This window comes from Monodelphis domestica, chromosome 1, assembly GCF_027887165.1.
Source record: "Monodelphis domestica isolate mMonDom1 chromosome 1, mMonDom1.pri, whole genome shotgun sequence".
In the NCBI taxonomy this organism is placed as follows: Eukaryota; Metazoa; Chordata; class Mammalia; order Didelphimorphia; family Didelphidae; genus Monodelphis; species Monodelphis domestica.
This window is the reverse complement of record NC_077227.1, coordinates 165,350,360-165,884,875: the sequence shown is the minus strand read 5'-3', so window position 1 is coordinate 165,884,875 and position 534,516 is coordinate 165,350,360. Positions and strand designations below refer to the sequence as shown.

The window sequence follows — 534,516 nt, the reverse complement described above, 5'->3', positions numbered from 1 at the left end:
AAGTAGGTGGCTAGTGAATAGAGCATCGGGACCTGAGTTCAAATATGGACTCAGATATTTCCTAGCTGTGTGACCCTGGACAAGTCACTTAATCTCAATTGCCTAGCCCTTGCTGCTCTTTTGTCTTATTATTGTAATCAAGACAGAAGGTAAGGGTTTGAGAGAGAGAGAGAGAGAGAAGGAGGGAGAGAGAGAGAGACAGAGAGAGGGAGAGAGAGAGAGAGAGAGAGAGAGAGAGAGAGAGAGAGAGAGAGAGAGAGAGAGAATGAAATGAAAAAGAAAGAAAGAAAGGTATAGGGGCCAAGAACAAGGGGATGTTAGTCTTGTTCTCTGCCTGGCCAGATTACATGGGAAATATGATTACTTTCTGAACATGGCATTTTACAAAAGCCATTGAACAACTCCAGAGCTTCTGAAAGAGCAAAAGAAGCACTGGTCAAGGACTTTTGGAGTTAACTCCATAACAGTATTGTTGGAAAGAATTGGGAATATCTAGCCTGGAGAAGAGAAGACTGATGGGAGTACAGAGGCAGGAAGGATGAGATATGAGAATTATGTTCCAATATTTGAAGGATTGGTAAAGGGATTAGACTTGCTCTCTTTGACCAACAGGATGTAAAGAGTAAAAGAAAATGAACTTCTTAAGATTAGAGCTACCTAAAAGTAGAATGGGCAGCTAGGTGGTGAAATGGGAAGAATGCCCGGTCTAGTGTCAGGAACTCAGGAGTTCAAATATGGTCTCAGATGTTTACTAATTGTGTGACCCTAAGCAAGTCATTTAACCCTGTTTGACTCAGTTTCCTCATCTATAAAATGAACCAGGGAAGGAAATTGCAAAACCATAATAATATCTTTGCCAGGGAAATGCCAAATGAGGTCAGGAAGAGCTGGACATAGCTGACATGACAACAAAAGTGGAATGAGCTGTCTTGGTCTTTAAGCAAAGATTATGTGTGCACTTGTCAGGTTTGATACAGAGTGAATTCTTTTTCATGTATGAGTTGGACTACATGGCCTCTGAAGTTCCTTCCAATCCTAAAGTTTTATGATTATGGGAAATATGATGTTATCTCATTTTTTCTGCTTTCTTTAGCTGGTCTTTGATCTATTTTTCTTCTCTATTGACCCATTTCACATAATATTCCATGTTATAAATAATAGGAAATTCTTTGTCCTATCAACCATCTCCTATCTTCTAAAGTATATATCCTGCATAAACCAAGAAAGACAAAATGCAAATGTGACTTCTTATCATAATTCTTTTTGTAGTATGTTAAATAAAAGTTAAGTAAACTATGAAAAATATTATTAGCAAGTTAATCTTATCTCTGGTCTTTTACATCTGAATACTATGAAGCCCTCTGAAACACCATGGGGCACATTTTTTGACCTTTGCTGCCATCCTATGGCTTTAGAGAGAATATCCAAGGAAGTAGAAATGAACAGTGTGGTTAGTGTATTTTTGAGAAATAGTCTAGGTTAGAAATGAAGGGATCAATACTGGCCTAGTTCAGCAGTTCTCAGTATATGGTTCAGGGACTTCTATGGGATCCCTGAGACCTTTTCAGGGGTTCTGAGAGATCAAACTATTTCCATAATCACACTAAGATACTTTAATTTCTAACATGGTAAAACATTGATATAAAACATTGATAAATGTTTTATTGATTTATTTAATTGATTTTTAATTTTTTTATTTAATTGATAAAGATTAATAAAAAACAATTGATATAACCCCCATAAACATAAATTCTTCTGGGTGGGGGATGATCCTCAAAAACGTTTAATTCTAAATGGGTCTGGGGAACAGAAAGTTAGAGAATTCTTGATCTAGTCCTACCTCATTATTTTGTAGATGAGGAACCTGAGGCCCAAAGAGGCTATCTGTGAAATTTTTATATGCATACTTAATACCATATAAAATGATTGTCAATTTAGATAATTTATCCAACAGGGTTTCATGGCAAAAATAAATACTCCCAGGCTGCTTAGGGACAAGAAAAATTTCTTCTTAAATAAAATATTAGTGTTGATGCTCAATATCCTTTTCACCTTCATGGTTTTATGGTTTCCGTTATGTATGATAGTAAAAACAAATTCAAAGGGAATCTGTAGGAAGAATCAATCTATATATATATATCTGTGTATGTGTCCATTTAAAATATACTTTTCAGGAATATGTATAATATATAGAGTAAAGTAATATAACTTAAAAGGACCATAGACTGTCAGAGTCAGAAGACACCACAAACTTCATCCAGTCCATCATGAATTGGAATAAGGATACCCCTTTGATATCCCTGACAAATGGTCCTCCAGTCTCTTTGAAGATCTCCAATCCAACTGACTGCTTTCTGGGGGCAGCCCTTTGGCTAAAAGTGTCTCAAACGTGTTTGTTAAATGACTACATCTTCCCTAAGGTTAAATAACATTATGATTATCAAGACTGTTTTGAATTTAAACAGAGAAACAAAAACCCATCAAAGCCAGTTGCCATTGCTCTGGAAGACATCATATGAAGGGCCAGGAAGTAAAGGAGTTCTTTTAGGTAGTGAGGTCTTCCCAGTGTTCCTCTTTATTGAGCCCCACAGTCTTAGGGACCTAGTCAAGAAATACAGTACAAGGACTTCTTGTCTTAGAAGTAAGTTTAGGTGTCTGAAGAGCCCTTCCATTCTTCGGAGTGCTGCTTGACATGTTCACGGCCACACTGATGCTGAGCCAGTGGAATGAAGAGAAGATGTGACTTGGATGCTTCTACCATAAAAAAAGAGTATCTTAGGTGGAGAAGTTATGGGGGACAAGTTACTAAGGTCATCGACTCCTCACCATATTCCATGCTGACTCCTCCAGGTTTAGACTGCTGATGAGAACTCCTTCCCTTAGTTCCTGCCACATCTTGGAATTTGGCTCTTCTCTGAACTCTGGCTTGGCTCTTATTGCATCTTGCTGTCCTCTCAGATCACTACTTGCACTTGTCCATCTTTGTAAGCCTTAGTTATTGTTATTCAGTCTTTTTTCAGTCGTGCTGCCCATTCTTCGTGACCCCATTTGAGGTTTCCTTCTCCAGCAAATTTTATAGATGAGGAAATTGGGGCAAATGGGGTTAAGGTGACTTTCTCAGGGTTGCACAGCTAGTAAGTGTCTGAAGCCAGATCTGAAGTCAGGAAGACTCAACTTCCTGATCCAAGGTCTGGTACTCTATTTATTGTGTCGCCCAGCTGTCTTAATTTGCTATAATCCTGTGAATTGTTAGTGTTCTTATTATCTGGACCTCGATCTCTTTTATGGAGGCATTGCAATACAGAGGCTAGAATACTTCATTTGGAAGAACAAGATCTGGGTTCAAATTCTAGCTCTGCCATTTATTTCCTGCATAACCTCGGACAAGTCACTTTCCTTCTCTCGAAAATGAGGTGTTGAACTTGTTTAGCTCCTTGAAAGTCCTCCATTGCTCTAAATATGTCCCTAAATCACTAGCACATTGAGGGCCCATCCCCCTCAGGGAGAGGGTTCCAAAAATGAATAAGACACTTGGTGATGCTCTATTTGACCTTGAAATTGACTCCATGTCCTGTATCCCTCTGCTCCAGTCAGCTATATCTACTTCAATAAAAAAAATCTGCTAGAGGAAAGCAGCTTCATGTCATAATGGTAACTTCAGGCCCAAAGCACACTGGTAAAAGATCCAAAGGGAGAGCTAGGTTGTTCAGTGGATTGAGAGGCAAGTCTGGAGTCAGGAGATCCTGGGTTCAAATGTGGCCTCAGACACTTCCTAGCTTATGACTCTGGGCAAGTTGCTTAGCTCCAATTGCCTAGCCCTTTCCAGTCTTCTCTCTTAGTATCAATACTAAGACAGAAGGTGAAGATTTAATATTTTTTTAAAAAGACGCAAAGGGAAATGACTAAGTAGAATGTGGCTAATTGATAATTTGGAGCAAGTGCATTTTATTTGAAAAGCACAAATATTATAACTACCTTATTCCCACTGGAAGACTCAGAATCCATGGGCCCTTTAATACTAGTCTACAAAGCACTTTACATATATGCTCTTATTTGATCCATATAACCCAGTAAGGAAGATACTGCCAATATTATTATCCCATTTAGTGGATGAGGTAACTGAGTCTCAGAGATATGAGGTGACTTGTTTAGGGTAACACAGCTAGCAAATGATAGAGAAATTATTTGGATCCCAAACTTGCCTAATTTTGAAGATTGTACTTTTGACCACATCATACTATTTCTGCTTCCAGGAACTCTAGGAGTAACTTGACAATTACAGGGAAAGCATCCTTAATCCATCATATATTGTCCTTTAATTTTTGGAAAGAGCACCAAATCTGGAGTTAAAGGACCTGGGAGTGGAATTTTGGCTCTGCTACATTTGTCCTCATGTGGCTTTGGGCAGCCTCTTTTTTCTTTTTGACATTCAATTTCTTGTTATATAAAATGAGGGGTTCATAACAGATGATTTCAGGTTCCTTCCAGCTCGAATATGCTATGAATCACTGCTTATTAGTTTCTTTTTTGGGGTGTGTGTGTAATATATAACATTTTTTTAAAAATTCTAAATTTGGTAACCATTAATGAACATTTAAACATGCAAAGTAAAAATGATCATACGTAAAATTTAAGCTCTATTATTTACTTGACTAAAAAGATTGTGGGAAACTTTAACAAGTGGAAAACAAAAGCATCCTGGTCCCCTGATGATCTTTTATTTTAGTGTACTCTTGGGTGGGTAAGGGTCAAAGGAGAGGGGGAGAGGAAGACATCACTGAGTGCCTATTGATTAGAGAATGGCTGAACAAATTGTGGCATGTGAGTATTTGTTGTTCAGTCGTATCTTATGCTTCATGACCCTGTATAGGTGTTTTTTGGCAAAGATATTGGGATGGCTTGCCATTTCCTTCTCTAGTCTATTAAGGTAAACAGAAGTTAAATGACTTGCCCGGAGACTGAGGCTGGATTTGCATGAACTCAGCATAGTCCTTGACATTGGAGTAATGAATAATGCTCATTGATTCTTCACTGCCTTGGCTCCTTTGAAAGCTGGTTGAATTTTTTTGGTCACTTGGTCAGTGTTTAGTAAAGTCTCTGGAGAAAATGGCTCAACAAAATGACTCTTTCATCTTTTAAGATCAGATTTCTTGAGAGGTTGAGAACTTTAGCCTTGGTACAAGCCAAATAGAATCAGAACCAATACGACTTTAAACTTGGCATCTTGCACAGCCCACGGGGTGGACGCTGTGCTTCCAGTAATTGCCAGATCATATCTGGAAGCAGTACAGTAGGTCCTCCGTTTTCTAGAACCAAACACATTCCCTGACCCTTTAAGTAAGCTGAAAAATGATGCCTAGCAGCGAACTGCATTATTTGATACGTCTTTCTTGTATGAACATACTGAGGCACTTTAGAATGATTCTTAGAGAGCTACCGGCACCACTTCTCTTGTACTGAGACCCTTAGTAATAACTAAATAGCATTAATGAAACAAAGAGAAGCCCTGTTCTGATGTGGATAGGACTCGTTACAAGTGAGACCTGAAGACATTGATGTGGGAGCTAATGTTGGGAATAAAACAATGTGCCCACTCACACTAATGCTGCTCAGGATGAGAATGAGTGTGATTGGGCAAACTGGGGCAAGACATTATGATTGGGAAAAGGACATTATTTAGTATGTCATTAAAATTTTATTTTATGTATTTTACTGGGTTTATTTTTTTCGTTGTCAATCATGAAAACCTGAATTCATGTGGTGAGTGTGCGTAAGATCTCTCTTCAGAATATTACTGGACCGTTAGATGGATAATGCAGAATGAATTGGGAGCATGTAGGAAAGAACTAGACTAGGATTGAGTCACCAGGTGTCACTGTTGTTCCATATTAATCTGTCTGTAGACATTTTTGGGCACGCTAAGCCCAGATCTTTAAATCCACCCTTAAAATCATAGATTTGGGGCAAAAAGGGACTTCTAAGTCTCTTAGTGCCATACCTAGCCTTCATGTGACAGATGAGGAAAGTGAGGTTCAGAGACCCTAAGTAACTTCTTCAGAGTCACAGAGGTAGTAAGCAGCAGAGCTGAAATTTGAAAAGAAAAACCATAGCTTGTTCGATTTGGGAAAGACTTCAGAGATCATCTAGTCCAAGCCCCTTATTCGTCACATGAGGACATCTACAGATGGGGTTGGGATTTTAACCCAGGTTTTCCAACTCCAAATTCAACACTACCTATTCCTTGAATGTTAGGCTATAAATACTTTTGGGGGCAATCAAAAAGCATTTGAGCACTTATTACATGCCAGGCATGGTGATAAGGGCTGGGAGCAAAAAAGAAAAGAAAAGATAGAGGTCCTCTGCTCAAGGAACTCACATGCCAATGGGGCAAACAACATTCAAACAATGATGCAATTTGTACATGCAAGATTCAGATAGTGTAAATGGAAGGTGATGTCAGAGTGAAGGCTCTTGTGGGTGGAGTAATGAGGGGAAGGGGAGGAGAGACAGGGAATGTGCTCTTTAAGAAGGTAGAATTTGAGCTGAGTCTTGAAGAAACACCAGGAAAGTCTTGAAGGAATGACAGGGAAGCTATCATGAGAGAGTAGAACCTTCCAGGTGTGGGGGACAGCCGGTACGAAGCACAAAGTCAAGGGATGGAGTTGTGAAGGAGTCTCCAATTCCCATGACTCCATTTGGGATTTTCTTGGCAGAAATCCTGGCATGGTTTGCCATTTACTTCTCCAGATCATTTTACAGATGAGGAAACTGAGGCAGACAGGGTTTGGTGACTTGCCCAGAGTCCCACAACTGGTAAGTATCTGAGGCTGGATTTGAACTCAGGTCTTCCTTGATTCCAGTCCTGGCATTCTATCCACTTTGCTGCCTGACTAACTGAGAACTAAAGTGTTAGAAGTGGCAAGGAGGCCAGAGGAGCTTGATTGTGAAGGAGAGTAAAATGTTAGAGTACTGAAGAGGAAGTAAGATGGGACAAGTGGTGAAAGACTTTAAAGGTCAAAAAAGACTTTTTCTGATCTAATAGGAAATAGGGAGCCAATGGTGACTGGTCCGGCCTGAGCTATAAGAAGATCAGTTTTGGCAGGTGAGTGAAAGATGGATGGGTATGGGGAGAGACTTGAGGCAGGAAGATCACTTAGAGGGCTACTGCTGCAGTAGTTGAGGCATGATGTGATGAGGATCTGTACCAGGATGGTGGCTATGGGAATGGAGAGAAGGGGACATTGAGGAGAGATGTTGGGAAGGTTGAAGAGATTAAATCTGACATCCATGTAGGATGAGTGAGCGTGAGGAGTCAAGAGTAACACCAATGTTGTAAGTCTCAGTGAGTGGGAAGATGTGGTACACATAACAGAGAAGTTGGAAGAGGAAAAGATCATGGATCCCGAGTTCCTTCAATGCAAAGGTAGATAAGTGTTGATTCCAGACACAGGCTTATGACTCTGGCTTAGAAAACTGTTATACTTCAAAAAGCATGGCCTGGGAGATGAGATGATTGGTGTTCTAGTTAGTACCAAGGCTGACACTAATTAGTTGTAAGATCTTAGAGAAGTAGCTGATATTATTTCCTCATCTGCCAAATGAGAATGTTGAAGTAGAGGACCTCTAAGATCTTCTCTAACTCCAAATGTCTACAGCTTGATAAAACATCACCAATTTAGGATATACTAACGGGTTCTGAGCACCCCTTGTCTCTAAGAGAAATTTGAGGTTTAGTGCACTTTTGAACTGACTTGGCTGATCCATATGCTTTGGGTGGCATCAGCTGACTTGAGGTAGGACAGAAATCTTTGAGCTGCTGACTCCAGAGTGCCTAAGTCTTATCTCAGTTAAGCTATTTTTAGCTCTCTGAGCTAGTGCCATTCTTTTTGGCACTAAAATTCTTTTAATAACATATATTTTAATAAATTTTAATAAAATTCTTTTAATAACATTCTTTTTGGATTCCAGCATGGAAAACATGGCAGCAGTAACTTTTTGGTTAGAGATAGTGGTAACAGAAGAAAACATTCAGCTTTTTGACTGGACCAGGACGGTACCAGTGAAGGGGACAATGGCTGTACCATTTACAATTAAATTCTACCTTAGGAAGAAGAGGACTGTGTTAATTGATATTATTTGCAAACCAGAGTCAATATAAAATTTTACTATGTGCCAAGAACTGTGCTGGGTGCTGGAGATGGGCCATAGCATATATTCAACCTACCTACATGATTTTGGGCAAGTTGCTTAACTTCCTTAGGGGTTTCAAATTTCTCATGGGAAGAATAAGGGGTCTCAATTAGATAATTTCTAGTTTTTCTCAAGTCTAATGAGCTATGGTTTCGTTCTTTAAGTCCTAGACCAATTTGTGAAGTAGGAAAAGTTGGTCTTTAATGTTCTTTCACTTCCCTCTTCAGCATCCTCTTATGTATTTGACGCCACCCTCCCAAAAGAGGGCATGGTTCATAGTACCATTGAAAGCTTCTAGAATGATGGGACAAATTCTTCATCCTTCTTGTCTCTTCAACTAACATTGAAACTCTCCAACTTTGAAGTTGGATCAATTGGGTTCTGAACGGTGGTTCTTAATTCTTTCTGCTCATTTCAAATTTCAGGATCTCCATGCTTGGCTCTCTTTTTGACCATCTGGTAAATGAGAGATTATGCCATTTGTCACCTTTAAGATCTAGATATCTTTGGATTGTGGGCAAAACATTGGAAGATGGAGTTGCTGTACAGATTTGGACAAGGCAAACATATTGGATAAAATGGTATCTAAAATTCCATCTGTCCCTTGGCCTGTGTCTAAACTACATAGTCAAATCCATTGAAGGCAAACTCTAAATCTCTGCATTAGTCTTCCAAATACTCTATTATGGCAGAACTCAGTATTATATAGACAAATCCAAATTCTAGCCTCTTTTTTTCTCCACTGTTCCACAAAAACCTGTTATGACAGTCTGTTAGGCAGACTTTTAGACTGTTCTCAAAGACAAAGGGTTTCCACCTGAATTTTTCAATGATCCCAACCCCTATTGAATCTACAGCCTTGGCCTTTTATCCTGTACAGGAACATTTTATGGGAATTCTATTTATATAGTAGCAGATATGTATTTTCTTGTCTTGTCATTAAGTCAATTTGGTCTTGATCTGTTTCTGATCTTTTTTTATAACCCTTACCTTCTGTCTTAGAATCAATACTATATATTGGTTCCAGGGCAGAAGAGCCTTAAGGGCTAAGCAATGGGGGTATAGTGACTTGCTCTAGGAAGTGTCTGAGGTCAGATTTAAATTCAGAATCTCCTATCTCTAGGCCTGACTCTCATACTGAGCCATCTAGCTGCCTTCTTTGATCTCCTTTTAAAATCAGGGTTTCCAGACTTCTTGGAGACCTACATCATTATTTTATGTAAACCCATGATCTTAATTGCTAAAAATTTACATATGAAATTCATAAATCCTTTTCCCAAGGACCAACCAACTGCCATTTACAGTGTTGCAAAGTTGCTTGAGACTCAGACGAGCACAGGGACTTGCTCATCATTACATATGCAGTATCAGAAATGGGGCTAGAATTCAAGTTTTACTGGCTCCAAGTCAATTCCTCTATCCATTATGTTGCAATGACTCTCGCCAACTGTGCAAAATATAGTCAGATTTATATAACCTACACAAATTATTTTGAAGCCCAAAGTTTAGGATCTCTGGGGGAGTATAAAAATATTAGAGGCTTGTTTCTCTCGGTTGTGGTGGTTTCTGCCTGGAACTTTAAGGAGGCTTATCAGTTTCCATGGGTTCAATTGCCATATGCAGATGATTCCCATATCTATATATCCATGTCTTATCTTTCTCCTTAGATAAAATTTCTTTTTTGGAGATCTCAAATTGGATGTTCTGTAGGCACCTTAAACTCTATTTGTCCAAGACAGAACTCATTATTGTTTCTCCTAAATCTTCACCACTTCTCTGCTTTTCTTTTCTTTTTTGGGTGCCACTATTCTGCCTGTTACCCAGGCTCAGAATCTTAGTGTCATCCATGCCTCCTCACTCTCACTCATTCCACATATCCAACCTTTTGTCAAATCCTGTCTTTTCCACATTTACCCTTCTTATACTTCCTTCATGTCATTGACAAAGCCACCATCTTTGTAAAGGCCCTCATCACCTAATGCCTAGGTCTTCGTAAAAGTCCTCTAGCTGCTCTCCCTTACTTAAGTCTCTCCTTCCTCTAATCCTTTTTTTACTCAACTGCCAAATCTTTCCCTTAATCATATGTAACTCCCCTATTCAATAAACTCACAGTCTTTCTATTACCTAGAATATAAAATCCTTTGTTTGGCATTTAAATCCCTTTACAATCTGTTCTATTCTTGCTCTTCTAGTATTCTTAGTTTTCTCTATGCATTTCAATGACGCTGGCCCTCTTGGTATTCATTGACATCTCTCCTCTTTATACTTTCTTTAGTTTCTCATCTTCAATCCCTCCTTATTTATTGGCCCCTTTCCTGTTCCCATCAGCATGTTTTAAGTCTTCCTTGTCACTAAAGGATGGGGCAGGCAGGTGGCACAGTGGATTGCTAGTCTAGACTCAGGAAGATCTAAATCCAAATCTAGATTCAGATGTTTACTAGCTGTGTGACCCTGGGCAAGTCATAACCCTGTTGGCCTTAGTTTCCTTATCTGTAGAATGATCAGGAGAAGGAAATGGCAAACTACAGTATATTTGCCAAGAAAACTCCAAATGGCATCACAAAAAATCAGACAGCACTGAAATGACTGAATAAGAGCAATTATCACTAACATAGGCAAATGAACAAAAAATCATGCCTCAAACCAACATAATAATCAGGTGATTCTGTCACACCATCAAGGTTTGTTATACACCTCTCCTCTTTTCACTCCTAAACTCTTAGAGAGTCTAAAATCACTGCTTCAATTTCCTCATCACTTCAACCTTTTAAAATACAGCTTTCAGCCCCACAGATTTATTGAAAATGTTCTTTGAAAGGTTCTTTTCTCAGTCATCACTTTAATGGACCTTTCTGAAGTATTCAACAGTCCTGATCCTTTCCTCAAATGTCATAGAAGCTTCTTGAAGGCAGGTACTATTTATTACATTTCTGTCTTTGTATCTCCAGCAACCTAGGACTGGGCTTGGATCAGAATAGGCACTTAATAAAATTTTTAATTGAATGGATCATAAAAACAAATAAGGGCAGAACTGGAAGGATCAGTTCCCGAAATATTCTAATCATCTAGCAGTAGACATCAAGTTCAATTGATTGGAGAATAGCATTTTCATTAACAGTATCTCCAACAAGCTTCTATTTCATTGTTTTGATGATGAAAAAACTTTCTTCATACTACTCTAAGGAACTAATTTTGTCTTTTGGAAAGTTTTAATTATTAGGAGTCTTCCTTATGTTGAGTTGAAATTTGTCTCCCTGCAAATTTCTTCTAGAACCAAGCAAAATTAAGTCTAATTCATTTTCATTTACAATATCCTTTTCTACTAGTCTAATAATCCTTTTAGAAAAGGAAAATAAAGTTAGTTATACTCTGATTTGTTCTTAATAAAACCATGCCTGTAGGTTTCTATAAATTTTTTTTTGCTTATCCTTCAATATTTTTATTAACCACCCTTTTAATAACAATGATCTAGAATTTCCCCAGAAATTTTAGTAAAGCTCTTGTATGTCTTTTCAGTATTGTTTTTATTATATAAATTGTTCTGGCTGTGCTCCAGGCTTCATCAATTCATAATAGTCTATACAAGTTTCTCTGAAACCATTCCCTCCATCATTTCTTAATGCGCAATAGTATTCCATTACATTCATATACCATAGTTTGTTTAACCATTCCCTACTTGATGGGTATACCCTCAGTTTCCAGTTCTTTGCCACTACCACCAAAGCTACTATAAACTTGTTTTGTACATATTGGTGCTTTTCCTCTTTATTTAATTTCTTTAGGGTTATAGACTTCATAGTGGTATTATTGCTGGATCAAAGGATATGCACAATTAATAACTTTTTGGGCATATCTAGTTTCAAATTGTTTCCCAGAATGTTTGGACCAATTCATCACTCCATCAATATTACTTTAGTGTAATTGCTTTTCCATAGCCACATTTAGAACTTATTTTCCTTTTTTGGGGGACAACTTTTCTAATCTGAGTGGTATGAAGTAGAACCTCAGGGCTGTTTTAATTTGTATTTCTTTAATTATTAGTGATTTGGAGCATTTAAAAATATTAGTATTGATGACTTGGATTCTTTCTCTGATGATTAAAAACAAAACAAAACAAAACCCTTCCATTCTTTTCTAAGATAGAAGAGCAGCAAGGGTTAGGCAATTGGGTTAAGTGACTTACTCAAGATCACATAGCTAGGAAGTATCTGAAGCCAGAAATTAAACCTGAATCCTCCTGACTTTTTTTTTTTTTGATCCAAATCTCTGTAACTTTTGGTAATTTTTTTCTCCATCTAATAATCAGTTTATTTGTTGTTAATAAATTGACAATACTGTGGTGCGGTCCTCATCCTCCTGGAGGGGAAGACTTTCCCAGAGAGAGCTGATCTGTGTGTGGGGATGTGGGGGAGCCAAGGAAAAATCCTTCAGGGGAGAGACTGAGTCACTCCTGGGGTCCCTTAAAGGATACAACTCCATGCTATTTAGATTTAAAGAAGTCATATGTTTTCCAGAACCCCTGGCAGAGCTCCAGGGAGAATGGGCATTGGGACCTTGCCCTCCCTGGGGAAGTTTCCCCACCCTGCTGGTGCTCATTGTGTTAACTAGCTGCCACTCTAAAATTATTTTTTATATCTTTTGAGCATTTATTGATTGGGAAATGGCTCTTATTCTCATGCATTTGAATTAGTTACCATTGCATCTTGTAAATGAGACCTTTCTGTAAAGATCTTCCCATCCCCATTTGTCTGTTTCTTTTCTAATTTTAGCTGCATTAGTTTTGCTTGAGAAAAAAATCTTTAAAATTTTATATAATCAAATTGTCCAATTTACCTTCTATGAACCTCTCTATCTCTTGTTTGGTCATGATTTCTTCCTCTTTCCATACATCTGACATGTTATTACTTCCATGCTTCTCTAGTTTGTTTATGATGTCTCCTTTCACTCTAAGTCAACTTAAAGTTTAACTTGGTGCGAAATATTGGTCTATATATCCCTAATCTCTACCAGACTTCTTTCCTATTTTCTCAATAGTTTTTAAAATCAAATATTGAGTTCTTGCCCTAATAATTTGGATCTTCATGTTTAAACAAACACTAGGCTACTGTGCTAGTTTGCTTCTGTATTTTACATAACTATTTTTTTTCCTTGATCAATCTCTCTATTTCTTAACCAGTACTAAATTATTTAGATGATTGTGACTTTTTAGGATAGTTTGAGACCTGGTGCTGATAGGTCCCCTTTCTTCTTCTTATTTTTTCATTAATTCCTTTTGTATTCTTGACCTTTTGCTCCTCCAGATGAATTTTGTCATTATTTTGCATAATTCCATAAAATAATCATTTAGTATAACACTGAATAATTAATTTTGCTAGTATTGTCATTTTATTATTTTGTCTTAGCCTAATAGGAAGAATTAATATGTCTTCAATTATTTAGATCTGTCATTGTGTAAAGAATGTTTTGTAGTTGTATTTATATAGTTTCTGTGTGTCTTAGCTGATAGACTCCCAGATATTTTGTATTTTTTGTAGTTATTTTAAATGGAATATTTCTCTCTTCCTGCTATATTTCTTGCTGACATAATGAAATATTGATGATTTATGTAGATTTATTTTATTTTATTTATTTGTTTAAAAAACAAACAAATCCTTATTACCTATCTTAAAATCAATTCTGTGTATTGGTTTCAAGGCAGAAGAGTGATAAGGGCTAGGCAGTGACGGGTAAGTGACTTGCTCAGGATCACACAGCTAGGAAGTGGCTGAGGCCAGCTTTGAACCCAGGACCACCCATCTCTAGGCCTGGCTCTCATTCTACTGAGGTACCTCTCTGCCTATAGGTTTATTTTATATCCTAAAATTTTTTGGAAGCTGTTCATTGTTTTTAACTCTTCTCACTAGAGATCTCTAAGTAAATCATCATGTCATCTTAAAAAAAGCAATTATTTGTTTACACTTTGCCTATTTTACTTTTTCAATTTCTTTTTCATGTCTTATTTCTAGAAATAAGATTTCTAGGACAATACTGACTAGTAATGATGATAATGGACATCCTTGCTTTCTCTCTGATTTGAATATAAAAACCTCTATTTTATCCTCCTTATAGATAGTTCCAGTTCTTGGTATTAGATAGATACTCACATCATATTAAGGAAAGATCATTGATATAATTAAAAAAACCTCTTTTCATCGTCCTGAATTTTCCTTGCCAGTTTCAAGTCACAGCTTTAATATGACACATGACACATCTTGCCATATGTTTATTAGAAAAAAAAAACCATACTGTTACCCATTCTTCTTTACATCTTCTTTAAATTCCTTTTAAAAATCTAAGTTTTTTGATGACTACTATGTGATAATGAACTCTTCAGACAAATCTCTTTGCCCCTCCTTTTTGGAATTGTTTCTCTTTTGTGTCCTCTGAATTTCATTCTTTTTTTTTTTTAACCCTTACCTTCTGACTTGGAATCAATACTGTGGTTCTAAGGCAGAAGCACAATGAGGGCTAAGCAATGGAATTTAAGTGACTTGCCCAGGGTCACACCCATCTCTAGGCCTGACTCTCAATCCACTGAGCTACCCAGCTTCCCCCTCTGAATTTCATTCTTGAGAGGTGTTCGTATCTTCTGAGTTGATTTTTTTAAATAGAATTTTAGTCCATTGCATCTTGTCTATTCCTTTGTGAAGCTTTTGAAATCTGCTCTTCAGCAATCCAGTGTCCATGTCAAACTCTGTCCAAATTTCTTCTTTTTTCTCTATCATTTTTTTCAAGGAATCATGGTCACAATCATTCCCCTCTTTGCTACCAAGATTCCCATCATTTCTTCTTCAGCAATTTGCTTCTCTGTGTTGGTGAAAATCAGTTCTGGAATGGTTCTTCTACCCATTAAAGAAAGAAACTACCATTAAGGCAAGTCAAGAAATTACTAAATGCTCTGCTTTGGAGAGTGGATGGGTGGGGGGAGAGAGAGATAGAGAGACAGAGAGAGAGCCAGCATGTGAATCTGTCTGGATAATTGAAGTCCGCTATTACTATATCGTCTCATAGGTTTGTAGACTGCGTAATGCAAGGATGAACTTATCCAATGGAGTAAGGAGATATCTATTTTGATGACTTAAGAGAACTAAGAAAGTTTCCCTACTTAAAATAAAATTTTCATTGGCCTCCCACTGATCTGTAAACTACTAACATTAGAAATGTTCTAACTTTGGGTTAAGGAATGATCCTCTGTGAAAATGTAAGTATCTCATTATGTTTGACAACTTAATGTGAATTAATTGATCAAAACACTTCCAACTTGGCAACAGCTGAGAAGAGGTTGTAGTAGTACAAAAGGTAAGGAGAGTTTGTAGATGAAGGAGGACTATGTGGAAGAAGTCCTTGGACTCTAGAGCAACTGATGTTAGTATAGTGGCAATTCATCACCACTCGCTACTTATTAAAATGCCTTAAAGAGACAGTTTCCCTTACATTTATAAGGCTTGGAGGAGAGAAGAAACTAAAGTAGGAGGCAGGAGAATGCAAAAAACAGACAATCCCTCAAACCTTAAGAGTTTGAGCCCAGCCTGGATTTGGTCCATCACTGTCTCCTGGCATCGTAGAGAACTTCCCATCCTGTTTAGGAAACGGCTCTGGACAATGACCATGATGACTGCTCATGTCAAATCTGCCTCTGCCTTTCATTGCTCTGTCTGTGTCAGTACACAAGAAAAGAAATAGTGGCAGAAGTCTAACTGCAAACGAATGCAGAGAATATTGGCTGGATATGCCTTTTAAGGCTAGCAGAACATCTTAGAACAAGTTATTAGGAAATTAGGGGACGATGATTAGATGTGGAGAGTCAGGAAATTGAATCAATTTGTAATACAGAATACAAAGTAATATGTTTTTCTAAATATTTACCCAAGAGGATCTTTGAAGGGTGGAGAATCAGTACGTCAAAACCTAAATTAGATTCAGTAAACTATTTAAAAAGGGTTTCATGAGAAATGGGTAAATGAAAGAAGGCTAGCTAGGAGCATCTGAGGGAATATTCCATAACTACAGATTGTTTTATCCTGCACATAACTAGGATGAGGTCATTGGAGATTTTGCTCCAGGGTGGGACATTTAGAGAATTCTGAACAGTACCTTCCTGCTGTTGTGCTTCTTCCCTTTTCTGACCCAGCTTCTATCCCTGCTTCCAGCACAAAAGCTGTACTTTAGAATTACTTCCTAATCTTTTAACAGCTTAGAAATCTCATGGTGTCCCAGAAAACCCCACCTGTGCCAGCCCATTTCCAGTTATTGTCATTTGCTCCACAGGCAAAAATTGTTAGTTACAGTTCTAGTCCTAGTCAACATTAGGTCTATAGTTGGGCTCATTCTCTGACATGCTATCTGCGTAGCGGGTTACAAGGTTCTTAATCTATTGGACTATTTAATTATATGCCTAGATGTGTGGGCTAATTAATGACACACCCACTTTTGGTCTCCAGTATGTAAACCAAGTCATGAAACTCATATTTGAGCTCATAAATGAACAGGAATGGCTAGGTAGAGTTTGGTAAGAAGTAAGACTAAGACTGGGAAGCCCTGCAAGGCTCAGAAGAAAGCAGCTGGGAGGTGTGTGGGGTAAATAGCCAGAAAAGCTTTTGACCCAAGTGAATTGTCTAAGTAGCTTTGCATGCAGAGTGAGAGGAGCAGAACCAGGAGAACATTGTACACAGAGACTGATACACTGTGGTACAATCAAATGTAATGGACTTTTCCATCAGTGGCAATGCAATGACCCTGAACAACTTGGAGGAATCTACGAGAAAGAACACTATCCACATTCAGAGGAAACACTGTGGGAACAGAAACACAGAAGAAAAACAACTGCTTGATTATGTGGGTAGAGGGGGATATGATTGGGGATGTAGATCCTAAAGGAATATCTTAGTGCAAACATCAACAACATGGAAATAGGTTCTGATCAAGGACACAAGTAAAACCCAGTGGAATTGAGTGTTGGCTGTGGGAAGGGTGGGTGGAGGGGAGGGAGGGAAATAATGTGATTATTGCAACCAAGGAATAATGTTCTAAATTGCCTAAATAAACTAATTCAAATGGAAAAAAAAAGTTAAGTAGCTTTGCAAACCCATCAGGTCAATGGAATTCTGGTTGGGCTTGATAGGTGACCTCAGAGGGCAGAGTGAGAAAAAAGACTAGACTATTTTAGGAAGGAGACCCTCTAATTTTGCCCCTCTTCTAGTTACTTGCATTCTTGAATTCTTAGTTTGTAAAGACTGTTGCTAATGGAAATAGAGATAAGTTTTCCCATGAATTTCTTAAGGCACTGATTTCCATAAGACAAACTGCAACATTCTTTCAATTTCATAACTTGCTTTAATCTGAATGGATTTTATGAGCACGGACTGTTCAGTGTTGTAATTTGATTGTTCTACAAAACTGAGACCCCTTCCTTCCAGAAAGTCCATCTATAATAGTTGAACTGATTCTAATCTTCTTAAGGAAGATGAAGAGAGCTTTGTGTCCTAGTGAGTCAAAGAATTTCTTGCGATCAACAAATCTGAAATAGATTAGAATATGCTATTCTTAATATTTTTCTGTTAGCTGGCAAGGGGATGAACTTGATAAGTTGAGTATTTTTAATGGAATCTGGTTATTTCCTGCTGGTTTGGAAGCTTATGACATCCTCAATATGAATAAGTATTAAGCTGTTGATGCCATGGATATATATATTTATGTATATGTATATAAGAGTCATTGAACATTTTTTCCATTAAAATTTGGGTCTTTCATCTTTTCCCTTTCACTCTGTCAGAGTGTACTTGCTGTCGATGATTTTTATGTTAGCATGTTGCTGAAGGTCACCAAGTTAGTTCTGTCAAGGCTGTCTCTAGGCAAAATTGTGAGGTAGGTGATGCAGAATCTTTTGCACCTCTTTGCAGGGGCCAGGTGCCCTCATCTTTGCATATTTATATGCTCCCAGGTGCTCAGACCTCTCACTCATTGTGGAATCCCACCTAGGACTACAATTTCCTGAAAGCATCCCAGATTGTAGCATCCTGATCATCAGTATTTCCCAGTCCTGCGTCCCAGTCCTTAATGGCCTCGATAGATGACTAGCTAGCTAATTTGACAAACCAACTCAAGCTAAATTGTAATGAGTAATAATGGTTTTATGTGTTAGTCTTCTCTGATGATGTATATAATTATATTTTAATAGGTCCCTTTTCTGTGGCAACCCAAAGGAATGACTAACGGGAAGAATTTGCAAATACTGTGGCAAGCTGAAATGTGGGGAGGGGGCCACTTTCAAAGCTACTCTAATCATTCCACACAGGTAGTCAGTCTCTTACCCGGGCTATTATTTTTTTTTTAAACCCTTACCTTAGGTTTTAAGGTAGAAGATCAATAAGGGTTAGGGAAGTGGGGTTAAGTGACTTGTCCAGGGTCACACAGCTAGCAATTGTCTGAGGCCATATTTGAATCCAGGTCCTTCCAATTCCAAGTCTGGTTTTATCCATTGAGCCATCTAAATGCCTCTCATGGATATAATTTGAACTGAATTTCTTGACAACTGAACATAGTAGTTCAGCATTTTTCCCACTATATCACATTTTCTGTGCCCCAAATGCACAAAACCAGATGTTGGGTGAACTAGGATTAGATCATAGGGTTATAGAGTTAGAATTAGAAGGAACCTCAGAGGACATCTAGTTCAAAGCTTTCATTTTACAGATGAAAAAACCCAGGATCAGTGAATTTAAGTTATTTGCCCAAAGTCAAACAGATAGTAGATAGTGGATCTGAGGACAAATCTGGACTCAGACATTTCCTAGTTATATGACCTTGGGGTAAATCATTTAACCCCCATTGCCTAGCCTTCACCATTTTTCTGCCTTGGAACCAATACACAGGACTGATTTTAAGATAGAAGGTAAGGGTTTAAAAAATATTGCATCTAAAATTCAAATTTAGATCCTCTGACACCAAATCCAGGGTATTTCCTGCTGTTTCACACTGTCCTAGAATCTAGATTTTTTGCATTACTTTCTAGGATTGCCCCAATTATATGAGGAGTTATTGTAAAGTAGTAAGACCCATTTCCCTAAGTTATATCATTTATTTGCCATGAGATAATATCAAATCAGTAAATGAAATACTTAAAAACACACTTAATAAAGCGTTTGGCACAAAGTAAGAGCTATATAAATGCTTACAGTCCTGCCCCATGCAATTTACATGCTTGCTCACATGGAAGCTCCTTGACATTAATAGAGATAATGTTATCTTAGTAGAGTGGCTGACCTGAAACAGGTGTTCTTTTTATTCCTCTCACATTCATGTGGTCACATATTTTGGGGGTCTGATGTGCTACTCTGACCCTTTGCCTATGGAATTAGAAGGAATTATTTCCAGCATTAAAATGCCCATTCTCCCCCTTTCCAGTGTGATATTGATGAATTCCTTCCTCATTTTGGCATTATTTTAGACAATCCTTTTCTCCCTCTTCATGCAGATACATTCTTCTCCATTTATGGTTTGGATACTGAGACAGAGTATTAAATTCCATGCAAACCCTATAGGTAGTTAGGAGATAACCAGGATTAGAACATGTCAGTGTCCCTCTACAAGACAACGAATTCATCTCTTTGACTTGTAGGCAGGACTGAGGCTGTTTAGCGTTTTTTCTATTTGCATTTCTAGTGCTTGCCAGAGAGTAAACACTTAATAAATGGTTTTTAAAAATTCCTTTATTTATAATAGGTGTGACTTGTTGAGGAGAACCCAGTTCTTGAAGCCTGATCAAGCTTTTCTTTCTGCTTTCAACCCAACATGTAGATTTCTGTAGCTCCTTTTGGCTATGATGTCTCAGGTCCATCCTGTGTCATGATAATATCCTTCTGATTGGTTTCAGAGCCGGAAGGACTGATGATTCAGGAGGCAGAGACCCTGAAATAAGTTCACATGCAAATGGGTCTATACTTTTTGACTCCTTTTTTGGACTCCTCCTCCTTTTGACGACTTTGTATTTTCTTTCCTGAAAGGAAAAGCAAGTCAAGAGATCGGTACTGTAAGCCACTGGGTGGAGGAGGGATATGGGCTGCCTGATCTCCCACCTGGCCACTGTGTGTCCCTGAGTCTACAGCCCCTCTATCTTTTTTGTGTTTTTGTCTTTTCTGAAGTTAGGGGAATGAATATTCCAAGTAGTGAGTTCTTTACAACAGCTGGAGACAGTAATAACAGCAGCGGAGTCCTATGAAGGATAAGTACTGCAGTGGATTGACCTGTGAGCCAAGACTTAGCACTCAGCTAGAAGCTGGCTCAGCGGAGGAATGCTGAGACTTCTCCATATCTGATGCAATGCCCAAAGAGAAGCTGGTAGAGACTCTTTGAAGGGAGAAAAGGACTCCCAGGGTCAAAAACAAAAAGATGCCTTTAAGCTTAACATCTTCCCTACAGCACCTTTTGTGTTTTAAGTTTGAGTTTACTCTTTACTCTTCCCAGGGACTGGAGGTGTGAGAATTCAGAGAATGCCCTTGAAATGGGGGATATTTTTGTAACTTCTTTCTTTACTATATTAATTGGCCAATATTAGGGCGCACACTAGATTGGGCTCATCAGCAATAGTAATAAAAACTACAACCCCTTAGGGTTGCCCTTGGAATTTTGAGAATAATCAGTCACCGTCTGGGGACTTAACAGGTCAAAGTGAGCAGGAATAGGTCAAATAACCCTAGAGGGGCTGCTGCACATTGATTTATTGTACCTACTATGGTGAGGCAGCATTTTAGATAACTGCCACCTTTTCTCTTAAGATTCATGGGAAAAAAAACAAACAACTCTAATTTTCCTCAGTAACCTATACCACTGTATTACAGATTTTGTGGTCATAAAGTTCTAATATTGAATCTAAACCCTTTTTTATTGTCAGCTAGATGACCCAGTGGATAGAGTACCAACCCTGTGTTCAACAGAGATTGTGGTTCAAATCCAATCTCAGTAATTTATTGGTTCTGTGACCCTGGGTAAGTTACTTATCTTCTGTCTACTTCAGTTTCCTTCTCTGTAAAATGGTGATAATAATAGTACCTACCATCCTGGATTGTTGTGAGGAGATAATATTTATAAAGTACTTTGCAAACCTTAAGGCACTATACAAATGTTGTTACCACTATTTCTACCACTGTCTTTTCCTTGCTCTTTTAGTCTCGTCCAGTGTAGAAAATGTATAGAGATGTCCAAAATTTGTCTAAACTAACTGATCAGTATTATTGTACTGTTGGGCTTCAGGGATTTCTGATCTGACTCTGGTTCCCACTCTGATGCTCTCAGGACAGCCTTAGGGTTCCCTAAAGCTTCCATCTGTTTATTTGTGGGATTGTAGGCTTCACTTAAATAACCTAGATTTTACTTCAGCAACTGGTTGTGGATTGAGTCTGTCTATCCACTTATTTATTTTATGCGTCAAGTCTTAGATGTAATCCAAGCATATGACCAGGGCTCATAATTTAAACTCTGAGTCATCCATCTCACTTATGGTTGGCAGTTATTCTTAATTAAATATTCAGGGTTGGGTGTATGTGTGTGTGTGCGTGCGTGTGTATGTGTTGGAAGATCGCTAAAAAGGCCACCACCTAGTTTTCCTCTAATAGATTTTCTGTCAGGCCATGTTGTAATGTTCAATTTGAGTGGTTGGATGATTATTCTCTTGAAATTAATGGCTATCCTCTTGATGGGGGAGTTCTGTAGCTGCACGGAGGAAGCAGAGGTTGATATAACAACAACTCTCTCTCTCTTTTTTGCCCCTGGACAATGTTCTTATGAAGGACTTGTGATATAATGCAACATGTTGAACGGTGTCTCTCTCAAAAGTATTTCAGGAAATGCCACTCAGATGGCAAACTTGTCTTTTTTTCTTTATTGATCTGGACCAAATTTTGTCAGTGAGGGAATGCCAGGTTTGGAAATTCTCTCCTTGAAAACAATTTAATTTTATATATCAATCTTTTACCATCTGTCTTAGAATCAGTATTATGTATTGGTTCCAAAGGAGAGGAGTGGTAAAAGGCTAGGCAATGGGGGTTAAGAGATTTGCCCAGGGTCACAGAGCTAAGAAGTGTTTGAGGCCAGATTTGAACCCAGGAGCTTTAGATTGAGTCACCTAATTGTCTCCAATGACAATTTATCTGTGACTTATAGTCTTAGAGAGTTACCTAGTGTACTGAAAGGTTAAATTACTCATGGTCATACAAGTTGTTGGCAGGATTTGAACTCAGGTCTTCTTTATTCTAAGCCTGCTCTCTTGTCTCTGTTATGCTGCCTCTTATCTTGCACATAAGTTAGCATAGAATGGAGTAAATAGAACTAGAGAACAATCTACCGTTTGGCCTCAATAATGTGAAAGAGAACAACATTGAAAGATATGGAATGTGTCCACTACTTTTGAGGAGCTGCTTTTTAAAAGAATCTTTGTATGAGAAGGTGGCTTGCTATGTAGGAAGGGGAGAGAGATACATTTGTCTATAACAGTAACTTAAAAACAAAGAATGTCAATAAAAATAGGATAAAAAATTTAGAAAGACTTCCGAACATTAATCTGTGCAATGAGCAATTGACTCTAGAGATAGTGAAACACTTCTCCCTCTTTTCAGCAAAGAAATGGTGGATTATGGGTGAGGACTATAGGTGAGACATAACTTGTTAGAAATGGATTGAAACTGATCTGTTTTGTTTAAATATGTTTCTTTGTCACAAGAAAGAGCTTTATGATGATGGTGATGAGGTCATTAGGAAATGACAGTAGTGTATAAAGAGTCATTAATAAATGATATCTTTAAAATAAAAACTTATTGAACGGAATTGAAACTTATTCACACCAAAATGTTCTCTCTCTCTCTCTCTCTCTCTCTCTCTCTCTCTCTCTCTCTCTCTCTCTCTCTCTCTCTCTCTCTCTCTCTCTTCCCCTCCCCCCCCTTAATAAGCCAAACATATTTTATCTTGTACTAAAGAAAACCCCCTCAGCAAAAACCCAAACCTGTTCTTTTATATCACTGGGAAAAAAGAACCTTAATTTAACAGTTTTAAGTTCAATTACTGAGAGATTTTATGGCCACATCAAGGTTTAGAGGAAAGAATAATAGGCTTTAAAGGTGTTCAGGAGATGGGGTGGGGTGGGGTGGGGTGAAAACCCCAGCCTTCTGAAAAAAAAAAATGCTTGTGTGAGAAGTTGGAGAGCAAAATACTCCAGGAGGCACTGAACAGCCAAAATGTTAAATGGCTTTCACACTCTGGTAGTTCAAACATATTATAGCTATTTTTAATCATTTACAGGGTATAATTGCTGATGGGGATTCCAATGGCTCTTTTAATAGTTTAAGTAACTTGAGAAGTCCCCATAGCCACTTTTATACTTGTTAAGTCCAAGCTCTTTCCATCATACTGATAGTCTGATGGATCATTTGTTCTGAGCTCAGTTTAGGAAAAGAAGCTTTGGGCACTGGAAATTTAGGAAATGCTCTCTTAGTGGGATGCACACTGTCAAATGAAGGATCACTGAACCACTAGTAGTGAATTCCAAGAGAAGGGCCAAGAGCTAATTGAAATAAACACAGAAAGAAGAAATATTGCAATTTTTTAAAGGCAAAAAAAATGCTAGAGTATCAAGCTATGAAAGCAATGAGCTTGGGGTGAAAAAGGCACTACTTAGTGGAAAAAATTCTGGATCTGGAATGCAAGAAGTTGGGTTCAAATTCTAGGTCTACTACTTGATACTTATACAACCTCTGTAACATGACTTAACCTTTTTGGATCTCAGCTTCCTTGTGTTAATGAGAGAGTAGGAATAGATGATTTCTGAGGTCCTTCAATAATCCTAAGAAAAGAAATTTAAACTAAGACTATTTGGGGATCAAGTACCAATGGTATGCATATAAGACTGATAATTAATGGAAAGAAGGAGACTGATGATTTCTTACTCCTATCTTCTATCTATCCCACTCCTTCTATTTAATTAACAAATGTATTTCAAACTCTAGATTGCCAACTTTTCCCCCTAGTTCAAAGTGTTCCATAGGTGTTCCTTGATCTGAAGGATCTGACTTGATTATTGGATTGGGAAGATTATGAATTTATTAATTAACTAATTGATTGGTTGATTCATTCATTACATACTTACTGGGCACCTAGTTGATCTTGTCTTCACCACCATGTGGATGAAAGAGAACTGATTTGGATTCAGAAAGTCATGAGTTGAAGTTCTAGTTCTACCACTTACCTTATAAGATCTTTCCTTTCCTTGTAAAACCTTAATTAACTTGTAAAATGGGTATAATATTTATACCACTACATAGTCATGAAGATTAAGTGAAATTCCCATAGATTCTTGTAAACTGTAAAGGATTATATTAATATATTATATCATCTAATTTATATGATATAATATAAAATCATAGAATCTTAGTTTTAAAAGGGATCTCAGAGGTTACCTGGTTCACCTTGTTACTTGAGTAGCATTTCTCTCTTTAATATCCTTAACAAGTTGTCATTCTGCCTGAACTTTTTGAAGACCTTTAGTGATAGAAAATTCATTAGTTTTTTTTTTTTTGAGACTAGGTCTTCCTATCTTGCCCAGACTGGAAGTATGGTGGCTACATATGTAACTGATTCCCAGTACTGATTGTCATGGAAGCTTTAACCCGCTGTATTTTAACTTTTTCTTTTTAAAATCCTTACCTTCCATTTTGGAATCAATGCTATATATTGGTTCTAAGGCAGAAAAGCAAAGAGCAGTAAGGGCTAGATAATTGGGGTTAAGTGACTTGCCCAGAATTATATAGCTAAGAAGTTTCTAGGTTAGATTTGGACTTAGGATCTTTTGTTTCTAGTCTGTCTCTCTAACCACTGTGGTACTTAGCTGCCCCTGCTCTATTATGCTAATTGGAGTTGTTTTGTCTTCCCTTAGTGTTGGAAGGGAATCTCTCTCTCCATTATGTTGCTTTATTTGACATCATCAATCAGTGACCTGGAGGTCAAAGACCACTGAGATGTGCAGATATAGACAAATGCTCAGAGAAAGGAAGTTGAAACCAGCAAGATGGGAAATTGATCCCACAGGCACTGCCCCCTGGCTGGTGCCAGGCAAATTAAGGAACTGTGGTTGGTTCCTGAGATTTGACTGCGAGATCTAGTGGGTAGAGAAAACTGCTTATAAGGTGAGACCAGGAGACTGTTCATTGACTTCTGGCTGGAGTGTGGAACTTGATGGAACCCATGTGGGTGGTGAGTTTTAATCCATCATGGTGGCAAATAAAGTAGTAAGGTAAGCAACTCTCTACCTCTTTCCTACATTTCCCTCTCTTTACTAGCACTACTTTGATGTAATAAAGTTATTAAAGCTACTAGCAGCCTCATAATTTAATTTTAACCATTACATTAGCAACCTAGAGGCATTACACTCTAGAGGGCTTACCATATTGGAGTTGTATTTGGGTATAGACACCAGTTTGGCTTTAGATCTACCGAAACTTAGAATGCCTAAATTCAATTGATCCATCCATCTCAGCCTTTCCAGCAGCAGAGACTACAGTCATGTGTCATTATGCCCAGCAACTTGCTACTTCTTAAATCAGTCCATTTAACTCTTGAAACAGATTGAATGATTAGGAGTTTCCCCTTATATTGAGCCAAAATGTTCCTGCTGTGACTTCTAACTCTCCTAGTTTTCTTCTCTGGGACCAAGCAGAACAAAACGAATCCATTTTCCAAGTGACAGTCCTTCAAATACTTGATGATAGCTATCATAGTACCTTCTCTTTTCCAGGATAAAGATCTTTAGCTCCTTCAACTAATCCTCACATGACACGTTTGTTGGTAGAAAAGCTTTTAAATTTAATATAATAAAAATTCTTCATTTTATATCTAATCTTTTAATTAATCTCTCTATCTTTTGTTTGGTCATAAATTCTTTTTCCATAGACCTGCCATGTAAACTATTCTATGTTCTCCTAATTTACTTATGGCATCACCTTTTATTTCTAAATAATATGCTTATTATGATCTTAATATTGGTATGGGGTAACTATATTTTATTTTATTATTACTTTTTTACAACCCTTACCTTCCATCTTGGAGTCAATACTATGTATTGGCTCCAAGGCACAAAAGTGTAAAGGGTTAGGCAATGGGGATCAAGTGACTTGCCCAGGGTCACACAGCTGGGAAGTATCTGAGGCCAGATTTGAACTTAGGACCTCCTATCTGTATGTCTGGCTCTCAATCCACTGGGCCACCCAGCTGCCCCCTATATTTTAAATTAACCTAGTAGTAACAAAGTTACTACATTTTGAGTTCCCTTTAGACTTTTCTTCAAGTTTGGTTTATGGATTCTCCTTTTCTTATCTCTATTACTAGCCATTAACTCAATATCTTTCTCTTTCCAGAAGTCCTCTCTTATAATAAATATGGTTAAGTAAAATAAATAATCACAGCAATGTCTGCTAATGTTTGCCTTATTCTATACTTTTAGTCTATCACCTATCCACCAAGAAGTGCCCTTTTATCTTTCTTAATTTTCTTCCCCATCCTTTTAAACACACATACGTATCTCTTCTAAAAAAGTTTGAAAATTCTGATAGAGATTATGATAGAAAAATTACTGGCTAACTTTAACTCTCTCTTTTTGTGTGTCATTGACCTCTTTTGCAGTCCAGTGAAGCCTACAAACTCTTCCCAGAATAAAGTTTTTTTTTTAATCCTTTCCTTCTGCTTTCAAGTCAATACCGTGTATTGTCTCCAAGGCACAAGAGTGGTAAGGGCTAGGCAATGGGGGTTAAGTGACTTGACTAGGGTCACATAGCTAGGAAGTGTCTGAGGCCAGATTTCAATCTAGGATTCTTTGTCTCTAGGCCTGGCTCTCAATCTACTGAGCCACCCAACCGCCCCCAAGAATAATATTTTTAAGTGCTTAAAACAAAATATATAGAATCACAGAGGGAACCAATTATAATGATTATTATATATGACATTATATGTTGTACATAATATATTAAGTGTCAAATATATGTAGTTATCAAAATAATGAAAAAATAAAATTTTGTGGACTCTAGATTAAGAATACCAACTCTAAAACCACATCAATAATAATAGGAAACAAAAGATCATCATAAGAGATATTAAAATGTATTGGTTGGACTAAATATTAAATTGGTGGTCACCAGGGATTTAATGACAAAATCCCAAATGAATTACTAAAGTAAAATGTAATTTATGGTATTTTATTTTTCAATAGAGGGAAGATATTAAGGAAGAGAGAATAGGGGGGAGAGAGAGAGAGAGAGAGAGAGAGAGAGAGAGAGAGAGAGAGAGAGAGAGAGAGAGAAAGAGAGAGAGAGAGAGAGAGTGCTCAGAGAGCTCCAGCTTCCTCTGAACCATTTAGAATTTCTAAGGCACCAGTCAGGGGAAAGGAGTCTCGAGATGATGGGCCTTTCTTGGAGGTTCATACCTCCAGAAAGGGCAAAGAAGGAAGTCAGCCTTTACATTCATCACTGTGACCTTTTAAAAGGAAAGCAGTCTGAGGTCTCCTGCAGGAGCTCCTCCAGGGGTACAGTTCCATCGCCAATTTTCTTCACTCCAAGTATGAGTGTCTGTCTTCCAATCTCTCCTCAAGTGTCTGTCTTCCCTCCAGCTTCAAGTGAATGTCTTCCACTCCAACTCTGAGTGACTGATTGATCTCCAGTCTAACTCTGAATGATTGAATGATGATTATGTGTGTCTCTATTTCCACTATTTAAAGATCTTTTTCTCTTGTGTCACCTCCCCTAAATTTTACACCTACCAATTGCAGCAGATGCTTTTCTCCACGACTGTCCACTCTTTCACATGTGATTCACAGACCTTCCACTTAATGTATGAAATGGGTGTTCATACCTTTTTATGGTTAGTTCACACCTTTTTGTAGTTAGTTCATACTTTTTTGTGGTTAAAATGGATAGATCTACTTTAAGTACTGGGTTTATACTTTGGGGATTAAAAATCTAAAAATAGACAAGGGATTACAATTTAATCTTCACAATAATGGAAGAGCTAAGTACCTTCATTGTTACAATTAAGGGAGAGCCAAATCCAATCTTCACAGAGATGAGTAAAAAAAATATTACTATAAAGTAATCCACAATAAAAAGAAACAAAAGAAAAAAAACCCAAAGGATCATTCTGTTAATTTGGATTGACATCTTGCTGCTTTGCACCAGGGCTGCAAGGTGGCTTCTAACTCCTGGTTCACACTGGGCTCTATTCTAAGCAATGGTTATGAGAGAAATGTGACTTTGATAACATGAATTGTTGCTCCGTCTCCTATTCAGGAATGTAGCCATTAACAGCTGTACTTCTGACTCAGTGTTCACAATATCTAGGAATATGTAACAGAGAAAGGGCCCAGAAACTACTATTAGTCAGACTTGAAAGTTTCTTTTCATCAGACTGAGGTTGGAGAATTCTGTGTGGCTGCTAGCAACCCTTCATTCCTACCCTAGGCCCTGTACTAAGGGATTAGTAGTACTGTCCAGCTACTGCCATAACTCCAGCAATTGAATGACAGTAATTCCCAATAATTTCAGAGCCAAGAGAAGTTAGGAAGGAAGTGGGGTTGGGAAAGTGAATCAATTTTCCCCAGCCATTGCTAATGGAGAGAATGAAGAAATGAGCAAACAAAGAAATTCTTATAGTGAAGAAATCTTGAAGGCTGAGAAAACCTCAGAATAAAGCTATAAAAAAGAACTAACTTGGCAATAATTACAATTTAAAATACCAGGAAAATAATGGATTGGCCAGAGGAATATTAAGAATTGTATTGGAGGCCTACTAAAAAAAAGAGAGTGAATACATCTGAAGACAGACCAAATAAAATTTTGAAGGAGGATAAACAGCTTAGAATAGAAGTTAGAAAAACTTACCAAAGTAGCAGGTACTCTTAAAAAAAAAAAAAGAATGGGAAAAAGAGGAACTAAATTCAAAGCTATAAAAAGACATGCTAGAGTGAAGTTAAATGTCTGGAAAATTGGAATGATATGCAAGATTTCTACTACTCAAAACAAAAGACAATAGGACAAGGAAAAATGATTTAAAAATCAATAGCTATACCAAAATCGTGATAAGATAAAAATCTAGACACTATAGTCCAAGAAATTATAGAAGAAAACTAGTTCCAGAACTATTGGAATTAGATGGTAAATGGAATTATAATAATGATAATAGTCATGGTTAGCATTAATATAGCATTTTAAGGGTTGTAAAGCACATTATAAATATTATCTTCATTTCAACCTTAGGAGATAGGTGCTATTATTATGCTCATTTTATATAGGAGAATAAAGTTTACATGACTTGCCTACTCCCAATAAGTGTCTGAGACTAGATTTGAACCCAGGTACACCTGATTACAGGTCAAGTACTTTATCTGCCCTACCACTTTACCTGAAAATAGAATTTACAGGCCTGAAAGCAACTTCAGCTTTAGCATACCTAGAAATGTGTTTGCCAGATGCCAGAGCTTCCACTTAAAAAAAAAAAAAGAATTCTATAAGGCATTGACTGGACAAGGAGAGATTCCATAGCAAGGAATCCAAGTACAAAGGATTATGCTGTAAATGTGACAAAGCAAAGGAAGAGTGGAATGTAACATAATAAAATTAGACAAAAGAAAAAGCCCTATGAACCTTTGAAAGTACTAGGCTAACCTATTCTGAAAAGCTAGAGATTAATTTTACAGAGGGATAAAATGTAAATTTTATAGGATGGTGACTCCAAGTTTTTCTTTGGAGAGAAATATTTTAGAAATGCAAATCCAGGAGACAAGAGATCTAGAAATAAAAACAAACAAATTTGTGACTTAAAAGGGCTGCTAATGTTCAACTGAATATATCTGGAAAGAAGTGTAAACTATTTTTTTTTTCAAGAAAACCATTTACCTGTAGAAGTGAATTCAGAAATAAGAGACTTAGAGTCTGGGTGTGCAAAAGGGCAGAAGAAAAGAAGAAAAAAATAGAGGAAGGAAGGCAAGAAGGAAAATTCCTTAGATGTGGAATAGAGAACAGGAGGGGGAACTTGGACTATTTTTAGTGATACCATGTTTAGGGATACCACAAGAGAATGCACAAACATTAAGATAAACTACAGAACCTATGAATCTCTTTCATCTTACATAGACAAGGAAATTTTTTGGGAACTGGAACAATATAAAAATAAAAGGAAGTAGCATATATAGAGAATTATATTAGGGTAGAGGTAGAGAAATCAAGCTTGAAGAGAAAAGGTATATTTAGTGAAATAATAGTGGTAAGAAAAACAAATTAAAGAGTTAAACTTGGAGAGGGAAATACACACACCCACATATATATATATATATATATATATATATATATATATATATATATATATATATATATATATATATATATATATATATATATATATATAGAGAGAGAGAGAGAGAGAGAGAGAGAGAGACAGACAGACAGACAGACAGACAGACAGAGAGAGACAGAGAGAGAGAGACAGAGAGAGAGAGAACAAGAACAAAATTGTATTATTTTATTTTGGTTTAAGGGAAGAAGGAAAGGGAAGGGAATGGAATTGAGATCATCTGTACTCCTTGAAATCTTTGATCTCCATTGTCAGAAAGGATCTTTCCCTTTATGGCTCTCTCACAGTAATTTGTTTATATGACTCCTAAACATATATTCCTGGGACTTCTGAATTATGTGTATATGTTTTATCTTTCCTACTAGACTGTAAGAGGATGGACTGTGTCTGTTCTCATTTTTCTATGAAGATGTGATGGGAAAAGTCCTGAATTTTGAATCAGGGGACTTTGATTTGAATCCTGATTTTGTTATTTATTATCTGCCCTTCAGTAAATCATTCCATGCCTTTGGTCTTCAATTTCCTCATCTATAAAATGAGAGAGTTGATTAGAATCTTTTGGCTATAATCCTTTTTGTTTCAGAGCATAACAAAGTACCTTACATATAGTACATACTTAATACATTTGTTGGTTTGAATTAATTTATGCATATAAACCAAGTCCTGTGTCAGATCAAAGTAAGCAATTGAAAATAATATGAGAAGGATATATCAGGGTTGGTTTCTAGTTGTTCAAAGTGTCAAGGTTTGTTAAAACTTTAGCCCTACAATGCACTTTGCCTGTTCCATTAATTTTCAAGAGGCCACAAAGTTCATGTCAGTCATTGAAAACTGTGAAAGAATGGAGATTTTGACAACCTTGAATTAAAAAAAGGACTCATTTTAAAGGATAGAGTAACTATGCAACCAAGTGATTGCTTTGTTCTACTCCATTGCCTATGCAATTCCAAAATAATTCAAACGAGACCTAATGGAAAGATAATGTGACAGCATGGAATTCTGTTAATTACTAAGTGAATTGAAATCCAAAATTGCTGTTTGCAACAAAATCCAAGCAGAAAAACAGTTTTTTTGGGGGGTTTGGATAGGAAATGAGAGTATAGTATCTTTAGATTTAGGGTCTTCAGGACAAAGGGTATTGATTTGATTTTGAAGTTAGATTCCATTTAGTGGAATGGTCTCAGTTTTTATTTGCATTTATTGTTGTTTAGTCATTCACTCATTTTCAATTCTTTGTGACCCCATGGGGTCTTCTTGACAAAGATACTTCATACAGTACTTAGTACATGGTGTTAGTTGTTCAATTATTTCCAGCTCTTTCTGACCCCATTTATGGTTTTCATGGCAAAGATCCTGCAGTGATTTGAATTCTTTTCCCAGCTCATTTTATAGATAGATAGTTGTCTCAGTAAAATTCTAGCTTAAGAAGATTCAGGTTCTATCATGAGAGGGATTAGAGTTGATATGGAAGGGACTTTTGAGGTCCCCAAATCACAGAATCTTAGAATTGGAAGGATCTCAGGGGCCAGATAGGTCAGCCCCCAACTGAACCAGAGTCTCACATGAAGCATAGGTGGCAAGCGGTCACTCAGTCTTTGTTTGAAGGTCACTGGTGAAGAGGAAAACATTCTCTTGATGAGACAATGTGCATAAAACACTTTGTAGGGGGTCCTAAAAGTCTTAGTGCAGCTTTAAGCTATGAAAACTTGAATATATTATTTAATATTAAATTAAATAAAAATAAAGTAAGTCAATATTAAATATACAGGATGTCTCAAGTCTTAGTGCAGTTTTAAGCTACTAAAGCTTAAATATTTTATTTACTATTAAATTAAATACAAAATAAAACTGATATTAAATATACAGTGTTCCAATATTCTTAGTGTACTTTTAAGCTGCTAAAGCTTAAATATATTATTTAATATAAAATAAAAATAAATTAAATTAATATTAAATATATAGGGTGTCTCAAAATCCTTAGTGCATTTTAAAGCTTAAAACCCTGTGTAAATGCCATTGATTATTATATAATTATATGATCATTAGAGCAGTGTGCCATAGTCCTAGAATAGCTCGGGAGTCCGCAAGCTCCAGATTTGAATGCTACCTATCACACTATCTGTCATAAGCAAGTTAATCAATCATTGTATTGTTTAACAGGCATTTATAAAGTACCTACTGTGTGCTAGATCCTAGGGCTACAAGGAAGAAAGGCAGGAAATAAACATTTGTTTAGCACCTACTATGAGCCAGGCACTACTAAGCACTTTATAAACATCTCATTTGATATTCACAACAACCCTGGGAAGTAAGTTCTGTTATTACCCTATTTTACAGTTGAGGAAACTGAGGTAAACAGAAATTAAATGATTGTCCAGGGCCTCATAGCTAGTAAATGTCTGAGGCTGGATTTGAAGTCTTCCTGATTCTAGGTCTAGAGCTTTATCCAATGTATTGACTGCCCCTCTGTCAAGGACAACCTTTGATTCCTAATTTTCCCAACTGCCACATTGGGATAAAAATACCTGTTTAATATTATTGGTATATTGTATTATTGGAATTATTGGAAGATTCATATAAAGTGCTTTGTAAACTTTGAAGGGTTATATACATTTCACTTATTATTATTAAATTTCCAAATTATCCCTGAGTGGGCTGAAAGTGTCAGCTTTTCAGGTTACTAGCTGAACACATGCACTGTGTCAGATAGACAACTAGAGTTTACTTGAATACATCCAACAATGGGGAGCTCACCATTTCACAATTAGTTACATTATGTGATGGCCTGAACTCTTTTGTTGTACAGAAATCTAGAGTGAGTGTTGGGGAATACTTTGTAACCATTCAACTATGATGGGAAACCAGAGTATTGCCAGCACAGTGGTTTTTCTGAAAGGGTAGCATGCTCTGTGAGTGATGGATCTACTAAAAATGAATTTAATGGGGCTGAAAGAAAACAAGGACCTCCTTGTAAATGTTATTATGATGCTGCATAAAAAAGCTAAGCAATTCTTCCATTGTGAAGTTAAGCCATGTCCTATGGTTTAAATGAGATAATGTTTGCTAAAATGCTTTGGAAGCTGAATTATTATATTGTCACAGTTGTTATTATTTTATTAGGAGGGTATTTACCAGGTCATCATGGAATATTCAGCAATTTCCTTTGGTGGGCTGCTAGGCTTTGCCTCTGTAATGAACCCCCTGTTCAATGACCCCCTTCCCCAATATCTTTGTGAATTCTCCAGAAATCTCTGTATGGTTCTGAGTTATCATATAGAGGACACAATAGACTTAGTAGGAGTAGTTGCAAAGCTCAAAGGAAGATCAGTGGGTGGAAATTATAAGGAAGTAGATTTTGAATTAACATAAGACAGAATTTTCTAACAACTAGGACTATATGACCAAGGAATGAACTGCCTCATAAGGAAGAAATGTTGCAAACGAAGCTGGAGAGACCATGGGAATTGCTTAGTGGAGGAGTTCTAAATAATTATTTATCATGGAACCCTTTGACAATCTAGTAAAGCCTATGGAATCCTTCTCATAATAATGTTTTAACATTCTTTTTTAATTTTGACTTCTACATTCTCTTTCTCCCTTCCTTCTCCTGATTATCCTAATATTATTATTATCCTCCCTGATATGATAAGCAATCTGATAACAATTTTATATATGCAATCATGTAAAACACTTTCTCCATATTAGTCATTTTGTGAATGAGACCTCATACAAAAATAAAAACCAAAAATAAATGAAGAAAGAAATTCAAATTGAATGTTTTCATCTGTAATCTTTTTTTGTCACGAGTTCTTGAAGATTGTCTTGGATCATTGTATTGCTAAGAATACTTAAGTCATTCACAATTGTTCATCAATGTTGCTATCACAACATACAATGTTCTCCTGGTTCTGCTTACTTTACTTTGCATCAATTCAAGTAGGTTTTTCTAAGTTTTTCCGAGAGCATTTTGTTCTTCATTTCTTATGGCACAATGGTGCTCCATCACAATCATATATCATGACTTGTTTAGGCCTTCCCTAATTGATGAATATACCTTCAATTTCCAATTCCTTGTTACCACAAAAAAGCTACTATAATTATTTTTGTACAAGCAGTTCCTTTTCCCTTTAAAAATCTTTTTGGGAAATAGACCTAGTTTTAAAATGCATAAAATAATATACATAGAATTACAAAGAAAACCAATATATAGTTACCAAAATTTTTTTTAAAGTTTACAATTTAAAGGTTACAAATTGAGATGTAGGGAAGTGAATCAACAAGCAGTGAGTTATCAGTGTTCTTTCCACCATATTGCATGATTCCTTGTCATTGGTCACTTGTAATATCCAACAGTCTAGGACCTGATGGGAGTGTTATAAGCAGAATTCCCATTATAGATAGAGGTTGAATTAATCTTTAAGTTCCTTTCTAAAGCCACAATTTTTATGATTTAGTTTGGAGTATGCATTGGATATCCAGGTTGACTCTAGCCATACCCCTCTTGGACAGCTTAGCATCACAGTGCCAAGCCTGAAGTCAGAAAGACTTACCTTTCAAATCTTGCTTCAGGCATTTTCTAGCTGTGTGGCCATGGGTAAGTAACTTAACTCTGCCTCAGTTTCCTCATCTATCAAATGATCTGAGAAGGAAATGGCAAACCACTCCAGTATTTTTGCCAAGAAACCCCAAATGAGGTTATAAAGAGAGCCAAATATGACTGAAAATGACTCAGCTACAGCATTCGTCTCCCATTTTTACTCTTCACTCATATATAGGGTACTACATTAAATACGTATGCTGTTTATAGTTTTGTTGTGGTTACTATTGAATCATAGGATCTTAGAACTAGAAGGGAATTCAGAGATCATCTAGTTCACCCCATAACTAAACAAGAAATCCTTTTATACTGATATAAATGGTCATTCAATCTTTGCTTGATGACCTCCAGAGAAGGAAAGCCCAAGACAGCCAATTCCACTTTTGGATAGATCTAATTATTATGAAGTAGTTTGGATTTGTTGCAGTGCTTTAAGATTTGCAAGGCATTTTACAACATTATCTCATTTGATCCTGACAAAAAGCCCATGAGACAGGTGCTATTATTATCATCCTCATTTTACAGATGGAAAAAACTGAGACATGTAGATGTTAAGTGACTTGTCCATTGTCACACAGTATCTGAGAGAAGATTCAAACACAAGTCTTCCTGATTTCTAATTCAGCAGTCCAACCATTATAACACACTGCCTCTTATTTAGAGGATTTCCCTAGGAGAGACTTAGTAAAACCCTCCCGAATCTTCATTTTTTCCTTAAATAACTAAAGCTATGTTAAAAAAGTTTCAGAGCCATAATAATTAGAAAAATGTATAACAAAGCTATTCTGAGGTTCTTCCTCACACCCCTCAGATTGACAAGGTTGATAAAAGGGGGAAATGAGAAAAGTTGGAGGAGCTGTGGGAAAATGAATGCTCCTTTGGTGGGAATTAGTCCAGGTATTCTGGAAAACAATTTGGAACTCTGCCCTCAGAGTTACTGAACTATGCATCTTCTTTGAACCAGTGTATATGCCTGGCTAAATACCCCAAAGAAGTCAAAGCAAGAGGAAAAAGGGACTATGTGAAGGGAAGAAGATAGAAAAGGAAAGAAAATTTCACAAAACATCTATTATGTACCAGATACTGTGCAAATATTATTTCATTTGATCCTTACAACCATCCAGTAAAGCAGGTGCTATTATTATCCTTATTTTACAGTTGAGGAAATTGAGGCAAACAGAGGTTAAGTAGCTTGTTTAGGGTCATACAGCTAGTAAGGGTCTGAGGGTAGATTTAAATTCAGATATTACTGATTCTCAACTGGGTACCCTATTATGCCCAGAAATATATTTAAAATAGTTCTTTTTATGACAGCAAAGGAAGGAAAACTAAGGCAGTATCTGTCAATGGAGGAAAGACTGGGTGAATTATGGTATATGAATGTTATGTAATACTATTGTGCTATAAGAAAAGAGAAAGGAGATAGTTTCCGAGAAGCCCAGGAAAGCTTGTAATGGACTGAATTGGAGTGAAATAAAGAAAAATCAAGAAGCAGCTAGATAGAGCTCTGGGTCTGGAGTCAGGGAGATCTGAGTTCAAATCAGGCTTTAGTCATGTGCTAGATGTGGGACTTTGGGCAAGTCACTAACTCCTATTTGCATCAGTTCCTCATCTGTAAAATGGGGACACACTGGAGTAAGAAATGGCAAACCACTCCATTATCTTTGCCCAGAAAATCCTTTGGACAAATTCTATGGAGTCATATAGAGTTGGATACCACTAAACAACAACAAAAAGAAAAACCAAGAGAACAACTTAGAATGACAACATTGTAAAAATGATCAATTCTGAAGAATCTAAGAATTTTTATCAATGTATTATCCATCAGGATTCCAGCGGATCAGTGATGAGTAATGCTATTCACCATCCAACTAAGAGGTGATGGAATAAATATGCAGAGTAAGAATAGTAAAAAAAGTTTTAAAAATAGAAAAGAATATGTGCCTTTTTAGATATGTGTACTTGTTCCAAAACAAATCTGCTTTGTTTCCCTTTTTTCCCATTGGGGTAGGGAGGAAGGAAGAAGAGAAAATAAATGCTTGTTGATTGTAAAAAAGAATTAATTTGAAAAGCTTTGACCTGACAAGATTAGCTCTTTGATAAGGTGAGACCTCATCTCATCTTGAAGAATAAACTTCTCTAGAGAGGGCCCATAATTACATTAATTAATAATTAATTAACAAATTAATAATTATATACAGGATTCCTTCAGGGAACTGCAATCTATATGTATGTTACAAACTTCCATTTTCTGTCCACTGACAGAATTTTTCCTTAAATTAAATCCTAAATCTGCACCTCTACAGTTTTCACTCATTGCTTTCAAAGTTCTGCCCTGTGGGGCCAATGCAGCCCTTCAGACACTTGAAGACAGCTGGCATATCCCCTCTAAATATTCTCTTGTTCAGGCTAAACATTCCCCATTCCTTCAGCCAATCAACATATGGAATATTTGTTTCAGACTCACCATCAGAATTACTCTCTTCTTGACATCCTCTAGTGCATCCACAACTTTCCTAAAAAGAGCCTGACACTGAATATTGTACCCTAGATATACCCTGAGTAGTTCAAAGTATGGCTGACCATTTACTCATTGGCAGTCAGAGGAAGCACCAGCAGATATTCAGATAGCTGAGGTACCATATCACCATAGTATCACACTTCTCTCCTAGATATGAGATGTGTTTCTTGGAGTTCTCATCTAAGTAAGTTCCTCTTTCTAGCCAAGTGGTCCATGGAATGGTCCTCCACCAACATCACCTCTGATAGGACCTAACTGGTGTTTTTAGTTAAGGTGAATTGACTAGGAAAAGATCATAGCTGATCCTGGCAGAAAAGGGAAGGGGTCTCCCAGACAAAGTTACCAGAAGTACAAATGCTTTCCAAAATGTCTCTCCTCTTAATCTCTTAGGTTTCTTCGCAAAACAAATTATATGTTCTTAATGTGCAATTCTAATTCACTTTTCTTTTGTTCCTTCTGAATAAGGAGTTTTCCCACAGTCATATTACTATTATGAATTATGAATATCACCTGATTTTATTGCTTGCTCTTTTGCTTTTGATTCTCGTTAGTTTAACTGGTTAATTGCCCATACTTTGTGCTTTTTCACATCTGAAGTCCAAGTATTACTGCTAGTCTTTTCTTGGGTACTGTCTCTTGTGAATTATTGAGCCTCTCTTGTTCCCCTTCTTCTTATATTGAACTTGTTATACTCTGTGGTAAAAGGCTTATGAGATCTATGTGGCTAGTTTTCTTTCAGCTCCCTTCCCCTTTCATTTTAAAGCTCCTTTGACTAGATTTTTCAAGGCTCTGCCAGACAAATATATTTTTTTCCCTATAACAAATATGTTGATAGGTGTGCTGCCTGCTTTACCAGGTGCACTCCATTTCTTGCCAAGAGCTCATCACTTCCATATTTTATGCCATGGTTCAATAACCCCAAATGTTTTCAGATACCATACTTTTAGCCAGATGATTTTTCCCAAATATAACATTTTTTCTCCCTGAATTTCCTACCTTTTATTGGCACTGCAAACAAAAACATCACCTGTATCTCTAAGGTCTCAATAGTTTTTTTCTCAGTATTGCATATTCCTTGGCCATACTTTCTAAAAATTTCATAATTGATGACAGTGCCATTTGATCTCATATGAATGACTAGAAGTGAGCAGCAGTCATCAGGTTTTACACTTGTTAGGGCCCTGTCTGTCATATCTATGGGGGTGCCCAGAATGTGGGTCTAGTATGGCTTTACCCTTTGAGTAGGGCAAATGATAACACTAACAGATAGAGGGTGTACTGGCACATCCTGGCATCCCCAGATGATGATCTATGGCTGCTTATGACTTTGAGTTAGATCTACTTCCCAAGAAACTGGAGATTTTTATTGTTAATATCAGGCACCTTCCTCTAGGAAGCATATGTAGTGATTTAATCACTACTTTGTAAAAGGCAAAGTACTATATAACTGCCATTGTAATTAACCACTTCCTGATGACAGGTCCTGTTAGATATGTCTAGTTAATGAGGATTGGCCAGGAAAAGGTTGTAAATGATGCTGTCAGAAAAGGAGGTGGTCCAAACTATCAGAAGAGGGAGCAGCAAGCAGTGGTCAATACCAAGGGCAATAAATTGTTGGGTCAGAAAGCAAGAACAAAATAAATGTTTGTTGAGTTGAGTCAAATTGAATTATCATAAGGTTAGTGGTTATAATAGGAACTGAAGTCTCGGTTTCCAATATTTGGACAAATATATTGGATTCAGGAGCTGAAGTCAGTTTGACAAGGAAGAAGTCTGAGGGGGAAAAAAAGAAAAAAACCCAAAAGCAAAAACAAAGATGTCAGGAAAGCAAGGATAACCAAGTCAGTCTAAGAATGGAGCTTATCATTGGCAGGCAGTTTGCTTTATTTGATCCAGGGTTTTACATCAAGGACCTGTACTTTGAATTATTAGACTGGTTTTGTAGTCCCAGCTCTACTAAATGTGTGGACTTGGGCAAATCACATCCAATTCTCTCTGCTCTCCTCCTGCTTCCCCTTCAAGTTTCCTGATTTTCAAAATGACAGTGTTGGACTAGGTGATCTGTAGGCTCCCTCTAGAAATAAACATCTATTACTATGATTTGGTCATTATGAATGAAGGCTTTCTTCCTCATATAAGGGAGAAGATGATGCCTTATTTTTCCTTTTATCTTAGCACTGAGCTTTTGACTTTTTTCCACCTTTAAACTGGAAATAGAACTATTGCAGAAGGCTAGGGAATTTTAATGGCAAATCATTTGAAGGCGGTTGAAGAAAAAAAACAGTTGAACTTGCTTTTTGGGCTACAAATAAAATTAGGAAAGGTAGCGATCACTCCATCCCTTGGTTGCCCAAGAACCTTGAAAGCTGTATTAGGGGTGATCCAGTAGAAACTATCTATTCTCTCAATGGAACAATCCATCAAAGAGTCAGGATTTATTAAGTGCATACTATATGCTTGAACTTCAGGGATACAAAATAAAAAGTTAAAATTGTGCTCTCAAAGAACTTCATTCGAATGGGTGAGGTAACAGATACATAATCTGGAACATGTAAGACAAACACAGAGTATTTAGAGACTAGACTTAGTGAGGTACCAGTAACCTGGGGGATGCAGTGCTTGAACTCAGTCTTAAAAGAATCTAGGGAATTTAAGTGGTAGAGGTTAAGAAGGAGAGGATTACAGGTATGGGGAACAGTCAGTACAAAGGAATGGGGGCAGGAGATGGAAAGTTTTAGGTTCTGAAAAAATTTATACATTAGTAAAATTGGTAATAATAATATTATTATGTGCCAGGCATAGTAGGAAGCACTTTATAATATTATCTCATTTGATCCTCATGACAACCTCGAGAGGTAAATGCTATTAGTACACCCATTTTATAGTGAAACAGACTGAGACAAAAAGAAGCTAAGTGACTCCCCAGGGTCACATAGGTAGGAAGTACCTGAGGCTAAATTTTAACTCAGAAAGATGAGTTTTTGACTCCAGGCCTAGCACTGTGTTACCTAGTTGCTCCAAAGTGGTGGTTATGTTACTAAAATAGGATAAAGGATATAAGGCCAGTCCAATAGAGAAGAATTAATTTTATACAGATATTATGCCTATATTAATATCATTTAATGACCTATGATGACCATTTGGGATACAGATAACTAAAAAGAATAGATACCAAGTTTGCTCTATCCACTTGTGCTTTTTATTTAAACACATTTTTAAAAAAGTAGTGCATATAACAACCATGGTGGAGCAAAGAGCACTCACTGGTTCTGAAGTCAGGGGGAATTGTGTTCAAATCCTGTCTCTGACACTTACTACCTGTGTGATGTTGGACAAGCCACTCAATCTCCTTGGACTCAGTTTCTCATTTGTAAAATGAGGATAATGGATTGTATGGTATCTGGGGTCCCTTCTAGCTCTAAATCTATGACCCCAAATATAAAAATACACTTTATCTTATAAGTAACCAATATCCTATTGAAATAAAGGTTGAGAACAAAATTGTCATATTGTGCTTCCTACTGTGGGCTACCTCTATCTAGGGAAAAGGGATAAAATTCATTTGTGAATAATTAGATAGCTGGCTTCAGGTAGAAGCTAGAGGAATAAAAAATGCAGCTGTGGATCAAAGGAAAAAAAATTTGGAACTAAAAGAATTAGATTTGAATCTTGATTCTGCTACTGATTATAGTATGAGTTATTGAACAACTTTGGGTCTCAGTTTCCTCATCCTTAAAATGAGGATATCTTCAAGATCCCTTCTAGCTTTAAGTCCTTTCAGTGTTCCACAGGATAACTTATCATTATCACTTAATGCTCTTCTTTGACATGGTCTGTGTCCCCATTCAGAAATAGCAAAGTACTTACTCCACGTGCAGATAGCTGGGAAAATACCTACATGTTTTGTGACCTTCCTCAGAGGTTTGGCCACCAGAGCCACACTAAACAAACATGGAGGATAATAAGAAAGGACACCAAATTATTACAGATTAGTCACTAGAATCTAGATCTAGAGACTTAATTGACCATTTATTCTCACAGTTTCTGACAGTCTTTTGTGAATTCACAAAAGATGATCTGGTTTGACAATTATATGTATATCATCACTGATGTTTCTTTAGTCTCATGGAGTATATAATTAGTGTGTGGTCCCAGTTATATTCCTTTGCCCTCCTTGTACCTAACAAAATACCCCAAACTTCCGAGCACCAAAATCTACTGTTATCATTTATGATACTGGTGCTCATCCTTTGTTTTTGAAGAGGATCAGTAACATCCTGGGATTGGTTGTTATTCAGTCATGTTCAACTCGACCTGAGCCCATGGATCTCATCCATGGATTGTTGTTGTTGTTGTTGTTTGGCAAAGATACTGGAGTGGTTGGCCATTTCCTTCCTCAGTTTGTAGATGAGGAACTGAGGCAAATAGGAGTTAAATGATTTATCCAGGGTCACATAGCTAGCAAGGGTTTGAGGCTGGATTTGAACTCATATTTTTCTTACCCTAGGCTTTATCCATTATACAACTTAGTTGCCCTTAACATGGTATACATTAAGCTTAATTACAACTATGTGTATATGCTAGTAGAATGGGGAAAACAAGGCAAGAACATTTCAGAGGCAGGAAGTTCTGACCATTCATTCTTAGAGAGTGTTCATTTGGCTGCCTGCAAACATTTTAGTGGAGAATGAGGGACAATGCAACTTCTACTAGCCTTGTACAATTCTGTTAATGCAGAGTCTCAGAAAGCTAAGAGAGAAAGGTGAAGCAAGAGTGTGGCTGGGAGGGTTTGCTGTCCATGGTAGTTTTTTCTGCTCTGTGTGAGCTAGAGTGCTTTGGGAGATGTGCTGATAACCTTTGGGGAAAGGCACAAACGGTGTCTGTGTCTGCCTCTAGCCAGCTCAGTTCACCACTCCAGAGCTCTGGAGACTGGTCACAGGTGGCACAATTCAGGAGGAATCCGTGCCTATAGGCTTTAGTTGTCCCTTGAGATGACTTCCTGTTTAGGGAGTGCAGAGTAGAATCTGAGAGTGTGACAAGCTACCTCAGCCTATTCTGAAGGCTACAGGTGCTAATTACTTCATTAGCACTTCCCTGCTGGGCAACTCATTAAGTAAGCGCTAACCACATTTTTTTTCTCTTTCTCTCTGAGATATTTTGAGACTATCTGAATTATGTGCCACTTTCTTTAAAAACAATCTTTTAAAATTTAAATGGAACAAACATAAGCAAACACAAACATTTCAATAAAAAAGAACAGAAAGAGGGTTATATATGAAACTGTCAAATTCTGGCATATAGTTTGTTTTTAAAAGTATATATTGCATTTCATATGTTAATAACAATTTTCTCTGTCCTGCTAGTTTGTGTCCCCTTCCTTCTACTTCCCCGTGCAATTAAATTTAAAAAACAATCAAACAACAATCTTTTACTTTCTGCCTTAGAATCAATATTGTGTATTGTTTGCAAGGCAGAAGAGAGGTAAGGGCTAGGCATAGGCAATGGTGGTTAAGTGACTCATTCAGGGTCACAGAGATAGCAAGTGTCTGAGGCCATATTTGAACCCAGAATCTCTTGTTTTTAGACCCAGCTCTCAATTCACTGAGCCATCTTGCTGCCCCCTGCCTGTCTAATTTTTAATGCTTTATTGGTGTTCTTTTCTTCTTTTTTAAATATTTTACATTACTTAACAAAATAGCTTCCCTCCCCCATAGAAGTTCAATCTTTTAATTAACAAATTATTGTTGTTTAGTTGTTTCAGTCATGTCTACCTCTCTGTAATCCCATTTAGTGTTTTCTTGACAAAGATATCAGAGTTGTTTTCCATTTCCTTCTCCAGCTCATTTGACAAATGAGGAAACTGAGGCAAATAGGGTTTAACTGACTTGTCTAAAGTCACACAGCTAGTAAGTGTCTGAAACCAGATTTGGATTCAGAAAGATGAGTCTTCCTGACTTGAGGGTTGATACTCTACCCACTGTGCTACCTAGCAAATCAACTCAACATAGTTTATTTCCCATCTTTTAAAGAAACAAGTAAATATTTTCAAATCCATAAAATTTATTGTATGAGAAATGCCTTATGCTTCATGAAATTATAGAGGTTAGAGGCAGAGTGAATAGGAAAGATGATGTTGTCTAATAATTTCATTTTACAGATAGGAAAACCAAGGGCCAGAGGTTAGGAAACTTATTTGCTGTCACATAACCAAGTAAAAAGCAGACATGGGGTTTTAGAATCTAGGCCCTCTGACTCCAAATTCAATGTTCTTTCCACATGCTGAGCCTTCAGTTGTTGAAGTTCTTAGTGGTGGCATGACACATCAGGGCTCCCACAGGTGGCTCTCCCTCTTTTGTTTGCTTTGTGTCTTTTGGCTAGATATGGAGAAAATCTGAAAAGACAAATCATCTGTCATTGAGTTCAGCCTTTGTTCCTTTAGAGTGAAAGGCTTTTTGGATTTATTGTCTGTCAGGAAACAAAAATTTCACCACATACTTAGGGACTTTTTTTCACTGAGGCCATTATCCTTTGCCACCATGCTTGCCAGTTCTGGTTTCAAAAAATATTTGACCTCTAGGAGCAGTTCAGAGGCATTCTCCTTAACATTTCTGCAGCTTTTGTTATTTTTAGTCTCCTTCTCCTCCTATAAACTCTTCTCTCTCTATTTTTTTAGAGAGAAGACTAGAAAGAGAATATCTTTTCTGGTTCTCTTGCAGTTTAACCTCTTCCATACTACACCTTCTAACCATAGGTATCCTTTATGGTTCTGTCCTGGGCTTTCTTCTCTTCTTCTATGCTATTTCACTTGGTGATCTCCTCAGTTCCTATGAATTTAATTACCATCTCTAATCTGATGATTTTCAAATCTCCTCATCTGGTACAACCTGAGATCCTCCAGTCTCACATCTCCCAACTTCCTTTCTGACATCTCAAACTGGATGTCCAGTAGATATCTTACACTTGATATGTCCAAAATAAAACCAATTTTCTTTCCCTCTAAACCCTTCCCATGTCCTATTTTCCCTATTATCATAGAGGGTAACATCATTCCCCTAGTCCACCAGGCTCAAAATCTAGCTGCCATCCTTGATTCCTTTCTGTATCCAATCTGTTGCCAAGACTTGTAGATTCCATCTTTGCAGCATCCCTTGAGTTTCCCCTCTTCTCTCATCTAAAACTGATACCACCCTGGTTCAGGCTCTCATTACCCCCCACCTCCCATAACAATAATTCACTGGTGGTTCTGCCTGCCTCAAATCTCTCCCTATGCCAATCCATTCACCATTCAATATCCACTACAAATCCAACCCATGTCATTCCCCTAATTGAAAAACTTCACTGACCCCCTATTTTCTCTAGGATTGAATATAAAATGCATTCAAAACTCTTTATAATCTCATCCCTTCCTACCTTTCCAGTCTTCATACACCTTACTCTGGACTTTCATACTCCTTAAATTGGACTTTCAGTCCAGTGACACTGGCCTCCTGATTGTTCCATGAAAAAGATACTCCATCTCTTGCCTCCAATTTTTTTTTTCTGGTTGCTCTCATGTCTGGAATGGACTCTCTCCACATTTCTATGTACTGACTTACCTGGGCTTCCTTAAATCCAATTATAATATCATCTTTCCCAGGAAGTCTTTCCTAACATCTCTTAATACTACTGTCTTTCCTCTCTTGATTATTTCCAATTTATCCTGAATTGCTTGTTTGTACATATTTGTTTGCTTTTTGTCTCCTTTATTAAATCATGAGCTCCTTGAGGGCTGAGAGCATCTTTTGTCTCTTTGTATATCCCCAGGAGTTAGCAGTTAGCCTGGTACTTAGTAGGTGCTTAATATATTAATATATTAATAACTGTATATTCACTGACTGATTAACAACTTCAAAACAGTTTTTTTCCACCCACTACAGATTTAGAAATGAGAGTTTGTGTGGTACAGTAGAAAACAGCTGGGCTTTATAGATAGAGGATGTATGTTCAGTTCCTTTGGGAAACTCACTTAATGCCAATTTCTTCATCTATTAAATGAAGAGGTTGGACCACATGGCCTTTAAGGGAACTTTCAGTTCTAAATTAAGACTTCTGAACCTTTTTTTTTTGTATCATGGACCTCTTTGGAAGTCTGGTTAAGCCTCTGGACTCCTTCCCAAAATGATGTTTTTAAATAGTGGAAAGAAATGCTACATTTCAGTTAGAAGTTAGTGAAAAAAATGCAATTTCCCCTCCTCCCCCATCCAAGTTCTTGGACCCTCTGAAATCTATCTATGGATCCTAGTTTAAAAATCCCTGCTTTAAATCTGTGATCCTGTCGATTTGGTGACAACCAATCTTGATGTCCTTTTTCTTTTCTTTGATACCGGAGGCAATGCTCCTCAGTAGTTCAGAAGCTGATGAAGTATCACATTTTCTCCCTAAATTATTCCCATAAATTATTCAAAACTTCTCTAAAATAAGTGCATATAATTATTCAAATACTCAGCCCATGTGATTTTATCCCATGCACTGATAGGTTTTACTCAACTATATAATTTGCAACAACTCATGACTTCCATTTTTGTGTGTTGAAGGTGTAAGTAGTGATAAAAATGCAAAAAAAAAGCATTCATAGGAAACAAAAAGAAGTAGAGAAGGGGACATAAATAATACAAGGCAACTACTGTGTTAATTTTTATATATGCTTAATTTCTAAAAATTTCCATTTTATTATGATAGAGAAAACCCCCAAACCTAAACATTTCTTTATACAAAGAACAGAAAATGAAGTCTATATATGAGACTAGGAATTTTGATCATGTACACTGGTTGTAAGTTTAACATATACTAAAAAAATTATATAGAAAACTTCTATGCAACTTCTTGTGATTTGTATTTTGAAATGATTGTTTGCTGATGATTACTATGTTCATGACAGGAGAGAAAAGAAAAAATATTTTTTTAAGTGGAGAGGAGGTGGGGCGAGTTATGGCTGATCCAAATCCTTTAGGAAATATTCTTTTTGAGAGAGGGGGAAAGATGAAAGGTCCCAGCATGAGTAACAGCATGAGTAAGCAGGCATACAGGTTTGAAAACATGAGCTATTCAATTCAATTTAATAAACACTTATTATGTAGCCACCACCGGCAAGATAGTGTGCTAGGATCTGGGGCTATATAGTGATGAATTAAATGTTTTCACTGGAGCATAAAGAATGTGAAGAGAATAAAGTGGGATAAGACTAGAATAGGTCCTTTTCTCATCTTCTGGTGTTTACTAACTCTGTGACCTTGGTTAAGACAGCTAACTTCTAGAGGTCCTAGTTTCCTCATTTATTAAAAAAAGGTGTTTTTTTGATCTAGAGGATTATTAAGATCCCTCCAACCTCTAAATCATAAGATCATAAATCTAGAACCAGAAAGAAACTCAGAGGTCATCCAGTCCAACCCTCTCTTTTTAAGGTGAGCAAAATGAGACTCAGGAAAATTAAGGACTTGGTAGCATTAGTGATGGGATTTGAACCCAGGTTTTCTGACTCCAAAGCCATTGTATCCACTCTCAGTTGCAACCTATGATTCTCAATTAATTCATGAAGAAGTGACTTTAAGGAGCTCAGGGCATAAACTGAGCATTTCCTCTAGCTTTTCTAATTAGTCTATCACTTGGCAACAGAAACACAAGTGAATACTTTCTGTGATATCTCACCAGAAAGGAAGATGATCTAAAAATTGAGACTTCCAGAGGGGATTGAACTTCAGAATAACTACATTTCAAAACTGGGCTCTTTGATTTAGTAGAAAATCACAGATTAGAGCATGAACCAAAATCTATCTTGCGCTTGGGTTTCTTTCTTTTCTTTTTTCTTTTTTTTTGTCAGATGCAGAGTGTATGTTCAAAACACTTCCCTTGAAAGCTGGCCATTCCCTTGAATGCTTATCAAGTCTGTGAAGGAAGAGGTCCCTTTCAGCCAGTATTATGATATGCTTTCTGCAAGCATTTCTAGCCAAACTATCACTCTATAATGCCCTGAAATGGAATGGAAAGTTTCTCCCAGAGGCTTCTAAATGGTGAAAGAGAACAACATCCAGATATTGTACAGGCTTTTCTACTTATTTGACTACAGAAGATTTGATGTTGCATAATCGATCACTTCAATATGCTTTCAGCATCTTCCTCTATCTTGTTAATCTTCTCATTTAAACCAGAATCTTTATTATTGGAAGGAAAGTTGGACCTTTAAGTATTCCTACCTGAGCATTTCCTGCATTGCTATGACTCAGCAATGTGGGCAAGCAAATGTAAGCTTTATGAGTCCCATCTCTATGCAGAAAATTGGAATGTCAGCATAATCTCTCAAAGCCTTTGAAGTCATGAAGGTCTGCACTCCCCAAATAGCTTCTCTCGATACCTTTCACCTAGACTGTGGCACTAACTTCTTATCTCCCTGTCTCTCCAATCTCACTCTGTCTAATATATTCTTTATGTGGTTTCCAAGTTAAGTTTCCAAATGCACTAGTCTGACCATTCAAATATATGTAGTAGCTCCCTGGTATCTATAGTGTATAACACACAAGCTTCTTTCCCTGAGATTTAGGACCCTGTACAGTCTAGCTCCAATTTCCCTTTCTAGTCCAATTTGATTTCAATAACCTTTGCGAACTCCACATGCCAGTCAAACGAAACTTGTGTTCTGCAGTTCTGAGCTGCACTAGTGCTAAAACTGATTGGATGGTCACACTAGGTTTGATGCAAGGGTAAGAGTTCTTGGAGTGGGGAGCTCCAGTCTGCCTAGTGAGGAGTGAACTACCCTATCTTGTCAGAAATGGAGCAGGTCAAAACTTTCTGAACTAGAGGTGGGAGAGCACGGTGAGGGGCCATTGTGCTTTCAGCCTGGGTTAGGGAGATCCAGCCTCAAATTATCAGCAACAACAACACCAACAAAAATAACTCTTTGTTGATCTCTTCTTAGTCCTTATAGTACCTGGTTCAGATGTCTCCTTTAACATTGTGGCATAATTTTTTTCTTTTACAGTCTCTGCCAAATCTTGAATTGACTGCCTTGAAAGGAAGCCTTTGTTGTTCACTTGTTTTTAGTCATGTCTGACTCTTCATGACCCCATTTGAGATTTTCTTGGCAAAGATACTGGAGTGATTTGCTATTTCCTTCTTCAGCTCATTTTTCATATGAGGAAACTGAGGCAAATAAGGTTAAGTGATTTGTCTAGGGTCACACAACTAGTAAGTGTCAGAGACACAAAACAAGTAAGACCTAAGGAAAGATGAATCTTTCTGACTTCAAGACTGACACTTTATCCACTGTTCCACATAGCACGCCCCAAATGGTGGTTGTCATCAAAAATCCTGGTGGTTTCATTTTTTCCCAGGGTGGAAAAAAAGCTAATCTGAGATCTGGACTAGAGGATGGGGGTTTCACTGCTCCATGTGACTTCCCTTTTCTCCATATGTCATCTTTCTTTTTTTCTTAAGATATCTTCAAAACTCTCCCTGTACATAAAAGATCCACCCGTTAGTCCTGATCTTGAATTAACTTCCTCTCTTCTCACTATGGGAAGAGATACATGTTTAGGGTAGTGTTGGTGAACATTTTCAAGATCATGTGCTCAAACTGCAACTTCAAACTGCCCGTGAGCACTTCCTCTTCGCCACATTAGCATTATCCCAGACTGCAGAGGAAGTATTCATTTTGGGTAGCTGGACAGTGGGGCAGGGCATGCAAAAATGTTGTTGGGGGCTGTGGAGAGGGGAAAGGCAGCAACCCCCTCCATGTTTCCCCAGCACCTGTGCCTGGGCTTAGCCAACATGGCCCTAGGATCTCTAATGATTTAAGTCCTCTTTCAAGGCAGCCAGTTCTGGCCTTTCCATAAAGATTGTTATATTTGCTAACCTATCCTATATCTCCTAAGGGCATGGATTATATCCATTTTAATCTTTGTATTTCTAGAATCAAGTATAGTAGACAATAAATGTGCATTGCTCAAAGAGATTATAGGGTTTTGCCTATGTTATTTTTCTTTCTTTTTCCCTCCATTCCATTTTACATAAAATAAACTTAATTTCAGAGAGGTTAAGTTATTTATCAGGTTAGAAGCAGAGTTTAGATTCAAACCCAGGGCTTTAACTCTAAATCCAGTGTGCTTTCTACTAACCTGGTGTTTCTTTAGCTAATCAGAAAATCTTGAAAAATAACCCAGAGAAAAATGGGTTTCTTGATTTCTGGATTTCCCCCAGAATTAGATACTCTTGAGCAATAGACAGGAAGCTCAAAATGAATCAACAGTATGAAACAATCTGTAAGCAATCTAATTTGGTTTTAGGCTTCTTAGAAGGGTAGCACCTGAACTACACCATCCAGGTCATTAATTCAAGAAACATTTCTTGGGGGTTAGGTAGGTGGCTAGGTGGCTCAGTGGATTGAGAGTTAGTCCTACAGATGAGAGGTCCTGGGTAAAACAAACAAAAAAAAGATATTTCTTAGCTGTGTGACCCTAGGCAAGTCACTTAACCCCAATTGCCTAGCCCTCACTGTTCTTCTGCCTTGGAACTATACTTATTATTAATTCTTAGACAGAAGATAAGGGTTTTTAAAAAAGCATATGAAGTGGGAGCATATTTCAGAAATAGGGTTTAGGGAATACGTTGCAAAGACACAAGATAGTAGATAGAATGTCATGAAGAAGAATAACTATTAGGCCATTTTGGCTGGAATGGAGAATGAATGAAAAAGAATAATAGTAAATATGTCTGGAAAGTTAGGTGAGAGTCAGATTGTGGAGAACTTAAAATTCTGAGGATTTTATATTTTATTCTAGATATGATGGGAAGCCACTGGGATTCAGGTTTTCACTTAAATTTCCTGCCTTAGGTTTTTTTTTTTGTTTGTTTTTATTGTTTACTTCTTCTGTAGATGTGTTTAGAAAAATAAATAGCAGCAATGAGGTGACTCAGTAGATAGAGAGCCACAGTTCTAGAGATGGGAGGTCCTGGGTAATCTGTCCTCAGACATTTCCTAGCTGTGTGACCATAGGCAAGTCACTTAATCTCAATTGCTTAGCTCTTACTATTCTTTTGCCTTGGAATCAACATTCAGTATTGATTCTAAGACAGGTAAGAGTTGGAAAAAAAAAAGAAAAACAAATATAAGCATAATCAAAAGGCTTTGCATTCTCTAACCCTACCTTTATCAGCCTTTTAACAAAGAAATTTTACCCAGGGACAGAAAGATGTGACCTAAATCTTGAGTTCTATTACGGAGTCCCATGCAAAGTATGCAGTAGTTGCTTAAAGAATGTTGATTCAATTGAGAAAGTTCTTCTGGAATTTCAAGAGTAGAAAATATTTAAGGAGCTGCAGTGCTTTGAGTTTTTAAAACTAGACTAAAAAATGTGAATCTAGAGAGCACTTGGGTAAAGATAAACATTAATGAGCAGACTGATCCTTAAGGTGGGCGTTCTTTGTCCCTTTTTCATTTTCAGTGATTTAGAATTCCATTACATTTAATTAAGTCATTAATAAAGTGAGGTTACCTAAGGGACCATGATGTAGTCCTGCATTATATATCAATGCAATCAGAACTCACTTAGGGAGCTTTAGTAAAGGAATTTCCAGAAATTCTTTAAGGTAGGAAGAGGAAAACCTAAATCATATCCATATCTATTCATCCATATATCTAGTAATAAAAGAAGCCATATGGGAGTGTCACTATTTGACTGGAAGAGAGGCAGAATAGACATTTCTAGTCTCCTCTCTCTCCTTTGAACATTCTCAAATGGGGGTTTTAATTCTTTCCAGAAGGGGAAGCAGGAAGTTGAGACTGAAGGCTACTCTTCTCTCCCCAGAAAGAGGGGGTACCAGATAGCATTATATGTATCTTCTCCCTTAAATATCATTGCTTTAGAGGATATTATTGGGTTCCATTTATCTTCTGATGGCTTCATCATTACTATTTGGGATCACAAGTTCTATATCCAAGGCTTGATCCCTTTCTTACCCAAATTCCCGTTCTACAATGAACACATGGTGAAAAGCAAAGAAACCCTTTAATCCAAATTGTAACAAAACAAATCAGAGAAAGCATACATAGGAGAATATATATGAGACAATACAGAATGAAGGAAATCTCCCAGTGGGAGCAAAGTACCTCTGCTCAACCAGGAAAGAGTTCTAGATCTCTCTCAAGGGAAAATTCTCCATAGTCTCTAGTGTTAAACTGGTTATAAGGACATGATGGAGACTGCTAGTTTCTTTCAAGTCTTCCCAGAGTTTTTTCTTTCAACAACCTGAAGTGGGATCAGCCTCATCTCATCTTACTTTTTGAAGTTGGAAGCCAGAAGAACCAGAAGCAACTAAAATCTTGAAGAAGATTTGAAGCTTGAAGAGTCCCAAAGAGGATTAAAGAATGCAGGAGTTCTCTTGTTCTACCTGGTCCCTCATGCAAAATGAGGCATTTATCTTCACCATTAAGAAGAATCCCATGCCAAAGAACTTTCAGACATTTCTTTCTCTCTTGCTCTCTAATTTAAGCTCCACCCTTCTCTCTCTCTCTCTCTCTCTCTCTCTCTCTCTCTCTCTCTCTCTCTCTCTCTCTCTCTCTCTCTTCTCTCTAATCTAAATTTATAATCTATCTAGATAAAGACATTTGTATGACATTAGAGATCAACTAGTCTTTACCTTTATTTTACTGGTGAAGAAAAGAAGATGGAGAGGAATTCGAAGATTATACAACTGGCAGGTGGCAGGGCCAGGACTAGAACCTAACTTTCAGTGCTGGGATCTTACACTGCCTCTATGTTCTGGCCAAGTCATTTAACCTGTTTGCTTCAGTTTCCTTGTATGTAAAATGAAGGTATTAACAGTCTTTACCTCTCAGGGTTATTGGGAGGCTCAAATGGCATACTATTTGTAAAGCACTTAGCAAAGTTTCTGATACATAATAAACACGATAAAATGTAGACTGTTATTATTAATTCTTTGCATTTTATTTTACACAGTTATAAACATTATTCTGAGAAGTCTGTGGGTTTCGCCAGACTGACCAAGGAGGTCCAGGACCCAAAAAAGGTTAAAAATCTCTGTTCCAAACTATATGTTCCTTTAGGATGGTGTCTTATACATTAAAAAAACAAACAAACCCAATCACACAGAAGGAATACTGTCCTGGGCATACAGTATAGCAACTCACTCAATTTTTGTTGCTTAATGATTGGTGATTTCTGCTGCAGAATATTTGAATCTCCTGCAGAGGGAGGTAGGTAGACACATTCAGCCAAAGCTTTACTAACCATTCTAGATGCACACACAACTTTGGGGTCTCCCAGGTTTGGAATGCACTTCTTCACATCTGTCTCCCCACATCCCTAGTTTCCTTCAAAGTGTACAGGTGCTCCCTCCCACACTAGTTTTTTTTTTGGGGGGTTGGCAGTATCCTAAATTGTACCTCTTTTTACCTCTTGAAATCTGCACATACCTTGTATTTACTTATTTCTGTTTAGATGCTGTATCCCCACCCTCACAGCCAAGAATGTAAACTTCCTAGTCTAGGCAAGCTCCCTGTTTCTTTCTATTCTATTTCCCAAGCTCCTAGCACAATGCTTAGCACTTAGCTGTCACTTAAAAGTTTGTTGAATATATGCTTATGTGAATTCTTTAGGCAAGCCACTGGACAGACTCAATGGAAACAAAACAAAACAAAACAAAACAAAACAAAACAAAACAAAACAAAAACCCAACCCAAACCTCTGGTTTCAGGAGTATAATGCCTGAAAAGCAAGACTCAAGAAACTTGAATCCCTAGGGCCCAGTCAGGCTCTCCTCCCAACACCGAAGATTAGACAGAGTAGCTTTTGCTTCAGCCAAAAGAGAATTTGGATTGATGATATCCTATTAAAAGGGAAAGCCCTATCAAGAAATTAGTCTGGGAATTTGGGCTGAGAAGGAAGAGTATAGTAGAAAGAATACCTGTGTATTACCTCCAGAAGTGGCTAAGTTTTAGTTTAAATTCTACAGTGGAGGCAGGTCCAGTAGTAGACTTGGGCAGGTCTAGAAAGGAAGTCAGAGAAATGAGCTCTGTTCTTGGGCCTTTGTTTCAGAGGACCTCGGAATAGTGAGAAGCTTTGAGTCCACCCTGGAGTATGAACTTTTGTTTAAAATTTTTTAGGACATCCAGAATGAACTAAGCTGAAATCACTTTAGTACAGTGACCCATATTCTTGTGATTGGCACCGAACCCATCAAACTTAACTGAATATGGAAAGACTGAATACCGGCAAAATGGTAGGCAATCCAGAGAATACTCATTCATGCCCATTCTCTTGGTGGTTGAGGTCTGAAGTAATGGAGAGTGGGAGGCTGAATAGAGGTCAGAGAAAGGAAAGTAAGGGGATGTTGGAACTGAGGGAGTTCTAGGTGGTCTGAAGGTTTCAGGAAGAGCAGGGCGAAATGTGGTTCGTGAGCGTGAATTGTCAGGAGAGTCACAAATCTCTGGACATGCAGGCAGTGGTGTTCCACCCTTGCCTATCAGCTGCAGTTCTCTGGCCAACCTCTGCCTCGTAATCCCTGCTCTCGTCTCCCGATCTTCTCCCTGTGGCTCCTACAGTGAGTGAAATCTGGGGGTGGGCAGGAAAGGAGGGGATTCCATCACGTGGAGAGCTGGGAGGCGGAGCGGGGGGCGTTTCAGCGCTGCCGGGCACTGCCAGGGCTGCCTCCTCTTTAAAGGAAGGAGCGAAGCCGGGGTGGCAGCGAGGGAGGGACAGGAGCTCAGGGAGGGAGGGAGCAAGCAAGTGACGGAGAGCCGGGCGGCCGACAAGGGCAGCTCAGCAGCTGCTGCTGCTGCTGGGGACAGGAGCCCGCGGGACCGGGTTGCTCGGCGCCTCACAGTGGGGTTGTCCCCAACTTTGTGGCTGGACTTGGAGCGGGGGAGGTTGCGGGGAACCTCAGAATGAGCCGCCAGCAGGGTAGTGTGTGGTTGGTGGTGGCGGCTTCACTCCTTCACGGTAAAGCAATGCTCTTGGTCTCCCCGCTTTCCACTTCTTCCTTCCTTCGCAAGCACTAGCGGGGCTTTGAGATCCCATAGCGGTAGGAGAAGGGTGAGGGTGGTGGTAGGGGGCGGTGCCCCTTGCATTACCCAGCTCTCTTCTTGATACCCAGCAAGGATACCTCTCCCTTCAGTTCTAGGGGTTGCGGAGTTAGGGTGTGGAGTGGAGGGCACGGGTGGCGGGACCCCCTGTTCCCCCAGTGTCCTGCCTTCTACTTCCTGGGGTCGGGGTCTAGCCGGAGGGCTGGAGGATGGGCAGAAGGACGGGATGCCCCACAGACTTGCACGCTGAAAGACAGACCTGGAAGCGGAAAGGGAACGGGTTCCTAGGTTTCCCCACTCCAGGTTTCTCTTTTTTTTTTTCTGGAAGCATGTGTGTGCTGGGCGGAGGGGAGAGCAAGAGCGGGAGGGGAGGCGACACGGACGCAGTTGGGGCTCCTGGGGAGCGGAGAAGGGGGGTGCAGTGTTCCTGCCTGGCTGACTCTGAGCGGCCTAACTAGTTCCCCGTCTATTGAAGCATCCCTGCAAGGCGAGTTCCAGAGGAAGCTCTATAAGGAATTGCTCAAGAATTATAACCCCTTGGAAAGACCGGTCGCCAACGACTCTCAGCCGCTCACAGTCTATTTCTCCCTGAGCCTCCTGCAAATCATGGACGTGGTGAGTCTGAGGGTTGCTCTCCGTCTTTGTTGCTTTTGTCGCGCTACGTAGGCTCGGACTCCCTTCTCTCCTTCCCGGAGCGTAGCCTTTCATAGAACCTCTTGGCCATTTGCTAAGTGCAAGTCGTCAGCGGCTCATTTATTGGGCTACTTTTGTGCCTGGAGTAGAGTGGAGCGAGCAGGCCAGTGAAATATGAAAAAAAAAATTCTTTTTGCATTTATGTAAGACCTAGAGGCAGAACTGGCCGCACGCACGGCAAAATTGTGAAGTCCAAAAATAATCTTAGGTGCCTAATTTCAATGTCTATACTCTACTACACTGTAGCACTAACATTGGTCCCAGACCCTTTTTTTCCTTTCCCTCCCTTCTCTCTGAGTTCTCTTCCCGGGTCCTGCAGGGCCCTGATCTCACCCAGGTAACAATATAAATAAAAATAGTCCCTGCTATGTATGTCCTTAGTGGATCCTGCATCTTTTTCTTAGCGGGTAACTGTAGTAAGAAGTTTTCCCAAACAGTCATCTCTGGAATGAGTAAGACCAGCTGTGATGCAGATTTCACTTTTAATTCTTATTACAACCATATCAGTTAATGTAGCATAAAGCAGTTCCCTGAATAATCTATTCACTGCATTCATTCACTTATTCATACACACTGAGATGGGTACTTTTCCAACACATATCCAGAGAATATATTTCAGTTCATCTCTCAAAAAAAGAAAAAGACTTATTAGGTAGATTTTGCATTGACAGTTAACTAGGACTATTCTGTTGATGCATCTGTTTAAGCTGTGGAAGTTTCGGGAATGACACTGATAATTTAAACAATAAGATTTCTATATACATTTCTTGCCTTTCTGCTATGAATTAGACTAATACTATTGGGTGAAAAAAACTATCCTCAGATTCTGTCCAATCTGTTATTTACTTGCACAATGCTTTGCAACATTTCCATTCAGAATTACTCTATTCAGGGAGAACACCTCTTTTTCTTCTGTCTTGCCTAGTGCCAACACCACTGAATGATTGCTATGTAAATTCAGTTCCTTTCCCATTCTCTGTCTCTGGAACTTGGTGCTCAGTGCATAAATTCCTTCCCATACTTGTTTCTGTTATTTCTTTAACATGACATTCCATCTAAGTAATTTTATTAATAACATTGTCCATCTAATGTCCTACCCATCCCAGATAACATATGCTTTAACCTGGTTAAAATGTATTTTAATGAATAGCTCTCTCCTCATTTGTATACATCATAGATGTGTGCTAGCTTGCCCTGGGTAAAAGATAACTTGGGAGTCTTAAATGTGAAAAATGTGGCCATTGCTTCTCTGTGATAGGATGAAAATGGATTGAGGGGAAACAGAAAAGTGGGAGTGTGGAAGGGGCAGAAGCAAACAAAAACTGAGTAGTAAAAGAGTTGATAAAGAAACCAGAAAACTAGAGAGTGTTGTTTTTGTATTATTAATCAGAGCAAAAGCTGGAAGGGAACAGATTGATAAACTGACCGCAGCTGAATTTTTGAGTGTGGGGAAGAGGAAAAAATCCCTCGAGGTGCCAGAAAGTTGCCTAAAGATCAGTTTTGGCCTGAATCCAGGGGTTATGCTTGGAGAGTTTCCTCAAAGACCAGGGGGCTGAGAGAGGGAGAGCATTAGCTGTCTAGGGATGAAGAAGAAAGGAATGAAGGCAAGCTGGACTATGTTTTATACCTGTGTGGTTGATACATAATAGTTTCTACTTATAATGGAGCAAAAAATATGTATTTTTTGCAAATGAATTAAACCAGTGGCTGAATGTGATGAGGATGTTTTTGACTATATTGTGGTCTGGGGGAATATATACATGTATATACATATATTCTGAGTGCCATATAAGCTAGTAATGCTGGGTATTGAAGGAGTTAAGGCATGTGACCTTAAGGCTATCATCAAAGATGAGACCCACCTCTGAGGATCCTAGATGTTAGAAATGATAGGGACCTTGGAGGGAAGGCAAATCCTCTGACTCAAAGTGCAATCATCTTTCCACTATACTCTGCTTCCTCTTTAATGCTTTCCTTAATTAAAGACCATTTTTTCATACTATTTCTTACATGTGCCAACCTATTTTCAGACTCTTGTGTGTTTGCACAGCTCTTTCCTTTAAGGTCCACAATACTGCTTAAGAATGTGGTTTTAGGCAAGACTCCTGTTAAAATTTTGTGTGTTTATGAGTGTGTTTGTGTCCCTATCCTGAGTATTTCCTTAAGAATCCTTTAAGAAATCATTGATCATAGATTTAGAACTAGAAGGGACTTTAGTGTTTGCCTAGTACACCTCCTTCTTCTTATAGATTAGGAAACTCAGATCTTTGGATACACATATCATAAGTATTGGGTAAGATTTGAACTCAAGTCCTATGACTTTCTGCTGTATCAGAGGTAAGGAGGGAATGGCAAGGAAAGGCAGCAGGGTGGGGGTGGGACATTATGATGCTCTTCAGCTCTTTCCTTGTAGGCAGCTGTTGACTTCATTTTCTTGTAATATCAGTCCTGCTCACAAGAACATACTTAAAGCAAATCAACAAACATTTATCAAGCACCTAGTGTGAAGGTGCTTAACAGATGCTAAATGTTAGGGATATGAAGAAAGGCAAAAAGGAAGCACTGCTCTCAAGGACCTCACTGTCTAATGGGAGAAGACAACATACAAACAACAAAGAACAAACAAGATATATCCAGAATAAATTGGAGGTAATCTTAGAGGGAGGGAACTAGCAGCATTAAGGAGCATTGGGAAAGGCACCTTCCAAAAGGTGGGGTTTTGTCTGGGACCTGAAGGAAGTCAGGGAAGAAAGGAGATGGAGAAAGGTAGAGAGAATTCCAAATATGAGGGACAGGCAGTAAAAATGCACAGATTTGCAAGATGGAGGAAGAATAGCCAGGATGCTGATGTCCTTGTATGGAAGAGTATATGGAGGGGAGTTAGGTGCTAGAAAACTATGAAAGTAGAGTGGGGCAGGTTATGATTTTTTTAAGCCCTTACCTTTTTAGTATCAATTCTAAGACAGAAGAGGCAATTGGGATTAAATGACTTGCCCAGGGTCATATAGCTAGGAAGTGTCTGAAGCGAAATTTGAACCTAGGTCCACCTGACTCCAATTTGATTCTAGAGGTAATAGAAAACCACTGACTGGAGTTTACAGATTGGGACAAAGGATGGCACAGTCAGATCTATGCTTTAGAAACATCAGTTGGACCTAGCCAGCACATTATTGTGATAGCCTAGGTAGGAGGTAATAAGGGCCCACACCAGGACCCTGACTGCCACTAGAAGGTGTCCCAGAAGAGAAGGATGTGTTTACAAGGTATGTGACTGAGGTAGATTAAGTGACAAACTCTCTGGGTCCTAGTTTTGTCATATGTAAAGTGAGAATAATAGGGGCAGCTAGGTGGCTCAGTGGAGAATGTCAGACCTGGAGTTGAAATCTGGCCTTAGACACTTCCTAGTTGTGTGACCCTGGGCAAGTCACCTAGCCCTGATTGCCTAGCTCTTGCTGCTCTTTTGTGTTAGTGTTGTTACTAAGGCAGAAAGTAAGGGTTATAAAAAATGAGAATAGTATCTATTTCTGAGAGTTGTTTTGTGGCTCAAATGAAATAATGTATGTAAAGTATTTTATAAACCTTAAAGTGCTATATTATTTTGATCTGTTATAGTCTTAGGGAGAAGCAGAATAGCATTATAGCTAAAAGGGTTGGCTCTAGAGCTAGCAAAACATGAGTTCAAGTCCCATCTGGTACAAAATGGTACATATACATACAAGACACGGTCAAAAAATTCAGGCTTCCAGATAAGTCTAAACAGAGTTGGCAAAAATACCTCCAAATCATCTTTACATATGCTAATAGATTGATAGAATATCTTGGAACCACTTACCCATTGTCATGTGAAACACCCATAAGTATAATTTTGTACAAGACATCCTTCTTATTGCTGCATCCTAAGGATAGAAATAGGGACCTAGACCTGTGATTCCCTTGGTATAGGGCAGTGATGGCGAACATTTTAGAGATCCAGTGTCCACACTGCAAGCCTCATGCCTATAAAGATTAAAATTTATATACAATACTTAAAATATTATATTTTAAGGGATTTATTGAAGAACATTAGAAAAAAAGGAATAAAAAGGTAACAAAATAAAAACCACGTGCCCATGGCTAATTAGTTTGTTTAAAAAAATCTACTTACCACAGTCATGACCCAGGAAACAAAGAGAGCGAGACCAGGAACCCCACTAAATTTATCCCTCTGTCTACAGGAAGTAAGTAATGACAGGAAGTCAGTGGACTCCTGGAAAATATAGCTTTTAGGGTAACAGATTTCTAATTATACACACTGAATGTGAGCATCCCTCACCCTACCTTATCCCAGATGGGAGGGAGGAAGAGCTCCCACTGGGCTGCTGTGCAGTGGGGCAGGTGATATGAGAAATGTCCTCAGGCATGTGGAGAGGGGAAGGGGAACAGCTCCCTCTGGCATGTGTGCCATAGGTTCACCAACATGGGTTTATGGAATACCAGTGGACTCAGTGCAGGTCAGCCTTTCTCTTGCAACCTATGTCTTAAGATAATTGTTGAGAGCACTAAGATGTTGTCACTAGCCTATAGTCCCATACAAAGAATATCTGACAAAATCTGAACTTGGTTTTCCTTACTCCAAATTCAGTATTCCTATCCACTCTACCAGGCTGCCTCATTAAGTTACACATGAACCGCTGACTTGGAATGGTTGAGGGTGTTTCTATCAATTAATATTCTCTATAGCAATGAAGTCATGGGGAGTCCCCCCTCTCCTCCCCAGGGTGGTGGTTAGGGCAAACCTTAGGTATTTCCTAAAAGTAGGTATTTCCTACTTATTAGGGTCTGTTGAAGTTCTACTTGAACAAAAATTTTCATTCAAAAACACATTTCCCAGGCTAGCTCTTAATATACTGATAGGTTCAGCCATGGAACTTAAGGGAGTTTCACTTGGGCAAGGGATAAACAGCTCTAAGATACTCTATACATCTATTAGCATATGAGAAGCTGATTTGGGAGGAACCTTTGCCAACTCTGTTTAGACTTATCTGGAAACCTGAATACATTGACTGTGTCTTGGCATAACCCTCCCTGCATGTGTTGAGAGAGATTTGCTGACCAAAGTCATCGGGAGACAAGGCATCCCAAGCCTCGTCATCTTTATTCATAAGGTCCATCATCTATCATCTGTAACTCTGTATGTGCGCACACACACACACACACACACACACACACACACACACACACACACGCACACACTCACCCCTCCCTCCAATGGAAAGTTCCTGATGAAATGTTCTTAAGTATGTTCCTGTTGTAGTTGGCACACCCTGTGCTATATGGTGATTATTAGGTTGATTGGATTGGATTGCCTCCCCCTGAATCAAGAACGAGAAGGTACATATGCATAAGTGCTTTGAAAAATGAGTGCTGTGCAAATGTCAGGTTCTCTGACTAATCCTGCAACTTTCCCTGTTGTTAATGCATTTTACTAAATTGTCCCTACACCTGCCACATTGTGCTGTTAAGACACCCATGACTATCCCTCTATTAATATATAAACAGGTAGGGAATGAATGTGCCATTTTATAGAGCTATATCCAGAAGGCTGACATGTGAGGCACTGGAGAAAATGAGTACTACAAGTACAAATGCTGGCATAATGGAATACTTTACTGAGAATATTGTGACGTTCGCCATCACCTTATTGCTTTTGGTTTGCAATTTCAACTCTCAAAAGGTTTATTTGGCACAGAAGAACTGAGCCTGAAATCTGGGAACCCTCCCAGGGGTAAGAGGTCCTCATTCTCATCTGCAAGGCTCACATTTTCTCTGACATTCTTTTTTTTTTAAACATTATTTTTTTGGTCATTTTCATACATTGTTCATTGGAAACAGATAATTTTCTTTTCCTCACCCCCCCCCCCCACCCCTTCACTAGTCGACGCGAGATTCGTCTGGGTATCACATGTGTCCTTGCTCTGAACCCATTTCCTTGTTGTTGGTATTTGCATTAGGGCGCTCATTTAGCATCTCTCCTCAATCATGTCCCCTCAACCTCTGTAGTCAAGCAGTTGCTTTTCCTTGGTGTTTTTACTCCCTCAGTTTGTCCTCTTCTTGAGGATAGTTTTTTTTTCCCTCGTAGATCGCTGCAGGTTGTTCAGGGACATTGTAAAGCCATTACTGGAGAAGTCCATTACGTTCTCTTGTACCACAGTGTATCAGTCTCTGTGTACAATGTTCTCCTGGTTCTGCTCCTCTCACTCTGCATCACTTCCTGGAGGTTGTTCCAGTCTCCATGGAATTCCTCCACTTTATTATTCCTTTTAGCACAATAGTATTCCATCACCAACATATACCACAGTTTGTTCAGCCATTCTCCAATTGAAGGGCATCCCCTCATTTTCCAATTTTTGGCTACCACAAAGAGCGCAGCTATGAATATTCTTGTACAAGTCTTTTTCCTTATTATCTCTTTGGGGTACAAACCCAGCAGTGCTATGGCTGGATCAAAGGGCAGACAGTCTTTTATCACCCTTTGGGCATAGTTCCAAATTGCTCTGCAGAATGGTTGGATCAATTCACAACTCCACCAGCAATGCATTAATGTCCCTACTTTGCCAGATCCCCTCCAGCATTCATTACTTTCCTTTGCTGTCATGTTGAACAATCTGCTAGGTGTGAGGTGATACCTCAAAGTTGTTTTGATTTGCATCTCTCTAATTATAAGAGATCTAGAACACTTTTTCATGTGCTTATTAATAGTCTTGATTTCTTTAACTGAAAATTGCCTATCCATGTCCCTTGCCCATTTTTCAATTGGAGAATGGCTTGATTTTTTGTACAACTGGTTTAGCTCTTTATAGATTTGAATAATTAGACCTTTGTCAGAGGTTTCTGTTATGAAGATTATTTCCCAATTTGTTGCTTTCCTTCTAATTTTAGTTACATTGGTTTTGTTTGTACAAAACCTTTTTAATTTGATGTAGTCAAAATTATTTATTTTGCATTTTGTGACTCTTTCTAAGTCTTGCTTGGTTTTAAAATCTTTCCCTTCCCAAAGTTCTGACATGTATACTATTCTGTGTTCACCTAATTTACTTATAATTTCCTTCTTTATATTCAAGTCATTCGTCCATTCTGAGTTTATCTTGGTGTAGGGTGTGAGGTGTTGATCCAAACCTAATCTCTCCCACACTGTCTTCCAATTTTCCCAGCAGTTTTTATCAAATACTGGATTTTTGTCCCAAAAGCTGGGGTCTTTGGGTTTGTCAAAGACTGTCTTACTGAGGTCATTTACCCCAAGTCTATTTCACTGATCCTCCTTTCTGTCTCTTAGCCAGTACCAAATTGTTTTGATGACTGCTGCTTTGTAATATAGTTTGAGATCTGGGACTGCAAGGCCACCTTCCTTTGACATTCTTACAGTGGCCCACTGTCACATCCTGCCAGAACTATGATCTTAAATTTTTAAATCTTCTTTATAGAACTATATGTTGTATAATGGTGGAAAATATGGCTGAGTCCTGGATCTGATATTGTCTACAGCAGGTTCACTAATCTCTCTGTTTCTCAATTTCTTCATCTCTAATATGGAGATAATACCTACAATGCCCACCTCATAAGGCTTTTGTGAGGAAAATATTTTGTAAACCTCAAAGCACTATAAAGGTGTGAGTTATCATGGTTTTATAGCTTAACTTGAGCAATATTGCCCAATTCTGAGTTTCAACCATAAATGGGGATATCTAGGTAGAACAGTGTCAGGCTTGGAGTTGGAAAGACCTGGGTTCAAATCTGGTCTTGGACACTTCCTAGCTGAGTGATCCTGGGCAAGTAATTTAACCTTGATACCTTAGCTCTCCTCAGAATTTATACAAAGACAGAAGGTAAGGGTTTAAACTCAAACACGTGAAATGTCTTCTTGTCTTAAAGCCTGGCTCTTTATCCACTATACCAGTTGCCTGTGATGCATATTGGCTATGTGACCATGGGAAAGATGGTGTCCCAGGCAACTTTCTAAGACTATAACATTGCAGCAAAGGTGCTGACCAGCATTAGTAAAGGGAATTTCCTCCTCTGGGAGATCACTATATTGGTAAAATCTTAGGTTTAATCCCTATCCCTTGGAATTTAGTTTAAGGTATAATTAAAGACTTTTCTATCTAATAATTAACTTATCACACATTGCTTAATCAAATTTTTAGTCTTTATCAGACTTTGAAATACTCCTTTCTGGAAGTCCGCCTTTACTTTCCTGGTCACACTTCCCTAAACAGTCCAAAAAGGGCTCAGAAAGTACTCACTGAACTAAATGGCACAAGAACAAATTAAAAAAAAATCCTTCCCTTCTGTCTTAGAATTGACACTAAGTATAGATTCTAAATCCACAGAGTGGTAAGAGCTAGGCAATTGTCACTAAATGACTTGTGTAGGGTCACACAGCTAGGAAATGTCTGAGGTCAGATTTGAACTTAGGCTTGGCTTTCTATCCTTTGAATCATCTAGCTGTCCCAATAGCTATAATTTGAATAAGCCCTACTGATGGTAAAGGCAGGACTAAAAACCGAATTTCTTGACTATCAAACATAAAAGCTCAGTATTTTTCCATTAGAGACCAAGTGGAGGACTAACTTGTCATCACTGCTCCTCTCTACTCATCTATGTATACTAGGTCTGCATTACCCTTTACACAGTTCCTTTAGACCAGGACTCAGTGCAGATGGTGCCAGTCAGCTCTTTGCTCTACCATTTCTTCTCTCTCCCATATAATTCACTTATTCTTCTCATGTCAAATTAACTGTCACTTATGGTTTTATTCTTTCTCCACACATGACTGCTATTTTACTGGCTGACCACACATACGGTGTCATGGCTCATGCTCCTTCCTTCACTAGATCCAGGGCAGTTTCCAAACATTCCATGACTGATAGCAGCTGCGAAGTTACTGCTGCCTCTAAAATAAGGATGAGGGCTAGACTTATTATTTCATTGCTATAGGGAATTCCCTGCTCAAGAAACTCCTCTCAATGCAGGCATCACTGCCTTCTCTGCATCTTGTAATTTTAAGCAGGGTTCCTTATCCAGAGTCTGTGAACTTGTATGTTTTTATTTGTATTTTTTTTAAACCCTTACCTTCCACCTTGGAATCAGTAGGTGGAAGAGTGGTAAGGGCTAGGCAATGGGGGTTAAGTGACTTACCCAGGGTCATAGAGCTGGGAAGTGTCTGAGGCCAAATTTGAACCCAGGACCCAGGACCCAGGAATTCCATCTCTAGGTCTGACTCTCAGTCCACTGAGCCACCCAGGTGCCCCCTATGTTTTTATTAAAAAAAAAAAGATTTTGGTAACCGTATTTCAATATAATCAATTTCCTTTGTAATCCTATGTATTTTATTTTATTCATTCAAAAACATCATTCTGAGAAAAAGTCCCTAAGCTTTACTAGATGGACAAGAAGTTGCTTACAATACAAAAAAGGCTAACAACTCCTGCCTTGGAGAATTGCTTGTTGGGCAGCTAGGTGGCATAGAGGATGGAGTGCTAGAGCTGGAGTCAGGAAGGCTCATTTTTCTGAGTTCAAATCTGACCTCAGACACTAGCTAGGTGAACTTGGGCAAGTCACTAAATCTTGTTTGTCTCAGTCTCCTCATTTGTCAAATGATCTGGAGAAGAAAATGGCAAACCACTCTGGTATCTTTGCCAAGAAAACCCAAATGGGGTCAGGAAGAGTCAGACATGACTGAAAACAACTGAACAAGGAAAGAGCATTGCTTAGAGCATGTATATCAGACATGAGAACTAGGTTAAAATGTAACTGGAAAATATTTAGCAAAATAAATTGAAATATAATAAAACAGATAATATTACATTTTAAAACTAAGTCAATATGTAGGCCATACGATTCCCTATGTAAGATCTAGTGGCCCTGCTTCTGTTTGAGTTGGACTCCACTGGTTGAGGGCTTTGAGAATTGAAGTGACTTTCTTAGGGCCACGTAGCCAGTAGGTGTCAGAGAAGACACTTGAACTCAGACTTTCCTGGTTCCAAGGGTAGCTCTAAAGCTACCTTGCAAATAGTCCCAAGGAAAAACTGCCAGCTATTCTCTTCCCTTTTTGCTGATCTCTGACATTTTAACTTCCCTAGAGTGCTTATTTTGGAGTCAGACCTCACTTGGGTTTCTTTCCATTCTGGAATTTCAAGCTAACTTATCAAAATCCATTTAGTTTTTCCCAGTCATCACCTGCAGGTAATCCTACTTAAGAAATCATTCCTGTGACTTATGTCTTTCACAGCTGACAGATGAAACCATTTCCCATGTGTTTTAACTTCTTCAGAGTCCCATTTCTTCCCTTCTATACGGTTGAAGTGAAAGAAATAGAGAAAATTATGTAATTTGATGATACTCCTGAAAAACACACAGAAATTATTTTTTTTCCCCAATCAGTAATAGATAACTTTTCATCCTCCCTCATAGAGAAAATGAATGAAGATATTCATTTCAGGGAGAGCTTATTTTTTCAGTTTTGGGTTCAGCGGCAAACTATCCTGCTAAGATCAAAGAAACATTTGAACAGAAACAGGCCATGTGGGCATTGAATTTGGGTCAAGAAAGGATGAATTTTTCCTCCTTTAATAAGATGCACAAGGAGACAATTCAGAAGTGAGCTGGGATGCTCTCTTTTAATGACTACTAAACCCTGTCTATTGTGAGTGTTGGAAGATGATTTGAAATAGGACTGCCTGGCTTTTACCTGGTATTTTGGTCAGTTGTGGGGAGGGGTGTGTGAATTTTCCGTTAAAACAAGAGGATTGGTCCACTCTAGATGGCCTCTGTGGCCTCCTTTAGCTCTAATATTCTGGGGCTGGAAAAAACTTTCTTCTCAAGAGGGATTTCCAGAGATACCTGCTAGATAGGTGTTACATGGAATTTAAGTATAATGACTTTCTACTAAAGCTGATGTTACCCTGAGCAACAATTTTACTTTATATATATCTCCTCAGATATAAACTACTTTATCAAAAGAATTCAGGATTGGCTTCTAAAAACTGACAAAACTAACCATATCAATGAGTATTTTCTGCTTTTCTTGCCAACACCCTCTGCCCCCTTCCTATTCATTCTTAACTGAGGGCAAGCCAGTAGGGAGGTAGAAGAGAAGGGCATACTGTGGCAGGTGTAGACATGTAGAAAAAAATGTGCTCAAGGTACATGTCCGAAAGTAAATGAATTCTGTTGTAATAGATATATGCATTTCTTAAAATCAACCAAGCTGAAAAATCACACAATAATAACTAGAGGGCTTATGAGAAATATTGTGCTCAAGGACACAACACTTAAAAATTTCATCAGTGACATATTAAAAAAGATAGGAATCTAATAAAACAGTAGCACAGTTTTACACATGTTAAATGGTTAAGAAATACACAAATACTGTAACTACAGAGTATTTGTAGCTTGTGCAGCCTCAGGCTGCTGCTCAACTTATACTCTAGGTTGGGAAAATCTTCAGGTTTTAACTGAAAAGAGGACATCTTCTGGTGGCATGCAATTCAGGATTCAAGGTAGACTGTGGCTGTGGTGGAACATCAGGGTCTAGGGTGGAGTTCATGTCTGGAACTAACCATTCTCTGCCCACAACTTCTACCATACCAAGACATAATAAAGATCACTTTAAATGGAAAAAAGTCCTCAATTTCTCATGGAAGTGGGTGTTAGAAGGATTTCAGCTTGTGAATTGGTACATTTAAAAAATAAATATATAGTATTATATTTTTATGTTTTTCAAGATTACATATCAACAAAATTTTTCAAAACTCATTTTCTGATATTTTGTAATCTATATTATCTCTCTTCTTCCTATCTTCCTCCCTCTCCAAGAAGACAAGTAATATGATATAGGCTGTACAAAAATTATCATGTAATACATATTTCCATGTTCATTATCATGTGAAAAAAGACACATATTGCTTTCACTAGAGAAAAATTCACAGAGGAAACAAAGAATGGCATGTCTCAGTATGCATTTGAATTCCTATTCCTTTTTTGGTGATGGATATACTTTTTTGTTTTGTCATGAGTCTCCTTGGAGTTGTCTTGCCTTGTTGATAATAGTTGTCATTAACAATTGATCATCATACATTATTATTGTTACTTAGTGAGGTGGGGAATTTTCTGCATTTTTGCTGTTTCTCTAGGACAAAATTGTGAAGAAACAATGCAAATTTTGAGTGATGCTGAAATCATTCCCTAATATCAGTGATGCTGGAATAAATTCAAAGGGTTTCAGAATAGGTATTATAGCATATCTGACTCTACTAACCAGGGTTGGCTGAGATAAAGAGACATTAAGGAGAAGAAAGCAAAAGAGACCCGAGGACATGAGAGAGAGGAGATTCTGAGTTAGGTGGCAGGCTAGGAGGTAGAAAGCTTGTATAGGGTGGGGCTTTTGAGCTGTAGGATTGTAGGTCACTATGGAGACAATATCAGCAGATAGCGATGGAGTCAACAATATGTAGCAGCAGGTGACAAAGATGCATAACAGCAGAAATGTGGCTGTAGGTGGAGCAGTGGGGAGAATGAAATGCAGAACCTGAACTTGCCACCTATACAGAATCAGCGAGTGTAGTGTGCTCAGATTGTTGCAGCTTCTTTTAGAAATATCTTCTAGAAGGGGCATGGATTTTCAGTGACTAAGACAGAAACATTTGAGGAGAATAAGGTGAATAAGAAATGGTATTTATAGGGAATTGAGGGCACATAATTAATCACTATTGCATTCATTAAAGAAGCCCTGGGTTATTTGCAGTGATTGATTTCATATCTTTAAGTGCAAATCAAACCAAGTATTGGTCAGAGTATAGCTGGAATATTTTCTTTCTTTATAATCTCTCTTTACTTAGAGAGACATTAAAATCTGCATAATTATTAGTAGGTGAGGGTTCTGGAGACTGAGGAATGATTGAAAAAAACTGGAGATACATAACATGGGAAAAGAAGGCTTATTTGAAAATAGCAACCATGTTTTCTCCTACCATAAGGACTACCATGTGGTAAAAGGATTGAATTTGCACAGTCCTGTTTAAGAAGGCAGAACTAAGATGAATGGTCAGAAATTTCAGGTCAGTAGATTTTGGCTCCATATTAAGAAGCATTTCCTAACTATTGGAGCTGTCCAGCACAATGGCATTAGTGCTTTTGTGAAAGCTTAACTCTTTGCTCGTAAAGGTGTTCAGGTTCAACAGGGTCTCTTAACTTTGGGTTTGTCAATTACATAATAAAAAATAATTGTATATTAATATAATTAATTTGCAATCGTTAGTATTTTACCCATTTACAAACGTTGTTCTGAGAAGGTCCCTGTAGGTTTTGTCAAACTGTCAAAAGAATCATAACACAAAAACAGTTAAGATCTGAAGCAGAGGTTGGATGACTGTCAGGGAATCTAAAAAGAATGCATTCACTCAAGTCCTTTTCTGTCTTGTGGTATTGAAAGACTCTGCTAGCAGAGGACAAAATGTGGCAGGTCTTAAGATAAGCTGGAAAGGCTCTGAGTATGTGTACAGGGGCAGACTTGCTGCTTGCTGCCTTAGGACCAGTTGACTTTAGTTCGGAGGGGCTCATAAGAAGAAGCTTAGATAATAGCAAGATGAACTCTCTGCTCTCAGACATGTCAATTACACAAGTTCTCTCTTAAGGTGGTAGTCTTCAAAGTGGGGATCATGGCATGACTCCAAAGGGGATGTGATTAGCCAATAGGAGGGTGGGAAGATGGCTTGCTTCCTACCCTCTTTGGTAGCCAGTCATGGGGCTTATCTCAAAGACAAGCATACCTATTCTTCAGTCATTATCTTCTAACACTTTCTCATTCCATCCGTCCCTGTTGTTTGTGTTTTCAACCCCTATCCCTTTTCGGAGTGGAGTGCTAGCCTCTCAGAGAAGTTAAAACATTAGGTCTTTGGCAAGGGTCCTTTGGAAGGTAGCCTGTTTGTATACGAAGGAAGAGTTTGCTGAATAAGAGTTTTACTGCCCCAAGTATGTTATAATGCATTTGGACTAGGTAGGCACTGAGGTCTTTGTCTTTCTATTTTTTCATTTGTGGCAGGATAGGATAAAAGAAAAATCATCCAATCAGATTAACCAAATAATGATTGAGGCCACCAGGTGGCAGAGTGGATAGAGTGTTGGATGTGGAGTGAGAAAGACTAGATCTAGCTCGTATTTGACTTGAGAATATATTAACTGATTGTGTGACCCTGAAAAAATCACTTACTCTCTGTCTGCCCCAGTTTCCTATCTGCAAAATGGGGATAATAATGGCAACTATCTTCCAGGGTTATTGTGACAATAGAAACATGTATAAAGTACTTTGTAAACCTTTAAATGCTATATAAATTCAAGCTATGATATTATTATTAACAAACAATTATTATTGAGAGGAATTTTCAATATCCTAGGACATACCTCAAATGAAAAAATAATGCATATTCATTCATATTGCTTTCACTAAAATATTCTTATTAATATTTTTAGTGAGATCATAAGGATTTTTCTTATCACCAATAAATAAAATAAAATGCTTAAAATATCATTTATTTCATCTTTTAAAAATTAATTCCTCTCTTATAAATAGTTTCAGTGTGAATAATATATTAGTACAGTAGTATATATATATAAAGGGCAGCTAGGTGGTGTAGTGGATTACTGGGCATGAAATCAGGAAGTTATCTTTCTGAGTTCAAATCTGGCCATGGGTACTTACTCATTGTGTGACCTTAGGTGAGTCACTTAACCCTCTTTGCCTCAGTTTTCTAAAAAAAAAAACCCCTGATCTTTTGTCTTAGAACCCATAGCAAGTATATGTTCTAATGTTGAAAAAGGTAAGGGGTAGGTAGTTGGGGTTAAGTGACTTGCTCAGGGTCACACAACTAGGGAAGTATTTGAGGACAGATTTGAACCCAAGTATTACCAACTCCAGATCTGGCCCTTTATTTACTGAGCCACCTAACTGCCTCTTGTCTCAGTTTTTTATGTGTAAGAATGATCTGGAGAGGGAAATTGCAAACTGCTTTGCCAAGAAAACCCCAAATGAGATCATGAAGAGTTGGACATGAATAGAATGACTCAACAACACATGCATATAATTTACAAATAGATATACATATATGTAGAGGTATGTGCTAAAATATTATTTTTTTTTTACTGATGGTCTCCAAAAACGTTTAGAGACCACTATAATAACACATGGGAAGTTTATAGGCTTCACTGGTAAAAAGAGTATATGTGCACATGGATAAAATATTGAAATAATAAAGTATACTAAAACATTAAGAAAAGCAGTATTCTTATAGAGCATTTACCACAGAGTTAAGAGATCTTTGTCATCTTTTTTAGGCTCAGCTCTACAATATGTGGCCTTGGGTAAGTTGAATAACTTCTATGGGCCTTAGTTTAAAAAATCATAATTTTAAATTGTTTTCCAAATTACATGCCAGTACAATTTTTGGTATTCATTTTCTGACATTTTGCAATCCATGTTCCTTTTCTCCCTACCACTTTTACCTGCTCCCCAAGAAGGCAGGTAATATGATATGGGTTGTACATATATTATCATATTATTCATATTTCCACATGTGAAACAAGACATATTGCTTACATGAAAGAAAAACTCATGGAGGAATAACCTAAAGAATGGCATATTTCAATCTGCATTCAGATGGTATGTATCTTCTATGGTGTGGATAGCATTTTTGTTGTCATAAATCTCTTGGAATTGTCCTGAGGGCCTTAGTTTTGTGTCATCTGTAAAATGAATCAGCTGGGCTAGATGTTTTTTCTTTCTTTTTCTTTTTTTTTTAAATATATTTTATTTGATCATTTCCAAGCATTATTCATTAAAGACATAGATCATTTTCTTTTCCTCCCCCTCACCCCCCATAGCCGACGCGTAAGTCCACTGGGCATTAGATGTTTTCTTGATTTGAACCCATTGCTTTGTTGATAGTATTTGCATTAGAGAGTTCATTTAGAGTCTATCCTCTGTCATGTCCCCTCAACCTCTGTATTCAGGCAGTTGCTTTTCCTCGGTGTTTCCACTCCCATAGTTTATCCTTTGCTTATGAATGGTGTTTTTTTCTCCTGGATCCCTGCAAATTGTTCAGGGACATTACACCGCCATTAATGGAGAAGTCCATTACGTTCGATTATACCACAGTGTATTAGTCTCTGTGTACAATGTTCTCCTGGTTCTGCTCCTCTCGCTCTGTATCACTTCCTGGAGGTTGTTCCAGTCTCTATGGAACTCCTCCACTTTATTATTCCTTTTAGCACAATAGTATTCCATCACCAACATATACCACAATTTGTTCAGCCATTCTCCAATTGATGGGCATCCCCTCGTTTTCCAGTTTTTGGCCACCACAAAGAGCGCAGCTATGAATATTTTTGTACAAGTCTTTTTGTCCATTATCTCTTTGGGGTACAGACCCAGCAGTGCTATGGCTGGATCAAAGGGTAGATATTCTTTTGTCACCCTTTGGGCATAGTTCCAAATTGCCCTCCAGAATGGTTGGATCAGTTCACAACTCCACCAGCAATGAATTAGTGTCCCTACTTTGCCACATCCCCTCCAGCATTCATTACTTTCCTTTGCTGTTATGTTAGCCAATCTGCTAGGTGTGAGGTGATACCTCAGAGTTGTTTTTATTTGCATCTCTCTGAGTATAAGAGATTTAGAACACTTCTTCATGTGCTTGTTAATAGTTTTGATTTCTTTATCTGAGAACTGCCTATCCATGTCCCTTGCCCATTTATCAATTGGAGAATGGCTTGATTTTTTGTACAATTGATTTAGCTCTTTATAAATATGAGTAATTAAACCTTTGTCAGAGGTTTCTATGAAGATTTTTTCCCAGTTTGTTGTTTCCCTTCTGATTTTAGTTACATTGGTTTTGTTTGTACAAAAGCTTTTTAGTTTGATGTAGTCAAAATTATTTATTTTACATTTTGTGATTCTTTCTATGTCTTGCTTGGTTTTAAAGTCTTTCCCCTCCCAAAGGTCTGACATGTATACTATTCTGTGTTTACCCAATTTACTTATGGTTTCCTTCTTTATGTTTAAGTCACTCACCCATTTTGAATTTATCTTGGTGTAGGGTGTGAGGTGTTGATCTATTCCTAGTCTCTCCCACACTGTCTTCCAATTTTCCCAGCAGTTTTTATCGAATAGTGGATTTTTGTCCCAAAAGCTGGGATCTTTGGGTTTATCGTATACTGTCTTGCTGAGGTCGCTTTCCCCCAGTCTATTCCACTGATCTTCCTTTCTGTTTCTTAGCCAGTACCAAATTGTTTTGATGACTGCTGCTTTGTAATATAGTTTAAGGTCAGGGACTGCAAGGCCCCCATCATATGTGTTTTTTTTTTTCCCATTATTTCCCTGGATATTCTTGATCTTTTGTTCTTCCAAATGAACTTTGTTATGGTTTTTTCTAAATCAGTGAAGAAGTATTTTGGTAGTTCAATGGGTATAATACCCTAAATAGATAAATAAGTTTGGGTAGGATGGTCATTTTTATTATATTGGCTCGTCCTATCCATGAGCAGTTAATGTTTTTCCATTTGCTCAAGTCTAGTTTTAGTTGTGTGGCGAGTGTTTTGTAGTTGTGTTCATATAGTTCCTGTGTTTGTCTTGGGAGGTAGATTCCTAGGTATTTTATTTTGTCTAAGGTGATTTTGAATGGGATATCTCTTTCTAGTTATTGCTGCTGAGCTGTGTTGGAGATATATAGAAAAGCTGATGATTTATGTGGGTTTATTTTGTATCCTGCAACTTTGCTAAAGTTGTTGATTATTTCAATAAGCTTTTTGGTTGACTCTCTAGGATTCTTTAAGTAGACCATCATGTCATCTGCAAAGAGTGATAACTTGGTCTCCTCCTTGCCTATTTTGATGCCTTCAATTTCTTTTTCTTCTCTAATTGCTACTGCTAGTGTTTCTAGTACAATGTCAAATAGTAGAGGTGATAATGGGCATCCTTGTTTCACTCCTGATCTTATTGGGAATGCATCTAGTTTATCCCCATTGCAGATGATATTAGCTGATGGTTTTAGATATATACTGTTTATTATTTTTAGGAATGACCCTTCTATTCCTATGCTTTCTAGTGTTTTAAATAGGAATGGGTGTTGTATTTTATCAAAGGCTTTTTCTGCATCTATTGAGATAATCATGTGGTTCTTGCTGGTATGTTTGTTGATGTGGTCAATTATGTGGATGGTTTTCCTAATGTTGAACCAGCCCTGCATCCCTGGTATAAATCCTACTTGATCATGGTGGATGATCCTTCTGATCACTTGCTGGAGTCTTTCTGCTAGTATCCTATTTGAGATTTTTGCATCTACATTCATTAGGGAGATTGGTCTATAGTTTTCTTTCTCTGTTTTTGACCTGCCTGGTTTTGGAATCAGTACCATGTTTGTGTTGTAAAAGGAGTTTGGTAGAACTCCCTCTTTGCTTATTATGTCAAATAGTTTGTATAGTATTGGGATTAACTGTTCTCTGAATGTTTGATAGAATTCACTGGTGAATGCTAGATGGTTTTTGTTTTTGCCACCAGACATGCCAGCACACTAGGAATCTTTCTTTATGGTGTTACCTGAGAAATGCAACCGTAAAACAACGTGGTTATGATGGTCAACCAAAAGTCCCTCTCACAGAATCAGTTTGAGGTGCAGATGAGTGACAAAAGGCATAAAGTTTTTAAGGGAATGGTTTGCATGCTGCCACTGTGGGTGTGAAATAGGAGTGAGTAGGAGACAAGTCAATAAACAGGAATGTGGTACCAGAGAGATCCAGTCTCTGACCTTGTCTGACATCATCTGGAGAATTGTGTTCTGTTCCGGCTAATGTGATTTAAGAAGGGCATGGATAAGCTGGAGAATGTCCAGTGGAGGGCAACCAAGATGGTGTAGGGCCTTGAGGATCAGTTGAAATAACTAGTCATGGGTTAGCCTGGATAAAATAAGATTTATGAGAGATATGATAGCTATGTTCAAATATTTTAAGGCCTGTCATGTGGATGAGGATTAACCTTTTCTGTTTAACTCTAGCAGGAAAAAGCTAGGCACGGTGGGTAGAAGTAGCAAGAAGGCAAATTTAGGTGTAGTATCTGGATAAATTTTTCTAACCATGAGAGCTATTTACAAGTGAAAAATTGGTTGCCTTGAGAAGTGATGGGGTTCCCTTCCCTTGGAAATCTTGATTAAGAGCTGATATACCGTTTGCCAACTGTGTTATAATGTAGTTGAACTAGGAAGCCCTTGAAGTGTTTTCTAAATTTCAAATCCTTTGTTATTGTACATCCTTGATCTAAAATATTCCAAACCTTCTCAATCCAACAGTTTTTTTTTCATAACTATTGGTAGATATTAGATTCCTGGATCTGGAGTCAGATCCAGATGAAGTTGAGCTCAAATCTAGCTTCAACAGGGGCATAAGACCAGATTGATTTCTGAGGTCATACTATTTAGAGCTAGAAGAGGCTATATTGTCTAACTCTTATTTTATAGATTGGGAAACTTTAGTCAGACAGAGGTTAAGTGGCTTGCTCAAGGTCAGAGAGTAAACATCAGAATTAGATTCTGGGTGACAGTCCTTAGATTCCTAAAGTCATCAGTTTTTCCACTATACCACAATGCTTTTCAACTTCCTGAAACTATAAAAAAATAATTCAGTTCACAGCAATGGACATTTACCTTGCCTTAAATATTATTAAACTAAAATAACAAGTCTCATATCCCTTTTTGATCACAATCAGATTTCTTTTAGCCAGCATATTGTGAAATAATTTAAATTTGTTGAATGATTGGTTCTTTGTTAACAAAATGAATAGAGATAGATGTTAGCTAGCATATTATCCCTGGGAATGCACAGCCATAGTCTGATAACTGATATTAATCTCATTTGATTTTTAAAAAACTGATCATTGGCTTTCATTAAGCAGAGTTGTTTTTTTAAATTTTTCATCATCTACAGAGGAACTCAAGTCTACAAAAGTTTGGGCACTTTGTATTAATCATTTTTTGAACTATTCTGGTGATATACCCTAATCTCACCAAAGCTGACATTACTAGGGATACTCCTTGAATTGCTTCCCTTCTTCTCTTCATTGTTTCTATTGCCTTTCTGTTTATTCTAGAGTTTTATTCTTTGATTCATGGCCCTTATACTTATTTATTCCTTCTTCATTCTCTGTATTCCTCATGGATTTAAAGTTTCCAAGGTGCCTATTTTGAATTCCCTCTTATAAACATTTTCAATGTTATTGCCTTGTAGATCTTGTTCCCTGACTGCTCTTTTCTGTTGTGCCTTACTCTTAGAAAAATTAATTCTTGCATATGATAGAGAGGTTATTATTCCATGGTAGGAATTTTTATATGCCACTGTTTGTGAAGTTCATTACTAACCCTTGGTCTGTTCAGGATTTTCTTTCTATCCATTTGCCATTAAATTTCCTCTCTGGATCCTTGCCCTTCTAATTCTTTTGGGTACCATTTACCACCAGGATCTCTGATATAGTTTTTTTAAAGGCAAGATGCTGTCCATGGTAGCACTATACTCTTGCAGAGGTAGTGCTATCTCTAAGCACCAAATCTCTGCAGATTGTACAGACTGTAAACTCCTCATTTCCCTTTATAGATTATTGTATCATTTTCTCTCATGGGATCATTTTTCCACAAATGGAATCAGGGGAAATTAATTTATTTTTTGTATATGAATCCTATTTTGAAGAGGATGTTAGGATAAAAGAAAATGTCTAGTTTTTCATTTTGTTAGTCATGTTCCCTGGAAGTCTATGAATTTGGTTTGTTTTATCTAGTTTTGAAATTGCATGGGAGACACATCTTCTTCTTTTAATTATGGACTTGACTTTTGGGAAATCTTTCAAATCCATGTCTTAGAAATAAGGTGGGGGTGGGGGTGGGGGTGGGGCATTGTCAAACAGGGAAAATCTTATTTTGGATGACCAATGAGAAAGAAGACTTTTTCTGTTTGTGTTACTTATATATGGTTCCTTCCTTCCTTCCTTCCTTCCTTCCTTCCTTCCTTCCTTCCTTCCTTCCTTCCTTCCTTCCTTCCTTCCTTCCTTCCTTCCTTCCTTTCTTCCTTCCTTCCTTCCTTCCTTCCTTCCTTCCTTCCTTCCTTCCTTCCTTCCTTCCTTCCTTCCTTCCTTCCTTCCTTCCTTCCTTCCTTCCTTCCTTCCTTCCTTTTTAAAAACCTTCTGTATCAAAATCAGTATCAAGTATTTTAATGCAGAAGAATGGTAAAGGCTAGGAAATTAGGGTTAAGTGATTTTCTCAGGATCCCATAGATAGGAAATGTCTGAGGCCAGATTTGAATCCAAGATGTCTTTTCTCCAGGTCTGACTTTCTATCTGCTGGGCCATATAGCTGCCCCTTCTGTGTAGTTTCTGAAAGAATTTACAAGAAGAATTCTAAAAGATAGTTTGGCCAATTGCAGGATTAGTGGAAATAAATGTATTCCCCAGGCTACTTCTCTAAAGAGAAACTATAATTTGGAACTATACATCCTAATAGTCTTGTGGAAAAAGAAAAAAGAATAAAAATCTATTTCATTATGATAGCCACATTTAATATTTAATTAATAATATTTGTATATAGGTCTTTTTAAAATATGGAAAATCTAATATATAAGATTTGAAGATATTTCCTTTTTAAAAGAACTTTAAATTTTAGACAGCTCAACAGTTACATACTCATGATTTAGGACAAAATTCCAATCAGGCTCACATTTTCTGGAGCATAAATATTAATAAGATTTGGACTGTGCATACATGAAACCATAACTCTAGATAAAAACTAAAGAATTCATGCAGTAGTTTCCTATTTATGCTTCATATTATGTTATTTGTTTGTTGTCTCTTCCATTAAACTGTGAGGTCCTTGTTAGCAAGGATTATTGTTTGTCTTTCTTTGTGTCCTTAGAACTTGGCACATAATGGGTACTTAATAAATGCTATTTGACTGAATAATAAAGATAGTCATAAATAGATCATATTTGGCATGCATGCATATCCCAACTTTTTCTGAATTATTTTTCTGTTTTCATTTTTTTGTGTGTGAGTGATTTATTGTATAGATACTGTCAAAAGTAAAGAATTCATTGTGTTTGAAGTACCCAAAATTTGCTTCAGTGTTTATACCTAAGGGCCTATTCAACTCTAATGATCTTCTGAGATCTCAGATCCATTTGGTTACATCTTTTTGTATTGGCTTTGACCAGAATTTTGTTTGTCAGAGCTGAGTTTAATCCAGACACTAGCAAGCCCAAGTTTTTGTGACTAGTATAGAGCATAGAATAATATGATGTTGCAGTTTTTTTTTCAATCCAAAGTAATTTGACTAGGGAGCAGAACCTGCTGCAGAATTCCTCTGAGTCATAAGCAAAGAAGGCTCAAGCAGAGAACGTGACTCAGAACCTTGTTAAATTGGTCTGGTTCTATACAGCCAGAAGAATGTATATAGTTTATATGGTTGCAGGAATGGATTCCTCCCCCACCCCTTTTACAATGTAGATGTTACTTCCATATTTATTTGCCCTACATGGGATCATTACCACAACTACCATGATAAATGGGCAATCCTTTTACAATAACTGCCTAGCATACATTAAAAAAACATTGTATTGATGGCACCTTTATTGTTTCTAGGGAGGAAAAATTATGGGCCATGGAATAGGGTGAAAAAAGAGAAAGAAATATTAATGACAGGAAATGGGTTTCTTTTTCTGAAATATATTGCATTATTTTGGTAGCAGCTGGGCTGTGTTGATGTCCCAAGGCCATGAGAAAACTAAAAGAGTTTAACTGAATGTCATTAATATAGAGATAATGGATTGTCCTTTTATGTGTGTGTGTGTGTGTGTGTGTGTGTGTGTGTGTGTGTGTGTGTATTAACCCCTCATTTTGTCTTACAGTTGTTTGTATATGTATCCTATATTGTTACTGGAATGTAAACTCCATGAAGATAGAGACTATGTCATATCAAACCTTTCTATCTTCCTCAGTACCTAGCATGCTACTGTGTACATAGCTAAATAAATGAAGTATTGTTAAAATAGAACCTTAGTCCTTACCCAATGGTGAAAAGGAACTGATAGATATAATACATTCTTTGTAGTCCCTCTAGACTTTTGTTCCAATGGAAAATCTCATATATACCAGGGAAAAAAGCATTCTTTCATTAGACTATCATATCTTTAGAACACTGAGAAGCATATTGGTCTAGGAGTCGGGGAATATGGGGGGGGGCACCATGTTTTAACAGAAAGAGTTCCGGACTTGGAATTGGAAAACCCAAGTTTAAATTCTAGGTCTGAGACTTATTATTGTGTATCTGAACAAATCACTCAATCTCATTGAGCTTATCTATAAAATGGCACTATAACACCTATCTCAGATAGTTGCTTTGAGAATCGAGTAGTGCCATAATTTGCTTAAAGCAAATTGAAAATATTAGAATATGATATAAATATTAGCTATTGATAGTGATGGACTTCTCTTCCCCCATCCCTTCTCCCTTTTTTAAGAATCTCTTCCTTCTTTAAAGGTCCATTTAGGTGTTATTGCTTCCATGAGTCTATATCTGAGTCTTCTCCTTTCCTTTCATCTTTCCCCTTGTCAAATTTATCATAATGCCTCTCTTTTTCATTCATCACAAGTTCCTTTGAATTCTTAGTACATCGTTATTCTTAGGTCAGTGTTCTTTCTACCACATCATGTGACAGTATAAAGCAGTACATAATTGATGGGTAAAATGAGTGGGAGATAAAGTTAAACTAAAGGAATAGCTGTGGTGGTCCTTGAACATCAGAATGTAGACTTTGTACTTTATCTTTGAAGCAATGGGGAGACCTTAGAAGTTTTGATGAAAATGGCATTCTAGGAAGATTAGTCAGGTAGTGGTGCATCAGATGGCTAGGATAGGAGACTGCAATTAGGAAGACAAGTTAGGAAGTGATTGCAATATGGATAGAGTAGTGACAATGGGGATAGAAAGCAAGGGAGAGAGATGAGAGACATTTTGGAGGAAGAAATGCCAGAATTTGGTGACTGAATCTAGGAAATTGAACAGATGGGATAATTAAATAATGTCTGTGAAGTTTCAGAACCTTCGTGGTAGGGAGAAGGCAGTTCCATTGGAAGAAAGTGAGGAGTTGGTATGGATATGATGGTAGGCATTTGGAATCTGCTCTCAAAGAAGCACTAGGAAAATTGGAAGCAAAGAGAACAAGTTCAATTTAGGACATGTTGAATTTGAAATGTTGGCAGGACATCCAGGTTAAGTCTTGATAGTGATATTTGCATAGAAATGATAGTTAAAGTCCTGGGAGTACATAAATTCTCTCCAAGAAAATATGGGTAAAGGGGCTTAGTGGATTAAGAGTCAGGTTTAGAGACAGGAAGTTCTAGGTTCCAATCTGGCCTCAAATATTTCCTAGCTCCCTAGAAAGTTGCTTAACCCCCATTGCCTATCTTTTGTTGTTCTTCTGCCTTGGAACCAATACAGAGTATTGATTCTAGAATGGAAGGAAAGAGTTAAAAAAAAGAAAAGAAAAAAAAAGAAAATGTGGAGAAAGATTCACAGAGATCCAAAGACTAAGCCTTTGGGAATGTTCCATGTCAGGTCTGACAAGGAATAATACAAAAAATATGAAGAGAATAAGGATGGTGGCAGAATCTGAGGAGCCAATGCTGGATACTGCAGAAGTGAAAGAAGTAATAGGGAGCAAAGGTTACTGTTTTAGACCGGGATTAGGAGATCACTGAAGACCTTCAAGTCTCATTTGAGTGACAGAATTATAAACTAGATTGCAAAGGGTTAAGAAGGGATTTAGGTATTGAGGAAATGGAGGCAGTAGTTGTTAACTATTCATACTAATCAATGAATAAGGCTTTGTTACTATGTGACAGCCATATACTAAGCATTGGAAATACAAATAGTAAAAGAAGACAACCTTTGCCCTCAAGGAGTTCACATTTTAATAAGGGAAGACAACACATATGTAGAAGTGGCAAATTGGTCAAAAAGAAGGGCAGCAGAAGGAGCATGACTGGAGGAGACAGCAAAAAAGCTTTCCCCCCTAAAGAGAAGAAGTTAGATAGGGAGAAATAGAAAATTATTAGGAATTGGAGCTGAAAGAGATATAGATCATTTAGCCCAACCCCCTGATTTTACAGATGTGGAAACTGAGACCCACATAGAGGAATTGATTTGATCAATGTCACAAAAGTAGGAAGTAACAGAGCCCTGATTGAAATCCATTTTCTCCAACCCTAAATCCAGTGTTCTTTGCATTGCTTCATGACACTAAGTAACTCTAGACAAAGGCAAGATTGGGGCAGTGCTATAGGGACATACTGAACCCGGCTTACCTAATGAATGTGGCACCACTGTTGACTCTAGGGAGACAATAGCAGCAGGGGACAGACCTGTCTGGTATTTGGCAAGCGGAGATGGCTCATTCTGAACAAAGCTCAGGGGACTGAAAGAGATAGAGTGAGACAGGCCTTCCTAGAAGCAGTTGCAGTTGTAATCAAAGATCAGGTCATGTGTACTCTGTGTGGAAAGGACAGCAGGTCAGACACCTGTTTTTGTTTTTTTGAGCAGTTTTTTTTCTCTCTTCACTGTCCTTAGGACAAAGTATGTGTAAGGTTTAATTTTTTGTAGATTTTAGACATGGACCAGGGGTAAAGGCAAATTAAAATTTTAACTGGTATAGTAAAAGGAAGCTCCCATTCTTTACCATTTAAAATATTTCTAAATTGTCGTATCTTTCTCTCCCTGTCTCTGTCTCTCTTCTGTGTGTGTCCTTAACTGGACTCCCCACCTAGATTGTGATATGGTCCTTCAAGGCAGGCACTATACTTTTCTTTTATCCTCTACAGTCCTAGGACATACGGTAGTTTCTCAGTAAATACATTTTTGTTGTTTATTTGTTTCAGTTGTACCCGATTCTTCATGACCACATTTGGGGTTTTCTTGGCAAAGATACTGGAGTGGTTTGCATTTCCTTCTCCAGCTCATTTTTACAGAGGAGGAAACTGGGTAAACAGGGTTAAGGGACTTGTCTAGATTCACAAATGTCTGAGAGCAGATTTGAACTCATTTTCCTGACTCTAGGCCTGGCACTCTATCCACTGTTATCTTATTAAGAAATCAGAGGTAGGAGTGTAAAGGAAGGAAGGCTTGTGGTAGAGAAAGGACTAACAATGAATGAGAAGGGCTGATATGCAGAGAAGAGCAAAGTGAAGAAAGTCTCAATTTGTGGGGCTTTATTCACATGCCTTTTCCCCTTTGCCCACTTCCATCTTGTCGTAACTTTGGTTTTCCAAATTTTTTTTTACTGAACAACAACTATATGACCTAGCATTTTATAGGATGCTATAGAAGAATATGGTGCCTGCCTTGAGGGCTAGATCACAGTTTGGGTAGGGAGTCTAGGCACACATAGAAAATAATTAGAGAATGACATAACAATTTTCACATATTTATAATAATTTAAAAATGATAAGTTATGTATTCTGGGAGTTAGGTGGTACAACTGAAAATGGCAAACCATTTTGGAATTTTTGCTAAGAAGATCTCAAAAGGGGCACATAAAGAATCAGACATGACTGAAAAATGATTAAGCATAAAAAAATTATGTATTGTAGATTTGAAGGATCTTTGGGACTGAAGAGGTCCATACGGAAGGAATAGGTAGGAAATGTGGAGAATGTTGGAGGTGAGCTCTAGGCAGGACAAAAAGAGTGGAAGAAGTATACTGGAATATATTAGCAAAAGAGAACCTAAAATGGGAAGGATTCAGGAATGGGAGAAGATCTTAATGTCAATATCAATGTCTAAGGAATAGCTCAGGCCTTTGGTTGGACAGCCATTTGCCGAAAGTCCTGAGACTACAGAAAGGTTCTTCAGGATTTCTTATCTTTGAGCAACAAAAACAAAAAAAAGGACTCGGTGCTTCAATTTGGCAAAGGAAAGGTACTCTAAGCAATTAAAAGTTCATCATGACCTCATTTCCTCATGCTCATTGAGGATGAAATACAAAGACCTAAGCCTGACTTTTAAAACCTCTTCATAAGCTAATGCCAGCTTGTCTTTCCAAACTCATTTCTCATATTCTCCTTTAAACACAACTTCAAGCCAGACTGAGCCACCAGCAATTTCTCACCTCCCCTGCCATTGCATTGACTTTCCAGTGTCTCAAATGCATTTCTCCCTCAATGCTACCTTTTGGATCATTCTTTCCCTTCCTTTTCTCCCCCCCAGGTCCTTATTTTCCATTGTTCTGATTTTCTTCTAAAGAAGGTGACTCCATCGTCATCTCCACAGAGAAGTCTCTTCTGATATCTCCAGATATTCAGGCTTTTACTTGCCTCAAAATTTTATGTGTCCTAATCTGTTTCCAATTATGTCCCTCAAGAATGAAAACTCCTTGAGGACAGGGTCTGTTTCCTTCTTACCTTCAGATCCCTAGTACCTAGCAAGGAGCTTTGCATTTTGGACACAATCTATTTTTCACTTTGACAACCCTCTCCAATAAATCATTTAATTGAATGTAAGGTGTTGAGAGAGGATTAGCACATTTGGTGTAAGGGCTTGCCCTTTTCAGGGCAGTTTATCCATCTTTTTTGTCTATCTTTCACCCACTTTTTTTACCCTGGGAAAACTGCAGAATGGCTAAACCAGATTAAGGCTTTCAAACTTGTCTGTGATGTTTAGTCCAAGCATGTGAGAACTTTCCTCAAGGAATGAGTGGATGACAACAATTTGTTTCAGAAGCCATGAAGATGGCTAAAGCAGATTGTTGTTGAGCCCTAAAAGCTTGATCAGACATGGAAGATACCCAAGGTCATCTACTGCCTCCCCAGCCATTTCCAGATGTCCTGACTTTTGTCCTGCCACTGGACTTTGATGACTCTGGAAGAGAGAATGAGGTTGATGCCTCACTCAAATCCAACTTTTGAGCAAGTCAAGACATCACCCTGTGATGTCATTGATATACAGCTTACTGAGAATGGGAGGGAGAAGAGAGAAAAAAAGATTTGTTACTGAGGGAAAGAACAGTCTTAGAAAAGCTGGGGGATTTAGGAAAGTGTATGAGGATTTCTGAAACTCTTCTTTAAATCAAGAGTTCTCATGTTACACGTGGGACAGAATTAAAACCTCATTGATCCAAGCTGTGTTTATTTCTATTTCTTTCTTCTGTTATGGATTTATGGGGTGCTCAGGGAGGGGTAGCATCTCTGGTATGGAGGGCTTGTCATGTCCTCCTAGGGCAGCTATCCAGCCTCTGACCCTCACCTGACACCCAGCTCTCACTTGTGGCTCCCAGTAGCTGCTAGCATGCGGCAGCGGCCACACCCCCGGCAACGGCTTTGACAGGCCGGCTAAACCTTGTGAGGGTAGCCATCGGGTCATAGACCCCTGGTGAACCAGGGCTTTGCTCACCCAGCATGTGAAGACTGCTTCGGCGGAACAGGCGGAAGAAACCAACAAGAAGGTTCAACGGCTGAGAGGGCGACGCAGCAAAGCACTGTGGAGTGCTCAGGGCATGTTGGAGCACAAAAGACAACACGGCCATCCAATGCAGCTGAGGAAGTCTCCAGGTGTAACGACTTTTCATGCCACTGGACCCAGGCTTCCAACGCCGAGAGAGTGGGACTGTCTCTGTGCAACGACTTTTCCACTTAAATCTCCTTCACGCACAAGTGTCTTTGTGCACACTCATCTATACACCATAGATGAAAATGCACAAAGACAATCGTCATCCTCGGTTACTGAGAGACTACTACCATGGATTTAGGATTAAGGCTTTTGAGTTGTCTTCAGGGCAACAGTCTAACACTAGCTAAGGAAAAGATTCAGGGCCCAAGTCTACAGTGGTCAGAGCCAGAAGTCACTGAGGTAGAAGACAAGTCCCAAAATAGTCCTGGAGTCAATAGTTAAAACAGGGACTGCAAAACCAGACAGGAACAGTGAGATTAGCTGGTAAACCTATAATAGATATTATCTTGTTTTATCTTTTTCTGAGGACAGTGTGAAACAGTGACTAGACCTCTTTGAGTGTGCTGAGCCTTATTGGAAGCTATGGCTTGTTTAAAGATTTGTACCTGAGAGGTGGCTCAGTGGATTGAGTGGTAGGCCCAGAGACAGGAGGTCCTGGGTTCAAATCTGGCCTCAGATAAGTATCTATACTCATCTACCTAAGATGAGTATCCTAGCTTTGTGACCCCGGGCAAATCACTTAACCCCAATTGCCTAGCCCTTACCACTCTTTTTGCCTTGGAACCAATATTCAATATAGATTCTAGGACAGAAGGTAAGGGTTTTAAAAAAAAGACTTGGACCTGCCTTTTGAGGAAAGAATTCTGAGTAGGTTAAAGTCCCTGAAAGGGAAATTCTATCCATGGAGAGGGTCTGGCATAAAAGGAAACTAAGGTACACTTTTTCACAGTATCATATTGATTATCACTCATATGTAGCCTTCTAGTTGGTGGTAATTCATTTGATGATCTTTTAGGAGTTGCTAGTGATCTCTTCTTGAAGTTATTTTGCATATATTTATCTGTATGCCGGTTATAATCCTCCCTGCCTCCCAGTAGAATATAAGTGCTTTGATTTTTTTGTTTTCTTTGTAACTCAAGTACCTAACACAGTATCTGACACTTAGAAGGCATTCAAGAAATATTTGCTGAATTTCAAATTTTGAAGTAAAGATGAATGGGCAGTAATTTCCAGTCTCCTTTTTCTCTTTGAAAAAAGCTTTCTTTTTTCCTTTTCCAGGCTCACCAACATACCGAGAATTGTTCAAAATTTTAACATGGATGATTGAAAATGTCAGACAAATCCTTAAATATTATGACATTCATCAAGACCTCCTTATTAGAACATACTCAAGACCTTAATATTAGCACACATCCAGCCACTGCATATGATCTGTGTTCAGACTTTCAGTTTTTATTCTGCCGAATCCCCTTTCAGAGGAAGTATAACCTAGCCTCCTCATCCAGTGTCAGCAAAATTGTTGCTCTCAGTGCCTGTCATAGTATCATTCTGTATCATTTATGAGGCAGCAAATAACCACCTTTCTAGTGCATCCATATTTTCTTCTTGTCACTCTTTGAGATGTCCAGGTTTATGTTAGGGGCCTCCACATTTATGTTAAATATGCATGTATACAATGGAAGAAGAAGGGAGAATTTGCCTATAATCTTCTGCTCTAAATAAAAAATTTGGACAAAGAATAGCTGAAGTAGGCAGCCCCCTAGGTGGGGGGAGGACATAATTGGAATATTTGAAATATATAACTTTTAAAATAAAGGTGTACATTTAAAATGTTCATTGACATTTTTGGTTTTTGCTTTCCATAGTTCCCTGTATTCTGCCTTTTGCTACAATAGGTGTTTTTTTTTCTATTTAAAGAAAAAGAGGAAGAAGAGAAAAAATAGTCAGTAAAACTGATGAATACGTTGAAAGAATGACATATTTAATATTTTGTGCTAATGGAGTTACTCCCTTTACAAAGGAATGAAGGGAATTATCTTATATGTTTTATTTGGAGTCATGCTTACTCTTTGTAATTTTTCAACATACTTTTTTTTTGGTTTTGTTTTGTGTTGATTGTTTTCATTTACATTGTTGTAGCTATTGTATGTAGTTTCCTTGGTTTCCTTACTTCACTTTGTATCAGTTTATGTCAGTCTTTCCATGTTTTTCTGTGTTCATCATGTTTGTCATTTCTTTTTTTTTAAAACCCTTACCTCCGTCTTGGAATTAATACTGTGTGTTGGTTCCAAGGCAGAAGAGTGGTAAGGGCTAGGCAATGGGGGTCAAGTGACTTACCCAGGGTCACACAACTGGGAAGTTGTCCCATCTCTAGGACTGGCTCTCAATCCACTGAACTACCCAGCTCCCCCTTAGTCATTTCTTACAGTGTAGTAATATTCCATTCCACTTATGTACTCCAATTTGTTTTGCCCTTTCTCAATCAATGGACTTTCTACTTTATTTCAAGTTCTTGCAACCACAAAAAGTGCTACTATAAATATTTTGGTGTATATGGAAGTTTCTTTTTAATAAAAAAGTTAATTTTTAAAAAATTAATTATTTTCTTAAAGTAGACAACTATGAATAGAATGTTGTAAAATTGAGATTTGAACTCTGGACTTCAATCCCCACAATTCCTTGGTCCACTTCCCCAAAATGCTCTGTAATCTCTCTGAATTCTCACGTGGGCCGAGATCGAGAAGGTATTTAACCTGGTTGTGAATAGGCTCGGCCTCTTTTGGACTTCTGTTTTGGAGCAGATGCGGCTCTTCCATAATGTGAGCTTATCTTGTCTAGGCCTCTCTGGCCTAGGCACATGTTTCTTATCTTGTATTTTCTTTAATCCTTACTCTTTAATAAACCTCTAAAAATATAATACTCCTTGTAGAGAGAAACTAATTTCTACCTGCCCCAGTCTCCCCTAAATTTTAATCTTTACAGTTGGTGTAACCACTTCGGGAAAACGAAATATCTCAATGATCTGATTCCTTTTCTGATCTAGTTCAGCTTTAATAGCTAGTGCCTAGAAAAAAAATTTTTAAGCCATGTTTCTCTGGTCAAGGTTTTTTTTTTTTTTTTTTACCGTCGCAAAGCTGCTGCTTGTTCTAGCCATTAGATAGCTCACAGGATCCAGACCTGTTGCGTTTGCTGCCCACCCCACCCAGCTGGGCCTGTTGCTTCCTGCCTGCAGCCCCGATCGTCCTCACCTGGTACTCTAGCTCCCGGCCCTGTCCACCCTGGTGGCCCACTCGGGCTCTGGTTCCTGTTCCTGGTCTCTCACCTGGTGCCTGATCTCCCAGCCCTTCCTGCCCGTTTCTGCACCCCAGACCCATGAGTGCGACTCCAGCCGGCTCATCACCCCCCCAGATCCTTGGAGCAGATCGACCAGCTGGTAACAAACAAACTGGGGTATTGACCACGTGGGGTATTAGAGCAGGGGAGAGAGAAAGGGAGAGAGAAGAAACAGACTTTTCAAACAGAATAAAAAGCAATGGGCTGTTTAAAAGGATACCTTTTGACTGTTCTGGTAATTTCATTGATTTCACCTGTGTGCCAGAAGAAAGATTCAGCCCAAAGATTCAACTTTGGGGAGGCAAATGAGTGGCTCAGCGAACTGAGAGCAAGGCCTAAAAACATGTGGTCCTGGGTTAAAATCTGGCCTCAGATACTTCCCAGCTTTGGGGCCCTGAGCAGATCCCGTAACCCCCATTGCTTAGCCCTTACTACTCTGCCTTGGGACAATAGACATTTAATGGATAATTAATTAAAAAAACACACCTAAGGAACTTAAGCCTGGAGGTTCAAAGGCATTTCAGACTCCAATGGTTTATAAAAAAATCTCTGTATTTCTATTGCATTTTTTGTTTAAGGTTTAACTTTGTGATTTTAAGTTCATATATTACTGGATTCAATATTATTCTGTTACACTGTTCACTTAATGTACTGAGTTTTTAAATTCTGTTGTTTTCCCCTATAACTGTGCTGAAAAAATATTATTGAATAAGCCCATATATGAAAAAACAGCTTTTTTATTTTGCCTTTTTAAATTGTCACATAGAGGATAGATGGACTTCAGAACTGGTTACGATTGTTTAACAACCTTTGGAAAATTTAATGTGCTAAATATCTCAAATGATTTTAAGGGTTTTTAAAATATGATTTTTGGACTTTTTTTTTAACATTCTCTGTTTATTTTGCCTTCCCCTACCACGAGGTAAGGCCCATAGCTGAAGTGAAATATATTTTATAAACCCCAACCTTTCCACATGTGAATGGAAGTTGGGAAGTTAATCTCAGGGCATTTGTACCCCTAAAAAGCCTCCAAAAAAGGAGCATCTCTCATTTATACTCTTCAGCTCACTACTTAACTTCTACCAGAATATATAGATTTCTTGATTATGTTCTTAACCCAAGTTGAGTTTTACTTTGTTTAAAAAAAATGTTTAAATACCAAGGTTGAAAGATTGCTCCTTTTGTAAAAACTTGTGACAAATGTCCATCAATTCATAGGTTTTAAAAATGCCATACAGCAACTTATGTGAAATATGATAGTGTTTGTTTGCTATTGTAATTAATTGGGCTATTGAGAATTTTGAGGATATTGATATCTACATATTTGTACTACTGTATTTTAAAAAAAATGAAAGATTGTTACCTTGTTCAATTCATTTGCCTTCACTCACAGTAGATCATGGCCAGACATTAAGAGGAAATGGATCTCATTTTTTGGTAAGAAAGCCTTGCATTTTATATTTTCTTAGCTGATACAGAGTGTCAATGATTATAAACTATATTTTTGAATTTTTAAAAGACTTTTTTATTATATTTTTCTTGCATGTGCAATATACTTTTTCAGGTTTTTTAAAATTTTTTTCTCTCCTTTTTATATTTGAAGCACATGTCACCAGTATTAAGATTTTCTTTAACCTTTTGATTTTTCAGTACTACAAGTTTAAGATACATTTGCTAATGCATGCCCCAAAAGCTTGTGACTATAAAAAATGATGCCACTAATTATTTAAAAAATTATGGGACTTTGCTTAATGATTCTGTCTGATTCCAGGACAAGATATACACAAAAGAGCCATTGCACAGAGCCAAAGAAAAGCCAATCCAGGATGGATTGATGCACTTTTAGGCCAATACAAAGGTCTTGAACCTAGTGTGAAGACTCGAGGTTACTGTGTTTAACATGTTGTTAAGACATAGGATTTCCTTGTGTCCACACTCACTCTGAAGATACTCACAGATGAGTATCCCCCAAACCTTGGCTCCTATAATCTGGTCCCCTTTTCTGCCTCTCATAGTGTGGTACCTTTCTGTAGTCCTGGCTACTGACTGGGTAAATGCATCATTGCTTAAATCATTTTGATTGGGCCCTGATTCAAGGACCTGTTATAGATTTATTTTTCTTTTCACTTGGAATTTTTACACATAAGACTTTGATAGCCTATATTTTCATCCAGTTTTTTCTTTTTTTCTTTGGATTTTTCTGATATCTTTTTAATATCTCTTGCCAATTGATTCATATACCTCATACCTCAGACACGCATCCCTAAGTGATCCTGTTTTTTTTAAATCACCCTTTTAATGGGGGGAATGTAAAAATATCATTATTTAAATTGCAAAGTTTAAATTCCTTTTGAGAAGAATTTTAGGTCAAGAAGATGCTACCTCTCTGAATCCAGAAACTGAACTGTTGGAGAAGCCACCATGAAGAAGCCTCCAGACCACAAGTTGCACAAAAGTGAACTTTGGGTGTGGTTGATTGAACATTTATTTGTATGTATACTTTCATGCCAAAGGGGACTGCCCCCTAACTGGCTTTTTGTCAATGTGTCCAGCAGTTATTGGTTTTGTTCTTTTTTTCCCTCTTATCCTCAAATTATTGTAATCTTTAAATTGATTATGTTTTCAAAATCCTTTGGAAAAAAATTATTTTTTTCAAATGATCAAACGGGGGGAATGTAAAATTGAGATTTGAACTCTGGACTTCAATCCCCACAATTCCTTGGTCCACTTCCCCAAAATGCTCTGTAATCTCTCTGAATTCTCACGTGGGCCAAGATTGAGAAGGTATTTAACCTGGTTGTGAATAGGCTCAGCCTCTTTTGGACTTCTGTTTTGGAGCAGATGCGGCTCTTCCATGATGTGAGCTTATCTTGTCTAGGCCTCTCTGGCCTAGGCACATGTTTCTTATCCTGTATTTTCTTTAATCCTTACTCTTTAATAAACCTCTAAAAAAATATAATACTCCTTGCAGAGAGAAACTAATTTCTACCTGCCTCAGTCTCCCCTAAATTTTAATCTTTACAATGTTGGACCTGAAGTTAGGAATACTTGACTTAAAATCCTGTGTCTACACTTATTAGTTGTGAGACTGTGGGCAAGTCATTTATGATTTGCATTACTTTTCATTTTAAATGATAAAATTTTTAAATTAAATTAATGAATTAATTTTGTTTATAATTTATATACTTATTTATTGTAACATTAAGTAAATAATATTAATTAATGAATTGATAAATATATTAAATCAAATAATAAAAAGTTAAGAGCTTTTAGACTGTTAGCCACAGTTTCCTTATCTATGAAATGGATATAATAGCACCAACCTCATAGGGTTGTTATAAGAAGCAAATAAGTTGACACACTTAAAACTCTTGGGAAATCCTAAAGCTTTATAGAAATGCTAACTATTATTATGTGCCCAGTAGGGGAATCTATAGGTCAAACTATTTTGTCATGTTAGCCATTTTATTTGCATAATTCTAAATTGCTGTCCAGAATGGTTGGATCCATTCATAGTTCATCAACAATGTATTAGCAAGTCTCTTTTTTTACAACTCCTCCAACATTGACTCTTCACATTTTTTGTCACTTCTGCCAATTTGTTAGGCATGAGGAAGATAGAAAATTTAAAATTCCTTGAAATTCTTTCCTTAGCTTATACTTATTTTGTAGTCAATGAAATTGTGGGTGTTAGAAGAAAGGCTTGGAGTCGCTGGTGGACACTAACACAAAGGAAGTGTAATTTTCAGATGGTAAAGAATATACTTTTCCAGTCTAACCTAGAATGGAGAGACATTCTTTTCTATCTAGTCCCTTCAATGTAAGGGGTAGGTTCTAGTTATTAGTGTAAACAGGGCCCAAACAGCTTCTTTATAGTGGAGGAAGAATTAGGAAAAGAACAAGTTTATTTCTGTTGGAAGTCTGTTTATTATTTTGGAAGTTAGGAAAAGGCATGTAAGGGGACAACCTTGAAAATTTTTCTTTGGACCTAAAATTTAAAGTCTTAATATTTATCTAGACATAAATTGCAATATCAGCTTAATCAATGATATTCTTTGCAGGTTATCAGCCTGTTTAAAGACAGAAACGAAGACCTTGTACATTACAGGTTAACATGTATTTGTGGAGAGTATGAATGTGACTGATTTATGCACAGTCTATCATACCTAGGGAAGTGGAAGTTTCTTAATGACTGAAATATATTTGGTAATGCACAGTATTCATGTAGACAAACACAGAAACATGCGGAGAAATAAGATGGGATAATAAGATATTGGTTTGATCTAATCCTTGAAAAATTGTTTTCTCACTTTTCCAGAAGTTTTGTGGAACAGAGAGTCCTTAGTCTAGTAGCTGATGTCCTTGGTCTTATGGGACATGAGGCTGTGATCTTTTATTGCTTGATAAACTTTTTCCACACATGGTAAAAGTATAATGGAAAACTGGTGAATTAAGGAACTATCTTATAGGAAGATGGCTTAGGGAATTCAAAAGAAAGTGAGTTATTTTTATCTGAATCATTCAGATATGTTTTCTATAATACCCTAGTAAATTGGACAATTCACACTTTTGTTCCTCTTATAATATGTCTATATTTTTATAAAAAGTTTAGGAGACAAATATAATCCCCAAATGTCATTTGTTCAGATAAATATTTGTACTGGTAGAGTGCCCATCTCCTTGGACCTAGCTACTATCATTGATGGATGGAGTAAGTACAGCCATGGATAAAGTATATTCAAAAAGGAGTGATGGAAACTGGTTAATAGTCAATGGTAGCAACCCGAATGAATTTATTTATATCATAAAACTCTACTCTATTCTGTGTTTTGTTGATTTACTACTGCTCACAGGCATTTCTTTGGAGTACAAAATAGCTTTTGATACTTGGGAATATCTCTCCATGTTTCAGGTGAGTTGCCACAATGGAAAGTTTACACCAGTTTATCTGTCTTTTGCAATTCATTTCCCCCCTCATTGTTTTGAATGATTGGCTAGGAAAGGGGAGGTATAATTTTTATGGCAAATGTAAATGACTGACATGCATCAAAAAAGTAATTGGCATAGCTTATTCTCCTATGAAAGGATGTTTTTTCCTCCTCCCTCTTCCTTCCCTTCCCTTCCCTTCCCTTCCCTTCCCTTCCCTTCCCTTCCCTTCCCTTCCCTTCCCTTCCCTCCCCTCCCCTCCCCTCCCCTCCCCTCCCCTCCCCTCCCATTCCCCTCACCCCTCAGCCCTCCCTCCCTCCCTCCCTTTTTCCTTTTTTCCACCCTTTCTCCTTTTTCCCTTCCTTCCTTCCTTCCTTCCTTCCTTCCTTCCTTCCTTCCTTCCTTCCTTCCTTCCTTCCTTCCTTCCTTCCTTCCTTCCTTCCTTCCTTCCTTCCTTCCTTCCTTCCTTCCTTCCTTCCTTCCTTCCTTCCTTCCTTCCTTCCTTCCTTCCTTCCTTTTAGCAGCCCTCTAATTGGACTCTCAGCTTTCATCTCTCCCCTCTCTGATTAACGTTCCACATGGCTACCAAAATCAACATCCTAAAGTATAGTTCTGCTCATGCCATTCCCTTAATCAAGAACTTTCAAGCCTCTGGGAGGAAGTATACACTCCTCAACATAGCATTTAGAGTATTCTTGTTATTCTGTGAATTTGGCATCACATCTCTTACCTCAGGGCCTTTTTAGATGGGCTGTCTGCCATACCTGGAATATGCTTTGTCCTCATCTCCACCCCTTCAAATTCTTGCCTTCTGTCAAGGCTTACATCATGTTCCACCTTCGATGAGACACCTTTTCTGTTCCCCCTAACTGTTAAACTTTCCTCTTTTCTGAAATTCTCATTTATTTACTTGTGTGCACCATTCTTCCTTCCCCCCAACAGGGTGTAAGTTTCTTGATGAAAGGACTGTTTCCAATTTATCTTTGTATTCCTAATGCTAAGCACAGTGCCTTGTAGTACCTGATTGCATTTATTGTTTAGTGGTGAAAACAGGGCTTCTGGGGGACACAATGTTTTGATATGACTTAAACCTATTAGAGATCATTAGCATCAGGTGCTTTTTATTTCTTTTTTCTTTCTAAATGCTCAGTCTTTTTCTGAATGTGGACTCTTTCCTTGTCTCCTATACTTAAACTATGCAGATAGATGGATCTTCAGTCTGCCTGGCAAAAACTGAGAAACATCATTCCTCCAAACTCAGGCTTGGTTTACTGGAAGAGGGATAGGGACTAATCCTTTGATTTTACTTGTGTAGAGAATTTCCAAGTGAGGAAACTCCCTGTGCTGATGCAGGTCAGTGCCTTTTCCACAAATTATAATCTTAAAAAGGAGCCTAAATCAACAGTTCCTAAACTTCTTGGACCTCGAGAGCATTTTACACTCTTAAAAAAAAACCCTTACATTCTGTCTTAGAATTGATTTTACGTATTGGTTCTAAGGCAGAAGAGTGGTAAAGGCTGGGCAATTTGGGTTAAGTGACTTGTCCAGGGTCACCCAACTAGGAAGTGTCTAAAGTCAGATTTGAACCGAGAACTTCCCGTCTTCAGGTCTGGCTTTCTATTCACTAAGCCACTTAGCCACCCCTCATTGTATACTCTTAAAATTATTTAGGATCCCTCTCAGACATTTGTTTATGTATATTGTATAGATTTTTATTCTATTAGAAATTAAAACATCTTAGTATTATTACAAAAATATTTTTCTCCTTGGAATTCAGAGACTGGATTACACTTTGAAAACTACTGGGTTAGGGCACTAAAACAGTGACTTTTCCCGGGTAAAAAACCAGTATTTATCAGAAGCAAGACTTGGACATGGATTATCCTGGCTTTAAGGTCAGCTTTTTAGCCACTAAGCCAAACCTTTCTCAGCTTATATGGCAGGGAAGTAACATATGTTACCTCATATCTGCCCTGGGAAGCCAGGAAAATTCCTGGTTTGGCCTCACTAGCAATAATTTGGGCAGTACTAACCATAGGTTATCCTCTGCTCTTGCTTCTCTGATTTCTCTTTCTAGTTTTATGGATCTTGAATGTTAAGATCTGCCAACCCTCACATAAATAATCATGAACTAGGTAAGCTTATAATTAAGGGAACATTGTTATATAATTTAAAAAAATCTCTTTTTCAAAATACATTTTTATTGATACCTTTTGTTTTTTAATATCACCTCCATTTCTCAATGTATCTCTTATTCTCCCCACCTCCCAGAGAGTTCCCAAACAAGAGAGAATACAAAAGAAGAAAAACAATTTAATTTACCAAACCTAGCCAATGCATAGAAAAATCCTGACATATATCATATTTCACATTCATAGTCCTCCACCTCTACCAAGAAGTAGGGAAGGAGGGGATGTCTCATTTCATATCTTTGCTTTGGGGTTGCTTGATCTGCAGCAAGGTAGGTGAAGACTACAGTTGGAAACACCTTCATAGGCATAGTCCAAATGTGTTTTTGAATAGAAATCTCTTTCTCCAGTATTCAGACGTTAAAAACCAAAGGAAAATTTGAGCAACATATTTTTGGAACTTCTTCCTGAATCAATGAGGAATTAAATATCTGTGCCACATCTTCTGAAAATGTGACTTTGCCCCTTAGGTTGACCTTGTCTAGAAAAGGTTTAAAGACAGTGAAGGAGAGACGCAGAGGGAATGTGTTGTGCTCTTTAGCCTCTGGAATCTGGAACTGAAGGTCTCAAGGTCAGAGATCCTTGAATGGAATGACAACAGACTCTTCTGTGAATTTACTTCCCATGTATCACATTAATGGAGTGGCCACAGTAAGAAGCAATTGGAGGTCTCTTCTCAAGAGTGGGCATTTAACAAAAAGGCACCACTTGTGGCAACTTCCAGGAGGTTTTCTTGAGTTAATTCTGAGCTGAGACCAAGATCCAGAATCCTTCATAGAATGACTGGTTTTACAGAATATTATGAGTTTATAATTGGTTATGAATTGTGTTATATTTCCTAGACTTTTTTGCTTATTTGTAGAAGAAATAGCTGGGGGAAGGAGAATAGAATACTAAAAAAAACCCTCAAAACAAACAAAAACGCCCCCAGAACCTAGAACTCCTGGGGTTCATGAACAGTTGAGTTAAAAAAAAGGTTGTGGGCATTGAATTGTGTGGTAGCTATACTATTGTGTATGATTTATTACTTCTTATTTATTCTATTCAGAAGAGTTAAACATCATATTCAGTAAGTAAACATGGCGATGTGTTTGCATGGGGTGAGGAAGTTGCTGACTCTATTAGGCTAACTTCACATTAAGATTCAGTGAAATAAAGCAGAGCAGGATAGAGGAGGAATTTCAATGGGTAGGGGCTCTGAGCTATTCTTTTTTTTTTTTCTTTTAAAAACCCTTACCTTCTGTCTTGGAATCAATACTGTGTATTGGTTCCAAGGCAGAAGAGTGGTAAGGGCTAGGCAATGGGGGTCAAGTGACTTGCCCAGGGTCACACAGCTAGGAAGTATATGAGGTCAGATTTGAACCTAGGACCTCCTGTCTCTAGGCCTGGCTCTCAGTCCTCTGAGCTACCTAGCTGCACCCCCTCAGAGCTATTCTGATGGCAAAAATATATCTTCATATATTCCATATATAACCTTAGCCTCAGTCCAGCAATGCTGTCCAGAGAAAGGTAGAGTTGGAGGGATATAAATTTGCTTACTTTTTGAGAACCAGAAAGCGCTTGGTATTTCTCCTACATCTCCTTATCAGTGGTATGTTTTCTATAATCTCCAGGGTGAGCTTGGGACTTCCCAGGCCCATATCCTTGTTTGGTGAATAGAATCATTAGTGGCACGTTTTGCTACTATGTTAAACATGTTTATGGCCACCATGTTATATTAGAGAGTATTCATTTCCCAAGAATTTTTGTTTGCTTTGTTTACTAAAGTTGTCATTCAAGCTTTTTAGTATAACTGCAAAATTAATCTGAAAAGATACCCATTAAAATATATAGTGTGTATCTGTTAAAATAAAACCTATATACATCCTTGAGTTATGAAGAATATATATTAATATTATTAAATCAAATGACAAGGCATATTTTATTGAAAGTGATGAAACAGAACCTATATTTCTTTAAAAGGTTTGATTTATTTTAGAAAATTGCCTTTACTATAGCCTTTAGTTTGTTGTCATTTGGTTTTGTTTTATTTTAAAAATCAGCAATAGATCTTTTTCTTCTCCTTTTTCTTGAAACATATATTTTACTACATGGCATAGGTTCCCAAACAGTGTTCTTAGTATCTGTTATTTGTTCATGGTATCAGTAGGCCAAATTAAATACTAAGTAGTTCCATTTGTAAAGTAGTTAATTCTGAATTGTTTAACAAGTTTATTAGGAATAACAGCTTAGTATCTATTAAAAAATAATACACATAAATTGAAAGAAAAATATTATTTTTATTTTATTATTAAATTATCACACTAACCTAAACTACTAATGAGATGTGTATATCTGTCAGACACTAAATAACTTTTCATATCTAAGAATCAGATTGGACACCACCATCTTCATTTTCTGTCCCTCACTGATTTTCGTATAGCACTTGCTTTTTGAACACAGCAATTGCTGAAAACCCGGCTTTGTCTGAGAACGTTAAAAAAGGTACTAGAGGGGGCAGCTGGGTGGCTCAGTGGACTGAGAGCCAGGCCTAGAGATGGGAGGTCCTAGGTTCAAATCTGACCTCAGACACTTCCCAGCTGTGTGACCCTGGGCAAGTCACTTGACCCCTATTGCCTAGCCCTTACCACTGTTGGCTCCAAGATGGAAGGTAAGGGTTAAAAAAAATAAAAAAAAGGTACTAGAATAGTTGAAAGTAATAGTAAACAAAATATATCTCAAATGATTGAGGACCATCACTATAAGGAATATAGCATGATCTAGAGTTGAAATTGTGAAGTATCTTGAGCTAGTAAGTTCCCATGGAACAGATTTTTTTTCCCCCTTGAAAGCTTATATAAAATAAAATGGTAGCAAGATGGTGCAGGGTTTGAGTGCCAGGTCTGGAATCAGGAAGACTCATTTTCCTGAGTTCAGATCTGGTCTCAGGCACTTATTAGCTGTGTGACTCTGGACAAGTCAGTTATTTAACTCTGTCTTAGTTTCCTCATCTGTAAAATGAGCTAGAGAAGGAAATGGCAAATCACACTCCAGGATCTTTCCCAAGAAAACTCCAAATGGGGTAACGAAGAGTGGGATACTACTAAAATGAATGAACAATAACATTAAATATTTAGTGTCTTTGATACAATGCACCATTCGGGAACCATGGCTTTACAGGATGGCTCTATATGAGGGAAGGGGGTAAACTGGGCGATGTAACAAAAAGATAATAATAAAAATTTAATAAAAAAAGAAAAATCAGCAATAATGCCATGTCCTATCTCTTTGAAGTAGTGGGTTCTAGGAATAGAACGGTAATACTTCAGTGGTATAGTGTCTCAATCCAGAGGTGATGAGAATTCTGATTTGGAAAGTACCTCAGATCTAGCTCTAGAATGAGGGAATCAGAATCAGCCAACTAATGACGGATAGATTTAAGGTTGTAAGGGACCTTAATGGTAATCTAGTACAGCCTCCTACTTGTACAAATGAAAAGGCTGAGACCCAGAGAGATTGAGTGCCAATTCCAAGGTTACATAGGTAGTAAGTGGCACATCATTTATCTAATCTCTCACTGCTCTTTTTTTGGGAGGAACAAATTCTGGACTTAATCTTCCAGACTTGGGTAACTATTGATCCTGTTCAGAGAGCACAAATGAACATCAGTGGTGAAAAATAGGTTTGGACTTGCATTGTTTATGAAAACAGAACCAAGACCATTAACTGTCTTCATGCTATTAGACATTAAGCATTTAGCAACTGGTTGGTGTAAATTTTTTGATAAGTAATGTCAAATTATTCAGTAAAGGAGGCAATTACAGAATTTGCCCTCTTAAGGTTTCCTTTGCTATTTTTAAATGACTGGAGACACATGTAAGAGTGGAAAAAACAGTTGTACATGAAGCCTCAAAGCTCTATAATTCTAGTTCTGGTTCTGCCACTAATTAATTTTGTGCCCCTGAGCTGGCCCTAGAGGCAGAATGAGGAGGAGCAATATGTAGAAGCCAATGAGCAATTTTAGGCTCCTACCAGGAATTGGCTGCCCAGGAAACAAGTGGATCTTCTCTCATTGGAGCTTCTTAATAAAAGCTTGAAGACTGTTAGGTTTATTGTTGAAGGGATTCTTTTTGGACAATATGTTTAGGACTAGAATGCCGTTGTGTTCTCTTCCAACCATAAAATTCTGTGATTCGATAAAGCAGATTAACTTGGAAAACTAAATGTGTGTTCTAGGAATGATGTTGATAAACTTTAGAATATCCAGTGGAAGGCAGCCAAGATGGCAACGGGACCCTAGATCCAGGGAACAATTGAAGGAACTGGGGAAATTCAGCTTCAAGAAGACAAGACTTTTACAGTATCATATAAGTTGCTTTCAGTCGAATGTAAGCCCCTTTGAGCATCTTTGTATACCCTACGCCCTAGCATACTGTACTTGACAAGTAGCAGTCATTTGACACATTCTCATTGAGCTGATTGAATTGAAACATCTAAAATGAAAGAATTGGACATGATGATCTCCAAGGTTGCCTTTCAGCTTTAAAATGCCAATAGTATTATGTAACTCTTTTGGTCAAAAAATGGTGACTTTACTCTGGGGGTGATTATGATATCTATCTAGCTTCTAGTTCTATTAAATAATGATTAATTTATTATGAATGAATCGTACCATTTACTAATGATTAGTTTCTAAAATGCTGGGAGATCCTCTCATATTAAAAAATAAAAACCATGATGAAACAGTAATGTATAACAGTTAATTTATGGCTTAGTTTGTATTCCAATTCTTTTATTTTCTCCCTCCCACTTGCTTCCCACCAGCTGTTCTACCTCTTTAATGAGGCAATTTTGGGAAGATGTAGTGTTTAGGGGAATGTGATGGAGCAGAATAAAGAATTGTTTAAACTGGCCCATACAAGGAAAAAACAAAGCTCTTGATGCTTCCTGGATTAAATGAGTAAGTCTGAAGTGAAGTGATTTTAAGTGTGAAATGTCAAAAGGGAAAGTCCCATCTGGCATCCTCTGGTCTCTGTGTGCAGCTGGTTGGGAGATGTAATGTCTTGAACTAGGATTTGGAAAAGTTTTAGAAGTCAGATCATATGCAAAAATTAGACTGTATTTTGGCCCCCCTTCCCCAATTCCATTAAGAAATTGACATACAAATAATGTACAGCAATAGGTTATAATGACAAAGCCCTAGGGAGGGTAGATAGGTGGCTCAAATCTGGCCTCAGACATGTCCTAACTGTATTACCTTGGGCAAGTCACTTCACTTCGATTGCTTAGTCCTTTTTGCTCTTCTGTCTTGGAACCAATACACCATAATTATTCTAAAATGGAAGACAGCAGTTTTAAAAAACGACAAAGCAATAGAGGAAACGTTTTTTAAAAGCAACATAAAAATGTCTTAGTGATGTCTTTATTTTATATTGCTACCCTTGCCCTTTCATCCCTCCTTAATTTATTTTAACAAAGAAATAGGGTTTAAAAAAACAGGCCATCACATTTAGCATGTCTGACATCATATGCTTTTTTTTTTGTATACCTTTAGTCTTCCACTTTCCTACTAAGAGGGTGGGAAAACTGGGTGGTGCAGTGAACAGAATGCCAAGTTTGGAGTCAGGAAGACTGAGTTCAAATCTGGCCCGAGATAGCTATTAGCTTTGTGAGACTGGGCAAATCACTTAACCCTGTCCGCCTCAGTTTCTTCACCTGTAAAATAAGCTAGAGAAGGAAATGGCAAACTACTCTAGTATCTTTGCCAAGAAAACCTCAAATGGGGTCATAAAGAATTGGACAGAACTGAAAACAATAACAACTAAGGGGAGGGGAGGCATAATTTCATCATGAGTCATCTGAAGTATTATAGTAACCTTGTATTTGACAAAAGTAAAGATCCAAGATTTTGGGATAAGAATTCATTATTTGGTAACAATAATTAGGAAAACTGGAAAGCAATCTGACAGAAACTAGATATAGACACCATTTCAAGATAAGATCAAAATGGATAAATTATATATTCATAAATGGAGATAGCATAAGCAATGGATAGGAAAAGAATTTTCATAAATTCAAAAAACATACAAATATATAAATTATATAAACAATCACAATTATATAAATAAGAGGTAGCATTAGGAGTAAGTAAAATAGATAATTTTGAATATTTAAAAAAATTTGAACAAATAAAACAAATGTAGCCAAGATTAGAAGGAAAGCTGTAAGTTGGAAAAAAAATTGCAATTTCTCAGATAGAGGCTTTATATCCAAATATATATGGAGAACTTTGTCAAATTTATAAGAATATGAGCAATTTTCCATCTGATAAATAGACAAAAGATATGAACAGAGCTTCTGGGTGAAGAAATCAAACCTATATTCAACTATTTGAAAATATGCTCTAAATCATTATTGATTAGAGAAATGCAAACCAAAGCAATTTTCAGATATCATCTCACACCTATCAGACTGGCTAAAATGATAAAAGGGTAAAATGATAAATGCTAGAGATGTGGGCAAATGGGGCAACTACTGCACTGCTGGTGGGACTGTGAACTAATCCAACTATTTTGGAGGACAATCTGGAATTATGCCCCCAAAGTTATAAAACTGTGTATACCTTTTGACCTATCAATAGAATTATTAGGTTTATTTCCTGAAGTGATCAGGGAAAAGGGAAAAGAAACTACATGTTCTAAAATATTTAGAGCAGCTCTTTGTGTTGGCAAAGAGCTAAAAATGGAAGGGATGCCCATCAATTGGGGATTGGCTAAATGTGTTATGGCACATAATTGTGTTGGAATACTACTCTGCTGAAAGAAATGATGAGCAGGTTAATTTTGAAATTAAGAAGAATCAAACAAGCAGAACCAAGAGAATATTATGTACAGCAACAGAAATATTGTTTGAAGAATAACCTGTGTATGTCCACCTCCAGAAAAAGAACCGATGAGTAGAAATAAGGAAGAAATAAGCTTGTCAGTTCTTTTTAGAATGCTTTATAACACTTTATATAATGCTTTCTCTTCTGGGGAGGAGGAGGGAGTTACCTGGGTATTTTAATGTAACAAACAAAAAACCCAACACATTTGTTTGTAAAAAAGGAGTCTTCTGGAGCCAAGACTGGTCATTGAGTTAATTTGAGTTTACTATCTATAAGGGTTTCTTTCTTTCTTTAAGATGAAGCTTAGGTACCTTCTTCTGCATGGAACTTTTTTCTTTCTTTCTTTCTTTTCTTTCTTTCTTTCTTTCTTTCTTTCTTTCTTTCTTTCTTTCTTTCTTTCTTTCTTTCTTTCTTTCTTTCTTTCTTTCTTTCTTTCTTTCTTCTTTCTTCTTCTTTCTTTCTTCTTTCTTTCTTCCTCCTCCTTCCTTCCTTCCTTCCTTCCTTCCTTCCTTCCTTCCTTCCTTCCTTCTTCCTTCCTTCCTTCCTTCTTCCTTCCTTCCTTCCTTCCTTCCTTCCTTCCTTCCTTCCTTCTTCCTTCCTTCTTTCCTTCTTTCTTTCTTCTTTCTTCTTTCTTTCTTTCTTTTCTTTCTTTCTTTCTTTCTTTCTTTCTTTCTTTCTTTCTTTCTTTTCTTTCTTTCTTTCTTTCTTTCTTTCTTTCTTTCTTTCTTTCTTTCTTTCTTTCTTTCTTTCTTTCTTTCTTTCTTTCTTTCTTTCTTTCTTTCTTTCTTTCTTTCTTCTTTCTTTCTTTCTTCTCTTTCTTTCTTTCTTTCTTTCTTTCTTTCTTTCTTTCTTTCCTTCTTTTATAATCTTTATCTTCTGTCTTAGAATTGATTCTAAGGCAGAAGAACCACAAGGGCTAGGCAATGGAAGCGACTTGCCTAGCGTCACACAGATAGGTCTTGTCTGGGCCAAATTTGAACCCAGGACCTCCATCTCTAGGTCTGGATCTCAATCCCCTGAGTCATTTAGCTGCCCCCTACTGTAACTTTTCTTAATTCACCTGACTAGTAGTGCTTTCCCTCCCAAATTACCCTTGTATTTTAACTACTTTGAATATATTTGTATTTATTAACTTAACATATGTGTATATTATCTCCATCTCTATCTCTGTCTTCCTTATTGGAATATAACCTTATGTTGAATAGGAATTGTTTTATTCTTTGTACTTAAGATCCCTGAGCCCAGATCTTTAACCCACTGTGCTTCAGTTGACCAGGGACTATTCAGTCTGTGTTGGCAAACATGTGTGCTATGGCATGTGTGCTGCGGGACTGCTTCCTTACCCCACTCCACACACACCAGAGGACATTTCTCACATGACATGCCCCTCTGCCCATCAGTCCATTGGGTGTGTTTCCTTTCTCCTTTGTCTGAGGTAAGGCAGAGGGCTCACACGTATGTGAGGGTGGGTACTTGGTCTCTAAAAGGTTCACCATCTGGTCTAGATCCACCCCTCTACTAAGTCAGGAGTTGCCAGCCAGGGGTTCATTGTGCATTCTGGTTGTCATTCTTGCGTGGTGAGCATGTAGTTTGATGAGGGACTTCCTCCTAGTCTTGCTGCCTTGGAAGTGCAGAGCAAGAAAACCAGGCTGATTTTTAAGATTGTCCAATATCTGGGTGAGAGCACAGTCTGATGCATTGCTATGGTTGGTACTGAAGGATTAGTGAGAAAACAGTAAGCTTTTGACCAAGGTCACATAGATAGTAAATGGCAGGAGTCATCATTTGAACCTAGGTTTTCTGATGCCAGATTCAATATTTTTTATAAAAACAAGTTCCTTCCAATTTTTAAGATATTTATTTTATTCATACATCACTCCTCTCCCCACATCACAGAAGGAATCACCTGGGAAAATATATAGATTATGTCTTTTAGGTTGTCACTTCTCAGTTCATTATTTGGAGTAGAACCTTCACAAGTTATTCTTCAAATATTTAATCTGTAACTCTATAATGTTCTCTTGGCCCTACTCATTTCATTTTTCATTATCTCATGTAGTTCTTTTCAATTTTCAATTTAAAAAAATTTCCCATTTGAATTAGTTTATTTACTCCATTTAGAACATTATTCCTTGGTTACAATAATCACATTATTTCCCTCCCTCCCTTTCACCCATCTTCCACAGTCACACGCAATTTCATTGGGTATTACTTGTGTCCTTGATCAGAACCTATTTCCATGTTGTTGATGTTTGCACTAGGATGTTCATTTATTCTACATCCCCAACCATATCCCTACGATCCATGTATTTAAGCAGTTGTTTTTCTTCGTGTTTTTACTCCCATAGTGTTTCCTCTGAATGTGGATAGTGGGTTTTCTCGTAGATTTCTCTTAGTTGTTCAGGATCACTGCATTGCCACTAATGGAGAAGCCGATTACATTCTATTGTACCACAGTGTATCAGTCTCTGTGTATAATGTTTTCCTGGTTCTGCTCCTCTCACTCTGCATCAATTACTGGAGGTTGTTCCAGTCCCCATGAATTCCTCCACTTTATTATTCCTTTGAGCGTAATAGTATTCCATCACTAACATATACCACAGTTTGTTCAGCCATTCCCCAATTGAAGGGCATCCCCTCATTTCCAATTTTTTGCCACCATCAAGAGTGCACCTATGAATATTCTTGTATAAGTCTTTTCCCTTATTATCTCTTTGGGGCATAAACCCAGCAGTGTGATGGCTGGATCAAAGGGCAGCCAGTTTCTTAGTGCCCTTTGGGCATAGTTCCAAATTGCCCTCCAGAATGGTTGGATCAATTAACAACTCCACCAGCAGAGCATTAATGTCCCAACTTTGCCACATCCCCTCCAGCATTCATTACTTTCCTTTGCTGTCATGTTAGCCAATCTGCTAGGTGTGAGGTGATACCTCAGAGTTGTTTTGATTTGCATTTCTCTGATTATAAGAGATTTATAACACTTTTTCATGTGTTTTAAAATAATTTTGATTTCTTTAACTGAAAATTGCCTATTGATGTCCCTTGTCCATTTATCAGTTGGAGAATGGCTTGATTTTTTTGTGCAATTGGTTTAGCTCTTTATAAATTTGAGTAGTTAGACCTTTGTCAGAGTTTTTTGTAATGAAGATTGTTTCTCAATTTGTTGCTTCCCTTCTAATTTTGGATGCATTAGTTTTGTCTGTACAAAAATTTTTTAATTTGATGTAATCAAAATGAATGGGTGTTGTATTTTATCAAAGGCTTTTTCTGCATCTATTGAGATAATCATGTGATTTTTGTTAGTTTGCTTGTTAATATGGTCAATTATGTGGATAGTTTTCCTAATGTTGAACCATCCTTGCATTCCCTGGTATGAATCCTATCTGATCATAGTGAATAACCCTTATGATGACTTGCTGAGCCTTTTTGCTAGTATCCTATTTAAGATTTTTGCATCTATATTATTAAGGAGATTGGTCTATAGTTTTCTTTCTCTGGTTTTTGACCTGCCTGGCTTTGGGATCAGTACCATATTTGTGTCATAAAAGGAAACTGATAGAACTCCTTCTTTGCTTATTCTGTCAAATAGTTTGTGTAATATTGGGATTAGTTGTTCTTTGAATGTTTGATAGAATTAATTTGGAATCCATTTGGTCCTGGGGATTTTTTCTTAAGGAGTTCTTTGATGGCTTGTTCAATTTCTTTTTCTGATATGGGGTTGTTTAGGTAATCTATTTCTTCCTCTGTTAGTCTAGGCAATTTATATTTTTGTAAGTATCCTCCATATCACCTAGATTGCCATATTTGTTGCCATATAATTGGGCATAGTTGTTTTTAATGATTGCCTTAATTTCCTCTTTATTAGAGATGAGAGCTCCCTTTTCATCTTGGATACTGTCAATTTGGTTTTTCTTCTTTCCTTTTTTTAATTAGACTTACCAGTACTTTGTCTATTTTATTTGTTTTTTCAGAGTACCAGCTCCTAGTCTTATTTATTAAATCAATAGTTCTTTGACTTTTAATTTTTATTAATTTCTCCTTTGAATTTTAAGATCTCTAATTTAGTTTTCATCTGAGGATTTTTAATTTGTTCACTTTCTAGTTTTTTAATTTGCATGCCAATTCATTGACCTCTGTCATCAACCCCTAATTTGTTAATATATGAACTCAAGGATATAAATTTCCCCTGAGTACTGCTTTGGCAGCATCCCATAGGTTTTGAAAGGATGTCTCATCATTGTCATTTTCTTTAATGAAGTTATTAATTGTTTCTATGATTTGTTCTTTGACCAGTTTTGGTCATTGTTTATTGGTCATATTGTTTAATTTCCAATTAATTTCTGATTTACCTCTCCATGTGCCCTTACTAATCATTATTTTTATTACATTGTCATCTGAGAAGGTTGCATTTATTATTTCTGCTCTTTTGCACTTGTTTGCAATGTTTTTATGCCTAATACATGGTCAATTTTTGTGAATGTACCATGTGCTGCTGAAAAGAGATGTATTCATTTTTGTCCCTGTTTATTTTTCTCCACATATCTACTAACTCTAATTTTTCCAAGATTTCATTTACTTCTCTTACCTCTTTCTTATTTATTTTTTGGTTTGATTTATCTATTTATTTAGTTCAGATAGAGGAAGGTTCAGGTCTCCCACTGGTGTAGTTTTTCTATCTATTTCATCCGTGAGCTCCCCTAGTTTCTCCTTTAGAAATTTGGATGCTGTGCCATTTGGTGCATACATGTTGAGTACTGATATTTCCTCATTGTCTATACTGCCTTTTATCAGGATGTAATTACCTTACCTATCTCTTTTAACTAGATTTATTTTTACTTTGGCTTTGTCAGATATCATGATTGAGATTCCTGCCTTATTTTATCAGTTGATGCCAATAGATTTGGCTCGATCCTCTTACTTTCACCCTATGTGTATCTACCTTCCTCATGTGTGCTTTTTGTAGACAGCATATGGTAGGGTTTTGGATTCTAATGCACTCTATTATTTGCTTTCATTTTATGGGTGAGTTCATTCCATTCATATTCAGAGTTATGATTACTAGCTGTGCATTTCCCAGCATTTTGATTTCTACTCCTGGTCCTGCCTTTTCTTCTTTTACTATTTCCTTCTACACAAATGTTTGTTTTTAGTCAATCCCCCTAGTTCCCACCCCTTATTTTACTTCCCTTTCTACCCCTCTCCTTCTTATTCCCCCTTTATTTGCCTTGCAGTCTTTCTAAAACTACCCCCCTACTCTCTCCCTCCCTTGTACTGCTTCCCTCCCCACCAGTCTGTTTGTTACCTTTCTACTTCCCTATAGGCGCAATTTATTCTCTGCCCCAATGGATTGGATTGTTCTTCCCTCTTTGGGTCAATTTCAATGCACATAAGAGTTGAGTATTTTCCCATCTCTATCCTTTTTACCCTTCCAGTGTATTGATGTTCTCCCCCTCCTGCCACGAGCTTCTTTGTGACATAAATTTACCCCCGTTTGTTTCTTTTCCCATTTCTTTTAATATTAACCTCTTTTTTTAGTCCAGTTGTGTATATATATATATACACACATATATGTATTTATGCATACATATATCTATATGCCTATTGATGTCTTGTCATTTCATCCTATACAGTTTGCCACTGTTCCCTCTAAATGTAATTCTTCTAGCTGCCCAGTTGAAAATAACAATTTTTAAGAGTTACCAATGACCTCTTTTCTTTTAGGGATACATATCATTTTAACTTCTTGAGTCTCTAAAAAAAGTGGGTTTTTGGTTTGTTTAATTTTCTCTCTCCCCCCCCCCCCTTTTTAAAAAAATTACCTTTTGATGATTCTCTTTAGTTCTGTGCTTGGGCATCAAATTTTCTGTTCAGGTCTGTCTTTCTTTACAAATTCTTGAATTCTTCTATTTTGTTGAATGACCATACTTTCCCCTGCAAGAATATAGTCAGTTTTGCTGGGTAGTTTATTCTTGGTTGTAGACCTAGTTCCCTTGCTTTTGGGAATATCATATTCCATGCCTTTTGGTTCTTCAGTGTGGATGCAGCCAGATCCTGTGTTATCCTCACTGTGGTTCCGTGGTATCTGCAATGACTTCTTGGCAGCTTGTAATATCTTTTCTTTAGTCTGATAGTTTTGAATTGGCTATAACATTCCTGGGTGTTGTCAGTTGGGGATTACATACAGAGCTGATATGTGGATTCTTCAATCTCCACTTTTCCCTCTTGTTCTAGAATATCGGGGCAGTTTTCTTTGAGTAATTTCCTGTAGTATTGTGTCCACGCTTTTCTTTTGTCATGGTCTTCTGGTAGACCAATGATTCTTAAATTGTCTCTCCTTGAGCAATTTTCTAAATCCTCTGTTTTGTGAATGAGATGCTTCATATTTTCTCAATTTTTTCATTCTTTTGGTTTTGCTTTATAGTGTCCTGCTGCTTGTGAGGCCACTTAATTCTATTTGTATTCTGGTTCTTAAAGACTGGATTTCATCCCTGGCTTTTTGGTCATCCTTCTCCTCTGGTCTGATTTTCTTTGGAGGTCATCTTTCATTCTCTTTACCTCATCTCTCATCTCCTTTGCCTCATCTTTCATCTCCTTTGCCTCATTTTCAAGCTGGTTGATTTTGGCTTTCAAGACTCTATTTTCTGTTTCCAGATGACTTATCTTAGTTTTAAATTCTTTTCCCAATTGTCTTTAGCCTCTCTTAATTGTATTTTGAATTGCATTTTGAGTTCTTACAAAGCCTGTATCCAATTTGCTGGGATTTCTGTTTTATTACTTGCCTCCTCCTGTGTATTGTTTGTCCCTTCTCTGATCCCCATATTTGTCTGTGTTTTTGTTCCTCTCTTTTTTTTGGTTTTGGGGATTTCTGTCAGTGTCCCCTCTAGGAGCTTTGTCAGATCTCTTAGGGCAGTCTTTGGTGGAGGAGTGTTGGAGTTTGAGCTTCCCTGTCCTCTGGAGGCTTTTGATTGGATTAAAGTCCAGCAGTCAGTGAGGGAGGGGTGTTGGGACTTGGGCTTCCATGAGCTCTGAACACTTTTGATGGGATTAAGTTCAGCTGGGTTGGGCTGGATGTGCCCTGAGGCTAAAACCTCCTGGAAGGCTGGAGCAATATGGAGGCTGTTAGCTGTCCTGTCCAGGCTGCCATCTCTTCTCTCCCTCTCCAGCTGCTTCCCTGCTGCCTGTGTTTGATGCTCTGAGCCTGACACAGCCCTGCCCACAAGGTACACCCTCTAGACCAGCACTCTGGGTGGGTGGGGGGTGGGGTCCTGGCTTCCCTGAGCTCTGAAAACTTTGGATGGGATTAAGTTCAGCTGGGTTGGGCTGGATATTCTCTGAGGCCAAAACCTCCTGGAAGGCTGGAGCAATATGGAGGCTGTTAGCTGTCCTGTCCAGGCTGCCAGCTCTTTGCTCCCTCTCTAGCTGCTTCCCTGCCACCTGTGTTTGACGCTCTGAGCCTGGCACAGCCCTGCCCACAAGGTACACCCTCCAGACCAGTGCCTTTGCCCACCAAGAGTTTCCCCCTGCCGCTGGAGGCTTAGCACTCTAGGTGGGGAGGGGAGGGATCCTAGGACCTTCCCTCTGCCTTCCCCCTGAGCCCGAGGGTTCTTGGATTCTGGCTTTTGGGTGGCTGGGATGTACCTTTTGAAATGAGTCCAGCAGGAGGGTTCCCTGGCTCTGTCTTGTTGTTAGGTTTGATTTTCAGTCCCCTAGGAGCATTTAGTTTGTGATCAGTAAGGAAGGGTTTTCAGAGGTCTGAACTATTGCTGATCCTAAGCCGCCAACTTGACGCTGCCTCTCTCTTTCCAAGTTTTAAAAGCATTAATCTACTCATCATTTCTTTTTTATTTTTAAATTTTATTTAATTGATTAATTTGAGCATTTTTCCAGGATTACAAAAATTGTGTTCTTTCCCTCCCCTATTTTTTCCATCATGCTGTCTCAGTAAAAATGTTTCAGGTGATAAAAATGAGATGAAAAAAGACCTAGAGAGAACAATGAAATTTTTGTGTTTAGGGAGAGTAAAAGCAACAGTCTGGTTTCAAGGATGGTTTCTGAAGAGATGCTGGGGCAGGGGCAATGTTTGGAAAGGTAAGCTTGGGTCCCCTTAAGCAAGGTTTTGAATTCCAGGAGCTTATTCTTTATATTGTAGATACTGGAAAAGTTTGGAAGTTCATGTTCAGATAAGTGAAAGTGAAATTGGGATTTAGGATGATTCATCTGCTAATGGATCATAGACTTTAGAGCTGCAAGACTTAAATTACTACTTAGTCTAACCCTCTAACTTTATAAATATGGAAAAGGAGACCTGATGAGCTTAAGGTCACACAAATAAGCATAAAAGACAGATTTGAACCTAGTGTGTCTGACTTCAGTCAGCGATTTTTGCCACTGAACCACATTCTCTGAAGGTACACAGGATTGTGGGAGAGACAATGCTTGGGAAGATCCATCAGACTTCAATAGTCTAAGCATTAGGAGATTTTGGTCTATACTGGTGTTCATACTTCATTTTGAAGAGGACCAATGGCATCACTGGGTCTTCACTCACTCATGAACTGGATTTAAATCAATGACTGGCATACAGTGGATGACTTTGGCTTCTTTGATGTCTGACCAAGGTCAGAAGTGTTAGCCCTCCTGGAACATGCTATATACCCCTAGACTATACTAGGGAATTGGCAGTGGGCATGGCAAGAAAGCAACAGATGTGAGGGACATTCTTATGGGAAAAATTGAAAGAACCTGGTAAAATCAATTGGATTTAAGGGACAAAGAAGAAGGGTGAGTCAATTTTGAGCTTGTAATTGCTGGGAGCTCTTAGATATAAGGTCTAATGCTATTGTCTCACTATGATGTGGAGGGAGGTAATTCTAGGTCTTGTCTCAAAAATTCTTGCTAGATCTAGTGATGAACTTAGTGACTGTTGTCTAAGGATCAGTCTAGCTAAAGCTTATTACCAAGTTAGCTTCAAGGTGATAACATTTTTGGTCACAGCAACTCTCAAAGACTGTCTCCTGACAACAACTCTTATTTTGAGAGTGCTTTAGGGTTTATAAAGCTCTGTGGAGAAGGTAATTAAAATTGTCCTCCCTTTCACAGATGAAACTGAGTCTTGGAGAAAGGAAGTACCTTATCTACTGCCACAAAGTTGGTCATTTTGAGTCAGGCTTTGAACCTATGTGTCCTGACTCCCAATTTCTACTGCCTTCACTAATGACTTTTGCTAAATTCCAAAGGAGTTGAGATCAGCACCAGTGGAGATGATACCAACACCAATAAAATCAATAACCACTGAATAATTGAAGCAACTTTGAAAACGATATGTCCAGGGGAAGCTAAGTGGCTTAGTGGATAGAGTGCCAGACCTAGAGTTGGGAAGACCTGGGTTCACATCTGGTCTTAAACACTTTCTAGGTGTGTGACCCAAGGCAAGCCACTTAACCCCTGTTTGCCTATCCCTTGCCATCTGTCTTAGAGTTATTACTAATAAAGAAAGTAAGATTTTAGGTGTAGCTAGGTAGTACAGTGAATAGAGTGTTAGGCCTGGAGTCAGGAAGATGTAGGCTCAAATTTGGCCTCAGACACTCCCTAGTAAGTCACTGTGAGATTTAAAATGGTTGAGGTCTTAAACTGTAGTGGTTAAAATAGTGGAAGATATAAATTGTGATAGATATAAGAGAGGGTGAGTAAGTTTGACCGCAGAAATATGTTTCACTACAGTGTCTTGGTTTTTAAATCAAATATAAGGTGGTTGCCAGGGAAATATTCCCAATTATTCAAATACCCAAGTCAATTCGGTTTTATAGAGATTTTAATTAACAATACAATGAGTAATCAAAGAAAGAGAGAGAGAGTAAGAAAGGAATAAGTATGAAGGGCCTCAAAGCCAATATGGCCTAGACCTGAGTCTTTTTTTTTTTTTTTAAATATATTTTATTTGATCATTTCCAAGCATTATTCGTTAAAGACATAGATCATTTTCTTTTCCTCCCCCCCACCCCCCATAGCCGACGCGTAAGTCCACTGGGCATTAGATGTTTTCTTGATTTGAACCCATTGCTTTGTTGATAGTATTTGCATTAGAGTGTTCATTTAAAGTCTATCCTCTGTCATGTCCCCTCAACCTCTGTATTCAGGCAGTTGCTTTTTCTCGGTGTTTCCACTCCCATAGTTTATCCTTTGCTTATGAATGGTGTTTTTTTTCTCCTGGATCCCTGAAAGTTGTTCAGGGACATTACACCGCCCCTAATGGAGAAGTCCATTACGTTCGATTATACCACAGTGTATTAGTCTCTGTGTACAATGTTCTCCTGGTTCTGCTCCTCTCGCTCTGCATCACTTCCTGGAGGTTGTTCCAGTCTCCATGGAACTTCTCCACTTTATTATTCCTTTGAGCACAATAGTATTCCATCACCAACATATACCACAGTTTGTTCAGCCATTCCCCAATTGATGGGCATCCCCTCGTTTTCCAGTTTTGGGCCACCACAAAGAGCGCAGCTATGAATATTTTTGTACAAGTCTTTGTGTCCATTATCTCTTTGGGGTACAGACCCAGCAGTGCTATGGCTGGGTCAAAGGGTAGATATTCTTTTGTCGCCCTTTGGGCATAGTTCCAAATTGCCCTCCAGAATGGTTGGATCAGTTCACAGCTCCACCAGCAATGAATTAATGTCCCTATTTTGCCACATCCCCTCCAGCATTCATTACTTTCCTTTGCTAGCATGTTAGCCAATCTGCTAGGTGTGAGGTGATACCTCAGAGTTGTTTTGATTTGCATCTCTCTGATTATAAGAGATGTAGAACACTTCTTCATGTGCTTGTTAATAGTTTTGATTTTTTATCTGAGAACTGCCTATCCATTTCCCTTGCCCATTTATCAATTGGAGAATGGCTTGATTTTTTGTACAATTGATTTAGCTCATTATAAATATGAGTAATTAAACCTTTGTCAGAGGTTTCTATGAAGATTTTTTCCCAATTTGTTGTTTCCCTTCTGATTTTAGTTATATTGGTTTTGTTTGTACAAAAGCTTTTTAGTTTGATGTAGTCAAAATTATTTATTTTACATTTTGTGATTCTTTCTATCTCTTGCTTGGTTTTAAAGCCTTTCCCCTCCCAAAGGTCTGACATGTATACTATTCTGTGTTTACCCAATTTACTTATGGTTTCCTTCTTTATGTTTAAGTCACTCACCCATTTTGAATTTATCTTGGTGTAGGGTGTGAGGTGTTGATCTATTCCTAGTCTCTCCCACACTGTCTTCCAATTTTCCCAGCAGTTTTTATCGAATAGTGGATTTTTGTCCCAAAAGCTGGGATCTTTGGGTTTATCGTATACTGTCTTGCTGAGGTCGTTTTCCCCCAGTCTATTCCACTGATCTTCCTTTCTGTTTCTTAGCCAGTACCAAATTGTTTTGATGACTGCTGCTTTGTAATATAGTTTTAGGTCAGGGACTGCAAGGCCCCCATCATATGTGTTTTTTTTTCATTATTTCCCTGGATATCCTTGATCTTTTGTTCTTCCAAATGAACTTTGTTATGGTTTTTTCTAAATCAGTGAAGAAGTATTTTGGTAGTTCAATGGGTATGGCACTAAATAGATAAATAAGTTTGGGTAGGATGGTCATTTTTATTATATTGGCTCGTCCTATCCATGAGCAGTTAATGTTTTTCCAATTGTTCAAGTCTAGTTTTAGTTGTGTGGCGAGTGTTTTGTAGTTGTGTTCATATAGTTCCTGTGTTTGTCTTGGGAGATAGATTCCTAGGTATTTTATTTTGTCTAAGGTGATTTTGAATGGGATTTCTCTTTCTAGTTCTTGCTGCTGAGCTGTGTTGGAGATATATAGAAAAGCTGATGATTTATGTGGGTTTATTTTGTATCCTGCAACTTTGCTAAAGTTGTTGATTATTTCAATTAGCTTTTTGGTTGAATCTCTAGGATTCTTTAAGTAGACCATCATGTCATCCGCAAAGAGTGATAACTTGGTCTCCTCCTTGCCTATTCTGATGCCTTCAATTTCTTTATCTTCTCTAATTGCTACTGCTAGTGTTTCTAGTACAATGTCAAATAGTAGAGGTGATAATGGGCATCCTTGTTTCACTCCTGATCTTATTGGGAATGCATCTAGTTTATCCCCATTGCAGATGATATTAGCTGTTGGTTTTAGATATATACTGTTTATTATTTTTAGGAATGACCCTTCTATTCCTATGCTTTCTAGTGTTTTTAATAGGAATGGGTGTTGTATTTTATCAAAGGCTTTTTCTGCATCTATTGAGATAATCATGTGGTTCTTGCTAGTTTGCTTGTTGATGTGGTCAATTATGTGGATGGTTTTCCTAATGTTGAACCAGCCCTGCATCCCTGGTATGAATCCTACTTGATCATGGTGAATGATCCTTCTGATCACTTGCTGGAGTCTTTTTGCTAGTATCCTATTTAAAATTTTTGCATCTATATTCATTAGGGAGATTGGTCTATAGTTTTCTTTCTCTGTTTTTGACCTGCCTGGTTTTGGAATCAGTACCATGTTTGTGTCGTAAAAGGAGTTTGGTAGAACTCCCTCTTTGCTTATTATGTCAAATAGTTTGTATAGTATTGGGGTTAACTGTTCTCTGAATGTTTGATAGAATTCACAGGTGAATCCATCAGGCCCTGGGGATTTTTTCTTAGGAAGTTCTTTGATGGCTTGATGGATTTCAATTTCTGATATTGGATTATTTAAGAATTCTATTTCCTCTTCTGTTAGTCTAGGCAGTTTGTATTTTTGTATATATTCATCCATTTCTCCTAAATTGGTGTATTTATTGCCATATAATTGGGCAAAGTAATTTCTAATGATTGCCTTAATTTCCTCCTCATTGGAGGTGCTGTCCCCCTTTTCATCTTTAATGCTGTGAATTTGCTTTTCTTCCTTCCTTTTTTTAATTAGATTGACCAGTACTTTGTCTATTTTGTTTGTTTTTTCAAAGTACCAGCTTCTTGTCTTATTTATTAAATCAATAGTTCTATCACTTTCGATTTTATTAATTTCTCCCTTAATTTTTAGGATTTCTAATTTGGTTTTCTGCTGGGGGTTTTTAATTTGATCGCTTTCGAGTTTTTTCAATTGCATTTCCTAGACCTGAGTCTTAAAAGAGAAATCAGTCAGTTTTTTATAACTCACCATAAGATCTGTCTAAGTAAGGATTTCTAATGACACCAGGCCAGCAGCATCTCAGCTGCTTTCACCAGCTCCCTCCTTCATCTAAATGTTTCAGAATCAGTCTCCTCAGAATGAGTCTCTCCAATCTGAATGTTTCAGAATGACCTCCCAGCTCTTCCCTGAGCTCTTATTTTTAAGGGCAAAATCTTCTCTGTCACCTCCCCTAAGTCCTTACATCTACCAATCACTGTAGATGTTTCTAAAGGACTGCCCATTTTGAATTCACAGCTGAGTAGTTTTTAATCTCTTTAGTAAGTCAGAAAAAAAATGCTGCTGTGTCACACAAATTTCATTAGAAAAAACCTCTGAATAAGTTATCACCCTTTTAGGTTTAAGTAGTTTACAAGTTGTCCCACCTTTATAGGTACTTAGTATCCCATTGTATCAATTCTAAAACAGTCATGACTCAAAGAACTTCCTGTCCCTTGCATAAGCATGGATCAAAGTACTTCCATTGTTCTCAAGGAGCTCTCTGTCCTAAAGCAGTCCCAAGTAGGGTGGAGTAGGGATATTCCCAAGGCAAGGAGCCCCCACACTCAAGTAGAGTTCTCACCATCTGCTAGGGAATTTTTTAAAGTAGAAGATTCCCCAATGGGGGAAACCCCTAACATTCATAAGTCTGAGAAATTTTGAGGTTTACATCACTTAACCTCAATTACCTAATCCTCTACCTTAGAATCAATTTGATACTTAGTATTGATTCTGAGACAGAATGTGTTTTTTTTTAAAGAAAAGAAAATGATAGAACCACTGGAAGAAATAGGGAAGAGAAGGAATCTGCTTTGAAGGTTAAGTAGAAGAGATGATGATTTTTGGGTTCATTTGTGAGTAGTTTAAGATAATTTTATGACATTAAAGCTAAAAGTTCAGGAGACAGTTAAAAAAATACCAAGCTGGGTCAAGGAGACCCATATTCTTCATACTTGACCACCACTTGTTATGTGAATTTGAGTAAGTCACATAACTTTTCTGGGGATTCAGTTTTCTCATTTGCAAAATGATGTCATTGGACTTGACAATTTATGAAGATCTCTACCATTTCTGACCATCTCTCTGTGAGATATAGAACTGGACCTATAGGAAGAAAAACAGTTTTTGAGTTATTTACTTAGAGATTATAGTTGGAACCATGAGAAGAGGTGAGATTTCCAAAGGAGACATGGATAGAGGATTGAGCATTCAGGCTGATTGGACACTGGTGAAAGAAGATTAATCAATGAATTCAACATATAAATCAATAAGTACTTATTAAGCTATCAGTACATGGAGAGCACTGTACTATTCACTGAGGGAGCAAATTAAAAAAATAAAACCAGCTTCCTTCAGGAAGCTTACATCTCACCACACTTGTGCTTAGCATGAGTATTGCCATAAGTTCTGTTGTCAGGTACTGGTCTGGGTGCTGCCTAGAGACCTGCTAGGTGGAGGGTTGATACTGTGCTTCTTCCTGCCAGTGTCCACAGGTCACTCCCTGGACTAGTCCACCACATTGATAGAATCAGTCATGGCTACACAGGACAAGTTGGACAACTCTAAAGGGGTTCTGACTAGTCAGGTCAAAACTTAGGCTTGTTTTCCTGCCATTGGTGAGTCTATCTGATGCACAAGCTCCTCCTTGTGAGAGAGAGAGAGAAAAAGATAAAAAAGAGAGAGACAGACAGTCAGTGATACAAAGACAGAGAAAAGAGACATAGAGAGCCAGAGCCAGAAATACACAGACTTCTTCCTTCCTTCCTTCCTTCCTTCCTTCCTTCCTTCCTTCCTTCCTTCCTTCCTTCCTTCCTTCCTTCCTTCCTTCCTTCCTTCCTTCCTTCCTTCCTTCCTTCCTTCCTTCCTTCCTTCCTTCCTTCCTTCCTTCCTTCCTTCCTTCCTTCCTTCCTTCCTTCCTTCCTTCCTTCCTTCCTTCCTTCCCTCTTTCCCTCCCACTCTCTCTCTCTCTCTCTCTCTCTCTCTCTCTCTCTCTCTCTCTCTCTCTCTCTCTCTCTCTCTCTCTCTCTCTCTCTCTCTCTCTCTCTTCCTGTCTTAGAATTAATATTAAGTATTGGTTCCAAGGCAGAAGAGTGTTAAGGGCTAGGCAATTAGGGTTAAATGACTTGTCCAAGGTTATACAGCTAGGATGTGTGTGAGACCAGTTCTGAATCTAGGACCTCCCATCTCTAGGATTGACTCTCTATCCGCTAATTCACCTAGCTGCCCTGTGGCACAATTCCTAAAAGCCTTTCTATGGAAGTTGTATAGAGATTATAATTGATCCCCAAAATAAAGCTATGCAAATTCATCAAATGCCATTTTACATCATCTTTTACTTCCAGGATGTAGACTCAGAAAACTTTCACCTCTGTCTCTAGTTGAACAGTAGCCAGTAGTTCCTAATCTAAACAGACCAGCATCTCTGTCACACTGAGAAGAGTTGGAGTTTGCTGGTCAGAAGCTCTGCCAGAATTACAAACCTCATAGTGGGATAACTGATTGCTAATGCCAGATATTTTGTGCTAGGCCTGACTAGAGGGTCCATATTAGCACAAAATGAGGTACTTCTAGACCATCTTACATTTAACAAAAAGATTTTCAATTGACACTAGTATAGAAAGGATATTCAGGAAATATCAGGCATTGAAGCGACTGGGCATAGCTCATTTTTCTTCATGGAATTCTGAAAGGTCTCCAACTCCTTGTCTGCTGGGTTTTTGTATTTAAGGGATGTGGAAGCTACATCAGGAACCAATGTGAACCTCATTCCCCTCAAGCAATCAACACTAGAGGATAGTTTCCTTGCCTTTTAGGAAAAAAAAACCCCAAGATAACTAGTCTAGATTATGAGTCAGGGACTTTAAAAGATGTGGTTACTTTATGTCCAATGAAGTTCTAAATTCTGTCTCATAAAAATTATAAATTCTATCTTTTAGAATTTCTTCCTCTTTCAAGGCTCATCCCAAGGGACAGTTAGGTAGCTTATTGTATAGAGAGAGTTGGATCAGGACATGGGAGGACCTGGGTTCAAATTTTGTCTCAGATATGTCCTAGCTGTTTGATCCTGGGCAGGTCACTTTATTAATCCTGATTGCCTAGCTCTTGCTGCTCTTCTGCCTTGGAACCAATACTTATTGTTGATTTTAACACAGAAGGTAAGGAATTAAAAAAAAAAGACTCAGTTCAGATACCACTTCCAATGGGGAGCTTGGGAGTTCTCCCTAAGCTTCGGTATTCTCTCCTTCTTGAAATAATTTCGTATTTACCTATATTTTAAAATATTTCCAAGAATAGAATGTCATCTCAAGGTCAGCAACTGTTTGAATGTTTTGTCTTAGCATCCCTGAAAACTAGCAAAGTCCCTTCTGTATAGCAGATGTTTAAAATATGGGCTGTTTTGTTCACTTTGAGAGCTGTCAAAAAAAATGGAATGAGCTTCCTTCATTTAGGGTAGGAATTTTTAAATTTTTAATTTTTGTCTCTGTATTGTCATCGTGTAATCTGGCACACAGTAAGTGTGATATAAATGTTGAACTAAATTTAATTTTTATATTCTCTATGTGAAACCTATCACATCTTTCTCACTGCTGAGTGATAGCATGGAAATTCTCCATTACAGGTGTGATCTTTGTTTCAGTGCTACTTTGACAGTGGGGCTATCTTTTATCGTTGCTTTTCTTTGTGATTTTTTGATGAATGAAATCTTGGCTGAATCTTAGGTGGGCTGAGGTAGAGCATGTTAGGTGGTGCTGAATTAGGGGAAGAGAGAAAGTTTATGAAAGAAAAACAGCCTTGTGGCCCTAGCAGTTAAATATCAGGATACAGATCATTTAAAGTGCTGTGAAGCACAATATAAAGCTGGAGGAAATTACTGAATGAAATAGCGAATGTCTTTGGCTGTGTATACAGGGCTTAAGTCAGAGACATGGCTACATGGCTGAAGATGGTGGCTATGGAAACAACTTTTAACCAAAAGTTAACTTGGGTTGAGCTAGGGTTAAAATAGAGAAGGATTTTGCTTCTCCATAAGCCAGAAGAGGACTAGTGGTATGAAAACAGGAATGTTATTAGATGAACCAGTGGGGTCAATGAGAAATTATTGGCACAGTGGGTTAGGGTGTTGGGGCTGGAGTCAAGAAGACTTAAGAATTCAAATTTGGCCTCAGACATTTGTTGTGTGACCATGGGCTAGTCAATTAACTGTTTGCCCCAGTTTTCCCATCTGTCAGATGATCTGGAAAAGGCAATGGCAAACCATGCCAGTATCTGTGCCAAGAAAAGCCCAAATGGGGTCAAGAAGAGTCAGATATGACTTAAAAATGACTGAAGAAGCATGATAAAATTTACCATTTGAGACTAGGACAGGGAGATATTAGGATCAATGACTAATAAATAACTGAGTTTTATGTATTTCTTTAAGGTTTATAAGGTGCTTTCCTTAGAGGAACAAGTGTAGATAGTACTGTGAACGTGCCTGGATTTATTTCATATTATGGTCCGAACCTTAGCTGTCCCTTAAGTACTTTGTCCCCTACAGTTGCTTTCCTGGACCCTTCTATGTAGGAGTATAATTTATTAAATTTTTAACTTGGTTCCCATTTACCTCCCATTTTCTCTGCTTTGCTTTTCCCTCTGTTGTTACTGCACTGAAAGCCATAATTTTAAATATATAGTTTAATTAGATTAGCAGATGAATAATAAAAGCATGTAATCAATTGGATGTAATAGAGTTTTCACAGTCTATTCAATCCAAAGTCCAGTCCCTCATTCCTCTCTCCTTCCCCTTCTTCTTTCTCTCAGATGAACACATTCCATAGGGTTGTTGTGTATTTTTCCCAGTGGTCCATACCACAGGGCTCTAGAAATCAATATTGACCATAACTGTTCCAGTTTCTAGCTTCAGTGTGACATTGAAAGGCACAGATTAAATTCAAAATAGTGGATCTGTCCTGTTTACTCTCCCCTCTAGTGTAGAAACTTTCAATTACTTATCAGGTTACTCCTCAACTTATGATCATTTTAAAGAAAAGGAACATTTTGTCACAGCTCATAAATCCAAAAGATTTATTCCTCTTCGACTGATGTCTGTTTGCTGTTTCCTTCTCTACTAGTAATTTAAAAATCTCTTATCTCACTGTCATCATTTAGAATACTTGCCTCTGTGACTTAAGAACTTAACTGTCCTTCAGTTATTTGTTGTTGAGTTCTTTCAGTCATGTCTAATCTTTGTGGTCCCATTTGGGGTTTTCTTGGCAAAAATACTAAAATGGTTTGATATTTCCTTCTATAGTTCATTTTACAGATGAGGAAATTGAGGCAAACAGGTTTAAGTGACTTGCTCAGGGTCACATAGTTACTGTCTATGGCTAGATTTGAACTCAGATCCACTGTACCACTTAGCTGCCCCCTTCAAGTTCTACCTTCATTCAGAATGGGCCAAGTGACATCTTAGAGTCTACTGGCAAGGGAATGGGTACATCTGTGTCAGCCTGGCTTCCATTTCTGTTTATTTACTTTTACACATCCATGTTCATCTTCCCTCTGTTCTCTTCCCAGGTGTATAGAATCCTGGGAATTTAACCAAACAAAGGAAGCTTTTTGAGGACACTGAATTCTGGAGAGAAGACCAGAATGCTCCTATTCCACCAGTCTTTTCACTCCCATTTTAGAGATGAGGAAACAGCCTCAGAAAGATGATGTGACTTCTGCATGCTCTTATAACTAAGAAGCATAAGAATTGGGCTATGAACCCAATTCTTTTAACTCCAACTCCAGTGCTCTTTCCAAAATGCCAACCAACAAAGAATTCAAAAGAATATATTCAGAGTTCATTAATTAAGAAAGGCTTCATTTTCCTCCAACTTCAACCTACATACACATGTATCCATTTATGCATTTGTACATCCATTCTCAGATCAGAATTACTGTTAAGTTGTCCAAGGCCTGGAAGCATTCCAGAAAAGCACAGATTTTTGAAGAATACTTAGTATCTTGGTAGCAGCAGAGTTCTCAAAACAGCTCATTTTGGGGGCCCTTTTATAGTTCAGAAAGGACATATATAAATCTCTTAGAGGCAAACATTTCTTCTTTGTAATTTTAATGAATTTTACTTATCAGTGATTTGTTGCTATGCCTGCTAATTAACCCCCTGTTTGAAGTTTAGCTTCCTGTACTGTATCCTTCTGTGATGACCCACTGGCCAACTGTAAATGCCTGGCTACTTCTCTTCCTTGGCAACTGCCTTTGATGCCCTGTATTACAGTCTTCCGGTGCTTTTATCAGGTTCTTGGTAACTTTCCATGGACACATGTTGGCACAGACTGTCAGCAATAAACCAAACACTTTCCATGCATTTGTACAGATCATTCGTCCGTTCCCCCACTGTCCCGGACTATAATTGCATCTCTGCTTGATTCAATAACATATAAAATCAGATGTTAACTTGCTATTACAATTATTTGGTTGTTTCATTAATATAAAAAAGCTATTGGAATTATTGATTGATTCATTAACATGGAATCAATTTTAGTTCACTATTGTAATTACTATCAGCCTAGAGTCATCGTTATTGATTAATCATTTAACCAGTCCATACTTCACCATAGCACATTAAGCTCTTCCTTGGATTGGAGAGGGTAGTACACAGGAGTAGACTAGCATGAAGAATAGTAGCTAGCCCCAGAGATCCGAGCCTGAAGAAGGTCCTATAAATTCCAAAGTGAGTACACTCGCAAAAGGTTTAATTCTTATGGAATCAAAGAAGAGAGATGGAAGTGAAAATAGAACTCATTTGGTTGAGCTCGCTCATTTTCCAGATCAGGAAACCAAGGTCAAGGGAGATTATTTCTTATGTCCACATATATAGCAAGTAGCAGACCAGGGACCTGAGCCCTATTCTTTTGCTGTAAAGAACAGTCCTCTTTCCATTATATTCTGTTGCTATCTCTAAGTGTAGAGCAGCAGAAAGAGCACCTGAGTATGAATGTTAGCCCTGCCACTTATACTTATTGTGACCTTGGGCAAATAATTCTCTGCCTTAGTTTTCTTATCTGGAAAATGGAGTGGGGAATGGGGTGCTTCTAATGCTTCTAGAGTTCCTTTGAGCTCTAGATCCCTGCTCTTTGACTCCATGCTTCTATTAGAGTCATGTCAAAATAAGTAAGTTGAGATTTCTAGAGAGACAATATTGTGCAGTGAATGGAGTGCAGAACTTCATAACCTAGCCTCCTCCTCCCTTTCCAGTCTTCTTATACCTTACTTTGTGCTATGTACTCTTTGATCCACTGACACTGGCTTCTGGTTATTTCACCAAGACATTCTATGTCTCACCTCTAGGCATTTTTTCTGGCTCTCTCCAATGTCTAAAATGCTTTCCCTCCTCATCCTTATCTACTGCCTTCCCTGGCTTCCTTTATATCACAACCAAAATCCCATTTTATATAGGAAACCTTTCCAAACTCTTATTTCTAGTGCCTTCTCTCTCTTAATCATTTCCTATTTATCTTGCACATATAGTTTGTTGTCTCTCTTACCATTAGATTGTGAGCTCCTTGAGGGTAGAGATTGTCTTTTGTTTCTTTCTGTATCCTCAGTATTTAGCACAATGCCGGGCACACATTGTTGTTATTCAGTCATTTCTGATTTTTTGTGACCAATTTTGTGTGTGTGTGTGTGTGTGTGTGTGTGTGTGTGTGTGTGTGTGTGTGTGTATGTGTGTGTGTGTGTGTGTTTTGGCAAAGGTACTGGAGAGGCTTGCATTTCCTTCTCTGGCTCATTTAACAGATGAGGAATCTGAGGCAGACAGGGTTAAGTGACTTTCCCAGGGTCACATACATATTAAGTGACTGAAGTAGATAGGGTTAAGTCACTTGCCCAGGATTTCATGGCCAGTAAATGTCTGAGGTCAAATTTGAACTTGGGTCTTCTGTCTTCAGGCCCAGTGCTTTTTCCATGGTGCCATCTAGATGTCCTAGCACACATGGGATGCTTAATAAATGTGTATTGACAAACTTGAATTTATAGGATCATAGAACATAGACCTAGAATTGGAAGAAACGTTAGAGGACATTTAGTTCTGCTCCCTCATTTTACAGATAAGGAAACAAAGATGCAGAATAAGTGGCATCTATCATTATACAAGTAACAGGTGAAAGAGATGGTATTTGAACCTGTTCCTCCAAACTTTGATCTAGAACTCTTTTCTTTCATATTAGAGTTCAAACACTGTTGCAGACAGTTACTAGCTATGTGACTCAGCAAGTCACTTGATATCTATGAGCTTAAGTTTTCCCATGGTGTAAAATGAGGATTATAATAGCATCTCCCTCCCAGGCTTGATGGGAGATCATATGAGAATATATGTGGAGTGTTCATAAACTTAAAACAGCATAAAACTGTAACCTCAATAGGCTTCCATTTCTTCGCCTACAAAATTTAGAAATTTCAAATGAAAAAACTTCTATAATTCTGTTTTGTAGATAGATGTATGTGTACATGTTCTTTCCTCTGAAAGAAAGGAAATCCCTTAAAGGCAGGAGATACCTCATTTTTTCTGCATCAAAGCACGATGCCTGGTGTATCTCAGGTCCTTAAGAAATTCTTCCCAAGGCAGCTAGATGGCTAGATAGGGAGCCAGGTCTGGTGATGGGAGGTCCTTGGTTCAAATCTGGCCTTAGACACTTCCTAGCCATGTGACTCTTGACATGTCACTTAACTTCAATTGCCTAGCCCTAACTCCTCTTTTGCTTTAGAACCAATACTTAAAATTGACTTTAAGATGGAAGGTAAAAAAAAAAGAAATGCTTCTCAATTGATTTTGTTTATGATTGATTTTGTTTATGAATCACAGCTGATGTGGAGTGAATTGAAATTTGTCAGCTATTATTATATGACTTCAAATTTTCATTAGTTGTGAGCTAACATGTCCTTATACCATCATTAAGTTTAGTTATAAGCTGAAAACTGACTGTGAATGCCGGAAGTCAGGGACCAGATAGTTGGAAGAGGGACCACTGGTGAATAAGAAACAATAGAGAAACTGGAATCTGGAATGTAAATTTTGGTGGGAAAATAATTCCCCCTTTCCCCATTGGGTGGTGGCAGTTAAAGTAAGCCTCTGATCTACTGGGGACCAGACAGAAAGACCATTCATTCCCTTGTTCCACTGTTAGCCAAACTTTGTAAGTTACAGCTGTTTGTAAGAATCATCACTGTAGACATAAGGATAATCATTCTTGCACCATAATTATCATGTAGTACATAATGGGCAGATAAAATGCGCCTATGAATATGCACGTTATGCAGTTTATGCATAATTAAACTGACACATCAGGAAGGCAGCATGATGTAATGGAAAGAACACTCCAAAAACCAGGAGATTTGAGTTCAAGTCCAGACTACTGTGAGAGAAAGGAGAGAGGGAGAGAATGGAGTCTTCCTTCCCTCAAGGCAAGGACAAAGGAGGAGGAGATGATGCTATAGTTCAGTCAAGAGGAAACTCACTTTGGATCTCTGGACCTTGTTTCTTTCATCTGTAAAGTGACAGAACTGGACTAGATGATTTCTGAAGAAGTCAGTAAAAACATTCTTCCAATACCTACTGTGTGCTGGACTGATAAGCACTGGATTGGATTTCTTGGGTTCCTTTCAATTCTAGCAGTCTATGAACTTTTCAAATGGCAGTTTAAGAGAAATAAGGTGATTATTCCCTAAACATTATGAGTGAGAGAGGGAAGCTGGAAATTTCAATTCATTTCACATCTCACCTCTCACAATTCAGATTTTATTCATAAATGCAATCAATCAGCAAGCATTAATTAAATATAGCAGCACCCCCAAACCCTCACTGATTTGAACCTGGAAGAACTGTGTTCAATTTCAGATTCTGACATACTATGTGAGTTTGGGTTGGTTGGTTAACCTCTTGGAGCCCAAGTTTCTTCATGAATAAAATAAGAATGGAAGTAGATAAGACAATCTCTAAATGAACAAACTTAGGATAACATGTTCTCTTATTACACTGGGAGAAAATATTAGAGAATCACAAACTGAGTTTTCATTTAAAATATACTAGATTTTATTTGTCTGTGGATTTTTTGGAGTCAAGTGTACAGCATGCAAATCTCAGAAAATTGGAAAGATGATTTAGAGTGCTATAGTTCTTTGCAAATTATTTAAATTCCTAATAGTCTACAAATACAATAGATACAAGTAGAGGAAGAAAGAGGAAAAGACACATTTTCTGATAATGGAAATAACTGGCAGTCTTTAGCAAGGTGTATAATTGTTTCTCCTCCAAGCCAAACTGTATACAGTTTTATTAAACAAACTTTTCATAAAGAATCATGGTAATTCAGGCAGGACATAGGCTCCTATTGGCAAACAGAATACAACTTTCAAACTTCCTTTCTCCATGGACTACCAAAACACAAAGGCTCCATAAAACTCAATGAAAAGTCTTTATTTTGTACTTGAAACGGGGAAAGTTCAACATGAAGGTGGACACTTTCACACTGAGCTTATGTAGTTTGACAACTCTTCATGGGCCTACCCTGGCTTTGAGGAAATGAAATGAAAACTGCAGAATTCCTAATTAGGAAAGATCTCCAATATGAAAGGAACTCCAGCTCTTTTGAAAAGGCCACCTCAAGACCATAATTCAAGTCTGGATAGCCTGAAAGAGTGCTATCCAATATAATTGGTTTGAGGGTGGGACGAAGGAGGGAGGGAAATAGGGGAAGATCCAGAGAGGCCTCTGGTTTTGGAGAGGTCAGATTAATGCTTATGGCAGACAGGGGAGAAGTAGATCAGTTTTGAAGTTATCTAGTCCTTACTCGACAGGCTGAAGGCATCAGTGTTCATACCTATGTATTGTGTGTGTTTGTGTATGTCAGGGAACCCTCGCTTGCTATTCACGAGAAGTCCTCTCAAAAACTAGGAGGAGAAGAAATCCCCACCTATTTCAACCCAGCTTCTGAGACATCCTATCTGTAACATCTGCCCCATCCCCTGAAAACAACAACAAAGCTTTCTGTGTTCTAACAATAGAGCTGAAAATAAAAAGAAGTAAAACAAAATTCTGCATGTTTATGACTTGGTAAAAAGTAGTATTTCAAACTGAACAGTCACCAGAAGTACACAGTTATCAAAAATTCACACAACTCACTTGGCAAATCTGGTTCCAGAATCAGCTCAGTGGAGTTAAGAAAAGAACAAGGCAGAAAACTCCCCTAAACAGAAATTAATCACAAGAGATAACGTAGCTAGAGACAATTGTTTTATATCTTATGAATAATTCCCATTTTGGGGTGTTTTTAAGAGTTCAAGAGGACTAGAGAAAAATGTTTAGTCCTTCATCTTGTTGGTCATATAAAAGTCATGATTAAAGAGCAATAACCCTTTCTACCAAGGCTTATGTAGTTTGGTTTTAAAGTCTTCATTTTACACTGTAACAGACTAGGAAGGTTAAATTTCGCCCTATTCGATTTAATGGAGAAGCAAGCTGTAGTTTATGAGAAATAAAATGATTCTTCCCCAAACATAGGAAGTGAGAAGAGAAGCCGACGGATTTTTACAAGTCAACACATACATTACTTATATTATGTTCTTTTCTTTTCTTACTACAAAGAAGTGAGAAGAGCAACCAATTGGGAATGTGAATATAATGAAGCAAAAGACAATCTGGAAGAAGAAAAGTAAGCCCAATAATGTTATAAGAATGCATCACCGCTACGCAAGCTCTTCATGAGATCTCGTGGCCTCTCCTTTTGCCTATTCAAGTTTTTTTCTTGTTGTTTTTTCTAAGTGTGTGTGGGGATAGGTAGAAGAGATGGGAAGAAGGGGGATAGGATCCAGATGTTAAGCAATGATTTTCTGTGTCTGTTGATAGTTGGACAGGAGGGAATCCTGTGGCTGAAAGGATTTTTTGATTTTTGGAGGGCTTTCTGAAAGCATATTGTGGGGTAATATAAGAGATGGTCAAACTATAGTTGTGATATTTCCTCCTTTGGAACTTTTAAGAAGGCAGTGCTATTGCCATAGAAGGAACAGGGAATGCAGCTTGAAACATGCCTTTCTTCGCTTTATTTCCTCCATGACTTTTTATGGAGTGTAAGCAGTATGTGTCTTGTTTCATGACATATTGAACAGGAAAATATGTATTATATGATAATATATGTACAACCTATGTCATATATTCTTGGGGAGGTAGGAAGAAGTGAATTGTGAAATATCAGAAAATGAATATTAAAATTCAGATCAGCAATCTGTAAAAAACTTAAAATAAAATAAAAAAGGCAGACCTGTCTGAGTTGGTTTGATTTAGGTTTTGAGTATATATTAAGTAAGATGCCACAGACTCCTACCCCTTATTTACTGAATGAGGAAACAGTCATGTTTTGTAAGGAGGTACAAATAGAGGAAGAAGCCAAGTTCATGATAGAAATTTATCTCGAAACTCTTTATGCTTTTTGTTTTATCCTACATTATATAATTATAAAATCATAAAATCCCTGAGCCAGAAGAGATATCAGGTGTCTTGAATAGAATGTACTTGAATAGAACTCCCTTTTGCAATATCTCTGACATGTGGACATTCTGTTTCTGTTTAAACATATCCAGAGTCTGAGAATTGACTAGCCCCCAAGACAGCCTATTCTATTTTTAAACTGCTCCAACTGTTAGGAAGTTTTCCCTTGTATTGGGCCAGATTTTTCCCTTGTAACTCTGGCCATTGATCTCTGGGGCCAAATAAAACATTATTTAGTCCCCCATTCATATGACAATCCTTCAAATATTTGAAGACAGCCAACATGTCCTTCTAAAGCCTTCTATTCTAAGTGAAATATCCTTAGTTCATTCAGCCAGTTCTATTATGAAATAATTTTTAGTTCTCTAGCACTCCTCTGAATATCCTGCAGCTTGTCAATACCACTTCTAAAATATGGCAGTGAAAAGTGGATGCAATTGACTCTGGATGTAGTCTGAATAGGACAAACTACAGTAGGACTATTATTTCTTATGTTCAGGATATCCTTTTATTAATACTACCTAATACAGAATTAACTCCTTGGGCAGCTACATAAATATTTGTACATGTCTTCCTTTACAGAATGTAAGTTTCTTGAGGACATGGTTAAGTTTATTTGTCTCTCTGTATTCTAGCACTCATCATGTTGCTTGACACATGGTAGGTACTTGACAAATGCTTATCAACTGATTAATTTAACTGAATTATAATGAGCTTCTCGGTCCATTTTACAAGTATTATTTTCTAGTCACATTTCTTCAATTCTATATTTGCAAAATTATTTTAAAAAAATCAAGTGTGAGACCACAAATTTTTCTTTGTTAAATTAAAGCTTGTCATATTCTTACCTATAGAGATATTTATGATTACTTTTTGGCCATCCAATGCCTTGCCAGATTCATATAATATAATGATTTGATAAGCATAACATGTTGACTTTCATTGTTGTTATTGATTAAAATGTTGAATAGAACCCTGGGGGCATTCCATTAGAGGCTACTGTACAGGCTATATTTTGTAGTCAACTTTTTTTGTTTTGTTTTGATTACTTTTGACTTGTATTTTAGTTTATGTCTCTCCATCTTGCCCATAAGGCTGTCATTATTTTATCAGATGCCTTCCAGAAATTAAAATATACCATGATCATGGCATCCCCTTCACATACCTTTAAAAAATAGAAATGAGGGGGCAGCTGGGTAGCTCAGTGGATTGAGAGCCAGACTTACAGACGGGAGGTCCTAGGTTCAAATCTGGCCTCAGACACTTCCCAGCTGTGTGACCCTGGGCAAGTCACTTAACCCCCATTGCCTAACCCTTACCACTCTTCTGCCTTGGAGCCAATACACAGTATTGACTCCAAGATGAAGGTAAGGGTTTTGAAAACATTGAAAAAATGAGGTTAGTTAGACATGAATTGATCTTAATGAAACCACGATAGCTCTTGGAGATGATCTCTTCCCTTAGTATGTTTTCACAGACTGTTCCTCCAATTACCTGTTCTAAAATTTTACTAAGAATCAACATCGAGATTCTTAGGCTTGGCTCCCAAAATATGGGTCCATAGAGAAATGACTAGTAATGTAGATTCTAAGCAATCACCTTAATGCAAATATTAATAATATGGAAATAGGTCTTGATTGATGATACATGTAAAACCCAGTGGAATTGCTCATTGACTATGAGAGGGCATTGGGAGGCAGGAAGAGAAAGAACTTCATGTAACCATGGAAAAATTCTCTTAATTAAATAAAAATTTTCAAATAAAAAAAGATTGTTAGGTTATGATTTTAAGTATTTGCCTTCTTTTTGAAAACTGGGACATTTGGCCACCCCAAGTCCCAGGTACCTGTCCTTATCACTAGCTCAGGAATTAGGTCTGTAAGTTCTTTCAGATGCTTGGGGTTGAATTAATCTGAGACTCATAACTTAAACCCATTAAGAGCAGCTATATACTCTCAGTATCTTTATACAGGATTATAGGACTATAGATCTATAGCTGGGAGAAATGAGAGAGGAGGATTGTCTAAACTCTTATTTTACATGTGAGGAAACTGAACAACTTATACACTAACAACAATCTATATATACTTGTTTTTCCTCTTACTTTCAATAGAGTTAATATGCTTCTCTTATCATGTTTAGCTATTTTTGAAAGCTTTAACTTTTTTTTGGACCCTAGCCTTTTAAGTGAATATTTCTACTCTTCTTTTTGCAACCAGGCTTTATTTCCATTTCCCAAGTATGTTCTTCAAAAATTACAATGTGTCAATAAGCTATAAAATCCATTCTTACCTTGCTTAAGCTTTATGGATATACCTCAAACTCTGGTTTGCCAAAATTTTTTAGTATACTGTCCTCTCTTTCCAACTATGCCATCCTTTTGATCATTTTAGTTGTTCATTTATGAAATTCTCATACCTATGGGATCATGGCTCCATCTAAGTATGTAATCATTATTAATAAACTTAAAACTATAGTCTGCAAAGGAAAAGGAATTTATCTAGATAATTTAATCTATGTATGAACTTTTCTTGCTATTACCAGATAATTGAATTTAAAGTATTTTTGAACTTGCATTGACTGGGGTAATTGCTTCAATTTTCCATTTACTCTGCATGTGAAGGTATCAGCCAAAGCTGAAAAGTAGGAGAGACTTAGATGGTAAAAGCTGCCTCTTGAATTTTTGTTCTCTGTCTTTACTGGTTCAGACCAAGAGCAGTTTTTAAGATGTAGCCTTTATCTTTGATTGCCTCTTTCATCCTCCCTATCTAATGATAGACCTTTGGAAGCTTAGACAATTTGAAATGATGAAAACACCTTTTCTCAGGCTATTTTGTAAACCACTGGAAGTTACTATCTGAGTTGGTGCCAACTGAAATTCTGTTTTTCTTTTCTAACAAGATCAGAGCAAGTTTGAGAAATGAAGGAAAAGTCAAGTCAATTAACATGAAATTAGACTAAAGAATATGATACCTCAAATAATTTTTCTGGTGGGGAGCACATGAGACCTCAGGAATAGAAATCTATTGTTCTGCAAAAGAATAATTCTAATAAAATATTTTTATTTTTAAAAAAGTTTCATTTTTAATACCTTTTTTATCATTGTATTACAATTTTGAAATACTGCTTTCTCCTCAAACCCTAGTAAACCTTCCTAATAAAGAAAAAAATTAAACAAAACAATCAACACATTAATTATGTCTAATAGCAGATGCAATATTCCATACTCATAGTCTCCCTCCTCTCCAATAGAAAGAAGAAAATTCATTTCCTCATATTTCCTCTCCAATCAGACTTGGTCATTATAATTCAACAATATTCTGTCTTGTTTCTTTGTTCTTTTCATTTACATTGTTATTGTAGTCATGTGTGTATACATTAACCTGTATGTGCTGTTTTCTCTGCTTTCTTCCCCTTGTCTAAGTTCATAAAAAGTCTTCCTACCATTTCTTTGAATTCCTCATTTTTCTTCTTATAAAGATAATATTCTATTTTTGTACCACAGTAGTTTTAGTCATTCCTCAGTCAATGCATATAAACTTTAATTCTCGTTTCTTGTGGCCACAAAAAATATTGCCATGAATATTTTAATTTATTTGGGACCTCTCTATCTATTGTTGACCTTTTAAGGCTAAATGCCTAGCAGAGTGGTCTCTGAGTTAAAGGAATCTTTTTATTTTAAGGGAACAAACACATAATATTACTATAAGAAACTTAACAAAAAGTAATGAATGCTGGAGGGGATGTGGCAAAGTCAGGACATTAATGCATTGCTGGTGGAGTTGTGAATTGATCCAACAATTCTGGAAGGCAATTTGGAACTATGCCCAAAAAGCACTAAAAGACTGGCTGCCCTTTGATCCAGCCATAGCACTTCTGGGTTTGTACCCCAAAGAGATAATAAGGAAAAAGACTTGTACAAGAATATTCATAGCTGCGCTCTTTGTGGTGGACAAAAATTGGAAAATGAGGGGATGCCCTTCAACTGGGGAATGGTTGAACAAATTGTGGTATCTGTTTGTGATGGAATACTATTGTGCTCAAAGGAATAATCAACTGGAGGAATTCCATGTGAACTGGAATGACCTCCAGGAATTGATGCAGAGTGAGAGGAGCAGAACCAGGAGAACATTGTACACAGAGACTGATACACTGTGCATCAGTTACGGGAAGGGTGGGTGGAAGGGAGGGAGGGAAATAATGTGATTCTTGTAACCAAGGAATAATGTTCTAAGTTGACTAAATAAATTAATTTAAAAAAGAAACTTAACAACTAATTATTGAAATCTACTGTCTTCTAGGTGCTACTGGATATCCAAAGGAATAGGAGACATAGTCCTAATGCTCAAGAAACTTGTAATTTTATTGAATACAGACAAACTATTCACATGAAAGCATTAAATAGTAATATGACCACATATAATTGTGGTCCACTTGGTCTGAGATTGTGTAGATGGATAAAACACACTGCCAAATTCCTTACTAACTTTTACCTTCAAACCCTGCCTCAGTTTTGCACTTGCTAATTTAAGACCTAGCTTCTCTTTGGGTCTCACTGCTACTGTATCCCTTAGTTTTCTTATCCCTTGTCTGGGGAAGTATTTCCTGTGTTCTCCCAACAGTCATTGAGGAAAGAATCTCTTTGCCCACATCCTAAATCTATCTTTTCTGGTCTATAGACTTGGTACATTTCTTGCCTCTTTTTTTTTGTTTGTTTTTTTGTTTGTTTGAGTTCCTCGTTCTGACCTCCTTGGAAGCTACCCTCTTTCTTCCTTTGCCCATTCTTCTTCATTTTGCTTTATCTTTAGGAAAAAAATTCTACTGATCATAAGAATGGCTTAGCCCTTAATGGTGAGCTCTCCTCTTACACTTTTGACACATAGGGGCCTTATATAGGTCATATGCCCAAGGTAACCAGGTTTCACTAAGACCAGGAATTCTTGTTCATTATTTTGGCTAATTCTGGTTTTTCTTGCCCTACCTTATTGCTCTATTCATTGGTAGAGCAAAGGGGAACTCTTTAGTACTAACAGTTTTTGTACATCTTTTCTTTTTTTTTTTTAAACCCTTACCTTCCGTCTTGGAGTCAATACTGTGTATTGGCTCCAAGGCAGAAGAGTGGTAAGGGCTAGGCAATGGGGGTCAAGTGACTTGCCCAGGGTCACACAGCTGGGAAGTGTCTGAGGCCAGATTTGAACCTAGGACCTCCCGTCTCTAGGGCTAGCTCTCAATCCACTGAGCTACCCAGCTGCCCCCTTGTACATCTTTTCTTGTTTTAATATAAAGGATGCAAATACTTCCCTTCCTCAAAATGTAAAGTCATAGATCCAGGTGTTGGTATTTTCCCCCCTGGTCATGGATTCTTAAGACTATATATTCCTCCAGCTTACAAATGAAAACTTTTTGGGCATATATCAAAATATTTCCATGCCTTTGGTAATCAGACAGATTGATCTATAAGAGTGAATAAAAGCCAAATTGAATGAACCAAATGAAGTGCCATAGTGATTCAAAGAAGACAGAATATATGATTTAAGGTAGTCAAGAATGACTTCATTGATGCACTACTTGAACTAGACTTCGAAGTAGTGGTAGGATTTAGATGACCAAGGTATTCTAGTAGTGGTGAATAGTATGAACAAAGGAAAGTCTAGAATAGGAATCGAATATGTGTTTTAGAGACTATAACAGGCCCATCTTATTGGATAAAAGGACTTTGGTTAGTGGAGGGACATATTGTAAAGAGATGTGAGTGTCAAAATTCTTCTAAGGTTTTTTTACCCAACTCCTCCTATCTGCAGAACTTTGTGAGAGGTATTGGGGGACTCCCAGATTTTGAATATGATACTGTTTCTATCTTCAAGGAATTTGTATTAAAGAAAGGGGTTAATATACAAAAACATAGAAAACTATAATATTATTTCATTGTTAAGTGTATGAAAATGCCAGTTTTGTAATTGGTAAAAGGTGTAAAACATAGTGTTATGCAAGATATGAGCATGAAGATTATGAAAGTTTAAATTTGATCTTGCTATAAACATAGGGTTTTTGAGTAGGAGAATGGTGGGATGAAAAAGGAATTTTAGGAAAATTAATTTCCATAGTGATGCAGAAAGAAGGTTAGAAGAAAAGAAGCATTTATTAGTACCTACACTATACTAGGCCCTATGTGAAGAACTTTACAAATATTATCTCATTTTTTATCCTTGAACAATCCTGGGAGGTACATGCTATTATCATCCCCATTTTAGAGTAGAGGAAACTGAGGTGTATAGAAGTTAAGTAACTTGTTCAGGATCACGCAATAAGTATTTGAGAATAGATTTGAACTCAAGTCTTCCAGATTCTAGATTCAGCCCCCTATCTAATAAATCATTTAGCTGCTTCTAATTAGAATAAGGAAGGGATATATATACATATATATGTATATATATGTATATATATGTATATATATGTATATATATATTGTCTTGTATTCCTATATATAGTTAGACATGTATGAGATCAGATGTAAATATAAAACCTAAATAAATATGAGATCATTTCAGTCTGGATTAGGTTGGTAACAGTGAGAATGGAAAGAAAAGCATGGATGTAGATTTTAGTAAATGAATAGAATGTCATTGCTAATTGGATTGAAATAAAGCTTCACATAAGAAATGGTAGAGACAAGAGTCAAAGATGATTATAGAGGCTTCAAATTTAGAAGATTATGAGAATAGTTGAACCAGTGATTGAAAAAGGGAAGTTAATGCAATTGTATTCATCTGAATATTTATTATCTACAGTGTATAAGTCCAGAGGCAATATGGTACAGTGAATAGAAAGCAGATTTTAAAGCCAGGAACACCTCGTTTCAAGTTTGGCCTCTCATGTACGCTGGCTGTTTGACCCTGAGTAAGTCACTTACCCTCTGAGTACTCTAGACTCTAAGACTATATGGTGTAGAGCAAGTCCCAACCTGCATAAGTAGAAAGAATGTTTTCCTTTTGGATTTCCTTATATCAATGAAATCTCAGATCTAGTTCTTATTTCAGCCTTCTAGCTGTGGGCATACCATAGTGCACAGAGACTCACCTTTCTGAGTTCAAATCCAGCTTTGGCCATTTACTAGCTGCATGATATTGAGCAAGTCATTTAACCCTGTTTGCCTCAGCTTCCTTACATGTAAAAATGAGCTGGCAAGGATATGGCAAACTACTCCAGTATCTTCATCCAGAAAACCCCAAATGGGGTTATAAAGATTCAAAGATTGAACAATGAGAGTACAAGGCAGGAAGAGGATAGGGTATGGAGCAGGGAGGGAAGATTGAGTTGAGACATAGATTCCAAGTCTATGGCAGAATAGCCAAATGGAAATGTCCAAGAAACAGTTGGAAATTTGCACCTGGACCTTGTGGTAGAGACAATGGATAGAGATACTGGTTTAGGAGACACCTGCATAGGGTGCTACATCCAGGAGAGAGATAAGAGAACCATAAATAAGAACACTGGCAGGTGAAAAGCACTGAAAAAAATGGAAAAAGGGAAAAAAGATTCTGGACATATCCATTTCAATGGAGCCACTCATGTTTTCCTCAATTGCTTCACTTTACAAAGAGAAATTTAATGCTTTTATCAATAATGGGATAATATGAAGATTAACTTTCTCTGCCATATTCTTTACTGATAAAAATGACTTTCTTAGATACAATGATGAATGAGTTATTGTATTGAAGTCTATATGCCCCACATGAAGTCTTTGCCCTATACATTAAAAAAAATTAGGGAATGAATATCTGTGACTTTACCATGAATATCCATGACTTGATAGCAAGAAAAATTAACAGGAAAAGCCTGAACTAAAGTAATCTCTGGGCAGCTAGGTGGTGTAATTAATAGACTGCCAGGCTTGGAGTCAGGAAGACTTATCTTGCTGAGTTCAAATCTGGCTTCAGATGGCTACTAGCTATATGACCCTGGGCACGTCACTTAACCCCATTTGGCTTTGTTTCCTCATCTGTAAAATGAGCTGGAGAAGGAAATGGCAGACTGCTCTAGTATCTATGCCAGGAAAACCCCAAATGGGTTCAGGAAGAGCCTAGTACAACTGACAGATGACTAAACAACATCAAAGTCATGAGATGAGGAAAAAAGCAAGTATGGCAATTTGGCTAGAACATGTGAGGAGGAACACTGTGTAATCCTCAAAGAAGGGTAGATGAAAGCCATATTGTGAAGGACTTTAAATATCAAGTCTGTGTGTAATATGAATTCTATCTGAGAGGCAATAGGGAGCCACTGTAACTTTTTTTTACATGGAAGTAATGTGATCATACCTATATTTCAGGAATCTCAAATGGTAGCTGTTTGGAGGATGATTTGGAGACAAGGAGAGATGGAATAAAAGGAGAATAATTAAGGGGCAGTTGTAATAATCCCAGGCCTACATGAATATGGTAATAGTAGAAAGTAGGTTGATTATGGTATGAATAGAGAGAAGGACGTAGATGTGAAAGATGTTGTGGTAGGGAGTAGGGAGTGGAGATGAAAAGAAACTCAGTTTTTTTTTCTGATTTGGAGATATTACCTATTAATCATAAATTCTTGGGCTAAAAATATTTTTTTCTTTGGTTTCCACCAAATTCTAGTACCTGATTGGCCAATTGGCTGTGTCTTGTCTCCATATAGATTGCAAACTCTTTGATGTCAGGGACTTCATAAAGCAGCTGACTAACTAATGAATGCTTTTTGGCTGACGACAAATTCTTGTGCCAGTTACCTTAGAAAGAAAATCAAACTCAGAACTAAGGAATGCTGCTGTTTGAGTCCTTGTAGTGGTTGATCCAGTAGAGAGCTTGTGAGGTGATGGGCAGATGTGTTATCTTGACCCAAAAGGGATTGTGTCAGTGGGAGACCACAAATTTTGTACTCTGGGGTGACTATTTTTGGATCCTTATGCTCGCTCTTTCTGATTGCTCCTAGATCCAAAAGCCGATTCATAGCCCACAGAGGCAGCAGTATTAATTTTGATGGCCAAGTCTGGGCTGACAGTATTCAAAATTACTCAGTGCATCCTGAGTTCTGTAGTTACCAAAAGCTCTGTTCAAAGACTTATCTTAGGTGAGGCAGGAATCCTTGGAATAGCAGTTGAAAAATTAGGCTTTTCAGTATCTTATATTTCCTTAGGGAATGAACTTTGGAAGAGGAAGTATAACACAGCTCTTTTACAAATAGGCAGTTAATAATAGCTCCCCTGTGATTAAAGAGTTTTAGAACCATCCTATGAAAATGATGAAGGTCCCTAGATATAGATTCTGCCATGATGGATAGCTAGGAGGACAGGGACCAGAATGTAAAGCTTTCATAATTTACCTGGAACTACATTTGGAAACAACAACATCTACTCGTTCCCTTGTCATATAGTAACTATTAATGGTTGCCACAAGTCCATTAATAAAATTAAATTATGGTACCTGAACATAAATTTTTGTTCCTTGATCTCAGTGAGGTTAAGTGGGAATGTTTTTTCTTGAACAAATTAGTTTTTTGTATCTGAAACCACTGTACTTACATGTTGCTCCCAAGGGATAAAAAAACTCCCCAACTGCTTATTACTGGTAAATTCTCAAAAGGTTTTTTCAGTGATTTTTGTGTTGGGAGATATTTTTCTTTCAGAATTGAGAAGAATGGACATAGTGTAAACCTTAAAAAACATGGAAGAGAATGGGGATAGTCTAAGAGTTTGCTAGGAAAATATTGTCAAAACTTGTTCTGAATACAATTAGACCTTGCTTTTTGCAAACTCGACACACACAAATTCAGGAATATGCAGTTGGCAACTGAGAAAATAAAGGCAGAAAGATACATCAAATAAAAATTTTTAATTACTTACTAAATCCTCATCATTTCCCCAAGTGGCATAAAGTCTCACAGCAGTTTGTCTAATCATGTTCATTCTCTCTCTGAGCTTTAGTATGAGTCATTACATTGTTTTGCGCCAAATATTAGCTCTGCATCTATGTATCTTTGTTCAGAGTTCTTGCTTGTTACAAGTCATGCCTGTGCCAGAGCGGTGCTTCTCTATGTTTCATTAATACTATTTAGTTATTAATAATGGCTCCAAAGGGCAGCCAAGTGGATAAGTGGCTAGAGAGTTAGTTCAAGATATGAGAGATCCTGGGTTCAAATATGGCTTAAGGTACCTCCTAGCTATGTGGCCCTGGGCAAGTCACTTTATCCCTATTGCCTAGTCTTTACTGCATTTTGGCCTTGCAACCTTGGAATTCTAAGACAGAAGGTGAGGGTTTGTTTTAAAAATTAGCCCCAATGTATAGGAATAGTAATTCTGTTAGTTCTGATTAAGTGTAAGAAAAGTTACAAAGTGCCTACATTATAAAATGTATAGGAAATCCTTTTTAAATAATGGGGTTGCTATTATGCATGATTTTCAAGTTATGTGAAGGTTCTTGGAACATATTAGTTGTGTAAAGTGTGGTCCTACTATACATTCTGTCTCTTCCCACCTCCCACTGTAGTTTCAACTGTGCTTTTTGTAGCTTTGCACACTCTCTTCCGTATCTGAAAAGCCTTCTTCTTCCTGCCTCTTAAGATCTTACTTCTCCTTTAAGGCTCTGATCAAATGTTACCTACCTATTCATATTCTGTGAAGAATATAATAAGATTTTAAATTCTTGTAGTATTAAAACAAATGTGATTAAAGAGTAAGTATGTTAAATTGAGTCAATATATGCTGTTGTATGGAGGTAGCATGGTGTAGCCTTGGAGTGAAGAACTAGATTCAAGTGTTGCTTCAGAGACACGTCTGTGTGACTCTGGGCAAGTCATTTAATCTGTCAGTGTGTCAGAGAGCTCTCTAAAATCAGAGTATTATAGATTTAGAGTTACAAAAGGCATTAAAAAGCATTAAGTCGATTCCCTTCCTTTTATAGATTGGGAACCCTAGGCACAGGGAGATTATATGATTTGCCAGGGTTGCACAGCTACTAAATATCTGAGGTAGGATTTGAATTCAAGTTATCCTGGCTCCAAGAAGTTCCTGCCTCTCCTATGCAAGAATTTCCTAAAAGTTTGTGTGGTTTTGAAAACTTCACTGACTTTTGAGAAACTCTATATTTTTATCAATTATTAATCTATATTGGTAGAGGGAGTTTTCTCTGTGGGAGCTCCATACACCATTGAAGTCATGGATCTGGATTAAAAACCAAATGGTGTAGAATATTACTTTTAAAGGAAAGTTTTGTAAATGGGTCATAGTATGTGCAATTTCCAGCTCATTTTCTCGACAATGTGCTAAATATAGTATTTGGACCAGAGGCCAATCCTTACTTTACAATCCTTAAAATCTTCTCCTAAATGGAGAGGTGGGCATGAAGTGAACTATGCTCATTAAATACTCCATTGGATGATGGACTAAAGTCTTCCTGACTAGTGATTTAATTATAGTGTTTTAAACAGATTTGACTACCATCAAATCCTCTCAAATGAAAACCACACAAATGACTTGGTTCAGTATATTAAAGTTTTGTTTAGTCTTGCTGTATGGTTTCCAGTAAGCCAGATACTTCATTTCTTTGAGGTTCTGAGTGAGGGGACCAAAGGGTATTTCGGTGTGTCATTATGAACCCAACAGAGCTTATATATCTCTTGCAGGATGTTTTCCCTGCTTAAACTTGGTATTTCTATATTATAATCATGGGATTCTATCTAGATTACTTGCAAGGGAAAATTGTTTATAGTTATTTAGGTTTCCAAAGTTACATCCAATAGCTGCATCTCTAAAAGAAAGTTGAAATAGTGACCCAAAGACTGTTTTAATTTCTTTTGATGTTTAAAACTGCTTGCAGTAGAAGTATAAGCAATTATTAATTGCACATATGTAGACATATGCCTATGTTTTTAACTCTTGACTTTTAACCTCAATGGAATACATAGGATGGGGGGGGGGGGGAGATCAAGCAGACTGTTAGAATCCAGAGAAAATAACATTATTTAGGTCAAGAACTTTGCATGTGTAATTTGGACTCAAAGATTAAATCAACAATCTTTACATTTTATTTCGTCATTTCTCTTAGATCTTAAGAAGTCTGAAGGGGATAGGATGCTAGTAAAAATCTCTGGGTAGACCAAGAGAAGGAACTCCACTACTATGATACCTTTTCCTTGCTGGTAATAGCTAATAATAGCTATCATTTATATTGCACTACCAGGTCAGGTTTGGGGGATCTCTGCCCAAGAGTACAAGGTAGAAAAGAATGGAAATTATGTAGTGGAAATGATTGCGTATGTGTAGAAATGCATATATTGAGAAGACTACAAACCACTTACTCCTTCAGGATGATATGTACCTGTACTAGTAGAAGCAAAGTAGCTCTACTCTTCCTTGAAGAACTTTTGCAAGGCTGCCAAGAGATAACAATTTCCAGAAAACATGAGGAAGGAGTAGTATAAAGAAAAATGCAGAGACCAGAGGTGGCCCTTGGAACTCCAAAATTCAGCCCTTGGAACTCCCCCCAAAAAACAAACAAACCTCCATACTTCACTTGGGTGCTGGGGGAGAGACAAGTCCTTTGAACCTGCATGATTTATTTTTTTTAACCAGATCTGTAATTTTATTAGTATAAAGCCGAGGTGTTAAACAAGCACCAACACTCTAGTGCAGTCTGAACCAGATTAAAATGTAAAGTGATTTTAATGTTTTGATGTATTAATTAAAAGAGAAACATATCAATGTGATTTTCTAAGTTAATATGTGGTCCTCAGGGATCCTTACACACAGCTTAATGGCCTCTGTTTCTTGCCTTTGATGCAACTAGTGTAGAGGACTCCTAGTTAGAAAAGTCCTTTAGCAACAAAGATCAGTACTTATTCTGCAATTTATTATCTGAGTTGGTTGCCTAGGGGCACTCACTGAAAAGTCACATAAACTTGCTGGGAGTCTTCTTCCTGACTTCAGGGAGAACTCTATCACTATACCATGTTGCCTTTCAGTAGCTCATCTTTAGCTGGAATGGAATTGAAAAGAGCCTTTTAAATAGCACAAGGAAGTGGGAGAAGGGAAGAGAATAAGCATTTATTTAGTGCTACTGTGTGCTAGGAACTTTGCTGAGCAATCTCTAAATATTTCATTTGATCCTCAGAACAACCCTGCAAGCCTTTTTGTGAGGGTAGGTGCTATAGGTCTTAGGTCTACAGAGGAAGGCTGCTCTGACATGGAAGTACCTTAACTTAAGCACTGGACAGAAGGGACTCTAGCTAGAGTGATTTCTCCATATGGGTCCATCTGGCAGAGAGTTGGTCCTCTATGGAAGGTGATGAGTGCCATTTGCTGGACAGTGGCAAAATTGTAGAATCTCAAAATGAAGCAAAGCTATAGGAGATGGTAATAGGGAAGATAGTGAGGGATCATGTCTTCTTCTAGAGAGCAACAGGGGGTAATCTGTGGAGGGCAATTGGGAGCAGTGACCAATGATGCCTGAAAAAACTGTCAGGGAAGGAGCAATATTACAAAGGAATTCTGAAGGGGAATGCTGGTATGGGGGAACAAACTTCAGCCTGTCTTATGACTGGAGCTTTACCCACAAGAGTACTTCTTATTAACTATGGAAACTCCCCATATCTGTGAGGAAAAGGCTGTCACTGATTTTTCTTAGTTGCTCAGATATAAGGCCCATTAACTTGTCAATAAAATAGCTCTGTTTTTAAGCCTTGTGACTGTAAGAGTAGTTTGTGGTTGCTGTTGGTTGGAAGGGAAATGACAGTGATATGATTCTCAGATCTGTGTGATGGCAGTAAGAGGAAAGTGACATGAATATGGATTGAAGTGTACCATTTTCCACTTCATTTCTGTCATGAAATTTTCTTTAGTAAAGGCGATATGTCTTCTTTCACAACATAACAAACATAAAAATATGCATTGTATGATAATGCATGTACAACCTATATCATCTTACCTGCCATTTCTGAGAAGGGGTAAGGGGGAAAGAGATTACAAAGTGTCAGAAAATGGTTATTAAAGTTGTTTCTACATGTAATATGGAAAAAAGTGACAGTTCCTCCAAGTGTACTTGCAAGGTAGTTCCTGTTGTTCCCTTTTATAAGTGAGTAAACAGGCTCAAGGAGGTTGATTTTGCCCATGGTCGCACAACTAGTGTTGGAGGCAGAATTTGGAGCCAGGTCGCCCATTTCCAAGATTAACATTTCTTCTCCTATACAATGTGCAGTCCTGCATATATAGTGTGGGAAGTGGAAGGTCTTAGAATTGGAATATTATGCTATTGAGATAAAAATAAAACAATTCATCTGCAGATTCTGCATGGATGTATATATATATATATATATATATATATATATATATATATATATAATTGACAGGTTGTGATAAATAATGCAGTTTCAGTGATTGGAGCCTGACTCTTTGATTCCTTTTCTGTCAGCCTAGTTTTAAATTTCCTCGTTTGTTTTTGTGAATCACTAAATTCAAAGAACCCCATAAATAATATGCAAATGAAGTAGTGATGGCGTGACTAGTGAATCCAGGTGACCACTGGATCAAATTCCATCAATTTCTTCATTCATATTTAAATTAAACTTGGATGCAATTGTTGCATAGAAAGAAGTTTTAATTGTAGCAAGAGAAATGTAGGTGAGACAAAAGGAAGAATTTTCCTTTTGGTCCTTTGGGTAAATAATCATATATCTTTTCCTAAAGAATAAAGGATAAAGAGCCATCTATCTGCATTGGTTAAGGGTATCTTTCCTGTTATCTGGGGGATAGAGAACATATTTTGCAAGCCTTGGCTTTTCCCCCCTTCTGATTCTAACTTTGGCTGCTGGATGAACCTACCTAAATTTCAGTTAATTGGGTGTAAAGCATTTTGATGTGTACAGTACCCTAGAGACGCATCTGAGCTGAATCCCCTGTCCTGATGAGTTTTAATTCAGGATTGACAATATGGATTCCAGCTGAAAGAGTGCCCCAGGGGAAAGGTGCCAGCCACACTTGGAAAAAGCTATTTTAAGAAGTATTTGAAAGGGCATATGGTGCTGTGTATTGCCTGGGATGGGATAAAAGGCACAATTCTGGGAGTAGTGGGAAAGTGCTATGGGTCACCAGAATGGGGATGACATGGAGACATCTGCTGATGTCTAAGAGAATCTTTGTAATAATACTTCTGAGAAGAAAAAGGGAAAAGCAGCTTTGTGGAAGGAGACTATACCTGTTGCCTTAGAATTATGCTATGTTTTTTCTAGTAGAATTTCTAATTTGTTAAATCTTCATCGTCCACTTAATATCTTGGGCTACCTCATTTTCACAAATGAGTGTGATGGGAACACAACAATGCCAAGTAATAAAATTAAACAAATAAAACAACAAAAGGACATAGTTTTGTTTTTCTAATTAGAGACATCAATGTGTAAATCAATCTCAAATAATGGCATGGGCTTTTTAGGGGAAGTTTTGTGGAGAATTTGAAAGTTCTGGGAGCTCAGCTTATATCACAAAGGAAAGATAAACCATTCTTTGCTATCCCCACAGTGACTAATTCAGCTTCTCATTATATCTTGTGTGGGCTTTCAACCTCCTGGAGAAAGCCTGCTTAGTTATAATACCTAATTTGATTATTCAATTCAATTCTCTGCTGAGATATGGAGAGTCATCTGATTAACTTGCTGAAAAATAAGCATCTGGTTAAGATCAAGTTTACGAATACCTCTCTAAACAAAGAGAAATGCCTTCCAGTTATGTATTTTTGTCAGAAACTTCATAACTAGACAAAGAAAACACAGAAAGGGAAGAAAGAAAAGAAAGTCAATGAATCATTAAAAGAATAAGCCAAAGAGAGAAGAAGTAAAGTCAAAATGGGACAGAGATGATCGGAGAAGTGTTGGGAACTACAATGGTAAATTTGAAACATACAAAACTCTATACAAGTTCTATATAGAAGATATTGATGGTTACATATAAAATTTTCTTTTTCCATTTTTTGTATAGGGAATATTTTAAAATAATTTTCATAATAATGAAAGAAAACCTAAAAAAAACTAAATGTAAGTAGCAATAATTTGGGAATGTCATATGATGACTGTGGTGGTACTGAAATTATCTCTGCTGATGTCCATCTCTGATGCCTTGTGTGGTATGAAGTTGACTCTGGGTTCTTATGTAGAGAACAAAGTATTTCATACTTCAATAAGATGAAAAAGTTTTGAATACAGGATTAAGGGCCACCCTAACCAAGATTGGAAAGACCCAGCCCCAGAACACAGGTAACTAAATTTCTGAATGTTTTCAGCCATAGAAAGTCATGAAGTTTTCTAAGCCTTGGAAGGCTTATCATTGCATCGATGGAGAAAATACCCACACTCTAATGAAATCATTTGACTTTGAAATCTTGAAGTAGGAAGTAACTCAATTCAAATTAATTATAATAGGAAGTGATGTATACATATAAAATGTCAATTTATACTATTAGAGGTAATTGTTTCATTCTAGCTTATACCAATGAAATTGAAATTGAAGGTCTAGTTTTAATTCTCTCTCTCTTGCTCTGTCTCTCATTCTCCCCCAAAGAGAGAGAGTTCATGTAAGAGAGCATCATCATATATAGGACTAGAGCTGGAAGGGAAAACAGAAGCCATCTAGTACCACTACTTCATTTTATAGGTAAGGAAACTGAGGCTTAAGCATGTTGAGTGACTTGCCTAAGGTTATATAGATATTAAGCATTAGAAGTGGGATTTGAATCTACTACCTTTGACTCTAGTCTATACTTTTTTATCATGTGCTTAGTAAGAAAAGGTAATTTGAATGGAGGGATATGGTAGGCAGACTTGTTAAGGTAGTTTAGGCTTCAAGACATAGAATAAACTAGAATCATCCACCCCTAAGTACTCTCTTGTTTAGGCTTTTAGCAATTTTAAATAGTAGGGAGCAATGGAGGAACTCTGGATTTTGAGTCAGAAGACCTGGCACTATCCTTGTGTGCTGACCAGCTGGGTGATCTTAGGTAAATAATTTTGGGTAAATTCCACTTTGGTTTTCAATTTCATTATTTGTAAAATGAGAGGAATGGCTTAGATGGGCCTCTAAGTTCCCATCCAGGTCTAAATAACAAGCCAGTCATCCCAGAGAAGCAGGGGAACATTCTAGGGGGGGGGTATGCATATGGTCTCTTCCCTTCATCTCTAAGCCACTTTAAGAGGACTCAAATCAGGTTGACTTTGAGGACCAGGAAGAACAGACCTATTGTCATTTCCTTGGTCCCCTGGCTTGACCTGAAATATTTTCCCACCTGTTGACAAAAGTCTGAACTTCCTGTAAATAGAGGGAAATATCTTTTATGCCTCTATTAGGAAGAAAAAGTCAAAAATTCAAAGGCCTCTTCAAGGAAGCAGCACGGCAAATGAATTTTAGTAATTCAGTCAACACATATGAATGATTGCTATAAGAATTTTAACTGTTTTGAAGTGGAAAGATGGTTTAGATAGCAGGAGAATAAGGAGCATTTGCAGGTGAAGGATTGGTGGGATGTTACTACCCAGAAGGGAAAAAGATAAATTAATTCACCAACAAAACACATTTATTTTAGTGATTCCTATGTTCTAGACACTATACTAGAATTTGAGGCAGGAATTCTTAATCTTTTTTGTGTCATGGACCCCTTTTTAAAAAGAAATTTTTATTTAAATATTTTTCCATGGTTACATGATTCATGTTCTTTCCCTTTCCTTTTCCCCTCTCCCCTCCCAGAACTGACAAGCAATTCCACTGAGTTATACATGTATCATCACTCAACATCTATTTTCATGTTAATAATTTTTGTAATAATTTTTTAAAACTAAAACCCTACATCCAATATCCATATAAACAAGTGAAAAATCAAATGTTTTCCTTTTGTGTTTCTATTTCCATACTTCTTTATCTTGATGTGGATAGCATTCTTTCTCATAAGTCTCTTGAGATTGTCCTGGTTCATTGCATTGCTATAAGTAGCAAAGCTGCTTACATATGATGGTCCCACAATGTTTCAATCTCTGTGTACAATATTCTCCTGGTTCTGCTTATTTCACTCCATATCAGTTGGTGGAGGTCTTTCCAGCTCGTATGGAAATCAAGCAATTTATTGTTCTTTATAGCACAATAGTATTCCATCACCATCATATACCACAATTTGTTCAGTCATTCCCCAATCTAGGGATACCTCATAATTTTCCAATTTTTTGCCACCACAAAGAGCATGGCTATGATTATTTTTTACAAGTATTTTTCCCTTATTATCTCTTTGGGGTACAAACCTAATAGTATTGCTGGATTAAATGGTATGCATTCTTTTTTTTTAAATTTTAAACATTATTTTATTTGGTCATTTCCAAACATTATTCACTGGAAACAAAGATCATTTTCTTTTCCTCCCTGCCCCAACCAGCCCCCCACCTTTCCCTCTCCCATAGCCGATGCACGATTCCACTGGTTATCACATGTGTTCTTGACTTGAACCCATTTCCCTGTTGTTGGTATTTGCATTAGAGTGTTCATTTAGAGTCTCTCCTCAGTCATATCCCCTCCACCCCTGTAGTCAAGCAATTGCTTTTCATCGGTGTTTTTACTCCCACAGTTTATCCTCTGCTTGTGGATAGTATTTTTTAGATCCCTGCAGATTGTTCAGGGACACTGCATTGACACTAATGGAGAAGTCCATTACCTTCGATTGTACCACAGTGTATCAGTCTCTGTGTACAATGTTTTTTTGGTTCTGCTCCTTTTGCTCTGCATCACTTCCTGGAGGTTGTTCCAGTCTCCATGGAATTCCTCTACTTTATTATTCCTTTTAGCACAATAGTATTCAATCACCAACATATACCACAGTTTGTTCAGCCATTCCCCAATTGATGGGCATCCCCTCGTTTTCCAATTTTTGGCCACCACAAAGAGTGCAGCTATGAATATTCTTGTACAAGTTTTTTTTCCTTATTATCTCTTTGGGGTACAAACCCAGCAGTGCTTTAGCTGGATCAAAGGGCAGACAGTCTTTTATCACCCTTTGGGCATAGTTCCAAATTGCCCTCCAGAGTGTTTGGATCAATTCACAACTCTACCAGCAATGAATTAGTGTCCCCACTTTTCCGCATCCCCTCCAGCATTCATTACTTTCCATAGCTGTCATGTTAGCCAATCTGCTAGGTGTGAGGTGATACCTCAGAGCTGTTTTGATTTGCATCTCTCTGATTATAAGAGATGTAGAGCACTTTTTCATGTGCTTATTAATAGTTTTAATTTCTTTGGCTGAGAACTGCCTGTTCATGTCCCTTGCCCATTTATCAATTGGAGAATGGCTTGACTTTTTGTACAATTGATTTAGTTCTTTGTAAATTTGAGTAATTAAACCTTTGTCAGAGGTTTTTATGAATATTGTTTCCCAATTTGTTGCTACCCTTCTGATTTTAGTTACATTGGTTTTGTTTGTACAAAACCTTTTTAATTTGATGTATTCCAGATTATTTATTTTGTATTTTGTAACTCTTTCTATGTCTTGCTTAGTTTTGTAGTCTTTTCCTTCCCAAAGGTCTGACATGTCTGCTATTCTGTGTTCACCTAATTTTCTTATAGTTTCCTTCTTTATGTTCAAGTCATTCACCCATTTTGAATTTATCTTGGTGTAGGGTGTGAGGTGTTGATCTAAACCCAGTCTTTCCCACACTGTCTGCCAATTTTCCCAGCAGTTTTTGTGAAATAGTGGATTTTTGTCCCAAAAGCTGGGATCTTTGGGTTTATCGTATACTGTCTTGCTGAGGTCGCTTGCCTCCAGTCTATTCCACTGATCCTCCTTTCTGTCTCTTAGCCAGTACCAAATTGTTTTGGTGACCATTGCTTTATAATATAGTCTGAGATCTGGGACTGCAAGGCCCCCTTCCTTTGTATTTTTTTTCATTATTTCCCTGGATATCCTTGATCTTTTGTTCTTCCAAATGAATTTTGTTATGGTTTTTTCTAAATCAGTAAAAATTTTTTTTGGAAGTTCCATGGGTATGGCACTAAATAGATAGATGAGTTTGGGTAGGATGGTCATTTTTATTATATTGGCTCATCCTACACATGAGCAATTAATGTTTTTCCAATTGTTCAAGTCTAGTTTTAGTTGTGTGGAAAGTGTTTTGTAGTTGTGTTCATATAGTTCCTGTGTTTGTCTTGGGAGATAGATTCCTAAGTATTTTATTTTGTCTAAGGTAATTTTGAATGGAATTTCTCTTTCTAGTTCTTGCTGCTGAGCTGTGTTGGTATTATATAGAAATGTTGATGACTTATGTGGGTTTATTTTGTATCCTGCAACTTTGCTAAAGTTGTTGATTATTTCAATTAGCTTTTTGTTTGAACCTCTAGGATTCTTTAAGTAGAACATCATGTCATCTACAAAGAGCAATAATTTGGTCTCCTCCTTGCCTATTTTGATGCCTTCAATTTCTTTTTCTTCTCTAATTGCTACTGCTAGTTTTTCTAATACAATGTCAAATAATAGAGGTGATAATGGGCATCCTTGTTTCACTCCTGATCTTAATGGGAATGGATTTAGTTTATCCCCATTGCAGATGATATTAGTTGATGGTTTTAGATATATACTGTTTATAATTTTTAGGAACGGCCCTTCTATTCCTATGCTTTCCAGTGTTTTTAATAGGAATGGGTGTTGTATTTTATCAAAGGCTTTTTCTGCATCTACTGAAATAATCATGTGATTTTTGTTGGTTTGCTTGTTGATGTGGTCAATTATGTGGATGGTTTTCCTAATATTGAACCATCCCTGCATCCCTGGTATGAATCCTACTTGATCATGGTGAATGATTCTTCTGATCACTTGCTGGCATCTTTTTGCTAGTATCCTATTTAAGATTTTTGCATCTATATTCATTAGGGAGATTGGTCTATAATTTTCTTTCTCTATTTTCCCCTTCCCATGTGTATCTTTATATGGGAAAGATTATTCTATTAAGTCCCCCCCTATTTCTTGAAGTAAATCTTAGTGTTATCGAAAGTTCCCCCCTCCCTTTTCCTTTCTTTTCTCCCACTTTCCCCAAATCTTCTTGATGCCCCAATCTTTCCCTATGCATGCTTCTTCTAACTACTCTTATAATGCATAAAATTTTTGAGAGTTACACAAAATATTGTCCCCACATATTAATATATATATAATTTGATGTAAATGTAGTCCTTATAGAAGAGATTTTGACTTAAAGAAAAAGACAAGATTTATCTCCTTTTCCCTTTCTTTCATATTTACCTTTTCATGTTTCTCTTGCTTTCTGTGCTTGAATATCAAATTTTCCACTAAGTTCTGGTCTTTTCTTAGCAAATGCTTGGAAATCTTCTATTTTGTTGAATGCCCATACTTTCCCCTGGAAGTATATAGTCAGTTTTCCTTGGTAGTTGATTCTTGGTTGGAGACCCAGCTCTCTTGCCTTTCTAAATATCGTGTTCCTTGCTTTGTGGTCTCTTAGTGTGTTAGCCGCTAAGTCATGTGTGATCCTTATGGGAGCCACCCTATATCTGAAGCTCCTCTTCTTGGCTTCTTATAGGATTTTCTCCTTTTCTTGGAAGCTCTTGAATTTGGCAATTACATTCCTAGGGGTTGTCTTTTGGGGATTTAGTATAGAGGGTGTTCTATGAACCCTTTCTATTTCTATTTTGCCCCCTTGCTCCAGAACATGTGGGCAATTTTCTTTTATAATCTCCTGTAGAATAATATCGAGTTTATTGTTTATCTCTGGTTTTTCTGGGAGACCGATAATTTGGAGGTTGTCTCTTCTTCCTCTGTTTTCCAAGTCTGTGACCTTTTCAGTGAGATATTTTATGTTTTCTTCTAATTCATTAATTTTTTGGGTTTGCTTTATTGATTCTTGCTGTTTTATGATCTCACTTTCTTCGAGTTGCTTAATTCTGGTCGTTAGGGACTGGTTTTGCTTTTCAGCTTTGTCTGCCCTTCTATTGGAGGCTTCGAGCTCTTTTTCCAATTGAGCAGTCTTATCTGTCAGACTGCTGATCTCTTTCTCCCATTTTTCTTTCCAGGTTTCCATCTTTTGGGTAAGCTCCAGTTTGAGATCTTCCAGAGCTTGTTGATAGTTTCCATTTTGGGAGGCATGTTCTGAATTTTTTTTGGATTTCATCCTCATTCTCTTCTTTTCCTTGGGTACTCCCACCATAAAAGTTTTCAATAGTCATCTTTTCCCCTTTCTTCCTGGAGGCTTGATATTGGGCCATGTGAGCCAGCCCTTTGGTGGTTTTATTCCCCTTTCCTTTTTGGTCTGGGGTCTGGGTAATATGGGCGGGTTTTCTGTGAATTTAGGTTGCCTCAGACTAGTTTTTTCCCCACCTCTGAGGTTTCTTAGAGTTTGGGCCCCTGTTCTCAGCCCAACCACCCAGGTGATCAGCTCCGCCTAGATAATCAGCGCATGGTCCGCCCCTGGTGTTTAGCTCCGCCCAGATGCTCAGCGCAACCTCCCCGAGTACAGCTCTCTGGGCCCCCTTTGATCAGCGCAGGATTCTCCCGTGAAACCGCCCTGAGACATTTTTTCCTGGCAGTCCCCAGATCCCAAGAACCCTGGAGTGCCCCCCAGACAGAGATGTTCCCCACTCATTCACTGTCCCAGTGAGCGCTTCGGTAGCTCACTCTGGTTTGGTGGGGGATGTGGGGGGGGGAAGGGCAGCTCAGTTCACGTTTCTGTGCAAGCTTTTCCTCCTTATTATAGTGTGGAAATGTTCAAACCCCACGTACCTTCGCCTCTGTGGGGTACTGGGGAGTACTGGGGAGTCCTTCTGTTTCTCCCAAGGTGATTTTTATGCTCCTTTGATGTAGTCTATTTCGTTCGGTGCCGGGGAGAGGAAGTGTGTGGCATCTAGATTGCAGCCATGATTACCTGGAAGTTGGTATGCATTCTTTTAAAGCCCTTTGGGCATAATTCCAAATTGCCTTCCAGAATGGTTGGGTCAATTCACAACTCCATCAGCAGTGTATTAGTGTGCCCTGTACCCTTTTGGCAGTCTGTGTGAAATTTATGAACCCCTTCATTGAATATTTTTTATGCAGAAAAATAGAATACACAATATTATAAAGGAAACCAATTATATTGACATATAGTTGTCAAAACATTAAAAAAAATCATGGACCTCAGGTTAAGGAGACTTGTTCTGGGGCAGTGTTGGTGAACCTTTTAGAGACTGAGTGCCCAAACTACACTCTCAAGCTTCCTGTGAGCTCCCAATTCTCCCCAACCCCATTACTCCAGCCAGTAGAGGGAGGAAGTACTTGCATTGGGCTGCTGGGCAGAGGGGCGAGGTATGTGAAAATTGTCCTCAGGTATGTTAAAGAGGGAGAATGGAGCAGCCCTCTGTGCACACCAGGGCATGTGTGCCACTCCTTCACCAACATAGTTCTAGGGGAACAAAGATAGAAAGGAACCTGTCTCAAGGAGTTGATAATTTTGCCTACAGCCATTTCTATCCACTTTCAGCTCATTCAGTATTAATGGAAACTGTGTTCTGAAGTTTTTCTTGTCCTCTGTTTTCAAGTATTGCTTATTGCTGTATATTTTTAAAACAGCTAATTTCCTATGAATGCCTTCATTCTCAAGGGAGTGAGTCCTTAATCCAGTTATCACTGTAGCTTTCTGTTGTTGGCTGTTAGTTCTTTGTTAATTACAGATTAAAAAAAAAACCCTCCTCTCTTCAGGCCCAAGTCCCCATGCTCCTCAAGAATTCAGCATTTAATTATAAGAAGGTTCTTTCTAAAATGTTGGAAAGAAAAAGCTTTTTAATTAGATTGGTAGTAATTGAGATCCCAAACCAAAAAAGCATTTCTTTAAGAAATGGAGGCATATACATAATTAAAAGAAGGGAGGGCACATAAGTGGAACATCTTGCACATTTGAATCCCGTTTTTAGCAAAGCTGTAATAAGTTGAGGCAGGAAATGCTAAATAAGTTTGCTTTCTGGAACAGGTTATCAGTGCTGTCCAATATTATTAGGAATTCTGAACTAGAACCACAACACTCTCATAATTCAAAGTAAAAACTCTTCATAAACTGTTTTCTCACTATTTATGTCTTAGAAATGCCAACTCCATTTGCAAAAAAGGGAAAAAAGAGAAATGAAAACCCTAAAAGAACAATTCAAGTCCATTTTGTGGAAAGCTATCTAGGTCTGGCAAGTAAGGATGTCAATGTCTTTGGTATACCAGTAAAGTGCCTTACTATGACAGAACTAAGGAGCCAAATTCAGGTAAAGGGGTACAAAATAAAAGATTGCATGAATTACTGAAGGAAAACAATGAAAAAAGAAAGGATATCTTCCAAACCCTGTGGGCCACATCTGTTTCTTGAATTGCTACAGATTTTAAGAATACTTCCTAAAATTCTCCCCCAAAACAGATATAAAGTATTTGTGGGTGTCAGGTAGGTGAGGGTTAGGGTTAGAGTTAGGGACATGAAAGTAGAAGAGGCACTATAGAATAGGAGATAAGGTGTTAAACTTGGAGCCAGGAAGCGTTCATATCCTTCCCAAGACACTAGTTCTTTGTTCCTAGAGAAACCACTCTGTGCCTCAGTTTATTTAGCCATAAATGGATTCAGTGTAAAATCTCTTCCACTCTCAATCTATAATTTTAGGATTCTATTTTGGGCATTGCATATATAATATGTGCAGGGGGTGGGAAATGAAAGCTTTTAAAAAATATTCATTTGTTTGAAGAACTCAGTTGTATATGGCCCCTTTCACTTCTGCAATGACATTGGCAGAATGGTGAAAAAGGGGAGGAAAGGGTATGAAAAGAATCATAGTTTTGAAACCTGCTACAAACATTAACTTAATTCTTTTTTTTTATTTGGAAAATTTTATTTAATTAGTTAATTTAGAATATTTCCTCCATGGTTACAAGATTCATGTTTTTTCCTTTCCTTCCCCCAAACTCCCTTTCGTAGCTGATGAGCAATTCCACTGGGTTTTATATGTGTCATTGATGAAGACCTATTTCCATATTATTGACATTCGCACTAGGGTGATCATTTAGAGTCTACATCCCCTATCATATCCCCACCAACCCATGTGATCAAGCAGTTGTTTTTCTTCTGTGTTTCTACTCCCACAGTTCTTCCTCTGGATGTGGATAGTGTTCTTTCTCATAAGTCCCTCAGAATTGTCCTGGATCATTGCATTGCTACTAGGAGAGAAGTCCATTACATTTGGTTGTACCACAGTACATCAGTCTCTGTGTACAATGTTCTCTTGGTTTTTCTCCTTTCACTCTGCATCAGTTCCTGGAGGTTGTTCCAGTTCACATGGAATTCCTCCTATTCATTATTCTTTTGAGCACAATAGTATTCCATCACCAACAGATACCACAATTTGTTCATTCATTCCCAAATTGAAAAGCATCCCCTCATTTTCCAATTTTTTTTTGCCACCACAAACTGTGGCTATGAATATTTTTGTGCAAGTCTTTTTCCTTATGATCTCTTTGGGATATAAACCTAGCAGTGGTATGGCTAGATCAAAGGGAAGGCAGTCTTTTAGCACCCTTTGGGCATACATTAGTTTAATTCTTGGTACACTAAATGTATCTCTTTGTCTAATAACTGGAAAATTGCTTAATGCTACATATTGTTTGACTTTAGAATAAAGTATTTAAAATAAGGTATCCACATATTTATTCCTCCCCATAGTTCTCCTCTAGTATAGAGATGACCTTGGATTCTTGAAGGACATAACCATGAAGTGCCTTCCTTGGCAAGTTGACCTAGCTGGAAAGGCTGGGAGTTCCATACAAGTGACAGATAGAATTTTTTCTCTAAGGACTAGCCTTGCTAAATGCAGAGAGAGGGTTATTACCAGAATGTTGGCTGGTAGATAATGAATTTTTTGGCTATGGAAGCTCATGAAGCAGATAAAATTACAAAACCATCTTCAGTAGTATATGGCCCCCTTTCACTTCTGCAGTAATAGTGGTAGAATGGTGATAAAGGGGAAGAAAGGGTAAAAAGAATCACAGTTTTGAAAGCTGCTGCAAATATTAATTTAACTGTTGGAACTCTAAATGTGTCTCTTTACCCAACAACTGAATTGATTACTGGAAGAACAGGGTCATATCCAGATCAACATTGCAATGAGTGAAACCAGAAGATTTAGATATTCTATATACCATTCTATAAGAACACCACCAAATGGGCTTGTAGCAATGGTTTGAGAATCATTGAAGCATGTGTATTTCCTCATAATTATCATTCTAGATATATGACCATGCTTGAGCAAGTCTTTCTTTTCCTCCCTCCCTCCCTCCCTCCATTCCTCCTTTCTTCCAGCTTAGAATCAATATTGTATTTTGGTTCCAAAGTAGAAATGTAGTAAGGGCTAGGCAATAGGAGTTAAGTGACTTGCCCAAAGTCACAGTTAGGAAGTGTCTGAGGCCAATTTGAACCCAGGACCTCCTATCTCTAGACCTTTCTCTCTATGCACTGAGCCACCTAGCTGCCTCCTCCACTTATTTCTTTAATTGTCTGATCATATGGAGTCTGGAAAATTGTAACTTTCATTGTATTATTAAAATTCATCAGGATATCTCCTGTTCTTAGGTCTGTGTCTATTTTATAGGGACTGGCAAAAATCTAAGATAAGTGCTAGTTTCCTTATCTTATTTTATAGCAGTGTTTAACATTTGTAGCAATGACTAAAAAGTTCAAAGCAATTTCAATAAGTAAATATTTATTTCTAATAATAGTAATCTTAGCTAATGTCAGTAAGAATTTATTAAGGGGGTTGGGGCACTATGTTAAATGTTGAGGATATAACAAAAGGAAGAAATATAATTCTTGCCCTCAAGGGGCTCACATTCTAATGTGGGAGACAAGTTGAAAATTATACAGGTCAAATATGAATAATACAAACAAAAGACATCATCAGTTGAAGGGAAGAGGGGAACTGGGAAAGGTATCTTGCCAAAGGTAGGATTTGACCTTAATTTTCAGTAAAGTCAGGAAACCAGGAAGTGAGGAGGGAGAATGTTCCAGGCAGGAGGGATAGACAATGAAAAGGCATAGAGTCAGGTGATGGAATGTCATGGAGGAGAAACAGCAAGAAGATCAGTGTGGCTGAATTGTTGAGTATGTGGTGGAAAGTGACTGTAAAAGGGCAAGGAAAGGAGGAAGGATTCATGTGAGGGACTCTAAGACAGATGCTGGCAGTAAAAGGGATTAGAGTCCATTGAGTAGGGTGTAACCATAAGATTTGCCCATTAGGGAGATCACTTTGGCAGCTAAGTGGAGGTTAGATTGGAGTGGGGAGAGCCAAGGTAGAAACACTAAACAGATGACTACTACATCTGTCCAAAGCTTGAGGTGATGCACTCAGGTGGTTCCTGGGGAACGAAGGGGACATATATATGAGAGATGTTGGGAAGGCAAAAAAGACAAGACTTGGTAACATATTGGATAAATGAGAGATGTTCCGAAGGTAAAAGGATAAGATTTAATACTTTTTTGATTTGATATAATTTGATATGAGATAGTATCAAATATGAGTGAGAAGTTTGGAATGAATTTGTGGATCTGGATGAATGGTAGGATTGCAGTACCTTTGAAAGTTATAGGGAAGTTTGGAAGGGGGTTTGGCCAAAGATAATGAGTTCAGTTTTAAATATGTAGGATTTGAGATGTTTATGGGACATTCAGTTTGAGATGTTCAATAGGTAGTTGATCATGAAAGAAATGAAATCAAAGGGCTAGATATAGAGATCTAGAAATCACCTCCAGACAGATGAGAATTTCAATGGAAACTGATAAGATCACCAATCAATACAGTATAGAGGGAGAAGAGAAGAGGGCCCTAAAGAGACAGTTGGGGCACATCTACGATTTAAGGATGTGGCCCACATGAAAATTATTCAAAGAATACTGAGAAATACTGTTTAGGAAGGTTGGGGAAGAATCAAGAGAGAGAAAGGTCATGAAAATTAGAGAGGAGAGAGTATTCAGGAAGAGAGGGTGATCAATAGTATCAAAGGAAGGCTACTTAGAGGTCAAGAAGGAGGAGGATCAAGAAAAGGCCATTTTAAGCATTTACAGAATGCTTTAAAGTTTGGATATATGATCTTATTCTATTTTCATAATAGCCTCATGAGTTGGCATTATTTTTAGCCCCATGGATAAGACAAGGTATTGATGAGATAAGACAACTCGGGCAAGAGATGATTTTCCCAGGGTCCTACCAAGAGTAAATATTGGAGGTTAGATTCAAATTCAGTTCTTTTGGATTCTAGGCTCAGTGCTCTAACTATGGATAACATCCAATTGTCTAAAGAAATTATGCCTGTAAATTAAATACACCAAGCATATTTTGGTGAGAAAACAAAGTTATGCCTAATATATTTCATTTACTAAACTAACAAAGTATTTTAGAAGAGGAGTTGGAGAAATTACTGCACTGGAGACTCCTGAGATAAGTAAAATGACTTAGAATTCACTTCCCAAATATGAAGAATAGCAGAATGAAGCACAGTAGAACATTTACCCTCAGGCATCCATAGGCTGCTTTAGACATTTTGTTGCATTGATATTTTTTGTTTGTTTTTATTTTGCCTCAGATCAAAGCTCCAGAAAAATGTTTAAGATGAGAAGGGTTGTTTTGTGGGGAGGGCTGGAGATAAAATGATTGACTTCTCTGGCTACAATAATTCTCTTCAAATATTAGAAAGGCTTATAAATGGATGAGCAAGTGAGCTTATTTGTGTTGCTCAGTCAACTAACTATGAGTAGAAGTAATGAAGTGGTCAGTTTTGACTGAAGATCAAGGTCTTTTTAGCTATCTAACCATGGATCCAGCTGCCTTCAAAGGCAGTGAAGTCCTCCTCATAGTAAGGATTTAAGCTAAGACTGAATGGCCATCTGTTAGAGATTCTGTATAGGGGATTCTAGCATTGGGCAAGAAGTTGGACTAAATTCAATTCTTTATTCAACAACAAATATTTCTGTCAAATGATGACCACAGAGACAATTTACAACTTTGTGGTCTTCTGAAAATGTAGTTATGAAGAAAATGGGACAATTTGAACAGCTTGGGGATCTTAGGCAAGAAATTTTTTTTTTTTAAGAAATGTAAGTTTATCTTTCAGCAATTCTCATTCTTATCCTTCTTCTAGTTACCTCCAGCCTTGGAAAAGAGGAAGGATATATTGATTTGTAAGGGCAAAAGAAAAAAGGGTAGAAACCTTAATTAACTTCTCTACATTTTAATTTCCTCATCTACAAAACAAAGAAATAGGGCTAGTGAGGATTTTCTCTAAAATCCCTTCTGTTGTAAAATTCTAATTTTATTATTTTTGGAAAGATGTTTGATGGAGAGAAGGGAAGTTGAGGGAGTTTATATCTAGTAATCTAAACCTTAAGAGAGTAGAAATCAAGGTCATTGGTTGAAAGTAAAGGGGCTTGGGCTATTAGAGGGAGTAAAATAGATCTGGGGCAGTCACTATGGGTATTAGGATAAATATTCAATAAATTTGAATAAGACCAATTTTTAAGAACTGAGATTTGATAACATGAGTTTTAGTGGACCCAACTGGTAGAATTTTGTGACTTTTCAGCATTGTTCAGCAACCTGGAAGCAGGAGTGATTGAGAAGGTAGAAAGAGGGAATTATTTAGGGTTGGGGATTTGCAAGCTAGAATGTTAAAAGGTTAAGAGGACAAAGTAGTCTAGTGTGGCAGTGATGGCATCTTTGAAATAGTTGACCATAGTATCTAGGTAACTAAGTCAAGCCTTAATGGGAATTATAGATTGGTACAGTAGAGGAGCGGTTAAGGACCTGGAATCTCAATGAGGCTGAGGAGTATATTTCATAACAATGTGGGAGTGGGAGAGCCAAAAGGGCAGAGGTTGTGATGAGAAAGTAAAACTTCAGGGTTCAAGATTTTGGAAGTAAAGTTATTGGAGTGATGATAAATTCTAAGGTATGATTGAATTGGTGTGTAGTTGAAGTAAATAGAAATTGAGGTACCTGGAGTTTAAGAGAATGAAGGATAATGATATCAAGGTGTATAAAATAAGAGTCATCATAGTGGCATTTAGGAGGATAATGGTGGGAGATGGCATGGAGAGGAAGCCCATGAATTAGATGCTGAGGAAGATGAGAGGGGTGAGAATCCTGAAGACTGGTGTATAATGGCAACATAGATGGGAAGAGAGTGATATCAATCAGATGGCAGTGACTTAAAATAGAAACTTTTCAGCAATAGTAGTGAAATTATGGTCTGGAAGCCTCAGAGGAGAGCAAGATATAGTCTCTCTTGGCCTTATGAGTCTGGGGTAGAGTCTACCATTGGATAAGGTTGGTAGGGAAATAATAGTGCCAGGGAAAAACTGAAATTTAACAGCAGTGATGGGGAAGAAGCAGCCTTCATGGAGGAGATGGAGAAAAAAGGAGAGTTTATTGTCAAATGGAACTTTTGAAAAGTACAGTGGAGAGGCCAGAAGAGAGTGAATGGAGCTTCTGTCTTAGATTCAATACTCTGTCGTGGTTCCAAGGCAGAAGATCAGAAAGAGGCTAGACAATGGGGTTTGAGTGATTTGCCCAGGGTCACATAGTTAGAAACTGTTTGAGGTTAGATTTGAACCCAGGACCTCCCATTTCCAGGTCTGGCTCTCTATCCACTGAGCCACCTAGCTGCCTCTAGTACTTTAAATACTGTAGCAGACATTGATGGATGGAGCTGACCCAGTTGCCTAGAATAAATCTAGTCAGAGCCATTATGATTGCTCTCCTGCAGATTTTAAATTTCCAACATCACAATACCCAAGGGAGGATGTAGCATGATATTTGTTTACATTGAATTCAATCTCTTCAGGTGCATAAAATCACATAGGGCTGGTTATTTAGGCAAAAAGTATCATGTACATAAATTGATCCTGCTCCCTTTTCTGTACCCCTTGGAGAAATCATAAGTTTATCCAAAGGTCTTAAAAGTAATAGCTCATGTTTATTTTCTATTTCAGTATTTCACAGGTAGAGGGAACTTTTGATTAAGGACCTCCCCCTTTAGCAATGCAAATAGACACCTGCTCTGCAAGTTTTATAATCTTAGAGTTGCCTAGTCTACTAAGCATTTAGGTGACTTGTTCAGGGACTCTAGACACTATGTCATACTACCCCTGAGGACATATAGCAGTTAAGGTGGTTTTTTATTTTGGACATCAATCATATGAATTGCTTAAAAAAATAATTCCACCCCTCCCTCATTAAAATGTAAGCTCCTTGAAAGCAGGTACTGGGTTTTGTCTTTCATTGTATCCCTAGTGTTTTTTAATAGTGCCTGGAACATAGTAACACACTTAACATTATTGCCTGACTCCCTGACTGCTGGAATGAGGAAGGATCAAGAACTGTCTTAGATAATGGTGAGATCCTTGGAAACTCAGAAAGTGGCTGGAGATGGTACTTGGGCTCTGAGCCTCCCACACTTGATTGATGCCCTCAGGAAACATGACTCATCTAGAACTCTTGTAAAAAATAGACTATTTCTCTCCAACGTGAGAATCCTCTTTTGCCACTTTTATGCCAGCAAACCCTTTCCTCTCAACATCAGGCCCTGGGATTGTTCTGGTCTCAGATTTACTTCCTCATATTTTCTTTTTGTTTTATTTAGCCCACACCTGGCAAGGACCTAAGGGAGGTGCCCCAAGGCCAGAGATGCCAATCTCAACCCCTATCCCTTCATTACAGTAGAGATGTGTCTTTTCTCCTAATAATAGGCATCAAGGCTGTGATCATTCTGGGTTCCTCTATGTTGATTAAAGTAATAGAATCTGGGAATGTGACAGGATCTATCTCAAATAATAAGCACTATGGACATCACTTTAATTTTTGAAGCCCTTTTAGGACCAGATCTCTTTGTGTAGAATGTCCCAGAACAGAGACAGGACATTTGACAAACAGCTCCACATTGTGCCTGTGTTCTATGAACTGCCATGTATCACAAGCTTATCTAAGATACGGCCCATCACAAAATAATTTATAGCATTTTAGTTTGTCTACTGGGGGAGACTTGGTACACAGAGCTATGAAAACTGACAATCTGCTAAGCACTGGCAATGTATTGATGATTTATAATATTGTAGAGAGTCTTAAGCTGGAAAGAACCTTAGAGAACACCTGGCCCAGACCCCTCATTTTACAGATGAAACTGAAGCCCAGAGACATCACATGCCTTGTCCAAGGTTATCTAGCTAGTTAGTGACAGAAATGAAACTATAATTCTAGTCTCTTGACTCTCAGGCTAGAATCCATTCTGCTGTCACATTTTCTTCCTCCTCTTGGCTCTAGCTTTTATACCTTTTTGATGTAGGTTCCCATAGACATATGTGGTCAGGTTAGTGGATAGAAATTATGAAGAGTAAGAACTACTGTAGACTTAGGGGAGTTTTCCTCAAACTTGAAAACTTCCTAAATTGTTTACCTCTCGAAATTAAGTTTTTTATTGAATTTATTTTTTAAAAATCCTTACCTTCTGTCTTAGCATCAATACTGTGTATTGATTCCAAAGGCAGAAGAGTAGTAAGGGTTAGGCAACGGGATTTAAGTTACTCGCCCAGGGTCACACATCTAGGAAATATCTGAGGTTAGATTTGAACCCAGGTCCTCCTGACTCTAGGCTTGGCACTCTATCCACTGAGGCACCAATATGCCCCAATTAATTTTTTTAATTTAAATTTAAATTTTCATTTCCAAATACCCTCCCTTCCCCTACTCATTGAGAAAGTAAGAAATATAATACACACCATATATATGAAATCATGCAGAACATATTTCCACCACAGCTAGTTCCCAGTTTGTAAATTTCTCTCCTGCCTCCAAATGCCTACCATATTGTTATTGCCCAAAGGGGAGACATTAGAAACAAAGGGTCTACTTAAACAGATAGTGTTGCAGAGGCCAGTAAAATCAGAACAACCTGATAGAATGGCAGGGTTTCTCTGTTTGTCCACCTGTCTCTCTCTCTCTCTCTCTCTCTCTCTCTCTCTCTCTCTCTCTCTCTCTCTCTCTCTCAAGGATTTACCCAAGATCCTTTAGCTAACAGGGAGTAGAGGAAGAATTTAGATCTACATCTCCTCCTCCTTTTAATATTTTTTCCTTCCCAAAATATGGTTCATTTGCTTATATGAGAAAATGTTGCATTATCAGTAGTAAATAAGCTCCTTGTGAGTAGGGAATATTTCATTCTTTGCGCATGTATCCCTAGTACCTAGTGTAGCACGAGGCACATGCTTAGTAGATCCTTGATTGGTTGTCCTTCATACTCAAAGAGGACCAAGATGACCTCACTATCCTGGGTTCAGTATATAGTGTGTCCTACTGTGGCTGATCAAATCATTTCAAGCTTGGAAGACTCTACCACAGGTTGGGCACAAATAGCCCATATGACCATTTAGACTGGAGATGTCAGATATGGCATGCTGGGCATACTTGCTTCCCATGTCTTACAATTGATACCAAAGTTCTTCAGACCTTGAGAATATCTTTGCATGGCTTCTTCTGACTTCTTTGTGAGTGCTTGCTTTGTATGAGTTCTCCATAAAAGTCTTTTAGGGAAAAATGTGTTTAAAGATGCTTGATAAATTCAAGAATTGATTGAATATGAATTTTTTGAGGCTGGGACTTTCTCATTTTGTCTTTTTTTTTTTGTCAGCACCTAGCATATAGTAGAGCCTTTGTAAGTTCTTATCAAATTGAATATGTGATGCCAACCCCAGCACTCTAATTGTTCTGTCATTCCTCCCCCCCTTCAATAGGTATTTACTTTGTTTTTAACCCTTACCTTCTATCTTGGAATTGTAATAATTAAAATAATATTTCTATCCAGATATGTATTTTATAAAGTTTATTGGAAGGTAGACAACATTCCTATAAGTAACCTGATCATGCAGTGCCTAGCCTGCATGTATCTTCTCTCCTCCCCCCTCATCTGCCTGCTCTGTCTCTTCTCCCTTCTCTCTGAATTCTCCCACAGTTCTCTTGTGGTCCTCTCATCGGTCTCCCTGATTCTTCCCCAAACCTTAACTTTTATTGATGTACAGAACATACACCGACATAACTCTGGTGCAACTGTGGTATGTCAGGAATGTTTGATAGACATGTAAAGTTACTCAGGAGGGGGAGGGGATGAATTTCCTTGATACAAACTCCCTGTGATCCTTTGGGAGACCTGTCTCCCCAATGGATCATTTAAATATAACTATCTTATAATTCTAAATACCTTCTAGCTAAAAGTACATATAATATCATATTTTTCTAAGGGGGAGTTACAATAGTTAGAGATAGGAGTAAAATACAAAAACTGATTGATAGACACATTGACAAAATGCCAATTAGGGGGAAGTCCCCTTTGGCATAAGAGTTTACATTCAGAATAAGTATATTCAACCCCTTCAATTCAGTTCATTATATCCCAAAGTTCATTCTGGATCTTTTGATGCAGTGTGTAGCTTCTTCAGGCATCTTTACAGCACCTTATCAAAAAGGAGCCACTTTATTGATTTGGGATGTTGGCCAGTTTTTTTTCCTGAAATTTCTCCAAAAAATTTTAAATCTTGCATTTTAGGATAATTACACAATCCCCATTGAGGAGGGTGTTGGCCAACACCAGAATCACACTGGGATGGATACATGACTGAGTTATGAGACATATGAAACAATTGTCAAAAGAAAAACAAAGCAAAAACAAACCACCCCCAAAAATCCCAAATAAAAGATTAAAAAAATGAAATTCTGTATAAAAATAAGTACAGAAATGATAAAAAATAAAATAAAAATCTTACATGTATAACATTCTGAGTAAAAAAATAAAAATAACCTGTAAAAAGTTCTTGAATCACAGCAATGCCCTGTTAAAGTTTCTTATGTCTCATAAGCCTGTAGGACAATAGCAGCAATACAGCACTGTACCCATTTGTAGCCAGGATTACAGAAAATTGCCAAACTATAAGAGAAAAAGGACTAAGTTTCAGCAGCAAATGGGAAAATTCATTCCCTGGTCTGATTTTATCTTCACTGTTAGAGATAAGGGGAGCCAGGATGTTAGACAACCTAAGATACTTGACTCAGAATATTGCACATGGAGTGTGGTACAAGGAGTCCTGCATCTTAACATATGTCAAATGCTACAACCTTGATTTGCACACTAGGTACAAGTTCTTTTGTATTGGCATAGAAGTTCAACAATCCTCCCTGGATGGGTTTTGGTCTGTTTTGACCTCGTGCTACTTGGCAGTGTATATTGACTCTATTGTTCCCTTCTCCTGGAATCAGACATAATCATTAAACAAAGTTCCATAACATTTATCAATGATTGGCAGGTTTCCATAGTCTTTTGGATATGCATATTACTAGGGCCAATAGATACTGTAAACTTATACTGTAGACCTTATCCTTCAAGTATAAAAAATATTAATGCTGATTTTATGTACTTCAAGTATCACCAAGGTAAAGAAAAAGAGAAAAAAATCAAATATCCTATTACAAACATAAAGTGAAAAAATAATTAAAAAATCATAGTTTCACAGTTCACATTCCATGTGACAATGTGTTAGCCAAGCAGAGGCAAAACAGAAAAGGGGCTCACTCAAAAATGAAATTTATATTCTCTTAACTTGGCCAGGATCCACTGTGTGAGTGTACATAAAAGCCTTTTAAAAACAGTAGTACAACAGCTAATACAGATTCTAAGAAGTACCAAAATCCCCCAAATTATAAGAGCCCATTTAAGGACAATTGCAAACAAACCCCTATTATTAGGATTTACATGACTTGCTGTATGACATGTAAAAACCTTTGAAATCATGAATGCTTGTCACAAGTTGTACAGATGTAGCCAATCTTTCAACTTTGGCAAAGATAATTTTAACAAAGTCTGTTATTATCATCATTCCAAAATTTGGTGGGAGAGAAACCCAGAAAAACCTCTGTACAGTTGATGAAAATATACAAATATAACAAATCCATTTTGAAGCTGCAGGGCTTCACAGGAAAAAATCATTTCTACCTCCCAGATGAGGTTATAATACATCACAGGGTAACTAAGCCATTTGGGCTCTTCCCTCCCTCTTGGTATGAGACTGTAACAGTGTAACAGAATTGTCTCCAATATGTCCCAACCATTTTCATGTGGAGCCGAGGACTAAAAAGTGAAAATCACTACAGATATGTCATCCATTACAATTATAATAAATACAGAGATAGGAAAATACAACAATGACCTTTAACTTTACTTCAACTACAAATAGACCCTTACTTTTTGTTACAAAAAGTTCACTTCCAGACTCTTTGAGGTTCCTTCCCCTCCAAAGTACTATCATTCATCACAATCCCTTAGTCCACACCTCTGGAGTCTCCCATGCTGAGGGGAGTTCCCACATTGAGTACAGGTGTTTGGGTGTGAGTTTTGATTAGCTTCATTGGAATAACTATTTCTCCTATTCATATCATTATTCCTGAAACTTCTATTCCTATTTTCCTGATTCCTCTTCTTACAATTCATAATCACATTACCAACTTTTCCACAAAAATAACATGCTAGTGTTTTGTGGATTCTTATAGGGGAACTATGATCTTTCCTTGCTTTGTCTTTACAACTGTTTCAGTTAATTCTTTTATTTCCTTCCTCAATGTCTCTACTAAAGTAGCATTCTCCTTATCCTTCTCACCCTGTTTAGAAGTCAATACCCTTATTTCCTTCCTTAATGCTTCCACTAAATCAGTGTTCTCCTTTTCCTTTTCCTTATGTCCCTCAAAAGCATAAACTGCCATTCTTTTCAATTCTTCAAGTTCCATAGTAGGCCAATTTGGACAGCTAGTCATAACATAATTCCTAACTACCTTACAACTGTTGTTTGACAAATTGCATTCTGATTTGTCTAAGGTCCTGTTCTCTATCCAGGTCAAGTTCAATATATCTGCCTCCCAACTTGATAAGTCTATCCATAAATTGGGCAGGATTTTCGCTATCTTCTTGCTTAAGATTTTCAAATTTAGTCCATGTACCAGGCCTATTAGAACAGGTTCTCATAGCTTTTATCAATGCATTTCTAGCCTGGCATAATTGTAAGTAATCTTGTTCTGAATTTGGGTCCCATTTGGGATCTTCAGTTGGATCTCCTTGGGCCTGATTAACAAGAGAAAGAATCTTATTCCTTTCCCTTTCTGTTAGCAAAGCCTGGAGCAGATCTTCAACATCAAGCCATGTGGGATTATATGTGCGAAAAATGCTTTCAAACTTATTTATCACCACCACAGGCTCAGCTTCATATGAAGGTGTTTTTTTCTTTGAAACTCTCAATGTCCTGTGGAGAAAAAGGTGTATGATGTCTAATGTTTACTAAATCTCCACATCTGTTATATGTAGGGACAACTCTTAGAGGGAAAAGACTTTTATTTGAATCATCTGTAGCAACTGCTGCTTGGCCTGTATTTTGGAGTTCAGTGGAGTGGGTTGTAGTGAGGCTGGTAGGGGAAGGGGGCAGGGTGGTGGAATGGAGCTGGTCAGCAGGTGGGGAGGCAGAGCGAAAGGATCGGGGGCTGGGCTGAGGGTGTGGTGTTGGAGAGAAACTAGGGAGGGGCTGGGGGCAGGGTGGAGAGGAGTATCATGCATGAGGTCTAGAGGGATCTTAGTAAGGTGGGTAGAAAGGAGGGAACAAAAAAGGATTGAAGTAGGGATGGTATGGGTGGGGATAGGGAAGATGAGTGGGCTGTTCCCCTAGTCTGCAATGGCCATTCTGTGAGGGGGCCATCCTTTACCACCCCATTCTCGTCCAAAACGGGTTGTGTTGGGTGGGGGGTGGCCATGTGGGGAGAGTGCAGACACTGGGAAGAAACAGGAGTCTTCCTGGATCCAGCCCATTAATATAAAGCAGCCACTCCCCTGCTTGGGTCCCCGGTTCAGTTTTGGGCAAAAGCCTCCTTTCCTTTTTCTACTGCCCCAGGGAGCCCCTAAACTATACCCCAGGATTAATTTAAGGGGGTGTCCCCACACTGAGCTTAGTGCCTGGCTGAGCAAAGCGGCAGTTCGAGCCAGCAGTTTCCCATGACTGGGGAAGTCCGGGGTTGGGGCTGGGCTTCTAAAGTAAGAGAATGGGGTGGGGAAACTCAGGAGAGGGAGTTTTTCTCACTAAACCAAAGTGATCTGATCTGGGGAAAAACAGCAGCTTGTTCCCTCTCTCTGCCAAAGTTTCTTTCGCATATGAAGGCAGGCCAGCTAACTAAAGTGGCTTCTATCTTACCTAAGCTTTACTAGGCACTAACTCAAAACTTCTCTCAGAAGAAAATTAAGGTTCTAAAAAAATGCCTTCGTGGTTGCTATCTGTAATAATCAAAATAATATTTCTACCCAGATATATATTTTATAAAGTTTATTGGAAGGGTAGACAACGTTCCTATAAGTAACTTGACTGCGTGGTACCTAGCCTGCATGTATCTTCTCTCCTCCCCCTTCACCTGCCTGCTCTGTGTTTTCTCCCTTCTCTCTTAATACTCCCCCGGTTCTCCCCGATTCTTCCCCAAACCTTAACTTATTGACGTACAGAACGTACACCGAAGCAACCCTGGTGCAACTGTGGATAGTGGATATTGTGGTGTGTCAGGAATGTTTGATAGACATGTGAAGTTACTCAGGAGGGGGAGGGGATGAGCTTCCTTGACACAATCAATATGAATATCTGTTCTAAGGTAGAAGAGCAGTAAGAGCTAGGCAATTGGAGTTAAGTGACTTGACCAGGGTCACACAGCTAAGAAGTATTTGAGGTCAGATTTGAATGCAGGTCTTCCTGACTCCAGAAGGCACTCTATTCCTTGAGCCACCAAGCTGCCACAGATGTTTACTTTAATAGTGACTTCAGTAACCTTCTGACCCTTTTTAAATGAAGAAGCTCAAAACCCCTGTCAGGGAAATTGAGTTATCCTGTCAGAATAAGGCCATAAGTAAGAGTCCAAAGCCCCTTTTCCTGATAGTGGGGAGTTTGAATATCAAATAAGCTCTGATTCCCTAGGAGTCTTTTCTCCTCAGCTGGCATGAATCGGCACCAGTCTCTTGATCTAGGTCTTCATTCCCTTTCCTCTATGACTGCTCTATGAAACACAGAAAAGTACCTTATGAAAACCCAAGAAATTTTACAGGTTGGGGGATTGGTACTCTCCAGGGTCTCAATAGGGCACCTAACTCCATACAGGACCCTGTGGACTGCCCTGTGTCCTTCTTGCTGCTCTGCTTTTTCAGTCTCTATCTCCATTCAATAAAGCTGACTTGCCTTATTTACTTGTGAGCTTCATGTTTCCTTGTACTGAACTCTTGGTTTTCAAAAATTTTTAAGTTTATATCATGAAAGTTTTGTTTCTGGATTTTTGTTACTGTAGGAAGTATTGCTATAAATATTTTGGGGGCATTTGGGAAAATTCTATCTAGCTTTAATCTCAATGAAGTAAATGCTTAGCAGTGGTAGTTCTGAGTCAAAGGGAAGACCCTTTAGGTCAGAGACCCTTTAGTAAGTAAGCTTTTATTAAGTGCTACCCATGGGAGAGGTAAGTGGGGGCAGTAGATAGAGTGCTAGACTTGGAGTCAAGACTCATTCAAATCTGACTTCAGATACTCACTAGTTGTGTGACCCTGGGCAAGTCACAAAACCCTGTTTTATTCAGTTCCTCATCTGTAAAATGATCTGGAGAAGGAAATGGCAAGCCACTCCAGTCTCTTTGCCAAGATAATCCCAAATGGGGTAAAGAAGAGTCAAAGAGCACTGAAAAAATGACTGAATGATAGAATATGTCAGTCACTGTGCTAAGTCCTGGGAATATAAAGAAAGACAAAAATCAGTTCTTGCTATCAAGGAGCTCATGGTCTAATAGAAAAGACAACAGGCAAACAACTACATAGAGCCACAAAATATATAGGATAAATTGAAGATAATTATAGAGGGAAAGTACTGACATTGTCAATTTCTTAGCAAAATTCCAAATGGCTTTCAAGAATGGTTGTAAAATTCACAATTCCATCAAGACTGCATTGGTATTTGTGTTTCCACAACCCTCTAATACTGACTCATTCCATCTTTATCCTCTTTATCAGTTTGCTTATTGTAAAATGAAACCTTAGAGTTATCTTCATTTTTATTTCTTTGATGATTAGTGATTTTGAACATTCTTTCATAAGGTTATTTGTAGGCTGAAATTGTTCTCTTCAAAACCATTTGTTTGAGGCATCTAGGTGACACAGTGGATTGAGAGTCAGGCCTGGAGGTGGGAGGAGCTGGGTACAAATGCAGCCTCAGATACTTCCTTAGCTATGTGTCCCTGGGCAAGTCACTTAATCCCAATTGCCTATCATTCTTCTGCCTTGAAACTGATACTTAGTAGTGATTCTAAGACAGAAGGTAAGGGTTTAATTCTGCCCCCCCCCATTTATTAATATTCTTTAACTACTTATCCATTGGTACTTTGTCTTGAAAGAAAGAAAAACTGTTAAGCAAAAACCAAATTATACATTAATTAAGTCTATCAATAAAGGTAACTTTCTTTAGTTGGAAACTTGATTTGAAAGATTCTTGTTTTTAACTCATACAATTCTTAATATAATTTTAAAAATAAATATTGGGGTACTAACATAGTGAGAAGAAAAGAAAAAAAACCCTGAAGAAGTCTAATTATGTGAAAGCAATACTGATGATCTAGCACTTAGCACAGTTCCTGGCACATAGTAGGAGCTTAATAAATGCTTATTGACTGACTGATTAATACTGTTTTAGGTGAACTTTTTTCATTAAAGTGATATGTTCTGCACTGTCACATTGTGGCATTGTGGGTTATCTAAGCCTATGCTAGCAGGGCAGAACTTCAGGAAGGTTTTTACAAACTAGAAAGGTATATACGCTTTGTGATAGTAAGTGAATAAGCATTTATTGGGCACCCACCAAGCACTAGACACTGTGCTGAGTACTAAATCAAAGAAAGGCACAAAGAAAGTCCCTGATTACAAGGAGCTCGCAGGCCAGTGGGGGAGACAACATACAAACAACTATGTGTAAACAAGATACATACTGTAAAAATTGAGGAGAATCAAGAGAGGGAAGGCATTAACATAGGATGAATCAGGAAAGACTTTTTGTTGAAGTTGTGATTTTTTGCTGGGATTCGAAGGAAGTCAGGAGGTGGAGATGAAGAGGAAAAGACTTCCAGATATGGGAATGAACTAGGTCTCTATTATCTATGGATCAGTTTGGCTAAGTTCAGAGAGTGGATCAGTTCTAAGACATTTTATCCATTCATCACCTGATGATTAAAAAAAAAAGAAGCATAATATCGTTAATTTCAGGTTGGAAAGTAGCAGCAGAAATCATCTAATTCAATCCCTTCTTTTTAATAGACAAAGAAACAGCAGAGATGTTATGTCTCTTGTCTAAGATCACACAGAATCCAGAAAATAACTGAGCTGAGATTTGAACTCATATCATCTAACTCCAAACCTGAAACTCTTTCCATGGAACCACCACTTCTGCTCAAAAGATTTACTGATACTAAGTGCCATGGCTGACTTTTTTCCCCCCTGCTCCTCCCCCTCTTGTAGCTGATGCACAATTCCACTGGGTTTTGTTTGTGTCCTTGATCAAAACCTATTTCCATATTGTTGAAGTGTGCACTAGGGTGATCATTTAGAGTCTATATCCCCAATCATATCCCCATTAACCCATGCGATTAAGTAGTTGTTTTTCTTCTGTGTTCTACTCCCACAGTTTTCCCTCTGAATGTGGATAGTGTTCTTTCTCATAAATCCCTCCAAATTGTTCTGGATCATTGCATTGCTACTAATAGAGAAGTCTATTACATTCGATTGTACCACAGTGTATCAGTTTCTGTGTATAATGTTCTCCTGGTTCTTCTTCTTTCACTCTGCATCAATTCCTGGAGGTCATTCCAATTCACATGGAATTCCTTTGGTTCATTATTCCTTTGGGCACAATAGTATTCCATTACCAACATATACCACAATTTTTTCAGCTATTCCCCAATCAGAGGGTATCCCCTCATTTTTCAATTTTTTTTTTTTTTGCCACCACAAAGAGCACAGCAGTGGTATGACTGGATCAAAAGGCAGACAGTTGCTTAAAGCCCTTTGAGCATAGTTCCAAATTGCCCTCCAGAATGGTTGGATCAATTCACAACTCCACCAGCAATGCATTAATGTCCCAATTTTGCCATACCCCCTCCAACATTCATTACTTTCCTTTGCTGTCATGTTAGCCAATCTGCTAGGTGTGATGTGGTACCTCAAAGTTGCTTTGCTTTGCATTTCTCTGATTATAAGAGATTTAGAACACTTTTTCATGTGCTTATTGATAGTTTTGATTTCTTTATCTGAAAATTGTCTATTCATGTTCTTTTCCCATTTATCAATTGGAGAATGGCTTGATTTTTTTGTGCAATTGGTTTAGCTCTTTATAAATTTGAGTAATTAGACCTTTGTCAGAGGTTTTTGTTATAAAGATTTTCCCCCCCAATTTGTTGCTTCCCTTCTAATTTTGGTTGTATTGGTTTTGTTTGTACAAAACCTTTTTAATTTAATGTAATCCAAATTATTTATTTTACATTTTGTAATATTTTCTATCTCTTGCTTGGTCTTAAAGTCTTTGCTTTCCCAAAGATCTGACAAGTATACTATTCTGTGTTCACCTAATTTACTTATAGTTTCCTTCTTTATATTCAAGTCATTCACCCATTCTGAGTTTATCTTGGTGTAGGGTGTGAGATGTTGATCCAAACCCAATCTCTCCCATTCTGCCTTCCAATTTTCCCAGCAGTTTTTATCAAATAGTGGATTTTTGTCTCCCAAACTGGGATTAATACATTATATATATATATCTATTATTTTCATATATAGCTGTTCTCTGAATTTGATAGTCCATCTCCCACCTCTGCATTTTCATAAACTGTTTCCTATTCCTATAATGTCTTCTCTTCTCATTTCTGCCTAATAATATTCTTATTTTCTTTATAAGGTTTTGCTCTGGTGTTACATTGTAAACCCTCCTTGATCTCCCCATTATATGCAATTTTATTGTTTGTTGTGTCTTTATCCTAGTTCCATAAATATGGACTACAAGGATATTGTTTAGTCATTTCAGTTGTGTCTGATTCTTTGTGACTCCATTTGGGATTTTCTTAGCAAAGATATGAGTGATTTGCTATTTCCTTCTCCAGTTCATTTTCCATATGGGAAAACTGAGGCAAAAAGGGTTAAGTTCCAGAGGGGTGAAACAATGTATTCTGGGTTCCAAAAGCTGTAGTGGTGAATTGTCTAGTTCCTCTACATTCCAATCCAGTATTCATCCTACTGTACCAGGCTCTTCAAATTGCCTTGAATTTTCTTTTTTGGGTATATGTGGAATCCTACTCTCTTCAGTGCTAATGATAAACTTCTTGTTGCCAGAGATTGTTTAATTTTTCCACTGTGTTTCTACCACCCAGCAAAATGCATGCATATATTGGATAATTAGGTAATGAACAGTTTCTGAATTTAGTTGAGCTCATACTTCATTTTCATTAAAAAAAAACAACGTTTACCTTCCATCTTAGAATCAGCACTGTGTATTAATTCCAAGACAGAAGAGCACTAAGGGCTAGGCTACAAGGGTTAAGTGACTTGCCTAGGCTCACACAGCTACATTTGAATCCAGGACCTATGAGCTCTAGGCCTGGCTCTCAATCCACTTGAGTCAACTAACTGTCCCCTTTCCATGTTCATTTTTTACTTCTATGGATTTTTTACTTTTACTTCTACTGATCATATTTCTGGAATGTTCTCACTGCTCCTATTGGATTACCTAGTTCTTTCTCATCCTCTAAGACTCAGCTTAGTTTCTACCTTCTTCACAAAATCACCCAAACTCCAGCCTACTATGGCCTCCTCTTTCTCTTAAGTGCCATTGAATTTGTCACTCAACAAAGTTTTTTTTCTACAGATACCTTGAGTCCTTGATCAAAGGAGATAATATTTGTAAAGTGCTTAGCACAGTATCTGGCACATAGTAGGTACTTAATAAATGTCTGTTCCCTTCTGCTTCTCTTGCCTCATATTCCAGCTTTGATATTTACTAGATGCATAATTATGGACAAACCACTTTTCTGAATCTGCACTTTTTCATCTGTAAAATGGGAGAAATAAAATCTATGTTACCTACTTTTCAGGAAAGTTCTATATAAATCTTAAAGTTCCACATAATGTGAATTATTAGTATCATTATTCTCACAGTCATAGTTTAATTAGTACTTTATACTATTTCACTTTTCTGTCTTCTCTCCTACCTCCTCCTGTCTTCTTTTCTTCTCCTTTCAACTCCTCTCCTATCTACCTTCCCTTCTCTCCCCTCTCATACTTTGGTCATAGAATATAGCCCCAGTACCTCATGTGGTCTCCCACTTTTTATATCAGTAATACGTATATACATCATCTGCGCTCTCAGTTTAAATAGGCCATGTGGATGATGATTGATTAAGATCTTAAGATGATTAATTGTTTCAGAGTATATTTTAAAGGATTATATTCCTCTGCTTTATGGAAAAAGGAGGAAATGATTTGGTTTTCTTTGTACTTAAAAAGATCTGCACTTTTGTGAATTGTGGATATTCTCTCTATTGTTTCATATTGCAGCCATCTATACCTTCTTTTCCAATGAGATTCTTGTATATATTCTCCTGTAGATCCTTCACAGATGTCTAGTCAACATCCTAGGAATCTTCCTCTAGCTTTTTATTTTTATTTTCAACATTCTAGGGTACCAGTGGAGCATTTGGACTATCTAACTATTAGCTTTCATCCCACATTCTTTTCAGATCTCAATGATATTCCTTATGCCAATTCTTGAGCAATAGTTGTGACTTAGCAAAAGATTGACTCCAGGGATTGTCCAAGGGCCAATATAACTTAAAGGAGAGAAGTTTACCACCAGCAGGTTAGCCTCTAGGTGATGAATTCTTTGGTCATGGCAGCCTATGAATTGACTTAAAAAAGAAGTCAAGTAAGGTAATATATAAACAACTCTCTAATCATTATATCTCTAAATATTTCTCTATTTTTTTCAGGATGAAAAGAATCAAGTTTTAACCACCAATATTTGGCTGCAGATGGTAAGATGAGAATTTTCTTTCCCTTCTTCCCCGATAGAAATAATTCTTTCAATTCTCAGTGTGTTCTTTAGTCTTCCCTTCTTCACATAATACATCTAATTGTCTTAGTTATTTGGAAATCTATTCCACTCTTTACAAAGAATAGAGTCCTTGAGGGTAGGAACTGTATCCTTTTTGTGCTTATATCTCCAAGGTCTAGTGTCTAGAGGCTGTGTTGGTGTTTAGTAAGTGTTTGAATAAATAAATGAATACATTTAGAGATGAATCTCATCAACTTCATTTCCTCCCTTGTCCACTTAAACTTTTATGCTGTGTGCTACTCTTTAGAAGGGATAAAGTACATATCCATTCCCCAAATATAACAATGCCCTTTTAAAACAAAATATCTCATTTTAGAAAAATCTACACACTTAAAAAAAGGGGTAAAAGTTTTATTTTCATGGCAGGCATGCCCCTTGGAAATGTCAAAGACATTTGACCTTTTCCTTTTATGTGAGGGTTTGACTTTATTCTTGCTCTGCTATATCTTAGATCCACAATGCCTCATCTTAGGGGTTAAGCCACCTTTGCCATATCTACTGCATGGCCCTATATCTGTAAGGCTTGTCAAAAGAATTTGTCAAAGGTTCTTGAAAGCATAAGCTAATTGGCTCCATAAATGATATAGACTGGTCTTTAAGATTACATTTTCAACTAGTCTCAACAACTCATAAATGCATCTTGAAAAAGGGAGACATTTATTTTTTAAAAAAAACTCTTACCTTCTGTCTTAGAATCAATATTTGTTCTAAGGCAGAAGAACAGTAAGGGCTAGGCAATGGGGGCTAAGTGACTTGCCTAGGGTCACACAACTAGGAAGTGTGTCTGAGGCCACATTTGAACCCAGGACCTCCCTCTCTAAACCTGGCTCTCAATCCACTGAACTACTCAAAGAGGGACATTTAAAGGACAATTTAAGGTATTTATTCTTAAGTCCCCCCAAATCCATTTTAGCATATTGGTTATGTAATCCTATAGAAGACTAAAGTTAAATTCTATACACTCATCTAAAAATGTTCAAAAGGTTAATTTTTGTTTGTTACAAACAACAGCTTTGCATTACAGTTGTTGCTTGGGTGGATTTCAAAAAAATAATTTAAAAATATTATATTGGTACGGTACTTTAATGATTCAAAGATTCCATTTAGTTGTAGGGATGCTTTCACCACTGGGGCAAATTTCAGCTTCTCAGGACCTTAGATGGCAGCTTTCAGAAGTTGTAACCAAAATATTCATTAAATAGCAGTCAGCTTGAGAAAGAGCCTTAACAAACTTGGCTAAGCTCATCCTTAGAAGACAGCGAATACAGTCCATTGTTAGGTTGTACACTGAGCTTTGAGACCTGCCAAATGTTATGATTCTCAAGCATGACCTTTGAGACGCCAGTCATTTCCATGCCACTCTGAGGCAACAGAGAAGGACTTTGTTGAGAATTTTTCTATCTAAAGAAAAATGAGGCAGACAGGGAAAGTGACAGACTATCTTTTTCTCTGACACCCAGTCTCCTTAATCCTCATTATGCTAATTGGTTTTTATCAAGTTAGAAGGTTGAACTATTTAAAGGGAGGCATTGGATTCTTGGGAAATAAGAGGAAATAGCATTATTATGGGCTGTACTGTTTTTAGTAGCCCTGAAAAAAGCACATCAACTTTGTAGTCAGTCAATTAATAAAGTATTTATGAAGCCTCTATGTCCCAGACATTGTTCTAAGCACCAGGGATACAAAGTCACAAGTCCCTCACTTCAAGGATCTTGTGTAATGGGGGAGACATCAGGGAAGAGGACAAACACTGAATAGTTAGTATTCAATTAAATTCATTTCAGTTCAGTTCAAGTAAAATCCAACCAGCAAGCATTTACTAGGCACCTACTAAGTGCCGGGGACTGTGCTAAGCCCTGGGGATATAGAAAAAGAGTAAAATTAGTTCTTGTCCTCAAGGAGAATATATTATTACTAGCAACTCTTTAAGATTGCACAAAAGCAGGTTTTGACCTATGGCAGTGCCTTTGGTTAACTTTGCCCCAGGAGCCCCTGCACTGTAAGCTAGACCTTTGCTAATTTGTCAGTTTTTTGTATTCTTATTTTTTGGGTACACATTGGTATAGGGAGCTACCATTAAGGCACTAACTTCCTCTAACAATATGGTTTGGTACTTGCTCTGGAATTTATAGTCTTAAAAGTTGCCTGGTATACGGAGAGGTTTAGTCATTTGCCTTAGTTTACACAGCCAATATTTCAAAGGCAACACCTAAACCCAAGTCTTTCTGACTTGGAGGCCATCTCTCTGCCAGCTGCCTCATATTTATGAAGGGCAAATGTCCCTTTCTGAAACATTCTCTTTCATCCCCTTGTTCCAGGAGTATTCTTTGAGCACCTGCTATATGGAAGGCATATTGGTAATTACTGAAGGGAATCCAAAGCATAGTCTAAATAATCGTGGAATTTACTGGGGAGTTAAGACACACTCAGAAGTTAAATGAAAATCCAAAATGACAACGAAAGAATAGCTAAGGGTTGTTGTTCAATCTTGCCTGACTCTTTATGATTCCATTTGAGGGTTTCTTGGCAAAGATATTGGAGTGGTTTGCCATTTCCTTCTCCAGCTCATTTTACACTGAAGAAACTGAGGCAAACAGGGTAAGTGACTTGCCCAGGATCACACAGCTAATAAGTGTCTGAGCCAAATTTGAACTCAGGTCTTCCTGACTCCAGGTCTAATGCTTCATCCACTGAGCTCCCTAGCTACCACCTAGGCAAACAGAGGCTGAGTGACTTTCCCAAGTTCATACAGCTAGGAAATTTCTGAGGCTGGATTTGAATAAACCTCTTCCTGATCCTATGTGAAGTTCTCTGTCCATTGTACTACCTAATTGTCCAGTTCCATCTGTAGGTGCCTTGAGTTCCTAGGAGAAAGCTAGCTCTGCTTTGGGGCTTAGAATACAACAGACTTTGGGCAATTTACATAAGTAACCTAAGTTTTTCTCTAGGATTCAGTTTCCACAATCTGGGATAAAATGAAGGCTTTGGAATAACCGATCTTTAAGGCTTATTCTATTCCTAGGTGCTCTGACATTTGGTCAACAAATAAATAAATGTGTTATTTAGGGAGACAAAACTGTGAACATCAGCAAAATTGTGTGTCCTTTACGTATTGAAGTTTATTAAGCTCAGTACAGTCAGTAATAACTGTTCCAAGCCATTTATCTCCCAGGGGATCTCTGCCTCTTCTAACCCATAGTGGATTTCAATAAATCACATCCCTTTGATTCCATCAATGTGGATTGCTTCATCTACAGATGCCAACTCCTCCATGCCTTAGCACCCAATTTAGTTTGATTTTGACTTGGTAAATTGCTGTGTATGGCTTAAAAATTCATTATCCTGTGGTCAACCAGGTGAAAAAGTTCCCTGTACTCAGCTGGGGTCTAGTCCTAAGGCAATATGACAGTCTGTCTCATGTTTCCATCCTGGTAGCAACTGCCAGAGTTCATACTCCTCTGGTATAGCCAATGAGTTCACAGTCAGATTAGGGCTTTAATTACCCCTGTACGGTGTTATGGAAAATGTAAATGTGGCCATTGTTCCATAGCTCTCTAAAGACTGGTCTCACCTGGACTGTGGCTGGTCCACAGAGGGTCTTTCCCCCTGCTTGGATTTGTTTCTTTCCCACTCCTCAACCTCAGTAGCATGAGAAAATCTCTAAATATTATGATGATATTGCATCACATATAGCTGTGTTTATCAAAGGTGGGGAAACAGGGTTCCTAACTCTCATATAGGCACTTTTGGGTATTTTGGGTATTATGGAACAGTCTTTATTTTACCCCAAAGAAAACTGATGACACAAAGGAATCACAGGAGTCTATGAATAGGCAGAGAAAGGTAAAGCCCTAAAGTAGTCCATTGAACTCCAACTAGAAAGTAAACATATTTTGATGGTCCTCTAGACAAGCACTTCTATTCACCTTGGATATTTGTAGGAAGTATTGGAAATACCCACATATCCTTCCCTAAGCAGTTGCCATGTTCCTGATCTTCCTTTTCCCAGAAGCCTGATGATAAAGAAATAATAATATATAAGAAAGCTAGCATTTATAAGGTGCTTTAAGATTTCAAAGAACTTAAGAAATAATAGCTCGTTTTTGTCTCTCTAACAGCTCTGAGGGATAGGTGCTCTTATGATTTCTATTTTAAAGAGGAGGAAATTGAGACAAACAAAAGTTACGTGACTTGTCCAGGGTCACAGAACTAGTAGTGTTTGTGGCTCAGTTTGAATTCCGGTCTTTTTGACTCCAGGAATAGTGCTGTATCCATTATGCTACCCAGATGTCTTTTTCCTTAAGGAGATCTAAGTCTGAATTTGTGAATTTTCAAATTTGAGACTACCCAAAGCATAACCTCCCAGACTAAGAAAGTTGACTCTCAGGATTGTTATTTCAGACTGCGCTTCAGGAATCTATCAAGGACCCCAGCTACTTGGTGAGGGAACATAACAACAGCTAGAATTTATGTAACATTTGTAAGGTACCTTATAAATATTGTCTCATTTTATCCTCACAGTGTCTCTAGGAAGTAAATGCTATTATTATATCCATTTTACAAGTGGGAAAATTGAAGTTCACAGAGGTTAAGTGATTTTCTTAGTCTCATAATTAGTAAGTGTTGAGGCTGGATTTGAATTCAGTTTTCCTGATTTTAGGTCAATGTTTTGTCAGTTTCACCACCAAGTTCTCTCTTGAGGAGCTCTAATTTCAGACTTGTGCTTAGAAAAAGAAGCAGAAAGACAGAAGGCACTAGGAACTTTGAAGTACAGATACTTCAGCCAGAGGGCAAGCATATACAACCAATCGAGTGCTCGTGCTTCAACTAACTGTAACTAATTGCTCCTGTGGGTGGCAAACTACCTCCTGGCCCCTCCCTCCCTCCATCTTTCCCTGCACCCCCCACTTCTGCACTCTGTGTCATTTCAGACTTAGTATTCAGGGGAAAGAGAGATAACCACATTTGATACACAATAGGAGAGGGGGCAACTCTCGCCAGAGTCCCTGTCCCCTAATTCTCAGTCATCAGTCAACTCATGGTTGCCCTACTTTCTGAAAATCAATCAGAGATATTCCCTACATCCTCCTTTCAGGGAGTTATTGCATCTTCCTTGATCTATGGATATTCCATTAAGATGGCTTCAGATAAAGGTGTGCGTCTATCTCAGCACGTTGATTAAAAAATCAAGATCTGATTCTCTTCTGATTCCTACTCCACCCCACATCCTTAAAAAAAAAAATCCTTAACTTCTGTCTTAGAATTGATACTAAGTATTGATTCCATGGCAGAGGAGTGGTAAGGGCTAGGCAATGGGAATTGACTTGACCAGGGTCCTATGGGTGGGAAATATCTCAGGTCACATTTGAATCCAGGACTTCCTGTCTTTAGGTCTGGCTCTTAATCCACTGTGCCACTTAGCTGTCCTCTCCACCAAACATCCTTATAAACAGATATCTAAAGTTGTATTCCAGAATGAAATACTTCAGGAACAAGAATGGAACCTTAAAAAGCTATCATTTCATAGGTAGGCTACCTCTAACTTCCTCTGTTCTACTGTTGTCCTAATGGAAAATGACATCTAGTAATGGACAGATATATTATAAGAGGAAGGCAGATGCAGGGGATGGTGGATCCAGTTCTGAGAAGGAGGGAATGTGGGCAGGAGGTGATTCAGAGCAGAGAATTACTCACATACTTTGGCATTTCTCTTTCCGCATGTTTCAGACTTCCAACATCCTGTCCCCCTGCCACATTACAAATGTACTGAATATTGACTGCTTGCTTTTAAAACTCTGGGGCCCAGTTATTATAAACTACGGATCTCCTACAGAGCCATAATGGGGATACAGGAAAATAAAACTCAACAAGTTAAACATTCTCTTTGAATTTTTTTCCCCTTTGTATATAGACTCCCCTGACCTTGATTTTGACAGACTTGTTAAATATGTTAAAATATATTTATATGATTTGGTCCACATAAAGCTATTTGCCATGACAAATTCCTGGAGAGGAGCAATAAGTTCATACAGTTGGCAGATCAGTTTAACAAATCTATTCAAACGGTTAAATATAATTAGGTTTTAGTTCTGGGTAGAAGTGACAGTGACATTGATATCAGAAAAGAGGCTAAAAATGTCAATCAACACTTTCAGAGATAATGATTTACTTTGAAAAAAATATTTTATTTTGAAGTCTTTCCCAGTCTTATGATTAGTATATTTTCCTTTTTATGTTTAATTCCTTTCTATTTGAAAACTGTGACAGCTAGGTGGCTTAGTGGATAGAGAACTGGGTGTAGAGTCAGGAAGATTCATCTTACTGAGTTCCAATCTGGTCTCAGACCTCTACCATCTATGTGACCCTAGGCATGTTGCTTAACCTTGTTTGCCTCAGTTTCCTCATCTGTAAAATGAGCTAGAGAAGGAAATGGAAAACCACTCTAGTACCTTTCCCAAGAAAATTCCAAATGGGGTCATGTAGAGCAGATACAACCGAAATGATTGAACAATAATACATTTTATAACTACTTGGTTCTGGTTATATAAAAAAATTAAGATCCACATTTTAATAAAATATAAATGCTAAATTATCTTCCCTCAGAAATTAAGAATCCTCTTCAGGCAGGGAAACTGGGCCTTTGTTCTAGAGCATTGACAGTTACAGGTGCTGCCAGAATTCAGCAAGTAGAAACTATTGAGATTAGTAAATAGTTAGCAATAATGACAGTAACAACTATAATATGTAGTACTTTAAGGTTTACAAACTGTTTAAAAATATTATCTCATTTTACTCCTCACAATACTATTGAGAGGTAAGTTCCCTTTTCACAGATGAGCAAACTAAAGCAGTAGAGGTTAGGTGATAGTGTCTGAGGCCACACAGCTAATACATATTTGAGACTAGATTGAATTCAGGTCTTCCTGACTCTATGATAAGCAATCTTTGCCAATTAGTTAAAGGAGGACATTTCTATATGACCCACTTCCTGCCCTCCGTGGCTCCACTCCTCCAAGGTAGCCTCCTCTAAGAAAAATTAGTCTCATAGTGTCCTGGAGTCTTACACTCAACCCTACCCTCTTACTGAATTCATTTTTATTTTTGCTTTTAGTTATTTTTTCATTTTTCATTTAGTTAATTAATTTAGAGTATTCACATGATTTGTGTCCTTTCCCTCTCCTCCTCTCTACCCACTCCCAGGGCCAACAAGCAATTGAATTCATTTTTTAAACCCATACCTTCTGTCTTAGAATCACTACTGGGTATTGATTCCAAGGCAGAAGAGCGGTAAAGGGCTAGGCAATGGGGGTAAGTGACTTGTCCAGGGTAACACAGTGTGATAGAGGCTGGCACTAGAGAAAAAGGCTTTTCAGGAAGGGGGGGTTCTCTTCTCTCTCCTCATACCGAAAGGTCCAAGCCTCCCCTCTAGACTACATCCCTTTCTTTTTTTTTAATATCTTTTTTTTTTTTAAAGACAACAGCTAGGGATTGTCTGAGGCCAGATTTGAACCCAGGTCCTCCTGTCGCTGGGCCTGGCTCTCAATCCACTGAGCCACCCAGCTGCCCCCTGAATTCATTTAAAAAAATTTGATTTATCCTTTCTTATGTTTGCTCTGTGGCTTGTTCCTAAGTGCCAATATTTCTAGCTAGAGACTTGAAAATCACAAAATCTTCACTCTGTGTATGCACAGATAGACATTACTGCCTTTTTTTTAATGTCATTGAGACTCTGTAAGGTAAGGTTTCTCATATTACAGGAAAAGAAACAAATACAGTGGGTTGGTGACTTATCTAAGGTCACAATTAGCACATATTTCTTAGTTCTTATTACAGTGTTTTTCTCCCAGCCACCCAATTATATACAAAATACTTGAATAAAACTTTCAGATAACTCAGAAAATATCAGGATCTTCTGTCCACCAACACATTTTATTTGAAATCACTGGTGGAATTGGGTTTGTTTCTTCTGAATATATCCAATTACAATGCGAATATATAAGGAAATTTGTAAATATTGTCAGTAAGTGAATTGATTTTGTTACAATCATGGCTTTTATTTCTATAGTCTTTTAGGATTAGCAAATGTTTCCATGTTCATTATCTCGTCTGAGCCTCAGGACCATCCTGTGGAGGCAGGTGATGCAAGGATTATTGCCCCTATTTAACAGATGAGGAAATGGCCACTTTCAGAGTGAGTGACTTGCCCAGTGTTAGGCCAGTAAGTAAGGAGGAGAGCCAGGACTCAGACCCAGGCTTTTGCACCTCAAACTTAGTGTTCTTCTGCTAGCTGCCTCGAGGACATTTAGGGCAACTCTTCTTATCCAGAGACGTAATTGATTGTAAACAGGCTGGAAATCCAATGCTGCTTCAAATTATTGCTTAGGTGATTGCCATGCTCCCTGTAAACTAGTTAAGTCCCCCAAATGAATTAAAGTCAAGGTTGAGTTAGCTGATGTTTTCCCCTGGTGACATCAAAGGCACGCCTTACTCTGGATGATTTGTCCTTTGGCTTGGGCTCTAGTGTTATCCTTGCTTCTCCTCTCCTCTTTAATTGAAGGTCCAGTAAAATCTCCTAATGGCTTTAGTTTTTGTAGAAAAGCACTGTCAAGAATCCTCAGTTTCTAAACTGAAAATAACTGGGTAAGACAACTTCAAACTCTTTCCAGGTGGATTGGGGTTAGAAAGGACACAGAGATCTGATTTGTAAGTTGCTTTAAGGTCTATGAATTGAAGATGTGGAAAAGCTGCATAAGTGAATCCTAAGAAAAATGCACACATTTTATCAAGAAATTTAATGATTATTATTTAAAAATACCTTTATCATCTATCTTAGAATCAATACTAAATATGGCCTTTAAGGTAGAATAATTGTCAGGGCTAGGCAGTTGGGCTTAAGTTACTTGTCCAGGGTCACACAACTAGGAAGTTTCTGAGACCTGATATGAACCCACAGCCACTCATCTCCAGCCCTGGCTCACTATCCATTGAGGACTTAGTTGCCCCTATTGTTACTTTTAATATTAGTGGTAATAATTTACATTAGTATGCTTTGAATTGCCTGACTATATTGAAGGTGAAAGAATATTATAAATAAGATTATTTTTCCCCATTACTAAGACCTATTCAAAGGTCAAAGTAGACCTATATAATATTGAACTCACTGATTCATTCAATCATCCTTCCACTCATCCATTCATTCTTCAGTCACTTTTGGAAGACTTACTTATGTGGATCATCAATTATATATTACAGCAGAATCTCTAGCATGGTAGGTCAATGGCTTCATTGTCAAGTTTTCCCTTGGTTTTTTCCCTCACTGTGTCTATTTTATCACTCATATATCATGGTTGCTCTGGCTCCATTTCTTCAGAGACAGAATTTGTTACATTTCACCCCTCCATGGGATTCACTGATAATCTCAGTAGTTTGGGGAGTCTCTTTTCTCTGACATTTGTTCAGGTTCCAAAAGGCTGTGTTCCCCCCAATTTCAGGAGCTCATTTCTACTTAACCACTGACCAATGTATTAGCCTTTGCAAAGGGCTAGTCGTTTCAAAGGCATAGCAAGAACAAACATAAAAACATTTCTCCCAGGGCTTGGGCAGATTTGATGTTGTTTGTGAAAATAAGCACCAAAATTGTAAATAGTTTAGAAAGAAATTTATTAGATTGTTTGCTGTCCTGAGCATGGTACCCCAAAACAAGAATACTTGTTTCCAAGCATTCTTGGATCCAGGACCTGAGAACCCCAAATTCCTTGCAGTTATCTCTGGCATTTCTAGAGTTACTGAGGTCAGGAGACATTCTAGGTACAGATCTCATGAGGTTGAATTTAAAGAGTAATTATTTTTCCAAACAATATAATAAATCATTTCCCCATAGTGATAATTCTCCCTATACTGCCTCAGAACATTATCTCTGTCTCTGGCAAGTGGGATGGAGTGATTAAGCTCATAGTGTAACTCAGTTCCTATATAACATTAATCTCACCAAGTTCAAGTCCAAATCTCAGCCCCAGCTGGCAACCCATGGCCTCCATTACACTAAAATAGAAGTGAGATCAGTTTAGAGAACTGATAATTATGGGGTACTGTTCCTCTAAATGCTGGACACTGGTGGCTTTTATCAGGAGAGACTGTAACTTTCCTTTCTCTCCCCCAACCCCACCAGTGCTTAAAATTTTCTGCTAATTAGAGTTTTAAATGGAACTGATAATTTTTCATGTATAGTAGCACTATATTTTACAATGGTCTGGCCTAATCTAGAGACAGCTTTAGTAGAAACAGTGCTAGATTTGAAATCAAAGGACTTGGATTCAGTTCTTGATTTTGCTTTTCACAACCTGTGTGATTATAGGCAAGTCCCTTCATATCTCTGAATTTATTCTGTGCTCTGTAAAAGATGGATTTTAGATGAACTTAAAATCTCTTACAGTTCTAACTATATAATTCTGAATATAAAGGCTAATAAACTCCTTAGAAACAGCCCCAGATTTTTTCATTTTCTTCTCAAATATATGAAAAGGAAAATAAAATAATCAGAAATCCCAATAGTTTTATAGATAGAGACAGTTTGGTATGCTAGAAAGACTGTGGCCAGAGAATCAGGGGACTTGGATTGTCATTTCAGCTTTCCCACTGGAATCTTAGGCAAATCACTGAATCTGTGTGGGCTTCAGGGTTTTTTTTTTTTTTTAAACTACAAGATGAGGAATTGGCTCTGATTTGGAGACTCTTAACCGTTTTTATATCCTGTACCTATTGGTCAGTCTAGTGACCCCTATAGATCACTTTGCTGAATGGTGTTTTAAATATATGAAATTAAATGCATAATATATATATTATATATTTATATATATATAAAATAAAAGAACCAATTATGTTGAAATAAAGTATCATAATTAAAAAATCCTTTCTTTCTGTTTTAGAATCAATATAATGTATTGGTTCCAAAGCAGAAGAGCAGTAAGGGCTAGGCAATGGGGGTTAAGAGACTTACGTGCACTGGGTCACATAGCTTGGAATTATCTGAGGCTAGATTTGAACCCAGGACCTCCTGCCTTTAGGTCTAGCTTTTAATCCACTTAGCCATCTGGCTGCCCCCTCAGAATATAAAAAAAAAAACCCACACAATTCCAAGGATATAAGGTTAGGAACCCTGGATCTAGATGATAGTTAAGCACGCTTATAATTCTCATATTCTGTTATACTGTATGAAAACAAAACACAGAACAGATATAAATATGTATTTAATAATGCCATATAGACATATTACTTCTCATTCAAACTTTTTATAGCTGTAATTTCATTTTTTTTTCTTATGCCACTTTTCTTACATAGCCAAGATGGGAATTCTTATCCCTATTTAATAGAAGTAAAACTGAGGTACAGAGAAGTTTGATGATTTCCCCAAGCTTAACATAGTTAATTAGTTAGTGGCAAAGCTCTGGCAGAATTGAGATCTTTTAACTTCTAGCTTTGCTTTACTGGAGTTAACTAGCTTCACCCTTTAGAAACCATTTGAGCACAGTATTATTTATATATTGTCTGAACTGCTCCTACTATATTTTAAAATGTTGACTAACTAAGGAAGGAGGGAGGTTTGTGAGGATGGAGAATTTGTTGAGATTGTGCCAGATTTAAAAAAATAGCATTTTCTTGAAAATCTTCAGGATTTCCTAGAACGACCAATCGTCTAAATCCTGTTGCTGTTCCCTATCTCATGAGCCAAAGAAGAAGTCAGGCATTTTGCCCACAGCAAATGCACATATGCCATGCTTATATAACCATAAAGCTCTACACCAGGCATGGAAAATTCATTGTTTTGAACCATGCAAGTGAGTGATTACTATTGCTGCATGATTAGTATGATGAAGAGGAGAGTGTGCGGAAACTGGTCCCAAATGAGTCCCCTTCCTGAATTATTCTCAACAGTTTAGTCATTTTGTATAATGGGATCCTCAACCTTTGGCTGAGTAGCGACTTTTCCATTGATTTTGAGATGAGAAGTAGTAGAGGGTAGGATGGGGGATTGTGAAGGTAGAGTATGGAGAAGAGGTTGTTGGTCTTAAGAACCCTAAGCAGAATGGGAAACGAAGGAGCCAGTTCCTATACTCCCTTACTTGATGAGGGCCTTGGAAAATTCAAGATGGGAGACTAGTGAGGACAACTTGCTGAGAGATCCCTTATCTTGACAAACTGTGGGCTGGAGACACCTGTCATATTGAATCTTAATGACTCAGAGCCTAAAAATAAAATGGAATATAAAAAGAGGTAGAAATTTGCCTTCAGTTTCTCTTGTAATCTCATACCAGATTCTCTGAAGACCTATTTCTCAGTTCTCATTAAAATCATGATTTCTTTTATAATCATGTCTACTAATAAGCTTGAAATAGATTATTTCCACTGGATTTCAGAGCTCAGTTGCCAGTTCTTTGAGAGCAAGGTGAATGAAAAAGGGCATATTTATTTAGGTTAATCTGGAATCCTATTCTTGGTTAATCTAAATAATTTTGGGCCCAGAGCCCTATTTTGTCTGAAGGATCTGAATCAATTGCCTGGGCAGTCTTGAATTCTCTGTAATTATGCCAACAGTAATTTCCCTGCCCTGTATAGACCTAGATTGGACTTAAAAATAGGAAGTGACTGTATAATTGGAAATATCTTCATACTGTATAGAAATATATCAGCAGTGATCATAGAAATCATAGAATTACTATATGAGATTACTTAACATCTCAAGGAGGGTAGCAATAGGGATAGGGAGGGAAGGAGAGAATTCAAGACAGTATTCTTTCAAAAATGTTGAAAACTGTTTTTACATGTAATTGGGGGGGGGTGGTAGAATAAAATAAAAAAGAAATCATAGTTTAGAGCTAAAGGGTTCTTTAGAGACCTTCAAAGTAAACCCATTATTTTGTATAGAAGGAAACTGAAACCTATAAAGGTTGTGTTTTGCCCAAGATTGTGCAGAAAGTAAGTGAAAGAGCATATGAATCTAGCCCCTTAGATACTAAATCCAACCCCTTTTCAGCTGTACCACATTCAATTTATATTATCCTTTAGAGGTATTATATTATAAGGGAAGAGTATTTTACCAGGAGTCAGGAGACTTATATTCCAGGCTTGGCTCCACACTTATTAATCTTGTGAATTAGGTTAGTCACTTAGCCTTTCTAAGTCTCATTTATCCTGACTGCAAAAAGGGGATCATTGCCTTTCTGCCCTGTCTATCTTACAGGATTGTGTTGAACACCAAATGGGACAGTGAAGGTTAAAGTTTTTTAAAAACTATAACGTGTTATATAAATGGAAGTAACTAGTATAGAAAATCTTCAACTGACATTTTTTGTGGCTTGGAATTTAGACTGGGCAGCAGCAACAAAGGGGATGCCACAATAATTTTTGTTGTTTAATATTTATGGATTGCATGCTTCCTTTTTCTGAAGACTTCTCCATTTTTCAGTTGATATATCTCTTTCATTGTTGTACTCTAATAATCTTTGAACAAAGAAACACTCCCATAAAAATCTAATAAGAAATAAGAGTTAATTTTCCTTCAAATAGAAGGAAGCACTTCAAGTTTAGATGTGACTCTCCTCCTTACTCTACCTTCTCCCCACCCCAAATACAAACACTTTATATGCAATCATTTAAGGATTAAATATGGAGTGGACATAGGTGGAGCTGTTGCTCTAGTACCCCCTGAAGTATGTAGGGATTATTAAGAGTAAAGAAACCCTGAGTTAGCATGTAAGGTTGTTTCTGGAGTGGGGAATTTAAAAGGAGGGATTGGCAATTTAGTAGAGCTTCCTTGGGGACTCATAATTTAATTTGTGCTTCTTTGCTAAGAGACAGTCATGGCATAATGGATAGAAAGGTGAACTCTGAGTCTAGAAGATCCTGGGTCCAAGTCCTCCCTTTGATGCATCAACCACCAATCAAGAAATCAATCAACAAAAATCAAATCAACAAACTTTTATTAAGTACCCACTATGTGCCAGGGCAGCATAGGTACACAGTAGATAGGGTGTCAGGCTAGGAGTCAGGAAGACCTAAATTTAAATCCAGTCTCAGACACTTATTAGCTTTGGGTCTCTGGGCATGCCACTTAACCCTGTTTGCCTCAGTTTCTTCATCTGTAAAATGAATTAGAGAAGGAAATAGCAAACTACTTCAGTATCTTTGTCAAGAAAACCCCAAATGTGGTTACAAAGAATCAGACACAACTGGAAAACAACAATGTGCCATGCACAGTGCCAGCTACTGGGGATGCAGAAAGAGCTTACAAACATACTGGATGTGTGATGCTGAGTAAGTCCCAGGGTGATCACTAAGAAACTTTTTTTTGAGACCATAAGTTGCAGAGCAGGTGGTCATATTCATTGGTCAAGGAAGTCTCCTCACTGGGAATTTTCTATTCCATGGAAGAAATTACAAGCATGACACCAAAAAATTTTTTTAGCAAATATTTATTGAGGTTCTACTTTTCCAACATTTCATTGATAATAATTAAACAAATGACATTTGTTAATGGAATAGAAGCAGCTCCCATTGATTTGGAGTTTGAACACTTTTTGAAAGGATTACAAATAGGTGATCAAAGAAAATTCTACTAATTTCATGTCCTGTGTGTGTCAGTATTGGACAGATTACTATTTGCAATGGAATATGTCTGAATACCCGGGGGTGAAGAATGTTCGCTTTCCAGATGGGCAGATTTGGAAACCAGATATTCTTCTGTACAACAGGTAAGCATACTGAGATCAAAGGAAACATTCTTATTCTTATTCGTGTTTGTGTGCTAGCTTTGTACTAGAAATTTTTCAGTGTCTGTATGTTCTAGAACTAATTTAGAAGCCAAAGAATAAAACACAGAGATTTCCTGATGCTTTGGATCACTTCTTACCTACTTGGCATGTGACCTAAGGAAATCTGTTTTAGTCCTATGCCATTTTTCTCATTCTTATACTTGTCTCAAAGGAGATGCTAGCAAGACTTTCAGGTCTGTGGCTGAAAGGCATAAGGTATTATGTGTTAATGTACATTGGACATCAAAATAAGCATCTTTGGCATTTAAAAATGTTTTTAAAATTATTAGTAAATAATTGATCAGTGGAGAGTATTTAAATTACTATTATTATTAATTTATTTTTAACATTCATTTAAAAACTTTTTGAGTTCTGAATTCTCTCTCTCTTTCCCACCCCTCCTTCATTCACTGAGTAGGCAAGAAATGTGATGTCAATTATACATGTGAAATCATGCAAAACTTATTTCCATATTAGCTATGGTACAAAAAAGGACAAGAAAATTAAGTGAAAAGATTATGCTTCAATCTCCATTGAGACTTTATTAGTTCTATCTCTGGAGATGGAGAACATTTTTTATCATAAACCCTTCAGAACTGTCTTGGGTCACTGTATTGCTGAAAATAGCAAAGTCATTAGCACTGGATCATTGTACAATGTTATTGCTGTTATTGCTTATAATGTTCTGGTTCTGCTCACTTCACTTTGCATCAATTTATACATTATCCCAGGGTTTTTATACTACCTTGCTTTTCATTTCCTTTTTTCAAAACACTTACCTCCCGCCTTGGAACCAATACTATGTATTGGTTAGGGTTAGGGTTAGGGTTAGGAACCAATACCATGTATTGGTTCCAAGGCAGAAGAGTGGCAAAGGCTAAGACTTGGGGATTAAGTGACTTGCCCAGGGACACACAGCTAGGAAGTGTCTGAGGCCAAATCTGAACCCAGGATCACCTGTCTCTAGGGCTGACTCTCAATACACTGAGCTACCCAGTTGCCCTACTTATCATTTCTTATAGCATAGTAGTATTCCATTGCAATCATATATCACATATTTAGTCATTCTTCAATTAATGAGCATCCCTTCAATTTATAATTCTTTGCCCCCACAAAAAGAACTGCTATAAATGTTTTTGTGCAAATAGCTCCCTTTCTCTTTCTTTGATCTCTTTGTGAATCAAAGGATGTGCACAGTTTTATAGACCTTTGAGGGTACCAAATTGCTTTCTAGCATGGTTGGATCAGTTCACAACTAGTGGATATTATTTTTGAATCTGAGTTAGAACCAGAATAGATCTCAAGGTACTATATGGCTCCTCCTACTCTTCTGCCAGCCTTCCCATTCCCATTACTTTTGCCACCCCTGCTCCTTGTCCTTAGCCACTCTATTCAATCAGGGGAAGTGTTTGCTAGTTCCCTCAGCAGCCAATTCATCTTCTCATTCCTTGACACAGCATTTTAGTAATAGAAAGAGGGATGTGTGGGATAACAAAATTGTGTACACCCTTTAGGAACAGGAGTAACAAAAGCAAGACCTTAATGAGCTTAATGGAAAGGGGATAAAGTAGCCTTGATAAGGGGACTTGATAATAGGAATAGGATAGGGGAACAAGAAGAATGGTAAGGGAACTTTTTAGAGGAAAAAAATGAAAGAGAAAACAAGAGAGGTAGGAAGCAGAGTACACTGGTTCCCGAGTATAGGGGAGTCTATAACCAAGTGAAAAGGAAGGAAAGCAATAAAGATCATGAAGAATACCAGAAAAACCCCAGTCAAGTTTGAGAGGTAGGTGATTGCATAGAATATTGTGACTATTATTATTATTTAAAAACCCTTACCTTCTGTTTAAAGACAGGGCTTTAAGAAGGGCAGAGAGTGTTAGGAAACCAGGGTTAAGTAACTTGCCCAGGATATCACAGCTAGGAAACATCTGAGGCCAGATAACCCAAGTCATCCTGATTCCAGGTCTGGTGCTCTGTCCATGGTGCTACCTAACTGCTACCATGGTGATTATTATTAATAGGCATGTCTTTATATCTGTGATGGGCAGCTTGGTGGTGCAGTGGGTAGAGTGCTGGGCTTAAAGTGAGGAAGGCTCATCTTTCTAAATTCAAATCTGGCCTCAGACACTATCTGTGTGACCCTGGAAAGTCACTTAATCTAGTTTGCCTCATGTGTAAAAGTTTCTTATCTTTAAATGAACTAGAAAAGGAAATGGCAAACCACTCTAGTATCTTTGCCAAGAAAACCCCAAATGGGGCCACAAAGAGATAGACATGACTAAAACAAGTGAACAACAATGGAGTATAACTTAATATAATGGCCTGTGTATTGTGAATTGTAAAGGTTAAATTTAATGGTTGGATGCAGTTTATTTACCAAAATAGAGGGGAAACAATAGAGAAATGTGAAAGAGGTTAGAAAAAATACCTATATTAGTCCTCAGACAGGAGGGCTGGTAGTGACCTCTCCTCCAAGATGGCCTCCTCCAAGATGAAAGCTAGTCCCTTAGGAAACTAGGAAAAGAATCAGCCATTTCACTCACCCAACCAAGTAGTCTAGTAGAGTCAGAGTCTAAGTTGAAGTCAGGATCCATGCTGCATTCTCCAATAACATTTCCTTGAAGACTATCTCTAGGAGACACCCTCCACTCTCCCTGTCACAGGATTTTGTGGCTTTTATGGTGGTTTCCTATCCCTGCCTCTCTTCACAGGGGCCAATCACAGTTTCCAAAATTGTCACACCTCTCATCCTCTGAAGGTGGCAACTCTCCTCCTAGGTTTCACACATTTCTGAGTGTGTGAACTCTTAAAAGAATTCAAAAATTTCTGGCTGTTTGAGTTAGAAAAAAGAGTGGAGCTCTTCCAAGTATCTTGCTGGCTTCTCACCTCTAAAGATGTTAACTCTCCTACTAGGAGTAAGAGAGTAAGAGTTTGTGGACTTTCCTTACTTTATGGTTTGGACCATAATTGGTTGCCAGATATTTAATTTCTAAATTCCCAAAATGAATTACTGAAGTAAAATGGAATTTATGGCAGTTTATTTTTACAATAGAGGGAAGATATTAAGGAAGAGAGAAAAGGGGGGAGAGAGAGAAATATATATATGTGTGTGTGTGTGTGTGTGTGTGTGTATATATATATATATATATATATAGAGAGAGAGAGAGAGAGAGAGAGAGAGAGCTCTGGCTTCTTCTGAGCCAGGTAGAAATTCTAAGGCCCCAGCCAGGGGAAAGGAGTCTGAATACAATTGGCCTTTCCTGGAGGGTCACACCTCCAGAAAGGGCAAGGAAGGAAGTCAGCTTTTACACTCACCATATTGTCAGTTCAATCAGCAGATTCTTTTATCAGCCTTAACTGTAGCAGGCTTTAGTCTAAGTGTGTCTCTTTCAAGTGTCCCTCTTCACTCCAAGTCTTTCTTTTCACTCCAAGTGTCTTCACTCCAAGGGACTCCCTTCAAGTCTGTCTTCACTCCAAGTCTGACTGTCTGTCCTCTGTGTGTCTCTGTTTCCACTTTTAAAGACTTTTTTCTCTTGAGTCATTTCCTAAATTTTTACGTTTACCAATCACAGCTGACGCTCCACTCCAGGACTGCCCACTCTTTCATTCCCACTCAATGTATGAAATGGGTGTTCACACCTTTTTGTGGTTAAAATCCAAAATGGGTATATCTCCATACTAAACTTGAAGTACTGTGCTTTACACTTTGGGGATTAAAATCTAAAAATAGACAGGGGATTACAATTTAATCTTCACAATGAAGGAAGAGCTAAGCACCTTCATTGCTACAATCTGGGGAGAGCCAAATCCAATCTTCACAGGGTTAAGTATGGGCATATTCCTTTTGTTGATTAATTCAAAAGTAAACAAAAGAGAGTTTATCCTGTCTTCAATCTAGTAAGGTACTAAGAAAGAGTACTTAAGTTATTGTTATACCAAAGTGTTAACTACAACTAGGCAAAGAGAACAAAGATTACCTTTTCATAATTGCAAACTAAGAATAGACAAAGGGAACCAAGAATTTCCTTTCACAGAATCCCTGAGTGAGGATATTATGAATAAAATTGAATTCAACAGACATTTATTAAGTATTTACTATATGCCAGGTATTGTATTAGGTGTTGGTTGTACAAAGATTAAAAAAATTATTCAGGGAACAAGGTGACTGGATGCCTGATTGACACTGAGAGATGAAGTTTTGGGGAGCTAGCTAAGAGGGAAGTAAAAAGGAATAAAAGACATGAAAAACACAGAAAATGGAAAATCTATGATAATCTGAGAGAGAAGAGGTTGAAAAATCAGCCAAGACAAGTTTAGGACCAAAGGAGGTTGGGTGGAGGAAAACTGAGATATGCTCATACAGAGCAAAGCCTTTGAACAAGCTTTAGGAATTCAATGCAATTCATTTCAATTCAAAAAGCACTTAACAGGCACAAAAAAGACTTTGTTAGGGGCTAAGAACACATTTGCAAAATAGTCTCTCTTCTTAAGGAGTTTATTTTCTAGGAAGAGGGGCAGTTTGCTCTTTCAATCAATCTCCAGGCCCATCATCAATCTCTCCCAGGGCTACCTTCATACTCAGACCTCTTCTCTATCCTGTATTCAATTTACAACAAAAAAAACTTCACTTGATTCTTTTATCCCCTTATATAATTTCTCCTTTTTGTTGATGAACTACAAATGCTTTCAAAATTCATTGTTTCCACTTCCTTTTATCTCACATCTCCAGTCTTTGCATTCTGGCTTCTAACCTCATTACTTAGATAGAAGTGATTTCTCCTAGGTTATCATTTATAGCAATTACCAAATCCAATGGTCTTTTTTTCAGTTTTCATCCTTTTTGACCTCTCTGTCACCTTTGACACTATTGACCATTCTTTCTTCTTGGATATTCTTAACCTTCTTATTATTGTTTTTCACTTCATTGCTATTTCTAGCTACTCTTTCAGTCTTCTTTGCTAGATTATCATAAATGTAATGCCACCTAAGAGGACTAGCTGCTCCCAAACTCTCAAGGCTATCCTTGACCCTATTCTCTTCTCTCTTAGTGATCTTTTCAGCTTTCATAGATTCAATTGCCATCTCTATGCAGATGGCTCCCAGCTCCATACATCTAGCCCTAATGTCTCTCCTGACCCATAGTCCTATATCACCAATTACTGTAACAGTTAAAAATTAGGGGAGACTGAGGCAGGTAGAAATTAGTTTCTCTCTGCAAGGAGTATTGTATTTTTATGAAGTTTATTAAAGGTTAAGGATTAAAGAAAATACAGAATAAGAAAGCACATGCCTAGGCCAGAGAGGCTTAGACAAGATAACCTCACATTATGAAAGAGACGTGTCTGCTCCAAAAAGGAAGTCCAAAAGAGGCCGAGCCTATTCACAACCAGATTTAAATACCCCATCTCGCTCTCGGCCCAGGTGAGAATTCAGTGAGATTAGCGGGCATTCTGGGGAAGTGGAGCAAGGATTTCTGGGGATTGAAGTCCTGGATTCGAGTCTATTTTTATATTCCCCTGTTTGATCCTCTGGGGAGGACTTCCCCAAAGGATCATAAAAACATAATCAATTTTAAAGATTACAATAATTTGAGGATAAGAGAGAAAAAAGAACAAAACCAATAACTGCTGGATGCATTGACAAAAAGCCAGTTAGGGAGGAAGTCCCCTTTCTGGCATGAAAGTATACATACAAATAAATGTTCAATCAACTATACCCAAAGTTCATTTTTGTGCAGCTTGTGGTCTGGAGGCATCTTAATGGTGGCTTCTCCAACAGTTCAGTTTCTGGATTCAGGGAAGTATCATCTTTCTTTACCTAAAATTCTTCTCAAAAGGAATTTTAAACTTTGTAATTTAAAATAATGATATTTTTTACATTCCCCCATTAAGAGGGTGATTGAAAAATACAGGATCACTTAGGGATGCATGGCTGAGGTATGAGGTATATGAATCAATTGGCAAGAGATATTAAAAAGATATCAGAAAATCCAAATAAAAAAGAAAAATTTCTGGATGAAAATATAGACTATCAAAGTCTTATGTGTAAAAATTCTAAGTAAAAAGAAAAATAAATCTATAATAGGTGCTTGAATCAGGGCCCAATCAGAATGATCTAAGCAATGATGCATTTACCCAGTCAGTAGCCAGGGCTACAGAAAGGTACAGAAAAGGGGACCAGATTATATGAGCCAAGGTTTCAGGAATACTTGTCTGAGAGTATTTTCAGAGTGAGTGTGGACACATGGAAAGCCTATGTCTAGCAATGATAAACACAGTAACCTCGAGTCTTCACACTAGGTTCAAAATCTTTGCAGTGGCCTAGAAGTGCATCAATCCATCCTGGATTGGCTTTTCTTTGGTCCGGTGCAATGGCTCTTGTGTGTATATCTTGCCCTGGAATGAGACAGAATCATTAAGCAAAGTCCCATCATTTTTTAAAATAATTAGTGGCATCATTTTTATAGTGTTCTAGCTTTTTGGGGTATGCATTGACAAATGTTATTTTAAACTTATAGTACTGAAAAGTCAAAAAGTTAAAGAAAATTGTAATGCTGGTGATGTGCTTCAAATATAAAAAAGGAGAGAAAAAAATTAAAAAACTGAAATAATATATTGCACATGAAATAAAAATATGATAAAAGAGCTTTTAAAATTAAAAAATATAGCTTATAATCATTGACACACTGTGTCAGCTAAGAAAATAAAGATTACAAGGCTTTCTCCCCCAAAATGAGATCCATTTCCTCTTCATGCCTGGCCATGATCTACTGTGAGTAGAAGGCAAATGAATTGAGCAAGGTAACATTTTTCATTTTTAAAGAATAGTAGTACAAATATGTGGTACCAATATCCCCAAAATTCTCAATAGCCTAATTAATTACAATAGCAAACAGACTATCATATTTCACATGAGTTGCTGTATGACATTTTAAAAAATCTATGAATTGATGGATATTTGTCACAATTTTTACAAACATGGCAATCTTTCAACCTTGGTATTTGAACATATTTTTTAAACAAAGTAAAACTCATCTTGGGTTTAGAACATCATGAGGAAATATCATTCTGGTGGAAGTAGTGAGTTGAAGAGTATAAATGAGAGATGCTCCTTTTTTGGAGACTTTTTTAGGGGTACAAATGCCCTGAGATCAACTGCCCCAACTTCCATTCACATATTTAGAAATGCGGGAAGGTTGGAGGTTATAATTGTATTTCACTTCAGCTATGGGCCTTACCTTGTGGTAGGGGCAGGCAAAAATAACCAGAGATTGTTAAGAAAAATTCCAAAAATCATATTTAAAAAAACCCTTAAAATCAGTTGAGATATTTAGCACATTAAATTTTCCAAAGGTTGTTATACAATTGTAACCAGTTCTGATGAAGTCCATCTATCCTCTATGTGACAATTTACAAAGGCAAAAATAGAAAAACTGTTTTTTCGCATATGGGCTTATTCAATAATACTTGTTCAGCACAGTTGTAGGGGAAAAACAACAGAATTTAACAGTAGTTAACCCAATACATTAAAATGATTCAGTGTAACAGAATAATATTGAATCCAGTAATATATGAACTTAAAATCACAAAGTTAAATCTTAAACAAAACAATCAGAAAAATGCAATAGAAATACAGATTTTTTAAAATAAACCATTGGAGTCTGAAATGCCTTAAAAATATATAATGTCCAATCTTTAAAGTTCCTTAGGTGTTTTTTTTTAAAATTAATTATCCATTTAAATGTCTATTGTCCAAAGGCAGAGTGGTAAGGACTAAGCAATGGGGTTTAAGGGACCCATCCTGGTTCTCAGTTTGCTGAGCCATCCATTTGCAACTTCAAAGTTAAAGTTGAATATTTTTCCCTGACAGGCAGGTGAAGTCAATAAAATTACCAGAACAGTCAAAAGGTATCCTTTTAAATAACCCATTGCTTTTAAATTCCTGTTTGGAAAAGTCTGTTTCTTCTCCTCTCCCTTTTCTCTCTCTCCTCCTATGATCCGCCCACGTGGTCAATACCACTATCCATGTGGAGGCTTAGCCTAAGGGAAAATTACCCATTTTTCTTTAAAATGCCCCCGTTTGTTTGTTACCAGCTGGTAGAAATGAGTCCTGAGGAGCAATGAGTGAATCTGCTCCAAGGCTAGAGTTTGTTGAGCAGGCAGGTCACCAGGTGATTGCAATCTTGGTTGAATCAGGTAGGCCAGGTGAGCTAGAGAAAGACTGCTGGGGTGGGCAGGGACAGGAATGCAGACAAGCAGGGCCAGGAATGGAGCGGGCAGCTGGGGTGGGCAGGTGAGCTGCAATCTGCAAACAGGTCTGCAGGCAGGGAGAAGCAGCTGAGCTGGGTGGGGTGGCATGGCTGCTCTCAGGAGCTGATCAAGATGGTTTTCTAAAAAAGCATCTTGGAGAAACGTGACTTAAAAAAATCATTATCTAGGCTAAAAAATTTGAGAAGTTCTCATCCAATCTAGTGGTCACCAAAACTGTAACAGTTAAAAATTAGGGGAGGCTGAGGCAGGTAGAAATTAGTTTCTCTCGGCAAGGAGTATTATATTTTTATGAGGTTTATTAAAGGTTAAGGATTAAAGAAAATACAGAATAAGAAAGCACATGCCTAGGCCAGAGAGGCTTAGACAAGATAACCTCACATCATGAAAGAGATGTGTCTGCTCCAAAAAGGAAGTCCAAAAGAGGCCGAGCCTATTCACAACCAGGTTTAAATACCCCATCTCACTCTCGGCCCAGGTGAGAATTCAGTGAGATTAGCGGGCATTCTGGGGAAGTGGAGTAAGGATTTCTGGGGATTGAAGTCCTGGATTTGAGTCTATTTTTACATTACCTCTTGGACCTTTCCAATCTCATGTCCTGTAGGCATCTCAAACCCAGCATGTCTAAAAAAGAACTCACTATCATTCCCTCTAAAGCCACCTCTCTTCCTAAATAGTCTTTTTTTTTTGGCAAGGGCATTGCCACCCTTCTTTTGTGTGGGACTTGAGATGAATTCCCTGGGTTCAGGATGGTTATTCTTTGCAAGAGTGCAACACTTCAAAACTTAGCTTAAAAATAAAAAGATAAATTTATTAATTTAGAATTCATGTTGAATTTGTCTGGGAGGACAGAGACAGGAAAGGTGCCCCTCAGAGGATGTCACTTCTGGCATCTTCATATTCTTTGCAACAGGCAATATATGACTTGAGGAGGGTATATACTCAGACACATTGGGGGGGTTGGTCACCTGACTGGCATCAGTCTGAAGACATAAGGGGTGACCCTCATAGTTTAGGGGACAAGTTGATGTCTTAGATACAACCAGATGGTATCAAAGCATAGCCTTGAGGTGTATTAATCTGTGACAATCTCAAAACCTAAAGGATGATCCAAGGAGAATAATTCTCTCAAAAGTCTTTCTTATCATTAGCCTTTGAAATCCAGACCCACCCTTTCTTTAACCTTAACAAGAATGCAAGGAAGCAAAGGAATTTTCATGCTTACAGTTTGGCCTGAAACACTTCTTTAATTTGGGGCTATAAGGTAAACCGAGGGCCCCATATCATTCTATTCAATATATGAAGTTATCATAAAAAAAATTTATGGCTTAACTTTTTTTCCCCATCCTTTACTTAAGATGAGCAGGTCAAACAACTGGCTAAAATCTGCATAATCAAGCTCAGACATCAACTACAGTCATGCAAATTTTAGCTTAAGATACATCAGCAATAGCTAAGGTATCTACAGGCTTATTTTCTGTTTTACATGGATCTTTGCCTTCTTCCATCTTTTCTTTGATGTGTAAATTATTAACTTCTCCTTCTACTTTCTGTAAAAGTTTCTTATACCTTGTACCTTGACTTTGTAACTATATCTATATATATGCTGAAAGTTATGCTCTAGATTCACTGATTTTTATTTCAGGGAGTGGAAGTGAGAAATTGAGAATGATTTTGCAGCAAGACTCATTCCTTATTACAAAGGATGCCTGTGCTTTGAATAAAATAAAATGTTATTTTTCTCCCCTTCTCATCTCTACCATTGATTATATGATTAGCAATAGAACCAACCTACCAATGAATCCTCGGGCATATTTTATTACAAAACCCTTTACCATTTTTTCTCTACCCAAACTGCACTTCAGCCAAACTGGAGTACTTGTGGCTTGCCATACATGAAAATCTGCCTTCCATCTATCTTTCAGGTCTGAAATGTATTTGGTTCTGCCCTCCACCTCTTAAAATCCTTAGAGTTCTTTAGATTTCCATTCTGTTAACTTTTATATGAGGTCTTTACTTTGGTTGATGGTCCCCTTCAAAATTGCTTGGCATCTGTTTTGTATTAAAAAAATTACTAGCTATTGTTTGCCCCAATAGAATGTAGTCTCCTTGAGGGAAGAGACTATTTTGTTCTTGTATCTGTTTTCCCAGAGCCCAGCACAGTGACTGAAAAATAGTAGATGCTTAATGAAGGCTTAGTAAATGACCAAATTGAATTATTGGGGAGAAAACAGGATTGCTAAATAAGAAGAGTTAAAAGAGACATAGTCCATTGGGAGGAAGGCAAACAAATATCTAAATATTTGGATCAGAAATTAAAAAAATAATCTTTAGGCCTAAAGAGGAAATTCCATTCCATAAACATTTATTAAGCACCTACTATGTATCAGGCACTATGCTAAACGCTGAGAATACAAAAAGAGGCAAAAGGTGGTCCCTGGCTTTAGATCTAGTGAGGAGACAGCATGCAAACAAATACATACAAATTAACTATATATAGGATAAATAGGAAACACTTAAGATAAAGCATTGGGATTCAGAAACCAAAAGGGCATGGAAACAAAAACTTCCTCATGGGGGGGGGGGTTAGATTAATAAAATGAGTTGCATCCTGAAGATCAAACTTTGAAGGAACGCCTGTGAACCCAAAGAGGATGTGCCAATGGAAAGCACTGACAATGAGATGTTTATTGCTTTAATTCCTCTGTCAGGCTACTTAAGTCATGTGATTCATTCAATTCCTTATTTTTCTCTTACCTGGATTATCATTATGGCCTCTTCACTGGTCTCTATTTATCTCTTCTCTTCTTCCTCAGTTCAGCCTTCCCATACCTACCAAAATAATCTTCCTAAATCAGGTCTGAATACCCCCCCCATGCTCAAAAACTTTCACTGATTCCCTATTACCTTCAAGATAAAATGCAAACTTCATTTAATCATATCAATCTTAATCAAGAGGAAACTGCAGTAAAATTTGACAAAAAAGTATGAAATTAGATCTCCTAGAATTTACAGGCACAACTGGCTTTTGACTAACTTCATTTTATAAATCTTCATAAACAATATCCAAGATAGACTTACTTCCATCCTGTCCTGCTCTTCCCCACCTCTACCCATTGTATCTTCTATGTGGAATCCATGCTTTCCTTAGCTCTGCCCCCTCCAATCTTTCACTTTGCTTGAAGGAAGTTATCACCTCTTTAACCCAGCTTACCACCTCTTCATGAAACCTCCCCTGACTCCATCCCTCCATCACCAGTTGGGTTGTCTCTTCCTAATAGTATTCTGTTGAGACTTCTTTGCTGTCATCACAGTGACAGTGGCCTCCTTACTGTTCCTTCAACAAGAAACTCCTACCTATGAGAATGTAAGTTCCTAAAGGGTAGGAATATATGTGTATGTTTGTATGTATATATATATATATATATATATATATATATATATATATATATACATTTAATCTTTGTCTCCCCAGTGTATAGACAGTGCTTTTCATATACTAAATTTTTGTTAAATTGAATTGAAGCTGTTGCTGTCCATGTTTGTAAAACATCATTCATTGAGTGTTTGAATCAACTCTATATACTCATCTATGGTGGAAAGAGTCAGAGAAGTCAGTACATCAGGGAAAAGCTAGAACTAAATTATTATTATTTGTTTTTTTTTTAAACTACAGGATGGGAATAAGTGAAAACTGCAAACAGGAATGAACACTATTCCCTATTTTATCCTGGTCCTAGTTTTTGGTTTATTGTGTTGAACAAAACCAAACCTTTACCTTCTGTCTTAGAATTGATGCCAAGTCTTAATTCTAAGGCAAAAGAATGGTAAGGGCTAGACAATAGGGGTTAGGTGACTAGCACAGGATTTCACAGCTAGGAAGTGTCACAGACCAGATTTGAACCCAGCTGGGTCCTTCTGACTCTAGACCTGGCTCTCTCTCTATAGACTGTGCTACCTAGGCGCTCCTGTTTATCGTCTATAAAGGATACTAAATTCTGCTTGTAAATGGAGAATCTGGAATTTCTACCTAGGTTTGTTTTATATTTGGACTATTCAAAAACCCAAGAATAAATCAGATGTCTAATCTCTTTTCCCCCTGCAAGTAAAAACATCAAGGACATGATTATAATGGATAGCGTGGAGTTTTGTAGTGAGAAGGTTATTTATGACACAGCTTACCATTTGAAATGTCTCCCGCTGTGACTTTTGAGGGTCATAGATCTGCAGCTAACTTAATGAGAATTATGATCTTTAACGTTCTGCACTGTGGTTGACAGCAGGTCTGCTTGATTCAAGGAATAAAAGTCAATAAGGTTCATGCCATCAGTACTTGAGGGGACCCCTCCAATCAAGGTTTGACAAACCAGTCATTTAGCAGAGAGATCTGCCCTGTGATCAGGGGATATTGTAGATAAAGCCCCAAGAAGACTGTCAGATCCTTGCTGGGTGGCAGAGACCCAGCCAGGCAATTTAAGTAGCAATAAAGACACCTTCATCAGCAGTCAACCATGAGTATGGATGGAAGAAGAGCTAGTGTGTACTTACTTAGCTTCCAACATTTCTAGAGTCCTATAAAATGCTTGATTTTTTTTTTTTGAGGGGGAGGGTAAAACCTGGTACAGTAGAGTTATATAGTTTCTTTTCTCTCTTTTTAAATTTCAAAAACCCTTACCTTCCATACTATTAATTAATTAATACTGTGTATTGGTTCCAAGGCAGAAGAGCAGTAAGGACTAGGCAATAGGGATTAAGTGACTTGCCCAGGGCCACCCAGCTAGGAAGTGTCTGAGGCTAGATTTGAACCCAGGATCTCCTGTCTCCAGGGCTGAGATATACAGTTTCTAAATATTTAGTACTTTTAAAAATATGGCTTTTATTTACTGTTGTTGGTCATGTCTATGGGATAAACCTTTCCTTGATATTGATTTGGAGAGCTGGGTTGCACAGTGGATAAAGCTCTGGGCCTGGAATCAGGAAGAATTATCTTTTTGAGCTCAGATCTGGTTTCAGATACTTCCTAGTTGTGTGACTCTGGGTCACATTATTTAACCCTGTTTACCTCAGTTTCTTCATCTGTAAGATGAGCGGGATAAAGAAATAGTCAATTATTTTAGTATTTTTGCCAAGAAAACTTCAAATGGGGTCAAGAAGAATCAGACACAGCTAAAGTGACTGAACAATATTGATCTATCTGACAGTTTCTCTGATTTATCTAACTATCTTAACGGCCATATTGAATTGCTACATTTTGGTCTGATACAGTTAAGCCAGTTCAATTAACTAACCATTTTAAAGATGATTTCTATGAGCCAGGCTCTGTGCTTGATGCAATGTATAACAAAAGAGACATAAATGAAGGAGTAGCTGTCCTCAAGGATTTTAGTTTTCATTGAGATTTTTCAGAGATAGATTTTCACATTAGTTGTTATCTGAGATGTTTGAAAGCACAACATTCATCATACCTTTATGATTTGATTATATTGTGTCAATAAACACTTGGTTTGTTTTAAATGAATAGAGAGCTAGTCCCAGAGTCAGGAAGACCTGAGTTAAAATTCTGCTTCCATGGATTTAATTGTCACTTCTATGTAGATGATACTCACATCTATTTATCCATTCTCAATCTCTCTTCTGACCTTCAATATCTCATTATTGCCTATTGGACATCTGGAAGTGAATGCCTTTTATTTTTTTAATTGAAGATTTTTATTTAGTTAATTAATTTAGAATATTTTCCCATAGTTACATAATTCATGTTCTTTCCCTTCCTCCCCCCACCTCCCATAGCCAATGAGCAATTTCACTGGGTTTTACATGTCATTGATCAAGATCTATTTCCATATTATTAATATTTGTATTAGGGTGATCCCTGAGTCTACATTCTCAATCATATCCCCATCAGCCCATGTGATCAGGCAGTTGGTTTTCTTCTGTATTTCTGCTCCCACAGTTCTTTCTCTGGATGTGGATAGTGTTCTTTCTCATAAGTCCCTCAGAATTGTCCTGGATCATTACATTGCTGCTGGTAGAGAAGTCCATTACATTTGATTGTGCCACAGTGTATTGGTCTCTGTGTATAATGTTCTCCTGGTTATGTTCCTTTCACTCTGCATCAATTCCTGGAGGTTGTTCCAGCCTGGAAGTGAATGTCTTTTAGACTTCTCAAGCTCAATATATCCAATACAAAATTGTTATCTTCTTCTCCTCTGCCCCCCATCCTTATAGCTACCCAGACCCATAATAGTATAGTAACCTCAATTCCTTACTTGGGCTTACCCCACATAACCAATCTATTGATAAATCTTGTTTTTACCATCACAACATCTCTCATATATGTCCCCTTCTCTCCACTCACACAGCTGCCACTCCAGTGCAATCCCCCATCATCTCATGCCTGCCAATTGATCTTTGCATCAAATCTCTCCTTATTTCACTCCATCCTTTACTCAGGTACTGAATTGATCTTTCCAAAGCATGTCTGACATTCCTCTTTCCTCCAATAAATTCTAATAGCTCCCTATCACCCACTAGAACAACTATAAATTATGTTGTTTTCTTTCTAAGCTTTTCATACCTGGTCCCTTTCTACCTTTCTAGCTTTCTTACTCCTAACATCCCTCTGTGCACTCTGGGATCCAATGGCATTTGCCTTTTTTGTTGCTAACTTTTCTCCCAATTCTGTGTTTTTTCATGGGATGTCTCCAGTGCTTTGAATGCTTTCCCTTTTCATCTCAGGCTTCTTTTAAGAAAGGGCTTTTATATTTTGCATGACTGCACATGTAATCTATATCAAATTTCTTGCCTTGTTGGGGGAGGGTGGGAAGGAAGGGAAGGAGGGAGAGATTTGGAGCTCAAAATAAAAAAAAAGTATTTTTATATGTAGGAAAAAAAATAAAACCTAAAAAGGTCAAGTTCCATTTTCTGTAGGAGATCTTTGACCTGCCATCTCTTTCCTCTAGAATGTGAGCTCCTTGAGGGCAGGAATGAGTGCTGCTTTCCTTTGTATTTCCAGTCCTTGGCACATAGTAGGTACTTTATAGATGATTGTTGATGTTGCTGATGATGGTGATGCAGAGGAATGAGTCCGCATATAAAGTCAGGGAGACCTGAGTTCAAATCTGGCCTCAGACACTTTTTAGCTGTGTAAACTTGACCCCTGTAAACTTTCCTTATCTGTAAAATGGGGATGATAACAGCACTTATTTTCTAGGGCCAATGGGAAGATCATATGAGATGATAATTGTAAAGCACTTAGCATTGTGTCTGGTACAAGGTAAATGCTATATATATTAACTATGATCATTATTAGCTATTATAATAATTATGCTTCTTGATGGTACTGGTTTGTTTGTGTGACCTTGGGCAAATCTCTTAACTGCTCAGTTTTTCAGGCAACTTTTGAGTCTATAAGTTGCAGAGATGGTGATGATCTACATTAGTAAAGGTATCTTCTTGTTGGTAGCTACCTACACTAATGAAATCACAGGCTTGATTAAAAAAAAGTAGTGACTTAATACCTCATTTCCCTGGGATCACTGGGGAATGAAGGATACCACATAAATGAATTTTCCAGATGGTTAAAACTTGCTTCCCTACATCCAATTTTTACTGTAACCATTTTTGATGTGTCTTTCTAATATATGTTGCATTCCTTCTTGCCTTCTTAAGCAGAGTGTACTAGATATTATTCATCTTAATAACTTATCTTATTTATCTTAATAAGTTGGGATCAGTATTAGGAATGTTATAAATAGTGTTTTATTATTATTATTACTATATAATCATTCTCATCTACTATGGTGTGACCCCCATATGGTTGGGTTTTTCTGAGTTCTTTTATCTCTCTTTAACATTTTCCTATTTCTTCCATTACCATCAAGTTGTAAACTGTCCCTCTTCACTGGTGGTATTATATCTACCTCTGGCAGATATACCCCTTTCCCCAACAGAGTAAATAACACTTGACTTCACATCAGAATACTTAATAGTTCTGGTTTGGACACTGGCTTACTAGTTGTATCCCTTAAATACTATGGACCTCAGTTTCCCCCAAGAAAAACAAAAGTAATTTATAAGTGCTTGTATAGGTAAAATGAAATATATGAAAATGTTTTGGACATTACATTGTATTGGCCCAGATAAGCAAATTTAATGCTTTTGTATAAATGAAGAGCAAATTAGATTGTAAGTACCTTGGAAATAGAGAATATTTCATTCTTTTCTATTTGTGTCTCTAGCATCCAGTACATGGACCTGATACCTAGAAGGTACTTAATAGACAGTTGTTAATTAATTGATTAAATAGGCTATCAGTGAAGCCCCATGAGGATAGGGAGGACTTATCAGATTAAGATCATAGAATGTGACATCTTTTGTAAATTGATTGCTGTCAAGTCATTTTTCAGTCATTTCTATCACTTCATGAGCCTATTTGTTTTTTTTTTTTTTGTGGTGAAGATACTGGAGTAGTTTGCCATTTCCTTCTCCAGAACATTTTACAGATTGAATAAACTGAGGCAAATAGAATTAAGTGACTGAGGGTCACACAGCTAGTAAGTGTCTGAGGCCAGATTTGAACTCACGAAGGTGGGTTTTCCTGGTCTGGCACTATCTACTATACCACCTAGCTGGTTGATTAGAGATTGGTTTTTTGCCAACTTTTGGTTCGTAGTGACTTTCTAGATTTTTAAGGTTGCTAAGTAAGTGATACCTATATAAATACAAGGTCTGTTAAGACTATGGATTTAGAAATGAAGGAGACTTTAGAAACAATCAAGTCTAACTCCCTCCTTTTGCATATAAAAAATCTTTGTCCAGTAACATCACTGCCCAAGAAAATCACCCAGAAGGCAAATGGCAAAGGCTTGGCTTTTGGTTCTTTGTCTCCAAATCTAGCACTCTCTTTGTTATACCAGTGGTTGTAGAGGAAATATCAAGAAGACTCACATTGTTCTCAACTCTGATTTTCAAAATCACAAATGTATTCTAATATGGTGAAAATGAATCTTACAGGTCAAAAACTTATGCTTAACTTTCAATGGTTCAGGCATGGGGAGGTCCTCATTAGTTAATTAACCTGCTTAAGAGAGTTATGATGTATGAATGCTCATTTTGTGAATAATTTTGGGGATAAGGAACTATGGTTTCTTTGGTATAAGGAACACAAAGTTGGTGAAATGAAATTGGGCATCTATCCAACAACTTATATTGTCTTAGCTGCTTAGAGACCTAAGAGCTTTAGTGACTTGCCCAGGTTTGCTTGGCCATAATGTGTCAGAGGAAGGACACAAAATCAGTGTTTTAGGGCAGTGAGTCCAGCTCTCTGTTCACTACATCATGCAACCTTTCAATGTATCCATCCAAGTACTTAGTAGTCAATTAGTAGTCTTGATTTACAGAGCTGCCTTTATCAGGCTTTTTCAAGAATTATGCTTTAAGGGCAGTATAGAAAGCCAGTCTTAAAGACAGGGAGATCTAGGTTCAAATCCTTCCTCAGACACATACTGGCTGGGAGATTTTTGGTCTGTTATTTAACTTTCCAATGCTCTAGGACAGAAATGTCAAACTCGAGGCCCTGAAATGTTCTTCATGTTACTGGAGACAGATTAAAAGGCAAATGAATGGGGGATGCTAGGTGGCTCAGTGACCTAGAGCTAAGAGGTCCTGGGTTCAATTTTGACCTCAGACATTTACTAGCTGTGTGATCCATTGCAAATCATTTAAGTCCAATTGCCTAGCCCTTACCACCCTTCTACCTTGGAACCAATATTTAGTATTGGTTTAAAGAAAGAAAGTAAGGGTTAAAAAGTAAAATGTAATAGAAAAATATTTATCAAGATGAATAAAAATATAATTTGTTATTCAATCATTTTTTAGTTGCATCTGATTCTTTGCAACCCCATTTGGAGTTCTTGGCTAAGATAACCAGAGTAGTTTACCATGTCTTCTTCAGCTCATCTTACAGATGAAAAAACTGAAGCAAGCAGCATTAAGTGGCTTGGTCAGGGTCACACAGCTAGTAAATACCTGAGGCCAGAATTGAATTCACAAAGATGTGTCTTCCTGATTTTAAGCCTAGTACTCTGTCCACTGTGCCAAATAGCTGCCCCCCTCAGCCCCATATAATGAAATGTAGATAAATGTTAATATGTAGCAGGAATCCTTATGTGAGTTATAATAGCTTCTTGTTTTGAATTTGACACCACTGTCAGACAGCCTTCTAAGATTATAAGTTGCGGAAAAGGTACCATTCTACATTGGTGGAGAGTTTCCATTTCTGAGGATTCCTTGTACCAATGAAATCACAGGCTTAGGTTTTATCCCTAGGTTTCAGGGGATAGGATTTAGCCTTTGGTAAATCTGAAATTGTATGATAATTCTTTGTTGTTGTTATATGATAGTACTGTTATACCTGCGATAAAGAAGACTAGAGGTTTAAAAAAATTTCTGGAGGTAAGAAAATTATGTGTTTAAGTAGCAGTGTTCTTGAGAGTTAGTTCAAGAAATTCTTTCTTTTTGTTTTTTTCTTCTCCTCTCCTCTTTCTTTTCTCTTTCTCTATATCTCTAGAGCTTGGTACAGTGTCTGGCACATACCAACCGCTTTAATATATGTTTGTTGATTGATTCAGAATAAAAAAAATATATCATAAAGGAATAGGAAATATATAATGACTGACAACACACATTTTATAAAAACAGAAAAAATGTACAAGCAACTTAAAGAATAGAAAGACCAACATGAGAATTCATAAAAGAAATAAGCTAAGAGGAGCCCTCACATTGGCACACACATTGGTCAAGTTGAAAGGATTAAAAAGGAAAAGGAAGGACTCGAGGTCACCCCAGTGCTTAAAAAGTGTAGGAATAGATTTTTTCTTTTAAAAAGAGTAGGTAAAGGCCAAGCTCATTGCCCATATGTAATTCACATTAATTGGTACTTTCGAATGCTCAATCAAATGTGACAAGTAGAGAAATAGCATAGAGTTTGATTAAAAAGTGTTATTTTGGGATTTTTGCATTGTTGTGGATTTTGATGTATTCTCAACTTAATAGATCTTGCTAGCTTACCAGCATTCAAGCTAATAGGCCTATAAGTCACAAATGACGGGTACAGCACTAACTCATTTACATCAGGATGTCTTGGCTTTTTTTTTTTTAAGGAATAAGATGAGTCTTATGACATTGCTTGTTAAAATAAATACCACTTTTATTAAAGAGTGTCAATTATTGGGTAAGAATATGAAAAATACTCTAACAACCCTGGGAAAACTTTGCTTTTAAGGAAACACAGATTGAGGATGGAAGTGAAGCTATCCTACATTTCTCTTTGGTATCGTTTCAGCTCTGTTCCAGGCAGATATTGGCAGCATGTCTATGATGCACTAATGGTTTGTGGGCTGTAATTTATTTTCTATGCTTTGAAGAGGCTGGGCCAGGACAAAATAGCCATCTCGGCAGCATTTCTTTGATGGGTCACTTTATTTCCTTGATGAATACAGAGCAAGTGATGGTATTTTCATCCAAATTGCTGGGGCGTGTAGGGAGAAAAGGATGCGGGTACAGATAGAACCTTCCTTGCTTTAATGCAAAAGCTGCCCATTTCCTGGGTCTGCTGTAGTCAGGGTTGTTTTAATGCCAAGACTTCTTGCTGAGAAAAATCACAACTCAATACAAAGAGCAATTATGGGTGCCTTGTCGTGATTCTTCCTTTTGGAAGGAAATAAACACCCTATCAGAGTCAGCACAGTCTGCTGAGAAAAAAGATCCCTGCTTGGGAATTAGGAGACTTGATGTCTATCCCAGCCCTGTTCCTGACTTCCCAAGTGACCTTGGTCAAGTCTCAGAAACTCTACACTTCTTTCACTCACTCTTTCTTTGTCAAATTGGCATTGTTCTTAAACTCCATCTGGTCTGGTTCATCATACTGCTCTAGTTTCTCAGAAATAAAGTTCTAGAATAACAAAGTACTCATTAAACTCTTCCTTTTGATACAGATATTTTTTTTTTCAAAATGATAATATTTTTCACTTATTACCTGTGGGACCTTGAAAAAATTACTTAACCTTTCTGGGCCTTAGTTTCCTCATTGTTAAAATGAGGGATTTGGACTAGCTGATCTCTAAAGTCCCTTGCAGATCAGTATAAACCATTAGTATATTGGGTGAGTTATCATAGGGTTATAGATGGAGACCTATAAGGGACTTTGAGATTGGCTTCTTCAATAAGCCACCTGAATCCAAACCACATAGAGATACCGTTGGAGATAATTAGGGTTGAGTAGATAACAACCTCAGGAGTTCTTTGAAACTTTGAAGTCTATGATACCAACTTAAAGAAAATTGATCATTATACTCTTATAGAGATGTAGTAAAGAATCCAGAGATAGGCTTATGACTTTCCAGGGAATTCCATGACTGACTTTCTGCAAAACTAATTATTAAAGTGAAATTCCTAGGTAGCCTTTTTCTACATCATAGAATCATACATAGAATGTTAGAACTATATAACTTGATAGGGTATTGGGTCTGGCTGATACTAAATAGTTCTGTATTGGGTTCAGGATGCCAGGTTTCTCTCTCTCTCTCTCTCTCTCTCTCTCTCTCTCTCTCTCTCTCTCTCTCTCTTTGTTTCTTTCCCCTCCCTCCCTCCCTCCCTTTCTCCCTACCTCCCTCCCTCCCTTCCTCCCTTCGTTCGTTCGTTCGTTCGTTCGTTCGTTCGTTCGTTCCTTCCTTCCTTCCTTCCTTCCTTCCTTCCTTCCTTCCTTCCTTCCTTCCTTCGTTCGTTCGTTCGTTCCTTCCTTCCTTCCTTCCTTCCTTCCTTCCTTCCTTCCTTCCTTCCTTCCTTCCTTCCTTCCTTCCTTCCAAAGAGTGTTTGATTTGGAATTAGGAAGGCTTGAGTTTGAATCTTGCCTCAGATAGTTACTTGCTATGTGACACTGGTCAAGTCACTTCAGATCTTTGTGCTTCTGTTTTTTCATCTATAAAATGGGGATAATACATAGTGCCTAGATCCTATTTCCCGGATTTTTGTAAGGATCAAATCTCATGAGATAACCTTCATAAAATGCTTTGCAAAACTTAAAGCACTCCAAAAATTCTAGCTTCTATTATAATCTTCTTTATTATTACCATGGGTATTTTTTGATCTAACTGTGAAAATACAGTTTGAAAGAGGAGTAGCGTTTTCTCTTCATTTCAAGAATTTGTTTTATGGTAAATCTGAACAGTATCCTAAAAAGAAGACATATCACCTTGACAAAGACCTGTACAGTCAAAGCTATGGTTTTTTCAGTAGTACTGTATGATTCTGAGAGTTGGGCTATAAGAAAAGCTGAGTGCTGCAAAATCAACACTTTTGAATTGTGGTTCCGGAGAAGACTTTTCAGTCCTTTGGACAGCAATGAGATCAAATTAGCCAATACTTTAAGAAATTAATTCAGACTATTTTTTGTACAGATAAATACTGAAGCCAAAGCTTAAATACTTTGGTCACATAATGAGAAGACAGTACTCATTGGAAAAGACCTTGATGTTGAGAAAGATGGAAGACAAAAAGAGAAGGGAATGGCAGGGGATGAGATGGATAGAGTGTCATGGAAATAACAAATATGAGTTTGGACAGACTTGGGGAGATAATGGAGGTCAATGTGCTTTGTGCTATGGTCCATGAAAACCTAAAGAGTCAGATATGACTGAATGACTGAACAACAACAACAAATTTAGGAAGTCTTACTTCCAAATCTGCAGATGCAGTCATTTCTTCCACATCAGAATGACACATTTTTGAAGATAACATCAGACAACTTATGTAGAGTAGGCATTCAGATATTTCTTGGAAGAATGAATAAATGATTTCTCCCAAGTTTCCTTTATGTTATGTATGTAAATGTGAGTCATTATTAATAGTAAATATTGGTTGAATTGCTAGGCAAACAGACTGATAACTTGTGTGTGTGTACATCTGCGGGTGCCTGCATGGCCTAACCTAAAGGTCCTTGCCTCATCTTGATTATATCAGATACTATTTTGGATGGATGCTAAAGTCTGCCCATGGAATGAATGGGATATGGTTGTAGTATAAGTCTAAGTTTACTAAGGTATATATGGCTGTCATTTTTAACAGATTCAACCTGACACATAAAGCCCTTACTCAAGGTGAACTTATATCGCCCTATTTCTCATCTTGTGTTCATTTCAGCAGACATCCAAGTGAGGTTTTTAATAGTGTTTTCTCCTTGATCTTCTTTATCCTCATCTATTCGCTGCCTTTATTTTTCATGGTGGCATACAGTTCTCTCAAGGTTTTAACACATCATATTTGCTTTTCTAAGTTCTTGCTATGTCTGCTCAAAAGTAGTTTTGTGTCCCTGATAGTGGAATATGCTTTTATTTTCCTCACTGTGCCAGTAGATATTTTCTCACTTGCTCTTTGCTGTTTCATATGCCTTCTTATGCAATGCATTTGATATCCCCCTTTTCCCTCATCTTTTCTCATTTTGTTCCCTTTAAATCTTTTCCCTAATAGTAATTTGAGTAATAGATTATATAAACATTTTTCATTTGAAATTAAGAAATTATTGCTTAACTTCAAACTTTTGTATGCTACTTATACATTGAATGCCTAACTTCACACATCAAATATAGATGCTATATTGGTTCTGGAGATTTATAATTCATAGTCTGGACAATATTTTCTCTTTCTGATAGTTGCTATTGCATCATTGTTTTAGATGTGTAGAGTCAGCCTTTGGGAAGTTGACTTGTGTCCCTTAGTTACTGCTCCTAGTTGCTAATAGGCAGCTAGGGAAAGTGCTATAAAAATGAGGCAGAAATCATGGGTATATTTCAGTCAATCAACATTTATTAAGCCCTTATTGTATATCTGAGGCAGGGATGTGTGCTGGTAAATGTTAGCAACCCTCCTCCCCATACTTTAAAACACATTTTAATTATTAATATTTTCTGTCACTTTCTTACATCTATAAAATGAATAAATAATAAACCATACTCTAATTTATATTATTTGCTAGTTCCAAGGTATAATTGCTCTGACTGAAAAATTTCATTATTTTTTCAGGCTACATGATACAATTTTCAATAGTCATTTTCTGACATTTTGTGATCCGTGTTCTCTCCCTCTCTTTCATCCCTTCCCCTTGCTTAAGATAGCAGGTAATATGATATAGACTGTACATATGTTATTATCTAACACACATTTCCACGCTCATCATATTGTGAAAGAAGACAAATATTGCTTACATGATAGAAAAATTCATGGAGTAAATAAAATGAAGAATGATATGGTTCAATCTGCATTCAGACTCTCTCAGTTCCTTCTCTAATAGTAGATAGCTTTTTTGGCCATGAGTTCTTTGGAGTTGTCCTGGATTCTTGAATTGCTGATAATAGTGAAGTCATTCACAGTTGATCATCGCACTTTATTGCTGTTACTGTATGCAATATTCTCTGGCTTCTGCTCATTTCACTTTGCATTACTTCATCTAAGTCTCATACAAAATTTAACCCTCAATGGCAGAGAGTCTGTTTGAGGTGGGTCTAGTTGATTTGAGGTCAGAGATGAGCATGGTTTTCCTGACTTTTAGATGAAAAAGTTGTCATTCCATTAAAGAAGCTAATTTTAAGTATTAAATGACTATTCAATTTGAAGCTCAAACTTCAGAGAAATCTTATTTAAATAATGTAACTGGATTTATGAAATACTTATTTAGCACTTACTATGTGTGGGGAATCATTCAAGGTGTAAAACAGTTGATATTTGTACAATATTTTGCAATTACAAGAGAGATGCATTGGTTAGAGAACTGGCCTTGAAGAAAACAAGATCTAGGTTCAAATATTGCTTCATATACATCCTGACTGAATATTCCTGGCTAAATCTTCATGCCTAACACCTCCGTGTCTTACACCAAACTGCCTCATACCCATTATTTCACTTGATCCTCACAAGCTTCTAAGGCATGTGGTTCAATTATCTTCATATTTTAGATGAGAACATTGAGGCCCAAATTAAATGACTTGCATATGATCACACATTAAGTAATCAGAAGAATTGGGATGGTGATCTAATTTTTACGATTTTAAATTCAGATCTTTTTTAATTAGCCAAGATGAGACAATGATGTTATCCTGCCTTTGAGAAAATATAAGGCAATATGAAAGCTTTTCTTCCTATCACCAATAACAGCTTATCTTCATTGTGATTTTTTACTTATATATACTGATCAGGATATAATCTTTATAATTTCATTATCTTAAGTTTAAATTATCAGTCTGAGATGGGATAACCTCTGTCTTCTGTTCTTTTCTAGCACCTTTGTTATTTAGAACAGTATCTTGTATGTAATAGGCATTTAATAAATGAATGAATTTGGATCAGAGCCTTCCTGGGAATTATTTGTATTAACAGGCTTCAGATTTAGCTTGATATGAAATTCTCTAATATATTCCCCTTTTAGTTCCTGGCTACATCATATCAAATATAGGTTACTTTTTCACCCTGCCTTGACTGCATGAGGAAATCAAAGAAAAAACCTTAAGTATTGTTAAAATAATTTTTTATTCTGAGTTTGAACATCAAGAAAAAGAGAATTTCCATATGTATAGCAAACAAAAAGAGATTTTATATTAAATCATGAATCTCCATTTTAAAAAGCTTGTTTTATTAAGGTTATATAAATCTGACATCAATTGTTCCTTCCCTTCCTTCTATTCCCTTCTCCGTTCCCTTCTCTCTTAAAATTGAAGCTGAGTATTGGTTTCAAGGCAAAAGAGCAGCAAATGCTACACAACAGAGGTTAAGTGACTTGCCCAGGATCATTTACCTAGGAAGTGTCAGAAGTCAGATTGAACCCAGGTCCTCCCAACATCAGTCCTAGTTCTGTATCTACTGAGCTATCTAGTTGTCCCTACATTGCTTTCAAAACTGTCCTACTTGTTTGTGCTTTCTTCTCACCTTTCTTTAGTTCTCCTTGTACATTAAAAAAGTTTTTGTGCCCTTTCCTTGGCATCACAATTGTTAACCCCTTCCTTTCTTCCTTCATTCAAAAAGAAAGAAAACATTAATAACACAATAATATATTAATAACAGAAATAAAAAATTATTACAGAATAAGCAGGTTTTAAGATAACCATATTTCTAGCTCTTCTGTTAGGTTAGCAATGAAATGTTACCCTCCCACTGCTGGATATTTTCATATTGTGATCTAAATGTGTTTATATTTCTGGATAGAGGATTATCTTCCTTCTTAATCTCAAGAAGCAATTGGCAACCCTCCTTAGCCCCAAATGAGGGAATTTCAAGATGAGGCTATTGATTTTTAATGACATTGAACACAGAGTCGACAAGAGAGTTAGTGATTGTATGTGGTAAATATTTGAGATGAGAATTCAGTTGGAAAGATCAATACTTGCCATTGGACCTACTCCAGTTACTTCAAGGATTAAAAGGAAGGGTGGTGGTAAAGTTGGTAGTGGCTACCAAAATGAAGCTCTCAGACAGATTAGCAGAAGGTAGAATTAAGAAGAGAAACCACTTTATATATCTTATTATGTTTTGTCTAAATATGTTCATAAAAGTTATGTTCTGAGATTTATTTAGAACTCCATGCCTTTATTTTTAAAATTTTATTTAATTAGTCAATTTAGAATATTTTCCCATGGTTACAAGAATCGTGTTCTTTCCCTCCTCTCCCCCCCACCCCTTCCTGTAGCTGACAGGCAATTCTATTGGGTTTTACATGTGTCCTTGATCAAAACCTATTTCCATATTGTTGATGTTAGCAGTAGGGTGATTTTTTAGAGTCTGCATCCCCAATCATATCCTTGTCAGCTCTTGTGATCAAGCAGTTGTTTTTCCTTCTGTGTTTCTATTCCTGTAGTTCTTCCTCTGAATGTGGATAGTGTTATTTCTCGTAGATCCTTCCGAATTGTTCTGGATCGCTGCATAGCTACTAATAGAGAAGTTTATTACATTCAATTGTACCACAGTGTATCAGTCTCTGTGTATAATGTTCTCTTGGTTCTGTTCCTTTCACTCTGAATCAATTTCTGGAGGTCGTTTGGGATCACATGGAATTCCTCCAGTTCATTATTCATTTGGGATAGTATTTCATCACCAACATATACCATAATTTGTTCAGCCATTCCCCAATCAGAGGGAATCACCTAATTTTCCATTTTTTTTTGCCACTACAAAGAGCATAACTGTGGATATTCTTGTATAAGTCTTTTTCCTTATAATCTCTTTGGGGCATAAACCCAGCAGTGGTATCACTGGATCAAAGGGAAGACAGTTTTTTTTATTGCCCTTTGGGCATAGTTCCAAATTGCCCTCCAGAATGGTTGGATCAATTCACAACTCCACCAGCAATGCATTAATGTCCCAATTTTGCCATACCCCCTCCAACATTCATTACTTTCCTTTTCTGTCATGTTAGCCAATCTGCTAGGTATGAGGTGGTACCTCAGAGTTGTTTTGCCTTGCATTTCTCTGATTATTAGAGATTTAGAATACTATTCATGTGCTTATTAATAGTTTTGATTTCTTTATCTGAAAATTGCCTATTCATGTCCCTTGTCCATTTATCAATTGGGGAATGGCTTGATTTTTTATACAATTGATTTGAAATTCTCAGATAAAAACTAAATTAGAGATTCTAAAAATTAAAGGAGAAATTAATAAAATTGAAAGTAAAAGAACTATTGAATTAATAAATAAGACTAGAAGCTGGTACTTTGAAAAAACAAATAAAATAGACAAAGTACTGCTCAATCTAATTAAAAAAAGGAAAGAAGAAAACCAAATTAACAGTAACAAAGATGAAAAGGGAGTCCTCACCTCTAATGAAGAGGAAATTAAAATAAGCATTAAAACTCTTATGCCCAATTATATGGCAATAAATATGGCAATCTAGGTGATAAGGAAGAATATTTACAAAAATATAAATTGTCTAGATTAACAGAAGAGATAGAATACTTAAATAATCCAGTATCAGAAAAAGAAATGGAAAAAGCCATCAAAGAACTTCCTAAGAAAAAATCCCCAGGACCAAATGGATTCACAAATGAATTCTATCAAACATTCAAAGAACAACTAATTCCAATACTATACAAACTATTTGACAGAATAAGCAAAGAAGAAGTTCTTCCAAATTCCTTTTATGACACAAATATGGTTTTGATTCTAAAGCCAGGCAGGTCAAAAACAGAGAAAGGAAACTATAGACTAATCTCCCTAATGAACATAGATGCAAAAATCTTAAATAGAATACTAGCAAAAAGACTCCAGCAAGTGATCATGAGGGTTATTCACTATGATCAGGTGGGATTTATGCCAGGAATGCAAGGATGGTTCTATATTAGGAAAACCATCCACATAATTAACCATATTCACAAGCAAACTGACAAAAATCACATGATTATCTCAATAGATGCAGAAAAAGCCTTTGACAAACTACAACACCCATTCCTATTGAAAACACTAGAAAGTATAGGAATAGAAGGGCCTTTCCTAAAAATAATAAGCAGTATATATCTAAAACCATTAGCAAACATCATCTGCAATGGGGATAAATTAGATGTGTTCCCAATAAGATCAGGAGTGAAACAAGGATGCCCATTATCACCTCTATTATTTAACATTGTACTAGAAACACTAGCCCTAGCAATTAGAGAAGAAAAAGAAATTAAAGGTATTAAAAAAGGTACTAAAAAAAACCTGAGTCCAGGAGACCAAGCTATCAATATTTGTAGATGAAAGGAGGATCAGTTGAATAGACTTGGAGTAAGTGACCTCAACAAGACAGTCTACGATAAACCCAAAGATCCCAGCTTTTGGGACAAAAGTCCAGTATTTGACAATAACTTCTGGGAAAATTGGAAGAAAGTATGGGAGAGATTGGGTTTGTATCAACATCTCACACCCTACATCAAGATAAACTCAGAATGGGTGAATTACTTGAATATAAAGAAGGAAACTATATAAATAAATTACATGAACAAAGAATAATATACTTGTCAGATCTTTGGGAAAGGAAAGATTTTAAGACCAAGTAAAAGTTAGAAAAAAATGCACAATGTAAAATAAATAATTTTGATTCCATTAAATTAAAAAGTTTTTGTAAAAACAAAAGCAATGCAACCAAAATTAGAAGGGAATCAACCAATTGGGGAAAAAAATCTTCATAACAAAAACCTCTGAAAAAGGTCTAATTACTCAAATTTATAAAGAACTCCATGCCTTTAACAGAAAACAGTCTCCATCAAAACCTGAGTCCAGTGAATTGATAAAGGGGCTACTTATTTGTAGATGCAAGCAGTTGATTAGAAGGGAGGTAGGGAAGCCAGAATACTCAAATGAGCAACAAAAGGATGAAAGACTTTGAGGCTAGCTGTCAGGGAAAACAAAGATAAGAAAAAAAGATAATCACAGGATTTCAAAAGACCAATGCCAACACATGCTTGAAAACTTTCCCTTTCTTTTTATGTTTGAGTAGGGGATAAGGAACTGGGGAATTTTGTATGGCAGAAATGGCAGGGAAAATGAGAGATGAGACTCCTTCTATTCAAAATCACCTTGTATCTCTTTGTGTGATTCTGCAAATATGGTACCTGACTACCCCATGTTTTTTACTCCAACTAGGTTGTAGACTCCTTGAAGGCAGGGACTGTTTTCACATTTCTATTTGTATCCCCAGCATCTGGCATGGTACTTGGCTCTGATTGATGAGGTTGACATCCATATGTACCCACATGAACATATACATGTAGTTATATAGAGGACATATTTATACATACATGTATGTATATACTACATATAGATACATATTTATATCTATACATGCATACTGTGTGTACATATATGTATATATTTATTTTTTTTAGAGAGAGAGGCAGATAAGGGGAAATAATAGAATACATACACAGCTGAGATAGGATCTGATCACAAAGTTGTCTCCTCTCTTCATAAGAAGTTCAGCCTCTATTTACAAATCTGCACTGAGTGGAGAAACCTCAATTTCCTTGAGGAAAACTGTCCACTTTTGGCAGTTCTGGTTTTTATGGAGTAAATCAATATGACAATCCTCCCTCTCACTCCCATCCTGCTTCTAGACCATGATTCCTGATTTTCTCTCCTTAGCTTGGCAGCTATCAAGGGGAGAAAAATATGTGGAGAAAGGCATTGCTATCTTTACCACCATTAGCATCTGCCACTAATGGGGCTGGCAAGGCAAACTGGCTGAAGCAGAAAGATACTCTGAGAGAGAGACAGAGAGAGAGAGAGAGAGAGAGAGAGAGACAGAGAGAGAGAGAGAGAGAGAGAGAGAGAGAGAGACAGAGAGAGAGAGAGAGAGAGAGAGAGAGAGAGAGAGAGAGAGAGAGAGAGAGAGAGACAGAGAGAGAGAGACAGAGAGAGAGAGAGAGAGACAGAGAGAGAGAGAGACAGAGAGAGAGAGAGAGAGAGAGAGAGAGAGAGAGAGAGAGAGAGAGAGAGAGAGAGAGACAGAGAGAGACAGAGAGAGAGAGAGAGAGAGAGAGGATTTGATGTGTGCCAAGTAGGTTGAATTACTTAAATGATAACCTCCTTTCATTTCCTGGTGGAGACAGTCTAGATCCTGAGCCCAAGAGCACTAAGTTTAAAAGTACCTTCCTGACTATTGGCTTTGGTTCTCTCTTGGCCCTGATAACTATTATTTAGAAAAAGGATTCTGCTATTCCTATCACTACTGATTAACCACTGATTAAATACCACAGCTGTTACCAATGGGCATGTATATAACCCTTCTAGAAACAGCAGCACCCATAGCAAAGTCCAAGGAAGCCTTGTAGAAATGCTACCTAACAACTTTCTCTGTAGGTATGTTAGCCCCTGCCTCCTGATTAGACACAGGTCCTATAAGACTTAGAAAAATTCTTACCGCCAACATCCTTGGTGCTACCAAAGAGTTCAACATCATCAATAAATATGGTTTTACTAATGAAATTATCATCAAAGAAGATGCGATACTCTCTCCTTTGTGGGCTGTATCCTAAGGACTAGAAGGTTTTTCCATATGAATTATGGTTGAAATTTTCTTTATGTTTTGTCATGCTCTTTCAGAAAGTGAACTCCTTGGGAGCAAGGATTGGCTTTTCCTCTCTCCCTTCCTCTTTTCCTTCCTTTCTGACTTCCTTCTTCTGTCTCTTTCTTCCTTCCTTTCTACCTTTCTTTTCTCCAAACTAAATATGCCTGAGCCCTTCAACTGATCTTTATGTGAATTATTCACCAACTGGCTCACATTCTAGTTTTGTTCCAGCCTAAATTATGGTCCTCAGAACAAACCATAGAACTTCAGATGAGGTTTGACAAGCAGAACAGAACTGCCCTATCACTTCTCCTTGGCACTGCACCTCTCTTATTGCTGTCCATGATAGCTATTTTGCCCACTGTGGTACATTGATGGACTCATATATAGCAGTTCACTAAAATCCCCATTTTAATAGGAACTGTTGTCTGACTATGCCTCCCCATCTTGTATTTTTTGAAATTGAGTTTTTAGGAATACAATCACAAAATATGCATTTATTCCTATTACATTTTATTTTATTTGCTTTGTCATAATGTTCTAGCCAATTGAGGTCTTTAAAAATCCTGACTGCTGTTTGATGATTTAACTAACCCTCTCAGCTTGACTATATAATGGGAGACTTTACTAAAATCTAGGTATAGATTCTATGGAATCTCCATGATTTACCAGTCTAGTTACCTTATCTGAATTGTAAATGAGGCTAATCTGGTATATTCTCTTTTTGATGGTCATGCCAGTTTTTAATGATCACTATATCTGTTTCTAAATGTTTATGTTTTCCCTTTAAACATTTTATTTAAAATTGTACCAGTAATCTAAATCAAGCTCACCAATCTATAATTTGAAAGAGTCATCATTTTCTTTCAACCTTTTTAAAAAATTGTGCCCACATTTACCTATTTTTGTTTAGCAGCCCTTCACTATTTTTCAAAGACCAGCCATAGCGGCACAACAATCATTCTCATGAATTCTTTTAGTATTCTAGGATGTATTTGGTAAAGTTAGCAAAAGATATAAGTTGAGGACAGCTAGATAATGTTACCAGGAAGCCTACTTACACTTAACCTAACAAAACCTTTTTAAGAATCAGTTATTCTAAAGTAGAATGGGCTATTTTAAGGCTGAGTGAGTTCCTCCTGCTTGAAAGTATTCAGGCAGATGTTGGATGGCTACTATTTGGAGATGTTGGTGGAGCAGATTCTTGTTCAGGCATGGGTTGGATTACACGGTCCCTGAGGTTCCTTCACACTGTTCATTGGATTCTATGATTCTATGATCCCATGTCCTAATGTAGTTTCAGTTTCAATTTCTTGTTAACTATTTTTACTCTATCCTTTCTGACTTTTCTGACCTAATGGGTGTTCTCTTTGGTAGAGAAGAGCAAAAAAAAAAGTTGATTCATTCAACCTATCTTCCATTATCCATCCCCTTCCACTATAATTAAGATTCTCTCCCTTAGTCTTGTTGCCTCCAATATATATGCATATATATATATATATATATATTTATATTTGAAGCAATTCCTGTTGTCCTTGACGTTCATACCCAGATTCAGTTTGTTCTGAACTTGAGCACTTTTGACACCTCAGCATCATTCTTATAGGAACTGAATGATTGAACAGAGTGAATGAATTGTTAGCCTTGGGAGATCATTTTCAAGAGAATAGTTTCAAGTGCATGGCATATCAATAGTTTTATGTTGGAGGAGAAGGATGATTTCTGTTTCACTCAGTTTCAGCTACATAATTGCTTTTTTTGTTTGTTAGTTTTTTTTTTTTTTTGCTATGACAACTGACAAGGTCATTTATATCAGTTTCAAATATGATGAAAAATTAATTCGTGGAGATATGCCAGCTCCTACAATTACACAGGTTGACTTGAATATGGATAAATTATTATTTTCCCAGAAAAAAAGTTAATTTCTTTCAGAGGCAGTAAATTCTTCCCCTTTGGGCCTCCTTAAGAAAGGGTGGTTTCTCTTTAGTAACTTGAGATCTGTTTTATCCTGGGTTATATCCAGCGATCCATCAAAAACCAAAGAGGATACATTTGTTTCTCTCCTCTCTTCCTTATACTTTTGAATTACTCTTCTTTTAAGGATTGCTGCACCATAATTCTTAACCTGAGGAAATGACTGTCTTCCTTTCTTTTCCTAGTAGTCCTAACTGATTTTATTTCTCTTTTTTGATTCTTTTGTCATATGTTAGGATTGATTAAGACCCCACTGAATATGAATACCAGCCTACAGTCTTTCCACACCATCTAAAACTGTTGTTTTGTTTTGTTTAAAGATGCTTTTTTCTCCCATCCTTGTAAGTTACATAAAGGCAGAGCACATGCTACACACAATTTTATTCTTTCTCCTCTTCCTATTATCTAAAAAAGAAGATATATGAATATATGACATTTATCTTCATAGGTGGCATGAATTATCAAGGTAGTTGACAATAGTGAGTCTTGTCTTAAACATTAGAATATTTTTCTTGGCAGGCTAGGTATTTTATGCTTCTGAGATTTAGTCAAAGCCTTAATGCTAGATAACCATGCTTCCCGGGTCCCTATTCTTGCTTTAATCAATAAGTAAGATTCTTTGTGCTTTTGGCTTTAAAACTTCGATCTTAAGCAATAACACCTCTATTCTGTGACACTAGAATTCTGTGGGCTCTAGAATATTGCCACTAATGAGGGGCACTTTAGGGTGCTATAAAGAACACAAGGTTTGAAGTCAATCTAACTGGCTTTGAATCTTGACTCTATTACTTACTCTGTGTGTGACCTTAAGAAAGTGACTGAGCTATTCTGGGTCTTGTTTCCCTACCTGTAAATTGAGAGGTTTGGGCTAGATAATCTATGAGATTCCTCCTATTTTACAACCAAAGGCATAAATGATAAACAAGATGAAATTAAAGTAGGCAATTTAATTTCTAAGGTCTTTCCCAGATATAATAATCTATGTCCCATGTTTCTGTTTTCTTGACTTGAAACTCATGCTAATCTAGTTAACTTTTCAGTGACTCATTTTCCTCTATAAATTTGCCCTCCAGCAAGAACTATACTATCTTTGAAGATGGCTTTATTCATCTTTACTTTATCATGAATAACTAATACATTGATTGGCAGAACCAGTCTCTGAAAAGATATCAAGAAGCTGGAATTATGGACTTAATTTAAAAAGATGCATTTTAACAAGGATGAATATCAAGTTTTGAACTTGAGTTTAAAAAAATCACCTCACTACAAAAAAACAGTGTAGGAATGATATATATAAAAAAAGTTCATGTAGGAAAAAATGCCCCACAACAATCCTGAGAGTTTTAGTTGACTACACATCTTATGAGTCAACAGTTTGATGTGATAGTCAAAAAGAATCAAGTAACTTCTTTATCTTCTAGTTTTGTTTTAATTGGTAAAAGGAACTCCCATTGAGGCAATTTTTCCATCTACCAATCCTTAGTTTTCAACTTGTTTTCTTAGAGTTGCTTGGAACTCAGATATTAAATGGCTTACTCAGGTTATAGGGCCAGTCAGAGATGGAACTTGATCTCTGTGAGGTCTTCCTGACTTCAAGGTAGAGTCTCTATCCACTGTAACACACTGATTTTCAAAGTAATTTTAGGGTTTAGCATCCAGAATGAGGGAGGGTATAGTCCTACTGTACTTTCCCCTAGCTGGATGTAGAGTATTTTAGTCAATTCAGTGTACTACATTTTAGAGGAAAGACTGGCAGACTGATACATATCTAGCCAAGGGTAACCAGGTAGGCCAGGATCCTGGAAACTGTGTTAAAGAGGGTTAGTGAAAAATTGGATAATTAATCTGGAGGCAAAACAATTTGTGTGTGGTGGGTAGATAACAAAATTATTTCCTACATTCCTACATTTGAAAGATTGTAATATGAAAGAGAGATCTGCTAGGTTTTCAACTTCTAATGGTGAGGAGCCCTTAATTACTGCTTGAGATACTCCTTTGAGAGTAGGGCAATGCAATTTAGAAAGAATGTTCTTAGGGATATAATATTGCTGACCAATTGATTTTGTTACTATAACACTTACTGACTCTTGAGCCATAGTCATAAGCCAGAATCACAAAACACTTGAGTAATCTGAGTCACTGATATAGATGGCTAGAATGAGTGATGAATATCCATCAATACAGCTCCTGACTCCAAAGGAATCCTGCCAATCCTATGGGTTTTAGCCTTATCTGACTTACAGACAAAAAGTAGAGTGGGCTGTCTTAGTTGGGAGGTAGTGGGGTTCCCCTTCCCTGAAAGTATTTAAGCAGGGGCTGGAGGATCACTTTTTGGAGGTATTTGTGGAGAATATTCTTAGTCAGATATGGTGGATAGATGACCTCTGAAGTTCCTTCATATTCTTGGATTTTATGATTCTCTGATACCATGTCCTAGCTTATCTTCAGTTTCAGTTTCTTAACTACTTTAATTTTCTTTTTCAGTCTGATGGTTGTTCTTTTTCATAGGGAGAAATAAAAAAAAAAAGTTAATTTGTTCAACCTCCATTGTTTTTTTATTATAATACACCCTACCCAGAGTAAAGATAGTCTCCCTTCTTTAAGCCTTTTCTTGCCCTATATATGGGGTGAGAATACACACACACACAATTCATATATATATAAACGCACACACATATTTAGTTTTTAGATTTTAATGACTAAAGAAAAAAATGAAGGCAAAGCAAAGACACAAGGCAGGAAAGCAAATAGAAAGGCAAACACTTTAATTTTTACAAATGTGCTTTAAAAGAATCAAATAATGCTCACGGCATGATGTAGTCCTGGGTCACAAGTCAGCACACTACTTGGCAACTGGTCCTATGATGGCTGAACCTTTTGTCTCACCTTTATTATTTACTATGACCCCTGCATTGCCTTTAAAATATAGGAACATGCCATCTTTTCTCTGATATAACTTCTATTGCCATATTACCATTGCTGGTTGAACCTTCCTCCAGAGCTCTGACTGTGGCCATTACCATGTCATCCAGACCAGCCACAGGAAGCCTGTTCAATCTCTCCTTAATCCTCTTCACAGAGAAGATGTACAGGATCATAGCACTTGTATTATCAGTACAATTGATAACTGCTTCCACAGGGAGACCCAGTGAAATTTGGAACTTTGCTCCTGAAGACCCATTGCATCCTTGCTTAGACAGCTTGGGTCCTGGGAAGCACAAAAGGAGGATGCATAAATCTTTAATATATATTTCTTCTACATATTTATCTTCCTCAATACATGTCCCCATCTATATCCACACATATGGACATATAATATATGTCAAAGCTATATTTTATGGCTATGAATGCCAAGGACAACAAAAGAGGTTTGTTTGTGTCTATGTATGTATACACATGTATACGTATATATACCTATATGTACATACATGTTAGACTGGTGTGTGTGTAATCATTCATAATGAGATTCAGTTTGTTTGAACTTTAGCTTTTCTGGCATCATTCTTACAGACAACGAATGATTGGATGAATGAATGAATTCTGCTAGCCTTGGGAAATCATTTCAAGAGAATGACTTTAAACACACATGTCACATCAATGATTTTACCTTTGCAGAAGAAACAGAAAGCAGGAATGATGATGATATCTGTTTTGTTCAGTCTTAGCCTCATAATGGGATGTTGGATTTTCTGTTTGTTTGTTTTTTTCTATGACAACCAACAACTTCATTCACATCAGGTTCAAATGCCAAGAAAAAGAAATTCACAGGGAATACAGTAACTGTTACAATTTAAACTATGCAGTTAAAATTGAATATGTAAAAGGTCAGCTATGTGGCACAGTGGATATAGCCCAAGACCTAGAGTTGAGAGGACCTGGGTTCAAATTTGTCCTCAGGTACTTTTTAGCTGTGCCATGTTGGGCAAGCCATTTAACCCCACTTGCCTAACCCTTGTCTTGCTTAGAGTTGTTATTAAGATGGAAAGTAAGAGTTTTTAAAAAAGAATTGGATATGAATTAGACATTAGTCTAAATATTTCCTGTAGAGTAAATGGGGATTGGCTTATACTAGATTGAAATATGTAGCTCCCTTTGTCTACTTCAGTATAAAACCACATATCTTCTAATTTCTGTGGGTTATCAAGAACTTGTCAGTAGCCCGAACTGGACTCATTGCTTGTATTTCAGCTATGTACACACAAAACTTCCTTTCATTCAATCTGGCCAAAGAAGGGACCTGAAATGGCAGTGAAAGCAGCTGGACATGTTGTAGCTTCTTGAATGAGTGAGTGGTATATCCATTAAATCGGTTTGAATGATATCAATAATAGTTTTAGTTGAAGCAACTAAATGTGTGGTTTTATCTTTGTTCTTTGAAATTCCAAGCCTATCATAGATCCTAAGTCAAGAGAGCAACAACATTTATTAGGAATACACTCTAGAGTTTGCTGGATTCATTCTGCGTGGTCATGCCTGAAGTCCACACCTGAAGTTTGATTCTGACTCTCAAACTCTTTTCACCCTAGACTATCAGGATTTGTTTCCTGAGGGTACTCCATTATTTCCCCTTTCTGTTCTATGGCTATTCTAGTTAGAGAAATCCAGTGTAGTAATATAAAAATATCCAGTTGCTGTAGAATGAGCTTCACCATTCATTTGACATACCCATTCTTCCCCCCCAACCCCTTTCCCAACAATTTAGACTAGATTAGACACATTTTTCTTCATTGCAAAGGCAGAACTAGGTTTAATGTATGGAAGGAGCAGATTTTGGTTTGATATAAGGAAGGAATTTCTAGCAATTAGAAATGTCCCCAAATGGAATGGGTTATTTAGGGAAACAGTAAGCTCCCAATCATTAGGGATATTCAAGCAGAGTTTAGAACACTTAGTCATGGTTGATAGTGTGCTGGATTTGAGGTCAAAAGATCCAAATTCAAATCCTGTCTTAGACATTTATCATAAGCAATACACAGCTCAGAACATAATCTCTCATATGTAACATGGGAATAGTAACCCTTATACTACCTACCTGAGGGAGTTGTTATGAGCAAAGCTGAATATGCTACATAAATGTGATTTATTATTCTTACTCCCCTTTCCCTAGTATACTATATGCTCTTTTGAGGAGATAAATTATTTCACTTTTGTCTTTCCATCTACAGGATTTAACACAGTGCCTGACACATAAGTAGGTGCTCTATAATTGCTTGGTGATTGATTTTGTTTTTGTACTTTACAGAGCACCTTATATACCATAAGTGTTTAGTAAATATCTACTGTATTTAATTGGATTGAATTCATGTTTCAGGTAAGGGTTGGACTAGATGACTTCTAAGATCCTTTCGAACTCTAACATTTTGTTCTTATCTATGTTTCTATGATACTATGAATAGTTAACCTCGGGAATCTGACTATTTGGCTTTTAGAGTAAATGCAAGCTAAAAGTTCTACATTATTCAAAGAGCTTTAGAAACCTAAGATAATGTGTAAAAGATATCCAGAGAACGGATCCAAATTATCCAACAACAGTTGCCTTGCTTGTATCCATGGAGAGAAAATGGCTCATTTATAATGGAAACAAGAGTGTTAAGAAGTTGGTTGTAGAAGGAAACAGCAGGATTTTTGCACTGGCCAGATTACAACACAAAAACCTGGGGAATTTGTTGCTGGCAGATGTACATCATAAAAAAAAAAAAAAAAGAAAGAATGAGGCCTGATGCTTCATCTGGCTTCTTCTTGCCCTAACTTTATTTACATGCGGATTAAAAGGATCTTGGGAAGGAAGTGGATGTCATCAAGCCATTATCCATAAAGCTCCCATGTATATGTATGTGGTTTTATGGGGACAGAGTCCTAAAATAGGTTTTGGAGACATAGGCTCATAATTAAAGGTATAGGAGATGTTGGAAGGGATATGTTAATACCAAATAAGATAGATGTTTGAGACCATGGAATTCAAATTAGTGACAGAGATTTGGAATAAAAAAGAATGGACTCAGTTTTAGCCTCAATAATTCTGCAGGGCTTTTTTTGGCTTCCTGACCTTGTGTGGTGGGTCATACCTTTGCAAGGTATTAAAAGATCCACAGGGAACTTTTCAGTAACTAGAAGACTAATAGAGCTGATGGGTCCAGAAGGGATGGTGCCCCTTACTTACAACATTCAGCAGAGAGCAGTGCAGTGACATCTTCAGAGAACATTAGGTTTCCTGTACCACCAGCAGTATGAATCGCTTTATCACATTTGTACCCTGGTCACAAAGATCCTTATAGGTATTCCTTCTGCATGTGTGCTCTAGCCACATGGGTTCCTGGTATATATTTCTCTATATGTGTTCTCTAGTGATGTCTGTTTATGTGTGTGCTCACCACATAGGCTCCGTAGTTATGTGCACTCTCTGGATTTGTGTCCTGGTTAGGTGGTGACTTGTGAGGGAGTAAATATACTGTGGATGAACATGAGAGAGTGGAGTGGGGAGAGAGGGTGGATCTTTCCTTGTCAGCTTGACACGCTATATGATTAAGTGTTCTTTTGCTTTCAAGTAATATGTCTTCTAGCTGGCTGGTGAAATTAAGCACATTTGTGCAGCCTCATTAGCTATAATGTTGAATGAGTATTGAGCCACAGACTGTCTTACACTTGGGCTAGCTTTTCTGGGTTTGCACATAAGGGGGAGGGAGGCTAAATGATACAGTTATATTTTATCTGAAACAAGTTTAATTTTAAAATTCATATTCCCTTTACTCTCTCTATAACAATGTTTCAATGACTACACTCAAAGGATCGTGCCCTCCTTCTTCCCTTTTGTGCAGAGCTACTATGTACAACCAATATCAATTGGTATATGTTGAAGGAAGTTCTCTGTGAGCCTGCAGTAACACATTTTTTCTTTGAAAACATTGCACTATATTTCAGACTTTCTTTTTATTCAAGTTAAAAAAATTAAACTCTTACCTTCTGTCTTAGAATTGATACTACTAAGTATTGGTTCCAAGGCAGAAGAACAGTAAGGGTTAGGCAATGGGCATTAAGTGACTTGCCCAAGGTCACATAGGTAGGAAGTGTCTGAGGTCAAATTTGTAGCCAGGTCCTCCCATCTCTAGGCTTGGCTCTTTATCCATTGAGCCACTTAGCTCCCTCTGTCCCCCCTTTCCTTTTTAAAATTCAAATTAACATCAAAAACTTTTAAAAAATAATATTTAGTCTAAAGGAGAAAGCTCATTGTAGATATTAACTATCACATCACTGATAAAATCCTTACTGTTTTTTTTTTCTTTCATTAGTAGGAACCACTGGCTTTACTAAGGCCCAGGTGGGACCTTGATGGATCAGAACATGGGAGGTCAGGATGAGGGGTCCAAACATGCTTTTGGACAGTGTTGGCATCATAACATGGGAGCTTGGGTAGAGGATGGTCAATTGATGGGTGAACATACAGGAATATAAGAATATGAAGGTAAGAAATATGTCACTGAAATAAAAGGACAAGCAGAATCTAACTCCCCAAACTGAATCCAAAATCCAAGGTATCTAGAAAAGTAGGAACGGTGAAAACAATGAATTGGAAGTCTAAGCAGTAGGCATCCATCTGGGAGACATCTAAGCAATCAGACTGTTAGTTGATATAGTGTAGTCAAGGAATTAAAGATCCAATCATGGGATGGCTATAGTTCAAGAACAAAAAAAAAACTAGACCCTGAAGGAATTTAGCTACAGGGTCACATAGATAGAAACTAAGCTCTTTGGACCTTGGGGTAAGGGAGTTGGCAGCAGAATGACTCAGTAGCAGAGGAATAAGATAAGAACTAAATTATTAGAGAAGTAGGATTAAAAATCAAAGACCAACTACAAGACTAAATTCTGAACTTATTCTTGCCCTAAGGTCTTATATATGCCATTAGCTTATGAACAAGTTTAGTTCAATATCTATTTTGAGGGAGTTAACTAGCTCCAAATTCCAAGATTAGAGATGTGCAAGAGCAGAGGGCAGTCAGGATTTGATAGATCTAATGTTCCAGTTCCCTTCTGAGTACTTAATGCATGGGGACTTTTTTTCTCTTTCAATTTCATCTTTTATAGTACCAAAATCTTCTTGGAGATTTTATTTGCTTCACAGATTACATTCTATTTTGTTGGCTTCTCTGACTCTAACAAATAGAACAATCCATGTAAATGAACTCAATGTACCCAATACTGATGAGGGAATTTAAGCACAGAGAACATTTCCCAAGAACCCAAATGGTGTTTTTTTTTTTTTGATGCACATAGAAATGATAGGAGAATCACTGATGACTGCATGTACACTGAATAATCTCATTGAGGGAAACTCATCACTTTTTATCATTTTCAAAAATTCACTGGCTCACTGACTTCCATTTCAATATCCCATAATAATTTCTTCTTAGTCATAAAAACAGTGAAATTAGTTACTTTGCTTTTTCCTTTGGCAATGGTAAGCGTCTTGGATTAATTTCTAATTCAAGACAAAGCTGTTTGTTTCTTTCCTTAAAAAAAGAACGAATGTGAACATATGGTTACTTTACCAGGATTGGAACCAAATTTAAACTAAGGAAAAGTTTTAGTTACACCTGCTAGCCTAGATTTGTAGAAAGCCTATATAAATGTGAGCTATTAATGGCTCCCTATTGCCTCTATTCTAAAATGTAAACTCCTTGGGTTGGCCTTTGGTTAGCACTCTGGCTCCAACTTGCCATGTCTTGCCATTCTTGTCTTGTGTCATTTGCTTTCATGTTCTCTGTGTTCTAAACAACCTGGGCTGTTATTTTATTTATTGAAATCAGCATTTTATTACTGTTTCTATACATATGTGTAAATCATTCCCTATTTATGGAATGCACTCACTCCTTTCTTGTACCCCTCAGAACTTTAAAATGCCTCAAGGTCACTTTAGTGTCATCTTTTTAGAGAAGTCTTCTCTGATTCTCCTAGTTATTAATGTTCTTCACTTTTTGAGGTTAGGAACTATTTCATTTTTATCATTATTATCTCTTGCATACAGTATGATCTTAATGAATGTTTCTTGAATGGAACCACTCCAGAATTTTAAGTTGTGATCTAGAAACACAAACGCCTCTTCCAGACCCAGTTTTCTGAAACAGCTCTTTGATTTTCAAACTCATCTGAAACCTCTGCTTTCAGCCACTAATTTATCAGTGATATCAATTATTGATAGTGATAAAAATCCTAATAGTGCCCCTACAGCCTTCAATTTCTTGTCTAGGCCATCATAATCTCTTACAAAGCCTCATAGGTTCTTTTGAGTAATATAATTTTCCTTTTCAAATCACTAGGAATTGGTAGTCATCATTAGGTTTGAGAAATGATGTTCTGGATGGTTTGCTTTTCCATTGTTCCTATAAGGTTGGCATATTGTTAACTTGGTACTGCTCATTATGGAATTAATACCTCCTTTGCCTTTTTTTCTATGCCCATTACTGGATGACTTTTTTTCCTGATGATACTTGTGGATCTGTATAATCATTCCTCAGAACAGAAGACTTTTTCTTTTACCACGGTGCAGAGGAAAGCATGATTAATTTGGAATAAAAGGATCTAGATTTAAATCCTGGCTTTGCTTCATTCTATGAGATCTTGGACAGAATTCTTCATTTCTCTGGGTCTCAGTTTCTTCATCTATAAAATAAAGACATTAGACTAGCTGGCCTTTAAGGCCTCTTCTAGGGTTAAATCTATCATTCCATGATCTTTATGGTCCACTTTCCTTAGAAAGAACTTCATATCTCTTGCCTATCTTCAGACTTTCAGTGGGCCTTCTTTCCTCCCTTTTCCAAGTGCTATTTGTCCATCTTCCAACCCCCTGATGATGGTAAAATTCCAGATCCATTTTTTCTTTTTTCTTTCTACTTTAAAATACTTCTTCTCATCTTTTAAGGATTGTGGATGGTAGATAATTTGTGACTCTTCAGGAACTTTTACCTACTCTAATAGAAAGACCAATTTGCATTTATACATACTTTGCTATTTCTTGATGCTGGCAGGAGCACAAATATAATACATTCTCTTTAGGACATTACAAAATTCATTTCATCCTTCATCCTTGCTTAGAACAAGACATGAAATATTTTGTCTTTCTTGTTGATAGCTCATATGGGATACCCTGCATAAATTCTGTTTTATATACTAGACTGTGGTTCATCTTAGTTCCAAGGTTAAGGCAGAAAAAGGAAAGCATTTATTTACTTGTCCTCCTCTTGTAAAAAAAATGATGTTTTTACTTGAAGTGGGGAAAAACCCCACAAATATTTCTAGATATCCTATCACCTAAAATTCTAAGCTAGGTAACCTGGTAATAAAGAATTTTCAAAATACTTGAAAAAGCCATCTTACGTATGACTTTTAAACTTATTATGTCTACTTATAGTATGGGGAAAAAACCTCAGTTATTTTTGTTCAATAGCTATTGTCTTAGGAGGGTTTAAAATATTAGTTCACTATAGACATAAAGTCCCCTATCATCTACTCAACTTGTCTCTGATATAAGCAGTTAAGGAGTCTCTAGTTAGAAGCTTCAGATGATTAGACAGGGCCATTGTATAAAATGGAGATGAAACACATGGATGGAAAAAGACTATCAAAGGAAAAATCCTGTTGCAGATGCAAAGATATGGTAGGCCTTTATTTTTGGGAGTCTTTTGAGTTAGCTCCAATGCACATAAGACACACAAACTTGGAGCTCAGACCAAGACATTTGCCTTAAGATTATAGCAGTCATTCCCCAGCAGGAAGAGACAGAAAGTTGAGAAGAGGATACTAAGTAGACAATGAGCACCTACATTTTGATAATAAGCTAAGTAACTTAACTAAATAGTCAGCAACTGAGAAAAATGCTGGAATCAGGGAAGAAAAATTGAATGAAGCCTTATTAAGAATCAGTAGGGGGCATCTGGGGTAGCTTAGTGGATTGAGAGTCAGGCCTAGAGACGGGAGGTCCTAGGTTCAAATCTGGCCTCAGACACTTCCTAGCTGGCCTCAGACACTTCCCAATACACAGTATTGACTCCAAGATGGAAAGTAAGGGTTTTAAAAAAAAGAATCAGTAAATGAAGATGCATTTATGAAGCCCCTTTTTATGGCTAGTCACTGTGCTAGATGCTGTCATTATCTTCAAAGAGTTTAAATTCTATAAGGAAATTATAGGGAATGGAACATACATTTATTAATTATCTACTATGTGCCAGGCACTACAGTGAGCACTTGACAAATGTTATCTTATTTGATGTACAGATATAAGTATATGTAAAATAATACTTCTGTCTCATATAGGAGTTTTCCATATCAATGAAATCACAGGTCTAGTCCCTAAAGTCCCTAAAAAATTCCCAATAGAAAATAAATTTAAAAATAAAATAGCTTTGAAAGAAGTCACTAATAGCTAGGAGATCATGGAAGGCTTCATATAAAGAGGTGGTACTAGAGGTGATTTTCAAAGGAAAACAGAAATTGTACAAGAGAGTGACTAGATTCCAGCCATAAAAGATAGCCAGGAGGAAGGCCCCCAAATGGGAAGAAAAGCAAGAAGGCCAGTTTGGCTGGATCTTCCTTTATGAAGGAACCAAATATATAAAGAGGCAAGAAAGGCGTGTTGGAGCCAAATTGTAAGGAACTTTAAATGCCAAAAGGAGGATTTTATATTTGATGGAAGAGGTAATGATAGGAAGGCACTGTGGTCAATTCGTAAGGGGATTGATAAGGTCAGACCTAGACTTCAGGAAATCCTCTTTGACAAGCTATGTGGACAGTGGAGAGAAGAGAAACTTGAGGAAAGAAAATCAATTAGGAGGCTATAGGAATAGTTGAGGTGATAAATTTGAGGGCCTGAGAAACACCAGCAGTCCCCTTTTGTCTGAAATCCTCCCCATTTCTCCTTTGCCTCTTGATTTTCTTAAATACTTAGGTCAAATCCATTTTTTGCAGGAGGACTTTCCTAATTCCCATTGCTACTGTCTTCTAAAGCTGTATAGATTTTGTATTTACTGATGTATTTATGTGCTATCTTCCTCATTATAACATGAGCTCCTTGAAGACAAGACCTGTATTTTATAGTACAAAGGCAGTTAGCTGGAAATTCAGGGGCTCAGACACTAGTTGTGTGCCTATCTCAGTTTCCTCAACTTTAAAATGGGGATAATAGCACCTACCTCAAAAGGTTGTGGTGAGAATAAAGTGAGATAATATTTGTAAAAGCACTTATAAGGCACAGTGCCTGGCACACAGTAAACACTATATAAGTGCTGATTCCCCTTTCCTTCTCCTTCCCTGTCCTCTTCTCTTTCTTCTTCCTTTCTTTGCTTTCTCTGGAACATTGTTATTCAGCTGTTTGCAACTCTTCATGACTGCAGGAAAGCTGCAGGTTACTTTGAAACAGTTGTCCCAGATGCATTGGAGGAACTGTAAAAACCTGCCACAGAAGCACCAATGATCCATAGTCAGCAAAGTTATGGGATTTTCTTGGCAAAGATATTGGAGTAGTTTGCCATTACCTTCTCAGTGGATTAAGGCAGCAGTTAAGTAACTTTCCCGACACCACACAAATTGTAAATGATTGAGTCTGGATTTGAACTCAGATCTTTCTAACTCTAGGTCCAGCACTCTATCCACTGAGCCATTTAGCTGCCCTGGCATGTAGCAAGTGCCTAATAAATGTTTGTTAGGATAAAATCAATAAAACTTGATATATCATTGAAGATATGGGTTGAACAAGAGTAAGGAGTTGAGGATTTCTTTGAGATTTTAAACCTGAGTGACTGGAAGGATGGTAATGCCTTTGACAGAAATAGGGAAGTTTGGAACAGAATGGGTTTTGAGGAAAAGATAATGAGTTTTTTTTAATGTGCTGATTTTGAGATGCCTAAGGAATATCCAGGAGGAAATGTCCAGTAGCAGTTGCTGATATAGTCTGGAGCTCAGAAATAAAATTAGATAGATAGATTTGGAAGTCATGCTTGTCATAAAAAAAAAAAGAAGTTTAGTGATGAGGGTCCTTGACTTATATCATGAACCCTTGAACCTCCTTGGATATTCTACTCTTATAATTAGAAATAAAAAAAATAAAACTATTTGGTTAATTTAAATTTTTTTAGTTAAAAACTTTTCAATAATATCCTGTTTATTTTTAAATAATATTTTATTTTTCCCCAGTTACTTGGAAAACAGTTTTAACATTCGTTTTCTGAAATTTTGAGTTCCAAATTTCCTTCCTCCTTCACTTCTCTCCTCTTTACCTGAGAGGAAAAGCAATTTAATGTAGGTTATACATGTGCAGAAATGCAAATTGGTTATTTTTAATAAAACTGTGTTATCTTTAGAAAATGCATTGAGTTGATGATTGCTAAGAACCTGTTTTTCTCAGTTATTTATGCCTGAGGAAAGCTTGACCTAGGGGCAAATACTTAAGGTACAGTTATGATGCCAGGAGGAATTAATTAGGCTGTATAGGGCTTTCCTCCATCTCAAACCTAATTAAATGACAGCAAACATCTAGATAAATTGGCTTAAACAAAGGAAAATCCTGCTTGAGTTCAACAAAACAAGTGACTGGCAACCAAACAGTTTCATTTTCCAAGTGCTGGTGGCTTGACCTGTTTCATTATCTCACGATGGGTAGAGAGCCTGGAAGTCTAATTGCATTGGAAGCATTGGCATTTGGTGAAGCGAGTCCACTGGCCCTGTTCATAATGCCAGCATTCTGGTTCAGGAACTCTGACACTTGGAAATCCTCCGAAAACTCCATCTCTTTCAAGGTTTATTGGTGATGGGCACTGAAATTCCACACTTCCAATTGTCATCACTTAAAATGATCGAATACAAGCAGAAATCAGTTCAAAATGTCCGTCATGTGGTTTCTTTCTCAAAGCTTTATTTCTTCTTAAGCAATTTGGTGTGTCCACTTTCTCCCCATTCATGCCACTTCCTAGCTACTTCATCATCATTTATTCTGTTTCTGCTCTGTCTCACTGGGATGTTGTAAGCCAGGGAGAATGAAGCATTAACAAGAAGCATTATTAATCATACTTATGCCTGGCACTTAAATAGTTGAGAAGCACATTGTACATGGACTTATAGAATCATAAGGATCTGTCTGTTATTTATTCTACACTTTCTGCTCTTCTATTTTCCCAGGAGGATTATGCCCTGTGGAGAGAGGTTTTTTTTTTTGGCATTACCTATATACCTGCAGCTCCTTTGTTTTGTTTTCTTGGTGTGTTGATACTTTCTCTTCATAGCATTCATTTTCCATTGACCTTTTGATCATGTTTTCTCGTTTCAAACATCTCTATCCCCTCCTCCCCATATCAGCCTCAAGTCCACCTTAGTCAGTTTTTTCTGGTCTTTTTAAAATTAAATCGGTTCAATACCAAGAGGCCTTAAGACCCGAGCCTGCTGATTTAGTAATAATAATAATAATAACTCACATTTTATAGAGTGATTTTAAGGTTTACAAATCACTTTCTTCATAAGCTCCTTGAGAATAGAGATTACTTCATTCTTTGTGTTTGTATCCTTGTATCAGGTATAGTGACTGCCACATAATAAATCCCTAGTAAATGCTGATTGATTGATGACCCTTGTGAGGTAGCTAGCATATGTAGACTATATCTATATCTATATATATAATCCACCTTTTATAGTTGAGAAACTCTGAGACTTTCAAGTAAGTGATTTGGATAAGGTCATATTGTTAGTAGTATGATAGTGAAGATTCAAATCTTGGTCTTCTAACTCCCCAAACAGCACTCTTTCCATTAGACTATGTTTATAATATATTTATATTTCTGATTAAATATAATTTAGTGTCACTAAACTTTCTGCTAAGTCTCTAGAGTTGATTGGGAAGTAAGTTTGCTTATGCATTTACTTGAACTGCTAAGGAAGGCTTCCTCATTTTATAGATTGGGACCAAGAGAGCTGAGTGATTTGTTTTAAGTGACAAAAGTCATTCTTTTCATAATGCATTCTTTACCAATACAACCACATTCATGTAAAACAACAACAACAGTGAACAAAAACCCAGAACACCCATTTGATTTCCCCCTTTGTACCCTTGCTTTCTCTTGGGCAAATAGTTCTCTGAGGTGGCTAGTCTTCTATCCTGGGATGGTTCAGAGAATCACCTGGTTTCAACAAGAAATATCTACTATTTATCATTTAAAGCCTAGCTAAAATATTATGCAGTGTAGTAGATAGAACAGTATATTCAGAACCCGTGGCCCTGAGTTCAAATCCTGCCTCTTCTACTTACCTACAGAATTGACTTCCAACAAGTTAGTTAACTTAGATGTCTAAGATTGGATTCTCTAAAAGTCTATTGGTGTTTTAAATTCTATATTATTGATTCTGTGACCCCTTTCTTTAAAATTTTTTAAAATTTATTTTAAATATATTTTCCGACATTTACATGTTTTATTTTCTTTCCCTCTCCTTTTTTATCACTCCTCCCAGAGTGGATAAGCAATTCCATTGGGCTGTACAAATGTTATCGTGACCTCTTTTTATGAACATTTGGTTAGTCCATGTGAACAACATCTCAAGACTTGGCCTAGGGTTCCTGGTTTGTCTTGAAAAATATCCTTCTCTATTTTTAGGATACTGCCCAATATACTGGGCTGGTCTGAGCTATGTTCAGTACCTATGCTAGTGATTCAATAAATCAGAGAAATAGTAATTTAAGAAGGAAGAAATAGAGTTCCTGGAGGCATATTATAGGTTATCTTGATGTTTCTAGGAGTCTTTGAAAGATAAAGTTATTTCTGGATTCATTTCATTGTTTTCAGTCATGTCTGATTCTTCATGACCCCTATTGGAGTTTTCTTGGCAAAGATCCTGGAATACTTTACCAGATGTCCTTCTTCAGCTCATTTTACAGATGAGGAAACTGAGGCCAGTGGGGTTAAGTGTCTTGTCAAACAGTGTTAGAGTTCAGATTTGAATTCAGGTCTTCCTGATTCCAAGACTGGTTCTGTATCCAATGTACCATGTAGATGCCCTATTTCTGTATTAGGGAACCCTTATTCCACGAAATAACTTAGAAGATTCTTCCATTTTGCAGACTGCTACCACTGTGTTATCTCTAACCTCTCTGTCTAGATTGATTGATATACCAACAAGTCTTTATTAAAGGCCTACTGCATACTAGACATGGGGGAAAAAAAGACATAAATGAAGAATGTGCTGCCTCAAAGAGCTGATATTCTATTGGAGAAGCATCATGTACATACATATGTATACAATGGATATAAAATAAAAACAGGGTAATCTTTGTCACTAGTAGTTGGGGAAAGTAGGAAGTTCTCTTGTAGAAGGTGGTGTTTGGGGTGAACATTAAAGGAAAGGAGATTCTAAGAGGTGGAAATTAAGAGAGTTTATTTCAAGCATGTGTCTATGCAAAAGCATGAAGATGTGATGCATGCCCAGTTTGATTGTACAATAGGGTGTATCAAAATGAATAATGTTTAATAAGTATGTTTGTAAAGGGAACCCCCTCCCCCAGAAACCATGTAGTGGGGTCGTCTTACCTGTGTCATATGATAACTTTACATGACTGTGGCAGCATGGGTCAGGACAGTGACCTAGGCACACTGACCCAGAAAGGAAAGGTTAAAGGGTTAAAGGAGAAGATTTAAAAGAGGGAGTTCCAGGAAGTTCTCTATTGCCTTGTACTGGCTGTGAAAGGACAGGGAGGGAGAGGGAGAGCCCTGAGGAGAAGCACCATGTGGCTAGATTAGAATAAGATTAGAATAGGCTTAAACAGCTCATTATCTGCGTTCTTTTATTCAAGTAAATATTAATAAACTCTATGGAAATTAAGGACTCTATTTTTCATTAAGCTTTAGCATATGGACAGGTAGGTTGGATAGGGTGTTAAGGAATTTAGATACCAAACAGAAAAGTTGTGTTTAAGCTCAGAGGTAACAGGGAGCCTCTGGAGTTTACTGAATAGGAGAGAGATGTGAACATGCAAAGTCACTCTGACAGCTTTGTGGAAGATGGATTAGAGAGAGAAGAGGATGGGGACAGACAGAATCATTCAGAGGCTATTGCAGTGCTCCAGGTAGGAACTGCTGAAGGCCTGATCTAAGATGGTGACAGAGTGAATGGAGAGGAGATAGATGCAAGAGATATGAAGGTAAAAGGGTTGAGACTTGGAGACTGGGGAGTTGAGAATGACTCACAGGGAAGCACAGTAAAACTTTACCTCCTCCACTTCTCTTCTTAGAAATATTAATAAAACTATTTCCTCAGAATCCTAGTCTGTAGGCTTTGGACTAATCAGGATGGGCTAATCTCCCAATATCATCAAAACTTTGTTTTTGTTCAGTTACATCTGACTTTATGACTCCATTTTGGGGTTTTCTTGGCAAAAATACTAGAGTAGTTTGCCATTTCCTTCTCCAGCTTATTTTACAGATGAAGAAACTGAGGTAAACAGAGTTAAATGACTTGCCCATGGTCATACAGCTAGTAAATGTGTGAAGCTGGATATGAACTCATGAAGATGAGTCTTCCTGACTCTAGGCCCTGTTCTCTGTCTACTGTACCACTTAGATGTTCTCTACCTCCTACCCCTTTACACTTTCTTTAAGGAAACTAGTTAAAAAGTTCTCCCTTTTGAAATAAGGCATAAGCAGGTTTCTTCCCCAGCACCTTGACTGATCAATTTAAGAGAAAGGAGAAGCCTTTTATTACTTCCAGTAATGGAAGTATCTTTTAAGTCTCCCTTTGATGAACTGGAAAAGGGAATGTTTGGAGGGAGGGGTCAAAAGGGGATTGACAATTTTAGGAAAATTGTTCTCTAAGGATATGCCCCTAATTAAATGACTACTATTTTGTTTGATGAAGCAAATAATTATCTGAATTCTATTCCTTTCTTAAGTTTGAATTTCAACTACGGAATTTTGTTCTTTTGTCTGAGAATGATATAAATTATTACTCCAAAATGGCTTGTATGAGAGAGAGAGAGTTTTGAAATCCTAGGGAAATTGTCCATTTTTGGACCCCCTTTCTTCTTTCTTAGTCAGAAGTTCTTAATCTGAACTATGAAATGAAAAAAAAAACTGCATTTAAGCATATAAAATTATTTTCTTTATAATTCTAGGTATTTTGTGTTCTACATATTAAAACAGTCTTCTGAAAAGTAGTTCATAGACTGTACAAGACTGCCAAAGGGATCTATGACACAAAATGTAGTTCAGAACCCCTCTTAAAAAAGTATCTGTCCAATAAGCAGAAAAGGCTTAGAATTAATTTAATCTAAAACAATAAAAATTGTTTCTGGCAGGCTTTTCACTAAAATGCAGAGTATAGAATTTTCTTCCATATGTCTTCAATGATCTGTTTAAGTCCCTAAATTTTTCTGGTGGACACCAGAGGTAGAAGACTCACATGATGGCTTGAAGGATGTTTCCTTTGTTCTCTCTCTCGGTATTTCTGGATAAACAAAAATGGTTCAGTGGGGAAGAGGCTAGATTAATTGAATTCTCATTGAGATCATAATCTTTTTAAGGTCCCTGATATAGTCCTGCCTTTACTTCTGAAAGCTGACTGTATAGAAAAGAAGTTTCCAGAGGAACTGCTCCCATTTGAGCCAAATTTGAGATATGGAGACACCATCTTGTAGGGGCATGGCAGTCCATTGTTGTCCATTCTGTTTACAATTACCTGGAACTCCTTCAGACTCTCTGGAAGCTCTCTCAAAGTCAGACACAATAGGCTTTGTTCTTCCGGAGATTCGACTTTGCTATCACTTCTCTTCTGGAATGTAGCAATCTGCAGGCAGATGTGCTTCTGTGAAAAGCTGAATTTAGAAACCTGAGGGATCAATCACCCTGACAGTACTTTCTACAGACTATAAACTTTGCAGCCACTGAACCTCAGCCAGAGCTATTATAGCAGTAGGCATGATACGACTGTACTCAGGCGCATTTGTCTGTCCTCCAAATGTTCACGATTCCATCATCCAAGGGAAGGAAGGTCAGTCTTGGATGAGTTTTTGTACTTCTTTCATGTCTGTATGTCCCTCCTGGCAAGGGGGATTTCTGGGCAATGATTTTCCATCACTGACATGATAGCTTAGCACCAGGTCTTGGGAACATGATGAAGACATTCTATATGATCACTTGTGACTTTTTGGAGGCTGTGACTATGACATTGTATTTTCTGGGCTGGATTGTTGCAAAGCTCTCCTTATTGGTGTCTCTGTTTTGAATTTTCCCCTACTGTATTCAATCTTTCACTTAGCTGCTAAAATGACCTTTCTAAAATGGAGGTTCCTCCTCAGGGCATTCCAGTAGGTCCCTATTATCTCTAGGATCTGCTGACTTGGGGATTTAAAGTCTTTTACAACCCATCTTCTTCCTACCTTTCTAGACTTTGGACAATTTGCTTTCTTCTATTAAATATGACAATAGTTTTGTTGTTCTTTGCCTGAGACACTCCATCTTCCAACAACCTGCAAATAACTCTGTATACCTATTAGATAGGTTACACAGAGTGGTACCAAATTCGTAGGGAAACAGATCCCTCCTAATGACTTTAGAAAACCTCAAATTAACATTTTCTGTGTTGAATTGTATCTTTATCTATCTTGTCAAACATTTCCCTGTTCCATTTTAATCTGACTCAGACTACACTAGGAGTTTGATACCTCTGGTATCAAGAAAAAGAAAAAGATAGCCTTAGAGGGGAAAGCACTAGCCATAAGGGAGGGACCTGAAAAGACCCCTGCAGAGGAGAAGGATTTGAGCTGCATCTTTAAGGAAACTAGAGACACTAAGAAGTGGAGGTGAGGAAGAACATTTCAGACATGGGGGGGGGGGGAGTCAGGGAAAACTATGTATATGGAGTTATTTGCAGGTTGTATGTTCCACTAGACAATGAGCTCCTTGAAGATAGGGCTGTGTTTTTGTGAGTCTTTGTTATCACTAGCATTTAGCACATGCCTGTCACATAGTAAATGCTTAATCATTGCTACCTGGCCCATCCAGTCATTCTAACTATGTTTGGGTGCTGAGGATTCAAGGACCTTAGGAGAACACTGTGTGGTCCTGAGAAAAACATCAGGAAGACTAACTCTCAGAGTGAGCTGAGATAGGGAAGGAAAGTTAAGGATAACAGAGATGGATCAGAGCAGCATAGGACCACAGCCTGGGGTGGATAGGATTGGGATAACTGATTACAGAGAAACCAGAAGAACATACATTTTCTTTTGCTTCTGTTTTCTTCATCAAAGAGACCAATCTTTGGATTGGAAAGGAAAGAACAAAAAATGGATATTAGACATGGGAAACCTAAGATGAGTTAGGGCATAATAAGAAAGAAACTGTGACCTTTATGAGTTTACCTCACTGGGTCAGAACAAATACACAAAATTAATAGATGTAATTGCTTACTCACTGTCAATCAATAAGCATTTAAGGGCCCATTATGTTCCAGATATTATGCTAAGCACTAGGGATAAAAAAATTGCAAAAGAGAGTCCCTGCTCTTGAGCAGTTTGGAATGACTATAGGGAACCAGAGATGCCATAGTGTTGGAAAAGGGCAAATGTTTTAATTTTCAAAAACAAAGAGAATTGAGCTTAGTTCTACTATTTCTGAATTTCAAAATCTTCTGGACACTCAGTGGTCCAGCTGACATGCCACATTGTCCATGAAACTTCCTCAGCCAATAGTGATTGTTTTTTCCCCCAACTCCCTTTGCAGCAGTAAAGATGAACCTTGAATGGAGCTAAATTGAGAAAAGCTTCAAGTTCTTTATGGCCAGAACTGGCACCAATCTAATTTGGATTCTTTGAAATAGAGCATAGATGCACAGTCGTGTCATAGCTCAGATAAGAGGACCACCGATTTAAAGCTGGAAGAGATTTTAGAGAACATCTTATTCAATCTCTCATTTTCCAGATGAGGAATCTGGGGCCCTGAAGGATAAGCAACGTACCCAGAGTCATATAGGTTGTAAATGGCTGAGCTAGGTTTTGAAACAAAAGCTTCTTACCCCAAAGCCAACACTTTTCCCACTGCAAGTCTTACTTCATCTCCTTCCTGAAATGATTTGTTTGAGATAGGAAAGGAGAGCCAAGGTTTCTCAAATGGCGACTTCTCTGATGAGTGTTGAATTCCTTACAGGGTTCTCATCTTTACTGCTGTACCAGAAACTGTGGATCAGGTAGTCCAGAAGAGCTCTTGACAGAGGAGAGGCTGGTATTTTCTACACAGGCTCCAGCTAATTCGTCCTAGCCATGCCCCCATTCAGTGTTCTACACCAAAGTTCTACCTGGACAAAGCAGACTTTATGCAGTTCTAGTGCATGTGTGGACATATTTATGTATACACAGTATCCTCCTTACCTCTCTCAAAATGTTGTAGAGGAATGCCTAGAGCAGTGATGGTGAACCTTTTAGAGACTGAGTGCTCAAATTGCAACCCTCACAATGTATGTGAGCTGCCCTACTACCCCAGATAGGGGAGGGAAGAAGCATTCCCATTGGGCTGTTGGCCGGGGTGGGGGGGTTAAGTGAGAAATGTCTCCAGGTCCAGTGGAGGGGGGAGGGGAGCAGCTCCTTCTGGCACATATGCCATAGGTTCACCAACATGGGCCTAGGGCATCCCTTGACAGTTTTATGGCAGCCTAATTTCTCCTGCCACCCCACCCTCAAGAGTATGATTGCCTTTATTATTTCCAATAGCAAGCTCCATTTTTAAAAGAGCTATAGTCTTGATCTAAGGTTATTTGAGAGTTGGTTCAGGCACAGATGGCTTTAGTTTACTTACATTAGAGATGCATAAGGTACATCTTGGTTACCTAATGTGAAGAAAATCTGTTTATATTCACATGCAAAATGATGTACATTTAGGGAATGGGGGTAATAATTGGACCATTCAGTTCAGTGCTCTGGAAACATCTTTCAGCTACTGGTTTGAGATGACTATGGCAAAAAGCCCTAAATCATGGACTGTCTGCCTTCTTAGGGATATTCTCCAAGTTAATTTGGCCATATTAATTACAAACATAGGGGTCACTGAGGAAGTTCACTCTTTATTAGCACTGGCTTATGAAATTAAAAAAACAAATAACCTTTTTCTTTTTCAATTAACAAGCATTTGTTTTCTTTCCCTCTCACTTCCATCCTGATGGGAGGAAAAAATGAAAACAAAACCCTTAATAAATACACAGTCAAACAAGCAAAATTCCACATTGGCCACGTTAAAAATTTGTATCTTATCTTCTATGTATAATCTATTGCTGACCATAAGGAGATGGATAAAATCATTGGTTTTATAGAATCATGGTTAATCTTTGCATTGGTCAATATTCTTAAGTCTTTCAGTTAGTTGTTTTTGCAATGTTGTTAAGAGTATAATTGTTCTCTTAGTTCTGTTGCTTTTCTTCTGTATCAGTTGTTCCAAATCTTCCCAGGTTTCTCTGAAACCACTTCATTCTTATGGCACACTGGTATTCCATTATACCCAAATGCCAATTCTGTTTTCTTTCATCTCCTTCTAGTGCTGATGAGAGATTTGATGCTACATTTCATACCAACGTTTTGGTGAATTCTTCTGGACATTGTCAATACCTCCCTCCAGGTAAGATGGATTTTTCTTTCTTATTTTTCTGTGAAAGTTCTGAAAAATATGTCAGAGGTCTGCACCATTGAATTAGGGCATGACTAGTACTTCTTGTCTATATGACAACCTTAGTCAGTCAAGGGGACTGCCAGGACCCCACTTCAGGTACTACCTATATGCTACTGTAACTTTTTTATATTACTAGTGTTTAATAATGTTAACTCTTATCCACAAGTCAATTCTCTTCCCTTTTGCCTCTGATTCTTAGATGAAGTCAGCATTCTCTGCCATACTACATTCTTCTTATCTTTAATTTATGATATAAAACACACATAGGCAAATTAGAGAGCAGCATTGTTAAAATTTTTGTTGAATCAGTAAGAATTATTTAAATTCAGAATTGATTAAAACAAGAGGCAAAATCTTACCCTAGGCTTCTAATTGTTAACAAAGCAGAACCAAAAGGATTAACAAACAAGCCAGTAAGATGTTTTATATCTCTAGCCCTTTCCATATTTCTCTGAAATTTGACCACTTTGGAACTGATTTAACTCATATTTCCAACCTCACCTATTCTTCAATCTGTGGATCCTTCCCTGACCTATTTTTCCTCTTCAACACAATATTATAATTATCACAAGCTCATCTTTTCCCCCCTTCCAACCTCCTTGGGAGTATAAACTCCTTGAGGGCAAGGACTTTCTCTGGTCTTTACTATGTTTTTCAAACTCTTTGTACATGACAGTGTACCTATAGATACTAGGAACCCAATATCTAGGTACCCAATAGGTGCCATCAATAGGTGATATCTATTGAATTAAATTGACAAATTGATTACTGCTATTACTATGATCATATTGAGTATTAAAAGAGTTGAGAAACAGTATGGAGATAAAAGGGCAGCTAGGTGGCATAGTAAATAGAGTGCTGGACCTGAAGTCAGGAAGACTCATTTTCATGTATTCAAATCTGGCCTCAAATATTTTCTATCTGTGTGACCCTGGGAAAGTCACTTAATCCTATTTGCCTCAGCTTCTTCATTTGTGAAATGAGCTAGAGAAAGAAATGACAAATCATTCCAGGATCTTTGCCAAGAAAATCTCAAATGGAATCATGAAGAACGTGACTGAAATGACTGAATGATAAAAAAGTAGTTAAAAATAATTTCCTGTAGGATTATGTCCAGCCTTTTTCTTTTGTCATGGTCTTCCAGTAGATCAATGATTCTTAAGTTGTCTCTCCTGGAACAATTTTCTAAATCTTCTGTTTTGGGAATGAGGTGTTTCATATTTTCTTCAATTTTTTTATTCTTTTGATTTTGTTTTATAGTTTTCTGCTGCCTTGTGAAGTTGCTTGCTTCTAATTGTTGTATTCTGGTTTTTAAAGACTGAATTTCATCCTTGACTTTTTGGTCATCCTTCTCCTGGTCTGATTTTCTTTGGAGGTCATCTTTCATCTTCTTTGCCTCATCTTTCATCTCCTTTGCCTCATTTTCAAGCTGATTAATTTTGCCTTTCAAGACATTATTTTCTGTTTCCAGATGACTTATCTTGCTTTTAAAATTATTTTCCCAGTTGTCTTCAGCCTCTCTTAGTTGTGTTTTGAATTGTATTTTGAGTTCTTCTAAAGCCTGTGTCCAATTCGCCGGAGTTTCTGTGTTTTTTCTTGGTGTTCCTTGATCTTTCTCTGTTACATTTGCTCTTTGTTCATTTCCTGGATAGAAGTTGTCGATTGTAATTTCTTTTTTCTTTTTCCATTTTCTGTTGTTTGCTCATATTTGCCCCTCCTTTTCGCCCTGTAGTTACCTGCACTCTTGCTCCTCTCATGTGTTAGATCTGTGGGTTTGGGTTTTTTCTGTCAACCTTCACCCTTGGAATTTAGCAAGGCTCTCAGAGCATTCTGTGGGGGAGGGATGTTGGAGCTTAAGTTTCCTTGCCCTCTGAAGGCTTGATGAGATTATGCCCCACTGAGTTGAACTTGCAGAGCTAGATATGCAAAAGCCTCTGGAATAAGAGGCAATATGGAGTGTCTCGGCTATGACTAGGCTGCCTGCTCTGTGCTTATTCTCCAACTGCTTCCTCACCGCCTGTGTTCAAAGCTCTGAGCCTGGCATAGCTTTGCTTGCAAGGTACTCCCTCCGGACTAGTGCCCTTGCCGGCCCAGAGATTCAAGCCACTACTGGAGGCTCAGTACTGTAGGTGGGGGAGGGGTCCTGGGACCTTCCTTCTTCCTTCCCCTTAAACCCAAGTGTTCTCAAATTCAGCCTTTTTGGGGGCATACCTTTTAAGTTGAGTAGGGTTGAGTAGCAGTAGGGTTCCTTGGCTCTGTCCTGTTGTTAGGTTTGGTTTTCAGTCCCCTAGGAGCATTTGGTTTTTAATTGTTAAGGAAGGGTTTTCAGAGGTCTGAACTTTTGCTGCCTCTATGCCGCCATCTTGACTCAGCCTCTATAGCCTTAAAAATAGAATAGAATCATTTATGAGAAAGAAATAATTGATGAATTATACCCAGATCAAAGATTTACAGTTGAAATTTTGTGGTTTCCTCATCTGATCCTTTTATTTTATATTTCGGAAGCTCAAACTCAGAGAGAGAAAGTGACTCCTGCTGTCACAGGGGAAGTGACAGAGCAAGGTTTCTAGCATTGCAATATGCTTCCTCTTTCTTACCAGCATCTGTTGACCCAGATCCTAGGATCAGGTCTCATTTTCAGCATCACACAGCATATTGGTATGAATTAAATAATGTGTCCAAAGCCCTGGCTACCCAACATTTTTTAAATCTTTACTAATGGAAGGTTTACTTTCACTGACTTTTGATATAAATGATTTGCTTATTTTTCTTGGTTGTATTTTTTCAATAACTCTTTGGGAGTTGTACTTGAAATATTTTTGCTTTCTTCTGCTTTGAAAATTTCAAGTTTTTTTGTTTGTTTTTAATTGTAATTTATACAGTGTTTGGCTCCTTAGTATTGGCTAACCTATAATCTGCCCCATGAAGACTTTTCGACTCAGTATTATGTGTTTCTTTTCCGTATTGGTAGCAGTGATCAGTGTAAAGGTTGAATCTTTGCAAACATTATTCAGTCATCACCAGTGGAGAAGAACATTGGTTATTCAGCAAGATGGAGCTATTTTAGATATAATTACTTTTGGATTCCCATGGGAATGTGACATACTAGTCCTAATTTTTTTTTTTTTTAGGAAAGATTAGGAGCAGCATAAGATGACTATTCAATTTCAACTCAAATTATGAATTGTTTATGCCCCTCAACCATTATTTTGTCCATTTCTCTGGCTCCAGGCATGGCTACTTTTAAATCACTCTAGACAGGTGTCATTTCTTCTCCTGAAGGCCCTTAGGGAATGTCACTTGGTAATCAATTCTGTCTTTAACAGTCTCTGACAGGAGGAAATTCTTATACCCACTCAAAATCTTTCCTTTTACAATTTGAGGTTATTATATCTTGTTTGGTCCTTGTGGGATTTGCGCTAGTTGCAATGACCTTACACACACACACACACACACACACACACATACACACACATATATATTTCTAGCTAGAAAATTGATATCTCAACCTTTTTGCCCAGAGTCATATATTTGTTGCTTAGTTGTCCAGCCATGTCCAACTCTTCAAACCCTTTGGACTGTAGGTATTCATGGGGTTTTCTTGGCAAGAATAGCAGTGGTTTGAAATTTTCTTCTCCAGTGGATCTGGTTGTCAGGCCATAAAAGGTTAAGTGACTTGAGCCAGGGTCACATAGCTAGGAAGTTCAAACTGCTGCTGGGTTTGAACTCAGGTCTTCCTGAGCACCCTATCCATCTAGTGACCTAGCTGCCTTCTAGGCAAATAGAGGTCAAGTGACTTTTTAAAGGTCACACATCTAGGCAGCTTTGGAGGCTGGATTTAAATTTACCTCTCTCTGACTCCATAACCAGTGCTCCTAATTGCTGAGTCACAGCTGCCTCTAAAATTCATATATAGCATATTCTAAAAGTCTTCATATAGCTTTAAACTATTAAAGTTAAGTGTTAAAGTTTAAAGGTGCACAAACACATTTGGGACATCCCATTTTTCAACCCTCTACTCATTATTTTTTAGATTTCTTTAGATGCCTTTGGATTGGACTTTCTCCAATTTTTTCACTTTCTCTTAAATTTTGAAGCCTAATGTTGCAGATGAGAGAAATGAGAATGATTGAATAGGCCTGTATTGGTGATGTGGTCATTGTTCAAATAAATGCCTATCCTTTTATCTTACTATCCGCAGAAAATATTCTGGGAACATTTGATTTGAGTTGCCATCTCCAGCTGAATCTAAAGATGTAGAAAGATAATAAAGTACTTTTCCCCTTAGAGATTTTAAAGGATATGATCACTTCAGACTGGACAGACTTAGATTTAGTCCTATCTGGAGGCAGGAGAATGGACTGGATGACTTTTCAAGGACCTTTTAGTTCTGAGAATCAATGATTTCAACATCCACAGATTCCAAATCTCAGACAATCTGCTCCATGAAGAGACTATTAACATCAGAAAGAAAATAAAAAGGTTCAGCTTGTGAAACATGGAATGAATAGACTTATTAAAAAGGAAGGAATCTCATAAATATTTCAACATGGTACCCTCTAATCCATTCAGCAAGTTCACAAACATTTAATTTCTTAAGGTACAAGTGATTGATCTTGTGTATGTTTCTGAAGCTTTACACTGAGACCCATTGTTTTGTAAGGACAAATTATTCTACTTGAGTTTGGGTAACATAAATGCTACATTGACTTAATGTTTTCTTTTTGATTACTTTTCAATCTAGGCATATTCAAAAGCTCCTGTTACATTGATGTGCGCTGGTTTCCCTTTGATGTACAACAGTGCAAACTGAAGTTTGGATCATGGTCCTATGGAGGGTGGTCCCTGGACTTGCAGATGCAAGAAGCAGATATTTCTGGCTACATTTCAAATGGAGAATGGGATCTAGTTGGTAAGCCCATTATATTTATTGACATAGGAAATGCAATTAATAATATAATACTGAAGAATAGTACATTTTAATTTATGTTGGTCTCAAAATCTGAGCAAGCAACATTTCAATCAATATTTATTAAGAGCCTGACATCTTGTCAGTAATTTTTAAAATTGCAAGACAATTTCAAAAGAAGTAGGAGATCCAGGCCTTATCTTCAAGGAACTTCTCCCCTCTCAATTCTCCAAATTGCTGCTAGGTTCATATCCCTAAAGCTTCCTTTGTCATGAAGTTTCACTGACTTCCTTTTGCCTGTAGGATCAAATACAGAAAGACCTTGTTTTATGCAACCAGTATATTCCAAGACCCTTTGCATAAGTTGAAAATCAGGTATAATAGCAGATCCCATTTTGAATAGGTATTTCTACTTCTAAACACCTTGCAACTTTTCTTAGGTTTATCAGAGCTACTAGTATCAGTACTTTTTATCGTAGGGTCATTATTAATAACTAAATAACATTAATGAAACAAAGAGAAGTACTGCTGCAATTTGGACAGGACTTTACAAGCCAGAACTCTGGACCAAGACTGATATGGAAGATAATGTTTTTCAGCAAAACAATGCAATGACTCACACTAATGCTTCTCAGAGAGAATGAACATGATTGGGTGAAATGCGGTAAAGCTTTAGGCAGGTTGGGAAAATGGTGCAGATTTAGTGTGTAATTAAAACATTTTTATTTTATGTATTTTTCTGCCTTTTTTTTGATTGCTGATCGCATATACATGAATTCCTGTGTGCCAAGTTTGTGTAAAACAAGGTCCTACTATAATGCAGTTCCAGCTAATCTTTAGATTTATTTCTCATTTCTTTTCCTGAATGTGATCTACATTTCAGCCAAACTGGTCTTGCTATTCCTGTATAGAGCATTCTGAGTTCTGCCTCTTTGTCATGGAATATTCTCCCTTGAAATTCCTATATCCAATCAAGGTTTAGGTCAAGCTCAACCTCCTCATACATGAGTCTCTCAGTTTTTAGTGCATCCTATCCACAAATTCCATTACATCTCCTTTGTCTTTCGGAATCTTTCGGATTCACCTGTTCTGTGTATATGCTGTACTGACTAGCCCTCTGAGCTCCACCAGAATGTGAGTTTCTTAAGGGCATGGATTCTTTAGCTTTGGTCTTTGGATCTGTAGCACTTGTCACAGTGTCTAGCACAAAGCAGGTGGTTAATAAATTCTTTTAAATAACTGGAACCTTACCATCTAGTCATATATATATATATACATAAAAAAAGAAAATATTTTTAAGTCATGATATGTGATTATGTGACAGTCATGGAAGGATTATTATGAGATAGCTTTAACATGAGAAAGATTTAATTAGGGAAAGTTGGAAGCCAATCTGGAACTGGAAGTTTAGAATTTTGACTTAATGAGAGGAAGAAGAAAGCTATTTCAATGTGGGGGACAGCATGAGATAAGCAAAGTCAGAAAAGCGGGAATAAACAGTCTGAATTTAAGGAACCAGAACAGAAGAGCTGTGTTAGGGGATGTGCTTAATAGCTTAGCACAATACCTGTCATATAGTGGGCTCTTAATAGATGTCGGTTGATTGATTGTTTGCCATCAGGTTGGATAGCTCATAGAATTATAGGTTTAGAGTTGTAAAGACCTCAGAGCTCTTTGAGTCTAACCTGTTGTTTTTATAGATGAAGAAACTGAGTATTGGAAAGGTGAAGAGACTTGCCTAGGGTTACACAACTAGTAACTGAAGTAGGATTTGAACCTAATTCTTCTTGAAATCAAGTCCTACTCTCTATGATGCCATGTCACTTCCCTATAAAGTAGCATCAATTTCTATGGTCCTAAATGGTAGGCTGAAGAATTTGGATTTGATCTAATGAGCCAGTAAGAGATACTGTAGCCACTTATGCAGAAGAGGGGGAACAATGAGTATTTGGGGGGTGATATTATACTAATTACCAATTTAGAGTTTGAAAAGACTTCAGAAATCTTCTTGTAGTAGTTTAGTTCCTTGATTTTACAAAGGAGATACTTAAGTCCATAGGGAGGAAATGATTTGCCCAAAGTCAGAGGTAGTAAGTAGTAGAACTACTCAGTACCTCTCGAAATAAGCCCAGTATTCTGCCTACTCTACCACATTGATCTTCTAGGAATGATGAGATAAGTATTTGACTAGGGTGATGACTTTTATAATAAGGAGGAAGGTCTAGATTCTGGAAGAAAGGAAGAATTTGGTAATTCATTAAAGACAAGTTTGAGGGAAGAAAGGAGGAAGGATGAAGAAGAGAAGGAAGTTAAAGATAAAGCATAGGAAATCTTAGAATGGTGATGATGTGTTAACAGAAAATGAAAATCTGAAAATGGGAGTGAATTGAGGGAGGAAACTCAATTTTAGATATGAATTTCTATTTCCCCCAAACCTAAATAAACCCTATAAATGACTATTTACCACTTATATCCACTGGAATAGAAAAGCATGTATATATCATTCATTTTCTACTTTCTTCCTCTTGCAGAGGATGGGAATCAGAGTTGGAATAGATAATTAAAGGCCACAGAATTAGATCTGGAAGAGACCTTCCATTTTATCTAGATTAACCCCCTCATCTTATAAATGTGTAAACTGAGGACAAAAGAGAGTAAGCAATTTATTCATAAAGGTAGTAAATGGCAAAGCCAAGATTTGAACCCACATACTTGAGTGAAATTAAATTGGAACTGAAAGGAGGACAGATATTTTTCTTTTGAGCTTCTCAATGTCTGTACTCTTTTTAGTCCTTTGGCTTTTGCCTTCTCTTCAAAGTATTAGAAGTTGTAAGATTAATAGGTATTTGGCTCTTGTTCAACTGATGGACTTATTTCTCTCCATTCATTTGTGATTTTTTCCTCCTCAAAAAGCAACTCTCCATTAGAAAAGATACAGGATGTTACTAATGGGAATGAGACCATCAGCTTATAAATGTGGGTGATGGTATATGTATATGAATTTAAGGGAACTAAAATTTAAGACAGAGTATATACAAATAGTGAAGCATACTTAGTGAGATTTGGATAAGGGGTAGTAGGAAACTAGAAAAATGAATTTTTTGGACTCTACCAGTCATTGCTCATATTTCTATTTCTAAATTTTAAAAATGTATCTAAAAAGGCAACTCCCAACCCCTGGGAATAAAAAGAAATGCTTTCCCCCCCTCAATAATAAGACTCATAAAAAAGATTAGGTGTCAGAGATTTCACAAAAAGATTTTAGTAATTTATTATTTTTCCTTCTCCACTTAGAAATTCCTGGAAAGAGGAGTGAGCGATTTTATGATTGCTGTAAAGAACCATATCCAGATGTAACATTCACCGTGACCATGAGACGAAGGACTCTCTATTATGGCCTTAATCTTCTCATCCCGTGTGTGCTGATATCTGCACTGGCCTTATTAGTGTTTTTGCTTCCTGCAGACTCTGGAGAGAAAATCTCACTTGGTAAATACCATCATTAAATTGGAAGGGGGAATTCAAACCAGGGAAACACCATGAAGGAGGGAATAATAGCTTTGTCAGGGACATAAGACGACTCTTGCTGGTCAGAAAAGAGGCAGCATACTGCTTTGTCTAAATTAAGAGAGGGATCACTATCTGAACCGTAAAATTCATCCAAAATACCTTTTGTGCTAATTGGTTATCACATACCTCCCACCATAGGTAGCCTTGTAGACTGAGGGTCCCACACTCAGCATACTTCACTATCACAACTAGGCATTCTGATTTGGGACATTTATTAGTTGTTCTAACTTCCAAAAAATCATGAGCTACCCAACAGGTATCATAAATGGTTAAAGATATGATCCTGTTCTAGACTTCTCTAGAATCATGCTAGAATGGAACTAAATACCCAAGAAGGCACTGAACTTTGAAAGAGGAGGTAGGGAAGTAATGGTGCTTTTTAACTTTGTGTTCCATTTCAGCATTGCTCAGATTATATGATACTAGTCTTTCTATAGGTTATTTATATATAAGATCCCATCTCCTTTCTCTATGTTTTTGTATAGAAGTTTCCCATGCCTGCATTCACTTTTCCTTCACTGCCATCTTTTAGAATCCCTGGCTCCTTTCAATGATCAGTTCAGGTATCACTTCCTATATGTTCTCAGTTGCTAGTATGTGTTCCATAATTAGTTTACATTTATTTTGTATGTATATTGTAGTTATTGATCAGTATACATGTTGTATTTCTTATACTCCCCCCCCCCCCCCCCCATAGAATCATAGCTTTTTCAGGCTAGGGACAGTTTTTTTTTTTGGTTTGTTTTTGATTAGGTCTTACCCCTAGCATGGTGCCTGACCCATAATATGAACCTAGTAAATGCTCATTGATTAAATAAATGAACTAATTTTTCATGTACAATCAAAAGTCCATTTCTTCATTATGTGATAGTGAGACAGGAAGCAGTTATAGAATTAAGAAGTTAAAAGTGCTTTAACTGATGTAAGACAAAGAAGGAAAAGCATTTTCATGGCCAATCATCATTAATTCCAAAGAAGGTGTCTGTACAGATCTTGGACATGACCCTAGAATGATTGATTGGTTTGTTTTAAAATATATATTATTATACTATTATATCATGAATAGAGAATTGGTTTCAGAGTCATAAGAGCTGGAGTTGAATACTGCTTCTAATATGTATTGACTTTGTCACCCTGGGAAAGGTTGCTTAACATCCCAGAGCTCCCACTAAATTTTCTAGGAATTTAGGGAACCAGGAAAGCGCTCATCTTCAATGGGAAGAGGGAGTTTCTCACTGGGAGTTCTCTGCACTAATAAACAGTTTTGTCCCTTCTCCAAAGCCTCTCTGTTAGAAAGTAACCCGGAATTCTCAGATGTGAAAGTTCTAGCAGATTCTACTAGTCTGGAAAGACTTTGAGTGTGGCTCAGTGACAAAATGTATGCTTGTCATCCAAGCCTGAGTTTTGCTAAATTCAGACAGGCTCATTTCTAGATGGGCCACAGGGAAATTAATTTCTTGGCTAGAGCAATTCCCTCTCCGCTAACGTTACAATCTATCTGGATGGAAGGAAGAACCACACTGACAAAAACCAAAGCCCCTTAAAATATTGAAGGATCGTTTTTATTTTTGGAAGGTGGTTTTCAACCTTAGGTGAGTATTTGTAATAGGCTCAATGGAGATATTTGACATGATGGGTAAAAGGAATTGTCCCTTCCTGAGCTAGAACTGAGAGTTGTGATGAGCTTCCTACTCACTCGTTCCCTTGCACATCTGTAAATAAGTTCTGGAAAATAACAATTAGATAGAATAAGAGACCTTAGAGTTGGAAGAAAATGCACAAATAAATTCTTCCAATTCCTATTTTACAATTGAAATGACATCTTAGAGAGTATCAATGACTTGTCCAAGGCTTCACAGGGAGTGATGCAGGACTTCCACAAAATTTATTCTTAAAGAACAGGAGACACTCCATTTCCTGACTGTTCCCCATGACTGGAATGTTCTTTCTCCCCATCTTTTGTCTCTTGGCTGCCTTCAAGTTCCAGTTACGATCCTACCATGTACAGGAAGCCTTCCCTGATGCCCATTAATAATTAATGCCTTCCTTCTTTTGATTATTTCCAAATTATCTTTTAAATAACTTGTTTGCACATAGTTGTTTGCATTTGTCACCCCCATTAAACTGCACTCCTTACAAACAGAAACTTTGTTTACCTGTCTTTGTATCCTCGGTGCCTAGCACATAGAAGGTACTTGATAAATGTTTACTTACTGATTGAGGTCTACCTTTTTGAAAAAAAAACTACTTTGATAAACTATATTCTAAGAAAATATTTCCTTTATAATCCTATGTATTTTATTTTATGTATTTAAAAAGCATTGCCTTGAGGAATCCATGGGCTTTACTGAATTACCAAATCATGATGCCAAAAAGAATTCTTATAGACTTGGGATGTCTTGGAACTACAAATTGAAATTCTAATATTCCAGGATAGCAGCAACAATGCTTTTAAATTATCCTCTCAGGGCCTGAAAGAGTAACTGTATCCCCTGAGTATATAACTTTCTTCCAGGGAGTGATTTAATCCCTTTGGAGAGTTGAGTCCAGTGATAAGTCCAATGTTATTTGCCAGGCCATTTTCAAACAGTGGAGGGTCTTTATGGTCATATAACAAGGAAGGAAATTGGAAAGATTCATAGTGTGGTAAATAAATAAAGAAAATAAATAGCTTAGATTTTTTCATATAGCACTTTAATGTTCCTAAAAAAAACTACCCTCCAACAATCCCCCAGAGATAGGAGGCACAGATTTTATCATCCTTATTTTTAATAGGTGAGGAATCTGGAGCTCAGAGAGTACAGGTGACTTGTCCGGAGTCACATAGATAACTGGTAACAAGTAGTTACTCTAAATGAGGGATAGTGTCTTCAGTTCTTGGCAAAACTTCTCATCTATTTTTCCTAATTCTACACTGTTTGTTTTCTCAAGGAATAACAGTTTTGCTGTCTCTCACTGTCTTCATGCTCCTCGTGGCTGAAATCATGCCTGCAACATCTGATTCAGTGCCATTAATAGGTAAGGGGAAAATGCAAGAAGTGGTTAGGGAGACAGAGAGAGATGAGATTCTTGATTATATAGTCCATCCCAGCTAATAGGAGGGCTTGGGACAATTATGCTTTATGGACAGGAAAGGCAGTGGGTCCCAGAGGCTGGAATCCCGGGTCTAGACTCGAGAGAAACATTGAATTTCCTCCTTTCTGACACATACTAGCCATGTGATTTTGGGCAAGTTACTGCACTCCTTTGTATTCCAGGAAGCCCTCTGGGTCTTCAATATTAAATCATAATTGTGAATCACCAAAGCTGATAAAGTATCCTTTGCATATTTCTGTATACTTTATGGACATGGAGATAAAGATCTAATACAACTATAAAATGAAATTTGTTAATTTGATTGGGTTAGTCTTACACAATTTTTACTTGATTTCTTAAATGACTAACCATGGAGTTGGACCATTTTGCCATAGGCTCTAACTTGAAAAAATTGGATCTGATATGCTTGTGTGAGGCAGGTGCAATTATTATTCCCATTTTACACATGAGAAAACTAAAGTTAGGTAGGTAGGTAGGTAGAGTAGGAGTCAGAGTATTGGATGGAGAGTCAAAAAATCCTGGGTCTTAGACACTATCCTGAGTGACCCTGGGCAAGTCATATAGCCTCAGTTTCCTTTTCTGCAAATGAGAATGATAGCCAGAAGTTTGCTGTAGGATTCAAATAAGGTAGTATTTGTAAAGTGTGATATAAATAGTAATTATTGTTATTAGTTTGAGAATTATTTTTCCCACCTTAATAGATGAAGAAATTTAGTTTCTGAGAGGTTGTAACTTGCCCAAAGTCATACAGTTAATGAATGATAGCATAAGATTTGACACCAGGTCCTCTGATACCAAGTCCAATGTTCTTTTTTATTCATTCAATTCCCTTTCCCTGTAAGTGCTTAACTAATGAGGCTCTACAAGCAGGGATAGCTTTGCTCTTCATGGACAAGCCCTAGGGGTCATGTCATCACCCATCTCCCAGGGGCACGACACTTAGGAAGGGCATAGCTCCTCAGAGCTCTTCCTCCAACTAATTGGGATTACTTGCAGCAAACAAAAGCAGCACTGCTCAGCCTGTTCTCTTTATGGTTAGTGCAGATTGTCACTGAAGAATTATGATGATGACTTTCTATGGCTAAGTGGTTCTGTTCTCTCTGCAGCTCAGTATTTTGCCAGCACAATGATCATCGTTGGTTTTTCTGTTGTGGTGACAGTCATCGTTTTGCAGTATCACCACCATGATCCTGATGGAGGGAAAATGCCAAAGTGGGTAAGTCAGGACTTCCAAAAACATAGTTACATTCTCTCTGTTTTCAATGACACTTAAATAAGTTGTGTAAACTCTGATTATGAAGAGTTTTTTTTTTTAAGTCACAAATAAGACCAGAATGTCTGCATTTGAAGGAATATTGTTGTTTGGATTAAATTTTTTGAGGGCTTAAGCTTGGCCTTGGACCAATGATGCAATATATAGTTCAGTAAGGAGGGAATGTAGCCTTGTCTGCTTTTTCCTCAAAGGATGTTGCTGTAGGGTGAAGCTCTCAGTTCTCTACCCTTCCAATCAATGTTAAATTATTTTTTTTATCCTTTCTCCCCATAGACCATCCTCTACACTTTTTGGCTATTTTGCTATTAGATGAAGTTCACAATAGCTACCTAGCCATCTGATTTGATTGCTTCTGTGAACACTCAGATCTGGCCGTAACGGGGCTTAAACATTTTTCACTGATATAATTTGGGTTTGACTTCCCCTTTATTCCCAGTATATTCCTTCCTTTTGTCCCTATCAGTGAGCTATCCCTTATAAGAGAACAAAAAAAAAGAGAGGAAAAATTCTATTGAGATATGCTGTATTCCGCACCCACGGTCCCCTACTGCTATAAACAATGAAGGGAGATACAGTCTAGTATCTTTTCTTAGGAGCCAAACTTTATTATTATAGTTAGAGAGTGTTCAATTTTTTTTTGTTAATTGTTCTTCCCTTTTACATTGTTGTGTGCACTGATTTACCTGGTTCTCTTCATTTTGTATGTGTTGATATGTTTTCAATCAACTGATTTACATTTATTAATTTTTAAAAAAAATTTACTGTGTGTTAGGCACTAGGATACAAGACAAAAAATTTTTTTTAAGTCTGTGACCTTTAGGAGCTTACATTCTTTTGAGGGAAAAACATAGGCACATACAATCATTTTATAAGAAAGTTACAAAATAAATCCAAGGTGAATTGTAGGGAGGCATAAGCAGCTGGAAGGATTAAGAAAGGCTCCAGGTAGAATGTAGATTCTTATCCTTTTTTGTCTTATAGACCTAGTTGGTAGTTGAATGAAGCCTGTGGATCCCCTGTCAGAATAATGATTTTAAATGTATAAGATAAAACATGAGATCACAAAAGAAACCAGCTATATTGAAATGTAGTGATCAAAATATTAAAAGAATAAAGCTCATAGAACTCAGAGTAAGACTCCCTGAGGTAGATGTCACTTGAATAGAGTTTCAAAGGAAATAAGGTATTCTAAGAGGTAGAATATGAAATGGGAGTTTATTCCAGGCATAGTCACTACAAAAGGGGGGAAAGAAATATTTTGTGTGAGGAAGGGCAAGAAGACCTGTTTGACTGGACCATAGACTCCTCCAAAAAGGAGAGTAATATATAAAGTAAGATTGGAAAAGTAGTTTAAGGTAAGGGATTGAAGAGCATTAAAAACTAAAGATAAGCAGTTATAATTGGGAGCCACTGGAGTTTATATAGAGTAGGAGAATGATTTGGTCAGCCTTTCACTTTAGGAATAGCTCTGGCATTTGCGTGAAGGATGACTGGAGATGAGTGAGATGTGGTCTAGAGAACAATTAGGAGACTATCCTATTGCAACATTCTTTACCAGTGGTGATAAGGATTTGCTTCTCTATCTTCTTTATGCTTAATCATTGCTTATAGTGCAGTGATACTCTCTTGCATTCATGTACCATAGCATATTTAGCCATTTCCCAATTAATGGGCAATTAGTTGGTTTCTAGTTCTTTGCTACTACAGAAAGTTTTGCTCTAAATATTTTAGTGTGTAGGAAACCTTTCTTTCTGGGCTTTTTTTTTTTTAATCTTCTTAAAGTATAAGCCTTGCAATGGGTCGGCTAGACTTTCTACTTACCTATTTGCAAGTCTTTATTCCTCTTTGCTTCCCACTGCTCTTCCCCCAGACCCCAAAGTATTTTTGGTATCCAAGTCCAGGTAAAGTACAATAAATCTCACATAGGTTTTTGCTTAGAATTAGAGAATTTCAGAGTTGAAAGTCTCCCAAAAACCATCTAGTTTAACTTGTATTGGGACAAGAAGATTTTGTACAACATACCAGACAAGTGGTCATCCAAACTTTGTTAGGAGACCTCTCCCCCTCATTCCCCAGTGACTGGGGACTTCAAAGGGGGCAAAATCTTCAAATCAAGAAATCTTAGTTATAGTTTCAGTTCTGCCACTGGCAAATTGCCAAACCTCTCTGGACTTTGGATTCCTTTTTTGCAGGATGAGGAGGTTGAGTTAGATGAATTTTGAAGCCCCCTCTAGATCCAAAAGCTATATTACATATTCCAACAAGACGTTTCAGGAAATTCTGTTTGAGAGTGTTCTTCAGGGCCAGTGAATATGACAAATGTATAAGTTAGAGAGCCTCATGACTTTATAGTCATATCTCATTGTAAGATTCTATTTTGATTTTTACCTTAACCAAACAGTAAAATGATACTGTTCAGTTTAACATTTGTGTGGCTCTTAATGACTATTAGTATTTCCAAAAATTAAATCTATTAAATTGTTTTGGAGATTTGCCTTCTATGTAAGCATTCCCCCAAATATGTCAGAGACTTTGATTGTGATTCTATATTATGAATTATAAAATTGTTGAACTAGAACAACCTGGGTGGAATAACTGAATGGCTTCCTACAATGACTACTTTGGACGAATATTATGAACAAGATGAACTTTGAACTTTTTGAACAAGGAAACAACTTTAATTTGTAAGTCTAAGATCAACAATTAAAAAAATCAATCTCATAATACTTTGTATAGTACACCTTCCTCATGGAAGCCTTGGACAGTATTCTCTGTCTGGGGAAACCTCAGGAGGCTGGGCTGGTTTGGTGGTGCTTTGGGGGACTCTGATATGATTTGAGAGATTACTTTAGGGGCTTTTGTTTTAATCTAGTTCTCATAAAATCACTCTGTTTATTGAAATTCATGAAATGGGAGAGGGGGGTTGGGAGGAAAGAAAGGGGTACCCGAACTACCTTGTTTTCTTTAGAAGTCCTCTGAACATTCAATTATTTCAAGTCTATCTAGTGGTAGTTGTGGCTACTTCCCTTCTTATGAAGCTCTAGTGGCTCCCTATGACCTCTATGACCTCCTTTAGCATTTAAAATTCTTTATAAACTTACCATTTCCTCTCTTCCCAACCATATTGCAATCACTCCCCTTTATGTACAATACCAACAAACCAAATTGGCCTTGTTTTTTTTTTTTAACATGAAATTTGATCTCCTATTTCTATTGCCCTGGTGGTTCCCCATGCTTGGAAAACAATCTTTCCTCACCCCTGCCTCTTAGAATCTATATTTCTTTTATATATTTTTCATAAAAGTTGTCTTCCCCAACTAAATTGAAAGCTCCCTGAGGACAGAGACCCCCTTCCCCACCCCCTTTTTTTCTTTCTATCACCAACACCTAACCCAGTGCTTGGGACCTAAAGGGTATTTAATAATAAATGCTTATTGATTGATAGATTGAAGTAATTCTCAAAATCATCCCCTACCCTAGTCTTTAATGATTCCTTGTCTTCTGACTTCTTTTCTGATGGCTACACATGATATAACTCAGTAGACCCTATTATTCCTTCAAATTGCCTTCCTATATTTCTCCCTGGCATTGACCTACAATTTTGAGATAGTCCTGGACCAGAGGTGGCTGTTTCTGAAGTAGCCTTAATTCAGAATAAAGTCCTTTCACCCCTGTTAACCTCAATGCAGTTACAAAATCCTTAGGGCTGTTTTTAGAGCCCCAGAACACTTCTAGTGATACCCGAAAAACAGCTTGAGAACAAAAGGCCAGTCCTTGCCTTGTGAAAGCACAGGCTACATAAACATATTTGCTGCCTGATAGGATCCTTTCCTTTCCTTTGTTCCATCCTTCCTAATTTTTCCCCCCAAAACTATAAAAACTGGTGGCAGTTTGAGTCCTACTTTAATTAAATGTATGTGCCTTTTAGGCTAAAGCCTCCATTTTCTTTTCCATTTTTCTTGCCCACGTGTGTCAGCAATAGGTCTTTAATGTTCTTTCCTTTGCTATCAAGTGGAAATGCTTCATATTCTATTGCACAACTAAATATTCTATGCTAAGCTTGGTGGGCAGCTTTTAATGAGGTTATAGAAAGTGCCAGAGCAGGCAGACATCACAGTGAGGACCTTAATCATCCCGAGGATCTTATGTTTTAGTACTGGTCCCGAATTCCAAAAGCCTTATTAACCAAATTTTCTCGATTGGGATTTCATTTCCTGTCAGAGTCCTCTAATATCGTTTGTGCCACTATTGTCCTCCTCCAGAGGTTAATGCTGCCACTCCATTTCAATCAAACTGGGCTCCTTACTGCCCTCCACATCCTATCCACACGTGCCTTTGCACTTAGATGAGGATGAACAAGGAGATCAGCCTGATGAAGTGGGGAAGATATGTTCCCCAGGCCTGCCTGACACCAGTGGCATGCTGTTCTAACAAGTCACCATTATTGTTCTTTCTGCAATACACAAATGTGTAATTGACCCCATCCTAACTTCCACACTACATAGGTGCTTGCTGCCCTGGAAATGCGACGTTCATCGCCACCTCTCTGCCATTGTTTATAGTGTTCTTCCCTACCTTAACAGGCAAGCACTGCTTCTAGAACCAGAGGTTCTGAGTTCAAATTCTCCCTCCAGTACTTTTCTTCTATGGGACCATAGGCAAGTCACTTAGCATTTCTGAGCCTTAGTTTCCTCCTTTATAAATTGTCAGGCTGAGACTAGGTGGACTTTGAGGTTCATTTTAGCTTCTCGTTCAGGAGTTGTTATCCTAGAGTTTGTGAACTTAAAAATATTTTTTTTGACTGTGATCAAAAGATCACAAGTTTATTTTCTTTGTACATTCTATAGGTTTTATTTATGCTTTAAAGAACATTATTCTGAAAAGGGGTCCATGGGCTTTGCCAAATTGCTAAAGTGGTCCAGGACATGGAAAAGGTATCTCATACACTATTTTATCCCTGCCTTGCTTCACCCATCACACCCTGTCCACGTATGTTCCTCAAAGTCCACCTCGTTCATGATATATTCCCAACAGTCATCCTTGAACTTCCATTGTCTATACCACAGAACTGAAAACTTCACAATATATTTGGTAGAAGCAGAAGGGCATGATAGATTGAACCTTGAGTGTGGAATCACGAAGACCTAGGGTCACATCCTACCTCTGTGACTTACTAGTGGACTCTGGGCAAGTCACTTAATTCCTGGGTGTCTGAGGGCTTTCAAATTCCATAGATCTTTTAATAAGTTATAAGAAGTTACAATCTGTTGGTGGAAGGAATTTCCATACTGGATGTTCAAGGTGCTAACGAAGCACAAATCCTTGTAGAACACTGACTAATTCTCTAATTATTTCTTGAAAGGGAATCTTGATGACCCAAGAAGACTTTAAGGCTTTTTCATGGCATGTTTCATACTTTATTGGCATTCTCCCACTGGAACTCACCTATTGTATGAGATACTTAATAAAGGCATCATAGGATTTTCAGCTGAAAGGGACCTGAACATCCAATTCCTCACTTTATAAACAAGGAAACTAATACCAAAAGAGTTGTCCAATACCAGTATGATTTGTCCAAGATCACACAGAGAGCAAATAGCAAAAAGGACATTCAAATCCAGGCCCTTTGCCTCCCAAATTGAGTTCCACAAACCCTAGCTCCTAGATATATCAATGGGTCTAAATGCAAACAATTTGTGTGAATAGAATGGGATTGGAGCACTAGAACTGAGGATACTGATTCACCCATATTGCCTAGATAACTAGAGGCTGTTCAGAAAAACCTTAATTTATAACATGTTTATTGTTCATATCCAGGCACAAGTACATATTGGGACTGTGGATAACTGCAACTAAAATACTAAACTAAGAGACAAAGGTCTATTGCTTTATCTGGTGTGCTGTTCTGTTTATTTCCTTATTGGGAACATAACAGCATCCCAGGGAACAGTTACAGTGATCTGTTATTTGAAGATGCTATTGTGGGATGCTATAATATTATGTGACATTTGCATGGAAAGAGCTAGACTATAACCCAGTAAACCAACACTGGCAAACATAAGCAGCATTTGATAAGTGTCAAGAGGATAATCTTGCCTGTTGAGATGCTTCAGTTTTGAAAGCCAGTAAGTTAATTGATGAAATTCAAAATAAAATCAACTGTTTGAATCATTTTGAGGTTGACTATGCCCCATTTCAGAGTGGGTATGGACTCTAAGCAGGAAGGAGGAAAGACTCTTCCACATACCATCAGGTATTCAGGATATGCTTTGTCCTAGGACCAGCTGAATTGTTCCAAGTGCAGGATTGTCTTTGTCCAGGCTTTGGCATGGTCAAAATGATGACTGAGAACTTTCTAAGAGGCAGTTAGTAGGTCAGGAAACATTTATCTGGGGCTTACAATTTGCCAGGCACTTTGCTAAATTCTGGGGATATAAAAGAAGGTAAAAATGGTCTTTGTCTTCAAGGAGTTTATATTCTAATAGGAGAGACAAAAGGAAAATAAATTTGTACCCTCATGAGTTATGAACCATGGCAATTTTTTAAAACTTCCATATGAACCCAGAAGTAGCATGGCAGAGTAGATAAAGGGCTGGCCTTGAGTCAGAAAGATATATGAGTTCTGACTTTGACTCATACTGGTGATGCGATCATGAGCAAGTGACTTAACCTCTGGGTGCCTTCAGGTAACTCTCTGAGATAATGTTATAAATATCTAGTTTCTGATCTGTATTGGTTGAGGGAGTTTCCACACCAGGAATTCTCTACCTTTCTCCTAATAAAGCCATGAATCAAAAATCCATCTGCCTTTGGCTGCCTCCATATTTTAATTCATGACTGTTCTCAGAGATGAGTTGTGTCCATCACTTTTGAATATAGCTCCTGTCTTAAAAAGATTAACCCATTTTCACTCACGAACAATTCAAGTCTGTTTTTTTGACTAACTGGCCCATGAAAAATACAATTTTTTTTTTGCTCCACTAGAATCTTCTTTGTTTCTTTTTATGTGGAAAATGAATTAAAGAGTGAACCTTCCCCCTTCCATCACCATCATTGTAGTCTTATATGGAGAAAACTAAAGCCAAGATAAAGGTAGTACTAAGTCATCTGACTTGATAATACTGTTGGAATTATTTCAAGTCCAAAATCTAGTCTTAACTAACATTCCAAAATCCTACCAAATTGGCTTAAGGGAATTTTTCTGACTGTAAATGTACCACTGGACAATAGCATCGTATTATGAATATAAAAAAGAAACACTTTTCTTTTCAAACTCTTACCTTCTATCTTGGTATCAGTTTTAAGATAAAAGAACAACAAAGGATAGGCAATCAGGATTAAATAATTTATCCAGGGTCATACAGCTAGGAAGTGTCTGAAGCCAAACTTGAACCCAGGTCTTCATGACTTCAGGTCTGGCTTTATCCACTTTATCCACTGTGCTATCTCACTGCCTCTGTAAAAGGAACATTTGGATCAGCTTTTGAAATCTGATTTTGGTGGATTTAGGAAGCCTGAATTTGAATGGAAGCATCTGAGCTTTCTTGCCCTTTCTCTGAGATTGCTATGAAGCAAGAGAATAAAAGTGAATATGTTGAAGATTAAAGGTTTGCAATGCAGCCAGGAAACCAATCTAGAGATTTTCTTTGTCCATTTCCTTCCTTCCTTTCTTCTTTCTCTTCCTCCCCCTTTCCTTTCTGTCTCTCCATCTCCCTATTCTTTTCCCTCCTTCTGTCTCTATTTTCTTTGCTCTTCTTGAGAGCTATTTACTGAAATTATCTTTGATAAGATGTCATAAAAGTAATTACAAGTAGTGAAAGTGCTGCACATCCAGGATTCCCATCTTCCTATCTGGAGCTCAGATGGGAAACAAAGGTATTCAGCTTCTGAATAAAGCTTTGTGTAAACCCACAAAAGAAAATGGAAAAAATTGTTATTTAATAACTGTTTGAAAAATAGCCTTCTTCTCTCAGTAAATTAGATAACTTTAGCAAGAGGTTTTTTTTAAACCTAAACTATCTAGATTATTCATTGTTTGGGTTCCTCCATTCATTTTTTTAGCCTAACCCTCTCATTTTTTAAAATCAAATTTTATTTTTTCAATTAATAAGCATTTACTTTTTCCTCACTTCTACCTATCAAAAAAAATTTGCTTATTTTCATTTGCAAACTCTCCACATCTGTTTTTCCTAACAAATCCATGGGAAATGAATTTTTTTTTTTGTTTAGTTAGAATCTTCCTTTTTTGTAATTTAGAATATAATTAAGTAATGATGATGATAAGAGGTTGGACCTATGATTTCATTGTTGTAGGGAACGCCTGCATGAGGAAATTTTCTATATTGATGCAGGTTGGTGCCTTGTCTGCCATTTATATAATCTGAGCTGCCACCAGGAGAGGCATCAAACATGCAGCCTGTAACACTCCAGGTGTGGTCATGAACTAGATTAAAATATAGTTCCTATCTGACTTTAGTGTGTTGATATATGAATAAAAAAGAAATATATTTATGTGTGGTTTTCTAAGTCACAATTTGGCCTGCAGGAGTCCTTTTGTATGATTTAATGACCCCTATTTCTGTCTGAGTTTGAAACACCTGGCTTACAGCACTCAGAAGTTAAGTGACCTGGTCTGGGTTCTCAGCCTGTTTCTTTTCCTCCTTTTCCTCTTCCTCCTCCTTTTCTCCCCCACCCTTCAAAACCCTTCCCTTTGGTCTTAGTATCAATATTGGGGTTAAGTGACTAGCTCACCTAGCTGCCCTTCCCACCCTGCTTCTAACACAACTATCTATGCAAACCTGAACAAATTTTTTTATCTTGCAGTAACCTAGGTAACTCTCACAAAACTAAGTTGAAAAACAATGTCAATCCGAATTGGTAGAAGCATTTTCCTTGTCAACAGCTCCATATCCTCTGGAATCAGAGGACCTGGGTTTAAATCTCATCTTTGATGCTTATTTCCAATATAATCTTGGGCAAATCATTTAACCTCCATGGATTGTAGTTTCCTCACTTGTAAATGGAAAGCATTGGACCAGATGTCCTCTGGTGTCTTTTCTAGCTCTAGAGCTTTGATTCTATGTGCAGAATAAATGCATTTATATATATAGATATATATCTATATCTATAATTTCATTTGATATAAGTAACTTCAACTTTCTTCCATTAGACATGACATTCTGCCATAGGCTTGGGGACCAGGTCATATTTAATTCTTTTTAATTTATTTTATTTTTAAAAAACCCTTACCTTCCATCTTAGAATCAATACTAGGTATTGGTTCCAAGGCAGAAGAGTGGTAAGGGTTAGGCAATGGAGGTCAAGTGACTTGCCCAGGGTCACACAGGTAGGAAGTGTCTGATTCCAGATTTGAACCCAGGATCTCCCATCTCTGGGCCTGGCTCTCAATCCCCTAAGCTGTCCAGCAGCCCCCCATATTTAATTTTCAATTAAATATGATGCTCTGTATAAAGAATAGCAATAGTAATTGTACCTCTGACTTCATTTATATAAGAAATTTCAGGCAAGAAAATTCTCTTTACCATTGCAGGTCAGCTCCTAGAAAGCTGCCTGGAGCACTAAGCTGTTAAATGATTTGGGTAGGGGCATGCAGCCGAGGACACTGGAAGTAGGGATTTTTAACTCAAGTCCTTCTGGCTTTGAGACAGGCTCACTCTTCACTAAACCACACTGCCTCTGTGTAATAAACCTTTCTTGAAGTTAAATTTCAGTTTCATTTCGGACATATCCCATCCTAGGTGTTCCCTCTGTCAGATGTCTTCTTTAAGACCGGTTTGTGCCTGCTCTTGGCAGATGACTGGCTCTCCCAGAGAAAAATAGTTGCATCAAGGCTAATGTTCTATGTTGATTTTCATTCATTTCTCTCCTCCCGACTGTCATCCCTGATCAAGTATATAAAATCAATAGGGAATAGAAGAGATTAGATTCTGTTTCCCTCTAGAATTAATGAAATGTCTCTTTGACTTGGGAAGCACACTCATTTTTTTGCCCATTGTATTCCAGCAAATTTCACTTGGGAACAAATATTGACAGATTTGTTTCAGTCAGTCCGCCTTTCAAGTTCAGGTTGTTTTTGCTCCATTCCCAGCATGCTCAAAGGGCTTCGATCCTAACATGCTCTGCATATCTTTCCCAGACCAGAATCATCCTTCTGAATTGGTGCGCCTGGTTTCTGAGAATGAAACGACCAGGAGAGGACAAGGTCCGCCCTGCCTGTCAGCATAAGCAGCACCGGTGTAGCCTGACCAGCGTCGAACTCAATGCCATGTCTGGGCAACCGACCAGTAATGGAAACATGCTCTATATTGGCTTCCGTGGACTAGAAGGGACGCACTGTATGCCTGCTAGTGACTCTGGGGTGATCTGTGGGAGGATGACTTGCTCTCCCACCGAGGAGGAGAATATCCTTCACAGTGGGCACACCTCAGAGGGGGACCCAGACCTGGCTAAAATTCTGGAAGAGGTTCGCTACATTGCCAATCGATTCCGTGACCAGGATGAAGAGGAAGCTGTCTGCAATGAATGGAAGTTCGCAGCCTGTGTGGTGGATCGCCTGTGCCTGATGGCCTTTTCAGTCTTCACCATCATTTGCACCATTGGGATCTTGATGTCAGCACCAAACTTTGTTGAGGCTGTGTCTAAAGATTTTGCTTAACGGAGCACTGGCTTTAAGCCTGTAATGCTTGCTAGGTAGGAAATATATGGGGCAGAATTTTGGCTTTGGTAGGACTTTGGGGTGCTAATCCCATAACAGCATTGAACCCACACTGCACAGATGCATCATTATTATCATCAGTATTATTACTTGCAATTTCTTATCTGTAATACAATGATGGTGGAGTTTCTTCTATCAGATAGTCGGATGTGTAGAATCATAGATCTTTATAAGGCTAGAAGGGATGGGAGTTTTTAGGACTGGAAGGGATTTAGTTATTTCATCATATTCCCAGTAAAACAATGCTTGAAGTATCCCAGACAGCCTAAGTAAAAATTTTATATTTAACGATGGTTGAGATTAAAGTCCCTTTGCCAGTATTATTGTTAATGCATGTGTGCATGTCACTTGCCCCAAAGGTCTAAAACGACTAAGTGTGAACACAAGCTGGTTTGAAAAGAAATCCAAATTAATTAAATCTAATCAAACAGCTGGCTATTTTAAATGAATAAGTAGTTGTTTGATGGAATCCAAACTTTTCGTTTATTTATTTTTCCAACTCATAGGATCACAGATTTAAAAACTTCAAGAGAATTTATGGGTTATCTACTCCAGTCCCCTCACTTTATTGATCAGGGTATTTGTGAGCAAAGTTAGGAAGTGACTTGGCCAAAGTCATTTAAGAAAAGAGTGGCAGAACCAAAATTTTAACCTGTTTTCTAACTTTAAACTTTAAATCAGTGCTCTTTTCAAATACTTTTGAAGGGGCAACTATATATACAAATTCCTTTAACTGTTTTGAATGGCTTTTAGGCAAGGCAAATTAGACTTGAATTTGGAAAACCACTTGACATTTTTCTTTTTTTTTAAAAAGACTTATTTGATTGTTAGCAAAATACTAATTCCTGGTCAAACCAATCAAGAGAGTAAAAAATTTGGGGGAGCAGGGCATAAAACACAACCTGATAGGGTCTATAAAGCTTCTTTTACCCTCATTAATTTGCTCTCTTAAAAATAATTATTATTTATTGTGTTCTTTTCTTTTAAAAATTTTATTATAAAATGTCTTCTTCCTTTTTACCCTCTCTCATCCACCAAAAAGGCAAGCAATATGATATCAATTCTTTTTAAAATTTTTATTTATTTAAAAAACATTTTTCCATGTGTACTGATTTAATTTTCTTTCCTTTCCCTTTACCCTTCCCCTTCCCAGATCCAATAAATGCTTCCACTCGGTTATACAAATGTTATCACTTATACTTATTTCCATATTATTCATTTTTGCAATAGAGCAATTTTTAAAAACCAAAGCCCCAAATCATATATCCATATTAACAAATGATAAGTAATTTGTTTTTCTTCTGTGTTTCTACTCCCACAGTTCTTTCTCTCAATGTGGATAGTATTCTTTCTCATAGGTCCCTTGGGATTGTCTTGTATTGGAAAAGTCCATTGCATTGTATTATTCCACAGCATTTCACTTTCTGTGTATAATGTTCTCTTGGTTCTGCTCATTTCATTCTGCATCAGTTTCTGGAAGTTCTTCTAGTTCATATAGAGATCTTCCAGTTCATCATTCTTTATAGCACAATAATATTCCATCACCATCATATACCACAATTTGTTCAGCCATTCCCCAATTGAGGGGCACCCCCTCATTTTCCAATTTTTTGCCACCATAAAATATGTGGCTATGGATATTTTTGTACAAACATTTTTCATCATTATATGATATCAGTTCTACATGTGAAACCATACAAAACATTTCCATGCTGTCTAGATTGCAAAAAAGCATGAAAAATAAAAGAAGCAAGAAAATTATACTTCAATTTGCACTCTGAGTTCATCAGTTCTCACTTTGGAGGTGGATAGTATTTTTCCAACATGAGTCCTTTGGAATTGTCTTGGCTCATCAATACTGATCAGAGTAGCCAAGTCTTTCACAGCTGATCATCATTACATTGCTTTCTTTGTGCACAATGATTTTCCAATTCCTCTTACTTCACTATATGTAAGCTCATATAGATCTTGCCATCTTTTTTCTGAAGCTCTCATTTCTTATAAAATGATAACAGTCTGTCACAATCATATGCCACAACTGATTCAGCCATTTTCCAACTGGTGAATATTCCTTCAGTTCCAATTCTTTGCCACCATAGAATGAGTTGCTATAAATATTTTTATACATATAAGTTCTTTTCATTTTCCTTTCCTTTCCTTTTCTTTTTGATCAGAGAGACTCACTGTAAAATTTTTTGATATCATTTAATTGTTTTTGACACCATTGAGCAAAATGTATTTCCCCTGATTATCTCTTTTAATTAGGTCTATTTTTATGTTTGCTTTGTCTAAGATCATGATTGCTATTCCTGACTTTTTTTTATAAATCAACTAAAGCATATTAGATTCTGCTCTAGCCTCTTATGTGTCTCTCTGTTTTGAGTGTGTTTCTTGTGTACAATTTGTTGTCTAAAATTTGGGTTCTAATCCATTTTCCTATCTATTTTTATTTATAGGTGAATTCATCCCGTTCACATTTACAGTTATTATTTTTGTGTACAAGTATTCAACATCATGACTTTCCTCATTGTAGTTTCAATATACTGCAGGTTAGCATGAGAAATAAGACAGGAATTTTTGGGAAGTTTTGTGGAAGCCACAGACAACATGAGAGAGCCAGAAAATGACACAGAAAAAAGTTTAGAAACTCAAAAGCATAAAATATGCATGTAGGATTATGTGAAATCAACATATTTTCTTTTAATATCATAAATATGCACAATGTATTTTTAAAAGTTAGAATAAGTAAACAATAAGATTTATGAAAAGAATATAAAAGCCAAAAATATTATGTGGATTTTCTGGATCACAGGAGCTCTATGCCTCTTATCTTGGTGATATGAAGGGATACCTTTATTTCCCTCAGTTCCATATTCTTCTGTTTCTTCTTCTGTTTCTCTTTTTATTCTGTCTCTCCTCATAGATCTTTTTTGCTTCTAATTACTGCCTCCCTTGATCTACTCTCCCATTTATCATCCCCCCCCCTATTTCCCTATTGGGCAAATTATAATTCTATATACAATTGAATGTGTAAACATATTCTTCCCTCTTTGAACAAATTCCAACAAGAGTGAGGTTCAATCATTGCCTGCCACTTCCACCTCCATTTCCCCATCCACTTTAAAAGCTCTTCCTTGTGTAGTCTTTTTTTTTGTGAGAAAAATTTTACCATTCTGTCTTTTCTTTCTTCTCCCAGGACATCCCTGTTTCTCACCTCTTCATTTTTTTGGGAAATCATTCCAATATAATCAAATCACACCCATGCCCTCTGTCTATGTAAACTCCTTTTAATTGCCCTAATGATGATAAGGTTTAGGAGTGACATGTATCATCTTCCCATATAAGAATATAAACTATTTAACTTTATTGAGTCCCTTATTATTACTGTTTTATGTGTACCTTTTTATGCTTTTCTTCTTTGAATGCAAAATTTTCTATTTAGCTCTGGTCTTTTCATCAGCAATACTTGAAAGTTCTCTATTTCATTAAATATCCAATTTGCCCTCAGAAGGATTATACTCAGTTTTGTGGAGTTGCTATTCTAGGATGTAATCCTAGTTCCTTTGCCTTCTGGAATATCATATTCGAAGCTCTCTGCTTGTTTAACATGGAAGCTACTAAATCTTGTGTGATCTTGTCTATGGCTCTGCAGTATTTGAATGAATTTCCTGGCAACCTGTAATATTTGCTCCTTGACCTAGGAACTCTGGAATTTTGCTATCATATTCCTGGAAATTATCATTTTGGAATCTCCTTCCAAAGGGGATTGGTATATTCCTTAAATTTCTATTTTACCCTTTGGATCTAAGATATTAGGGCAGTCTTCCTTGATAATTTTTTGAAATATGATTAATTTTTGTTATTGATCATGGCTTTCAGGTAGTCCAATTACTCTTAAACAATCTCTCCTCAATCTATTTTCCAGGTTAATTTTCCCACTAAGGTATTTCACATTTCCCCCTATTTTTTATGCTTTTGACTATGCTTAATTATTTAACGTCTCAGAGAATTATTAGCTTCCACCTGTCTAGTTCTAATTATTAATAAAGTATTATTAAGTGAGCTTTTGCACTTCTTTTTCCATTTGACCTATTCTGTTTTTTTTTTTGGGGGGGGGGAGTTCTTTTCTTCAGTCAATTTTTGTGTCTTTTTTTTTTACCATTATGTTACTTCTGCTTTTATGAATGTTATTTTTTCAGCATATTTTTATGCCTCTTTTTCAAAGCTGTTAATTTTCTTATCATACTTTTCTTCCATCATTCTCCTTTATTTTCCCAATTTTTCTTCTACTATTCATCTCTTTAAAAAATCAAGAAATTCTTATTGGGCTTGTGTCCAATTAGCATTTTTTTGAGGCTTTGATTGTAGCTATTTTCACATTTATATCTTCTTCTGAGTTTGTGTTTTGGTCTTCCTTGCCACCATAGTAGCTTTTTGTGGTCAAGTTAATTTTTTGTTGTTGTTGTTTTTAACTCATCCCCTACCCACTATTTCTTATCTTTGAACTTTATGTTAAAGTTGGCCTCTGCTCCCCTTGAGGCAAGCTCCATGCTTTTTGGTACTACTATTTTCAGAGCTAGTTCTGGGAGGTGTGGTTATTGCTTTCCTGGTCTGTGTTCTGGTCTTTACCCAGGAAAAGCCCTTGTTTCCCTGAAGTTGCAATGCTAGTTTTCTTCTTGGATTTGGAACTGTGATCAGGGCCTCTACTCTCCTGTGACTGTAAGCACTAGTGCTCCTCTCCACCCTGAAATTGTGACCTAGAACCACATATGGACAATAGACTTGATCAGAGCCAGCTGTGTAGTTCCAGAAAAGGGTCCCTTATAGTTCTTTCTGACCAGTGGTCTTGACTGTCTTTATCAGAGAGTTCCTGAAGCTCCAACTGATACTACTACTGTTGCTGCAGTTATATGCATGTATGTGAGTGCTTTGGACAAACCTTCACTTGTATTACAGACCTCTCCTGTCAACCTCCTAAGTTTTCTTAGGTCAGAAAAATGCTCACTATGGCATTTTTCTGGCTCTGTCACTCCAAAGCTTTTTTTGTGAGGCGTTATTTTATAGTTGTTTAGAGTAGAATTTTGAGAGTTCATCTGGATTTCTATCTCTATGCCTTCTTAACCTGTTCTCTCTTGAAGGATTTTGTTGCTTCCAAACATTTCTTTATTACTTCATCATATCTAGGAGTTTTATCTGGCTTCCTCAGTGCGACAAAAGCAGAAATCTTTTGATCTCATGACTTTATGAATACCTTCTTTTTTACTTTTATTTTTACAGCAACTGAAAGAATTCTATTATAATTTTCTGCTCAAATTAACTTGGTATTGAGCAAAAGCAATTCAGTATAAAATCAATGGTCAGTGGGTATAGCTGCAACTCAACGAACTGTCCAAGTATTCTAAAATAATGCATGAAATGCCTCAAAAATATTTGAATTGGTTGACACACAGCTCTTTAGATAATATGTTGATTCATCCAAAAGGAGATTGTCAAATGATAATCACTCCCTCCTCCTTCTCTTTTGGTTCAGGGAGTTTCTCGAGGAATTCACTGGGGCTGGTTCTTTTGCCAAGTGCAGTTTGTGACTCTTGCAGCACACTAATTATCCAGATGAATTGGGGACTTAATGATCCAACTAAAAGAGTTTTTTGGATAACTGACTGTCATCAGCAAGGAGGGAGTAGGCTGACTATCCATGGTTGGAAACTCCCCAACCATTCTAGTTCTTGCCACTAGGCTTCAGCTTCTTTACCAAAGGGATGAACCCATGGATTTAGTCTTGTGTTAAGCCTTTGGCTAATCAGCATTTGCACTAGGAATGGATGGTTTTAAGACAATATGATTTTTTTCTTTTTCTTTTTCAATGATGACTCGATCATCTTTCCCCCTCTTCAATAGTTTATCTTTGCTTCTGTTTTTATTAAAATTAAAACAACTCACAAAAGATTTTATTTTACCCTTCAAGAAGGGCAAACTCTGCAATAAGAGGGCTTCAGAATTCATAGTAAGCAGGTACAACATGTTCTTTTTTTTCCTGAGACCTGATGAGGTGACTGTGAGACGAGGATGGGGTTTATTAGCAAAACAACACTGAAGGCTGCAAAGAGTGGTGGCTAGAAGACTTGGTTCAAATCCCAACTTTTCTATATATGATTGTGACCAAGGACAAGTCACCTAACCTCTTGATACTCTCAGGCAACTTTTTAAGACAAATTATAAACTATTGCTAATTTTCATTGGCAGTGAGTTTCTATAATGGAAGTTCCCCAAATGAATGAGATTAACAACAATAAAAATAAAATAAGTCAAGTGTTATTGTTTATAAATTTCTGGACTTCTGGGAATGAGAAATTAAGTAGATTTCCTCCCTCCTTTCTAACCTTTTCTTCTGTGTGTCTGAGTGATATATACATGTATTCCTATGCATCAAGATGAAGCCCAAATCTTAAACAATGCATGTGAGTTTGTGAGATATGTGGGCAACAAGGAATGTCTTGCTTTGTGCCAAGAAGTGTTATGGATTTAGCCAGATAGACTTTAAAGTGAGTTAGGCCATCCCATGTCTCACAATTAGGGACTAGAATCAACTTCATTCCTTCAATAGGATATGTGTGAACAATGTGCAATCTTTTCTGTGTTTTACTATTAAAGTGTCTTGAATGTAAGGAAAATAAGTCTTTTAAGTTATTTGGTCTACTTTATTTAATATCACGATGCCAAAAATTAGTTCTGGTCATATATTTTTTTAACAAATTGGTTTTAAGGAAGAATATTTAAAGACTGTCCAATGGTAAATCATTCTTTTTTTTTTTTAAGGATCTAAAATGATTATGGCATTTAAAAACAGGTAATTTTGAAACTGTCCTGTCTATAGCTATGGGGTTTAAGATTTCTTCACCTGTATTTGTTCCACTTTTCTGTTTGTGAAGTGAAAATAACTGAGTGTGTCTCATACTTCTTGCTGCAGTATTGCCTTTTTTAAAAAAAATAATAATACTTAAATGTATGATGGCTTTTTAAGACGTGTAACCGTGAAATGTCATTCTAGTTGAGTCTTGCAGAAATAAATATTTTAGATGAAAAGTATGTGCACTGTTTTCACTTTTGTATTTGAACATGTTTAGAAATTGGAGGGTCTTTGAAGGCCATCCATTTCACCCTCCTTATTTTTACAGATATGAAAACTGCATACAAAATTTAAATTTAATTCAGCACAAAGCACATCAGTGGCAGTCAGGGAAAGCTCAAGTTTCTAATGATTTCAATTAAATATCTCCACTTTTATTCCCTTCAACACTGCTAGGAATCATGCAGATGATGTTGAAATACTGTAGTTTCTTGGCTGAATTGTATTTTCCCAAATCAAAATGCCTATTAGGAGCTACTCAGTATTTTTATCCCCATTTTATTTTTGCTTTTTCAATACTTTATTAACCACACCCTAAATTTAATTAAGCTGAGATTTAAATAGTTGTTCTCTTCATCTCTCATCCAAAGATTAATTGTACAAATTTTTAAGGTCACTATTTCCATTTACAGATATATCCTTATTTTTAAAGAGGAAGAAACTGGGTCTCTGAAAGGAAGACCATCACTGATACAAAAATTATTCTGTACTTGAAGTCAGAAGGCTTGGACTTTTCTCATCTGCCTCTGTCACTTATGAATTGGGTGGCTGCCAAGTAACCTTGTTTCTTTGGGCCTCAGTTTCCTTATAATCTGTAAAAATGAGGAAAATCATACTTGATATATCTACCTCATACTGTTTTGAGGAGAGCCATATGAAAATTATGCAGTCCTTTAAAAGTGCCTCATTTCATTGTGGTGAGTCATTTCAGTAACATCTGAGTCTCTATGACCTGATTTAGGCTTTTCTTGGCAAAGATACTGGAGTGGTTTGCCATTTCCTTCTCAAGCTCACTTAACAGATGAGGAAACTGAGGCCAATAGGGTTAAGTGACTTGTTCAGGGTTGCACAGCTAGAAGTGTCTGAGGCCAGATTTGAAACCTGAAAGATGAGTCTTTCTGACTCTAGGCCTGATACCAGAAATAAGAAATTATCACTTTGGGTCATGTGACCAATTATTTTTTCAAAATTAATTAGATTAAAAAAATCCACCTGGCTAACAATATATTTTGACACTAACCCATTTAAAGGTTTTTATTCTCTTATTCTCCTAGCTATCTTCAACTTCTTTTTATAACATTAAATTATTACTTAGTTATTGTTTTAATTTTTATATTATTTAATTTTATTTATTATTATTTTAATATTATTATTATTATTTATATTAATTTAATATTATTTTTACTACTAAAAGATCTCAGTCACTTATCAACAATGCTAGAGGAGTTAAGCATATCTTATGATCATAGTTAATTAACCTTAATAACTCAAACCTCCCTCCCCTATTCTTTTGAAATAGATAAGGCAACAGGCTACAGTAGTTAGAATTCTAGATTTGGAGTTAGATAGTTCTGAGTTCAGTTTCCACCTAGAACACTTAATAGTTGTGTGGGTGACCCAAGGAAATAACTTCTCTGGGACTGGGTTTCCTTATTCCTCTGGGTCCTAATATTCCTTAATTTGTACAATGAAGGCGTTGGACTTGATGACCTCCAACATCCATTCCAACCCTAAATCTCTGCTCTTCTGAAATGGGATAAAATAATATAGAAACTGTGAATTCCTGAGGGAGCTGCAATTTCATCAACATAGAGAAAACTTCCATTGTGGGAAGTTCCCCCACCCCAGAAGATCTCAGTCTGAAGAGACAATTCTGGGCAATGGCATAAATGAGTTAAATCTTACTGAACATAGGATCACAAATTTAGAGCTGGAAAGGAATTTTGGGGTCATCCAAACCAATGTCCTCATTTTATGGATCAAGAAATTGAGGTCTAAATGCTCAAAGTCATATAACTGATAAAGAGTGAGGTTGGGATTTGAACCCAGGCCTTCTTGACTCCATTACTCTTCCCACCACACTATGCTATCTCTTGTGTACAATATATTTGGATTAAAAGTAACATTTATACTTAAGTAAGGTATAATGAGAGGTAGGCCTTTTGTCTTCAGAATGCCACTTTTTTTTGTGTTTGTAAGTATAATCTTATTAACTTTATATTTACATTCAAGGGAGGCAGCAAGGTATAGTAGACAGAGCTTTAGATATTTAAAATTAGATTACTAAATTAAGTTAAATAAATTAATTTATTTATTATATAATTATATAAATATATATATGTAATATATATTTATATATTTTTATATAATTATATAATTTATATAAATAAATTAAATTTAATTAATTAATTAAAATTAGTGTTCACATTCTGCCTCTGATATTTAATAACTGCAAGATCTGATGTAAATTACTTTTCCTCTCTCTCATCCCCGGTTATCTTTAAAACGGGAGCAATGCTAGTCAATGTCTGAGGCCAAATTTGAACTCCAGTCTTTGTGACTCCAGTCTGGGATTCTATCTACTGTGCCAACTACCTATCCTACAGTATTACAAGTACTACAAGTAGCATTTCTCCCATAACCCCTGTTTGCCTCAGTTTCTTCATTAAAATTGAGATCATAATAGCATCTCCCTCAATGGCTTGTTTGAGGATAGAATAAGATAATATTTGTAAAGTGCTTCACATATAGTAGGAAATTGTGTTTATTATGTTATATATGTAGGCAATAATTGTTATTATTACTATTATCCACCTCTTAGGGTTTATGTCTTTAAAGTGATCTACAAAATTTAAAAGTATTCTATATTTAAAATATTATATAAGTGTCAGCCTGCACTACATGATTTCTTTTGATCCTTACAACATCTCAATAAGACAAGCAGCACAAAAATTCTCTCCATTTTACAGATGTTGATAGTAACATTTGGAGAGATTAAAGATCTTAGTCAAGGCCATACAGCTAAGAAATAGTCGATGTAACCATGAACTTCTGTTTCTAAGTCTTTCTTTTTCATTATATCCTACACAAGCTCATATAACGACCATCTTGATTATGAACTAATTATATTTAATTAACATACAGTAAATAATATAATTAATAATTAACTAATTATTTGGGACAGAGATCTATTTTTTCTACAAGACAGGATATACCAGTTTAAAACAAACTCCTGAATAAAATTCCCTCATAAAAGCGCAGGGGTCTTCCAACTCAGCTGTGTGCTGAGGCTCCAAACCATCTTCACACATGATTGATAGGGAGCCAAAGAGCGGACTTGCATTCATCTGAATGGCTCCAGGCAGTATCTAGATTTCGTCTGTTAATTACACAAGATGGGGCCCAGGTAACTATTTAGAGGTCTGTCTATATCTAGAGGCACCACTAGGTGGTGCTCTAGGCTTGAGCTCTCACTAGACATGTGCAAACCGGACAGTCTTCCCAGTGTATTGCTATATCCAGTTAAACCTCTTGGCGGAGCCCAAAGACACAGGTATATCACAATACCTTAGTAATCTGCCAGCCATTACAAATCTTGGCTTTTCCCATTGCTTTCTAAGGGTATGGATACATTCCTCAAAAATATTTCATAATTTCTCAAATAGTTCAGTCCCCTTGCAATCTTCATCTCTTTCCCAGCCTCATGCAACCCCAAAGGATTACATGTTCCCAGGGATAGGGAATGGATATGATTTTACTGAGATAGAAGCTCCCAGATGAGGAACTAATAGAAATATTTATATAAATATATTTATTTAATTTACATGAAACATATATTTATAAATTTATAAAGGTATTTAATATGAATTATATATAATTTTATAAATGTATTTAATATAAATTATGTATATAAATATATAAATACTATAAATGTAGGTCAGCAACTTTTTTAGAACTAATTTTAGAGAGCTGACTAGGACTCCATTAAGTTAAGCAATTTGCCCAGAGTCACATAGATGGTGTGGAACCAGAGATGGGGCTTAATACCATACCTTACTAGTTCCATAGTCAACTCTCTATTTACTATGCCATGCTATATCTCTCTATTCATTCATATGAGAGACGGCACTAAGAATTCACCCTCCCTCAGCCCCTAAGCATCCAGAACTCTCCTAGTGCCTACTGAGGTTGGAAAGCCCAATTCTTCCCTTGCCATCTTTTGCATTGGTAAGAGACACTGAAAGTGTTTATTGATAGAGATCAGATCGCCCTTGCTGTATTTTATCCCAGAGGTACAAAGTTGGGGATGGTCTCTATCTTAGCTTACCACATTTGGTTCCGAGCTTTTTTAGTTGGCCATCCTTCATGGGATTCCTTATTTTCATTCTAGCAAGAAGCTAAATGAAGCCCTGATAGATTTTTAAAAGGCTGTTCAACAAAGACCAAAGATCTTGTGTTGGCATTTACATGGGAAATATTCAAAGATCTTAGGCAATCATTTTTTCAATTGAGGGTCCAAGGTATCAAAAATCAATTCTTTCTTTATTTCTCTACAGGAAAGGAAAAAATAAAAATGTAGCAAATTAGAGGTTATATGATAAAGGTTCGTAGTGATGTGTGTATTCACATGGATATGTCTAATTTCAGCTCACAGAGGGGAATAAGTACATATTTTTGTAATCACACTCTTTAAAAAACTTTCATTCCTGCCTAGAGAAGAATGAGAGTTGGTGGCAAGATGGTGGTCACTCAAAGAGAAGAGAGTAAGGTAACTATTAGAGAGTCAGTCAAGAGAGAAGGTCTTTGTTAGTGGAAGGAGTCATTTCTGAAGTCAATAAGAGACTTAGTTATGGAGAAGAAACATTGCCCTTGAAAAAGAATCACTTCATCTCTTCCCTTGAGTTTTTATAGAGTGCAACTGAGAGAAGTGGATTGCTCACTCCTTCACTCCCCCATTGGTTCTGGTGTCTCATAGTGTAGTTGCTCAGCTAGTAGGAGACACTGTGACCACTAGAAAATGTCTAATTTCTAGACCCAGAACTGAGTTGCAGAACAGAGCTAAGATTCAGAAGGAGCAACTCAGGAAGCTTAGCAGTGTGACCTGCCCAGAAGAGGCAATCAACCCAGTGGGAGTGACATCAGGAATCTACAAGCAGAGAAAAGACATCAAGGTCCTGCCATGCTCTATATGTGTGCTCATTCTTTTCAGTTTTCTGTTTGTTGGAGATTGTAACCCAGGTTTATGGAGGGATTTTTAATTTTATTTTTTTAGCTACAGCTCTTCCTACATCATTTCAGTAAATGTTTTTGTTTTGCACTAATCAGATCAATTGGCTGACTGGTAAAGGTTTTTAAAAGCATCAGTGGAAGATCTTGAATTATAGTAAAAAGCAGGTAGACTATAGAATTTCTTGAAATTGGGTTGGCTATCTCCCAGGGGACCTAATGATAAATATAAATTAAGGTGGAGGAACCAATAGGGAGAATTACATATCTTTAGATCTCTAGCACTTAGCCCAGTACCTTATACTTGGAAAGTGCTTAATAAATGTTTATCATTGTAACCAAGGGTTCAAGCCTGGGAATTTGCATAAAATTCTCCTCCTTGATGGAGAAAATTTTAACTCTGGAATCCATGCTTTCCTGAGGAGTGCAGTTATTGAGAGCTTAGGAGAGAAGAACCCTTTTTCATCTGGCTCTGACTTCAAGAGAGAATACAAGCAGCCCCCAAATCTCTTCAGGGCTCGGTCCTTGGAGGGAGAAAATGGCTGTGAGGAGCCAACCCATAGAGAAGCTGGCATCTGTAGTATGTTTCTATTTCCAATTTGCCACACTGAAGACTTTAGGAAATTCCCCCTGAGGTGAAATTAAGGACTCTCTCTTGTTTGAACTGAGATGTCTCATTCCCAGTGAGAGAGTTCACTGATTTGGTTGATATATTCTGATTTGCTTAGATAAATGGATTTATTCACTTTTCAACATGTGATGATTTTTGTGTAACTAGCATTTGTTGGGAAGGAAGCTAATCCTTCAGCTAAATTTTGAGGTATTCTACCATTAAGAGAGAATCAGGAATCAGGAAAAGTGTCTTGCACCTAAAAGTAATTTCCCCCTAGACTAACAATAGAGGAGGAAATAGATATAATTCTAGTCTGATATCCTCTCTCTGAGTGGCCAGCATTTTGCCTCCAACTCCTATTCTTCTCTAGGCTGGAATGAAAAATTTAAAAATAATATGATTACAAAAATGTGCATTTATTCCCCTCTGTGAACTGAATTTAGACAAACTCATACGAATACACACATAACCACACAAGAGGCACAGACTTTGTATCATGTATCATGTATCTTCTGCTTTGCTAAGTTTTTCTTTTTTCCCTTTAAGGAGAGAAATAAGGAAAGGGTTGAGTTTTTTAACACCTTGGACCCTCAATTGAAAAAAATGATTGCCTAAGTTCTTTGAATGTTTCCCTTGTTAATAAGACATCTAAAAACAAAAACTTCTAGAAAGAGTCTGAACTGTATTGGTAAAACACTAGATGCCTTTAGATAGCTGACTAAGGAACTTTTTCAGCCATCCCAAAGAGCAAAAAAGTATGACCATTTTTCTTTATAAGTTATAAATTGGATGCTAGAAGTTTCTTGTGCTCTAAAATGTGAAAATATACTACTTAGGGACAGAGCACTCTACAGATTTTGAATACAAGAACTCACTTCATTGAAAGTGTCATCTCTTTGTTTCTGGTAGCTAGAAGGCTCCATTGAAGTGGGGTTCCATATTTAGCTCCAGTTCTCCGCTACAGATAGATACCAGATAACGATTTCCTGCTTTTAAGGCATTCTACAGATAGTTAAGGTCTACTCTCAAAGAGGTGATAGTTTAATGGAGGGAAGACTAAGGATAATCAATATAAAATAAGGAAAAAAGAGAAAAGGACAAAACATTTGCTACGAGAAGTTTGAGGAAGTTGAGTGCATTTTCACTTGGTGAAATAGTTTTGAAGGAGGTTAAACTTTAATAGAGAAAGTTGAAGTCAGATTGAGTCCATTTCTTTTTTGCTATTATTCCCACTACAGCCACCATCACTACTTCTCACCTAAATTACTTCAATAGTATCCTAATTGGTCTTCCCATAGTCAACCTTTCCTCTCTCTAGTACACTCCCAGGAAGCTGCCATATTGTTATTTCTTAATGCCTGGGTTGGCTGAAGTGCTTAGGACAGTGCTCAAAATGTTTTAAAAAATGCTGAATGACTGATTGAAGCTTAAGAAGAATCAGGGACTCCTATTGCTTTCAGGTTAAAATTCAGACTGTCATTTAAAGCCTTTCACAATCTGGCTCTGGACCATCTTTCCAGTCAGACAAGGTCTTCATCCTCCTCATATAGTCTAAGTTCTAGATCAGCAGCTCTCAAAATAGGGTCCTTTCAGGTGTTGTACTTAAAATGACTACAATAATGATAATGTTATGTGCTTACTAAAATATTTCTCCATTTTCCACATGATATCTCTGTGTGAGGCTGGATTTTCTTCATATGCTCTTATCAAAACAACATCTAACTGAATGAATACACAAGCAGATAAAAGAATCCAGCTACCTTCTATTATGTCAGACTTTAAAGAGATTTTCAGAAATATGTAAAAAAAATTCATCTTCTCATGAAATTTTTCTGATTTCAGAAAATGTTGCTTTTCAGAAAATGTTATTTACATAAACATATAATGGATTTGCTATTATTTTTAAATATTGACAGATTCATTTCCCCCTTCAATATAGCTTTAAAAAACCTTTCTGTTTTTCTTAGCTTTTTATCCCAGTCTTTGCTCATTTTGAATTTAGTAGTTTTGACACAGTTCTTGTGGGGCTTCACCACAATTTTAAAAAATGAATAGATAAATATTTTAAAATAACAATTTACTTCCTAATATAGTAAATATTGCTGGGTGTGCAACACATAAACAAAAGCTCTTTGATATCCTACAGAATAAAAAAATCCTCTTATTCCCCATCTTAGTAACAACACTAAGATAGAAGAACATGGGCTAGGCAAACATGGTTAAATGACCTACCCAGGGTCACACAGTTGGAAGCTCAAATATGAAGCTAGATTTGAACCTAGGTTCTCCTAACTCTAGGCCTGGCACTCTATTGTGCCACCTAACTGCCTCATCCTCCATAATTTCTTAAAAGGATAAAAGGTTCTCAATAACTTTGAGAATTTAAATGGGTTCTCAGACCCCCAAAGTTGGAGAACCACTGAACTAGACAAATGTCCTACTTGTTCTTCCCTGTACATGACATTCCATCTCTGGTCTTAGTACCTTTGCACAAACTGTCCCCTATTCTTGGAATGTTCTCATATCTCACCTCGAGGGCCATCTACAATGAGAGACTGTTCTTGATTCCCTCACTTGTTAGTTTATCTCTGCATCAAATTACTGAAAATCCATCTTCTCTAGACTTATCTGTGCAAAATTTGCTTTCCCTTTGTATAGCAGCATACAGGGCACCTGGTAGGTGCTTAATAAATGGTAGTTGATTGATTTGTCAAAGGAATCTAGGTACTTGCTTATTATTATCTCAATTATTAATTCCTTCTTAGGCACTTATTTTCTTAACTTTGCAGTCCAAAAATCATTCCACTTGGCAGAAATAAAGCAAAATAAGAGATGAAGAGTTTGTCTTCTCTATCATTATTTTCATCCCACCCACCCTTTCAGCAATTCTATCTCTTCTTTGATTCGTTTTCCCCTTCAGTATAGCTTAAAAAAACCCTTCTGATTTTCTTAGCTTTCTATCGCAGTTTCTGTTCATTTTGATCTTTAGTAGTTTTGACACAGTTCTTGTGGGGCTTTACCACAATTTTGTACTTAACCTCAATTATTTGACCTCACATCCCTCTTTTCTTTTCTTAATAATCAAGAATTCAGAAGCAAATGCCCAAATGAATCTGTAATCTCATTGATTTGAGAGTTGCTTTCAGTGATGGAGACTGCATTCCATCCAATGACTGTATTCAATGAACATGTATGGGGAGAGCAATAGCCTAACTGCCACCCCCATGTAAATTAGGATCATTTGTCCTTTAGAGGTATTGAAACAATTCTTAAGACTTAATTGGCTTAGAGAATCAAAGGTTTAGGTCATTGACATCACTTCCTGATCAACTGAGTATAGAACAGCCTCATGAATAAGTCTTGTATGACTGGGCAAGGGAATTATATTAAAAAATGGTTACACTAAAGGTAGTATAGAGCAGCCAGGGAACTGGGCTGAGCTACAGAGGTGTGGGATGAGTATTCGAGTCTGAAAGTAGAATCAAGGAGGGTCCTGCTTTAAACAAAACAAGTCACAACTCCAGGGAAAGTCTGGTTACAAAAAATAAAATCTTGTGATTTAGCTCTGAGCTGAGAGGGTAGAGTGGAAGGGATGAGACAAATGAACATTTTCTAGCAAACAAGTAATAGGTAACTAATGCTGAATTCTCTTCTCTCGTCTTTCTTTTCCTTCTCCTTTAATTTAATGGAATTTGACTAAAAAAACTTTACCAACCATAAATATGAATATCAATGACACAAACTTGTCTATAGAAATAGATGTTTAGAGTAGATTAGAAAAGGGAACATAAGAACTTGCCACATATAGGCAACCCTATGAAAAAGAGATTCATAAATGATAGGTTAGAGTAGAATTTATTTCTACTATAATTTATAAAATGAGGGATTAGAAGAGGATTCATTTTTATTCAGTTGAATTTTTAAAAACAGGTTGACTATTACGATTTCAGTCTAGGCAAGTTATGTAAAAAAATAGACATTGTCAAGAAAGATAAACAGGAAACCTAAATGATGTTTAAAGGCTAGATAATGAAGCTCTATCAATGTTAAATGGATAGGTATGCATCAAATAGCATATCATTTAAATACATAAAATAATAGCTAACTGAATTGTAGTAAGAAAGTATTGAAGGTGACTCTAAAATGCCACATTCAAACTTAAATCCTACCAGAATGCTAAATTAAAAGCACATAGTAGATGTGAACAGAATGCTAGAAACTTAGTTACTATGATGATCATTGTTTTGGGATCTTGAGGATTATAGCTATTTTTTTAGAGAGCACAACACAAAAATTGATCATATTTAGGGCACATAGATTGATCAACCTGCTTCTATTTGGCATATCAATATACTAAATGTCAATTAATAAAGAGTAGAAAAAGAAACTATAGACTAATTTATATTGATGTAAAATATTCAATATGTTAGCAAACAAGATATCCAGTATAATCAGGTTGAATTTATAATAACAATGCAAGGATGGTTCAATATTAAGAAGATAAGAATGATAATGATATCCATGTAGATGATTTCTATAATTTAGGACCCCCTTCCATTAATACAGACCAGCAACTGACCTAAAACTCATACTTTCAAAGTTGAATAGGGAAATGAGAGGATATGTGATTTATCTCAATTGGAACAAAGCCAGTTAGAAGTAAAACTTAGATTTATTTTTTTTCTGACTTTGAATCCTCTCTAGTCTATCCAGTATTCCATGTACCTCTCAAATAGGAAAGTTGTTAATATAATTAATCCTATTAGCAAAATCTAGGCACATTTCACACTATGATTGGCTTTGGTTTCTGAAACTATTAAGAATTCTAAATAGAATCATCATTTTCCACCAGGGCTTCCATCATTTACACACTAGTAACCAGTTCCTTTTTTTTTTTTTGGTAGGGAGATGAGTGAGAGTGAGATCCGGAATGTAAATGGGTTTATTGGTTTTTATACCTTTTGAAGGATGAAATTATCATTTAAAAAGCCAATACATTATTAGCTCTTCTGCTTTCATTGTAGAGAAAGCTCTTGTGGATTTTAGGATAATTGAAGCCCCTCATCAGTAAGCCTGTGATCAGAATCACAAAAACACCGTAGCTATTTCCCCTTTCTGTTCCAGTAGTCTGTAGTATATCCCCATTATAATAACCCTTATATTTCTTCCTCCTTTATTGGGTTTTGTCTCATGAATTTTTTAGCTTCTCTATTTTTATTCTTTCCATACTATAGATCTTCTCTGTGATATTTAGCTCTGTGTAGTACTTAAGTAATTTTCTTCTTCCCTTTCCTTTTTGAATTGAAGGGGCAGAGGAGGAAAAGAACAAATATTTATTAAGTGCCTAATAAATGCCAGGTACTATGCTAAGCTCTTTGCAAATATTATCTCATTTGATCCCCACAATAATCCTGTGAGGTAGATGTTATGACCATCTCCACTTTACAAATGAGGAAACTGAGGCAGACAGAAGTTAAGTAGTTTACAGACTCACACAGCTACTAAATATTTAAAGCTGAATTTGAACTGGAGTCATTTTGACTCCAGACTCTGTCCATTGTGTCACTTGGATGCTCTTTGAATTAGATTTATAACACCCCAAAATATATTCATTTCTGAAAATATAAACTAAGATTTTTAAAACTACTAAATATTTATTTTTTCTTCCTCCCATATCACCCTTTAACTGAGAAAAAAGAATTACAAAGCCCTTGTGACAAAAATACAGTCAAGTAAAACAAATTTCTATATTGGCTATATCTAAAAACGTGAATCTCCTTCTGCATATTAGTCCATCATCTCTCTGTCATGAAGTGCTTATTCTTCATCATCAGTCTTCTGGAAATATGTTTGATCACTGCATTGATCAGAGTTAGTTCAATCTTTCAGAATTATTCATTTTTATAATATTGATGTTTCATTTGAGGTAACTGGTGGTGGATAGAATTCTGTACCTAGAGTAAGGATGACCTGAGTTTAAACTGCCTCAGGACATTTACTAGCTGAGTGATATTCAATAGGTCACTTTTCATCTCTGTTTGCCTCAGTTTCCTCAATGATAAAAATGGGGACAATAATAGAACCTACATTACAGGAGTGACATGAGCATCAAATGATATAATATTGGTTAATAATACTTTACACATAGTACATACACCATTCTAGTTTTACATAAGTGAACATTCTGCAAACCTCTGTGCAAAGTGACTATAATGAGAATTTGGCTAGGATATGAGGAAAGGAGGGAGGAGGCTGATACATAGTTCAAAGATACTTGGAGGTCAGGGATAGAGAAAGGAGAGCAAGATGAGGAACATGTTGGGGTAGTGAAGACTGACAGAAGACAGACAAAACTGGCTGGACACATGGCTGGGTAGGCAGAGAGTGGGGCAAAAGTCTCTTCTATCTCAAGCCAAGTCTTTGGAGCAGAGATCACCCCTCATCCATTCTTCTGCTTTCACTCAGAGGAGATTTTTAAAAATATGTGTTTTTAAGGTTTTTTTTGGGTGGAGGTTGGGGTGGGAGGCTGTAGAGCAGAGCTGAGAGGCAGGAGTGAAGACAGAGAACACATCATTATACAATAAAGTTAAAAGATGTTTTAAAAATGTAGATTTCCTTCAGAATTCTTTATGTAAGGTCAAATTTGCATAATGCAAATTTATGTAAGGCAGGAACTGTCTATAAATACTATATAAATGCTTATTCCTTTTTCTTTTCCCTTTTATAGTATAAATTGTTCTTTTGGTTCTTCTTAATTTACCATGTATCATAATTTCATAGAACTCTTCCTTATTTCTCTGAAACTAGGTTTCTTCATTTCTTTAATTGTATTCCATTATGTTTATATACCATAATTTGTTTAGACTTTCTCTGACTTATGGGTAAGTCCTTGGTTTCCAATTCTTTAACGTTACAAAATGACAAGATATAAGTATTTTTGTACATAAAGAACCTTTTCTTCTTTCTTTAATTTCTTTGGTGCATGGGTCTACTGTTGGCATAACCAGGCCAAAAGGTTTGCAGAGCTTGATGATTTTGGGGGCATAGTTCTAAATTGTCTTCCAGAGGGACTGGACTATTCATATCTCCAAAAGTACTTTAATGTACTTGTTTTCCTTAAGCCCCTTCAATATTTATTATTTTCATTTTTTTGGTCAACTTTGCCACTTCAATGTATGTGAGATTAGATTTTCTTTAATTTACAATTTCTCTTAAGCTTAGTGTTTTGGAGAATTTTCACATGGTTATAGATATTTTGGATTTCTTTTTTGGAGAACTACCTCTTCACAACCTTTGACTATCTATTGGGAAATAGTTCTTATACTTACAAATTTAAATCAGTTCTTTGTCTATTGTGGAAATGGGACTTTTGTCAGAGAAGCTTACTAGAAAGCTCCCCATCCCTAGCCCCATGTAATTGATTCCTTTGTAATATTAGCTGCATTGGTTTTGTTTGTGCAAATCCTTCATTTTATGTAATAAGAATTGTTCATTTTAATATGTGATCCTCTCTATCCTTTGGTCATAAACTCTTCTTCAAATATAGAGCTGAAGGTGATTTCTTCCTAGTTCTAATTTGGATTTGATTGTTCAGATCTAAGTCATGTATCCGTATGATACTCATCTTGGTGTGTGGTGTTAGTATAAATTGAATTTCTAGCAGACTTCTATCTAGTTTTCCATGCAGCTTTTCTCAGATAGGGATTTCTTACCTCAGTAGCTAGGGTCTTTGGGTTTATCAAATACCAGGCTATTTGGCTTGATTATTTTGGTATATTGTATATCTATCTTTTCCCACTGATCAATATATCCACTGTTTAGCCAAAGACAAATTGTTTCATTAAGTACTACATTGTAGTATAGTTTCAGAGCTCTTGGGTCTTTTTTCTTCCTTGTATTTTTTCATTCATTCCCATGATATTCTTGACCTTTTGTTCCTCCAAATGAATTTTATTGTTATTTTTTTCTGGTTCCATAAAGTAATCCCTTGGTAGTTTGATATAGCACTGAGTAAGCAAATTAATTTAGGTATGATTGGCATTTTTATTATATTGGCTTAGACAGCTGATGAGTAATGAATATCCCTCCATTTACTCAGGCCTATCTTTATTTCCAGAAATAGTATTTTATAGTCACTTTTAATTAATTTCTGTTTATACCTTGGTGTGTAAACTCCTAAGTGATTGTTTACTCTTTAATTATCTGTGGTGGGCTGTTGGTCTATACCTAGTTTTTATTAGACTAATTTACAGTTTTCCCAATGCTTTTCTCAAACAGTGAGTTCTTGCCCCAAAGCTGGGATCTTTAGGTTTGTAAAACACGAGATTTCTGTATTAGTTTGCTTCTGTATATTGTATATATAATCTGTTCCATTGATCAAAAGCTCTATTTCTTACATATTACCAAATTGATTTGATGATTATAGCTTTGTTAATACAGTTTGAGATCTGGTAGTGTTAATCCCCTTTCCTTTGCATTTATTTAATTGATTCACTTGATATTCATGACCTTTGTTTCTCAAAAAATGGTCTTTTAAAAAAGGTATTTTTTTTAGCTTCCAAGATAGTTCCTAATAATATTCTTAATTTCTTAATTTGTTGTGAATTCTCCTTTTTCATTTTTGATATTGGCAATTTGATTTTCCTCTTTTAAATCAAATTAGCTAATGCATCAGTTATTTTTTTTAAGTTCCAACTTTAAAAAATAATTCATTTTTATTTTCAGTATTCTTAATTTCTTTTATTTTCAGGATTTCTTTTTCTGTATTTGGTTTTATTTGAAAACTTTATTGCTTTTTTATATTTTTAAAAATTGTAGGCATAATTCATTGATTATGAAAGTGTTTAGAGATGTATTATTTGCCCATGAGAATTTATTTGTGTATTATTTGCCCATGAGAATTTATTTGTGCATTTCCTTTAAATTTTGGCACATCTCATTGTTGTTATTATCTTTAAATTATTTATCATTTCCTTGATTTGTCTTTTAACTTGCCATTTATTTAGCATTAAGTTATTTAGTCTCTGGTTTATTTTTAATCTTTTCTTTAATGACAATTTGTTGAATATAATTACCTTTCATTGTGATCATTAAAGGATATATTTAATATTACTCTTTTTCTGCATTAGTTTATGAGGTTTTAAATGCCCTAATACTTGAAAAGTTTTTGAAAAGATGCTCTAGAAATCAAAGAAATATTCATGCTCCTTTTCCTCCCATTCAACAATCCTGAGAGATTGATTACATCTGACATTTAAAAAATTGTATTCAAGTCCTTAACTTCTTATTTTACTTTTTTTTGTTAGACTCATATAGCTTTGAAAAGGCTAGAGTGAAGTTCCCTACTATCATAATTTTATTTTCTTTCTCTTTCAATAATTAATTTAACTTTTCTTTTAAATATTTGATATCATTTGTTGCACAGTACCTTTCAGCAAAATGTATTTTCCATATTTATCTTCTTTAAGTCTATTTTTTGCTGTTTCTTTATTTGAAATCATTATTACACACTGTTTCTTTTTTAGTTGAGATAAGGCATAATGGATTTTGTTCCAATCCATTATTTTAATTCAGTGTTAGTCTTTCTGTTTCAAGTGTGTTTCTTATAAAGAAGATATTGGGTTCCTTTTTCTCATCTGCTTAGTTATCTTATTCCTTTTTTGAGTGAATCCATCCTATTCACATTTACAGTTATGATTATTAAACATGTAATTTTCTTCATCCTATAATTTTATACTTTTCATTTTCTTTGATTTTCATCCTGATTTTATAATATTTTTTTTATTACAGGCTTTTTTTCCTTTCTTTTCTATAAAATTTCTTTTTGTAACACAGTCCCTCCAAATTTAGAGCACGTTTTGCATATGATTAATCCCTCCCTTAATTTATTCTGAGTTGTTCTTGATTTTAATCCTATATCATTTACCTTTTGCAATATTACATTCCATGGTAACCTCTTCTTTATGATTTTAGCTGCAAATTCTTATTTGGTCAAAATTATAACTATTATTTCTGTGTATTTGAACTTTCTTTCTGGCTGGTTGCATTATTGTGCTTTGAAGACTCTGGATCTTGGCTATGATATTCCTGGAAGTTTTCTTTTTGTGGTTTCTTTCAGGAAATGATAGGTGGATTCTTTCTATTTCTCATCTTACTTTTTTGTTCTCATGTATTTTAAAAGTTTTCTTTTATAATTTCTTGAAATATTAAATCCAGGTTCTTTTTTTGTCATGATTTTCATATTTTCCAGTGATTCTTGTATCTCCTTGATCTGTTTCCCAAGTGAACAATTTTAGATATGAGACACTTTATATTAAAATTATTTTGACTTTGTTTTACTACTTCTTATTGTATGATTGAGTCATTAGTTTTTATTTGGCCCATTCTATTTTTCATAAGTTATGTTATTTTGGTAGGTTTTATACCACTTGTGCTAAATTATTTATTCTTTTCCCCAAGTCTCTCCTTCATAGCTCTCATTTCATTTCCAGTTTTTTTCCTTTATCTTTCTCATTTAATTTTTAACATAATTTTAAACTCTTAAAGAAACGACTACATCATTTCCTCTAGTAATTCTAATTGATGTCCTGAATAGGCTATTTTTTTGAGTATTGCTTGTAGACATTTTGGAGTTATTCTCTCCTCGGTTTATTTCTTGGCATCTACAGCATCACAATTTGTTTCTTTTTTTTTCTTTTTTAGTCTTCTCACTCATCAAGTCTTACTTTCTGAATTGAGACTTTATACTAGGGTTTATGCACTTCTACCTGACCTTTTGTATCCCTGTATGGTTCAATTTGTATTATCTGTCATCCTACTGGTGGGTTAGAGTGACAGCATTGATTAGTCCTAGTATTTTCTAGAGACTGATCTTGAATTCAATTTTCTTAGAGAGACAGTATCACCATAGTCCTTGTGTGAAGAAGCTGAGTCTTAGATATCTTTCAGGTGATTGGTGTGACAATATTGAGGCTCTGTTCTTCACAGAGGGCTGAACCCAAGGTCTCCTCTTCTGAGTTAGAGTGACTGAGCTATAGTTTCTGCTGAATTCTTCAGTTTCAGGTCCCCATTCTAAGGACCAGGATTAGAACAACTGAGAAGAGGCCATGTTCCTCACTAAGAGGTGGGGATATGGTGATAGGGGGCATTAGGAGGTCAGAATTAGGGGGTCTTTGTTAAAGACCACCCTTTGAATTTCAGAACCCTCCTCCTTACTTGATTGGGATAAGAATGACTATACAAAGACCCTGTTCTTCACAGAGGTGTTTGAGCTGAAGGAATCTCCTCCAGTGTTAATCCTCCAGTGTTAAATTTTAAGTCAGGTCTCTCTCCCCAATGGCTAAGTTGTGTTTCTATCTAAAGAACTATACTGCTCTGCACTTTCTACTCCTTCTTCTTTGCTGGTCACTTCCAGGCAAATATAGTTTTGCCATCCTTATTAGATGTGCTGCTACTATCTAGAAACTAGCTGTTTTTACATTTAAATTTTGGCCAAGTATTCAAGATCTTACCTTTTAGAAATGTGGTTTTCTTTTCAGACTTGCTTTTCTTTTCTGAAACCCTTCTCTTTGATTGACAACAGTGATGAAAATAAGACTCATGTCCTGAAAATCTTCAGTTTCTTCTCCAAACATTTTTTCATCATTTTCATTATCTTCTATCTTCTGCAAGTATGCTTTGTACTCATGTAAAATCATCTGAAGTGAGTTGTAGCCATCTCTTTTGATAAGTCTTAGGAAGTTCTCAATTAAGTCCAAGATAGATGTTTGGGAAAGACAGAATTCCTCTCTGCTATTGTTATTTCTGTGACAAACTAATTACTGCTATTCAATACTTCTTCCTCTGACTTTATGGGAGGATCTCTCACTTTATGGCATCTGGGACTCCAATTAACCACTCTGCAAGATGGTCCAGCAACTCCCTTTTCATCAGAAAGAGCTTCATATCTGTCAGCAACAAGTGTTCAATGTTCAATTTTCTTCCTTTTTTCTTCTCTGCAACTTTCTTTTACTTTGAAACTTCATGGCACAGCTTGATATCTTTCCAACTTTTTCCTCTTCAGATCTCTTTCTTGGTTGTTTTCAAATAAAGTTATTGTTGTTCTTGATCCTGTACCTTTTCTTCTTGTTCTTTTCTTTTTCTTGTTCTCTTTGTTTCATGTTCATCTTGCTTTTGTTCTTATTCTTCTTGTTCTTACTCTTCTTGTTTTTTTTTGTTTTCTTGTTCTTTTTCTGATTCTTTCTCTTGTTCTCATTGTTCTCATTCTAATTAGTTTTTCTTTCCTCCCTCTCTCCCTCTTTCCCTCCCTCCCTCCCTCTTCCTCCTTCCTTCCTTCCTTCCTTCCTTCCTTCCTTCCTTCCTTCCTTCCTTCCTTCCTTCCTTCCTTCCTTCCTTCCTTCCTTCCTTCCTTCCTTCCTTCCTTCCTTCCTTCCTTCCTTCCTTCCTTCCTTCCTTCCTTCCTTCCTCTTCATCCTCTCCTCCTCCTTTTTCATCTTCTCCCTCCTTCCCTCCCTTCATCCTTCTCTCTCTTCCTCCTCTTCTCTGTCTCTGCTTCTCTTCTTTCATGGAAAGTGGAAAAGTATTTTTCAGACCTCTTAACTCATTCTTCAAAGGGAGATACCAGTCCAACCTCAAGTACTCAAATATAAATATTGCATACTGTAATATTTATAGGGAAAATGGGTGGGATTGAAGAATAGGGGATATGGAAGGTTTTGTAATGGGGAAATGAGGTGTTGAAGGGAGAGAGGGAATATGGCTGCCAGATAGGCAAAAGGAGAGAGATGCCTCTGCCGAGAGGCTATTTTTTAAAAATGGGGTTCCAGAGAAACGGGCTACTTAGGATAGCCTGAGGGGACATCTTCTCTATAGAATGATGTTGCAGATACCCCAGAGCAGGTAAGCATGTACCCTCCTGAGGGACAATTCTTCCCCCAGACCAAGTTTGCCCATCAGGGTTCCAATAAGGACCATTTGTAGTTGAATGACTGTCCTGAGGTTCAGCTATGTCCCCTGAAATGATAGTCCTCTTATCTGACTGCAATATTCAAATAAAGATAAATTTTAATAACAAGTTTGGATTGGGGAGGTATCAGGGAAGAGGGAAGAGGGATTTCCCTATATTGGCTTGAATCTCTCTAAGCTTTTGAGCTGAGGCCAGGCCTCACAGGCTGGTGGGGGTTTTCTTTATTCCTGTCTATGCTAATTTGTGTTAGATTTCTTAAGTTCAAAGTCTTAGCAGTAGACAGAAAGAGGAAGAAAAGTTCTGACTTTCAAAGCTGGTTGGGCCTATCTCTTTGGGATGACACCCCAAAAAACCAGCTTTACAGTCAAAACTGCTTTCCTTAAGTGCTTTTGTCCAATGAAGATGATCACAGGAATCCAGGTAGAGCACACAGTTTGGAAATTCAGGAATAGAGACACTTCTATCCAGAGACAGGGAGAGAGGTACCTTCCAGTTCCAGGGCCAGAAAGAGAGTGAGTCACAAGACCAACAGCCACTCCCAGTTGCCCCTTCCCCCATCAACTGTCAGTCTTGTCAGTATCTTCTCTCTAACATTCCAATTGCTGTTGGTTCCAACTTAGTGGCAGGAAGTCTAGAACTTGCTTTAGTTTTCCTTTCCACAATAAGGGAGAGACCAGTCCAACCTCGAGTACTCAAATATAAATATTGCATACTCCATGCAAGTCACTGCAAGCTCTCCATAGTCCCTGGAGTAACATCTGCAGTTCTCTATTGTATTTACTAATCTATTGCCTGGAGAACTTCTTGGCCAATTGTCTGTAGTTGTCTTCAATAACTGAGTCCCCAGTCTCTCACTTTTTAAGATAATTCTTTCTCTTGAAGTTACTTTGTATATACTTTGTTTTTAAATCCTTACCTTCCATTTTAGAATCTATCTGTTCCAAGGTAGAAGAAGGAGGATAAAGGGTAGGCAATTGGGGTTAAGTGACTTGTCCAGGGTCACATAGCTAGAAAGTGTCTGGCCCAATTTTTCATATACTTTGTATTCATTCTTCCATATATTATATCCATCACTAGAAAATAAGCTTCTTGAGGGCATAAGCTATTTTACTTTTGTATACTCAGTACCTTGCATATTAGATACTTAATAATAATAATAACTTATTATTTGTTGAATTGAATTGTCTTGTTAAACATTTTATTTTAGTGCACTAATTCATTTTGTTGGCTTTGCTTTATTTCTCTTTCCCTTTAACTCAAATCCTTCTTTAGTTCTAGTACCTCTCTTGCTTTGACTCAAGCTCTTGAACTTCTCCTCAAGTTCTTTAAAATTTTAGCAACCCTTCAATCTATTCTCTGGCCTTATTCATAATTTCAAAAATCTTCAGATATCCTGCACCATTTCTTTTCCCTATTCAGTTATTGCTATCTCCTACCACAGCAGAAAGCAAAAGAGATTCTCTCAGGTTTCCATTTTGACCTTAATAACCATCCTCATAATCAAGAAGTAAAGTTTCTCAGAGCTAAATGAAATTTCCAGTGAGTCTGGTGGAAAATAAAATAAAACTATAGACTTATTACTGAGAAAATTTCCACCTCTGGATAAATGTTTGGAGAAAGAAATCAAAGAATAAAAATGTAAGTAGAATCCTAATTTGTCTCTCTGATTCAAGTTTCTTCCTACTCTCATAAAACTTCCAAAATGTCTTCCTAACATACAGTTCTATGCTATTTCCCTACTCACAAAATTCCAGTGGTTTCCTGTTGCACATAAAATAAAATATGCACTTTTCACCCTATCACCTAAAACCTTCTACAATTTGTCTCTAACCTAACTTTACAGTTTAATTTCTTATTACTTCCCTCTATGTTCCAGTCAAATTAGGCTACCAGCTCTCTTCTGAGCTCAGCATTCCATCTCCTCTTTTGCACATACAGATGAGTGATCCTCTATACCTGGAAAACATTCCCTCCAAATCTTTGCTTCTTGGAATGTTTATTATAGACTCTGCCACCAAAATCTCCAAAATTCTTCCCTGCTTCCTCTATTTTCTGCCTTGTGTGCTCCTTATGCTCATTGGTGACCTTGTAGTATACACATCTCCGTAGTGTTCTCTGTCCTGGATAGAATGTAGATTCCTACAGGGCTGGGATTAATTTTCTTCTGTCTTTGTTTCCTCAAAATATTGTACTCATTGGGAACTTAATAGGTGCTTATTGAATTGATTTGACTTTGCCAGGTCATCAGAAGATTTCTACCTAGAAAATTCTCTTCAATAAAGCAGAAAGAAATATTCTGAAGTCATTATTTTTTTCTAAAAGGAATTATTTCATATATTTTGACATTTCAGCTCACAAATATGGCTTTTCTACATGACAGCTCTAGGACATTTTGAAAGAGAAGTCAGTGATTCAGTGGTCACTGAATTCAATCAATCAACTACCACCTACCAAATACTCAGTCCTATGGCAGGTGCTGTAGAGAAATCAAAGATGTACAAACCAGTCCCAGTCCTCAAGGAAAATAACAATCTATCTAAGGAGATAAAACTCACACACATGAAACAACAATAAATTACACAAGATAAGACTATTTTATGTGTGGTATAGACTATACATGCAGAAGGAATTTAAACGAGACACAGATCAATTAAAACAGGGAAGACTTGAAGGCAGCATAGAAATAGTATCATTTTTTGATGACCTTGGTTAAAAAAATTGGCGATGCTGCTTATTGGCTGTGGTACCCTAGTCACTGGGCCAGCTAGGTGGTATAGTGATAGAGTACTGGGCCTGGAGTCAGGAATTTCAAATCTGGTCTCAGACTTTTACTAGCTGTGTGACCCTTGGCAAAATCACTTAACTCTATTTGCCTCAGTTTCCTCATCTGTCAAATGAACTGGAGAAAGAAATTGGAAACCACTCCAGTATCTGCCAGGAAAACCCCAAATGGGGTCATGAAGAGTCAGGTAAGACTGAAACAACTGAACAACAATCCAGTTCATTTAAAATCCCTTAACTTCAATCTCTGTGTCTGAAAAATTAATGAGTTGGACTATCTGTGTTGGTGAAGATGTGGCATACATAACCTGTTTCGCCATAGAGGGCTGCTCCATTCTTCCTCTTCACAGCACCAGAGGACATTTTTGAATGCTCTGCCACTCTGTCCAGAAGCACCAATGCAAGCTCTTCCTCCTTCCCCTCTCTGGGGTAATGTGGGGAGCTCATAGGCAGCTTGAAGGTGAAGTTTGGGCATGTGATCTCTAAAAATTTCTCCAACACTACGTAATATTTTCCTCTTCTGATGTTTAGATATTATGTGATGGTTTCACGGAGGTGACACTTAATTTGAGCCTTGAAGAATGTGTAGGATTGAAATGGCAAGGAAGGGAGAACATTTCAGTAAAGGGGAATGAATACTATAATTTTATGAGTGAGTGGGGATTGCAGTACTTCAATCTTTGGTCTTCTGCATCCAGATCCAGTATTTCTTTTACCATGCTACAGATGGGATCAACATTCTGAGAATGGAGGGATCATGTAGGGTTATAATGGGGAATAAGTTATAGAGTAATACATATATTATTTCACTTTATCCCCATAAGAACTCTGTGAAAAGGGTACTATTATTTCCCCCATTTTATAGATCAAGAAACAGTGGATAAGGGAGGTTATATGATTTGCCCAGAGATACATAGCTAGTAAGCTTGAACAGGTCTTCTAGACTTAAGTCTCTCAACACTCTATACTCTATCTACTCCAACAAAATTGCTTCTAGTTAGGTGAGTACTGTATTTTTATGTTGCAAAATATAGCTTCTTAGGATAAGGAACACTTTGCATTTTCTTTTGTTATTAGGATACTGTTGGGAAGTGGATATAGCATTTTCTTTATTAAATACAAATTCCATTTAAAAGTAACTAAGAAAAACTGACCAGTGCTTTAAACTCTCCTCTTGGCACTTCTGATTTCATCCCTGGGGCAAAATTCATGAATTCTCAGTTACTATTGTTTGCACTCAGAGAAATGCTCTCAGGAAAAGATCACAAGTTTTTCCTTTCAGCTCAGGTTAATTCCAACTTTAATGCTAAAACAACATTCCTGAAACTTCCTTGAGGGCTTCAGTACATGGAGCTTAGTTTCCATAAAAAATCACTAGTTCTCTTTACACTGTCTCCTTCCATCACCCATGGCAATATTGACACTCATGTAGAGAATCTGTCTAACACCCTGATTTTATAATTCTTCAGCCTCAGTTCCAATATCCTCTGTCTTTACTGTCCCCAAGCCATCATGAAGCAAATCTCATCATCTCTCAGAACTTCATTATCTTGAACTCTAAAATTCCTATTTTTCCCAAGTTACAATTTCCTGCACTTATAATCCTCTTACTCCTTTACTCAATCTTCTTTTTCTTCCAGATCCCACCCCCAAAACCATCATTCCCATAACACTTTTGTTTCTCTACCCACCCTCTGCCCCACGGTAAGTCACTTTTCCAGAATCATCACTGAATTTAGAATTCACAGTCCCATAGATTTAGAACTGGAAGGAATATCAAAGGCCATCTAATCCGAAATGAGTTCATTTTACAGCTAAGGAAATTTAGTCCAAGAGAAGCTAAGCAATCTCTTTAAGGTGATACTCTATGATCTAGAAACACAAACCTCCTTGTCATTCCTCCCATGAAAAGTTCTACCTTCCAACTCAGGGCATTTTCACCGGCTCTAACCTATGCCTGAGATTTTTCCCTTTTCAATTCCATCTTCCTAGCTTCCTTCAAGTACCTGCTAAACTTCCACTTTCTGTAGGAATCTTTTAAGCCTTTTCCAATCCCCATTAATTCCTTCTCTCTGTTGATTATCCAATTTAACATATATATATATATATATATATGTATTGAGTAAAAAGTAGTTTCCATGATGTCTCTTTCATTAGACTGTGAAATCCTTGAGAGCACATAGTATTTTTTTTTTATAAAACCCTTACTTTCTGTCTTGGAGTCAATACTGTGTATTGGCTCCAAGGCAGAAGAGTGGTAAGGGCTAGGCAATGGGGGTCAAGTGACTTGCCCAGGGTCACACAGCTAGGAAGTGTCTGAGGCCAGATTTGAACCTAGGATCTCTTGTCTCTAGGCCTGGTTCTCAATCCACTGAGCTACCCAGCTGCCCCCTAGCACATAGTATTTTTGCCTTTTGTTTTTCCCTAGTGCTGACACTTGCTGACACTTCCTCCATGGCCCATATGTTGCCGGCACCCCCCTCAAATGGCTCCCTGTTCAAGACTCAGGATCAGAAGACAAGAAACCAGGAGAGAAAAAAATAAAAAGGCATTCTAAAAATAATTGAAATATGCCATATGGTCAACCTTATAACAGCCATTCAGTTTTGTGAACTATCTCTTGATTTGTCATATCCACAACAAAATAAAACTACCTACCTACATTATTATTAAAAAAATGCCCCTTGCACATAGTTAGCACTTAATAGATGCTTATTGCTTGATAGACTGGTACAGATAGTTTGTATCACAGGTAGGATTTGAATTCATGTTTTCTTGTTTTAGAACCAGAGCTATTTCTGTATCCCATGCTGCCTCTCAATATTATATTGCATTCACCGTGCTTATTTCCAATCCTGGTTCATTACCACTATCAGTTTTTATAGTTCCCTTTCTATATCTGATAAGTTTTTTTTGAGAAAGTAATGAAGTTATGTTTATTTTTGGTCAACTAGAGCTTTATTTTCTCACTCACTATTCTCTATTCATGTCTTGTTGATTCCCTAATTCATTCTCAGATTTACAAAGTAGTAAGGGACCTCAGAAGACATATTTGAATAAGTATCATCTAATACCGTCATCAACAAGTAGCAATATAGGTTTTGCTGGACTACATGAGATAATATATATGTTAAAAGCCACCTTTTGCAAACCTTAAAGCACAGTATAATGACTAGTTATTAGCTATTATTGTTTTGCTTGTAGATCTCAAGGGAAGGGCAGCTCACCACTGCCATTCCACTTTTGGACAGCGCTACACAGATCACAGCAAACTAGTTTCTTAAGAGAGGTAGGACTCCTGTCAAATAGCAAGTTTGGTGAAATAATGTAGTTTTATTGTGAGTATGAAAACTATTTCCCATTCTGGAGGAAGACAGACCAACTCCTTAGTTCAGCAAATACTAAGAGCTGTACATAGAATTTTAAAATTTCCTCCTTTTGCCAATCTGATTGCATTTTTACCCAAGGAAGGAGATTCAAAGCTAGGCAATTCTTTAGGCAGTATTTTTCTCACATCAGGCTCATGAAATATTACCAAGTGTGTGTTCTATGATCTCCTTAAAAGGTGGCCAATTTATTTTCTGTCTACCTGGCAGTGTCTATTGTTAATGTTGGACAAGAGATTTGGGTTATTTATGGAAGGGTTCAGCAGCTCAGCATTTTATGGAGTATATATGTGGAACTGGAGCTCTTATATCATCTAACAAAATGCAGCCTAAGAACTTCGTATAGAACTTTTAAAAAATAGATAGGGAGATGTCCCTAGCAAATTCAAAGCAAGTGATGACGAGTCCTCGAGTTCAGATTAGCTCCACACCTTTGTGGCTTGAGATTGCTTATGCTAGGGAAAAGATGATTCCTTACTTCTAAGATAAAAGGCCTTAGTAAACCCATTAGAGATGTGTCACTGAGCAATATTTGGATGAGTCAACTTAATGGAAGAAAAGTTGGCTTGTGTGGGATCTTGGATTGTGCTGAATGTAACTGTGGGTGAGTCACAATTGTGATAATAACACAATTGAATTCAGTTTTAAGATGGGAAAAACAGAGGAATTCATCATGTGGTTATTCAATTTTAGAAAATAGAACTATGACAAAATGTGGGCATCAGGGAAAAAAATTGAAAGGAAGTGTTGAGAGCCAATAACCCATGTGGAAGCCAAGGGACCATTTTTTTAAAGTATATTTTTTCAAAGCCCAGGATAGGGAAGTATTGAGAATCTTGATTTTCTTTTTTTAAGAACCCTACTTTGGAAGGGATTTGGACAATGCGATTTAACTCCCTTTCCCAGAGAGCAACTTTTGGGAACTTTTATGGTTGGCCATTTAGGGGATTTTGGGGGCCTGAATGACTCGTAAAACAGATGAATAGAATCATAGAGTTAAGAGCTTAAAGGGAATGGATCCTTGAGTTCAGCTTCCTCAATTTACAGATGATGGAATTGAGCCCTAGAAAGGTTGGTGATTTGCCTTAGGTTACAAAAAAAAAAGTAAAGAGCAGGACTAAAATATGAACCCAGGTCCCCAGGTCTTTCTATTATAGCTATTTTTGTTGTTGTTGTTGCTGTTGTTGTGGTAGTTGGTAGTGGCAGTGATAATGATGCAGTGGTGGGGCATTTAATAAAAAGTAGCAAGTATGGGCATACCTCAGAGATAGTGTGTTCCAGACCACTGAAATAAAAGATATCACACTAAAAATGAGTCACGTGAATTTTTTCATTTCTCAATGCATATAAAAATTATGTTTATACTATATTGTAGTCTATTAAATATACAACAGTATTATGACTAAAAACAATGTACGAACCTTAATTAAAATACTTTATTGCTAAAAATGTTCACCATTTTCTGAGCCTTCAGTGAGTCATAATCTTTTTTTGCTGGTGATGGCTCTTACCTCAGGGTTGCTGGCTCTTGACTGAACAGGCTGCTGAAGGCTGGGGTAGCCGTGGCAATTTATTAAAATAAGACAACAATGAAGTTTGCTGCATAGATTGACTATTCCTTTCAGTTGAACACTTAGAGGCCACTGTAAGGTTATTAATTGGCCTAATTTCAGTATTATTGTGTCTCAGAAAATAGGGAGGGCCAAGGAGAGGGAGGGAGACAGGGGAAAGGTAGGATGGTTGAGCAGTCAGAACACATGCAATATTTATTGATTGGAGTGGTTAATGGCACCCCAAAACAATTACAAAAGCACATCAAAGATCATTGGTCATAGAACACCATGGCAGATATGAAAAAATTTGAAATATTGTGAGAAATATTGATATATGACACAGAGACATGATGTCAAGTTATGCTATTGGAAAAATGGCCCTGATAGATTTGCTTGACATGGGGTTGCCACAAACCTTCAATTTGTAAAAAAACACAATGTCCTCAAAGCTTAATAAAGCAAAAACTAATAAAATCATGTATTCTTGTAATGAACAGGCTTCTGATCTGGCAGGAAAATCAAGAAAGAGGTGAGACTGGCTTGTCTGTGTGTATGAGAGAGCAAGAGAATGAGAAGATCCCTGGCAGCTGGCAAGGAGCCCCAAACAGACAGATGGAAAGAGCCAGGGGCAGGTGTTGTTGAAAGTCTGGCCAGATGCCAGAGTGGGAAAGTTTCATGTGTCCTTCTCCTTGCTGCCATGGGTCAGCTCACATGCAAGGAAAGCCTTGCAGAAACGATCCTTCCTTTCAATGGCTTCTCTATAATCACTGCTCTTGAGCTCTACCAGAGAGACAGAGGAAAATTGTACTTCTTGCATTGTAGACTTTAGCCAGTTCTTAGAATCATCAACTCCATTTATGGGGAAAGGAATAAGGAAACAAGTATTTTTAATCACTTACTATGTACCAAACACCGTGCTAAGTACGTTACAAATATCTCATTACAAATATCCTTAGAACAACCCTGGGGCATAGTTGCTATTATTATCCCCATTTTACAATTAAAGCAATTTGCCCAGTCACACAACTAGCAAATGCCTGAGGCTGGATTTGAATTCAGATATTTCTGCCTCTAATTCTAGCACTGACTTCCATCTTCTTTTTTTATATTTTATTTTCCCAATTATATGTAATAGCAATTTTTTTAAACCCTTACCTTCCGTCTTGGAGTCAATACTGTGTATTGGCTCCAAGGCAGAAGAGTGGTAAGGGCTAGGCAATGGGGGTCAAGTGACTTGCCCAGGGTCACACAGCTGGGAAGTGTCTGAGGCCAGATTTGAATCTAGGCTCTAGGGCTGGCTCTCAATCCACTGAGCTACCTAGCTGCCCCCATAATAACAATTTTCAACATACTTTTTATGAACTTATAAGATCCAAATTTTCTTCCTCTTTTTCTTTCCTCTCTCCTCCAAGAGATAGTAACTGATCTGATCTTGGTTATACATATATTATCATGCAAAACATACTTCCATACTGATCACTGATATAAGAAAATGCCCATATAAAACCAAACCCTCAAATAAAAATACAAACTAAAGTGAAAATCTGTGTGCTTTGGCTTCTAGCAATTCTTTCTCTGGAACTGAATAGGATTCTTTTTTTTTTTTTAAATTTTAAACATTATTTTATTTGGTCATTTCCAAACATTATTCACTGGAAACAAAGATCATTTTCTTTTCCTCCCCTGCCCCCCTCCCACCTCCTTTCCCTCTCCCATAGCCGACCCACGATTCCACTGGTTATCACATGTGTTCTTGACTTGAACCCATTTCCCTGTTGATGGTATTTGCTTTAGAGTGTTCATTTAGAGTCTCTCCTCAGTAATATCCCCTCAACCACTGTAGTCAAGCAGTTGCTTTTCATCAGTGTTTTTACTCCCACAGTTTATCCTCTGCTTGTGGATAGTATTTTTTAGATCCCTGCAGATTGTTCAGGGACATTGCATTGCCACTAATGGGGAAGTCCATCACCTTCGATTGTACCACAATGTATCAGTCTCTGTGTACAAAGTTTTCCTGGTTCTGCTCCTTTCGCTCTGCATCACTTCCTGGAGGTTGTTTCAGTCTCCATGGAATTCCTCCACTTTATTATTCCTTTTAGCACAATAGTATTCCATCACCAACATATACCACAATTTGTTCAGCCATTCCCCAATTGATGGGCATCCCATCGTTTTCCAATTTTTGGACACCACAAAGAGTGCAGCTATGAATATTCTTGTACAAGTCTTTTTCCTTATTACCTCTTTGGGGTACAAACCCAGCAGTGCTATAGCTGGATCAAAGGGCAGATAGTCTTTTATCACCCTTTGGGCATAGTTCCAAATTGCCCTCCAGAATGGCTGGATCAATTCACAACTCCACCAGCAATGAATCAGTGTCCCCACTTTGCCACATCCCCTCCAGCATTCATTACTTTCCTTTGCTGTCATGTTAGCCATGTTAGGTGTGAGGTGATACCTCAGAGTTGTTTTGATTTGCATCTCTCTGATTATAAGAGATATAGAGCACTTTTTCATGTGCTTATTAATAGTTTTGATTTCTTTGGCTGAGAACTGCCTGTTCATGTCCCTTGCCCATTTTTTAATTGGAGAATGGCTTGATTTTTTTGTACAATTGATTTAGTTCTTTGTAAATTTGAGTAATTAAACCTTTGTCAGAGGTTTTTATGAAGATTGTTTCCCAATTTGTTGCTACCCTTCTGATTTTGGTTACATTGGTTTTGTTTGTACAAAAACTTTTTAATCTGATGTATTCCAGATATTTATTTTGTATTTTGTAACTCTTTCTAATTCTTGCTTGGTTTTGAAGTCTTTCCCTTCCCAAAGGTCTGACATGTATGCTATTCTGTGTTCTCCTAATTTTCTTATAGTTTCCTTCTTTATGTTCAAGTCATTCACCCATTTTGAATTTATCTTGGTGTAGGGTGTGAGGTATTGATCTAAACCTAATCTTTCCCACACTGTCCTCCAATTTTCCCAGCAGTTTTTTATCAAATACTGGATTTTTGTCCCCAAAGCTGGGATCTTTGGGTTTGTCATATACTGTCTTGCTGAGGTTGCTTGCCCCCAGTCTATTCCACTGATCCTCCTTTCTGTCTCTTAGCCAGTACCAAATTGTTTTGATGACCGCTGCTTTATAATATAGTCTGAGATCTGGGACTGCAAGTCCCCCTTCCTTTGTATTTTTTTTTCATTATTTCCCTGGATATCCTTGATCCTTTGTTATTCCAAATGAATTTTGTTATGGTTTTTTCTAAATCAGTAAAAAAAAATTTGGAAGTTCCATGGGTATGGCACTAAATAGATAGATGAGTTTGGGTAGGATGGTCATTTTTATTATACTGGCTCGTCCAATCCATGAGCAGTTAATGTTCTTCCAATTGTTCAAGTCTAGTTTTAGTTGTGTGGAAAGTGTTTTGTAGTTGTGTTCATATAGATCCTGTGTTTGTCTCGGGAGATAGATTCCTAAGTATTTTATTTTGTCTAAGGTAATTTTGAATGGGATTTCTCTTTCTAGTTCTTGCTGCTGAGCTGTGTTGGAATTATATAGAAATGCTGATGACTTATGTGGGTTTATTTTGTATCCTGCAACTTTGCTAAAGTTGTTGATTATTTTGATTAGCTTTTTGGTTGAATCTCTAGGATTCTTTAAGTAGACCATCATGTCATCTGCAAAGAGCAATAATTTGGTCTCCTCCTTGCCTATTTTAATGCCTTCAATTTCTTTTTCTTCTCTAATTGCTACTGCTAGTCTTTCTAATACAATGTCAAATAATAGAAGTGATAATGGGCATCCTTGTTTCACTCCTGATCTTAATGGGAATGGATTTAGTTTATCCCCATTGCAGATTATATTAGTTGATCGTTTTAGATATATACTGTTTATTATTTTTAGGAACGACCCTTCTATTCCTATGCTTTCTAGTGTTTTTAGTAGGAATGGGTGTTGTATTTTATCAAAGGCTTTTTCTGCATCTATTGAGATAATCATGTGGTTCTTGTTGGTTTGCTTGTTGATGTGGTCAATTATGTGGACAGTTTTCCTAATATTGAACCAGCCCTGCATTCCTGGTATAAATCCTACTTGATCATGGTGGATGACCCTTCTGATCACTTGCTGGAGTCTTTTTGCTAATATCCTATTTAAGATTTTTGCATCTATATTCATTAGGGAGATTGGTCTATAGTTTTCTTTCTCTGTTTTTGACCTGCCTGGTTTTGGAATCAGTACCATGTTTGTGTCATAAAAGGAGTTTGGTAGAACTCCCTCTTTGCTTATTATGTCAAATAGTTTGTATAGTATTGGCGTTAGCTCTTCTTTGAATGTTTGATAGAATTCACTGGTGAATCCTTCAGGCCCTGGGGATTTTTTCTTAGGAAGTTCTTTAATGGCTTGTTGGATTTCATTTTCTGATATGGGATTATTTAAGAAGTCTATTTCTCCTTCTGTTAGTCTAGGCAATTTATATTTTTGTAAGTATTCATCCATATCACCTAGGTTGGTATATTTATAGCCATATAGTTGGGTGAAGTAGTTTTTAATGATTGCCTTAATTTCCTCTTCATTGGAGGTGAGAGCCCCCTTTTCATCCTTGATGCTGTTAATTTGCCTTTTTTCTTTCCTTTTTTTAATTAGATTAACCAGTACTTTGTCTATTTTGTCTGTTTTTTCAAAGTACCAGCTTCTAGTCTTGTTTATTCGCTCAATAGTTCTGTCACTTTCGATTTTATTAATTTCTCCCTTCATTTTTAGGATCTCTGGTTTGGTTTTCTTCTGGGGGTTTTTAATTTGTTTGTTCTCAAGTTTTTTAATTTGCATTTCCAATTCCTTGATCTCTGTCCTCCCTAATTTGTTAATATATGCACTCAGGGATATGAATTTTCCTCTAAGTACTGCCTTGGCTGCATCCCATAAGGTTTGAAAGGATGCCTCGCCGTTGTCATTTTCTTCAACAAAATTATTAATTGTTTCTATGATTTCTTCTCTAACTATCCAATTTTGGAGTATCATATTATTTAATTTCCAATTAATTTTTGATTTGGCTCTCCATGTACCCTTACTGATCAATATTTTTATTGCCTTGTGATCTGAAAAGGCTGCATTTATTATTTTTGCTTTTCTGCATTTGAGTGCCATTTTTCTGTGACCTAGTGTACGATCTATTTTTGTGAATGTGCCATGTGGTACTGAAAAGAAGGTGTATTCCTTTTTGTCCCTATTTATTTTTCTCCATATGTCTATTAATTCTAATTTTTCCAAGATTTCATTCACCTCTTTTACTTCTTTCCTGTTTATTTTTTGGTTTGATTTATCTAAATTTGATAGTGGTTGGTTCAAGTCTCCCACTAATATGGTTTTACTGTCTATTTCTTCCTTCAATTCTCCTAGTTTCTCTATTAAAAATTTGGATGCTATACCATTTGGTGCATACATGTTGATTAGTGATATTTCCTCATTGTCTATACTCCCTTTTAACAGAATATATTTACCTTCCCTATTCCTTTTGATCAGGTCTATTTTTGCTTTGGGTTTGTCAGATATGATTGCAACTCCTGCCTTCTTTCTATCAGTTGAGGCCCCAAAGGTCTTACTCCAACCTTTAATTCTAACCTTGTGAGTGTCAACCCGCCTCATATGTGTTTCTTGAAGACAACAAATGGTAGGGTTTTGGGTTCTAATCCAACCTGCTATTTGTCTATGTTTTATGGGTGAGTTCATCCCATTCATGTTCAAAGTTATGATTATCATTTGTGGATTCACTGGCATTTTGATACCTTCTCCTAGTTCTGACCTTTCTTCTTTAGCTATCTCCTTTTGAACCAGTTATTTACTTTAGGCCAGTCCCCCTAGTCCCCTCCCTTGAGATGCTTCCCTTTCTAGCCCCTCCCTTTTTATACTCCCTCCCCCCCTCCTTAATTTTCCTTTCTTTCTTGCCCTAATGGATAAGATAGAATTCAGGATCCCACTGGATCTAGATGTTCTTCCCTCTTAGATTTGATTTCACTGAGAGTAAGGTTTAAGTAATTCCACTTCACGCTCTCTTCCTCTCCTTCTTATATGAGAGTTCTTCCCCTCCCCTTCCCATGTGTATCTTTATATGGGAAAGATTATTCTATTAAGTCCCCCCCCCCATTTCTTGAAGTACATCTTAGTATTATCAATGGTTCCCCCCTCCCTTTTCCTTTCTTTGCCCCCACTTTCCCCAAATCTTCTTAATGCCCCAATCTTTCCCTATGCATGTTTCTTCTAACTACTCTTATGATGCTACAATTTTTGAGAGTTACACAGAACATTTTCCCCACATATTAATATATATATATATATATATATATATATATATATATAATTTGATGTAAATGTAGTCCTTATAGAAGAGAGTTTGACTTAAAGAAAAAGATAAGATTTATCTCCTTTTCCCTTTCTTTCATATTTACCTTTTCATGTTTCTCTTGCTTTCTGTGCTTGGATATCGAACTTTCCACAGAGCTCTGGTCTTTTCTTAGCAAATGCTTGGAAATCTTCTATTTTGTTGAATGCCCATACTTTCCCCTGGAAGTATATAGTCAGTTTTGCTGGGTAGTTGATTCTTGGTTGGAGACCCAGCTCTCTTGCCTTTCTAAATATCTTGTTACATGCTTTGCAGTCTCTTAGTGTGTTAGCCGCTAAGTCCTGTGTTATCCTTATGGGAGTCCCCTTATATCTGAAGCTCCTCTTCTTGGCTTCTTGTAGGATTTTCTCCTTTTCTTGGAAGCTCTTGAATTTGGCAATTACATTCCTAGGGGTTGTCTTTTGGGGATTTAGTATAGAGGGTGTTCTATGAACCCTTTCTATTTCTATTTTGCCCCCTTGCTTCAGAATGTGGGGGCAATTTTCTTTTATAATCTCCTGTAGAATAACATCGAGTTTATTGTTTATCTCTGGTTTTTCTGGGAGACCGATAATTCGGAGGTTGTCTCTTCTTCCTCTGTTTTCCAAGTCTGTGACCTTTTCAGTGAGATATTTTATGTTTTCTTCTAATTCATTAATTTTTTGGCTTTGCTTTATTGATTCTTGCTGTTTTATGATCTCACTTTCTTCGAGTTGCTTAATTCTGGTCGTTAGGGACTGGTTTTGCTTTTCAGCTTTGTCTGCCCTTCTATTGGATGCTTCGAGCTCTTTTTCCAATTGAGTAGTTTTATCTGTCAGACTGCTGTTCTCTTTCTCCCATTTTTCTTTCCAGGTTTCCATCTTTTGGATAAGTTCCAGTTTGAGATCTTCCAGAGCTTGTTGGTAGTTTCCATTTTGGGAGGCATGTTCTGATTTTTTTTTTTTTTTTGGATTTCATCCTCATTCTCTTCTTTTCCTTGGGTACTTCCACCATAAAAGTTTTCAATAGTCACCTTTTTCCCTTTCTTCCTGGAGGCTTGATTTTGGGCCATGTGCGCCATCCCTTTGTTGGTTTTATTCCCCTTTCCTTTTTGGTCTGGGCTCTGGGTGATATGATGAGTTTTCTGTGAATTTAGGTTGCCTCAGACTAGTTCTTCCCAGCCTCCGAGGTTTCTTAGAGCACTGGGCCCCTGATCACAGCCAAACTGCCCAGGTGTTCAGCTTCACCCAGATAATCAGCACGTGGTCTGCCCCTGGTGTTTAGCTTTGCCCATATACTCAGTGCAACCTCCCCGAGTACAGCTCCCTGGGCCCCCTGTGATCAGCGCAGGATTCTCCTGTGAAACCACCCTGAGACTTTTTTCCTGGCAGTCCCCACATCCCAAGGACCCTGGAGTGCCCCCCCCCCCCAGACAGAGATGTTCCCCACTCACTTGCTGTCCCAGTGAGCGCTCAGGTAGCTCACTCTAGTTTGGTGGGGGAAGTGGGGGGGGGAAGGGTGGCTCAGTTCACGTTTCTGTGCAAGCTTTTCCTCCTTCTTATTATAGTGTGGAAATGTTCAAACCCCAGGTACCTTCGCCTCTGTGGGGTACTGGGGAGTACTGGGGTGTCCTTCTGTTCCTCCAAAGGTGGTTTTTATGCTCCTTTGATATAGTCTATTTCATTCGGTGCTGGGGAGAGGAAGCGTGTGTCATCTAGATTGCAGCCATGATTACCCGGAAGTCCTCGATAGCATTCTTTATAAGTCCTTCAGAATTGTTCTGGATTACTGTATTGCTGGGAGTAGCTGAGTCTTTCACAGTTGATCATTGTACAATATTGATGTTACTATGTATAATGTTTTCCTGGTTCTGCTTATTTCACTATGAATCAGCTCATATAGGTCTTTTCAGCTTTTTCTGAAATCATTTTGTGCATCATTTCTAATAGCACAATAGTATTCCATCATTAAATAACATAATCTGTTTAGCCATTCCTCAACTGATAGACATCTTCTCAGTTTCCAGTTCTTTGCCACCAACAAGCAGGTCACCCTTTTTATCTCTTTTGGGTGCAGATCTAATAGTAGTATTCAGGATCAAAGGGTATGCACAGATTTATAACCCTTTGGGCATAGTTCCAAATTGCCCTCCAGAGTAGCTGGATCTGTTCATAATTCCATCAACAATGCATTAGTGTCTCAATTTTGCCACATCCCAACCAACATTTATCATTTTCTTTTACTGTCATATTGGTCAATCTACTAGGTGTGAGGTGGTACCTCAGAGTTGTTTTAATTTGTATTTTTTCTAATGAAGAGTTATTTAAAACATTTTTTTCAGATGATTTTTTGATAGCTTTGACTTTATCTGAAAACTCAGTGCCATCCTTTTAAGGGAAAAATGACTTTTAATTCAAGAAGGTCTTGCCCTTAACCCTGAAAAGGAATATCATCAGTTCATTTCTATGGCCAATCACTGGTCCCTTTTCTGAGACCATTTATTTTTGTGGAAGCTAGAGGTGAAGCACATCATTACCCTTACAAGTCAAATAGCTTTTAGAAAGTAGTGAGGTGTCAATAATAAAAATTAAAATATTCTGAGTCTCACTAATACTTCTTACTTCTCTGATTACTCTTTTCTGGCTCCAGTCCTGGAAATTCCCCCTACTACTTATCTTTAACAACTAATTGTCTTTTATTCTTCTTTTATCTTAATTAAATTTTTTAATTGATTAATTTAGAGCATTTTTCCAGGATTACAAAAATAATGTTCTTTCCCTCTCCTCCCCCCAACCCCCTTTCATATCTGGTGCAGAATTCCACTTGGTTTTACACATGTCTTTGGTCGAGACCTATTTCCACATTATTGATATTTGCACTAGGGTGATCATTTAGAATCTACATCCCCAATCATATCCCCATTGACACATGTGACTAATTTTTGCTACATTGTACATTTTATAAAATGCCTTCTATGCATAGGTACCCTAAGGTTCTTGTACTTAGTTTGCCTGGCTTCTGAGGTTTATCATCTGCTTAAAACTATGACCAAATTTTCCCAATTATAGAACAATGACAATTTATTGAAGTTGACTTGTCCACTCTTCCTATCTACCCTCCTTTCTTATTTGCTTGCCTACAATCTCTCCCTCCTAATTTCAAATATCCTAATATTACACTCCTACTCTGGCCTAAATCAGATTAATCTCTATTCTAATAATCTATCCTGATGTGTATCTAGTCTTCCTTTTACTCTCATATGATCCTATAACCTGTACTCTAAATTGGTAGCCCACTCTACCACAACCCAAGTCTATTGTAGTGGAAGAGATCCCTGAATGTAGAATGAGAAGAGCTAGATTCCAATATCAGCTTTGCCACAAGCTACATGTATGACTTTAGGCAAGCTTCTGAGTTTCATATCTGTAAGATGATAAAGTTGGAATAGATTACCTGTGAGATCTCTTTTAGGGGCCACTAAGTGGTATAGTGGATGGAGTACTGAAAGGCAGGAAGACTCATTTTCCTGAGTTCAAATCTGACTAGCTGTAGGACTCTGGACAAATCACTTAACTCTGTTTAAAATGAGTTGGAGAAGGAAATGACAAACTACTCCAAAATCTGCCAAGAAAATCCCACAAACATCAAAATATCAGACATCAACCGAAATGACCGATCAATGATCCTTTTCTGTGGATCCTATTCTTTGAATTTTAGCTCAAATATTTATTAGGCATATAACCTTGAGCAGGTCATATTACCTTTCTGGACCTCAGTTTCTTCATCTGTAATGCAGGCATAATAACACTTTTATGATATGCCTTACAGGTTTGTTGTGAGGAAAATACTTTGTAAATACAAATTGCTATAGAAATCCAAGTTATTTCACAAAATGGAATTGTAAACTTATGGAACTCATTGTCATGAGGAGATATATACAGTAAACATGAGCTTAACATTTTTAGATGCTTTATGGATGATAAACATATTAATTACAGTTACTAAAGGAAACCTGGAATTTTGGGGATGTACACATACTTATAGAGTTTTAGGTTCACAGGGAGTACAACCATGTTTTTCTTCCAGTATGTGACTTGGTTCCACTGCCAGAGGCACCCCTATGGGCTGTAGGGGAATAGGGTAAGATTCAATGCATTATTTCTTATTTTCTTGGATGATTCAGTTTGATCATGTGAAAAGGCCATGAGTTGCACAGTTATTAAAATAATTTTCCTTTTAGATGTCAGTGTCATTACCTGGATTTTATGTTTTCAATCTTCTCACTTCTTTTTTTAAAAAGTTCAGATAGATGTCCATCTTAGCATATGGGGTGTGAAATTTACACATTACTTTTATGTCCTTGCTCATTACAGGATCTCTCTCATTCATAACTTTGGGGTTATCTTTGATTCTTTCCTTTCCTTTACCATGCAGTGGATACAGGGCTAAATCTAGAGTCAGGAAGACCTGAGTTCAAATATAACCATGAACATTTATTAGCTATATATTGCTGAATAATTCACTAAACTGCCATTTGCCTCATTTTCTTCATCTGTAAAATGGGTATCATTATTATATTACATATAATATATAACAGTTACATATTATATAATGATAACAACTACCTCCCAATTTTTTTTGAACCCTTACCCTTCCTCTTAGAATCAGTACTGTATGTAGGTTCTAAGACAGAAGAGCAGTAAGGGTTAGGCAATGGGATTAAGTGGCTTGCCTAGAGTCACACATCTAGGAAATACCTGAGGCTAGATCTGAATTCAGGCCTCCTGTCTCTAGGCCTGGCTCTCACTCCACTGAGACATCTACCTACCCAGACTCCCAGGATTTTTGTGATGATTAAATGAGATAATTTATCTGTAAAATGCTTTGTAAACCTTAAAGTACTATATTAATGCTAGCTATTATTTTTTTTTAGCGTTTTTATAATTATCAAAGTCTTCTTAAGTCTACCTCCATGACAATTTTCATATCTGTCCCTCCGTCTCTGTTGTCAATGACATCTTGGTATAGTCTTTTAGCATTACTTATCTGGACTATTTCCATAGCCTCGTTTTTTTAACAATTCAATTTTATTTTATTTTCAGTTGCAGATTTTTTCATCCTCTCTCCCACATCCATCAAGAAGGTAACATATAGTTATACAAAATAAATTTCCACATTAGCCATGTGAAAAAGAAAGAAAGAAAGAAGAAAATATGCTTTGCTCTGTTCTTTGAGCCCATCACATCTCTTTCTGGAGGTGGTTTACATTTCACTGAGTCCTCTGGAATTGTGGTTGGTCATAGTTCTTAGGTCTTTCAAAGTTGATTATCTTTATAACATTCTTATTATTGTACACATTGTTCTGCTCTTTTCCCTTTACTTCTCATCGGCCCATATATATCTTCCCAAGTTTTCCTGAGACCATCCCTTTATTCATATAGAACAATAGTATTTATTTCATCATCTTCATGTTAAAGAACTTCTTCAATTATTACCCAATTGATGGGTGCTCCCTTAATTTCTGATTCTTTGCTGCTGAAAGCAGAGATGCTAGAAATTTTTTTTGTACATTTGGTTCTTTTCCCTCTTTCTTCAATCTCTTTTGGGAAAAGATCAAAAAGTGTTATTGCTAGGTTAAAGGGTAGTTTTGGGGACTTCATTCCAAATTGCTTTCCAGAATGGCTGGGTTAATTTACAGCTTCACCAATAGTGCATTAAAGTACCTGTTTTCCCAGGACTCCTTCAGTATTTGTCATTTTCCTTTTTTTAATCAACCTAGTCAATCTGATAGAAGCAAGATAGTACCTCAGAGTTGTTTTAATTTGTAGTTGTCTAATTATTAGTACTTGAGAACATTTAAAATATGATTACTTATAGTTTGTATTTCTTCTTCTGAAAATTGCCTTATATTCTTTGACCATTTACCAAAGGGGGAATTTGTCATCAACTCTTTAAAAAAAACAACCTTACCTTCTGTCTTAGAATTAATATTAAGAATTGGTTTCAAGGCAGAAGAGCGAATAAGGGCTAGGCAACTGGGGCTAAATGACTTACCTAGAGTCATTACAGGTAGGAAGTGTACAAGGCTAGGTTTGAATTCAGAACCTCCCATCTCCAGGCTTGGTTCTCAATCCACTGAATCACCCAGCTGCACCTGTCATCTATACAGGTCTTCTCAGCTTTTATTGTTGGGACCTCTCCAATCTGTCTTTCATAATGCTACCAGAATAATCTTTCTTTTTTTTTTTAAGTTTAATCATTTTTTTCCAATGAATGAAAATCTACTTTGTATTCCTCCAACATCTCCTACTCTCCTTGAAAAAGAAAGAAAAACAAAACCCTTATAACAAATAGATAGACTCAAGTAAAGCAAATTCCAGCATTGACCAAGTCCAAACACACACACACACACACACACACACACACACATCTCAGTTTCCTCCCTGTGGGCATTATCTCATCAGAATAATTTTTTTTAGACATGGATTTGGTTATGGCTCTTCTCAAAAATCTTCATTGGTTCTCTTTTGCTTCAGTAAAATTTGAAGGCGTCATCTTGGAATTGAAAACTACACAAACTGATTGCGCTCTCCTTTTCTGGTCTTATCTCTACTCCTTGTCTTTTATGCATTTGACTCTTCAGTCAAACTTGTTCTGTATCCTAAATAACCAGTGTTGTTCTACCTCTGTCTTTTCTTGTACTGTTCTTTAAGCATGAAATGTCCTCTCTCCAATAATGTTGAATCCCTACCCATAATATTTAAGCTCAAATATCACCTATTCTGTTAAGTCTTTTCCTCTGATAATTATATATATATATATGTATATATATATACATATAGTAGGATAATAACTTTCTTTGACACCTCACACAGCACCTTCCTCCTCTCCCCATATACTTTAAGGCAATGAGAGTTGGACTATAAGGAAAGCTGAGCACCACAGAATCAATACTTTTGGATTGTGGTGCTGGAGAAGACTTTTGAGAGTCCTTTGGATAGCAGAGAGATCAAATTAGGAAATACTTAAATTAATTCAGACTATTCACTAGGATGTCAAATATCGAAGTAGAAACTTAAGTACTTTGGCCACATAATGAGGAGACAGGATTCATTGGAAAAGATCCTGATGTTGGCAAAGATTGAAGGCAACAGGAAAAGACAATGGGAGAAGATGAGATGGATTGATGGTGTAATGGGAAAAACAAACAAGGACTTAGATTTTGAGAGATGGTAGAGAATAGTAGGGCTGGTTATGCTAGGGTCCATGGAGTCATGAAATTTTCAGACACAACTGAATGACTGAACAATGTACTTATGCAATATTTCATATTAAATCCATTTGTATTACAGCCTTTCCCCCTTACTACCAGTACCAAATATAACATTCTATGCAAAACAGATGCTTAATAAACACAGTCCTGGCTTCAGAACTAGAAAGTTGCTTTGATTTGGGATTTATCTTTAAACTTTGGTTCTCAGATTGCAAATCCCATGTCTTTCCCATTATTCCCAGATACCTTTACTTAATTAAGCTCTCTAGATCTGTTTTTTCATCTAGAAAAGGAATTTTTAACTAGAAAATCTCTCTTCCATTTTTAATAGATTAGGATTATTTAAAAGCTAGCATTAATTGATATGAAATAAGCCAATAAGGTCATACGTACTGCTGATGCTACCAACAGTTAGGAAACTGCTCTGGAATTCTGGGTGGTCAGTACTGCCCTTAGGCAACTGTGCCCTTGCTTTCATCCCATACTTTAGGGGGCCAGCTGCATTGGAACAGGGGTGTCAAATTCAAGTAGAAATGGGGATCACTAAACCATATATAATGATCCCTGCTGGCCAAATATTCACTTGGAAAACCAAATATTGAGTATCTTTGTTGTATAAAACCCAGTGGAATTGCTTATCAACATCAGGAGGTGGGGAGGGAAGAAAGGAGGGAGACAACATGAATTATGTAACCATGCAAAAAAATTAAAATAAAAAGTATCTCTGCTGTATTGTATTTTTATTTATTTTATAAACTGTTTCCCAACTGCCTTTTAATCTCCTTTAGCAACACTGGAGTCTTTTATGCTTCTGAGCCTTCTGTTTGACACCACCACTTTGGAGGAACCATCATTCATCAGACCCCAAAATAATTAAGATAAAAATAAAATATGCAGACCTCCCCCCCCCCATAATGAGTGGCCTGCACAATCCAGGAAATATGACCTCATGCGTAAGGGATAAATTTTACAGGACAATTTGAATACATCTAAATTAAGCCAGCTGTTGACCTTGATTATTTGGTGGGAAGTCAACTGAAGAAGTGTAGCTCTACCAACCACAGATTACCCCAGGGAAAAGTTTCTGATTAGGAGCAGGGAGTGCTGTTTGCTGAGTTGTTGCATGCAACAAGCTAAGGATTGAGGGGTAGGAAGTGGAGATCTCTATTCCTACCTCCACTAGGATGAGTATATGGAGCTCATGAAAAGGATTTCAATGTGCTCCATCCCATCTGTATTTCACCTGAGCTTGGGGTAGGGATGGGAGGAAGGCAGAGAAAATCCTTGTGTTTTCCCTGTTCTGGAATGGGGCCAGGTGGTCTTAGGTCCTATTTCTTATGTTGTTCCTCCCATGCCCCACCCCATTCCATGCTTGGAATGATTTTTCCTGAGTCCTTTGAGCAGGCCAGGATTGTTCCAGAAGGCTATTGAGGTTACTTTCTTCAGAAGAGAAAAAACCAATATGGCAAAGCCACAGAGGATTTTCTCTTCCACAGTTGGATGAGGCAGGTCCATGTGCTGAGGCCATCCCCCTGGTTTAAAGACTTCTCTCCTTCCCAACCCTAAAAACAGGGGAGAGAACCAGATTAGACAGAGGAGATCTAAAACCAATAATAATGCCCAAACACTAGCAGTTATGTAGATTCGCAAATGGTTTTACATATGGTATCTCCTTTAATCTTCACAATAACCCTGGGAGGTAAGTACTATTTTTTCTATATATATATTTTTTTCTATTTATTTCTATAAACTCTTCATTTCATAGGTGAGGAAACAGAAGATAAGAAAGGCTACAAGGCCAGTAAGTGTCTGAATAAAATGCTAGTTAAGCAGGATTCTTCCATCTTTGGTCTTCCTGACTTGGAGTCCAGCATTCTTCAAACTGTGCACTTAGACTAGATATCTCAGTTACTAACTCTGAAATCTGGGAAATAGCAAATTTGGATTTGGAAACATGCTTTTCTGTTCTCTGTTGCTTTTTTTTTGTAGAGAAAAGGGGCATTAGAACGGACAGTTCTAATTTGCAAAGAGGCAGACAAGCTCAGTTTAGGGAGCTCTTGAGGGGCGACTTGGTTTATAGTAGGCAGGTTGCTGTTCTATGCTAGCTGGGCAACTATGAGCAAGTTACTACATATCTCCATGGTCTAGATCAGTGTCCACCAAACTATCTGATCTTGCCTTCCTATCAGTAAAAAAAATTGTTTATAAATTTGATGTATGTATTGCTCTACTAAAGTGTTTCATCACATACACAAATAAAATTAAGCTGAAACAAACAGTTGTGAAACATTTTATTTCATTTATTAAGAGTACAAAAGTCTTTTTGTTCTCATTAAATATTAATATTTTAGGGAGAATAGTATGAATGAGCATACTTTTCAAAAAACTGCTATGGTTCTGGCAGATAGAGCAGATATATATTGTAGTTGTTTTAGTAATTATTCAACCAATTTTATTTATGTAGTTAGCTAAGTCTCTGAATTTTTTAAAGCTGCTTTATTGAAAGCTACTCAATACAACAATCTATATAATAGGCCATAAGTCAGTGAATGTTTTTATGTTCATTAGAGTGATCACTTTTAGGATAAGAACAAAACCCATGAGTTCATTCTATATAGTGAGCCCTTGGGGGTGGAAATTCCCTTTACTTAAAACCTGGCCTGAATTTCCCCTCCAATTTATAGATCTGGAGAATTGTTGTTGATCCTTCATATTCCAAGACCAGTGTCATTGGGATGAGTGATGTCTTGATTTGCTGATTATTTAGTGCCTTCACCAGGATCTCACAGCCTATATATGTCATTGGTAGGGCTTGAAACCCAGGTCTTCTTGGCCCTAAGGCCATCTCTCTATTTAATATGCCACATTGTGCCTCATAATTTTTTTTACTGCTTTTTGTATGATTTCTTTGGTAGAATTATTTCATTTCAGGCTTTATTCGAAATTGTGTATCACCACTATTAATATTTTGTTTGTGTAACTAGTTTTATGCAATTATATTTCAGCTGGACAGGGCTGGGAGCTATTCCACAAAATTTATCTGTTCTCTCCTGCCACTGTATATTTGTCTAATCTGTCCCCCAAGCCTTGAATCATTCCCTTTTCATCCCAAGCTGTCAAAAGTCTTCTTTACTCCTAATATTCAGTGTAGATTCCATTTCTTCTCTGTCACTTCCAGCTTTAAGTTCTCTCTCATCTAAATTTTTTTGAGTTCTTTGTATCTTGATCTTTCCCTCACCATGGCTTATCCCTATGTTATAGTTATTTTTGTATATTGTAAGCTCTATGAGGACAGGGATTGGATTTTTTCCCCTTTGCCAAGTTGGTGCCTAGTCAATAAGTCATGAGTCTTCCATGAGTCAAGTACTGTGCTAGATGTTAGAGATATTAATACAAAGATGACCTCCTAGTCCGTGACCCCAGGGGTTTATATTTGATTAAGAGAAATAAATATGTATACAGACAAGCAAATGTAGTTTATATACAATAATAAATATGCAGTGATTTGGAGTGGGGCTAACAACTAGGAGAATCAGGAAAAGATTCTTAAAGAAAGTGGCCCCTGATCCGAGATTTAAAGGTTCAAGAGGTTCAAAGTCTGAGGGTTCAAGAGGTGGAGATCAGGAGGGACACAATTCTCATTCAGGGAGACAGTCAGCCCAAGCAGAGAAAGAAAAGAGATGAAATGCCATGTAGGGGAAGCAGCAAGTGTGTCTGGAGCATTTAGAGTATGAGAAAAAGGGATATGTAATCAACCTGGGGACATTTAGATGATATAGTCAACAGAGCATCGGACCTGGAGTCAGAAAAACTCATCTTCCCGAGTTCAAATACGACCTTAGATACTTATTAGCTAGGACATTTAATCTTGTTTGTCTCTGTTTCCTCCTCTATAAAATGAACTGGAGAAGAAAATGGCAAACCACTCCAGTATCTTTGCAAAGAAAACCCCAAATGGGGTCACTAAGAGTTGGACATGACTGAAAAATGACTAAACAAGTCAGCTTCCAAGATCAGTTGGGACCAAACTGAAAAGGGCTTTAAATGCCCAACAGATTTCAAAGGCATTCTGGGCCACTGAAGCTCCTTGAGTAAAGGTCTGATGTGGTCAGGCCTGCAGTTTAGGAATATCAATTTAGCAGTTGTATGGAAGATGGCTGAGAGAAGAGAAAGAGCTGAATACAGAGAGACACTTACCTTCTGTCTTAGAATCAATACAGTAAAGAATCAGCTCTAAGGCAGATGAGTGGTAAGGAGTAGGCAAGTGACTTGCCCATGGTCACATATCTAGGAAGTATCTGAGGCCAGATTTGAACCCAAGACCTCCCATCTCTGGGTCTGGCTCTCTTTACACTGAACCACCCAGCTGCCCCTCTTGGGTCTGTTAATGTGCTCTCAGGGCATCACTTTTGGTCATGATCCAGTAACAGAAGAAGGATAAATTATACAAATTTCACAGTGCTAGGTCATTGCCCTTGGCTGCCACCACAGATACATGGGAGGAAATGTGGACCAGTTTCAAGAAAGTAAATGAACTATGTTTGCTTCTTTCAGTAAAACCGTATTGACACATGGGAGTAAGATCAAGATCAATGTAACTGTAACTATACCATATGAGCTCTCTTTGTTTGGGGAAGAATGCTCCCCAGCTATTGGACTCAAACAAATTAAATTAAATTATACATAAAAACTGACTTAATGTGATACGTTTTGCTTTGTTTATCAGCTTTACTGGACTATGGGATTTTTCCTTCTAAATGACACCAGCTTTCTCCATTGCTTGCAAAGCACAGTTCATTTCACCTAATTAATTCCTGCAATTAAACTTGTAATTACCACTGATACTAGAGAAGAAGGACTGTATTCAATCCTTAATAGGTTGAATTGCAAGCTAATAACCTAGGCAATGCAACCCATTAACAATATTAAGATCATTCTTCTGGAATGAGCAACTTAGCCAAATTTCTCAATGGTCAGTTACTGAATTCAGTGTAACAGAAGCCACCAGATTCCAAGCACTGGAACTTGGGAAAATAATTTTCATTTTAGGGCTTATTTTCAAAGAGGAAATAAGGTGGTGCTTAAGCCATATCTAATGAATATCAGACAGCTGTTGAGCTAGAACAGAAGTACAGAACTGTCAAAAAGATCATCTTGGAATCAAAGGACCTGAGTTCAAATCTTAATTTTGCTACATACTAAGTATGACCTTAAGAAAGTCACTTCTTAGGGTCTGAGTTTTCTTAGCTGCATATTGAGGAGAGTAGATTAGAGTCAATTTAAGTAGGTAATTTGAAGCTAGAGAGAGCACTAATAACTGGTGGTTTCAGAAAAGTTTTCTTATCAGAAATCTTGCTTGAGATAGGTATCAAAGGAAACTAAAAGTCATACATGGAGATGAGGATAAGTGTATTTTAGGCATGCAGGACAATTTGTACAGAGTCTCTGAGGTCTCTTCCAATTCCTTCTATGATTTTGTCGGTGCTATAATGCTGCCTCTTGTTTTTCCTTCTACTTCTCCAGTTCTTCATTGTGCATTAGAACAGCATAGTTCTAATGGTGGTTTTGAGACTTGGGAGGCTGTTTTAATAGGATTGTAAGAAAGGACTCTCAGTTGCCATTTAGTTCTACTCTTAAGTCTTATGTTTAGAAATTCCTAGTAACTGAATCTTTCCCTCTCCATTTGTTAGCAACTCTTGGACAGAGTAAACTCTAGAATCATCAAAATGGAAGTCATTTAATCCATTCTCAGTTAGCAGTCGGAACCCCTTATGTGACATTCTTTACAAGTGACTATCCATCCTCTGACTGAATGAATTTTTCCCTATTCCAGTGATGAGGGGCTTTATAGGAGCTTACTAAATTGAATGGAAGCCTATCCTATTTAGGGGAAATGAGTTTCAAAGATAAAAACAGCATATAAAATGATTTATTATGTGTGTTTGGTTTGTACAATTTTTTAGTGCACATCATTATGTTGTGTACCATTGTGTGCAAAATAATCAGGTCATTTTATTGGAAGTCAACAAAGAAACAAAGTTTCTTTTATATATCTATTCAGTAAAAGTCACTCATTGAACAAATATAATATGCCCAAGAGCATATTAGGTGATAGTATGGGAATGAGTAGGTAGGAAATAAATATGGAAAACACAGTTTTTACCTTTAAAATGCTCAGAATTTCACAGGTGAGCCAAAAAAGACATATAGAAAATAATAAAATAATTTGTCAACATTTAGGGAGGTTGATCCTATTTTTGAATCTGCTCATATTCTATTTTAGACTATGGTTTAAGTGAATTCATGTGCAGTCTATAGTATAGATGCATTTAATGCATCATAATTTAATAGTTGAATGCTCACTTAGAAATGAACTTAATGGAAATCAATAAGATCTGCATATGATGTCTTTATCATTGATACACATTGAACTTGCATTGCTGATCATCTGACAGCTAATACTTAATTATGATCCTAGCTCATTTCAAGGGAAGCAGATTCCTCATCTATAAAATGAGGTTGCTGGTTGAATGAGCTCTATGACCTTTTCTAGCTTTGATATGGGAGGCAGCATAATTTACTAAAAACAGCATGGACCTGGAATTCAAAGAGACCTGGGTTTGAACCCTGTCTTTGATATGTCCTAGCTGTATGTCCATGGGCAAGTCACTTAATTTTTCTGAACTTCAGTCCCTAATCTATAAAATACTTAGAATAATATACACATTGCTTACTTCAAAGAGTACTTCTTTCCTTCATTCCTTTCTTTCTATAATAACACACGTAAAGCACTTTATGAACTCAAAAGTGCTATTTAAATGCCAACTACTCCCTTCTCCATTTTCCCATTTCTGCCATTGGCACTAGCCTCTGTCTCTCAGACTTGAAATTCTGCTCTTTTATCTTCTAAGCCCAACAATTCATATCGATTTGTCTCTAGAATATTTCTCATGTCTATATCTTTCTTTCCTTTCCTATTGGTACTTTTTTAGTCAAGGTTTTTATTTCTCAAGCATGGAACCTTTCAACAAGGTTTCATTTTTTTAAACTAGCATGTTGGCATATGCCCAAAGTATAAAGAATGAAAGCAATGGGTCTAGAGGAAATTGGGCAGAGGATAAACTAATGCAAATTTTCTTAGATGGTAAGAACTTGTGAGCTCAAAGACTTTTTGAGGGAGGAACTTTTATCACACTGATGTTTTAATTTATTTTTTTTTATCACTGAAAACCAGAATATATATTATCAATAAAACTACTGACATTTATATAGTACTGTAAAGTTTGCAAAGCATTTTGGGTCTTATTTGTTTTTTTAAAAACCTTAGCCTTCCATCTTAGAATCAATAATGTATATAGGTTCCAAAGCAGAAGAGTGGGAAGGGCTAGGCAATGGGGGTTAAGTGACTTGCTCAGGGTCACACAGCTAAGAAGTGCAAGAGATCAGATTTGAACTTTCTCTGGGTCACCCAGCTGCCTGGTGTTATTTTATTTGAATATTATAAGAACATGAGAACTCAGGTACTAGGTCTCTTACCAAGTTATAGGCAAGTAAGTAGAGAAAAAAATGTGTACATGATTACATAGTTAAGAGTGAGAAATGGAATTTGAGCTTATATTCTTGATTCCAAGAATTACTGATATATACTGTTTATATCTGACTTTGAAACTCATTTCTCATAAAGAGGACAGGCTGCCCTATGATCTAGTGAGCTAGTTTAGAGTATTGAGCTCCTCATCACCAGAATAGATGAAAATTCATTCAGTCAGAGGACATATGATCACTTGAAAAGAATGTCACATAAGGGTTCCTACTGTAACTGGGAGAATGGATTAAATGACTCAATTAGATGATTCTATAGTTTACTTTGTCTAAGAGTTGCTAACAAATGGAGAGGAAAAAATTAAATCATTAGGGATCTCTAAGCACAAGACTTAAGTATAATAGAACTAAATAGCATCTGAGAGTCCTTTCTTACAGTTCCATTACATTAATCTCTATTCCCTGCCATCTTGCCTCTTGGCCTGATTTTCCACATGTATGTAGCGAGAACATACAGTTACAGGGCTCTACAAGAATATATGTTCAGATAATAGAGTTAAGATTGTCATTTGTAATGGGAAATAACCGATAGAAGAAAGAGTCAGGGAAGTTAGGGTTATAGGCTTATTTGTAGGTCAGGAAAAAAGACAGAAGCTTCAGACAATCTGACACCCTGGATAATTCTTTGAGAGAAATTAATTAAAGTGGATCTGAGGACATGAATGAATGAGAATAATTTATTAAATCAGGTACCAAGAATCATCTTTGTATTTTAAATCTAGATGTGGTATCGGGAATAGAGTTTGGTGTTCAGTTGTGTCTAACTCCTCATGATTCTGTGGACCATACTCACCAGTAGATTAGGGCAAACAGAGGTCTCATGACCTTCCCAGAGCCACAAAGCTAGTGAGTTTCTGAGGCTAGATTTGAACTCAGGTCCTCCTGACTTCAGGCCCGGTGCTCACTGAGCCACCTGGCTGCCTCTTTTGAGGACAGAGAGTTGGGCTCAAAGTCAGGAAGACTGGGCTCAAGTTTTACCTTGGATACATACTGGTGGAATGAACCTCATCCAGACACTGCTTAGAACAGCAGGAGATTCTGCAAGACTTAGTTGTAGAGAAGGTTCCAGCCTGCATTGGTAGTAGGAATTTTGTCTACTTGGAGTTCCTTATGTCAATGAAATCAGGTCTATTCCGTTTCCTTGCATGTCAAGTATTGTGTTATAAGCTAAGGAAACAAATACAGAAGCAGGACCATCATTTTCCTCAAGGTGCTTTTGGTCTACTGAGGGACATGGCACATATAGGGAAGTGGTAGCCAGAGGAGGAAATTATGGTCTAGGAAGTCACAAAGACGCTAAGTGGAACAATAAAGCAATCTATGAATGCCCCATTTTCAGAAGCAGTGATAATGGTAATTTGATTACAGTTCTGAGATAATGAAGTGTAAAAACAATGAGAGTGGTGTATATCTAGTATATTCTCAATTGTAAGGCTAAAAATGGCTGAGGTGAAGATGAACAGATGGCAAGGAAAGACCTTCAGTCTTAGAGGCTTTTTTGGTTGGTTCCACCCTCTCTCTAAACCTCCCAGGGAGTTAAAAGAGTCTTCTCTTATTTTTATAATGAATATATTTATAGGGAAATCATATGAGCTACAATCATAAATAAGGGACCTTAGAGATAATTATAGGTTTTCTTAACCTGAGGTCCCCAAGATAAGATTCTCAAGTGCTCCAGAGATAGATTTCAGGGGATTACTGAACTTGGATGGGAAAATAAATCTTTTTTCACTAATCCCTAATTGAAGATGATCACTTCCTTCCATTATTTAAAAACATTTTCATAAGGGGTCCATGGGATTTTGCAGAACATTAAGAAGGTTCATAATGCAAAATATTAAGAACCCTCTCTGCTCCAAGGCAAGATAAATAATTTTACAGTTGGAAAAAAGGTCCAGAGAGCTGAGATAACTTCCAGAAAGACAAAGGAACCAAATATAAGAATGGTGTTTTATACCTATGACCCTTGACAATAAATATGACAATTGACAACTTTCTTCTTCATGAGCCCTGAGGCAGCACAGAGAGAAGAGAAGCAAGGGTTCCAGCTGTCAGCCACTTCTACTCCCAAAGACAAGTAGGCTCTGGAAATCAAATGGAAGAATGAATTTGAAAACCAGGCTTAGGGACATTTGTCTTCCAAGTATCATCCATATTTAGACAGCACTGATTCTTAAGGTACAATACGGCTCATTTTAAAATCCCCATTCCCCAGCACTTCTATAATATGCAAGCTCATTTCTCCACCTCTAAATGAATTGGAAAAAAATTGCTCATAGTATGAAAACGTCTGATTCTACTCTAGACCTAGTCTACAAAGACTTGTTTCCTTGTGCCCTAGCATGATGGTGCACCGGTGATAAAATTATAGCAATAATATGTAATGTAGAAATGATTTTCCTAGTAACAGAGGGAAAAGTAATTACAGTTCATTTCAAATTGCTTATGCACTTTTAAAAGAGGCATGCTTGTAAGATGGATTTAGAAATTCTTCTGGCCAGGAGAGTCCTTAGCACTGTCTACTTCAAAAAGGCATTCAACTTTGAGTAAGGATTCCTGATTTGAATCCTGGCTCTGATGTTTGCTTGCTTTGTTATCATGGAAAGATGAATCTCAGTTATAGATGAATATATCTGTAAAATAAGAAGCAGGATAAATGAACTTACTATGTGCTTCACAAGACAATTGTGAAAAAATGATTTTTAAAACTTAAAATGCACCAGGATGTTGTGAAAAGTGGATGGATAGATTTGGAAGACACAAGGTGGATTTGGAGACAAAGGATGTGATCTGAATATGGTTCTGCCATTCCCTTTCTGTGTGTTGTTGGCCAAGTCACTTAATCTGTGTGGCCATAAGTTTCCTTATTTATAAAATGAGAACATTGGACTAGAAGGCATTTATAAATTTATGATTTTTAATGGAATAAGGGATAGGGATTAGACCTCTGATTTCATTGACAGAAATAGCTACATGACTCTGTAGATGGAGGCTCAGACTGTAGTCAAGAAGATCTGAATTCATATCTAGCCTTAGACACTATTTTTCTGAGGACCAGATGAAATATTTGTAAAACACTTAGCCCAAATGCCTAACACATAGTAGGCTCTTAATATATGACTTCTCCCTTCCCTAAATAGGGAATCTCAGATATAGCAACTCCCTCTAACAATGTAGGTTGAGACCTCTAGAGTTACATAGAGTTGCCTACAACACAGAGAAGTTAAGTAAATTGTCCAGGAACACACAACCAGCACATCTTAGATTCAGGACATGAACTCTAGTCTTCTAAATTCCCAGATGAGTTCTCTATCCATTAAGTCAAGCTACCTCAAATAGACTTTAAAGACTATGTAAATGTGAATTGTTAGGATAATTAATACAGTGACATTAAATTAGCAGATTAGACATGAAATGAGAAAAGAGAGCTGAATGCTTCATCAAGAGTCCCTAAATCTCTTAAAATGCATTTTCATTGATATCTATTGATATCTTTTGTTTTTGACATTTATTTTTACAAAGTACCCCTTTGCCTTTCCTCCCAGAAAGCTATTGCTTATAAAAGAAGAGGAAAAAATAATTTGGCAAAACTCATCAACATATTGAAAATGTCTGATGTTTGATGTGGGAGATGCAACATCCATATACCTGCCTCAGCAATGAAGTTCAGGGGAGATATCATCTATTTTTGGGGGGACTAGGGTTGGTTACAATAGTCAGTTTCAATTATTTTGTTGTTTCCATTTAATTGTAGAAGACTTATATATTCTTCTTTTGCTTCACTTGCCTCAGGTCTTGCTTTCCAGTCCTTCTCTGTATTCATCATATTCATTGTTCTTTAGAGCACAATAATATTCCATTATAGTCATGTACCACAATTCAATTTAGACATTCTTTAACCCATGAGCATCTACTTGGTTTCAAGTTCTTTGCTACTGCCAAGAGCCTTTCTTTTTACTCTATAATACCTAGCTGTGGGAACTCTTGGTCAAAGGGTAGAGGACAGTCCTTGAATTTTGAAAGACTAGAGGGAGGCCTCTGTCACAAAGGGTGAATCTTTTCAGAAGGATTGATAGAAGGATAAATAACAATCATATGGGGTCAAAGGTATTGAAGAGCTATGAATGGAATATCCACATGGATGAGTACTATCAAATCTTCCCCTAATTAACTGATAAACAGCATTGATTCAAAGATGGAAGACAAGGGTTATCTTTAAAAAATCATTCCTTGATTCCTACCAGATTGAATCTGAAAAATTTTCCCTTTCATTTTGAAATTTTAAGACAAATAAAGCTCCATAATGATAGATCCTACAGATCTTCTATACCAAAAATGATTCCTTATAGAGGTCTAGACCTCAAATGGCAATGGCTCATCATTTGACACAAGATTGTTCAAGAGTCACCCTTGTTTCTACCCCTTGCCATATTCTGGGCAGATCTAGAATCTAAATAAGCTAAATAAGATGCATCACCACTAGGATACTTTTCATGATATTGTCAGGCTGGCAGAGTCCATGTATGGAATGCTGAATTAGTCAGAACTTCTCTGGAAAAAAGTGTTGAATTAGTAAGTCCTGACAGAATAGCCCTCTGAGGCATAATATCCAGTGATCTTAGCCTGCATTATTTATTGACTAGCTGGGAGTTTGTGTTCTTAAAATTTTATTGATATGACACAGGGTCATCTAAGAAAGTTGTAACCACAAGGATAGCTCCCTAGGCCAGATAATTACATTCCAAATGCACATTTTCATATTACTAAGGGTGTCTCAAGGGCAGAACTGGGGCCCCAATATCCTTTCTCTATAATATCTTGGGGGCAGATAACATGGACTAGGTCTTTATAAGACCATCACTCTCTCCCAGGATAGAGAAAATGGAAGTGGGGAAAAATCCTCCATGCAGAATTAATTTTTTTCCATGAAGATCCTAAAGTCTTTATTCTGAGCCAGGTTTTGCTTCAGGCTGCTTATATGCCAGGAAGATAACCTGTGCACTGGATTGAATTTGGGCATATCGAGTACTTACAGGAGGCAGAGCTTAGGAACTAAATGAATTGAAATTAATTCCCATTTATCAAGAATTCACACATGACTGGCACTGACCCAGGCTCTATGGGTTGGGGATATAGAATAGAGAGGAAAGGTTAGGGTTCCCTCCCAAAGGAATTTGGAGACAGATAAACAACTTAAATAACACCATTACAAAGAGTTTCAGTTTATCCAAAATCCAAATAATAAGAAAATTCAAATGATCAGATCTTGGGGCACATTTCCACCCCTCCTTTTTATGAAAGGTAAACAAATGAGAAATAAACTATAATCAAATTTTCATTTAAAAAGCAATTTAATACCATTTTATTCAACAAATATTTACTGAGCACTTATAATGTACAAAGCACTATTTGTTCTCTGTGTAATGACAAAATACAAAGATGAAGATATGGTCATTGTTCTCAAGAAGTTTATAATATAGTACAAGTATTATTACACATAAAATAGAATACATATTATGTAGAATAAAGAAGACAGTGCTCTATACATAGAAGATTCTCCAAATGTTTGTGGGTGATATAAGACAGAATGTGATTAAGAGAAATAAGCAAAGTGGCTTGGAATTTCAAAGCAAAGTACAGTGGAAAAAGTGCCGGGAGACTTGAGTTCAAATTCTAGTTATGCCATTTACTATTATTTATCTTTTCTGGGCCTCAGTTTCTTAATCTATAAAATGAGAGGGGTCAACTAGTTGGAATCTAAGATCCTTTCTTTGTTTCTATTATCCTTTGGAGGATCAGATAAAGCTTTAGAATATATTTCTAGAAATGAAGAAAGTTGAAAAAAAGAGAAAGGAAAAAAGAAGGAAAGTAGAAATGAATGTTTGAGCCTATAGTTTGACTAGAAAAAGAAAGAGAAGGGGCAAAGAAGAGATGATTTAGATTGTAAAAACTAGGGACTAATAACAACTTGTATTTCTGTATCATCTGAAGGTTTACAAAGTACTATAATTTTTGGAACCTTGCTATATAGACATTATATGCATCATTACCTCTATTTTTCATATGATCAGATATGACTATACAAGGGTCACATAGTTTGCTAATAGGGCTCAAAGCTCATCTTTGAACCCAGGTCTTTTGACTCAAAGTCTTGTGATTTTTCTACTAAATCATGTTTCCTCTAGTATACCCAATTAAAAAAAATTGCCATTAATGGTCTAAAGTAGCATGCTCATATATTCTTGGCACAATCCAAATGACCAGTCTGTTTGTACAAGAGAAACTGTCCAAAATTTATACCAACCTTTCCATAAGAACCATCTGCCAATAACTTCAGTGACCTTTCTTTTTTATTTTAAAATGCCCAGCTAAGCTTGACTCATGAATTAAAATGAGAGATTAATGTATATTAGTGAAAAAGCATTTGTCTCTGCAGTATTATCTGACCCAAAGTCAGTCATAAAAACCAAACATCGTGGAGGTTTATTACATTTCTTTAATATTAACATTCTCCATTGAGTTTAATCAACGAAGGAGTCCAGACGTGGTGATAATATTTTAAATACTACTTACAAGGAAGAAAAAAGGAAGCTTTTTTCTTCATTTTTCATTGTTCAGGCCATAAAGTAAAATTTAATTTGTCCCCATCCTCCTTGGCCATTTAGCAACAGCTCCGAAAATAAAGAAAGAAGTAGAAAAGGGAGATGTTGCTAAAAAGAGGATGCCAAAGTGTAGCATGGCAAAAATGATACTAAATTCACTCATTGTGGGGTCCAGCTGGACAATGGCAGCTATTGCATATTTGGAGTTGACTTGTCAAAAGCTTGGAAGTCTACTATATCATCTGGTATAAACCTAGCATTTATAATAGCCCGCGCTAAACAGATTTTTTTACAGTATTCATATTCATTTAGTCAAGAAAAATATATTCATTTTTCAATTTATATTACTCAAACAGTATCATATCTTACTGAACTGGATGTTTCTCTCAGGATGATGTTTTGATAACATATTCTGAGTTGTTTTCTTTTGTCCCTTCTCTGACCTTTTGACCCTTTCTCCTACTTCTGTCCGCAAGTTTTTGTTTAGAGAGTGTAAGTGTATTCATAACTGTGCTCACTTTCCCTTTCCCCTCCAGCCTAGAATATACTAAAAAGCCAGGGAAAGCAGTAAAGTACCATTATTGCGGCTTATATTCCCTGGCAGATCCCTGTTTCAGCACCATGGTCAAGGATGATTGCCTAGCTAGTAACAGCCTGCTCAGCAACACAGTTTAAGAAAGTTTCCATGCCAAAAACTGCTAGGTGTAACACATGGCAATGAAACACTGTAGAAAGATTTAAAGAAGAAAAATAGTAGTTTCTAATGTTGAGACTTTAAGAAGATTTAATTGCTTTCAGAATCATTTAGGAACATGGAATAGTAATAGCATATATTACTTTAAATTTTGAAAAGTGATTTCTAAGTTATGTCATTGGGGCCTCAAAAAAAGACAGAGAGATAGGAATTTACAGATTTTATTATCCACATTTTATATATGAAAAAAAATCACAAGAATAAATTCAAAGAAGTTAAATAAATTCTTCATGTTTACTAAATAAGTGTTAGAGGTTCAATTTGAATACGTTTTCCTGACTAGAAACTCAGGTTTGTTTTTTTTTTAATATCTATTTTAACTTTTTTTAGAGTGTGGCTATAATGTCTGGAAGTGTGACTGTAAATTCCTGCAAGAAATCCTTGATATAAACATGTTTCTGTGTCTCTCCCAATACATTGACAATAAAGAGGCCAAGGAAGGTGTATATTATTTTTGTACCTTCTCTCCCTTTGGGGATCTGTGTGTTGAGGCTGTGCTTAGTAACTCTAACATGATAAGGGGCTGGGAGTTTAAGCTTCTGGAATTACAAATCTGTGATCATAAGGGCTTTATGATATAGTCTAGGCCAGTGTTGGTGCTGGTTTTTGAGTTTGCATGCCCAGAGGTAACTTCTGAGCCCCTCCTCCCCTTCTCAGAGAGAGTAGAGGGAAGAAGTACTTGCTGGACAGAGCATGCAAAAAATGTCCTTTGGGTGATGGCAAGAGGGAGGAATGGATCATCTCCCTTTGTTGGGGTTGGCACATGTGCCAATACTTCACCAACACTGGTTTAGGCTCTATATCCTCATAGTACATTCTCATCTATTGAATATTCCTTCCATCCTTCAGTGTTCAACTTATGTGCCATTTATTCTATGAAATATTTCATAACCCCCATGTGAAAATTTTTTCTCTTTTTTAATTCCTCATAGCATTGCCTATACCCCTCCTTTACACTTTTACTACTTTTTTACTACACTTTTACACTAGTTTGTGTCAGTTATTTGTCCCCTTTGTTCTTTTATTAGACTGAAAATTCCTTGAGAGCAGAGTGCATATCATAGCTATCTTTATCTAGAGCCCAGAACAAGTTCACCTTTCACATAGGATAGATAAATATTAATAAATGTTTATTGAATTTGTTGAGTTAAATTATCTTACAACTTCTGGGAGATTATATTAGCCAGATGTGAAGAACCCTAAGGGAATGGACACAGATATTTTCTTGGGGAAAAAGGGAAAGTAGTGATATAAACAGAGGTAGGAAGGCATAAAGGATAAATTGTACCTGCTAATTTTTCCTATGGCTAGTCCTATTTAGTTCCAATATTGTTGAGAGTCATTGTGAGAGTTATTAATTCAGGCAACTATCATTTGGTAACTTTTATGTTTGAAGATGTGTCTCACTCATGGAGCAGAAGGAACATTTACTACAAGACTTTTGGGAAAAGGGAAGAAATATAGTTCACTGTTTGAGTGTTCCACTTGCCACTATTTTTCATTGTCAATAAAAAAAATATCTTGGTAGTGGGTGAGAAATCAAAAGGATTGAAGAAACTCTGGCCTACTTAAACTTCAAGGAATGGAGCTTATTTAATTATGGTCATAATTAAGCATGGTAAATTAAAAAAACAGTTAGCATATTTTTTTGAAAAGGGCTACATGTTGTCCTGCTTTGTTTTGTTATCTGTATTTTATTTCAGATCAGCTGATCATTGCTGTCATCAACAAATATTTGTTGATTACATCTAATATAGCATGTATGGATCATTATACAAGAAAAAAATAATAAAAGACAGAGTGCCTGCCACCAACAGGTTTATAATGGTTGCAGAATTACATATTAAAAATAAACACTAGTAAAAAAGCAACATACCATGTGATAAATGAATAGTCTAGAAAAGAAATGCTATAGATGCTTAAAGGAGGAAGTAATTACCGAGAGACAGGGTGATCAGACAAGCTTTGTTGAAGTGCTGTGACTGGAATTGGGCCTAGGAGGCTAATATTAGCTTACATTTATATATAGTGCTTGGAAGTGTGCTAAGCATTCCTCTTACATGACTTAGTTTCAGCCTAGAAACAACCCTGAGAAGCATTTGTGTTTTAACCTCACTTTGCAGATGAGGAATCTAGGGCTCTTAGATGTTAAGTTGAGTACCCCACCAAAACTAGAGTTGCACAGTTAGTGTCAGAGGTAGAATTGAATTCCAAGTATTCCTGACTTCAAGTCAAGAACTATTTCTATTGCCTTTTGCCACCTTCCTGTGATGGGAAGAACTGAGCAAAAAATAAAGAGGAAGAGAAGAGGGATTCCACAAAGTCAAATAAATGGGAATATGTATGGCATATTCATAGGAAGGTGGATATACTGCCTGTGGGATGGAGTGGGAGATTTGTATAGGGGAGTATTGGGAGATAAGATTGGTGATGTCATTGAGATCGAAATGATCAAATGTCTTTGAATTTCAGACTCAGCAGTTTGGATTTCGTCCTATACACCAGTTGTGACAAACTCAAACCCTACATAAAGGTGGTTCACATAATAACTTTAAGAACCACATAGTAATATTATTCAGGTTTTGGTATATTTTATTTATTTATTTTTTAAACCCCTACCTTCTGCCATAGAATCTATGCATTGGTTCCAAGGTGGAAGAGTGGTAAGGGCTAGGCTAGACTTACCCAGAGTTATATAGCTAGGTCATAGTTGATTCCAGATTCGAACCTAGGACCTCCCATCTCTAGGCCTGGCTCTCAATCCACTGAGCTACCCTGCTGCCCCATTTTTATTTATTTTGTTAAATATTTCCCAATTACATTTCAGTCTGGTTTGGGCTGCACTCAGGAATATTGTAGGTTGCATTTGATATTAACACCTTTGCTGTAGACAACTTTGAGTCACTAAATGTATTTGAGCAAGGAGGAGACTTTTGAAATATTAATCAGTAGATGGAATGAAGAGGAGAGATCGGAGAAAGGAAGATCAGTAGTTAGGAAGTTATTGCAATAGTCTAGGAATGAGAAGATGAGAACTTTGACTTGGTAGCAATGTGAATGGAAAGGAAAGAACTGATTCAAAAACATCATAATGGAAGGAACAAGAAGATTTAGTGACTAGCTGAGGGAGGAAGAGGTAGAGAGTAGAGTGATATATAATTTTGAATCGTCAAGCCTGATTAACTAGGAGAATAATGGTGCCACTGACAGAAATTTTAAAAAATTGAGATTACTTACATTGGTGTGCATATTACACACACGAGTCTAATGTGGCAAGAGCTATATTCAATTTGTTCTTGATTTTTTTCTTGACTAAGGAACAAAATGAGGAGTGAATATGGTGAATAAATTTTGTTGCCTATTCAAAAGAATTGTTTAAGGAAAAATATTTTATTTTGTTTATAAGTTGAATTCTTCATTAACTACTCTAGGACTTCCTTCTCCAAAGTTATAATTATAATTGTGTCATGTCCAACTAAGTGAGAACATCTTTACAGATGATCCTAGCAATGTGTTTTCTATGTCTACTGTCAGAGGGGCTACCAGATATTGAATTTTTCAGATACATTAGTGAAATAAGATGATGTAGAGTATGGAATGTGTTCATATCTTTTAGGGATGGGAGTAGCAACATTAAGGAATTAAAAAATTCTTGAAGTTTTGAAATATTAGTTGAATATGAAGAAGGTAAGTAGTGGAAAACAAAGTTATCATTAATACATATACATTGGATAGATATTACAGATGGGCAGTGATCTAGGCCCAGAATGGAACAGAAGGCAAAGAGAATTATGTTGCCTTTGGGAAATTACAGAGTTTTTAATGACCCTCAGTGTCTCACTCAAACAGAGGCCCATCTATTTAACAATATTCTTCTGATGATGTTGCAGGGCTGTGAATCATCAAGTGCTATAATTTTCAAAGAATTAAAATTGTGGATCCCCCAAAGGGCAATGAAGCAGGGCATGATAGACAAGAATAGACTGCAATACATAATTGAACAAGATTGTATAGAGAACTTGTGCAATGGATATCAAAGAGAGTGATAGGACCAGAAAAGATAACTGAGAGATAATTCATGTGTTCCAATGATATTTACATAATTCCATAAGAACTAGATAAAAGCTCTTAGACCAAAGAGTAGATACCCTTTAGAGATTTTGTAGGAGTTCATGGACAAAGAGTTGCCTAGGATGGGAAGGCATGGACTTATTGAATATTTCACCATTGGAAAAGGGCCCCTATCCATGTACTGAGGCATCAACTGAAGGATTGGAGAAAAAAATGAAAAAAGTAAAACTTGCTAGAATCAATGTAGACGCTGAATCTAAGTTGGATTCGTCTGGAAGATAGTCATGCAGAATTCTCTTAGTGAGAATTTTATATGAAGAGTAGGACATGATTTTGTAGTAGATGATGGGGAGAACATTTCTATGGGTTGACTTTAAATCAGGAGCAGACTGGGCACATTGTGGCAAAGGTAGAAGTGTTGTCCATTCGAGTAAAAACTTTGAATGAGAATTTAAAACTCATGATTTGGAGTTAACATTTGAGTTTATCTTTAAGGGATCTTCTAGCTTTAAAATTCTATAGGATTAGAACTCCAGAACTGAAAGGAACCTCAGAAGCCCCCTAATCCAAATTGGGGGAAACTGAGGCAAAGGGATTTTAATTGACTTGCCCAAGTGGTAAGTAAGGAAGAATTGAAGCCCACATCTGACTATAACCCTAAACAAAACAGCTTTCAGAAAATCTCCACTATACAGCTTGAACAAGTGATCTGTTTGTGGCTTTAATCTGATAGTTCACATGATCATAGATGTACAGGTAAAAAAGGATCTTAGTGGTAAATAAAAATAAATCCCTCATTTCAGAGATGAAGAAACAGATCCAGAAAGGTTATAATGCTCAGAGACACATAATAAAAGTAAAAGCCAAGATTTGATATCTTGTTTTCTGACCCCAAATCTTGTTTCCTTTCCACTGAACCTTCCATCATGTCCATTTCCCTAGCCAGTATTATCCAGGAAGTCCCAAAGCCTGCCTCTAAGACTTGAAGTTAAGGTACATAGAGGCACTTCCTTTGAGGAGAAGAAAAGAGAGAATCCACTGGCCTGTTTGGTGAGAAGTAAAGAGATGGAGTAATATAGCTTCTTATTTGATGGAAACATTAGGAACATTCACATAAGTGAAATCAATTTTGTTTGAATTTACCTCTTTCCTCACATGAAGACAAAACCATTTCTTCTAAATTGGCTTTCTGAGTGCAAGCTTACAGAAGCCTGATCATCAGAGTGAATGTTGTTGACTCTGCAGCTCAGCTGCAGCAGAATCATAAGACTTTGGGTGTGTGCCCGAGTCCACTGACTGTGCCTAACCACCAGCACTGTGTGCATGATGAAGCCAGGGGGTGATTCGTCTTCGTTCATTTGTTTTCTATAATGAGCATAAACTCCCTGCTACATTTAAATAAAAACCCAATTACATTTCCATAGATACAGATGCCATTACCTTTTTGTCTGACTATAAAATGTAATGAGCTTCCAATGACTTCCCAAGATTTCAAATGAAAATAAGTGTTATGATCTGATGTTGTCCACTGACTTTTCACCTTTTTGGGGACCCAGAACTCCAGCATCCAAATAGATGAGTTTCTATTTTGATATATTGGCCAGTTTTCCACTTCTACTGCTTTTTTAAAAACTGATGTATAGTGAAAAAAACTATAACCATCACACAGCACACTGAAGGAAATCAAATCAAATCACATCAAATCAAATCAACTGCAGGCAACTGGAGTACATGTTTATGGGCTGTATGATTTTGTAGGAGATACACAAGGCTAACAACCTCATAAAAAGTTTAATAGCCTATGCCTACTTCTGTTTGCCTCAGGCTTGCAAGGTTCTCTTAAAAGCAATCTAAGCTAGAGAACTTTAGGGGTAATTGTCAATGGTTAATCATCAATTAACTTTTCCATGGCAATTTTGTGCTCATGGAAATGAATTAGAAATTTAGCTTATGTGATTTTTTTCTTTTAAAAATTTGTTTTAAAATAATTTTAGTTATAGGGGAAAGCAACTATAAAGATTTAACCAAGATATCTATGTTTATTCTTCATGCAGGAAAAAAATAAGTGTTTAGAATGAGAGAATTTTGGAGAAGGAATAACCCTTTGAGCTGATCAACTCCAATGTATTAATTTTTGTAGATATTTAAAAGTTTTATTATCATTCACAAATTTGTTAGAAAAAAGTAGAAAATATATTCATGGAAGATGAAAATCCCTATCTGTACATTTTCCTCTGCTGAGAGAAATATAGATAAAAAGAAATGAATGGTTGAAAAAAGCATTTATCAAGGGGACAGCTAGGTGACTGAATGGATTGATAGCCAAGCTAAGAGATGGGAGGTCTTGGGTTCAAATCTGGACTCAACATTTCTTATTCTGTGACCCTGGGTAAGCCACTTAACCTTTTCATTGCCTCTCTTACTGCTCTTCTGCCTTGGAACCAACACACAGCATTGATTCTAAGACAGAAAGTAAGGATTTTTTTTCTAAAAAAAGCATTTATCAAACACTTAATAAATGCCAGGCACTAGCACACTTTTTATAGATATAGAAAAAGTACAGTAGATTCTGTTCTCAAAGAATTCATATTCTAATTGGAGGAGGCAACAATATAAATGAGATTAGCTGCAGGACAGATGGAAAGCACAGATGTGCTAAGGGTGCAGTGGTGGGATGAGGGGCAAGATCCAGAGATGCTTACAGTATATCAGAAGATGAGATGGCAGTATCAGGGGTGTCTTGAGGTTATACCTGCAAAGGAGGTAATGAGAACTGGAAGACTTGGGAATCAATGGATGGCTGATAACAAGTTCTGCTGGTCTACCATCTCACTGGAACAATTGCAGTTTATGACTTTGCTTATTCAAGCAGAATGTGCCCATACTCTTTGGCCCTATATGATGCAGAGTCCTGAGGTTGATGGCAGGAAGGCAAAGGGAAAGGGTATCTCATGTGTACATTGTTGGGATACTTTGCTGGAAAGCATCCAGATAGATTTTACAACAGATGAATGGTCTAGAAAGAGCTATTTAACCCATTCATTTAAAAAAAAACCCAAAACCTCTTACCTTCTGTCTTAGAATCTGTACTAAGTATCAGTTCCAAGGCAGAAGAGCAGTGAAGGCTAAGCAATTAGTGTTAAATAACTTGCCTAGGGTCACACCCAAATGTTTGAGGTCATATTTGAACCCAGGACCTCCTGTCTCTAGGGCTGACTCTTTGTCTACTGAACTGGCTACTTAGCTGCCCTCCATTAATTTCAAGGATGTTCAGTTGAGAAATGAAATTAGTGGCCAAGGCCATGGCATCAGTAATGGCAGAGCTGGAGTTTAAACAGCTTTCTTGTCTCCCACTTCAGTAATCTTTCCTCAATACTAGATTTACCTTCTTCGGGTGGAAAAATATCCAATTTACAAGTCAAATAATTTATTTGTAGGTATGTTGTATTTTGGAGATAAAGCATCATTCATTCAAATGTCTTTCCCAAAACATGATACTTAGAACCATAAAAAATTGAAAAACTGATAATAAGAAAGAGTTAGAGGGAAAAGGCAGAACAGGGAAGGAAAGATTTAAATGTACCAAAGTCACTTTACTTGCCCATTTTGAACCCGAGTTACTACTTTTGTAAAATGGAGAAGTTGGACTAGATAATCTATAAAGTGCCTTTTGTATCTACTATTCTTTGATTTAAGAAAAGTCCATTAAAAATAATCATGTAAAGGCACCTAGGTGACTCAATGGATAGACAGTCAGTCCTGGAGATGGGAAATTATGGGTTAAAATCTGGCCTCAACATTTCTTAGCTGGGTGAACCAGGGTAAGTCACTTAACTCCAATTGCCCAGCCCTTACCACTCTTCTGTTTTGGAACCAATACACAGTATCAATCCTGAGACACAACGTAAGAGTTAAAAACAAATGACGATAATCATCATAAAAATGATACCTTTTAATTATTTTTCTTCTGTGCAAGATGATCATTATTTCAGTTTCTTATAATATGGACTATACATGATATGGATTCATATTTGTAGATAGACATCCACACACAGTGGTAAAAAGATAAATTTGATTAGAACAAAGATTTCCATGCTCTCAGGTCTTTATGACAATATGCATGCTATTGCCAATCTTCTCTGAACCATCTGATTCTCTCTGCCTTCCTTCAGGCATCCCAGTGATTAATTCCTCTTGAATTTGTTGGAGAAGTGCACAGATGGAAAGTAAACCTTTCTTCATTCCCATGGCTACTCTTTCTTTTATAAATTGTCATATGTGTTGACCTTTCTCAGTGACTGTGCCAAATTAAGACTGTTTTTGAGAGTTTGTGAAGGAGTTTATATAAGTATCTGCTTAATTTGTTATTTCTATTTTATTTAGAATAGTACGACTTACAAGGAAATCTGGGTTTTGAATTCTACCTATTTGTCAGGTTTAGAGGACAAGGTCCAAGTAACTCATCAAGATTATGATCAGCTAAAATCCTGAGGTATTTTTACTTGTTTTGCTATTGTCTTCTCCTCCATCCTGTATTTCATGGTATCACCATAGGAAATAATGAATAATATGTCATAGAGGCTTATGACCTATGACAAGGAAAGAAAAATAACAGAATGAGACAGTTAAGAATAAAGTGGATAGGGAATACCTCAAGATCAATTAATTAATTCAAGTCAAATAATTTCCAGATACACTAGATCCCTATTAGTTTAAAGAGGCTGATCTATAATGTTTAACATTCAAAAGAACTGCAATATTAACCACACTAACTCATTGATCATTTTGATTGTTATTGGCTATCTTTTCAAAAAATCCATCAATTTCTAGAGACCAGACTTGAATTGAAAAAGTAAATTACCCACAGATTTCCAGCACTGGTGACCTTTCAAGGAGTTTGCCCAAGTGAAATGAATTTGAAGAAGTTAAATAATAGGAAGATACCATTTATTCTAAGAATATCATTCTTTGGAAGAACTGTTTTTGACATCTGTGTGACTTCATCATTTTGAGGAATATTGATATTTGGGAATTTTTTTAAAAGAATTTTATAAATGAATCCTTCCATTATTGGTAGATTCACTTTCTCCAAGCTATTTTCTTGCACTGCTACTCCTCAAAATCCTTATGCCTAAACAATGGTGTCAGGAAAATCTCAACAGTTTAATTTTCAGTCATTAACTGAAATTATAGCTGACAAAGATAGTGATTAGGAAAATTTACTTCATCGATATAAAGTCTCTTAAAATGGGAAAACTAATTTATTACCATCATTTTCCAGGAAAGTTTTAGTAAAAGATACTATGGTCAAATCTACTATCCAGGGCATTCTTAATAGGATCAAGGGACACATAGATTTTGATATCAATGGAGATTCTCTCAAATCTTCATTGCAATCAGTCTTCAGCTTCATCCCACTAAACATCCTTCCAGATCACATGAATAAACCATGCTTCAGATAACAAGTTTTTCTACTTTTCTCTTTCTTTTCTTGTAATTTGTTGTAGGTGTTTATGAAAAATGATATGGCCAAGGAAGAAAAAGATGTAAAGGGAAGTGGAGATGGTGTGGAGTGTGGAAGAGAAAGATGGAAATGAAGCTCTTAAATCTAGAGGTGGAATGAATTACTGAACAAATGAATAATGAATGAATGAATGAAATTAAATGGAAAAAACTATTTATTAAATGTTTGCAATGTGTAAAGCACTTGTTAAATATTTGGAATGCAAATAGAAAATCAAAAGAGTTTGCTTCTACATGGGACTCATCTAATGGAGCAGACAGCATATATAGAAAGTTTCAGCAATAAGTCAAATGGAAAGGTATATGATATTTATGGTGCACCAGCAAAACAGATGTCAATACAGTAGGACCTTGTTTTACATAAACTCAAAACACATGAATTCAGGTATATATGTTGTGCAATAAAAAAAATAAAGGGAGAAAATATATAAAATAAAAAAATAAGTATACAATAAATCAGTGTTATTTCCCCAAGTAGTGTAAGTCTTGAAGCAGTTCACCCAATCATGCTCATTCCTATCCTGAGAAGCTTTAATGTGAACCATTGCAGTGTTTTGCATCAAACATTAGCTCCTGCATAAGTCTTTGTCTGGAGTTCATCAGTCTTTGTCTGGAGTTCAAGTCGTGTTCCCCTCAGAGTAGTGCTTTTCTTTGTTTCATTAACTATTTAGTTATTAATAATGGCCTTAAATTATAAGAGCAGTCATTCTAGTAGTTTTGACAAGTCTAAAAAAAGTCACAAAGTTCCTGGATATATTTATGTAAGAAACATTTATTAAATAATGGTGCTCACTATTATTCACAATTTTTAACATATAAAAAGTTTTGGAACATATTGATCATGTAAAATAAGGTCTTACTGTATAGCTAAATGTTATTAGTTGTATTTCTACTGATAGAACCCTATTGATTTCTGATTTTAACCGATTTGAAGGGGTCAGCTTGGTGATTCAGTGGATTGAGAGCCAGGCCTAGAGATGGGAGGTCCTAGGTTCAAAGCTGGCCTCAGACACTTCCCAGCTGTGTGACCCTGGGCAAGTCATTGACTCCCATTGCCTAGCCCTTACCACTCTTCTGCCTTGGAACCAATACACAGTATTGATTCCAAGACGGAAGGTAAGGGTTTATTAAAAACAACAACAACTATTTGACAATTCCAAGAACTTTGGTGATAACTGTCTTTAGTAACTCTGGGATATTGACTTTACCTTGCTATGGAGAAAAGATGGTGGTGAGTGGTTGTGTTAGTGGCAATGATGATGGATCTGTTTTCCTCAAGAGTTACTCCTTTTGGATATGGCAGGGGGTACTGTAATAGATGCTATTACAAGAGTACATATAGTAAAAAGGACAGGAAGCCGACTAGGGCAAAGAGTGGGTCTTGCACTCCTTTCCCCACACCACTTCCTCTCTCTCTCTCAGCTGACTTCAAATGGCTTTCCTTTGAATGGTAAGATTTAAGAGGGTTTCAAGGATTGGTCCCATAATCTAGCCCTTTACTAAAATGGGTTTTATTCTTAAAGTAAAGGAAATAAGGGAAATGGAGAAGGTGAGAGGGGAATAAGGTTTCCCTAATCTCTAAGGGTTTCCTGTCAATTGAAGGATTCTCCTAAGGTGTTAAGTTCAGGAAACAGGGTTAATTTTCTATGGGGAGAACAAGGTTCTTCAGAGCTAAGCTCACAATCTTACTAGTTCTCAATAAATAGATAATAAGGAATCAAGTCTGTCTGCCAGATTCTTCCCAAAAGTCTCAAGGGAAAAAGTGCCTCAGTTCCAGCTGCTGGCTTCTTAACTGCCTCCTAACCAGATTTTTTTTGGAATCTTCTCTTCCTCTGGTTGATTGGCAATTCATTCAACATTCCATCTCTTGCTTTTTCTTGCAAAAGCCATCTTGTGCTGTAATCTTTTCTTTAGAGTACTAATTAGGAAGCAGGGCTGGTAATTTTGGGGACTCTGTTATGCACAGGATTAGTGAACACAGGGTTCAAGGCTGGTTTCATTGGGGTCTGAGGAGAGACAATGGATTGAGGTGATAGCTAGTGGTTTGACTTGCCTAGCATGTGCCACATCTTGATTCTCTCTCTCTCAGAGTGTGTTGCTGATAAAAAAAGAGACCATCTAGTCCAATTCTTGCATTTTAAAGTTGAGGAAATCAAGGAACAAAAAGGTAAAATGATTAACTAAAGGTCACATAGTATGTAACAGAAATGGGATATTCACTCTAGTCTGCTGACTGTGAATTTTAGATTTACTCCACCCTGCTTAGTCTTTAGAATTTTAGCAACCAGGAATGTATACACCCCCACTTAAGGATTAAGTGTGTGTGGGGGGGGAAGGTCTATGACCCCCATGTGATAACAAGTAACAAATCAGAAACAACTGGCTAACCTCCTGGGCCATCCAAGTTTAAGCCACCATTGGTACATGTAAGATGCAGGAAGTGATGTAAAAAATGCCTTTATATTTTGCATCACTTCCTGTGAAAGGATTCTTGGGTGGTGGAAGTTGGTTTGGAGGAGCTGCAGCATGAGACCTCAGACTGCTTCCCTTAGACTGTCATGTTGTGGCACAAACCTCCAAGGAGGCCCCTCATCTTGGAGGAGGCCTTGTGGCTGGAAGCCAAGGCCCTCCCCCCTCTTTCCTAATTTCTTCCTTCTATTGTAAATAAACCATCATAAAATTCCATCCTGACTTGAGTACTTCATTTGGATTTAGAATTTATATCCCTGGCGACTACTAAAAAAAATATTCAGTCTCAACCCTAAAATTTACCCTTAATATGACTTCAGAACTATCCATCTTTTATGATTACATCACATTGACTTCTGATATCAAGAGGTAACAGTATCAAGAAAGCAAAAGAGCTATATCTCTAAAAATCATTGATAGGGTCAGAAAAATAAGCTTATACTCTGGATCTTTAACAAAAATTTAAGACATTTCACATATCAAAGAATTAATCACCTTCTGAACATTTGTTTCACAGGCACATTGCCACAAAGTGGAAGTAATGCTTTAAATAGAGCCATTAATCTAAAATAGTCAAGGCTTAAAATAGGCAAGTTTGAATGAAATAGAGGTATGTAGGTAATCTCTTATTTCTAATCAATGAACATCTGCTTTTTCTCCTTCTTCCTTCCTTTCTTCCTTCCTTCCTCTCTAATAAAGAAAAACAAACCCTATAACAAGCATACAAGGTGAAGCAAGATAAATTTTTGCATTGACCATGTCTCAAAAAATGTGTTAAAATTATATCACAAGCTGATCCCCCTGAATACTTCACTCCTTTGGATCAGTTTAGTATACTAGCAAGGGATTAGGAACTAAGTTTGAAAGGTTTAAGAGAGAGAGATGACAGATAAAAAGAAGCACTACTTCCTCCAGGTAGAGCTATACAAGGGAAGGGGAGAGATTTGATCAAGGTCCAGAGCTGAAAGGTAAAGAGGAAATCCCCTTCAGTCTCTCATTTCTTGCTTTTTCCCTTGATAGATATGATCCCAATCTCCTTAGTACATTATACAAATAAGATGTTCAGTTTCTTCTGGATTAATATCTATTTATTCTTTTTGGTATTTAGGAATGGTAGGTTTAGGTTAGAGGGAAAATTAGGAAATCCCTAATTTCTATTTTAAACTAAGTTCCCCTCAGGGGTTGAGGGCTCAGGTCTGGGGACCTGAGTCCCTGATGAGATTGTGGGGTCAGACTGTTGTATTTTCCAGATATAGAGATGTACTGTTATTGAAGAGATCAATTGAAAAATCTTCTTGGGTGGATAGTCTCTTATCTTCCCCAAAGGGAAAAGTCTCTATCCACCACTACTGAGGAAGGATGGCTAATCTGATTTCTTCAGATTGATGAGGGATCACAACAGGTTGAGCTCAGCAAGATGCTCCTCTATTTTCCAGTTCAAAAAAGAGAAGAACCCTCTCTCCAAATGCTGACCCTCTTTTTTTGGCTAGAGGTTCTAGCCCATCCCCCCATTGACAGCAACATTTCCATTCTCTTCCTGAATGAAATTTTCCTCCAAACCAAGTCCTTGCAATGCAGTCTGTAACTCTCTCACCCACAATAGTATGTAAGTTTGTAAGTATCCAGTATTAGGTAGAAATAGTAGGAAGTCAGATAGTAAAAGTGGATATAGAAGTCAGGTACAAACTGTCCCAAAGATCAAAGAAGCAAAATTTACAAATTGCATCCTATATAAATCAAAAATCATATCCTGGTAATATCTGTTGAATTAGAGGAAGTCATTGAGACTATTGTGTAGGGACCCTTTAGTCCTATGATATGTAAATCTCAGATAAAATCCAGACATCTACAATAATACCAGTAACACACTAAATGTTACTAATAAGTTTTAGATGGCATAGTAACTTTAAAATTTTAACAACTTTGAGATAATTTGGATACGTTTTTAATGAACTAACCCCAGTGTGGCACATAGAAGAGTTCATCTGTTTTCTTCCCAGAAACCTATAAAAATGAGGTCTCAAACTCCTGCCTCTGAAAGACTGTTCCATCTCCATCAGGTCCATGCTACTGAGTGCTCTTACCTTGAATCCATGGTTACATGAGCAATTTTACCTTTCCCAAACTAAATATTCTTACTCACTTCTGCCTGCTTTCTTCCACCACCCCATCCCAATCTCCTTTCCTTTTTTTATCTATATATTTCCTGTGGTTTTTATAATTACATCATCTGTGCCTTGGTAAAAGAATGATTGCAACCTTACTAACTGCTGTCATTGTGGTCTTTCTCAGCAATTTCTTAAAGAATTCCTTACACCTGTTCCATTTTATAATTTCATTAATGAATTATCAGTTCATATCTTAGTTAGTACAAGAGTCCAACACTGCATTATGAGATAGATAGTATGTTCATGAGTCCTTTGGAATTGTGGTTAAATTCCAGCATTAGTTAATTGCTGGAATTTCTAAATCTAAATTTTTTTTTTAGTTTTGACATTATTTTTGTCAGAGTATAAATTGATTTCCTAGTTATACTCACCTGAGTACATAATTTCATATCAGTCCTCTTAGATTCTCTGAAACCATCCTCTTCATCTTTTTTTTTACAGCATAATAGAATTCCATTACATGTATCATAACTTGTTCAGTCATTCCATATTTGGTAGGTACTCCTTTAGATTCGTACTCTACCTATTCTGTTCAATTCCTATTCTATTCTATCTCTATTTGCTACCACAAAAGAGCTATGTTAAGGGATTTTATACATTTTTAGTTAGAATTTATTTTGGTCAGAACTAATACCTCTTTTTTTCCCTCCCTCTTATCCCACCCTCTCATTTCTCTCCTATCCATCCACTTTTCCTATTCAGTGAATTGTATTTTGTTTCCCAATTCCATATTTTATATTTTCCTTTTTTTGACCATTTTAGTTAAGAGTGAGGTTCAAAGGCCACACACTCCCTTTACCTTTTCCTCATTATTTGTATAGACTTCTACTTGTGTACCCACTTATATAAGACAATTTCCCCCATCCCTAATCTACCTTCCCCATCCCCAATATATTATTCTTCACTTTTTCCCCATTCCTTTCTTTCAGATCATCAAAACATGGAGAACCACTCCTAGGCTCTTTGTTTATCTAGTCTCTTATGATTCCAGATAGAGCTCTGAAAGAACATATGCCATCTCCCCATGTTATAACATAAATAGTAGCTTTTTTAGTCTTTTGGGATCATATTTATCTTGTTATGTTTCTCTTAACTTCTATGTTTGAATTTCATAGTTCCTATGCATCTCCACTTATATTAGCTGAAATATTTTGAAGTCCTCTATCCAGTTCCATGCAGTTGGTAGGAGATGGAGTTAAGATGGCAGAGTAGAGGCAGGGAAGCTCAAAATCACCATGAGGATCCTCTTTCTCCAACAAATTTAATAATAATGTCACAAAATGAATACAGGAGTGAAAGGACCAATGAGGAGTCAGAGTGAAGCAATTTTCATGCAGAGAACAATTTGAAAGGTAGCTAGAGAGCTTTTGGGTAACTTGGGTGAGAGGGGAACACAGCCAGCAGGAGGCTATAACAAGGAGTAAGAAGTAAGCCAAGAGAAAGCCCCCCAACCTCCACCCCACATCTACTGTTCCAGGTTCTGAAACTGGACCCAAGTCAACACCCAGACCCTGAGACCCTGCCTAAGCCAACATCAGTGCAATCTAATGCATATCCCTTAACGTTCCAAGCAAACCTGTGGTGGGTCCCAGAATTCCAGCCTGGGGCAATCTTTGTTGATAGCCTGCTCTGTGTGGGCCCAGAGCAAGGACAAGAGTACCAGACTGGGATTTTAGTGAGGACCTAAATTTCAGTTTGGGGCAGTCATTAGACTCAGAACTGGTCCCCCAGATCCCTGGAAGGGACAATCCCCAGGTGCTGGCTTGTGGGAGTCTGGCTGGTCCTTGCCAAAGCTCAAATCAGAGCCCCAAGGTAGGCCATTCCAAGGTATGCCTGACCTGATTAAGCCCTGAGTAAGACCAAAAGCCACCACCCACGCCTGAGGTTAGAATCTGAGTTATCAGCAATCTCAGGGGGTGATTGAATCAGCAATAGGAGGTGGCTCTCAGAACTCCCAGCCTACAGGTCATCATACTACCTTGGAAGAAATGAAAGTTGCAGAAATACAGAAATAAGGATAACGTATGGGTAGCATCAAGGAATATCTAAAGTTTAAGGGAGTGCCCTAACCTCCATGAGAACAGAGCCTACATTTAAAATGAAAGTGAAAGTGAAGAAAAAGTCTGGGGAAATGAGTAAATATCAAAAAATACCCCTAACCATAGAAAATTTTTTACAGAGACAAAGAGCATAGAAGAGGACAATGAAAGAAAAGCAAATAAATGCAAAGCTCTGAAGAAAGCTGAATTGGACTCAGATTCTGGAAGAGGTCAAAAAAGATTTCATAAATCAATTAAGAGAGGTAGAGGAAAAATGGGGAAGAGAAATGAAAATGATGCAAGAAGAAATGGGCCAAAGGAGAAAGGAGACTCAAAAACTCATGGGAGAAAATAATTTCTTAAAAATTAGAATTAGGAAAATAGAAGCTAAAGACTTTGTGAGGCATCAAGAAATAATAAAACAAAATAAAAAATGAAAAAAAAAAAACAGAAGAAAATGTGAAATATTTCATTGAAAAAAAACAACTGACCTAGAAAATACATCCAGGAGAGAAAGTTTAAGAATCATTGGACTACCTAAAATCCATGACAAAAAAAGCTTGGATATCACAATTTGAAATATTATCAAAGAAAACTGCCCCTGATTTTCTAGCTTGAGACTAAAATAGAAATTGAAAGAATCCACAGATCACCTCCAGAAAGAAATCCCCAAATGACAAGTCCCAAGAATATAATAGCTAAATTCAAGAGCCTCTAAAACAAGGAGAAAATACTTTTAGCAACCAGAAAGAAGAAATTCAAGTATCATGGAGCTACAGTCAGGATTACATTATATTCAGTAGCCTCCACCTTAAAGGATTGGAAGGCCTGGAACATATTCCAGAAGGCAAAAGACTTAGGTTTACAACCCAGAATCACCTATACAGCAAAACTGAATATATTCTCCCAATAGAAAAAAATAGTCATTCAATAAAATAGAATATTTCCAAGCATTCTCAATGAAAAGAACAGACATAAACAGAAAATTTGAAGTCCAAACACAAGACCCTAAAGGCACAAGAGAAACTTACAAAGGTAAATAAGAAAAAGAAAATTTAAGGGACTCAATAAAGTCAAATTGTATGTATTCCTACATGAAAAGAGGATATTTGTAATTCTTAAAAGTTTTTTTTTAAAAGTCAGTAATAGAGAAATTAGAAGGAGTATACATAGAGGGTGTGGAATTAAGCTGATTAGGATGATATGATATAAAAAATCAAGGTGTGATAAAGAGAATTGTACTGAGAGAAAAGGGAAGGAATAAATGGAATGGGATAAATGATCTCACCTAAAGAGGAATTAAAAACTATTAGAGTAGAAGGGAGAGTGAGGGTGGTGAAGGGATATGCTTAAACTTTACTCTCATCATAACTACTTCAGAGAGAGAATAACAACTATACTCATTAGGGTATAGAATCCTATCTTACCCTATAGAGAAGTAGGAGGGGACTAAGACAAGGGAAGGGGGAATTAAGGGGGAGTGATAAAAATCAAAATGCTGGTGAGAAGGATCAAAATAGATGGAGGGAAATATACATTTGGTAATCATAACTAGATATGTGAATGGGATGAACTCACCCATAAAATAGAAGCAGATAACAGAATGAATTAAAAACCAGAATCCTACTATATGTTGTTTACAAGAAAAACATTTGAGGCAGGGTGACACACACAGATTAAAAATAAGGAGCTGGAGGAGAATTTATTTTGCATCATCTAAAATAAAAAGCAGGACTAGCAATCATGATCTCAGACAAACCTAAAGCAAAAATAGATCTGATTAGAAGAGATAAGGAAGGAAATTACATCTTGCTAAAAGGTACTATAAACAATTGTGTAATATCAATATTAAATATATATGCACCAAATGGGATTTTAAAGGAGAAATTAAATGAATTTCAGAAGGAAATAGATAGTAAAACTATTCTAGTCAGACCTTAACTTCACCCTTTCAGATCCAGATAAATCAAACCAAAAAATAAAAAAGAAAGAAGTAAAGTGAGTAAATGAAATCTTAGAAAAGTTAAAACTAATAGATCTCTGGAGAGAAATGAATGGCATTAGAAAGTAATATACCTTCTTTTCAGCAGTACATGACTCCTACACAAAAATTGACCTTATATTAGGACATAAAAATTTCAAAACCAAATATAGAAAAGCACAAATAATAAATGCAAACTTTTTGGATCATAATGAAATAAAAATTATAACCAATAATGCTCCTGGAAAGAGAAATAAAAAAAACTAATTGGTGACTAAATAATCTAATGCTAAAAAAAGAAGGGTCAAAGAACAGATTATAGAAACAATCAATAATTGTATTAATGATAATGACAATGAGGAGACAACATATCAAAATTTATGGGATATAGTCAAAGCAGTACTTAGGGGAAAATTTATATCTCTAAACACATCAATAAAATAGCAAAAATGTAGATAAATGAATTGGGCATGCAACTAAAAAAATCTAGAAAAAGAACAAATTAAAAGTCCTCATTTAAAGACTAAATTGGAAATTTTAAAAATTAAAGGAGAAATTAGTAAAATTGAAAACAAAAGGATTATTGAGCTAATAAATAAGACTAGGAATTGGTTTTATAAAGAAACAAATAAAATGGAGCATTGACTAATTTAGTTAATAAAATGAAAGAAGAAAATCAAATAATCAGTATTCAAAAATAAACAGGGTGAACTCAACACCAGTGAAGAGGAAATTAAAGTAATCATTAAATGCTATTTTGCCCAATTATATGCCTATAAATCTGACAATTTAAGTGAAGTGGATGAATATTTACAAAAATACAAATTGTCTAGATTAACAGAAGAGGAAATGGAATTCTTAAATATTCCCATATCAGAAAAAGAAACTGAAAAAGCCATTAGTGAACTCCCTAAGAAAAAAATTCCCAGGGTCAGATGGAATCACAAGTGAGTTCTATCAAATATTTAAAGAACAATTAATCCCAATAGTACATAAACTATTTGGAAAAATAGGCAGAGAAGAAATCTTACCAAATTCTTTTTGTGAAACAATTATGGTACTCTTACCTAAGCCAGGTAAAGTAAAAACAGAGAAAGGAAATTTCATTAATGAATATTGATGCAAAAATTCTAAAAAAGATACTAGCAAAGAGACTATAGCCCCATATCACAAGGATCATTCACTATGATCAGGTGGAATTTATTACCAAGAATGCAGGGCTAGTTAATATTAGGAAACTATCATCATAACTGACCATATCAATAACCAAACTAACAAAATTATCTCAATAGATGAAGAAGAAGCCTTTGACAAAATACAGTCCCTATTCCTATTAAAAACCTTATAAAGCACAAAAATAATTGTGTCATTCCTTAAAATGATAAGTAGTGTCTATCTAAAACTTTTAATAAGTATCATCTGCAATGGGGATGTTAGAAGCCTTCCCAATAAGATCAGGAGTGAAGCAAGGTGTTCATTATCACCACCATGATTTAATATTCCATTAGAAATGCTAGTTTAGCAATAAGGAAAAAAAAAGAAATTGATGGAATTAAAGTAGGAAATTATGAAACTAAATGACTACTTTTTGCAGATGGTATGATGGTATATATTTAGAAAATCCTAAAGAACCAACTAAAAAACTTTCCCCCATAACTCTCATTTCCTTTCCACTTTTTTCATTAGTATTTTCATTTCATTTATAAAAATACTTTTAAATATTAAGAAAATTGCTTCATTTCTTTTAGGAATTTTAGTTGAGCTTGTACTCAAGTGGCACTTTTCATTAAGGCTTCCCCCCGAGATCTTTTGAGTAATTCTTTTCTTCTGGATTTGTGTTGCCAGTGTTCTATTACTGTAATAGTTTTTTTTTATCATAAGATTCTTTTTTTTTGTTAACTCATTCTTCCAGTCTAATTTATGATTCAAGACTTTATCTTAGGGTTGGAGTCTATACACTTTTGGGAGAGAGGTCCTATTGCTGCTTTCTTGAGGTACTGGGGGTCATTTTATTCTAGTATCTCATGACAGCTTAAGATAGGGCATGCTTTCAGTGTTCCCTATTCTTATTTGGGGCAAAATCTGTCACATTAGTATGATCTCTCCAAGTTCCTGAACTGGTTTCAGAAATTTATCAACATGCCTGTTGGCTTGCCTTGGTTGAAATTTTTTAGAGTGCTGCTGAACTAGACAATTTTCAGGAAACCAGAAAACTCTCCTAGAACAGTGGGCTTCCTTTCATCCTTCTTGTCCTGCTTATTCTGCAGTATATATCAGACTAGGCTAGCTAGAGTCTGCAATTGAGTCTTCACTTGATGGCAATATTACTAAAATACCAATCCTTTTAAATTTATAATCATGTACCTTCTATTATTGCATGCCTAGAGATTCTCTTCTTTTTGTTACTTCCCTCAATTAAAGCAAAATGGATTGAGTGGAATTTTCCACTGTGAATGGAACCTAAGTATCTTAGAATCAGAGAAAGAATAGATCTCCCCTGATTGTGAAGATTTAAATTGTAACCCAGGCCCATTTTTAGATTTTAATCTCCAAAAGTATAAACACCCTACTTAAAAGTTGAGTGTGAAGATCTGCCCATTTTAGATTTAACCATCAAAGGTGCAAACACGCCATTCACACTTGAGTGTGATAGTGGGGGACAAATCAGAATCGACTGACTGACTTCTGGGCAGTCCTAGAGTAGAGCGTCAACTGTTATTGATAGATATAGAATTAGGAGAAGGCACAGGAAGTGATGCAAGAGAAAATATCTTCTACGTTTATAAGACACCCAGCTTTGTAAATTACTTTGTGAAAAGACCATAAAAAATGTTCTCTATTTCATTAGATTTACATTGGTTTCTTCCCGTTCCCAGTTTCTATTGGCACCTCTTTGAACTTAACTCTGAAATCCCAGCATTTTTTTCATTTCTCATTTTCTGCAGGAGAAATCAATCAATATTTGTTAAGGGTCTACAAAGTGACAGGCATTGTGCTAAACCCTGGTAATACAAAAAAGTAGGAAGAGATATCCATGTCCTCCAGGAGCTTACAATCTAATGGGAGAGACAACTTGCAAACAAATATATACAAAGCAAACTATATGTAGAAGAAATAGGAAAGAATTAGCAGAAGGAAGATACTAGAATTAAGAGGGACCAAATTTCATTATCACTTGTTAATTTATTGGTATTGCTAATGACTGTGTTTGAAAGAAGAAAACATGGTGGCTGGCAAGGACAAGTTCCTTCATCTGATGGCAGTCATCTTTCTAAGGATCAGCTTCTGTCATGTCTCTCTCCTTCTTTCTCTCCCATAGGAAATATAGGAGAGGATTGTAGACATACTTTGTATGTAATGCAATGTAATGTAAATGTAATGGCTCTGTTTCTTCATTTATAGCAAATTAACTTTAAAGTCCATTTCTGGGCTGGGAAATTATTTGACAAACATTAATAGTGACAAATTTGCAAAGAGAAGTCTTATTGATCCAATAGTTTAGGAACTGAGGTAGCAGCAAAGATTTTTAATAGGCCTTCAACCGCCCTAGGTAAATTTTGTGTTTCCCTGCTGAAGGCCACTGTATATAGGATCACATTAGAAAATGAATGCAGTACAATGATGAAGGTAATGATTACATTGCAGCTCAGAGACTTTGAAACCTGGCCATGGAAAAAACAATGGGCCTTTAATTATCTAGAGAGTTGGGTACGCTTCTCATGCAGAAGGTTCACAAAGATACCACTGAAAGGGATGTCAGGGAACAAAAATAGCAGTAAACACTTTTGAAATTACCACTTAAATTAAATGATGTGGAGATCTAACTTCAAAAAGTAACCCTGTAGGGCACTTTGCAGTGCTGACTAACAAGTAGTCCAAGATGCAAGATATGGGTATCCCTGTAGTGTTCACTGGGGAGTTCAGTGATTCTTTTGATGAATCATATCAAATATTCATTAGCCTACTCCCATGTGCCCATCACTAGGACATGTGTAGGTGCTCTGGGGAGCAGTGCATGAAAAAAGTGTAAAATACATTTCTATTCACGAAGAACTTGTCATCTACTTAAAATATTTGGGTCATTAAATTGTATAAAAACACAAAAAAAATAATGTAAAAAGTTTAAAAGACAAATAAAAAATCTATCTTCATCTTAAAGTTACAGTAAGCCCCTTTATAATGTGGTAAAATGAATAAAATAAGAACTCGTTTTTTATCTGAATAACTTTAATGAAAGAAGAAAAACCTGAGTTTCCCCCGTCTGAAATTAACTAACTTTGCTAAACTTTGAATCTAACTCCCTGGAAGTAGGGGGTGGGTGTGGGTGTGTGTGTGTGTGTGTGTGTGTGTGTGTGTGTGTGTGTGTGTGTGTGTGTGTGTGTGTGTGTGTGTGTGTGTGTGTGTGTGTGTGTGTGTGTGTGTGTGTGTGTGTGTGTGTGTGTGTCCCTCCCTAGCACAGGATTGGTTCAATTCAAGACCAATTGCACACCAGGAAGTGGGGGGTGTGGTCCCTCCCCCAGCATGGGATTGGTCCATTCAAGACCAATCCCATGTCAGGAAGTAAGGGGGAGGGACCCCCTAGGGCACTTTGAGGGGATGCAGTTCCCCAGGCCACAACACTTTAAAACCCACAGTGGACAATACATGTTTGAATTTTAATTCTTAACCAACAATTCAGCAAATATTTATTAGGTGTAAGATGTAATTCTGGGTTCTGTGAGAGTCACACAGATGTTTTAGATGGGAACCCCAAAAGCTCTCAAGGAACTAGGAAAGAGCCTAAGATGTGCAGATGAAGTAGGAAATGAAGCAATAAACTTTTATTAAGCATTTGCTAAGAATGAGACAATGCTAGGTGCTAGGGATACAAAGATAAAAATGAAGCAGTCCCTACACACATGGAATTTAAATTTTACTAGGTTGAAACAACATATGTACAGGCAAATATATCAACAATGCACACACTGGGGCAGGGAATCTATAAGACTGAAGAGGTGGGGATTGAGAAGGGGACTCCTGTAGGAAGTATATTACTTGAATTGAATGCTAAAGAAAGCTAGTGATTTCAGAAAATGAAGTTAAAGAAGAGTTATTTGTAATTGTTTTATTAGCAAAAAATGACATTCTCTCTCTGGCTTCCCCTCAGCCTCCTTTGAGGGAAGACACCCCAAACCTTTATAATAAAATATGTAGGAAAACATATTCTAGAACTGGCTATACTAAAAAAACAAAAACTAGAATTTATATAGTACTTTTAGGCTGGCAAAGCATTTTTGTAAATATTATTTCACTTAATCCTTACAAAAACCCTTGGAGACAGGTGCTATTCTTAGTCTCATTTTACAGATGAGTAAACTGAGGCAGAGAAAGGTGAAATGACTTGCCTAGTGTCACATAGTAAGAATATGAAGCAGGATTTGAAATTCAGGTCTTCCTGACTCCTGGTCTAATGCTTTATTCATTATACCATATAGCTTCTTGTCTCAATCTGCATCCTGAGATGTGGGGAGTATTGTTTCATTATTGGAACTCTGAAATTATGACTCATCATTGCATTGATCAGAATGTTTTGAAGCTTGCAAAATTGTTTTTTTGGAATAGAAGCCTTGGGTTGAAGACCAAATAGTGAAACTTTTTAGTCATGTCTGGTCATAAGAAAGCCCCTTAACCATTTTGTGATTCATTTTTCTCATTTCTAAAATATGGATGAATACTATTTATATGACCTACCTCATAGGGTTGCCATGTGGATCAAATGAACTATTATACTATATGATAGAACTTGGTAAGCTTTAAAGCCTTAAGTAAATATGAAGTACTATATTTATTTATTGACATATCTTATCTCTCCTGTAATAATTAAAATAGTGGAAGACAGAAACTGTGGCAGATAAAGAGTGTTTGGCTTAAATTGTGACTGCAGAAAATATGGTTTCCAGTCAATGTCTTGTTTAAATCAAATAATATAAAGTGGTCGCCAGGGAAAAATTCCCAATTATTAAATATACCCGTCAGCTGGGTTTTATAGGGATTTTAATTAATACAAATGAGGAATTAAAGAAAGAGAGAGAAGAAAAAGGGAATAATGAGAAAAAAGAGCTAGGCCAGCTTAGGCCAGCCTTAAGAGAGAGAGATCAATCAGTCTTTTATCCACTCACCACAAGATTTGTCCCAAGCAAAGATTCTAGTGTTCAGAGAGACACCAGTTCAGCTTTGGCCAGCTGCCATCTCCAGAGAGAGTTCCTCTGAGACTGTCCTTCAAGGCAGCTTTTCCTCTCCTTTTAAAGGGAATTTTCTCCTATGTCACCTCCCCTAAGTTCTTACATCTACCAATCACAGTAGACATTTTCCAAAGGACAGACCATTCTTAATTCACACCTAAGAAGGCTTGAACTTTTGATTAAGTTCACACCTGAAAAACTCTCTGAGTGAGTTCTCACCTCTTTGCTCCTTGTAAATTCACAAGTTGCCTGACCTTTATAGGTACTTAGCACCCTTTTGTATTAGATCTAAAAATAGGCACAGCTTAAGAACTTTTGCCTTACTAAAAGTATGGGTTTAAGTATTTTTCATTGTTCAGCAAGGAGTTTCTTCCCCTAAAGCAGGCTTAAGTAGGGGTGGAGTAGAGGTCTCACATTCCTGATCTAAGTAGAAGTCTCACATTCCTGATCTAACTTCCTTCATTGTTTAAAATGGGGAATGGTCTTAACCAAATCTTATGAAGTAGGGTCTGAGAACTTTTAAGGTTCACACTCCCTCATGGGTTGTAGGCTTTTTGGAAGGCTCATTTATCCTTTTATTTCCTTTAACCTCACCTTTATACAGCTCCTTAAGATTTGCAAAGTATTTCATATCCAGGATATAATAATTTGATCCTTTTGTTGGCCATGTGAGGTAGGTGACTTTTTATTCCCATTTCATGGAGAGTTTAAGTAACTTAACTATAATAACCTGAGGTAGCTAGTTGGTTGACTGGATAGAATGATGGGCTTAGAATCAGAAATACTAGATTTCAAATTTAGCTGCAAACATTTACTGGATGAGTGCCTCAGTTTCCTCAACTGTAAAGTGGAGATAATAATTACATCTACCTCGTAGGGTTGTTGTGAAGATCAAATGAGATAATAATCAGAAAGCCCTTGATACAATGTCTGGCATATCATAGGTACTTAATAAATGCTTATTCCATCCATTCATCCATTGTCATATGGCCATAAGAGGTTTTTGGCAAAATTTAAACCCATTTCTTCCTGCTTACAACTCCAACATTGTATCTATACTATGTCAGATTGATTAAAGGTTTGTTAAATAAACGGGTGAACGAAGTGGCAAAGACAGACTGCAATTAGGTTTCTAGATTCAAAGTCCAGTATTCTTTTCACTGTACTGTGGGGATTTTCATCACTATTTACTTTATGGGCCAGATTGACCCTTTGTTCTCTACCCTTTTCCCCTAATGCCTTACTCTGCTGCTTAGCATCTATGTGATTTTGGGCAAGTCACTTACCCTCTTTAGCCCCCAATTTCTTCATCTGCAAAATGAAAAAGTTGCATTAGGAGACTTCTAAGACATCTTCTAGTTCTTAAATCTAGGATCCAGCAATCTTTTAGTGCCCAGTTTGCTCAGCTTCATCTCTACCAGAAAAATCTTCACATCTGGGTGTGAGAACAAACTTAGCCAGTCACCCTTTGGGGGACGAAAGACCAACCAAACTATTGTGGAGGTGTGTATGGATGGGAAGTTACCTATGCACTTGTTTGGATAGATCAATCAACCCATTAGTAAACTACCTACTATGTGCTAGATGCTAATAGAGCATTCCTTAAGTACTTGCTATGCATGAGGAACTTTATTGCTATAGTTTTGTTTTATTAAGATTTAAAATAGAAGATTTTGGATTTTTTTTTTACTCTATCCACAAATCATTTTTCCTTCTCTTCCATTTCCATTAATCCCAAACTCTTTCTGTGCCCATGAGTTGACAGATGCTTTATTATTTTTTTCTGGAGTCTGCCAATATTTATTTATGTTATTTAATTCTAGAGGTAAATATGCTGCAGTCAAGTATCCACCCAGTTGTGACTACTGAGTCACTCTTTTTCTCTCTCAAAGTGAGGAGAGAAAAAGGAGCAAGGACCCTTGGGAATATGATGGGAATCTATTTTGAGCACCTATATTGAAATCAGAAGGGGGAAGTTGTTGAACAGTATCATTCCCCTCCTGTTTAGGACTAATACACATCTCCCAGCTTTTAAGAGGTGGAAGAGGAGGAGGAGTAGGAGAAGGAGGGTGGAGGAACATCTAATCTGGATTCAAGTCAGGTTCTGAGCATGAAAAAATCCTTTCTTCTCAGGAAGAGCAACTGAAGTTGAAGTACAAAATCCTTCAAGCCATTTATCCAGATAGGCAGTGATCCCTGGGCAAAAACAAAGCAAGGTGATATTTTGAAGCTCCAGCTCTTTGTTGGCATGGCTCTGAACACCTACTGCCCAAGCACTCCCATCCAGATGTTTATTCTTCACTTTGGCTTTATCAGGGTATTTGGGGTGGTGGTGGAAAGGAACTTTCTTCTTTATGGGTTTGGTGTGAACTTCACAAGGAAAGACAATGGTGAAACACACAACAACCTGGCCTGGTGATGTGGGAAAAGCTCTGGATTTGGAGTCAGAGGGCAGGAATTTAAAACCCAGCTCTGCCATTGGCTGTTTGTACATCCTTGAACAAGTCGCTTTAGCCTTTTAAGTCTCAGTCTCTTGAAACTGCCGATCAGAGAACCAACTCCAAACCTGAAAGGGTTTTTAGAAAGAATTTTATTAAGTCCTTTAACCAAGAAAAGAGCCAAGAAGGGGGTGGCCAACGGCCCTGATCCTCTTTAAGTTTGACATCGTAAAGTGTTCAAACAAGGTTATAAAGATGCAACTGCTACTTAGAGGCACACAGATTGCTTGAGATGTTTATTGGCAGGCAGGTCTAAACATTCAATAAAGTTTGAGTGAGGTCTAAACATAAAGACTGAGTGAGGTCCAAGCATTCCAATAAAGAATATCACAATGAAAGGTTATAACAATATAAAATCATAAAAGATTATTATTATGGGAGTACCTGGGTGGCTCAGTGGATTGAGAGTCAGTCCCAGAGACAGGAGGTCCTGGGTTCAAATCTGACATCAGACACTTCTTAGCTGTGTGACACTGGTCAATCCACTTACCCCCAATTGCCTAGCCTATACTGCTCTTCTGCCTTGGAATCAATACACAGTATTGATTCTAAGACTAAAAGTAAGGTTTTTTTTAAAAGATGATTACAATGAAAGAGTGTAACAATACAATATTATAAAAGGTTATTAGAATGGAATTATTCTTGGAATTGCCAAATTAGAAGGCTGGACTAAATGATTCTAAGGTTTCTTTTGCTTCTTAGTCTCTAATCTTATGATCGAGTAAACAAGTTATTTGACTGATACACAGTTTAGCTGAGAAAATGGAGTCTCTTTCTTTGGTTTATTTTTATTATTATTTTTTTCTGGAGACCCTGACTGCCAATGTGGGTCTTTACCATATGGTGGCCAGCTGTAAAGTACTATGAAAGGTAGAAAAGCCTGGGGGGTTGGGGGGTTGGGGAATGGAAGAATGATTTTTAAAGCCTCAAGGCTAGATGACCCCAATTTAATTATTTCAAGGCCAAGGACTTGGAAATGAATTTGATATTAGCACCACAGCACAGAAAGTTAAATATTGAATATGGCTTTTGGAAATGAGTTAAGGGATTTCCAGGTGGTTGATGTTTCCAGGTGGAGTGGAGATGTTGAGAAACCAAAAATTTTTAATGATAACTGACATTTCTGGAGTCCTTTACAATTGACAAAGATTTTTACATTCTTTTCTTGGATTCTCAAACCAGGCCTGTGAGATAGGCACTTGCAAGTATCATTATCCTAATCTTAGAGATAAGGAAATTGAGACTCAGGGAAAGCACATGACTTTCTAGGAATATACAATTAGAGTCATAAGTAGGATTTGAATTCAGACTTTCCTGACTTCAAAGCCTATATGCTAATACTTTTCCTATGGTACAATTCCTGATTCAAATTATCCTCTCTGTGGATAAAATAAATCAGTTCTCTATCGTGAACATCTTTGGGTGTTGTAACTTCAACAATTTTGGGGAATTGAAGTTTATGAACTGGGAGCCAGACAGTAGAAAGATCCGGGAGTTGGAAGATCAGGATATACAGGGATGAGGAAGAGGATGATTCAAAAAAACCTATAAGTTTAGGAAGTCTGATAATAGGATCAACTATTTAGAGCTGGAAGGGACCTGAGGAAAGAACTCTTGTACCACTTATTAATTTTGCAACTGAAGATAGTAAAGTCAGGGAGGTTAAGTGATTTAACCAAAGGCACAGTATATCAGTTTGAGACTTAGGCTGGAACTCAGGTCTTCTAATTCTAAACATTTCTTGATAACCTTGTTTGAATCCTAGAATTTTGATAGTAAACATTTTGTAGCCCATGGCCCTGCAATTTGGAAATTCTGATGACCCTAGGCATTATAGAATGCATAAGAGAAAAAGGAAAGAGAGAGAAATGTAGAAAAATCGCAGGTTCAGGTTTTGGAGATTCAGTTTACAAGAGCAGAGCAAGATTCTGGTTCCCTGAAAGGAAAGTTGGAGAATTTCTTTCCATGTAGTTAATAGACATGGGTTGAGCAAGAACATAGGGAGCTGGTTTCAACCTGAAAGTATTTTATTAAAAAGAGTAGTAACCTCAAAGGATGAATTAAAGAGGGTTTTACTGGTAGAATGGACTCCAAACAAGGAGGAATATGGAACAGCTGGTTTAATAATCATACTGTGGTAGATTTAAAAATGAACAGGACCCTAGATGTTCATCTAGTACCACTGCCCTTGCATCCCTATTCATGGATGAAAAAAATTGAGACTAGAGAAGACTAAAATATTTACCTGAAGTCATACATGTTATAAGGAGTAAAGGCAGGTTTCAGAATTAAAAAAAGAGCTTTAGACTTCAGATCAAACCTTTTTTTCCTCCTCATTTGACCACTGGGTATGGTCTGCTGCATATGAATTTGTTGGTTTGAACCGTTATGATTTGGAATCTTACTTCACACATTTTTTTTTAAAGCTTGGAGTTCTTGTCAAAATAGAATCTTATATTCATAGAGTATTGCTGAGTAAATATATTTTTAATTAAAAGCCAGAGGATGACATAAAAACCATACCAGAAAGAATTTTCCTTCTCCAGAGATTAGAAAAGTGATCCAAACAAGACACATGCAGCTATGTGTATGTCTAACATATTTATATTGTTAGGAGGGAAAAGGGTTAATTATAAAAAGGTCTGACTGGATTACATTTAAAATAGGGTCACCAGGAATTTATATTAATTCTAAAGAGATTTATTTATAATTTATTTACAAAATATAGAAAGAGTGAAGTAAGAAAATCAGAGAGAGAGGATAGGGTAAGATATCTAGCCTAAGCACTAAATTAAGCACTTACTCCCAACCCCTGGCTCAACCTGGGTAGGGAGAGTTAGTTTCAGCCAGACTTGACAAAGCTGAGGACCTGGGGAAAACTCTCTCAAAAGGTAGATCTCTCCTAGTTTCTTCAGAAAATGTCCAGGAAAGGAGTCAGCCTTTTCACTCACTACGTGTCAGTTCAAAAGGAAGAGTTTTAAGAATAGTCTCACCAGGAACAGGATCTCATGTCCAGTCAGCAGATTCTTCTTCAGCTGAAGATCTCAGACAATTCTTCCACTAATCTCAGACAATTCTCCCTCCATAGGAAGTTGTAACTCCCTTTTAAAGACACTTTCTTTTGCATCACTTCCTGTGACTTCCCCTAATTTTACATCTACCAATCATAGTTGAAGCTTTGCTTTAGGACTGCCCAGGGGCAGTCAGTTTAATTCTGATTTGTCACCCACTATAGCACATGTGGGTCACAGATCTCCCCATGCTTAAGGATAAGTGGGGTGTATACTCTTGTGGTGATTAAATCTAAAAATGGGCAGGGGAGTTAATTTAATTTTCACAATTAGGGGAGAGTTTAATTTAATCTTCACAATATGTACATATGCATATATATACACAGATATAGATAGATAGATATTTTATATCTATACTTATGTAATTTAGGCTCAGATAATTCTTTTAAGTTGTACCAAAATAGCTTTTTGTTATAGTGACTAACTGTGAGAGAGACTCCAGGAACAAGTTTGGGGAGAAACCCTACTTAAGAAGTGAGAAGTTTGTGAATTTTAGATTCTAGGTTTATGTCACAGTTTTTTGGAGAAAAGAAAAAAAAGACTTCTACCAATTTTAATTCCTCCACAATGGTCTTAGGGGTTAAGCTGATAATTCTGATGGGCATAAAAGGTGGTAAGCCTTTGAGAATTTGTTTGAGACTTTGATGCTATCTCCTTCTGGAGGTTATATATTTCTACTAGTCATGACCTGTGATGTTGGGAACCTTATTTCCTCATTATTAGAGTAGGCCTATAAAAGAATATATTCATGGTAAAATTGAAGTGTTTTTGCTTCCCTTTTTGGAAACTAGGCTATAGAACAGTAGAGCTAAGGGCAAAGCTGAATCCTATATAACCTCTTTGCACCTTCCTTTCCTCTATAAAAAAAAAAAAACATTATTAACTCCTTTGGGTCACAGATTGATGGTAGATGCAGGTGCTCTTAACTCAAGCATAGCATATACAAACCAAGAGTACTTATTTGTGGACTATTAAGTCTCTTACATGTGAGTGTGTGTTTGTGTGTTTTGGCATTTTCTGTGAACTAAAATAGTGGGTGACCTTAATTTAATATACATTGTGATCTTTAGTTATCTTCAGCTTATTTAGGAAAGAGAAACCCTTTTATTTGTATCTTGTCATTTTTCCTTCATTTTTAAAGAAGACCAATGACCTAATGGTGTCTTAGTTTATATGTGAATTAGATTTATATGAGGCAGAGTTATACAAAATTATCAGCCTCAATCTTTCTTCCAGTCATCTAAGTCCAGTGACAAGACAAAAGTCAGGCCTGATATGTAGTGGATAACCTTGGTGTCTTAGCACAGTGCCTGTTTCAGTCACCTTTTGGGCCACTGGATAAAATTGTTCTTATCTATCCAGTGGATGAGAAGTCTTTACATACTTGGGGTAGACATCCTTCTCTAACTCACCTATAGGTTTGAGGCCTGTAAGTTAACTTTGATTTGGTTTAGTTCATGTGCTGAGATGGTTTTCCCAGGGCATGACTGCTATGTATGCCATAACTTCCTGGAACTGTAGGTGAGAATTGGTTGAAAGATGGATACCAAAGTTGGATGAGCAGTCCTAAAAAGGTTTTAACAAACTCTCATACCACAGGTGCTAGTCCTCCCTGAATACCCCATACTCCCATATATTTATATCCATAGATACCTAGACAATGAGCTATATTCTGATATTTTCCAGAGTAAACTCTGGAAAGCAGAAAAGGAGATAAATTCATATTATTTTGAAGTCCCGTTCCTAGGATTGAATCAGGTCCATATATATACCCAGTACTTGGTATACCAAATCATGGATTACATCTCCAGTATAAAGTTGTACCTTAGTAATGGCAATGAAAACAAATCTTCTATTGTAAGGGCAGCCCTAGGCAATCCCAAGCCATCATGCTCATAGAATGGTTATGGGAAGGATGATTTATTTCAGTATGGTTTAAGAAATAACTTTCTTACTATAAAAGCTGTCAATAGAATGATCTGCCTGCTGATGTAGTAAACTCCTTGTCATTAAGGGTATTTAAAACAGTCTAGAAGACTGACAATTCATCAGGTGTTAGAGATGAGATTCATAACATTAGGTTAGACCACACCACCTCTAAGATTTCATGATTCTGGAAGGTCCTACAATGGAGCTCTCCATGGTACCTTCTTTTTCTATTACCTACTGTATGGATGTCTGAAGATCACCTAGATTTCAAAGTTCTTTAAAACTTGTCTCTAGGGTATCTATTTATTATTGTTTCACACTTCTCTTTCTACAGGAATCTTTGCCTCTTTTTTCATCCTTCCTCATTATATGTTTAATCCATTCTTTAAAATCCAATTCAAATCCCAGTCTTCCCCACATAGAAGCATATAATTTTTGAAGAAGATGGATTAAAGAAACACACACACACACACACACACACACACACACACACACACACACACACACATATATATCGACCTAGAGGGAACCTGGAGGTCATGTAATCCAATTTCTTTAAACTTTCAGATAAGAAACTTGAAGTCTAAATTCAATTTAATTCAATAAACATTTATGAAGCACCTACTATTCATCAAGTAGTGTGCTAAAGTCTGAGATTACAAAAAGATGTAAAAGCACATTTGCCTTCAAGGAGCTTACAATCCAAATGCCTAAAGTTCACACAGATAATATACATATTAGGGCTAGGATTCTAACTCAAGATCTTCAATTCTAAGTCCTTCACCTATTCTCCTGTAACAAAATTTATTTTTGGTTCTGACTTGTGATTTTTTCAATGTTGGGAATTCAACCAAAATGAGATAACAATTGTAAAATTAAAAAGCACTTGATAAATGATTTCCCTTTTTTTCCATTTCTTTACTCACGAGAAAACTACTGATACAACTTGGCAACTCATTTGCATATGACAGTCTTAGAGAACTGCCTGGTGTCAATTATGTGAGGCAAAATAACATAGCTCATGACTAGGTCTGGACTTGAACACAGGTGTTCTGTCTTTAAGGCCAGGCCCCAAACCATTTTCCCTCTCTTGGAGATCATCTATTTAAATCCTCTCAAATTACAGATTAGGAAACTGAGGCCCAGGGAGATCAAGTGAAACCAAAGTCATGTGAACAAATTGCCTTTCATAAGATTGCTATTGGAAGAATCCTTTCAGAGATAAAGCATACAGAGTCACGTAGGGAGTAAGTAGCAGAGACTGGATTTGAACCTAGTCCATCTGTATTCTAATGCAAGACTCTTTCTACTATCTTCTATTGTCCTTCCTCTACTAGTCCAAGCCACTTCAACATCCCTTTTATCTGAACACCTATTTTATTCTAGTCTTCATTGGTATAACCAGGTGGTGCCGTGGTAGAGTGTCTGAGTTCAAATCAGAATTTAGACATTTCCTAGTTGTAGATTCTAGGATAGTCAATTAATCTCTGCCTTAGTTTCTTCATAAGTAAAGTGGGGATATTAACAGCATTTACATTTCAGAGTTATTGTAAGAATCAAATGAGATAGTATTTGTACAGCATTTAACACCATGCCTGACACATAGTAGGTGTTATATAAATGCTAGATATCACGACATGGCTTTAGTACTTGCTTTTGTATTGTTATATAATTCTCTGGCTGTTTTATGAGCACGTGACTCATTTAATTAACCTGGTAGTAAACTCCTTGGGATATGTGGGGCCTTATACACAATTTGTATTCCCTCAAAGTCCCTACCCGAGACCTGGGCACCTAGTGAGTACTCAGTAAAGTCTCAGTGGTCATAGTGAACTCACTTCTACTTCAGTAGGGAGAACCAAGCCCTAGAATCTATTTCTCTGCACAGCAACAGCTCAAAGACTGTTTGATTTGTCTTTATTATTATTGCCAGCCTTTCATAACATAAAGTTCAGTGAAGACGATGGCACTTTGGAATATTTGACTCCCTCCAGCTCTGAGAGATGGTGGTGACAGTTTTCACTTTTATACAGGAGGGTGAGTAAGAATGCAAATCTCATCAACTGGGCTCTCAATGTTCAGAAGGCAGAGAGGAAGTGTCAGTGGGTAAACATCTACTATGTGTAGACATTGGGATAGGAACACAAAAGTCAAACATTCCCAGCTCTCAAGGAGCTTACATTCTCTTATAGGAGAAAGAATGTACCTACGTAGCTCCGTTGAGGGCCATTTCATGGGGCATGCTCAGTTTCCCCTCTTTCCTGTTGATCTCCTGCGACCTGATTATGACCTTGTGCTAATCTAGTCCTGAAAGAACTTGACATTTTAATAGGAGGTAACAAACGGTGGTTTGTTCCTTAATCTTTTTCCTCACCCTAATAGTGTTGTATGGCATTCTGCATCAATCCAATTCAATCCAATAAATGTTTATTAAGCATCTAATATGTAAAAGGCACTTTGCTAAGTGCTGTGAATATAATTAATAAAAAGAAAGGCAGTTTATAATTTAAAGAGGAAGAGAAACACCAGAGGAGTCTGGAAAGCAGGGTCAGGGAAGGAATGGGGCATCAAGGGGGAAACTGGCATGGAGACCTTTTGTTCTGTGTAGTTGAAACCAGATAGTGTAGCAGGTCAAAATGGAATGAACTGATAGTTCATTTTCAGTCCTTCATAAAGGAAGGCATTGGGAGGAGTTTCTATTATGCTTGTCAGCCCTAGGGGGGAGAGAAGGCTGAGGGAAGTGGTGTCAATCAGAACTTCAATGAACATTACAATGGTGAGTTTCTGATGAACTTATTTTGGGAGGGGCATCTTGCTCTGAGTTGAAACCAGGCAAAGAAGCAGATGTAAAGTGATATTGATATAACTGATGCTAGGTTGGTAAGTAGGTGGGTAAGTAGATAGTAAGGCAGGGAAATATAGAAGGGGAACCAAGTAGTGAGGGACCAGGAAAGACTTTATGACGAAGGTAGCTTTTGAGCTGTCTTGAAAGAAACTAGAGTTTCTAAGACCCATCAGTGAGGAGGGAAGATGGCCCAAATAAAAAAAAAAGACAAATAAAACCACGAGGAGAAAAGGAAAGAATAATTCTAAGTCAAAAAACAAGAATAAAGAAGGGGAATTGGGTGCAAAAGAAGAATGAAAAAATTTGTTGGGAGAGGATGATTTGGAATAAGAGTGGGGGAAATACTACTTGTAGTATTGGAGAGACAAAAATTTGTTACCTGCCAAAATCTCTCTCACATTGTTTGAAGCAATTATTTGCTTGAAGAGTCAGCAGTCTTACAAGCGAATTATTATTTTAGATTTAGGAGTCTGTAAAGGAATCAGTGCTCATCTGGGGAAGTTCTTTTGTGAGCCAAAGTAGCAAGTAGCAAGACTGCTGATTCTGGAATGGAAGAGAGTCTTTTATGATTTGTTTTTAAAAATAAAAGGTAGTTATTTCTCTGTTGCTGGATTAAGTGCAGCCCTCAGACAAGTGTATGAATGTTATTAGGGAGCATAGCCCTGCCAAATCCAGCCCCACCCTTGCCATCAAACTGTCACTTTTATCTAATTTAATACTTATTTATGAAGAGCCATGATGTACAAAACACTGTAGTATGGCTGAGAGAGATATGAAGATAAGTAAGACAGATACTTTGCCCTTGAGGAATTTTTTAACCTAATAAGGGAGATAAGCCATGTACACAAAAACTATAATAATACAAACCAGAGTATGATGAGGGAAAGGATATGTACAAAGAGTTCTCTACCACACAACTAATTACCTCGTGGGATGAACCCTCCCTTTATAGCTGTTCGGGGCAGCATTGGGATAATCCTTCCATTTGTCAATATATTGTCTGTCCGGTTTCAAGTAACTGAAAATAATGGTAGGGGGCTATGGATGGTGGAATGGTGAAAGAAGTTTCTTATACAGTAACATCATTAAGAATTGTAGTATTAATGAATTGAGAAAATGTATTTCCAATCCCCTCTTTTCAGGGTTCAGGAACTATGGGAGTAGAATATTACATAAACTGTCATGTGCCATTAATGATTTTGCCAATTTTTTTTCTCTTTCTTTTAAACATTTTTGTTACAAAGAATGGTTCAATAGGTATGGAGAAGAATACATTTGGAAAAGATGATGTGAAAACAAAATATATTAAGAAAATAAGATTAAGGTGGGAGGTAAGAAAAAGAAAACATTCTATACAGCAGAAGAAATATTGTTTGAGAAATGATTTGTGTATGTCCACGTCCAGAGAAAGAACTGATATGTAGAGACAAGCAAGACAAAATTTTATGTATACATTTTTTTTGTTAAATGATGTCTTCTCGGATGGGGGAAGGGATGGAGGGAATTAATTGGATATATTATTGTAACAAACAAATTAATTAGTTAAAAAAGATGGGGGCCATTAAATCACTGGGAAAAGAGAAATCTCAGTATCATTCCAACAATATTTTGTTTGTGTGAAAGGGGAAAAGAAAAAAATCAGTTCTTAAAATGAAATATCTTTTTAGTGGAGAAAAATCAAAATGGGTGCAATAAAATTAAATTTGATAAAATACATAAAGCTCTCTTATATGCAAGATTTTCCTGGTTGGTGAGGGTATAAAGAAAGAATCAACTAGGAGAAATAACATATATACTGATAGGTAAATATAAGGTAATTTGAGGTATCATAGAATTAGAAGGGCTCTCAAAACACAGCTAAGAATGGAGACAGTGCTAATAGCCAAGGAACCAAATGTTTCAAGGAGGAGTTGGCACCTGAAGCTGAGCTTTGAGGAAAGATAAACATTCTGAGAGTCAGAGATGAGGAAAATGCATTTCAAGCACAGGGAATGTTTACTTGTAGACATGGAAGGAAGAGATGAAATTTTGAGTTAAATTAAAGTCTAGTTTTGATGGAACATAAAATGCATAAAGAGGAATAATAGGAAATATGGTTGGGAAGGTATATTCAGGGGATATGGTGGAGAGTATTAAATGCTAGGCTCAGGAGTTTGAATTTTATACTTGAAGTACTAGAGAGTTACCAAGGGTTTTCTACAAGGGAGAGACACAGCCAAAATCTGTAGGGATACAGTTTTATATGTAAAGAGGCATCCATGGTGTTGTGTAGATAGAAACCACTCCCTAAATTTATCCTACCCCACATCCCATTTTGAGTGTACTTTGGGAGACAGAAGTAGAAAGGTGTGGTGCATGATGGGAGGTCTCTCTCTCTCTCTGGATTGGAGCTGTGGTGGAAGAGGGTCTTGAGCAGGAGCACTGGTGCCTGCTGTGTGCTCAGTATTTTAGTGGACTTTGGTGGCTTGGTGGGCTTCCTGATTCAGCTTAGGGTAATTTAGCTAGGTGATATTTTCTGTCTCATTCCTACATTTCCCTCTTTTTATTTTATCTCCATTTTGATTAAAACTTAATTGTTAAGAGCTACTAAAAGATTCATGACTTGAGAGTTAATTTTATGATGGCAATGGAAATATTTTTTAAATTAATAATACATTTAATTATTTTACTTTCATTATTACAGTGTAGTACATAGAGGGCTTGTCTTGGAGTTCAGAAAACCCAGGCTTATGTTCTGCTTTTGATACTGACTATATGAACCTGAGAAAGGCATCTAATCTTTTGTAGTCCTAGACAATTCTCTAAGGCCTCAAAATATTATTAAAAATAATAGATTGTTAGGGATTCTAGTTTAAAAGTTTTAATATATTTAAATTTGTTTCCAAAGTTGTTCTGCTTGGTCATGTCTGTTTCTGAGCTTCATTCTCTTTTTCTGTGCTTTAAAATAAATGCTTCATTGGAATCTGTTGTGTTTTTATTTTTTTGTCATCATTACTGCTAGTTCCCATTTCCTCCTGAATTTGCAACACTTAGATCCTCTTCCTTGTTATAAATGTTATCTAGCTCTGCAAAATCCATGCATTGAATTGGAAGTGGAAATATGTGAATTTATATTATCTGAAAAAATTATGTTTCTTTTTTGCATGTCTGTGTCAGGAGGTGGGAAGCATGTTTCATCATTAGTTCTTTGGAGAAAAGGTTTATTGGTTGTTGTATTAATTACAGTTTCTAAGTGTTTTTCTAGAAGTGTTCGATAACCAAAAAACAACAACAATAAAAAGGAGAGTTATAGAATGATAGCTCAAGGGACCAGCAAGATCAAGGGAAAGTTATTATTTAAGGTACTTGGGCATTTTTTAATGGAGCATTAAAGAAGCCAGCATATTAGAAAAGATTAAAAACAAGAGAAAGGAATGATTGGTAGGTCAAATTCCTGGATGAGCTGGGAGAGAATGGGATGAACTGCACTTATTAAGAGGAAAGGCAAAAAAGAAAGGCTAGTCCTTCCTTCTTCATAGACTAGAACAAAGAAAGAAAAGATTAGAAATTATGTTTAGACCAACCTCTCATACCATATACCTCAATAAGCTCCAAATAAAACCAAACCCAGACTTCAAAGGATCTATTATGAATATACCAGAGGAGAAGGGAAGGAGAGACCTTTTGAAACTATTGAGATGGGAAGAACCTTTGACCAAACAAGGACTAGAAGATCAAGAAAATAAAATAAACAATTTTGATTATGTCAAATTGAAAGGTTTTGTACAAACAAAATCAATATAGTTAGAATTTGAAGAGAAATAGTTAATTGGGAGAAAAAGCTTTGTAGTAGTTTTCTTCTATCAAGATATATCAGAAGTTGATGTAAATATTTAAGAGCAAGAGTCACTCTCCTAATAGATAAATGGTCAGAAGACATAAACTGATAGGTCTTAGAAGAAGAAAGGCAGGCTAACACAACCATATTACAGAATGCTCAAAATCACTAATAATAAATCAAAATAACTAATGAAAAAAGAATATGAAAATAATGCTGGAGATCTAATGCAAACCTATCAGATAGGCAAAAATTGCTCAAAAGTAAGATGACAAAAGTTGGAAGGGATAGTAGAGGATAGTCACATTCTTATATTAATTATTAGTTGAGTTCTAAAATGGCCTAACCATTCTGAAAAAGAATTTGAAACCATAACCAAAGTTACTAAATTGTTCATACGCTTTGAACCAAGCATACTACTACTAGACTTTTACTCTGAAAAGTTCAAAGGAAGAGGAAAAGAAAGCCATGTATAAAGATATAGTAGTAGTCTCTCCATAACCAAGGATGATGATTGTCTTTGTGTGTTTTCATCTATGATAGATGACTGTGCACAAAGACACTTGTGCGTGAAGGAGATTTAAGTGAAAAATATATAATTATATGCTACCCAAACTGAGAATATAAGGTCCATGATAATTACCTATGAAATATTTATAAATAGGAATTAGCCATATTAAAAAATCCTCAGGAAGAGAAATCATTAAAACTATAAACAAAATGCAGAGGGAAAAAAATCCCTGATTCAGATGGATTTACAAATGCATTCTATCTGAAACATTGTAGGACAATCAAATGTAATATAATTTGCTAATAAAAGCAATATAATAATCTAGGATAATTCTGAGGGACTCATGAAAAGAATGCTATCCATATCAAGAGAAAGAACTGTTGGAGTAGAAATGCAGAAGAAAACATGATTTATCACTTGTTTATTTGGGTATATGTTTTGAGGTTTTGGCCTTTTAAGATTACTCTCTTACAAAATTGAATAATATGGAAACAGGTTTTGAATGATAATACCTGTTTAACCCAGTGGAATTGCTTGTCAACTCTGGGAAGGTGGGGAAGAAACGGGGCAGGGAGACAATATGAATCATGTAACCTTGGAAAACTTATGTGTAAATTTGTTACTGGAATAAAATAAAGAAAAATCTTAAAAACCAAACGCATTCTATCAATTAATAAATTAATACTGAGGGAATTCAGGGAATTAGAACAGCAAGTGGTAGTAGGAATTGAGTGAACCAGATTAATTCTGTCTTGTGACTCAGTTCTGGAGCTACCTTCATTATTTTGATTCTAGTCCAATTTCTGTATCTTGAGAAAACTTCCTTCAAATATGGAAATTGTGAGAAAACATTGCATTGTTTGACCTTAGACCTGAATGACTGGGAAGCTGGACTATTGTGTCAGAGGCTGGCACTAGGGGAAAGGTGCCAGGCTGAAGAGGATGGATCTGATCATCTCGATGGGGGAGGGGCCCCAGGAGATTGGAATTTTGAGGAGCAGAAGGTTCCCTTTGGAAGAGCAGTTGGTCTCTCAGTCAGGAGAAGCTGAAGTGGGAGGGGGTGAATAAGACTTTCTCCTGAGGGTTACCCAACTTTTTCCTGCTTGTGACTGGAAATCCTTTCCCCCAACATTTCCTTATTGAAGAGATTCACTGAAGAGAAATTTGAGAAAAGGCGTTTTGCATCTCTGTCAGACTTTACTTTAGCTCCTGTTACCCTGGGTCTGAACTGTGGCAAGGGACCAAACCCATCGTCAGTCAACCTGACTTTCTCTCAGGGTGCTCATGCTGCCAAGGCCTGAGTTCCCCCCAAACTCGAGGAGGGGGGAAAAGGGTTTTAGCTAGAGAAAGGGACTCCTTTCCCCCACTATGCTCTCCCATGCTTTCCCTGCCAGTTATTCCTTTGTATTACCCTGATTGAGTTAATTTGACATTAAAGTACTTATCTTCCCCAAGATGTGAATCAAGTGTGAGTGGACAGATCAAAGGGAGACCTTTTGGCCTGGAGTAGTGGAGGGGGGACAAGAGGGACAAGAGCAAATCTGGGAGAGCAGCCATAGCTAAGGAGGGAAGGCAGAAGGGAAAATCTTCAAACCCCCTCTCCTCATTCTAAGCCAACCCTAAACAACAGCTGTCCTCTCCTAAATCCTCTTCCCACCTTTTTTTCATTACACTATCTACTTATTTCTTAGAGACCCCTAATTTAGGACCTAAGTTATGAGGACCAGAAACCCAATCAGATTGCAAGTTTGATGCTGGGAATTTTCTCACAAATGTACATACACCTTAAGCATATGTCTTATCTAAAAATAGACTCCATGCTGATGAATCAATTATTGTTACTATGTTCCTTTGATTGTTATGAAGATACTCAACAGAGGACAACTCATTTTATGAATTCAGGAAACTACCTTTTCACTTTCTCCCTCCCAGCTTGGAGAGTTCCTAATCTTTCTTCCCATTAGAAATCAGATTACCCAATAATGTTTCCTGATTAATTATTCCTAATGCATGTTAATTACTTAATAAAGTGAAATACTCAGATGCTTGACCCTTTGTTTACTCAGTTATTTCATCTTTCTCTCACCACAACACCTATATTGCAACAAAACAAACAAAAAAAACTAACTAAAACAGCCACCAATCATTGAAAAAAGCCATTGTATCAAACTCATTGAATGATATAACTATAGTCTTAAGACCAGGTCTAGGGAGGGAATAAAACTATAAGTTTCACTAGCAACCATTGCTGTAAAATTTAACACTAAAATCTCCCTAAAAAGACTATGGCAATATTGAGAAAATAATTAATTGTGAACAAGTTAGATTCAAAATAAAGACAGAAGAATGATTTAACATTGGGAAAATAATTAGCGTAATCAATGATATAAACAATAAAAGTCACATATGTCAACAAATGTGGAAAATAATCTTTAAACCTATACTGAAATAATTTTTCTTAAATCTCCTTAAATATAGCATGAAAGGGATTATCTCTAATATGATTTAGAGTATGTAATGAAAACAAAAACTATGGGTATTTGCAACAGAAAAACAGTGGGAATTTCTTAATAAGTACAGAGATAGAGCAAGGATACTGCCTGGCTCCATTGTTTGGTGTAGTCATAGAAATGTTATTGATGGCAATAAGATAAAAGAGAAATGATGACTATAAATATAAGCAAAGAGGAGACAATATTATCCCTATCTACAGATGCTGTGATTATTAAAATCTCTAGAGAAACAGGAAAGTAGCTAATTAATTAATTGAGGTGATTAATAACTATAGTCAAGTAGCAGGATAAAGCCACAAGTCTTCAGCATTTCTATAAAATAGTAGCAAAGCAATCAGGGGGAAATGATAGGAAGAGAAATCCCAGTGAACATAGCTACAAAATGCAGAGAATATATATAAAAGTTCACCCATCAAGATACGCTCAAATCTTAGGCAAAGCAACTATAAAAATGCTTTCCATAAATGAAGGAAAACAAATAATTGGAGACCTACTAAAAGGAGCATAGATCTAGAAGTGGTAATGACTTTGGAAGTCATCCCAGATAAAAAGGGATATAGAAAGATCTACACACAACCTTTTTTTTTTGTGGGAACTGTGATTTGCCAAAACTATTCTAAAAACATTTTTAAATGTGTATTGTGAGAATTTAACACTAGCTTGACTAGTGTTAAAGATTGACTTTAAAGTTTCAAAGGAGAAAGTTTCATATTGAGTTTGAAAATAGCCTTTTCTCTTGAATTAGGTTGCAATTTAGCACCACCTTTTGATTTGTCAACAAATTCCTTAAGATAGGTGGGGGATTGCATGACACAGGGGAGACATTGGAGGCCTTGTGGCTCCTTGAGGCTTGGAAGACCTGCCTATAATTCTGACAAAAATCCGAGTCTCTCAAATTAAAGGGACTAAGAAAAATGATGTTACATGTAGCTTAAATGGACTAACAAAAGGAAATAGTTCTCTTTTGCCTCATAATCACAATAAGAGGAGATGGCTAGGTGAGCGCTGGCTTGCCTATAGTGTGGTTGTACAGCTGGCTCCGGGGAAGGTATTTAGGAGAGGGCCAGCTGGGGTTAGCATTGGCTGGGGAGGAGGCTTGCAAAGGGAATAGCCAGTTATATGTGATTGGTATCTTTTCTTTTTCTGAATGCTTTTAAAAATAATTTAATAAATGCATATAAATTAAGATTCAGTTGCCAGAGAATTTTAATCTTAATGGTTCAAAATGGGGTTCACATAGGTAGTGAGCCTCAGAGGTGAGATTTGAATCCATCCTAGTTCTATATAATAAAAATGATAGATAATATACATTTTTTTTAACCAGACCTATGAATTCATTGATATAGGAAGCTCCAAGTGATGTACCACCTATACCAGGGCAAATTAGCACCTCTCAGCAATTTATAGTCCTGGAGATTTATCTAATGCACTGAGAGTGACTTGTCTAGGATCATACAGTCCTAATCAGACTCAATATTCAAACTCCGTATTTCCTGACTCTGAGGTTAATCCACTATGCTATGTTATTTAAATTAATTTATATACTAAATGTGACATTGAACTACTAATGAGTAACTTTATAGAATTAAGCTAAGCAATAACAAAAGTCATTTGGAAGTAGAAAATGTTCAGAAAATTCAGAGTAAAAATTATCCTCATCAACAAACATTCACAAAATACTTTCTTTGTGCCAGGCATGGCACTTGAACACAAAGAAAAACAATATTATGGTCATTTCCTTCAAAGAGCTTACATTCTAGTGGGAGAGACAAATAACTATCTGACAGGTGATACATGATAAAATGATTTTATACATGATAAAATGGAAGTAATAGCAGAGGGAAGAAACCAAGAGTGTTGGTGTGGACTTTCCAACTTCTCTTATGGAAAGTTGGCTTTCAGCTGAGTCTTGAAGGAAGTCTGAAAGGGGTGTGTGTGAAGCCAAGTCAAGATGGTCAGATAGAAGCACTGAAAGCTAAAACTGCTCTGAGAATCTTTACTCTGAGGGTGAAATAACTCTCTTGCAGAAAGCAACTTGAAAAGGAGGCAAAGAGTGTCTATTTCATGGGGCAAGAGGGGAACCTGAAGTAAAACTGTTTACATAGGTGTGCAAGCCATTCCCCCAACTCCCTACTGCACCAGGTTCCAAACCTGAGCACAAGCCAACTTTTAAGACCTGAAGACCCTGCCCAAGTCAACAGCAGATCAGCTGATGCCCACCCCTTAAAGTCTCAAGCCCTGGCACAAGCCTGCATTGAAACCCCAAATTGGTGGTCCTTGGACTCTTCAAGCCTGTGGTAAAGCTTCTAGCCCAAGAACGAAGTAATTCACAGTACTCTGAGCCCTGCAAGCCCTCAACAGTCCCTAGAGGAGATTGAAGCAGGAGGTTGCTTTCAGAGCTCCCAGCCCACAGGCCATTATGCCACCTTGGAAGAAGTGAAACTTGTAGAAATCCAAAACAGAGCTTAGCAAGGAAAAACTGAAGTTTAAGATAGTGTACCTTCTTCCCTGAAAACAGAGTATACCTTTAAGATAAAGGTAAGAGAGTGGGAAAAGGGGCTAGGAAAATGAGCAAACATCAAACAAAACACCTAACTATAGAAAATTTTTATGGAGATAAAGAATAGAAAGGCATGGACTCAGTAGGGAACAGTGAGCAGCCACAAGTAAATCTTAAAATAAAAATGGAAATTGGTCTCAGGTACCAGAAGAATTCAAAAAGGAATTAAAAAACCAAATAAGAGAGGCAGAAGAAAAATGGGGGAAAAATGAAAGTAATGCAAAAAGGAAATGACATCTTAAAAAGTAGAACTGGTCAAATGGAAAAAGGGACAAAAATCCAATAAAGAAAAGATTGTGATAAAATAGTAGAATTGACCAAATGGAAAAATAAGTTCAAAAGCTCATGAAAAATATCATTCATTAAAAATTTGAATTGGACAAATAGAAGCTAATGACTTTATAAGTCATCACAAAACAATAAAATAAAATCAGAAGAATGAAAAAATAGAAGAAAATATTAAATATTTCATTGCAAAAAAAATGCCATGGAAAATAGATCTAGGAGAGACAAACTAAGAATTATTAGACTACCTAAAAGACATGCTACAAAAAAGGCTAGGCATCACTTTACAAGAAATTATTTAAAAAAACTGCCCTGATATTCTTGAATAAAAGGAAAGAATAGAAATTGAAAGAATCCACAGGTTACCTTCCACAATAAATACCTAAATGGCAACTTCTAAGAATATTATAGCCAAATTCCAGAGCTTCCCAGGCCAAGGAGAAAATACTGCAAACAGCCAAAAAATATTTCATGGAGCTACTTTCAGGATTATACAGAATTTGGCAACTTTCCACATTGAAGGATCAGAAGGCTTGAAATATGATATTCTAGAAGGCAATATCAGAATAAGGGAACTTGTTACAACAAAGAATCACCTACCTGTCAAAACTGATTATATTCTTTTAGGGGAAAATGATTATTTAATAAAATTGAAGGAAGCCAGAAAAACTAGGCATCAGAATATTTCAGATGTGGTAAATAACCAGGGAGAAAGGATTGAGGTTATAAATGTCATGTGAGAAGTAAGAAAGTCTTTGTCCTTGAATCATGGAGAGTGTGGAAGGGATTCAGGTACAAGAAGAGTGGAAAAATAGGAAGTAGTTTAATTGTGAAAGCCAAAAAAGAGGTGTTTTTATTTCATCTTGGATGTGATTGAAAGATCCTGTAATTTACTTAGTAGAAGGATGAAATGGTCAAACCTGCCTTCAGGAAGGTCACTTTTGCAGCTGAATGGAGGGTATACTAAAGTGGAAGAGACTTGAGGCTGGGAGTCCAACCAGCAGACTACTGGAATATTTCAAGAAAAAGTGATGAGATTCTATATCAAAATGATGTTTGACTGAGCAGGGAAAGACTGAAAGAAATTAGGTGCAAAGAGAGTCCGGCATTACCATATTAAAAATATAGGATGTTCCAAGAGTCAGTGCATTTTAAAATTTATTAGAGCATATTAAAACAAAACCATGAAGACTTTTGGGACATGGTTTATTGCATAATAATAATCATCAAAATTTGGAGCCTCAATTTTTTGTGAGTTGCTTTTTAAACCTTTATTTTTCTGTTTTAACAACAACTCTAAGATAAGAGGAAGGCAAGGGCTAGAAATGGGGTTAAGTGACTTAAACAGGGTCACATAGCCAAGAAGTGTCTGAGGCTTGATTTGAACCTGAGTTCTCTGGGCTCTAAGGCTGGCGTTCTATCTATTGTGCCACCTAGCTGCCCTGGGGTTTTTAAAAATTCATTTCAAGATTTGTAAAATGTGGATAATAATACTTGTAATAGCTGTTTCACAGATTTGCCTTGAGGAACAAATCCAGTTATATACATAAAACACTTTGTGAGCTTTAAAGCACTATACAAATGCCAACTATTGCTATTATGACTTTAAATGGAAAATCTGATCAGTAGAACTGTTTAGATAAACATTGCCCAGAAGCAATTGAAAACAAATAAGTTTATGTTTGATAAATTGAATAATATGAAGTATGTATTTGATAAATTGAATAATATGAACTATGTGGGAAAGGGCTCTATTTGATAAGACCTGCTGGGAAAACTAGAAAGCAATTTGATAGAATATAAACTTAGATTAACATCTTACACTGTACATCAGAATAAACTCCAAATAAGATAGATGAACCAAATACAAAGAGTCATAACATAAGAAAAATTAGAGGGAATCAAAGGACGTATCTTTCATAAATATGGTTAGGAGAAAATTCCTAACCAAACCAATGGTAGAAGACAAAAGAAACGATTCAAATCTAGTTACATTAATTCTTTCTAAAAAGCTTTTTGACAAACAAAATCAATGTTATATAGAAATATGTTTTGCATCATGATACATGTATAACTCAGATCAAATTACTTACAAGCCCCAGGAAAAGGGAGGGAAGAGAAGGAAAGTGACAATTTGGATATTTAGCTTCAGAAAACACACATTAACAATTGTTATTATATGTAACTGGTAAATCATAAATCTTTACAAACATACAAAATCAATGTTTCCAGAATTAGAAGAGAAAGCAAATCAAGTGAGGGGAAAAATCTTTGCCTCATATAGCTCTGATAAACAAGACATGTAGAGTATTGACACAATCTATAAAAAAGAACTGAGATAAGTGGTCAAAAATTACTAATATTTTAAAGTTATAATTTAATTTTTTTATTATTCTGAATTTTTACAAATACACACAAAACAATCATATAAATAAAAAGAAAATATTACACAAATGAAATCATAGATATCCTATATGTTTAACTTACTTTTCTTCATATCTGCATAATAGATCTAGTCCAGTAGTGTCCCAACCCCTCTTCACCTTCCCCTCATCACTTAGGGTATCATCATGGAGCCCACTCCATGTTCATATAAATTAAGTCTTTCATGTTTTATCTTTCTATTCACTTACTGAAGGTAACATTCTCAGGCTATTCTTCTGGTTTTAGTTCTGTGACTGTATAAAATGTTCTCCTGGTTCTCTTTATCTCACTGTTCATTATCTCATATAGTTCTTTCTAGGTTTTTAAAAATCAGTTTGTTCATCAGTTCTTATATTAACAATTTTCAAAAGAAGAAATACAAACTTTTGACAACATTATACAAAATGCTAGGATCACAAATAATAGGAGAAATGTAAGTAAATATAACTCTGAGGGTTCACCTCACACTCAGAACAGTGCAAGGAAGACAGAAGGCAAAGATAATATTAATGGGAATGTAGGAAGAAAGGCACAAATGACAACTGTCAGTTGACTCATCTTGTTGAAAAAGCAACTTGCATTTGTTCAAGGAAAGTCAATAAACTTTATATTCTTTTGACTTGTGAGCTCACTCCTGGGCATATAGCCTTTGCCTTTGTTAGAATGACAAAGACAGAAAGTTTCCACATATATCCCAACATTCATGATAGTCTTTTGCAGTGGTAAAAAATGGGAAACAATTTGGGTTTCTATCAACTAATGAAAGGCTGACCACATTTCAATAAAGGAATGTGATTGAACATTATAGGGAGAATGAACCTAAGGAATTCAGAAAAAACATGGGAAGATATATAAACTGAGACAGAGCAAATCAAGCAGAATATGGAAAATAAACACGATTATAATAATAACTGTGTAAATAGCAATATAAGGAATCCAAACCAAATTTCAAAGGCCAATCTAAGTTCCAGAGAAGTGATAATACAACACATCTTCTTTCTTTTGGTAGGGAGATGGGGAGCTACAAGAGCAAAATACTGCACATATAGTTGGATAGTTATTTTGTTGGTTAATTTTGATTACTTGTTTTATTTTGTTACAAAGAATAATTGATTCCATGTGGGGAAAATATTTTGGAAAATGGCATAATGTAGAAAACAAAAGATATCAGTGATTTAAAAAAAATGCTGTGCTTTCTTAACTTTGGCCAATCTTTCCAGTCTTTTCCTTTTTGTTTGTCATGTTTATAGAAAGTGATATGTTTGCGTGGGGCTTCACAAAGACATTATAAAATGCAGCTTGCCAAATCCAAGGTCAAATAGATTTCTTATAGATGGGCTGTCTTCCAAGATGGTTTTTGCTTTTTATGTTGGAAATAATTGAATTTGAGGACACTGCCATTTTCCTCACTATTTATTTGTGTTACTCTCACAATCCTCTTTGGTCTCTAAATATTTATGCCCTCTCCTTCAAAATTCTTCCTTTGTAAGAGTCACAAGTCCGAGGATGCTCTCAAGTCCCATGCCTTAGTACATCTTATTCCATATTAACCTAATTCACCTTGCTTATAACTTGATGCCTTTGAAAATACCCTGGACAGTGAACCCTAAGACATTATGTCCTTTGATATTCTTCGACTGGAGTGTACATGTGCCAGTGGTTAAGTCCATACTCCTTGTGGGATATCCGTTTGTAGATACATAGTGGATGAAGGTCAAGGCTTTTCCAATAGGGATTCTTAAATTGTTTTCTCCAGATAGCACATTACCACACCTCGGTCAGATTTACTTGCTTTTCCTTTTAAAAGGTTCCTTGCTTCATGATTCATTCAGCACTGAATCACCATGTATCACCTTTTGCCCTTGGTAGTCAAATAAAAAGTCTCAATAGAGCTCATGTTTCTCATTACTACGATACTGTAGCTTTTAGGTGTGGGGATGTGGAAGGGCTGGACGAGTACCCTTGCTCTCAATGCCAGGATTCAAATGGGTGTGAATGCATGATGTAGAAAAGCACTCCATAGTTTCAAGGTTATAGCATTACCTCTCCCAGCAATATCCTAGTTGTAATAACTCTTCATTGATTTTTATGTTTTAATAAGATATTGAATATGTCGTGTGATATTTACTATATTTAAATCCCAGAATACTGCTCTGCACCAATAATAGTCAACAGTGTAGTCTGTTGTAAGCCTACCACAGATGATTTCTTTTTCCTTGTCCCATCTTTCAGCCTATTGCATCCTGGAAAATGAGCTGCTTTAGGAGATGATGGGTTGCCCTCTTTTGGAAGTCTTTAGGCATAGGGGAGATGACCACTTTTTGATACATTTGAATGTGCCTATTCAAGTTTGGTTTAGTCTGCAACAGGAGTCTTAATGTCTTTTTGTCACAGACCCCACTGCAATCTGAGGAGGCCAAGGGGCTCCTTTTCAGAAGAAACTTTTATTTCTTTATTTTTGTTAATAGTCCAGAGTTTACAAAGTCAAACAAAAGGAATATTTCTATATGCAGAGAAAAAGAATAGTACACAAATGAAATCACAATTCTTCTATATTTGAACTTATTTTTCTTCACATCTACATAATAAATATCATTTGCATCACAAAATATTTTGTCACGTAGACCAACATGTACATATAAATTAAATCTTTCATATTGTGCCTTTCTGTACATTTTCTGGAGTTAACATTCAGCATTAATTCTGTGACTGTGTATAATGTGCTGCTTCTAGTTATTTCACTGTTCATTATCTTGTGTAATTCTTTCCAAGGTTTTTTTAAATTAGTCTTTTCATTGTTTCTTATAGCATAATAATTTTCCATCCCCATCATTTACCACAACTTGTTCAGCCATTCCCCAAATGATGGACATCCACTCAGTTTCCAGTTGTTTGCCACCACAAAGAGAACTGCTATAAATATTTTGGAACATAAACTATGGTTCCTTTCCTCTTTCTCAGATCTCCTTGGGAAACAGTTCCAGCAATGGGATCACTGGGTCTAAGGGCATACATAATTTTATAACTCTCTGTGTGTAATTCCAAATTGCTCTTCAAAATAGTTGTATCATTCCACAGCTCCACCAACAATGCATTAGTGTCTTTATTTTTCCACACCCCCTCTAATACTGGTCATTTTGCCTTTTTGTCATTTTAGTCAGTCTGATGGGTATGAAGTGATATCTCACAGTTGTTTCAGTTTGCATTTCTCTAATCATTAATGGTTTAGAGCATTTTTTCATATGCCAATATGTGACTTTGATCTCTTAATCTTAAAATTATCTGTTCAAATCTTTTGCCCAGTTATCAATTGGGAATGACTCTTCTTACAAATTTGACAAAATTCTCTATATTTTAGATATCAGAAGAAACTTTTAAAAATGCATCAAATAACATCCTTGGGATTACAAAGAAAACAAATTATATTGAAATGCACTTATCAAAAATTTATTTTAAAGTTCATCAATTTCAATTTAAGAATCCCTGGTCTACATGGTCTCTAAGTTTTCTTCCAACTCTGAAATGCTGTGATTCTGGGAACTTAATCAATGACCTGTTATGATACTACCTCATCTTTATCCATAATTAAATGCTTTTATTGATTATATTGCTTTTTCATATATATTCATAATAATGCTTTTATTTCCCCCTCACATTTGTATAGTGCCTTAATATTTGAAAATATTTTGTGTATATTATCTCATTTGAACTTCTCTACCGCCCTGTAGGAGGTTTTATTATTAACTCCATTTTATCAATGAAGAAACTGAGACTTAGAAAAGTTAAGGGTCAATCCAGGATTACTAGGCTACTAAATATTTGAGGCAAAATTCAAACTTCATTCTCACTAACTCTAAGTTCAATGCTCAGTTAATTTAATTTAATTCAACAAATATTTATTAGGAATCTATTGTAGACCAGGCTCCATGATGAATGTCTGAGATATAGATGAAAAACAAAATCTTCAAGGAGTTTATATTTTTCTTATGGGAGTGGGGAGAACCTCCCTGTGGTACCTTCTCTGGGCTACAGTTTGGTCCAATTTTGGAGATATCTTTGTCAGATATCAGTCTAAGGAATCAGAAGATCATAAGTCAACATGCATTTATTAAGCACCTATTAATATGGTAAGCATTAGAAAACCTAAAGATTTTAGAGATATAAGAGAACTCAGAACTTATCTAGTCCAATTTCCTCATTTTATAAGTGAGGAAACGGCCTAGAGAGGTATAGTGATATACCCAAGGTTGCACACATAAGTCCCTGTCCGAGTACCCACATCATTTCCAATCTCTTGGAAATATCTGCTACTTTTCTTTTACCTTGTGACATTTCTTATGCTCAATGGCTCCATCTTGTTTTATTCTTAAGTTTTCCATGCATTTCTACTCAGACTCTTTCTGATTATACTATAAACTATAGGATAGGGGCCAAACTTTCTGGTTCTTTGTGTTGCCCATAGCAACAAACACAGGTCCTCATGCAGGAAGAAACCTCAGTAATTACATTTTTTTATTTTAATCTTTAAATTTTTTTACATGGTTACATGATTCTTGTTATCTCCATCCTCTCTTCCCTCCCTCCCTCCCAGAGTTGACAAGCAATTTCACTGGGTTTTCAGTAATTACTTTTTCAAAAAATCCTTACCTTCAGTCTTAGAATCATTTCTGACCGAAAAACAGCAAGGGCTAGGCAATTAGGGTTAAGTGACTTGCCCAGGGTTACACAAGGAAAGGTTTGAGGAAAGATTTGACCCCAGTCCTTCCCAACTCCAGCCCTAACTCTCTATCTACCCGTACAACCCAGCTGTCCTAGTCATTTTTGATTGATTTCTGAATATTGCTGTCCAGTCGTCCAAGACAATTCTGGTTCTAGCTAGGTCCTTCTCTCATGAGCTAAATACAATAATCAGTATTGACTCTCTGGTTCCTCTCTGCCTCTTCTCCTGCCTCAGGGCAGATAACAATGTAGGTTTAGCTTTCTTGAGCTTTCAAATAGATCTCTTTGATCCTTCAGTTCCTATTCCCATCTATCTGTGAGACCATTGGCAAGTCTTTTAATCTTCTTGGGTCTCAGGATGTTACAACCTCTTTGAAGTTAAGTTACTTGCCCAAAATTACAGAGGTAGCAAGTAACAGAGCCAAGACCTGAGCCTAGGATCTCTGATTCTAAAATTCAGGATTTCCCCACAATTTCTAAAAGAATGACCCAGTAGGCCATAGGCAAATGGAGAAATCAGTTCAGAAAGGACGAAGGCAATAAAGATACAAGATAGAAATGAATCAGTTAGCTGAGAAGGGAGAAGGAGAAGGCAGAGAGGGAAAGGAAGAGAATCCCTCCTCTCTCCCCCTCCTCTTTTTCTTCTTCTTTTCTCTCTCTCCCCACCTCTGTCTTTGTTTCTGTTTCTCTGTCTCTTTCTCTCGCCATACAGGTATGAACATATATATGTATATAGAAAAAATTCCAAAATAGATACCAGATGATGGTGGGGGTGGGGAAGGTGCCAGCAGCTGGGCATGTCTAGAATCACAGTTGCTGTCAGGGAAAAGCTAGGGATTTGAAGTACTTTTAAAAATCCCTAAGCATTTAATTCAAGTCATTTTTATATAGTTCGCAAAAGACGAGGTGATGTGACAAAGTTGATCTTTGAGCCCAGAAGACAGGAATTTAGGTTCTGCCTTTGACACAAATGAGCTGGTGACTCTGAGCTAGTCATTTATCCTCTCTTTGGACCAAGTAAATCTGCAGAAAAGGTTGTGTCTTGTCTTGATAAAGGTGAGCTCCTCATCTGGAATTTTTTATATTAATAAAATCACAGGTCCAGTTCCTAACTAGAGGCAGGAAGACATGAGTTCCAATATGGCCTTAGACACATTAGAGCTCTATGACCCTAGCAAGGCCCTTAACATCTATTTTTCCATTTCCTCATCTGTAAAATGAGGATAATAGTAGTACCTACCTCCCAGGGTTGTGGTGAGGATCAGACGAGATAATCATAAAATTACACAGTTCCTGGCATATATTAATGTTGTTATTCTTATGATCATATCTCATTTCAAATTAAGAAAGGTGATAAATGCTTACCTAGATGAGTAAGAACTAGAAAAACAATTCCCTCAAAACCATCCCTGAATGGCCCTTCCTAAACTCCACTAAAAGAATTCCCTCACCTGACTTTTCCTGTTTCAATTGCTCTGATCTGAGACCCAATCCTGGGGGCTCTTGTCAGTGCACAATGGTGGAAAATTAAAATCCGTGTCCCTGAGGTTTATGCTTCAAATATCTGGTTACAAAACAGCTTATGACTTAACCCTTATCATTCTCAGATGCAGGATGATGGGAAAGAAGATAGAAAATGAAATTATTAGTGTCTGTCTCTTCCTGTTGGATGAATGAGTGATTGCTATTGCTACCCAGGAGATTGGACACACACAATGAGATCATCTTAGTGGATGAAAAACAGATGTTACATTTATGGCACCAAGGGGAAAAACATACCAAGAAAACAAGCTCTGAAAGAAGCAGCTCTCTGAAAGTTTTTAATCTCCAACAAAACAAATGCAGATGAGCCAGTATGAAGAAAGACATATTGAAAAATGGAACATTTGATAGAAATTTAGCTATCTACCTGATAGGTTTCAGGTGAGGATAGTGCTTTGAAAACTGCAACACTTTACATAAATATGAGCTATTCTAATTTGGCCAAGTACAGAATGATGGAAATGGGGCTAGGAAGTGAAAAGATCTATGTGTTTAAGAAGATTCTGAGATCCATACAAGCCATCAGTGCAATGTAGCAAGCTCCAAAGCTAACATATTGGGCTGTTTAAGTAGAAATAAAACACCCAGACCAAGAAAGTTGTTACTCTTCCCTGATTTGACCACAGTTGCATTATAATGTCCAATTTCCAATATGGTACCAATATGGTCCAGTTACCATAATTTAGAAAAATAATCACAAGCACATCCATAGAAAGTTATGAGGATGGTGAGAGGACCTGAAACAGCGCCCACAATAGCTCAATAGAAAGAATTGGAGATATTTGGCCTGAAAATTATATCTTATAGGAGAGATGCTAACAATGTTTAAATATCTAAAAGAGATATCTTATGAAAGAAGGATACAACTTGTTCTGCTTGGGCCAGGAGGACAAAATTAGAAATGATGTGGTAGATTTTGTGGAAAATTCAGTCTGTGGCCAGACTTTAATTTAAAACAACAACAACAACAACAACAACAACAACAACAACAACAACAACAACAACAACAACATTGTATTGATTCTGACTACTATAGGAGATGGTTGTATGGGGAGTGGGGGAAGAATCAGAATCAGGAAAAAGGAAATTATAAAAATGATTTGAAGGGATTTGGACTTGTGAAAGCAAGGGATTAAACCTGAAGAGGCAAAATTTGGAAGAAAATGAAGGGAATTTGAAGAACAATCTTTAAGTTCTGATTCTATTTCTGGTTTCTGTGAAAAAAGGTTGTAAGGGAAGTCATAGGGCTAAGGAGCATTAAATAGGACTAAGAAAAAGCAAAATTAAATGGAGACTCAAGGAGTAGGTAGTTGTCAAGGTAAGTAAGAAAAAGTAATGAGACAAATTAGAGTAAATCACTGGCACAGCATAAAACTGATAGAAGGTTAATGTTAGGGGTGTCTGAGAGTAAGAAAAACATTGGTTTGAATTTTCAAATTATTAAGAGAGAGAGAGAGTAATTGACTATAAAGACTTTAAGGAACAGCTTAGGGATAAGTATAAAAATTGACTAGTAATTAAAATAGGGCAATGGATGGAATATCAGGCCTAGAGTCAGGAAAACTCATTTCTCTGAGTTCAAGTCTGACCTCAGACATTCATTAGCCATGTGACCCTGGGTAAATCACTTAACCTTATTTGTCTCAGTTTCCTCTTGTGTCAAATGATATGGAGATGGAAATGGCAAACTACTCTACTATCTTTGTTAAGAAAACCACAAATGGGATCACAAAGAGTCAGGCATGACTGAACAACAGCAAAAATAATTTTTTTAGAAACTGAAAATTTTAACTAGAGGAAGAGCTGGGAAAAATTTGGGGTGACTTGCATTAAACATGCAATATTTGAATTTTGGATATGATCAAATTTTTGTTCTCTGTTTTCTCAATGTAGGCTTACTTCTATGCAGGAGAGAGAAATGCCTTGAGAAATGTGTTTACCATCCTCCATCTTTTTATTAGGAACAATTAAGGCTTATATAAAGAAAGGGAATCAGAAATTCAATGGGAACCAAGATTTCTGAAGTAGAGTCAGCCCATTTTAAGAAGTAGGAGAATGGAAGAATGTTAAACACTGTGTAAAGGGAACCCCTTCTTCCCGTGCCATGAACTTTCTTGTCTTCTGACCCATCCCATTAGTGTGGCTGGAATGCTCCAAATAGAGGTCACAGTTTAAGAATCCTAAGAACATGACCTGGAACTAAGGGTTATGGATCTGGGACAGAGAGACTTTGATTGGTTCTTGATATGTAATAGGCCAGCTCAGAGAGATAGGAAGTGATGTGGAGAAAAGGGCTACAACAGGTGAGACCATAGAGGAGATCATGGGCCTTGGCATGAGTTTTCTGGGATTGATTCTTCCACTCCATTCAGTGTTTGTGACTTGGGTGGAAGACACCCTCATTGGCTGATAAGACTTGTTCTGAAGAGACTACAGAACTTCCATGTGGAGATTGGAACTTTGTCTGAGAGTGAGCCAAAATTCTTTGGACAAGACTTTAGAATGGTAGGCTAAGAAATAAAATTTCTATTTCCTCCCTTCCTCATTTCTTTCTTATACTATATTTATATTAAATTATATTAAATTAAAATTATATTAAATTATATTAAATTAAATTGTTAAAAGCTACTATCATACTCATGACTTAAGAATTAATTTTATAAATGGCAACCACAATAATTTTTACTAATATTATTTAACAAAACCATTTTTAAAAATATTACATGTAGCATTTTAATTATTACATATTACATTTATTTTCTTTATAACAACAGAAAAGGAAAAGAAATATAGCCCATCTAAGCTGGGGTAGAAGGGAGACTTAATCCTAACTCCTACTCTCATTGGCAAGTTATATTCCTAGAGTATGACTCCATCTTCCCCTTAGGGATCTAGGCACATCTCTGAGGGCCTTCAGGAGGTGTCTTTATTGTACACATTGACTTGAGCTCTCATCCCAATCTATCCTTGCTACAGCAAAACATTGTGTCTTTGGATTGATTGATCACTGACTTGTGTTAGTCATTGGTGTCTTACTAGACTTAGCTGTTGGTAAATTTTGTCATGGGTTCTTGTTTTGGGACATATGATGATTCCTTCTTCAAGCATATTGCAGGCTCCTCACCATGGGTGACTGCTAGCAAACTCTAGGTCCTCTAGTAACTCTGACCTTTAGAAACTCACGTGGTCACAACTATCTCCAATATATCTTTGTCTAATAACAGAAATGAATAGACACAATAGAGGCTGAAGTATTGGCTGGTCCAGGGCTTATAGATCCAAGTCAGGATCAGGAGATAAAGGTCTAAAGCCACACCACCCAGAGACTTAGAGAATGTTTTCCTTTAGTTAACACATGGAAAAGGAACTGAGCTGCTTCCACTTGAATCTTTTGTATACACCTCTAGTTCTGAATCAACCACCAATAAAAAATCAGTAAGGAAACTGGAAATACTCAGAATCCTTTTGCATGTTCCAGAGTGGAGAGAAGGATCCTTGATTATTTATGTATGGAAACAGGTTTTCACTTAGCATCCATCTATGTCACCTCTGCATGCTTCCAGGACTGAGCTCTTATTAGACAATCTATGTTATAAAAAGAAAATGACAATAGGATACTTAGAAATTAAAAAAGATAGAATGCCTTTCTTGAAGATGAGGGAGGGAGCTAGGGGCAGCAAATAGAAAATAGCTGGTAAGAAACGATATAATTGAATTCCAGAAACTGTCAGGTATGAAATCATCTAGTCAAGGTCAAAACAAAAATCAAACAATGGTGTTGTTTGCTGGTTTCCTGCTTAAGGGTATAAATGTAGATATTTATCAGTTCAATGACAAAAATGGAGAGGTCTATTGTCTTCCTGCACCTTGTTTCTTAGTCCAAAAATAGAACAACACTGCTAAGTCGAGAGCAATGACCCCTTTTGGAGGTTTCTTGGCAAGGATACTGGAGTAGTTTACTGTTTTGAGGCAAGCAGGTTTAAGTGAGTTGACCAGTATTGTCTAGCTTATAAGTGTCTGAGATCAGATTTGAACTCAGGGCTTCCTGACTCCAGGGCTAGGGCTCTATTCACTGTACCACAAAAGAGGCAGTGTCAGACCCCAGATCAGGCCTTAGTCATGCCATGTCCTTATGACCATATGACAAGCAGAACTGGAACTACGATGTTGCCCTTCCTTTCCCTCTTATAAGAAGTAGCTTAGAAAGGTCTTGACATGATCTTCAACCAGGACATCAAGAAAATGACAGAGGCTAAGCTATTCCCTTTCTTCGGGTCTACTGAGTTATCTGTTCTTCCTGTTAGATGACCTATAAAGGGGATATCTTCATCAGTTCAAAGTACAGCTGACTCACACAGTTTTCTGAAAGCAGCTAGGGGCTCTTCATCCTGAAAATACCCAGTACTGGAGTATGTGGTTAGCTAGATTCAGAAAGAGTAGCTTTATACATGCCTTGTCGAACCACTGGTCACACAAAATATAACAGGGATGCTCCCCTGACTTACAAAAATGTATGATTACTACCAATTTCTGTTGATTCACTTGATTACAAATGATACTATCAGAAGGAACATAAACAACATTGCCAAAGATGACAAAGGCATGGACCACACCCTGAAGACTATAGTAGCACAAATTACATTTTCCTTACTTTTGTCAATTGGAGTCAAGGGATGCATAACAGAAAAGGTGATTAAGGGAGTGAACAGCTGTTTATTAAGGTGTGTCTGAGAATGGGTTTTGAACTTCTAGATGATGGTTTAAAAAAACAGGATGACAAACTCCTGGTCAGGGATGGAGAATACCTAACAAAGGCTGTAAATAGTATATTTGCTTTGTATCATATATATATATATTTCTAGCTCTCTCTCTCTCTCTCTCCCTCTCTCTCTCTCTCTCTCTCTCTCTCTCTCTCTCTCTCTCTCTCTCTCTCTCTCTCTCTCTCTCTCTCTCTCTCTCACATATCACTCTCTAACTATCTGCCTATCTGTTGAGAGACAGAGGGGGGAGGAGAGACAGACAGACAGACAGACAGACAGACAGACAGAGACAGACAGAGACAGAGACAGAGAGAGAGACAGAGAGAGACAGACAGGGAGAGAGAAGAGAGAGAGAGAGAGAGAGAGAGAGAGAGAGAGAGAGAGAGAGAGAGAGAGAGAGAGAGAGAGAGAGAGAGAGAGAGAGAGAGAGAGAGAGAGAGAGAGAACAAAGATATTTAACTCATGGGCCTGACCCCACAGCACAGAATTGATACCTAAAACAAGGAAGGAGAGAGTAAAAGAACATCTGTTTTCCCTTGATGAACTTAAGTCACAGGGTCATTTTGAACATCATTGGTGCTGAAAGAAGAAGCAAATGTGATTGCTGAGCCACTGTGCTGATACTTGAAAGACTGTGAAAAATCTGAAGGACTGTAGAAGGGCACATGTCCTAGTTTTCCAAACAAGAAAGACAACAGAGTCTATGAACTACAGGCCAGGGATTTTGAATCCCAGGAAAATTCCAGAAGAGGATTTAAAGGATAGTTGGTAAACATCTAGAAAAGGAGGACATGATTGCAAAAGACAAACATGGCTTTATCCAGAGCAGATGATATTAGAGTAACTATATTTCTTTTGACAGGGCTACTAAACTAGTAAAACATAGGAAGTTGTAGAAATAATTGAGCTGGATTTTAGCAAAGCATTTGCAAAAGTACCTTATATTATTCTTGGGGGGAAAAGCTCAGAGAGATACAGTCTAGATAATGCAATTAGATTGCTTTGGAACTGGTTGAAAGGCTGGATTCAAAGTGTAATCCTTAATGGTTCAACATCAGCCTAGCAGTAGCTAGCCAGTGAAATGACCAGGGATCTAGGCTTTGCCCTGTGCTGGTTTAATTATTATCATTGACTTGAATAAAGAAATGCAGAGATGAAACAGAGCTAGGATGGGGAGCTAATGCACTGAATGAGAGAGTCAAGATCCAAAAAGAATCTGACAAGCCAGAGCAGTCCCATGTGATCCAAACCAAATAAAAATAAAATTGAGAAATATTTAACAAAATAAACAAATATGCTAAAACAAAGATAATAATACATTTTAACACTAAGTCAATATGTGACCCACAGGGACCCACGTGGCTCCCATTTCAATTTGAGTTTGATACTACTGGGCTAGAGCACTGAGCTGAATTCAATAAAATTGAAATGCAATAGAGAGAAATAGAAAGTCACCAAAACACAAAGAAGAAATCAGATGGGGATTGTGTACTTACTTGGGTTCAAGAAATAAACCACATATGTGCAAGATGAGGGAGGCATATTTAGAAAACAATTTGGAAAGGACCTAGGCACTTCAGTGGTCAACCATCCCAGTATAAATCAGAAGTATGGTGTGGCAGCCAATTAAGCTGAGGTGTCTTGAAGCTGCATTATGAAAGTTAGATCTTCCAAGAATAGGGATTTGGTAATTTCCCTATACTTGGAGCAGATCTTACTTTGTCTAGAGTATCATGTTCAGTTCTGGGTACCAGACTTGAAAAAGGACATTGAGATACTAGAGAGTAGCTATAGAGAGGGAAAGAAGGATGGTGAAAAGCCTTACTTATATCCATGTTTTTTGAAGATCAGTATAAGGACCTGGTTTCTAGAGCCTGGAAGAGAGAAGGCTCAGGGGGGATATAAAAGCTACTTTTAGATACTGGACAGGAGATCATGTGGAAGGGGACTTGGACTTGCCCTGCTTGACCCCATAGGGAATAACCAGCGAATGGAAATTACAAAGAGGTTAGTTTAGGGTTGATGTTAGGGAGGATATTCTCAAAATTAAGTGGGACAGTTGAGTGGCTCAGAGGATTGAGAGCCAGGCCTACAGATGGGAGGTCCTGGGTTCAAATCTGACCTCAGACACTTCCTGTGTGACCCTAGGCAAGTCACTTAACCTCCTCCCCCCACCCCTCATTGCTTAGCCCTTCACCCTTTTCTGCCTTGGAACCAAAATACAGTATTGATTCTATGATGAAAGGTAAGGGTTAAAACAAACAAAGAAAAGGCAATCAAGTGGTCCAAAAGAGAAATGTCTAGTTCTGTGTCCCTGCCTCACCAGCCACCACCTCTGCCTTCTCCTTCTAAGATGATAAATGCATAGAATGAGTGGATTGTGTCTGACCTAGAATTTGCATCTTCCTAAACACCTAGCACATTCTCTGTTCATATTAGGCACTTAATAAATCTTTGTTTTACTTAGGAAAAATGGCAACAACCCTAAATTCATCTTTGTATCATACGTAAGTGCTTTTCACAGGCTTGGATCCAGAGATACCTGGTGAGTATTCCATAATTCTTCAAAGTAAATATTCATGTTAAACTCTAGTAGTAACTCTAGGTTACAAAGGCACTGTATCTTTTACTTCTGTATAAAATATATTAGCTGAGTGACTTTCTGAATTGTCTAAATTAACTGATATTTATACCTTTTCCAGTCTACTTTTTATTGTAAAGAAGTAGTCTCAGAATAAATCTAATTTTTTATATCTTTAAAGGTTAGAAATTTCAGTTAGCCGATCTAGATAAGGAAAGAGTAAGCCTTTATTACCAAAAACCAGCATGGTGCAGCAAAAATGTCGATGGGTGCAGAGGGAAAGGACATGGGCTCAGATTTGACCCTGTCTTTAACTACCTTGAACTACTCACTAATCTTTGTCTGTAAAATGAGGAGGCTGGACTAGCGAGGTTTCAAAGTTCCATTCCTACTTGAAATCTGTGAGCTTATGTCCTTCCCTAAATAAGAACAATTACAAGAGAAAGAGAGAGACGTCAGTCTCATATGAATATACATCATCTCTATAAAGGGGATTCAGGAGCAACTGAACAGGTTGCTTCCCTACAGCTGGTGTGGGTGACATGGTAATAACGGCCATAGTCAAAAAGGGGCAACCAGAGCTCTGAAAGAAGGTCGATTAAGCAGTGTTAAAATGTGAATTAAAATTATATCACAGAAAAGATGGTGCATTCCTGTGTTTTGAAGACAATGAAGAGGTCATAGTAAACAATAAAGGCAAGATGAAAGGTTTGGCAAACATGGTGCCTTTTGCCAAGAATGTGCTACTTGTGGCCCAAGATTGCAACTATTGCCAGCATCTTTGTTTGAATTTCTTAAAGAAGAATTTATAAAAATTCCTTATTAAAGTGTGTGCCCCTCTAAAAAATGTGGGACCTATCTACTTTTGTTTTATTCCTTGAAGCTCTCCTGCCTAACTACAATCCCTTGTCATACCTACAGATAATTTCTTACACAATTTTAATCACCTCCAGTGGAGATGGTGCATGTGTATTGTTTTATTCTGGAAAATCAAACCTCCTGTATGTTCTCTCTATTTTCGGTTACTTTCTTAGGTCCAACTGGATTCTAAGCTTCTTTGTCTTTTGTTCAACCTTTCTGTAAAATTAAAATTAATGTGCAATAATAAAATTTGTATATTTTAGGAGATTTATTAATGATTATTAGAAATAAAGGAATGAAAAGGTAACAAAATAAAAACCATGCCCATGGCTAATCAGCCTGTTCAAAATCCCAGCTTACCACCACAGTTGCCAACAGGAAGTAAAGAGCCAGACCAGGAATGCCCACTGAGTTTATCCCCTTTATACAGGAAGTACATAATGACAGGAAGTCAGTGGGCTCCTGGGAAATGTAGTTTTTAGGGTGACAGATTTCTAATTATACATCTCACAGTAATAAATGTTACCATAGCTGACCCTTATAAAAGCTTTAAAGGCTTATGAGAATTTCACATACTAATGATAGCTCACATTCCCATAGGGCTTTAATGGTTATAAAATCTTTACATACATTATTTCATTTGATCCTCCCAACATCCCTGTGAGATAGATCCTATTAATTTCGCCACTTTACAGATGATCAAACTGAGGCTCAGAAATGTTAAGTGGCAGAGGAAGGATTTACCCAGGCCTCCAAATCCAATACTGTCAAAGATTGTGTTGTTTAGTTATGTCCAAATCTTTGTGACCCCATTTGGAGTTGTTTTTTTTTTTTACAAAGATTTTGGAATGATTTGCCATTTCCTTCTCCAATTCATTTTACAGATGAGGAAATGATGTCTTCACAAAGGCTTGAATTACTGTTATTCAATCATTTCTTCATGATACCATTTGGAATTTTCTTTGCAAAGAACAGCTCATTTTACAGATGAGGAAAGGGTTAAGTGACTGACTTGCCCAGGATCACACAATTAGTAAATGTCTGAGGCTAGGCTAAATTTGAACTCAGGAAGAGAAGTCTTCCTGACTCCAAGTCTTGTACTCTCTCTGTTGGGCCACCTAACTTCCCAGGGAATTGAGTTAGTCTCAGCCTAGTCTCTGACCCTTTTCTTTTAATTTTAATCCTACGGCCACTATAGAACAAACTGATATAAGGAAGAGTATGTACCCAAGTGTTGGGAGGAGGAAATGTTTAGATAATAGTTATGCTGAGCTTTGCAAACTGTAAAGTGCCACAAAATGCTAGTTATTATTATTATTATTGATATTTCTCTTAATACTATTTCTTCTAAGTAGATTTCCTTTTCTAAAAGCTAATTGATATTGTAACATTTAAAATAGTTATCTGCCATAAACTGTGGCAGTTAAAAGAGTTAATGCCTTAAACTGTAAGAGTTAAAAGAGTTGAGGTTGTAAACTGTAGTGAGTAAAATAGTGAAAGATATAAATTATAGTAGATATAAGAGTGGGTGAGTAAATTGTGACCGCAGAAAATATGTTTCACTACAGTGTCTTGGTTTTAAATCAAATATAAGCTGGTCGCCAGGGAAATATTCCCAATTATGAATATACCCAAGTCAATTGGGTTTTATAGAGAATTTAATTAATAATACAATGAGGAATTAAAGAAAAGAGAGAAAGAGAGAAAAAGGAAATAAGTATGAAGGGCCTTAAGCCAACATGGCCTATACCTGAGTCTTAAGAGAGAGAGAGATCAGTCAGTCAGTCTTTTATCACTCACCACAAGGTCTGTCTAAGCAAGGATTCTAGTGACAGAGTCTCCTCAGAGAGAGTTCCAGCCAGAGTCCTCCTCAAAGAGAGATCCAGCCAGAGACTGTTTCAAAGGGCTTCTCTCAAGAGCCTCCAGAGGGACAGAGTCCCCTCAGAGGAGCTCCAGCAAGACCTCCTTAGAGATTGTCCTCCAAGAGCTTCCCTTCTCCAGACCTCTCTCAAGAGATCTTCCAAAAGGATTTTTCTTTCAAGAGATTCTGCTTTTTCTTATATAGGGGGTTTTCTCCTATGTCACCTCCCCTAAGTCCTTACATCTACCAATCACAGTAGATGTTTTCCAAAGGACAACCCATTCTAAAAACACTGATGGGTCAACTAATCCCTTTAGTAAGTTTGTACCAGAAGAAACACTGCTGGGTCGACTAATCCCTTTAATAAGTTTGAACTAGAAAAAACTTCTGAATAAGTTTTCACCTCTTTGCTCTTGGCAAGTTTACAAGTTGCCTGACCTTTAATAGGTACTTAGCATCCCATTGTATTAATTCTAAAAATAGGCATGACTTAAAGAACTTTTTGCCTCACTATAAGTATGGGCCCAAGTACCCTTATTGTTTAGCAAGGAGTTTTTTCCCCTAAAGCAGTACTAAGTATGGGTGGAGTAGAGGTCCTCCCATTTCTGATCCAAGTAGAGTTCTCACATCCAAATGTGGAATGTTCCCAGTAGGGAATTGTTCCAATTGAGAATTCCCAGATGGGGAAATTTTTAACATTCACGAGTCTGAGAAATTTCGAGATTTACAATATTAAGTGATTAAATAGAACTAGGACCCCATCCATTGTCATGAAATGATAAACCTATGTATGGCCACAGCTGTTCTCTACCAGCTGTGGCCATACATAGGCTTATCTTGTGATGAGAGCAGTAAAGAGACCCTTCCATGCCCCAGGCTCATCTCTAGTACCAGGGGAGATGAAATGCATTCTACCTTGCTGTGGGAGTGAGAACCAAAGTATAACTCTACCATATGTAAAGTATGTTGCAAATATTAAAGCACTGCATCGATTCATCAATATTATTGTTAAGAATTGTATTGTCATCCACCCTTTGCCATCTGCATTGCTCCCTCTTTGTTATTACTACTGCTCTATGGAAACTATTCTAAAATCACTAGTTACTTCCTAATCACCAAATCAATGACCTTTCTCCCTCCAGTCTTCATTCTCCTTGACATCTCTGCATTTAATTAGTTTTTCATTCATTTCTCAGAAAAGAAGGTTACCTTCCTTCCCCATGATCTTGTAATCCAATTACATTTAATGTTTAGTGGTTATGTGTGTGTTTTATTCCCTGTTGAGCAATTAAGCTCAAGACTGGCAAGTCATGACCTCCTTTTCTTGTTATGCAAAGAACATCTTTTTGCAGGGCCATGAAGCCAAGAAGAGGGTCAAGAAACAATCATTTGTGATTGGAAGTTGAGGCTAGAAAATTTAGGCTAAAAATGCAGATTAGCTGCATATATTGTTTGAACGCATCAGATAATTGCTTATCACCAATGCTTCTAAATCTCAATTAACTTCATGGCAAATTCTCAGTGGGGGATAGCATCATCAGGATAAGTGGAAATCCACAGATCTTTCAAAAATCATACATAAGGTGAAGGGACAGGGATTTTTGACATCATAGAAAGGGGGAGCAGGAATTGTACTAGCATTTCAGGTCACAATTCCATTCTCCTCCCCAACATAACTTTTATCAAAGCTGTGGACAAGGAATAAATATTTAATAGCTACTTCTTGTCTTCTCTTTCCAGTTTCACTCTTAGCAGTGAAACAGCCTAAAACCAGGCGTTGGCAGGGGAGTGAAGGAGGAGCAAGGATCTTGGATTATTTTCAAAGAGGGGAGGAGAACCAGACTGAAAATAGTACCACTAGAGATGGCAAAATCACAGTGGGAGTGACTCCACACACCCGCCCCACCCCAAACTTCTTTCTTAGAATGTAAGCTTCCAGAGGTGATGGATTACTCTGGTTTTGTCTTTGCATTCTTAACATCAAGGAATAGTTAATATTTGATAAATACTTGGTAAACTCTTCTGCCTCAGAACCAATACTATGTATTGTTTCTGAGGCAGAAGGTAAGGGTTTAAAAAAAATAAACACTTGTTTAGTGAACAAATAAGTGAATCACTTTCATCTGTCAGTTAGGTGGTTCAGTGGAATAGAGTGATGGACCTGGAAAAAGGAGGATCTCAGTTCAAATCCAAATTCATTCAAATCCAAACTTCATAGCTGTGTGTATCCTCGGCAAGTCACAACTTCTGTTTGCCTCAGTTTCTTCAACTGGAGATAACATTGATAATAATAGCATCTTCCTCCCAGTGTTGCATGGAAAATGAAATTCTATTTGTAAAATCCTTAGCTCAATCCATGGCATATAGAAAGTGCTTAATAAATGCTTATTTCCATCATTCTTTTTTGGAAGATTTAGAACAGAGGAAAGAGAGCCTGAGAGATAAAATAAGGAAAGAGGACCCCTAGCCAAGTGAAGCTGTATTCTTTTAGGGCTGGCTCCTGATCTGGAAGGAAAAAAGGAGAGAAAACAGCTGAAGAATTAGGCATGAATTTTTCTATCCCTAAGGTCCCTATATAATAGATTTCCTTCACCCTAAAGTATTTTCCTTGGTTTCTTCTCATTAGAGCTGAAGTGGGTAGCCCATGGAGGGGAATAGGAAAGATCATGAATTCTTCCTCTCAACTATTAATCCCAGGAACCTTCCAAGGGTTAAATCAGCTTGATATTCAGGACTGATCTTATAAATAGTCATAGTTTGATTTCTGGAGAACATGAATGTCTCTGTGTGCTTCCAAATCCTTACCTGCTTATTTATTATTGAAACTCCCTCTCAAGAGACAGTTTTCCCCTCCATAGTTAGAGATAAGAGGCTTAAAATACAAATACTTGGAAAATTAAGCCATGAAATTAATTTACTAGAAAGTTAGTCAATAGTCCATAAGCTTTATGAAGCATTTACTGTGTCAGGAGCTATGCAAAAATCTGGGGATACAGAGAAAAGTAAAAACACTGTCTATCCTCAAGGCACTCACATACAATGGAAGAGACCAAATAAAGGTCTACATATGATATACACAGAGAAGACTGAAGATAATTTCAGAGCAAAAATCACTAGCAAGGACAATGGGGCTGGTGAGGGTGAAGGGACGATCTAGAAAAGACTACTTGTGAAATATGAAATGTGAGATTTTAGTTGTCTTGAAGGAAGTCATCCATGATAAGAAGTGAGACCAAGGAGTACAACCATTCTGGGCATGGGGGCAACCAGTGAAAATTCTCAATCAGAAGATGAAGTGTTGATTTAGAAGAAAAAGACAAAAAGATGAGTATATATCTGACCACTTGGAAGTAAGTTAAAGTATAAGATGACTCAAAAGATAAGAAAGAATGAGATTTTAGTTGGTTTCAGAGGCAGTAATAGGGAGCTACTGAAGTTTACTGAGGAATGGTGGTGGTGATATGGTCAGATCTACATTAGAGCAATAATTACTTTGGCGATAGGACAGAAGATGGATTGGATTAGAAAGAGACTTGAGGTGGGCGATCAAATTGGAAAGCTATAGTAACAGTTCAGGCAGGAAGTGATGGAGACTTTCACTAGAGTAGTGGCTGTATGAGTAGAAAGAAGGGATGCTATGAGATGTGAAGTTAGAAATGACAAAACTTTGTAACAGGCTGGCTATGTGAGCTGAGTGAAAATGAGGAGACAAGAAGAACACATAGATTTTTAGTTTGAGTGACTAAGAGGATGGTGCTATTCCAGTCAGTCACAGGAAAGTTAGGAAGTGGGGAGGATTTGGGGAAAGATTTTGAGTTCTGTTTTGAATATGTCAAGTTTGAGATGCCTGTAGGCTTGAGATGTTCAAAAGACAATTAATTGGTGATGCAAGATTAGAGCTCTGAAGAGAAACAGGGGATGGTTGTATAGATTTGGGAATCATTTGCTTAGAGATAATTAAAACTATGGAAGTTGATGAGATCACCAAGTAAAATGGGACAGAGGGAGAAGAAAAGAAGATCTAGAATAGAGTGTTGGAGGAAATCCCTGGTTAGTGGCTGTGACATAGATGAAGATCCTACAAATGATTCTGAGAAAGAGAATAGACCAACACTTAGGAAATAGAGTTGAGTACTTGACTTACAAGCTCAAAAGTATTTGCAGTTGTGGGAAACATGCTATACAAGAAACTTAAGTCTTGATGGACAAAAACTTATATTAGGATATGGCAGACAAATTTTATTCTTAAGAGTATAAGAGGCATAGGGTATAGGGCCAGGAAAGTGAGAGGATGGTACTAAGTACTAAATACTAAGAATGGTACTCATCTTTGCTTTGATAAGACCACAATTGGAGTATTATATTCTTTTTCTGGATATTTGGAAGAGGGAAATTAGGAAACCAAAAAGTATACAAGGAATAGATGGGGTGGTAGATGATTTATTTGGACAGTAGAGGATTAAAGGCATGCATCAAAGCTATCTTTAAATGTTGTGGAGGAGAGAGAAATTTGGGAAGCAGGCAAAAAGACAGGAGCAGCTGAGAATGATGACTTTTCATTGAAAAGAGAATATTCTGATTTGGAATGTTATTGGAAAAGGCAGTTGGAAGCCAGACCAACGGTGGGCTGAACCTTGTTGCCTTGAAAGAGGGAAGAAGGAGGTTTCCCCTCTGATTTTGAAGACAGAAGAAAGAAAGACAAAAGTCAACATATCTCTCTGACTTGCTCTGTTGTGATAGTGACTGAACTTCCAGATCTATCAGCCATTTCTCTCAATTGAACTATATTCCACCATCCTCCAATCTAAGACTCATCCTACTGATAGGTAAACCTCAGAATCCTCTTTCCTTCCATTTCCTTATTCTTCCCTGTCTTTCCCAATAACCCCTTTATTTAAGATAGAGAAAAGTATTTCATTTGAAACATCATAAACTCACCCCTCAGTTGATTTAGAAAGAAGAGAGAAGAAGTAGGAAGGGGGAAGGGAGGAAAAGGGAGGAAGAAAGTAGGTAACAGCTTGATCTGTTAGTTATTAATTACTATCAATATTGTCCCTTATTATTATTACTTATTATAATTTTTAAAGGGCTGACATTTAGAAGGAATATCCTTATTCTGTGTTATAGAGTGGACTGTAAGCTTCTTAAGGTCAAGAACCCTTTCCTTTTTGCTTTTGTACCCCCATCACATTTAATAAATGCTGAATTAAATTGCTACAGAAGTCAGAATCAAGACCATTGTGATCCAGATTTTCCACTCTTGGACTTTTCCTTTTGGGGGAAACATATCAGTTGTTGAACAGTCAAAAATCACTGGTAAATTAATCGAATATGGTCTCTAAGCCCAAAAGAAACTTCATTTTATATTTTAAAATGGTTTATTTATGATTAATATTTATGGAGAAGGGGGTGATGTTACTCTAGATTGCTGAATTTTTAGGTGTACTGTATTATCTTATTTGCAAAATAATGAATAGGTCAGTCTTGCCAGTCTATAGTCTTCAGCAGAGCTAGCCCATTCTTGCTTAGATAAATGTTATGGGGTATTCCAGGATAAGGATGAAGAGAGAGTTCTATGGTTATTTAAACTGCCTTTGGACAAGTATCCTGGCTATATCCTCTCTTTCTCTTCTGATGTCACTAAACTGTGGTTAGGTAAATTCTCTAAGAATTAATAGAATCTCTTTCCTTTTAATTCTTAACCAGTCTGCAAGCAAATTATAGACAGGCAGATTTTTATTTAGTAAAAGAAAGAATTTTTTTTAACAATTAGACTTTTCCCATAAAGAAAAGAACTGGTTGCTCTATAAGTAGAGAGCTACAGGGCAGCTAGTGGCTCAGAGGTCCTGGGTTCAACTCTAGCCTCAGACACTTTCTAGTTGTGTGACCTTGTCTGAGTCACTTAACCCCAATTGCCTAGTCCTCACTATTCTTCTGGCTATGAACCAATACTTAGAATCAATTCTAAGACAGGAGATAAGTGATTAAAAAGAAAACAAGTAGCAAGCTACCCATCCAAGGGAGGTATTTGAGTAGAGGCTAGATACTCTACTATTAAGTGATACTATAGCAGACAGTTTTACACTGGGTAGGAGGTTAGACCTCTAATCCCCTTTCCAGGTCTCAGTTTCTATAATGTTATAGTTACTAATCTTGTATTTTCTATTCTAGTATATACCCCGAATGTCAGTTAATAGGTCTGTGCATTAGATTCCCTCCTCCTTTTCTCTAAAAATCCATTTCTTTTTTTCTTAAGATTTGTGGATCTTTTTGAGGACTTAATTTTCCTCAGATTTGAGAAACCACTGGACCTCTGTGTCGAGAGCTCAAAAAATACTGAAGAATTCTTTAGACTTGATTTCTTCTCTCTGTCTGATGGTCTTCTCATTCTGATGCCTGTGTCTTGAATTCTTCCATCTTAAACAGTTAGCAGGTTGTGACAGCTGTTGAATAAAGCAGTGAGAGTGCTTATACATTTAATAATATGACTTTATCTCTCAGGGGAAAAATTCTCTCTTTTCTGAATCCAGGGGCAGAAAACTCATAGTAGTTTGTTTTCAGAGACTTACATTATGGGTTCTTGGTTTGGTTTTCTTCATATTCTTCCTTCTAAACTTTTACCACTGTCTTAACTCTGGCCAAAATGGTTTTAAAGAAGATGTTGGTGACACCCCAACGAACATGCTTTGTGTAGATTAGCTAGTGTAGAAGTGAAAGATATCAACTCCCAGATCACCTTGACCAGTTTCTTCCTAAATTCATTTTTGTGCCAAATTTTAAATGGGGCATATGTGTGTGTGTGTGTGTGTGTGTGTGTGTGTGTGTGTTTGTGTGACTGTATTCCAAGTGACTGTGAGAGAAAACACACCACCTTGACTAGGCAAACTATTTATAAAAGTGTAAGGTGAAATTTTCCTTTGAATTAAAATTTCAAATACGGTTTTCATCAATTAGAGATGGGTAAGTGTGGCATTCTCACTTAAGATTATACTGGTGGGCAGAAGTGATAGATTTCTACTCTTGCAAATGTCATAAAATAACTTTTAAAAATCTCATTTTCTTTATGTGGTTCAGAACAGAGAAGAATCAACTGCACATTTTCCTAGTAATGACTTCCCTATTAAACTCCCCATGAATAATACATCTCCTGCTCAGTGTGAATAGAACTTCCTGAACCAAACCAGCAGTGACTTTTTTTCTGTAGCTTTCAAAAAGTCATGGAAATGATGTTCCCATTAATTATTCCACTTCCTGATTAATACCATCATCTATTGGTTCAAGAGCTTTTCTATTATTTTGTTCTAAAGAACTAAACTGGAGTAAATGTTACACTTAGTTCAATGCAAAGCTTTCTCTAATGGTGTCACTTCAGGATGAAGTGTTTGTATTTGAAAGTTTAAGAACTGTATTTCTAGTTTCTTTTGAGGAAATGAATCAGAGCCCATTTCATCATTATTTCTAGAAGGAGGTTTAGCAGGTAAATAGGCAACTGAATATCACAGAATCTTATAAGAAGTATCTACAGGGAAAGAACTTGGAGTCATAAAATTTAGGTTCACATCCTGACTCTGATATTTAGGAGCCGTGGGATCAACTAATTTATTTATCCTTCACTTTACTATTCTGGGTCTATGGGTGTTCAGTGAGGACTAGCACTTCTTGCCAAGCTCTTTTCAGGGCTTCTTACCCACCATTCACTCAGCTCTCACTTGTGGCTCCAAGAAATTGTAGCATGCACAAGTCACACCCTGGTAAAACCAGGTTAGCAGATAGGCTGCATTCCAGGGCATTGCCAGCTGTCCTGACTTTTTCTTGCCACAGATCTTAGATGACTCTGGAAGGGAGAGTGACATTGACAACTCTGTGCAACTCTGCCTCACTGAAATCCAATTTATGCATGAGTCAAAAGAAATCATCCCATGATATGATCAGTCCTTTTCAAAAACAAAGGACAAAGAACAACTCTTTTGTAAAATGGGACTAATATTTACATTTCTTAACTCAAGCTGTTAGCTCTTGATTCTATGGTCTAGTCTTGGCTTCCTTTTTCTCCTCTCACAGAGCTAAGGTTCAAGTAATATAGACACTTAGATTTCTGATTGCATCTCTCAAGAAACCTTCTTTCCAAAGCCCAAGAAAGCAGAGAGAAACAGGCTGCACAGAACTATACAGTATACTTCTCTGAATTGAGATATGGAAACATATATTTTTAATACCTCTCTCCTTTCTACTGTAAAATCCTTAACAGACTTCTCAATTCTTCCCTGAAATTCATTTTACCACTCCTTGATCACTGCCAATCCGTAACTGGGATTTTTAACTTCTGCTTTCCAGGAGTTTATTTTCTATTGAGAAGCATACTTGAGATTGACTATAAATAGAATAAATGACTATATATAAAGTAAATACATGGTAGAGTAGCTAGAAAGGACAATAGCATTTGGGAATTAAAAGTAAAGTCTTGTAAATAATAATAATAAAATATAATAAATAAAAAAATAATAATGTAGAAGAGAGAGAGGTTTTTCAGGTCAAGCCAAGATGCAAGAAACAAGCTGGGGACCTGACATGCCTGTCAATCAAGAAGAAGGTTCCAAACGGAATGTTCCCAGGAGTTGGCAGTTGAGCCTGACTGAAGGGGAAGAAGTGGAGAACTGATCCCAGTTAGCTTCTGTCCATGGGTGAAGGACCCTTGTAGGGCTGGTTTGGCTTTGGGCTTTCTGATCAAGGGGAAACCTCTACTCTCTCTGAGATTTGACTGACCAAGAGTTGGAGGAAAGCCAAGCTGAAGGAGAGACTTTTCTTGGTGGCTTTGTGAAAAAGAAGATTTTAAACAGTTGTCCTCCATCCATCTCTCTGTCTCTCTGTCACAGTTTGTGACAAGACTGATTATTTCCATAGCCCTCCTAAATTTTCCTTATAGTTTAGGGAAACCCTCATCCCTCTTCCCTCAGTTTTCCATCCTGTTGTTATCACAATAAATCTCTTACCTGGGAAAAAAAGAAAGGAATAAGTTTTTCCTCATAAATATAATAGTCCACTAAGCCCAAGGCTCCAAGAAGAAACTGGGAGGGAGAGGGTTGGAGAAGGGAGGGAGTGAAGGGAGGAAGAGGTTAGGAAATAGATTGATCTATCAGCCATCAGTAGAGATCAGTAAGCAAACCGCAATGCATTTCCCTTTAGTAGCATCCCCTATGGTATCCCCTATCTCTATCTCTGTAGTACCTCTACCTCCATTGGAACTAAATACCATCCATCGGGTGTGTCCCCATACCAGCAGCAGTTCTCTAGTCACAAGCCAGAGTACATCAGTCACTAGCAACAAGAAATAGCATCAAACACATTATCCTTTCTATTTCATGCCTAAATAACTGAGCTGTTGTCTGGCTAAAATGAGATAATCTATATAAAGAACTTTATAGGATGATAAAACTATGTAGATTTCAGTTAATGTTGGTTTTCCACATGTTGGCCATCCAAGCATTTCTTCGGGAGGGACTTCCTGAAGGAAAGCCAAAGTGAGTTGACTCATTACATTTGTTGCCAACATCCTCCTAAAGGATTAACGATCTGAATAAGGTAGTTTATTCTCTCAGCCCCCAATTCTTTTCATTTATAATAGGCCTTTCCTTTTGTAAATTTATGGACATCTTTTGCTTTTACAATACATTCACTTTCAAATATACCTCTCTCAATAGTCAATGCTCCTGACTTGGCCAAGGATAAAAAAGATAATAAAAAAATAAAAATTAAAAAAGATACTACTACTTAAACTAATTTACAGTTTAATGCTATATCAATCAAACTACTAAGAGCTAAACAAAATGATAACATTTTGTTTGGTGTAATAGCAGGTCTAGAATCTCAAGGGAAATAATGGTGGGAAGGTAAGAATGAAGAATAGCACTTTCAGGTCTCAGATGATATGATAGTTTCCATCAAAATTACTTGTTATCTGTTAAAAAATAGAAATGTAAGGGCAGGTCAGTGTCTCAGTGGATTGAGAGCCAGACCTAAAGATGGGGGGACCTATGTTCAAATCTGGCCTCATATACTTGCTAGATGTGTGACCCTGGGCAAGTCACTTAACCCCCATTGCCTAGTCCTTACTGGTCTTCTGCCTTAGAACCAATACACATATTGATTATACGATGTGTGAGAGGTTAAATTTTTGGGGGACAGGAGTTTGATCAAAAGCCAATGCATAGTTTATTAAATGGAAAACACTTAGTTTATTATTAGGAAATACAGATAGGAAATAGGAAGGAGAAAAGTGAAAGTACTCTTATAATAGATTATAACTATATCCAAGATCCCAATCCTAACTAAATTAGAAAACCTTATATCTATCTGCCTCAGAAGGAAATATCTTCTGCTAGGTCGAAGCCCTTGACTATTCTCCTATTCTTTCTATCTAATAATATAACCACTATCTATCTATCCAAATTATTAATAATTAATAAGGCTATTAAGGCCTTAAATCCATTTCTCAGTCTCCTCACAGTTCCAGAGAGAGCAAGCCACACACATTCCTCTCTCCAGGGGACCCAGAGACAAAATTCTTTTCTAATGGTCTGCAACTTACAAACCACACTCAGCCACTCCCTTCTAACTGTCACTAACTGCCAAGTGGCACAGCAGGGGATCTCTAACTGAAAAATATTATTGCTTCTTTTCCTCTTAAATATAACAAAGGAGAAATTAATAAAAAAAACTCTCAACAGATAGAAGGTTAAAGTTTTAAAAAAATTGAAATGTAGATCAATGGAACAAATTAGACAGGAATGAGTTATAAACAAACTCAACAAGCCCCAGTTAAACAAACCAGAGACCATGTAGCCCTTGGGGATTAACTACCTATTAGATAAGAACTTCTGGTGTAAAAAATAGACTCGAATACAGGACTACAATCCTCACGAACCTTTGCTCCACTTCCCCAGAATGCCTTGTAATCTCACCTGGGCCCAGATCGAGAAGGTATTTAAACTGATTCAAAGGCTCTCTCTGGGGCTCGCTCTTGGACTTCCGTTTTGGGGCAGGCGTGGCTTTTTTTTTATAATGTAGGTGAGGTTGTGTCTAGGCTACTCTATGGCCTGGACACGTGTTTCTTATCCTGTATTTTCTTCAATCCTTAATCTTCAATAAACCTCTAAAAAAATATAATACTCCTTGCAGAGAGAAACTAATTTCTACCTGCCTCAGTCTCCCCATATTCCTAAATTTTAATCTTTACACTGGGACAACTAGAATGAGATTTGACACAAATTAGGTATGGAGGGGACATCCTTGACTATGTAGCACAGTCAAGGAAAAATCAATATTTGACCTGAATGTTAAAAATTATAACACATGAAATTAGAATAGAACTAGATCAGGTTCCACAGAAAGAAACCAAGTTGATGAAAATTTCACATCAAAATAAACTCTTTTAATGTGCAGAGTAGTAAATTAAGAGGTAACTAGCTATTTTTAATATGAATTAAACTTTCCCAGTATATTTTCCCCATATATTTTAATACCTCTAACCTTTCTACTGTAAAACCCCCAAAAGACTTTTCAATTCTTTCTTGGCATCTCTCCTCACTCCTGTTGATCACTGCCAACTCTTGCGTGGCACTTTTAACCTTTGTTTTCAAGAATTTGGGGAGTTTACATTTCTATGGAGAAGCATATTTAAGTATATTTTCAGGTAATATCTCAAGTGCTGTAAAGATTACAATTTAGGGGAGATGGGGAGACTGAGACAGGTGAGGCAGGTAGAAATTAGATTCTCTCTGCAAGAAGTATTATATTTTTTAGAGATTTATTAAAGGTTAAAGATTAAAGAATAAACAAGTAAGAAACATGTGCCTAGGCCAGAGGCCTAGACAAAATAACCTCACATCACGCAAGAGACGCGCCTGCCCCAAAACGGAAGTCCAAAAAGAGCGAAGAGAGAGCCCCTTCAAAAGCCTTTGAATCAGCTTAAATACCTTCTCGATCTCGGCCCAGGTGAGATTACAAGGCATTCTGGGGAAGTGGAGCAAAGGCTTGTGGGGATTGTAGTCCTGTATTCGAGTCTATTTTTTACAATTCTTCCCATTTTCTTTCCATCCAAGAAAGCAAGATATTTTTACTTTTTTAGGACTTTCAGTAGACTAAAACTCCATTTAGGAATGTTTATTCTAATCCTTAATTGGACCTGGACCCTAATTTAAATTTAACCTGTGTTCTGATCAGAGTCTAGGCCACATAGAATAATAATTCCAAGTTTTCCAAATATCCATTAATTTCTACTCTTAGCATTGACTCATTAAACTAATTTTGAATCTACAAATATTTGTGTCTATTATGTGCCAGGCATTGTGCTAAGTTGTTGTTCAGTCCTTTCAGCTGTATCTGACTCTTCATGATCTCATTTGGGGTTTTCTTGGCAAAGAATGATGTTATTTGCTTCTCTAGTTCATCTGATAGATGAGGAGGCTGAAACAAATAAGAGTTAAATGACTTGCCCAGGGTCATACAGCTAGTAAGTGCTTGGTAATTTCAAGATGCTATCTCCTGATTTGAACCTTAAAGAAGTTATTTGGTCAGTGCAGAGTTGATGAACGTGAATGTCTATTCAAAAGTTCTACTAAAAGTCCTATTTATAAAATATTTTATATGTTGGTGTCCTCAGAAAATATGCTAGGAATTATAGATTATTATGCCATGATTTAAGTTTTGTTGAATGTTCACTCTTGTTTTTGAAGTTTTTAGAATTTATTTTTGAGTACAACAAATAAATGATTGTCGTATACTTGATCTACATTATACATTTAGTAGCTTTAAACTTATTTTTTGCGGAGACACTAGACTTTCAGCCAAACTGAAACTTTAACCAATTTCCCCAGTGCTTGGAAAGATTCTGATCCACTAATTTAGAGGCCAGGCTCCCCAGTACTAAATTTAGATATGTGTGCATTAACTCAGACATAAGGGTTTTTTTTGTGGGATAAGAAAAACACCTTAGTTTCCAGAGCATGGCAGTGAGTAGATCATTAAATATATATAAGTATATACAAGTATATATAAATAAATAAATAAACAAATATATATATGTATATATGTATATGTATGTATATATGTGTATATATATATATATATATATATATATATATATATATATATATATATATATATATACATGTTTTCTCCCAACAGAGTTTAAGCTCCATAGGGTTAGGAATGATTTAATTTTTGTCTTTATATCACTAACATCTAGCCAGTGTCTGGCACAGAGTAGGAACTTAATAAATTCTTCTTGATGAAATGATCCATTATCATTTTCCTAACTAACCCAAACTGGATGCATCCCTTTAGACTCAGAGGCTAGTTTCTTCCTGGCTCAAGAATGAACTTAATATCACAATTCATCTTTCTCTCTCTGGAATTTTGAGATCAGGTAGTATAATGTTCATAGATAGGCTGAAGAAAACAACTACTTATCTCCTATTTTGTGTCCACATTCTCAAATGAGAGGGGGAAGGGTGTAATGGATAGAGCTGGCCTTAAAGACAGGAAGGCCTGTATTTAAGTCTCTCCTTTAATATACACTGAGACCCTGGGCAAAACCTTAAGTTCTTAGGGCTCTATATAACTCTTTAAGATCATATATTTCAGAGAGGTTGCTGACCTGCTCTGATAAAGTGAATTTTCTCCTCTAGAAATTCTTTACACCAGTGAAATTAGAAGTCTATTGTCTAATAAGCAGAATGATTTTTGAACTGGAAGGATAGAGCTAAGTGGGGGAATGGTAGCCCAAGAAGATGAATACTGTATAAGATAATTCAGATTTACAGGCCCTGTCAAGATCACTTTGAACCTTCATTTGATTATCCTTTATGTGAGCCATCATTCAAAATTTAGTGGTAGAATTGACAAATTTGATGAGCAGGTTCTTCCTATCTTTGTTGTTATTCAGTCTTCTAATTCTGTAATCCCATTTGGGGTTTTCTTGGAAAAGATAATAAAGCAGTTTGCAACTTCTTTCTATAGTTCCTTTACAGATAAGGAAACTGAGATTTGCCCAGTGTCACCAAGCTAGTAAGTGTCTGAAGCTGAATTTGAACTCAGATCTTTCTGACTCCAGGTTTAGCACTCTATGCACTGCACCATCTAGCTGTCCTTCATCATCTTCATGCAAGTCATTGATGATAATATCTAATAGAACAGTACTGAATGTGGAGAACTGAAGCATAGACTGACATTGATCAATTCCTTAGTTATAGGTGTTTAGCCATGAATCCAGGCAATTCAGTCTACATTTCTTCATTTTAGTCACCAGGTGATCATTAAAGAGTTTATCAAATGCTTTGTTAAAATACTGAGATAATATCATGATAGCATTTCCCTGGCCAACTAATCAGCCAGGAAAGGGATTTGACTAGTGATTTCATTGATGTTGGGAACTTTCAGATGAGAAAATACTATATATCTGTGCAAATCAGTTCATTCTTGGCAATTGATTGTCTTAAAGGATCCAGAGTTTAAGTGGGTTACACCCAGCCAGTCTGGGTCAATGGTTGGCACTGAATCAGCTCTCTCCATTAAATCAGATGACCTCCTTTATTAAATCCTTATTGAAAACTCACTAACTTTATTTAACATTTATACAATCTTTTACAAACTTTAAAGTACTTTCATGTAAAGTTTTGGTTTTAATCCTGCAATCTGGACAGAGTCCTTATTATTTCTATTTTACAGATGAAGAATGGTAAAATGATGATTCCAGAGTGTGAAGGAACTTCAGAGTCAGTCCATCTTGTCCTACTCCTTTATTTTTCAGATGAGAAAACTGAGATTTGGGGGAGGTTAAATAATTTACGAGGTAAACTTACTGGGCATTTATATGCATGGTATATAGAGCTAGTATTAGAATCTGGATCTTTTGATTTTTTAATATAGTAGCTTTTTCATACATAATTTGGCACCATTTATTTTCAGTAAACCTATTCTGGTTCTATTCATCACCGCTATCTTTTCTAAGTGCTTACACTCCAGTTGCTTGATAATTCATTTTAATTGGTAATTGTTAAAGGAGTTTTCGTAATCTCTCCCTCTGTCCCTTTAAGAGGCAGAGGAGCAGAGAGATTTCTCAGTAAGAGTCAGTTAACTGACAGCCCTTGTGAAAGGGAGCAGAAGGTTCCGTTACCTAGGAGATGAAGGATATATATATACATTTTTACATATATATGTAAAAATGTCAGTTGGAAGGGGACTTTTGTCTGTGGGTTCCCTAGAGTGCAGGAGTCTGCCTCTGTGTCTCTGGGACTGGAAGTTTTGACTGACAGTTGGGGATAGAGAAAACAGATTTAAGGCCTTAATAGCCTGTAAGGAGGTAGTAATTGATTAATGCTTATTGATTAGCTTAGGTAGGAAGTTAGATAGTGATCAAATTCTTAGTGTAGGCAGAGTAGACTAGGCTTGGCCCTGGAAGAAGAAACTGCCCTTGAAGACAGATAGATTTACGGATTTTCAAGAAATTTTTAGTTAGGATTGGGATTTTAGGTATAGATATAAAATTACTCTCACTTTCCTCCTTTCTATCTCCTATCTGAACTTTCCTCAAAATAAACTAATTGTTTTGTGCTTTATAAAACTGCTCTCCTGACCTTTGTTCAAACTCCTACCAAAAAATTAAACCCTTCACACAATTAAGCTTATTGGTCTATAATATCTTAATCCCACCTTTTTTTCCTTTTCTTCATAAAAATTAGGAGAGGGAAGCAGCTTGGCATAATACTCATCCCCTGGGCACCACTAGAGCTCCCAGACCCTCTGGGTGTGATTCCCATTCATATAAAACCAATCATTCAAAATAATGATATTAAACAATGAGGTGAAAATATAATAATAACACAAGTACTCATACAAACCTCAGAGTTAAGAACACTTGAATTCAAGTCCTGTTTCTGATTTTTACTGAACCTGAGAAAAACCTGTAACCTTCAATGCTGTAAGCAACTCTTTAAGCCTATATATTTCAGAGCAAGAGTTTCCTATGACAATGAATCTATTTGTCTATAACTCTATTTTATTTATTTGTTTACCTATAAGCCCCTACCTTCTGTCTTAGAATCAATACTAAGTATTGGTTCCAAGAAAGAAGAGGGGTAAGGGCTAGGCAATGGAGGTGAAGTGACTTGCCCAGGGTCATTCAGAAAGTATCTGAATTCAGATTTGGACCCATTTCTAGGCATAGTTCTCAATCCACTGAGCCACCCAGCTGCCCACTGTCTATGACTCTAAATGGAAGGGTCCTCTAGGGAAATCAGTTCATGTCTGCGAAACAAATTTGCTTCTTTGAAAAGAAGTTGGTGAGTTAAGTCTACCTTGATAGTTTACTTGTCTGGGGCATATGTTGGCTCAAATTTCTAAGATAGGCAGTTACTGAAGATTTTAAATTCATTTTATTAGACAGAAATTGCTCATTTGATTAAGATAAGCTGTAAAATACTGAAGCAAATAGGGATTGCAGTCAGTATGCTTTAGTGATTTTTATATGATAAGTAGAGAACTTTTGGGTAAATAACTGAGGATATATAGATGCCAGTACTATTCTATGATTATGGGAAAATGCCATTCATATGGTCATAGACAGAAGATGAAAAGCTGGTTATATGCTCAAGTGTGTTCCTTTCACAGAGAGGACATGGAGTTTGAAGACAGAAAGATAAGCAAGAGAAGCAAAAGGAAAGGCTACATAACAGAGATAATGAAAGATGGTAATTCCTTCTCCATACTGTCATTTCTTGCTGAACAGACTGACCAATGAAAACCTGGATTAATCTACCACCTGCTGACAAATGAAAGGGGGAATATAGAGAATATAGTATGCTTTCTAGTGTGATTTGCTGCTGTGGGAAAAATAAAAAGGAGTAAAGAAAATATACTTGATCCCCTATTGTGGTTTTCTGCTGAAAAAACAAAGAAGGAAAGACAAAAGGCTCTGTAATGCCAGCTGTTGTTAGAGAGGTGGAAGAGAGCAATTCTACAATAGAGAGTGGGAGAAGCTTCTCCCAACTTTCAGACAAAGGAAGATAATTTCCATTTCCTAGAAAGGCATAAGACTACTTTAGCTGAAGGCATCATCTAAGCCTGAGACCACAGTTGTTATTCAGGAGTAAATCCAGCCAGAGAAAGGAATAGCTTGGGAGCAGAGAATCAGAGAAATTACTCAGTGGATCAGCTAATTTGGCTGAAATGTTGTACTCTGTGGGATATTAGTCAAGCACAGAATGCATCAACTCAGTTCACCAGTGGAAGCACCTGTTCAACATAACATGTTAATCAAGCAACTTTAATGGACAGCTCCTGATACAGAAAGAGGATGCTAACGTTTATAGTTCCAAAATTAGGAAATACTCTGAGCACATAGATTTTACTCATTCATTTTTAATATACCAAGATTATGTGTGTCCCAACTCTTCCTCTTAGGCACTGAGTGCACTGGTGGAAGAGGACAATCCAGATTTATCTTTGGGTTGAAAAGTGTTTATTACTCCTGAATTTGCTTTTTATGAGTACTTGGGTTATTGTTATGTTTTCATCTCATTGTTTATTATCATTGTTTTGAATGGTTGGTTTTATATGAATGGGAATCACACCCAGAGATTCTTGAAAGCGATAGTGGTGCCCAGGGAATGAGTATTATCCTACTACAGGGGTCCCTTAGGATCTTGAGAGAATTTGAAAATAGAAATGTGGTAGTCATTTATCTCTAGGATTCTAGATCTGCCTGTGTGAGGGCAGATTGGAGTGGGTGAGCCAGATAAGAGACTGTCTGGGTCCATGGTAGGTGTTAGAGGCATCCAATAACAGGTTAAATAATGGGTAATTTTTGTTTTAAGTTAGAACAATACTGATCATCTTAAGCCTCTCCAGTCTTCTTATACTTTATTCTCCTCCATGTACCCTACAATTCAGTGAAATGCTTGGCATATAGTAGATGCTTAATAAATACTTCTTAACTTGACACTGTCATTTTTTACTCAAAGTTATTTTATTTTCTGAATCATATGTAACAATAATTTTCAATATATGTTTTCAAAATTATAAGTTCCAAATTGTCTCTCCCCCTTACTTCCCTTCACCCACTCTGAGATGGTGAGCAATTTGATCTAAACTATACACAGGTATTATCATGCAAAACATACTTCTGGATTGTTTGTTGTATTGGCACTTTCATTTTTGCTGTTAGATAAGATACTTTTAGGCAGGTAGGTGGTGCAGCAGATAGAACGCAGGATGTATAGTCAGGACAATCTGAGTTCAAACCCTGCCTCAATATTGATTAGCCATGTGACCCTGGGTAACTTAATCAACCTCTGTCTCAGTTTCCTCAATTTCAAAATGTGAATAATATAATAAAAATACCTTCCTTCTAGGGTTGTTGTGAGTATCAAATGACATACTATTTATAAAACACTTAGCATATATTGTTATATAGTCATGCCTGAGTCTTTGTGATCTCATTTAGGTTTTTCTTGGCAAAGATACTGGAGTGGTTTGCTATTTCCAATACCATCTTATTTTATAGAAGAGGAAAGTGAGGCAAGCAATGTTAAGTGACTTATCTAGGTTCACATAGCTAGTAAGTATCTGATGCTAGATTTGAATTCAGGAATATGAATCTTCCTGGTTTCAAGCTCACTGCTCTATCCACTATGCTATCTCTCTGCCTAGTATATAGTAGGTAGGTGATAAATGTTTATTCCTTTCCCTTTCCAAGCCCAATCCCAACTCCATGAATTTCACAGGCTGTTCCTCATGCTTGGAATGTTCTTCTTCATTCTGACCTCTTAGTTTCCCTCTCTTCTTTCTAGTCTCAGTTTAAATCCTATCTTCTGCAAGAAGTCTTTCCCAGCCTTCCTTAATAATGGTGTCTTCCTTCTCATTACCACAAGTTTATCCTTTATTTCTGCTTTTTGTACATGGTTGTTTATACATCATTGAGGTTAGAGATTGTTTTTGCTTTTCTTTGTATTCTAACCTGCTGTCCACTATCCCTATCTGCTAATCAGAGGACCAGTTTTTTATGTTGTTGTCATTACTTTAACATTACTCTTCCTAACTGATTTCCCCAGATTTTATATCTTACTTAAGCTAACTAGAGACAGTGGGGTTTGGGAAAAAGAAAGTAGATTTTCTGTTGGGGATGGAGGAGGATTACTTTACCCCTCTTAAGAGGGAATGAAAGCTTTTCTCCAGGTTTTTGCCCTCACAGCTAATTAAGAAATAGCCTTTTTGCTGCTGATAAAGTAGCTGAAAGGTAGAAATCCTCCCAAGGTGAAAACCTGAAGGTCTGCTAATTGGATTGTTTGTGAGAGGGTTGGGGGGAAGGGTTGGGAACAGTTTCCCTAGGTGAGACCTCAGGGTCCAGCTGTATGATTAAAAGCATCTGTGCTATATTTATTTTTAAGGGAAAATAGAAAAGGAAAAAAATTGAGCTTACCTCTGGCAGCTGTTAAATTTAGACTCAAGCTATTAAAAGATGATTTAGTGATAGTAGCAAAAATAAAAGAAAAGTCAAGAAAAGTTAGGAAGATTGAGGGTATTTAATTACAACTGATGTGGTCAGCCAAATAAAATGTAAGAGGGGAAAAGGGGTTACTATATAAAAAGTTTGGAGTGGATTATATTTAAAATAAGGTTTCCAGGAAATTAATTTATTCCAAAAGAGATTTATTTACAATTTATTTACAAAATATAGAAAGAGTGAAATAAGAAAATCAGAGTGATAATAGGGTAATACATCTAGCCTAAGCACTAAGTAATTTACTCCCCATCCCTGGCTCAACCAGAGCAGGGAGAGTTAGTCCTTAGGGCTGGGCAAAGCTGAGGACCTGGGGAAGTCTCTCCTGAGGCTAGTCTCTTCAGAAAATCCAGCAGTTAAGAGTCAGCATTTCACTCAGTATTTGCCAGTCAAAAGGAAGCGATTTTAGAACAGCATCACCAGGAACAGAGTCTTGGGTCGAGTCAATAGATTCTCCACCAGCCTGTACTCCAAAGAATGAAGACTGTTAGTAGAACTGAACTTGAAAAGTTATCACTCCCTTTTAAAGACACTTTCTTTTGCATCACTTCCTGTTCCTTCCCCTAACAGATCATAGTCTAAAGCCTTACCTATTAGGACTGCCCAGGAGGCAGTCAGTCAATTCTGATTCGTCACCCACTATTGCACAGGTGGGTCACACTCCTTCTCCACTCAAGTGTGAATGGGATTGTTTACACCTTTGGTGATTAAATCTAAAAATGGACAGATCTCCCCACTCAACTTTTAAGTAGGGTGTTTACACTTTTGATGATTAAATCTAAAAATAGGCAGGGGTTACAATTTAATCTTCATAACCAGGGGAGAGCTAATTAATTTCATTTTCACAATCAGGTGAGAGTTAAATTTAATTTTCACAATGCCTGGCACATAGTAAGTACTTAGGAACAAACGGTTGTTGACAGACTGACTTTTGGAATCTTGGTTATTCTCTATCAGTAATGTCAGAGATGGCCTGGTCAGGTACCTCTGGATTAGATGACATATGAAGCCTGCTTCAGCAGAGGTTCTGTCATTCTGTAATTTCTGAAAGATTATTCATAGGGATTTTGGGACCACATATAGGATTTGAAAAACATATACAGAGTTGCCTGGGGCTTAGCAATTTATATTTAATTCCTATTAGACTGTAAGCTTCTTGAGAGCAGGAACATTTCTTATTTACTGAGTATCTCAGGACCAAAACTTGCCAAAGAAAGGTGGGGATATTTTCCTATTTAGCATGGCTAGAGCAGCTGTTGCTTTGGTGCTTTGATGTCCTATTATCTATGAATTTCCAACATACCAGAACAGAGGTGGGGGATAGAGAGCAGGTCATAAAAGAAACTGGGTGAAACAGAGCTATGGGATTTGAAATTATGATTTACCTGTTACCTCATTACATATATTCCCAGGACATCTCAGAGTTGGAATTATTACATAATGAAAATAAGTAGGTAAAGAGAACTTTTGGGAGAGGGGTTATTGTGTAGTTGGCAGTATGTGTGAAGGTTGAGTATTAATTTAGTACCTAGAATCTGGCATTAGGTACAGAGAGAGATGTGGGCTCCTTCCAGAGTCTGAAGGAGAAAACTGATCTCAATGATGTATATAATGCATTAAGTGCATGTGGTAGATATTTCTAGAATTTTCAACAAGCATTTTTATTTGCGTGAGAAAAATTACCAACTTCCTTTACTAAAATTATATCATATTTTGAAAATTAAACTAAAGGATGTTAAGCTATCCACCATTCATTTCATTATCTCTAAGCTTCATGGAGATGGGAAATTCATGTAGGATGTTATTAAATCTTTGCAAGGCTTGTTGGGAAGCATAATGTAGAGAATGAATTTAGAGGCTGTTTTGGAGGTTAAGAAAGCATCATTTCCATAGTGTTTATAAATGTCACAACTAAGGCACAAAGAGGTTACCCAACAATTGAGAAAAGAAACTGGGTTTTCTAATCTAGAGGTTTAACCATTAAAAGGCTAAATTTGCTTTTAAATTTGTTGAATAGTTTTCCTTTTAGTGAACATTTATTGAGAGTCTGCCATGTGTTCAGTGCCATACTAGGCGCAAAGGGGTCTACAGGGAGCTCCCTAAGATTGTTCCTAGCCTTAACATCTTTTTATATTTTTAAAAAGATCTTTTTCTCCAAATTTCATGCAAAAACAATTTAAACATTTGTTTTCTAAAATTTTGAGTTCTAAATTCTCTCTCCTCTCTAGGACAGCAAGCAATTTGATTTCTTTATAATTGTGTGATCATGCAAAACATATTTCCATTTTGGTCATGTTATAGAATACACATACACTCTTGTGCTCATAGTTATATACATACTTATGCAAATAAGAATAATACAAAGTAAAAGGTGAAACCATATGAGTGATCTCAAATGACACAAGAGTTCAAAGGACAGAGATGTCATTGCTGGCTGAAGAAATTGGGAAGGCAATCTGTAAGAGGTGGCATTTGAGCTGGTCCTTAGGTGATAGGTAGAATTTAAAAAAAATTCAATTATTTTTAGAAACATTTTATAAGCATTATCCCCTTATCCTACTTCCCCTTTCATTGAACAATAATTAAAAAATGAAACTATCATTAAAAATGGAAAATTCAGCAAAACAAATTCTCACATTAACCATATTAAAAGCCTATGTCTCATTCTCCATTTTAAGTCCTTCACCTCTCTGGCAGAAGAAGGGTAGCTTGTTTCTTTGTCAGACCCTTTGGATCTGTGGTTTACCAACTCTTTGCTTAGAGTTCCTAAGTATTTTAAAGTTTATTCCTTTATAATCTCATTGTCATTGTGTAAATTGTTCTCCCAGTTCATTCTGAATCATTTCCTAATTTTTTTCCAATTGTTTTTGAAATTGTCCACCTCATCACTTCTTATGCTCTTCCATTACATCCATATACCATAATTTGTTTCACCATTTTACAATAGGTGGGTATCCCATAAATTTCCAGTTTGGGGCTTGTATGAGAAAGAACTTCTATAAATATTGTATTATGGGCTTTCTTTCTTTTTATTTGATCCATTTAGGGGTAGAAATCTAGAACTACCATTTCCAAATCAAAGATTATGGACAATTTGGGGCTCAGTCCCAAATTGCTTTCCATAATGAGCAGAAACAATGCATAACACCAAAGATAGCATTTCAAAGATAGCTCCAAAGGTAGCATTTTGGGGCAGAAATGCATTCATTCATTCATTCATTCAAGCATTTATTAAGTGCTTACTATGTACCAGACACTGTGTGAGGCATTGGAAATACAGAAACAAGAAACAAAACTGCCCTATCCTAAAGAAGCTTTGGCCACAACAACATGTATATATTTTAAGTATATTCAAAGTATCATTCAAATATTAAGTATATTCAAAGTAAATATAAAGTAGTTTTGGAGGAGCATAAGTAACTTGGAGGATCAGCAAAATCCTCATGTAGGAGGTAGTATTTTGAGTTGAAGTTTGAAGGGAATTAAGGATTCTCAGAGGCAGAGAAGAGGAGGAATACATTCTTTGCATGGGAGAGAGCCTGTGCAAAAACATGTAGAAAAAAGATGACTTGGGACTAATGTGTCCCAAGTGGGTAGAACAGCATGCCTCGAGTCAGGAGGACCTGGGTTCAAATGTGGCCTCAGACATACCCTAGGTGTGTGACTCTGGGCAAGTCACTTATAGCCCCAATTGCCTAGCCTTTACTGCTCTTCTATCTTAGAACTCATACTGAGAAGGTAAAGTAAATTTTTTAATGATCTTGTTCTGAATTGAGAGTCTCATGTAGGTCAACTTGGCTAGACTAAGGAGTTCTTGAGGAGAAGAAATTTGTAATAGCTAGAATGATAGGCTGAAAGTAGATTATAAAAGACTCTAATTTCCAAAAAGAGAAACCTATATCCTCAAACTAAAGACCCTGGAGCTTCTTGAGAATGAAATAGTCAGAACTGTGTTTTAGAAATGTCACTTTAGCAGCAATGGGATGGATGTAAAAGAGACAGGAGAGACTCGGGGATGCAAAGGGAGGGCATTTTGGGCATTGGGAACAGCAGTAACCACGGCTGCCTTGTCTTTTTGTTTTTGAGGGATAGGGATGGGGATTGAACTTGGTATTTTATTGGAATAGGGAACTCTTCCATCCAAAAACTTCCTCTGCTAATACAAGTCAATAACTTTTCCTTCTACTTAGAGAAATACTTAGAGGGATAGTTACATAATACAGTGGATAGAGTGCCAATCCTGGAGTCAGGAAGACTTGAGTTCAAATCTAGCTATGTGTCCCTGGACAACTCTACTTTTTAACCTCTGTCTGCCTTAGTTTCCTCATCCATAAAGTGGGGATTATAATTGCACCTATCTTCTAGTGTGTTGTGAAGATCAAATGAAATAATATTTATAAAATATTTAGTACAGTGCCTGCCACTTAGTAAGTACCATATATGTGTTGTTGATTTTGATGATGTGTCAGAGGTGACACGAATCCATATCTTCTTGACTTTAAGGCCAGCTTTCTAAGTTATTATGCTATGCTACCTTTTAATTTTTTAATAGCATTTACTGCTTCTAAGTTCTTTTTAAAGCTATATTTGTTGCATTCAATCTATCAACAAGCACCTACTATTTGCCAAGCACTCTACCAGGCAATCAATATACAAAGCCAAAAATGAAGTCTCTTTCCTCAAGGAGATTGTATCTTTTTAGGGGAGATAGCACGTACACAAATAAGCCTAAATTGAGTATGTGCAAAGTAAATAAATACAAGTTAATTTTTGGATGGAGAGAACTAGGACCTTTGGGGAACAGAAAAGGCAAGGAGAGAGCACATACCAGGCATGGAAGGCACACAATGCATGGAGACTGGACATATGTGTGTGTGGAACATCAGTTCCTTAGAGAATTCCTTAGAGAGAAGGAGCTCTTAGTTTGTATCATAAGATATGGGAAAGGGATTAATTTAAAATAAGGTTAGGAAAAGAGGTTGGGCCACATTTAATGGCTTTATGTGTCAAAGATAGGAGTTTGTATTTTTGTCGACATAATAGGAGTCATTTTTGACTGCTGAGTAGAAGAGTAGAGTGATCAGATTGGAGGTTGAGGAAAATCACTTTGGTAGCCCTATGAAGAATTGATAAGAGTGGGATGAGACAAACCAGGAAGACTAATTAGGGAAACCTTTAAAATAGTCTGGTCAAGAAGCAGAAGAGCCTGGACTATGTGGTAACCACATGAAAGGAATGTAGATTTTATGGAAGGAGAAATGACAATATTTGGCAACTGATTGTAAATCATCATGTTGTAATGGAGATCAACGAGTCAAGAATAATGTCTAGATTGTGAACCTCAGAGAACAGAAAGAAGGTACCGTCAGTAGAAATAGGGAAGTTTGGAAGAGAGATTAAGCAGGAAGAGAAGATTATGAATTGCTTTGGATATGTTGAGTTTGAGATATTTTGGAGATATATGATTTGAAATGTGCAAAAGTGAGATGCTGTATTTTTGTAATGATATTAGAGTTGCTTTTGAGAAAAGATTTTGAGTTTTAGTTGACTCATTTGTAGACTCTGTGATATGAGGAAAGGACATGAAGGACTCACAGAATTGTCTGGCTTCTCAATCAGGTTCTGGCGGTGCATTATCTTTAAGAAAAGCACACACAACTTTGAGAAGTAAGCAATCTTTCACAAACGGATCATTAGTTGCCGTAGTCAGATGGCAGATCACTTACCACTTTATACTGCTAACTTGTTGCCTGGCACGGCTGTTTCCCGACCATCTGGGCTCAGAATATACGCCTAATGCAAAGACATTTTTACTCACTCTGCTTTTCTCTATCCAGTTTCCTTGTTGTCCCGTTTTCCTATCCCCAGTATTCCCCTCCCTCCACCAAACTCCTAATAACAGTTTTTAGTCCAAAGATAACTCATCATCACAGTCTGATTCTAGGAAGAGAAATGTCAATGGAAGCTGGCAAGCACAGATTGCCTTTCTGTCCGAAATAGAAAAGCAGCATTAGCCTCACTGGCATTTCCTTGGCATTTTCCATCTTGTGATTGCAGCCTTGAAGAAGGGTGTGGAAATTAATCTTCCTCCTCTCCTGCTTGCTATAATAACCCCTTCTGTGAATTGAAAAGTAACTGAAATGGGTCCAGAGACAAGGCTACCTGGGCATAAGGGAGGGATGTTCTAATCAGCAGGCTTTCCTCTTGGCTTCACTTCCTCAATGGGCATGAAGCAAATCCAGCTAAATCAGATAATAAATGTGACTTGGTTATAAATGACCACTTCAGGGACACATTTTCTCTCCATATAGACTTTTAGGCATTCTTCAAGGCTTCGCTTCTTTTGGATATTCAGTGAATTGGGATGAAAGCCAATCTCTGACTATACTGGGACCTTTGGAGGCATTGCTCCATTGGGGGATATCTGTGCCCTAGCTGGAAGCATTGTGACTCCCTCTCCCCAATTTTATTTTTCAATGGGGTATAATTAAGAAAAAAAATTTTGCACCTGAGACAAGAGTCAAGGAAAGAGATTCCAAATTGAGTAGGGGGTGTGTTAAGCTGTGATTTGGTAGTTTGAGACAGAAATCCTAGGCAAAGTTGTATGGATATAGTGTCTCTTTTATATGTGTATAGGGGTATTGAGGAGAAGTCCTCACACATGAGGACCATTGGTATTTTAATTAATGAGTATATGGCCCCTAGGACAGTGGAAAAGTGGGGAATGATAGAAGAGATACTTTCACTACCAAACTCTTTCTCCCCTCTACTATCTGTCATTTACCATTCAGGCACAATCCCAGGTCTCTCTCTCTCTCTCTCTCTCTCTCTCTCTCTCTCTCTCTCTCTCTCTCTCTCTCTCTCTCTCTCTCTCTCTCTCTCTCTCTCTCTCTCTCTCTCTCTCCCTCCCTTCCTCCCTTTCTTTTTTTCCCTCTCTCTCTGTCTCTGTCTCTCTCTCTGTCTTTCTCTGTCTCTGTCTCTCTCCCCTATCAATGATGAGTAAGGTAGCTCCAGGAAGAATATGGGAAAGGACCAGAATCCTTTGCAAAGATGTAGAGATGGTGGGAGTGCTAGCTTGTGACAACTTGGTGTCGATCTTATTGAGGCCAATCAGTGGTTGTACCTTATCATCTCACTTCTTCCATATTGGCAGAAGGAAGTATCCTGAAACTGTATAGTTTTTGGGCTAGAGAATGGGTACACTGTTGCTGCCCATACTGATACCTCTTGGTTTTAGGACTTTATGTGTAATAGGAGTAGGTGGAAGCTTATAGTAGCAGTGCCCTCATTACTATTTTTTTTACCTTTCACCACAGTCACAATCTTTCTTGGTTCTACTTTTCTGTTGGTCCTCTGGCCCTGATTACTCTCCCCACTATCTAATATGAGCATTTCTTTCAATACAAAGGGTTGGTTTTTACATGGGATGGGTGCAGGATAGGTAAACAGACATATCCTGGCATGTATTTGGTGTTGGGATTTAAGGATTCAAAGGATTCTCATTGGCCCTTTCCATAACATCATCCTCCCAGCCTTGGTTTGATTTAGAAACAACTAGAATGTTGAAGACGTTGCTTAACCATGAGAAATTGGAGATACTTGTAGCTATCTATAGCAGATCCTATTGGAGAGGCAAGTGATGGTGGTCCTGAGCAGAACTAGCCACTATGGCAGATGATGTATGGTTAGAAGAGGATCTAGTAGTGTTGGTCCAAGGAAAGAACAGATATTGTTAAGGGCCTCTCAAAATTTGGCACCCTCTAAATCCAGGGAAAAACCCTGGATTGCCCCACCCATATGGGGATCGCTCTTGTGGTTAAGAAATTTTCACTTAAATTGAACCAAAATCTTCTTTTCTGTAACTTCTATGCATTAATTCAATTTGACCCTCTGAGACCAAACAGAGCAAACTCAATCCTTCTTTTCTTTTCTCCTAAAATTCCCTCCATCTTAGAATCAATATTGTATATTAGTTTTAAGGTAGAAGAATGGCAAGGGCTAGGCAATAGAGGCTGTGTTAAATGACTTGCCCAGGTTTACATAGCTAGGAAATATCTGAGGACAGATTTGAACCCAAGACCTTCAGTCTCTAGGCCTGTATCTCAATCCTCTGAGACACCTTCCAGTCCCAACAATTCCTTTTCAACATGACAATGGACCAAACATCTTAAGAAGAGGAACATAATACTTCTAGGTCTTTTTATTCAAAGGACCTTTAACCAGTTCTCTTATGGAATGTTTTCAGGTTCCCACACTAGCCTCTCAATCAGTTTGTTAATGGTTCTTTACAAGTCTATGATGCCATAAAAACAAACAAAGAAAAAACATCCCAATAAACAGAAGGTAGCTAATAAACCCAGAAGACTAATAGAAGAATTCAAATGGATAGATGTAGTTTCCACTTAGAGAACTCCCTAAATACCCAGCCTAGCTATCAACCCACAACAAACTATGACCATAGCAAGAGGGAGTCTTCTGGTCTTCAAGCTAACCTGCCAGCTCCCTATTTCTATCTAGGTGTTCCCCAAAAAGAGCTGGCTAAGCTGCCTGTTTATGACCCTCAGTAGTTGGTTTGGTTGAGTTCAAAAGCTGTCTGAAAAACCCATTATGATTGCTCTCAAAATGGCTAAGTCCAAGCCCAGTGGGTCTGAGCCCTGATGCAAACTCTCAAAGCCAACCTGACAGGACTTTAGACAGCCTTCTGGAAAGTTGATAAAAACACAGCAGGCATAGTCAGATCCTTTGCTGGATGTTCTTCAGTCAAACGGAGAACCTCCCAAGATGACTTTAAGGTTTTTTCTTCTCTACAGACAGGCTGAGGTAGCCCTGCCTTTCCTCCTCCCTTCAGGACAGGAAGAGAGTCTTGCTTCCACAGGAAATCACTCACTCTAACAGTTGTCCCTTCCAAACTGTTCCTCCTCTTCCCCCTGCCTGCTAAAATCCTTTCTCTAGAGTTCCTAGCATATACCTTCCACTTCTCTTCAATCTTATCCTTATCTCTATCCTTTCCCCATTACACGTAAGAGGATGTCATGTCCCAGAATAGAAAGCAATACTCTGGGTATAATTGAGCGAGAACAGAGTGCAACAGGTAATATGACTTTTTTTGCTCTGCACCTCTCTAAGTACTTAACTCTTTCCAGTTTAAGGCAAGTCATCAGCTTTTTGGATGACCCCATCCCACTGTGGGCTCATGCTTAGGGGCACATTGTGGGTGATCTCTGTGCATATTAGATCTTGTTTGGTTCTTCCCTTCCCCCTTCACTTTCTTTAGCATCATTTCTGTAGTTTTATGGTAGGTATTTCAGACCATTTGCCTTTTTGGCCATATTCCCCCCACTGTGGATTGAATACTGAACCCAGAGTCAGGAAGATTTGAGTTCCGATATGGACTCAGAGGCTTCTTAGCTATATAATCCTGGGAAAGTCATTATATTATTATTATATATTTTAAAACCTTTTTCTTCTATCTTAGTAACAATTCTAAGACAGAAGGGCAAGGGCTAAGCAAATGGGGATAAGTGACTTGCCCAAGGTCACACAGATAGGAAGTGTTTCAGGCAAAAATATGAACCCTGATTCTCTTGACTCTAGGCCTGGCTCTTTATCCACTGTACCACTAAGCTGTTCCAATAATAATTTTATGATTATGATTTAGTACTTGACAGTTGACATTTTTGGATTCAAGTAAAGAACATTAAATTTATAAGTATTATGATTTTTTTCTTTTAAAAAAAACCCCTCATATTCTAGCTTAGAATCAATACTGTGTATTGGTTTCAAGTCAGAAGAGCAGTAAGGGCTAAGCAATGGGGGTCAAGTGACTTGAACAGGGTCCCACAGCTAGGAAGTGTCTGAGGCCAGATTTAAATCAAGGACCTCCCATCTCTAAAACTGGCTTTCAATCCATGGGGCCACCCAGCTGCCCTAAGATGTCAGCTTAATAGACCAAACTAGTCCATAAGAATCTAAGTCTAAACTGAAGGGGGAATGATAGGCAGACAAAAAGTAGAAGATATTTCTCAACATTCCTATGTTGTATTGATGTAGAAATAACATTAAAGAGCAGAAGCTGACCAGATCAAATACAAGTATACAGAGGAAGTCCATACTGGAGGAGACACAAATTTGGAGACATGAAGAGATGTTTTTGTGATGTATTGGAATGAGGGGAAGATACTGAATTACTGGAAAAAATCATAAATGTGATTGCTACTGAAAAAAGGCAACAACAAGGACATCAATAATGTGTTTTCTTGACTACAAAATCTTTATGTGAGTATATCAAGGGCACCCTTGATAAAAACATGAGAAGGTAACAGAAGGACTTTGGAAAAATATTCTACACAAGACCATATTTTTAGATTCACACAATTGTTTGAAAAATGCAAGGTCCTGCTGTGCTCGTTTGTCTACTATTTAAAAAAAATTCATTTGGTTGACTAAAATGAAGTTTCAAAAGCACAACAAATTAAAGTCATATAAGACTCCTTGGAAGATATAGCACCTGAGATTAACTTTGATGAATGATTACTACAAAGTGAGTCTTAGAACAAGGAGATATATGCTCACCTGTGGTGTTCACTACTGTCTTGGAAGATGTTCTGCAACAGATTCTGAATGGATGGGAAATTCTAAGGATAATAAACTCTTTTTTGTTTGCAAATGACTGTCCTGATTGCATAAAGCCTTGGACCACTGCAGGCCCACTAAATGCCATCCATGATTAGTCAAAAGAGATCAGCTTAACTACACTCAGGAAAAGTCAAATGGAAGAAGAATGTATATTGTCTTGACGATGATATAAGAATTTAGATGGATGGTCCACGGAGCTGACATACTAGTTCATATATCTTGGACAGCTAGTACAGATAGACAGTGAGCCAGAGCCAAAATTCAGTCAAATGGGATGAATTGATCTGGGAAGTTTCATTGAGTTTTTGATGATTCCAAACTTCTCTCTGAAACATAAAATAATATTTTAAATTTCAGATGACATTTTACTTCTCAAATGGACCCATGATTTCATTAATATGGGTAATTCATCCAATTATGCATATCACAGTCTGTCCTTGAGTGCCCATCCTGTGGGATCTTCATCTGTATTTTCCCATTTCTTCCCATAAAAAGATCTTCCCAAAACGTTGGGAATATTGTTTGGATTATTTTTTTAATTTCATAGATGCCGAATGGGACTGTTGTTTATCCATAAGTTACCTTCAGTTTTTGTCATTTTACTATTGTTCTACTGGCTTGTTTAAAAAAATAAAGACATCCTTCACTCCAGAGGTGTTAAGTAGCCAGTGTAGCGTCATAGCCTGGCAACAGAGTAAAACTTGAACCAGATTAAAACATAACTGGGAAATATTTGACAAAATAAATCAAGTACAATAGACCATGGATAATGTTAATATGTAGTTTTCTAAGTCAGTATATGGACTTTGGGGTGGGGGACTTAGGAACCCCATTTCTATTTGTTTTTAGTGTGTAGCAATTGCATTGGACCATCCATGCATTTTTATATTGTTCTTTGGGTGAACCTTTATTTCGGTTCCCCAGAAACTGTGGTATTTTATGACGTGAAGTCTTATAGTACTAAGAGGACAGTGGTGTTAAAAATATGGACCTTTGTTTTGAGAAAATCTGGGAATCATTAAGAATTTTGTACTTTCCCAAAGACAACACAGCTTATTCTCCCTCAGTTTAATTCTGGACCAGGCTTATTGTTAAGTTGTAGCATCTGTCCAAGACTATATATTTATATATTTTGTCTATATGTGTGTAGCTTCTTGGCACAGTGGATAGAGCACTGGGACTGGCATCAGGAAGACCCGAGTTCAAATCCAGCACCAGATACTTAGTAGCTGCATGACCTTTGGCAGGTCACTTAACCCTGTTTACTTCAGATTCTTCACCTGTCAAATAAGCTGGAGAAGGAAATGGCCAACCACTCTGATATTTTTGCCAAGAAAACACCAAATGGGGTCACAAAGGGTCTGGACTGAAACAATTGAACATCAACAACAAAATTTTGTCTATTTAACTATATATGATCCAGATAACTGACATTCTTTACCTACCTGTCTTTTTCCGTTTGGATAGTATCACCACACCAGCACTGAATCATGTTTCCTATTCTTGTTTCTTTTGGAGGCTTCCATGGTTTCTCAGGTTATTCTGGTAAGAATCAAGGATGAGGTTATGCTAGGTCAGGAATGAGTATCGCCTTATGTTTTACTATTGCTGGCAACTCTGATCAAGCGTTTTAATACGTTAATATATTGCTCTTGCCTGCTCTCTTTGTGAGATGCTAGAGTAATTTAGTTGACCACTAGAAGTTCCCAGGAAATAGAGTGGGGGCCAAAGCAAATGAAGATAAATTAAAATTATTATTTCAAATACCATCACTTTGAGCTATTATTCATATATAACAGTGAACAGGCCAATGGGGGCTCAGTCCCCATCAAATTTGATGTGTGCTCTTTTTGTTGCCAACCCAAACACAGATATTCTGTGGCTGTTTCTTGTCTACTTGCTGTGTGGTGAAGAGATTGGCTGCTGAAATGGACCTGAGCGTGCCTACAGAAGACCTGAAGGCACTAAATCACACTTTCTTTTTTCTAGTGGCGATTGAAGAAATAATACTAAGAATCTGGGTGGGTAAAGAGGTCTCAGGGTGTACTTTCTGCTTCTGGGCCAACACAAGGGCTGTGAATATATGGTTCTTTGCCTCTCTGTGTTTGTTCTTTTTGGATGAATAAGTACTGACATTTAATGGGACAGATTGTGACCTTGTAAGTTTTGAAAGGGGGAACCAATAGGGGCTTGGGGGACAAGGCTGGGAGGAATCAGTCCTAAGAAGGAGCTAGTTACTCATTTGATCCAACCTAGCAGAAGACCAGCTGAGATGCCAGAGCCTGAAAATAAGGAAATAACTTATTAATCTACTTTGATCACCTGAATTTGATTCATTTAGTGTTGGGAGGAATGGTTGTAGCTGTCATTATGAATTAGAATTCACTCTCCTCAGGATCTGAGCTGAGTTGTAGAGGGGGAAGTTTGTCCTAGTTTCGGTATTGGGGGTGGGATTTTAACACTTTGGTTTTAGTTATATCTTTCAACAAATATCTTTTTTATAGTTGATTTTAATTGATTAGTTGATTAATTGATTAATTGATATTGAGGATATGTCAACAGAATTACCCCTGGATAACTATTACAAACTGGCACTTGGAAATGGTATTAGCATAGTAACTATTGGTAATTGATCATGAGGGGAAACACACAGGGATCACAAAGATAGCATTAAAAGAACCCCACAGCCCCTCAGTGATACCCTTGGACTTCGAGGGGGAGATGTAGACTCTATATTCCAGGAACCCGACTTGCTAATGTTTTAGTAGTTTGGAAGAATAAGTAAAGAGTTTTGCTACATATAGATAACTGTATGCAAATATGCAAAGGAAATAGGATTTTATTAGTATGGAAAACTCAGCAATACCAATCATTACACGTCTAGGACTTAGTAGCTAAGTTCTAGGGAATTCCCTGAGACACCATGGAGGAAGGTGGGTGGCATAGTGGATAAATTCCTGGTCAGCATAGTAGATAGAGCGTTGGACTTAGTTAGGAAGATTTGAATTAAAATTTAGCCTCAGAGAGTTACTAGCCATGTGGTCCAGGGCAAGATGCTTAAGCTCTGTTTGATTCAGTTTTTTTATTGTTCAATCATTTTTCAGTTGTGTTTGACTTTTCATGACTCCATTTCGGTTTTCTTTGCTAAGATACTGGTTTACCATTTCCTTCCCAGCTCATTTTACAGATAAGGAAACTGAGATCAGCAGGGTTAAGTGACTTGTCCCAGGTCACACCACTAACAAGTGCTTAAGCCTAGATTTGAATTCATGTCTCCCTGACTCCAGTACTATCCACTGTACCACTTAGCTGCTCATGTATAAAATGTATCAAGTATAAGCGTTAGGATTGTCTAAACTGGTTCTGCTGTAAGGTATTTTCTAACTTTAAATCTGCCATCTTAGAATTTGTCTTTCATCACATAGCAAATAAATAACAGAGGCAGGATTTAAGTTCAATTTTTCGTGATTCCTAACTGTGCATCCTATCCATTTTGCAAGGCTGCTTCTAGAGATAACCATAATGCATGGTAACACCTGATAAATGGATTTGAGAAGCATAAACTAAGTGCTACAAGGGTCAGAGAGAAAGAAAGAGTTTCTTCTTCTTTTAAGGTAGTGAGAAGATGATTTGGGGCCCTAGTGGAAAGAAAAGGGTAGCATTCTGCTCAGTGCCATTCCAGTGCAAGAAATTCCTATAAGAGTGACTAAAAGGTGAATTAATTTTTAAAAAAGACCCTACCTAAGCTCTTTGGAGAGGTCAGGATGGGTCCAGAATGCCTCCAGTGTGGGATCAGCCCATATTTGTCAAAAATCTGGAAGTTTTCTTTTGAATCATTTTCATTTTAGACCTTGGTTAAAGCATATACTTGTTGCTTATTGTAACTCTTGTTAATAGTAAATTTACCCAAGTCTGAAAAATCCTTTACGGAAAGTAGCTCTTGTCATCTAATAGCTCAAAATGATTCTCTTTTCCTAGCTAATGGGAAAAAAGAGAGAGAAAACATCCAGAGTCTCTAAGGCACTTCAGCAAACTAATACCATCGTTGAAAGGGATGATTGTAGCAAAAGCTGGGTAGAGTATATAATTCTACCTTCTACTGCTCAGGGTGAAGCAATAAGCTTTAGGAGAAAAGGACGATCACATTGTATTACAGAAATTCCCTACTCTGAGCTGTAGTTACATCCTAGATACATACAATTTTAGAAATGGAAGGGACCTTGGACATAATTTAGCTCACCCTTCCCCCTCTCTTTTACACATTAGGAAACCGAGGCCACTGTTTTCCTTTGGATAACACCAGGCTAGCATTTTTTTTTTTACAAAATATCCTTCCTTAACCCCACAAATTATGCCCCATAGGCAAATATCTGCCCATTCTGCCCAGTTATATCCTGTCCACAACCTGCTTTCCCATCAAAGGTAGTGTTGGGTGTTAAGGATGAACTGATATGGTAAAACAAGTCTTTCATAGGTTTGAAGTCAATTCCCTGGGCTTATCCTGCATTGGGGTTTCTCATCTAAAGATTTTTTTTCTGCTTTAGTGAGCAGAATTCTCTCCTGTTATTTAAGTATCCCAACCCAGGTATGATTTCAGAAAATTTTACATATCCCCGAGGGCTTCTATGGAAGATCCTATTTGCATAAGTTTGAATTAAACATTAGTATTTTCACTTAGCACTTCTGGGCTGTGAGTCTATACTTCACTAAAAGAAAATGTCACCTTGGCATGGAGATTTGGCCTTGGACTGGTAAGACCTGGGTTCATATCATACCTCTGGTGCATTTTGCTATTTAACCTTGTTCAAGTCACTTTTCCTCTCAGTGCCAGAGGTGTCAACTATCCAATCCTACGCACCAGCACTGAGTACCAGGACCAGAGTAAAATGTAATAGGAAAAAACTTAATAAAATAAAGAGCAGAGGTAATGTTAATATATGATTTTCTGATTCAGTAACTAGCAGAGTGTAGGAGGAAGAGGCCCCTTTGCACATGTTTCTTCATAAAGATGCTTTAATTCATTCTTCAATGCCCATTAAAGTAGTAGCTCTTCAATTTGCTGTACCTTCTGGCATTGTCTGAGCTTCCAGAGCTCTAATTTGACTGACCCTGATGGACGCAAAAGATGGAAAGAAGATTCCTAGCATTGATGCTGATGTTTTGTTTATAAGTATGTTCATAGTGCTTTGGATCTGTTGAAACCTTAGAGATTCATTTATTCAACAAATATATTGTATATTAACCAACCAGCTTTTAAAAATTATTTATTATTTATTTATAATATATTTCCGTGGTTATATGATTCATTTTCTCTCCCTCCCATCTCCCCTCCCCTCTCCCAGAGCTGACAAGAAATTCCACTGGATTCTACAGGTATTATTGCTCAAAACCTATTTCCACATTATTCATATTTATAATCGAGTAATCTTTTAAAACCAAAACCCCTCATCCAATACCCATATAAAGAAGTGATAAATTATTTGTTTTCCTTCTGTGTTTCTGCTCCCACAGTTCTTCCTCTGAATGTGGATAGAGTTCTTTTTCATAAGTCCCTCAGAATTGTCCTGGGTTATTGCATTGCTGCTAATAGAGAAGACTATTGCATTTGATTGTACCACTATATTCTAGTTTCTGGGTACAATGTTCTCCTGGTTCTGTTTAATTTCACTCTGCATCATGGAGGTTTTTCCAGTTCAAATGGAATTCCTCCATTTCATCATTCCTTTCAGCATATTAATATTACATATTAACCATCATATATAATAATTTATTCAGCCATTCCCGAATCAATGGACACCACCTTGTTTTCTAGTTTTCTTCCACCACAAAAAATGTGGCTATAAACATTTTAGTACAAACGTTTTTCATTATCTCTTTGGGATACAAAGCGAGTAGTGGTATGACTGCATCAAAGGGTATGCTGCCTTTTAAAGCCCTTTGGGCACAATTCCGAATTGCCTTCCAGAATGATTGGATCAGTTCACAGCTCCCCCAGCAATGCATTAATATTACAATTTTGCCACATCCCCTCCAACATTTATTGTTTTCCTTTACTGCCATACTGGCCAATCTGTTAGATGTGCAATAGTACTTCAGAATAGTTTTGATTTTCATTTCTCTAATCAGGAGGGATTTAGAATACTTTTTAGTGTGATTATTGATAGTTTTGATTTCTGCATCTGAAAACTGCCAATTCATATCCCTACACCATATGTCAACTGGGGAATGGCTTGATTTTTTTGTATATTTGACTTAGTTCCTTATATATTTGGGAAATTAGATGTTTGTCAGAGAGTTTTATTATGAAATCTTTCCCCAGTTTGTTGCTTTCCTTCTAATTTTGGTTGCAATGGTTTTGTTTGTACAAATTCTTTTTAATTAAATACAATCAAAGGCATTCATTTTACATCTTATAATATATTCCTATCTCTTGCTTTTTTATTAAATTACTTCCTTTCCCATAGATCTAACAGGTATACTATTCTTTGTTCTAATTTATTTATGATTTAACTCTTTATATTTGTCATTTATTCATTTTGAATTTATTTTGATATTATATATGAGATGTTGATCTAAATCTATTTTTTCCTATACTGTTTTCCAGTTTTCCAGCAGTTTTTCAAATGGTGGATTCTTGTCCCCAGAACTGGGATCTTCAGGTTTATTGAACACTAGCTTGCTGAGGTCATTTATCCCTAGTCTATTCCATTGATTCACCCTTCTGTCTGTTAGCCAGTATATTGTTTTGATGACCACTGTTGCTTTATAGTACAGTTTAAGATCTGGTACTGCTAGAGAAGCCTCTTTTACATTTTTTTCATTATTTCCCTTGATATTCTTGATCTTTTGTTCTTCCAGATGAATATTATTCTACTTTGTTCCCATTATATAAAAAAGTTTCTTGGTAGTTTGATAGATATGGAACTGAATAACTAAATTAATTTAGCTAGGATTGTAACTTTTATTGTATTAGCTCAGTCTACCCATGAACAATTACTCTTTTTACTATTATTTAGAACTAGTTTTAATTATGTGAAGTGATTTCTTTGGGGGAAATTTTATTTAATTAGTTAATTTAGAATATTTTCCCATGGTTACAAGATTCATGTTCTTTTCCTCCCTTTTCCCCAACCCCCTGCTGTAGCTGACATGCAATCCCACTCAGTTTTACATGTGTCATTGATCAAGACCTATTTCCATATTATTGATATTTACACTAGCGTGATCATTTAGAGTCTACATCCCGAGTCAAATCCCCATCGACCCATGTGATCAAGCAGTTTTTTTTTTCTGTGTTTCTACTCCCATAGTTCTTCCTCTGAATGTGGATAGTGCTCTTTCTCAAAAGCCCCTCCAAATTATTTTAGATCATTGCATTACTACTAGTAGAGAAGCTCATTACATTCAATTGTATCACAGTATATCAATCTCTCTGTACAATGTTCTCCTGGTTCTGCTCCTTTCATTCTGTATCAGTTCCTGGAGGTTGTTCCAGTATGTGATGTGTTTTGTAGTTGTATTCATATAATTTCTGTGTTTGCCTTGGCAAATAGATTCCCCCAAATTTTATATTGTCTAGAGCAATTTTAAATGGAGTTTCTTTTTCTAACTCTTATTGCTGAGTTTTGTGGGAGATATATAGAAGTGCTGATAATTTATGTGGGTTTATCTTATACCCTGCAATTTTGCTAGTTATTAATTATTTCCACTAGCTTTTTAGTTGATTTTTTAGGATTCTTTAAGTACACCATCCTATTATTTGCAACGAGTGATAGTTTTCTTTCCTCATTGCCTACTTTAATCCCTTTGATTTCTTTTCCTTTTCTAATTGCTACTGCCAACATTTCTAGTACAATATTAAATGATAGAGGTGATAATGGGCATCCTTGCTTCAGTTCTAATCTTATTGGAAAGGTTTCTACCTTAGCCCATTGCAGATACTTGATGATGGTTTTAAATATATATTTTTTATTATTTTGAAGAAAGACCCAGCTATTCCTATACTTTCTAGTGTTTTCAATAGGAATGAGTGTTATATCAAAGGCTTTTTCTGAATCTACTGAGATAATCATGTGATTTCTGTTGATTTGGTTATTAATATGGTCAATTACTTATATGATTTTCCTAATATTAAGCCATCCTTGCATTCCTGCTACAAATCCCACCTGGTCGTAGCACATAATCCTTGTGATAAGTTGCTGTAGTCTCTTTGCTAATATTTTTATTTAATATTTTTGCATCTATGTTCATTAGGGAGATTTGTCTTTAGTTTTCTTTTTCTGTTTTTGGTCTTCTTCGCTTGAGAATCAGTATCATATTTGTGCCATAAAAACAATTTGGTAAGACTCCTTTTTTTGCTTATTTTGTCAAATAGTTCATATAAGATTGGGATTAATTGTTCATTAAATGTCTGATAGAATTCACTTGTGAATCCATCTAGCCTTGGGATTTTTTCTTAGGGAATTCCTTGATAGCTTGTTCAATTTCTTTTTCTGAGATGGGATTATTTAAGTATTCTATTTGTTCTTTTGTTAATCTAGACAATTTATATTTTTGTAAATATTCATCCATTTCACCTGCATTGTCATATTTATTGCCATACAAGTAGGCAAATAGCTCTTAATAATTGCCTTAATTTCTTCTTCATTAAAGGAAACATCATCTTTTCATCTGTGATACTGTTAATTTGATTTTCTTCTTCATTTTTAATTAGATTAACTAGTACTTTATTTATTTTATTTGTTTTTCAAAGTACCAGCTCTTAGTCTTATTTATTAGTCCAATAGTTCTTTTACTTTCAATTTTATTAATTTATCCTTTGATTTTTAGGATTTCCAATTTAATTTTTATATAGGGATTATAATTTTGTTCTCTTTCAAAATTTTTAAGTTGCAAGCCCAATTCATTGATCTCCTCCATCTTTATTTTGTTGATATAGGTACTCACAGATATCAATTTTCCCCTGAGTACTGTTCTGGCTATCTCCCATAGATTTTGATATGTTGTCTTCTCATTGTTATTTTTTTCAATGAAATTAGTAATTGTTTCTATGATTTCTTCTTTGATGCACCAGTTTTGAAGAATTAGATTATTTGGTTTCCAATTAATTTTATATTTGCCTCTCCATAAGCTCTTATTAATTATGCTTTTTATTATACTGAAAAAATTACATTTATTATTTCTGGTTGCAGACCCAGTTCCCTTACCTTCTGGAATATCATATTCCATACCTTCTAGTCCTTCAATGTAAATGCTGCCAGATCCTGTGTAATCCTGACTGGGGCTCTCTGTTACCTGAAATGTTTCTTTCTATCAGTTTGTAGTGTCTTCTTCTTGGCCTGGGAGTTCTTGAACTTGGCTATAACATCCTAGGAGTTGTCATTTGAGGGTTTAATCCTGAAGGTAATCTGTGGATTCTTTCAATCTCTGTTTACTCTCTTCTTAAAGAATATCAGGGCAGTTTTCTTGGATAATTTTCCATAGCATGCTATCTAGACTTTTTCTTTTTGGTCATGACTTTTGAATAATTCAATAATTCTTAAATTGTCTCCCCTTGATCTATTTCCTAGGTCATTTGTTTTATCAATGAGGCATCTCATATTTTCTTCTATTTTTTCATTCTTTTGATTTGGTTTTTATTATTTCTTGGTGTCTTATAAAGTCATTAGCTTCTAATTGCCCAAATCAAAATTTTAAAGTCTGAATTTCTTCCCTTCTGACTTTTCGCTTCATTTTCCAGCAGGTCAATTCTAGATTTCAATGCCTGTGCCTCTGTTTCCAGATGACCTATTTTGATTTTTAGGCTACTATTTTCCTTTTGCCATTTTTCTTCAACCTATCTTATTTGATTTTTAAATTCATTTTTGAGCTCCTCCAAAGCCTGTATCCAATTCCCTGTTTTTTTTTTTTTTGTTTGTTTGTTTGTTTTTGAGGCTTTGCCTGATGTTTCCTGGGGTTTGTCCTCCTTCATTAGATTTGTTCTTGGGTCCTTAATTCCATAGAATCTTTCAATCATTACTTTCTTTTTTTACTTCTTCTTTACTCATTATATTTACTTTAAAAATTATTTATTTTTCCTACCCTATGCACTATAAACTTGCCCCTTTCAATTTACTGAACCAGAGTGTTTAAGCTGCTATGCCATGAAGTCAAATCTTCTCTTTTCTCAATCTTTTGCTGGTGTACTAGATTTAACTGGTTGACCTAACCAGCTGAGCTAGCCTGCCCTGGGGGCATATTCTTCACTGTGGCCAGTAGGATGAGGGTGTCCAGTCAGGTGCCCCCCTCCAAAGTTCCTCTTTGCCAGCCTTTGTCAGAGCCCTGGACTTCATGTGTTGGATCAGAGGCATTTCCTCCTTTGCCTAGGGCTCACACTGCCAGCCCAGTCTTGTTGCTGGTCTCGGTGTGTTGGGTGGGAGAGGGTTTTCAACCAGTCCACCTCTCTCTTATGTCATGAAAATAGACTCTCTGTGCCTACCTTTCAATTTGTGTTCTGCAGGAGAGTCCCATAACTTCTTCTTTTTGGATTTGAATTTCTGCTTTCTTTGAAGTACATTTTAACAATTACTATGGAATGATTGTCAGAGAGAATTTGGGCTATTGGTGGTCCTAAGCCACCATCTTGTCTCCACCCTTATAACCAACCATTTTTTAATCGGTCATCACATATCTATATCAAATCTTTGTTTTATAGGAGAAGAATCTGAGCTGCAAAAAGATGATATAATTTGTTTAAATTTACATAGAGAAATGGTAAAAATGAGATTGGAACCCAAGTCTCTTTTTTCTTAGTTCAAAATTTGTTCCACTATACTAGGTAAGCAACTTTCTATCATCATCAAGAACCATGTATTAACTATCGTATGGAATCTAAATAGAGTTGTGTGGATTTCAGAAATTATATACCTCAACTCATAACTGAACACAAATTCCATTTACAACATGCCTGGCAAGTAATCTGGACTCTTCTTTCATACCTTCTTTTATGGTATGGATAGCTCATTCTCCTTTTAAAGTGTTCTTTTTGGTAAGAAACCTGCTTCTCTATAAGGAAGGGAGGAAATAAGCATGACTATCACTGTTCTAAGTATTTTATAAATATTTATTTGTTCCTCACAACAAATCAGGGAGGTAGATGCTATCATAATCCCCATTTACCAGATGAGGAAACTGAGGCAGATAGAGGCTAAATGACCTGCCTAGGGTAACACAGCTAGGAAGTGTCTAAGGTAGAATATGAACACAGGTATTACTGACTCGAGTCCATCATTCTAACCAGTGTGCCATTGAGCTGCCACCAACTCTACGCCTTATACAGTGCATTCTTTGTTGTCCCCTCTGAGGCCAAAGAGAAAAGGCTAAGTCCTTCCCATATCACAATCCTACAAATACTCAAGGCAGTTGAATCTTCTAAGTTTCCTTTTCTCCCAGCTCAACATCTCCACTTCTTTCAATGATTTTCCAGCACCCCTTGGATACTCTCCAATATTCTAGAATGTGGTGCCCAGAAAGCATTTCTTTACTTCCACTTTCCTTGCTCTGAACACCATGCTTTATTAATTCAGCCTAAGACCACCTAAGCTTTTTTAGCTGCCTTGGAATAATAGCTGTTTTGTTGATTTATTCATATTGAATGAGCAGTCTACTAAATCTATTTGCCTCTTTTCCATATAAACTATAGTCTAGTCATGCCTTCCATATTCTTTTTTTATTGTTGATTTTACATTATATGGGCCCCTATTAAATTCCATTCTTTTTTATAGAGTGGCAGTATGCTAGAGTGGGTAAAGAGATGGCCAGGGAGACCTGGGTTCAAATTATATCTTTGACATACTGGATGTGACACCATGGGTAAATTATTTAATTTCTCAGTGCTCTAGGAAATTCCCTAAGACCATACATCACAAAGAAGGGAGTCAGCCTGCATTGGTAAAGGCATATTCCTTGTCTATGAGTTTCATATGCTTATGACATCATAGGCTTATTCCTTCTCCTTCTCCTTTGTTAGATTCATCAACTACAGAGTTGCAGTGACCTGGGCTCAGGGTTAAAGAAGAAGAGGAGAATAATTAGGTTGGATCAAATTTGGGAAAATAGGTTTCACTTTGAATGGCCCCCAAGCTTCCCTTTGTCACAAAAACCCATCATTTGAATAATATTCTTCTGGGAATTCTACATGGCTGTGAATTGTGTAACACAATGATTTCAGAAGAATCAAAATTGTAGGCACACCAAGAGGTGATGCAAGCACGATGAATGTCCGTAGTCTGAGATATAATGCTAGCAATGAATTACTTGTATATGAAAAATGGTTGAAATGACATTATCTAGGACATATATGAGTACAAAAGGAATTGGACCAGACATATTGTGAGACATAATTGGAATCTCAGGAGCATAGATGTAGGGTATGAAAGAACTATAGAATTCATCTAATCTAATACCCTTAGCTTAAAGATGTGGAAACTGAGGCCCAGGAGTGAAATAGGTGTGCAAAGTCAATACATATACAAATCATAGATTTTTGAGCTGAAAGGTAATCTAGGTAGTTATTGAGGTAAGCAATAATTAACATCATCAAAAATATAGGCCAGTCTATCCATTTTATAGTAGAAAAAGACAAGACTCAGAATGGTTAAGACATTTGCATAGGTGGGAAATATCAGAGCCAAGATATGAACCCAGATAATGACTTCAAATTCAGTGTTATTTTCACTGTACTATGAGTCCTGTACAGGCATCCAGGAACAACAAAAGAGCTATCAGAAGGCAATTAGTATGATGGTACATTGTCCCATTATAAGGGATTCATGGGAAGTGGAGAATTACATATGTGAAGGCAAAAATGACTTAATATTTGCACAGGTGGGAGTGCCTGTCAGGAATCTGGAGCACTATGGAGTCAAGGGGGAAGGAAAGACTAAAGGATCACAGGACCCTAGAATTAGATCTGGAAGGAACCTTATAGGCCATTGAATCTACCCCACCCTCCATTTTATAAATGAGGGAATTGAGATATAGAGATGTTAAGTGGCTTGCCCATGGTTACCCAGCATAAATGTCTGAGGCAAGGAATTGACCCCAAGTCTTCCTGATTCTATGACCCGTGTCCTATCACTATGCTCTGGAAGTTGCAAATAGAATAATCTGAAATTTCATGGGAGTATTTAGGAGCAGCAGAATGTATACTCAAGGCTTTGTCGTAAACTGGAAGGTTAAAGAACAGGAAACAGTGGGGAAATCAACTGATGAAGAATAGCTAGTGATATGAAAGTAGTTCTGGCAATGAGTCTGAAATTGGGTGAGGAGCATATTCTGAGTAAAGGTGTTTTCAAGTTGCTGTATGTGAACTATTGAAAGGGTTTGTGTTGATTCATTCCCAGAGAAGTGTGCAATGTGGGCTTTGGAACCATTTATTGGAAATTGGTGTAAGGAAAAAGCCATGTTCTGGGAATTAGGATGTTGACCTTTGAATGTTCTACCAACAAGCAGTGAATTCTAGCAGAGTTGATGAAAAAACTATTAGGAGGAAGCCAGGGGGCTTAGTGGATTGAGAACCAGACCTAGAGAGAAAGGTCCTAAGTACAAATTTGTCCTCATATACTTCCAAGCTGTGTGACCTTGGGCAAGTCACTTAACTTCCATTTCCTAGCCCTCATTTCTTTTCTGTCCTGGAACCAATATACAGTATCAAATCTAAGCAGAAGATAAGAGGTTTTTGGTTTTAATTTTATTTTTATTGTCATGCAAAACACACTTTCATATTAGCTATTATTGTAAGGATACACATACATAAACAAAACCCAAAATAAAACCATAAATACACTGATGTGAAAGATAGTATACTTTGATCCACATCCATATGACTCCAACTGTTCTTTCTCTGGAAGTGGGCAGCATTCCCCACATAAGTATTTCAGGATTGTCCCAGATTGCTGAGAGTAGTCAAGTTTTTACAGCTAATCATTGTACAATATTGCTGTTACTGTGTACAGTACTGCATTCTGCTTAATTCACTCTATATCATTTCCTGCAGAGCTTTCCATATTTTTTCTAAAATCATCCTGTTTATCATTCTTTATAGCACAATAGAACTCCATCACCAACATGTACCACATTTGTTCAGTCATTCTCCAATTGATGGACATCCCTTCAATTTCCAATTCTTTGGCACCAAAAAAAAGAGCTGTTATAAATGTTTTTGTAAAAGTAGATCCTTTCCCCCTTTTAATTATCTTTTTGTGAAACAGACCTAGAGATAATATTACAGGATCGAAAGGTATGCAAACTTTTATAGCCCTTTGGACATAGTTCCAAATTGCCCTTCAGAATGGTTGGATCAGTTCACAATTCCACTAACAATGCATTAGTGTCCTAATTTTGTCACACTCTCTCCAACATTTATCACATTCAGAAGATGAAATTAAAAAAAAATTATTAGATCAGATCCTATCTTGTATAGTTTATCAGAATTTGAGGCTTCTAGGGTACTATGGTTTTGGTTTCAGAATAAGATTATTAAGGGGAAAGGACTTGAAAGTGACCTATAAGTATAAGACGTTATAAAAGTACCTCCACTAATAACATCCATCATTCTGACTTATGGAGATATTTACACAAATCATATCTCCGTGTAAATTGTATTTATATCTAAGTTATTGAGACCAATATCTATACATAGATGAATTATCCTCAATCTGGCTAACCCAAGTGCCAAGGCAGTTTTACCAGGGTATGGCCACTGTGCATGCTACAGCTTCTTTGAGTCACAGGTGAGATTTAGGTGAAGGATAGACACCAAAGGTGGATAAGTAGCCCTGAAAAGGGGTTGGCAAACCCTCATTCCAGAGATATGAGTATTCCCCAAATATTCTATTCCTCAAACCAGTGTATGAGTTAGGAGGATGCCTATCTCCAAGTCTGTGAAGGCTTCTCATAGTGGAATGAGAAGATGAGAATAATTTGTTCCAATGGACATGAGGACTTCTGATATGGAGCCCTTAGAGTTCAGTGAGACATTAAAGAAGCCAGGACAACCACTGCATTATGGACAATTGTCAGCTGTCCAGACTTTTGTCTTGCCAATGAACTTCAATGATTGGAAGAGAGAGTGAGAATGATGACTTTGTGCAACTCTGCCTCATTTTAATCTAGTTCATGCACCAGTCAAGACATTATCTTGTGATATCTTTGGTCCTCTTTGAAACAAAGGATGAACAACACCAATATAAATTATATCTATAATTTATTTTTTGAGAGGTGATATAATGAAGTGGAAAGAGCACAGAACTTGGTACAACTAGGCCTATGTTTGAATCCTAGCGTTTTTCTTGTTAATTATATAACCACAGGCAAGTCTCAAATTCTTGGAACCTTAGTTTCCTAATCTATAAAATGGGGATAATAATAAACAACATCCCTTATTAACAGGCAGCATGGAGTAGTGGCTAGAAAGCTTATCTCAGAGCCTGGAAGTTTTTAGTTCGATTTCTGTCTCTTACCCGAAATGACTTTGTGACCCTGAGTATGTTAATTAGCTCTCAAGTCTCTAGAAAGCTCTCTGTGACTTTAAGTTGCAGACAAGGGACTGACTCACATTATTGTAGGGAGTTTCCTCACCTGGGTCTTCCCCCAACCAATGAAATTACTAGTATTTGCCTACCTTTAGATAGCTTATAGAGTTGTGGCAAGGAGAGTGCTCTAGAAATCTTAAAGAGCTATACAAATAGGAGTTATCCTGATTCTTTCATCTAACATGTTAGCTATCCTTAACATTTCTGGTGATCTATGTTGGGAATTATAAAGATAAGTAAAAAGATCACAGAATCTGCCTTCTAGGGAATTACAATTGAAGACAAAAAGTGCTGATATGGACAGATCTAAAGGAAATGGACAAACAACATTTCAGTATGGGTGGCTTTGTTACCTTCTGCTCTCATCTTCAGAAGGAAAGCATTTCCTTCTGAACCTTTCATTCTTACTTACATTCTTACTTACTTTCTTACTACTAATATAGAAAAGAATTAAGTGGAGAAAATGAGAGCTGAAGCTCACCTGGTATGTGCTTGGTCAGGAGATCATGCCTGTGGTTTTGACCAACCCATCCTGATATATTCTATTAGAATCCTGGAAAGATAGAGCTGGAAGGGACCTTTGAGCTAATCAAGTCTCCCCATCATTTTGCAGAGCAAGAAATAACAGCATAGAGCATCCCCTGCTTTATCAAGTTACCATCCTTTCAAACAAGCATTAGCCCGTTTTTTAAAAATTAATTTATTTAGTCAATTTAGAATATTATTCCTTGGTTACAAGAATCACATTGTTTCCCTCCCTCTCCTGCCCCTACCTTTCCCGCAGCCGACATGCAATTTCATTGGGTATTACATGTGTTCTTGATCACAACCTATTTCCATGTTGTTGGTGTTTGCATTAGGATGATCATTTAGAGTTTATATCCACCCCCCCCTCCCAGTCATATCTCCTGGACCCATGTATTCAAGCAGTTGTGTTTCTTCGGTGTTTCTACTCCCACAGTTTTTCCTCTGAATGTGAATAGGGTTTTTTCTCGTAGATCCCTCCAGGTTGTTCAGGATCACTGCATTGCCACTAATGGAGAAGTCCATTACATTTGATTGTACCACAGTGTATCGGTCTCTGTGTACAATGTTCTCCTGGTTCTGCCCCTTTCACTCTGCATCAATTCCTGGAAGTTGTTCCAGTTCCCATGGAATTCCTCCACTTTATTATTCCTTTGAGCACAATAGTATTCTATCACCAACATATTGTTCAGCCATTCCCCAATTGAAGGGCATCCCTTCATTTTCCAATTTTTTTTTTGCCACCACAAAGAGCACAGCTAGGAATATTCTTGTGCATATCTTTTTCCTCATGATCTCTTTGGGGGTACAAACCCAGCAGTGCTATGGCTGGATCAAAGGGCAGACAGTCTTTTATCACCCTTTGGGCATAGTTCCAAATTGCCCTCCAGAATGGTTGGATCAATTCACAACTCCACCAGCAATGCATTAATGTCCCAACTTTGCCACATTCCCTCCAGCATTCATTACTTTTCTTTGCTATCATGTTAGCCAATCTGCTAGGTGTGAGATGATACCTCAGGGTTTTTTTTTTTTTTGATTCACATTTCTCTGATTATAAGAGATTAAGAACACTTTTCATGTGCTTATTCATAGTTTTGATTTCTTTAACTGAAAATTACCTATTCATGTCCCTTGTCCATTTATCAATTGGAGAATAGCTTGATTTTTTTTTTTTGTACAATTGATTTAGCTCTTTATAAATTTGAGTAATAAGATCTTTGTCAGAGGTTTTTATCATGAAGATTGTTTCCCAATTTGTTGCTTCCCTTCTGAATTTCTCTTCTACCTGCTTCTCCACTGCCTGTATTGGACACTCTGAGCCTGGCACAGCTCTGCCCACAAGGTACTCCCTCCAGACCAGTGCTTTGTCCGCCCAGAGGTTCTAGCTGCTGTTGGAGGCTCAGTGCTGTAGGTGGGGGAGGGATCCCAGGACCTTCCTTCTTCCTTCCCCTTAAACCAGAGTGTTTTCAAATTCTGGCTTTTGGGGGCATACCTTTTAAGTTGAGTTCATCAGGATGGTTCCTTGGCTCTGTCTTGTTGTTAGGTTTGATTTTTAGTCCCCTAGGAGCATTCAGTTTGCAATGCGTAAGGAAGGGTTTTCAGATGTCTGAACATTTGCAGCCTCTATGCCACCATCTTGACTCTGCCTCCCCATTAGCCTGTTTTTTAAAATACTGTCTCTTGGTCTTATGTTCTGGGTATTTATTCTGAACATTTTGTTTAAGCCTCCACATCTGAAGAGTCTGCTTTTTGGATTAAAATGATTCCAGAGGTAGTCTGCTCAGGGCAAAAGTAGTTTGTCTTGACAAGGTGCATTCAATGAGCTATTGTAAATGGTGCCCACAGTTTGGAGACATAATAGATATTCAATATGTTTTTATTGATTGAATATTAAATTATGGATTGAGGAATAATCAACAGATAGTATCTGGTCCTCTTAATCTCTCTTAATCCTTGTTTAAGTTTTTCTTTTCTGAAAGAATTTCAATCCTCTGTAAAACTTAAATCTTACATAGAGAAGGGAACCTTGAGGCACAAGAATTGAAATGGAGGAGAGTAAGATTATTAATAGACAGCTAGATGGCACAATGGGTAAAGTACTGGGTCTGGAATCAGGAGGATTCCTCTTCCTGAGTTCAAATCTTATTAGCTCTGTCTCATTTATTAGTCTGTGACCCTGGACAAGTCAATGAACCCTGTTTACCTCAGTTTCTTAAATTGTAAAATGAACTAGAGAAGGAAATGGCAAACCATTCCAGTACTTTTGCCAAGAAAACTTCAGATGGGGTCACAAAGAGTTGGGCATGACTGAAACAACTGAAGTCACCACCACAACAAGGATTTTAATAGATTAATTGATTGTGCACAGGCAGAGGAGACAGAGAGCCTAAGGAAACAATTTCCAGCATCCATTCCTTTGACTAAGTGGCTTTTCCCATAGATTTTCTTGCTTTTTGTTCTTCCTCTTTCTATATTATAACTATTAATGGATTTTCTTCCTTACCTAAAAAAGACTGGTTTGTCCAGCACTGTATGGGACCGAATGTTTATTACACTCAGAAATCTGTGTCACTCCTACTAAAGGCTTCCAGAATATCAAATTTGGTTCTCAAGAGTATGATTCTATGCTAGGTTCTAGTTCAGTGGGAATCTCATGACTGTTCAGTGCCTGTTCTAAGGACAAATGTTGAATCCATGACAAAATTATAGAGTAAAGGGAGTTTGTTTTGGGCATTGTGCCATCCCTCCTCCCTTTGCAGCCATTTTCTTAGACTATTACTCCCTTGAAACCTATCTTGCTCTCAGCTTGCTGCTAACTTTCTGCTAGGGTATTTGCTAAAAAAAAAAGAAAGGAAAAAAAAAGAAAGCTTTTTAATTCCCTGAGAAGGAGCTTAAAGGAGGATTCTTAAGGAAAAAGATACATTTAAAACTGAAAGGAATGACTCTAAGGGTAATAGTGGCAAGAGTTGACATTTTTATAGCATTTTAAGTTATAGTAGATAGAGTGCTGGGCCTAGAGTCGGAAAAACCTGAGTTCAAATCTAGCCTCAGACACTTAAACCTATTTGCCTCAGTTTTCTTATCTGAGAAGGAAATGGCAAAGTACTTCAATATCTTTGTTGAGAAAATTCCAAATAGGTCTTGATTTTATAAAATTATTCACTTACAAAAATGAATAATATAGAAATATGTTTTCAGTGATAATACATGCATAACCCAGTGGAATTGTTTGACAACTCTGGGGGGGGAGGGGGAAGAAGGAAGGGAGACAACATGAATCATACAAATTTGGAAAATTTATGTGGAAATTTGTTATTAATATAAAATAAAGATAAAAAGAAAACAAAACCTCAAATAGGGTCACAAAGAGTCAGACTAGACTGAAATGACTGAATATTAACAACAAATGAACTTTACATAACCTCATCTGATTCTCAGCTAGTCAGATAGTCTTATGAAGTTGTATCACAGTTTTGCTATCATCTCCATTTTACAGATGAAGTAACTGATGCTGAAGAGTAAGTGACCTGCCAGGTCAGCAACTAGGAAATATCTGAGAGACTGCGCAGGTTTTGCTGACACTGGCAAATAAATGATGGGAAAAAATTTTTTTGGGAAAAGGTATGATTAAAGGGCCATTAAGGATCATTCCACATAAAGCTACTCCTAAGATTAATCTTGCACAAAAGACTCTAACACTCTTAATGTGTAAAATGGAACAAGCCTTTGATCTTTATAATCTAGAATTGTTCATCTTTTTTCTCACCTCTCCTTTCTCTTGTGTAGGAATGGGACTCAGTGATTACACTGATATGGGGATGAGGAAACTCCCTCTCCCAAAGAACATATCTTTAAATTATAATCTTACAGAATTGCCTAGAGCACTATTAAACTCAAGTAACCTCTGAAATTCTTGAGTAGGAGTGTACCAGACTAAAATATAATTTGGAAATATTTCATAAGAAAAATAAAAACACAATGTAGATAATTTGTTAATTAATAGTTAATTTGTGGTTTTCTAAGTCAATATGCCAGAGGGATATATTTCTATTTGAATTTTACAGCATTTTTAGAGCACTGAGAGGTTAAATGACTTACCCAGGATCATTCAACTGGTAAATGTGGCATTTGAAATTTCAGAAGGTATCTTTTATGCCATTCTGACTCCCTATGTATATTTAGAACTTCAACAAATGCATTCTGCTCTGAAGATCATACACTTTTTCTGACTTTGATGAAAGGGCTGCCAAATGATCAATTTGTTTCACAATTTATCCTGTTTTGGTGGTTTGGGGAAAGAGGAATGAGTTTTAAAAAATGTACAACTCCCCATAGGGCACACTTTTTTTTTTCAGATCTCGAAATTAATGCTTTGGTCATTTTGGCTCCTTGAAGAGATTTTCATTGAATTGCTAATTTTACAGTAATCTGAAAAGGTAAGCCTGACATTTGGGAAATATTTCAGTTTCACAAACAGAGCTGACTGTATTCTTTCTTTAGAGATAAGGGAGTTATATTTTCCCAAGAGGAACTTTTTGATTTTCTTTGACCAGCATTGAAAATTTCCATGTCAAAAGCCTAGTGGTATGAGTTTTGATTTTTACATAATGCAAACTCTTCTTCCACAACTCTCCTCCAAGGACTCTATCTCTGGAAAACACAAACACAATGTCTTTTCCTCAACTAAAGAAACTCATTCCCTGTGATACTAGCCCTTTTTTTTTTTTTTTGCCTGATGTGTTTGGTAAGAGGAATAGCTCACATGTCTTGTTTCTCATATGCTAGTAAGAATTAAAAATTCCTAATATTTGTAGAATCTGACTCTCCTCTTTGGAACATTTATTTAAGCTCAAGTGTAAGTCTATGATTTTGGTGGGGGAGGACAGACTTTCTTTGAATTCGAGTTTTCCTAACTTACTAAGGCAGGAAATGCAGGGGTCATTCAATGTCCTAATCCCAGGACTAATCTTCATGGGAGTTTTGACCTAGGCTAGCTCCTCTTTCCTTGGAAAGCTGGGTGCCCACTCCACCCCCTCCCTGAGGGTTCATCATTTTCTTGCCAGACCTAGTGTGGGTACCTGATTAGGTTAGCTCATGTAGCTGAGAATCCTGAACTCAGTCAACTGCTATAACCTTCCCATAGCAGATATTGAAGGCATGTTTCCTAATGCCTAGCCCTTGCTTTAAATCTTCAAAAATATACACAGAAACACAGAGCATAGATATCATACACAAAACTGTGGGGAAACAAGGGCCACCCTCACTTCCCCTTAGGTCCTGTGACCTCAAGTAGTGGATTTGGTCTCTTATAATCAGAGACATGCAAATTAAAACAACTCTGAGGTATCACCTTACACCTAGCAGATTGGCTAAGATGACAGCAAAGGAAAGTAATGAATGCTGGAGGGGATGTGGCAAAGTTGGGGCATTAAGGCATTGCTGGTGGAGTTGTGAATTGATCCAACCATTCTGGAGAGCAATTTGGAACTATGCCCAAAGGGTGATAAAAGACTGTCTGCCCTTTGATCCAGCCATAGCACTGCTGGGATTGTACCCCAAAGAGATAATAAGGAAAAAGACATATACAAAAATATTCATAGCTGCACTCTTTGTGGTGGCAAAAAATTGGAAAATGAGGGGATGCCCTTCAGTTGGGGAATGGCTGAACAAATTGTGGTATATGTTGGTGATGGAATACTATTGTGCTTAAAGGAATAATAAAGTGGAGGAATTCCATGGGGAATGGAACAACCTCCAGGAAGTGATGCAGAGTGAGAGGAGCAGAACCAGGAGAACATTGTACACAGAGACCGATACTCTGTGGCACAATCAAATGTAATGGACTTCTCTACTAGCAGCAATGTAATGATCCAGGACAATTTTGAAACCTATGAGAAAGAACACTATCCATATCCAGAGGAAGAATTATGGGAATAGAAACACAGAAGAAAAACAATTCCTTGATCACATGGTTCAATGGAGGTATGATTAGGGATATAGACTCTAAATGATCACCCTAGTGCAATTATCAATAATGTAGAAATAGGTCTTGATCAATGATACATGTAAAACCCAGTGGAATTTCGTGTCAGCTATGGGAGGGAGGTGGGATTAGGGGAGGGAAAGAATAAGAATCTTGTAACCATGGAAAAATTTTTTAAAATTAAAAAAAAGAAGTGGATTTGAGATTTTAGTCTGTTTTATTTGTCCTTTGCAGTTCTGGTGTCAGGGAGTGGAGACCCTGGAGCTTGAGCTATGAGCCAGGATTCCAGACTGAATGTTGTTGCCAGCCCAGCAGGGAAACCCTGAGAAGAGGGAGAGCTGGGACACAAGCCCAAGGGTTTTTTTAGACTTGGGACTTGATGGGACTAATGCTATAGAAGAGGCAAGTTAAGCTGTGGACCAAATCCCACTTCCCTATATCAGATGGTTGAAGAGGTGTAGGAGAGATGATGCCCCACCAGGTATGTGTGGAGATGTTTGTGAGCTTATTCTTTCTATATTTTTTGAAGTAAATATCCCTTTCCAAAAACTAATCTATTAGGTAGTACGATGGAACCAAGATGCTTAGACCTTTTTTTTTTAATGGAGTTTTGTCTGCAATAATGGTCCAACTTCAGCACAGAATATTTGTTGAATTTTCAAGGATATTTTGAGTTATGTATTTACAATATGGAAACTTGTCATCTGTTATTTTATGAAATTTCTAGCCATCAGGATAAATCTGGTAAGTATTGAATAGGTGGTAAATCTTTGCAAACTACATTAACAAGTGGCATTGATCAATAGAATTGAGATACATAAGGGTAGCCTATTTCTAATTTCCCATGCATGACTTAATACTAAATTGATATCATAAAACTCTTCCTTTTGGTAAACAAATCTTTGTGACCCAGCCACTTTTGGTTCGGTTTTTTTGTTGACAAGTTGTTAGTTGAGTTCATGTGGATGACACTTATGGAGAGTTTTTTGAGTTCACCTTTTAATCTTCTTCGCTCCTTATTCTCCATATGGAAATAAACCATTTTCATAAGTCATAAAAGGACATCAGGTCAGGTTTGGTTGTTAGTTGCAAAATAGCATACTGCAAAATCCATCTTTAATCCTCCTTTCAGGGAAATAAATATTCAAAAAAGGGCAGACTTCCCTGCAAAAAGGTTGATGGGAGAAGAGCTGGAAAATTCTAAACCAAGTAATTTTAAACAGTTTTCTTAAATTTTTAATGGATTACTGTGATGTCCAGAACTTTTGGACAATATGTCTGCAATAATGTTCCAGTTTCGGCTCCTTTTATTTCTTGAACTCTCAAGGGTATTTTGAAATTTGTATCTAAACATTTTTGGAGTTGGGGTTATTGTAGCATGAAAGAATACTTGGAATAATGGAATAAGATGTGACATTCTCTACTTTCTTGAGCAGAAAGTAAGAGGGTTTTTTTCCCTTCTTTAGCAAAAAGGAGGGGATGGAGAACTTAAAAACACTTTTACTTTCAACTTTTGGTAGGAATGAAACTCAGTGTTACAACAAGTTCTGGCTTAGTTTATCCATGTTACTAACATGGAAGGTTATTATTTTTCAGAGAATAAATATGATGCTTGCCATTACTTCAGGCAGAGGTGTAAAAACCCCCTTCAGTGTGTAATAGTTAACAATGGTTTGACAAAAATAATAATAGTAAAAATAAAAGAATTGTTGTGGTCACCGTTTATAAAAATTACAGTATGAGTCAATAGGCTGTTTAGTAGCTTTATTTACAGCAAAGTAGAGATTTACAGTGGGAAATATAGGAAGGAGGTAGAAAATATCACCCAGCTAAAAATACCCTAAGTCCTAATTCTAGTGCCTCCAGACTGTAAATGTGAATCTGACCAGTCCACAAGAGTGTCTCTAATCAGGTGTTGCAACAACCAAAAACCTACACTGAAGAGACTGAGCCACAAAGGGCACTCTCACGCCACAGAGGCAAGGGTCTCAATTAAGTAAGTGTCGGTCTTCAGCCTGAGCCTCCAATGCAGGAAGCTGATACTTCACCAGAATCCAAAGTCTGCATCAGGAAGTCAAAATCCGAAGAGCCAAAAGACACTGAAAACCTCTGAGAACCTTCAGCACACATGAGGCCAAGACAACCAAGAATCCCACCAGAGCTCACGCTTTGGAGGCTAAGAGCCACCAAGAATGAAGAGCTAGAATAAAGAGCCTGAGTCCTTTGCCTATTTCTAATGCTCTATCCACTACTTTATGCTCTCATAAAAAGCAAGAATAAGAAATGTAGATTAGTATGCTTTTATACTCAATTATGCTCTATGCAAATCTAACTTTATTATGATCATCCAGAAAACAAATCATTAGAAGAAGAGGATGAGAGATAATGGATGGACCACCCAAGTACTATGTTTATCTCCTCAAAATTATAGAAGAACCAGAAGTTTTCTAGCTTGTTAATACAGATTGTTTTGCACCCATTAAAAAAAAAAAGCTATGAATAAGCATCTTAAAAGATGTAGCATTGGAAAGAATTGAGTATTCTCTAATCTCTTCATCAAGAGACTGAATTTACTTTATTAAAATAGCTAATTATATAATACATTTATGCTGTGTTTAAGTAGGAACTGTAAGTTAGGACAAGATTTAAATAAAATACAAACACCTCAGTAACGATTTTTACCTTTTTATCAATCATTTTTTCCAACCCTGATTTTTTTTTAGATTTTAATAGAAAAGAAATTGACCTTGTCTCCTTTTCTCATTTGTGCCCTTTTCAAGTTCTTACATAATAATACTCAAGAATATAAACCACTAAGTGATTTCTTAGGTCTCTTCTAGTGTAAACATTTTGTGAGTCTTTAAAAAAATATCTCAAGTCTTCGATGGAATGATGCCTTTGCATTCTATCATAACTAGTTTCCACTTTAAATGTAAAGACTTTATTCCAAGAGGGAAAATAAGTGGCATGATAAATGGAGAGTTGTATGAACCAAAATTACTCCTGTATCTCTTAAAGTGAGGATGTCCTTGTGCTATTAATGGAATTGTATCTATAATCTAGAAGGCTTGAATGTTTTATATGAGACTTTTATTTATATTTCATATTTTGAGAAAGGTCAAGTTATTGTATATGCCATAAATAATAATATGAACTTCTATTTTGTTAGAGGTTCAATTCAGATTTTCATGACTATATATTCAAAGACCCAAAGATAACATGCCAACAGAGTTGATATGGTGCTCCTATTTTGTTTTAGAGGAGACAGTAAATGTATTATTCCTCTTTGACTATTCAATCAAAGAAGACAGATTCTTCCTTAAAGAATAATAGCTTATCCTAGAAGAATATTCCCTGAACCTTTATAGCTTCCTATTCCAATAACCCAGATTTAAAGGATTGGAGCAGCTGGGGGAAAGAGCAAAAGACCAAGGAATTTTCAATAAGAATTGGCCATATTTTTTTTTTTAATAAAAACAGCAAAAGGATCGAGATCCTGACAAAAATGCTACCAGATGGTACTTGAGAATCAGAAGAAGCTAGGCCAAAAGAATGAAAAAGATAATCAAATCTTATTAGGTCACCCAGTGTCCTGTCCTCATGGGTAATTAGCGTCTATTGTCATGGAAGCATTAGAAACCATAAATTCAGCTGTGCTCAAGAGGATTAGACTAGATCGCTTATGAGGACACTTTTAACTAAAAATTTCCGAACCTATTACTCAATTATCTTAGCACTATTGTACAACAAACTGCCAAATCACCCTCATGACATGATTTGTTTGGGGAACAGCATTGAAATCTGTGATCTTCTCTGTATGGGGGTTCTTGGCATAGATCCTCCCTCTACTCATACAGATCAGCAATTGAAATGCAACTTGTAGACTGTGGGTATTGGGGTCCAATGACTCATTCATGGCAGCACAACGAGCTAGCATGAGTGAGAAGCAGAACTCAAATTCTGGTTTTCCTGCTTATAAGGTCAACTCTCTATTCAGCCATGTTGCATTACTCCTCATTGTTCTCCTTTTCCTTCTCTTCCTCCTTCGCCTCTTCTTCCTTTCTTTTCATCTTTTCTTTCTCATTTTTCTAAACTCCAGGATGTCATAAAAAGTAAACGATCATGCCAGGATGTGGACAGTAACAAAGCAGTTCTGGCCAGAAGTAAGGAGGAATCTAGCTAAGCAAATGAGGTTATGGCAGGTGTTATTAAGTCTTAGAAGACCCAGGGTCAAATTCCAAAGGGCTAAAGAGGACCAGAGGATTAATTTAGAAACGAAATTGAATTCAAGACCAAGCACAAGACTATGAGGATAAAACCATTCCTATGAGTCCAACTATCTAATAGGTCAAGGCTAGAAATGTGAGTTAAGGCAAGAAGGCTGTAGCACATATTGTTTGATTAGGTAGGCAGGGCTTAAAGACTAGGGGGTTAGAAAATTAGGAACAGTGATGCTAAGAACAGGAGGTATCAAAGGTAAGTTCTGAGATTGGGGCAGAGGCTGTCTGTTCCCCACTCTTTTATATTCCCTGCTATATATAGATGGGCAAGAGGTTGAAAGGCAGTATTTGAAGGTAAATGATGAAACAGAATCCTTCAGGTACAATTTGTCTCTGATTAAGACAGGGATGGAGAGCTAGGACTCTTAAGAGACCCTGACAAAGGCACACCATTGGCATTTTCTCTTCAGAATTTTGGGTACCTTCCAGAGAAACTCATGGAGAACAATGTTTGAAAAACTACTTGTGACACTAATACACTATTGACCAAATTGTGAATTGCTTCAATCATTCCAGAGAATTATTTGGATTTATGCAAGAAGTCTTTATACTGTTCATAGCCTCTGTCCTAGCAATCTCTCTCCTGGGCACATAGCCCAAAGGAGGACACTAATTCAAAGAAAGAAAGCTCTAATTTGTAACAAAACATTTCTAGTACAGCACGGTTTTTTTTTTGCACCAGAAAAAAACACTTGAAACAAAGTGGGTATGTGTTAATGGGGAATAGCTATAAATTGTTATATATAAATATAATGGGAATTTTTATACCATAAGAAATAGTTTGATAGAAAGGATGATGTAGTCGATGACTTTGAAGGAAGAAGATCTGTGTTCTAGTCTCATATCTGATTAAAACTGATTGTGTCATCCCAGGAAAGCCACTTAAATTCTCAGTGCCTCAAGTAAATGTTAAAGACTAAGTTACAGAAAAGTTGTAAATCTGCATTGGTAGAAGGAAGTTTCCTACTGGCAGTTACTTACACAAATGAAATCACAAATCTGGAAAAAAAGGAGAGAAATGAGGGATATGAGGAATTCAGAGAATTAGAAGACTTATATGAACTGAGCAAAGAAAATAGAACCAATAAAACATCATACATAATGAGTCCAATAAGGTAAAAAATAAACCTGAAATGTAGACAAATCCCAATCAGTTGAATAATCTTGGTGTTAGAAAACTTAACAAAACACATCTTTCTTCTCCTGTGAGAGGTGAGGACTATAAATATGGAATGTTATATACACTACTCGAACCAAATCACTATGCTGGTTGGATTTGCTCAAATTTATAAAAAAAATATGTATGTAGGGGTGGGTGAATAGAGCTAAGGGAATAGATTATGGTACAAAACCAAAACAAGGCATTGTGAGACATGATCTAGAAACCAAGACCAGTGTTCCTCTTGCTTCTGACACAAAATGACTATGTGACTCTGGACAAGTCATTTAGCATCTCAATGCTCTCAGCAGCTATCTTATACTCCAAATTACAGAAAATTTGTCAGTTTTTAATGATAGAGAATTTCTCTCTTCTGGGGTTCTCCATATAAATGAAGTCACAGATCATTCCCCAGTTTTCATCCAACAAAAACAAGAGGCAAGATGGAAACATAAAAACCATTTGTGAGGGGGTGGCTAGGTGGCTCAGTGAATAGAGAGCCAGACCTAGAGATTGGAGGGGGATGGTTCCTGGGTTTGATTGTGACTTAAAACATTTCCTAGTTGTATGACCCTGGGCAAGTCACTTAACTCCCATTGCCTAGCATTTACCACTCTTCTGCCTTGGAAACAATACACAGAATTGATTCTAAGATGGAAGCCAGTGGTTTCAAAACAAGAACAAAAAACAAAAACCACCTGTGAGTAGATTTGTCTTTACTTCAATCTATGCCTCTGTCTCTATCATTGACTTCAAACAAAGTTTAGTTAAATTACCAACAAAAATAGAAGGAAGAATAAAATACCAAGCTTGCTACTGGTTTAGTGCTAGACCCTTTCATTGGGATTCCACTATATCCTTTACATCAGAGGTGGCAGACTCTAAGTAGCCCTCAAAATTCCCAAGTGCAGCTCAAACTAGAATAAAATGTAATTTGGAATGTTTAACAAAATAAATAAAAATATAATGCATCATAGGGAATGCTAATTTGTAGTTTTGATTTACATCATTGTATAGATTTGGGGCTTGAGAATGAATAGGTTTGTTAGATTTATGTAGATTTTTTTGTGGCACTTAGATTAGGATCTGATATCTATATCTATATCTATATCTATATCTATATCTATATCTATATCTATATCTATATCTATATCTATATCTATATCTATATCTATATCTATATATCTTTTCCTATTGGTTAAAAAAAAGGTCTTAGTTCCTCTTCAGAAGAGTTACTGGTCCTAGAGAATGAGAATTCAATCAAAAGTGTCATCAAAGACCATCTTGTTCAACTTGTACATGTAACATGATTGGTGTAAAATAATTGGGACCCTGAAAAACCTTAGGCTTGGACCTTTTTCTTGAGGGTCTGATTGGTAACTAGAGGGTATGGGGGGGAGTTCTAGGCTTAGAGTCAGAAAGACTTATCTTCATAGCTATATGACCCCAGGCAAGTCACTTAACCTTTTTTGCCTCAGTTTCCTCATCTGCAAAATGAGCTAAAGAAGCTAATGGCAAACCCCACTCTACTATCTTGGCCAAGAAATCTCCAAATAGGGTCATGGAGAGATAGACACACCTTAAAAATGACTGAATAAAACTAGTAGAATAGCCTGACTTGAGAGATAGTCCAGATACTCTGACCAAGATTTTAGATAGATCAGACTTTGTTTTCCTCTCAGACAGATATAAGAGGGCTCTAGATAGAAAAGTGGAAATAGCTTCCCTCTGGGATCTAGAGTTATCCCTCTTCCTTAAGATCAGAGGACCCTGCCCTGATTGTACTGCTCTAAGATGCCCAAGATAAAAAGACTTTAGTCTGAGAAATTTAGTCCATCAAAGCTAAGGACTTCCCTTGTAGACATCTCTCTTGCTGAATTATTCTTTGCCACTTTGTCAAGTCACTGACCTCTGATGGATCCCTGACCCAGTCCTATCTAATTTGCCCCTTCCAGATACATTACTTCAATTAGACCAGTTTAGACAGTGAGGTGGCATTGGGTAGAGTGTTGCACCTGGATTTGGGAATATCTTAGTTCAAATCTAGTCTTTTATACCTACTAAAACTATGCAACTTTGAACAAATCACTTATTCTCTTTTTGCCTCATTTTCTTCATTTATAAAATGATGGGATTAGACTAGATCAAGGTTCTTAATCTGGTGTCCATGGAAGAGTTTATGAGTAGATTTCTTTTTTTATTTTTAAAAGTCAATTTCATTTTATTTTCAGTTAGGAGTTTTCTCCTTTCCTCCTTTCCCTTCTCCATCCACTGAGAAATTAAGAACACCACTCATTACAATTATAAAAAGTTACACAAGATACATTTTCACATTAGCTTTGTCCAAAAAAAGAAAGAAAAGAACATGCACATCAATTTTCAATTTAAATCTATTAGCTCTCTCTATAAATGTAGAGATCTTTAACTGGAAAATTCGTTCTGGAGGTTTCATCATCCCTTCTTTGGAATTGTGGTTGGTCATTACATTAATAGAAGAGTTTCCAAGCCTCTAGCTATTTTCAGCAATACAATGATCCAAAACAGCTCCAAAAGACTTTTGATGAAAATAGTTATCCACCTCCAGAGAAAGAACTGATGGAGTCTGAAGGCAGTGGCAAGAATACTATTTTTTGCTTAATTTCCTTCATAGTTTTTTTTAAAATATGTGTCTTCTTCCACAATATGAGTAATATGGAAATATTTGTCATGATCACACATGCATAACCTATATCAAATTGCCTACTTTCTCAGGGAGGGAGATGAGGGCTAGGGAGAGAATTTGGAACTCCCAATTTTTGAAAGCTAATGTTAAAAATTACTTTTACTTGTAATTGGGAAAAAATAAAATTTTATTTAAAAAAGAGTTGATGAGACTCATGCATTGATTTCAAGGGACATATCTGAAAACTTGGAAATTTTGTTATTTCAATTTAATTGCTTTCTTTCATAATCTTATGTATTTTATTTTATGCATTTTAAAACATATTTCTGAGAAGGGGTCCATAGGCTTCACTAGATTTGCCTGAGGGTTCCATGATGCAAAGAAAGTTAAGAAGAGCCAGACCAGATGACCTTGGAAGGATCCCTTACAGATACAGATGTATCAGTCTAACATCGTGATCTTTGTTACCCCAACCAAATATCCATTTCTATCTAATACAGCTGTCCTTGTTACCTAGCACCCTTTGTAGGACTTTTCTGTGTTTCTTTTCTTTTACAGCTTCTGAGAAAGGGACTAAAGGGTTTATTTACCTAGTCCCACACCATCAAAAGCTAATCAAAGCTCGGATTCTTTTCAGTATCCCAGATCATATTCAGAAACTGGGAGATGGGGCAGAAATATTTACAGGGTAAATCAAAGTGCAGGCAACAGGGGAAGAGGGACAGGAGAGGAAGCAGAAAGTGAGGCTTCTAGCTGGGATGTGAATGTATCCAAATAAGGCCATGGTGCCCCTAACATTCCCTATTGGGGCTCCAGTCCTCCCTGACAGTCTACTAAGAACTAGATGTGGATAATGACATGAAATGACCAAAAATACCCGATAGTCTTGTAAAACAGGAAGGAAAATATTCAAGATTGATAGAAATGGGGCCAATTTAGCTGTGAGCAATTCTTCAAACAAAAAGGGAATTCAGAAGACTCCTTAGTTATACAAACATGTTCCTTCTTAGTAGTCAAATCTGGTCTACTGTCTAACATCAATGTTATTATAGGCCTTAGCAGTTAATTGTGTCTAAACAGCAGTATGTTTTGATATTTTTATTCAAATCCTATCCTTTCCACATGAATTCAAATTGACCAATTTGTATGCAAAGGGATAGCTGAATTTTAAAACTGGTGGTTGGTTATAGGTTTTTTTGGAAAATGAAACAGCCAAAAAAAATGCTTTTCTGAGAGGCAACTTATATACTAGATGAAAAAAAGAATGATAGAACAGAGAATTTTCCTTGATTTATCTGTGCAGTAGGCTTCAAATACCTGTTCCCAGAGCATTTCCTTCACTGGCTGAAAAGATAATTGTCAACAACTAGAGTCTGCAGTCACAATTACTAACCATGACCCCAGGCCAGTTACAACCTCTCTAAGTCTCAGCTTTCTCATCTTTAAAATGGGAGTAATAGCAACAATAGCTCACATTTGTAAAAGGCTTGAAGGATTTCTGAAGAGCTTGATAATAATGAGAAACTGTAGCTAGAGAGTAGCTACAGAGACAGTAGCTAGAGCTAGAAAGACAGTCAGGAAGCCCTAGACTCAAATCCTGCCTCATTCTTACCAATTTTGTGAGCATAATTAGTCCACTTAACCTCTCCTTTTTCCCAGTTAGCTCTGTGAGATTATTAGTTATAGAGTTGACCATTTATATTGGAGAAGGGAGTTTCTACACTATAAGTTCTTTTTTGGAAGAAATAACAGTTAAGAAACAAGAAAATAATAATTAAGAATACATGCATCATGGGAAAATGTCTTGGAAAATATAAGGGTCTGTATCAACTAGGTAGTGTTTTGTTATGATTATTCCAGAACTTGACAATAACTGTCTTTAATTCTCTATGAACAATAATTATATTTGTTCCAAGTTATATATTTAGGAGACACATGATGAAAACTTACCATTCTTTGATTTGATGCTAACAGAGTATTATAGTGACAGAAGCGTGGTTCTACTAAGAAAAATAAATACTAGTACCTCAGTTTTCCTAACTGGCAAATGGCAAATATGTCTTGGAAAAACATATGATGAGATTAAATAGTTAAGCATGCAAACATACAACTCTAAAAAATACGGGCTCCTGTCTGTTGGGACAGTTTCTTTCAGGATATAAATGGGAGATTTTAGGTGGTATATTAACCATTCACGTCCCCCAACATCACTTAGTATATTCCTGTATAAATTTATAACATGGTACTCAATTGTATAATTTAGACCTGAGAAGGAACTAGTTAATCCTATAAAGTTAAAAACTGAGCCAACTCAAATGGGAGCTTCAAAACTTCATTGAAAGAGAAATGTTGAGTTAAAAGAAAAGGATTTCCATCATACTTGTCAGTTCAGTTACTATTAAGGAAATTGAACCATAGCAAAAAAAAAAAGTATTCTATTCTTTAAAGGGCTTGGAATTTAAATGATGCCATCGATTCCCCCCTCCCCCCCAAATCTATCAGAAGGTTTGCTTGATCACCTCCATGAGCAAGATGCAGCCATGAGTGTTGGACTTTGAGAGACCTTCAGATCAAAAATACTGTCAACTCAATCAGATTACCCACCATTACCCAAGATCAAGCGAGCTTTCAAAGGAGAGATGTGGGGAAGCATGATGAAATGTCTAACCTGGGTGACAGCCTCTCACCACTGCAAGCAATGAATAGAAAGAAGCTCTTTTATGGATTGTGAACTCCAGTAGTTTTTTTCCACCTTTCTAAGAATGAACCTCATCTGTTTCACCTGACATAACATTATTCAAAATGGAAAAGCTGGGATGGGTGCAGACACTTATGTGATATAGTGCCACCGACCTGCAGAGAAACAATCAAAAGTTACATGGAAGTAAGAAGAGATTTAATTTAATATATTTGGAAGGATAAGGCATTTTAATGTTGGAGAGAAGCTGTGACTCTGGGTAGGTTATTTAACCTCTGTGGCCTCAGTTTTCTGAATTATAGCATGGGAATAATAATTTCAATATCCCTGTATTGTTGTGGATTCAATGGTGTGCAAAACAGCACAATGTCTGTGAGTAATTGTTCAGCCATGTCTGACTCTTCATGACCCCATTTGGAATTTTCTTGGCAAAGGTACTGGAATGGAAAAATGAGACAAATAGGGTTAAGTGACTTGCCCAGAATCACAAAGCTAGTAAGTGTCTGAGGCCAGATTTTAATTCAGTGAGATGAGTCTTTCTGACATCAGACACAGCATTCTATTTCCTCTTCTTCTTCCACCAATGGGATAATCAATTTGCCCAATTGCACAGTGAATATTTGAGGTTGGATTTTAATGCAGGTAAATTATAGGTTTTTTAAAAAATTTTATTTAATTTTTAAAAAAGTTTTTAATATTTTATTTGGTCATTTTCATACATTATTCATTGGAAACAGAGATCATTTTCTTTTCCTCCCCCACCCCTCCTGTCAGCCCTCCCCTAGGCGCGATTCCACTGGTTATCGCATGTTCCGAACCCATTTCCTTGTTGTTGGTATTTGCATTAGGGTGCTCATTTAGTGTCTCTCCTCAATTATATCCCCTCAACCCCTGTATTCAAGCAGTTGCCTTTCCTTGGTGTTTTTACTCCCACAGTTTGCCCTCTGCTTAAGGATAGTGTTTTTTCTCAAAGATCACTGCAGATTCTTCAGGGACATGAGAAGTCCATTACATTTGATTGTACCACAGTGTATCAGTCTCTGTGTACAATGTTTTCCTGGTTCTGCTCCTTTTGCTCTGCATCACTTCCTGGAGGTTGTTCCAGTCTCCATGGAATTCCTCCACTTTATTATTCCTTTTAGCACAATAGTATTCTATCACCAACAGATACCAGACATTCCCCAATTGAAGGGCATCTCCTCATTTTCCAATTTTTTGTCACCACAAAGAGTGCAGCTATGAATATTCTTGTACAAGTCTTTTACTTATTATCTCTTTGGTGTAGAAACCCAGCAGTGCTATGGCTGGATCAAAGGGCAAACAGTCTTTTATCGCCCTTTGGGCATAGTTCCAAATTGCCCTCCAGAATGGTTGGATCAGTTCACAACTCCACCAGCAATGAATTAATGTCCCTACTTTGCCACATCCCCTCCAGCATTCATTACTTTCTTTTGCTGTCATGTTGGCCAATCTGCTAGGTGTGAGGTGATATCTCAAAGTTGTTTTGATTTGCATCTCTCTGATTATCAGAGATTTAGAACACTTTTTCATGTGCTTATTAATAGTTTTGATTTTTTAACTGAAAATTGCCTATTCATGTCCCTTGCCCATTTTTCAATTGAAGAATGGCTTGATTTTTTTGTACAACTGGTTTAGCTCTTTATAAATTTGAGTAATTAAACCTTTGTCAGAGGTTTTTGTTATGAAGATTGTTTCCCAATTTGTTGCTTCCCTTCTAATTTTAGTTACATTGGTTTCGTTTGTACAAAAACTTTTTAATTTGATGTAGTCAAAATTATTTATTTTACATTTTATGACTCTTTCTAAGTCTTGCTTGGTTTTAAAATCTTTCCCTTCCCAATGGAATGACATGTATACCATTCTGTGTTCACCTAATTTACTTAGAGTTTCCTTCTTTATATTCAAGTCATTCACCCATTCTGAGTTTATCTTGGTGTAGGGTGTGAGGTGTTGATCCAAACCTAATCTCTCCCACACTGTCTTCCAATTTTCCCAGCAGTTTTTATCAAATAGTGGATTTTTGTCCCAAAAGCTGGGGTCTTTGGGTTTGTCATAGACTGTCTTGCTGAGGTCATTTACCCCAAGTCTATTCCACTGATCCTCCTTTCTGTCTCTTAGCCAATACCAAATTGTTTTGATGACCACTGCTTTGTAATATAGTTTGAGATCTGGGAATGCAAGGCCAATTTCCTTTGTATTTTTTTTTCATTATTTCCCTGGATATCCTTGATCCTTTGTTATTCCAAATGAACTTTGTTATGGTTTTCTCTAATTCAGTAAAAATGTTTTTTGGAAGTTCAATGGGTATGGCACTAAATAGATAGATAAGTTTGGGTAGGATGGTCATTTTTATTATGTTAGCTCATCCCACCCATGAGCTCCTTCTAGGCCGCCATCTTGCTTGACCTGTCTCCTAAATTATAGTTTTGTCTTTAACTTTAATTTTGTTTTAACTTCAAACAGACTTTGGCTTAAACCTTAATTTTCTGAGTTTTTAGGGTGGTCTTATTCCATGGCAGGCACATTTGAAAACACTATTACTTCAGAATTCCTCCATTGTTTCATTATGGTACAGAGATGACTCTAGGCTCTCTGAAGGCTATGTGCATTGAGTTCAAATTCTGGCAGCTATATAATAGCTCATTAGGCTTTGAGTATGAACCTAGTGATGGCCTGAATGCTTGTTGATGAGAGATTGGCCTTAAAGAGATCACAGAGGCATATGACTGTGTTAACTGTAAAGTGATGGCAATGGCAACTTTACTCTTTAGTTAAATCCAGCCAATGCATTATCTTATAAATATCTGCTATGTACTAGACACTGTGCCCAGTATTTAGGATAGAAACATAAGCCAAAACAAGGACAATACTTTTTTCACAAGGAGGTTTTATTCTATTACGAGGAGAAAAAATAAAAAAAAGGAGATTAAAAAGTAAAATGGAAAGAGAAGGAGGTATTTTGGCTGGAGCATGTTGGAGAAGTCTTGAGAAAGAAGGATGATTGGTCTGAACCTTCCCTATCTAAGTTATAAAGGGATTGAAATATGTGTTGTCAGAGGGAATAAAATTACAAATTACTGAAGCATTATTTTATTTTCATGAGTTTCTTTTCCTTTCTATGTAAAATAAAATTGTTTGGTTTAATTGGGTTCTAATTTATAATATATGAGGTACAACCAGACCAATAAAACTCAACTGAAAAAAAGCTTGGAGAATAAAAAAGATTGGTGATAAGTTATAGTTTTTCCATTGTTTTAACAAAGCTTCAAAAAACAAAACAAAGCTTCAAAAGTTTGTTACAGCCTTGAAATCCCCAGCATATTGGGTCAGATTGTCAGATTTTTATTTTGTCTAGTCTATCACATTAGTGACAAAGAAGGGATAAAGTTAATATTCAGAGAGGCAATCATACCGTCATTGTAGAATGATATGGTGGGCCTTCTTCATATCAGTTTTAATGATTATGGAAGTTCACTACAATTCCTTCACATTCTATTCAACAATTCAACTCCGTAAAAAATTGATTAAGCATCTACTACATGTAAGATGAGAAGTAGTGTGGCAGTTGAGTGAATAGATTGGAGAAGAACTGGGCTCAAATTCTGCTTCTGACACCTGGCTGTATGACCCTGAGTCAAATTCAATTAATCAAACGTTTATTAGGTGTCCCACCACTTTCAGAGAAGGATTAAAGATCAAAGAAGTTATGAGTCTGATAAGACTGAGGTCCCTTCCAATTCTGGTTGGTAAGCTTATTCAGAAGATATAAATAAATGTTCTCCCTTTTGTCATCTCTCTTCTGCTGGGCAGAGTCCTTGGCTGGATTCAGTGCACAGCTCTCATCTCTTTCTTTTTGTTTCTGTTTATTTCTCTAACTTGCTATCTCCCTATGGCTATCTTCCTTTTTTTCTCTTTCCCTCTGTCCTCCTCTCTTCCTGGATTTGTCCTGTGAGGCAAATCATTCAAACATTTTGAATTTCAGTTTCCTTATCTTTAAAATGAAGATAATAATACCTACCTTGCCTACTTCATGGGGTTTCTGTGTGGATTAAATGAGAAAACATAAATTGAATTTGTTATAACCCGAAACCCTATATAAACATTAACTATTTTTCTAGAATAGCCATATCATTGTTTCTTTGTCATTCTCATTTTGTAATATCCATCCATCCTTCTATCTATTGTATATGTGTGTTTGGGAGAGAAAGAAAAAGAGAGGGAATTAATATTATTCCTAGCCCTTTCTAACCTCTCTTTCCCATTTGCAGGTGCAAAATACTCTCATCTCCAGTTATAAGTGCAAAAAACAATTAGAATTTGTTATTGCAATCTCACTAGCATTCATTATTGTTTTGTTGGTAAGTTATTCTGGGTATTCCTAAATTTGGTATTTCAAAGAAAAATAGACATCCAGCTGTAAAATTTCAATTAGTCATCCCATTTTTGTGATCCTTTAGCCCAACCTCTGTCCAGATGATTTTTTTTCAAAATTCTGAAAGACTGCAAAAATACTGCCAGTTTTAAAAGGAAGCTTTAATTTTTCTGTTCAGAACCCATCTCCTCGCCTAACAGTTGTGGTTTTTGTCCTCCGTTGACATTTGGATTTACGTAGTTCTCCACTTTTTAGGAATCATACACATCAGACAAAAGCAAGATTGGCTATGGGGTCCTGATTTCATAAACATAAGTACTAAAAGTGTTAGAATGTTAAAAGCAATCCACTGATGGGTGGCAGAGTGATTGAAGATGTGTTTGTGATGCTGCAGGGCTGACTGTGTAGCAGAAATGGAATACTTGAATCGATGCTATGTCCTTGAGCTTCATCTCACATAGTTACCAGTCTGCCACTTGGGTCAGTGCTTTTGGGTGGAAGTGACTGGTTGTGGAGAGTGGACCTAAGACTATAGTGTCTGAAATGCCTTTTTTCTTCTGCTGATTCTCCCTAGAAACACACATACATGCTTTGGTCGCTGCATCACTCTAGACCTGCCACCCTCTCATTCTCCTGAAAACAAGGTCGTACTTTTTCAATGACTACTTTAAAGCATGTTCTTTCCATGGTGGATTTTGAGTGAGAAAGACTGAGTTCAAATTGTGCCTCAGGTACTTATAAGCAATGTGGTTCTGGATAAGTCACTTTCCTTTTCTTGGACTTGGTTTCTTCACCTGTAAAATGAAAGGATTGGACCAGAGGGCATCTGAGGTTCCTCCCAGCTCCAAGTCTATGATCCCTTAGTTTTCCTAACTGAACTTCACCCTCCATTCTCTCCTGCATATCATTACCAAATGACTAGTCTTGTATAACAGATCACATATGACATAGCTGCTGTCTATTCCAAACTCCTTAGTCCTCCAATATGACTTTACTCTAAACTAGCTACTGCTTACTACTTTACTGTGATTCTTCTCTCCATTCTAGCCAAACCAGAGTCCTCACTATACCTAAACATGCTGCTATTATTCCTGCCTCCAAGCATTTTCTTTTACCTGCCCTCTCAATATGCCCTTTTTTTCTCCACCTGTCTAAATTGTATCTATCCCTTCAGGCACCTCTCTCAACCAGGCTCCATTATAAAGCAGCCACACTAGCCCACATTGATCTCTCTTATAAAGCTCATTATTTGTCTGACATTTTTGCACCTACCCACTTACTATTATATTATTATCTATGCCGAGTATGTGCATCTTGTTGAACCAGCAGAATGGAAGCTAGGGGTGAGGCTGAGCACATAGACAATGTTCAATAAATCTTGTACTGAATCAAAATCATGGTAACATCTCCAAATGAAGCTTTATGGACATGAAATTTAGCAGAGCAAGAAAAATTAATTATAATTTCAGTATCTTTCAGTATTATCTATTAATGTTTTATACTTCTAGCAATATTATTCCATTAGTAGTGGAAAGTTCTTTCTTCTTTTAGCCTTTTTTCTTTTTAAATTTGAAATGTCAATATTTCCCAGGAAATTTACCTATTGGAAGTAAAGAGACCTCGTTTACCTTGAAGCCCAATACAATCTTTCAGCAGAAATCCCTACCCAGGATTGTCTGATAAAGAATGAATTAAATAATAGAACTTCTCCATCAACTTTTGTCAAGATCCAAGTTAGCAATATTGTATACGCAAATATATACTGCCCAGACTGGAAGAAGCCTATATGTGTGCTAAGATTGGTGAGAGCAGGGCTACACTGACAAAGTGATTAAAATGTAGAGTTGAAAATGTGGAATATTTCCAATTAGGGCAATAGAAAGAGATAGCATAGATAATTCAAGGCAAAATAAGGATTATTCAAAGAGATATTAAGTTCATATCCAAGGCCATATGTAACCATGAAAGTAGAGGCAAGTGTCCATCATAATACAAGATGTGATTGGGGGACTAACTGTGGTCCATGATCACACTCTCCACAGTATTCTCATTTATATGGCTAAGATGCATTTAACCGAAAAGACACTGAGAAGAATAAATAACAAGAAAAGAATGACTTTTGTAGTGGTTTGACAGAAAATCACAGGCCAAAGAGTGAGCTAGAAAAAAAAATTGGGATTATGGCTATTAAGGGATCTACATGCTATTTTTTGTTAGTAATATTCCATCTCCCCTTTTTGTACTGCCTGTCCCCCATATTAGGAAAGTTCTCTTTCCTTACTTCTGCCTCTTGGTTTCCTTGATTTTCTTTAAGTCTCATTTCCAATCCACTTTCTGAAGAAAGCTTTTCCTGGTTTCCTTAACTACTAATATCTTCCACTCTGAGACGATTTTTCATTTGCACTATATATGTCTGTGTGTGAATATGTTTTATGCATATATATTATATATACATACTTATTTACATGTTATCTCTTCCATTAGGTGGTGAGCTCCCTGAAAGCAGGGGTGGTTTTCACATTTCTTTTTATTTCCCGAATTTAGCATAGTGCCTGACACAAAGTACTTAATATAAGCTTTTTGATTAATTGGCTTAAATTCAAGTGTTTGAGGTTAAGAGTTTGTCAATATATTGCTAGTGTTAGAGGGGATCTATTTTAAACAGAGAAGGTTATTTTAACAGAAATATAACCAGAATAAACAAGAACAATTGGGGCAATGTAGCATAATAGAAATCGCCTTTAATAGCAGTCAAACTTTAATTTTATATTTTATAGACCATGCTGTTGATCTATAAATTGATTTCCTGTGAGGGACTATCCAACGGGATAGGAATATGCTGCTTAATAGACAAGTTTATTGCCATTCACTGGAAACTGACAGGTTGAAACTATAGTTGAGAAATTGCACGTCCAGAAAAGTTAAGGGATTTGCCCAACATTGCACAAGCCAGAAATAGCAAAGGTGGAAATTGAACCCATGCCATAAGATCATAGATTGTGGAGGGCTGGGATGCCCAAGCAATACTTAATCTGAGCTCTGATATAAGTTAGGGATTCATTGAGGAAGAAATAAGGAGAAATTACATTCCAAATATAGAGGACAGTATGTGTAAAGGCATAGAAATGGGACATGGGTCATCTATAAGGAATGGTAACTAAACAGGGTAAAAATCAATAATAGGTAAAATGCATGTAAAGGTCTACCCACACTGATAAGATCATGGCTGCACTGAAACATGGAAATAACATTGTTAGTAATTTTAATATTTAATATTTTTTGTTATCCTCTACTACATGAGATATTTTGTAAAACATTCCCTGGATGCTTTGGGAATTGTATCCAATCTCATATGGATTTCCTTAATATGGATTTGTTCAGGTCTGCTACTTGGTCTGCTTTTCCCAGTTTGATCATCATACTAAGTTCCATTTCAATTTCCTTGTCTAGTATACATCAAGAAATGGCATATTAGAACCCAGGTCTGTCATAAATGATGAAAATAGATAGTTATAGGAACACAGACAAACATTCTCTTTTCTGTCAAAATATTGTCCTCCTGTCAGTTTCATTGGTGAACCCTGGGGATGATCTGTTTGAGATCGGTATTTAGCCAAGTTGTCTGTAGATTTGTTTTAGGTTCTGCTGCTTTTTGTTGTTTTATGAAATAATGTTGTTTGTAATCTCTACCACCATCTTTCATGATGTTTCTCAAATGAGTTTATATTCTAAATCAGTGCTACTTTTGACTGTCATAACTTTCCTCTTGGTAGAAATCAAGGCAATTCCTTGGCTCTTTTGACCTCCTTATCATGGTGATCTCTTTACATCATAATAATGATGATCAATGCCAATATCTTTGCCTTTTTCCATTTAAAATTTTTCAGCATAGATAGCTCATTTGAGTAAGACAGGTCAAAGTTGTTATTGTTGTTCATAGCATTTTCTCATCTTTTTCTTTTTTATTAAAAAAAATCATTGCTGATTTTAACCTTTGCTCTAACTACCTGATAATCTCCCCACAGAAACCCATGATTCCAATGTGACTTTCATATCACAAACCATTTATTTGATTTCTGCTAATAGCAACCTTTTGTGATGTTTGCTACTAACCATGTTTAGCATCTATTTGACTCTTTTTAGCAGGAAGTTCTAGACAGTGCACCTCTCTCAATGCATCTTAGCATTCAGTACTTTTTGTTGTTGTTATGTCATTCTATTAACTCCTATTGAGTTTCTAATTTGCTAAAACTCCCAGATATTTTTACAAATAACCATTGTCTAGCAGTGTATCTCCAATCTTCTACTTTTGATGCAATCTTTTAAAGTGTAAATATAGAATTTTATACTTATTTCTATTAGATTTCATCTTATGAAATTTGCCTTATAATTTTAGCCTGTTGAAGTTTTTTTTTTTTTTTAATTCTGACTATCATCCACTGTACTGACTATCCCTCCAAGCTACATAACATTTGAGAATTGGACAAGAATGTCATCTATGACTTTATCCAGGTCATGGGTAAGATATTGACTGTTGTTATTTTTTTGTTTTGTTTTTGTTGTTCATTTATGTTCAACTCTTTGTGACCCCATTTGGAGTTTTCTTGGCAAGATATGGGACTGGGTTGCCATTTCCTTTTCCAACTCATTGTACAGATGAGGAAACTGAGGCAAATAGGGTTAAGTGACATGCCTAGGGTCACACAGCTAGTAGGTATCTGAGGCTGGATTTAAATTCATCTTCTTGACCTGAAGGCTGGCACTCTATCTACTATAACACAAAGCTGTTTTGTAATAATGGAATTAACATTTTTTCCTCAAAGAATTTATATTCTGCTTATTGCTGTCATTGTTTAGTCATATCCTACTTTTCATACTCCCTGGACTCTCATATCAATGGGGTCTTCTTGCAAAGATATAGGAATGATTTGCCATTTCCTTCTTCAGTGTAAAGGCAAACAGAGGTTAAGTGATTTGCTCATCAGCACAGCTAGTAAATATCTGAGGCTAGTTTGAAACTCAGGTCTTCCTGGATTCTAGGACTAGTGCTCTATCCACTAAACCACTTAGCTGCCTTTTTTTTTTTTGAATGTGATTATTCCATACTGAATCACTTGATACTGAGTTTTAGATGTGATTAGTATAAAATACCAAAGGTGATAAAAATGAGTGACATTCTATGTAAAATAATTTGGAAATGCATTCACTTGAATTGACATCATTTAACTAGTAAAAAGTTTTAAGTCATCTTTAGGATGTAGATATCGTGTGTGTTATTGCGTTTAGAATTTTTTTCTTATGACTGTGTTATGAAATTTGAGAAACATTTTATCAGAGATGATGTTAGACAAATAACCTCTCTTTTAATCTGGATGCTCTTAGATTATGAATTGAACAACTCAGAATCAAGGTCACTTTCATGGATCATTCTACTAGTCATTTCTCCAAGGCATTAATGATCATTATCTTTTGGGTTTAGTCATTCATTCTGTTCCCAGGCTACCTCACTATGCCATCAACTAGCCCATATCCTTTTTATCTCATCTACAATGATAGGATTTGTTCAAATGCTTTGCTGAAATCCAGATAAATACTTTTTTGTGATGGGTGAAATCTGAAATAACTGAGGAAACAAAGATTTGAGCTTTTGAACAAATTGATTTGTTTTTGTTAAGGTAGCAGACTTGAACAACAAAATGGGACTAGGCCACCTCAGAAAGACACTGACCCCTAAGTAAGAGGAAGACCTTTATAGATCATGCAGTTCAGTGGTTCCCAAACCTTAAGGACCCTGGAAGTTCATGTAGTTATTTTAAAAGGTCGATAAAACAATACTTAGTAAACCCAGTCAATTATATACTTATTTAGCTGTAGCAGATTCTTAAGCTTGACTAGATAAAAAAAGCAAATAAACCTTCAGTTTGCTGAACAAATGTCTCCCAAAGCATCCTTTAAAAAAAGTAAATAGATGTTATTATGATTAATTAAATACACATTAATTAAAAGCACTAATGAAGTCATAGTAGTTTTTGGTCATTAGGCATTTTTTCAGTCAAGCAATACTTATCTGTTGAGCCCCTTAACCTCTCAGGGACTTAAATTTTATCATTTGTAATTTAAGATGTTCTATCATTCTATAATACTTTTAATCTTATGATGCTAAAGCAACTTCAATTGAAGTCACAAAAATGATGAACATCTCCTGGAAGTTATCTCATGGGAGCAACTAGAATATAAATATTAGCATAAGAACTGAAAGGATTCATGGACAATTAGAAAAGGGAACTTTCTATAGGACTTTGGACAGTAAGTTTTTTTCTTTTCTAACTTTTTTTGAAAATTTTAATGTAATTAATTAATTTAGAATCTTTCCCTATGATTCCATGATGCATGTTCTTTCCCTTCCCTACTCTCACCCCCTTTCCAGAGCCAATGAGCAATTCCATTGGGTTTTACATGTTATCATTGTTCAAAACCTATTTCCACATTATTATTTGCAACAGAGTGATCAATTAAAGACAACATCCTCAATCATATCCCTATCAAACCATGTGATCAAGCAATTGTTTTTCTTCTGTGTTTCTACTCCAATGCTTCTTTTTCTGGATGTGGATAGAGTTCTTTCTTATCAGTCCCTCAGAACTGTCCCGGATCATTGCATTGCTGCTAGTAGAGAAGTCCAGTACATTCGATTGTACCACAGTGTATCAATCTCTGTGTATAATGTTCTCCTGGTTCTGCTCCTTTCACTCTGCATCAATTCCTGGAGGTTGTTCCAGTTCACATGAAAATCCTCAGCTCATTATTCCTTTCAACACAATAGCATTCCATAACCATCAGATACCACAATTTGTTCAGCTCCCCCAATTGAGGGACATCCCCTCATTTTTCAATTTTTTGCCACCACAAAGAGGATGGCTATGACTATTTTTGTACATGTATTTTACCCTATTATCTCTTTGGGGTGCAAACCCAGCAGTGGTATGGCTGCATCAAAGGTCAGATATTCTTTTAAAGCCCTTTGGGCATAATTCCAAATTGACATCTAGAAGAGTTGGATCAATTCACAATTCCACCAGCAATGCATTACTTGGGACAATATGCTTTTAACAGTCTTGGAGCAGAGGGAACTCAGATCAGTGAATAGAAACATTTGGTTAGGGAAGCCTTTCTTTCATGCTTCCAGCCAGTACATTGCCAATGAACAATGCATTCATTAAACAAAGTAGGTACCATTTTTGGCACTCCATAAGGATGAATTGCATAATTTATTAATCTATGAGATAATATTTGTAAAGAACTTGGGATATTGCCTAAAACATATTAGGTTCTATATAAATTTTAACTATTATTATTATTGCCCTATTAGCTTGATTTGTTTTCTTATATAGGTTTTCCTAATAAGAAGATATATTCGATTGAATGGAGTATTAACTTTGTATCATAGAACCAAAAGGGGAAAAATAAATCAAAATAGAATTTGAGAGATGGAAAAGACCTTAACTATTACATAAGTGTCTCAGAGAAATGTTTGTAAAGAACTGAATTGAATTTCTAGTACTAATCAGGCCTGTGTGAATGTGGGTAGCTATAATAGATCCTTTCAAAGGTTCTCCATTATATATTTTCTTTTGTCTACTTCATAAATGCATTATGCTCCAATATGTGAAGAAATGGACTAAATTCCCAAAAGACTATTTACTTGCTACTTCATCTGTATAGTATGCTTTTAAATTTGAAGATTGGTTGAGGAAAGTTGAGTTGAGTTATGGATCAAAAATGTGAACAAAATTAATGGCACCCTTTTGTTTTTGTTATTATATATTTTACTATTTTCTATCTTTGCGTTACTGAACAGTGGGGTTCCTCATCCAAACTGTCAGGGATATACTGGGTCACTATAATTCCAGTTAGATGAATAAATCTCTTAGCTCTGGAAATATCAATATAAGATATGAGTAAGTTGAGACTTAAACATTTCGATCCCAAGAGCAACCACCCCCGCCTTAGCTGATCATTACCTTAGAACACCTGAGAAGTGGAAAAATGGGTGAGTATTACTAGTATATGTCTGAGGGAGGGTTTTTTTTTTTTTTGCTACATTAGGGTAAAGGGAAAGCAGTCTCCTTTATGGTGCTACCATCCTCTGAATTTATCCACAGATTCTAGTGCTTTTGATTGAATGGTGAGATACATGTTTTATAAGGCTAGATGAGACTAGATTTCTCATCTAGAAGCAGCCAAGAGAACAAAAGTAGCTATAATCCTTATCCTCACATTTCACTTGAGACCTGGTCTATTCTACTTATAACCTTCAGCAAATCTCACTGGATTCATTTACACATGACTAGCTTTTCACTTCTGTAGTGTGCTGGGAGATGTATTATATACTGCCATTTGAAAAATCATTTGTTACTAAATGATGGGGAATGGACAGGAGAGACATTACTTCTCCAGCCTTACCCTTAAATATAAAACAGTAATATAAACTAGTTTTTACAGAGCCTGATCACAGCTGGATTAAAGTGAACATTGTGATTCTATATACAGAAAGCAAAGAAATATCTTAAAGCTAAGTACCTAAATAAACAAGCAAACCAAAAAAATCCACCTTGAGTACTTGAGTACTCATAACCATCAATCTACTGCTGATACTAATATACTTGATTTTCTGACTTTCTGGCATAGTAAGCTCTTTTCTTGAGTTTTTCTTTTTTTAATACTGTGGGGTTCAATGTTATAGAATGAGAGCAATGGAATGATCCTTAAAGGAGGGACTGAGCTGTCTAAAAGTCTTTCTTCTTTCTTAAAATCCTTTGGATACACAAGGGAGAGTATCTCATCAACTCAGTTTTGTTTCTTTCTGATTTCTAACAATGAATATTTAACTGCTTTTGACTAAACATTTTGCTTGGTGGATTTTTCATATCTATGTAGTAGTCCCATAAGGGATAAAATATTAATTGTGGGAAGTACTAGTGAAGAATATTCTTAGAGAAAGTCAACATTGCCTTAGGGTTTGATCAAACTAATTGTTTGAACTGACACATTCATTTCCAATCTGGATTAGAAGTGGCAAACAAAAGCTATCCATAGAAAAAGAGCAAACTAACCATTTCTTCCTTCTCTTCCTTCCTCTGCCAGCCAAATTTCCGAACAAATGTAGCAAATTGGAGGAAATTCCAAAGACCAAAGAAATGAAAAATGTGATGAAAAATCTTTGAGATTGGAATCTGGTGGGGTGGGTGGAGTGACAGAAAAAGGGAAGGCTCTTGGCCAATTTCAAAAGCAGCTGAATAATTAACAACACTAGCAACTGCATCTGCAATGGCGTGGACATAGACTGAACAAAGATCCCAATGTTTTCTCTGTGGAGTAAGGACATCCGTGTCTCATTATAATCAGATGTAGCCTCTTGTACCTGTCCAAAATCAAATTTATTCCATAAGCATCCTCGGCCTCAGATTCAGAGCATCTGTCTAAGAATGCCAGATGGCTTTTGTCCTTCCTTTGGAGGATCTGCTAATTTGAAGTATTCTTGATCTCCAACATCTGTAAAAGATATGGCTATACACAAGGTGGCAGACTAAAAGGATCTATTCTAGAATAACTGCTTCTATGGTGATTTTTGTTTGGACCTGTTATTTCCTCCTTGTAGGTGACTCTGCGGAGAACTTATTTTACTGATGCAGATAGGCTACCCCTATATAAATTATAGTCTTAGAGAGTTGTTTGAGTGGTACTGAGAGGCAGAGCTAAAACTAGGGCAGGTTAATCAGCACTCTGCCTCAAGGTAATAAACTTAGTTGATATCTAGGGGATATACTTCTTTCATCTACTCATCTCCCGCCTGCCATTCCTAAGCCTCATGGTCCTCCAACATCCCTTGCCACACTGCATGACTATCACACCTCCTTTGCCCTCACTTAGATCATCCTGGTCATGTATGACTAAACTAAGATAGATTATTTTTCTCCTGCCCCATTCAATTTTATTTATCGTGGGTACCAGGATTCTCATTTAGTTCTCCATTGAGAGGTTAATTGACTTGTTGTCCAGTTATTTTCAGACATCTGACTCTTCATGACCTCATTTAAGATTTTGTTGGCAAAGATACTAGAGTGGTTTGCCATTTCCTTCTCCGGCTCATTTGACAGATGAGGAAATTGAGGCAATGAGGGTTAAGTGACTTGCCCAGAGTCACACAGAAAGTAATTAAGGCTGCATTTGACCTCAGATCTTCCTGACTCCAGACCTGGGACTCCATCCATGGTACCTTACCTTACCTATGACCTCCTGATGGGCAAATAACTAGTAAGTATCGGAGGCTGAACTAGAATTTATATCTTTCTGACTCCGCAGTTGAGCCACTATCCATTACACCAGGCTGCCTTTCTTTGTTATAAGGTAATAAAAATTGAAGAAAATATTTTTGTGAGAAAGGACAAATTTGTCCCAAGATTTGGCTTGCCTAATTTGAGGTGAAGAGAGATAAGGAGACTCTAACCTATAATTAGGACAATGGACATTATCTTTAGAAGGGTTCATTTATTAAGACCAAGATTCTGAGAAATTCATTATAAGATCTCAACAGTCCATGAATATTACTCTTTGGCACCTATATCAATGCCAGGCACCCCTTTTTCATGATGACTTTTTAGGAAATCAAGTATGAAAAAACAAGATAGAGAGTTTGACAGAAAGTCCTGGGAAATAAGACTGTTTTCTGCCAACTGTCTGAAATGAATCTAGGAGAGGAATTTTCCTTATATGCAAAGAAACTAGAAAAAGAAAGAAGTCAGGTGGGAAAAAAATCACTTCATGAATAAGTTGTCCTAACCTAGTTCCCTGCACCTCATCTGGGCTCAGTAAACAAATATCTGACGAGTAAGTGTCAAGTACAAAGTGTATCCAGTCTACATACATTTTAGAATAGATAGCCCTCCCTCTGGGAAGTAAGTGCCCGTGTAGCAAATCAAACAAAATGTGCATTTTGACTATTCTGTCACGGTTGCAGCATCAGTTCCAGCAGAGCAATAAGGGACCTTAGAGACAATCTAGTCCAACCCCTTCATTTTCCAGTAGTTAATTGCAAGGCTGAAATAAAAGGCAGCTATTTCCTATTCTCTCATGACTCTTCATTTCTCCAATTTATCCATTTGGCAAGGTCAATAATACAGAGATAGCTAGTTGGGAGGAGAAATCTGGTCCACTGATGCCTCTGCATAGCCTAGCCCTGTGGATCTCCTTTACCTCCTACAGTTAGTATGCCATGTGCTGTTAATGAAACCGCCAGAGATATCTGTAGGAAACAAGATGTATGGCTGTCCCTCTCATTGCTCAGATGTTACAAGGTTAAGTAACTGTAGCCATGCAAATATTTTTCACATCATTAATCACTGTCAGGTCCTATAGCATTTCTTGGGAGCTCAGAATGTGTCTTACAATAATACGACTCTGCTTTTGACATCTGATAAGTGTCAGAACCAGATGTTATCCTCAATGATGGAACACAAACTTCCAGGGAATGACAAGAGGAGCATATCAGATGTACTCATTCAGTGCACTTCCTTGTTTCCCAGTGCCTAAGAGAGCAGACAGTCTTGTGAGCATAATGTGAAATATTAAAAAACAAACACCTTTCCTATGTGTGGTTCCCTAGGAACCAAAGTTTCCCAATGAAGAAGCAGCTATTTTTTTTTTACTCAAAACAGTAAGGGTAAATAATCATCTGTAAGTCTGTGAAGAATTATTATGAGAACTGGATGCTTCCTCTTGACAAATGACCCAAGAGGAAGAAATAATTTGAAATTATTGGGAAAGCCAATTAACTCCTTGGGGCCAGCAATGGTGTAGTCTACCTGTAGGAATTTGGTGGCTTTTACTTGAAGTTACAACTGCCATGGAAATGTAGAACAGGAACTCCTTAGGTATAAAGGAAAAGAAATCATGTGACAGACAAGACTGTGAGAGACTGTGAGTTTAATTCTTCTAGGGGAATAAGTAGGGGGAAGGAGGAAGCATAATCATTCCTGGTGAAGAGGAGGAAAGTGAAAGACTGCAGGAAGTCTATAGCAAATGTAAGCAAGCTGCCTAGGAAGTAGAGCTACACAACCATGGAGAGCGTACATTATTATTATTATTGTTCATCCTTCATTTTTGAAGAGGACCAATTACATCATGGGGGGATGGCATAACTTACTTGTGAGTTGTAGGTAGAGAAGTAAGGGAGCTGAAAGAAATAATGGCAGGAGAACACAGATGAGAGTCTGGTCACAAAACAGCCCAGAGTTATATATCCCTGCCTTCTGGCAGGGGCATAGTGAGTATCACCAACAGAAGCAAGGGAGAATGTGGATGGAAAGAGATTAAAGCAAGCAGATGAAGAGTTGGATGCAGAAATGAGGCAACAGAAAAAGGGCAGCCATGTATCTCTTATGTGTTGCATTAGTATATCACATCTTCTGTTTTCTTTTTTATACAAACCTGGTCAGCACATCAGTTCAATTTCTTTTCTTTTAATAACTGCAGCTGACATTTACTTAGAGCCTTACATTTTCTCATTTAAATTTTCATTAGAATCCTGTGTGATAAGTAATTCTAGATGTAGTCTTTCCACTTTATAAAAGGGGAATCTGAGACTAAGAGATATTATTAATAATCAACCAATCAATCAGTCAGTCAATATTTAAGTGCTTGTTTGTGCCAGGAACTGACTTAAGTACTGGGGACACAAACAGTCAAGACAGTTCCTGCCCTCAAACACCATTATATTCTATTAGAGGAGACAATAGGAAAAAAAAATAAACCATGTATATACAGGATAACTAGGAAATAACAGAAGAAAGATATTGGAATCAAGAACATCAGGAAAGGCTTCTAGTTAAAGATGAGATTTTAGTTAAAGTTTAATAAATTAATAAATATTTATATAAAGCTTTAACATTTGTGGAAAAGGCTTTATATAGTATATCTCATTTAATCTTCACAGTCACTCCTATAGATAGGTGCTATTATTATAATCATTTTACAGATGAGTAAACTGAGGATGCTTCTCCTTGAGAAGTTAGGAGCTAGAAGAAACATGATGGCTGTGTTTGAGTACTTGAATGTCTGAAAGAAGGATTCAAATTCTGCTAGTTGGCTTCAGAGGGCAAGATACCAAGAATCAAGAATCATGGAAATATATACTTTGGTTTGATTTAAAGAAAAACTTCGTAACAATTATATGTATTTTTTGGGCCACACTCATGATTTAGTCGGTATTTGGAACTTCCCAATTTGAAAACTCTCTCTACTAATGCAAATATAAATCTTAGAGAGTTGCCTGGAGACAGAGGTTGTGACTTATTTAACTATAGAATTAGGAGGCACAGTGTATAGAGTGCCAGACCTGGAGAGAAGAAAATTCATCTTCTTTAGTTCAAATTTGGCCTTCCACACTTATTTACTAGCTGGGTGATCCTGAGGTAAGTCACTTAACATTAATTTGCCTTAGTTTCTTTATCTGAAAAGTGAGATAGTGAAGGAAATGGCAGACCTCTCCAGTTATCTTTGCCAAGAAAACTCCAAATAAGGTCACAAAGAGTTAGACATGACTGAAATGATTCAACAATGCCAAGTCAGTAGCTAACTGTCAGAAATAGAACTTCATCCAGAGTATCTCAATTCTGAATCTGGATCTCTAAACTCCTTCTCTCCCAACAATTCAAAACAGGACTTAGCACGCAGCATAGTGCCTGACACACAATAGGCACTAAAAATAGTAGGCTTGTTAACTTGAATATTCACAAGTCAAATAGTTGATATCAAGAAATACTGGATTCACCCTCACTAATTAATTATCTTTAAACAAAGGTTGGTCTGTCTTCAGACACTTCCTAGCTGTGTGACCCTGGACAAGTCACTTAACTGCCTAGCCCTTACACTCCTCTGCCTTGGAACCAATACACAGTATTGATTCTAAGATGGAAGTAAGAGTTAAAAAAATAAAGGCTGGATGATCTTATCAGACATATTATATTAGACTAAATGGTCTCTAATGTGCCTTCCAACTTTTAGGTTATAAAATTTTATGATTTCTTTTTAAATCACAAAAGATAATTCAAGTTAATTAATTTCATGTATAAGGCATAATACATGTTGTCCATGTCGGTTACATGCCATGGCCACATGTATAATTTAACTGTGGGTCACAGGGAGATCTGAATAAATATTTCTTGAATCTTAACCAACCTTTCCCAAGGGAAATTTTGATTTCTGTTCATTGGGGATTAAAAAAAGGAGCCATACTGCTAATTCAACTAATTCCTAATTCATCAGAATTAGGTATGGCTGTACACTCCTCCCATCCCCAACATTGTTAGTGTAGGGGAAATGATTATTTTTTCCCTTTGGTTCAAGTTGCCTTTCTGCTCACTATTCCTTAAAGAGGAAGTAGTACTCTATATCTGAAAGTTTACCCTCTTCCCAGCAAAGATGATTTACACAAAAATTCATTACAAATAGTAAATAGTATATGAGCCCATTTATCTAAGGAGATAATGACTGAAAAGATCAAAGATTTTCTATAGATTGGAATATACCAGACAACATGCTATACTTAAGAGTGAACAAATCATTGGACTCTCCCACTGAGTGAGAGATCTCATTTTAGCCAAGAAGGAGTCCCTAATTTGACCCCAGGAGAAATTTCTTCTAGTACCTAGAGAGGCAAAATGGAAATCAGGAACATGCTAAAGTACCCCCTTTCCCCTACTTATCTTCACCCAAAGTCCTCCCATCTTTCTCTATCTTTCTGTCTCAATCCTCTGTTGTTATCAGCATCTCTGTTTTTCTCTCTGCCTCTGTCCTGTTTCTTCCTCAAAAAGGGTCAGGACTCACATGCATCCTTTTCTTAAGCTTTTACCCCAAAGCCAACACTCACACAGGCATGTCACCTAAATAGCTACTGAATCATTTTTTCTATCAGTGAGGAGAATCTATATAGAAAGTCTCTATTCTTGAACCCTAGGAATATGTATGGATGAAGGTAATGAAATGCGGCAGAGGTTTACAGAACCTGGGTAAATCAGTTTTAAGTCAGGAATCACATTTTATCCATTGATGCCTATGTTTCAGAATAAATGTTATAGATAAGATATGAAAGGTTAGATGGAGCCAGATTACGAAGATCTTGAAAACCAGGCATTTCAATAATTTATATTTTCAATAATTTATTATTCAATAATTTATGTCCTATCTATTTCTCTCTGCTTCTGTCTTGAGGGGTTGATAGTCTCATTGTAGGCATTGACACTAGAAAGGGAATAAAGGGAGTAGAAAAGAAATTTCAAAGGAAAAAAATTCATAGAATAGGAAATAAATTTATCTTAGAAGAAACAAATATTATCTACTATTAGTCATGAATTTATTTCTTATTCAAGTTTATGACTTGTACGTTTCCTACTTCAAGTTCTAATATATATATATATATATATATATATGTATACAAGGGGGAGTCATTGTCACTTTTCATATCATTTAAAAATATACTATAACATGGAGGGCCTTCAACTTACACTTTACATTTTAAAATTGCTTGAGATCCTCTGGGGTCTCTTTCTGGAAAGCTTCTACCCTCATGTAGTTGAATGAAATTTCAGGCTGCCTAGGAAGCCACACTGAGCTAAAGCTCATCCTTGGAGGGTTCCTGATTTTTCTCTAGGGAAGTCCTCTTTAGAAACATCTTATTCCCCCTAGCAGAACCCACTCTTCCACTAGAAGACCTACAGAGTTCTAGTACTGATTTATCTTCAAAAGATAAATCTTTTTTTTTTTATAACTTTGGAGTTAATGTCATACTGTGTAGAACAACCTAAAGTCCTTCCTACTTCTAAATTGAACTCAGAGTGATCCCCAAAGTTCCCAAGACCTCACTTGTCTAAAAATATTCAGGTCAAGGTCTTCTCAGGTTACAAAAGAATTCAATAATTCAGGAAACAGCCAGAAAGTAATCTAGGAGCACCTAGCTTGGCCCTAGCCTGTACTTAATAAGAACAAATTATTATGGAATTCTCATGTCCAAAAGGCACTGAAAGACTTTAAAAATGTTGATGGAATGTTTTAAATGAGAAGGGACAGGTTCACTCTGACTATTAGGAAGCAATTAGAAGAGAATTCTGTTGAGAATGCCAAGTGAGAGGTGGTATGACAGAATGCTTGGAGAGTTCCCCAGATGAAGAAAACAAACTTGAAATAACTATATGTTAAAACTCCCAAAAGAGAATGGATTGACTAGAGGAACACTGAGAGTGTATGGAAAACATAATAAAAGGAAAACAGAGAGATAAAGCATGTTCTAAATGGTAAACTAACAGAATATTAGCTATTTAGAATAGAAGCTGACTTCCGGTCAAGATGGCAGTGTAGAAGCAGCAAAAGTTCAGACCTCGGAAACCCTTCCTTACCGATCGCAAACAGAGTGCTCCTAGGCCACCAAAATTCAAGCTGAACAACAGGATAGACCTGGGGAAACCTCCTCCTGGACCTGGATCAAAAGGTACCACACCCCAAAAGCCAGAACCCTAGATCACTCGGATCTAAGGGGTAGACAGAAAGAAGGTCCCAGGACCCATCCCCCCCAACCCAGAATGCTGAGCCCACGGCAGCAGGGGGAACCTCAGGGCTCTGAGGACTCACCTTGAAAGCAACCTGAGCCAGTCTCTGGGGCACCCAACACATATGGCAGGGAAACATAGAGAGAAGGGGGAAGCCTGTAGCTCCCTGGCTGGGTCCTTCCATCTGAGTCTCAAGGGAGGTCCCAGCTTTAGGGCACCAGCTGAACCCAATCCCATCAGGAGCCCTCAGAGCTACTGAAAGGACAGAAAACTCAGGGCTGGCAAAGGGGTTGCTCCAAAGAGCTTACCTTGAAAGTAACCCGGGCCAGTTTCTGGGCACTCAACACAGACTGTGGAAGAGGAGGTTTTTTTTTCTTCTTTTTTTTGGCTTCGGGATCGTTCGGCCCACACCACCTGAACCTAATCCCATCAGGAGCCATTAGAGTCCAGGCAAGCCACGACCCCTCCCCCCTTAGAGAGCTGGGTCTTCTGAAAAAACAGAAACCTAGAGGCGAAGTCAAGATGGCAGCCAAGAAGGAGCATAGACCTGGCAGCCTGGCCAGAGCTTTAGAGATCCTCCATATCTGCTCCAGCCGTCCAGGAAGTTTAAAACTCAGAGTAAACCCAGCCCAACTAAGCTGAACTCAATCCCATCAAAAGTCTCCAGAACACAAGGAAGCCCAGGCTCCCCATTCATCCTCATTGACTGCTGGACTTTAAGCCAATCAAAAGCCTCCAGAGGACAGGAAAGCTCAAACCCCCAACAACCCTCCCTCAGAGATTACACCAAGAGATCCTCTGTTAAAGCTCCAAGAGGGGAGACTGATAGAAGCCCCTAAAAAACAAAAAAATGAGAGGAACAAGAGCACAGACAAATACAGGGAGGAAAGAAGGGGTGAATTTGAACAAACAACAGAAACAGAAGAAAGAAACTACAATAGACAGCTACTACTCACCAAATGGTACAGAGGGGGAGAGATCAGCAAACGATAAACCAGAAATCCCAGGGAATTGGATACAGGCTGTGGAAGAACTCAAAACACAACTAAGAGAGGCTGAAGACAATTGGGAAAAGAACTTAAAAATTAAGATAAGTCATCTGGAAACAGAGGCACTTGAACTAAAACAAGAAAATAGTGTCCTGAAAGCCAAAATCATCCAGCTGGAAAATGAGGCAAAGGAGATGAAAGATGAGGCAAAGGAGATGAAAGATGAGGCAAAGAGAATGAAAGACGATCTTCAAAGAAACTCAGACCAGAAGGAAAAAGACGACCAAAAAGCCAAAGATGAAATCCAATCTTTAAGAACCCGAGTAAAACAACTAGAATCAAGTGACCTCACAAGGCAGCAGGACACTATAAAACAAAAAAAAAGAATGAAAAAATTGAGGAAAATATGAAGCATCTCATTCACAAAACAGATGATTTAGAAAATCATTCAAGAAGAGACAATTTAAGAATAATTGGACTACCAGAAGACCACGACAAAAGAAAAAGCCTGGACATAATACTAGAGGAAATTATCCAGGAAAACTGTCCCGAAATCCTAGAACAAGAGGGGAAAGTGGAGATTGAAAGAATCCACAGATCACCCCCTGTATTTAATCTCCAACTGACAACACCAAGAAATGTTATAGCCAAATTCAAAAACATCAGATAAAAGAACAGGTATTATAAGCTGCCAAGAAGAAACCATTCAGATACCATGGAAACATGGTGAGGATAACACAGGATCTGTCTGCATCCACACTGAAGGACCGAAAGGCATGGAATATGATATTCTGGAAAGCAAGGGAACTATGCCTACAGCCAAGAATAAAATACCCATCAGAACTGACTATATTCTTACAGGGGAAAGTATGGTTATTTAACACAACAGAAGAGTTCCAAGCATTCATAAATAAAAGACCAGACCTGAACAGAAAATTCGAAGTCCAACCACAGAATTCAAGAGAATCATCAAAAGGTAATTAAAAAAGGGGAAAAACAACAACAACAACAACAAAGGTTTTTTTTAAGAGACTCAATAAGTTAAAATGATATGTATCCCTATAAGAAAAGAGGTCATTGGCAACTCTTAAAAACTGTTGCTTTACCTAAGCAGCTAGAAGAACTACACTCAGAGGGAACAGTGACAAACTGTATAGGATGAAAGGACAAGACATAAATAGGTATATAGATATATGCATGCATAAATACATATACATGTGTATGTATATATATATATATACATGACTAAAGCTAAAAAAGAAAACAGGTTATGACTAAAAGAAATGGGAAAAGAAACAAATGGGGGTAAATTTATATGTCACAAAGAAGCTCATGGCGGGAGGGGGGAGAACATCGATACACTGGAAGGGTAAAGAAGTTGGAGATAGAAAATACTCAACTCTTACGTACTTTGAAACTGACCCAAAGAGGGAAGAACAATCCAATCCATTGGGGAAGAGAATAGATTTGCTCCCCATAGGGGAGTAGAAGTGTAAAAAACAGACTGGTGTGGAGGGAAGCAGTATAAGGGAGGGAGAGGGTGGGGGGGATTTTTAAAAAGACTACAGGGGAAAATAAGGGAGGGAATAAGATGGGAGGGGGTAGAAAGGGAAATACAAGGGGGACTGATTTAAAGTAAATCACTGGACTAAAAGGTAGAGCTGAAGAAAAGGAAGGTTAGAATTAGGGAAGGATATCAAAATGCCAGGGAGTCCACAAGTGACAGTCATAACATTGAACGTGAATGGGATGAACTCACCCATAAAACGTAGACGAATAGAAGAATGGATTAGAATCCAAAACCCTACCATATGTTGTCTCCAAGAAACACACATGAGGCGGGTAGACACCCACAAGGTCAGAATTAAAGGATGGAGTAAGACTTTCTGGGCCTCAACTGACAGAAAGAAGGCAGGAGTGGCAATCATGATATCTGATAAAGCCAAAGCAAAAATAGACCTGATCAAAAGGGATAGGGAAGGTAATTATATTTTGTTAAAAGGGACCTTAGATAATGAGGAAATATCACTAATCAACATATATACACCAAATAATATAGCACCCAAATTTCTAATGGAGAAACTAGGAGAATTAAAGGAAGAAATAGACAGTAAAACCATATTAGTGGGAGACTTGAACCAACCATTATCAAATTTAGATAAATCAAATAAAAAAATAAATAAGAAAGAGGTAAAAGAAGTGAATGAAATCTTAGAAAAATTAGAAGTAATAGACATATGGAGAAAAATAAATAGGGATAAAAAGGAATACACCTTCTTCTCAGCACCACATGGCACATTCACAAAAATTGACCATACATTAGGCCACAGAAACATGGCACACAAATGCAGAAAAGCAGAAATAATAAATGCAGCCTTTTCAGACCACAAGGCAATAAAAATAACGATCAGTAATGGTACATGGAAAACCAAATCAAAAACTAATTGGAAACTAAACAATATGATACTCCAAAATCATTTAGTTAGAGAAGAAATCATAGAAACAATTAATAATTTCATCGAGGAAAATGACAATGGCGAGACATCCTTTCAAACCTTTTGGGATGCAGCCAAAGCAGTAATCAGAGATAAATTCATATCCCTGAGTGCATATATTAACAAACTAGGGAGAGCAGAGATCAATCAATTGGAAATGCAAATAAAAAAACTCAAAAGTGACCAAATTAAAAACCCCCAGCAGAAAACCAAACTAGAAATCCTAAAAATTAAGGGAGAAATTAATAAAATTGAAAGTGATAGAACTATTGATTTAATAAATAAGACAAGAAGCTGGTACTTTGAAAAAACAACTGGTCAATCTAATTAAAAAAAGGAAGGAAGAAAAGCAAATTAACAGCATCAAAGATGAAAAGGGGGACATCACCTCTGATGAAGAGGAAATTAAGGCAATCATTAAAAATTACTTTGCCCAATTATATGGCAATAAATATACCAATTTAAGTGATATGGATGAATATATACAAAAATACAAACTGCCTAGACTAACAGAAGAGGAAATAGAATTCTTAAATAATCCCATATCAGAAAATGAAATCCAACAGGCCATCAAAGAACTTCCTAAGAAAAAATCCCGAGGGCCTGATAGATTCACCAGTGAATTCTATCAAACATTCAGAGAACAGTTAATTGCAATACTATACAAACTATTTGACATAATAAGCAAAGAGGGAGTTCTACCAAACTCCTTTTATGACACAAACATGGTACTGATTCCAAAACCAGGCAGGTCAAAAACAGAGAAAGAAAACTATAGACCAATCTCCCTAATGAATATAGATGCAAAAATCTTAAATAGGATACTAGCAAAAAGACTCCAGCAAGTGATCAGAAGGGTCATCCACCATGATCAAGTAGGATTTATACCAGGGATGCAGGGCTGGTTCAATATTAGGAAAACCATCCACATAATTGACCACATCAACAAGCAAACTATCAAGAACCACATGATTATCTCAATAGACCCAGAAAAAGCCTTTGATAAAATACAACACCCATTCCTATTAAAAACACTAGAAAGCATAGGAATAGAAGGGTCATTCCTAAAAATAATAAACAGAATATATCTAAAACCATCAGCTAATATCATTTGCAATGGGGATAAACTAGATGCATTCCCAATAAGATCAGGAGTGAAACAAGGAAACATTATCACCTCTATTATTTGACATTGTACTAGAAACACTAGCAGTAGCAATTAGAGAAGAAAAAGAAATTGAAGGCATTAAAATAGGCAAGGAGGAGACCAAGTTATCACTCTTTGCAGATGGAATGCAGGTGACATGATGGTCTACTTAAAGAATCCTAAAGATTCAACCAAAAAGCTAATTGAAATAATCAACAACTTTAGCAAAGTTGCAGGATACAAAATAAACCCACATAAGTCATCAGCTTTTCTATATATCTCCAACACAGCTCAGCAGCAAAAACTAGAAAGAGAAATCCCATTCAAAATCACCTTAGACAAAATAAAATACCTAGGAATCTACCTCCCGAGACAAACACAGGAACTATATGAACATAACTACAAAACACTCGCCACACAACTAAAACTAGACTTGAGCAATTGGAAAAACATTAACTGCTCATGGGTAGGATGAGCCAATATAATAAAAATGACCATTCTACCCAAACTTATTTATCTATTTAGTGCCATACCCATGGAACTCCCAAAAAATTTCTTTACTGATTTGGAAAAAACCATAACAAAGTTCATTTGGAATAACAAAAGATCAAGGATATCCAGGGAAATAATGAAAAAAAAAACACAAATGAGGGGGGCCTAGCAGTCCCAGACCTCAAACTATATTACAAAGCAGCAGTCATCAAAACAATTTGGTATTGGCTAAGAGACAGAAAGGAGGATCAGTGGAATAGACTGGGGGCAAGTGACCTAAGCCAGACAGTATACGATAAACCCAAAGATCCCAGGTCTTGGGACAACAATCCACTATTCGATAAAAACTGCTGGGAAAATTGGAAGACAGTGTGGGAGAGATTAGGAATTGATCAACACCTGACACCCTACACCAAGATAAATTCAAAATGGGTGAAAGACTTAAACATAAAGAAGAAAACCATAAGTAAATTGGGTAAACACAGAATAGTATACATGTCAGACCTTTGGGAGGGGAAAGACTTTAAAACCAAGCAAGACATAGAAAGAATCACAAAATGTAAAATAAATAATTTCGACTACATCAAATTAAAAGGCTTTTGTACAAACAAAACCAATGTAACTAAAATGAGAAGGGAAACAACAAATTGGGAAAAAATCTTCATAAAAACCTCTGACAAAGGTTTAATTACTCAAATTTATAAAGAGCTAAATCAATTGTACAAAAAATCAAGCCATTCCCCAATTGATAAATGGGCAAGGGACATGGATAGGCAGTTTTCAGATAAAGAAATCAAAACTATTAATAAGCACATGAAGAAGTGTTCTAAATCTCTTATACTCAGAGAGATGCAAATCAAAACAACTCTGAGGTATCACCTCACACCTAGCAGATTGGCTAACATGACAGTTATGGAAAGTAATGAATGCTGGAGGGGATGTGGCAAAGTAGGGACATTAATTCATTGCTGGTGGAGTTGTGAACTGATCTAGCCATTCTGGAGGGCAATTTGGAACTATGCACAAAGGGCGATAAAAGAATGCCTACCCTTTGATCCAGCCATAGCACTGCTGGGTCTGTACCCCAAAGAGATAATGGACAAAAAGACTTGTACAAAAATATTCATAGCTGCGCTCTTTGTGGTGGCCAAAAATTGGAAAACAAGGGGATGCCCTTCAATTGGGGAATGGCTGAACAAATTGTGGTATATGTTGGTGATGGAATATTATTGTGCTAAAAGGAATAACAAAGTGGAGGAATTCCATGGAGACTGGAACGACCTCCAGGAAGTAATGCAGAGTGAGTGGAGCAGAACCAGGAGAACATTGTATACAGAGAACTTCTCTTCTTTTATGTGAATTTACAATATTGCAATGGCCATTACGGCATCATTATTGCTAAACCCAAAACAGTATTGAGAGGATTTCTAACACCAACAAAATTAATCCCCATATTGGGATTAATCACTGTAGTCAAAAAAATATAGGTTTCTTTACCCATTCGAGTCCATCTCTTCTGTCTCAAAACTTGGTTGTCCAGTTTTTTTCATTACTTTCAGCATTATTTCTCTTTACATTGTTAATTTTAATTCTTGATTCTGCTCATTTCACTCAGCATCAGTTCACACTACCAGGATTCTTTCTACATTTTTCTGGATTCCTTTGTTTCTATTCCAAACTTCACACTAAGTTCTGGTCTTTCCATCAAGAATGCCTGAAAATCTTCTACTGAATCAAATGTCCATTTTTTCCCATACAGGATTATGCCGAGTTTTGAAGGATAAATTATTCTAGGTTGTAAACCCAGGTCTTTTGCTTCTCTAAATATTGTATTCCAAGATCTCCTCTCATTTACTGTTGAAGCTGCAAAGTCTTGTGTGATCCTAATTGTAACTCCTTGGTATTTGAACTGTTTCATTCTTGATTCTTGCAATATTTTCTCCTTGATATGGGAATTCTGAATCTTAACTATGACATTCCTGAGAGTTTTCATTTGAAGATTTCTTATAGGAGGTGATCTATGGATTCTTTCAATTTTTACTCTTCCTTCTGGTCCTAATAAATCTGGGCAGTTTTCAGTTATGGTTTCTTGAAAAATAGTATCTAAGCTTTTTACTAGATCAGTGTTTTCAGGGAGCCCAATAATTTTAATATTATCTCTTCTTGACTAGTTTTCTAAATCAGTTGTTTTTGATACCAGATATCTTACATTTTCTTCTTCCAGTTTTTCAATCTTTTGATTTTGTTCCAATATTTCTTGCTGTCTTGAGGAGTCATTGATTTCTGTTTGATATATTCTTGCTTCCAACTCTACTTTTTGGGCAAGGCTTTCCACATTCTCTTCTAAGCTATTTAACTTACTTCCAATTCTTTCCTCTAGGACTCGTATTTCACTTTTTATCTCTTTTTTCATTTGTTCTAAGAATTGATGAAATTCTTGTGGAAAATTTATTTTTTCCTTAAAGTCTCTAGTTAGAGTTGTTATAGAGTTGCTCATTCCTTCATCTTGAGGATCTCTGGTTTTGGTTCTGGATGTTATTTTCATCTTTAATTTATTCGTCTCTCCAGGTTTTGTTCCTGAAATGGGATTTTCTCCTGGAACTGAGTTATGACACAGATAGACCTTCTGGGTATGTTGACTGCTTATGTTGGGTCTTATCTGTGGTATAATCAAACGTAATGGACTTCTCCATTAGTGGCAGTGTAATGTCCCTGAACAATCTGCAGGGATCTAGGAGAAAAAACACTATCCATAAGCAGAGGACAAACTGAGGGAGTAGAAACACCGAGGAAAAGCAACTGCCTGACTACAATGGCTGAGGGGACATGACAGAGGAGAGACTCTAAACGAACACTCTAATGCAAATACTAATAACATGGCAATGGGTTCGAATCAAGAACACATGTGATACCCAGTGGAATCACGCGTTGGCTACAGGGGGTGGGAGGGAGGAAAAGAAAATGATCTTTGTCTGTAATGAATAATGCATGGAAATGATCAAATAAAATACTATAAAATTAAAAAAAAAAGAATAGAAGCTAAAAAACTTAAATGAAACAGCAGGTAACCCGAAAAAGAAATGGAAGAAGCAAACTTTAAAAATGACATGATGAAACAGAAAATCTTAGTCAAAGAAGATAGAATGGGAAAAAAGCAAAATTTCTATAATTAAAAAAAATTGGAGACAGGGCTCAAAGAGAATCTAATAGTAATTGGATTTTTTAAAAATGAAGCAAAATGACTGAATATTCTATATCAGGAAGTCATAAAAGAAAATTTTGTGCAATTATTGGAAACAAAGGACAAAGAATATGTCATTGGGATCTACAACATACTAGCAGAAAGACACCCCAGGTTTAAACCACCAAGAAATTTAGTTGGCAAGCTCTAAAGAGCCCACATAAAAGTGAAATATTGCAAACTGCCTAAAAGGAAAGGTTCATGTACAAAAAATTTCAATCATATGATATATGAAAAGTAAAGGCAAACACTTGCATGTAAATAAAATATCTTGTAAAACTGAGAACCTAGGGTACATCAGGGGCAAAGGGAAACACTTCAAACCGAATTGATTACTTTTATTCATTACTTTTGAAAAAATTGTTGGACAGAATTTTTAAAATGTAAATACTTTGAATAAAAGAAATTTAGGAAAGGTAAATATATTCAAATAGTTCAAAGGGTATGGGTAATGCTTTATTGATTGTAAATTGAAATGGGAGATAAGATTATTTCATATTTTTTCATCCACCTTGAATGATTGTCATTGATGAAATAAAGTAAAACAAATTTTGTGTTTTAGTGTACTTGAAAGAGTATATTAGAAAGTGAGGAAGAAGGACTTATTATTAGAGTATCATAGTTAAAGGTTATTTGAGCATAAAAGTATAAGTGGGAATGGCAGGGTCTGGGATTTGTGAATCATACTCTTTTTTCAGCCACAAAGGGAAAATAAAAAGAATTCTTTTTGCAGATTAATAATAGAAATAAAATAGATAGGAAAAGAATAGATAGGTGTCTAAACAGGAGGATGGCATCCAAGAGGGAATAGCCTCTAGAATAATAAACTATTTTACCTTAGTTTAATCAAAAACAGGAGGAGTGGTAATTAACCTCAGAATGGCAACAGTAAAAATAGATACACTCAATAAAGGCAAACTAGAAAACTAGGCATCAAATAAAATGAAATAATATAATGCTTATGGACCAAATGACATAGAGCCTAAGTACTTAAAGAAAAATATAAATGAACAGCAACATGACCTAGGTAGTAAGATAGTAACTACAGAGTACATCACTGTGCTTCTTTCAAAGTTAGACAAATATAACCGAATGATAAAGAAATAAATTAAAGATATGAGTACAATGTTTGATAAACATGATAGACAATTATCAATTATTGAATGGGGATTACAAGTAAACATAGCTTTCAGTATGATACCTTTATAAAAACTGACCATATAGAACATCTAGGTGGCTCAGTGGATAGAGGTCCAGGTCTGTAGCCAAGAGAACCTTGTTTTAATTCTGACCTCAGACACTTCTTAACTGTTTGAACCTGAACTAGTCATTTAACCACTATTGTCTAGTTCTTGATGCTTTTCTGTTTTTGAAATGATGCTGGGATAATAGGTAAGGATTAAAAAAAAACTGATCATGTGCTAGGTTTAAATTATGAATGATATAGAGATATTAGATCTGTCCTTTCAAGTTCATTATGTAATTAGAATTAAAATCAATAAGAGGAATATTGATAGAGTCTAAATGATGTTACACTAGGTACTAAAAGAAACAAGGAACAATTCACAGAAATAATAAATAATTATAAATAAAATTATAGTAGTGAGACTGCATACCCAGATTTGTTACATGTAACTACAGCAGTCCTTAGAGGAAAATGTTTCTCTGAATATTTATATTAATATTTATAAAGAAAAATAACTGAAAAATTTACTCTGTTTAATGCAATGACCAATCATGACTCCAGAAAAGTAATGGACAAGAGATAGACAATAAAGGATAGATACTTTTTCAGATGTAGCCAAAATATGGACTTGTTTTACTTGATTATGGCTTTTTATTAAAAGGTGGTTTTGTTTACTTAAATATGAAAGTGTGAGAGAGAATTAGAAAAGAAAGGGGGGTAATGATATCAGGATTAAAAATAATAAAAGCATCAATTAAACATATATAAATGTGCACAGAACAGAATGGAAGATGTTTCAGAAGGAAATACAAGCAGAAAAGATAATTGAGTTGGATGTATTATATATGTCTAAAAAAACAAGCATAATTGAGATGATTGATTTATATAATGGAGGTGTTCCATTTCACACCCAATCTTTATCTGTCTTCATAGTTATTTGTATTTGTCTAGTTCAAAGCAACAAAAAGTCTGAAAGTTAAAAAAAAAACAAAATAGAGAGATAAATAAATTGATCATACAATTTATGAAACTGAAATACCAATACACTAATCAAGTCAGATTTCAAAAATCAGGAAAGATATTAAAAACCAAACCACCTATTGAGAAGTAAACAAAATAAAGAAGTTTTCTATAGGCCAATAAAATTCATATACTAATAACTAATTTGGTCTCTTTTGCAAAAAAGAGAAAAAAAAACAAATTATCAAAATAAAAGTGAATAAGAGGGATAATGAATGGAGAAAAAATAAAAAGAAATGATTAACTATTATACCCAATTCTGACAACAAAACTGAAGACTTAAATATAAAGATGAATATAATATAAGTAAAATATAAATATAAAGATGAAGACTTATATATAAAGATGAATATTCAGATTAACAAAACCAAAATAGACTATCTAAACAAGTTTAGCCCAGCAAGAAACTGCAAGCAAGCCTTAGATGAATTCCTAAGAAAAACATCAATTAAAGAAATGAACATTGACAAGAAACTTACATTGAGAAATACTCCATTTTTCTATCTACAAAGATGACTCTCCATGGCAAAGTCACTTTAAAAGCATGTGTAAACACATACAGACTCATAATTCCAATCATATACACAAACTGACACATGGTTAAGGACATTGCATTACTTGAATGTCATCTAATTTATATCTGAGATCTTTTGACCTTACAAAATCTTGGAAAATTGGATCCTATAAATCACATGGATTTCTCCTTGAAAAAAGGTGTATGTGAAATACACAGGACTAAAAACAGTGTACCTTTGGTTATGGGGAGATTTTAGTTAAAAAGCAAGCATTACAATCTACTGGATAACTTTTCTGTATGGACCATATCCTGAATACATTTTTTAAAAAATGTTACTTGGTGCCATTATTCAATAACCCTTGAATTGAGCACACTTTCACTCCCACCACACCGCCATTTCAAAAGTGTTCTTTGTCTCTGTTTCTTTCAATCTTTCTCTCTCCGCCTCTCTGTCTGTCTCTGTCTCTGTCTCTTTCTCAATTCTGATAGCATTCCAACCCTTTGAACTTGTATTATAATCCGGATATAACTTCTCTACTTGGTTGTTAACCCTAGGAGGGCAGGAACTGTACCTCTATTTGCACCTTGATACAATGCCTCATATATGGAAGGCACTAAATCAATACTTATTAAATACAAACATTAAACTGATCATTTCAACTAACCTCCTGAAGTTCATACCAGGCTTAGAGCATTTGTAAAACTAAATGCAAATATCATAAGATATTCTGTTCCCATGACAAAGTCCACAATTCCTGAGCACTCATTTGTTGTTTTTTTTTTTCTGGGCACGCACTAATGGCATCTGTACTTAGACTTGCCTCAGGTATGCTTTAAAAGTCAATTTCCAAGTAGTTTCCAACAGATGTGTACAATTATGATTTCATAAGCTTTTTCTCTTGACCTTTATTTTAGCCACTTATTTTAAAATCTATATTCTCATTTTGCATGTTGTTGTTCAGTCATTTTAAATGTGTCCAACTCTTTGTTACTTCATTTGGTATTTTCTTGGCAAAGGTACCAGAATGATTTGTCATTTCCTTCTCCACTTCATTTTATGGACAAGGATACTGAGGCAAACAGGGCTAAGTGATTTGCCCAGAGTCACACAGCTGGTAAGTGTCTGCGGCCAGATTTTAACTCAGGAAAGTGAGTCTTCTTAATTCTAGGCTGGTCACTCTATTCACTGCCCTACCTAGCTATCCTCTCATTTTTCACATAATAATACTAATTTATAATGAAACATTTTGTTTTTTAAAATGTGATTCTTAATTGTTTACCAAAGCCTTATAATACCTTGTTTTCCTTTATATTCTGATGCCCCCTTTCATTTATATTCTTTCACCAGTATAACTTCCTTACTTCATGAATTCTAATTATATATTGAGTTATTTGATTTTGGGGATTCTTTTTTTCTCTCTCTTTTCCCTTTTCCTCCCCTCCTATTCTTCCTCACTCCATCCTATCCTTCCTTTCCTTCTTTCTATGCTTCCTTCCCTCCTTCTTTCCTTCCCCAATGTCTAGCACAGTGCCTTAACACAGTAGGTACTTAATAAATATTTCTATAACCTTGTCTTAAGACACAGAAACCCCAGAGTTCATAGTACCAAATATTTTGGAGAGAAACTGGAAGGAAAGAGCATCATGCCTTATGAGGATTCATTCATTCATTCACTAAATATTCATTAACTTCCTTCTATCAAAAGCAGAATGAAAAGCAGTCCCTGCCCTCAAGGATTTTATATTCTTTTAGGAAGGGGCAGAGCTAAGATGGTGGAGAAAGTACACAGACCCATCTAATTGCTACCAAATTACCCTCCAAAAAACTATGATATAATGCCTCACAATGAATTCTGGAGTAGCATTATGCATAAAAAGATGAGATGAAGTAATTTTTCATCCCAAAACAACTTAGAAGCCTGGCATGAGGGATATAGTACACTCTAGTGGAGCTCCAGGGCAAAGCAGCAAGCTAGGGCAGGTCTCATTTGGGGCAATAAGCTCAGGGCTCAACTGAAACACAGTAAAGGCTTCTGGAGCTCCCAGCCACAGATGGTAAGGGGGCAGTTGTCAGACAACTACTCAGAGAGATATTACAGGGGGTCCCTTTGCTGGTTCTGGGTACAAGATTCTGGTTGCACAGCCCATCCACTGCCCACGAAGCAGTTCTGGGGCATGCTCTTGGGGGAGGATGAACACAAGCACATACCAGCATTTGCATCTACAAGAAAGAAGGGGACTCTGTTCATAGTTTCAAGGATGAAAAGAGTGCTTGTGGTGCCAAGACTGGAGCACAGGGTTAGAGAATATTAAACACACCTCTCTTATATCATATCACCTTGGAAGGACTGAAAGCTGATAGATCCCCAGAGTCATCTCTGAGGGCAGCTTCACAAAGAATCTGAAGCTTGGAACAATGCTCCCTTCATCACAGTTAGAGAGCTCAACTTGAACAGTTTTTCTTTTGATAAAAAGAAAAGAAAAATGCTAGAAGATGAGCAGACAACAACAACAAAAAAAAAGAAACCCAATATAGAAAGTTATTTTGGTGACAAGGAAGACCAAAAACTTAGAGGAAGACAGTAAAATTAATAATGTTTCATCCAGAACCTCTAGGAAAAACAAGAATTGCTCCCAAACCTAAAAAAAAATTAATGGAAGAGCTCTAAATGGATTTAAAAAATCAAATAAGACAGGGAAGAAAAACTTTGAAAAAGAAATGAGAGTGATACAGGACAGTCATGAAAAAAAGAGTCAATAGCTTGGTAAAGAAGCTACAAAAATACTGAAGCAATTAATAACTTAAAAACAGAATAGAATAATTGATAAAAGAGGCACAAAAATCCAATGAAGAGAAGAAGTCATTAAAAAGCAGAATTGACAGAGAGGCATTGTACTGTACTGACAGAGTGTACTGACAGAGAAGATGGTACTGTAGGGTGTGAAGGTTTCTCGTCCTCCTAAAATACCTCAAACAACCAAAAATAACTCTATAAATTATAAAATATATATAAAACATATAAATATAAAATATAAAAATCTATAAAAAATAAAAATAACTCTATAAAACTCTATTAACGGAAAAAAACAGATTGGAATCTAGAATGAAGCTCAACATCCAAGGAAAATTAAGGAGAAAGGTTTCTGATTTCCCTAACCTCAGTCCCTCCACTAGGCCATAGGGGTAGGAATAGAATAAATAGAGTGAAGCTACAAAATGCTCTGGGGTATAGGGTTAGCAACCTCAACTTGACTGCTTATTTAGTAGAAGCCTAGAATCTGAATCTCCAGGCCATTGGGAATAGCTATATCTGCTATAGCTTTGCTCAGGGGACTCAAGGTAGCCCAAGGCTGGTGGAGACTGAAGGAGTGGACACCTCAGATTCTGGAAATGATAGGACCCAAGGACAGGAATTCAAGAGTCATTCCCAACAAACCAGGGACTCTGGAGGCCTGGAAAATGCAGACTAGACATTTGCTCTGTCTGGGAATGTGGTGGTACAAGAGAGGGAGTGAGGAAGGAGCATCCCTGGTGAGTGTGTTTACTGAGGGACTGGGGCCCTGTCAACTCAGGGAACAGTGATGTAAAAATACCTACTTTAGAAACAGCAAAGAAATACAGTAAATGGTCATAAGCTCAAAAAGAGCCTTTGGAAGAGCTTTAAAAAGACTTCAAAAACAAATTAGACACCCCACACCAAGATAAACTCAGAATGGGTAAATGACTTGAACATAAAGAAGGAAACAATAAGTAAATTATGTGAACACAGAATAGTATACATGTCAGACCTTTGGGAAGGGAAAGATTTTAAAACCAAGCAAGACTTAGACAGAATCACAAAATGTAAAATAAATAATGTTGATTACATCAAATTAAAAAGGTTTTGTACAAACCAAACCAATGTAACCAAAATCAGAAGGGAAATAACAAACTGGGAAACAATCTTCATAACAAAAATCTCTGACAAAGGTTTAATTACTCAAATTTACAAAGAGCTAAATCAATTGTATAAAAAAATCAAGCCATTCTCCAATTGATAAGTGGGCAAGGGACATGAATAGGCAGTTTTCAGTTAAAGAAATCAAAACTATTAATAAGCACATGACAAAGTGTTCTAAATCTGTGATAATCAGAGAAATGCAAATCAAAACAACTCTGAGGTATCACCTCACACCTAGCAGATTGGCTAACATGACAGCAAAGGAAAGTAATGAATGCTGGAGGGGATGTGGCAAAGTGGGGACACTAATTCATTGCTGGTGGAGTTGTGAATTTATTCAACCATTCTGGAGGGCAATTTGGAACTATGCCCAAAGGGTGATAAAAGACTGTCTGCCCTTTGATCCAGCCATAGCACTGCTGGGTTTGTACCCCAAAGAGATAATAAGGAAAAAGACTTGTACAAGAATATTCATAGCTGCACTCTTTGTGGTGACAAAAAACTGGAAAACAAGGGAATGCCCATCAATTGGGGAATGGCTGAACAAATTGTGGTATATGTTGGTGATGGAATACTATTGTGCTAAAAGGAATAATAAAGTGGAGGAGTTCCATGGAGACTGGAACAACCTCCAGGAAGTGATGCAGAGCGAAAGGAGCAGAACCAGGAGAACAAGGTACACAGAGACTGATACACTGTGGTACAATTGAACGTAATAGACTTCTCCATTAGTGTCAATGCAATGTCCCTGAACAATCTGCAGGGATCAAGGAGAAAAAAACACTATACACATGCAGAGGACAAACTGTGGGAGTAAAAACACTGAGGAAAGGCAACTGCTTGACTACATGGGTCAAGGGGGATATAATTGGAGATGTAGACTCTAAATGAACATCCTAGTGCAAATACAAACAACATGGAAATTGGTTTGGATCAAGGACAAATGTGATACCAAATGGAATCGTGCGTTGGCTATGGGAGAGGTGGCAGGAGGGAAGGGAGGAAAAGAAAATGATTTTTGTATCCAAGAAATAATGTTTGAAATTGACCAAATAAAAATAATGTTTAAAACAAAACAAATTAGAAAAGCTGAGGAAAATTAGGGGGGAAATGAGAACAATGCATGAAAATCAAGAAAATTATCAAAGAAAGATCTCCTAAATGGAAAAAGAGATCCAGAAACTCATAGAAGAAAATAATGTATTAAGAAGAATTGGACAAGAAGAAGCTAACAATTTCCTAAGACAACAAGTAATAATAAAGCAAAATCAAGAGAATGAAATAATAGAAGACAATATGAAACATCTTGTCACAGAAACAATTGACCTGCAAAGTAGATCAAGGAAAGACAATATAAGAATAGTTGGACTCCCAGAAAGTTATGATAAAAAAATGAATTTAGACATCAAGTCAAGAAATTATCAGGGAAAACTGCCCAGAAATTTTAGAAACAAAGGGTCAAATAGAAATTGATAAAGCCCACTGATTACCACTTCAAAGAGACCCAAAGATGAAAATGCACAGCAACATTATTGCTAAGTTCCAATGCCCTGAGGTTAAGGAGAAAATACTATAAGCAACAGCAAAAAAAAAATAAATTTTACTGAGTGACAGAGTAACAAGAGAACAGACACAACTTTAAAAGAACATAGGGCATGGAACACAGCATTTCACAGAGCAAAATAACTGGGCTTAAGACCATAAAGGACATATTTAGCAACAATGAGCATAATTATAAAAGAAAAAATAGATATTAAACAAATGAAAGGAGTTTCAACTATTCCTGGAGAAAAACCCAGAACTAAGAAGAAAATTATCTATATGAAAATATAAAAAGGTAATGAAAGACTAATCATAAGCAACCCAAAAGGTCAAATTGTTTGGTTCAAGTATGGGAAAATGCCATCTATGACTCCTGTGTATGGCATCATTGTCTGGGAATTTCAAAGTGGGCAGGTATAGATGTAAGACTCAAGGTCAAGGGAATAGAATGGAATGAGTTGAAATGGTAGTGAAATAGACTTGGAGGAGTCAGGTTGGAATGGATATCTCATATGGAGGAGGCATGGGCAAAACAACTGCCACAAAGAAGGGAATAAGGTTTTGGAGGGCTCTGGTAGTAACAGAACCCAACTCTCATCAGACCTGGGATAAAGAGTGAATAATATACAAAATACAATACAATATATGATGTGTAGAGAAACAGAGGGGAAGGGGGATGGGATAAGGGAGGAATGGGAGTCCTCTGGGGAGTCTACGGGGATAAGAGTGGGTTAAGAAAAAGAATGGCAAAGAGATAAAGGGGAGGGGAGGAGGGATATCTAGAGAGGAGTATATATCAAGAGGTAGGGAAGAATAAGATGAGGGAATAGGGAGAGACTCTTAGGAAAAGATAGGGGAGGGATTTTTAGAATTGAACTCATGTCAAGAAATAGGATGGCATGGTTGGGGGAATAAGGATGGGATTTTTGGAAAGATGGATAGAGTAAAAATTAAAGGTAAGGGGGAAGGGACAAGGAAGGGACTTTTGGAAAAGTGGGCCAATTTGGAACTAGGAGGGTGAAGGGAGAGGATAAAAAATTGGGACCTGATAATGTGTTGCTTAGAAGAAACACACTGAAAACGAGAAACAAACATAGAGTGAAGGTGAGGGACTGGAGCGGGATATACTATGCCTTAGCTGATCCATAAAAAGTAGGGTTAACTGTCATGGTCTCTGACAGAGGTGGGGCCAAAATGGACATAACTGGAAGAGATGAACAAGGTAACTATATTATATTGGGGTGGGGGTTACATTAGATGATTAATCATTATCAATGTTGGACCTATATGCACCAAATGTTATAGCACCCAGATTTTATAGATGGAAATACATAACAAGATAATAAAGGTGGTAGATTTTAATTTTCCTCTCTTAGAAGTAAATAAATTTAAACAAAAAATAAATAAGAATGATATTAAGTAGACAAATGAAACCTTAGATAAGATAAGTAAAATAGACATCTTGGAGAGCCCCATACCCTTGCATTAGGTTAGTAGTAGATCTAAGCTTAGCATACACACAATACAAACATAGTTTCTGGTGGGACAACAATGACTTAGAGAACAATCTGCCAAAGTCTTACTTTAATACTCATCATACCATAGAGGTAATTTTGCATCTGTGAGCATTTGTGGCACTGGAACAAAAGTTCCACTGGTTATGACCAAGCTGGAAAGGCTTGTTTTGGAAACAGTATGGTCCAGGGAAGAGATTGCATCTTTTGAGTTGAGACCAATCTAGCAAAATATAGTCTATATATTTTGATCATATATTTTTACCTGAAAACTAGATGGTCAAAAGTGATTAAATGCTGATAGGACCATGGATAAACAGGCTAATACTGCATTTCTAGAACAGTTGTGAACTTTTGTTTATTTTTATAAAACAAGATGGAAGTGTACATTAAGAGCTGTAAAACTATTCATGCTCATTGACACAGAGATTCCATTAATAGGGTTAGACCCTAATGGCATTATTGAGAGGATAAAAAGTTGTTCATGCATGAAAATATTCATGAAGGTTTATTATGACAAGATAACTGGAAATAACACAAATGCAATGAATGAAAAAAATGGCTGAAAAGATTGTGACCTTGGATAGAGTAGATTGGATTACATTATTGAAATGACAAATATTGAAAATATAAAGAAAAGGGGGAAATATATAAAGAGATGAATGATCACATTAAAAAAATCAGCCACAGAATAAAGAGAAAAAAGTACCTAAATAAAACAAATCCAACAGGAACTAGAAAGCAGAGATTGTTTATGTTGTATATATTTTATGAAATAGGATGTAGAGTAATACTCAGTAATCATAATGGTGCAAAATTTTTTTACAAGTCTCTCTAATAAAGGCCTCATTCCTCAAGTACATAGAGAAATGAGTAAAAAAATGAGAATTCAAGTCATTCCCTAATTGATAAAAGGTCAAAGGATAGGAAGAGGCAGTTCTCTGACAAAATAATTTGAGCTCTCTATAGTCATGCAAAAAATTTTCTAAATTACTTTTACTTGGAGAAATGCAGGGTACTACTCCACATCTATCAGTTTGGCTATTATGACAGAAAATGAAAATGACAAAACTTGGAGGGCATGTAGGGAAACTGAGACACTTATGCATTTTTTGGGGAGTTGTGAATTGATTCAATTGTTCTTGAGAGCAATTTAGATCTATGCTGAAAGGGCTGTAAAACTGTACAGACCCTTTGACCCAGCAAAACTGTTACTGGATTTCTATCCAGAAGAGATAAAAATCAAAAGGGGGAAAGACATATCTATATAAAATATCAAAGGCATATCTTTTTATGGAGGCAAAGAATTAGAAAGTGAGGGGATACCCATCAATTGGGGAATGGTTGAGTATCCTATAATATACTATTATAATAGAGTACTATTATGTTGTAAGAAATGACAAGCAGGAGGAACTCAGAAAAACCTGGAAAAACTTACATGAACTGAAGCAGAGTGAAATAAACAGAAATTGAAGAACATTGTACACAGTAACAGGAATACTGTACAATGTACTACTGTGAATAATTAACTATAAATTATTAGCAATATAATATACCCAAACTTACCCAAAGAATTCATGATAAAAAATGTCACCTCCTTCCGGAAATAAAAAAAAAAATTTAGAGTCTGAATCTAGGCCAAAGCAAGGTATTTTTTACTTTCTCAAATTTTTAATTCAAGTTTTCTTTCACAAAAGGATTAATATGGAAATTTTTTTTATGTGATTGCACATCTAAAATACATGAGATTGCTTACCATCTCAGCTGATGGGGAGGATGGAGAGGGAAGGAGAAAATTTGAGACTCGATATTCTTTGGAAAAATGTTGGAAACTGTTGTTACACTATTTGGAAGTGGGAAAATAAAACAAAATTTAAAATTCTTTTAGGACAATGTGATACCTAGATAATTTAATACAAGATAATTTGAGAGAAAATAACAGAGATTTGAATGGTCTTTCAAAAGAAAAATATTTGTAAAATACTTTGCTCAATGGTTGGCACATATTAGGTGCCTAATAAATGCTTATTCACCTTCTCATCTTCCTAGAAAAGTGACAATCATGTTGATCCTTGAAGGAAACTAAGAATTCTAAGAAATTATGGTGAATAGGCAATACATGTCTGAGTTGTGTAAAGCAGGCTGTTCAGAGTCACAGAGTTGGGGAATGGAATTTTGAGTTCAGTGAACAGTAAGAAGACCAAACTGTCTAAAAGTATATGGAGGAGAGTTATAAGAAAGAATGTACAAAGTTGGAGTCAGACTTCTGAAAGGCTTTAAAATGTCAAGTTAAGGAGTTTTAATTTTATCTTAGAAGTTAAAGTGAGCCATTGAAAGTTTTTCATTTGTTTGTTTTTTGTATGATTGTGACATGGCCCTGACTTTTGTCCTATAAAGATTTTGGTAGCATTGTGGATAATGGATGCAAAGGAGAGAGACTATAGAAGCAAAGAGATCAATTGAGGGATTTTTAAATTGTCTAGGAGAGAGTTATTGAGGGCCTGATCAAGGAGAGCTTTATGAGTGCACAGGTGATGGGTATGAAATACGATGTGGAAGGAGAAATGACAAGGCTTGACAACTGGTTAGATATGAGGAGTATGGAAAAGTCCAGAAAGATTCATTCAGTCATTTCTGGGAAAATAACTACAATTATTAAAAACAAACAAAAAAAGAGCCATTATTCAAATCTTTTCATAGCAGCATTACATGTAATACAAAATTTGAAGCAACAAAAATGTCCAACAATAGAGAATGCAAAAATAAGTTGTGATATGCAACAATAACACTATAATCAGTTATGGCCCACAAGTATGAACGATACAAAGAGACCTGGAAAGACTTATGAAGTAATACAAAACGAAAAAGGAAGAAGCAAGATAAAGGATAGAAGAAAAGTAACCAAGAATGAGAAGAGACTGAAAAATTCTCACGATGCCCTGATATTGCTCAATTGAAATTGAGTAGTTGGTTATTAAACAGATTTAATTGTTTATTCTGATGTTCAATGTTAAGTTTTCAATAAGATATTTAAATATGTCACTGGTTACCTTGGAGAGAATAGTTCCAACCCGTGAGTGGGTTCAGAAGCTAGACTGAGAAGGTTGGAAATAGGAGTAGGAAGTGAAGAAATTGAAACATTGAGTATATGTTGTTTTTTCTAGTGTAACACTTGCTTGAAGTGCCTAAACCCACTATAATGTTTCATTTCTCTCACTTTGGGCTGCCTCACTCACTAAATTCTATTCTTACGTTGGCAGGTCTAGGTTCCCATAGAAAGGCCACTATCACTTGGCTACATGAAAATTTTTTGAGTTCTAGAAATAAACCTATTGTTGGAGAATATACCACTTCTATTAATTAATATAGTTCTCAAACCCCCATTGGTATTCTTTCATTTATAAAAATCAGTAACTAATAATGACATTTAGATTTTAAATACTGGCAATAAAGCAAAAGAAATAATAATATTGCAAGTACTGATAAATTAAAGCATGTGTAGAAATAGAAATTCATTATATTTCATGCACAAATCTAAGTCATATTCTCTCACCAATGCACTTAATATCTGCTGGGAGAGGGTAGAGTGAGAACATACATTTACAGAAATCTGTTAAAGAAGAACATGCGGGAGAAAAACTCATTTGCTTGGGGTAACACAACTTTGGCTGTGATGTCATTGGTACATTCAAGAATTTCTGTACGATAGGAAGCTGATTATCAGCTAACTGCTTCTCTATTGGTCTTTACTGCATTCTAGCTGTGCAAATATTCTTTTATGTTTTCCAATGAATATAATTGCATTTATAAGTTCTTTCAACTTAACAATTACCCTTAAAAGCACTTCAGAAAAGTGTCACATTATTGAATTTTTTAATTAAGAGAAATGAAGAACTTTTCAGAGTGGCTGTCTGGATATGCAAAGCCAATACAAACAGCTAGGCATTCACTTACCAGGTTTCTGCATCATCCAATTACAGCTAATTTTATACAGCAAGTCAACTGCAAAACCTGTCTTTCCCCTTTGTGCCTTTCTCACTCAAGGCAGGGATTATTGATAAACTTGAAGAAATTTTAACTGAGTATTAGAGTCTGAGGCCAAACTGCAAGGGGTTGAGAACTGAGTTGAAAGTGAAGAAGTAGATGCAATGAACAAGAGAATGATTTTTCTAGGAATAGTTGAAAGTGAGAAAATAGCTTGATGTAATGGTAAGAACTATGGATTGGGAGTCAGAAGGCTATATTTGAATCCTAGTTCTGTTATTTTATACCTCTATGACCTTGGATGAATCGCTAAACCTCTTTTGACCCCAATTTTCTCATCTGTAAAATGAAGGGTTAGATTAGATGACCTTTAAAATTTATTCTAGCTCTAAATCTCTGACTCCATGAATGAATAAATGAACAAAAAGGAATTTATTAAGCATTTGTTATTTGTTTTTTTTTTTTTTTAAATATATTTTATTTGGTCAATTCCAAGCATTATTCGTTAAAGACATAGATCATTTTCTTTTCCTCCCCCCCCCCCCAACCCCCCATAGCCGACGCGTAAGTCCACTGGGCATTAGATGTTTTCTTGATTTGAACCCATTGCTTTGTTGATAGTATTTGCATTAGAGTGTTCATTTAGAGTCTATCCTCTGTCATGTCCCCTCAATCTTTGTATTCAGGCAGTTGCTTTTTCTCGGTGTTTCCACTCCCATAGTTTATCCTTTGCTTATGAATGGTGTTTTTTTCTCCTGGGTCCCTGCAAGTTGTTCAGGGACATTACACCACCACTAATGGAGAAGTCCATTACGTTCGATGATACCACAGTGTGTTTGTCTCTGTGTACAATATTCTCCTGGTTCTGCTCCTCTCGCTCTGCATCACTTCCTGGAGGTTGTTCCAGTCTCCATGGAACTTCTCCACTTTATTATTCCTTTTAGCGCAATAGTACTCCATCACCAACATATACCACAGTTTGTTCAGCCATTCCCCAATTGATGGGCATCCCCTCGTTTTCCAGTTTTGGGCCACCACAAAGAGCGCAGCTATGAATATTTTTGTACAAGTCTTTGTGTCCATTATCTCTTTGGGGTACAGACCCAGCAGTGCTATGGCTGGGTCAAAGGGTAGATATTCTTTTGTCGCCCTTTGGGCATAGTTCCAAATTGCCCTCCAGAATGGTTGGATCAGTTCACAGCTCCACCAGCAATGAATTAATGTCCCTACTTTGCCACATCCCCTCCAGCATTCATTACTTTCCTTTGCTGTTATGTTAGCCAATCTGCTAGGTGTGAGGTGATACCTCAGAGTTGTTTTGATTTGCATCTCTCTGATTATAAGAGATGTAGAACACTTCTTCATGTGCTTGTTAATAGTTTTGATTTCTTTATCTGAGAACTGCCTATCCATTTCCCCTGCCCATTTATCAATTGGAGAATGGCTTGATTTTGTGTACAATTGATTTAGCTCTTTATAAATATGAGTAATTAAACCTTTGTCAGAGGTTTCTATGAAGATTTTTTCCCAATTTGTTGTTTCCCTTCTGATTTTAGTTATATTGGTTTTGTTTGTACAAAAGCTTTTTAGTTTGATGTAGTCAAAATTATTTATTTTACATTTTGTGATTCTTTCTATATCTTGCTTGGTTTTAAAGCCTTTCCCCTCCCAAAGGTCTGACATGTATACTATTCTGTGTTTACCCAATTTACTTATGGTTTCCTTCTTTATGTTTAAGTCACTCACCCATTTTGAATTTATCTTGGTGTAGGGTGTGAGGTGTTGATCTATTCCTAGTCTCTCCCACACTGTCTTCCAATTTTCCCAGCAGTTTTTATGAAATAGTGGATTTTTGTCCCAAAAGCTGGGATCTTTGGGTTTATCGTATACTGTCTTGCTGAGGTCGCTTTCCCCCAGTCTATTCCACTGATCTTCCTTTCTATTTTTTAGCCAGTACCAAATTGTTTTGATGACTGCTGCTTTGTAATATAGTTTTAGGTCAGGGACTGCAAGGCCCCCATCATATGTGTTTTTTTTCATTATTTCCCTGGATATCCTTGATCTTTTGTTCTTCCAAATGAACTTTGTTATGGTTTTTTCTAAATCAGTGAAGAAGTATTTTGGTAGTTCAATGGGTATGGCACTAAATAGATAAATAAGTTTGGGTAGGATGGTCATTTTTATTATATTGGCTCGTCCTATCCATGAGCAGTTAATGTTTTTCCATTTGTTCAAGTCTAGTTTTAGTTGTGTGGCGAGTGTTTTGTAGTTGTGTTCATATAGTTCCTGTGTTTGTCTTGGGAGGTAGATTCCTAGGTATTTTATTTTGTCTAAGGTGATTTTGAATGGGATTTCTCTTTCTAGTTCTTGCTGCTGAGCTGTGTTGGAGATATATAGAAAAGCTGATGATTTATGTGGGTTTATTTTGTATCCTGCAACTTTGCTAAAGTTGTTGATTATTTCAATTAGCTTTTTGGTTGAATCTCTAGGATTCTTTAAGTAGACCATCATGTCATCCGCAAAGAGTGATAACTTGGTCTCCTCCTTGCCTATTTTGATGCCTTCAATTCCTTTATCTTCTCTAATTGCTACTGCTAGTGTTTCTAGTACAATGTCAAATAATAGAGGTGATAATGGGCATCCTTGTTTCACTCCTGATCTTATTGGGAATGCATCTAGTTTATCCCCATTGCAGATGATATTAGCTGTTGGTTTTAGATATATACTGTTTATTATTTTTAGGAATGACCCTTCTATTCCTATGCTTTCTAGTGTTTTTAATAGGAATGGGTGTTGTATTTTATCAAAGGCTTTTTCTGCATCTATTGAAATAATGCATTTGTTATTTGTTAAGTAAATGCTGGGGATATAAATAGAAAAGTAAAATAGTCCATGTCCCCCAAAGAGGTTACATTTTAATGGAGAGGGGGTAGAAAATTCATTTAAGTGGGTGCTTTCAGCTTCAGGGTTTGGGGAGAGGCCCCATGATCTTTAGTGTACAGCAGCACTGCAGAAGGTAATTTATCTTCTTGATCAATTTCCATTGATAAAACCATATTCCTTTCTGATGCTCAATGCTATTATAGTGCCAAGAACTTGGGAAGCAAGAACTTTCCTTTCTGGGTCATCAGAAACTATAAATGCAGCCTATACAAAGACATTTGCCAGGTCATGTCAACACAAGAGTCACTCCCCTGAATCATTGCTACTAAATACCAGTCTGGTAACAGGACCAGTGGTCTGAAAGGTATGGCTATTCCTGGACTCTTGGACATATCTGAATGGTGGGTTACCTGAAGTCCATAGGTGAACTTACTATGATTCTGGGATGTTCAGCCTGTAAAAGAGATGGCTTTGGGGAAAGTCAAAGAAGTCTTCAAGTATTTGAAGATCTATAGAAAGAGGGATTATATGTGTTCTACTTGGACCCAGATGGAAGAACTATGAGCTTTTAGTGGAAGCCATAGAGAAGCAGATTTAGGTTCAGTGTAAGGAAAAATTTCCCAATGCTTAGAGAGATCCCATTAGATAATGATTAGAGATGTGGTTATTCCCCTTAGGAGAGATCAATAAAGCAGTTAACAAGTATTTATTAAGTTCCTAATAGCACTGCACTAGATGATAATCCCTACTCCTAACAAGTGTATATTCTAATAGGGAAGACATCAAATGAATATATAGATGTATATGATATAAATATAAAGTTAATAAATACATATATATATATAGAAAGTAGTTGAGTATATGTACACACACATATATACAAAGCAATTCAACCCAAAATAGTTTGGGAAGGAGGGCACCAGCAGTTGGAAGGATCAAGAAAGGAATCATGTCTGAGACATTAAGCAGGCAAATTCTCTGTGACAGCTTTCAAGGATGTTGCACAAGATATTCTTGCTCAGATGTGACTTTTTGTTTTTCATCTGCTGGACCAGCCTCTCTCTACTTCAAAGCTCTCTCATCCCTAATAGGTGTAGTGAGGTGGCATAATATACAGAACATCAGGCTTGGAGTCCAAAAGACCTGGATTCAAATCCATCATCACACACCTACTCACTGTATGACTGGTCAAGACATTTAACCTCTGTTTGCCTTAGTTTCCTTGTTTGTAAAATAAAATAAGTATAGTAATGATACCTATCTCCTAGGTTGTGGTGAAGCCAAAACTGATATAATGATTGTAAAGCACTTAGCACAGCATCTGGCACATAGTAAGCACTATATAAATGCTATTTTTAAATTAATAGAGGAGCTCTAACTATTGCCATGATTCCCAGCTCCCACTTATCACCTCCCTGCATTGTTTTTCATCACTAAAACATCACTACCAAATCTGTGCCTTTAGGAGGATTATTTTTTCAGTTGTGTGTAAGACAGATTGAAAAGGAGAAAGCTTGAAATAAGGAGACCTCCTATGTTAGTATAACTGGAACTGAGGTCAGAAGATCTCTGCCATTCTAGGTTGGCCATGTAATAGCCATGGAGGTTTTGTTCCAGAACTTAAAAGAGTTCCACAGAAAAATGAGGTGACTTGACCATTGCTGAAAGCCATTAGCCTTCTTATTTGACACACTTTGATATCTGAGGCTTAGATCTAGAAAGAGGGATTGGGAGGAAGGGAATAAACGTTTACACCTATCTTCTGTCTGCCAGGCACTGTTCTTAGTGCTTTTACAAATTTCATCTCATTTTATCCTCACAACAACACTAAGAAGTAGGTGCTTCTTATTATTATTGTGGTTGAGGAAATCAAGACTGTGGGAGTGTAAGTGACTCATTGAAGGTCGTTCAGCTAAGAAGTGTCTCAAATAGTCTTTGAACTTACATGTTCTTGATTCTATGTATGGTATGATTTCTACTTATGCTACATCTCTCATAACCTCTCTTGGGCTTCAGTTTCCTTAATAAAAGGAGAATAATCATTGCCTTGTTTACCTTGAAGCATTACAGCAAAGCTCAAATGAGATGGTGAATTTGAGATTACTTTAAAAACTTTAAAGTTTTGATATCTTTTTTAAATATTGGGTATCATGAGTGTTACTATTAATTCTCTAGTTGGTTCTTCATTAACAGTAAATTAACCTGTCTGTTTATGTGATGTTGTCTATTAATCTATTGTGGCAGGAGAATTTTAAATGAAACCTTAATCCGCCAGTAAAATATTCTCTGGAAACATCTGTCCTTAAGCATCCTCAGCCTCCACCCCCTTTTTCCCTTGCAGGGAACAGATGCAGGATATGAAGAGAATCTCTGGAAAATTCATCATTCTCTTGAAAGGTAGTTAGCCCCACACTGAGGTAAGGTAAAATAGATGTTACTTAAGCCTTGATTTGCATCTAGTTACCATTATACTGATTACCCTTTATAACCCTCAAGATGCTGAGGTTTAGAGGAGTGACCTTATATATCAGAGATGATTGATGCATCCTGGAACTGGTAAAGCACTCAGATTGATGAAGCCCTCATCCCTACACAGGGGAGCACAAAGCTAAGTTTCATTTTGCTGTGTGTCTATGTAGGTATGCAACCCTTATATGTATATATACATATGTGTTTTTTTAATCAATTGGGCCACTTATTTTTTAAATTAAAAAACTTTAATTTATTATTTATTTAACATTCTTTTAATTTAAAATTTTAAATCTTAAATTTAAATTTTAAATGCAGTAAATTGAATTCCAAATTCTCTCTCCCCTTTCCATGACCTCCCCATTCATTGAGAAGACAAGTAATATATCAATTATACATGTGAAATCACAGAATAATTTTTTGAAAGCAAGAAAAATAAAATGAGAAAATTATACTTCAATATGTATTCAGAGCTCTTCAGTTCTCTTTCTGGAAGTTTCACTTTTTTTTCATTATGAGTTCTTTGGAATTGTCTTGGCTCACGTATTAACCAAAGTAATTGGGTCTTACCATGTTTTTTCTATACTACCCTGCTCATCATTTCCCATAGCACAATAGTTTTCTGTCATGATTATATGTCATAACTTATTTAACTATTCCCAAATTAATGAGCAGTTCCCAGATTTCTGATTCCTTGCCACTACAAAAAGTGGTTGGGTCAAAGGGTATGCACAGTTCTATAACCCAAGCATAGTTTTAGATTGTTCTCCAGTATAGTTGGGCCAGTTCATTATTCCACCATTTTTTCCCCTCATACCTTCTAACCTAAGTTATTTCTACTAGGTATAAGTTGGTATCACAGTGTTTTCATTTGTATTTCTCTAATCCATAGTGATTTTGAGCATTTCATTTGATTTTTTTCTCCGGAAAACTGTGTGTTTATATCCTTCCAGAAATTCATGTTGGTTGGGCTCAATTAGCATTTTTCTTTGAAGCTTTGCTTATAGCTCTTTTCACATTGTTGTTTTCTTCCAAGTTTTTATCTTGGTCTTCCCTGCTACCACAGGAGCTTTTTATGGTCAAATTCTTTTTTGTTACATGCTAATTTTTCCAATTTATATCTTGAATTTGACCTTTATGTTAAAGTTGAGCTCTGTTCACCTAGGATTGGTGAGGTGTTTTCCCAAACTTCAGACTTTTTCTTGCTGTTGCTTTTTGAGAGTCTTCAAGGTTTTTATGCCTCCAAGGTGATGTTATCCTGGGAGAGGTGTGGTCATTGCTCTCCTGATCTGTGACCTGTTTTTTACCCCAAAATGGCCCTGGTCCTTTGTAGTCACAAGTGCTAGTGCTCCTTTTTCTTTGGAAACTGTGATCAGGGCCGCGGCTCCCTTGTGACCAACCACCGTCCCTATGCTCTGCCCTTTAACTGAAACCTAGAACTGCAAATGGACACCAGAGATGTGAATCATGGCCAGCCATACTCAGTAGCTGCAAAGGGTTCCCTATAATCTTTTTCTCACCATTTACACAATTGCCTTATTATCTCTGGACTGAGAGTTCCTGAAACTATTGATGTCATGTTTATGGGCTCTGGACAGGTCTCACCCCAATATCAGAGACTTCTGTAAACCTCTTAAGTTTTCTTAGGCCAGAAAAATGTCTTGCCCCTACTTTTGTTGCCTCTGATGCTCTAAAATTTGGTTTAAGGTATTATTTTAAAGTTTTTTAGAGAAGAGTGTTGGGAGAATTCAGCAGGATGGCAGCCCCTAATCTGCTATCTTAACTCTCCTCTTCTTACCCTTTTACTACTGAATAGTTCTTAGAATTAGCCAGTCATGGGCTGCCTCTGACCACTTTATTTCAAATCATTTTGATATTCTCATCTAGAGGAATCTTGGGAAATAACCTAGGACATTGATAAACACATTAGGAATTATTTCATTTTTCTCTCTTTGACTAACCACTTCACCTGTATTGTATTAAAAAAAGATGAAAAAGAGGGAAGTTTGGACTTTCAGTAGGGAGAGGAGAACCCCCTCCTCAAAGCTGGGTTCAGGGGAGACAGCAGATGTAATGGGTTGGCTCAGAGAGAGGAGAAAGGGTTTAAAGATTTTCCCACTTCTGCCTTCCCTCCTTAGCTAAAGCTGCTCTCCCCAATTTGCTCTAGTCCCTCTTGCCCCCCTCCACTACTCAAGACCACAAGGTCTCCCCTTGATCCGTTCACTCACACTCGGCTTGGGGAACAGATAACTTTTAATGTCATCTCAATCAGATAATACAAAAGGAAATAATGAGCAGGGAAGAATGGGAAAAGGAAAGTAGAAAGGGGTCCTTGTCTCTGTCTAAGCCCTTTCCCCTCCCTCCTTGAGTTTGGGGGGAACTCAGACTTTGGCAGCCTGAGCCCCCTGAGATAAAGTCAGGTTGACTCACCCCTGGGCAACAGGAGCTGAGATAGTCTGCTCAGGTTTCTCTTCAGAAGTCCCTTCAATTAGGAAGTGTTGGGGGGGATGATTTCCAGTCACCAGCAGGAAAAGTGGGTGACCCTCAGGAGAAAGCCTTTTTCCCACTTTCTCTCTTTGGCTTCTCAAGACCGAGAGACCCTCACTGTTCTCCAAGCCAGAGTCTCCTTCTCCTCCTTCGGATTTCACTCCTGGGGGCCCCTCCGCCTCAGGTATTCAATGTCACATACTCTTCAGCTTGGCACTTTTTTTCTCTAGTGCCAGCCTCTGTCACAGTATCCTTGACCCTACATTTCCTCCCTCCCTGTCCCCTCTGCTCTCAGAATATTATGGTAGAAAGATCACTGGGAGGTAGTAGATTTCTAATCAAAAGATATATTATCAAATCCTGATTTTGCTACTTTATATAAAACTTAGACAAGACACTTAAATATCCTGAACCTCAGTTTCCCCAACTGTAAAATGATGAGGTTGAAATGAATTACCTCTAAGGGCCCTTCTAATTATAAATCTATGGTAATATGGATGAAATATTTTTTTTCTTAAAAAAAAGTTAAAATTTTCACCACATCTGGAAATATGAAAATAAGGGAAATAGCTTTTGAAGGTTTAGAGCAGTCAAAGAGAAATAGAAGTTAGAGGGGCAAGATAGTTTAATGAGAGTTCTGAATACATCCATTTCCCAGGATTACCCAAGCTAATCACAAGGACAAATGCCCAAGGAACAGTATGAACAAAAGATATCCTAAAACTAGAAGCTGTTTGAGAGGCAGGAAACTGGGCACTGCTTGCAATCTCTACTTCCTGTCTGTAGGTGGTGCTATCCTGGTATACATTGACTAGGAGTAAAAGCTTCATAAGGAATATTTGGAAGAAGAATTCAGACTGTTCCCCATTTCCCTTCTTCCCATCAGGGGTAAGACTAGTGGCCCCTTGATTCCTCAGATTTAGGTCAATGGTAAAACAAAAAAGAATTACTTGAAGGTAAAGAGAAGAAAAAAACCCTTTGCAGGTAGTTGAGAGGTTTTGAAAAACCATTCTTCTGTCCCCTCCTCCCTAGGGGCAAAAATGTCAGAGAGAACAATAAGGTATTTGATTATGAAATAGGGGCTTCTCTTGGTGTTTTGGGTCAGGAAACCAGGGAGGTTAATTTCCAAAAAATAAAATTTGGCTTGAAATCCACTGACTTGGCATATTCCTCCTCTGTGGAAAACCCTCAGTGGCAACCTTCTTAGCTAGGAGCTCAGGGTCAACTTTAAAAAAACCCTGTATGGAATCTAGAAGGGAAGTGGGGCTGGATAGCATGGGTTTGCAGCTCAGGGGTCTAAAAGCTGCCTCAGCTGGAAGCTGGGAGTTGAAGCAGCTACTGAGCTTTTGAAATCCATATGCGGGGGTGGGGGGTGGGAAAATAAAGGATTTATACTTTTCCCTCTGTGCAGAAAAAAAAAAACAAAAGTGCTTCTAAACAGGTCTCTAACCCTTGGACAATTGGGCATGGACTGCAGTAGCTCAAGGATAGCAGAAACATCAGGTAGTGTCTAGTTAAACCTGGGAGGTAGCAGAGCGGGAACAGCAGTGGGTGGAAATGCCAGTCCCCAACTCCCTGCTCTTGTGGTGGGTGGATATGCAGCACTGGGCAAACTTATTATCTTTGCTGCAAGGTTATCTTAAAATTTTTTGAGAATTTGTTTCCCAAAGGGGTCGGCCAGAAATGTAAGATTAAAAATTATATCCAATAACTCCAATATTTTATTTTATAAGATTAATAATAACTTGAAGTAAAGGAATGAAAAAGGGTTATTATCTAACAAAAAAAGAACCATGTGCCCAAGCTTTTCTACCTGTTCAAAAACTGCCACCACAGTAAGAGAAGAGAGTAAGAGGCAGAATTTCATAGAATTTATATCCTGCCTATGTCAGTACATAACAACAAGAGGAGAGTGGGGAACTGGGAAATGGAGTCCTGGGGTACAAAATTCTATTTACACAATGATGATAGAGCTAAAAACATTTTCCCCAAGCAGCTGTTCAAGTACCAGAAGATTATATTTTTTCCAATCAACTCTCAGCAAAACCAAACTATTTTTCCAATATGCAAAGCACACAACAAAATGGATAAAACACTTGTCTTTGCTCTTTGGCTTCTCCCTCTCAAACAACAGAAAATATTAAAGTGCTTCACAAACAAACCCCTTAGAGATTTCCTTCTCTCATCTTTCTTTAGCCAAATGACTCTCAGCAAAGCAATGGCCCTTCCAATCAGCACAGCTCCCAGCAAAACAGTTGCAAAGTCTGCCTATTGGTTCAGCTTCTGTCAACTTCTAAATTGTCTTCTATAAGTAGCTACCCTCATTACCTACTGGGTCTTTCATATCTGAATCCTCTTGCTCTTACCTTGTTATCTGACTTCTATCATTTTCTGGTCTTCTTATCCATCTATAACTTCTAATATCTCCAATAAGGGACTTTTCATAAAGAGTAACTTGTCTCTAATTTATTATATGAAACAGAAAATCTATCTTTTATAAGCATGTCTCAAACATTCTTTATATAATCACCCTATATTCCATGTTATTTTATTTGTAGTTTTCTTGTTATAACTGTGAATCTTAAAAATTCTCAGACCCTACTTCAGAACACTTGGTTAAGACCATTCCCCATTTTAAACAAGGGACTTAGTCAGGAATGTGAGAACTCTACTCCACCCATACTTAAGCATACTTTAGGGGAAGATAAAATTGTAAACTCTTTATTGAACAATGAAAAGTACTTAACTCATACTTATAGTGAGGCAAAATCCCTTAAGCTAAGTCTATTTTTAGATCGAATACAAAAAGGTGCTAAGTACTTATGAAGGTCAGGCAACTTGTAAACTTGCAAGGGGCAAAGAGGTGTGAACTCACTCAGAAGTTTTAGTCTACCCAGAGAAGTTGAGAACTAAAGAAGGTGTGAATTAAGAATGGTCAGTCCTTTGGAAAAACATCTACTGTGATTGGTAGATGTGAGAACTTAGGGGAGGTGATATAGGAGAAAATTCTCTTTAAAAGGAGCTCAAAAGAGGTCTCCAGGAAGATTCAGCTTGCCAAAGCTGAATTGGAGAGAGGCAGCTTGCCAGAGCTGCCTTGAAGGGCTTGGTGGATGGCTGAAAATTCAGTTTGCCAAAGCTGAATTGGAACTTGGACTAGTTAGAGTAGCTGGGTCTCTCTGAATACTAGAATCTTGCTTGGGACAAATCTTGTGGTGAGTGGATTAAAGACTGACTGATCTCTCTTAGGGCTTGGGCCAAGGTTGGCGTAGGTTGGCCTGGGCTGGCCTACCCCTTTTCTCATTATTTGATCTTATACTCTCTCTCCCTTTCATTAATTCCTTAATTTGTATTAATTAAAATCTCCATACAAACCCAGCTGACTTGGGTATATTTCATATTTAGGAATTTTTCCCTGGCGACCACTTTATATTTGATTTAACTCAAGACAATAACTTGAAACCATATTTCCATGGTCACAGTTTAAGACAACCACTCTTTTAAATGTCACATAACTTTACAAGTTACATGCACAGGAACTGATGGACATCCATGAACTGTAGCCAGCTTCAGCTCAAATAATGCCCTGAATTCCAAAATCTCCTCTAATTACATTGATCTGAGTGAGTCTTTCTCAGGTTCTTAGAACAGTTTATATTTGTCCTCTTCTTATTCCGGCTTTTTGGGGGGGCATACCTTTTGAATTAAGTTCAGCAGGAGAGTTCCTTGGCTCTGTCTTGTTGTTAAGTTTGTTTTTCAGTCCCCTAGGAGCATTCAGTTTGTGATCGTTTAGGAAGGGTATTCAGAGTTCTGAACTTCTGCTCCTTCTATGCTGCCATCTTAACTTGACCCCCAAAAACCTCCCTTTTTAAGGGACCCAATAAGTTAAAATGATATGTATCCCTATAAGAAAAGAAGATATTGGTAACTCTTAAAAATTGTTATTATTACCTGGATAGCTAGAAGAATTATACTTAGAGGGAAGAGTGACAAACTGTATAGGATTAAATGCCGACATAAATATGTATATATATATATATATATATATGTGTGTGTCTGTCTATCTATCTATCTATCTATCTATCTATCTATCTATCTATCTATCTATCCAAATAGAGTTTTAAGAAAGAGGTTAATACTAAGAGAAATGGGAAAAGAAACAAAATGAACTAAATTTATATGTCACAAAGAAGCTCATGGCAGGAGTGGGGAAGAACATCAATATATTAGAAAGCTAAAGAGGTTGGAGATAGGAAATACTCAATTCTTACGTGCCTTGAAATCAACTCAAAGAGGGAAGAACAATCAAATACATTGGGGCAGAGAACTGATTTGAGCCCTATAGGGAAGTAGAAGGGTAACAATTGGACTGGCAGGGAGGGAAGCAGTACAAGGGAGGTAGAGCATGGGGGGTAGTTTAAAAAGACTGTAAAGAAAATAAGGGGGGAATAAGAAGGGAGTGGGGTAGAAAGTGAAGTAAAATAAGGGTGAGAATTAGGAGAACAGATTAAAAACAAAACACTAGTGTAGAAGGAAATAGTGAAAGAAGAAAGGGCAGGGCTAGGAGTGGAAATCAAAATGCTTGGAAATACACAGCTAATAATCATAACTCTAAATGTGAATGGAATGAACTCACCCATAAAATGCAAGTGAATAGCAGAGTGGATTAGAAACCAAAACCCTACCATATGCTATCTACAGTAAACACATGAGGAAAGTAAACACATAGGGTAAAAGTAAGAGGATGGAGCCAAACCTAACAGGCATCAACTGATAAAAAGAAGGCAGGAGTCGCAATCATGATATCTGACAAAGCCAAAGTAAAAATAAATCTAGTTAAAAGAGATAAGGAAGGTAACTACATCCTGATAAAAGGCAGTATAGACAATGAAGAAATATCAGTACTCAACATGTATGTACCAAATGGCATAGCATCCAAATTTCTAAATGAGAAACTAGTGGAGATCAAGGATGAAATCGATAGGAAAACTATACTAGTTGGAGACCTTCCTTTATCTGAACAAGATAAATCAAACCAAAATATAAATAAGAAAGAGGTAAGAGAAGTGAATGAAATCATAGAAAAATTAGTTATATATGTGGAACACTATCTTTTCAGCAGCACATGATACATTCACAAAGATCAACCATGTACATAAAAACTTTGAAAACAAGTGCAAAAGAGCAGAAATAATAAATCCAATCCTCTCAGACCACAATTCAATGAAAATAATGATTAGCAAGGGTACATGAGAGGTAAATCAAAAATTAATTAAAAATTAAACAATAAGATTCTCCAAAATCAGTTAAAGAACAAATCATAGAAACAATTAATGATTTCATTGAAGAAAATGACAATGTTGAGACATCCTTTTAAAATCTATGGGATGCAGCCAAAGTAGTACTCAGGGGGAAATTTATATCCTTGAGTTCATATATTAACAAATTAGAGAGGACAGAGGTCAATGAATTAGGCATGCAAATTAAAAAAAAAAACTAGAAAGTGAACAAATTAAAAATCCTCAGATAAAGATTAAATTAGAAGTACTAAAAATCAAAGGAGAAATTAATAAAATTGAAAATCAAAGAACTATTGATTTAATAAATAAGACTAGAAGATGGTTCCTTGAAAAAACAAATAAAATAGTCAAAGTACTGGTCAATCTAATTTAAAAAAGGAAAGAAGAAAACCAAATTGACAGTTTCCAAGATGAAAAGGGAGACTTCACCTCTAGTAGTAGTGGTCTCTCGGAAGCAGAGCATGACTATTGTCTTTGTGCATTATCATCTATTGATGTACCCTCGTGTGGCTTTGAAGTCCAAAGACTGAGGCACAGAGTTTGTGGCACATGGGGCATGGGATGCCAGTTGTTATGGGAGGTGCAGTTGTGGCCTGGTGTCGGCATTCACACACAGTGGCAAGACATCGACATCGTTCATCTTCAAAGGTGGTGGCGGCATGATTAATGTGGGTTTGCCAGCTGCTTCTGACAGAGGCAGCAACTTCTAGTTGCTTTGGTGTAATGCCAGCCCACTTCAAGTTTGACTTTAGCTGATCCTTGAATCTTTTCTTTCGTCGACCTTGTTTCCTGAGTCCAGCTGACAGTTCACCAAAGAATACCTGTCTTGGTATTCGCTGTGGGTCCATGCAGATGACGTGTCCAGACCATCGTAGCTGGGTTTTGAGGACCATTACTTCTAGGCTGGTGGAGTTGGCTCTGTCGAGGACTTCCTGGTTGGTGATTTGGTCCTGCCATCGGATCCTCATGATTGACTGGAGAGAGCATTGGTGGAATTGCTCCAGCTGTTTCATGTGCTTCCGGTACAGTGTCCATGTCTCGCAACAGTACAGGAGCGAGCTGAGGGCCACTGCGTTGTACACTTTGAGCTCCATTGCAGTGCTTATACTGTTGTGTTGGAGGACTTTGGAGCGCAGCTGCCCAACTGCCTGGTTGGCCTTTTGGATCCTGGCATTAATCTTGTGGTCTAGGGACCCGTCGTTGGCGATAGTGCTGCCCAGGTACTTGAAAGTGTTGACGTTAGAAAGCTGCGTGCCGTCGATTGTAATGCACGGCTGGTTAGTTGGCCTCCCTGATGCAGGTTGAAACAGCACCTCTGTTTTGCTAAGACTGATGGTCAGGCCAAACAGTTTTGTTGCGGTAGAGAACCTGTCCACAATGGTTTGGAGATGATTTTCTTGGTGGGCCAAGAGAGCACAGTCATCTGCAAAGAGAGCTTTCGGGATAAGTCTCTCTGTTGTCTTTGTTTTTGCAGTCAGGCGTGAAGGTCGAATAGTGAGCCATCCAGTCGGTATTTGATGTAGACACCCAGGTCTAGATCCATCACAGCATGTCATAATACTTGGGTGAAGCATAGGTTGAATAGTACTGGAGCGAGGACACAGCCTTGTTTCATGCCATTGGAGGTGTTGAAGCGATCAGAAGTCTCTCCACCAGATAGGACTTCCCCTGTCATGTCGACATGAAAGAGCTGGATCAGTTTGACGAATTTTGCTGGGCAACCAAGCTTGCTAAGGATCACCCACAATGCGTCCCTATTTACTGTTTCGAATGCCTTCATCATGTCTATGAAGACATTGTAGAGGCTCAGCTTCTGCTCAAGGCATTTTTTCCTGCATTTGCCTCACCGTGAATACCATGTCGATGGTGCTGCGATCTGGTTGGAAGCCGCATTGTGATTCAGGTAGGTTCTGCTCTGAGACAGATGACAGGAGTCTGTTGAGTATAACACGGGTGAGGATCTTTCCAGCAGTGGATAGTAGTGAGATGCCTCTGTAGTTGTCACAGGCTGCTCGTGTGCCTTTGTTCTTGTATAGGACTACGATAGAAGCATCTCTGAGTTCTGAGGGCATGTCTTCCTCTTCCCATATGCTGGTCAGCACTATATGGAATGCCTGAAGTGCCTTTCCATTTAAGGTCTTGTACACCTTGGTTGGGATCCCGTCTTTACTGGGTGCCTTGCCTGCACTCATTTGTTTAATGGCTTTTTGGACTTCTTCTAATGAAGGAGGGATGTCAAGTTGCTTGATGATGTGGTTTTGGGGGATCTGGTCAAGGGCCCTTTGGTCGACTGAGGAGGGTAGGTTGAAGAGCTGGCTGAAGTGTTCTTTCCACCTGTTGCTGATGCCTTTTTTATCTTTTATGAGAGTGTCACCGTCAGAGGATAGCAAGGGGGTGGTGGTGGATTTTAATGGCCCACAGACAGTCTTGAGGGCACTGAAAAATTGTTTGTAGTTTTTCGATCAGCAAAGCGCTGGATTTCTTCTGCCTTTTTCCCCCTGCATCACACTGCACCAAGGCTTGGAGAGACTTGAATCTGTCCTTTTTAGGAGCAGAGTTTGGGTGATTTTGCCACTCCATAAAGGTTTTGTTCTTTTTGTTCAATAGGTCTTCAATAGCAGTGTTGGTCTCGTCAAACCAGTCCTGGTGTTTGCATTGTTTGGGGCCTAGGACTGCTTTTGATGTTTCTGTCACCACGCCTCTGAACTGGTTCCATTTCTCGGTTGGGCTTCCAGTGAGTGGTCCCTTGGCAGACAGTTTGTCGTCCAGATGGGACTGGAATGTTTGCAGATAAACTGGATCTCTGAGATGACTCCTCTAAAGAAGAGGAAATTAAGGCAATCATTAAAAATTATTGTACATAATTATATGGCAATAAATATGGCAATCCGGGTGATATGGATGAATATTTAAAAAAATATAAATTGCCTAGATTAACAGAAGAAGTAGAATATCTAAACATACCCATATCAGAAAAAGAAATTGAACAAGCCATCAAAGAACTAGCTAAGAAAAATTTCCCAGGACCAGATGGATTCAGAAATGAATTCTATCAAGCATTCAAAGAACAACTAATCCCAATATTATACAAACTATTTGACAGAATAAGCAAAGATGTTCTACTGAATTCCTTTTATGACACAAATATGGTATTGATACCAAAGCCAGGCAGGTCAAAAACAGAAAAAGAAAACTATAAACCAATCTCCTTAATGAACATGTGTCCAAAAATCTTAAATATAATACTAGCAAAAAGACTCTAGCAAGTGATCATGAGGGCTATTCATTATGACTAGGTAGAATTTATATCAGGAATGCCAAAGATAGTTCAATATTAAGGAAACCATCCACATAATCGACCATATTAACAAGTAAATCGACAAAAATAACATGATTATCTCAATAAATGCAGAAAAATCCTTTGACAAAAATACAAGTCATTCCTATTGAAAACACCAGAAAGCATAGGAATAGAAGGGCCTTTCCTAAAAATAACAAACAGTATATATCTAAAACCATCAGCAAACATCATCTGCAATGGGGATAAACTAGAAGCCTTCCCAATAAGATCAGGAGTGATACAAGGATGCCCATTATCACCTCTATTACTTAACTTTGTGTTAGAAACACTAGCAGAAGCAATTAGAGAAGAAAATAAAATTGAAGGTATTAAAATTGACAATGAGGAGACCAAGCTATAACTCTTTGCAGATGACATGATGGTTTACTTAAAGAATGCTAGAGAATCAACTAAAAGGCTAGTTGAAATAATCAACAACTTTAGCAAAGTTGTAGGATACAAAATAAGCCCACACAAATCATCAGCATTTCTAAATATTTCCAACACATTTCAGCAGCAAGAATTAGCAATAGAAATTCCATTCAAAAATCACCCTAGACAATATAAAATACTTAGGAATCTATCTACCGAGACAAACACCAGAACTATATGAACACAATTAGAAAACACTCTCCACACAATTAAAATTAGATCTAAACAATTAGAAAAATATCGATTGCTCATGGGTAGGACCAGCTAACATAATAATGACAATCCTACCCAAATTACTTATTTAGTGCCATACCCATTGAACTATCAAAAAAGTTTTTTACTGAATTAGAAAAAAAAAATAACAAAGTTCATTTGGAAGAACAAAAGATCAAGGATATCCAGGGAAGTCATGAAAAAAAATGTGAAGGAAAGTGGCCTTGCAAATATCAAACTATACTATAAAGCAGAGTTCATCAAAACAATATGGTAGTGCCTAAGAGACAGAAAGGAGGATCAATGGAATAGACTTGGGGTAAGTCACCTCAGCAAGACAGTCTATGATAAGCCCAAAGATCCCAGCTTTTGGGACAAAAATCCACTATTTGATAAAAACTACTTGGAAAATTAGAAGACAGTATAGGGGAGATTAGGTTTGGATCAACATCTCATACCCTATACCAAGATAAACTCAGAATGGTGAATGACTTGAATATTAAGAAGAAAATTATAAGTATTAGATGAACACAGAATAATATTCATGTCAGATCTTTGGGAAAGGAAAGATTTTAAGACAAAGCAAGAGTTAGAAAAAATCACAAAATGTAAAATAAATAATTTTGATTACATGAAATTAAAAGCTTTTTGTACAAACAAAACCAATACAACCAAAATTAGAATGGAAACAACAAATCAGGGAAACAATCTTCATAACATAACATAACATAACTCTGACAAATGTCTAAGTATTCAAATTTATAAAGAGCTAAATCAATTGTACAAAAAATCAAGCCATTCTCCATTGATAAATGGGCTAGGGAAATGAATAGGCAATTTTCAGATAAGGAAATAAGCACAAGAAAAAAATGTTCAAAATCTCTTATAATTAGAGAGATGCAAATCAAAAAAAAAAACTCTGAGATATCATCTCACACCTAGCAGATTGGATAACATGGCAGCAAAGGAAAGTTATCAATGCTGTAGGGGATGCAGCAAAGTTGGGACTTTAATGAATTGCTGGTAGAGTTGTGAATTGATCTAACCATTCTGAAGGGCAATTTGGAACTATGCCCAAAGGGTGATAAAAGACTGTCTGCCCTTCGATTCAGCCAAAGCACTGCTGGGATTGTACCCCAAAGAGATAATAAGGAAAAAGACTTGTAAAAGAATATTCATAGCTGCGCTCTTTGTGGTGGCCAAAAATTGGAAAATGAGGGGATGCCCTTCAATTGGGGAATGGCTGAACAAATTGTGGTATATGTTGGTGATGGAATACTATTGTGCTAAAAAGGAATAATAAAGTGGAGGAATTCCATGGAGACTGGAACAACCTCCAGGAAGTGATGCAGAGCGAAAGGAGCAGAACCAGGAGAACATTGTACACAGAGACTGATACACTGTGGTACAATCGAATGTAATGGACTTCTCCATTAGTGGCAATGTAGTGATCCTGAACAACTTGGAGTAATCTACAAGAAAGAACACTATCCAGAGGAAAAAGTGTGGGAGTAAAAACACAAAAGAAAAACAACTGCTTGATTACAGGGGCCAAGGGGTATGGTTGAGGATATGGACTCTAAATGATCATCCCAGTTCAAACATCAACAACATGGAAATAGGTTCTGATCAAGGACACATGTAATACAGAGTGGAATTGTGAGTCAGCTATGGGAAGGGTTGGGGGAGGGTTGGGAGGGAATGAATATGATTCTTGTATCCAAGGAATAATATTCTACATTGACTAAATATAATTAAAAAAAGAAATCTAGTGCTTTAAATATATACACATACACACATACATACATACACATACGTGTGTGTGATTTGTTATAGTTGAGGGAAACACAAAATGAGCATGCTGGATAGTGTTAGACTTGGGAGTAAGGAAGATCTAAATCCAAATCCTGCTTCAGACATTATTTGTGTCACTTCTAACTCTTGTTGTGTCTTTATGTTTCCAGTGTTTTTCACTTATGCCACAAATTATCAGGTTCTGTTTTCTAAATTATTATTTTGATCCAGCCTTGTGATTTCAAAGGAATAGGGCATAGCTAATATGAGAACTCTCTTCATTAATGCAGTTTAGTGTGTGTCTGTATCTTCAAGTCTTAGGCTTGGGACAATGAGAGGTTAAAATACTTGCCTGTGGTCACTTAGCTAGAATATGTTAGAGGCAATCCTTGAGCCAGATCTTACTATATATCTATTTCCCTATCCACTACCCTATTCTTCTTATTATTATCTAAAACTATTTAGAAAATATGAAAATAGATTGTGAAATAAACTAATCAGTAAGACCTATAAAGAAACATATATAGTAGGTTCTAATGCTTGACAAAATCAAAATACATAGTATTCAGGGAAATATTCTTTGATTTATAATAACTTCTAGGAAAACTGGAAAGCAATTTGGAGAAAAATCAGTTTAGACCATCATTTTTTATCATATATCACAATAAATTCCAAATAGAAAAATTATATTAATATAAAAAGTCACAGAAATAAAATGGAAAAAGATAATTGTATCTTTTATAATTATAGATAGGAGAATATCTTAAAATGTTGGGAAAGGATGTTATAGAAGATAGCATATAATTTTGATTTTAAAAAATGTGAAAGATTTTATACAAACAGAATTAGTACATTCAGAATAAAAGAAAAAAGATATGGGCTAAGAAAAAAATTATCAAACATCTTTGGCAGAAGTCTGAAATATAATATCTACTGAGAAATGATTTTAATCTATAGTATGGGGATTATGAAGATGGGATTAACTCTCCTTTCGTCCATTTTTTAGATTTAATCACCAGCAACATATATACCCCACTTAATCATTAAGTGACTCACTTGTGCAGTAGTGGATGATGAATCAGAACCAACTGACTGCCCCCTGGGCAGTCCTAAGCAAAATTTTAGCTGTAATTGGTACACATGAGAGTGGAGGCAGGCACAGGAAGTGATGTAAAAGAAGCATCTTTAAAAAGGAGTTACAACTTCCTGTGACACAGTTCTTTGTTCTTTGTTCTTCAGAGTTCTGAGTTTCATTTGGAGGATGCTTAAGAATCTGCTTACTTGACCTGAGACCTTGGCCTTGGTGAAACTGTTCTTAAATCTTTCCCTTTGAACTACCATGTGGATGGGTGAAAAAGGCTGACTCCTTTCTTGGATTTTCTAAAGGGACTAGCCTCAGGAGAAGACTCCCCACTTGAGAGAGGCTTTGTGATAGAAGCCCTTGCTTTATTCATCCCCGGGCCCTCAGTTCAAGGCTGAGGCCTCTCCACCTGAGGACTAATTAGCCCTGCCTGGGTTGAACCAGGGGCCAGAGCAAAATACTTAGTGTAAGTGATATCTTACCCTGTCCTCATTCTGATTTTCTTGCTTTTCCTCTTTCTCCTTTTGTAAATAAATTGCTAAAAAATAATTTGGAATTGATTAAATTCCTGGTGACCATACTCTTAAATAATCTAGTCCAATCCCTTATATTTCTACCCTTTACATATCCCATTTCCTCCTTCTACCTTCTCCTCCCACAAAAGCCATCCCAGATATCTTTAATGCCAGAAAAAAAGAAAGAGAAGAGGATAAAATCAGCACAGTCTATTGATATAATTAAAATAATTATGAAAACAAATGAAATGTGCAACACCTGTGAACCTCCTACTTCTCCTAAGAGGAAATGTTGGAAGTATCCTTTCATATCTTTGCCTTCAAATCATACTTTTTCTTCATAATATTGAAACATTTTCACTTGATTTTTTTTGTTGGTGGTTGTTCTATCCATTTACGTGGTTGTAGTGTTGTTTGTGTGTATAGATGGTGTGTGTTGTTTATTTTGCTCTGTATTAATTCATGTAGATCTTTTCATGCTTCTCTGTTTTGATCATATTGATCATTTTTTATAATCAGAATTATATAATTATATGATAAATTATATAATAATTAAAAAGAATAATAATCTTTATAATCAGAACAATTTGTTTAGCCACTCCCCAAGTGATGGGCATCTACTTTGTTTCTAATTCTTTGCTTTCATATAAAACATTGCTTTAAATATTTTGGTATGTATGGGAACATTCTTCTTATCAATGGCTTCCTTGGGGTATAAGTCCAGTAATGACAATTCTGAGTCAAAATATATTGTCATTTAATCACTTCATTTGTACAATTTTGAATTGCTCTTAAGTAATTGAACCAATCCATAGGTCTACCAACAATATATTAGTATGCCTATCTTTCTCCAGCCCCTCCAGCATTAACTATTACCTTCAGATAACTGCAAATTAAAGCAATGCTGAGGTCTTGTCTTGTAGCCACTGAATTGACAAAAATGTTAAAATATGATTATTGTTAATATTGAAAAGTCACGTTGCTATATTATTGGTGGAATTGCAAATTAGTCCAACCAGTTTAGAAAATTATTTAAATATGAGAAATATTAAATTACTCATATTCTTTGATCCAGGGATGCCACTGTTGGGTTTAGTTCCAAGGAGGCAGCATGGTATAATGAGCCTAGTGCTGAATCTGAAGTCAGAAACACCTCAGCTCAAATTCTGTCTTTGATATTTGTTAGCCATATAAACAAGGACAAGATGCCTTTATCTAGGAATGTTGCAGAAATCAAATGAGTGTTACAAACTTTGAGGAGAGAAAATCAGGCCTGAAGTCAGGAAGACTTGAGCTTGAATCTAGACTTAGACACTTACTAGCTGTGTAACCTTGGGCAAGTCACTTAACCCTTTTTGCCTCAGTTTCTCATCTATAAAATGAGCTGGAGAAGAAAGTGGTAAATGCTACAGTATCCTTGCCAAGAAAACTCCAAATGAGGACATAATTGGATACAAATAAGATGACCCAACCACAATAATGAATTTGTTATGCTTTATTGTTTTTCCTAACCTGAAATTGTCTAAGTCAACTTAATTCAAAATTCAGGTGGTCTGAATTTTGTGTTGTTAAGAAATCCAGCTCTGTTGCTAATCATTGATGTTTTCTGGACTCACGGAATTCTTGCTGGCTTTGGAGAGTATATAAGAAGGGAATTGAGCCTGTTGTCTTAAGCCACCATACTAGTCTTCAAAGATGTCTCGCTTGCTGTCCAAAGGTCTGGGCTATTATCTTTCACCAGACTCCAGAAATGAGCCCTTCTTAGTTTCATGTTAAAAGAGGGAGGGCCATTGTTAGATCTGTAACCATATTTCAAACCAATCATGTTGTTTCCTTTGTCTCAGCTTTGTCACCTATCATTTTGTATTCAATCCCATAATGTCATTTGCTTTGTTTTGTTTTATATTCCCCAAAAACCTATAAAAAGGGAATTGTCTATCTGCTTGAGGTCTTTGGCATGAATGAAGGCAAGCCACTGACACATTTATTGATAGATAATATGCCTCCTGTAATAAATGTGATCTTGCTTAGTGATCTGCCTCAGTTTTTCCTTTTATTAAAACTCCACTGTAATAGACAGACACTAGGAGTACCCAAGTACCCACAGAATCAATATTTTAACATGACATTAGAATGAAAGATTTAGAGCTAGAAGGGACTTCTATGGCCATCTATCCCAACTTCTCTCACCACATTTTATGGTTAAGGAAACTGAAGTCACATGAATTTGTGACATGTCCATGGTCTCACTTAATTGTCAAAACAAGAGATCACTCCAGGTCTTTTGACTTGGGCTCTGGTCCATAATCCTTCCATTAATATCACACTAGCATAGGTTTTTTTTTTTTTTTATAAAACTTGAAACAAATTGTGTGCACATCTATTGGGAAAATGACTGAAAAATATGGCATATGAATGAAACGGAAAAGTTTTATCATAAAGGATGAATATGAAAATTAAGAAAACAAGGGAAGATTTGTATGAAATGATACAAAATAAAGAACAAAGAGTTTGTACAATGAATACAAAGAACAATAGATGCAATTAGTACCATGATATAAATGAAAGCAGAACAGAAAGACAATTAAAATCACATCAAATTCAAAAATCTGTTAGTTCCAGATGTCTTATGTTAAATAAACTTCCCTCCATTTTGTTAAGAATGAGTTTACTAGAAGAGAAGAAAGTAACATGTGCTGTAAGTTGTAATTACTATATGATATGGATTTCCTTCATGGAGTTATTTTTTAAAATTTTATTTAATTAGATGATTTAGAATATTTTCCCATAGTTACAAGATTCATGTTCTTTCCATCCCCTCCCTCCAACCCCTTCCTCTATCTGACGCATAATTCCACTGGGTTTAATATGTGTCATTGATCAAGACCCATTTCCATATTATTAATATTTGCACTAGGGTGATCGTTTAGAATCTATAGCCCCATCAACCCATGTGATCAAGCAGTTGTTTTTCTTCTGTGTTTCTTTTCCAGGGTTCTTCCTCTGGATGTGGATATCATTCTTTCTCATTTGACCCTCCAAGTTGTTCAGTATCACTGCATTGCCACTAATGGAGAAGTCCATTACATTCGATTGTACCAGTGTATCAGTCTCTGTGTACAATGTTTACCTGGTTCTGCTCCTTTCACTCTGCATCAATTCCTGGAGGTCATTCTAGTTCACATGGAATTCCTCCAGTTTATTATTCCTTTGAGCAGTAGTATTCCATCACCAATAGATGCCACAATTTGTTCAGCCATTCCCCAATTGGAGGGCATTCCCTCATTTTCCAGTTTTTTGCCACCACAAAGAGCACAGTTATGAATATTCTTGTACAAGTCTTTTTTCCTTATTATTTCTTTGGGGATCAAAGGACAGGCAGTCTTTTAGCGCCTTTTGGACAGAGTCCCAAATTGCTTTCCAGAATGGTTGAATCAATTCATTACTCTACCAGCAATGTATTAATGTCCCAACTTGCCACATCCTCTCCAACATTTATTACTCTCCTTTGCTGTCATGTTAGCCAATTTGCTAGGTGTGAGGTGATACCTCAGAGTTGTTTTGACTTGCATCTCTCTAATTTAGAACATTTTTTTATGTGCTAATTAATAGGTTTGATTTCTTTATCTGAAAATTCATGTCCCTTGCCCTTTTATCAATTGGGGAATGGCTTGATTGTTTGTACAATTGATTTAGCTCCTTATAAATTTGAGTAATTAGACCTTTGTCACAGGTTTTTGTTATGAAGATTGTTTCCCAATTTGTTGCTTCCCTTCGAATTTTGGTTGCATTGGTTTTGTTTGTACAAAACACTTTTAATTTAATGTAATCAAAATTATTTATTTTTGCATTGTGTAATTTTTTTCTAACTCTTGCTTGGTCTTAAAATCTTTCCTTTTCTAAAGATATGACAAGTATAGTATTCTGTGTTCACCTAGTTTACTTATTGTTTCTTTCTTTACATTCAGGTTGTTCACCCATTCTAAGTTTATCTTGATGTAGGGTGTGAGATGTTGATCTAAACCTAATCTCTCCCATACTGTTTTCCAATTTCCCAGCAGTTTTTGTCAAATAGTCAATTTTTGTCCCCAAAGCTAGGATCTTTGGGCTTATCATAGACTGTCTTACTGTGGTCACTTACCCCAAGTCTATTCCACTGATCCTCCCTTCTGTCCCTTAATCAGTACCATAGTGTTTTGATGACTACTGCTTTATAGTGTAGTTTAAGATCTGCTACTGCTAGGTCATCTTCCATCACATTTTTTTCATTATTTCCCTTGATAGTCTTGATCTTTTGTTCTTCTAAATAAACTTCGTTATTGTTTTTTTTTCTAATTCTGTAAAAAAGTGTTTTTGGTAGTTTGATGGGTATGGCACCAAATAAGTAAATTAGTTTGGGTAGTATTGTCATTTTTATTATGTTAGCTCGTCCTACCCATGAGCAATTAATGTTTTTCCAATTATTTAGATCTAGTTTTAATTATGTAGAGAGTGTTTTGTAGTTGTGTTCATATAAGTTCTTGTGTTTGTCTTGGCAGATGGATTCCTAATTATTTCATATTGTCTATGGTGATTTTAAAGTGAATTTCTCTTTCTAACTCTTGCTGCTGGAATGAGTTGGAAATTATTTTTTGTTTGTTTGTTTGTTTTAAGAAAGGGGACTATTGAATGGGTTGTCTATTGGGAAATGGCTGTATCAAAATAAAATATATCAATATGATTTTTATGATCCTTTCCCCTACATTTGTTTGATCTCTTATTATATTTGCTTTTTCTATAACCTTGACTTGAGAAGTCTAATACAGTGGAACTTGTGGGCATAAGCCAGGTACCATAATTCTTGGGTTGGCAGCTAGTTGAATTCTAGGCAAAGTACCTATACTATCCCTTTGGGGCCACTTCCTCAACTTGTTCCTATACTTATTTTTTGGGTCTCTGTAGGTAACTCTATCAGTACTATCTCTGATATTTTATTTCATAAGCCTCTACCAGTATGTTTTCCATGAATTATCAACCATTAGATGAATATTATTAGATAAATTATCTCTTTTTTAAAATGCTTACCTTCTCCCTTAGAACCAATAAATATTAAGTTTTCGTTCCAAGGAAGAAGAATAGTAAGGGCTAGGCAATTAGATTTAAATGATTTCCCTAGAGTTACACATCCAGGAAGTGACTGAGGACAGATTTGAACTCATAGGACCTCTTGTCTCTATGCCTGCCTATCCATTGATCTACCTAGCTACTCCAGATTTTAATAATCTCTTAGAAAATCATTTAATAAACTGATATATTAAGAAAAGGCGGTTTAAAAAAGCAGTCCCTCCATATAGCTAATGTTCATTCTCCCACAAATATACATAACACCCATGGGAAGAAGTGGACATAACTGAATGTACAAAGGCAGTGAGCCCTATGTGTAGGACATATGCATGACAAAGATAAGGAAACTTTTGGTACTGTAGGACTTAGAAGTCCTTTTTCTTTTAAGAAAATACTTCAAGAAGGTCTTTTTAAGTGTAGCATCTCTGTAGGTTTGAGATTCTAGGCTCTTTTCTTTAGTGCATGGAGGATCATGTTCCTTGAAGTTGCTTCCTCTGTGAAGTGACTTTCTCTATATTCATGTGTCTCTGGTGTGTGTCTTGGCTCTCCAATGGATGATATGTCTCCTACTGGTCCAGTAGCTCCAGTTTCAAAACTGATGACATTGAGAGGGAGGAAAGAAAATTTTCTTCTTCTTTTGATACCTTCTAGTATAATCATAAGGTATTTCTTTCTATAGTTAACTCCAGTTCTTGAATTCACATTCAAATTCAGTCTTAATTGATTACTTTTATAAATATGTTGAAGGGGCATGACTGATTTTCTTACCCAGTTAAAAGATATTTCTTGAATGATAATAATCAATTTAAGGAATTTTTTCATACATTGCTATGGGGAAGGTGTGTAGGAAAGCTCCTCAATACTTCTATTCCTTATTATATGCTGGATTTCTTATAACAATATTAATTGAGATGGGGAGTGGAACTTCTTCCATTATACACCTAATAATATTCCATTAATAATTAGACTCTGAATAGCTAGTCATGTAAATCCAATCCTCTGAAGTAATAGCAAAGATCGCAAAGTCAAGAGTGGTTTGAACAATTTTTTGAGATAGCTCTGTAAGGGGCTATTAAGAGAGACTAGATCATTTTGGTGATATATCCCTAACCTTTTAAGTAAACATCAAGGAGGAAAACCATGTCCTTCTACAAACATGCCCTTTAGTGCTTTTGTCAGAGACAGAATATAGAGCTCGATGAGACATGGATCTGACTCAATGTAAATATTCAGGTTCACTTTTTTGGTTTGAATTGCAAAGATGGCCCTTCTGAGATTGTTTATTCCCCACAAAGAATTATGCTTGAAGTTTTCGTAGTTTTCCATCATCTCCTTAGTCTAAAAGTCCAAGCTTCCCATAAATGAGGAATAGATATTTGAGAGAGAAAAAGCATGAGAAGAGGGCATGTGCCCTTGACTATCTTCCTGACTTAATACAGCCTTTTGCGAGATAAAGCTTCAAATTCATGTTTCAGGAACCCAATGTTTAGCAGAGATGGTAGATAAATTCTATCACAGGATGGATATCCTCATGAACTGAGGAGATTCTGTCTTAACATGGATTTGTTTTCACAATCCTGGCTGAGGGATAGTTTCCCCAAACAAGGATGTATGTAAACAATTCCCTCTAGAATTTATGGAAGGAATATCTTGGAAGTTATACCAGCTTATCCAAAAGGCTGTATTTGGATAGATTTTTAAGAATACTTTGACTCTAAGAGCTCTCCTGTATCTGTGACCATATCTTGATTTGTTGAGGACTAAGCTCATTTCTGAAGAACAATATACTTGCTTCAGCTTTCCTAGAAATAAGTGGGCCAGTCTTTAACCGGCTAGAGTCAATTAAGAATCTGGTGCTGTTGTAGATAGTCACATTCTCAAATAATGCCAATGGAAGGGATTAGGAGGACTTACCTCCAGTGGATGGCTTATTATTATGTTTTTGCCCTGAATGTCTTCCCCTTATGGTGACTATTTAAACACAGAAGTCATCTTAAACCTGCATCTTATATTGGCTTTTCCTTTATTGTGCAGATATGTGCACTCTGAGCACAGGTTTTCTTTAATCTGACTTTCCTTATTTCCATAGAATGCAGTGGGTGACCTTGGTGTCTTCAATGTCTTACAATGTTCTAAGCACTCTATAACACCTACTTCAGCTACCTTCATGACTGTTGGAACAAATTGTTCTCATCAACCAATTCTTTCAGGAGAAATCTTTATATACTTGGGCTAGACATCACCTTGGTTAAGCCCATCTTCTGAGATAATTTTACCAGTGTGACCTCTGTGCATGCTACAGCTTCTTGGGCGCCCAAGTGAGAGTTGGGACAACAAAGAGAGGTGAGCAGTCCTGAGAAGGGTTCAATAAGCCCTCACACCAGAGGTGCTAGTCCTCTCTGAATACCCCATAGAATTCCTGGTCATTGGCCTGTGCTGGGGTAGAAAGTAGAAGTGTCCAATGGGTTTTTTGCAGGTTTCAAGTTTGCCCTTGCCCCCTAAGAACTGTTTTGAACTGAACAATAGAGCTCCAAGGGCTTGGTCACCCCATTTTGGGTGGGGCTACTGGACATAGTCAAATGTTAATTCCCATTTTTGGTCTTAGTAGCTTCTCCCATTTTATTAAAGTCCTCTCCTCGGCTTGACCCTTTCCTTTTGTATTCATTGTAGTAGAGCACTCCCTGATACCCCAGCTGCTGGCTACCATCTCTTTCCCAAGCCTGCTTGCAACCTGTCAATGTGTCTGCTGTACCAAGTTCCCCAAAAGGTATAAAAGATCCAGGACGTTCCTCCCAGAGATACTGTCCCCAGAGCCCCAGGCTCCCAACTCTGTGTAGTGTCTCGGGGCCTGGCTCTGTGTAGCAGCCGATTATGGGACCTATCCTTCTCCTGATTAAAGACTTGGCTGTGTTTTTTCCAAGGTAACAGAATAAGAGGTCAAGGTTTCATTTTCATCCAGTTGAGGACATTTTCCCACTGCCATGAGTTTGTAGACAGCATTGCTGCTAAAGGAGAGGGCGGAGAAAGCCTTCTCATTCCTCTTGATGGAAGTCCAAAGGAAAAGCCCCAAAGCAAAGAGTCCAGAAGTCATGCAGGTGTCATGTTAAATCCTGTCATGTTACACAATGCTATATATCATGTCACAATTTGTTAAATATGTATCACACTATAACACATTCAATACTCACACATTGCCATGTATGTGTCATGCTGTATCATGCAGTGGTGTGCTATACCACACATTTCTCTAGCATTCCTATGTGTAACACTATATCATGCATGTGTCCTGCTATATCACAAGGTATCATGTCATAACATGTCATGTCATGATTTATCCAACATGCCATCATAGAATGCCACACATTTTTGTGCTAGGTCATGTGTATTTTGTCATATCATCCAGCTCCTACCAGGAAAAAAAAACCTTTTAAAAATCCTCCATGGTATAATACAGTTGTGCGGTTATATGATACAGGTGTGTTGTTGGGAGATATGGCATGACACAGGCATGTCATCAAGAAACATGGCATTTTATAAGGGTGACATTACATAATTCATGTCCCTTCATGAGGAATACACACTGTCACATGACATGGGTGCTTCACTGTGTGACATGGGACATTTAAATATATTGCATGACACAATGTTGCTAGTGTACCATTGCATTGAATGTACAGACATGCAATTAGTATGTATGAGTTATGTAATGGCATGGCACACACATGCTATTGCATGGCACTAAGTGCCATTTAGTGATGTGGTGGGTGCAGGTACACCTTGCATGACATGGCATGACCCAAATATGTTTCATGATACACACATGCTCTTTCATGAAGCAGGCATACAATTGCACATCATTGGGTGTTATAGGTGTGTCATTGCCTCACATTGTGTAGCATTGGTGTATCTTTGCATTAACATAAGAATGCCATTGTGTCATATCACATTCCTTGCCTCCCCAGTGGATGACTTAGGAGTAGGAGAGAAGGAGAGATCTGGGAGTTCAAATTTTAAAAATCAATGCCAATTTTTTTAATTTAAAAAGAACAAGTTTTGGGGTAGTTGCATATTCCTTATCAGAGAGAAGGCATCAAACTGCCTTCTCAGTATTCCCATTTAGTTAGAGTACTTTCCACTCAGTTTGCCACTTTCTTTTGCTCTTTGTTTGCATGAAGGAGAAAATATTTTGTTTGTTTGCTTATTTATTTTTACTTCCTGGAAGGTCAAATTCTGAAGCTGAAGCTAAAGTACTTTGGCCACATAATGAGAAGGCAGGCCTCACTGGAAAAGACCTTGATGTTGGAACAGACTGAAGGCAAAATGAGAAGGGGATGACAAAGGAGGAGGTAGATAGTGCCATGGAAACAAGGACCATGAGCTTGGATAGACTTTGCCAGATAGTGGAGGATGGAAGGACCTGAGCTTGCTATGGTCCAGGGGGGTCCCTAAAAGTCAGACAAGACTGAGCAACAGTAACATTGTCTTTGGGGTGCATATTGTAGGAGCGAAAGCTTCCAACCAAACCATATGCACACTTGCAGTTTTTGCCAATCAGAAGTTTCCATGATAACCAGAACTGGCTTCCTGACACTGATACTTACCCTTCTCTCTACTATTTTGTAATGTACCTGGGAAAAATGGATTTATTTATTAAACTTTCCAGTTCCTAGCAGTTTTATAACCTTGACTCTTTCAGAGGCTTTTAACAGCCTTGCTTCCCATTTAAAAAGCCCAAACTCTCTTTCATTGAGTATATTTTAAAAAATGCATTTCAATAGAAAATAATGCGATTTTAAAGGAGAGACATATAGTCATCTCTTCTATCCAAGTATGACAATTCAATTTTATATGATCCCTGTTAGGCTCAGGTCATTGAGATATAAAAAAGAATAAAAATTAATCTGGGAAAGCCAAGAAGTAGGAAAGATTAAGTGGTGATAGAACTTGGCAAATGAAATTCCTGCCCAATTCAACCAAAAGACCTTCTCCCTAGTGCAGGTCATATTAGAGATGGGAATTGTAGCTGAAGTGCTTTACTAGTGAAGCCTTTGCACATTACTTTTAAGTTTATGGCTTCTGTCTGTGTTACTCCCCAAAGCTGTGTTTTTAATTCACCCAGAAGGAGTTCTCAGTTCTTTCCTGCACATGAAATTAGATTCCTTCCTGATGTGGCCCAACAACATTGTATAGCCTCAGGTATTTCCTTTGAGAAAGCTTTGATATCTTGCTGAAGCCCCTGAAGGTTTTTATCTTCACCCTCTTTTTAAAAAAATTACCATTTATCATATATATATGTATATATTACCAATATGATGATGTAACACAACAATAATATAATCCGTATGATTTGTTATAAGTATGTAATAAATTATGATAAATATGTTTATCCAAGAGAAACAAATTCTCACATTAGCTATATCCAAATATCTGGATATTCTTCTTTTTTCCTCCTCTCCTCTCCCTCCTCCTCAGGAAGGCAGGTGATATGATATAGGTTGTACATATATTTATTATCATATAATAGTGTAAGCAACATATTCTCTGTTTTTAATTTAATTTATTTTTAAACCTTTACCTTCTTTTTAGAATCAACACTGGGTTTAGGTTTCAAGGCAGAAGAACAGTAAGGACTAGGCAATTGGAGTTAAGTGACTTGCCCAGGGACACCCAGCTAGAAAGTTTATGAGGACAGATTTGAACCAAGAACCTCCCATCTACAGGCCTATCTCTATATCCTCTGAGCCGCCTAGCTAGCCCACTTCACTGTCTTTTTTAATGATTTTTTAAAATATAAAAGAAAAAAAATAGAAGGTGACCTCTGAAACAAAGGAATAAAATTAGCCACAAAATAACTCATTAATCCCATACAGGGATGCTGAGTCTTATAAAATGTGAAAAGTAAAAAAATGTACTTGATGACTTTTTCTTTATTTACCAGAAAGGGGAAAAGTAATAAATGTAAAAAAAAATTCCTGGAAGGACTGGAGACGGAAGGCATTTGTTTTATTAAAGTAGAAAATGCCAAATATATTCATGTGAACAATGAGTGAATTATGCAATGTGCACTTTTCTATATTCTGTGTAACTACAGAGCATCATTCCAGGTTCTCATTAGCAATTGCTCAATAAATATAAACAAATATTCCAAATATCTGACTTGGTTTTCACTCTTCAAAATGGATACTTCTTGCACCAACCCATCCCACCAAACCATCTCACTTCAAGCAGTTCTAATCCAGGTACAAGAATCTACCCAAGGCATGGAACCCTTCCTTTGGCACTTTTACTACTTTGGAATTAGGAATAAACTCTTGGACTATCTGATTTCTTATCCTTCATTCTTACGATGTGATTCCATTTCTAATCATTTCATTATTTGAATGATGTTATTGTGTGCTTTTTCTCATACTCTATCTTTACTGATAATATACTACAGCCTATTTTTTCCTATTATGAATCTTTCCAGTATCCCGTGTGTCACCTACAATTCTGATTCTTTTAAGATTGTGGTTTTGATTTTTTAATATAATTTATTTTTTAAAGTATTTTTCTATGGTTCCATGATTCATGTTCTCTCCCTCCCCTCTTCCCTTCCCCCTCCCAGAGCTGACGAGCAATTCCCCTGGGTTTTACATGTGTTATCACTCAAAATCTATTTCCATGTTTTTCATTTTTGTAATAGAGTAATATTTTAAAACCAAACCCCCAAATAATATGCCCATATAAACTAGTGATAGATAAGATCATGGTATTAATGACCAATGGCCATATCATCTTATTAGAATATATTGAGGCTAAAAAGATATACTTTCACAAGAGTAATCATTGGGTTCAAATGCGACAGGTTAGGTAAAATGCTTTTAAAACCTAAAGTTCTAGATAAATGTCAGTTATTATTATTATTTTATTGTTCTCATTTTTAATGGAGTTCAGATAATGGAGTCCCGAGACAAGTCTTGTTCCTGCTATTATTCCTTTGCTTTTAATATTCTCTATTCCAAACAATTTGAATCTGGCCTCAGACATTTCCCAGCTACGTGACTCATAGCAAGTCACTTCCCCACCTCAGTTGCCTAGCTCTTACTGCTCTATTACTTTGGAAGTGATACTTAGTATTGATTACAAGACAGAAGATAAGGATTAAAAAAATACTAAAGGAGAACATCCTCATTATAACTCCAGGCATAGATGGAAGATCATATATTTGTATATATAATATAAAAACTCATTTATAACTCATCAACTATAACTCATCCTGTTCCCTCATAATTTTTATTTCTTCTTCTTCTTTTTTTAACCCCCTACCTTCCATCTTGGAATCAATACTGTGTATTGGCTCCAAGGCAGAAGAGTGGTAAGGGCTAGGCAATGGGGGTCAAGTGACTTGCCCAGGGTCACACAGCTGGAAAGTGCCTGAGGCCAGATTTGAACCCAGGACCTCTCATCTCCAGGCCTAACTCTCAATCCACTGAGCCACCTAGCTACCCCTAATTTTTATTTCTTCTGCTAAGACTTCTAGTCTCTCTGAAGAACTTTGGTATCGACTGTGAGACATGGGAGACACTGGCACAGGACCTTCATGTAAGATGTGCCTATGTCAAAGAAGGTGCTGTGTTCTATGAGTAAAGTAGAATTGCAATCACTCAAAAGAGAGTTAGGTGCATTATTATCCCCATTTTACAGTTCTGGAAACTGAGTGGCATACAGCTAGTATATATATGAGACCAGATTTTAATTCAGGTCCCCAACTGGAACAGAACTGGTCCCTTATTTTCCATCCATTCCTCCATTACATAGTTATTGTAGAGATTGTGAAACATAGTACATATGTATGTAAAAATTCAATGCCTTCTGTGATAGAGGCTGGCACTAGAGAAAAAGTGCCAGACTGAAGAGTATATGAAATTGATCACCTCGACCGGGGAGGGGCCCCGGGAGTGAATTTCTGGAGGTGGAGAAGACTCTGGTGAGGAGAGCAGGGAGGCTCTCTCCATCTTGAGAAGTCGAAGAGAGAAGGTGGATAAAGACTTTCTCCTGAGGGTTACCCATTTTTCCTGCTGGTGACTGGAAATCTTACCCAACACTTCCCAATTGAAGGGAGTTTCTGAAGAGAAACCTGAGCAGACTTTACCTCATCTCCTGTTGCCCAGGGGTGAGTCAACCTGACTTTCTCTCAGGGGGGGCTCAGGCTGTCAAGGCCTGAGTTCCCCCCAAACTCAAGGAGGGAGGAAAAGGGTTTAGATAGAGACAGGGACCCCTTCTTCCCACTTTCCTTTTCCCATTCTTCCCTGCCCATTATTCCTTTGTATTACCTATTGAGTTAACATTAAAAAGTTATCTGTTCCCCAAGCTGAATGTGAGTGAACGGACCTTTGGGTCTCGAGTAGTGGAAGGGGGATAAGAGTGACGAGTGTATTGGGGAGAGCAGCTTTAGCTAAGGATGGAAAGCAGAAGGGGAAAAATCTTCAAACCCCCTCTCCTCTCTCTGAGCCAACTCATTACAGCTGCTGTCTCCCTTTTACCCCGCTTTGTGGGAAGAGGGTTTCTCCTCTCTTCCCCCCACCCCCTCCATACCTCAGGTCCCAAGCCTCTCTCATCGGGGTACTTCCCTTCTCTTTTTGATTTTTTAAAAAACACTTCCAAATAACTAGCAAGATGTGTTCTGGAAATATGTGTAAACATGGGGGTTTGGTAAAGCTGGCTCTTTGTTGTTGTTTGGTCATTTTAGTTGCATCTGACCTTTCATTGCTCCATTTAAGGTTTTCTTCGAAAAGATATTGGAGTAGCCTCTATTGCTATTTCCTTCTACAGCTCATTTTACAGATGAGGAAACTGAGATAAACAAGGCTAAAAAAAAAACTAGGCTAGTTGTGTGACCATCATTTACCACCTATTTACCAATTTACTGAACCTTAAAGTGGGCATAATAATAGCACCTAACTCAGGGTTATTGCAAAGATCAAATGAGATAACATTTCTCTTTTTTTTAAGTGCTTAACTGTATCTGGAATATAGTAGGGATTATATAAATTTTAATCCCTCCCTCTTTCTCTCCTGTCTAGCTTTTGTCTGTCTGTCTGTCTGTCTGTCTATCTATCTATCTATCCATCCATCCATCCATCCATCCATCTATCTATCTATCTATCTATCTATCTATCTATCTATCTATCTATCTATCTATCTACCTATCAAATATATTTATCCACCTATTGACTAAATAACCTTCAATATCTCCTCAGTGAATAGATGACTATTTATCCATGATGGAGCTATTGAAAGTTTTTCAGGACAACATATACATCAAAGCACTACTTTGATGTAGCAAAGAGAGAGTCTAGAGTTAGGAAGATCATTTAGGAGTTATTGGAATCATCTTGAAAAGTCACAGAGGCCAGAATCAGTAGTGACAGTGAGTATATGATAAAATTCCTGGAATAAAATAAATAGAATTCCTGGAATAAAATTGGACAATCTTTGTACTTCTGTGTTTCATGTGATGTCTCTAGGTAATTACCTTCTTTTCAATTGTCTGTATTTAAACAACAAGATAAGAGAATTGGAGTCATTTTATATAAATGACTTTTATATAAAAATATAAAAAATTAAAAAGATTCATAAGCCAGTTGAGAGGCAAAAATCATTTCTAACTCAAAATGGTGGCATGTATATTTTAAGATGCTTGTTGCTTTTATTTGAATTACTCAGATATGTTTGAATGATTTTTTAAATTTGTAAATAAAATTATTCAATTTACATTCCTTTCATGTGAGAATATAACTATATCATGGAAAAATTGATTTTGGAAGTGATGAAAGCCCTCATGCTTTGCTTTTCTATGACTGAGCTACACTCAGAAATATTTAGAACATGTTAAAGCCAGACAATTAACTTGTGATAGTACTTTACATAGCTAGATTTAATTTCATTGTAGCATAGAACTTATTTTTTTAAATATAGACTTGGGGTAATCAAAGAAAAATGAACATAAAATAATACAAATTTTATATGTTAAGCAAAACAACATTACTAGAGATTCTTCTATAGGAAGAGAATTGAAAGAGGACTCCCTAGTAGAGCTGGAGAACAGTGAATACTGGCGCTGCTCATTCACCCTATGAAGAGAGGGTGGATTATCCCAAATAGAGACCAGACTGGTCCACGAAAGGAAATAGATAAAGGGTTAAAGTGGGCTATGCTCTAGCAAAGGATCTACTTTTATATGTGTGGTGATAATGTGTTAGCAGAAATTGGTTATAAGGTCTTTATGATACTAAAATGTCCTTGGAAGATCAGTGCTAAATGGGATACATCTGTGTTTTAATTATTCTAAAACTGACAATGTCCATGATTAAAAAACTTATAGTATTGATTATCAGAGCTTATGAAGGACTCTGCAAATGCATGGATCCAAGGAACTCTAGCTGCTACTGCTGCTTCTTCCCAAGGCAACTTGAATTCTATTTTACAACTTTTTAAAAAAATTAGAATATTTTTTCCATGGTTACATGATTCATACCCCCCCCCCCTTTTCCTCCCTCTTCTCAGAGCTGACAGAGCAATTCCACTGGGTTATATGTGTATCATTGCTCAAAACCTATTTCTATGTTATTCATATTTGCAATAGAGTGGTCTTTCAACATCAAAACCTAATCACATACATATTGAACTATATGATCAATCACATGTTTTTCTTCTGCGTTTCTGCTCCCACAGTTCTTTTTCTGGATGTGGATAGTGTTCTTTCTCATAAGTTCCTCTGAATTGTCCTGGGTCATTGCATTTCTGCTCTATTTTACTACTTTTCAAGTTATATCTGACTCCTTGTAAACCCTTTTGGGGTTTGCTTGCCAAAGAACTGGAATGGTTTGCCATTTTCTTCTCCAGCTCATTTTACAGATGAGGAAACTGAGACAAACAAGGTTAAATATCTTGCCCAGGGTCACACAACTAGTAAATATTTGAGTCTAGATTTGAATTCAGATCTTCCTGACTCTTGGTCCCGTGCTCTATCCATTATGCCACCTCACTGCCCTATTTTACTTTTGATTGCTCCTTCTAAATCCTTTTTGAGGGCCTCTTCCATCTATTTTCACTATATTCTCTCCTCTAAAATTTCTCCTGAGTTTATGCAAGTTCTGTTGGTTTTGTTTGTCTATTTTTGAAACTAAATATCTCTATCTCACCCAGGCTATAAGTACAGTGGTTACTCATGGCCTGAACTCAATGCCAATCAGTATAGAAAGTTTGATCTACTCCATTTACATCCTGGGCCAATTTGCTCTAGAAAGGCAGTCTGGTAGCCTTTCAGTTCCCAAGGTCTTCCATTTTGCTACTAATTTTAATGTGAACAAGTATACTACCATGTCTGATAGTCACTTGGGTTTTTATTTTCAAAATCCATTTTAGTATTTCATATTTTTGCAGTAATAATATGCTTATGTTCTTAGTTTTGTTAGTATGTAGCTATATGTGCCAGACAGTTGCTGACAGTTTTATTTCTTCCTCATTGTGAGCTTCCCCTTTCCATTTCTGATTTTAGTGATTTGATTTTCCTTTCTCCTCTTTTAGATGAAAAATAAAAGTGTTATTTAAGAGATTAAAGAAGAACCAACAATATTTGCCTAAAGAGAACACAATGCAGGAGAAACACTAATGCGTGTGTGTGTGTGTGTGTGTGTGTGTGTGTGTGTGTGTGTGTAATTAAGGAGAGGAAAGACTAAAATTAACAGAAAACCTGGAGTTTCAGTGATAATATAAATAATTGAATTCAAATGATAAATAATAGTAACTAGCTTT

The 534,516-nt window shown here is 36.9% G+C and overlaps 1 protein-coding gene, 1 long non-coding RNA gene and 1 pseudogene across 2 annotated transcripts; 2 read left to right on the top strand and 1 right to left on the bottom strand.

Moving 5' to 3' along the window:
* Window positions 1-54,433: 54,433 nt before the first annotated feature.
* Window positions 54,434-272,801, top strand: CHRNA7 (cholinergic receptor nicotinic alpha 7 subunit). The gene is made up of 10 exons (XM_001377478.5): window positions 54,434-54,709; window positions 55,268-55,407; window positions 172,203-172,247; window positions 186,965-187,074; window positions 242,005-242,084; window positions 246,880-247,047; window positions 250,339-250,533; window positions 253,546-253,632; window positions 254,817-254,926; window positions 265,140-272,801. The coding sequence occupies exons 1-10, from the start codon at window positions 54,655-54,657 to the stop codon at window positions 265,656-265,658; spliced, it is 1,509 nt and encodes a 502-aa protein (XP_001377515.2). The 5' UTR covers window positions 54,434-54,654; the 3' UTR covers window positions 265,659-272,801.
* On the bottom strand, window positions 222,227-223,387 carry LOC107650710 (60S ribosomal protein L23-like; annotated as a pseudogene).
* Window positions 272,802-517,261: 244,460 nt separating the features above from the next.
* On the top strand, window positions 517,262-525,621 carry LOC103105716 (uncharacterized). Its single transcript, XR_460668.2, has 3 exons — window positions 517,262-517,568; window positions 524,810-525,063; window positions 525,391-525,621. It is a non-coding gene; the product is annotated as an uncharacterized LOC103105716 (long non-coding RNA).
* The last annotated feature ends 8,895 nt before the right edge of the window (window positions 525,622-534,516 follow it).

Coding starts and splice junctions, on each gene's coding strand:
- CHRNA7 (XM_001377478.5), top strand. CDS start 54,655: ATGAGCCGCCAGCAGGGTAGTGTGTGGTTGGTGGTGGCGGCTTCACTC. Junction 54,710..55,267: donor GGCGGCTTCACTCCTTCACG/GTAAAGCAATGC, acceptor CGTCTATTGAAG/CATCCCTGCAAGGCGAGTTC. Junction 250,534..253,545: donor TGGAGAGAAAATCTCACTTG/GTAAATACCATC, acceptor TGTTTTCTCAAG/GAATAACAGTTTTGCTGTCT.